The sequence below is a fragment of the Pristiophorus japonicus genome, chromosome 6, assembly GCF_044704955.1.
Source record: "Pristiophorus japonicus isolate sPriJap1 chromosome 6, sPriJap1.hap1, whole genome shotgun sequence".
Classification (NCBI taxonomy): Eukaryota; Metazoa; Chordata; class Chondrichthyes; family Pristiophoridae; genus Pristiophorus; species Pristiophorus japonicus.
In genome coordinates this window covers 177,988,325-178,565,040 of record NC_091982.1, presented here as the reverse complement: position 1 = coordinate 178,565,040, position 576,716 = coordinate 177,988,325, and the positions used below count along the sequence as shown (strand labels likewise).

The 576,716-nt window shown below is 43.6% G+C and overlaps 2 protein-coding genes and 2 pseudogenes across 2 annotated transcripts; 3 read left to right on the top strand and 1 right to left on the bottom strand.

Moving 5' to 3' along the window:
* Positions 1–106,883: 106,883 nt before the first annotated feature.
* LOC139265891 (guanine nucleotide exchange factor DBS-like) lies at positions 106,884–536,290 on the top strand. The gene is made up of 34 exons (XM_070883437.1): positions 106,884–107,038; positions 207,136–207,219; positions 236,631–236,745; positions 248,998–249,088; positions 254,931–255,050; positions 262,253–262,369; positions 266,199–266,348; positions 278,978–279,102; positions 281,525–281,639; positions 290,671–290,790; positions 291,916–292,107; positions 292,202–292,393; positions 296,349–296,526; positions 313,979–314,082; positions 315,016–315,104; positions 383,312–383,378; positions 397,155–397,270; positions 404,713–404,782; positions 409,593–409,685; positions 410,973–411,065; positions 425,846–425,971; positions 435,789–436,010; positions 437,244–437,336; positions 442,261–442,339; positions 442,934–443,000; positions 461,812–461,924; positions 476,995–477,090; positions 486,554–486,628; positions 493,523–493,597; positions 503,387–503,467; positions 530,298–530,416; positions 532,668–532,780; positions 534,436–534,536; positions 535,904–536,290. The coding sequence occupies exons 1-34, from the start codon at positions 106,897–106,899 to the stop codon at positions 536,002–536,004; spliced, it is 3,834 nt and encodes a 1,277-aa protein (XP_070739538.1). The 5' UTR covers positions 106,884–106,896; the 3' UTR covers positions 536,005–536,290.
* On the bottom strand, positions 322,468–348,612 carry b3gnt5a (UDP-GlcNAc:betaGal beta-1,3-N-acetylglucosaminyltransferase 5a). Its single transcript, XM_070883438.1, has 2 exons — positions 348,515–348,612; positions 322,468–329,389 (listed from the first exon to the last, which is right to left on the bottom strand). The coding sequence occupies exon 2, from the start codon at positions 329,030–329,032 to the stop codon at positions 327,896–327,898; it is 1,137 nt and encodes a 378-aa protein (XP_070739539.1). The 5' UTR covers positions 329,033–329,389; positions 348,515–348,612; the 3' UTR covers positions 322,468–327,895.
* On the top strand, positions 467,753–467,991 carry LOC139266389 (U2 spliceosomal RNA; annotated as a pseudogene).
* LOC139266320 (U2 spliceosomal RNA) lies at positions 508,176–508,351 on the top strand (annotated as a pseudogene).
* Positions 536,291–576,716: the final 40,426 nt, after the last annotated feature.

The window sequence follows — 576,716 nt, the reverse complement described above, 5'->3', positions numbered from 1 at the left end:
TCACCCAGTGTGTGACAAGTACATCATCTTCAAGTTTCTACCCATGGTCCTTTGGAGATGGGATTTCGGGCATGTTCTCAAGACATCGTTTGTGAATTGCAGACTGGTAATTGGCATGCTGCGTAGGCTTGTACAGTGAATATTTGGTGGCAAGCACTTCTCTGCATAACTTCGGTCTTGAACATTTGACATCTGACCTGGTTCAGATCTCTGCATCCACTCTGCCCGCAGAGTTCGCAAATGTATGCCTCTAGTTCTTCACAAAGGGATTGCAAAGCAGCAAATGAGGTCCCTAACTTCTCAAATGTCAAACCGTGTTCTTTGCTGGCGATCAGGACTTTTGCTGATTTCACCTTCCCCATTCCATACAGAGCTCTCACTGAATCACATCCTGAAAAACAGTGAAACCTATGGGAGCAGCACATACATCTTTCCTAAAGTGATCAAAGATGCGATGAACATCTATTGTACGCGTGTTGTTTCCTCTTCCTGTGCAAAAGTAGAGCTTGGCATCAATGTCCTTGCAGAACATCAAGCACAGTACAAAGACATCAGTGTCAGGACTGTTTATGATGACATGCTCACTGGAACTGGCAGCAAATGCGCTGTGAAGCAGTAGTCAAATGTTGGCTTCTTCCTGGTTGGAGAACAGTGCTGGGATTGGTACCACCTCCAGATCTGTTTTGCCGTCATTCTGACATATAGCATGACACTCACGTTCGTGTCCAACAAAGAGTGTTACATCATCAATAATCTCCTTTGCAGACTTGCACCATCTTTCATAGAGGATCTGGAGAAAACTTTCCTTGTTGTCACTGCAAGACAGCAATTTTATCCACTGCTTTGGAATCTTCTGGTCAGCAGAGAAGATTTTGGTGATTTGTATTCCTCCAACTGACCTCCTTCTCCCTTCACCACTTTAGATGCTGTTTTTATCTGTCTGGAATAAAGTGGGTCACTCTGGACTTATCCATCTTTGCTTGTCTCACAAGGACTTTCAATACTTGGTCAGCAAACTGTCCAAATGTTGATTGTGGTTTCATGATTTGAATCAATGCACTAGCATTCCATGCCCATGTTGAACCACTTGGGATCCCATCAATGGTAGGGGGTGGGTTGACTGACCCCTCGAGAAAGTGTAAGAGTTTGGCTTTGTTTATCTTGATGAAGGATCCATCATGATTAGCTAGAGGCAAGGGCAATGGTCCTAACGTATAAACCAGCATCTTGGCTATGTTCACTTTTCTCACTGTTCCAAAAGCTATTAGTCTGGCAAATAAGTTTTGATCTGCTTTCAGAGCAATCTCTCTCTCCTTTACTTTCGTTATGGTAGATTTTCTTGAGTCTTTGAAAGTCTTCAGTTTCAGCTTCTTGACAGGATCACGAAAGCTGACAATTTGGTTTTGTAGTCACTTCTGACAAAAAGTCATGAATGCTTGCTCTCCCTTTTCCTCAGCCATTGTACGACAGGTGCTGATGCAACTTGGCCTGATGTAATGTGATGCAACTGATCTATCTCCAAGGAATGGTCAAAAGGGTTAACCATATTCTGAATGGTGTCCATGGCATTCATCACATCCATGGATCTTGTCCACGGATATGCAACAGGATTGCCTCATCTTTGTGGGTTTCTGCTGCTTACCTGCAGTTTTAGTCTCACATTATACCAGCCTCTCTTTTCATCTCTTTCGGCTGTGTCTCTCCACAATGTTCTTGTCCTTCTTGCAGAGAAGGCAATACACTGGAAGATGAGAAGCCCTCGCAGGTATAATCTTGGGGTCTGTCGTCTTTGAGAAAAGCAGTCAAACCTTGGTGGCAGCTTCTCACCTCTCCTCTCCTTTCTGTACTGGTTCTGCAATGGCTGCAAAGGAATGATAAAATGGATATTCTAATCAGCACCACTGACAATGACCTTTGGTCAAAAAAAAAGTTTTTTGCTTTGTTTGTGCGTGTTATGACTGAGAAGTTTAGAGTCAGTCAGTCTACACAGAAATAAGTATATGGGGCTGAAGCAGGCCCACAAAATGGAACATGTCAAATGGTATAACCATTGAACTAAGGAACGAAAGTTGGATATAAACATTTGTAGGCTGACACAGTTTCATAGGAAATACTGTAAAATCACGTGTATTCACATTCATAGTTCTGATTTTCCCTTTCTTGCTTCTTCTTGGCTCTGTCGCTCTTGGATTTATCAGTGAAATGCATGTAGCACGGCCGATGATATCCAATTGAATGTGGGATTGTTGCGAGTCTTTCTGGTGCAATAATCAGCTCCAGATCTAAGCTTTCGATGGCATTATCTGCAATTTTAGTATCTCTAGTTCCAGTAAATTTCCACTGATGAACACTCGTGAAAAATTTTATCCAGCTAGAGTCCGAAAAATAAATGTTGCCGCCTTTGGCTCCCGCAACTGCGTGCATGCAGCACACCATTGTTTCGGTGCATGCAGTCACTGATTCTAATCGATGTAGTACAGAGATCGTGATTGGCTGATTACGCAGTACTGACAAATGCAGCAGTTGTGATTGGTCATTTAAGTAACTCACAATAGCGTCATCACTCTGGGGCCGAAATTGCTCACTGCCTAAAACGAGGCGCACCTACCGATTTCATGGGGGGCCAAACCGTTGAAATTCAGCACTTCACGGTTTCTTTTGGAGCGGGGCGGAAGTGGCCTCATCATGGGGGCAGAACTGGGGACACGGCGAAGTGGCTGTCACTAGCGGGGCGGAGGTGCGGGCGGGGCGGAGTGACCAATGCTGTAAGGCATCAGCGCCGCACTGGTGACATCATCGCACTGGCGCATCACAATGTCTCTCACCTTCAGTTAAAGGGGAGGGCCGCTGTGAACTCGGCAGCCCTGTCGAACCCACGGCCAATATGAAGAACTGCCACGGGGAACTGCAGAAAAGCATTTTTTGAGACTCGGTCTAAGCAGCTTATTATAATGTTCTAAGGGTATGTTGATAGTTGTGGAAACAATTTAAGTTTTTAATTAATCTTTCTGACTGAAAAATAAAACAGGAGTAATTAAAAATAAGCACATATTAAATTGTCTGCATACAGATTTACACAGCGTCATCAACAAAATGGTGGGTTGGAGGCAATCATTAGGTGAAGAAATAGATTTAATAGGGAAAACAGAAACATGGTTGCAGACCGGACAGGTTTGTCAGTTAAATACTGCAGGCTATAATTTAGAAATGATAGCAAAGGAAGAAGGGGTGCTGGGATAGCTGTGTTAATCAGAAATAACATAATGACATCAGCAAGAAAAGACATAAACTAACAAAGAGATAGAAACAGAACACATATCGATTGAAATAAAGGGTAGGAAGGGATTTGACACACTATTAGAGGTATGCTACAGACCACCAAAGAGTGGAAAGGAAGTAGAGGGACAAATATATGAAATGAGTTAAAGAACACAGATTCATGATCAAGGGGGATTTCAACTATCCCAAATAAATTGGCTGGGGGAGGGAGTGAAAGATGTGAAGGGGATCGAGTTTTTACCACGTGTCATCAGCAATTCTCCATACAATCTTCCATTCTTCAGATGGTCCTGAAACATCCTTCTTTTCCTCTTGGATTTTTTCAATCCATCCACCCTTCAAACACCTTTCAAGATCCCATCCCCTCTCAGTACATGCTCAATCCAATTCATTTGCCTTTTCTGACAACACCAATCAAATTATGTTCTTGTATCATTGCCAATGCATCCTCAGTACTTATCTTGTCTATCTCATTTACTTTCTCCACGCAACTCCAGACCCTCATCTCAAAGTGTATCCTTTCTGACCCACTGTGCAAGAAGTCCAACAAGGGACAAAGCACTGCTTATAATGGGAATTCAGAGTACATAAGAGAAGTAAGCATGGGAGAGCATGTAGGGAGTAGTGATCACATCATAATAATGTTTAAAGTAATGATTGAGAGAAATGTAGATAATATAAACACCAAATAATAGATTGGAAAAAAGCCAACTATGATGGAATGAGGATAGAGCTAAAGAAGATAAACTGGAGAAAAATATTGACAGACAAATAAGTAGAACAATAGTAGTCAATACTTAAAGACGAGATTGATAGGGTACAGGAGAAATATGTTCCTTTGAATAATCAGAACAAATTATCCAACAATGAGATGCCATTGATAAATAAAGAGGTGAGAATAAAAATTGAATCTAAAGAAAAAGGCACATGCGAAGTACATAAACAATAAAGGCGAGGACGACAAAAGGGAATATGATGAGGTTAGGAAAAAGGTAAAAAAGACAATTAGGATACAAAGAGAAAATATGAAATGAAAATATCAAAGAATATAAAAAGAAATTGTAAAGTATTCTATAGGCACATAAGTAACAAAAGGAAAATTAAGATAGAGACAGAGCCATTAATGGATAAGCAAGATAAAGTCACACGAGATAATACTGAAACAGCAGGGATATTGAATAGATACTTGCCCTAAATTTTCACTGTGTTTTATACAGTTCAAGCATAACATCCTTGCTCTTGTATTCTATGCCTTGGCTAATAAAGGCAAGTATCCCGTGTATGCTTCTTAACCACCTTATCTAGCTGTCCTGCTACCTTCAGGGATCTGTGGACATGCAACCTTTAAGAACATTCTCAAAACCCATCACTTCGACTAAGCTTTTGGTCACACCATTGAATCTCTCTGGCTTGGCGCCTGTTTTCTTTCATCTATTTATGAAACACCTTGGGATATTTCTTTGTATTAAAAGTGCTATGAAAATACATGTTGTTGTTGTTATTAACTATATTTGTCCCTGTAATCGTTGATAACTTTTGATTAGATTTATCCAGCTGTGCTTTTTGAAGGACCCAAATGACACAGCTTCAACTGTTTTTTCTGGAAGTCTGCAAATGGGGGAGAAAAAATTCCAATCTCTGCTTTACTTTACTTTACTGGAGGCTGATTAATTTTCTACTCACTGTGCTCGCAATCTGAGCTAAATAATCTGATTATATCAACAACATCTGTGTCCCTTGCCATTTTGAAGACCTGGATCCTATCCCCCTCAATTTTCTTTTCTTCAGTGAAAATAAATTCATCTTTGTGATTCTGCCTTTACAACTTAGGGCCCTGAATCCCAGAATTTCTGTACCCTCTCCACTGCATCTTTGTCTCTTTGTTACTCCTCAGGTGCACTCTCTGTTTTTGTGTATCTAATACCAGAACCTGCTTAATGGGATGGAAAAAGGGAAGAGGCAGAACATTCAAAAAAGTAATGAGACAATACAAGTTATTACAATAACAACTTGCATTTGTATTGCAGCTGTAACACAGTGCCTTCGAAGTAGGAAAGGTCATAAGATGCTTCACAGAGAGGAGGAGAAAAAAAAAAGATAAAAGAATGGCTGATGGGCCATGGAGGTGGAATTAAGAGTGATTACTGAATGCTTGGTTGGAAGAGGGGTTTATGAAGAATTTTAAATGTGCAGAGAGAAGTAGGGAGGGGAAAGATTTTAGGAGGAATTTCGAGAGAGTAGAATTGAGACAGCTGAAAGTTTTATCGCTAATTGTGGGGTGGATGGAACGTTGGGTGCACATAAGGCCAGAGTCAGAGGACTGAAGGGTGCAGAAAGGCATATAAGGTTATAATGAGTTTATAGCGGAGGCAGAAAACAGTTGCTTCAGTTTTCCTGGTATTCAGTTGGAGGAAATCTTGACTCAGCTGTGACTTGATTTTGAACAGGCAATATGGCAGGGCAACAGTGGTCGTGGGATTGAGGGACGTGCTGGGGAGGTAGAGCTGGATATCATCAGCATATATTTAATCCTATGCCTGCAGGTGAATGTGATTGAAAAGCACCATCCAAATGAAGGAGAGGAGACGACCAAGAATAGATCCTTGGAGGACTCTGAAGCTGACTGCAAGATGGGAGGTGCTGGCAATGTGCAGACTACATTTGGACAGGTTGGATTATAATCTTGCAAGGGGAGCCTACGAACCTGGATAGTGGAAGAGAGATGATGGCAAGGAGTGTGTATCAAACACCGTGGCGAGGACAAGGAGGGATAATACACCATGGTCACAATCACAGAGATGTCATTTGTGGCTTTGGCCAGGACAGCCTTGGCACTGAGATTCCTTGAGTAGGTGACAGACATGGTTGATTGGGGAAATGCAATGCATGTGGTGTACGTGGACTTTCAGAAAGTCTGTGACAAGGTACTTCTCAGAAGAGTATTGGAGAAGATTAAGGGGTATGGAATTGCAGGAAGGTAGCACACCAGATCAAAATTGATTAGAAGCGAAGAAACAGCGAGTACCAATTTTAAGGCTAGTTTCTGGCTAGAAGTGTGTAGCAGCGACTCACTGGTGTCCAAATTTGCAGATGATACTAAAGTAGGAGGTATAGTAAATAATTTTGAGGACCAAAGGAAGCTGCAAGAGGTGGAATGGGAAAAATAGTGGTCGATGGAATTCAATGTCAATAAATGCAAGATGATATATTTTGATTGTTGTTTTTGTATTTTCACACTCTTCCTTTGGAGAACAGTATGAAACTGTGCAATGATTCACAAATTGATTAACAGTCTAACAGGTTGCAACGTGAACATGCCTTTCATGGCCATAATCATCTTTATACCAGTCAATAGTGTGGTTAATGCTATACGGCAGGAGAATTTTATTGGCTCCCATAACCCGTACGACGAGAGAAGATCACCCACAAACATCAGGAAAGATTATCCAACAGCATATCAACCTCGAATTCAGAGGCAGAGCTCTTGGTCTCCATTCACCAGGACTGACTGGAATGGGGTTCGAAACCTGTCCCTTCTGACTCAAAGGTGGGAATGCCATCACTAAGCCAAAGTCTCGTCACGTACATTTTGGTAAAAAAAATAAAAATAATAGTTATACTTTGAATGTAGAAAGCTGGGTGATGTTATAGAGCAAAGGGATTTGGGATTCAGGTTCACAAGACAGTAAAAGCAGAACCATAAGTGGATGCAATGTATAGTTTTATACTTCAAATTCACCTCTAATATAGGGGAAGGATGGTAGTCAAGGAATGGTGTTGTACCTTTTGCAATCAGATTGAGAACTATTCAGACAATTCCTAACACTCTTGTTGTGGCCTTAATTTTTCTAAAACTGTTTCTCTGCTCTCATTATTTCCTTCTCATGTTCCCTCTTGCCTTTGAATAATCTTTTCCAGCTTTTCTAATGGCTATTTCCAATTTTGTTTCTGACGACTGTAAATGTGTTTTTTTAAGGGGGAACGATTGACTGTTTTTCTTCCAATTTCCAGTTCCACAGTCATAAAATATTCCAACTAGCATATGGACCAGTTAGATTTCATAAACCAAAATATATTTGGTAAGAATATCAGTATTGTAACTACCAAGATAATACCTACAATAGTTTAAATGAAACTATAAGGTAAGAAAGACTGTGCTTATGATCAGGTCTTGCATTTCCCATTTTGGTTGCCAGTAGATTGTCACCTATAAAAAGAATTAAAAAGAATACAAATCAACATCCTCACTATAGCACGGATTTGATCTGGCTTCCAGGGCCAGCATTATTCTGATTGTAAATTTTTTGCCCTCTTAAACTCTCGACCGCAAGGTTCTTTACAGACATATTGTATTTACTATTTCTTCACATACTTTACAGGATTTGTTTCCATTTAGAACACATGCTGGGATTGCAGATCAGCACATCACTAAGCAGAGTGCATTGATTTATGCTGTCATTTCAGAAATGATCCCTCAAGGTTTTAGAGCCAGGCAGCAGCTGCATCTCAGAGACTGTGTTGCTAAGGCTTTTCTCATTGATCTTCCTTGGGGACCATCACTTTTGGGCCTTAGCAGACCTTGTCTGCTTGATGCTGTGGCAGCTTGGAGGCAACCAAACCATGCTGATAATGTTCAGAGTTTGACAGAGGACGCAGCTAGTGAGCAAATGTCAATAGAAAATATTATTTAACAGATAGTCATAAAAAGGGACAATCCAAATGGATAACCAAAGACAATTAGTGTGTCAGGCTGACAAATGATTACTTGAGACTAAACGGATTCTTTTTTAGTGAATGCAGTTGAAACATGACATTAATTTTACTCTAAATGTGAAGCAGCATGTTCAAATTATTGCAACTAAAGCTGTGGATCAATAGCCTTTTTAAAGCTATTCTAGTTCCAGTCCTATTACTCCATGACTCCAGGTTTTGATTTGTAGTACAGTCACCCAGCATCTCCCTTGAGGCAGGTAGCTGCACACTGATTTGCTACTTGAGCCTGACTCAATGTTAATAGAAATGAGCAGCAAGCAGGTCTGATATAGAATTTCATCAGCTTTGTCCTCACATTTCTAAAAATATTTGGATGCTGAGTTTCCTTGGCCTAAAACTATACATATATATTTTAAAAAGGAGGTTTTGAATATTATTGGAGATGCCAAAAAATAATCTAGAATCTAAAATAGCTGCATTAGCACCAGTATCTTGAATGGAATATTGCTACTGGGAGTGGCACTCGCCTTTGTGTGTTTGAGAAGGTTCCACGGGAACAGCTGTAGATTTGGAGCTGAGAACTGTGAGATGCTTCTCTGTCTAAGGGAAGAAGAGATGTCACTTCAAGAACTCACACAGCGACTGGTCAATGTTATCACTCATGTTGGTAAGGAACAACTCAATTGTTTAATTTTATTTAGTCCTGTCGCAAAGGATCTACACTCAACATGCACAACAGCATCTTTGAAAAATTCAGTTCAAACCTAATATATATGATATGATGGCTGCATAATCATGTTTCAGCAAAAATGTAAAAATGATATAATTTGGGGAAAAGCTTGGGAGATATATGTTGAGAGGGTATAAAAATATGCTTAGAATGACCTTAATAATGAGCCTATCTGGCATCACATCACTAAAAACATTCCTAGAATAGTAATTTGTGACGAATCATTAAAACACTCTCTTCTCACCTTTGTTCCAATTCAGTAAAGAAATATGAAAGCAATTATGATTGATATATAATGAGTGAAAGGAGTTTGGGAAATCCCACTTCCGTTGCCAGTGAACAGTATTCACAGAACAGAAGTGCTTTGATTTCATTAATAATGTGTACTTACTCATCAATCCTGCTCTGAGGGAGCACAAGGAAAGAGTATGTGAAAGATTAATGTTGCACAGGTGCAGAGGATTCAGGTTATAGTATAATGTGTGTGTACATGGGGAGGGATTGGAAATCTGATCTATGTTTGCTTTGACTTGGTAATTCATTATACGTACAATCAGGTTTAAAGGGAAAACATGTTTAGTTTCTGGATTTTTTTTTCTTTCCCTTAATGGGCACTTATGCACAAGCACAAGGAAAATATGTCAAGAGATGTATTTTGTATTCTTTCTTGCTTAATTTCCTTTGCTATTCAAGTGATATTAACTTTCAGTAAGTAATGGTTTGCATTTAATTCTATCCATTCATTGGAGCTTAGATATTAAATTATATAATGTTGTTTGTAAAGCATCAGTACAGAAGAGTATTCCAAAAATAATTAACTCAATCTAAGACAAACGCACTAGTTCAGTTATTAGTTTGCTTTTTTCTTGCAACAGCAGTAATATAGAGAACAATGGCTAGCGGATAATAATCAGAAGGGGGTGGGATGATGTCATAACTGTCCTTTGAACCTTAAGATTAGAACATGGTCATGAAATCACTCAGTGGTATCTGCTGTAATTTATAACATATTTCTCTCTGGTCACGAATGAGAATGCAAAAGTCAATGAAGTTTGTCATGTTTTATACTCATACACACTTATTTGTTCCCATAACCAACTAGAGGAAAATACAGTTAATTTTTTTACAACCTTCCATGGGGTTTTTAATCTGTTGTTGAAATCAATTGTTTATGAACTGCAAATCTTGGTGTGCTTCATGTCTGTGGTGTGTGATGATCATGCATAAAAAATAATGATTCATTCATTTGCTGATAAATCCTATGGGCTAGATTTTCCATTTTTTTGCATGTATAACGCCCACTTAACGTCAATTTTAACGCTGAAATGACATATAATGCCCAGATATCGCCCATTTAGCCACAAAATGGAAACTGACGCCCATTTTTCAGATACTTATCGGCGAGCGTTACTTTCCCCATGTGTGTGACGCCGGAAAAAAATAATACCGCCCGCCCACTTTTTTTGGGCGGAATCAACAGAATAGGCAAAACCAATGCCCATAATATCGGCCAGCGTTAATTTCCACATGTAATTAATACTGAGATTCAATATTACCAACCGTCCACTTTATTTTGTCGTAAAGATCACATTTGCCGAAATTAACACCCAGGAGATCGCCCAGCGTCACTTTCACCATGTCGCACACATCTCGCCCACAATATCACTCGCCCAAAAAAACGCCGGGAAAAAGTGGAACTAACCGGAACTACTTAAAGCGTTATGGACGCCATGTTCTAAATCACATGTCGCATCATTTAAAAGGCTGCTCTGCTTCAACCTCGGGGAAGTTGGGATGTACTCTGGAGGTCGTTGGAGGTGATGTGAACATCTGAACACACATCTTTATCATACTGTGAACGATTGGAATTTAATAGATGTCCTCATTGGCACATTCATTCTTTGTGACCAATCGGTGGAAAACAGAGAGCTATTGCAATGGGGCCTGACCTTTCTCACCTTCTCTGATGACCAATTACATGCTGCAGACTCGAGATGGCCGAAGGTATGCTCCACAGTATTATGTGCCCAATGTAAGACGTGCCAGACTGATGAGGGGGACCAGACGTTACACCCCCCGCAAGTACAGTCTTACCTCAACTTGCCCAACACCACCTGCCTTCGGAGACTGAGCTTCCACAAAGAGGTTATCACTGAGGTCTGCCAGCTCTTAAGGGGAGATCTGCAGCCTGCCAGCACCGTCAATACTGCATTGTCCATCGAGGTCAAAGTCACCGCGGCACTGTCGTTCTACGCATCGGGTTCTTTTCAGGCCTCAGCTGGCGACATTTGTGGTCTGTCTCAGCATGCCACACCTTGCTGCATTAGACAGGTCACTGAAGCCCTGTACGCACGCAGGATGGACTTCATCAGCTTCCCTATGACCAGGGAGGCTCAGACTGAAAGGGCTTTAGGATGCTACTGAATTGCTAACTTCCCCAAGGTGCAGGAAGCAATAGACTGTATGCACATCACGATGCGGGCAACTTTTCAGGATGCAGAGGTTTTCAGGAACAGCAAGGGATTCCACTCCCTGAATGTGCAACGCGTTGTTGACCACCAGCAAATTATTATGGCAGTGAATGCTAAATTTCTGGGCAGCAGCCATAATGCTCACACCCTGCGTGAGAGCACTGTATCTGACTTGTTAAAAATCAGCCACTAGGTCAATGCTGGATGCTTGGTGACAAAGGATATGGCCTTGCCACCTGGCTGAAGACCCCCACTGTGTGACACTCACACCGAAGCTGAGAGGCGATACAACGAGAGCCACAGAGCCACTCGCAATATCGTGAAGAAAACTATTGGAGTACTTAAGCAATGCTTTAGATGCCTGGACCACTCAGGAGGCGAGCTCCAATACCACCCTGAGCAGGTAGCTCAATTCGTGGTCCTGTGCTCCATGCTGCACAACTTGGCTCTCAGGAGGGGACAAGAATTGCCAGAAGTGTCTGACAGTCCACCTCAGCAGAGAGAGGAAGAGGAGCACAAGGAGGTGGACACTGACATCGGGCCAGACAATCAGGCTGACGCTTACATCAGGAGCTCATAAATGAGCGCTTTGCCTGAAAGAACGTTGGCGGTATTCACAGGGCTGACACACTGCTGGGTGTGCAGGTCACACATCAATGATGGGCATCACCTTGGTGACAGTTAAAGTTTAAGTTGAATGAATTTAAGTGTAATTATACCCTTTGATGTTAAGGAATCACCAGCGTGTAATGGTGCAGCTATCTGAGCCAAAGCGCAACAAGGTTTTGTTAAATAAAAAACATTTAAACCGAACATTTGTCTGAAATCATCAGTATTTCTGTAAAAACCAACACTTCCCCCCCCCCCCCTGCTTCTCCTCCCCACCTCTACCCCTTCCCCTTCCCCTCCTGACTCCAAGCCGCCAGGCCGAGGAGCTCCTCAGGCAATGCTTCAGTGGAGGGGGTGGGGGGGGCGGATGACGGCCGAACCGCTGCTTGGACGGATACGGGAGAGGACGGTCCTGAGGTGGGAACGTGCTCCGAGCCAGAAGCAAGATGTTGCTCCTTGCTCTCTTGTCGTTGGCAATGGGGGTGCAGCACCTTGGGGTGCAGTGCCGCGCTCCGGGACCACTGGGAGCCCTCTGCCACCAGTGTCCCTGGCTACCAGCTCCAGGGCATCCACCATCCCTTCCAAGTTATATCTTATTTGTTGGACAAAAACTCGGTGCCAACTATGTTCTTGGTGCTTAGTAGGCTATTTTCTGCTGGTGAATCTCCCTTGTGCCTCCCACAACAGCCAAACAAACACACACCACAGCCACACACGCCTTCAGTCCCTCTCAGTTCCCTCTCTCTCTGTCTCCCCTTCTGCGCATGTCATGATGACCGTTGACCTCCTGAATCGTGGGAATCAAGCGTTGCCATGCCGTTGCTAAGTACGGCGACACTTTACGGAAGAAGGTCAGAGATTTAACGCTAATGCCCATTTCATGTCGCTCACGGTAAGCCCCAATTTCAAAAATGGAGACTAGGGGCTTTGAGAATGGGCGACAAGCCGGTGATCTGAAAACCCTTTTTTACTGCCCATGCCGGAAATACCGCCCATTTTTGGGCGATCTGCACAAAAGTGTAAAATCTAGCTCTATGTCTTGTAAATAATGTGTTCAGAATTTTCAAAGGGACTCTAGCAGTTTACAATAAATCATCCAGTGATAGCTGTTGTGTAGGCATGCCTGTTCACTGTGTGATGTCTGTAACACTGACATGCAACATTGAATGTACCCTTGTACTGTACACACCTTACCGGTACACTAGAGGGTGCTGTTGCTGGAGACCCAGGGGTTGCCTGCACACAGCAGGTAATCCAGTATAAAAAGGAACACACAGCTTGTTGTCGTCACTCAGGAGCTGCTAATAAAGGACTGCAGGTCTGCAGGTCTGCACAGTTTAAGTACCATACCCTGCCTCGTGGAGTCATTACTAAAGGTGCCTACATACACCACAACTTGTGACGAGGATGGGATCACGAACTACATGCTCAACATGTCTAACCTCAGCAACTTTCAGCATTTTACAGAGGGGGAAGATTGGGATGCTTTTGTAGAAAGATTGGGACACTTCTTTATAGCCAACGATCTGGACGGGGACACACCGGCCACACTACCGAACAAACGCAGGGCCACCCTGCTTAGCAGTTGTGGGCCCACCATCTACGGTCTGCATGGTTTTGGCCAGTGACTCCAGGCGAATACTGACCCAGGACTCTAAACCGGCGAGTGCAGTGCACCGATGGACACTTCTAAAGGCAGAAATGCTGCTCCGAGTCCTGCAACCCTGAGTCCGCCACATGGGGCAAACCGGATGGCCCTGTGCTGGCGCTGTGGAGGGAACCACAGGGTTCACCAGTGCCGCTACAAAGACTATGCATGCAAAGGCTGCAAAGAAAAAGGGCACCTTCAGAGAATGTGCAGAAAAGGCTGTACTCACTGTGTCTCTGATGAGTTGGCTAATCACCGGGGCTCCGACACAGATGAAGATGAAGCTGCTCTAACCCTAGGAGAAGAGCATGGAATCTTTACCTGCTCCACCGGAAGTTCTCCATGGATGATGGAAGTGGACATCGATGGGGTCCCAGTCTCCATGGAGATTGACACAGGGGCGAGCCAGTCTGTGATGAGCCAAAAGACCTTTGAAAAAATTTGGAGGAATCCTGCCACTCGCCCAAAACTGTCTCCTGTCCAGGCAAAGCTGCTCACCTACACCAAAGGTAAATTCCAAATCATTGGCAGTGTAGACGTCCAGGTCTCCCAGGGCGGCGTGTTGAACAAACTCCCCTTGTGGATTGTAGCCGGCGACGGTCCCACGCTGCTGGGCAGGAATTAGATGAACTGGGTCCACATCAGGCGAAGTGGTGCAGTGGAAGAAAAGAGCACCACAGCCTGCCTGCAGCAAGACCACAGAATGGCTGCAGCACCACAAGCATGTGAAAGAAAAGAGTACCACAGCCTGCCTGCAGCAAGACCACAAAATGGCTGCAGCACCACAAGCATGTGGCAGAAAAGAGCACCACAAAATGGCTGCAGCACCACAAGCAGCAGACCTGCATTCAAAATGGCCTCCTCCATGCCACGAGCCAACATGGAGGAGCATCATGTGACATCGAGCGGCCAATCGGATTTGAAGGCTCCCTTAAAGAAGACCGGTAACCAAAAAAATTTAAAGGGGAAGTTCCAACTATTTGAGTACACGGACTTTAAAGCTAAAGATGCAATTAAAGGGTGCAAGTATGAAAATGTATGCAATGTAACCATGAATTGTGATGCTGGTTTAACTAATGTGACTAATGAGATGAATGCAGGTGTCAGTAAGGTTAAGAACACGTTTATTATGCTTAACAATAATGATAGAGATTGTGAAATGCCTAATATAACCATGTCTGTTGAAACCAGGACACCCAAAAGTGATGCAAGTGCTAGAATGTATAATGCAGGCTCGACTAGGTGTGATCAGAGTCAAGGTGTCATGTATACCGGTAGGACACTGCCAAAGGACATTGGGTCCTACAGGGACCATGCTAATGCCAATGGAATCCCCCTGTGGGAGATCCCCAGGTCCAGCAGGTTACCTGACCATGTTGCCTGGACCTTTGGAACGAATGTGATACCCCTTGCAGGACACTCATACAGGCAGTGGGAGCAGACCCACTACAGGGACAGTGGTCAATGGGCAGCCCAGCCACCACCAATGGCAACCTGCACCAGACCAGCCCTACAGCCCCTGGCCACCAGGGCCAACACGAGAAGCATGAAGCTAATACCCTCCAGCTTCCTTGGCAAACCCTGGGATGACCTGACCCTCATCCCCATTGGTGGGCAAGGAGCCCACACAGTCTTGTGGCCCTGCCCACCACCCCACAACTACCCACATCACAGTGTATACACACTACTCACTGCTGCCGTGGCTACCTCCCGGAAGGATCCCACAACAGTGACACCCACTTGGTTTGTGTGTGAGGGAGGGGAAACGTACGAGGCCAGCCTCAAGCACAGGGGTCACACCTGGCACCAAACACAACCCTCACCACAACCTCCAATAGCCCACCACTGATCACCTCCCCTGGTCATGACAACTAGGATATGAAAAATGCTCAGGGGGGAGTACTGTTGTGATGTCTGTAACACTGTCATGCAACATTGAATGTAACCTTGTACTGTACACACCTTACTGGTACACTAGAGGGTGCTGTTGCTGGAGACCCAGGCAGGTAACCCAGTATAAAAAGGAACACACAGCTTGTTGTCGTCACTCAGGAGCTGCTAATAAAGGACTGCAGGTCTGCACAGTTTAAGTACCATACCCTGCCTTGTGGACTATTACTAAAGGTGCCTACATACACCACAATAGCTATCCCATAATGATAGAATTATGTAGGCCTGACTCATTGGTGTTTTTTTTCTTCCATAGATCGTAGTCCCATCAGGTATCTTATTACTAGCATATGTGATTGACTTTATGAGGCTATTTCAGTATTGTTAAGAATTGAGACAGTCTAATGCTTTATTATACGAGGAATTACTATTTCCCATTTGTGATACACCTATACAAAGTTGCTGTTCTATTTTTAAGTCACATGACAGTTGAGTTCAGTGTATGGGTGAGAGCAATAAAAAATGGCACAATATTCTTCAAGAAATTCTAGCAAAGATTGAAGAAAAGAAAATGTTTGTATGATGGGGGACAGTTTAAAAGGCGGCCATGATTGTCTCTACAGTGTCAGCTTTGGCTCAGTCGTAGCACTCTGACCACTGTGGGTTCAAGTCTCACTCCAGAGACTTGAGCACATACACCAGGCTGACTTCAGTGCAGTACTGAGGGTGCGATGCGCTGCACTGTTGAAGATACTGTCTTTTAGATGAGACCTTAAACTGAGGGCGCAAAAAGTCCCACAGCACTATTTCGAAGATCAGGACAGTTCTCCCAATGTCCTGGCGACATTTATCCCGCAATCAACATCACTAAAAATATGTGTCATCTATTTCATTCAAAGTACTTCATTGCCTATACAATGCTTTGGGAGGTCATGAAATGCGCTATATAAATGCAAGTCTATCTTTTTTATATGATTTGACAAATCATAATCTAACATAAATAAAATCATTGATACGAAAGGCATAATCATGGAATAATCTATGTCAGACCACTTTAGACCAAAAAAACTACTCTAGCACAATGTCAGATATGAATACTACACATTTTCTTTTATCTAATCTTCTGTAGCCTACAATGTAAGGTAATTCTTCCCATTTCCATTTGCAACTCCTTAGTTAATGAAGCAGTCCATGCACGCATGCAGCAAGACCTGGACAACATTCAGGCTTGGGCTGATGAATGGCAAGGTACATTTGTGCCACACAAGTGCCAAGCAATTACCATCTCCAACAAGAGAGAGTCTAACCACCACCCCTTGACATTCAACAGTATTACCATCGCTGAATCCCCTACCATCAACATCCTGGGGCAGTCACCATTGACCAGAAACTTAACTGGACCAGACACATAAATACTCTGGCTACAAGAGCAGGTCAGAGGCTGGGAATTCTGCGGCGAGTGTCTCACCTCCTGACTCCCCAAAGCATTTCCATCATTTACAAGGCACAAGTCAGGAGTGTGGTGGAATACACTCCACTTGCCTGGATGAGTGCAGCTCCAACAACACTTAAGAAGCTCGACATCATCCAGGACAAAGCAGCCTGTTTGATTGGCACCCTATCTACCACCTTGAACATTCACTTCCTCCCTCTACAAGCTGCACTGCAGCACCTCTCAAACCCGCGACCTCTACCACCTAGAAGAACAAGAGCAGCAGGCACATAGTAACACCATCACCTCCAAGTTCCTCTCTGTAATGTATTTGCTTCATGGGTTCTTTGCTTAAGAATTCATGACAACACATTGCTATTAAGAACTAGTTGGTTTATTAGCAAAGGTTTAACAATCACACTACAAATTACCAGTTCATCCACTAGGCTCACAACTGCATACCTCATCGTGGATGACCGAGACCCAACTGACTGGGGTTTTATTGAGTCTTGTGAACATCACGTGACTGGCTATGTCACTCACAATGCAACAGCTCTACAAACTTGTGAGCATACTCACAGGTGCATATATTACACTCTCCAAGTTACACACCGTCCTGACTTGGAAATATATAGTCATTCCTTCATCGTCGCTGGGTCAAAATCCTGGAAATCTCTCCCTAACAGCACTGTGGGTCTACCTTCATCACAGGGACTGCAGCCGTTCAAGAAGGTGGCTAACCATCACCTTCTCAAGGACAATTATGGATGTGCAATAAATGCTGGCCTTGCCAATGACACCTACATCCCAGGAATTAATAAAAAAGTAAATTGATCTTCTGGAATTAATTTATTCCGTTTTTTATGAATTTAATAAGCATCTCTTTATAAGCATTAATATGCAAAAGCTCTACAACTCTTTTCGTTGCAAAACAAAATAAACAATTAAATCAAGTGCCCCCGATTAAAAGGGGGAGAACACTCCAAACACATTTCAAATGCCCTTTTTTTTGTTTTTTGGGTTTTTTTTTTAGGGCAGTAAAAGCACACAAATTATACAAGTGCCTCATGGGGGACATTACAATCCAGCACAATAAACCAATTAAACTTTAAAACATATAAAATCAAATTAAAATTTGGTTGCCGGGGGTGATGATGCACAGGCAGTTGGGCTGAATGATCCCCTCAACCGCCCAAAAGCTCTACAACTCTTTTTGTTTGGAAAACAAAATAGTTAAGTCAAGTGCCCTCCAATCTGGGGGACACTCCAAACATTTTTTAAAAACTTTTTGGGTTTTTTTTTTTGTGATTTTTGGGCAATAAAATCATAAATTTTCCAAGTGCCCCCTATAAAAGGGGAGGGGGACACTAAAAACACCGGCAATTAAAACAAATTAAACTTTAAAACATAAAATCAAATTAAAATTTGGTTGCCGGGGGTGATGATGCACTCCAGTCCCTCCGGCGCCCACCTCTCGCGGAAGGCCGCGAGCGTACCGGTGGACACTGCGGGCTCGGATGTAACTGCGGAAGAGAGACAGGCAGTTGGGCTGAATGATCCCCTCAACCACCCAAAAGCTCTACAAACCTGTGAGCATACTCACAGGTGCATACATTACACTGCTTCCCTTTTTTTTTTAGAAGCAAGGTATTTATACAATATTTCAAAAGATTACTTATGATTACAACTTTACAAATTCAACTGCTAAGCCTGAATACCTTGTTGCTCCTGCTCCAACCTCCATTTCTTTGTAATTTGCTGGCTATGCCCACTTGCTATATTTTTATTTGATTCAGGAGACTGCCTTGGGGAACATCTGTTATCAGGCAGTGTAGCCCCAAAACTTCTGACCTCTATCTTCCTCTTGAGTTTCCTTGAAACTGTTACATCAGTCCTAGTGTTAGCTTTCTTCCTAAGATCTTGATATTCCCAGTTATCAATATCCTTTTCTCATTGATCTTCTCAACTGAACCCCAACTCCATCTCCCCCCTTGGAAGATACACAATCTGTGCGAGATTGTCCCATACCCGCGGAACTGCCTTCAGTCAGCTGCATCCGAGTTGGTGGGGATATGGACGTTGTGCCACATAAAAGGTTACTGCACAAGATAAAAGTTAATGGGGTTGGGGGTAATATATTAGCATGGATAGAGGATTGGCTAACGAACAGAAAACAGAGAGTAGGGATAAATGGTTCATTCTTGGGTTGGCAATCAGTCAGCTGTGGATGCCGCATGGATCAGTGCTGGGACCCCAACTATTTACAATATACATTAGCGACTTGGAGGAAGGGACCGAGTGTAACGTAGCCAAGTTTGCTGATGATACAAAGATGGGAGGAAAAGCAATATGTGAGGAGAACACAAAAAATCTGCAAAAGGACATAGACAAGCTAAGTGAGTGGGCAAAAATTTGGCAGATGGAGTATAATGTTGGAAAGTGTGAGGTCATGCACTTTGGCAGAAAAGCTATTATTTAAATGGAGAAAAATTGCAAAGTGCTGCAGTACAGTGGGACCTGGGGGTATTTGTGCATGAAACACAAAAGGTTAGTATGTAGGTACAGCAAGTGATCAGGAAGGCCAATGGAATCTTGGCCTTTATTGCAAAGGGGATGGAGTATAAAAACAAGGAAGTCTTGCTACAGTTGTACAGGGTACTGGTGAGGCCACACCTGGAATACTGCGTGCAGTTTTGGTTTCCGTATTTACGAAAGGATATACTTGCTTTGGAGGCAGTTCAGAGAAGGTTCACAAGGTTGATTCCTGAGATGAGGGGGTTGAGTTATGAGGAAAGGTTGAGCAGGTTGGGCCTCTACTCATTGAAATTCAGAAGAATGAGAGGTGATCTTATCAAAACGTATAAGATTATGAGGGGACTTGACAAGGTGGATGCAGAGAGGATGTTTCCACTGATAGGGGAGACTAGAATTAGTGAGCAGAATCTTAGAATAAGGGGCTGCCCATTTAAAACTGAGATGAGGAGGAATTTCTTCTCTCAGAGGGTTGCAAATCTGTGGAATTAGCTGCCACAGAGTGCTGTGGAAGCTGGGACATTGAATAAATTTAACACAGAGATAGACAATTTCTTAACAGATAAGGGAATATGGGGTTATGGGGAATGGGCAGAGAAGTGGACCCGGGTCCATGATCGGATCAGCCATGATCATATTAAATGGCAGAGTAGGCTTGAGGGGCCGTATGGCCTACTCCTGCTCCTATTTCTTATGTTCTTATGTTCTTATGTGATTGTTGTGTTTGTTGAAGTTCTGGGACCTGCCAATCCACTTTGATCATCGTCCAAGTCAGACTCAATCATCTACTCGTGGTACCGAAGGTGCATCACTATCTAGAAACATTTGATCCACATGAACCTTTGTGATGTATTCACCAATTTTGACCATGTACTGCTTGGTGCCATATCACCAAATAATTATACCAATGTCCCATTTGCGTCGACTTGCCCTTTTCAACAGACTGAGACCTCTGACCTGATCACCCTTCTGAAAGCACCGCTCTTTAATACCGGAATGATAATGACTTTTTTGCACTGATTGTCCCTTCTCTACCTTATCAGACAAGTTTGATTGCAATAAACTGAGGCATATCCTCAGCCTATGCTTCGCCAATAATTCAGCAGGTGTGTACCCTGTTGTAGAATGGGGCATAGTTCTGTATTTGAAAAGAAAATTCGCTAATCTATGTTACATGCTCATCGATGATCCAGTCTGTAAAACCTGTTTCTGCAAAGCCACCTTGACAATCCTGACTGACATTTCAGCTGCACCATTCGAAGCAGGATGATATGGTGCTACCAATGTGTGTTTGATATCGTTGTGTCTGGCAAAATTCGCAAATTGCATGGACCAAAATTGCAGCCCATTATCTGACACCATTTCTTCAGGCAGTCCATTGCATGCAAAAATATCCTGTAATTCATCCATTATACGCTCTATAGTCACATGCATTCTGTTGCCCTTTGTCCCATATCCAACGCACACCTTTCTTCAATAAATAATGGAATGGTGCGAGCACTGTTGCTGGCCCAGGAAGGAAACGAGCATAATATTGGACCGTGCCTAAAAAGGATCATAATTCAGTAATGTTTTTCAGCTCGGGAGCCAAGATAATAGTTTGCACTTTCTCCTGAAAAGGTTGGAGACAATTTTCATCAACCTGCAATCCTAGATAAATCACCTCACGCTGTATGAATGCACATTTACTCCTCTTCAGCTTCAGATTATGGTCATTGAACTGTCTGAATACTTTTAATTTTTCCAGGTTTTCCTTCTCTGTGCTAGTGGCTATCAACACATCATCTTGATTGCACAAACAGTGATTCATTCCCTGTAAGATCTGATCCATGGTAGCCTGAAATATCTTTGGTGAGGACTTGATACCATAGGGAGATTTAGTGTATGAATATAAATAAACCTGTGTGTGTGTTGACTGTCAGATACTGCTGACTATCCTTGTCAATGTGGATTTGAGCATAGGCGTGGGAGCGATCCAGTTTTGTGAAAATTTTGGGTCCCGCCAGTTCTGCATACAGGTCCTGTGATGTCGGTAAAGGGTATCATTCATCATCAACTGCTCGATACAGGTTAATTTTATAATCCCCAAAGAGCCATGTTGTTTTGTCTGCCTTCGGCACTACAACTAACAGGTTGGCCCAGTCACTCCTTCACTAAAACTCAGTTTTTCTGCAACTTATCAAGCTCTTGCTCAACCTGTGATTTTAATGCATATGGTACCGGCCTTGGTTTACAAAAAATAGGTTTGACATCCGACCTAATCTGAATATGTGAATTGTATCCCTTGATGCCCTTGTATAAGTCCTCAAACATGTTAGCATATTTCTCCAGCAGAGTATCTAATTGAGACTTAACCATTTCTGTACTACAGATGCTATACCAATCCAAATGAAGCACTCTTAGCCAATTTTTGCCCATAAGTGTTGGCCGGTTGATGTATTTCGCTATAATAATAGGTAATCTTGCTTGTTGTCCCTGGTATTGTACGATACAGTCCATTTGTCCAAGCTTCTGCAGTTTTTCCACCTGAATATGTTTTCAGCTTCACTGAGCTTGCCTTTAGTGGTATGACCCTGAAATTTTTGTAATACACAGCCGGACTCATTATTGAGCAATCAGCCGCTGTATCTATTGTCATATTAATCCATCGATTATTAATCAGTACTAACGTTCTGAAATCCTGACATAAAGAATGTACTGCCTTGCACTTTATTGCATTTACACCAAAACCTACACCCAGTGAAGTTTTTGATTATCGTTGGGCCTGTCCTTGGATTTGCATGCGGTTGCTATGGACGCCAGCCTTGCATGACTGAATACATTGCTATCGCCCATTTCACATCGTTAAGGCTATCGCCCAAATTAAAAAGGCGAAACTAACGGTTTTTAAAATGGGCGATATTCCAGTGATCCTGAAAAATAAATAAAAGTACTAATAGCGGAAATATCGTCCATTTTGGGGCAATGGCATTCATAGTGGAAAGTCTAGCCCTATAATTCTCTGTTCCAATCATGACTGACGGAATAGCTTTCATCTACTCCTGAACTGCTTGATTCCTTAATTGTGAATCTGCCACACCTGCTGGGACTTCATTAACATTAGTTCTAAAAAAAATTTGTTCCTTATTCTTGTCAAAAGCTCCCAAATTACTAACATAACTCATTGTCACATCCATGTTGCTTTCTTAGCTTAGTAGCCATTAATCACTCTCAATAATCTTGAATTGCTTTTCAATTACTCTAAATGGCTTTCCACAAGCTCTTTTTGTCAGTTCCACACTGTTCACATAAACAAATGGTATTGCCAGGCTCTCATTCAGGAACGACACTGCCAGTATATCTTCTCATGGTGCTCCACTTGCGTTTGTCTTCAAAAAGAAAGTCTACCAAAATTTTTTCATGAAGAAACTCCCATTCTCGTCACCATTATATAATGTATTTTCTTCATGGGTTCTTTGCTTAAGAATTCATGACAACACATTGCTATTAAAAACTAATTGGTTTATTAACAAATGTTTAACAATCACACTACAAATTACCAGTTTATCCACTAGGCTTACAACTGCATACCTCATCGTGGATGACCAAGACCCAACTGACTGAGGTTTTATTGAGTCTTGTGAACATCACGTGACTGACTAAGTCACTCACAATGCAACAGCTCTACAAATCTGTGAGCATACACAGGTGCATACATTACACCCTCCAAGTCACACACAATTCTGACTTGGAAATATATCACCATTCCTTCATCGTCGCTGGGTCAAAATCCTGGAAATCTCTCCCTAACAGCACTGTGGGACTACCTTAATCTCAGGTACTGCAGCGGTTCAAGAAGGTGGCTCACCACCACCTTCTCAAGGGCAATTATGGATGGGCAATAAATGCTGGCCTTGCCAATGGCACCCACATCCCAGGAATGAATAAAAAATAAATTGATCTTTTGGAATTAATTTATTCAGTTTTTTATGAATTTAATAAGCATCTCTTTTTAATTTTAAATCTATTTATGTTAATTTAGAAATTAAATCACATTTTCTACAGGTAACATAATCGGACATATAAATCAATGATGCTACTTTATTCAATTATAATTTATTATGGATGGTAGAAATGATTCACATTTACAATTTTTATGCATCTCGATTTAATTAAAATTTTACAGGAATTTATTCAGTGATTCATTTTAAAAGTAACATTTCCAGGAAGCTATTGATACATTTAGTCATATAAATCAGAAATTGTAAAGGAGTGTGGGAGGTTCGATTAATTGAAAATTGACTAGTTTTTACAAGTTGATAGATTTTGAAAGGAACAAAGCACCCGGGATGAAGTCTGGTGATTTTGTTAAGTTAGTACATGGTACAACCATTTCCAGGGTCCTAATAGCCTGAATATTGTATTTCTAATAGCTATGTTTAAGTGAAATAAAATTAAAGTCTTAAGGAGGTTACACCATACAGGATTGTACATATTCTTCTGACCTAAATGTCAGAAGGGTTTGGTTAGGAAATTAGTGTGTAGTAACCATAGCAATATAGAATATAGTATTTCAGTGTGTACAAATCATTTGTAGTACGCATCAAATCAGTGATCACAGCAAGTTTTTGTGGGGGTTTTACTTTGCTTGATTTGTTAATACTTAAGATTATTAATACTGAATATCAAATTTGAGGAATTCATTCTTGGAAGAGTTACAAAATATCCAATTAACCAATTGGTTAATGTTTAATCATTTGAAATATTGTTAGCAACTGTTACAAGTAAATAATCTGCCTTAAATATTTTCTTGGGTATGGCAGTACAGGGTAGTCCTTTAGGTGGGCTGAGTGACCTTACTGCTCAATATCTAACAGTGGCTGGGAATCTCCTGCAATGGTGATATTTTCAACAAACACCATCAGTTAGATCATTGTGCACCCGATCCTCCAGTGGAGAATTTACTCCGAACATTACTAGATTACTAATTTGAATCACCAGCGCGAGGAGAGTGACGAATTAGGAAGCTCAGAAGTGACGCTATCCTTCAGAAGGATTCTTTTACTCAATGATAATGCTGATGCTTTAAAAAGTTGCTCAATTTCAAGATCCTCACAGTTAAGTGGCATTTTGATATCCAATGTGCGATTGCAATGTTTCCCTATATAAATTGCGATGACCTGTTAAAAAAAGTATTCAAAAACGTACAAGTATTTTGTGCATATCTGAAATATTAGTAGCACGTTGTGCATCATTGGTCTACATGGCATTAAAATGAGTTTACTCACTGATATCAGCCACAAGTAATTGCATGAACCCATTGCCCTTGCTGTTTTATTCATTAACAACAGGCAGTTGTATGTAGTGGAACAAAATGGTTAATGCTCTTTTCTGTGCCCAGAACTGACCTTTCCTCTCATTGGAGGCCACCAGTGCCTTTATTTAATAGTGCCTCTGCAAGCGGTGAGAAAACGAATGGAAATCCATGAGATACGCATTTGCCGCTGTTTTGAATGGGTGGCAATGGTTCTGGTGAAGCACCGCATAAGTCGCAGGAAATGATGGCATTGTGAGAAGAGTGGCTTTACTCACTAAGACCATAATATATGGGGAATTTTGAGATTGTAATAATGGCGTTCGGTCATAATTTTGCCATTACTATGGTGGTATGGCCCAATAAATTCCAGGCCTATATGATAACGTAAACCAGGGGTATAACAATAGGACCCCCTTTTGTTCTGAACTGGATATTGCGCCTTTCACTCGTGCAGTTTCATCTTTTCAAAGGTGGGGAGAGAAACATTTGTTAAGATGCGGCTAGATACACATTGTTAAGCTGCCTTATTTCAGACAGCAAGTGAACATACAAAGCAACAGTCAAAGCAAATTTCACTTACTTATCTCAATCTCACTTCTCTCTTCAAAAACAAGGGGGAAAATAATAAATCCCATACCATGTCCCTTTCCTGGACTGACTTACTTTGGGCATTACCTTTTTTTCTGTCCACTTCTTTCTGCAAAATCTGACCACCTGGATATCTTTTAGCCACAATGTTCAAAATGTGACTGGTCAAGTGGCCCTTTGTGTCTCCAGCTGGCTTCCTCACCTCATAATTTACCAGTAGAACTGTCAATAAAACCTGCTACCTCTCCATTCTCCTTGGTGTGTGAGTTTAAAGAGGTCATCTCCTGCTGTCTACAAGATGAATGAGGCCATCAATGCTAATATGGCCGGGATAAAATAATTGACTCTTATTGTATTGGATGTGAATTCCACAATCTATCCCATCTGGCTTCAATATCCATATTCAATGCTTATGATTTATCTTTTCAAGCCTGTGCAAATTAACTTTGTTTGAAACACAACCCTTAAACATAACACAATCGCAAAATCTTTTCCATGAGAAAATATATGATGGAAATTCCTGAAACGTGACATATCACATTGTTGCCCCTGCCACTCTGCCAATGGTAGGTCCATTACTTGAGTGCCCAAACTAGATGTGTCAGTACAACTGCTGAACCACCAGGACTCCAGGAGTCCATGAGCTGTTTGGAAATCTGCCTGAAAGACGGGGAACCTGTGCCTGGCACCTCTAAGCCCCTATGCCAACAACAATTCCACACATTGTGTGATGGAATACACCTTCATTCTCTATCGGGCCCCGGATTGCCTGTGCAACTCCAATGGTTGGACTACTATGCATCCCCAGCCTTGGCTCGGGGTGATAGCTTGGCTCGGGGTGATAGTTCCTCCTTGGGCTGCCTCTGCGTGTCTATCCTCCATCTAGTTAATGTACCTGTGCCCAGTCAGGCAATGTACCACATAACTTTCCATGTTTCCCCAATGAGAAGGTAACACACATACAGCTTTCTCGTCCTGTATGTGTTGTGCTGCAGACCTGCTACCTGAACACCCTAGGCCCTCCTGTATAATTGAACCCACAGGATATAATGCCTTTTTAAATTGTCTGTAAGGTGTAGAGTTAGCATTCTCTCTGCCTTTTCCTGAGCCTTTGGGCATAGTTGGCTATCTGCACCTCCTCCAACCCTACTTGCTTTGTTCTGTCCAGGCCTCCCTGTACTGAAGACTTTGACATCCTTACTAAAATGTGGTACCCAGAATTGTACACAGTACTCCAGCTGAGAAGTAACCAATTATTTGTTTTTGTATTCAATGTCCTTATTTACAAAGCCAAGTATCACATATGCTGTCTTAACCACCTTATTAACTTGCTCTGCCACCTTCAAAGATTTGTTAATATGCATCTCCAGGCCCCTCTGCTCTTGCACGGCCCTTAAAATAACACCATTTAGATTACACTACTTCTCCATGTTGTTCCTCCCAAAGTGCATCACTTCTCACTTATCCACATTAAATTGCATTTGCCATTTGTCACCAGCCTATCTAAGTCCTTCTGAGGCCTGCTAATATCTTTCTCATTATTTACTACATTGTCAAGTTTTATAACATCTTCAAAATTGTACTCAGTATCAGCTGTGGCTCAGTGGGTAGCACACTCACCTCTGAGTCAGAAGGTTGTGGGTTCAAGTCCTACTCCAAGAACTTCAGCACATAAATCTAGGCAGGCACTCCAATGCAATGCTGAGGGAGTGCTGCACTGTTGGAGGCACTGTCTTTCGGATGAGACATTAAACCGAGGCCCCGTCTGCTCTCTCAGGTGGATGTAAAAGACCCCGGGACAATATTTCGAAGAAGAGCAGGGGAGTTATCCCCAGTGTCCTGGCCAATATTTATCCCTCAATCACCATAACAAAAACAGATTATTTGGTCATTATCACATTGCTGTTTGTGGGAGTTTGCTGCGTGCAAGTTGGCTCTCATGTTTCCCACATTACAACAGTGACTACACTCCAAAAGTACTTCATTGGCTGTAAAGCGCTTTGAGATGTCTGGTGGTCATGAAAAGCACTATATAAATGCAAGTCTTTCTTTTTTTTCTTTTCTATACCCAAGTCCAGGCCATTTATACATAACAATAAAAGCAATGGTCCTACTGCCAACTCCTGGCGGATCTCATTGTATAGGTCTCTTCAGTCAGAAAAGCATCCATTCACCACTAATCTCTGCCTCTTATTCCTTAGCCAATTACATACCATCGTCCCTTTAATCCAATATGCTTCTATTTTCCAAATAAATCTGTTATGTGGTACTTCATCAAATGCTTTTTGAAAGTCCATATATACAACATCTGCACTACCTCCATCAACCCACTCTGTTACTTCATCAAAGAATGCAATCAGATTAGTCAGACACAAGATAGTGAAGTATGCTAATAAATGGTGCCCTGAACATCTACCAACAAGACTTGATTAAACTTTAATTATCAGCATGAGTGACTAAATGTTAGCACTAATAGGTTTAAAGTGAAATACTTATCCTCATTATGTGTTTTACACATTTCTGGCAGAAATATTTGTTAGGAAAGGCCTTGCCTCCATCTGGTGCCTGGAGCTGAGATGATGCTTTTGCTGTTAGGACAGCTGGTTTGTCATACTAGCTAATTCATTTTCAACATGAATTTTAGTTACTAGGCAAAACATTAATGTAGATGTGGCCTAAAATGCTTCTAAACCAGGTTAATTATGAAATGACAAATTGTCAAGATTACTTGATCGAGATTTATTGGTCAACCCTAGTCTTTCCTTTCTGTTCCATGCAAAAAACAATTTGTTGATAATGAAAGCCAAATTTAATGAATGGAGTTTTTCACCAATATCTAACTAGGAGGGACAATGGAATTGAAACACAGGCCACGATTTTGCCAAACATGGCGGGTCTGGAACGGCCGAGGTCAGTGGCGGGTTGCGACCCCGCTCCTGGCTCCAGCCCGCTCTGTGAAAAGAATCTTCCATTGATGGGGTTTGTTCAGCCCACCCTGCGAGATTACCGTCCTTTTAAAAGGAAATAGGTCTGATCGTATCATCAGCTGGTTTCCTTAAAGAGACCATGGTCACATTGATTTTGACAGTTGTTCTCTCAGTGTTCTGCAACATTGAGGTGTTGCAAACACTGACAAGCATTGCACAGAGGTGCACGGCTGCCCCCAGGCTCTCCCATGACTCCCTCCATATGCTTAACACAGCCTGGTTGCACATTGCAGAGGAGGGCACAAGCAGGGTGTGGTCAGGAGGACCTGGCTGCAGTGGTGCAAATCTTTCAATGATTACAGTAGACCACAAAATGTTACTGCAAAGCCACACTCAACCTCTTTCTCCTGTGCCACTCATCACATCCCCATCACTCTGTCTTCCATACCCTACTCCTCTAATCCTTACTCACACCAACTTACCTTACACCTCCACCCATCCCTCTCTAGCTACATTGTCACTTCCCTATCTCACTAACCACCCTTCACACTCACCCTCATCCTTGTCCAATCATACTAACTAACAACACACAAGGGTAGTCATTTGGGTTCTTTAGCAAAGGCTCATGTAAAATTTCTGTTAATGTGTTGTCAAGCATTTAAATCTTTATTTTCACCACTTTGCCTTCTTGGACGGATTTATGTGCACCTTTGAAAGTGTGCACCAGTGAATGGTAAGGCATAATGCTCCCCCCACCCCTACCCCACCCACCCAATGGTGATGAGTGTACAAGGAATGGCTTGGACATTGTAGGGATGATTTATGGTGCTGGTGTGAGGTGGTGCCAACCTGACATATGCTGTGGCAGCCAGGGTGTACAGTGTTAAGTGAAGCAAATCTGGACGTGGTGAAGCCATCGCTGGAGTCCCGGGCAGCAATGTGCATGGGTGATGATGCCCTGTTTCCAGTACAACATCAGTTAATTATGGAGAAGGTTGGTGTGGATATTAGTGCTACTAGTGTGCTCGATGCTGCTGGTGTTGGGGCTGATCATGTTGGGAATGTGTGGACCAAGATGTGATTTTTTTCAAGGGCACCGATGCTAATGGAATAGATGACAGGTGAGGTTGGGACAACAGAAGTGATCTGGCAATGGTGTTCCAATGAGGTGACACTGGATAGAGAGCTTGCTCCAAACACTTGCTAGCTGCATAAAGGTCAATCTGTCTTCTAAATGCAGTAAGCAATTGCTTCTAACCGTGGAAAGTGAAGACCTATGAAATTGCAGCTGTCAGGTTAGTGAATCATTCGATGCTGACACAACACCCGCTCTGGGAAACTCGTTAAAAACCTGGAAAAATGGTAAGTACATGGTAAAATCCTGCTTAACTACCTTTTAACAAGCTTTTAACTATCTAAATTGACTGGCTCGCTGCTTGGTATTTCGGGTCTGTTCAGGAATAACAGACCTGACACTTGGGAAACTGACAAGGAGGCGGGTTTAAAGCAGGATACCGATTCGCTGTCAATCGTTTTGATTGATAGTGGACCCGCCTCCAAACCCACACTCGCGGGGCTGGTAAAATTCCGGCCAATGTGTGCAGAAATTAGAGAATGAATTAAACAAAATGTATGAGTGGGCAGAAGAATGGCAGATGCAATTTGATGCCGACAAAAGAAAAGTATTGGATATAGGAAGGAGAAATGGGTGACATATAAGAACATAAGAAATAGGAGCATGAGTAGGCCATTTGGCCCCTCAAGCCTGCTTCGCCATTTAATAAGATCATGGCTGATCTGATCATGGACTCAGCTCCACTTCCCTGCCCGCTCCCCATAACCCTTTACTCCCTTATTGCTCAAAAATCTGTCTATCTCCGCCTTAAATATATTCAATGACCCAGCCTCCACACCTCTCTCGGGCAGAGAATTCCATAGAGTTTTAAATATATACTCCATGAAGCTCTGGAATTCCCTGCCTAAACCTCTCCGCTTCTCTACCTCTCTTTCCTCCTTTAAGATGCTCCTTATAACCTACCTCTTTGACCAAGCTTTTGGTCACCTGCCCTAATTTCTCCTTATGTGGCTCGGTGTCAAAGCTTTTTGTCTCATAATACTCCTGTGAAGCACCTTGGGACGTTTTACTGTGTAACTTAGGTCAGATTATACATGGGTTACAATGCTGGTTGAATACATGACAATGTAAATACAAGTTGTTATGTTTGATGAATTGTGTTCAAATAGCCAAGGATGAAGTTGAAAGAGACCTACAGCCAAAACAGTAGAAGGCAACTCAAAGGAAGTCAACAACAACAACTTGTATTTATACAGCGCCTTTAACGTAGTGAAACGTCCCAAGGTGCTTCACAGGAGTAAACTGTACAGTGCTCTATGGTGTCAACCTTGGCTTGGTGGTGCCACTCCTGTCTGAGTCAGAAGGTCACCGCTTCAAGCCACACTCAACAGTCGTGAGCACGCAATCTAGGTTTTACTGCAGTACTGGGGAAGTGCTGCTTTGCTGGAGGTGCCTTTCAGATGAGATGGTAAACCGAGACCCCGTCTGCCCCTTCAGTGGACGTAAAAAAAAGAGCAGGGAAATTCTTCCAGTGTCCTAGCCAACATTTAACCCTTAACCAAACACCAATTTTAGAAAAAACAGAATATCTGATCGTTTATCTTACTTCTGTTTGTGGGATCTTGCTGTGTGAAAATTGACTATATGGCAACAGTTATTACACTTCAAAAGTACGTAGTTGGCTGTGAAGTGCTTTGGAATGTCCTGAAGATGTGACGGGCACTATATAAATGCAAGTTATTTTTTGGTTAAACGGTACCTTGACCACTGTGCTCAGTGCTGGTCACTGAAAAACATGGGAGACACTTAAACAATGGAAGCAGTGGGGAGAAGAAATGATGGGGAGAATTGCTAGAATTAGGGATTTGTTATGATGGAAGATTGGAGGTAATTTGGCTTTTCAGCCTGGAAAGAGAGCATCTGATAGGTGAGGTATATAACATAGCCAATGGCATGTAAAAGGTAAATCTGGATTATTACTTTAAATTGAACAAAAGGCCACAGGATTAAACTAGTAAAAGACAACTTAAAGATGGATATCAGGAAATTCTTCTTCGCATACATTGTGATCTAGACGTGGAATGATTCCCAGATCAAGTAGTGGAGATTAAATCCCCAGAATAATATAAGAGACAATTGGATGAAGCAAGTGAGTGGCAACAGGGCTTTTCTGGATGGATGAATTAAGATGGAACAAATGGCCTTCCGAATTCATGTGAATTTTGTGATTAATAAATATAATAATATTATTTCTAAGGAATTGCCAGTTGCAAGGAGGTGTTGAATGTACTTTCAATGTAAAGCATTCCATCACCCTCATTCTTGCAAGTAAAAGGTTCTCCAGAATTACAGCAAAGAGATTTTGAAGATCATTTTTGGTTTATGAAGCAGGCTAGCCCAAGATGGCAGAGAAGGTTTCCGTGACAAATCGGAGATCTGCCTTGTTTAGAACATTACTAACTCTCTTTAATATTTTTTGTGGCAATACATAGCTTGGCAGTACTATGACCCAGTTAAAATGTCTTTTTTACTTTCATGATGGTCTGTCTGTTTTTTTGTATTGGGTAACTACACATCTTGACTAATGTGCTAATGTCACTTCAAAATAGGTTGTTTGATGAGACACTAACTTTATAACAATTACTTCAAAGATGTGATCTCTCTGCATTGTATTTTGGAGCATTTGTGGTAACTAGGTGGGAATTAAGATCCTAAAAATGTATTTCTATAACGATGCAGGGAATGGTAGCATAGTGGTTATGTTACAGGACTAGTAATTCAGAGGCTTGAGTTCAAATCCCACCAGGGCAGCTGGGGAATTTAAATTCAGTTAATTAAATAAATCTGGAATAAAAAAAGCTAGTAATGGTGACCATGAAACAACTGGATTGTCGTAAAAACCCATCTGGTTCACTAATGTCCTTCAGGGAAAGAAATCTGCTGTCCTTACCTGGTCTGGCCTATATGTGACTCTAGGCACACAGCAATGTAGTTGACTCTTAATGATGGTACGAGGCCCAGAAGAGCAGAGGGCCCGGGGCAGCACGGGCCAGCCCACACTGCAATATGTTCGTGCAGCAGAGCAGGTCTCCAGTCGTCTTGGCTAATCCTTGCCACTCGACCAAGACCTAGCTCTGTCAAGCCCGTGTGGTGGCTGGTATGCAATGGTCACCACACGTTAAAAATAATTCACGCACAGGCATCTTCCACCCCCTCAATTGGAGTTCAGGACTGGAACATCGGGTCCTTCATCGAAACTTGTGGAAGCAAGTCATCCTCGTTTGAGGGACCGCCTATATCGATGATGATGACTCTTAATTGCCCTCTGAAATGGCCTACCAAGCCACTCAGTTGTCTCACCACCAGCTTCCCTAGGGCAATAAATGCTGACCTTGCCAGCGATGCCGACATCCCATGAACAAATTTTAAAAAAAATCATCAGACAATTACTGGCAATGGGCCAGAAGTCAAACAAATGAATACAATATTAGAATAGCAGAACCTGTTGATTCTCAAAAATTAAAAAGAACTTCAGAGCATTGGGACCTAGGGAGCCTTTCACAATATTTGTGTATGAAAAATTTAAAATAGCACATTGATATCTGTTTACCAACAAGCTTTTGAATCATGCTGTACAATTACAGTAAATTGGATGCCCAAGGAAACACAACAAAACAAAGAAAGCAATATGCCCTTGTAAATTGTGCATTTTAACATACTGAATGAATCACCAGGAATGTCAACTTTATGTTTTTGCGTTCACAAGCATTCTGATAAATATTCCTAATTGTATTTTGTATGATGGTATACAAATATAAACAAGCTATGGCCAATATAAATAGGGACTAAAACTGTTCATTTTGTATCAGAGTTCAATTATAACTGAAAATAATAAACAGCCAGGACGAGGTTTTCACGTCTATATATTCACAAGTGCATGTCTGGGGCCATGAATATGTGTATACATCCTTTAAATTAATCCTATACATAATCTAGTCATGGCTGTGGACATTTACATAGAAACATAGAAACATAGAAAATAGGTGCAGGAGTAGGCCATTCAGCCCTTCGAGCCTGCACCGCCATTCAATGAGTTCATGGCTGAACATGCAACTTCAGTACCCCATTCCTGCTTTCTCACCATACCCCTTGATCCCCCTAGTAGTAAGGACTTCATCTAACTCCTTTTTGAATATATTTAGTGAATTGGCCTTAACAACTTTCTGTGGTAGAGAATTCCACAGGTTCACCACTCTCTGGGTGAAGAAATTCCTCCTCATCTCGGTCCTAAATGGCTTCCCCCTTATCCTTAGACTGTGTCCCCTGGTTCTGGACTTCCCCAACATTGGGAACATTCTTCCTGCATCTAACCTGTCTAACCCCGTCAGAATTTTAAACGTTTCTATGAGGTCCCCTCTTATTCTTCTGAACTCCAGTGAATACAAGCCCAGTTGATCCAGTCTTTCTTGATAGGTCAGTCCCGCCATCCCGGGAATCAGTCTGGTGAGCCTTCGCTGCACTCCCTCAATAGCAAGAATGTCCTTCCTCAAGTTAGGAGACCAAAACTGTACACAATACTCCAGGTGTGGCCTCACCAAGGCCCTGTACAACTGTAGCAACACCTCCCTGCCCCTGTACTCAAATCCCCTCGCTATGAAGGCCAACATGCCATTTGCTTTCTTAACCGCCTGCTGTACCTGCATGCCAACCTTCAATGACTGATGTACCATGACACCCAGGTCTCTTTGCACCTCCCCTTTTCCTAATCTGTCACCATTCAGATAATAGTCTGTCTCTCTGTTTTTACCACCAAAGTGGATAACCTCACATTTTTCCACATTATACTTCATCTGCCATGCATTTGCCCACTCACCTAACCTATCCAAGTCGCTCTGCAGCCTCATAGCATCCTCCTCGCAGCTCACACTGCCACCCAACTTAGTGTCATCTGCAAATTTGGAGATACTACATTTAATCCCCTCGTCTAAATCATTAATGTACAGTGTAAACAGCTGGGGCCCCAGCACAGAACCTTGCGGTACCCCACTAGTCACTGCCTGCCATTCTGAAAATTACCCATTTACTCCTACTCTTTGCTTCCTGTCTGACAACCAGTTCTCAATCCATGTCAGCACACTACCCCCAATCCCATGTGCTTTAACTTTGCACATTAATCTCTTGTGTGGGACCTTGTCGAAAGCCTTCTGAAAGTCCAAATATACCACATCAACTGGTTCTCCCTTGTCAACTCTACTGGAAACATCCTCAAAAAATTCCAGAAGATTTGTCAAGCATGATTTCCTTTTCACAAATCCATGCTGACTTGGACCTATCATATCACCTCTTTCCAAATGCACTACTATGACATCCTTAATAATTGATTCCATCATTTTACCCACTACCGATGTCAGACTGACCAGTCTATAATTCCCTGTTATCTCTCTGCCTCCTTTTTTTAAAAGTGGGGTTACATTGGCTACCCTCCACTCGATAGGAACTGATCCAGAGTCAATGGAATGTTGGAAAATGACTGTCAATGCATCCACTATTTCCAAGGCCATCTCCTTAAGTACTCTGGGATGCAGTCCATCAGGCCCTGGGGATTTATCGGCCTTCAATCCCATCAATTTCCCCAACACAATTTCCCAACTAATAAGGATTTCCCTCAGTTCCTCCTCCTTACTAGACCCTCCGACCGCTTTTATATCCGGAAGGTTGTTTGTGTCCTCCTCAGTGAATACCGAACCAAAGTACTTGTTCAATTGGTCCGCCATTTCTTTGTTCCCCGTTATGACTTCCCCTGATTCTGACTGCAGGGGACCTACGTTTGTCTTTACTAACCTTTTTCTCTTTACATATCTATAGAAACTTTTGCAATCCGTCTTAATGTTCCCTGCAAGCTTCTTCTCGTACTCCATTTTCCCTGCCCTAATCAAACCCTTTGTCCTCCTCTGCTGAGTTCTAAATTTCTCCCAGTCCCCGGGTTCGCTGCTATTTCTGGCCAATTTGTATGCCACTTCCTTGGCTTTAATGCTATCCCTGATTTCCCTTGATAGCCACGGTTGAGCCACCTTTCCTTTTTTATTTTTACGCCAGACAGGAATGTACAATTGTTGTAGTTCATCCATGCGGTCTCTAAATGTCTGCCATTGCCCATCCACAGTCAACCCCTTCAGTATCATTCGCCAATCTATCCTAGCCAATTCACGCCTCATACCTTCAAAGTTACCCTTCTTTAAGTTCTGGACCATGGTCTCTGAATTAACTGTTTCATTCTCCATCCTAATGCAGAATTCCACCATATTATGGTCACTCTTCCCCAAGGGGCCTCGCACAACGAGATTGCTAATTAATTCTCTCTCATTACACAACACCCAGTCTAAGATGGCCTCCCCCCTAGTTGGTTCCTCGACATATTGGTCTAAGAAACCATCCCTTATGCACTCCAGGAAATCCTCCTCCACCGTATTGCTTCCAGTTTGGTTAACCCAATCTATGTGCATATTAAAGTCACCCATTATAACTGCTGCACCTTTATTGCACGCACCCCTAATTTCATGTTTGATGCCCTCCCCAACATCACTACTACTGTTTGGAGGTCTGTACACAACTCCCACTCACGTTTTTTGCCCTTTGGTGTTCTGCAGCTCTACCCATATAGATTCCACATCATCTAAGCTAATTTAGGGCTGGATTTCACCAACCTCGGCAGGTCCAGGGCGGGCGACTTCCATGGCAGGTCCCGACCCCGCAGCTATCTAGATCCGGGCCTCCGACATGATTTTACCTTGATTGGGTTTGCTAAGTCCGCCCGGCGAGGTTCCCAGCCAACTAAAAGGAAGCGGGTCTGATGAGGTCATCTGATGCGCAGTCAACAGCTGGTTTCCGTAAAAGGGCCATGCCCACATATATTTTGACAGTTGTGCTGTCAGTGTCTGCAGCATTGAGGTGCTGCAAACACTGACAAGCACTGCACAAAGGTTCATGTCCCTCGGGTATCACATGAGGTATGTGTCTCAACAACTCTGGATTGGTTTGACTAGTTAACAGCTGCAGAAGTGGTAATAAAAGCTACCATTTCACAGCTGTTCAATTTCCAATCAGAGAAGCTGGAGTCTTCAGGATTTGGAATACACTTTTCAGCTTTATGGAGGTTTGAAGTGTTTGCAGTGAACTCTCTATTCAGCAACCTATCTCACCACTGACATCGCTTCTGTCATCTCAACTTCAGCTGCCATTTATTCCATCAGCATCGGTGCCCTTGAAAAAATCTCACCTTGATCCTCAAATTCCCATCACAATCAGCCCCAACACCAACATCACTAAACACACCAGCATCACCAACAACAACGCTAACCTTCTCCACAATCACCTGATGCTGCACAGGATGCAGGGCAGCAGCACCCGACCACATTGCTGCCCGGGATGGCCTCACCATGGTCATATTTACTTCACTTGACGCTGTACACCCTGGCTGCCACATGATGCACCAGGTTGGCACCACCCCACACCAACACCATAAAGTATCCCTAGAGTGCCCAGCCATTTCTTTCACACTTATCACCATTGCAGGTGGTACCATTATGTCGCATCATTCACTGCAACCCATTAAGCCACTTCCAAAGGCGCACACAGATCTGTCCAAGAGGACAGATGTGTTGAAAATATAGATTTCAATATTTAATAACACATTAGCAGAAACTTTACATCAGCATTGGCGGAAACACCCAAGTGCTTACCCTTGTGTGTTGTTAGTTGGTATGATTGGACAAGGATGAGGACGAGTGTGAGGGGTGGATAGTGGGGATGTGATAATGTCGATAGAGACAAAGGAATGTGTGGAGTGCAAGGTCAGTTGGTGTGAGTAAGGATGTGCAGGAGTAGGGTAGGGAAGGCAGAGGGATGGGGATGTGATGAGTGGCACAGCAGGATGAGGTTGAGTGTGGCTTTGCAGTAATGTGCTGTCAATAGCCTGACCCGTCGCTTAGTGCTGGGTCTACAGTCTGCAGTCCGCAGGCAGAGCCAACACTTTGGAAGTTCACATTGAAGCGGGTTCAAAGTGGACTTTTGCCCCGTTGTCAATCACAGCCATTTGAACAGTGGGTCTGCCTCCAAAATCGCACACACAGGGCTGGTAAGATTCCAGCCTAGGTGTGTGTCTGAGACAGATGACATTAACAGCAGGTAAATGTCCATCTCCTGACAGGTTATTTGAATAAAAACTAAAGAAAATTAAACAAATTTTAGTGGCTTGATTTCATGCTCATTGAATATGAGACCCCTTATTCAGAAATTATTTAAAATAAAGTTAGATCCCAACTGCACTGCACACGGATCACAGCTGCTCTAATCGATACACTCTGAGGAGGAATTCCTTTGTATACCATGTAATAAAATAATAAACAAGTTTACAGATATGGGTGGCCAAAATTCCTTGGGTGAGAATCTCTCCATGCCAGAATTTTCAGGCTCAGCAGTTGGGCGTCTTATCATGGGTCAGATAGACACATCGCCAACACCTGCCGATCTATGCCTGTGGGGACTCCAGCAACCACCTGCCCATTGTGGTGGCCAGTGCACTTCCACTCACTCTGCGTACCTGGAGCAGGAACTCCAGCATTCGGGAGTTGACCCTGAAGTAAACTTCCCACAAAGATCTCGCGATCTCTGTGGCGAGAAGTTCGGCTTTTCTGTTGTTCAGCTGAGACCATTGTAAGTTAATGGGGAATCCCCCAACATGAGCTGCTGTAACATCAACAACCTGTCTAAACAGTCAATCACAATGCAGAATTCTCACAGACCGTGAGCCAGGAAGTGAATAAGCTTTTATATTTTAACTTTTAAAATTGTTATAGAGAGCAAAACAAAGATTGGGGCCCTCATGTGGGGAAACCTGAAATAATGAGCAAACTTAAAAAACATTTAAACTTTAAAAACATTTCTTAAAAATTGTAATTTTTATTAAAATGGATAAATTTGACACTTCACAAAATTAAAATTAGTTTTTCAGGGCATATCTTTTGTTTAGCAGTCAATACGCTGTTAAAACCCCAGTTACATCTAATCCAAAGGGTTTTAACTTTTAATGGGGCATTTAACCACGGAAAAGTCAAAGTTTTCATCAGTTTCCCTGATTTCCCTAATTACACTGATTGCCGACTAGGGGCGAGGTGAGACCCACAGTGCAGCCAGTGTCTGAGTAGCGAATGACAGACTGTAACCTCACGATTTCCGCGTGATTATGCGCATGCACTAAAACCTGAAGTTGCGGTCAGTTTCAAAGAGGTAATAACCGTTCAATGTTATTACCACTGCTAATTCCGGGCCAACATCTCTGTGGTGCTCACAGACCAGAATATCAATCAAGATATCACCATGCAGGGAGTGGGGGGGGGGGGGGGGGCAGGTGGAGGGGAGGGGAGTGGGAGGTCAGAGTCAACTTCCAGTTGGAATCTTGTGCTGATATGTTTTATAAGACCTTTTTCGAAACCATTAAAATAGAATACAGGTAATAGGATAATACTGGTTATAACTACTACTGTACCCATTTTAGTTTCTGAAATTTCAAAAGTATAGACACTAGAATGCAACTGTTACTCCTCTGCTGCCTGGTTAAGTTTAGCCTTGTGGTGACTACTGTAAATTGGGTCATTTTCCTATGGGCTTTATTTTAACAGACCTCACACCTGCCTTCTTGTCAGAGAATTAAACCATGCACTAACTGTTACATTTATTATGAGATAGTCAACAATGAAATTAAAACCACATGTTTTTTTTCCATTTAGGCTAGCTTTTGTGAAAATGTAGCCTTCTGAAGGTTATCTAATTTATACTGTTTCTTAGCTGAAAGTCAAACAAGTGACCTACCTATAAATGTTTGCAAATGTTACTTTGCACAGCTGCTAGGAGATGTATGAGAGCAAGCCACTTTATCTCACTCTCTGTAATTTATTTTTTCCCTCTGGTGTCCTAGTTAAGATCAGAAATCCATTGTAAGATGGGTATGCCTTTTACTATAACTATATATCCTTCCTGAGGTTCAGGAAATGCACCCCAGAAAATTACATGGCTGCCAATGTGTCAAATGCACCAGTGACAGCACGGCACTATTTCAACTGCCTCCTGTTTATAAAGGTAACTCCAAGATTACAGTTAGTTGGCAAATTCTTGGGTGTCTGGCTGGGACTCTTGTCAGTTCTGGCAGGTGGTCGGAGAGCAATAAAGGTAGAGTCTAGAAGTGAATCACTTGCCGAACCGCTCTTTTATCAGGAAATTATGTTGACTATGGAAAAAATAATAATGTGTGTGGAAAATGAAAGAGATCTGGGAGTCCTGATTGACAATAATTTGAAGCTATCGCAGCAATGCTCGGTGACAGTGAGTAAAACAAATCAGATGTTGGGATGTATTGAATGGTCAACATTAAGTGGAAATAGTAAGATAGTCGTGCCACATTAGAAATCATTAGTGTGACCGCACTTAGAATACATTGTGGGCTGCCCCGACCTGTGTAAGAACACCACCGCAGGTCGGGGCTACAAATAGAGCTGGTGCATGGGCCCTGGAACATCGTGGGTGAAGGTACGGCGAATGAGGGTACGGGGCCCAGAAGGGCCGAGGGCCCAGGGACAGCACAGGCCCGCCCACACTGCGCACTAAGTCCGTGCAGCAGAGCAGGTCTCCAGTCATCCTGGTTCAACCCTTGCTACTGGATAAAGGCCTAACTCTGTCAAGCCCGTATGGTGGCTGATGTGCAACGGTCACCCCACGTTAAAAAAATCCACACACAGGCATCTTCCACCCCCTCAATTGGAGTTCAGGACTGGAACATCGGGTCCTTCATTGAAACATCTGTGAACTCTTGTGGAAGCAAGTCATCCTCGTTCGAGGGACCACCTATGATGATGATGAGCCTGATGATACTGCAAGAAAGAAAATTGCAATAACCTTTTTATTTATAAATAATACTCTAATTATATTTGTTGTTTGGTCTTTCGGATAGTATTTTAGCAAAATTGGTTTTAGCATTATGTTGTGTAAAAGTCACAAAAAATGCTTTTTCTCTTTAGCAGATATTTTTTTCACAAATTGATTATTTGTTCAGTTGTTTTACAGTTTAATAGAAAATATATTAGATTTTTATAAGTTTACATTACTAAAACTAAATTAATTTATCATGGCTTACTAGCATCGTAAAGGGAATGCTATTCTCCGTTTAAAATAAAGGTTAAGTCTCTAGGAACAGAATGCCCATGGTAAAAAACTATTTTTGACAGCAAATCGTCAGCCATGATCTAATTGAATGCAAAACAGGCTCAAGGGGCTGAATGGCCTACTCCTGCTTCTATCAGCAATATGAATACAATCCTTCAGGATCTTAGCACATCACTATAGAATATAAAACACTAGAATCTAGAAATGTAAATATTTATATATTATCTGATGCATTTTCATAAGAATTCCTCTCTACATTTTGATGTTGTAATGTAGTCACAGGCCAGTACCAATATAAATAACTATGGCCACACTCTCCTCCAGAGAGGGAGCAGATAAATAGCATCTTGATTATAATGCAGCTTCTGTTTGAGTCTCAAATTGCTTAACCAGTAATATTTCTGTAGTTGTGGTAACCTGTGAAGTTGATCTGCAAAAATTTTATGATTAATGATTACTTCAAGAGAACTGATGGGAAAAAATGCAAGTATTGGTGTTGAAAGCCATTTCTTATCCTTATTCATATGTAATTGAATCATCCTACACGAGGCATTTAAACCACACCCTAGATCTCTTTGTCAACCTTCTCATGTTCTAATGAGGCGAATGAATGGGCCAGGCATCACCGTAATTCCCATGAAAGTTTTCCTTAGGGCAACTATCATAGATTACTATGTTTGGCAGGTCCTTCGGATACAGGGGAAATGCTGCCTTTCAATATATAACTAATGAAGCACTAAGCTGGCAAGGGATTCTGTGGACCTCATTCAACTATTACATTACCAGCTTCTCAGGATAATATAAGTGGGATTATTAACAGAACTAGACGCTCTCTCTCAATTAGTCTTACACTTTGGCCTCGAAATTGCAGTCAATGGGACTGAATATTAGGCGCTGTGTGTAACATAAGAACATAAGAATTAGGAACAGGAGTAGGCCATCTAGCCCCTCGAGCCTGCTCCGCCACTCAACAAGATCATGGCTGATCTGGCCGTGGACTCAGCTCCACTTACCCGCCCGCTCCCCATAACCCTTAATTCCCTTATTGGTTAAAAATCTATCTATCTGTGATTTGAATACATTCAATGAGCTAGCCTCAACTGCTTCCCTGGGCAGAGAATTCCACAGATTCAGAACCCTCTGGGAGAAGAAATTCCTTCTCAACTCTGTTTTAAATTGGCTCCCCGTATTTTGAGGCTGTGCCCCCTAGTTCTATGCTCCCCGACCAGTGGAAACAACTTCTCTGCCTCTATCTTGTCTATCCCTTTCATTATTTTAAATGTTTCTATAAGATCACCCCTCATCCTTCTGAACTCCAACGAGTAAAGACCCAGTCTACTCAACCTATCATCATAAGGTAACCCCCTCATCTCCGGAATCAGCCCAGCGAACCGTCTCTGTACCCCCTCCAAAGCTAGTATATCCTTCCTTAAGTAAGGTGACCAAAACTGCACGCAGTACTCTAGGTGCGGCCTCACCAATACCCTGTACAGTTGCAGCAGGACCTCCCTGCTTTTGTACTCCATCCCTCTTGCAATGAAGGCCAACATTCCATTCGCCTTCCTGATTACCTGCTGCACCTGCAAACTAACTTTTTGGGATTCATGCACAAGGACCCCAGGTCCCTCTGCACCACAGCATGTTGTAATTTCTCCCCATTCAAATAATATTTCCTATTGCTGTTTTTTTTTCCAAGGTGGATGACCTCACATTTTCCGACATTGTATTCCATCTGGCAAACCTTAGCCCATTTGCTTAACCTATCTAAATCTCTTTGCAGCCTCTCTGTGTCCTCTACACAACCCGCTTTCCCACTAATCTTAGTGTCATCTGCAAATTTTGTTACACTACACTCTGTCCCCTCTTCCAGGTCATCTATGTATATTGTAAACAGTTATGGTCCCAGCACCGATCCCTGTGGCACACCACTAACCACCGATTTCCAACCCGAAAAGGACCCATTTATCTCGACTCTCTGCTTTCTGTTAGTCAGCCAATTCTCTATCCATGCTAATACATTTCCTCTTACTCCGCGTACCTTTATCTTCTGCAGTAACCTTTTGTGTGGCACCTTATCGAATGCCTTTTGAAAATCTAAATACACCACATGCATCGGTACACCTCTATCCACCATGCTCGTTATATCCTCAAAGAATTCCAGTAAATTAGTTAAACATGATTTCCCCTTCATGAATCCATGTTGCGTCTGCTTGATTGCACTATTCCTATCTAGATGTCCCGCTATTTCTTCCTTAATGATAGCTTCAAGCATTTTCCCCACTACGGATGTTAAACTAACCGACCTATAGTTACCTGCCTTTTGTCTGCCCCCTTTTTTAAACAGAGGCGTTACATTAGCTGCTTTCCAATCCGCTGGTACCTCCTCAGAGTCCAGAGAATTTTTGTAGATTATAACGAATGCATCTGCTATAACTTCCGCCATCTCTTTTAATACCCTGGGATGCATTTCATCAGGACCAGGGGACTTGTCTACCTTGAGATCCATTAGCCTGTCCAGCTCTACCCCTCTAGTGATAGTGATTGTCTCAAGGTCCTCCCTTCCCACATTCCCATGACCAGCAATTTTTGGCATGGTTTTTGTGTCTTCCACTGTGAAGACTGAAGCAAAATAATTGTTTACGGTCTCGGGCGGACGATCCATTACCACCTGTTTAGCGGCACTGCCTGAGACGAATTTCAAGACCCTACAGATTTCCCTTTAAAAAAGGTTTTTAAAACATCCATCTATATTATTTAAGTCTAGATTAGAAGTACACCTTTCAGTATTTTCCATGGATAACTTTATTACCGATCATTTCTCCTCCATTTCGCAATACGTGCAGTGCTCCCCTATCAGATCAGTCTTTTCTTATACACCATATAATTGCCCCTTATATTCTCTTTGTATTTTTGGAAGTTTTCCCTGTGTATACGCACACAGATGTGCGAAATGTATATATAGCAAAAAAAAATGTTTATCTTAGTTTACACTTACTGATGCAAAAGAATGAGCCAAGATGAAAGCATGATATTTTTGCTTTACAGTGCCCAGATCATGTTCTATAAATGAGACAGTTTTCCCCTGTTTAGTTCTCATTTTTAAAAACGGCCTTATAACTGTCTAGCTTTCCTTTCATATATCTTTATAAAATATTTTTTCTTCCTTCTACATCCTCCACAAGCAATAAGAATTTGGTCGATTTTATCAAAACCAATAAGAATGCATATTGCAGATAGGTGCTACTTTTGTTGCAATCATTTATAATGATGCAAACTGCTCCTTTTCTACTTATGTGCATATTTTAGCTACTACTATCTTGGACTTAAGCTATCCTGGGGTATAAAGTCGCTTTGGGCATTACCGCCAAACTGGCAATAGTGAATGGGCAGCCCATTTTGTCCTCCGCCCAATTCGTTGTCACCTGACTGACCCTGCAGCAATGGTCAGCTTCAAACCAATACTCTACTCCTTCTCATTTAAGGTCCTTAGAGTTCCTCATTTGGCTATCTTTCTTACCAAAATCTCTTCCCTTCTAGTATCCCTCGGTCACTAAGCATTTCCTTATCCTTGGAGACATCAGCCTCCTCTTCAACCATCATACTGTGGCTCAGTGGGTAGCACTCTCACCTCTGATTCAGAAGGTTGTGGGTTCAAGTCCCACACCAGAGACTTGAGCACATAGATCTAGGCTGACACTCCAGTGCAGTGCTGAGGGAGTGCTGCACTGTCGGAGGTGCCGTCTTATGGATGAGACGTTAAACCGAGACCACATCTGTCCTCTCAGTTGGACGTAAAAGATCCCACGGCACAATTTTGAAGAAGAGCAGGAGTGTTATTCCTGGTGTCCTGGCCAATATTTATCCCTCAATCAACATTACAAAAACAGTTTATCTGATCATTAACACATTGCTGTTTGTGGAACTTGCTGTGCGCAAATTGGCTGCCGCGTTTCCCACATTACAACAGTAACTACACTCCAAAAGTGCTTCATTAGCTATAAAGCGCTTTGAGATGTTTGGTAATCGAGAAAGGCGCTATATAAATCCAAGTTTTTCTTTCTTTCCTCCAAAGTTTCTACTCTCCTCTCTTCTCATGACCCCATCCTCCACATATAATTGTCTCACAGAAGGGCCATCCCCATTAGCCTCACCATAATTTGTAGCCTCACTACCTCATAGGTCATGATCACTCACCATTTTCTCATCTCTCATTCATGTTCCTCTGTCAGCTCCAAACACCACACCCATCAACTCATTCCAGCCCCCGCCCCAACTCCTTGTTGAATGCCTGAGGCAGCTAGTCCTCTGCTTCTCTAGATGGCCACATAGAGAGCACATAAAGCAGGGAAAACAAAGTCATTAGCAGATAAGGCACTAAGGCACATCCTGGAATTTTACACTTAATACAGTGAGTGTGCCCCAGCTCCATTGTGGTTACTTGATATGCCTTTAGTCCTCCTCATCCATACAATATGATGCCTGCATTAAAACAAACTAAAGCCAATTTCATACCTTAAGTTGGATCCTAGATGACTGGCATCCTCGAGCCAGCCCCCAACATTTACACTAGTAAATGCAATTCCTTTATCAAGGCAGGAGAATCATGGACGCAATTTTCCATGGTTTACGATTCTGCTGCTGTGCTGTAAGTAACCTTTCGAAGTATAAATGCTGGGAGCTGGCTCACAGATGCTGATCTTCTGGAACCTGGTCTAATCAAACGGCAGTATAAAAAAAAGTGGCTTATGTGCCTTCATAGTTGGGATAGCAAGTCTGCACGAATAACTGCCAAATGTGTTAAATACCATGCAAAATGCATAATTAGTTCACAAGTGCTGACACTTAGGGTTGCAGCATAAAATATTTGTTACCAAAACATGATGGTGCAAGTAATCTCATTTGACTGGAATTCATTAAACACACCCATAAAGAATAGTTGCAACATGTAAGATAGACACAATTGGACACATTTTGACACAACTTCAGAAACACTGTCAATGCATAGACTTTACGATGCTTAGAACCCATCAGTGTCAGACGAAGGTGACATGCTGCTGGCACTGACTATCACTGAGGGGACACTGGCATCAACCACCACAGAAAGAATGTCATGAATGATGTCCATCAAATATAGTTGGCAATTTAAGCCAATGACAGATTACACTGGATCCCTCCGGCAGGGTAACTATTTGTCCACTAACACAGACTTCCTTCAGATTTCTGTGCACATATGCCTGGCACTGCTTCGCTATAACACTTGAAGGAAGTTAGCAACCACCTCCTTGCATTCTGAGCATGTATAGTTTTCAGAATTTTACAGCATGTATCAGTAGGTTTCCCTGAGCTGTTTCCCTCATTATGTGAAACATAGAAACATAGAAAATAGGTGCAGGAGTAGGCCATTCGGCCCTTCTAGCCTGCACCGCCATTCAATGAGTTCATGGCTGAACATGCAACTTCAGTACCCCATTCCTGCTTTCTCACCATACCCCTTGATTCCCCTGGTAGTAAGGACTTCATCTAACTCCTTTTTGAATATATTTAGTGAATTGGCCTCAACAACTTTCTGTGGTAGAGAATTCCACAGGTTCACCACTCTCTGGGTGAAGAAATTCCTCCTCATCTCGGTCCTAAATGGCTTCCCCCTTATCCTTAGACTGTGTCCCCTGGTTCTGGACTTCCCCAACATTGGGAACATTCTTTCTGCATCTAACCTGTCTAACCCCGTCAGAATTTTAAACGTTTCTATGAGGTCCCCTCTCATTCTTCTGAACTCCAGTGAATACAAGCCCAGTTGATCCAGTCTTTCTTGATAGGTCAGTCCCGCCATCCCGGGAATCAGTCTGGTGAACCTTCGCTGCACTCCCTCAATAGCAAGAATGTCCTTCCTCAGGTTAGGAGACCAAAACTGTACACAATACTCCAGGTGTGGCCTCACCAAGGCCCTGTACAATTGTAGCAACACCTCCCTGCCCCTGTACTCAAATCCCCTCGCTATGAAGGCCAACATGCCATTTGCTTTCTTAACCGCCTGCTGTACCTGCATGCCAACCTTCAATGACTGATGTACCATGACACCCAGGTCTCTTTGCACCTCCCCGTTTCCTAATCTGTCACCATTCAGATAATAGTCTGTCTCTCTGTTTTTACCACCAAAGTGGATAACCTCACATTTATCCACATTATATTTCATCTGCCATGCATTTGCCCACTCACCTAACCTATCCAAGTCACTCTGCAGTCTCATAGCATCCTCCTCGCAGCTCACACTACCACCCAACTTAGTGTCATCCGCAAATTTGGAGATACTACATTTAATCCCCTCGTCTAAATCATTAATGTACAGTGTAAACAGCTGGGGCCCCAGCACAGAACCTTGTGGTACCCCACTAGTCACTGCCTGCCATTCTGAAAAGTCCCCATTTACTCCTACTCTTTGCTTCCTGTCTGACAACCAGTTCTCAATCCATGTTAGCACACTACCCCCAATCCCATGTGCTTTAACTTTGCACATTAATCTCTTGTGTGGGACCTTGTCGAAAGCCTTCTGAAAGTCCAAATATACCACATCAACTGGTTCTCCCTTGTCACTCTACTGGAAACATCCTCAAAAAATTCCAGAAGATTTGTCAAGCATGATTTCCCTTTCACAAATCCATGCTGACTTGGACCTATCATATTACCTCTTTCCAAATGCACTGCTATGACATCCTTAATAATTGATTCCATCATTTTACCCACTACCGATGTCAGGCTGACCGGTCTATAATTCCCTGTTTTCTCTCTCCTTCCTTTTTTAAAAAGTGGGGTTACTTTGGCTACCCTCCACTCAATAGGAACTGATCCAGAGTCAATGGAATGTTGGAAAATGACTGTCAATGCATCCACTATTTCCAAGGCCGCCTCCTTAAGTACTCTGGGATACAGTCCATCAGGCCCTGGGGATTTATCGGCCTTCAATCCCATCAATTTCCCCAACACAATTTCCCGACTAATAAGGATTTCCCTCAGTTCCTCCTTCTTACTAGACCCTCCGACCCCTTTTATATCCGGAAGGTTGTTTGTGTCCTCCTCAGTGAATACCGAACCAAAGTACTTGTTCAATTGGTCCGCCATTTCTTTGTTCCCCGTTATGACTTCCCCTGATTCTGACTGCAGGGGACCTACGTTTGTCTTTACTAACCTTTTTCTCTTTACATATCTATAGAAACTTTTGCAATCCGTCTTAATGTTCCCTGCAAGCTTCTTCTCGTACTCCATTTTCCCTGCCCTAATCAAACCCTTTGTCCTCCTCTGCTGAGTTCTAAATTTCTCCCAGTCCCCGGGTTCGCTGCTATTTCTGGCCAATTTGTATGCCACTTCCTTGGCTTTAATGCTATCCCTGATTGCCCTTGATAGCCACGGTTGAGCCACCTTCCCTTTTTTATTTTTACGCCAGACAGGAATGTACAATTGTTGTAGTTCATCCATGCAGTCTCTAAATGTCTGCCACTGCCCATCCACAGTCAACCCCTTCAGTATCATTCGCCAATCTATCCTAGCCAATTCACGCCTCATACCTTCAAAGTTACCTTTCTTTATGTTCTGGACCATGGTCTCTGAATTAACTGTTTCATTCTCCATCCTAATGCAGAATTCCACCATATTATGGTCACTCTTCCTCAAGGGGCCTCGCATAACGAGATTGCTAATTAATCCTCTCTCATTACACAACACCCAGTCTAAGATGGCCTCCCCCCTAGTTGGTTCCTCGACATATTGGTCTAAAAAACCATCCCTTATGCACTCCAGGAAATCCTCCTCCACCGTATTGCTTCCAGTTTGGTTAACCCAATCTATGTGCATATTAAAGTCACCCATTATAACTGCTGCACCTTTATTGCACGCACCCCTAATTTCATGTTTGATGCCCTCCCCAACATCACTACTACTGATTGGAGGTCTGTACACAACTCCCACTAATGTTTTTTGCCCTTTGGTATTCTGCAGCTCTACCCATATAAATTCCACATCATCCAAGCTAATGTCCTTCCGAACTATTGCCTTAACTTGCTCCTTAACCAGCAATGCTACCCCACCTCCTTTTCCTTTTATTCTATCTTTCCTGAATGTTGAATACCCCTGGATGTTGAGTTCCCAGCCCTGATCATCCTGGAGCCACGTCTCCGTAATCCCAATCACATCATATTTGTTAACATCTATTTGCACAGTTAATTCATCCACCTTATTGCGGATACTCCTTGCATTAAGACACAAAGCCTTCAGGCTTGTTTTTTTAACACCCTTTGTCCTTTTAGAATTTTGCTGTACAGTGGCCCTTTTTGTTCTTTGCCTTGGGTTTCTCTGCCCTCCACTTTTCCTCATCTCCTTTCTGTCTTTTGCTTTTGCCTACTTTTTGTTTCCCTCTGTCTCCCTGCATTGGTTCCCATCCCCCTGCCATATTAGTTTAAATCCTCCCCAACAGCACTAGCAAACACTCCCCCTAGGGCATTGGTTCCGGTCCTGCCCAGGTGCAGACCGTCTGGTTTGTACTGGTCCCACCTCCCCCAGAATCGGTTCCAATGCCCCAGGATTTGTAAGTTTTATTGTATTTTCCAAATGACTCAATTCAAAATAAACTGGAGGTGAATTCTCAAAACTTTATTTCAATTAAGTTTCATATTTAAAATATTAGCAATTGCACCTTTTCTATCATAAACAGCGTAATTGTATCTTGCAGTAGGACAGTACCTGTGATTAACAGCATGAGGAGTTTTTTCTGTTGACATTTAGAAAGCAATGGAAAACAAGTAGATTGCTGAATCTCTTTAGCAAGTTGTCTATTTTTTCTGATAAATACAGGTGTAACCAAATTTGTTGTGTTACGAAAATTTCACTACATCTAGGGCATTAATTGGGTAAATCTGTCTTTGATAATAACAAAAGTTTAGGTGATTCATTGTAACCCAAAGAATGGCAAATAAAATTGGAATATGAGCATACCACATACTGAATAGGACAGGAATTTTCAGAATGATGGGATTGTGAACTTCTCACTTAGTTGTACTAGAAACTACGATACCCGCTTCCTTACTATGAGATGATTTTTGCAATTTCTTTTCTTGTTCTCAGATTGTGAGTGATGCTGTCAAGCCACAATTATTGCCCCAAATAGTGGTGGGCCTTTTTCTTTTAATCACTGCAGTCCTAGTGGTCATGGTGATCCCACAATGATGTTAGGTAGGGTATTCCAGGATATCAACCCAGCAATGATGAAAGAACGTTGGTGCTCTTGTTTTGAGGGAGGTGCTGTCAAAGTAAGCTTGGTGAGTTAGAAACATAGAAACTTACAGCGCAGAATGAGGCCATTTCGGCCCATCGAGTCCACGCCGGCCGACAAAGAGCCGCACGGCCCTTGGTCAGCAGCCCTATGGGTTTTATATAAACCTATGAACAATGACGGAAAGGCAAAGAACACCCAGCCCAACCAGTCCACCTCACACAACTGCGACACCCCTTATACTGAAACATTCTACACTCCACCCCAACCGAAGCCATGTGATCTCCTGGGAGAGGCAAAACCCAGATTAAAAACCCAGGCCAATTAGGGAGAAAAAAATCTGGAAAAATTCCTCTCCGACCCATCCAGGCAACTGAAACTAGTCCAGCTCATCACCCTGGCTGTATTCTATTCCCTGCAGTACTTACCATTATATCTGCTCCGTCCAACAAAAGAGGTCATCCAGTCTAATCCCAATTATCAGCTCTAGGTCCGTAACCCTGCAGGTTACGGCACTTTAAGTGCCCATCTCTTAAAAGTGGTGAGGGTTTCTGCATCCACCACTCTTCCAGGCAGCGAGTTCCAGATCCCCACAACCCTGTGCGTAAAGAAGCCGCCCTTCAAATCCCTTCTAAACCTTCCACCAACCACCTTAAAACTATGCCTCATAATAGACCCCTCCACCAATGGAAATAGGACCTTACCATCCACTATGTCCAGGCCCCTCAATATTTTGTATACCCCAATGAGGTCTCCTCTCAACCTCCTCTGTTCCAAAGAGAACAAACCCAGCCTATCCAGTCTGTCCTCATAACTAAGATTCTCCATTCCAGGCAGCATCCTAGTAAATCTCCTCTGCATCCTCTTTAGTGCAATCATGTCCTTCCTATAATACAACAACCAGAACTGCACGCAGTACTCCAGCTGTGGCCTAACCAAAGTAGTATACAATTTAAGCATAACCTCCCTGCTCTTATTTTCTATGCCTCGGCCAATAAAGGCAAGCATTCCGTATGCCTTCTTAACCACCTTATCCACCTGGCCTGCTACTTTCAGGGATCTGTGGATAAGCACTCCAAGATCCCTTTGTTCATCTACACTATTAAGTGGCCTTCTGCTTAATGTGTATACCCTTTCCTTATTAGCCCTTCCAAAGTGCATCACCTCACACTTCTCTGAATTAAATTCCATTTGCCACTGCTCTGCCCACCTGACCAGTAGATTGATATCTTCCTGCAGACCATGACTTTCCTCTTCATTATCAACCACACAGCCAATTTTAGTGTCATCTGCAAACTTCTTAATCATACCCCCTATATTCAAATCTAGATCATTGATGTATACCACAAAAAAGCAAGGGACCCAGTACTGGGCCCTGTGGAACCCCACTGGAAACATCCTTCCAGTCACAAAAACATCCATCAACCATTACCTTTTCTTTCCTACCTCTAAGCCAATTTTGGATCCAACTTGCCACTTTGCCCTGGATCCCCTGGGCTTTAACCTTCATGACCAGTCTGCCATGTGGATCCTTATCAAAAGCTTTGCTAAAGTCCATATACACTACATCGTACGCATTACCCTCATCAATCCTCCTGGTTACCGCCTCGAAAAATTCAATCAGGTTAATCAAACACGATCGTCCCATAACAAATCCATGCTGACTGTCCCTAATTAATCTTTGTCTTTCCAAATGTAGATTTATCCTGTCTTTCAGGATTTTTTCCAATAATTTTCCCACCACTGAGGTTAGGCTGACAGGCCTGTAATTACTCGGCCTATCCCTTTCTCCCTTCTTAAACAAGAGTACTACATTAGCAGTCCTCCAATTTTCCGGCACCATGCTCAGATCCAAAGAGGACTAGAAAATGATGGTCAAGGTCTCTGTTATTTCCTCTTTTACTTCACTCAACAGCCTGGGATGCATTTTATCTGGGCCTGGGGACTTATCTACTTTCAAAGCTGCTAAACCCCTTTAATACTTCCTCTCTCACTATATTTATTTCACCCAGAATATCACACTCCTCCTTGAAAGCAGTATCTGCATTGCCCCTTTCCTTTGTGAAAACAGATGCAAAGTATTCATTAAGAACCTTACTAACATCTTCCATCTCCACACAAAGATTACCCTCATGGTCTCTAATAGGCCTTACCCTTTCTTTAGTTACCCTCTTACTCTTAATATATTTGTAGAACATCTTAGGGTTTTCCTTAATTTTACTAGCCAAGAATTTCTTGTGCTCTCTCTTAGCATTCCTAATATCCTTTTTAATTTTGCCTCTTAACTTTCTATATTCCTCTAAAGATTCTATAGTATTTAGCTGTTGGTATATGACATAAACTTCCCTTTTTTTCTTTATCCTCCCTGTAAGTCCCTCGACATCCAGGTGGCTCTAGAATTATTATTCCCAACCTTTTTCTTTATGGGAACATGTTTGGCCTGCGCCTTCCGGGTCTCCTCCTTGAATGCCTCCCACTGTTCCGACACTGATTTACCCACAAGTAGCTGTGTCCAGTCCAATATGGCCAAATCACTCCTTAACTTAGCAAAATTAGCTTTTCCCCAATTCGGGACTTTTATTCCAGGCCTATCCTTGTCCTTATCCATAACTAACTTGAATCTGACTGAATTATGGTCACTGGCACCCAAGTGCTCTCCCACTAATACCCCTTCAACCTGCCCAGCTTAATTCCCAAAAATAAATCCAAGACCGCCCCCTCTCGAGTTGGGCTAGCTACATACTGATTTAAAAAGTTGCTGCAGTGCATCCTGCAGATCAGATATACTGCAGTCACAGTGCGCTAGTGATGAAGGGGGTGGATATTGAGTGGAGTAGCAAGGTTTCTGTTTGAACCTAACTGTTCTGTACTGGATGGTGTTGAGATTCTTGAGTGTTGTTATGGCTGCACTCATCCAGGGCTTAATATGGCTAAGTGTACCTATGAAATTCAGTATGAATGATGCATAGGAATAAGAATGCTGCTGGTTACTTCATTTGAAATATTTTGTTTTGTAAATGTCCCATGACTAATATCACTATTATCCACAATTTCCATAACCACTCCCTTATTAGCCATCAATAAACTCTCCTGCAGCTTTTTCATCTAATGCATCAAGGCATGCTGGCTGCAACAAAATCATAACCCCAAAGATCAAAAAGAAATACTTGCATTTATTTAGCGCCTTTCATGACCTCCAGACATCCCAATGTGCTTTACAACCAATGCAATACTTTGGAAGTGTGGTCAATATTGTAATGTAGAATGAAGAAGAGGTTTATGAATTCCCTATACTTAGAGCACAGAGGAAATCTTCCCCTTGTGATTTCCTTTAGGATCTTAGATTAACTTTACAGGATCTCTGTAGGGAATCAGTTTTAAACTAAAATGACAGCCCGTGATCATTATATGTGTAAAAAAAACTGCATGGAACAGTGCCAGCTCGAGGACGTGCTTCATGAGGATTGACTGTTTGACCTCAGTGGGAACCATCTGCTTTGCACCTGCTTCATTCAAATGACTGCCACAGGTTCTCTGGAGGGGATGCTCATCTGCTGATTAGTTTTCAATAGGAGGCCTTCATTCAGTGCCTCAAGGTGTTGTGCACATACAGAAGCAGCAGCGCTGACTTGATGAAATCACACTTCTGGCAGGGAGCTTCAGATCCCAGGAGCAAATATCAGGCATTCATGCATAGGTGCTCTATAATGAAGCTAAGAGCACAATTTGATACAATTGGGCCTCAATTGCACTAGTTTCCAAAATCATGGACGCACAATTTTATTTTGTTAGGGTCTACAAAACGAAGTAAATTTGTCCGATTTGACGTAATTTTATATCACAGAATTGTGTCAACATCAATTAACACATTCTTTAAAATGCAAAACAAAACTCAGTCCCAACAATGGAAAAATCTATGATATGTTTTATTTTAACTGCTCCCCTATTTCATGCAAAAACACAATAGTTATGAAAATCAGGTTTACCATTGTTCTAAAAAGTGTTATTGTCAGCCTGGAGACCCTCGAGACAGACTTCCTCCCCTCTGCACCGCTCTGGTGATATCACACCAATAGAGAGTATTCCCAAGCATCCTGGAATGACTTCATAGGAAACAATAGGGGTTGTGATTTTAGCGATCTGACCAAGAACCAATCCAGAGTCACTCGACCCCAGAAAACTGGGTAAAGTGTGGTCCATTATCAGAGACCAATTCCTGTCAGATTGTTGTAAAAACCTAACTGGTTCACTATTGTTCTTCAGGGAACTTAACCTGCTATCCCTATTTGGTCTGGTTTATATGTGACGCTAGTACCACAATAAATGCTTGACTCTCAGCATCCTTTAAAGTGATGCAGCAAGCTATTCAGTTTCGCAATAAATATGGTCTTGCCAGCATCGTTCATATCTCAAGAACAAATAAAAAAAGCTAAACAGAATTGCACCTTATGTTATTATCCCAAATGCCTGATATAACACTAAGAAATAGGAGCAGGAGTGGGCGTTACGGCCCCTCGAGCTTGCTCCGCCATTCAATAAATTCATGTCTGATCTTTTCACTTCACCACAACTTCACTTTCCTGTTCTATCGTCATATTCTGTGATTCCCTTGCTTCTGATAAAATGAATTATGCTGGTAGTGACAGTTACATTTTTTTATTCATTCACAGGATGACAAGCCCAGCATTTATTGCGTATCTCTAATTGCCCTTGAGAAGGAGTGGTGAACCGCCTTCTTGAACCGCTGCAGTCTGTGTGGTGTACATCTTGTTCTGATCTGTTTTCCGAATACAATGATTACTTATTTTATACAAAATCAGGGCCAGAAAATATCATGCTATTTATAACAGATTATCCACTAGGTGGAGTGCTAACCAGCATTGCATAAGGTTTGCAGTCAGCTTTTGTGTTTTGAAGCCAAGCACAAAGCTACCTGGAACCGAGAAACCTTAGGAGCCCAGTGATTCTTCAGTTTACACTGGGTTGGGTGCCCGATCGACTGAAACTGACAGCATTCTGTGATGCTGACCCACTTTCCGCAGATGAACTGCAGAGCATACTTTTCACAACTATGCTGTTAACTAAGATACGGTGTAACATCAGGCCTCACCGAACCTGTCAACAACATCATAGAATCATAGAAATTTACAGCACGGAAAGAGGCCATTTCGGCCCATCGTGTCCACGCCGGCCGACCAAGAGCCAATCTGTCTAATCCCACTTTCCAACTCTTGGTCTGTAGCCCTGCAGGTTACGGCACTTCAAGTGCACATCCAAGTATGTTTTAAATGTGGTGAGGCTTTCTGCCTACCATCCTTTCAGGCAGTGAGTTCCAGATTCCCACCACCCGCTGGGTAAATAAATTTCCCCTTAGATCTCCTCCATACCTTCCCCCAATCACTTTAAATCTATGCCCCCTGGTTGTTGACCCCTCTGCCAAGGGAAATGGGTCCTTCCTGTCCATTCTATTCAGGCCCCTCATAATTTTATACACCTCAATCAGGTCTCCCCTTAGCCTCCTCTGTTCCAAAGAAAACAGACCCAGCATCTCCAATCTTTCCTTTTAGCCAAAATTCTCCAGTCCAGGCAACATTCTTGTAAATCTCCTCTGCACCCTTTCCAGTGCAATCACATCTTTCTTGCAATGTGGTGACCATAACTACACACAGTGTTCCAGCTTTGGTCTAACCAGTGTTTTATACAATTCAAGCATAACATCCTTGCGCTTGTATTCCATGCCTCGACTAATAAAGGCAAATATTCCATATGCCTTCTTAACTACAATTTTTACCTGGCCTGCTACCTTCAGGGATCTGTGGACCGGCACTCCAATGTCCTTTTATTACTCTACACTTTTCAGTGTTATACCATTTAATGTGTATTCCCTTGCCTTATTAGACCTCCCCAAATGCATTATCTCACCTTTATCCAGATTGAATCCATTTGCCACTGTTCTGCCCACCTGACTAGTACATTGATATCTTCCTGCAATCTGCAATTTTCATTATCAACCACATGGCCTATTTTAGTGTCATCTGCAAACTTCTTAATCATACCCCCAACATACAAGAAATTAAGAGAGTCTATGCAGTAAATGTGCAAGAGTTTCATAGTTTCAAGGGACTTTCAGAGGCCAGCAAATTCATACATATAAACGTTCTGAATGTGGAAAGAATTGCGCAGTCAGTAAAGCTCTGAACATATCAATAAAACTACACTATTGGCTTACTAATCCCATCAGTTAATAATATCTGCTTAAGTACCTTGAATACTTTTTATTAGTATTATGATGTTAATCAAATTATCATAAAAATAAAGAAATTATTTTGTTGTTTGACATCTTTCTTTCTTATTACTTAATGCAATTTTGGACATGTTAATGCAAGATGTTTCAAGCCAGCTAAATTCTAGGCATCTAGGGGGAGAAATTCAGCTGCTTAGCACCTCCGTTAGTGCCTGGGGCGGTAACGGGGCACTAAGGGTTTAGCGACTGGGCGTGGCGAATTCAGCGACGCCCGCGAACTTCAGTGCCGGTTTAGCGCTGGCGCTAAAACTTATCACTTGGGCTTCTAGCGCCTCGCAAATCATGACATCATAAAGTGCGCAGCGCCCCATTACCGCCCCGGATGTGAAATTGCCTCCTGCCCCCTGCTGTCTCGCGGGGCATCAACAACGGCAGGAATAGGAGGCGTTGCCAACTCATCTGGCTGCTTGGGGAGCGCTAATTAAAGGCCAACCTTTATTATTTGCATCAGTCTGGTGCCTGCTGAAAGATTTTGCTGTTTTATTGCTGCAAGATGTCCAACCCCACCACTTTGAGTGTGTTTGGGGCTGTAATGGCAGTCCTGCAGGTCGCCTTGCAATGAAGAGATGCAGAGAACTAAGTTGTGCACCATCATTGGCCTTTCCCTTTAAGCGAGGGAAGCACCCTTTGGTGCTGTTAGCATTGGATTCCACGTTGTTCAGCGGTCTGCCGCTACCGCCCTGCTCTCGATTAGTGCTTGATTTAGCGCTCCACTTCCCTCTTGGAGGAATAAAGCTGAATTTCCCGGCAGGAGAGAATCATTAGCGCCTGGCGCTACTTTTTCTACTTTTCAAAAGTTACCGCCCCAAACAGGGCGCTGCAGAATTTCTAGCCCCTAATAAACCCTAGACATGAATAGTATATCTCCAGATAGTTCTTTGTAGAGGAATTCTATGAACTTAGGTCTGTCCTAGATACCTTCCCTGGTTCAGTAGGACTGGCGCTCCCATAAGCTCTTACATGTGTTGACTCACACTGCCCAATAACTAATTGTATGATAGCAGGACATGGGTTGTAACAATGAAACCCTCGTGATCTGCACTGGATCTCTGTATCTTTCACACTTTTATTTCTTCAAGCTATCCAAAAGTTGGACAGAGTTGTCACTAGATGAGATAAAGCTTGGTTCAAATTATTAGGCAGCTTTACTCCACAGTAAGGTGAACGTGCTGAGCTACAGCTATGATCCAATTCACTTAGTTCAAATCGTAAAAATCTATCTTCGCATAATGAAATGAAAATAATGAAGACTCAATGCTACCTTCGCTTTAGCAGGTTACTTAACTCATGAACTCATTGAATGGCGGTGCAGGCTAGAAGGGCCGAATGGCCTACTCCTGCACCTATTTTCTATGTTTCAAACAGAATAACCCCTCCCTGCATTCTGTCCTACAATCTGGGGCTGAATCTCCTTTCTGTGCAGTCTCTTGACTTTTGCTGCCTGACTCTCTGTGGAGTTCTGCTTTTTTTCAAAAAAGCTCTCTCCCCTGAGTCAAAGATCCCCTCTCTTTTCTGCTCCACATCTCACAGACCAATAGAGAGCAAAGGGGTTCCATCACAATGAATGAGAGGTGTTTCCCGATTTACCCAGATACTTTGACAAATTGTATTTTTTTATTCTGGGAAAAACAATGAGCATATTAACCACCCTTTGTCTGACTTCTGATCCATATTTTAAACTAACCCCTTTAAAGCAAGCTTTAACTAAAGATACATTTTAAAATAACTCATATCTAGATACTTTCTGTGGAATAATTACAATAATTTTACTCCTGAATGTAATCTAAGCTTGTGTTTCCTGAACTTACGTCATATAGCTTTATATAGAAATCTGGATAATATTTCTAGTAGCCATATGTGAATCAAAAAGATTCTTTGGGTTAGACTCTTATTAATTAGATTTGTCTCAAATGGTTGTCTGTTTCCATGGAGATCGCACATTTTAAAATATGCATATCTAGATCTTTTCTGTGGAAAAATGGTCATAAAATCCTGAAACATGACAGAGTTAAAGTGAAGGGGTTGACAAATCATCTGATGCCCTTTAATTAATGTTCCTTACATGGTTTATGAGTTTATTGATCAAAATGTTCTTCTTTTTATTTACAACTGGTGGTATATTTCTTACAATTGTACAGACCCCACAAATCTGTACAATTTCACCAATGTGCTTATGTAGCCGGGCCATATGATCACAAATTGTTTCTGTGATGTACTTAAAGATGTTTCCATCAAACATCCTAAATACGCAGCATATATTGTTTTCAAACAGAGTGCTTTCAAATGTTGAAATTGTTGTGATTATCTTTCAAATTAATTATTATTTCTAATTAAAATAATGTTCACTCTTGAATGTAATCTAAGCTTTTGTTTCATGTACTTGCATCATATAGCTTTATATAGAGTGTTGGATAGTATTTCTAGTAGCCACATGCGAATCAAAGAGATTCTTTGGGTTAGGCGCTTAATGAGATTTGTCTCAAATGGCTGTCTGTTTCCATGGAGATTACAGTGGGTTCATCAATCCTTTGTCTGCCACATATGCAATACTTCACACTGCGCAACAATGTTGATGTAGTTGAAAACAACAACGTTGAACATTGCAGCAGTTAAAGACTTACATAGAGATAGAAAAGAAAAACATGGATTTTCTGATTGTCATTATTTCAACAGCAAGTTCCATATTAATAACAAATAAATTAGTGAATTAAGTGGATTATCAGCAGTATTAAAATAGCACCAATTAGAAAATCTGTGAATTTCTCCAGTTTCATTTAACTTAATAATGCTATTTATTTTTAAGAAACTGAAAGAACAAATCAAACAGATACAAGGCTAGAAACTGCACTTTTTTTGCATACTTAACGGCCACTTAACGCCCATTTTACTGCTGAAATGACGTACAACGCCTAGATATCGCCCATTTAGCCACAAAATGGATACTGACGTCCATTTTTAGGAAACTTATCACCGAGAGTTACTTTCCCCATGTGCTTAATGCCAGGAAAAAATATTACCACCTGCCCACTTTTTTTGGGCACAGTCATCAGAATGGGCAAAATCAACGCCCATAATATCGCCCAGCCATAATATCGGTTACTTTCCGCACTGATTTAAACGCCGAGATTCAATATTACCGCCTGCTCACTTTTTTCTGTCATGAAGAGCATATTTACCGAAACTATCGCCCAGCAGATCGTCCAGTGTCAATTTCACCTCCTCGCACACATATCACCCACAATATTGCTCGTCCAAAAAAACGGCCACAAAAAATGGAACTGTTCTGAACGAACGCCAGCGGTGTGGATGACATTTTTAAAATCCCACTCTTACGTGAGGAGTTGATATCTGAACAATTTACCCGAAAGAGCGTTGATGTGAGTGACAACGCTGACATACTGCTGTGCGTGTGCAGTTCAGACATCAATGGCGCCCATCACCTTGGTGCCAGTTAAAGTATACGTTGGTTGATGTTAAGTTGTATTGAACCCTTTCATGTTAAGGAATCACCAGTGTGTAACGATGCAGCTATCTGAGACAATGCGCAACAAGGTTATGTTCAATAATAAAAATTTAATACCAACATTGGTCTGAAATCATAAGTATCACAGCCAGTAACACCCAACACCCGCCCACACCCCACTTTTTCCACCATTGACATAAATCACATGTCACCATGTCCAGCAACACAGAATACAAAGGCAAAGCAGGAGCGTGGTCCCCAGCCCCCATACATTGCAACAAATTGCATACACCCAGATGGAGATATAACACAGCCATCACCTGCGGACATGCACTTCACTTTCCTTCCCCCCCTCTCCTTCTTCTCCCCACCTCTACCCCTTCCCCTCCTCGCTCTATGGCACCTGGCCGAGGAGCTCCTCAGGCGGTGCCTCATTGGGGGGGGGATGAAGGCAGATGCGTTGGTTGCACGGGTACGGGAGTGGGAGGTGCCAAGGGGGCAACATTCTCTGATGCAGAAGCAGGATCTTGGTCCTTGCTCTCATCTGTCATTCACAGTGGTGGTGCGGAACCTAGGGGTGAAGTGCCGTGCTCGGGGACCACTGGGAGGCCTGTGGCAGCAGTGTTCCTGGCTATTGCATCCAGGGACTCCACCATCCGCGGAATGTACTCGGTCATGGTGCCGGAGATGGTGGCCAGCTGTTGGGATATGCCCCCCAATGTTTTGATGAGCTGGTCACCAATGTCTACAGTCCTCCTGGATAACTGTACCATCGCTCCGCTGTCATGTGGCGCTCGTGGAACAGACTGCCACGTCCACGAGGCCTCCGTGGGGTCGGCGCCATCCTGGGGACAAATGGGGTGCCCTGTGATGAGATGCTTGGGGCTGGTATTTCCAGAATGGAGGCAGGAATGATGGGTGGAACACTAGATGGCCTTGGGGTGGAATGGCTTCTCTTGCATGGCGATGCAGGTTCCTCGAAGTCCGTGCTCTCATCCATGGAGAACAGACCCAGCGGATTGATGGGCGAGAATTAGAGCGCCTCAGCACCAGATGTAGTAGGATCATCGGCCGACTCCTGCCCCGTGCCCCCACCTTCTGGCCTTTGTGGTCTTGCTATGGGATGCACTGCTGGCTGAGCTGCAAAAAACAAATGAGGTTATTAGAGGAGAAGGGGGTGCTAGGGTCACAAGGCGAGTCCAGCGTTACACACAGCATATGCACGACAAAAGCACCACTGCTCTCAAAATCATAACAGATATCACATTTCATGACCATCAACACATTTGCATTGCAATGATTTTCATTAAGCCATCATTATTTATATGACAATTTTGGAAAGCATCTAGAATTGGTGTGGCATCTATTGATTTCACATCATGCAATGGTGTAAGCTTTACTCACGTGGCATCGCTTCAGGGTCCACAGATGCGTCTGTGGCTGTCCGGGTGTGCTTCCCCACGAGTGCGAGCACCCGCTCCTCCATGTCAGTGATGTCGCTGGGGACTGGTGGCCCCCCACCTGTTCGCCTCTGCATGGACCTCATCATCGATAGCTTCTTCTATAAAAGGTGACAGGACGACATGGCATGAGATCATTGCGTGATATCATTGCTAGGTACTGTCACCGAGACTGATACAACATATAACTGACAGATGTAATCATGATTATTATGATTATTATCATTCTTTACCTAAAAACGTACACCGTGACCGCAGACTTCGAGTAAAACATTCCCGGTAAAAGTGAAAGACTTCACATTTGATGATAGTCACTCATGACTGTTATAAATCAAATTATATAAATACATAAGTACATGTAAATAAATGTTATACTTACTCTTGCGGATCCCACAAGGTCGTTCCACTGTTTGCCGCATTGGTTGCCCTCACGCACCTCGTTGGTCACCGCCGAGACCACCTCTGCTATCTCTGTCCATATCTTCTGACATGCCCTCCATGTGTCAAATCACCCCAGTGTAACTTGACCGCCTGTAGGAGGGAGGCATTTGCCTCGTCCAAGAGACTCTTGGCTCTTTTGCACTCCAATGAGCTCCTCTCCCAGTTCACTGCCCTCTCCAGTGTCAGCCTCCTCAGCATGCTGCGATGCCTCCTCCTCTCTCTCCATTATAGGCCAAATTTGGTCAAATATGTGGCTGGTAACTGCTACTTTTTGTTTGCCTATTTGCTGTGAAGTTCTAAAGTCTCCCTCTTTCCTCCCAAAGCAGCCACACCACACCTAGACGCGCTTTCAATCCCTCTGAGCTCCCTCTCTCTGTCTCCTCTTCTGTGCATGTCATGATGACACTTGACCTCTAGAATCGCGGGATTCGGCATTGCCATGCCGTTGCTAAGGATGGCCTCACTTTATGGCAGGAGGTCAAAAAAATTTTACGCTACCGCCCATTTTATATCGCTCGTGGTAACGCCCATTTTCAAAAGTGGAAACTAGGTGCTTTGAGAATGGGCGAGAAGCCGGCGATCTGAAAAACTTTTTTTAACACCCACGCCAGAAATATCACCCATTTTTGGGCGATAACCACTAAAGTGCAGGTTCTAGTCCATAAGCTTTATGAAAATTATGCTCAAGTAACCTTAAAAATTTGATGTGTGCCAAGCTACCCGATTTGAACCAGGAAATTGTGTTTTTTGCCACGACTGATTCACCATTGCAGGAGAAAATCAGCCAGTGTTTCTGCTCCTATTTAGAAATCTGTGGCAGTGTGCATATCGAGTAAGGATAGGATAGGGCTGACTGTGATTTACATATGAATGAATATCTTGCTAATGCACAGTCTAAGCTCTCTCATGAAGAATCTATGAACACATGAGTAGCATATTAAAAGGCTGAGATCAACTGTGAAACTGTATCGTCGCAGGAGGCAACACTATAGAAAGAGAGAATATAAGAAAAATTGGAAAATAAAATACAAAAGTTCTGTTTTTTCAGCTCTTTCATTCAGTGCACATTGCATTAGATGACATAGATAGGACAGACAAGAAGGTTCTGCTAAGGGATTATGTGCAGCTAGGAGCCAAATTAAAAAGCAGAACCACAAAGGTAATAATCTCTGGATTACTACCCAAGCCAAAAGCAAAGTTACATAGGTTAAATAAGATCAGAGAGCTAAACCCATGGTTCAAAGACTGCTGTGGAGGAAATGGGTTTTGGTTCCTGGGGCACTAACACCAGTACTGGGGTAAGAGAGAGCTGTTCCGACGGGACGGACTCCACTTGGAATGTGCTGGGGCTAGGGTCCTGGAGAATAACTAGGGCTGCAGAGAGAGCTTTAAACTAATTAGTGGGTTGGGGGGGTGGGGGGGAGGGTTCAGGTGAGCAGAAACCTAAAATCTCAAAGAACAAGGTGAAGGCAATAGAGCAGGGAAGCATTGAGGGAAATGAAAACCCGAGCGTGACAGGAGGCGACAGAATCTATAAACATAAGAGTATCAGAAACTGGGGCCATAGCAGGAGAAAATGGTAAGAAAACACATTTAGAAGCCCTTTATCTGAATGCACGCAGCATTCGGAACAAATCAGATGAGCTGTCGGCACAAATAGTTACAAATGGTTATGATCTGATAGCCATAACAGAGACGTGGTTACAAGGTGACCAAGACTGGGAACTAAACATTCAGGGGTACTTAATAATTCGGAAGGACAGACAGAAAGGAAAAGGAGGTTGGGTAGCTCTGTTGATAAAGGATGGAATCACTGCAATAGTGAGAAACGATATTGGCTCAAATGATCAGGATGTGGAAACAGTTTGGGTGGGGATAAGGAATAATAAGCGGAAAAAGTCACTGGTGGGCGTAGTCTATAGGCCTCCTAACAATAGCAACTCTGTTGGTCGGAGTATAAACCAAAAAATGGTGGGGGCTTGTAAAAAGGGAACAGCAATAACTATGGATGATTTTAACCTCCATATTGATTGGACAAATCAAATTGGTCAGGGTAACCTTGTGGAAGAGTTCATAGAGTGCATAAGGGACGGGTTCCTTGAGCAGTATGTAACGGAACCAACCAGGGAGCAGGTTATCTTGGATCTGGTCATGTGTAATGAGACAGGATTAATAAACAATCTCCAAGTAAAGGATCCCCTTGGAACGAATGACCATAGCATGGTTGAATTTCAAATTCAGATGGAGGGTGAGAAAGTTGGATCTCAAACCAGCGTACTAAGCTTAAATAAAGGAGACTACAAAAGTATGAGGGCAGAATTGGCTAAAGTGGACTGAGAAAATAGATTAAAGTGTAGGATGGTTGATGAACAGTGGTGTACATTTAAGGAGATATTTCATAACTCTCAAGAAAAATATATTCCAATGAGGAGGAAAGGGTGTAAAAGAAAAGATAGCGATCCGTGGCTAACTAAAGAAATAAAGGACGGTATCCAATTAAAAACAAGGGCATACAAAGTGGCCAAAACTAGTGGAAGGACAGAAGACTGGGTAGCTTTTAAAAGCCAGCAAAGAATGACTAAAAAAATTATTAAGAAAGAGAAGATAGACTATGAAAGTAAACTAGCACAAAATATAAAAACAGATAGCAAGAGTTTCTACAGGTATATAAAAAGGAAAAGAGTGGCTAAAGTAAATGTTGGTCCCTCAGAGGACGAGACTGGGGAGTTAGTGATCAGGAACATGGAGATGGCAGAAACTCTGAACAAATATTTTGTATCAGTCTTTACGGTAGAGGACACTAAAAATATCCCAACAGTGAATAGTCAAGGGGCTATGGGGAGGGGAGGAACTTAACACAATCACAATCACTAAGGAGGTGGTACTCAATAAGATAATGGACTAAAGGCGGATAAATCCCCTGGACCTGATGGCTTGCATCCTAGGGTCTTAAGAGAAGTAATGGCAGGGATAGTGAATGCATTGGTTGTAATTTACCAAAATTCCCTGGATTTTGAGGAGGTCCCAGCAGATTGGAAAACTGCAAATGTAACGGCCCTATTTAAAAAAGGAGGCAGACAAAAAGCAGAAAACTATAGACCAGTTAGCCTAACATCTGTGATTGGGAAAATGTTGGAGTCCATTATTAAAGAAGCAGTAGCAGGAAATTTGGAAAAGCATAATTCAGTCAGGCAGAGTCAGCATGGATTTATGAAGGGGAAGTCATGTTTGACAAATTTGCTGGAATTCTTTGAGGATGTAACGATCAGGGTGGATAAAGGGGAACCAGTGGATGTGGTGTATTTGGACTTCCAGAAAGCATTTGACAAGGTCCCACATAAAAGGTTACTGCACAAGATAAAAGTTCATGGGGTTGGAGGTAATATATTAGCATGGATAGAGGATTGGCTAACTAACAGAGAACATAGAGTCAGGATAAATGGTTCATTCTTGGGTTGGCAATCAGTAACTAGTGGGGTGCTGCAGGGATCAGTGCTGGGACTCCAACTATTTACAACCTATATTAACGATTTGGATGAAGGGACCGAGTGTAACATAGCCAAGTTTGCTGATGCTGCAAAGGTGGGAGGAAAAGCAATGTGTGAGGAGGACACAAAAAACCTTCAAAAGGGCATTGACAGGCTAGGTGAGTGGGAAAAAAATTGGCAGATGGAGTATAATGTTGGAAAGTGTGAGATTATGTACTTTGGCAGAAAAAAAAATCAAAGAGCAAGTTATTATTTAAATGGAAAAAAATTGCAAAGTGCTGCAGTACACCTGGGGGTCCTGGTGTATGAAACACAAAAGGTTAGTATGCAGGTCCAGCAAGTGATCAGGAAGGCCAATGGAATGTTGCAAGGGGGATGGAGTATAAAAGCAGAGAAATCTTGCTACAGTTATACAGGGTATTGGTGAGACCACACCTAGAATACTGTATACAGTTTTGGTTTCCATATTTATGAAAGGATATACTTGCTTTGGAGGCAGTTCAGGGAAGGTTCACTAGGTTGATTCCGAAGGTGAGGGGATTGACTTATTAAGAAAGGTTGAGTAGGTTGGGCCTCTACTCATTGGAATTCAGAAGAATGAGAGGTGATCTTATCGAAACATATAAGATTATGAGGGGGCTTGACAAGATGGATGCAGAGAAGATGTTTCCACTGATAGGGGAGACTAGAACTAGGGGGAATAATCTTAGAATAAGGGGCCACCCATTTAAAACTGAGATAAGGAGGAATTTCTTCTCTCAGAGGGTTGTAAATCTGTGGAATTCGCTGCCCCAGAGCTGTGGAAGCTGGGTCATTGAATACATTTAAGACAGAGACAGACAGTTTCTTAACCGATAAGGAAATAAAGGGTTATGGGGAGCGGGCAGGGAAGTGGACCTGAATCCATGATCGGATCAGCCATGATCGTATTAAATGGCGGAGCAGGCCCGAGGGGCAGTATGGCCTACTCTTGCTCCTATTTCTTATGTTCTTATGTATGTTCTTGGCTCAGTTAATAGGATACCCACTTCTGAATCAGAAGATTGTGAATGCAAAGTCCCACTACAGGAATTGAGCACTTAAACTAGACCAATACCCCAGTACAGTTCCAAGAAGAGATTGCTGCATTGTCAAAGGTGCCATCTTCAGAAGAGATGTTGAACCCGCTTGCTGTCCCAATGATTATAGATCTCATGGCACCATTCAAAGAAAAGCAGTACATTCTCTCAATGCGAGTTCTCCTTCACCAACATTTGTCCATCAACCAATGTAACCAAAAACAGATTAACTGGTCATTCATCTCATTCTGTTTGTGGCGTCCTGCTGTGCAGCAGCATTGCCTACATAATATTCACTGCATTTCAAAGTAATTCATTGGATGTGAAGCACGACAGTGCTTTGGGGTATTTCGGAGTGAAGAGTGAAGGAGTGAAGGAAGGAGTGAAGGAGTGAAGGAAGGAGTGAAGGAGTGAAGGAAGGAAAGAAGGAATTGGATTTATACAGCGCCTTTCACGACCACCAGGCGTCTCAAAGCACTTTACAGCCAATGAAGTACTTTTATAAGTGTAGGCGCTCTTATAATGTGGGAAACATGGCAGCCAATTTGCGCACAAGCAAGCTCCCACAATCAGCAATGTGATAATGACCAGATAATCTGTTTTTTTGTTACGTTGATTGAGGGATAAATATTGGCCAGGACACCGGGGATAACTCACCTGCTCGTCTTCGAAATAGTGCCAGGAGATCTTTTACGTCCACTTGAGAGAACCGACGGACCTTGGTTTAATGTCTTATTTGGAAGACGGCACCTCTGACAGTGCAGCACTCCCTCAGCACTGCACTGGAGCGTCAACCTAGATTTTTTGTGCTCAAGTCCCTGGAGTGGGACTTGAACCCACAACCTTCTTCCTTAGAGCCGAGTGAGCTACCCACTTAAAAAAATATATATAAATTTATTCAACATAAAAAACATTTACAACATCATGATCATTCCATTGTATCATACAAATCTTTTCTGCCACTCTGTATAGCCATTCCTCCAAGACATATTAACATCTAAACCTGAAGTTTAATTTGTCTCCTGTAACATATTAATCTATTGTACTTTAAAAATTGATCATAAACAAACCTTCCAAACTTTTTCTAGGATATCCTCACCCCAAAAGGTTTCTTGCAGACACAACAGGTCAGTGCCTTCAAAACACTGTAACAACTGCTGCAATTTTTCTCCCCCCTCAGTCTGTTCACATTAATCGAGACCAATGTAATCATGGTTCCTAATAAAAGGAAGTGTGCCTGATAATCCCCCCATCATTTAATCTCCAGCTCTTTCCTCCTCTCAAGCTCCTTCCCAACTTTTTGGGCAGCTGTTGCTTTCTCCTGCAGCCTCCGGCTCTTTTTCACCCCCTGTTTGAACCTTCCCTGCCGTTTCAGCCTCTCCCTTACATTAGGTTTAGGCCGAGGAGCTGCCCCTTCTCCCTCCTTCTGCCCCTCACTAATCTTTCCCTTTCCACATGGTGCCACTCCCCACTCCCATGTCTTCATCCCCCTCTGATTCCTCACTCTTGTGCTCTTCTGTAATCTCCCGTCCCTGCTCCCTGTCAGATACAGAATCTCCCTTAGAGAGTTTTCCTGCTATCATAGTTTCTCCAACAGTGCCACTACCTTTGGCCTCATCTCCACCACTTACCCTTGCTCCCTGTTTCTTTTCTCTCTGGGACAATGGCACATCTTCACCTATCTTGCTCCCTTTTGGCTTCTGTGTCTCCCCGCTCCTGTCTGCTGCCCCTTTAAGGCTCCTGCCTCTTGCACCCTCTCCTTGTCTTGCCCCTCCTGCTCCCCAAGATGTCCGACTTCTCGTCTTTCTTTGGAGTACTTACACTTACCCCACATCCCGCTCCCGCCTCCGCTCTCCCCACGGACACCTGATTCGTGAGGGAGGTCTTCCCGCTCCTGTCCTGCTACCCCTTTAAAGCTCCTGCCTCTTGCACCCTCTCCTTGTCTTTCCCCCTCCTGCTCCCCGAGATGTATGACGCCCCATCTTTCTTTGAGTACTTACACTTACACCACACTCACCTCCGCTTCTCCCCACGGACAACTGATTCTTCCGTAGTTATAACAGTATAGGTCTGGACAGCTTCTTACAAGATGGTCGTGTCCAAGACAGTAATAGCAAACCTTCACCTGGTTATCATGCAGTACCCAGAAGTATTGCACATTGTCTTAAATTTCATGCTGTAGGGTAATGACTTCAGCCCCTCTGGGAACCGCACCATTACATAACGGGTTCCATCTGCTAGCCGCGTTCTTGGATAGTATCGCCTCTTTATTACTGAGCAAATTTTAATGTCTCATGACTCCAACTTTTTTATCAGCACATCGTCCTCAAAATGAACTGGCAGGTTTAAGAATGAGACCACCACCTCTTCAGCATACAGCAGAGATACGTCCAAGTACTTCTCACTAACCTTCAAGCTCAGTAAAAGTCTTTCCACCTCCTCTCGGCCACTGATCGTCACCTCGAATCCAACATTCGGCTTTGGTCAGCAAGCAAAGCAACTTCCCTCACCGCAGTCCTCATGTACTGCCTGGATGATATCCCAAGCTTATATCTCCTTATCCTGGCAGTGAACCACCACCATGTGTTCTTTTCCAAACCTCTTGGGGTCCCGGCCCAAATCTTTGGGCCTTTTATTCTCATTCTCCCAACATTTTCTCCCCTGATTAAATTCATCCTGGGAGCATTTTCCTCCGAGCAGCCCGAATGGCTGCTGTTTATGGGCCAAAAATTTGAAAAAAAACAAAAACCCACCACTGATTTTTTTACAAATTCACTCCAACTTCTGCTGTAATCAGCAGCACCTGCTCACTCCTAACCCCGCCCACCTAGAGAGTGCTACCCACTGAGCCACAGCTGACATTAATGAGAATAGACGTTGTGGGAATGGAGTACTTGTAAAATATTGAATTTTAATGCCCTAAAAAAAAACACAAAAAAAAACCTACAAAAATACAAAAAAAACCCCCAAAAAAACAAAAAAAGAGGGCTGTTATAAGTGTCTGGAGTGTCCCCCAGATCAGGGGGCACTCGATCTAATGTTGATTTGTACTCCCCAAAAAGAGTTGTGGGAATGGAGAACAAACAAGGTTACTCGCATCTTAAGCAGGTTTTGTGGTGTGGTAGTTAAGGACTTCACAAATATTACAGCCATATAAGGCATGTATCTTTCAATATCATTTGTATAATATAAATCATGAATACATTGGTTCAATAAATTTGCTGCATTAGAGCAATGGGCAATTCTGCTGCAGATCCCACTAAGAGTCAGAAACCATGCTCCAAGTTTTGGACTACTTGTGAGCAGTGCCATGAAAGACTTACCAGTTATTTATTATCTTTTTCAATCAGAAGACAACTGACTGGAGTCAGACATCAGTAAGTAGTGCTTTATGTAAGAAAGAGTGCACAGTGAGTGTGCATGTGTGAGTTTCTGCCATTCTCCTACTCCACAGTGATAAGAGCAGGTAACGCAGCTATGGGTGATTGTTGTATTGCTGGCCCAGATATAACAAAAATAAGTTTAACATTTAGAGCCAAAGGCTACAAGAATTATTAATCTGATTCTAATGCTGATGATGTGTATGCATGTAAAACTTATGCTAATATAGACTAAGCAAACCATGTTTAATCCCTATTAATAGCTGAACATCCAAAAGAAAACTTGCTGCCAGAGTGAGTGTACTATTGCTTCCAAAACTAAAGTGCGCTCTAATATATGCTCAACTACACCTCTGATTCTTCTTTAGATAAAGTTTTGCTTTGAATGACTGCACTTCTGCTGATGAATGTGTTTTAATTGAGGATGTGAAAGGCGCTAAGGATAATACTTTCGATAATTCCACTCTTGATTTTTGGCAGTTTCTCTCCTTTGTGCGCTGTCTCTCTAATAGCCTTGCACTAATTTGTTATTGATCTTTTTTTCTTGTGATACTGTTGGAAGCTCCAGGCATTGTATTGATCAAACTTGGAGCTTCATGATTCCAGATCTAGTAGATATTAGATAAAATACTCCATATATTCCCTCATTTTACCTATCTTCAAATATAAGCTACCTCTATCTGTCACTTTGACTCTCCTGTGTGTATGACTTTCCTGGTAGATTATTTGTGCACTGTATATATTTTGGCTCCATCAAGGTTCCAGGTCTCTGGATGAAATACCATAATCCAAAAAGCAATGCCACCCAAAAGTCAGAATGTAGCCCATAGCTTCTGATGCTTTTGCACCATCCTATGCTTTAAATGCAATTGAGTAACATCTTTTCCCGATTGATGTTAAGGATCTCAATCCCATACCGTATGCTAACAATTTGATAATTTAAGATTAGTATTTAAAAAAATGGTGCATCTGACAATATATAGATTCTGCAATTTAGATTACATCAAATTACAATCAGTAAGCATGAATTCAATCCAAAGGAACTAAACAGAGCCCATGTACATTACCTTTTGGTCTCACTGACTCACTGGAAAAATGGCGGGTGTCAAAAATCATCATCTCATCTAATTGCAAAATTTGCATTTTCACTACTAAGCTATTACTGTGTATACTGCAGCAGTCAATACCAAGTGACAAAGCAGCTTGTATCAAAAGGGTGTATACATTCTGAAAGTGTGGCGTTTGCAGGCAGGCTGCTGAAATGTGCCGTGACAGTACTTTCTGAAGAACTGCAGAATGGCATTCATTGAAACACATTAATCTGCCCAAGGTCTGCTCAAGCTCAAATGCTCTTTTGCAAGGTTGAACTGCAGCAAGCCTTTATGAATAAGTAAATATATGCTTGTAATTTCTTCTGCAAACTGTGGTAGGTTGATAATTTTTACTCGGTTGGCTGGCTCCCCAATGGCTCAGTGAATTTATCCAGTGAATAACTACGCCATCTAGATCAGAAAGGTCCCAGGTTTAATCTCTAGTCTTTGTTGAGTTAGCTCATCTGAGCCAGGATAAGGGCAGGAGCACTACAGTTAGTCTCAGTGCATTGGTTGACAGAGGGAAAAAACTGGCCAGCATTCCTGCTTCTGAACACTATCCTGGGATCCCACTAGGAAGTCTGCATCTGTGGATCTGGGATGAGGATAGGATTAGGCTTGGGGGGATGGGGTGGGCGAGGGCAGTTGAGGTACGGCTGAAGGAATCTGTGAAACCATATGCCAGGGAAGGGTAAATACTTTCAGGAGAAGAGGGTTAGGGAGAAAACTGATGAGAAAAGAGAATAATAAATAATAAGAAAGTGCATCACATTACTGCAAGAACAAGGGTGATATACATTGGCTCATTTTAGTTATTTTGGATTGAATTCATGTTTACTGATTGTCTTTGACATCATCTGAATTGGAGGTTCTATGTACTGTCAGTTGGACCGTTTGTTTATATTAATCTTATATGATCAAAATATTAGCTAGTGGATGGGATTGAGTTCCTTAACATCAATTAGGAAAATATGCTACACACTCGCATTCAAAGCATTGGATGGTTTAAAGGCATCAGAAGCTATGGGATACATTCTGATAAAAACAATTGTTTCTGTGAGCTCTTTTATATAAAAAAATCTCAACAATCTTACTGTAAAAATGAAGCTCTTCAATACAATTTTAATACAGGTTGTATAAGATCAAAATGTCATAACATTTCAGAACAATTTTATAGGAGAATGTTGTTGTGTTCTATTCCACAAAATAAAATATTATTAATCCTTGTGTCTGTGATTCTATAATGTGAGAATGTTAGAAATTTACTCGTTCTAATCAAAGCTTTGAAGGGCAAACGACCAGTGCTCAGCATTATGGACCCAAGTTTCAGATCCCTGGTAGAACGGCGCACCTCAGAGAGGCCCGCCTAATTTTTAGAACTGAAAAAGCGTCAAATACTTACCTCGCGATTCTCCGATATGTGTAGGCCCATTTGCAGCTCAGCACGGTGCAGCAGGACCAGCGGGGCCTGCCCGACCAGCTCCTCAGCAGGCTGTTGGAGGGCTCCCGGTGCTGCAGTAGGTGAATAGAAACTTTAAACTTTTTATTTATTGATTGATTTTTTATTATTTTATTTTTAAATTTTTTTTGGATTGGTTGATTTATTTATCATTTATTATTGATGATGGCTCTTCATTGGTAAAAGTGAAGTATTTAATGCTTTGTAACATCCCCTAACTTCCCTCTAACTTCCTTCCGTTCCCCCCCGCCCCGCCATCTCCTGCTACCTGCACCTAATTTATAAAGTGTAAGCAAGGTTTTTCTGAGCATACAAAAATCAACACTTACTCCAATCTAAGTTAGTCTGGCGTAACTTTTCGCTGCATAAACTTGCAAAACAGGTGTAAGTGGCTGGTAATGCCCCTTTTGGAAAAAAAAACTGTACTAAAACAAAACTATTCCAACTAACTAGAACTGGAGCAAACTAAATGCCGAGAATTGCGATTTCTAAGATACTCCATTCTAAACTAGTTGCTCCAAAAAAATAGGAGCAACTCAGGCCGAAACTTGAGCCCTATATATGGAGACAAAAGCAAAATACTGCGGATGCTAGAAATCTAAAATATAAACAGAAAGTGCTGGAAACACTCAGCAGGTCAGGCATCATCTGTGGAGAGAGAAACAGAGTTAATGTTTCAGGATATTAAAACCATTACTTAATTCTTTCTAAATGCAATATATAAATTCAACCCCTCTAGCCCTTCTCCTCCTCCTCCTCATATTGCAACTGCCACAAATTATATTTCGCAATCATGGTAAATCACATCCATACAACAGAAGATTGTGGGTTTAAACTCCATATCAGTACTTGAATTTAAGGGCTTAGATTTTCCAAAATGAGCTGTGTAACTGGGAAGGGAAATGGGTCAGGCATCTATTCTGCCAAGTCCCTGTCCATTTTTAAGCATTTGCTTTTTCACTGGAAGTGAATCCTTGGTGCCACTGTTGTTTCAGAATGAAGGGCAAGTGTCCAAAATGATGAAGACTACCCTCTACCTCCTTGGTTGATGAAATCAGTGCAGTTCTTCAGGACACAAGCAGGGCACCAATACAACAGGTCCATGCTACCAGCAGGGTTGAAAACGAGTACACAATTGAAACACTGAAATCATGCTTCGCGTGGGATCTACAACACAGTCGGCACAAGTGTCAAGGATAGTGGTGCTGTGCTGCACACTACATAACTTTGTGGCCTCCCGTAACAAATCCTCTTTCCCATGCAATATCTTCCACAAATTCAACACCTATGTAATTTCTATATAATCCAGGTGAAGTGTGGTTACAGGGTGGGGGTTATTGGAATAGGGCAAGCAGATGTATGATTTTTAATAAAATCTATAAATATTAATAATCATCTCACCTCCCTGAATCTGATATGGGATTATATTATACATTATATTAGATAATTACCTCTGGCACAATAATGAATTGTACTCAGCTCTGTAACCTGAGTAATGAATTATATGCATATATTGGAATAGTGGAAGGCCGAGTAAACAAAGGCAAGAAACAAAAGGGCCACACTACATCATAATTCTAAAAGGACAAAGGGTGTTAAAAAAACAAGCCTGAAGGCTTTGTGTCTTAATGCAATGAGTATCCATAATAAGGTGGATGAATTAACTGTGCAAAGAGATGTTAACAGATATGTTGTGATTGGGATTACAGAGACGTGGCTCCAGGATGAACAGGGCTGGGAACTCAACATCCAAGGGTATTCAACATTCAGGAAGGATAGAATAAAAGGAAAAGGAGGTGGGGTAGCATTGCTGGTTAAAGAGGAGATTAATGCAATAGTTAGGAAGGACATGAGCTTGGATGATGTGGAATCTATATGGGTAGAGCTGCAGAACACCAAAGAGTAAAAAACGTTAGTGGGAGTTGTGTCCAGACCTCCAAACAGTAGTAGTGATGTTGGGGAGGGCATCAAACAGGAAATTAGGGGTGCATGCAATAAAGGTGCAGCAGTTATCATGGGTGACTTTAATATGCATATAGATTGGGCTAACCAAATTGGAAGCAATACGGTGGAGGAGGATTTCCTGGAGTGCATAAGGGATGGTTTTCTAGACCAATATGTCGAGGAACCAACTAGGGGGGAGGCCATCTTAGACTGGGTGTTGTGTAATGAGAGAGGATTAATTTGCAATCTCGTTGTGCGAGGCCTCTTGGGGAAGAGTGACCATAATATGGTGGAATTCTACATTAGGATGGAGAATGAAACAGTTAATTCAGAGACCATGGTCCAGAACTTAAAGAAGGGTAACTTTGAAGGTATGAGGCGTGAATTGGCTAGGATAGATTGGCGAATGATACTTAAGGGGTTGACAGTGGATGGGCAATGGCAGACATTTAGAGACCACATGGATGAACTACGACAATTGTACATCCCTGTCTGGCGTAAAAATAAAAAAGGGAAGGTGGCTCAACCGTGGCTATCAAGGGAAATCAGGGATAGTATTAAAGCCAAGGAAGTGGCATACAAATTGGCCAGAAATAGCAGCGAACCCGGGGACTGGGAGAAATTTAGAACTCAGCAGAGGAGGACAAAGGGTTTGATTAGGGCAGGGAAAATGGAGTACGAGAAGAAGCTTGCAGGGAACATTAAGATGGACTGCAAAAACTTCTATAGATATGTAAAGAGAAAAAGGTTAGTAAAGACAAATGTAGATCTCCTGCAGTCAGAATCAGGGGCAGTCATAACGGGGAACAAAGAAATGGCAGACCAATTGAACAAGTACTTTGGTTCGGTATTCACTAAGGAGGACACAAACAACCTTTCGGATATAAAAGGGGTCAGAGGGTCTAGTAAGAAGGAGGAACTGAGGGAAATCCTTATTAGTCGGGAAATTGTGTTGGGGAAATTGATGAGATTGAAGGCCGATAAATCCCCAGGGCTTGATGGTCTTCATCCCAGAGTACTCAAGGAGGTGGCCTTGGAAATAGCGGATGCATTGACGGTCATTTTCCAACATTCCATAGACTCTGGATCAGTTCCTATGGAGTGGAGGGTAGCCAATGTAACCCCACTTTTTAAAAAAGGAGGGAGAGAGAAAACACGGAATTATAGACATCGGTAGTGGGTAAAATGATGGAATCAATTATTAATGATGTCATAGCAGCGCATTTGGAAAGAGGTGACATGATAGGTCCAAGTCAGCATGGATTTGTGAAAGGGAAATCATGCTTGACAAATCTTCTGGAATTTTTTGAGGATGTTTCCAGTAGAGTGGACAAGGGAGAACCAGTTGATGTGGTATATTTGGACTTTCAGGAGGCTTTCGAGATTAATGTGCAAAGTTAAAGCACATGGGATTGGGGGTAGTGTGCTAACATGGATTGAGAACTGGTTGGCAGACAGGAAGCAAAGAATAGGAGTAAATGGGTACTTTTCAGAATGGCATGAAGTGACGGGTGGGGTACCGCAAGGTTCTGTGCTGGGGCCCCAGCTGTTTACATTGTACATTAATGATTTAGACGAGGGGATTAAATGTAGTATCTCCAAATTTGCGGATGACACTAAGTTGGGTGGCAGTGTGAGCTGTGAGAAGAATGCTATGAGGCTGCAGAGTGACTTGGATAGCTTAGGCGAGTGGGCAAATGCATGGCAGATGAAGTATAATGTGGATAAATGTGAGGTTATTCACTTTGGTGGTAAAAACAGAGAGACAGACTATTATCTGAATGGTGACAGATTAGGAAAAGGGGAGGTGCAACAAGAGCTGAGTGTCATGGTACATCAGTCATTGAAGGTTAACATGCAGGTACAGCAGGCGGTTAAAAAAGCAAATGGCACGTTGGCCTTCATAGCGAGAAGATTTGAGTACGAGGCAGGGAGGTGTTGCTACAGTTGTACAGGGCCTTGGTGAGGCCACACCTGGAGTATTGTGTACAATTTTTGTCTCCTAACTTGAGGAAGGACATTCTTGCTATTGAGGGAGTGCAGCGAAGGTTCACCAGACTGATTCCCGGGAAGGCGGGACTGACATATCAAGAAAGACTGGAGGAACTGGGCTTGTATTCACTGGAGTTCAGAAGAATGAGAGGGGATCTCATAGAAACGTTTAAAATTCTGACGGGTTTAGACAGGTTAGATGCAGGAAGAATGTTCCCAATGTTGGGGAAGTCCAGAACCAGGGGTCACAGTCTAAGGATAAGGGGTAAGTCATTTAGGAGTGAGATGAGGAGAAACTTCTTCACCCAGAGAGTGGTGAATCTGTGGAATTCTCTACCACAGAAAGTTGTTGAGGCCAATTCACTAAATATATTTAAAAAGAAATTAGATGTTGTCCTTACTACTTGGGGGATCAAGGGGTATGGCGAGAAAGCAGGAATGGGGTACTGAAGTTGCATGTTCAGCCATGAACTCATTGAATGGCGGTGCAGGCTCGAAGGGCCGAATGGCCTACTCCTGCACCTATTTTCTATGTTTCTATGTTTCTATTAGCGAAAAAGATCACCTCTCTGACTCAGTAATGAATTATATTTGTTATTCTATTGTAGAATTACTTCAGCAATCTGTGTCAAGTAATGAATCATTATCAATATTGTTTAATAGAATTGCCTCCGGTCTCAGCCTAGTAATCAATTCTACTCCATATAATATAGAATTACTTCATCTTTTTAGCACTTGCCATCCATTTTTTGTATAGAATTATATTTTTGACCTATTTTTTGTTAAGATCCTTGGCATCCAAATTTCGAGAAACAGTGCATCTGGTGGGGAGTAGTCATGGCCAAGCATGCGGCAAACCAGTCCCACCCACCCCTTCCCTCAACTACTATCTGTCCAACCTGTGACAGAGACTGTGGTTCTTGTGTTGGACTATACAACCACCTAAGAACTCATGTTAAGAGTGGAAGCAAGTCTTCCTCGATTCCGAGGGACTGCCTATGATGATGATGATGAGTCATGGCCCAGAACAAGCCTTGGAAGCTGGCAAGACAGGCTGCCAAATGGCTAATAGCCGGCGGCAGGGAGTATTTGGAGCCAATAATAGGCCATTAAAGGTGTGCCAAACAGTAGAGGGTTTGGAAAGGCCGATGAGCAGTCTGGGAGCACTAGCGGTGGTCAAGAACGTAATGGCAAAAAACCACCAAACATTAGGGGGAATACAATGAGAGTAATGGCAAAGATGCTCTCCCAAGGACTGGGGAGATAATGTGAAAGACTGGCCAGAAAGGTTGTTACTATTTCGAAGAAGAGCAAGGGAGTTATCCCTGGTGTCCTGGCCAATATTCATTCCTTAATCAACATCACTAAAACACTGATCATTATCACATTGCTGTTGTGGGAGCTTGCTGTGTGCAAATTGGCTGCCGCGTTTCCTACATTACAACAGTGACTACACTTAAAAAAAAATACTTAATTAGCTGTAAAGCGCTTTGGGCGTCTAGTGGTTGTGAAGGGTGCTATATAAATGAAAGTCTTTCATTATACGTCCTACTGAGAAGGGCTGAAAGTAAGTTTTGGGGAAAACTATTACCTTGAGTGGGAAAAGCATGAAACTTATGCAGTTCAAAAAATAAGTAAAATATTACATTTTAGTAAAATTAGAAATCTCATCTGTTTACTCATCTCATGGACGGGGAATCCAATATGGTGACGGTTTGCAGCAATTTTAGATGTTTGTTTCATTATTTCTGAAAACTCATAGTATTAAAAACATCGAGTGAATATATTCAGTACTTTAACATGCATTTTTAAAAAATCAATGTCAAATAAATGAGAACTGATACTGGTGGGAAATAGCTCATGGGTAAATGTAGTGCGGGAAGGAGGGTCTCAAAAATTGATGCCTGTTTACTGATGCGAGATAGTAACAGCCAGACAGTGATAGGAGCTCAGCAGCTGGCCTCTGTCTCCCTGAGCTAAGGAGGGGGAAAAAAATCAGGGAATGTTCTTCATCTGATCATCATCGAGTGACCTCTGCTGGAGAATGTGTATATGTGAGTATTAAATACGAACAGGAACTGGCTCAGTTGTGTTGCTGCCCACAGTTTAATATTCTGTTAATGCTCAGTGGCTCGATTCGCACATGAACAATGATTGGGTGAGGTACTGGAGGACTGCTGATGCCTGTGAAACTGAATAGTTTCAAAGGAGGAAGTTAGGAGAAAGTTCATTAGCTAATAAGGGGCCGATTTTGATGAACTTACCGCCTACTGCTGTCAACATTCCTCTGCTCGAATCGCCCAGTGCCACCTTTGACGTGGCCTGGAGCGGGGGTGAGGGGAGAGCCACCGGGAAGTGCCCGCCGACGTCAGCGGGCGGCCGATGCGCGTAAGTAGACTCCTGCCTGCCGAGATGCCAGATTGGTGCGGGCGGGAGTTGGCGGCAGGACCACTGCGTGGAGGCTGGTCTGTCCTGAATGGTGAGTGTCAAGATCCTGTAAAAAGGGTAAGTGGAATGTTTTAAAATTATTTCTTTACAGGTACTTACCTTGATGGGGTCGCCTGAAGGTCCTCAGATTTTTTTTTTGATGCTGATTATTTTTATTTTTACCTCTTTGATCCTCCGTGGGCCCGACTCCAACCTCGGCGGCACTTGGGCGGCAAGCGCATCTGCCACCCAGATTGGCGACGTACGTCGTTGATTTGCCACCCGCTGACGGGGGCGGGGGGGGGTTGGGCAGCCCCCGTCAGCGAGTCGGGTCTGGTCCGGTCGGGAGGAAGCAGGAGCTGGGCGTGGGAGGCAGCCTTATGCACGCAGCCCCAGTGAGACCATTCGGCCAGGGCTAGGGGCTGCGTGCTTCGGGCCCCTCCCACACAGTTTTAGGCGCCTGGAGCTACTGCACATGCGCGTCCACTGTAGCGCGCATGTGCAGAGGTCCCGGCACTGTTTCCAGCGCAGGGACCTGACTCCGCCCCCCACAGCTCGTGCTGCGCCGCGCCCAGCTCCAGAGGACCTGCAGGGAGCCGGAGAATAGGTAAGTATTTTTTAGGCGCACTTTGTGGCGCGAAAAACGGGCGTCCAGGTCAGAGCTCCACCGTACTAGGCGCGGCCTGAAACTTGGGCCCAGTGACAGATGTAGCTACTACTTTTAACCATGTTTATGTTTTGGTGATGTCTCAGCGTATACTTGAGACTGAAAAATTTCACACCCAGGAGTTACCCAGTGCTGACAGCATTACTATTTTAAGACACGGATAGTGTAGCTGCCTATTCTACACAGGCTCACCACAGAGATTGGCCCAAAGTAAGCTTCCCACAAAGATCTCGCAATCTCTGTGGTGAGATGTTCGGCTTTTCGATGTTCAGTTGAGATCAGTGTAAGTTAATGGGGAATTCCTAATGCAAGCTGCTGTGATGTCACCAAGCTGTCTAAGCAACCAATCACAATGCAGAATTCTGACAGACTGGGAACCAGGAAGTGAATAAGCTCCTTTTATCCTAACTTTTAAAAAATGTTATAGAGAGCAAAACAGTGGGCTAAATTTTCCCCAATGCTGTTTTTTGCCGTATTGCCAGAGTTACGCCCGTTTGTCTGACTCCAACTACTCCAGAAAAATATGCAGCAAGTTTCCCCGTTCTATTTTTTTAAATTGGCGCCGCTCAACCTGTTCTGTGGGGGGCGGAGCCTAATGTCTGCACCGAAAAAACAATGCCCCCCCCTTTTGTGCAAGCGCAAAAAAAAAGGACGTTTTTTACGTGACTGCTATGGGCGCGCATGCCCAGCACAGCTCCCGGTCTGCATTCGGCCATTTTTATAGAGTCAGTTGTGTGTGAGAACATTAATTCTCATTGAAAAAATTGGAGCTGCAATACAAGGTGCAACGCGGCTCAAAGACCAAGAATTTCTCACAGGATGAAGTGCAGACACTAGTTACTGTAATTGAGGCCGGTTGGCATGAGCTAGACACCAGCAGAGGTTACATAAAAGTTTCACCAAAACAAATGAAGAAACGCTGGAACCAACTTGCAGAAGATTACTGTGCAATGGTGACCACCCCGAGGTCTGGAGGCCAGTGCGAAAAGAAGTGGCAGGACCTTGGTCAAGTAATTAGTGTAAGTAATATTTCCATTTATTCAACGGAATTGCAATTGTAAATGTGACCAGCTGTATATGTCCCACCCAGCAGAAATACACCCTCTCTTAAAAAGTTATATTTTCATCTTTTTGGAGGAAAGTGGCACACAACAAACAGGAAAGAACTCAACAGGAGGAGACCCGGCAAATCTGCAGCCACTGACACCCTTGGAAGAGCGGGTCGCTGCTTTGATGGGTCCTGCCTGGAGAAAAGCAACCACCACTGCACAAACTGGGCCCACACACGAGGGAGAGGCTAAGTCCTGCAAATTCCACAGTCTGGCTTTCCTAACTGTTAAGTACTGCGTGGGCTAGCCATGCTTCGGTTCATGGGGATATCTCCGTCAGCTACGCTTCGGTTGATGCAATGTGCTATCATTCATCGCGGTCCATCAAATGAGCCTGCTGCCTGCGCTTTGTGAGCCTACTCATGCCACCCACCCTGCCCCCTCTTCTGCTGCTAACCATTTGTCTGTTCTGTTATATTTTGCAGAACTTGAGGCCAACCCTGATGATGCAGAAGAAGATTCAAACGCGGACGAGCCTGAAGAGGAGAACATCTTCCAGACCAAGAGCATGGGGGTGAGAGGGAGGGGGAGGGGATTGATGAAGCCCCCACTGTTATACTCATTTTGGAGGAGGTGCAGGTGCCTCCCATTGAGGTGCCAGCCCCTTTCCTGAGTGGTACGAGTTTTACTGGGACATTCCATGGATTCTCACAGTCCGAGGCTGGAGATTCCAGTGGGGTGCAGCGAGGCAGACCCAAGGCCTCACCGTCCGAGGCTGCGGGTCCCAGTGGGGTGCAGTGAGGCACACCCAGGGCCCCACCGTTCGAGGCTGTGGGTCCCAGTGGTGGGGTGCAGCGAGGCGCACCCAGGGCCCCAGCGTTCGAGGCTGTGGGTCCCAGTGGGATGCAGCAAGGCACACCCAGGGCCTCACTGTCCAAGGCTGCGGGTCCCAGTGGGATGCAGCGAGTCACACCCGGGGTGAGGAAAGGAAGGAGAGTTCGACAGTGCTCTCCTGAGGTGCAGGATGTAACAGATGTGGTTCAGATGATGGCAACGTGTGCGGAGAGCATTGACCTTACGCGATCACTCCTGGACACCATCAGTGGGGTGGGTGATGAGGTATCGGGACTGTCGGGAGAAGTAACAACACTCTCACGAGAAATGGGAACACTGTCCGGGAACATGAGGGAAGGAATATTTTCAGGTATTGACACACTGTTGCTTAACATGAGGGAGGGAATGTCACAGGTAGCTGACACACTGTCGGCGAACATGAGGGTGGGAATGTTGCAGATAGTTGAGACACTGTTAGGGCAGACCCCATGCGCATTGACATGATCAACTGCCACTCCCACTCCAATCCCCAGACCAGCCTTCCATCTTACCGGCTGCAACCGACCCCCCGCCCTCCCCCCCTCCCCACTCCATCAAGAAGTGCGCATTACCCAAGATGTTCAAAAGAATAAGCTTGGTACCAAGCCGAGAAACGCTACGCCACCGCCTGCGGATAGGGGTGGAGTCAACAAGACCAAGCGCAGCGGGCGGTTTTAGAATAAGTTGGAGGAGAGATGGGTGCAGCCTTTCTTTGCTGCTGTTGTTGCTATTATTATTGTCGTTACTGTTGTAACTGTTCTCAAATTTAACGTTTTTTGTAAGTTATGTAAATTTACAAGTTTAAAAGTTTGTAAGTGATCTTAAAGTTTTTAAGCGATCTTATAGTTTGTAAGTGATAAAGTTTGCAAGTGAATATTAACTGAAAACTTTCAAGTTTGATACAAGAATATTTTTACTAAAGTTAAGTACAAACAAGTGTTAAACTTTGAATAAAATATATTTAAAATTATAACTGAATCTTTTGCATTATTTGTTCCATTATTAGACAACTTTTTGAAGTAAAGAAGAATTATTTCCATTAACACAATACAACATTATGGAACAGGTCCAAACAGTAAACGTGGTCTATTTGGAATAGTTGCCGCTGAGCCTTCCACGCCCCCTCCCCACCCGGGCTTCCTTTGAAGCTGCTGTATAGTGTAAGGCTTCTTTCTCATCCCTTCAGTTCGGCTTCCAACTCCCTCCCCACCACTCCGGGCTTCTTTTGAAGCCGAGCCCCTGTGTCCGGGTGAGGGACCGATTCTGCCGGCCGACGCTCTGACCCTCGAGCCGGGTTTGGAGACGTTTGGTGGTGGCGTGGCACTTTTAAAAAAAAATCAAAACTTAAACAAGTCCATGAAACTGCCATTCTCTGCGTTTTAAGTTTGAAAAATTTAAGCTTGATGATGCATATTTATGTGTTCTTGACTCCCTCCAAAACTTCGCCTAAAAACAATGGTGTCTTTCTGAATCAATCGTCTCCTCTGCAGCACCATCAGGCAGAAGGCTTGCACAAGGTATGGCGTTGTCAGTATTGCCTCCATGATTAAATTGTACCTTTGCAAGAAGCTCAAAACAGCAGGACCAGCTTCTTTGTTGTCTCTCTCCCCAAGGTCGACGCCCTTGCATGGACCATACCCAGGTCTGAGCACGCGCAATAGGCTTGCTTACATCGGGAAACTCCCCATACCACCACCACCCGGCTTCATTTTATGCTGCTTGCTGCATAGTGTAAGGCTTTTCATGCCTTAAGTTTCTTAATGATCATATTGGAGAAATTTTACACTGCACAAAATTAAAATTAGCTTTTCAGGGCCATAATGTTTGTTTAGCAATCAATACCCTGTTAAAACCCCAGTTACACCGAAACCAAAAGGGTCTTATTTTTAATGGGGTATTTAACAGTGATATTAACGTGGAAAAGCCAAAGGTGCTGAAATTGCCCCTTTATTTAGCCCCGTTGGCATCCGGGGGAGGGGGGTGCTACCGCCTCTTAGGAAATTGTCCGAGAGGTTGTGGAGGCGGCGCCACGGCAACACTGAGCCCCATGGTTAGCGTCCCGGCCCACCGCGCACGCTGATGATGTCATCGTCATGCGCGGCGACCCCTTACCACCCCGCACTGACCTCTTAATGCCCATGGGGGAAATTGCCCTGCGGGCCACAAGGCCGGCATGAGTGGATATCAACGGCAGCTTTGTGAGTCACGAAGCAGGTTGACGTCTGCTCTCAGGTCGGTGCTTAAAGGGGAGGGCACTAGCGTCCCGGGCCACCATTGTTTTTTGTCGGCCAACTCTTGGGTCGGCTCAACGATCGCAGCCTCAGCAAGATCCGAGCCACCATCGTTGCAACCTGGCACTCCATATTGGGTGCGGGCTGCTGGCCCAGTTGCACGCTGCCCTGGTGGCCCAATTGAGGCCATCAGAGGCCTTGCAGAGTGCACAGCAGCCCTCCCCTTTAATTGAAGGGGAGGGGCATTGAAGCGCATCAGCATTATGCGGAGCATCCCCGTAGCGCGTCCTTCAGTGCCCCAGTAGCGCCCCGATTAGCGCCCCAAAGGAAGTGGAGCACGGTAGATTGCGCTCCGTTTCCTTTGAGATGCATGCGCTACATCCTAAAGTCAGTTTCAAAGGGGTAATAACACTGTTCGCTTGCCGTCATTACCCACCGCAAATTCCGGGCCAATCAGGTACCAGAAGTGACTGAGTAGGCATAAAAATAATCTTGCCTGATGAAAATTAAAACAACAATCCAACTGGCAACAAAAAAACAATTGGAGACTTCTTCAGGATTTTCCCAGTTGTCTCTCCTTTTTATGTTTTTACAGTGTCTTCTTGCTTGCCTTATGTTGGCAATCTCACTAACTGTACTTCTGTTTGTTATGGAAAAAGTATCCCATTCACAGTTTGACTAAATAGCAGCAAAATATTTATAGTAGCACTTCTAAATAGTGTTAGAAATAGCTGGTTAATTTTCACATCTAGGTAAATTTTGATAAATGCTGTAAGAAATTTATTATAAAGTTAAAGGGTTGTTAATTGTATGAAAATTTTCACTTTATACATTTAATTGAATAATTTTTTTTGCAGTTTTGTTTCTGATTTACTTTTTGCATGTTTTGATTTTGAGCTGTCTTGCCCTAATACACTATACTATGACCAATTTTTAAGCAGGTTATGTTCCCACACAACTCACTGTCTACCCCAATAAATCAACAATGCCCTCCTATACTTGGTGGCATCACATATTAATTAGGGAAGCTTCACTAAAGCATACTACTTTATTTCCAGCAAAAAAAATGATAGGAAAACAAATATTTGTTAATATAATGGAAAACTGCAAATGCCGGAAAATCCAACATATAAACATAAAATGCTGAAAATACATCGCAGGTAAGTCAGCATGGGTTACTGGTGCAGGCTAACATCCCCAGCATTGAAGCATTGACCACACTCGATCAGCTCCGCTGGGCAGGCCACATTGTTCGCAAGCCAGACACGAGACTCCCAAAGCAAGTGCTCTACGCAGAGCTTCTTCACGGCAAACGAGCCAAAGGTGGGCAGAGGAAATGTTACAAGGACACCCTCAAAGTCTCCATGATAAAGTGCGACATCCCCACTGACACCTGGGAGTCCCTGACCAAAGACCGCCTTAAGTGGAGAAAGTGCATCCGAGAGGGTGCTGAGCAGCTCGTTTTCAATGGCGAGAGAGTGCAGAAATCAAGCGCAAGCAGCGGAAGGAGTGTGCAGCAAACCAGTCCCACCCACCCCTTCCCTCAATGACTATCTGTCCCACCTGTGACAGAGTCTGTGGCTCTCGTATTGGACTGTTCAGCCACCAAAGAACTCACTTCAGGAGTGGAAGCAAGTCTTCCTCGATTCCGAGGGACTGCCTATGATGATGATGACTGGTGCATAATCCAGAGCCCAGAGGGAGGGAAAGTGAAGTTGATGCAGAAGGTCAGACATGATCTTATTGACTTGTGGAGCAGGCTCGTGGGGCTGTATGACCTAAGCCTGCTCCTATTTCTTATGTTCTTATATTCTACAGTTACTGAGACCAATTATAGTGCTCTGACTGCTGCTCAGTGGAGCTAATTCAGCACAGATGAGCAATTGACCCTGGAACCTTTCTGGCTCAGTACCAGAAGGTGTTACATTTTCTACTCAGCAGTCTGAAGGTGTTTCAGGGCACTAATTTGATGTAACATACGAGCTATCAAATATTGTAGAAATAATGTAGTATGCTTTGGTGGAGCTCCCCTAATTAATATGTGGTGCAACCAATATATTGATCAAATTATTGTTTATTTTTGATGGTTACTGAGCCTCTGTAGAGAAATACTGGATGTAACTATTTGCTGGTAATTTAAAAGCAATGATATCAACTAACACTATAATTTAATAAGACTAACGCCATGAAAATAAAAGTAAGCACTACATGCTATTTTGGTGAACTGCACTTCAAAGATTGTTTTCTGTATGGAAATATTCAAATATTTTATTATGATGTTCATTCTTGATCAATCGCGATCAGTAACTAAAGTTTATAAAATGAAATATATTGCAGTAGAAAAGTATGTCATGGGAAACGCTCATATAAAGATTACAAACAAATGAATAAAATGTGGGTATTTTGACAAGAAGGAATAAATTTATTTTTTTTGGACTAAAATTTGGTCCTCTGGTTAAAATGGCGCACTTGCTTGAGGTATGCCAAATTTGTACTCCAAAAATGGTGCCGAAAATTTATCTCGGTATTCTCCCCGCTCCATGGACCGTCGTAGGCCTTGACGTGGTGTGGCAAAAACAGTGGGGTTGCGAAGCCAGGTCCCGGCGCTGAAAACATTGCCAGGACCTCTGCACATGCGTGCTAGAGTGTGCGTGCATGCGCAGTAGCTCCTCGCCCCCAGAATCTCTGTGTGTGCTCTGCAGGCTGTGTGGGAAGGGCCGAAGTGCGCCGCCCCTGGCCGAATGGGCTCCCTCATTGGCGGCCCGCTGCCTTACCCAGCCACACCAGTAAAAGGAGGTCGGAGAGAACCATAACCCCAGCAGGTTGTCAGTGAAACCCTGCAGCTGGTTAGTATGCTGATGTTTTCCACAAGGGAATCAAGTTTAAAAGAAGTAGATTGGGTTAGGTTAAAAAAAAAACGAAACTAAAAAAAATCCTAACTAACTCACTTACACTGGTGCAAATTAAATGAGCAGAATTGCGATTTTTAAGATACTCCAAAAAAATCAAGTTGCTCCAAAAAAAACCGGAGCAACTCCTTGGCAAATTTGGGCCCATAGTAACTATGTTCATGCCAATATCAGTTACATCAAATCTGATAAAATTAGATAGTCAGCTTGATCTGTGAAGATGGCTATTGAAACTGCATCATGGAATGGGATAAAATGATCTAACAACAACAGTACTATTGGATTATGAAGTCCAATTATATGACAGGATAAAACTTTTGATGCTGGTGAATGAAATGTGACACTTTCAAGAGAGTGGCACGAGTTAACCAAATGTTTATTTTTTGTGCTCATAATTGTCTTTCATTGAAAATTCACAAATTTACTGAAGTGAATATCATGGATTAGTCTTGAAACATAAAAGTATAACCTGCTTTCCTCAGTTATGTATAGAATATAATAGATTCTGGAGGTTGAGTTACATAATTATAATTCAATTCAGGGGTTTTGTTGATATCAGTAAACAGCTTAAGCTTTCCGTTGTGACTTGTTAAAATCAGCAGAGCCCCAAATATGAATTTCTGCCTTTAACTACTAAGGGCTAGAAATTATGTAGCTCCCAGTTTGGGGCAATAACTTTTGAAATCTGATAAAGGTATCGCCAGGTAATCCTTTTTTGATCCTGGAAACTTTAGCTTTAATGATCCAAGAGGGAAGTGGAGCGCAAAATCAAACGATAACCACTTCTCTTAGAGTGCTAAAGTGTGTGAGAGGGACGGTAGCAGCAGAGCGCTGAACAATGTGTAGTGCAGTGCTGCCGGCATCAGACACTCCTTCCCTCGCTTAAAGGGAAAGGCCAATGCTGGTTTGCAACATTGTTATAGTCAGTTCTGTTTGGCCAGGGGACCTGCGTGACTTCCATTACAGCCCCAGTCACTCTTGGAGAGTGGAGAGCTTGGACATCGCGTAGGGTTCAACAAATTTCAGCAGGTGCCAGTCTGGTGCAAAGAATAAAGTTTGGCCCACCTGACCACCACTGCCTTTAGTTATCTCTCCCCAAGCGGCCAGCTGAGGTGACAGTGCCTCCTGTTGCTGCTGTTTTTGACGCCCGGCGATGCAGCAGGGGTCGGAAGCGAATTTCACATCTGGGGTGGTAACAGAGTGCTGCACACTTGATGACGTCATGATCTATGAGGCACTAGAGACCGGGACGGCAAGTGTTCGCGCCAGTGCATAACAGCCAGGGAATTTCGCGGGCATCGCTGAATTCGCCACCCTGGTCACAAACCCCTTAGCTCCCCGTCACCGGCTCCCGCAGGCGCTAATGGGAGGTGCAAAGCAGCCGAATTTCTCCCCCTAGGTATTTAGCCCTTATTTCATGTATACCTTAATGTGTTTTCTTAATATAATATTCCCTTTATCACGATGCTGCAGTGAGTACCGCTTCAAAGTTCAGGTGATGTGGGACAGAATGTCGGATTGGAACGGAAGATAAATAGCATCATGTGCTCGAGTATTGTAATATCTAAATCAATTTATCTATTTGGAATAAGATTATGAATCTCACAAGATGCATGCTAGCACTTCCACATGCCAGTGGAGAAAAACTTGGATTTATATAGTGCCTTTCACAACCACCGGACGTCTCAAAGCGCTTTACAGCCAATGAAGTACTTGTGGAGTGTAGTCACTGTAATAATGTAGGAAACGCAGCAGCCAATTTGCACACAAGGGAGCTCCCACAGCAGCAATGTGATAATGACCAGATAACCTGTTTTTTGTTATGTTGATTGAGGGATAAATATTGACCAGGACACTGGGGATAACTCCCCTGCTCTTCTTCGAAAAAGTGCCCTGGGATCTTTTACGTTCACTTGAGAGAGCAGACCTTGGTTTAACGTCTCATCCAAAAGACAAGGTAATCCAAATCTGCTAACTGAAGGCCAGGTTACACTGCTTCCCTGCTTCCACAGTTGGAAGTCAAGGGAGGAATTGGAAAAATTAACATTGACAAAAGTCAAGCCTGTACCAGTCAGTGCCTTCTGGCTTTCCTTATGACATCCTGCTAGACACTGCACTGAACAAACTGATAGAATTGCTGTTGCCTGTAGTCTGTAAATGAATCCCACTTTAGCGGCACCATCTGAACTTCAGCCACACTAAGGCTCCAAAATTGATATCCAGTAAGGCTCGCCCATTTTTCGGTGGTCCCTGGGCAGCACCTACCTTTTTGGTGCCCGCTACTGCCGGGTCCCATCGGGAGCCATTTTCGGCTTGGTTGTGTGGGCATCAGCGGGAGTCAGCATCAGTAGGCGGCAGGTGCAGGCCTCTCGAATCGGAGAACTTCGGAGGCCCTGCAATGAGATTTGGGGGAGGGGGTTCGTAGTCTTTTCACCCAATTGATGTCATTTTGGCCGCGTTTGAGGCTGACGGGACATCACTCTCTTGCAGCTGTGAGTGGGAGAGGGAAGAGTCTGAGTTGGAGAGGGGACAGTCTTGTAAATTGAGAGCCACAAATCTTGAGCAGACATTCCTTTAATCATTGAGGATGAGTGGGCAAAAATCTGCAATGAAGACCATCAAAACCAGACCCAGAGCTCCCCGGTTTAATGAAGAGGAATTGGAGGAGCTATTAACGGAGGTGGAGTGCAGGTACAAAGACCTCACCCGGGATGGCAGTGGCAAGCCTCCACCAGCCCAATACCGATGCATTTGGAGGGAGATCACTGAGATCGTGTCCGCAATGGGCAACGTTGAGCGGGATGGCGACCAATGCCGGAAATGTTGGAACGATCTGGTGGCGGCAGCAAGAGTGAGTAAAAGTTTATTACCCTCCTCCTGTCCAACGCCAAAAAGGTTGTGCGCCAGATGTGTGTGTATGTGGGAGAGTGTGGGGGGCATCAGCAAAGGGGCTAAAGGCTGCAACGTTTCTTTGTGCAGAAGAAAAATGGAGAAACATATCTGAGCCCTTTCTGTGCAGGTTAAGGTCCATCACATTACTCTTTATGTGCTGTGAGAGTTAGTCACTCTGTCAGATTTATTACATATCTCAGAATAGAGTTATGTCTGTGACCACAACAAAACATGTTGGGTACAGGTATTTTGTGATTAAACAGAACATATATTATTGAGTAGTTTCCTTGCAGTACAAAGAAATAAAACTTAACAAGGCGATAGAGACAGTCTGTTCGTTGAAACCTCGACAGTAGGCCACTGAGTCACCTCGGCGCTTGTCTCTTGCTGTGTTCTATTGACTTTAGTCCTTCCTCAGTTTCCTCTGTAATAGCACTGCCCCTAAAGTCGAACAGCTGTAACTTTATACCCTTTTCCTCCCATACAAATGTTGTGAGAGTCTGCAGCTGTCCCAGGCTTACAATGGATAATTCTCAGTCTGTGCCTCTGACCTTATATCTAGTGCTTCCCTGAGAACTTTTAGAAGGACTATGGGCCCAAGTTTCCACACGATAAAAAACGGGCGCCCCTCCGAGCTGGGCGCCCGTTTTTCGCGCCTAAAACGGCGCATAAAAAAAAACTCGCAATTCTGGAGCATTCTGCAGCTCCTTGTCTGTTTGGCACGGCGCCCAGGGGGGCGGAGCCTACACTCGCGCCGATTTTGTAAGTGGGAGGGGGCGGGTACTATTTAAATTAGTTTTTTTCCTGCCGGCAACGCTGCGCGTGCGCGTTGGAGCGTTCGCGCACGTGCAGTGTGAAGAAAACATTGGCACTCGGCCATTTTTGTAGTTCTTTGTAGCTGTTTAATTTTTTAACATTTTTTAATAAAAGCACATTGCCATCGGCACATCAGCACTTGCAGCCTTCTCACTGCCTCCTCCCCCCCCCCCGCGGGAAGAACGGGCGCCTCCTCCCCCCCCCCTGCAGGAAGAACGGGCGCCTCCCCCCCCCCCGCGGGAAGAACGGGCGCCTCCTCCCCCCCCCCCGCGGGAAGAACGGGCGCCTCCTCCCCCCCCGCGGGAAGAACGGGCGCCTCCTCCCCCCCCCCGCGGGAAGAACGGGTGCCTCCCCCCCCCCCCCCGCGGGAAGAACGGGCGCCTCCTCCCCCCCCCGCGGGAAGAACGGGCGCCTCCTCCCCCCCCCCCCGCGGGAAGAACGGGCGCCTCCTCCCCCCCCGCGGGAAGAACGGGTGCCTCCTCCCCCCCCCCGCGGGAAGAACGGGTGCCTCCCCCCCCCCCCCGCGGGAAGAACGGGCGCCTCCTCCCCCCCCGCGGGAAGAACGGGTGCCTCCCTCCCCCCCCCCGCGGGAAGAACGGGCGCCTCCTCCCCCCCCGCGGGAAGAACGGGCGCCTCCTCCCCCCCCCGCGGGAAGAACGGGTGCCTCCCTCCCCCCCCCCGCGGGAAGAACGGGTGCCTCCTCCCCCCCCCCTGCAGGAAGAACGGGTGCCTCCCCCCCCCCCCTGCAGGAAGAACGGGTGCCTCCCCCCCCCCCCTGCAGGAAGAACGGGTGCCTCCCCCCCCCCCCTGCAGGAAGAACGGGTGCCTCCCTCCCCCCCCCGCGGGAAGAACGGGCGCCTCCTCCCCCCCCCCTGCAGGAAGAACGGGTGCCTCCCCCCCCCCCCCCGCGGGAAGAACGGGCGCCTCCCCCCCCCCCCCCTGCAGGAAGAACGGGTGCCTCCTCCCCCCCCCCGCGGGAAGAACGGGCGCCTCCTCCCCCCCCGCGGGAAGAACGGGTGCCTCCCCCCCCCCCCCCGCGGGAAGAACGGGCGCCTCCTCCCCCCCCGCGGGAAGAACGGGCGCCTCCTCCCCCCCCCCTGCAGGAAGAACGGGTGCCTCCCCTCCCCCCCGCGGGAAGAACGGGCGCCTCCTCCCCCCCCCCCCCGCGGGAAGAACGGGCGCCTCCCCCCCCCCCCCCTGCAGGAAGAACGGGTGCCTCCCCTCCCCCCCGCGGGAAGAACGGGTGCCTCCCCTCCCCCCCGCGGGAAGAACGGGCGCCTCCTCCCCCCCCCCCCCGCGGGAAGAACGGGCGCCTCCTCCCCCCCCCCCCCGCGGGAAGAACGGACGCCTCCCCCCCCCCCCCCTGCAGGAAGAACGGGCGCCTCCTCCCCCCCCCCCTGCAGGAAGAACGGGTGCCTCCCCTCCCCCCCGCGGGAAGAACGGGCGCCTCCTCCCCCCCCCCCCGCGGGAAGAACGGGCGCCTCCCCCCCCCCCCCCTGCAGGAAGAACGGACGCCTCCCCCCCCCCCCCTGCAGGAAGAACGGGCGCCTCAGGCTGACTGCAGCATTCTCCGTGCCTGAAGCACTTTCACACAGGTAGGAAGATGGTTTATTTAATCTTTTCTTTGTTTATAAATGTTTATTCAGGTTGGATTTATTTGTATAATATTTGTAGAAGTATAAATAAGGATTTATTATAGAATTTAATGACTTCCCTTCCCCCCCCCCACCTCGTTCCGGACGCCTAATTTGTAACCTGCGCCTGATTTTTTAATGTGTAGAACAGGTTTTTTCAGTTCTACAAAAATCTTCACTTGCTCCATTCTAAGTTAGTTTGGAGTACGTTTTCACTGTGGAAACTTTCAAATCAGGCGTCAGTGGCCGGACACGCCCCCTTTTGAAGAAAAAATTCTGTTCCAAAGTAGAACTGTTCTACCTGACTAGAACTGCAGGAAAAAAAATGTGGAGAATTGCGATTTCTAAGATAGTCCGTTCTCCACCAGTTGCTCCTAAAAATCAGGCGCAAATCATGTGGAAACTTGGGCCCTATGTCACAGAGTTAATTAATGAGCTTGGCTGTACAAAATGTGACATGCTGCATACTTTTCAGTTATTGATAATTATTTGGCCTTGGCCATTGTGGTTCTAAATGAAGGTGTTTCAGCAAGGTAAAAAAAAAAGTTTCCATCAGTTTAGACGCATTTTAGTCGCTCTTATCACATATCAATTAAATATGAGCATGGTCAATAAACTAAAGCAACATCCTGCAAACTTTTTCTAGCAGTCCCACTCATAATGCTGCAGCACTCGGAGCCCTTCTCCCTGCCGCCCGGCTCACGGCCAGGTCAGACCTGCTTTTTGCCAGCGGTCCTTCTGGCGGGCGGCAGGTCGATCTGAGGCCAGCATCCCTCACCAAAATTTCCAGCATTGGCATGGGCGGGTGGCATGACGTCACGCTGGCGGAACCCTCCACGACCAATCTTCCGCCGGGCGGAACGTGGACGGCAGATGGGCGGTTCTGGAGGAATGGCCCAAAAAAAACACATTGTCGGCAGAACCTCGGCAGCTGCGGGCACAACTCCCACCAATTCTGGTCCCTTACGTGGGTGTAGTTCTTCTGGAAACTTGCACAACCAAACGAGATCATGTACTTCCTCAGATTAGACCAAATAACATTCTGGTAACTTGGGCTGGAATTTTGCCTACCTCAGCGGGTCCAGTGTGGGCAGTCAGCGAGGTGGGTCATGATACCGGTGCTGGCTTTATCCCGCTGCTGAAAACAAACTTAAGTTAATAGGGCTATTAAGCCCACCCAGTGCGTTACCCGGCCCAATTAAAGGGAGTGGTTCTGGTGACATCATTCATGATGCTTTTTCAGCCAGGCTTTATAAAGGGACTATGGCCAAATGGATTTGACATTTAATCTACCATAGAGCTGTCAGTGTACTACAGCATTGGAGTGCTGCACACACAGAGGCAGAGGGCTGCACACTGGTTCTCCGATGAATCCCTCCATATGCTTGTGGAGGGAGTCAGAACATGCAGGGAGGTTCTCTTCCCCGCTGATGGGTGGAAGAGACCTCCCCAGGTGACCAAGCCAGGTTGCAGATTGCAGGGGAGGTCACAAGCAGGGATATGGTCAGCAGTTCCACAAACATTTCAATTATCTCATTAGATCATGGAATGTTAATACAAAGCCACACTCAACTGCATCCTGCTGTGCCTCTCATCACATCCTCATCCATTGTCTTCTCTACCTAACTCCTGCACATCCATACTCACACCAACCTACCCTGCACCTCCACCCATCCCTCTCTATCTACATTATCACATCCCCATTTCACTCACCACCCCTAACACTCACCCTCATCCTAGTCCAATCATATCAACTATCAACACACTTGGGTGTTTTATCCAATGTTTAAGTAGTTTCTGTTAATGTGGTGTCGAACATAAAAAATCTTTAATTTTAACACTTGGACAGATTTGTGTGCACCTTTGGAAGTGGCTTACTGAGTTGTAGTGAATGGTGAGACATAATGGTACCCCCCCGCAATGGTGATGAGTGTGAAAGGAATGGCTTTGTCATTGTAGGGATGCTTTATGGTGTTGGTATAGGCACATCATGTGGCTGCCATTTGGGTGTACAGTGTAAATTTAATTAAATCTGGCCATGGTGAGGCCATCCCTGGCCTCCTGGGTGCTGATGCCCTGTGTCTTGTGCAGCATCAGTTGATTGCGGAGAAGGTTGGTGTGCTGACATGGATTGAGAACTGGTTGTCAGACAGGAAGCAAAGAGTAGGAGTAAATGGGGACTTTTCAGAATGGCAGGCAGTGACTAGTGGGGTACCGCAAGGTTCTGTGCTGGGGCCCCAGCTGTTTACACTGTACATTAATGATTTAGACGAGGGGATTAAATGTAGTATCTCCAAATTTGCGGATGACACTAAGTTGGGTGGCAGTGTGAGCTGCGAGGAGGATGCTATGAGGCTGCAGAGCGACTTGGATAGGTTAGGTAAGTGGGCAAATGCATGGCAGATGAAGTATAATGTGGATAAATGTGAGGTTATCCACTTTGGTGGTAAAAACAGAGAGACAGACTATTATCTGAATGGTGACAGATTAGGAAAAGGGGAGGTGCAAAGAGACCTGGGTGTCATGGTACATCAGTCATTGAAGGTTGGCATGCAGGTACAGCAGGTGGTTAAGAAAGCAAATGGCATGTTGGCCTTCATAGCGAGGGGATTTGAGTACAGGGGCAGGGAGGTGTTGCTACAATTGTATAGGGCCTTGGTGAGGCCACACCTGGAGTATTGTGTACAGTTTTGGTCTCCTAACCTGAGGAAAGACATTCTTGCTATTGAGGGAGTGCAGCGAAGATTCACCAGACTGATTCCCGGGATGGCGGGACTGACCTATCAAGAAAGACTGGATCAACTGGGCTTGTATTCACTGGAGTTCAGAAGAATGAGAGGGGACCTCATAGAAATGTTTAAAATTCTGACGGGGTTAGACAGGTTAGATGCAGGAAAAATGTTCCCAATGTTGGGGAAGTCCAGAACCAGGGGACACAGTCTAAGGATAAGGGGGAAGCCATTTAGGACCGAGATGAGGAGGAATTTCTTCACCCAGAGAGTGGTGAACCTGTGGAATTCTCTACCACAGAAAGTTGTTGAGGCCAATTCACTAAATATATTCAAAAAGGAGTTAGATGAAGTCCTTACTACTAGGGGAATCAAGGGGTATGGTGAGAAAGCAGGAATGGGGTACTGAAGTTGCATGTTCAGCCATGAACTCATTGAATGGCGGTGCAGGCTAGAAGGGCCGAATGGCCTACTCCTGCACCTATTTTCTATGTTTCTATGTTTTTATGTTGTTGGAGCTGCTGGTGTGTTTGCTGCTGCTGGTGTTGGGGCTCATTGTGGTCCGATTCTGAGGACCAAGGTGAGACAGTATAAGTGACACCCATAAGTTGATGGAATAGATGACAGATGAAGTACAGATAACAGAAGCATCCTGTCAATGGTGAGAGAATTTTTCCAATGAGATGAGACTGGATGGAGACTTTTCTGGAAAGACTTGCACCTGCAGAATCTGTGCTGGAAATGGACTGAGCATCAGCTTCTCCCTGAGGAAACTGATCATTTGTGGAATCTGGGTCATTGAATAAATTTAAGACAGAGATAGACAGTTTCTTAACAAATAAAGGAATAAAGGGTTATGAGGAGCGGGCAGAGAAGTGGACCTGAGTCCATGATCGGATCAGCCATGATCGTATTAAATGGCGGAGCAGGCTCGAGGGGACGTATGGGCTACTCCTGCTTCTATTTCTTATGTTCTTATGTCAGGTGGGAGCTTTTACTGTACATTTCAAACTGACAAGTAATCAGCTGGAGCAATGGCCTCGGACAGACGAAGTCCCGGGCAGCATGGTTCCCATGGCCATGCGGTTAAATTTCAAAAGAAAGTTTCAAAAGCCTGTTCAGGGTCTGACAACGAGCTGTTGGTCATCTCAATTGGGTCGCCTACCGCCGCTGCTGGTCAGGTCGGCTCCGCGATGACAGACAGGCCTGGGGGATAGGCGGTGGTGGGGTGGGATGACAGCTGGTTCCCGAACCGCTGTCAAAAAGAACAACTTTCCCACCCGACCCGCCACCGATCTCTCCCGCTACCATCCTGGAAACATCCGGCCATGGTATCCATTCTTATGCTACTACAGGAAGAAAGGGCTACAGTGAACTTCCCGCAAATAAACAACAAAGGAAAAAGTTAGGATAAAAAAAAATGACCAACAAGGAAAGAGAATTATGTTGATTAGAAAGGAATTTTAGAGATGACAGCAGGTGAGGCAATGCTAGCGAGAGTACCAATAAGACAAACAACCAGAAAACAATTAAAACTTCCACATAACCTACAGCAAAGTGATGTGTTAATAAAAATCAAACACAAAAGTTTCTCATTGTAATAATACTGACTTACTTATCCAATAGCAAAAAAGAATAAATAATAAGAAACAAATTGGTAATTGTATACACAATTGCCAAAATTTGAATTGCTGTAAAAAGGTGCTGGATGGAATAATGATAATTTCAAAGGGAGAGCTGTAAATTAAATCAATGTACAGGATTGCAACATCTATACTGTTAAGTTAAAAAGCAAATAAATTGTGGCATTGTGGGAGCCTAGGAGAAGGTCACCTACCTAGCCTCTTAGATAGGAGAGCGTGGGGAGAATAGGGAGAATTAAGAAAATATTAAAAATTAATTTTTCCCCAGAATCTTTAAAATGGCTACACAGCGACCAATAGGAAATCATTTGATTTATTTCGCCCCAATCCCACTGAAATTATATTTCCACCTCTCTGCATCCTTTCTAATTATACACTCTCTCTAACTACACATCATTCTCTGGTCAGGTTGGCAGCAAGAGGCCTGTTTCATGGTTCTGTCAATTTTGCTGTTTAATCAGTCATGAGTAGGTGAATAAGTGTGGCTTCAATTGAGTCATCCCTTGTTTTCTTCCCTGTATTTAGGGTTGGTGCCTTACACTTAATTGGCACTTACCTCCGACAACCCCGTTGAGACCAGAATCGCACAATTTATTCAAAATCCTTTGTGACAAATATGGAGTATTTTGACATTAGTCTATGGGATTTCCTCTGTACTGCATTTCTTAACTTAAAAATATATTTTTTTCAGAAAGATATCAATCCCAAAATGACTCTGCAATTGCATGCTGGAAATACAGCTTCTATTCTTTTAGTTTGCATGAAGTACATCAGGAAAAAGCCATTTAAGTCAACGCAGTTGATTACTGACAAGCGCCCCCAAGTGTTAGAAATAACGAACAAATCACCAGGCTATTAATCAACAACATAATTTAATCAGTATAGCTTTGACACAGACAGCTGTTGTCATATCCTATAGGTAGCCACCAGCATACTTTTGTGTGCGTGTTATGGAGTTTGTGTACATCGTTTAAGTAGCTGTCTTGTAAACTGAATTCTCAAAGATCTGATGACAGTTCAAAAGACTTTATAGATATAAGAATCTGCATTTTTGATGTAGCATTTGATTATGGCTTTGACTAGCCACACCAGACATGGTGGCAAGATCATCATCATCATCATAGGCAGTCCTTCGGAATCGAGGAAGACTTGTTTCCACTCTTAAAATGAGTCCTTAGGTGGCTGAACAGTCCAATATGAGAGCCACAGTCCCTGTTGAGGGTAAGAGAGGCTGGGACAGGTTTGCCGCACGCTGTTTCTGCTGCCTGCGTTTGATTTCTGCATGCTCTCAGCGATGAGACTCGAGGTGCTCAGCGCCCTCCCGGATGCACTTCCTCCGCATAGGGTGGTCTTTGGCCAGGGACTCCCAGGTGGGGATGTTGCACTTAGTGGGGAGGCTCCATAAATAGGAATGCCTACATAATTCCCAGGAAGACCATAACTGATGGAAATTATGCTGCTAATTCCCTTCTGAGTTGTTTGTCTATCTTTTTTGGAAAGACCTAAAAAGAAAACTAATCAGAGGAACATAGCTCATGAGTTTTCTATTTAACTCTTTCATGAACTGTTCAAATGTTCTGTTCTTTGCACTGACTTCACCTGCTTGCTTCTCTAAATAATTATTTACAAATAACCTTTTGATAGTTTAGTCTAGAATGAAAAATGTCTAGCAGGACGGCTATTAATTATCCTTTGAAGTGACATGGGCATGTTAGCGAAAATTCTAAGTGTAATTCAGAAACAATAAAGTGATCTATTGTTCACCCAGGATAAGTTTTCCCAGATAACTTTGCACACAGGAGATGCAGGTTTGCTAGCGTCAGTGCCCCATTGATCCATAGCATTTGCACAAAAACATGCTGATGTAGGGTTTGACAAGTTTTTTCTGTGTCGGATCCATCCTGATTAAAGTAAGTTGCTGATTAGTGCTGGACATGAGATACTGAGGGTGAAATTAGTCTTTGCCAATAGCGAGAAATAGGTTCATAGCCAATTGGCTGCCCATTTTGTACCTTTACACCATTTGCTTTTCCATTGACTTCAAACACAGTCTGTCGATTGGCTATGAGCTCAATTCACACTACTGGCAAAGACCAATTTCACCCTCAGAATATCTGGAGAAGCCGAATCATAACATCGATTTTCAATTTTGTTTATTTCTAAATCACTTATGGTGAGAAATTAGGCTTGGTAGCACCTGTTTTTTGCGCACAATGAGTGCCATTAGGGATCCAAAACAGCGTCTGTGGCACGCACACCCACTTCTGATGCGAAGCGCGCCGCACGCCAACTTGGTAAAGGTGTTAGTACGCGCAGTTAATGTCTGCCAGAAGTATGCAGAGCAGGCAGATAATGACGTCACACGCTGATTTGCTGCCAGCGCTGCCATTTTGAAGATCCAAGTGCCAGCCAACCTCGCACAGCCTCGCACAGCTAAACATGTGTTCAGCAGCAGGAAGGACAGTGCTATTTAAAGAGATCATCAAATATTTCTTACAAGTTAGTTGCTGGTTGATTTCTTCTGGCTGTTGCTACAATTCTACATATTTTGGTGCTTTCCATAGTTGTTTCAAGTTTCAAAAGGCTACACGGAGTGGTGTGGGAATTGCTGAAGTAATTTTTGCTACCTTCAAGGCTTCTGCACAAATTTTTTCCCCCCTGATATGGGTGTATTTGTAGGCCTTCCTCTTCGAATACAGCATGATTGGGAGAATGAGCAAAGGCCACGCAGAGTAAACAAGCTGCTCGAAGAGGGAAGACAAGGAGGGGGAGAAGGGCTCTCAGCAGGAAGTCATACATGCCCAGGGTGTTCAGGGTGCAATTCTCCGACCTGAACCTTAGTGATGACCAATGTTTAAGACCTCTGTGCTTCACTAAGGAGGTTGTCACTGAAATCTGCCAACTGCTGCAGCCACAACTCCAACCTCAGAACAGGTCAAGGACTGCATTGCCAGTGGCAGTGAACTACACCGTGGCTATGAACTTTTATGCGTCTGGATCTTTCCAGGCTGGTGCTGGAGTTAGTGCCAACATCTCGCAGTTTGCAGTCCACTGTTGCATAAGGGAAGTCACTGAGACTCTCTATTCAAAGAAAGATAACTTAATTTCATTCCCCCTTGTCAGTGACAAGCAGGCGGAGCGGGCACGAGGGTTTGAAAGGTTTGGAGGCTTCTCTATGGTGCAGGGTGCCATTGACTGCACGAATTTTGCTTTGCGGACACCGCATGTCAACTCTGCCCTGTGCCAGAACCAAAAGGGATTCCATTCCCTCAACATGCAGCTGCTGTGTGACCACAGGCAGCGCATCATGCAGGTGAATGCCTGGTGTCCTGGCAGTAGTCATGATGTCTTCATTCTGCGGCAGTCCCCTGTGCCAGCTGCATTTCATCCACCATGGTAAACCAAAACGTGGCTACTGGGCGACAAGTGCTATCCACTGACGACATGGCTCATGACTCCGGTATGCAATCCATGCATACGTGCACAGCATGCATGCAATGAGAGCCATGCTGCCACAAGAAATGTGATAGAGCAGGCCATTGCCGTGCTGAAACAATGATTCTACTGCCTGTTCCGCTCTGGAGGAGCCCTGCAGTACTTGGCTGAGCAGGTCTCAAGATTTCTGGTGGTCTGCTGCACAACCTTGCACAATCGTGAAGGAATAGCTCTTGCAACCGCCTATTGGGCAAGAAGCTGAGAAGCAGGGGCATGAGGAGGAGGAGAAAGAGGAAGAGGAGGAGGTGGAAGAGGAAGGGAAGCTGCAACCTAGACAGCCACTTTTCTGCCCAGGCTGTATGTGAAAAACGAATTAAAATGTGATACCAATAACATCGACTACAATTCCCCATTGCCCAACTCCTTACCTTCCCTCAGTCACTGACCATCACATCGTCCACTTGGCCACAATGCAAAAATAAAAGCCAACAATAAATATTTCAAACCAAATTTATAAATGAAATCATGCCATATTGCAAACAAATTGAAACTAATCAGCCTTGTGCATTCCCTTAGTGTTTCACTTCCCCTAGTCAGTGTCTTTGCCTGTCCAAGTGCTCCTACACAGTGCTACCCCAGTGGCTGCAGCATGGCTGGTGGAAGGCGGCTGACTTTCAGTGGAGAAGATGGCAGATGGCCTTGGAGGATGATCTCAAGCAGCTCTGGGCCCAATAAGGCCTGGCTTCAGACTGCACCATCTCGGCATTGGTGGCAGCAGTCTGGACTGGCTGGCTGACAGGCAACAGCAAGGACACTGGTGGAGTCGCAGGGGTGGGAGTGCGAATGTTGTTCTCCTGAGCGAGGGCAGCAGGTTCATGCTCCATGGAGCCACTGCCACTCCCCCGGGGAGGTGCCTCAGCAAATCCTAGTCATCTGCTGGAGGACAGATTGCTGGACTGCTGTGACCTCTGCAAGCCCCTTTGAACACTGGTGGAAGCTGCAATGGGAGCTGAGACATTGGCCATCGGACACTGCATCATGGTTGGGTCCATAAGTGTGTTGATGAGTTGGCCGCCAGTTCCATGCTGGAAAGGATGGGCTCCAAATTCTGCATGAAGCCCTCTACCAAGTTGGTGCCAAACTCCTCCATGCCCCTTGTTATTGAACAGAGGCTTTCTGGCAGGCTTCCCAATGCACTTAGCTTTTCACTCTGTACACCCATCATCCTTCTTCTGTAACCTAGCCCATCGAAGTCCTCTCATAGTCCTCTGCAGCAGAACTCGTGTGCGACCTCGCCCTCCGCCGAGTTGGCACCTGCGCTATCCTTGCCCCCTGTCCTGGCTGTAGCGCACTTGTGCTCGGTGTCTCACCACATGCTAACTTAATTGAATTCTTTGAGGAGGTAACAAGGAGTGTTGATGAGGGTAGTGCGCTTAATGTAGTGTATATGGATTTTAGCAAGGCTTTTGATCAGGTCCCACATAGCAAGCTATTCAGAAAGTAAAAGCCCATGGGATCCAGGGCAAAGTTGGATCCAAAATTGGTTTGGAGGCAGGAAGCAAAGGGTAATGGTTGGTGGATGTTTTTGTGACTGGAAGGCTGTTTTCAGTGGGGTTCTGCAGGGCTTAGTACTAGGCCCCTTGCTCTTTGGGGTATATATCAATGATTTAGACTTGAATGTAGCGGGTATGATTAAGAAGTTTGCAGATGATACTAAAATCAGCTGTGTGGTTGGTAATGAAGAAGAAAGCTGTAGACTGCAAGAAGATATCAATGAACTGGTCAGATGGGCAGAACAGCGGCAAATGGAATTCAAACTGGAGAAGTGTGAGGTATTGTATTTGGACGGGGGGGTGGGGGGCTAACAAAGTAAGGGATACACATTAAATGGTAAGTGGGAAGTGTAGAGGAACAAAGAGATTGTGGAGTGCAGTCCACAGATCCCTGAAGGTAGCAGGCCAGGTAGATAAAGTGGTTAAGAAGGCATATGGAATACTTGCCTTTATTAGCTGAGGCATAGAATACAAGAGCAGGGAGGTTATGCTTGAACTGTATAAAACACTAGTTAGGCCACAGCTAGAGTACTGCGTGCAGTTCTGATCACCACATTACAGGAAAGATGTAATTGCACTAGAGAGAGTACACAGGAGATTTACGAGGGTGTTGCCTAGACTGGGTAATTTTAGCTATGAGGAAAAATTGGGTTTGTTTTCTTTGGAACAGAGGAGGCTGAGGGGAGACCTTAATGAGGCATATAAAATTATGAGGGGTCTAGATAGAGTGGATAGAAAGGGCCAATTTCCCTGCGCAGAGGGGTCAACAACCAGGGGGCATAGATTTAAAGTAATTGGTAGGAGGTTTAGAGGAGATTTGAGGGGAAATGTCATCACCCAGAGGGTGGTGGGGGTCTGGAACTCACTGTCTGAAAGGGTGGTAGAGGCAGAAACCCTCACCACATTTTAAAAGTACTTGGATGTGCACTTGAAGTGTCGTAATCTACAGAGCTAAGGACCAAGGATTAGGTTGGATAGCTCTTTGTTGGTCAATGCGGACAGGATGGGTCGAAATGACCTCCTTCCGTGCTGTAAATTTCTATGATTCTATGCAGATCCCACCTCCACGCTATCCTCTAAGATAGGCGCAGTGTCAGTATCTGAGCTGGTGGCTGCGAGTGTGAAATCAAGTGACGGTGTGCCTTCATCATCACTCTCTTCTTGGTCTTCCTCCACTGCCTGGCCAGGTTGCACTTCTTGGGTGTCTGAAAGGAAAAAGGCACAATGGTAAGGTTGTAGTGAGGGGAGGGGGGAAAATAAGAGGTGCATGCTTACACCATCTGCAGCTTGCAAATCAGAAGAGATTGTGGGATGAGGAGGAAGTGGGATGAGAGAAGAAGGATTAGATATGCAGATACTGTCATCTTCAATGGATTCAGCCCCACTGCTGGCCATGGCCTCAGCAGTAGCCCTTTTGATAATGGCCAATGTCACGTATCCAGACATGTTTACTGCTTGTACTATTACATATAATGTGCCACTAGAGGGCACTACTATGAGAAACTTGTACACCAGCTGTATGGTCACTAAGATGTGCCACCAGAGGGCACTGCAGTGGGAGATTTGTAGGTTACCTGTACAGGTGTGCCAGGCCTATTATAAAAGGCAGACCACCACGTGTGATCATCACTCTGGAGTTATATTAAATGGACTAAGGTCACTACAGTTCAAGTGCAATACTTTGCCTCATGGAGTCGTTATCAGAGCATCTAAAGACATAACAGCCAACACCGTCTCCTCCAATGGAATTAGAGCATGTAGGTGCGCCTCTCTCCCTCTGGTTAGTTCTTGCTGTCTCCAGTTGAGCGCCACCTTGTCCTGCAAGAGAGAGGGAAATGTGTCAGTGAGTGTCATGCAATCTGTTTGGGTGATGTGGGTGATGTAGCTGGTAGTGTGTGCAAGCTATGAGATATAGGCGTGAAGCTTGCAACCGTGCTAAATGTGTGAGGGTGAGGTGAAGCATAGAAGAACATAAGAAATAGGAGTAAGAGTAGGCCTTGTGGCCCTTTGAGTCTGCTCTGCCATTCAATAAGATCATGGCTGATTCAACCTCAATTCCACTTTCCCGCCCGATCACTGTTTCCCTTGATTTCCAAAGAGTCCAAAAATCTATCTATCTCAGCCTTGAATATACTTAATGATTCAGTATCTGCAGCCTTTTGGGGTAGAGAATTCCAAAGATTGACAACCCTCTGAGTGAAGAAATTCCTGCTCATCTCAGTCTTAAATGGCTGACCCCTTATCCTGCGACTATGCCCCCTAGTTCTTGACTCTCCAGCCAGGGGAAACAACCTCTCAGCATCTACCCTGTCGATCCCCCTCAGCATCAAATATGTTTCAAGGAGATCACCTCTCATTCTTCTAAACTCCAGAGAGTATAGGCCCAATCGACTCAATCTCTGCTCATAGGACAACCCTCTCATCTCAGGGATCAATCTGCTAAATCTTCATTGCATGGCCTCTCACGCATATATGTCATTTCTCAGATAAGGAGACCAAAACTGTGCACCGTTAGAAATGAGTCCTGATTGGTAGAGAATATTGGTAAGTGAGTGATGGGGGTGAGGTGATTTGAGCAGTGACTGAGGTTAGTGATGCAGTTGGTAGTATATGACATTTGAGGATGCATTCACTGACCTTGACAACTCGTGTGAGGTCATTGAACTTCTTGTGGCATTGCATTCAGGTCCTTGGGGCTGAAGTCGTGGCATTGACCTTCACAGCTATCTGCTCCCACTGCCTTTTCACCATGTGTCTGGAGGGCCTCCTGGCCCCTGCAGATATAGGACATCTCTCCTCTTTTCCACCAAGACCTCCAATGTATGTTGGAAAACCTGGGTGCCCGCTCTTTCCCACGTTTACATAGAAACATAGAACATAGGTGCAAGAGTAGGCCATTCGGCCCTTCGAGCCTGCACCACCATTCAATAAGATCATGGCTGATCATTCCCTCAGTATCCCTTTCCTGCTTTCTCTCCATACCCCTTGATCCCCTTAGCCGTAAGGGCCATATCTAACTCCCTCTTGAACATATCCAATGAACTGGCATCAACAATTCTCTGCGGCAGGGAATTCCACAGGTTAACAACTCTCTGAGTGAAGAAGTTTCTCCTCATCTCAGTCCTAAATGGCCTACCCCTTATCCCAAGACTATGTCCCCTGGTTCTGGACTTTCCCAACATTGGGAACATTCTACCCACATCTAACCTGTCCCATCCCTTCAGAATCTTATATGTTTCTATGAGATCCCCTCTCATCCTTCTAAACTCCAGTGTATAAAGGCCCAGTTGATCCAGTCTCTCCTCATATGTCAGTCCTGCCATCCCGGGAATCAGTCTGGTGAACCTTCGCTGCACTTTCTCAATAGCAAGAACGTCCTTCCTCAGATTAGGAGAGCAAAACTGAACACAATATTTCAGGTGAGACCTCACCAAGGTCCTGTACAACTGCAGTAAGACCTCCCTGCTCCTATACTCAAATCCCCTAGCTATGAAGGCTATTCACCGCCTGCTGTACCTACATGCCAACTTTCAATGACTGATGAATCATGACATCCAGGTCTCGTTGCACCTCCCCTTCTCCTAATCTGCCGCCATTCAGATAATAGTCTGTCTTCACGTTTTTGCCCGCAAAGTGGATAACCTCACATTTATCCACATTATACTGCATCTGCCATGCATTATTCCCTCTTTTCCATTATTCTCTCTTTTCCAGGTCAGATTCAGCTCACAAAGGACTCCCAGCACCTGCTCCAGCTACAATGCACCTCCCCTTTAAGAGGTGCAAGCTAGCTTTAAGCAGTGCAGGCTAGCAAGTAACGATTTTGAGCCCCCTGCTGATGTGTGCAGCCAATCAACAGCATGGTGAGTGGCAGCTGCACGCAGAAATCATGCTAATGAGCAGGCAGCGCGAAGATGCCGTGCTGCCTGCATCACATTGAACGGGCACGGGGGTAATCATCCATCGCGATCCCTGTGCCCGTTTTCAGGGCTATCCAATTTTGCCCCATTAAAGTGATCATACTGTCACTGAGAGCAAATGTAATTTTTAGAACAATATAATTCTCTCCTCAAACTTCTTTCCCCACTCTGTTGGTAGCCTAATACCATGTAGCATTTCTTGAGAGGTTGGGTTGCAGTCTCTTGGGGCTACAAGTTCGGTCAGTTAGTGCCTGGCGGGGGGACTAACGGGGCGCTAAGGGGTTAGCGCCCAGGCGTGGCGAATGCAGCGACACCTGCACGTGGACCTCTAGAGCCTCGCAGATCGTGACATCATAAAGTGCGCAGCACCCCGTTATTGCCCCGGATGTAAAATTGACTCCTCCACCCCCCGCCTGCTTTATCGCTTCGCGCTGACATCGCCAGCAAGAGAAGGCATTGCGAACTCGACTGGCTGCTTCGGGAGCGGTAATTAAATGGAATGCTTTTCAGCTAGCGCAATCTTTATTATTTGCCTGCGCAAAAGTTTTTCATCTTTCACTAGTGCAAGATGTCCAAGCCCTCCATTTTGTGAGAGTTTTGGGGCTGTAATGGTAGTCGCCCAGGTCACCTTGCAATGCTGAAAGGTTTCATTGGCCCTTCCCTTTAAGTGAGGAGAACAGCTTCTGTGATGAAAAGGTGCCATTATCAATGCGCTCAAAATTGTTTCGCGCTCTGCCGCTACCGCCCCGCTCTTGAACTTTAGTGCCCTAAGAGAAGTGGTTAGCGTTTGATTTAGCGCTCCACTTCCCTCTTGGAGTGCTAAAACTGAGTATCACGGGAGGCGCGAATGATTAGCGCCTGCCGCTAATTTTTTTTACTTTAAAGTTTTAACCCCCCAAATGGGACGCTACTGAATTTCTCCCCCAAAATTCCTGCATGATCTATTTTAGTCTGCCTGGTTAGCCTGTTTGCATCAAATACCTATTTTAACACAGTTATTAATCAGGTAATATAAATGGGTTTAATAATTTTGTTAGAAATAGCACACACCGAAATTTGATGCTATTGTATTAGTCAATGTACTAAAAATAATGGAGAGAAAGTTTCAATCCCCTGGAGTGCTTTCGCTACCAGTTTTACATCCCTCTACATGTGAAAGAGGTTGACCTCCACTTGGTCCCTCACTCTGAAGCCCCAGCAAAGTTGAGAAACTTGTCATGTAGTGAAATATAGCCATAAGGCTACATAACTCAATACACTAATAAACTGATCTGCTGTCCTACTGGTATGCATTTATATCAGAAATAGTTGCACTGCCACCTACAGCAGAGATGAAAAGCAGTCGGAGTAACTGAAGCAAGGCAGATGCGAGTCAGTGAGCTTACTAATAGGTGTTCCACATTATCTAGTTTATAGCAGGATGACTGATTTTGGCAATTATTCTGAAAAGTTAGAAGGTCAGATTGAACATAAATAATTTGAGAAGCAACCAACAGCATATAAATCATTGGGAAAAGACAAGAAATTGTATTATTACTTGCAGCTAGTTTTAATCCACCAATGTTAAGAGACAGTAATGTGGTGTCTATAACAGCAGGCAACAGGCCATCTGTGTTGTCTGTGTTAGCTGGAACAGTAACGCAGCAGGCTAGAATTCAGAAAAGTGGGCTAAAAATAATTCAGGTGCTTTGACTATTTTGTGAGAACATTACACTTTCAAAACCACAGTCACTCTTGAGTTGCTCGAATTTAACTTGATTAACAAAGCTTCATATTTGATATTTTACTGCCCTGACTAGTGAAAATCTGATTTGCTTTAAGCTATCATTATTAGTGATGGGCAAAACTGTTGCCATCTGGTAATTAAAGTATTTGTTGAGGATAAATCTTCACTTGAGCATAGAGGCTTTAAATCAGTTAAAAACTTTGTTGAGGCTTGCTTCAAATATTTTTTTTTCTGTAGCTTGAAATTAGTTCAATCCTGTGAATTGAGAAAAATCCAGCTCGTGTTACAATATGTTGCAATGAACTGCAGAATGTGGTTACAGTATATAAATGAGTAATGTGCTTGGGAAATTGTTAACCAGCTTGAAAATCAGTCCATAAATTTCTAAACAACCTTATTAAAAATACTTGTGAAAACATGGCTGCTAACTACATGTGCCTTTAATCTTCGAGAATGAAAAGTAGGTGCGCAAGAGGACAGCTAATTATAATTAGCCTCACGACACGAGCCAATAAGCTTCACTGGTAAGATTTCCAGTGTAATACATGACCTTGAGTAAGGTACTAAGGAATCATATGACTGTGAAGCATTGTGAGCATTTCCCTCAAACAGTTATAATAAGTGAGGACTTAAGCTTTGAAAGCAATCAATGACCTACCGATATTGTGACTGTGATCGTTGTGGAATCTGGGCCGTGCCTTTTAACGTTGTCCGGATTTCTGAAGGGGAAATGAAGTCTTACTTCCACTTTGTCCAAATGTGTCGACATCTGGCGTGCACAAAACAGAAGAGTATGTATTAAACTTTTTGATTAGGATTTAATGAAAACACGTTTTTAAATACTTTTTTATGGTATACCTTCGAGTGCTGAATTATAACAAAATATATTTCCAATATAAACCTTGTATAATACATTACAAAGAGTAGGAATGAAAACTGCGTTCGTATAACATGCTGTATTTGTATATTTGAAATTTAAAGTGAGGTGAATAGTTAACGGAATGTTTTTATCTCTATGATGCATTGATAGAATTATTCCAAGAAATAGGTTACAAGGAAGAAGAAGTTATTAATGCAGCCATGTAAAAGCTGTTTTGCATGTTGGAAAATAATCTGTAATAGTGTAATATTGGTAATTAATTTTGGCTTTGGCCTACATATTAGCCCCTATTATTCTAGATAGGCATGAAATTGGATTTGAATTGTGACAGCTTGTACTTCCGATGAAGATCTGATTAACTCTGCCATCATTGGTATTTTCAAATAACGGACTAGACAGAATCTAAGGGAGCTTCTGCTTTATGTATAGGTGAATGCTGCATTCATGTATTTAGGTACAAGCAACAGTGATAGCACCAGAAACCAATAATTGTTTGGTCTTGTGGTTCTTTAGTATCACTAAGGCAATTGCTGATGCTTATATCTTGACTTTCTCTCGACCCTCCACTGCCTGTGATTTGTCAGGCTGCTTGACCGACATCCAATATTGGATAAGCAGAAATTTCCCCCAATTAAATATTAGGAACACTAAAGCTATTGTCTTCGGCTCCAGCCACAATCTCCATTCCTCAGCCCCCGATTCAATACCCCTCCCAGGCCACTGTCTGAGGCTGAACCAGATTGTTCGGAATGTTGCCGTCCTGTTTGACCCTGAACTGTGCTTCCGAACTCATATCCTCTCCATCACCAAGACTGCCTACTTCCACCTTCCTTTGTGCCCCTGCCTCAACCAATCTGCTGCTGAAATGCTCATCCATGCCTTTGTACATCCAGACTCGACCATTCTAATCCTCTCCTGGCAGGCCTCCCCACTTCCACCCTCTGTAAACTATGCATTTGGAGTGGCTTCTCTGCTTTGCAATTCTCTTGCTCTGGAGATGAATCCCAGTGCTTTGTTTGCATTTCCAGGGCCCTATTGACCTGCTTTGATGATTTGTACATCTGTCCCTTGGATCCCTTTGCTCCTCTGCCCCACTTGGACACTTGTTTACCAAGGAATGGGTGTCCTCCTTAGTCCTCCTAACTTTAAAGGAGATGCGAGAACGGAGAGTCCCGGGGGTGTTTGTGCACAAATCTTTCGGGGAAGAACAGGCTAACAAAGCAGTTAATAAAGCATATGGGATCCTGGGCTTTATAAATAGAGGCGTAGAGTACAAGAGCCAGGAAGTTATGCTAAACCTATCTAAGAGACTAGTTCGGCCTCAGCTGGAGTATTGAGTCTAATTCTGGGCACCACACTTTAGGAAGGGCATGAAGGCTTGGAGAGGGTACAGAAGAGATTTACGAGAACAGTTCCAGGTTTGAAGGATTACAGGTACATGGATAGACAGGAGAAGCTGGGGTTGCTCTCCTTACAGCAGAGAAGGCTAAGAGGAGATTTGATAGAGGTGTTTAAAATCATGAAGGATCTAATGAGTAAATATCAAGAAACTGTTTCCAATTGTGGAAGGGTCGATAACCAGAGGGCACAGATTTAAGGGGCCTGAAATTCAGTACCGCTGGAAAGCTGGTGCTCCCCCCACCTTTTTGTGGCCATTAACGTCAAAATTCTTTAGTGGCTGGGCCACCCCATTTTCAGCTCCAAAAGTGAACAAATGGGTTCCAGCGTTAATGAACCCTTCCAAAGTGGATTTTTCAGGCTGTCTTAATTTGAACGTTATCACTACTGAGAAATTCAGCATGGAGGTAAGGGTTTCTAATGAGCCAGCTGCTCCCTGGCCTTTTTAAAGAGCAGGGTTTGCAGCAAGGCCCTGAGGGGAAAAGGAGGATGGAAGGATGGCTGGTGTAAGAGGTGCAAGGAGAGCCAACAGGTTCACTGTTATGGAGCTGGAGACACTGATGGTGTGGAGGACAGAAGAAGAATATGAAGAATACTGTTTCCTAACATGGGGAGACCTGGCAGACAGGCAGTACATAATGCATGGAGGGAGATTGCAGGGGAGGTGTCAGGCACCTCCATATCTGTGAGGACGCACCCTCCCAGGAGGGTGCTGGCCAGTCTGTACCCGGCCCTTCCAGGGTGGCAATGGGTTGACGCCTCCTCTTCCTCCTGAAGTGGTACTGCTGGCTTGACCCCCAGCAGCTGTCCCCTCATGATGGCCAGGTTGTGCAGCATGACGATTATGGAGACCCGTTGAGGAGAGTACTGCAAGGTGCCACCAGAGTGGTCCAGGCACCGGAACCTCTGCTTAAGGATGCTTATGCACAGCTCGATGATGTACCTGGTGGCACAATGAGCGTCATTGTATGGATGCTCCGGCGCTGTCCTGGGGTTCCGCAGTGGGCAGGGTATATCCCTTGTCCTCAAGCAGCCAACCGCAATCCTGATTCGGGCCGGTGAAGACGGTGGGCACATTGGTCTGACGCAGAATGAACGAATCATGACTGCTGCCTCCCTTGCCCGCCGCCTGTCAGCACGGTGCTGACGGCGATGCCTTCTCCTGCATGCCACCCTGCTTCTGAGCAGGTGTACCAGGTGTCGCCCTCCCAGCCTCAGGCCAAACCCTGCCAAGCAGGTCTCTGCAGACCACAGGACTCCACTAAAGAGTCATACCTGAAAGTTGTACAAAAATACAGGGATATGTGCAAACCTCTGAGCAGCACTCAGCAGGTTTAATAAAACTATATGAAAAGCTAAATACTGTGGACCATGGAAAATGGCATTAATAACACTAATAAGTAATAAAACTATTTACCTACCAAAGGGCCCCAGCGGTGTTCGAGTACCACATCGAAAACATCGCGGGGGGCACTGCCGGGAAAAGTCCTACCTTTTCCACGGTGAATTTAGCTGTGGCAGTCCCTTTCCAGTGACTCGCACGCTGCTTCCCTCACCGCTGGAAACTTACCTTTACAGCGGCTTCACTGCGCCATTTCCGGCGGAAGTGATCACCACTCAAATCATCGGACTGTGGTGGCTGATCAATTTTTTCAATCAGCCGCCCAAATCCTTGTGTGGTTTTCCATTTGGGGACGTGAATTTCAAGCCCACAGTGTTTGGCAAAAGAACCAGAGGCGACATGAGGAAAAACTTGTCAATGCAATGAGTGGTTAGGGTGCTGGATACATCTTCAATAGCAGCTTTCAAAAGGAAATTGGATAAATAATTGAGAGAGAAAAAATTGCAGGAAAGAGCAGGGGAGTGCGACTAACTGGATTGTTCTTTGAAAGGGCTGGCACAGAACTGATGGACCGAATGGCCTCCTTGTGTACTGTACTATTCTTTGATTCTATGGTCTTAAACACCTCAATTATATCAGCAGTTAATCCTTTATATGTAAGGGAATACTTATCTAGTCTACGCAACCTGTCCTCCTAATTGAACCATTTTAGCTCTGGTGTCCTTCAGGTGAATGTGCGCTGCACCCACTCCAAGGCCGATATATCCTTCCTGAGATGGGGTTCTCAGAACTGAATGCAGTACTCCAGGTGGGGTCTAACCAGAGTTCTGTACAGCTGAAGCGTCACATCATTCCCTTTGTATTCCAGCCCTTTTGAGATAAGAAAAAAAAGATTTGCATTTATATAGCGCCTTTCACGACCACCGAAAATCTCAAAGCGCTTTACAGCCAATAAAGGTCATCATTCCATTAGTCTTTAAAAAAAATTTTATCTGTCCATTACCTTTTAGTGATTCCTGTACTTGGACCCGTAAATCTCTCTGGTCTTCCAGATTTCCTATCATCTCGACATTTAGAGAAGTGTATTTTTGTGTGTGTGTGTGTGTATGGATCTGTCTATGTGGGTTGTCTGCGTGTCGATCTGTGTACCTGTGTATATGTCTGTGTGTGTGTATGTATTGTGTTATATATGTATATGTATCTGCTTGTGTATGTGTTTGAGGGTATGTCTCTACGTGCGAGTATGTGTGTGTATGTCTGTGCTTATATGTGTGTATGCATGTGTCTGTTTGTGTCTGTGTCAGTATCTGCTTGCTTTTGGTTCTATCCTCTGCTGCCCCTCTGCCTTCAAATCTCATCCACCTCCATTCCTGAACTCATTTTATAACATTTCATCATCCAGTGACCTATCCGGCCGCCCGCTTATCTACACATTGCCTCCGATGTGTTCCTCTCTATAAATTTATTGGACCTTGTTTTTCATTATTTTTGACAACCTGCTTCTGTAATTTAATCTGTTTGGTCATTTTGTAAACTTATCTGAAATGTTTGAATAATTGGCAAGCAATTCCTACTGATCTGCTTAGTGTATTTCCATAGGACACAGATGCCTCAGGGCAGCAGGTTTCCAAATCAGGTTAAAATAACGCTAACGTTTTTATTTTACAGACCACCTAACAGCGGAAGGTAATTGAAGGGAAAATACATAAGGAAATTTATGATATGAGTAAATACATGTCATAATAATCATAGGAGATTTTAACTACAGTAAATAATCTGTCAAGAAGAGGTAGGGAAAGGGGAAAAGGAAATAGAGAATTCACAGTGTGTTCAGAACTCCTTTCTTACCCAGTAGGTAAGAAACCCAACACGAGAGGAATCACTGATGGATATATAATTGGAAATGAACCAGAGCAGACAACAGAAGTGAGCTTAGGTGAACATCTAGACAACATCGATCACAACATAATAGAGTTCAGGAGAAATATATTCCATTAAAAAACAAGAACAAACTAGACAATAATGAAACACCATGGATGAATAAAGAGATAAGGGCAAAATTAAAACTGAAGAAAAAGGCAGATACTGATTGCAGTGACAGTAAAGGAGAGGATGACAAAAGGGAATAGGAAGACGTTGGAAAGAAGTGAAATAACAATTAGGAGAGTGAAGTAGTACAAGAAAATTAAATTATCAAAGAATACAAAAATAAATAGCGAAGTATTGTACAGCTACATGAAGAAGAAAAGATAAAACAGGATAGGGCCAGTAAAGGATGCACGATAAACTCACAGGTACTGACAGCGAAATTACAGAAATATTGGAGAATTACTTTGCCTCAGTTTTTAACAAGGTGAACATGGTATATTTTTTGATCTCTTCTTCTAATGCCAAGACATTTAAAATAGAAAGGGTAAAAATGATTGCTAAACTGGTAAACAACAGTCTGGATCTTTGCATTCACACATATTAAAAGAGGCAAGGGAAGAGAGAGCAATGGCATGGCAACGCTCGATTCCCGCGATTCAGGAGGTCAAGGGTCATCATGACATGCGCAGAAGAGAAGACCGAGAGAGAGGGAACTGAGAGGGACTGAAGGCGTGTGTGGCTGTGGTGTCTGCTTGTTTGGCTATTGAGGGAGGCACGAGGGAGATTTACCAGCAGCAAACAGTCTACTAAGCATCAAGAACATAGTTGGCACCGAGTTTTTGTCCAACAAATAAGATATAACATGGAAGGGATGGTGGAGGCCACAGAGCTGGTAGCCAGGAACACTGGTGGCAGAGGGCTCCCAGTGGTCCTGGACCGTGGCACTGTACCCCAAGGTGCCGCATTGCCAACCACACACGAGAGCCAGGAGCAACATCTTATTTCTGGCTTGGAGCACGTACCCACCTCGGGACCATCCTCTCCCATATCCGTCCAAGCAGCAGTTCGGCCGTCATTCCCCCCACCCCCACCCCCGCCAATGAAGCATCGCCTGAGGAGCTCCTTGGCCAGGCGGCTTGGAGTCAGGAGGGGAAGGGGTAGAGGTGGAGAGGAGAAGTGGGGGGGGGAGGGAAGGGTTGGTTTTTACAGAAAAACTGATGATTTCAGACAACTGTTCAGTTTAACTGTTTTTTATTTAACAGAACCTTGTTGCACACTGGCTCAGATAGCTGCACCATTATATGCTGGCGATTCCATAACATCAAAGGGTGTAATTACACTTTACTTCAATCAGCTTAAACTTTAACTGTCACCAAGGTGATGCCCACCATTGATGTATGACCTGCACACTCAGCAGTGTGTCAGCCTTGTAAACAACACCAATGTTCTTTCAGGCAAAGCGCTCATTGATGAGCTCTTGACGTAAGGCTCTTGTCGCTATCATGCCACCACTGGCCCTTTCATGCGGTCTTTAGGGGGGCAGGGGCATGGCTTCAGCGTCAGCCTGATTGTCTGGGCCTGTGTCAGTGTCCGCCTCCTTGTCCTCCTCTTCCTTTCTCTGGTGAGCTGGACTGTCAGACTCATCAGGCAATTCTTGTTCCCTCCTGATAGACAAGAGGTGCAGCATGGATTGAGCTACCTGCTCAGGGCCTCCTGAGTGGTCCAGGCATCTAAAGTGCTGCTTAAGCACTCCAATGGTTTTCTCTACGATATTGCGAGTGGCTCTGTGGCTCTCATTGTATCGCCTCTTGGCTTCGGTGTGGGTGTCATGCAGGGGGGTCATCAGCCAGATGGCGAGGCCATATCCTTTGTCATCAAGCATCCAGCATTGACCTTGTGGCTGATTGTTAAACAAGTCAGATACAGTGCTCTAACGCAGGATGTGAGCATTATGGATGCTGCCCGGAAATTTAGCATTCACTGCCATTATAATTTGCTGGTGGTTGACAATGAGTTGACATTCAGGGAGTGGAATCCCTTGCGGTTCCTGAAAACCTCTGCATCCTGAAAAGGTGCCCACATCGCGATGTGCGTACAGTCTATTGCTTCCTGCACTCTGGGGAAGTTTGCAATTCTGGAGACTCCTAGAGCCCTCTCACTCTGTGCCTCCCTGGTCTGATCAAGTCCCTCCTGCATGTGTACAGGGCTTCAGTGATCTGTCTAATGCAGCAATGTGTGGCATGCTGAGACAGTCCACAAATGTCGCCAGCTATGGCCTGAAACGAACCTGAGGCATAGAACAACAGTGCCTTGGTGACTTTGACCTCGACAGACAGTGCAGTACTGATAGTGCTTGCAGGCTACATATCTCCCCTTATGAGCTGGCATACCTCAGTGATAACCTCTTTGTGGAGGTGCAGTCTCTGAAGGCAGGTGGTGTCGGGCAAGTCGAGGTAAGGCCGCTTGTCACTGTACACGTGGGGGGGTGTAACGTCTGGTCCTTCTCATCAGTCTGGCACATCTTACATTGGGCACATAATGCTGTGGAGCGTACTTTCACCCATCTCGAGTTTGCAGCATGTAATTGGTCATCAAGAGAGGGTGAGAAAGGACCGGCCCTGTCATGTATTCAACCAGCATTGTAACCCATGTATAATCTGACCTAAGTTGTACACTGTGAGAACAATGACCACTAGGTGGTGAACTTGTGGGAGACACTCCTAACCTGGACCTTCAAATATAAAAGGGGAAGCTCCACCCACTTCCATCACTTGGGAGCTATGAAATAAAGGACAGGTCACAGACTGACCTTCTCTCAAGCATGGGCCTCGTGTGCATTTATACTGTATAGTAAGGACGTATCAGGCCCCATCACAATAGCTCTCTGTTTCCGCCCTGCGTGTCACAAACAATGAATGTCCCGACAAAGACACCTATTAAATTCCTATTAATCAGTCACAGTATGGTCAAGATGTTTGTACAGATGTTCACATCAACTCCAACGAACTCCAGAGTATATCCAAACTCCCCTGAGGTTGAAGCAGAGCAGCCTTTTAAAGGATGCGACATGTGATGTAGAACATGGCGTCCATAACGCTGTGATTAGTTCCGGTTAGTTCCATTTTTTCCGGTGTTTTTTTGAGAGAGCGATATGTGTGCGAGGTGGTGAAAGTGACGCTGGGCGATCTTATGGCCACTAGTTTCGGCAAATATGATCTTTACGACAAAAAAAAGTGGGCGGGCGGTATTATTGAATCTCGGCGTTAAATCAGTGCAGAAAGTAACGCTGAGCGATATTATGGGCATTGATTTTGCCCATTCTGATGATTCCGCCCAAATAAAGTGGGCGGGCGGTACTTTTTTTCCAGGTGTTACGCACATGCCAATAAGTTTCCAAAAAATGCCCGTCAGTTTCCATTTTGTGGCTAAATGGGCGATATATGGGCGTTATACATCATTTCAGCAGTAAAATGGACATTAAGTGGGCGTAAAGCATGCAACAAAATTGGAAAATTTCTAGCCCATTATCTTTTTCACTTCTCCTCTGACCTTTCTATATATAACCTGATTCTCAGCTGTATCTGCAACCTGATATTTGTCATACATGCTCTTTTTGTGTTTCATCATATTGGCTATCTTTTTCATCATCCAGGGAGCTCTGACTTTAGTTGCCCTACCTTTCCCCCTCATGGGAATGTAACTTGATTGTACCCAAACTATTTCCTCTTTAAAGGCAGCCCATTGTTCCTCTACAGTTTTTCCTGACAATCTTTGATTCCAGTTTACTCGGGCCAGATCCGTTCTTATCCCATTGAAATTGGCTGTCCCCCAGTTAATCAGTTGTACTGTAGATTGCTCCCCATCCCATTCCATAGCTAATCTAAACCTTATGATACTATGATCATTGTTCCTTAAATGTTCACCTATGACACTTGCTCCACTTGACCTACCTCATTCTCCAGAACCAGATCTAGCAATGCCTCCTCCTTCATGGGGCCAGAAAGATACTGATCAAGAAAGTTTTCCTGAACACACTTCAGAAATTCTTCCGCTTTATATTATTACGATTCCAGTCTATGGGCCCAATTTTGGCCAACCCGTTTTTTTTGGTGTACTTACCCTTTATGCGCCGTTTTTGTGTGCTGGAAATAACGCTGGGAAAAAATGGCCCCATCTTGGCCGTTCTGAAGTGTCTGGAGTGCCTTGGCGCGGCGCAGATTAAACAGTGGGAGGCGGAGCTACAGCCTTGCGCCGAAGTTAGTGCCGGCAGCGTCGTGAATGTGCAGTGGCGTCGGGTCCAGTGTTCGCACATGCGCAGTAGTGCTGAGACTTGCAGCCGTGTCCTGCCTGTGTTGCTGTTTGTATGCAAATTAAGATGCCGTGTTCGGTCACCGTGCACCCCCCCCCACCCCCCGAAGGCCAGCCAGCAGCTCTCTCTCTCCCTCACCCCCCCCCACCACCCCACCGATGCCGCATTCGGTTCCCCCCCCTCCTCCCCCCCGAAGGCCAGCCAGCAGCTCTCTCTCTCTCTCTCCCTTCCTCCCCCCCCCACCCACCACCCCACCGATGCCGCATTTGGTTCCCCCTCCCTCCTCCCCCCCGAAGGCCAGCCAGCAGCTCTCTCTCTCTCTCTCTCTCTCTCCCTTCCTCCCCCCCCCACCCACCACCCCACCGATGCCGCATTTGGTTCCCCCTCCCTCCTCCCCCCCGAAGGCCAGCCAGCAGCTCTCTCTCTCTCTCTCTCTCTCTCCCTTCCTCCCCCCCCCTCCCACCCCCGACCGATGCCGCATTCAGTCGCTCTGCTTCGCACACCGCCCCCCCCTCGCCCTGGCCAAAGGTGCTGGTGTGTGCCGAGCCCAGCCAGCCCAGCCCAGCCTCTCCTCCCCCTTCCTTCAGCCTCCCGATGTCCCTTTCCCAGGCCGAATGGCCTCCCGTACAGGCTGGCCCGCTGCCTTTCCCGGCCGAGTTCAAGTCAGGGTAGGATTTACTACAATTCTTTATTTGTTATTCAATTGTTTACCTGAGTTCTTTATTTTTAATGAGTTATTTAAATTTTTATTTGCAATGTTTGATGCTTGGGTGCAGGTCCTTACTTATTTACCTGCGCCGATTTCTTAATTGCCCGTTCAGTTTAAGGTAGGATTTGATGTAGTACTTTTATTTGTTACGTTAATTATTTACTTCACTTCTTTATTTTCTTATTGAATTGTAATTACTGCTTGTGCTTTGTTTGGTGCTTGGTGGTGCTTTAAATGTAGTTACTTGCGCCGATTCCTTAACTGTAAGTAAGGTCTTTCTGTGCGGACAAAAGTCGACACATACGCTGCGCTAAGTTAGTTTTTGTAAGTGGCTGGGAATGCTCTCTTTTGAAAAAAAAACTGACCTAACAAAAAACCTAACTAACTCCTTTACACAGGCACAAATTATATGGCCATATTTGCAACTAAAAAGATATACCAGAAAAATCAAGTTACACCAAAAAAAACGGTGCAACTCATGGGGAAATTGGGGCCCATAATTAGGATAGTTGAAGTCCCCCATTATTACTGCTCTATAGTTCTTGCACCTCTCTTTAATTTCTCTGCAAATTTGCTCCTCCATATCTTTCACACTATTTGGTGGTCTAGAGAATACATCTAATAGTGTAATGGCATCTCTATTATTTCTTAACGCTGTAGATTCTGTCCTTGATCCCTCCAGGAGATCCTCCCTCTCCAGCACTGTAACATTCTCCTTAACCTGTACTGCCACACCACCTCCTATATTTTCTTCCCTATCTTTCCTGAACACCAGATATTTAGGAATGTTTAATACTCAATCCTAATCTCAGTTATTGCCACATTATATTCCCATGTGGCTATTTGTGCCTGCAGCTTATTTACCTTGTTTACTGCGCTTCGTGCATTCACATAATTACACTGTAAACCCATCTTAGACCATCCTGTACTCTCTCTTAGTTGGACCCCACCTAATACCTTACTATTTCTTACTTTAGTGCTCTCTGCCTCTGCCAGACTTGGCTCTGGCTGTACTCCCCAGAGGAACCATCGCCCTCACAAGTATTCAGAATTGAATATTGGTTGAAGAGCAAGATGCACTCAGGGGACTCCTGCACTGCCTGCCTGCCCATTCTTTTCTGTCTGATGGTCACCCATTCCCTTTCTGCCTGCACATTCCTTAGCTGTGGGGTGACCACCTCCTTAAATGTGCTATCCACGAAGCTCGCAGCCTAGCAGATGCACCACAGTAGGGCCAGCTGCTGCTCAAGCTCCGAGACCTGGAGCTCAAGCTCCTCCAGCTGATGACACTTCCTGCACACGTGGTTGTCCAGGGCACGGGAAGCTTCCTGGATTTCCCACATGGCACAGGATGTGCATTCCATGGGACTGAGCTGTCCTGCCATGCCTTTATTTATTTGACAATTGACTAACTTACAGAAATTTAAGACTAAGATTTATCTGATTGAAGTTATTATATAATATAAGAGTTACGAATTTAATATAGTATTAACTGTTACTAATCTCCAAGTTTCTGCTTAATTCCTAGCCAGCTATTTAACCCTGGCACCTAACTTGAATAGCATAAAAAATCGATGTGATCTTTACCAACCAATCAGTTACCAGCTATCTTTTGATGTCACTCCTGGATGTTTTATTTGGCCTCAGGCTCCTATCACCATGCCCTTTATTCCAGCTCTGCTCTCGTTGCGTTTCCACTCAGGTCCGTTCCTTCTGGTCCTTCTTAGTCCCACACCCCAGCTTTTTCCCCATAACACTGCAAATTAGTCCTCTTCAAAAACATGTCCAATTGCCTTTTGAAAGTTCCCATGGAATTTGATTCCACCAGCCCTTCAGGTAGAATGTTCCAAATCATAATAAACCTCTGTGTGAAATAATTTCTCCTCATTTCCCCTCTAGTTCTTTTGTCAATTATATTAAATCAATGACCTCTGGTTATTGATCCACTTGCCAAAGCTATCAGTTTCTCCCTACTTGCTTTATCAAAACCCCTTATAATTTTGAATACCTCTATTAGGTCTCCCCTTAACCTTCTCTGTTCTAAGAAGAACAATCCCAGCTTCTCCAATCTCTCCACATAACTGAAGCCCCTCATCCCTGGTATCATCCTGGTAAACCTCCTCTGTACCCTCTACAAGGTCTTGACATCCTTCCCAAAGTGTGGTACCCAGAATTGTACACAATACTACATAAGAACATAAGAATTAGGAACAGGAGTAAGCCATCTAGCCCCTCGAGCCTGCTCCGCCATTCAACAAGATCATGGCTGATCTGGCCGTGGATTCAGCTCCACTTACCCACCCGCTCCCCAGAATCCTTAATTCCCTTATTGGTTAAAAATCTATCTATTTGTGATTTGAATACATTCAACGGCAGAGAATTCCATAGATTCACAACCCTCTGGGAGAAGAAATTCCTTCTCAACTCGGTTTTAAATTGGCTCCCCCGTATTTTGAGGCTGTGCCCCCTAGTTCTAGTCTCCCCGACCAGTGGAAACAACCTCTCTGCCTCTATCTTGTCTATCCCTTTCATTATTTACATGTTTCTATAAGATCATCCCTCATCCTTCTGAACTCCAACGAGTAAAGACCCAGTCTACTCAATCTATCATCATAAGGTAACCCCCTCATCTCCAGAATCAGCCTAGTGAATCGTCTCTGTACCCCTCCAAAGCTAGTATATCCTTCCTTAAGTAAGGTGAACAAAACTGCATGCAGTACTCCAGGTGCAGCCTCACCAATACCCTGTACAGTTGCAGCAGGACCTTCCTGCTTTTGTACTCCATCCCTCTCGCAATGAAGGCCAACATTCCATTCGCCTTCCTGATTACCTGCTGCACCTGCAAACTAACTTTTTGGGATTCATGCACAAGGAGCCTTCCGCGAGAGGTGGGCACCGGAGGGACTGGAGTGCATCATCACGCCCGGCAACCAAATTTTAATTTGATTTTATGTTTTTAAGTTAATTTGTTTTAATTGCCGGTGCTTTTAGTGTCCCCCTCCCCTTTTATAGGGGGCACTTGGAAAAAAAAATTCGATTCTGTGCCCAAAAAAAAATGGCATTGTAAATGTTGGTGTTTCCCCCAGATCGGGGGGCACGGTTTAATGTTTTTCTGTTAACTCCTAAAAGAGTTTCATGCACAAGGAGCCTTCCGCGAGAGGTGGGCACCGGAGGGACTGGAGTGCATCATCACGCCCGGCAACCAAATTTTAATTTGATTTTATGTTTTTAAGTTAATTTGTTTTAATTGCCGGTGCTTTTAGTGTCCCCCTCCCCTTTTATAGGGGGCACTTGGAGAAAAATTCAATTCTGTGCCCAAAAAAAAAACAAAAAAAAAAGGCATTGTAAATGTTGGTGTTTCCCCCAGATTGGGGGGCACGGTTTAATGTTTTTTGTTTGCTCCTAAAAGAGTTTCATGCACAAGGACCCCCAGGTCCCTCTGCACCGCAGCATGTTGTAATTTCTCCCCATTCAATATTCCCTTTTATTGTTTTTTTTTCCAAGATGGATGACCTCACATTTTCTGACATTGTTTTTCATCTGCCAAACCTTAGCCCATTCGCTTAACCTATCTAAATCTCTTTGCAGCCTCTCTGTGTCCTCTACACAACCTGCTTTCCCACTAATCTTTGTGTCATCTGCAAATTTTGTTACACTACACTCTGTCCCCTCTTCCAGGTCATCTATGTATATTGTAAACAGTTGTGGTCCCAGCACCGATCCCTGTGGCTCACCACTAACCACCGATTTCCAACCTGAAAAGGACCCATTTATCCCGACTCTCTGCTTTCTGTTAGTTAGCCAATTCTCTATCCATGCTAATACATTTCCTCTGATTCTGCATACCTTTATCTTCTGCAGTAACCTTGGAAAAAAAACAGTAAAAGGGAATACTCCAGATGAAACCTAATCAGTGATTTGTAAAGGTTTAGCATGACATCCTTGTTTTTTTATTCAATGCCCCTATTTACAAAGCCAAATATTCCATACCCTTTCTTAACTGCCTTCTCAACTTGCCCTGCCATCTTCAAGGATTTGTGAATAATCATCCCCGGTTTTCTATGCTCTTGCATCTACTCGAAATAGTACAATTTAAATTATACTGCCTCTCCATGTTGTTTCTCCCAAAGTGCATCACTTCACAGTTATCCGCATTAAATTGCATCTGCCATGTGTCTGCATTTCACCAGTCTGTCCTTGTCCTCCTGAAGTCTGCTACTATCCTGATCACCATGTTGCCAAGTTTTGTGTTATCTGCAAACTCCATACTCCCTATACCCAAGTCCAGGTCCGTTATTTAAGAAAAGCAATGGTCCTAATACCGACTCCAGGGGAACCCCACTGCATATCTCGCTCCAGTCAGAAAAACATCTATTCACAACTGCAATTTGCTTGTTATCTCTTAGTCAATGACATACCCAAGTTATCACCATCCCTTTAATAAATGTGCTTCTATTTTTCAAGTAATTCTATTATGTGATACTTTATCAAGTGTCTTTTGAAAGTCCATATATACAACATCTACTATACTACCTTCATCAACCCTCTCTATTACCTCATTAAAGATTTCTAAAATAAAAAAAAAAATCACAGGTACCTTTGCCTGTCTCTGAGGTAAAGTTTGAGTAGGAACCTGTGACAGAGCCTGTAGGTCCTGCATTGGATTCTTCAGCCACCTGAGAACTCACTTTTAGAGTGGAAGCAAGTCATCCTCGACTCCGAGGGACTGCCTATGATGATGATGATGATGATGAATGGGAAACAAGTAGTTGTTAATATTTTACATGTGCCTATAATAAAGCTTTGAGAGTTCAATTTCCAGTTTTGTTATGGAACCAACAAAGAAACTCAAATCCTTACAGGATGAAGTGATTCATCCTTCTACTTCAATTCAAAAACCATTGTTGCATGCTGGAAAATTCTGCAAACTGCACACACTCAAAATGAATGGATGTGATTGTAACTCCCTTCAATGGAAGCAGTACTCAGTCACAGCCTTGGTTCTTGAAAGGAGCATTAAAATACATTTAATTTAATTTAATGGTATTGTGAAATGTGTAATTATTTTATTTTATTTAAAACCTAATTTTGAACATCTGAAAAATACAAACTTTTTTTTAAGTGGTTTTATTTGGCTCACCTTCTTTCTCTTATTGATAGGTTCTCCTGACCAGTTATTCAGGATAGTTCTTATCACAGTTCTTAGCAGTTTCTCATTGGCAATGTACATCCATTACTCCTTGTTCTTGCTAACCTACAGTGAAAAAATGCTTCTTGATTTCACACTTGAATGGCCTAGCTTTAATTTTAAGATTGTGTCCCCTTGTTCTTGACCAACACCCCCCCCCCCCCACCCCGCTCACACCAAAATAAATAGTTTCTCTATATCTATCCTATCAAATCCTTTACCAAAATAGGATTCTGTGATTTGACAGAAGTGGAGATATTGCCAAGAATTTCAAACTTTTGTGAATGGGATCTGTGCATTTCAGAACATTGGTAGAGGGTTAGCAAAAAGAGTACAAGTCGTGGCGTGGTCTATCAGCATTACAGACTACATAAATCTGGGGGGTGGCAATATCTTGCCTTCTGAAAGGGGAGTACAATACTTTGGTAGTAATGGGCAAAGGGGATCAATTGTTTGCTAGTATTAAGGGAAGGATTAGGATCGGATGCGTTAGCATTCCTTGCAAATATTAATACTGGTAGGGGTTAGGTAACATTGTGGATGAAAAGGCACAACTGAATATGGTCCAACTTTCCCCCTGCTCTTTCTGGGTCATCCCTGCCAAGTTTGCAATCAGAACCTTTATCCCACTTGCCCCGCAACCCAACCAGTGGCATTACTGTTGATTTTCCAGCAGTAGAAATGGTCCGTATTGGAGTCACCACAATGCACACTCCTGTGGAATAGGCTATGGAAAAATGGTTCCAGCAGTCGGAATATCGGACTGTACCAACACTGGGGAAGCAATGCCATTCTCCACTCTCCATAAACTGAAACCCATTCAAACCTATATATCCATCACTCTGTGTCCTTGCTAACCTACAGTCAACCTCTATCTCCTAGTGCTTTGAACACTTTGTGTGAAAAAATGCTTCTTGATTTCACATTTGAATGACCTAGCTTTAACTTTAAGATTGTGTCCCCTTGTTCTTGATTCCCCCATACCAAAGGAAATAGTTTCTCTATATCTACCCTATCAAATCCTTTTAACATTATAAACACCTTGATCAGGTCACCCCTTGATCTCCTATACTCAAGGGAATACAAGCCAAGTTTATGCAACCTGTCCTCATAATTTAATCCTATAAGCTCCGGTATAATTCTGGTGAATCAGCGCTGCACCCTTTCCAAGGCCAATATATCCTTCCTGCCCAAAGCTGAACACAGTACTCCCAGATAGGATCAGATATAGGCTCTATACAACTTCCTCCCCATTGTATTCCAGTCCCTTGAGATAAAGACCAACATTGCATTAGCTTTTTTGTACCTGTCTACTGGCTTTTAATGATTTGTGTACTTGGACTTCCAAATTGCTTTGCTCCTCTAAGGTTTCTAGTATCTCACATTTAGAAAATACTCTGCTTTATCTTTCTTGGGTCCAATGTCGATGACCTCACACTTTCCCATATTGAACTCCATTTGCCATAGTTTTGCTCACTCACTTAATCTGTCTATATCTTTTTGCAACATCCTGCTCCCATCTGCACTACTAACTGTCTCTCATAACTTAGTGTCATCTGCTAACTTGGCTATACAACTCTCTGTTCCTTCACTCAAGTCCTTAATAAACATAGTGAAAAGCTGAGGACCCAGAATAGATCCTGGGGAATGCCACTGGTCATATCCTGCCAATCAGAGTACCTACCCTTTATTCCCATTCTCTGCCTCCTACTTCCTAATCAATTCCCAACCCAAGTTAAAAGGCTACCTCCAATTCTATGCATTCTTATTTTTGCTTATAATCTCTGTATGGAACCTTATTGCCACTATTGGTGTCAGACTCTTCAACCAATAGTCTGGCCTGATTTTCAGGAATCCCCTTCCTAAACCCTGCAGACTCTCCACTTCTCTCCCCGCATTAAAAATCTTCTCAAAATCCATTTTTATTACCAGTCAAAAAGAATGTGGGGGCCGAAATTGCCCACCGCTGGAAACAGGGCGCATCTACACTGTTTCAGATGTTTATACCGCTATGGTGGATGCGGTGGCTTCTTGAGCAAAATTCCGCTCTTTGTTTTTTTTTCCCGATGGACCACAAGTCGGTCATAATGGGAGTGGAAGTACGGAAGTTGGGGATGGGCGGAGTGGCTGCCACTGTCCGTCATCATCATGGCGCTGCATCACCACTGCTCTCCCCTTCACTTAAAGGAGAGAGCCTGCGCGATTCTTTAAGTTCGGTCCAGTGGGCCACCAGGGAGGGTTCTGGCCGGGCCAGCGGTGTAGCACCCAAGAGGGGGTGCCAGGCTGCCTGTTGGCGGCCTGGCTGAACCGGGGGCATACCTATCGGCCCGACATGGCAGTCGGCCGACAAAAAAAAACATGGCAGCAATGGCAGAAGGTCCTCCCCTTTAATGTGAGCCACACTGCCATTTTGCAAGGACCACAGCCTCACTGCACCAGCTGAAAAATGCAGGTTTTGGCACCGTGCGGCAGTAGCAAGATTTTTTCAGCGGAATTTCACAATCGGGGGGAACATCGGCAGTGCGCACTCTTAGGATGGATCAGCAGCAGCGGAGCAGTAGGGGGGGAACGGATCATCGCCGGGATACTGCAGGAACGGAATTTAACAACTGGCAGCCATTGCACAAAAAATCGTTGGCCATTGCATTCCGATTTCCGGCGGTAACAAGCCTTGAGGGAAGGGACAATTTTGGACCCTGAAAGTCATACCGACTTTACTGCAAGCAAACATATGTTGTAGCAAAGCAGTAGAAAACTTCTGATGACTATTGAATTAATTTAAATACATGTATTGCATGAAACACTGGGCTGTTTCCATTCCGACCAGTTCAACATTATTGAATAATCATTCAAAATAACAAGCTAGATCAAGAATTAATTAAACAAAAACAGAAAATTTCTTGTATGCAAACATTTCTCTAAAGAAACAAAACGGAAGGCAATATATTAATTGACATAAAAACTTGTGTAAGAAACAGTTTAAAAAATATCTTAGTCTTATTTGATGAAGATAATGGAAATAAAAATCGGGAGAGATGCAGAATGGGCTGCCGAGTCACTTGTTTTACAGTATCGCACAAAATCAAAATTGTCCTCAATGACTCGCGACTAAATATAATCCTCAGGCAAAGAGGTCGTAGAGAGCGGGGGATAATTGGATCAGGATGCAGAGAGTAATCTGGTCGCCATTTTAAATACATACATTCTGTCCTTATTTTTATATAATACTTTAATACTATTATTCATAGTTAAAAAGCAAAACATATGACAATTTCGGAAGCAGAGAAATAAATTTTGTTGGAGCATAGGAATTTCTCTGCAATGCAGCTGAGCAGCTGGGAGATGGAAACAGAGGCCCTTACAGTGCCATTACTGCAGGGAGGGTGCAATTACATAATTTGCATAAGCATAAGCAGTCTTCATTGGCAATGTCGACATAGAGATTTATTGTGGGAAAGGTTGATGAGAAGCCCATGGAGATGTAAATCTTTTAATACATTGTATTGCACGACTAGTCATTGATCCAAGGGCCTTAAGATTCAATTATGAATGTTCATTATGCTTCCTCAGATTGTCATGATTCAGTTGCTCCTGCAGTTCTGTGCTCCTGATGATCCAGCAGAATCACCAGTTAAACAGCAGCAGAAAGGCAGAAAATATATATTTTAAGTTAATTGTAGGACTGAAGAAAGTCAGGAGAGGCACTGTTAGTGACATTCTTTAGTACAGTGAGATTATTTTTTTAATTTCTGAGTCCGGGTCACATATCTGATTCATGGCGCACTGCGGCATCTCAGACAATTACTACTTGTTTGCCTGAACATGCTGCATATCTGGGTTGGGGAAGTGCCCAGAAAAGTAGCATTGTGCTTCAGTTCAAATAATGTGTTCTGGTTGGATAAAATGTCAGAGATTTTGGAGTCTTTTTTCTTTAGGTTTAAATCCTACTCACCCAGTGGAAACTGTGATATATTCACCGAGCAGAACGCAGCACACACAGCTCCTAACATGGCAGGCAGCTCTGTCGGAAGCCTCCGGAACAGCCTGGTCCTGTTTATTATTAACTCTGCAGTTGCAGTACACAATATGTCCACATCCACAGTGTGGAGCTATAAACATTACAAACTTACAGACATTACACTTCTCCCTCCTTAATGAAGAAGTTATTATAACAAACATCATACATAACTTTCATTTTTATACATAACACAGGATATAGACTTATTTTTTTTCCATATTTACAAATTTAACTTTACCACTTGTTTTCTGTTTCGAAGAGGATATCTTCGCTCTCGAACAGAACCTTCCAAACATGGTGTCGATTTCACACTCATTCGAGGCTCATCCTGAGGAACGTTTTCCTCCACAGAATTTCCTTGATTTTCATTTGAACTCACTAACTTCAGGCTCTTTGTTTTCCTGACTCAGACTCAGGCTTTCATTCTGATTCTCTCCTGGATTTGTTTCCAGTACATTGGATTTAGGATTTGCTACTGGTGTATCAAAACTATCTGATGAGTTAGAAATAATTGAATCATTCCCACCTTCAACTCCTTTCATGTCTGTAGGTAAAATATGATCAATATGAACAAACCTAACTGGTCCATTATCAAACATCTTTACCAAATATGTACGAGGACCACATATCTTCACCACTCTTCCTGGTAACCACTTTAACCATTTATGGTGATGGTTCTTCACTCTCACCTTCTGGTTTAATTTCACACTTCTCTCTTTTACTCTACCTCTATCATGATTCTCTTTCTGTCTTAATTGTGTCTCTCCTACGGACTCTGCCAAATTTGATTTTAACAACGAGAATCTGGTTCCTGGCTGTCGTTTGAGAAACAACTCTGCTGGTGTTCTACCAGTAGTTGTATGAAGAGTATTTCGATATGTAATCAAAAAATTAGCCAATTTGTGATCCAATGACTACTGTCGTTTCCTTGGATTTGGATCTAACATTTGTTTTATGAGGGCACGTTTTACAATTTGTACAGTGCGCTCTGCTGCACCATTCGAAGCAGGATAGTATGGTGGACCCTTGGTATGTTTCACACCATTTTTGCTCGATAATTTTGCAAATTCTTCTGAATGAAATTGTGGTCCATTATCCGAAACAATTTCTTCAGGGAGGCCAAATGAAGAAAATAATCTTCGTAAAATGTCCAATGTTTTACTTGTTGTTATTTTCCACATTGGGAACATCTCAACCCACTTCGAATGGCTATCAATCACAATGAACAATTGTTGTCCTTCTAACTCAGCAAAATCAATATGTAGCTTTTGCCACACCCTGGGAAGCCATTTCCATGGCTGTAATGGTACTGATGGTGGTTGCTTGCTTACCGATTGACATATTGTGCACTGACTCACGATGTACTCTATATCTTTATCAAGACCTGGCCACCATAAATAACTGCGTGCAAAACTCTTGATCAAGCACATTCCCAGGTGCTGGTCATGGAGGTCTCCTAATAATTTGGACCAGAAATTATTTGGTATAACCAATCTTGCACCCTACTTGTTACAATCTTTATCGACTGATAATTCATTCCTACGAATGAAGAATGGATGTGTATCTTTGTCTGTTACCTGGTTTGGCCATCCATTTGCAATATAATCATACACCTTTGACATCACTGGGTCACATTTGGTTGCCCACCCAATCTCTTCAGCTGTGACTGGCAGTTCATCAATGTCTGAAAAATAAAACACTTCTTCCCTATCGGGTGTAACCTGTGATGGGGAAGGCAATCTAGACATTGCATCAGCATTACTGTGATCAGCTGGTTGTCTATATTCAATATCATATGTATATGCTGACAAAATCAAAGCCCATCTCTGCATTCGGGCTGCAGCTAATGTTGGTTGGCGGATTCCTGTTAGGGGCGTATGGTCCGTAACGATGGTAAACTTACGACCATACAATTATTTGTGAAACTACAAGAGGCCCACCAGCAGCGTCGGAGAGGCAAGCGGGGAGTCGGGAGGCGGAGCACCAGGCGAGCGGCCTACAAGAGGCCCACCACCAGCTGGTGCAGCTGCAGCAGGGAGGCAAAAAATAAATAGAAAGGTGACGTCACAGCCAAGGGGATAAGTGATTGGCTGGTGATTGGTAAGTAGTTTTTCATTTTCTTTTCTATATGTAAGTAACCTGTAGCATTGTTGTTGCCAATTTAAGTGTATCTAAGGGTTAAGTCATGGCAGGACAGCTCAGACACGTGTTATGCTCCTCCTGTACTATGTGGGAAGTCAGGGACACCGACTACGTGTGCGGGAAGTGCATCCGCCTGCAGCTCCTGACGGACCGCATTGTGGCACTAGAGCTGCGGGTGGATGAACTCTGGAGCATCTACGATGCTGAGAATGACGTGAATAGCACGTTTAGTGAGTTAGTCTTACCGCAGGTAAAGGGTACACCGCCAGATAGGGAATGGATGACCAGCAGGAAGAGCAGTGCAAGGAAGGTAGTGCAGGGGTCCCCTGCAGTCATCCCACTGCAAAACAGATACACCGCTTTGGGTACTGTTGAGGGGAATGACTCATCAGGGGAGGGCAGCAGCAGCCAAGTTCATGGCACCATGGGTGGCTCTGCTGCGCAGGGGGGCAGGAAAAGAGTGGGAGAGCTATAGAGATAGGGGATTCAATTGTATGGGGAATAGATAGACGTTTCTGCGGCCGCAACCGAGACTCCAGGATGGCATGTTGCATCCCTGGTGCAATGGTCAAGGATGTCTCGGAGCGGGTGCAGGGCATTCTGAAAAGGGAGGGTGAACAGCCAGTTGTCGTGGTGCATATAGGTACCAACGATATAGATAAAAAATGGGATGAGGTCCTACAAGATGAATTTAGGGAGCTAGGAGCTAAATTAAAAAGTAGGACCTCAAAAGTAGTAATCTCAGGATTGCTACCAGTGCCACGTGCTAGTCAGAGTAGGAATCGCAGGAGAGTTCAGATGAATACGTGGCTTGAGGAGTGGTGCAGAAGGGAGGGATTCAAATTCCTGGGACACTGGAACCGGTTCTGGGGGAGGTGGGACCAGTACAAACCGGACGGTCTGCACCTGGGCAGGACTGGAACCAATGTCCTAGGGGGAGTGTTTGCTAGTGTTGTTGGGGAGGAGTTAAACTAATATGGCAAGGGGATGGGAACCTATGCAGGAAGACAGAGGGAAGTAGAATGGGCGCAGAAGCAAAAGATAGAAAGAAGAAAAGTAAAAGTGGAGGGCAGAGGAATCTAAGGCAAAAAGCAAAAAGGGCCACATTACAGCAAAATTCTAAAGGGGCAAAGTGTGTTAGAAAGACAAGCCTGAAGGCTCTGTGCCTCAATGCAAGCAGTATTCGGAATAAGGTGGACGAATTAACTGCGCAGATAGCAGTTAATGGGTATGATGTAATTGGCATCACGGAGACATGGCTGAGAACTCAACATCCAGTGGTATTCAACATTTAGGAAGGATAGACAGAAAGGAAAAGGAGGCGGGGTGGCATTGCTGGTTAAAGAGGAAATTAATACAATAGTAAGAAATGACATTAGCTTGGATGATGTGGAATCGGTATGGGTGGAGCTACGGAATACCAAGGGGCAGAAAACGCGAGTGGGAGTTGTGTACAGACCACCAAACAGTATTAGTTAGGTTGGGGACAGCATCAAACAAGAATTTGGAGATGCATGCAATAAAGGTACAGCAGTTATCATGGGTGACTTTAATCTACATATTGATTGGGCTAACCAAACTGGTAGCATGCGGTGGAGGAGGATTTCCTGGAGTGTATTAGGGATGGTTTTCTAGACAAATATGTCGAGGAACCAACTAGGGAGCTGGCCATCCTAGACTGGGTGATGTGTAATGAGAAAGAACTAATTAGCAATCTTGTTGTGCGAGGCCCCTTGGGGAAGAGTGACCATAAAATGGTAGAATTCCTTATTAACATGGAGAGTGACATAGTTAATTCAGAAACTAGGGTCCTGAACTTAAGGAAAGGTAACTTTGATGGTTTGAGGTGTGAATTGTCTAGAATAGACTGGCAAATGATACTTAAAGGATTGATGGTGGATAGGCAATGGCAAACATTTAAAGATCACATGGATGAACTTCAGCAATTGTACATCCCTGTCTGGAGTAAAAATAAAACGGGGAAGGGGGCTCAACTGTGACTAACAAGGGAAATTAAGGATAGTGTTAAATCCAAGGAAGAGGCATATAAATTGGCCAGAAAAAGCAACAAACCTGAGGACTGGGAGAAATTTGGATTCAGCAGAGAAGGACAAAGGGTTTGATTAAGAGGGGGAAATAGAGCAAGAAGAAGCTTGCTAGGAACATAAAAACTGACTGCAAAAGCTTCTATGGATATGTGAAGAGAAAAAGATTAGTGAAGACAAATGTAGGTCCCTTGCAGTCAGATTCAGGTGAATTTATAATGGGGAACAAAGAAATGGCAGACCAATTGAACAAATACTTTGGTTCTGTCTTCACGAAAGAAGACACAAATAACCTTCCGGAAATACTAAGGGACCGAGGGTCTAGTGAGAAGGAGGAACTGAAGGATATCCTTATTAGGCGGGAAATTGTATTAGGGAAATTGATGGGATTGAAGGCCGATAAATCCCCTGGGCCTGATAGTCTGCATCCCAGAGTACTTAAGGAAGTGAACCTAGAAATAGTGGATGCATTGGTGATCATTTTCCAACAGTCTATCGACTGTGGCTCAGTTCCTAAGGACTGGAGGGTAGCTAATGTAACACCACTTTTTAAAAAAGGAGGGAGAGAGAAAACGGGGAATTATAGCCTGACATCAGTAGTGGGGAAAATGTTGGAATCAATTACTCAGGATGAAATAGCAGCGCATTTGGAAAGCAGTGACAGGATTGGTCCAAATCAGCATGGATTTATGAAAGGGAAATCATGCTTGACGAATCTTCTGGAATTTTTTGAGGATATAACTAGTAGAGTGGACAAGGGCGAACAAGTGGATGTGATGTATTTGGACTTTCAAAAGGCTTTTGACAAGGTCCCACACAATAGATTAGTGTGCAAAATTAAAGCACATGGTATTGGGGGTAATGTATTGACATGGATAGAGAACTGGTTGGTCGACAGGAAGCAGAAAGTCAGGATAAAAGAGTCCTTTTCAGAATGGCAGGCAGTGACTAGTGAGGTGCCGCAGGGCTGAGTGCTGGGACCCCAGCTCTTTACAATATACATCAATGATTTGGATGAAGGAATTGAGTAATATCTCCAAGTTTGCAGATGACACTAAACTGGGTGGTGGTGTGAGCTGTGAGAGGGATGTTAGGAGCCTGCTGGGTGACTTGGACAGGTTAGGTGAGTGGGCAAATGCATGGCAGATGCAGTATAATGTGGATGAATGTGAGGTTATCCACTTTGGGAGCAAAAACGCAAAGACAGAATATGATCTGAATGGTGGCAGATTAGGAAAGAGGGAGGTGCAACGAGACCTGGTTGTCATGGTTCATCAGTTATTGAAAGTTGGCATATAGGTACAGTAGGCGGTGAAGAAGGCAAATGGTATGTTGGCCTTCATTGCTAGGGGATTTGAATATAGGAGCAGGGAGGTCTTACTGCAGTTGTACAGGGCCTTGGTGACGCCTCACCTGGAGTATTGTGTTCAGTTTTGGTCTCCTAATCTGAGGAAGGACGTTGTTGCTATTGAGGTGCAGCGAAGGTTCACCAGACTGATTCCCGGGATGGCAGGACTGACATATGAGGAGTGACTGGATCAACTAGGCCTTTATACATTGGAGTTTAGTGGGATGAGAGGGGATCTCATCAAAACAGATAAGATTCTGAAGGGACGGGACAGGTTAGATGCGGGTAGAATGTTACCGATGTTGGGGAAGTCCAGAACCAGGGGACACAGTCTTAGGATAAGGGGTAGGCCATTTAGGACTGAGATGAGGAGAAACTTCTTCACTCAGAGAGTTGTTAACCTGTGGAATTCCCTGCCACAGAGAGTTGTTGATGCCAGTTCATTGGATATATTCAAGAAGGAGTTAGATATGGACATTACGGCTAAGGGGTTCAAGGGGTATGGAGAGAAAGCAGGAAAGGGGTACTGAGGGAATGATCAGCCATGATCTTATTGAATGGTGGTGCAGGCTCGAAGGGTCAAATGGCCTACTCCTGCACCTAGTTTCTATGTTTCTATGTATCTTGACCCCAAAAGTTAATGCCAAATCTTTCCTTTCAATTTGCACATAATTACTCTCACTGGCACTGAGAGTGCGTGAAGCAAAAGTAATTGGTCTCTCCTCCCCACTACGTGATACATGAGAGATGACTGCCCCAACTCCATACGGAGAGGCATCACATGCTAGCTTAATCTCCTTATATATGTCATAGTGAACTAACATGGTGCCCTCTACCAATTTGCTTTTACACTCCTTGAATGCTGTATCGCATTCTTTTGACCACTTCCAATGGACCTGTGTTTTCAAAAGTACATTCAGTGGAGGTAATACTGTAGACAAATTTGGTAGCAACTTCCCATAATAGTTCAAAAGACCCAAGAATGAACGAAGTTCAGTGACATTCCTGGGAGTGGGTGCATTTCTGATTGTATCCAGTTTTTCCTTGGTCGGATATAGACCATCTTTGTCTACTCTGTACCCTAATACTCCACTGAGTTTTTAAATAACTCACACTTACGAGCAGACACTCGTACTCTGTGCTTCTCTAGCCGTTTGAGGACTTCATTAAATATGTTATTAAGAATTTGCCTATTTGGTGCTGAAAGTAGTACGTCATCCAAATAACTTACTAGCCCTTCAATACCTTGCAAAATCTGGTTCATCACCCCTTGGACTATGGCAGGGGCGGAAGACACTCCAAATGGTAACCTATTAAATTGATATAGGCCTAGATGAGTATTTATGGTCAAACATGACTTGGACTCCTCATCTAGTTCAAGCTATAAGTAGGCATTCATAAGATCCAGTTTTCAGAAGATCTAACCATCTGTCAGTGTTGTGAACAAATCTTCTATATTCGGCAATGTATTGGGGACATTACCCTCTAGAAGCTGGTTTACGGTTACTTTATAATCACCACACAATCTTACCTTACTATCAGACTTAGGTACAACAACAATGGGTGTAATCCAATTACATCGATCTATATTACAAATAATGTTCGCAGTCTCTAGTCTTTTGAGTTCTTGCCCAACTTTCTCCTTGAGTGTGTATGGTACGGAACATGTCTTGTAGTAAATCGATCTAGCGTCCTTCTGTACCCTGACCTTTGCCTTGAAGCCTTGGATCGGACTGCCCGTTTCGCAGAACACCTTCGGATACTTCTTGATAACCTCATCCGTTGATGAAAATCTCGCTTCCACACAGAAAATCTCACTCCAATCCAGCTTCAGTGAGCTCAACCAATTTCTTCCTAGTAAGGCAGGCTTGTCTCCTTTCATTATTATTGGAGGCAAGTTCTGAAATTGATCTTTATATTTCACCGGTACAGTGATACGACCTACCACAGGAATTTTCTCTCCCGAGTAGCCTCGCAGTTCTATCTTGGATTTCTCCAGTTGGAAATCATGCAATTTGTTGAGGTACAGCGACTCCGGTACTCATGGATGCACCCATGTCAATTTCCATTGGTATCTTGAATCCCGCAACAGCTATTTGGATTTTGATACTTTCCGAATCGCTGTCCGTTAACCTCGTGCTCCTGATGACGTGTAACTCTAACATCTCCTCGTCCTGTTGTTGTTCTTCCATGCTATGTAGTCTCTTGGGATTTCTACTCATAGCTTTGAACACTGGACTCATAGCTTTGAATGCTTATTTATCCTTCAGTCGGCATGCCTTCGCAAGATGCCCAGTCTTTCTGCAGGAGAAACACTTTGCCTTCACGTATGGACAACTTGAGCAATGTGTTGTCCCAGGCACCTATAGCACAAATTTGACGCTCTGTTAAAATTTCCAGTTTCTGAGACTGTGGGCCCCCACCGTCTTTTACTTTGAACCTGCAGGTGATTTACCTCGATTGACTGACGACCATAATTATTATTTAATTCTTGGGAATATTGTTCGGCCATGCCCATAGACCTCGCTGTCTGACAAGCAATCTCAAAAGTCAAGTCATCCGTCATCAATAACTTCCTTCTGATCGCATCATTTTTCACCCCACAAACAAAACGATCCCATAATGCTCGGTTTTGAAAGTTTCCAAAATTACAGTGCATCGATAGCTTTTTTAATGCTACGATGTAATCACTGACATTTTCATCAGTCTTTTGATTCCAAATCCCGAAATGATAGCTTTCAGCAATTTCTAACGGTTTGGGGTTATAGTGCTGCTCCAGCTTCGTTAAAATCTCTTTAAGCGTTGTGTCCTTTGGCTCATCAGGCACAAGCAGATTTACAAGGGTTTCGTACAATGCTGGACCTGCCTCCGATAAGAAGATCGCTCTCTTACGTTCCAACACAGCCCGGTTCTGGACTGCATTGTCTGGAACTTCGATTATGTTATTTGCAGTGAAATACATTTCTAGCCGATCCACATACACTTTAAAACGTTCCTGGTCGTGTCGATATTCATCCAAATGTCCCACTACACCTACCATTTTAATCTCTAGCTGTTCACACCATGTGCTGTATTTTACCTCGGATTTTTGTAGCTTTTTCCAAAGACAGAAGCTCCCAAAAGTATCTGTGTCAGCTGGCTGAATCCTTCACCAACAAAATTTAAGCTTTAAATCATCCGAAAAATCCCATCTCATCGCCAAATGTAATTTATTCACAGAGCACAGCACACACAGCTCCTAACATGGCAGACAGCTCTCTCGGAAGCCTCCGGAACAGCCTGGTTCTGTCTATTATTAACTCTGCAGTTGTAGTACACAATACGTCCACATCCACAGTGTGGAGCTACAAACATTACAAGCCTACAGACATTACAGAAACCAGGCGCATGGGCAGTTAAAATTGCCCAGGTTACTTACCCACACCGGAGCCACTGGGAGCCAATTGTTCCCAATTTAAACCAGCTCCACTAAACAGGGTGACATGTACACCATAGACTACTTATTAGGTATCTGATATATTCCTGACTGTTCAAGGGTCACAAAGAAACTGGAAACCTTCCAACACAATGGGGGGAATTTTGGCCCCCTAGGACGGATGGGTTGGTGGATAGGTTAAAACATTAAATACGTGAAACCCAACCCCAACTTCTGGATTAGATGGAAGTAGGTTTGGGTGTGGCTGAGTAACCGGACCTCGAGAGGTGGGCCTGCCACTTTAATATGTTAATGAGGGCATATCGCTCCAATTTTGACAGCAATTTAAATTTAATGCCCCCAACAACAGTTACCCGGGACTCGGGAAACTCAGCAGTAAAACAGAGGCGAGATTGAGCGGCACTTCATACCTGAAAGCAGACTTAAAGAGTGGCTGTTGGGAGACAACAAATACCCCCTTCAAACTTGGCCGATGAAATGTGTCAGGAACTCCACCAAAAAACCCAAGAGTGGTACAACGAGAGCTACATGACCACCAGATGTGCCATCAAGCAAGCCATTGGCATGCTCAAGATGCACTTCAGGTGCCTGTGCAGATCTGGAGGCACCTTTCAGACTGGCTGTCAAGGGTCTCTAGAATGATCTTGGTGTGCTGCGTTCTACACACATTGCACAGCAGCAAGGATTACAGCTAGAGAAGGAACAAGGCACTCGTCATTCATCATCTGATGATAATTCCAAATGAAGAGGAGGAGGATGAGGAAGGGGTGGAGGAGGAAGATGAATTTGGTGTGCACAAGTCCACACCAGCCGCTCATGTTGCTGCTTGGGAGCCAAGAATGCTATAATAGTTCGAAGGTTCAGTTAGTCACTCACACTGGACCAAAGTAACTATCACCATCCCCCCCACCCCCACTCACACAGAGCAGTCGTGCAACCAACCATACCCCCATTGCACAATTCGTCCCGTCAATTCATGTCTTTACATTTATTGTATATGTAAGCACTCTGTTAATGACTCCACGAGGCAGGGGTGTGACACTTGAACTGTATAGATTGTAGTCCTTTATTGCAGCTCCGAGAGTGAGGACATCAAGAGGTGAGCTCCCTTTTATACTTGGTTACCTGCAGTGTACAGGTGACCCTTAGGTCTCCAACAGCAGCACCCTCTGGTGTACAGGTATGGTATATACAGGGTGAAGGTACATTCAGGTCTAGTGTTACAGGACATCATTCACATGCATACATAACAACACTCCCCCATAAGCCTTTCCCAAGTCCTTATTGCCATGACATGGGGAGGTGATCAATAGTGGGCTGTGAGAGGTTGTGGTGAGGGTTGTATGCGTGCCAGGTGTGATCCCTGTGCTTGTGGCTGCCCTCATCCATTTCCCCCCCCCCCCCTCACACACAGACCATGTGGGTGTCACTGTTGGAGGATTCCTCAGTGGTGGAGCCAGTGCAATGGGTAAGATACATACACTTGTAGAATGGGTAGGTGGTGGCGTATGGTGGTGGGCAGGGCCACAGGGCTGTGTGCGCTCCTTGTCCTCCATTGGTGGTGGAAGTCTGGTGGAGTGTGGAGTGTGGGCGTAGCATGTCCGCCAGTACATCACAAATTTGCTGCTACCCCTCAACGATTCTCCTTTTCATTGCTAATCCCCGGGGTTCAGCATCTAGGAACAAAGGAATAGGAGTAGGCCAGTCTGTCATTCAATGAGATTATGGCTAATCTGTGATCTAACTCCATATACCGTCTTTGCCTCATATCCCTTAATACCTTTGGTTAACAGAAATCTATCAATCAGATTTAAAATTAACAATTGATCTAGCATCAACTACCGTTTGCGGAAGAAAGTTCCAAGCTTCTACCACTCTTTGTGTGTAGAAGTGTTTTCTAACTTCATTCCTGAAAGGTCTGGCTCTAATTTTTATTTGAATCTGCCAGTCCTAGATGCCCCAACCAGCAGAAATAGTTTCTCTCTAGCTAGCCTATCACTTCCCCTCAGTTTCTTGAAAACTTCAATCAAATCATCCCTTAATCTTCTAAATTGCAGGGAATACAACCCTAGTTTGTGTAATGCCTACTTGTAGTTTAACCCTGGAGTCCAGATATAATTCTGGTAAATCTACACTGCACTCTCTCCAAGGCCAATATATCCTTCCTAAGGTGTGGTGTCCAGAACTGCTCACAGTACTCTAGGTGCGGACTAACCAGGGCTTTGTATAGCTGCGGCATGACTTCCAACCCCTTGTAATTTAGTTCTCTAGATATAAAGGTCAGCATTCCATTAGCCTTTTTGCTTATTTTTGTACCTGTTCATGACATTTTAATGATCTATGTACATGGACCCCTAAGTCTCTTTGAACCTCCACTGTTTGTAGCTTTTCATAATTTAGAAAATGCTCTGATCTATTCTTTTTAGGTCAAAAATGGATGACCTCACACTTGGCTACTATATTGAAATCCATTTGCCACAGTTTTGCCCATTCACTTAATCTATTAATATCTCCTTATAATGTTATGCTTCCGTCTACACTGCTTACAATGCCGCCAATCTTTGTGTCATCGGCAAACTTGGATATGTGGCTCTATCCCATCATATATGTCATTAATAAATACAGTGAATAGTCTATGTCCAGCTGAGCAGAGCTTATAATAACATAAGAACATAAGAAATAGGAGCAGGAGTAGGCCATTTGGCCCCTCAAGCCTGCTCTGCCATTCAATAAGATCATGGCTGATCTGATCGTGGACTCAGCTCCACACCCCCTGCCCGCTCCCCATAAACTTTAACTCCCTTATCGCTCAAAAATTTGTCTATCTCCACCTTAAATGTATTCAATGACCCAGCCTTCACAGCTCTCTGGGGCAGAGAATTCCATAGATTTACAACTCTCTGAGAGAAGAAATTCCTCCTCATCTCAGTTTTAAATGGGCGGCCCCTTATTCTGAGACAATGGGCTAGATTTTCCACTTTTTTTGCATGCTTAACACCCACTTAACGTCCAGTTTACCGCTGAAATGACGTGTAACGCCCATATATCGCCCATTTAGCCACAAAATGGAAACTGACGGGCATTTTTCGGAAACTTATCGGTAAGCGTTACTTTCCCCATGTGCGTAATGCTGGGAAAAAATAATACCGCCCGCCCACTTTTTTGGGGCAGAATCATCAGAATGGGCGAAATCAACTTCCGTAATATCACCCAGCGTTAGTTTCCACATGGAATTAACGCCGAGGTTCAGTAATACCGCCCGCTCATCTTTTTTTGTTGTAAAGATCACATTTGTCGAAACTAACGCCCAGGAGATCGCCCATAGTCACTTTCACTACCTCGCACACATCTCGCCCACAATATCGCTCACTCAAAAAATCGCCTGGAAAAAATGGAACTAACTGGAACTAATCACAGCGTTATGGACGCTATGTTCTACATCACATGTCGCATCCTTTAAAAGGCTGTTCTGTTTCAACCTCGGGGGAGTTCGGATGTACTCTGGAGGTGTTTTGGAGTTGATGTGAACATCTATACAAACATCTTTACCATACTGTGACCAATTGGAATTTAATAGGTGTCTTCGTCGGGACATTCATTGTTTGTGACCAGTTGGTGGAATGGGTCCAGGTTAGGAGTGTCTCCCACAAGTTCACCACCTAGTGGTCATTGTTCTCACAGTGTACAACTTAGGTCAGATTATACATGGGTTACAATGCTGGTTGAATACATGACAGGGCCGGTCCTTTCTCACCCTCTCTTGATGACCAATTACATGCTGCAGACTCCAGATGGCCGAAGGTACGCTCCACAGCATTATGTGCCCAATGTAAGACATGCCAGACTGATGAAGAGGACCAGACGTTACACCTCCCGCAAGTACAGGGACAAGCGGTCTTACCTCGACTTGCCTGACACCACCTGCCTTCGGAAACTGCGCTTCACAAAGAGGTTATCACTGAGGTATGTCAGCTCATAAGGGGAGATCTGCAGTCTGCCAGCACCATCAGTACTGCACTGTCCGTCAAGGTCAAAGTCACCGCGGCACTGTCGTTCTACGTGTCAGGTTCTTCTCAGGCCTTAGCTGCGACATTTGCGGTCTGTCTCAGCATGCCACACAGGTCACTGAAGCCCTGTACGCATGCAGGAGGAACTTGATCAGCTTCCCTATGACCAGGGAGGCACAGAATGAGAGGGCTTTAGGATTCTTCAGAATTCAAACTTCCCCAAGGTGCAGGGAGCAATAGACTGTATGCACATCGTGATGCGGGCAACTTTTCAGGATGTCGAGGTTTTCAGGAACCGCAAGGGATTCCACTCCCTGAATGTCCAACTCGTTGTCGACCACCAGCAAATTATAATGGCAGTGAATGCTAAAATTCGGGGCTGCATCCATGATGTTCACATTCTGCGTGAAAGCACTGTATCTGACTTGTTTAACAATCAGCCACAAGGTCAATGCTGGATGCTTGGTGACAAAGGATATGGCCTCGTCACCTGGCTGATGACCTCCTGTGTGACACCCACACCGAAGCCAAGAGGCGATACAACGAGAGCCAGAGAGCCACTCGCAATATCATGGAGAAAACCATTGGAGCGCTTAAGCAGCGCTTTAGATGCCTGGACCACTCAGGAGGCGAGCTCCAATACCACCCTGAGCAGGTAGCTCAATTTGTGGTGGTGTGCTCCATGCTGCACAACTTGGTTATCAGGAGGGAACAAGAAGTGTCTGAAGCGTCTGACAGTCCATCTCACCACAGAGAGGAAGAGGAGGACGAGGAGACGGACGCTGACATCGGCCCAGACAATCAGGCTGACACTGAAGCCATGTCCCCGTCCCCCCTGTATGGGCCCATGGTGGCAGGATAGCTGCAAGAGCCTTACGTCAGGAGCTCATCAATGAGCGCTTTGCCTGAAAGAACGTTGGTGTTATTTACAAGGCTGACACACTGCTGCATGTGCAGGTCATACATCAATGGTGGGCATCACCTTGATGACAGTTAAAGTTTAAGTTGATTGAAGTTACATGTGATTATACCCTTTGATGTTAAGGAATCACCAGTGTGCAACAGTGCAGCTGTTTGAGGCAATGCACAGCAAGGTTTTTTAAATAAAAAAAATTTAAACCGAACATTTGTCTGAAATCATCAGTATTTCTGTAAAAAACACACTTCCCTCCCCCCACCCCCCCGCCCCCTGCTTCTCCTCCCCACCTCTACCCTTCCCCTTCTCCTCCTGACTCCAAGCCCCCTGGCCAAGGAGCTCTTCAGGCGATGCTTCATTGGGGGTGGGGGGAATGACGGCCAAACCGCTGCTTGGACGGATACAGTAGAGGACGGTCCTGAGGTGGGAACATGCTCCGAGCCAGAAGCAAGATGTTGCTCCTGGCTCTCGTGTGTGGTTGGCAATGGGGGTGTGGCACCTTGGGATGCAGTGCCGCACTCTGTGACCACTGGGAGCCCTCTGCCACCAGTGTCCCTGGCTACCAGTTCCAGAGGTGCCACCATCCCTTCCATGTTATATCTTATTTGTTGGACAAAAACTCGGTGCCAACTATGTTTTTGGTGCTTAGTAGGCCTTTTGCTACTGCTGAATTTCCCTCGTGCCTCCCACAACAGCCAAACAAGCACACACCACAGCCACGCACGCTTTCAGTCCCTCTCCGATCCCTCTCTCTCTGTCTCCTTCTGTGCATGTCATGATGACCCTTGACCTCCTGAATTGCGGGAATCGAGCGTTGCCATGCTGTTGCTAAGGATTGCGACACTTTACGGCAGAAGGTCAGAGAGATTTAACGCTACTGCCCATTTCATATCACTCGGGGTAACGCCCAATTTCAAAAATGGAGTCTAGGTGCTTTGAGAATGGGCGAGAAGCCAGCAATCTGAAAACCCATTTTTACTACCCACACCGGAAATAACGCCCATTTTTGGGTGATATGCACAAAAGTTTAAAATCTCGCGTGTCCCCTAATTTTAGTTTCCCCTATGAGTGGAAATATCCTCTCTGCATCCACCTTGTCGAGCCCCCTCATTATCTTATATGTTTTGATAAGATCACCTCTCATTCTTCTGAACTCCAATATGTATAGGCCCAACCTACTCAACCTATCTTGATAAGTCTACCCCCTCATCTCCAGAATCAACCTAGTGAACCTTCTCTGAACAGCCTCCAATGCATGTATATCCTTCCTTAAATACGGAGACCAAAACTGTACGCAGTACTCTAAGTGTGGCCTCACCAATACCCTGCATAGTTGTAGCAGGACTTCTCTGCTTTTATACTCTATCTCCCTTGCAATAAAGGCCAACAAGCTCAGAGAGGATTGTGGCCCCCAACACGGACTCTCCACAGCTCTCCCGGCACCAGTGTCTCTTTGTGCACTGAATTGAGTCACCAAATGAAAACCCAACTATTTGTCTATCAGGACCCACAGACATGCGAGTATTTGTGCTGGTGCCTGCCAGTATGTCCTGTGACGGTGCATCCTCAGAAGAAATGAGGTCCTCTGAGGAATTGTCATCAGGATTGTTGACAGACTGTTGCTCGACATGTGAAGGCCCTGGAAGAGAGAAGCAATTATTTGGTATGAATTACTTGGATATGCGACACAGAAACAGGCCATTCGGTCAAACCAGGAATTAGTACTGGCAATGCAACAATGTTGCCACTCAACATAATTACGCTCGGTATCTTTAATTCATTACTGAAATCAAGTCAACATGACTGTGCCTTGAGTGGTGGGTCAGAGGTATTTAATTCTGTTACCAGGCAGGTACAAAGCCCCAGTCTCTCAAACTCTGATGGTCAGGGACACAGCGATCCCACTGATCTCCATTGCCTCTTTATCTGCAGCTGTCAGCTGCACAGTCTGTGGCAGGCCAAATCCAAGCCTCTCCCTTACCCTTGTGTTTTGTGCTCTCTTCTGCAACAGGGAAAAGAACAGACTATAAGGGCATGCGTTCACCTGATGGAGGCAGTGCATTCAGTGAGGGTGATGATCAGCCAGTGACTCATATTGCATAAGGATTGGGCTGAGTGGTAGTGGTGGATGGATAAATGAGGATATGAGGAAGTGCACTAAAAGTGAACGATAAGTGCTCTTCAAACCTAAGTGGATGTGACGAGTGATGTGATGGACAGAGCTTGATTAGACAGAGTGAGAGGGAGGGGTGGTGTCCCTGCATGATATAGGTGAATCAGCAATTCTGCTCACCTTTCCTGACCTCGTTAGACTGTTGTGTATGGAGAAAGAGTCAGACTGAACACTGAGCTCAAATAAAGTGTGACAGTCTTTTATTGCAGGTCTTCAGAGTGCCTCTCCAACCTGTGAAACCTCCTTAAATACCTGTGCTCCCAAGAGATTATGGGATCCCTTGGGACTCCAGGGGATGAGCCCTCTGGTGGCGTACAGAGTAAATACAACTTTACATATATAACAACACTCCCCCACCACCACCAAAGTCAATAGTGTAACTATTTATAATGTGAGTCGATCTGGGGCTCTTCTTGCCCTGGTTGATCGTCTCGGTGTGAAAGCTGGTTTTGTTGAATCATTTGTTGGTCCCTCGCTGGACTGCTGTGCAGCTGGCCTTGCTGGGCTGCCTGGTGTGATGGGCCCTGCTGGGCTGTTGTGGATGATGATTTCTGCTTCATGGTCAACCGTGGTGCCGGTTGCCACTGGTGTGTATGTTGGGGGAATCAAAAATGGTAGGGTCCAAGGTGGGTTGCTCACGATAGTCCGTGAATCTGAGTTTGATTTGGTCCAAGTGTTTCCAGTGAATGAGTCCATTTGAAAGTTTGACCGAAAACATCCTGCTCCCCTCTTTGGCCACAAGAGTGCCGGGAAGCACCCTGAAGTGCCGGGAACTTGTCCATAATTTAATACGAATACAGGATCATTGATTTCAATCTCGCATGACACATTTGCGCTATCATGGTATGCACTTTGTTGAAGCTGCCTGCTCTCTACCTGTTCATGTAGATCAGAGTGAACTAACGAGAGAGAGCCTTGTCTTAAGTGCTCTTTTCATGAGCAGTTCAGCAGGTGGGATCCCAGTGACTGAGTGGGGTCTCGTGCGGTAACTAAGCAGGACTCGGGATAGGCGAGTCTGCAGTGAGCCTTTAGTTACCCTATTCAAGCCTTGCTTGATGGTTTGCACTGCTCTCTCTGCCTGACCATTGGACGCTGGTTTAAACGGGGAAGATGTGACATGTTTGATCCCATTACGGGTCATGAATTCTTTGAACTCAGCACTGGTAAAACATGGCCCATTGTCGCTCACCAGGACATCGGGTAGGTTGTGTGTAGCAAACATGGCCCGCAGGCTTTCAGTAGTGGCAGCGGACGTGTTAGCCGACATTATCTCACATTCAATCCACTTGGAGTACAGGACTACAACCTGAAGGAACGTTTTACCCAAGAATGGGCCTGCATAGTCGACATGTACCCTAGACCATGGTTTGGAGGGCCAAGACCATAAACTTAGCGGCGCCTCCCTGAGTACATTGCTTAACTGCGAGCATGTATTACATCTGTAAATGCAGGACTCTAAGTCTGCATCAATACCGGGTCACCACACCTGGGATCTGGCTATCGCTTTGATCATTACGATGCCTGGATGGGTACTGTGGAGGTCATTGATGAAGGTGTCTCTGCCCTTCTTGGGGACCACTACTCGATTGCCCCACAGAAGGCAGTCTGCCTGTATAGACAATTTCACCTTTGCGCCACTGGAATGGCTTTATCTCTTCCTGCATTTCCACTGGGACACTGGACCAGCTCCCGTGAAGCACACAGCTTTTGATTAATAAGGGGTCCTGGCTTGTCCATAGAAACATAGAAACATAGAAAAATAGGTGCAGGAGTAGGCCAATCGGCCCTTCGAGCCTGCACCGCCATTCAACAAGATCATGGCTGATCATTCCTTCAGTACCGCTTTCCTGCTTTCTCTCCATACCCCTTGATCTCCTTAACCTTAAGAGCCATATCTAACTCCCTCTTGAATATATCCAGTGAACTGGCATCAACAACTCTCTGCGGCAGAGAATTCCACAGGTTAACAACTCTCTGACTGAAGAAGTTTTTCCTCATCTCAGTCCTAAAAGGCCTACCCGTTATCCTAAGACTGTGTCCCCTGGTTCTGGACTTCCCCAACATCGGGAACATTCTTCCCGCATCTAACCTGTCCAGTCCCGTCAGAATTGTATATGTTTCTATGAGATCCCTTCTCATCCTTCTAAACTCCAGTGAATAAAGGTCCAGTTGATCCAGTCTCTCCTCATATGACAGTCCAGCCATCCCGGGAATCAGTCTGATGAATCTTCGCTGCACTCCCTCAATAGCAAGAACGCCCTTCCTCAGACTAGGAGACCAAAACTGAACACAATATTCCAGGTGAGGCCTCACTAAGGCCCTGTACAACTGCAGTAAGACCTCCCTGCTTCCATATTCAAATCCCCTAGCTATGAAGGCCAACATACCATTTGCCTTCTTTACCACCTGCTGTACCTGCGTGCCCACTTTCAGTGATTGATGAACCATGACACCCAGGTCTCATTGCACCTCCCCTTTTCCTAGTCTGCCGCCATTCAGATAATATTCTGCCTTCGTGTTTTTGCCCCCAAAATCGTTAACCTCACATTTATCCACATTATACTGCATCTGCCATGCATTTGCCCACTCACCTAACCTGTCCAAGTCACCCTGCAGTCTCTTAGCATCCTCCTCACAGCTCACACCGCCACCCAGTTTAGTGTCATCTGCAAACTTGGAGATATTACACTCTATTCCTTCATCCAAATCGTTAATGTATATAGTAAAGAGCTGGGGTCCCAGCACTGAGCCCAGCAGCACTCCACTAGTCACTGCCTGCCATTCTGAAAAGGACCTGTTTATCCCGACCCTCTGCTTCCTGTCTGCCAACCAGTTCCCTATCCACATCAGTATATTACCCCCAATCCATGTGCTTTGATTTTGCACAACAATCTCTTGTGCGGGACCTTGTCAAAAGCCTTCTGAAAGTCCAAATACACCACATCCACTGGTTCTCCCTTGTCGACACTGCGAGTTACATCCTCAAAAAATTCCAGAAGATTCGTCAAGCATGATTTCCCTTTCATAAATCCATGCTGACTTGATCCGATCCTTTCACCGCTTTCCAAATGCGCTGCTATTTCGTCCTTCATGATCGATTCCAACATTTTCCCCACTACTGATGTCAAGCTAACCAGTCTATAATTACCCGTTTTTTTTCTCTCCCTCCTTTTTTAAAAAGTGGTGTTACATTAGCTACCTTCCAGTCCATGGGAACTGATCCAGAGTCGATAGACAGTTGCAAAATGATCACCAATGTATCCACTATTTCTAGGGCCACTTCCTTGAGCACTCTGGGATGCAGACTATCAGGCCCCGGGGATTTATCGGCCTTCAATCCCATCAATTTCCCGAACACAATTTCCCGCCTCATAAGGATATCCTTCAGTTCCTCCTTCTCACTAGACCCACTGTCCCCTGGTACCTTCGGAAGGTTATTTGTATCTTCCTTCGTGAAGATAGAACCAAAGTATTGGTTCAATTGGTCTGCCATTTCTTTGTTCCCCATTATAATTTCACCTGAATCCGACTGCAAGGGACCTACGTTGGTCTTCACTAATCTTTTTCTCTTCACATATTTATAGAAGCTTTTGCAGTCAGTTTTTATATTCCCTGCAAGCTTCCTCTCATACTCTATTTTCCCACTCTTAATTAAACTCTTAGTCCTCCTCTGTTGAATTCTAAATTTCTCCCAGTCCTCAGGTTTGCTGCTTTTTCGAGCCAATTTATATGCCTCTTCCTTGGCTGTAACACTATCCATAATTACCTTTGTTAGCCATGGTTGAGCCACCTTCCCAGTTTTATTTTTACTCCAGACAGGGATGTACATTTGCTGAAATTCATCCATGTGATCTTTAAATGTTTGCCATTGCTTATCCACCGTCAACCCTTTTAGTATCGTTTGCCAGTCTATTCTAGCCAATTCACGCCTCATACCATCGAAGTTGCCTGTCCTTAAGTTCAGGACCCTAGTTTCCGAATTAACTTTGTCACTCTCCATCTTAATAAAGAATTCTGTCATATTATGGTCACTTTTTCCCAAGGGGCCTCGCACAAGATTGCTAATTAGTCCCTTCTCATTACACAATACCCAGTCTAGGATGGCCAGCTCCCTGGTTGGTTCCTCGACATATTGGTCTTGAAAACCATCCCTAATACACTCTGGGAAATCCTCCTCCACCGCATTGCTACCAGTTAGGTTAGCCCAATCAATGTGTAGATTAAAGTCGCCCATGATTACTGCAGTACCTTTATTGCACACATTCCTTATTTCTTGTTTGATGCTGTCTCCAACCTCACTACTACTATTTGGTGGTCTATACACAACACCCACTAGCATTTTCTGCCCTTTGGAATTCCGCAGCTCCACCCATACCGATTCCACATCATCCAGGCTAATGTCTTCCTTACAATTGCATTGATTTCATCTTTAACCAGCAATGTCACCCCGCCTCCTTTTCCTTTCTATCTATCCTTCCTAAATGCTGAATACCCTTGGATGTTGAGTTCCCAGCCTTAGTCCCCCTGGAGCCATGTCTCCGTGATGCCAATCACATCATATCCGTTAACTGCTATCTGCGCAGTTAATTCATCCACCTTATTCCTAATACTCCTCGCATTGAAGCACAGAGCCTTCAGGCTTGTGTTTTTAACACACTTTGCCCCTTTAGAATTCTGCTGTAATGTGGCCCTTTTTTTTTTTGCCTTGAGTTTCTCTGCCCTGCACTTTTACTATTCTCCTTTCTATATTTTGCTTCTGCCTCCTTTTTATTTCCCCCTGTCTCCCTGCATAGGTTCCCATCCCCCTCTCATTAGTTTAACTCCTCCCAAACAGCACTAGCAAACACTCCCCCTAGGATATCGGTTCCGGTCCTGCCCAGGTGCAGATCGTCCGGTTTGTACTGGTCCCACCTCCCCCAGAACCGGTTCCAATGTCCCAGGAATTTGAATCCCTCCCTTCTGCACCACTCCTCAAGCCACGTATTCATCTGAGCTATCCTGCGATTCCTACTCTTACTAGCACGTGGCACTGGTAGCAATCCTGAGATTACTACTTTTGAGGTCCTACTTTTTAATTTAGCTCCTAGCTCCCTAAATTCGCCTTGTAGGACCTCATCCCGTTTTTTACCTATGTCATTGATGCCTATATGCACCACAACAACTGGCTGTTCACCCTCCCTTTTCAGAATGTCCTGCACCCACTCCGAAACATCCTTGACCCTTGCAGCAGGGAGGCAACATACCATCCTGGAGTCTCGGTTGCGGCCACAGAAACGCCTATCTATTCCCCTTACAATTGAATCCCCTATCACTATCGCTCTCCCACTCTTTTTCCTGCCCTCCTGTGCAGCAGAGCCAGCCATGTGGCTATGAACTTGGCTGCTACTGCTCCCCTCCGATAAGTCATCCCCCTCAACAGTACTTCAGGTGTATCTGTTTTGCAGGGGGATGACTGCAGGGGATCCCTGCACTACCTTCCTTGCACTGCTCTTCCTGTTGGTCTTCCATTCCCTATCTGGCTGTGTACCCTTTACCTGCGGTAAGACCAACTCACTAAACATGCTATTCACATCATTCTCAGCATCGTGGATGCTCCAGAGTGAATGAATCCACCCGCAGCTCCAGTTCCACAACGCGGTTCATCAGGAGCTGGAGGCAGATACACTTCCCGCACACGTAGTCGTCAGGGACACCGGAGGCGTCCCTGATTTCCCACATAGTACAGGAGGAGCATAACACGTGTCCGAGCTCTCCTGCCATGACTTAACCCTTAGATACAGTTAAATTGGCAACAACAATGCTAAATGTTACTCACTGATATAGAAAAGAGAAAAGTAAAGCTACTTACCAATCACCAGCCAATCACTTACCCCCTTGGCTGTTTTGATCTGCTGGGCAGTGACAGGTGATTGCTCACTCTCAAATGCTTCCATAACTATGGCTAGGTCTGCGGGCTGCACCATTTCCATCCCCGTGGTGGACAATGGCAGCCTACTGAGAACATCGGCGCAGTTTTCTGTGCCTGGCCTGTGGCGGATGGCATAGTAGCATGCGGACAACGTGAGCACCCATATCTGGATGCGGGCCAATGCGTTGGTATTTATCCCTTTACTCTCGGTGAACAGGTGCTTATGGTCAGTGTCCAATTCGACTTTTAGCCCAAACAGGTATTGATGCATTTTTTTTACCCCATAGACACACGCTAATGCTTCTTTCTCAATCATGCTGTCGGCTCTCTCAGCCTTAGACAGACTCCAGGATGCATTAGCAACCGATTGCAGTTTCTCGAAATCATTAGCTTGTTGCAATACACACCCGACGCCATATGATGACGCAACACGTGCTAGTACCAAATGCTTACATGGATCATACAACATAAGCAATTTGATTGAGCATAACAATTTTCTCGCTTTTACAAAAGCATTTTCTTGGCTTTTGCCCCAAACCCATTCATCCCCTTTTCATACTAAGACATGCAGTGGTTCTAACAGTGTGTTGAGACCCGGTAAGAAGTTACCGAAGTAGTTCAGGAGTCCCAGAAACGACCGCAGCTCTGTCATGTTCTGTAGCCTTGGTGCGTTCTCGATTGCCTCTGACTTCGCTTTCGTGGACCTGATGCCGTCGGCCGCAATCCTTCTTCCCAGGAACTACACTTGAGGTGCCAGGAAAATGCACTTCGAGCATGTTAACCTGAAGTCCATGCAGTTGAGTCGACTAAGAACCTCCTCCAGGTTCTGCAGATGCTCGACTGTGTTCCGACCTGTTACCAAGATGAAGACCACGGTGTGCGGGATCGACTTCAGTAAGTTTTCCATGTTTCTCTGGAATATCGCCACTGCCGATCGGATTCCAAACGGGCACCTGTTCTAAACAAAAATACCTTTGTGCATGTTGATGCAGGTGAGGGCCTTCGATGATTCCTCCAATTCCTGCGTCGTGTAGGCTGAAGTCAGATCCAGCTTCGTGAACGTCTTTACTCCTGCCAGCGTTGTAAAGAGGTCATCGGCCTTTGGTAGTGGGTATTGGTCCTGCAAGGAGAAACGATTGATAGTTACTTCGTAATCGCCACAGATTCTGACGGTGCCATCTCCCCTTGAGTACTGGGACAATAGGACTGGCCCACTTGTTGAACTCGATCGGGGAAATGATGCCCTCTCTTTGCAGCCAATCTAACTCGATCTCTACCCTTTCTCTCATCATGTACGGTACTGCTCTCACCTTGTGATGGATAGGTCGTGCCCCCGGAATTAGGTGGATCTGCACTTTTGCTCCTTGGAATTTCCCGATGCCTGGTTCGAACAGTGAAGGAAATTTGTTTAAGAGCTGGGCACACGAAGTGTCATCAGTGGACGATAGCGCTCGGACGTCATCCCAGTTCCAGCGTATCTTTCCCAGCCAGCTCCTGCCGAGCGGCGTGGGACCATCTCCCGATACCACCCAGAGTGGTAGCTTGTAGGAGACCTTTATGGTAGCACTGCCGATTACAGGAATCAGTTCTTTCGTGTAAGTTCTTAGTTTCGTATGAACTGGAGTTAAGACTGGCCTTGAGGCCTTGTTGCACCACAACCTTTCGAAAACCTTTTTGCCCATGATGGACTGGCTCGCGCCCGTGTCCAGCTCCATTGACACGGGGAGTCCATTTAGTTCAACATTCAGCATTATCGGGGGACAATCATGGTGAATGTGTGCACCCCATGTACCTCTGCTTCCTCGATCTGAGGCTCTGGTTTGTCATGATCCTCCATGGATCTGTCCTCCTCTGCAACATAGTGGTTTTCAGGTTTAACAGGCTTTGCAGCTCGCCTGCACACTTGTTGGAGGTGTCCCATTGTTCCACAGCCCTTGCAAACGTACTCTTTGAATTGACATGACTGGAAATGATGATCACCCCCGCAGCGCCGACAAGGTGTTAATGGCCTTGCATTCATCACCCTTGATGGTGGACTCTGAGACATCTGCGGACGTGTAGCTGCAGTTATGTGTGACCTGCCCTGTACATTATGATTCAAAAACAACATCAGTTTGTTCACAGTACTTGTAGCAACACTTGTGTGCTGAGAGATTTGCTTCGTATTGTCACTGGTGGCAATGAATGCCTGGGCTATCGCTATGGCCTTGCTCAAGGTTGGGATCTCTACAGTCAAAAGTTTGCGAAGTATGGTTCCGTGGCCAGTGCCAAGTACGAAAAAGTCTCTGAGCTTGTGCTCCAAATGTCCTTCAAATTCGCAATGTCCTGTAAGGCGTCTTAGCTGGGCAACATAACTCGCCACTTCCTGGCCTTCAGATCTTTTGTAGGTGTAGAACCGGTACCTCGCCATCAGAACGCTTTCCTTCGGGTTCAAATGCTCTTGGACCAGTGTGCACAAATTGTCGTACGATTTCTCCATGGGTTTCGCTGGAGTGAGCAGATTCTTCATGAGGCCATACGTTGGTGGCCCACAGACGGTGAGGAGGATCGCCCTTCGTTTAGCAGTGCTCTCTTCCCCATCTAGCTCGTTGGCCACGAAGTATTGGTCGAGTTGCTCCACAAAAGTTTTCCAATCATCTCTCTCCAAGAATTTCTCCAGGATGCCCACTGTTCTCTGCATCTTTGGGTTTGCTATCTGTATCTCGTCACCAGTTGTTGTGTATGGAGAAAGAGTCAGACTGAAAACTCTGAGCTCAAAGTAAAGTGTGACCTTAGTCTTTTATTGCAGGTCTCCAGAGTGATTCTTCAACCTGTGAAGCCTCCTTAAAAACCTGTGCTCCCAAGGGATCCCATAATCCCTTGGGACTCCAGGGGTTGAACCCTCTGGTGGCTGTACAGAGTAAATACAAGTTTACATATATAACAGTTAGGTCATTAAAACGCTTTTTGCACTGGATCCGGGAATGGGCCACAATACTTCTGCTGCTTATTCTCCTAAGCCGCCTCCAACCATGCCTTCTTGGTGACAGCAGCAGGTTACTGCCGCCTGTTGTCAGGGAAGATAATCTCCGTTCGGCTCCTCACTGCAGCCAGCAATACATCAAGTCATGTGTCGTTAAACCGGGGCGCAGCCCTAGACCATTCTGAGTCCATCTTTAATCTTTGCCGTCTTTGCACAAACACCTAACTGCTCCAAATGCCATCTTTGAAATGGCCCTTTAAATATTCGAGTTGAGATCGTGTCATGTGGATGCTTACCATGCCCGCAGTCACGCATTGGAGACACGGAACCTGGAAGTAAAATTATAATTAGGTAGTCATGTGGAAATCGAAAATTCACATGCAGCAAACCACTTCCGAGTTTTGCGCTCGCTAACATTCTGATTTGCGGTTACTGTGTTTTCTGTGGATAGGATAAAACTCTAGATTGTTATTTAAAAATATAAAAATTCGAAGCTGCAGTGATTACATTTATTAAGGTCCAGCTTTGAATTACTGACATGACTGCGGAAGGTTGGTAAATATAATGCTTCAGATCAACTCCATCTAAAAATACAGCCTGCATGGATTATATATTATCTTTCTGTGGCTATAATGAACATCATCTTATTAAATTAAAAAGATGTACTACCTTTCCAAGTTGTGCTTTAAAAATGTGCTCTGTAAGCTAGCACAGAACGTTTAATAGTGTTCATCAAACCTTTTGGTTTTGCTGAGGGAGAACAGTTGGAAAAGCCATGCTGTGCCAGTAGAATGGCAGGATGTGGGTTTGCATCCATGATTCACATCCCAAATTGAAAATGTGGAGTGGAGAGAGAACAAAGGAAGAGTCTCTTTTGCACAGTTCCCAGAATGAATTGGCAGAGAATGGCGTAGGGACAGTTGGGGGAGAGGAGCATAAAAACGTGTGAAAAAGGCTACAATGTGCTTTGTAGCATTTGAAATCCATAATTCAACTGCTAGTAATTTTCACTGCAGTTTGATTATTAGGATGGTCCTGATGTTAAAGAGACCGTGCCTTCATTAAAAAAAAATGTCAACTTTTATTTGGTAAAGGAGAACTCTCTGCATTCTCTTCTTGCTCAAAGAGAATGGACAGGTATACAGACGAAGATTGAGCAGTCAGAAGAAAAATCAGCCTGTCTACCTACCAGTGATAATTAATTGACATGTCCGCTAACACTATCTGGTTGCCAGGGGGTTGTAGGGCCCTCACTAATCTGAAGCCTGGCCCTGCTCTAAAACAGCATAAAAAGCAAAGTACAGTCATTTTTGCCTCAACGGTCCAGTAGTTATGTTATTACTGTAAGGAAAGCAGTTTTAGAAATGTAAATGCTGAGCTGGGACATTCTTCCGTAATCATAGAACACAGAAATGCCCACATGGAAGGAGGGCATTCAGTCCCTTATCCCCGTGCTGGCAATGAACTGCAGCCATCCCATTTTCCTCCCCTTACCCCATACACTGTAATATTCTTCCTTTTCAAAAACTTAAATTGCTTTTTAAATTATGTGTAGTCTCTATCTCAGTAACCATTTATGTTTAAAGCAATGTATGTATGAGACAAAAAAATATTGTAACTTCCCCCTTTGTTCTTTGTGATGAGAGACCTCAGTTTTTGTCCCCTTGTTACTGATCAGCCAACCAATGGAAGCGATCTTTCATTATTCACCCTGTCAAAATCTTTTCATAATTTTGAACTACATTAGATCTAAATGTCAGGCATTTGAACAGTTTGAGACATATTTCTGTTACCATTCTTGAAAGCAGGCCACTCTTGAGTGACCATATTTTTTGAATGTAACAGTCTTGAGTTGACACTCATCCCCTTCCATCCAAAAGAAATGAACATTGATATATTCATTGATATTGATATTTTGGTGTGCAAAATTAAAGCACATGGTATTGGGGGTAATGCATTTACGTAGATAGAGAACTGGTTGGCAGATAGGAAACAGAGTTGGGATAAAAGTGTCCTTCTCAGAATGGCAGGCAGTAACTGTTGGGGTGCCACAAGGCTCAGTGCTGGGACCCAAGCTATTTACAATATACATCAATGATTTAGATGAATGAATTGAGAGTAATATCTCCAAGTTTGCAGATGACACTAAGCTGGGTGGCGGTGTGAGCTGTGAGAAGGATGCTAAGAGGCTGCAGGGTGACTTGGACAGATTAGGTGAGTGGGCAAATGCATGGCAAATGCAGTATAATGTGGATAAATGTGAGGTTATCCACTTTAATGGCAAAAACACGAAGGCAGAATATTATCTGAATGGTGGCAGATTAGGAAAAGGGGAGGTGCAACGAGACCTGGGTGTCATGGTACATCAGTCATGGAAGGTTGGCATGCAGGTACAGCAGGCGGTGAAGGAGGTAAATGGTATGTTGGCCTTCATAGCTAGGGAGCAGGGAGGTCTTGCTGCAGCTGTACAGGGCCTTGGTGAGGCCTCACCTGGAATATTGTGTTCAGTTTTGGTCTTCTAATCTGAGGAAGGACATTCTTGCTATTGAGGAAGTGCAGCGAAGGTTCACCACACTGATTCCCGGGATGGCTGGACTGACATATAAGGAGAGACTGGATCGACTGGTCCTGTATTCACTGGAGTTTAGAAGAATGAGAGGGGATCTCATAGAAACATATAAAATTCTGCCTGGACTGGACAGATTAGATGCAGGAAGAATGTTCCCGATGTTGGGGGAGTCCAGAGCCAGGGGCCACAGTCTAAGGATAAGGGGTAAGCCATTTAGGACCGAGATGAGGAGAAACTTTTTCACTCAGAGAGTTGTTAACCTGTGGAATTCTCTTCCGCAGAGAGTTGTTGATGCCAGTTCGTTAGATATATTCAAGAGGGAGTTGGATATGATCCTTACGGCTAAAGGGATCAAGGGGTATGGAGGGAAAGCAGGAAAGGAGTACTGAGGTGAATGATCAGCCATGATCTTATTGAATGGTGGTGCAGGCTCGAAGGGCCGAATGGCCTGCTTCTGCACCTATTTTCTATGTTTCTATATTAGATGAATTGGATGCTCACAATTTATTTTTGGTGCTACTACCATCGACGATGGTACTGTACCAGTTAATAAGAAAATGAATTACGCCAAAATCTATGCCAGTTTCTGCATTGATTTTTGCCAATGGGATCTTACACCTAAATTACCTGCAAAGTTTAGCTACACCAGAACATAAAACAAATGTAAATTCAGTCGTATGAACGGCATTCTAATTTCTATATTCTAAATGGTTAGACAGTGGCTTAAATTTATGGACATTTTAGTCATATCCTAATAAAGTTCATCAAAACTAAACACTTGTATGCTAACAATTTTATTTCATTGTATATTTTTAACATAGTCAAATTTGTTAATACATTAAACTCTTGTTCTTTACAGGTCATTAGTCCTTAATTATAAGCAACTAACTCAGGAAGCCCAACCGTGAACTTTTAGAAAAATATATTTGAATAGTAGCTAGAAATGGATCATATGGTTTCATACAATCACCTTTATAATTGTTTACTGAATTGGACCGGTATTTATTTATTTTGATATAAATTTGCAAAAGCTCTCCTATCCAATGCATCAATCTCTATTTCAGCAAATCAGATAATGATGTTAGCGATTCTAGAGAATGGGAAAGAAGAAATTGAGGAAAGAAAATTGATGGGGTGGGGGAGGACAAAAAAACATAGGGCTAGACTTTCGGCATATTTATCACCCCTTTAGCACCCATATAAGCGCTGAGATGCAGGCTTTCGACCATATTTGATGAAAAGTGGAAACTAGCGCCCGATTATCGCCCATTTATTGCCGGCCCAATTATCGGCACACATGAATGAGCTGCATCGCCCGGTCTATTTTTTTAAAAATATGACGTCATCCTCGTGCAAGGCTGAGAATAGTGCTTATAATGGAAACTTGCGCTCGATTATGGCAGCATTTCGCCCACAATTCACCCAAATGATCGCTGGCCGAAAAAGACGCTGAAGAAAAGCTGCAATCAGCTGACATTAACTCGGCACTACTCGCCATTTTCTAACTCGGAGGATCTGTAGTAAAAGGCTGCTTCAAGTGCTTGTGAAGAGAATCAATTTGTGAATGATTTTAAGGGCCTTTTTGACTCTTGCCAATCATCTAATCACATTTGTATTTGTTGAGGACAAATTAAGGGCATTTATAGTGATTTATAGTCATGGGGCCTGTCATTTCTCAACCAGTATTGATCACTAATCACATGCTTCGGAATAGAAATGGGAGAAGGTATACTGAAGAGCATTATGTGCCCAATCAAAGAGATGGCAGACTGCTGCGGAGGAGGGGATGTTACACCCAACGCATTTACAGGGATAAGCGATCATATCTGGACTTGTCCAATAACACGTGCATTATGAGGCTGTGCTTCCGAAAGGAGGTCAGCCATGAGATAGCCCAGCTAATTAAGGGAGATCTGCAGCCTACCAGCTCCATCAGGACCACATTGCCCATTGAGGTCAAGGTTACTTTCCTTTTACGCATCGGGCTCCTTTCTGGCCTCAGCTGGCGACAATTGCGGAATCTCTCAGCAAGCCACACATTGCTGCATTCGACAGGTGACTGAAACCCTTTATAAGCTTCCCTATGACCAGGGAGGCACAGACTGAGACTTCTTTAGGTTTCTCGAGAATAGCAAACTTCCCCAAGGTGCAGAGAGCAATAGACTGTACTCACATCGCCCTACAAGCACCTTTACAGGATGCAGAGTTGTTTCGGAACCGAAAGGGATTCCATTCCTTGGATGTACAGCTCGTTGTCAACCACAAGCAAATAATCATGGCAGTAAGTGCAAATTTCCAGGGAGCATCCATGATGTGCCCATCTTGCGTGAGAGCACTGTGTCTGACCTGTTTAAGAGTGAGCCACAAGGTCATGGTTGGATGCTGGGGGATAAAGGATATGGCCTTGCCAGCTGGCTCATGACCTCCCTGCGTAAGCCCCAGACAGAATCCAAGAAGCACTACAACGAAAGCCATATCGCTACATGCAATATCGTTGAAAAGACAACTGAAGTTCTGAAGCAACGCTTCAAATGCCTGGACCACTCAGGAGGCAACCTACAATATCACCCTGAGCAGGTCGCTGAGGTCATTGTGGTGTGCTGCATGTTGCATAACCTAGCTATGAGGAGAGGACAACAATTGCCAAATGGGACCGCCGGTCAACCTCAGGAGAGAGGGGAGGAGGAGGACGAGGACCTCAGGGAAGACAATCAGTCTGGCGATGAACCCATGCCCCCATGCCCCCCCGCAACACTGGAAAAGCCCCGTGGTAGTTACGCAGCTGCGAAACTCTTGCGTCAGCAGCTCATAAAGGAACGCTTTGCGTGAACTTACATTGGTGATAGTTACAGTTGCGTTATGTTGTTTCCAACCATTGTATTGATGTTTTACTTTACATTATTAGAAGATACTTCAATTATTAAACATTTTTATTTAACTTTACAATTGTCCTGAAGAAGAATGTGAACATTTTTTGAACAAACATATATAACACCACCACCCCCGCAACCCCCAACAGTCAACAACATTTGTAACACAACAATATAACACCCTCCCACCATCCCAAACAGTGAACATTCAACAAAAATGTATTTTTAACAACAATAATAATAACCCCCCGCCTTCCTCCCTGCGGCTCGCTTCCCTCCTGCACCTTGACCCCCTCTTGTATTAACCCCCCGCTTCCCAGTAACTCCCCGAGCAATGGGACCAAGATGTCTTGCATAAGGGCACCTCAAGGCCTGCTGCTGTGGCGGGGGTGGGGGGGAGGGGGTGCGGGTGGTGGGAAACAGGTACTTCAAGGAATCACCTTAGTGGCTGGAGGAGAAGATGTTTCCAAAGAAACGTCTTCAGAATCAGAAGGAAGTTCTTCCTCCTGTCTCGCATCTGTCGTGGTGCTTGGTGGGATGGCACCTTAGGGTGCAGTGCTGTCTCCCGAAACTATCGAAAGCCACAAGGCATCGACACAGTCGGTCGTTCGCCCCATTGCCACAACTATCCGCTCCATGCCCTCCGCGGACAGTGTGGCAATGTTGCTGGTCAACCCACCAAGCGCCTGGAGAAGCTCTTGACCTACGTAGACGCTCGCCCTTGACAGTTAGACCATGTCCTCATTTGGATTTGCCCATCGCCGCGCGTGCCTACCTCGCCGACTCAACCTCCGTCGGGTTGGTGTGGGCACTGGACGCCTTGGAGTGGCCTGCTGCAAGTCGCTTGGCCCCGCTACTTCACCTGTAGATGAAGACATGGCCGCAGGTACCACAGATGAAAGCTGGTCGTCTTCCTCCTCCTTAGTTTCTTCTTTTGTAATGACCACCTGCAGCAGTAAAGGGGTTGTTGCAGGGGCCTTCCTTTTACGTCTGGGTAGCTGCAAAACATAATTGAGGTTATTAGAAGAGAAGGGTAGACATGAGAATGCTTGCGCTGCGCTGGCATATGTACGAGGAGCAACACGACTGCAATAAATGTTAACGAGAGACATTACATATGATTAATCTGAGAGTACAGAAGCTGCATGCATAACATTACATCATTCATATATTATAATGAAATGCCATTAAATTACTTTAGATTACCACTGGTTTACCACTGCTTTACACATTAGTTATGTAAGGGTTTACACGTTTTGTGATCAGGGCACAGAAAGAGGCCACGGACTGAAACAAAAACCTGTGGGACTGCTGGGTGGGAGAAATAGCGCCAGCCTGGGGCAGTTGGCAACTCATAACTGATTAATGCGATCAAGAACGAGACCCGATTAACATCAAGACAAAGGGTTTTGATACAATCAAGCAGAGAAGCCCATGGATTAATTGGCCGTTGGGGAAAAAACAGTTCCCTATGGAGACGACAAGTCTGCAAAAATCCAGGACCACACAGAATCCAACAAGGCGTTCATTTTTGGATAGTGAGGCATAAAAGATAAGGAGTTATCTTTTGGCCCTGCTGATTCCATGCACAGACGAGTGGTGGAAGCAACAATTAATGAGGTGCGAATTGTGGCCACCCAAACAGATCCAAACATCATTACCATCATCGACACTCATCCAGATGCATTAACTGAAAGCAGCCCAGCAGGAGACTAGTATAATTGAATGGATATATAATCGAAGGAGCTCACAGAAGAAAATCACCTCAGAACAACTGGTCAGATGAACAACGACCACAAAGGGGAACAACGGAAAGAAGAACAAGAAGAGAGAGACGATGAGAAGGAAACACAAATAGGAGGAGAGAAAAGCATAGAAGTAAGCAGCCGGGACCCACCATCTTCCCAAGCTCCATGAGCCTACAATTGACAACAGCAGCAACTGGCTGGATGGGTGATTGTATGTCTTCGATCAATCTCTAAGAAGTTTTGTTCTGTAATTTTTAGTTGGTTTTTGTATAATAAACTAACAGTTGGGTTTAAGCCAAAACTTTGCATTACGTGGAGTCTTTCTTGTAATTCCCGAAGTCTATGAATCAAAGTAGAGTGGAAAATGAACACCCTACACTCACGTGGCACAACAACGGGATCTCCCAGTCTCCCCCAATCCAGGCTGGGTCACTGTGTGAGTGACAGCAGCCGGAGAGACTCACAAATAGAAACATAGAAAATAGGTGCAGGAGTAGGCCATTTGGCCCTTCGAGCCTGCACCACCATTCAATAAGATCATGGCTGATCATTCCCTCAGTACCCCTTGATCTCCTTAGCCGTAAGGGCCATATCTAACTCCCTCAGGTCTCATTGCACCTCCCCTTTTCCTAATCTGCCACCATTCAGATAATATTCTGTCTTCGCGTTATTGCACCTAAAGTAGATAACCTCACATTTATCCACATTATACTGCATCTGCCATGCATTTGCCCACTCACCTAACCTGTCCAAGTCACCCTGCAGCCTCTTAGCGTCTCCCTCACAGCTCACACCGCTACCCAGTTTAGTGTCATCTGCAAACTTGGAGATATTACAATTAATTCCTTCATCCAAATCATTGATGTATATTGTGAAGAGCTGGGGTCCCAGCACTGAGCCCTGCAGCACTCCACTAGTCACTGCCTGCCATTCTGAAAAGGACCCGTTTATCCCGACTCTCTGCTTCTTGTCTGCCAACCAGTTCTCTATCCATGTCAGTATATTACCCCCAATAACATGTGCTTTGATTTTGCACACCAATCTCTTGTGTGGGACCTTATCAAAAGCCTTTTGAAAGTCCAAATACACCACATCCAATGGTTCTCCCTTGTCCACTCTGCTAGTTACATCCTCAAAAAATTCCAGAAGATTTGTCAAGCATGATTTCCCCTTCATAAATCTATGCTGACTTGGATCGATCCTATCACTGCTTTCCAAATGCGTTGCTATTTCATCCTTAGTAATTGATTCCAACATTTTTCCCACCACTGATGTCAGGCTAATCAGTCTATAATTACCCGCTTTCTCTCTCCCTTCCTTTTTAAAAAGTGGTGTTACATTAGCTACCCTCCAGTCGATAGGAACTGATCCAGAGTCGATATTCTGTTGGAAAATGATCACCAATGCATCCACTATTTCTAGGGCCACTTCCTTAAGTACTCTGGGATGCAGATTATCAGGGCCCAGGGATTTATCAGCCTTCAATCCCATCAATTTCCCTAACACAATTTCCCGCCTAATAAGGATATCCTTCAGTTCCTCCTTCTCACTAGACCCTCGGTCCCCTAGTATTTCCGGAAGCTTATTTGTGTCTTCCTTCGTGAAGACAGAACCAAGGTATTTAATCAATTGGTCTGCCATTTCTTTGTTCCCCATTATAAATTCACCTGAATCCGACTGCAAGGAACCTACGTTTGTCTTCACGAATCTTTTTCTCTTCACATATCTATAGAAGCTTTTGCAATCAGTTTTTATGTTCCTGGCAAGCTTCTTCTTGTACTCCATTTTCCCCCTCTTAATTAAACCCTTTATCCTCCGCTGCTGAATTCTAAATTTCTCCCAGTCCTCAGGTTTGCTGCTTTTTCTGGCCAATTTATATGCCTCTTATGCATTCGTTATAATCTACCAAATTTCTCTGGACTCTGGGGAGGTACCATCGGATTGGAAAGCAGCTAATGTAATGCCTCTGTTTAAAAAAGGGGGCAGACAAAAGGCAGGTAACTATAGGCTGGTTAGTTTAACATCTGTAGTGGGGTAAATGCTTGAAGCTATCATTAAGGAAGAAATAGCGGGACATCTAGATAGGAATAGTGCAATCAAGCAGACGCAACATGGATTCATGAAGGGGAAATCATGTTTAACTAATTTACTGGAATTCTTTGAGGATATAACAAGCATGGTGAATAGAGGTGTACCGATGGATGTGGTGTATTTGGATTTCCAAAAGGCATTCGATAAGGTGCCACACAAAAGGTTACTGCAGAAGATAAAGGTACGCAGAATCAGAGGAAATGTATTAGCATGGATAGAGATTTGGCTGGTTAACAGAAAGCAGTGGGTCGGGATAAAAGGGTCCTTTTCGGGTTGGAAATCAGTGGTTAGTGGTGTGCCACAGGGATCGGTGCTGGGCCCACAACTGTTTACAATATACATAGATGACTTGGAAGAGGGGACAGAGTGTAGTGTAACTAAATTTGCAGATGACACAAAGATTAGTGGGAAAGTGGGTTGTGTAGAGGACACAGAGAGGCTGCAAAGAGATTTAGGTAAGTTAAGCGAATGGGCTAAGGTTTGGCAGATGGAATACAATGTCGGAAAATGTGAGGTCATCCACCTTGGAAAAAAAAACAGTAAAAGTGAATATTATTTGAATGGGGAGAAATTACAATATGCTGCGGTGCAGAGGGACCTGGAGTTCCTTGTGCATGAATCCCAAAAAGTTTGTTTGCAGGTGCAGCAGGTAATCAGGAAGGCGAATGGAATGTTGGCCTTCATTGCGAGAGGGATGGAGTACAAAAGCAGGGAGGTCCTGCTGCAACTGTACAGGGTATTGGTGAGGCCGCACCTGGAGTACTGCGTGCAGTTTTGGTCACCTTACTTAAGGAAGGATATACTAGCTTTGGAGGGGGTACAGAGACGATTCACTAGGCTGATTCCGGAGATGAGGGGGTTACCTTATGATGATGGATTGAGTAGATTGGGTCTTTACTCGTTGGAGTTCAGAAGGATGAGGGGTGATCTTATAGAAACATTTAAAACAATGAAAGGGAGAGACAAGATAGAGACAGAGAAGTTGTTTCCACTGGTCGGGGAGACTAGAACTAGGGGGCACAGCCTCAAAATACAGGAGAGCCAATTTAAAACCGAGTTGAGAAGGAATTTCTTCTCCCAGAGGGTTGTGAATCAGTGGAATTCTCTGCCCAGGGAAGCAGTTGAGGCTAGCTCATTGAATGTATTCAAATCACAGATTGATAGATTTTTAACCAATAAGGGAATTAAGGGTTATGGGGAGCGGGCGGGTAAGTGGAGCTGAGTCCACGGCCAGATCAGCCATGATCTTGTTGAGTGGCGGAGCAGGCTCGAGGGGCTAGATGGCCTACTCCTGTTACTAATTCTTATGTTCTTATGTTCCCTTAGGGTTAGGGTTAGGGTAAAGTCTGGGTAAAGCCGACTGGACCCCACAGTGCTCAGTCGTGCCCCATCCACCAACGTAACCAAAAAGGAGATGGTGCCCAAATTAAAGACTTCGTCACAGCACACAAAAATTCTCCTTCTAAACTAACGAGGTACAAATGCCGAATGTTTGCCGTCTGTCTGTTTCCAGTCATTCATTTAAATAATAATAATTAATACTGTTTATTAAATGTAAGGCATCTGTGCAAAATTAGACTTAAAGAGCGCAGATTCTGACCCCAGTCCAAATCTTAGCAGGGAAGCTAACCAAGATTACCCAGCTTAATTGTAATCCGGCAGATTTACATTCTAATTAATTCAGTGGATCATTACAATTTAAAATTGCCGAAGCAACCAGGCTATTCCACCTCTTACGGCACTGGTCTGTCTTACGCCTATCGTGGGCCACTGAAGATACCATGGCAGTGATATCACCCCATATTTTTTGATAGAAACATAGAACCATAGAAATTAGGAACAGGAGTAGGCCATTCGGCCCTTCGAGCCCGCACCACCAATCAATAAGATCATGGCTGATCATTCAACCTGAGTACCCCTTTCCTGCTTTCTCTCCATACCCCTTGATCCCTTTTGCTGTAAGGGCCATATCTAACTCCCTTTTGAATATAGCTAACGAACTGGCCTCAACAACTCTCTGCGGTAGAGAATTCCACAGGTTAATAACTCTCTGTGTGAAGACGCTTCTCCTCATCTTGGTCCTAAATGGCTTACTCCTTATCCTTAGACTGTGACCCCTGGTTCTGGACTTCACCAGCATCGGGAACATTCTTCCTGCCTCTAACATGTCCAATCCCATCAGAATTTTATATGTTTCTATGAGATCCCCTCTCATTCTTCTAAACTTCAGTGAATATAAGCCCAGTCGATCCAGTCTCTCCTCATATGTCAGTCCTGCCATGCCGGGAATCAATTTGGTGAACCTTCGCTGCACTCCCTCAATAGCAAGAACGTCCTTCCTCAGATTAGGAGACCAAAACTGAACACAATATTCCAGGTGTGGCCTCACCAAGGCTGTGTACAACTGCAGTAAGACCTCCCTGCTCCTATACTCAAATCCTCTAGCTAGGAAGGCCAACATGCCATTAGCCTTCTTCACCGCCTGCTGTACCTGCATGCCAACCTTCCATGTCTGATGTACCATGACACCCAGGTCTCGTTGCACCTCCCCTTTTCCTAATCTGCCACCATTCAGATAATATTCTGCCTTCCTGTTTTTCCACCAAAGTGGATAACCTCACATTTTCCACATTATACCGCATCTGCCATGCATTTGCCCATTCACCTAACCTGTCCAAGTGCCCCTGCAGCCTATTAGCATCCTCCTTAAAGCTCACACCGCCACCCAGCTTAGTGTCATCTGTAAACTTGGAGATATTACATTCAATTCCTTCATCTAAGGTACGGGGGGAGGTTTCCCACGCCCACCCTGGGTTAATTGTCCCCATCGACTTTCAACCTTATTTATGAGGGCCTCATTCGCTTTGTCTGAAAAGGCTTTCGTCCTCCTTCTCCAGGACAGCTCCTCCTCATGGACACTTGTATTGTTGACATATTTTTATATAAACAGCTCCAAGATTTAAGAATAAAGAATTACAACTATCAACTGCGATGACTGCTCTTGTTTCCCTCTCCTTCTCTCTCTCTCCCTCTCTTTGACTCTTCTGAGCATGCGCAGATGACCCCTGAAGGCCCAAATCGTGAGAAAACTTCTTTGCTAAAAAAAACGCGCATGCGCAGAACGGCCGTTGCTGTGGACGCCAACCTTTCACGACTGAATACATCGCTAAGGCCTATTTCACATCGCTAAGGCCCATTTCACATCGCTAAGGCCTATTTCACATCGCTAAGGCCCATTTCACATCGCTAAGGCTATCGCCCAAAATAAAAAGCCGAAACTAGTGGTCTTTAAAATGGGCGAAATTCCAGCGCTCCTGAAAAATAAAAAACCACTAAGGCCGGAAATATCGCCCAAGATGCTCATAGTAGAAAGTCTAGCCCATAAGTGATTGCTCCCACATTCTATCAAATACATAATGGGATAGTCTAGCTGCTCAGAAACGACAGGAGTAACAGACTAGAAACATGCTTTTAAAAAAGCTTGTCCATCAATTTGGGGGGGGGGAAAGATCAAATCAAGACCTATTAAGCAGTTTTAAGAAAAATAACAGGATCAGTTATGGTCTGGACATGATCAAATTACTAAATTCTTAATGATTTTTATCTGTAGCCCATAGATTTTTTAATTGCAAATGTTCAGACCTCTGTGTTTTTTTTACTTGAATCATTGCTGAATTCCAGGATATAGTCGATGTATTCACCGAGGCATATGAAAGCATGGGCCTTACGCTTAATATCCGTAAGACAAAGATCCTCCACCAGCTGTCCTCGCCGCACAGCACTGCCCCCCAGTCATCAAGATTCACGGCGCAGCCCTCGACAATGTGGACCACTTCCCATACCTCGGGAGCCTCTTATCAATAAAGACAGACATTGATGCCTTTGGCCGCCTGAGGAAAAGAGTGTTCAAAGATCAGGCCCTCAAATCTATCACCTAGCTCATGGTCTACAGGGCTGTAGTAATATCTGCCCTCCTGTATGGATCAGAGGCATGGACGATGTACAGAAGATACCTCAAGTCGCTGGAGATATATCACCAACGATGTCTCCGCAAGATCCTGCAAATCCCCTGGGAGGACAGGCGCACTAACATCAGTGTCCTTGCCCAAGCTAACGTCTCCAGCATTGAAGCACTGACCACACTCGATCAGCTTCGCTGAGCAGACCACATAGTTTGCATGCCAGACACGAGACTCCCTGAGCAATTTCTCTACGCGGAGCTCCTTCACGGCAAACGAGCTAAAGGTGGGCAGCGGAAACGTTACAAGGATACCCTCAAAGCCTCCCTGGTAAAGTGCAACATCACCACTGACACCTGGAAGTCCCTGGCCGAAGACCGTCCTAGGTGGAGAAAGTGCAACCGGGAGGGCGTTGAGCTCTTCGAATCTCAACGCCGCGAGCGTGAAGAGGTCAGACGCAGCCAGCAGAAGGAGCGTGCGACAAATCAGCCCCATCCCCCGTTCCCCCGACGAATGTCTGTCCCACCTGTGACAGGGTCTGTGGCTCTCGTATTGGACTGTTCAGCCACCAAAGGACTCACTTTAGGAATGGAAACAAGTCTTCCTCGATTCCAAGGGACTGCCTATGATGATGGACATGATCAAATTATTAAATTCTTAATGATTTTTATCGATAGCTCATAGATTTTTTAATTGCAAATGTTCAGACCTCTGCGTTTTTTTTATTTGAATCATTGTAATTTTGTACATAACTGTGAATTGGCTTCTGTCAGGCACAACAAACTGAACCTTATGTTTTTCTAGGTCTGACATAGTACTGTTTATAGTATTTCGCATGACCTGCTGTAGTCTGATGACTGCTTGTTTAGAAAGTGCTGTACATTAATGGCTCAGCATCCCACCACAAAGTGGTTCTTTTATTCTCAGTTTAGCCTGAACTCATTACTACTTAGAAAGCAACTGGACTCAATTAGTCATAGAGAGTTGTTCTGTGTAGTCCTGGAAATAGAGACCGGGAAATGTGCACTTTTGGATGTTTTGTAGACAGATGAAAATCCAGGCAAGATGAACAATGAAATATTTTATCCGTTTACTGAAGAGATTCAGGAGTGGTTGGCCTTTGGAAAACATCTAGGTGTGTGTTTATTTAAATTCAATTTCCAATATAGATGGTACAGGAAAAGCAGAAGATAAATCAGCTAAACTGCTGCATCATACTTAATATAATTTCATGTCTGAGGTTATGCCTTTCAGCAAATTGCTATTGACTCCGTTTTCTATGAAGTAAATTGAGAATTCATAATGTTAAATGATTTTGAAAAGTAAAACTCTATGTGAAAATGTTTCATTGCATATATTCTATTGATTTTCACTTTAAAGTAACTTAATGGCCCGGCTTTTGCACTCAGCGGCGAAGGAGTGGCTTTTGCCGTTCACCTCGCGTACAACTGCTCTCAGACTTTATGTGGGCTTGTCACCAGAGATTTCTACTAATCCGGCATCTGTTTCAGTGCGGCGCCCTCTACCGGGGATCTGAGCCATTTGTGAGGTTCTTCAACCAATCAGATTGAAGTATCCTCACTGAGACACAAAGGGGCAAAAATTCGTGGCCACCACAAGAATTGCTGGTGTCACCGGCAAATCAAGTTAATGGCCACTGAAAATGGATAATGCGCTACTAGGAAAAAATTCACATTGGGGTCTAAAGATTTTTAAGCCAGCGCTAACTTATTGAGTAAGGCCCTCCTGGTGGTATTAGTGCAGGCATAGGAGTCAAAGTTCCCACCCTGAAGCAGCGTTCCAGCTTCTAACAGCCTTTGGCCAGAGGCTGGGCCGAAAGGATACAATTATAATCTTTGTATATACAATCCTCATACGGTATCCTCCTTCCTGCATACACCGCTTGCTTTCCCGCCCACTCCTCACCACAACTCCAATCTTCCTCATTTCACACACCCAAGAAATGCAACCTACCCAGCCAGTGATAGACCAAGAAGAGGAAGAAGAAGAGGAAGAAGAAGAAGAATCGATTTCACGCTCACCAGCTCCTCAAGGTTGACCAGCAAGACCATTTGCAGTGTCCCCCACTGAAAGTCAGCAGCCTTCCACCAGCCATGCTGCAGCCACTGGGGTAGCACTGTGTGACATCAGTAGGAAAGGCAAAGGCACAAACAGGACAGTCACTAAGTGACTGCATACGGGTGATGAGTTGATTTCTTGATGTCCTAGTGGATGGATAGATGTATAGTTGGATTGGAAAGTTCGCTTTGTGGTGGCTTTTATTTCAGCATCGTGGCGAAGAGGATGCTGTGATGACCAGTAACAGAGGGAAGATAAGGTTTGGGACTAATATTGAAAGGGGAATTGGAGTTTCAGGCGGATCATTCCATCCTGGATATCCTTTCCCGAAAGAGACTGTCCTTCCTTCTGCTTCCTCCTCTCTGCTTTCCCTCTTCTGTTTTCTCCTCTTTGGCTTCATCTTCTTCTGTTTCTTCCTCTTCTGTTTCTTCCTCATGACCTGAGACATGAACTCTGTTTCTCTCCACAGATGTTGCCTGACCTGTTGAGTATTTTCAGCTTTTTCTGTCTTCCCAGAGGCCTTCCTTTACCATCCGAGGATGTGTAAGCGCCCAGCATACTTTAAAAAACTTTTAAACATAGAAACATAGAAACATAGAAAATAGGTGCAAGAGTAGGCCATTCGGCCCTTCGAGCCTGCATCACCATTCAATAAGATCATGGCTGATCATTCACCTCAGTACCCCTTTCCTTCTTTCTCTCCATACCCCTTGATACCTTTAGCCATCAGGGCCATATCTAACTCCCTCTTGAACTGGCATCAACAACTCTCTGCGGTAGAGAATTTCACAGGTTAATAACTCTCTGAGTGAAGAAGTTTCTCCTCATCTCGGTCCTAATTGGCTTACCCCTTATCCTTAGGTAAGGTGTGACCCCTGGTAGTGGATGTTCCCAACATCGGGAACATTCTTCCTGCATCTAACCTGTCCAGTCCCGGCAGAATTTTACATGTTTCTATGAGATCCCCTCTCATTCTTCTAAACTCCAGTGAATACAGACCCAGTCGATCCAGTCTCTCCTCATATGTCAGTCCTGCCATCCCGGGAATCAGTCTAGTGAACCTTCACTGCACTCCCTCAATAGCAAGAATGTCCTTCCTTAGATTAGGAGACCAAAACTGAACACAATATTCCAGGTGAGGCCTCACCAAGGACCTGTACAACTGCATTCAGACCTCCCTGCTCCTATACTCAAATCTCCTAGCTATGAAGGCCAACATGCCATTAGCCTTCTTCACCGCCTGCTGTACCTGCATGCCAACTTTCAATGACTGATGTACGATGACACCTAGGTCTCGTTGCACCTCCCCTTTTCCTAATCTGCCACCATTCAGATAATATTCTGCCTTCAAGTTTTTGCCACCAAAGTGGATAACCTCACATTTATCCACATTATACTGCATCTGCTATGCATTTGCCCACTCACCTAACCGGTCCAAGTCACCCTGCAGCCTCTTAGCATCCTGCTCACAGCTCACACAGCCACCCAGCTTAGTGTCATCTGCAACCTTGGAGATATTACACTGAATTCCTTCATCCAAATCATTGATGTATATTGTAAATAGCTGGGGTCCCAGCACTGAGCCCTGCGGCACCTCACTAGTCACTGTCTGCCATTCTGAGATAGACCCTTTTATCCCGACTCTCTGCTTCCTGTCTACCAAGCAGTTCTCTATCCACGTCAATACATTACCCCCAATACCATGTGCTTTAATTTTGCATACTAATTTATTGTGTGGGACCTTGTCAAAAGCCTTTTGAAAGTCCAAATACATCACATCCACTGGTTCTCCCTTGTCCACTCTACTAGTTATATCCTCAAAAAATCCAAGAAGATTCGTCAAACATGATTTCCCTTTCATAAATCCATGCTGATTTGGACCAATCCTGTCACTGCTTTTCAAATGCGCTGCTATTTCATCCTGAGTAATTGATTCCAACATTTTCTCCACTACTGATGTCAGGCTAACCGGTCTATAATTCCCCGTTTTCTCTCTCCCTCCTTTTTTAAAAAGTGGTGTTACATTAGCTACCCTCCAGTCAATGGGAACTGATCCAGAGTCGATAGACTGTTGGAAAATGATCACCAATGCATCCACTATTTCTAGGGCCACTTCCTTAAGATGCAGACTATAAGACCCCGGGGATTTATCGGCCTTCAATCCCATCAATTTCCCTAACACAATTTCCTGACTAAAAAGGATTTCCTTCAGTTCCTACTTCTCGCTAGACCCTCAGTCCCCTAGTATTTCCGTAAGGTTATTTGTGTCTTCCATCTTTGGAGTAAACCACCACTTCAGTAAAATCAAAAAACCCAGTCCTAAAACTTAAATGCAAACTTACCTGAAAGATGTGTGTGTCCTTTAAGAGGTGCTGACAATGCCTCTGTCAGTCTGCTTGCATGCTGGGTTTACATTACGAGTTTAAGACCCAGCGCTGAACTCAGCACAAAGATCCAGGTTCACCGTGGTGACGTTAAGTTGACGTTACCGCTCCCTCATTTTACTTTGCAGGGCAGTGCATCTTATCTGCAGCACTGGGACCCGCCATCCTTTCGTGATTTTTGTGACGGTAACGAGAGATGTAAAGCCCCTGAATTTTAGCCCATAGACTGCAAACAAGGAAAAACAGGAAATACAAATTACATTTAAATCATGTATAGGTAACAAAATAAAGAGTGGGACATACAAATGGGACTAAGGGAGATAAAAGAGACAAACAGAAAAAAGTTTTTTCAAAAATGAGTTTTTAAAAAAAATCTGCAACTTTAATTTTCTTGAGGGAATGAGACTCCACACTTGTAAAATTAATTTTCAGTAGCAGAGAGGTTGTTCCACAGTAACTAACACTTATTACACTCTAAGAAACTCACTTACTCATACTTTTTCACCCATCTTTAATGTGGAAATAATGGGTAGGTACCACAAGTTCATGCTAGTACAGTGATTTCAGTGCCGAGTCTATCAGCAAGGACTGCAACAGTGTACCCTATGGAGGAGCAGGGTATCTCTGACAGCAACTTTTGAATTTCCGCATTTAAGAAGATAAAAACATAAGAATTAGGAGCAGGAGTAGACCATTTAACCCCATCGAGCCTGTTCCAACATTCAATAAGATTATGGTTGATCTACGACCTCAACTCCACTTTCCCACCCACCCCCCATATCCCTTAATTTCCCCCGAGTTCAAAAATCCATCTATCTCAGTCTTGAATATACTCAATGATTCAGCATCCACATCCCTTCGGGGTAGAGGATTCCAAAGATTCACAACCCTCTGAGTGAAGAAATTGCTCCTCATCTCAGTCCAAAATGGCCGACCCCTTATCCTGACACTATGCCCCCTAGCCAGGGGAAACAGCCTCTCACCACCTACCCTGACAACCCCTCAGAATCTTATATGTTTCAATGAGACAACTTCACATTCTTCTAAACTTCAGAGAGTGTAGGCCCAATCTATTTAATGTCTGCTCATAGAACAACCCACTCATCCCAGGGATCAATCTAGTGAACCTTCTTTGCACCACCTATAAGGCAAGTATGTCCTTCCTCAGATAAGATCTAAACTGTGCACAGTACTCCAGCTGTGGTCTCACCAAAGCCCTGTATAATTGTAGTAAGCCTTCCTTACTCTAGTACTCCAACCCCTCTTGCAATAAAGATCAACATGCCATTTGCCTTCCTAATTGCTTGCTGTGCCTGCATGCTAACTTTCTGTGTTTCCTGTGTGAGGACATGTGCAAGTTCCTGTCTGATTTACCCTGCAATAACTGTGAGCGCTGATAGCCTCACCATTATTATTACAGCAAAATCCAGGCCAATTGTGTGGTTTACTTTATTTGAGATGCAATGCATCAATGGGTCCTTTACAAATGTACACAGCTAGACGTCATCTTGTGAACTTATTCACTAAGCCAGTGTTTGTCAGATTTTGCTTTGCAGGGACACAATCACAAGAAGCCTCCCTCCCTCGCGACCTTCATGCTAATAGGTGTCAGCTACCTGGAGGAAAATAGTGCTATCATTGCAGAAAATACTTTTATTCTGTGCAACAGAAAGTGCTCGCAAGTCAACAATTGCAGAAATCTGATAACCTTGCAGACTTCCTGGGATCCCTTAACGGACCCCTAAAGCTTGGTAACCTCAATTTGTAAACCTATTTACTGAAGGTTGAATATGAAAATGAACAATCACATATTTATTTATTGAGTACAAGTCAGTAGAATGTGACAAAGTTAAATGATTTTCTTCTAGTTTGCCCTTTATAGACATTGAGTAATGGAAGCAGATGTTTTGATTGAACATTACACAAGAAATGTTTGACATGTCTGCAAAACTGAACCTATGCAGCAAATGATGAGTCATGAATTATTCTCATCAATGTTGTGGACAAATAGTTTATAGCAGAGGTTGCTGCTTTCATGAAACCTAATCGTTTTTATGTTATCTTAAGTTTAGATCAAGACAGTCTAGATCAGTACAGTTTCTATTTGACAGGGTAGAGAACGTGCACCCTTGATCAATTTGAAGTATAACATTTTTGGCCCAAGGTTGCATTATGGTCTGCCTTGTAAAAGAAAAAAAACATTGTCATCTCAGTGATACCTAAGCTGTATCAACAGCTTCTACTATTAAAAATTGCAAAAAATAATTTAAGTTATGAAAGTTTGTGGCTCTGAAATTGATGCGCTCAATTAGAAAACAATACAGGTTTTAAAATAAAATATTTTGCAGTTGTTTCTATATTCTTTTAATGAACATGAAATAGTTCACATATTTTAAAGGATATGGATATAAAGCTATTAAAAATTGCAAAGTAGTTTTTTAGTAGCAAATATCTAGAGGAAGAAACATTTATACAGCAACATCACAATTTGAATTATTCATTTGATTCATATTCATTGGCCTGCTATTTTAACACAGATGTTTATTTGAAATGGGTTAACATCCTCATTTAAATAGTGGACAAAAGAATTGTATATAAACTCATTAAGCATTTGCACATTAATCTACACAGGGTAAGGATTTAATTTTTTCCTAAATTGCAATGTTAAATTAAGCTTTTCAAATGATGTTGATTAGAAAAAATGTTCTGTCGCTCCTTGTAGAGAAAAAACCTAGTAAAGGATGGGTACGTTATTATGTAGAGAATTTTTCTGATTTGTTTTATTTAACACAAGTTATTTATCAGAACATAAATACATAAGAAATAGGAGCAGGAGTAGGCCATACAGCCCCTCGAGCCTGCTCCGCCATTTAATACAATCATGGCTGATCCGATCATGGACAGCTCCACTTCCCCGCCCGCTCCCCATAACCCCTTATCCCCTTATCGTTTAAGAAACTATCTATTTCTGTCTTAAATTTATTCAATGTCCCAGCTTCCACAGCTCTCTGAGGCAACAAATTCCACAGATTTACAACCCTCAGAGTAGAAAATCCTCCTCATCTCAGTTTTAAATGGGCGGCCCCTTATTCCAAGATTATGCCCTCTAGTTCTAGTCTCCCCCATCAGTGGAAACATCCTCTCTGCATCCACCTTTTCAAGCCCCCTCATAATCTTATATGTTTCAATAAGATCATCTCTCATTTTTCTGAATTCCAATGAATAGAGGCCCAACCTACTCAACCTTTCCTCATAAGTCAATCCCCTCATCTCCGGAATCAACCTAGTGAACCTTCTCTGAACTGCCTCCAAAGCAAGTGTATTTTTTTATTAAATATGGAAACCAAAACTGCATGCAGTATTCTAGGTGTGGCCTCCACCAATACCCTGTATAACTGTAGCAAGACTTCCCTGCTTTTATACTCCATTCCCTTTGCAATAAAGGCCAAGATTCCATTGGCCTTCTTGATCACTTGCTGTACCTGCATACTAACCTTTTGTGTTTCATGCACAAGTGCCCCCAGGTCCTGCTGTACTGCAGCACTTTGCAATCTTTCTCCATTTAAATAATAACTTGCTCTTTGATTTTTTTCTGCCAAAGGGCATGATCTCACACTTTCCAACATTATACTCATCTGCCAAATTTTTGTCCACTCACTTAATCTGTCTATGTCCTTTTGCATATTTTTTGTGTCCTCCTCACACATTGCTTTTCCTCCCATCTTTGTATCATCAGCAAACTTGGCTAACTTGAGTTAATTTCGGACAAGTCATCCAAATCCATTGTGTAAACAAAGAATTGTTTGGTACAAAAAGTGTCTTCTGCTCTGTTTACATGAAGTGCTGCAACTGCTGAAATTAATCCTGTAAAATTTAAAATAAAAGGAGATAATCAATGCTGTTGCTGCTCCGGATCATTATCCAGTGCTGGCAAAGGAAGCTCAGAATTGGGCTCAGCTGGACAGTTCTTGTAATCAAATACTTTGCTACTATTCAAAATGAAGACTGGTCTCTTGGGCTTACAGTGCCTGTGGAAGTAAACGCAGCAAGTGTTGATGCCTTCAATAGGAGGTGGGGTGAGAAATATACGATCTTTGAATGCATTTCTTTCATAGTACAGTTGTGATGATAGAGGCTCTCAGTACTGGAAAAGGTTATGGTTATCCTTTTATCGAGATTTTTGACCCAATTTTCTTCCCTTTTGCTCGGATCATCATATCATTCCGTGGTCAGTGGCAGTATTTCAGCCCTTTGCCCAAGTGAATCTAGACACTGAGGGGTCAAAATTCGGTACCGCCATTTTTGAGGCAGTAACACCGCCTGAAGGGTGATTTTACCACCAGGCGAAATCACCACCTCAAATTGTCAAATCAGTATTTTTCCCCAAAGAGTGCAGCGCTAAAAGAGGCGTTGTACACTCGTCCTCGAGCGCCAACTGAATGGTAGCTCAGGAGGCCTACTCAATGTCCCGATGGTAGGCTGCCAGCATCCTAGCGGGTAAAAGTGAGGAAAAAATTTCCTAAAATTGCTTTCACTCAGACCCACACTTCCCCACTGGTGCCATCAATAAATATATGCTGAAAAATTTTAAGTTAACAACTTACCTTGATCTCTGGACGGTATCGCCCCGGGATCCCCGATGAACCAACAGCTTTTCCAGTCGGTACAAACACCTGCCGGTGAAGTCGCCAAATCGGCCTAATATCGCAATCATGGTGCCAAGGGGACATTGCACACTCGATGATGTCACCACGTGGGTGGCGGTAGAGCGTGCAGCGGTACCTCTTGGCACCGCCCCCACCGCCCAACTAACCTTTTCGAGAGGCGAGGAGCCCGCTCCGCAGCTACGGTAAGTCCGTAGCCGCCCATTAGCCTCCCCTCTCCGACGCTAATGGGTGGCGTAACAAACCGAATTTCAACCCCTGAATATTTAACCTTTGAGGACACCACAGGTACTCTAATCCTGTTGTCATCTATCACTTAGACACATACACTTTCTAGCAGCTATCACTGGAAAGTAATTGGGAGTGCGAACCCTAACTCATTAATCCCCTCCTTAACACAGGGCCATGGAGATCACTCCAACACCCCAGCTGAGATCAGTTAGCTCAAGTTATGTCAGGAATTGAATCTGAAACAATGGCCTAGTAACCTTATCCACTAGACCTTTATGGAACTTTCTTTAAGTTTAAATGTTGCATTTTTATGGTTACTGATTATAAATATTTTAGATTATAGTTAACATTGTTGTTGAGTTGCATGTGGTACTTGTGTCTCAGTTACAGAATATGGCATAGCCATAAAATATTATGGGGGAGAAATTGGGGTTGTTTGCATCGCCCGTTAGGGGCACTAACATGGCGCAAAAGACTATTCACCCGGGCGCTGCGCCGCATACAACTCCTGTTAAATTCCGTGGGGGTTTAGTAGCGGCAGTAACCAGTACCGTCCCGCTCCACTGTGCCGATGATGACGACGCATCACCGTGCACAGTGACCCGTTTTCGCCCCAGAGCAAAAATTTGGGAGCGCCCCCTAAAGCTGCACCAGGCGAGGACAGTGACAGCTTCAGGGGGCGTGTACATGGGGGCCGGCCACTCGCGGGGCGCTAGGTGAAGGGGAGGCGGCATGCGCGTAAAAAAACAATCGTCCGACTTACTGGTCGCGGCCCATTGCATCCTTTAATACAGGGTCCGTGCCGCAATCTGGCAGCCCAGCACTCTGCGATAGCCCAGCATTCCACTCCCCGGTGACCCAGGTAGGGACCCGCAGAGTTGGCAGCTTGGCCCTCCCCTTTAATGAACGGGAGGGGTCCCTTCTACATGGCAGCGCTGCACCTCTCTCCGTATGCTTTTCCCCACTCGCAACCCACAGAGGAAGTGGAGCACGTTCATTTGCGCTCCACTTCCTCTCATGGGCGGTAGCCCCAATATTGCAAATGGGGCGGGACTTCTGCGCCTAGCGCTGGGACTCCCGCCTCGCGGCTGTTACCGCCCCCAACCGAGGCGCTATGCAATTTCCCCCATTACTTAAACCAACAAAAATAAAGCTAGTAGTATGAAGTGAATTATGGCTCAGCACCCACCACTCCCTGTTTAAATACTTTAAACTAGTTTCCGTCTCATCCACAGATCTCAGACTGCTTGACTGACATGCAGTCTTGAATGAACCATAACTTCCTTCAGCTGAACTATGCGAAGGCTAAAGCCATATAGTCTTCAGATCCCAATACGAACTCTGTACTTTCCCCACCCCCCTCTTTGACCACTGTCTCCATCCCCTTCCCTGATTACTGTCTCCGGTTGAAGTAGACTGTTCAACCCCAAACTGATTTTCTGGCCTCTTTTCCATTCCATTGCAACAACTGCCAACTTCCACCTCCACAATATCACCCTCTTCTTCACCCCATCTGCTAATGAAACCCTCATCCGTGCCTTTGTCACCTTCAGACTCGATTACTTCAGTGCTCTCCTCTTTGGCCTTCCATCCTCTGTAAACATTAGCTTTGCTGTTCATATCCTATCATAAATCACTAATTCTGAATTATATGCTTATGATGCTGAAATTTCTTTAGGAGGAAATCTTGGAGAGTGTCAGAATCTCAGTATGTTAAATATATATATATTTAAGAACTTGAAATGAATCCAAGTAGAGTTGTTATTTTATTGTAGTATTCAAAATTATTTTCTTTTGTGCAGTGTTATTGAACTTGCTTCCCACTATTTTTTTGAAAGTCAGCCACTGTGCTGTGTGGAGGGACATAACAGAGGCGAGAGAAAAACAATTCAGTGGGGTTGTAGTCACTCTCACACCTCCGCGCCAATTTCAGTGTCGCATTGGTGGAAACATTACAGTGATCAGGTCACGTGAATGCTCCCTTAACCAAAGATGATGCATGCCATAGGCAAACATCAAGTAAGGGAGAGGGAAGGAAATACCTAACACAAAAAGACAGATCTTATTTATTATAAAATTAAAATTATGCAGAAATCATTTAAACTTTTTCACAAACTATTTACTATTTGCAAATCTAAGCCTAGAAATCACTAAGTAATATCATACAAACAATTAATGCAATCATACCAAACTCCTCTTCCTGCTATTTATCGAGGCATTGACCTGTTGATCCATTTAAAATGGATGGATTAACACCGCCATTAAATAAGCGAAGAGAGGAATTTCATACAAATATATTAAGTGCTTGTACAATAACCATTGCATGCAGTAATTTTCAGGCTGTAGTCTTCAAATGCCTATTGCCTATATGTTCATCCAGTAAGAAACTCTCATAATTTTGTTCTCATTTTGAAGTACTATGTGCATAGCAGTTTGCATTACAGCCAGCTTTTATTTTAAAACATGTTTGCATAGGCATCTTCTGCATCTCGTAGTACTGTACGTCTCGACCTTATGGTCTGCACATGCCTTGCATGAATTTTATTTGGTGAAATGTTTTAGGATGTACACACAACCCATGTGATTTTCCTGGCAGCACTTTGGAACTAAATTATGAAATGACCGTGCCGCAGTTTACAATGCAGTGTAATTATAAATATACAAAATTCCATACTGAGTGTTTTACATAAGTGGCTAAGCTTCCAGTTACTGTCTTACTGGTGTGTTTGGAGGGCGGTCTGGAACGATAGTGCTGTAACAACAGCAACGAGAGCTGTTAGATGGCAAAATTTACTGCAGCATTTTCCTGCTACTGTATACAGGCAAAGTTCTTGCCAAGGTTCAGAAAAGCTGGAGCGGAGGAAGGAAATTTAAAATTACATTTCCGTTTCCAACTTATGAAGTAAAAAAGGAAAATCAAGTCTGCTGTTCATTTTTGAGTTCAAGTGAAAGAACATTTTAAATGTGTATTTCACACAACTCATAAGTAAGTACTCTGCTTCACTATTTTCATTTTGTAGTTCTAACAATCTCTGTGATACAAAATGTAATCAGTCAAGGAACAAGTGAGAAAACCAGCAGGGAATAACTCAATATAATTTTAAATGTGCTTGGTTTAGAAATCTCATCTTCATAAACTTTAAAAAAATGCGTACACAGAGATCATTTGTCACCATTTTAAAACCCTTCCTCGACTAAGAATGTAGCATATATCCCATGTGTTGAATTATTTCACAGCAAATGTCAAATCTAAGTGCAAATAAGTAATCCATTTCCACATGATGAGTTACATGGAGTCAACCTAATCGAGCATGCTCCTGTTACATTCTACAGTTCAATGTTTATAAAATTAGTAGTCATAATTCTGCATCTTAAGGAGCTATGAGTGGAAAAAAGATAAAACCATGTATAATATTGTTTTTGAAATTAATTTAAAGAAAACTAACATCAGTCAAGATGGAAATGTCTGCTGAATAATGGGGAATAGCGCATCCAGAAATAGAAAAATGCTTTTAAAATTGTATATGTAACAAAGTGTGCATGTCGTGGATCTGACTGAAAATTACATCATCTTGTTTTACGGAACTAATATGATAAAATGTTAAACCCTTATTTTGAATTTACAAAGAGCTGATCATCGTTCCACTGGTTTGAGGGACTTTAATTCTAGAATTTTATGGGTTAAACTTTTAAAAAGTCCAAAACATTGCTGGAAATACTGATCGTGGAAGCAGATGCTACAAATGAATACAAAATATTTTTGGACTGACCCTTTAGTTAGACCAAATAACTCTCTGAATAAAGCTGGTACCAATAACTCCATGCAAAGGAATTTCATGTAAAGGTTTATTAGAATATAGAATTCATAACCATGAGTGGTGCATAAAACCAGGTCAGTCAGGATATTTAAGGAGGAATTAGGTAATCACCTGCAGAAAAATATGTAAGGCATTGGGAAAGAGTAAGGAAATGGGATTGAGTAGATAGCTTTATGATTAACCCAAGAAATGGTGTCCATTCTGCAACAAAAATCTCTCAAACCAGTGGAACAATGGCCTGCATATTTTGTTGGTTAAATATGAGGTTTAAGCTTATAATTCCACTCCTTTTTCATTGCGTCAGTATGACCTTTAATCTGTGGTAACATAGCAGATGATTTCTGGGTTGGGTTACAGGCCTCTTGAAAAAAGCATTTTGTGAGGATTCTTTTTATAGCTTCAAACAGGCCCTTATGAAGCAGTATAATGGTTCTTACTGTATTCATCTGTGGTCTTTTGTTGTCTGTACCGTCCTGTGTAAAAAGGCACTTCCTTAGGAATTTTTTTAAGTAGTAGCATTCCTACAACTGTACAAATATGTTTAAATCATTATTAAATGTTCATATTAGGACACGTATTTTATTTTAGTTTTGGATTTCATTGCTTGTGGGTGAGGTGGTTGAAAATGTGTGCATACTTTTCACTTGCTGCTATTAAATGCAGTCTATCCTGCTTAACTTAAAGCCACTTTTTCTGTGAAAAAAATTATGAATTATCCAGAAGTGAAACTGAGTTTAATGGATTTTCAACAAAAACATACAGTCCAGGAAGACTTGCAAATATCAGAAGACCTCAAACAACAATGCGCATGATTGAAAGGTCAGCACTGAACAAACTGTACAATGCACAGTTCAGCCATTTTACAAAATAGTGCAGGGTTATACTTTGCTTCCTGCTAACCGTACATTTATCCCAAAAATTGTCAGCTCTATTTCATGCGGAGAAATATTCTATCGGGGCTTCTGATTTAGATGCTCAACAATCTCACATAATTCAGCATCATGGCTGTGATAGGGGCTGATTCCACTGTCTCCATCTGCTCACTGGATCTATTTGTTTGGGTCTCTGCCTTGCATTCATTCCTACTAGCAACAGCATCCTTCAGCACAGCAACAATTTCTGTGTTGATCAGCACTTTGGACCTCAGAACCTTCTTATTAACCTTAACAATGAATGCGAAACTATGGCTTCTGGTTGTTGCTACAGAGAATTATCCATTCAGAGAGGCTCACTGCCTGAGAGGTTGGCTATCGCTGTCCATATTTTATCCTCGGCTGTGTCAGATGTGGCTGCCCTATCTACTGGTGGGATGAAGTTACAGTGCTGTAAGCAGTTGTCAGTGGATTTAATTTTTGTCTCCTGCCTCCCATTGAGTGGATCACATGTATCCATATTTCAGATGAAATGTTAAACCACCGTCTGCTCTCTCAGGTGGACATAAAAGATCCCACGCCACTATTTCGAAGAAGAACAGGGGAGCAGTAGTGAGAAAGGATATTGGCTCAGAAAATCAAGATGTAGAATCAGTCTGGGTGGAGCTAAGGAGTACCAAGGGGCAGAAAACATTGGTGGGAGTTGTCTATAGGCCTCCAAACAGTAGTGGTAGTGTAGGGGATGGCATCAAACAAGAAATTAGAAATGCATGTAGCAAGGGTACTACAGTAATCGTAGGTGACTTTAGTCTACATATAGACTGGCCAAACCAAATTAGTTGAATTCCTGGAGTGTGTACGAGATGGTTTTTTAGACTAGTATGTTGAGGATCCTGCTAGGGAACAGGCTATCCTAGATTGGGTACTGTGTAATGAGAAGGGGTTAATTAACAGTCTTGTTGTGTGGGGTGCTTTAGGGAAGAGTGAACATAACATGATTGAATTCTTTATTAAGATGGAAAGTGAAATCGTCCAATCCGAAACTAGGGTCCTAAATCTAAACAAAGGAAATTACGGAGGTATGAGGAATGAATTGTCTATGATAGATTGGGAAGATTCATTGAAAGGCATGATGGTGGAAAGGCAATGGCTAATATTTAAGGAATGAATGCATGAATTGCAACAGTTATACATTCCTTTCTAGCGTAAAAACACAAAAGGAAAAGTGGCCCAACCATGGCTTACAAAATAAATTAAGGATAGTATTAGATCCAAAAAGGAGTTATACAAAGTTGCCAGAAAAAGTAGCAAGCCTGAGGATTGGGAACAGTTTAGAATTCAGCAAAAAAGGACCAAGAGATTGATTAAGAGGGGAAAAATAGAGTATGAGAGTAAACTTGCAAGGAACATAAAAACCGACTGCAAAAGTTTCTACAAGTATGTAAAAAGAAAAAGATTAGTGAAGACAAATGTAGGCCCTTTACAGACAGAAACGAGAGAATTTGTAATGGGGAACAAGGAAATGGCAGAACAATTAAATAAATACTTTGGTTCTGTCTTCACAGAAGAGGACACAAATAACGTCCCAGAAATGCGAGGGAATCAAGGGTTGAGTGAGCAAGAGGAATTAAAGGAAATGATTATTAGTAATAAAATAGTGCTGGAGAAACTAATGGGACTGAAGGCCGATAAATCCCCAGGGCCTGATGATCTGCACCCCAGAGTACTAAAAGAGGTAGCCATGGAAATAGTAGCTGCATTGGTTGTCATCTTCCAAAATTCTATAGAAAATGGAACAGTTCCTGCAGATTGGAGGGTGCAAATGTAACCCCACTATTTAAAAAAGGAGGGAGAGAGAAAACGGGGAACTACAGACCGGTTAGCCTAACATCAGTAGTAGGGAAAATGCTAGAGTCTATTATAAAGGATGTGATAACGGCACACTTAAATAATGTCAACGGGATTAAACAAAGTCAACATGGATTTATGAAAGGAAAATCATGTTTGACAAACCTACTGGAGTTTTTTGAGGATGTAACTCATAGAATAAATAAGGGAGAACCAGTGGATGTAGTGTATTTGGATTTTCAGAAGGGCTTTGATAAAGTCCCACATAAGAGGTCATTGTGCAAAATTAAAGCACATAGGATTGGGGGTAATGTATTGGCATGGATTGAAAATTGGTTAACAGACAGGGAACAGAGAGTAGGAATAAATGGGTCTTTTTCGGGGTGGCGGGCAGTGACTAGTGGGGTACCACAGGGATCTGTTCTTGGGCCCCAGCTATTTACAATATATATAAATGATTTGGATGAGGTAACCAAATGTAATATTTCCAAGTTTGCTGACGACACAAAACTAGGTGGGATTGTGAGTTGTGAGGAGGATGCAAAGACACTGCAAGGCGATTTAGATAGGTTGAGTGAGTGGGCAAACACATGGCAGATGCAGTATAACGTGGATAAATGTGAAGTTATCCACTTTGATAGGAAAAACTACAGCACAAAGTATTATTTAAATGGTGATGGCTTGGGAAGTGTCGATGTACAGAGGGACCTGGGTGTCCTTGTACACCAGTCATTGGGCCCAAATTTCCCCAACCCCTTTTTCCGGCATACTCATCCGAGATGTGCCAACTTTATACGCTCAAAACAGCGGCAAAAAACTTACTCACGATTCTGGCCTCTCTGCTGCGTGTCCCGGGTCCTGGCACGGTGTATATAGTGGAGTGGGGGCCTGCCCTGCGCCGAAAACAGTGCCGGCAGCTGTCCGCATGCGCAGTGGAGTCTGCGCGCCCTCCCAGCGCGTCCTGCAAACTGAGAGCGGGATCTGATGTTCACCGCCCCTATCCCTGGCCGAAGGGATGGCCCGATGTTCGCCGCCCCTATCCCTGGCCGAATGGTCTCCCGCACCAGCCCGCGAGCTATTGAACAGATGGAAACCTGCTGTGCTAACTTGTTTCTGGCAAAAATATGGTGAAGTTGTTTCTATTTTACATATCTTTTGGGAGTATCTCAGCATACAGCCTTTGGAGATAATTACTTACAGAGAATGGAAACATCGCTCGGCATAATTTGTTTTAGGGAGATCCCTGTACAGGTAAAAAAATGATTGTGAAGGAGACCTGTAAAAATGTGCAAAGTAATGAGTGACATGAAAAAAGCCCTGTACATGGAAGTAACTACTTGTGTTGTTTAAACTACTGTGATTGTGTGTTTGCAGAGTTCCTTTATTTTCTTTTAATCTTTCCTTAAAACTTTGTAAGTCTTGGTGCTTTAGGTGCAGGTCTTTTCCGCTTCCTTCTATTTTTTATTTGTTATTGAATGCTTTTTGTGCTTTGCAAGCCTTGGTGCTTTAGAATGTACTAACCTGCGTTGATTTCTTAACTCTCCGCAAGGGTTTTCTGTGCGGCCACAAGTGGCCACATTCACTGTTATAACTTAGTTTGGAGCAACTATTAGCTGTCCAAACTGGCTTAAATGGCCAAAATGGCTGGTAACACCCCCTTTTGAAAAAAAAACATCCATGTGATCTTTAAATGTTTGCCATTGCCTATCCACCGTCAACCCTTTAAGTATCACTCGCCAGTCTATTCTAGCCAATTCACATCTCATACCATCGAAGTTACCTTTCCCCAAGTTCAGGACCCTAGTTTCTGAATTAACTGTGTCACTCTCCATCTTAATAAAGAATTCTACCATATTATGGTCACTCTTCCCCAAGGGGCCTCACACAACAAGATTGCTAATTAGTCCTTTCTCATTACACATCACCCAGTCTAGGATGGCCAGCCCTCTAGTTGGTTCCTCGACATATTGATCTAGAAAACCATCCCTAATACACTCCAGGAAATCCTCCTCCACCGCATTGCTACCAGTTTGGTTAGCCCAGTTAATATGTAGATTAAAGTCACCCATGATAACTGCTGTACCTTTATTGCACGCATCCCTAATTTCTTGTTTGATGCTGTCCCCATCCTCATTACTACTGTTTGGTGGTCTGAACACAACTCCCACTAGCGTTTTCTGCCCTTTGGTATTCCATAGCTCCACCCATACAGATTTCATATCATCCAAGCTAATGTCCTTCCTTACTATTGCATTAATTTCCTCTTTAACCAGCAACGCCACCCCATCTCCTTTTCCTTTCTGTCTATCCTTCCTGAATGTTGAATACTCCTGGATGTTAAGTTCCCAGCCTTGGTCACCTTGGAGCCATGTCTCTGTAATGCCAATTACATCCAGTTGTGCCTGCATAAATCATCATTTTTTTGCTGAGCTTTTTCCCCCACCTGAACATTTGTTGATGAAAGCAAGCATTTTGCTTGAGTGTGACTTACAAAATGGCCAGTCTCATCTGCATTAAATATGCCTTTGTATTTAAAAGTAAAATTTCAAGAATGTTATCACTTACCCAGCTGTCACGCTCTCATATATTCTCACTACAATGGCATCCAGAAGGTTAGGTTTTTATTCTTTTTTTTTAAACTATAGAATATGTTGTTGGTACACGCTTTGCAACTTCCTCCAATCGAAAGTTTGATCAACCCAAATCCTGTTTTATTCTCTGATTATAGATGGTTTGCTGTTCTGCACTATGTAGAACTGTTCGCACTTGACCTAATCCAACTGACTGAGCTGCAGGTCGTCGCAACTCCTGGTTTTACTTGTCTCTGCGTCTCTCCATTTTCCCCAGAAATTGCATTTTTCCCAGCAGCATTGTCCCACAGAATGCTGGTTAAGTGTCTGTTTAGCTAGTTAAATAGCAGTCTAGGAAGTGCTTTTGGATTGGCCACTTAAGCTATGCTAAACATGCCACACAATCAAACCATCCAAGCTGTCAAAAAATGTACCAAATAAAGTAAGTCATTTCTGCAAATCCGCAATAAGAGAATGTAACTCTTCTTTGAGGACTGCCTGCACGTTAAGAGGAATTTTGTATCCATAGTTGTTTGGAAAGTCTGCTTATCAGTACACAATACCATAAATATACATTATTATTATAAAGACTTCAGGTTGAGCAACGTTTCGATTTCAAAATTCTCATTCTTATTTACAAATCCCTCCATGGCCTTGCCCCTCCCTACCTCTGTAATCTCCTCCAGCCCCGCAAGCCCCCTAGATGTCTGTACTCCTCTAATTCTGCCCTCCTGAGCATCCCTGATTATAATCGCTCAACCATTGGTGGCCATGCCTTCTGTTGCTGTAATGACTCAATAGTCTGGTTACTGTAAACTCACTCAGGTGCAACCTGATCCATCTTTATTCCAGCCCAAGAGTGCCAGCATTACAAAGACACCCAGCTTATATACAGGTAACCAAGCACACATGCCACATGCGCACAACCCGATGACCTCCGACCGCGGTGCCCTCTGGTGTCTGGTGATACCCAAGCATTAATACATAATTTTAAAATCTTAACACAGTCTTTTTACAAATTAAGACGGTCTGGGGCTTTCCTCTCATGAGTTGATTGTCTCAGTTCAACTTTGGCACTGGGTGAGCGTTCTGAGTCCGTTGAGACTGAGGGCTGAGTAGCCGATCTGATGGGAGTGGTCATGACCACATCAGAGACTGAAGGTTCAGAGTCAGTAATGTCAGCAGAGTCCTCTGATGAGTGAACAATGGTTGGTTGGTCACTGACTGCATCTTCCTCACTCGGTTCCAGTTCATCCTTGTGCCGCAGTTTAACCTGGTCAAGGTTTCCTGCATGGTTGCCCATTCTTGAGCATGACAATAAACACTCTGTTACCCTTCTTGGCTGTAATAGTGCCAGCGATCCACTTTGGACCTTGACCATAGTTCAGTACATAAACCGGATCATTGACCGAGATGTCACGTGACACGGCAACACGGCAACACAATCATGACACCATTGCTAACTTTGATGTCTGTTTTCAACGCGATCACTCAAATCAGGATGAACAAGAGAAAGCCTGGTCTTGAGATTTCTCTTCATCAGCAGTTCAGCAGGAGGAACCCCAGTAAACGTATGAGGTCTTGACCTGTAACTGAACAATATACATGACAACTGTCTCTTCAGTGAGCCCTGAGTTACACGTTTCATACTTTGCTTGATCGTTTGAATGGCACACTCTGCTTAACCATTAGAAGCAGGCTTGAATGGACCTGATCTCATATGTCTGATGCCATTGAGTTTCAGGAATTCCTGGAACTCAAGACTTGTGAAGCAAGATCCGTTGTCGCTTACAACAATGTCAGGCAAACCATGAGTAGAAAACATGATACGAAGGCTCTCAATAGTAACTTATCATAGGCAGTCCCTCGGAATCGAGGAAGATTTGCTTCCACTCTTAGCATGAGTTCTTAGGTGGCTGTACAGTCCAATACGAGAACCACAGTTTCTGTCACAGGTGGGACAGATAGTCATTGAGGAAAAGGGTGGGCAGGGAGCGTGGTTTGCCGCACGCTCCTTCCGCTGCCTGCACATGATTTCTGCATGCTCTCGGCGACGATACTCGAGGAGCTCAGCGCCCTCCCCCCACTTAGGGCGGTCTATAGCCAGGGACTCCCAGTGGGGATGTCGCACTTTATCAGGGAGGCTTTGAGGGTGTAGACGTGCTGGATGACATAATAACACACTATCCACTTAGAATATGCATCTACTACGACAAAAAACATCTTTCCTAGAAAAGGGCCCGCAAAATCAATGTGGATCCTCGACCATGGTTTGGATGGCCACGACCAAAGACTCAGCGGAGATTCCACTGGTACTTTACTTAGCTGCATGCAAGTATTGCACTGATGCACACATGATTCCAGATCAGAGTCAATTCCAGGCCACTATACATGAGACCTAGCAATGGACTTCATCATGACAATGCCAGGATGAGTGCTATGAAGTTCACATACAAATTTTTCTCTACCTTTCTTCGGCATGATTACGCGATTACCCCACAGTAAACAGTCTGACTGAATGGGCAGCTCATCCTTGCGACGGTTGTAAGGTTTGGTCTCCTCATGTATCTCCATAGATATGGCAGACCAATCACCACTGAGTACACACCGTTTCACAACCGATAAAGTAGGGTCATGGCTGGTCCAGATTCTAACTTGTTGAGCAGTGACAGGGGTTCCTTCACTCTCAAAAGCATCCATTACTAACAGTAGATCTGTAGGTTGAGGCGTCTCCATCTCAGTTGTGGGTAAGGGCAGACGACTCAGTGCATCAGCACAATTCTCAGTACTAGGTCTATGACGGATGATGTAATCATAGGCAGACAATGTCATCACCCACCTTTGAATGCGGGACGATACATTGGTATTAATACCTTTGTTTTCCGCAAACAATGAAATGAGTGGATTGTGATCCGTTTCTAGTTCAAAACGAAGACTAAACAGGTACTGGTGCATTTTTTTTACCTCATACACACAGGCCAAGGCTTCTTTCTCTAGTAAGCTCTTTCCGCTTTAGACAGACTTCTAGAAGCATATGCAACAGGTTGTAGCTTGCCCGATTCATTTGCTTGTTGGAGCCGACACAGCCTACCCCATATGATGAAGCATCACAGGCCAATACAAGACACTTACGCGGATCATAATGAACAAGCAACTTGTTTGAACGTAGCAGATTCTTGGCTTTCTCAAAGGCTTTATCTTGAGACGCACCCCAGACCCAGTTGTCGCCTTTCCTTAGTAACACATGCAGTGGCTCTAGTAAAGTGTTCAATCTGGGTAAAAAATTACCAAAATAGTTGAGTAGCCCAAGGAACGAACGCAGCTCTGTCACATTCTGAGGCCTGGGTGCATTTTTGATGGCTTTGGTTTTCGAAACAGTAGGCCTGATGCCATCAGCAGCAATCTTCCTCCCGGGGAATTCGACTTCAGGTGCCATGAATACACACTTGGAGCATTTTAGCCTGAGTCTCACTTTGTCCAGATGCTGTAGGACTTCTTCAAGATTGTTCAGATGTTCAGCAGTGTCGCAACCTGTGACCAGAATGTCATCTTGGAACACGACAGTTCTAGGAACGGACTTCAGTAAGCTTTCCATATTCCTCTGAAATATGGCTGCAGCCGAACGAATCCCAAAAGGACATCTGTTGTAGACGAACAGTCCTTGTGAGTGTTGATGCAGATGAGTTTCTTTGAAGTGTCGACAAGCTCCTGGGTCATATAGGCTGACATCAGATCCAGTTTCGTGAATGACTTTCCACCAGGTAGCATGGCGAACAGGTCATCATCCCTCAGTAACGGATACTGATCCTGTTTCGAAAATTGGTTAACTATAACCTTGTAGTCTCCACAAATCCTGACAGTGCCATCACTCTTCAACACAGGAACAATGGGACTAGCCCACTCGTTAAACTCGACCGGTGATGCGATCCCTTCACGCTGGAGTTTGTCAAGCTCAATTTCAACCGTCTCCCTCACCATCTATGGAACAGTCCGAGTTTTGTGATAGACAGGCCTTGTATTGGAGTCCAGGTGAATTTCCCGTAAAATGACCAATACCCGGTTCAAACAAAGAGGGAAACTTTTTCAATACTTGAGCATACGAAGTATCATCCACCGAGGGCAACATTTTGACATCATTCCAGTTCAGCTTGATTTTCTCGAGCCAATTCCTGCCGAACAGCATTGGACCATTACCTGGGACGATCCATAATGGTAGCTCGTGAACCACACCGTCATATGACACCTCGATTGCTGCACTGCCGAACACCGGTATGAGTTCCTGAGTGTAAGTACGTAACCTGGCATTGGCTGGAATCAGCTTCGGTTTCACAGCCTTAGTGTCCCACAACTTGTCAAATGTCCTTTGGCTCATTATCGACTAGCTTGCACCCGTGTCCAGCTCCATTGATACAGGCTCGCCATTCAGCTTCACATTAACAACTATCAGTTGGCTCTTGTTCAGGAACGAATACAGTCCATTCACTTCCTGCTCAGGTTGCGTATCCAGGCCATCACTGAACTGGTCCTCATCAACCATGTGGTGAGCCGCACCATGCTTGCTCCGTTGTGGACACATCCTGTGAAGATGCCCCACTTTCGAACATCCATTGTCTAAACTGACACTGATGAGGCCGATGATTGCCCCCATAACGCCAACAGCGTGAAATCTGGATCGGACCAGTTGGCGGGCTCTGAGTGGCAGGTTTCGCATAAGCAGCGCTGCCCGAAGATGACACCATCTTGTTTTCAGTACTTGCCGTGGAACTCCGACTCATCGATGATATCTGCCTCAAATTATCATCCGTTGTCATGCATGCCTAGGCAGTTGTGATGGCCTTTTTCAAATCAAGCGTCTCTGCAGCCAACAGCTTCCTGGGGATCGCATCATGGCTGAAGACTATCACGAAGATATCACACAGCATGTTCTCCAGCATGTTCTCGAACTTACACGGCTCAGCAAGACGTCGCAGGTCGGCGACAAATCCCGACACGTCCTGGCCCTGAGCACGAACATGCATGTAGAAACGGTAGCATGATATGATGATGATCCCCTCTCTTGGCTTAAGATGGTTACCCACCAATGTACACAATTCCTCGTACCCTTTTTCTGCCGGACGTACAGGGGAGCGAAGATTCTTCATGAGGCCGTAAATTTTTGGACCACAAATGGCGAAGAGAACTTTCTTGCGCTTAACTGCATAGGCCTCTGCCTCCATGCTGTTGGCCACAAAGTATAGATCCAGGCGGTCGACAAAATCCGCCCATCCTCGCCCTCCACGAATCTCTCCAGGATTCCAACAGTGCCCACTATGCATGCGAAGGTTCTTAAATTACCTCGTCGCCAATTGTAATGACTCAAAGGGTCTGGTTACTGTAAACTCACTTAGGTGCAACTTGATCCATCTTTATTCCAGCCCCAAGAGTGCCAGCGTGACAAAGTCACCCAGCTTATATACAGGTGACCAAGCACACATGCCACATGCGTACAGCCCGATGACCTCCGACCACGGCACCCTTTGGTGTCTGGTGACCCCCAAGCATTAATACATAATAGTTGCCTAGGCCCTAAGCTCTGGAATTCCCTGCCTAAACCTCTCCGCCTCTCTATCTCTCTTTCCTGCTTCAAGACACTCCTTAAAACCTACTTCTTTCCCTGCCCTAGTTTCTACTTATGCGCTTGGTGTCAAATTTTTTATCACATAATACTCCTGTGAAGCGCCTTGGAATGATTCACTATGTTAAGGCACTATATAAATACAAGTTGTTGTTGCTACATAAAGATGATTGTGCTGCTTTGATGTGATACTGGGCAAAATAACGACCTCTTCTAGGATTCTGTTTTCCTCTGTTTGAAAAAATACTTATTTTAAAATAATGCATCAGTATTTTCACTGGTATTATGCAGCTAATTTTAGTAGAAATGATCAAATAAGGAAAAATATTTGGTGCAATATTTGGAATGAGTGAAAAGTGAAACCCCATGACAGTTAACAAATGAGCTGCAGTTAGTATTATAGTGAACATGTAAGACACTTTGTGTACTTGTGCTTTTTAAGTACACCCAAGAATTGATAAAAGGAAAGAAAAGATATGTTTGTTCATTTATAGTGCAGAGTCCTGTGGTTTTCATATGCCACATGCTAGTTGCACAATAGATTCTTTTAGCCTTCAGATTTTGTTTTTAACAAGGCTTTTCTTGGCGATTGTAAATAAAATTGTACATTTAAAAAATAAATTAATATTGTGGACAATATGTAAGTTTTCTATGTACAAAAACTATAGGTTACTCACATAAAATCATGGAGAAAGTACTGTACTGGAATATCAGCCTAGATTTTGTGCTCAAGTCTCTGGAGTGGGACTTGAACCCACAACCTTCTGACTCAGAGGCAAGAGTGCTACCCACTGAGCCATGGCTGACATTGAAGACTGACTATATCCACTTATGCCTAAGAAATTCTTGCAAAATATATAGCATTAGCAATTTTAACATTGCAGTTTATTTTGGAAATACCATTATTTAAAATACTTTAATAAAACTATATATCTAAAATTGCAAGATCAAACATGTGCAGTATTTACAGATAAGAACAGGCAATAATATAAACATCAAGCAGTGGAAGTACTCATAAACACCTAAGCACAAAAAGCGGAAAGAGCGCATGACAAATCAAGCACCCCATCCACCCGTCCCTTCAACCACCGTCTGCCCCATCTGTGACAGAGACTGTAGATCTCGCATTGGTCTCATCAGTCACCTGAGTCGTCCTCAAATTCGGGGGACTGCCTAAGTGAGAGAGAGACTCATAAACAACAAAACCCTAAACTAGTTCAGCTATGCCATTGTGAACAGTTAGTTCATTTTTCTGCTGCTGACTTGTGGGAGTTTGCATTCCTCATGCTACAGGCTATCCTCTCTAGCAAGCTTCTCCTTTTCCGTAACCTATTTAAATTAGGGGCTCCAATTGCAAAATTCAGTGTAGTTCACCCCCTGGCCTACCTGCACTATCTGCCTGACTTGTAAAGTCAGGGCTAAAGCATTGAGAGATATTGATAGTGAAGGAAGCACTTGTGAGGGTTCAACTTTGTAGTCTGTAGGGAACTGGAAGCCAGTGAACTGATGTAAGATGGGTTGGGTTTTGGAGGATATCGAATTGTGATTGCAAAGTTGAAGTTAGTATGTAAAAGCAAAATACTGCGGATGCTGGAAATCTGAAATAAAAACAGAAAGTAGTGGAAATACTCAGCAGGTCAGGCAGCATCTGTGACGAGAGCAATAGAGTTAATGGGGCAGAATTTGCAGTGGGAGAGTACACCATCATACTGCCTTTTGAAATGGCCTGCAAGTTCGGGATTTCCTGCACTAAATCCCGAACTTGTGATTACATAGAGTTACATAGAATAGATCTGTCAACGTATGTGTTGGGAGATTATCCACAGGGCCAAAGAAAAACTAATTGCTGGCACAGAGTTGGGCTATCTGCCCACCAACTGCCCAGCAATTGCATACAGAAATTTTACGGTTGATGCAAAGCGTAAGGGATACCTCAGGCATGTTTTAACCACTTTCATCTCTGAAATCGGTTAGTTTCATTGTACCAAATGAGTTTTTCTTGTTCCAACAAAGATTGGAGTTTTAGTGATGACGATAATTATTATCAACAAAATTAAATTTTTACTAACAGAACTAAAATGTGGTGAAGTTGGTGGAATTAAGCTAATTAGGAATTAAATTCCAATCCTGTAAAGTAATTGGAATTAAATCTGATTATTGGATTGCCTTCAGAAATGATGTCAAATCTAATTCCATTTCCTGATTGGAGGACCAGGCCCATGGGATCTCAGGTATGCTTCTGCACAGGCTGCGTCCCCAGGATCTGTGGACCATTACTCTGCCCTCTAGTACGCAGCGCCAGAGTGCAAGTTTACGAAGGAGTGCCCCCATCATGTACTCCGGAGCTACACTGCAGACCACAATTTTTGTGCCACAGTTTCAGTTGAAATGTCATCGACCTGAAACGTTGGGCCATAATTTGCAGCACATACGAGGTGCGTTCGCACCCATAGGGGCCGCGCAACTTCCGGGTTTAGGTGTGTGCTGTGCATGTGCTAGAACCTGGAACTTGCAATCTGTCAAGAATTTCCCCCGGAAAAAGGGCATTTGTCGGTGGAGAGTTAGGCTATTTGAAAATCTTACGCCTGGTAAAGGCCTGATTTACCAGCGAAAAAGTTTTAAAAAACAGAAAAATAAAATGTTATTAATGTCTTCATTTAACAACCTATGAAATAAGGTAAGTTTATTTTTAGCCCCTTTAAAACATGTACATTTATTTTTCAAAAAATTACATTTTTGTTTTAAATATTTAATTAAATGCCATCTTAATTAATTTTAAGCATATAATGATTTTTTAAAATGTATTTGAAGTGCAGAGGTCTTTTATGGGGTATTCCCATTCATGCTTATAGGTTTTCTGTACTTACGGAATCTCCATAGCATGAATGGGAATCTCCTTCTTTCATTGGTTGGGCTGGCCCATGTGATCACAGGAGCACTTGTGAACCGCCTGCGCCCCCTGGGATACGTGGGCCTCTACCCAGGAGAGGCCCAGGACCGCGAATCTCCATACCTCCTGGACCACCAGGTACATGAGCATTTTATTTGTGGATCGGAGGCATTTCCCCGCTGGAAGTCTCCAACTGCAAATTCAGGGGCGCTAGCTCTGTTTCTCTCTCCACAAATGCTGCCTTACCTGCTGAGTATTTCCAGCACTTTCTGTTTTTATTTTTGAATTTTGTATGTATTCTTTGGAAAATGCAATATTTTTAATGTCATTCCAACATTGTTCTTTCAAGTCCAGCACAGTTTACATCAGGGATGCAAATTATAAATCATTTTGATGCTAAACATTAGACAATTGTAGTGATGCCAAATTACCTTTGTGCTCTTCTGTAATTCTATATACTGAGAACCAATTATACAAATTTAACTATTCTTGCAACACATTAATTTGAAACGTCATAAAAATTAAAGACCTCTATTTTTAAGCTCACAATTTATGAACCACATTGGTAAAGTTTCTTGTGAGATACATTACTGCAGAATGAAGGTACAATGTGACATCCAATATGGTGTCATCATTAGAGATTGTGTTTATTGTGCAAGTTTGCTTTAGTTTTAAAATATGTTAAATATATTACTAATGTTTTTATTTGCCACAATAACTTCACACAAACATATCTTACTTTAGGTGGCTCCATGCTCGGGAATATTTTACGAGTTGAGAATAGCTATTCTTCCTGTCATTACTGAAGGAGTTTCACATGTGTCTGTCCTTCTCAGGCAATGCATCATTCTATTTGGGTCTATTTCCTGCTGCTGTCAAATTGACTACAATTGTTTTAGCAGTACTAAAATTACCTCTTCCACGTCTTCCCAGCGCCTTTTTTTAGATCACACATTTTGTGCCATACAGGTTCACAAGATGGCACAGTCTCAATGCCTAAACCTGCAGAATAACAAAGCGGACTTATTTTTAATTACTAATCTTGATTTGAACTTGAACCATTGCTATTAAAAAACATGAAATTATTTACTACAACTTCCTACCTGTGGACATAATTAAATCCTGTGTGGTTTAGGGTTTTGTCTAGTATAGTATCTCATGTTCAAAGAAGTGAAGAACCTCTAATAATCTGACTGGGAAAATCGATTTTGAAAATGGCGACCTGTTGAAAAGCAGAATATATAACTCCTAAATCTAAAATGATAGTTTAAGAAAAAATCTAGTTTCCTCTACCATCATCTCCCACACCAAGCAACGATACAGATTAAGAGTTAATGTGCAGTTTGTAATCAACTGAGTACGTAAATCATTTTCTACTCTTTATTTTAACTAAAAAGAACAAAATATCAAGAGAGCTTTTACAGTTTAAATTGACTTAATACTAAAAAAATTCAAGATCTAATGATCAAATAATATATTTTAAATATTACATTTAAAAAATACACAAATAAAACATATTGGGAGCCCACAGGCTCTAATATTAGCAAGTTGGAGGTGTTGGGTAAATTCTATCCATGACTGACATTTAAGCCTGGCCTCCCTCCAAGTCCTGTCCTCCTGACTGAAGGAGGGTAGGATGGAGGGAGCAAAAGTTTGTAAAACCTAATTAAAATGAAGACAAAAATAAAAAAATAAGCCCACTGTGGAGTCATGTAGTGGGATTTTCATTTCGATTCGTGCCAGTTAGGTGGCGAGTAGCGGTGGAAAATTGGGCTGGAGCGTGTTGCGCCAGATCCCCGCCTATTTGAACATCCATTGCAAAAGTCCAGCATCAATTCTGTCAAAAGCTCCCACCCAAATATGGGTAGGCGTATTCAAATGAGCAATAATGATTGTGTGACGATATCATATTTTCCATCATTACTGCCTTGGCAACGCAAGATGTTGTATGCAACTGTGCAAAACAGCTATTCAGCTTTGCGTAATGTGTTTAAAAAATGTAATTGGCCACAGCAAACACTGAAATTGATGCAAGGACAATTGATCAACACTCTTACAGTGCCAGATTTTCACATTATTTGGAGGTACTAACATATTTTCATTCTCGGAGGCTGTCTGGCCCTTTAAATTGCTGCAGCTATTTGATTCATGTATCAGCCATTCTCTTCACCCATCCCACCCATTTTCTCCTCCCCCTGAATCAAAGGCAGGAACACGCCTGGGAGTCAGCTGAAAATATTTAAATAAGGCTAATACCAGAAAATGTATTCATTGTCAATAAGGTTGGCATTAGTGCCGCTTTGCCACATTTCAACCAGAGAAGACGCTGAGAACGAACATCATCTATGCAGTGCGACTTACATTAGTCCTGTAAGCAGAGCTCAACAGAAGTTTACTTTTAAGGCAACAATTTTTAATTGAGAGAATTAGCTCAGCACTTCCAGTCCTTCTACAACAGACTGATAAATCCATCAGTTTAGGTTGAAGTTCCTTCAGTTCCATTCTTGCTAAGCACTTTTAAGGCTGGACTTCAAAGGAAAAAGTCTGTGACCAATGCTAGGCTCATAGGCAAACAGCCCTATTAGAATCACACCACATATCAATGAGAAAACTGCTATCGAATATGTGTTGCATACTTATCATCTCTACAAACCACAGAACCATAGAAGGAGGACATTCAGCTCTCTAAGTTCAGGGATGTAAGAATAAAAGTGTTAATTAATGATTAAAATTGATTCTGTGTATGTATAAATGTTAAAAGTGTAGGTTATACGGAAAGGTCTGTTTGTGTTGAAACAAAGTGAAAGCCCACAGTTTGCCAGCATGGGCTGAGTTTTGAAAGAAACAAAATGGAAGCCCACAGAGCTGCCGCATGGGTTTTGTGTATTGGAAAGCGATTTAAATTAATCAAGAGATGACTGAGCCAGGCCAGATAGCCACATGTGTGAGGAGAGCCAATAAGGAACTTCCCTGGAACCAAGGTCCAATCGTGAGGCTTTCGGAGGGACAATGGCTTTTGAGAGGTATAAAGAACTCAGCAAAATACTTTTCTCTCTCTCCTGAACCAGCCAGCCAAAGGGAAGTAATGTATATTACTCTTTATTATAACCTCATTGTATCTGTTGTAACTAAGGTGGATGTGCCTGTGTGTGTGTTTTTAATAAACTGTTCCAATTGTTTTAGAAGAATTGTCTCACTGTCAAATTTAATGCCAGAGATTTAGAAATCTTACAGGGAGCAGCTTCATGGAAAATAAGTAATAAAGAACTTACATTTAAATAACATCTTTAACGTTCTTCGGACATCCCACTGCAGTTCACAGGCAATCAATTACTGTTAAAGAACCATAAAGGACCAAAGCACAAAAGGAGGCCATTTGGCCCATCGTGTCTGTCTTAGCTCTTTGCTAAAGAAATCCAAAACTAATCCCACTGTATCTTCCTTTGCTTCAAATATTTATTTAATTTTCCATAAAAAGATATAATAGGGCTCTACCTCAATATTCCTTGTGATTTCATTCCATGCTCCAACCACCCTTTGAATAAAGAAATTTCTCCTAATATCTCTCTAATTCTAATATCTCCTGTAATATCTCTTGATAACTTTAAATTGATGATCTATCATCACAAAGTCCCCAACCAGAGGAAATTTTCCTTGCGTACTATCAAAACCCTTCATAATTTAAAAAACCTCCTTAAATCTCCTCCTGCTCCAGTGGAAATAGTTCCCATTTCTCAAGTATCTCCTCTTAACTTGGATATATGAATACATGTTCTTGTACCCAGATTTCAGGTAACACTATTCAGCACCTATCATCCCAAATCTTAGAGTTTCCTCATCAACTATACAATGAACATCTGGCTTCATCATGGTGGAAGGATGTGCACAGGACAGCTGATGACATGCCAATCACCTTGATGGTGCAAATGTCCAGAGCTGTCTATGAGGCTTATTTTCCACCAACCGCTTAATCTGGATGCACAAATGAGAGGGTTTGAAAAAGAAGCATGCCTACTAACTTCCTCCTCCAGGACGCTCAGTGATGGGTCAGTGTAGACAGGAGTCACTTTCGTTTCTCCTTTTAGTCACAAATTTACCTCACTGTGTGGTCTTGGACCTTGTAGATGGTATAGTTAACGCAGTAAATTTAGATTTCCAAAGGCATTCGATAAGGTGCCACATAAAAGGTTGCTGTGCAAGATAAGGGCTCATGGGGTAGGGGGTCATATATTAGGATGGATAGCAGTTTGGTTAATAAATAGAAAATAGAGAGATGGGATAAACAGGTAATTTTCTGGTTGGCAGGCTGTAACTGGTGGTTTGCTGCAAGAATCAGTGCTGGGCCTCTGCTATATACAATCTATATTAATGACTTAGAAAAAGGGACCGAGTGCAATGTATCAAAGTTTGCTAACAATACAAAGCTAGGTGGGAAAGTAAGCTGTGAGGAGGATTCAAAGAGCCTGCGAACGGATGTAGACAGGACAAGTGAATGGTTAATAAGATGGAAGATGGCGTATAATATGGGGAAATATGAGGTTATTCACTTTGGTAGGAAGAATCGAAAAACAGAATATCTTTAAATGGTGAGAAACAATTAAATGTTGGTGTGCAGAGAGATTTAGGTGTCCTCGTACAAGAAACACAGAGAGTTAGCATGCAGATACAGCAAGCAATTAGGAAAGCAATTGGCATGTTGGCCTTTATTTCAAGGGGGTTGGAATACAAGAATAAAGAAGACAATTGTACAGGGCTTTGGTGAGGCCACACCTCGAGTACTGTGCACTGTTCTGGTCTCATCATCTGAGGAAGGATATATTTGCCTAAGAGGTGGTGCAACGAAGGGTCACTAGATTGATTCCTGGGATGAGAGGGTAATCCTATGCAGAGAGGTTGAGTAGATTGGGCCTATACTCTTTGGAGTTTAGAAGAATGATAGGTGATTGCATTGGAATATACAAGATTCTGAGGGTGATTGAAAGGATAGATGCTGAGAGGTTGTTTTCCCTGGCTGGAGAGTCTAGAACCACGGAGCATAGTTGTGATTTCCCACATATACAAAAGTGACTACATTGCAAAAGTACTTCATTGGCTGTAAAACGCTTTGAGATGTCCGGTGGTCGTGAAAGGCACTATATAAATGCAAGTCCTTCCTTTATAGTCTCAGGATAAGGGATCAACAATTTAAGCCTGAGACGTGGAGGAATTTCTTCACTCAGAGAGTTGTTAATCTTTGAAATTCTCTACCCCACATTTTTGACAAGGTCCCATACAAGAGATTGGTGTGCAAAATCAAAGCACTTGGTATTGGGGGTAATATATTGACGTGGATAGAGAACTGGTTGACAGACAGAAAGCAGAAAGTCGGGATAAACGGGTTCTTTTCAAAATGACAGGCAGTGACTAGTGGAGTGCCGCCAGGGCTCAGTGCTGGGACCCCAGCTCTTTACAATATACATCAATGATTTGGATGAAGGAATTGAGTGTAATATCTCCAAGTTTGCAGATGACACTAAACTGGGTGGCGGTGTGAGCTGTGAGGGGGACGCTAGGAGGCTGCAGGGTGACTTGGACAGGTTAGGTGAGTGGGCAAATGCATGGCAGATGCAGTACAATGTGGATAAATGTGAGGTTATCCACTTTGGGGGCAAAACCGGGAAGACAGAATATTATCTGAATGGCGGCAGATTAGGAAAAGGGGTGGTGCAACCAGACCTGGGTGTCACGGTTCATCAGTCATTGAAAGTTGGCATACAGGTACAGCAGGTAGTGAAGAAGGCAAATAGTATGTTGGCCTTCATAACTAGGGAATTTGAGTATAGGAGCAGGGAGGTCTTACTGCAGTTGTACAGGGCCTTGGTGAGGCCTCACCTGGAATATTGCGTTCAGTTTTGGTCTCCTAAACTGAGGAAGGATGTTCTTGCTATTGAGGGAGTGCAGCGAAGGTTCACCAGACTGATTCCTGGGATGGCAGGACTGACATATGAGGAGAGATTGGATCAACTGGGCCTTTAACTGGAGTTTAGAAGGATGAGAGGGGATCTCATAGAAACATATAAGATTCTGAAGGGACGTGACAGGTGAGATGCGGGTAGAATGTTCCCGATGTTGGGGAAGCCCAGAACCAGGGACACAGTCTTAGGATAAGGGGTAGGCCATTTAGGACTGAGATGTGGAGAAACTTCTTCACTCAGAGAGTTGTTAACCTGTGGAATTCCCTACCGCAGAGAGTTGTTGATGTTAGTTCATTGGATATATTCAAGAGGGAGTTAGATATGGCCCTTACTGCTAAGGGGATCAAGGGGTATAGAGAGAAAGCAGGAAAGGGGTACTGAGGGAATGGTCAGCCATGATCTTATTGAATGGTGGTGCAGGCTCGAAGCGCCGAATGGCCTAATCCTGCACCTATTTTCTATGTTTCTATGTTTCTATGTCGTGGATGCTGAATCCTTGAATATATTCAAGGCTGAGATAGATAGATTATTGAACTCTAGGGGAATCAAGGGATTTGGAGGGTGGGCGGGAAAGTGGTGTTGAGGTCGAAGATCAGCCATGATCTTATTGAATTTTGGAGCAGGCTCAAGGGGCCATATAGCCTACACCTGCTCCTAGTTCTTATGTTCTTATATTAAATGTACTGGCATGAAGCAGTGATAAAACTGCAGTTGTGAAGAATTATCATCCCTGGAGATTTAAAGATCAACTTGGGGTGCTTCAGTAATCCAACAATTTCAACTGCATTCTGGTTACTCAGTTCTCTTGCACTATTGGTCTTGGTAACTTATCTGAGTTAGTTTCCTCAATGATGTAATGAAGATCCTATAATGTTCATCAGAATTTGTACTGAACCATAAAAAAAAGAAAGAATGTAGGTTAGTAGTTCTTTGTAACCAATTTAAAATAGTGTATTGGTGAAGAAATGCTCCCTTCAGCCAGTTTTCCCACGGGCTATAGAAGAGGCCATTGTTGTCGGAGTTTGATCCTTCAACAAAGGACAATGACCAGTCCAGTCACAAACAATCAGTATAATGCCTGTCTTCTTCACATCAGGGGCATGCAAGTCTAATTCTAATTTGTGTGAATTATTATGGGCACCTCTTTTAAGACTGGTTTGTAGGCAAAGGGAAATAATTGCTTGCCAGTATTTTACATACTCAACACTGCAGCAAATGGTGCATACTATTGAAAGGTTTAACTGCTTTTGGCAACTTTAACTATTAGTTTTTGAAGAAATGGCCATGACAAAAAGAAGGGCCTGGAATTTCCTGTCCTGATGATGCATCTGTCATTCACTGCTCCTCCATAGGCTGCGCTGTGCCCCTCCCCCTCTCACCACAGAGCTGGCAATCGGTGAAATGAGGGAAACCGATGAAACCTTTGGCTCTCCTGCAGTAATTACACTGTTAAATACCCCATTAAAATTTAGACCCAATGGATTAGACAGAACTGGGGTTTTAACAGCATATTGAATGCCAAACAAAGGTTCTGGCCCTGAAAAACAAATTTTAATTTTGTGCAGCGTCAAATTTATCCCTTTTAATAAAAAAATTTTTGAAACATTTACAAAAATTTGTAATTTTTTTAAAAAAGTTTGTTAATCTTTATTTCAGGTTTGCCTTTTCCCCATATGAGTGCCCCAATCTTTGTTTTGCTCTTTTAAGAATTTTAAGAGCTTACCCACTTCCTGGCTAACTGTCTGTTTGAATTCTGCATTTTGATTGGCTGTTTAGACAGCTTGTTGACATCACAGCAGCTCGCGCTATGGGATTTCCATGATCCTACATTGATTTGAATTACATGTCCAGAAAACCCGAACTTCTCGACACAGAGATCGCGAGATCTTTGTGTGAAGCTAACTTTGGGACCAGTGCCGAAAGCCTTGACCACAAATTCCAAGCCAATACGTTTAATGTTAGTCAGAGTGAATGATTCTCTCATACCTGTGTCTACAAAATGTGAATCCGTAGTTATGTGTGGAATGTGCGTATGATAGTTTATCTCTTCCAGATGTTATATGTATATACAGTTGTCATTGTGGTTCTAGCCAGAACATTCATGCAGCTGGTTTGTAACTTTGCTTGGGGAAGGGGAGTGCTTTTTTGCATTTTAATCACACAAAATTATGTATATTCCCTGAATTTGGTATTACATATCTTCAGAGTTTTGCAAGGACTGGCAGTCCTATAGTACTTTGCTCTAAGGGCCAATCTTCATGTGGCACTGAGTGTTAACAGGCTATTTAAAAAAAATGTGTTCTTGGGATGTGGGCGATACTGGCAAGGTCACATTTATTAGCCATGGCTAGTTGCCATAAGAAGGTGCTAGGATGCATTCTTAAATCATTGCAGTCTTGTGGTGGTGGTACTCCCACAATGGTGTTCGGTAGGCAATTCCAGGATATTGACCCAGCGATGATGAATGAATGGCGATGCATGTCCAAGTTAGAATGATGCGTGACTTGGAGAAGAACTTATAGGTGATGGTGTCCCGACAATTTGCTGTTTTTGTTCTTCTTGGTAGAGGTTGTGAGGAAGGGAGCTGCTGTCAAAGTTAACATGGTGAGTTACTGCAGTGCACCTTGTAGATACAAGATAGTACAAACTGCAGCCACTCTGTATCAGTATTGAGTTCAGTGCCGGGTTACCAACAAAGCAAACTGCTCTATCCTTGATGATATTGAGCTTCTTGCATGTTGTTATAGCTACACTGATCTATGAAAGTGGCAAATAAGTTTCACTTTATTTTAAATTTTTTATTCATTCATGGGTTGTGGGCATCGCTGGTAAGCTGGAGGACTCAACAATGGTAATGCTGTTGAATGTCACAGGAAGGTGGTTAGACTCTCTCTTGTTGGAGGTGGTCATTGCCTGGCACTTTTGTGGCACGAATGTTACTTGCCTCTTATCAGCCCAAGCCTGAATGTTGTCCAGGTCTTGCTGCATGTGAGCAGAGACTGCTTCTTTAACTGCGAATGGAATTGAACACTGTGCAGTCATCAGCGAGCATCTCCATTTCTGACCTTATGATGAAGGGAAAGCCATTGATGAAGCAGCTGAAGTTGGTTCGGCCTAGGAGACTGCCCTGTAACAATGCCTTGGGGCTGGGATAATTGGTCTCCAACAACCATAACCATCTTCCTTTGTGCTTGGTATGACTCCAGCCAGAGAAGAGTTTTCCCTGATTCCCATTGATTTCAACATTTGGATTTGGATATTTTTTTATTGCTCATATTTTAAAAGAGAACATCTAATTTCATCAAATATTACAGTTTAAAAAGAAATTATTATTTTTTGTCTTATTAATATATGAGTGTAGCATATAGGAGCATAGAGTGTTCCGTGGCATCTGCATACCTGTGAAGTTGAGTATTTTTCTGTATTTGTATGGCACTGCTTGGTGAGAGCTTGCAGAACTAAGCAATTAATTTTTTTTTTATTTTGGGGATGTTCCCAATTTTTCTGCCAAAACATATAATGAAGATTTAGAAATTATATTCACTATTTTCACTTTCTATCTTCTGTACCAAAATTAACCTGATTTCAATTTTCTTGAATATTCATGTGCATATTTCCTCAGCATTTTGAGTAACATGCAGCCTGGCAGCTTTGCAGTCCATTGTGTCATGTTGTATGGTGGTTACGCTATTCTGCTGTGGCATGCACTAATATAAATCCCAATATTTCTGCAATTTAAATCACATGCTGGCATGCTGTAGGCTTTGTGCTGCTCTGCATATAATCATACTCTTGATTTTAACAGTAGCCATCAAGGCAATTAGTTAGATTTCCAGCACAGTTTGAAGTAACAGCTGAACAAATGTAATTTAACAAAAGCAGTAGCTTGTTGTAGTGTATATAATTACTCAGAAGAGATAACTATAATTGTTGTATTTATTCTGTTGCATGGATGGACATAATCTATATTTATGTTTAAAAAGGCTTAATCAACTCATTCTGTTTTATTTCCTTTTTATAATACTTTCCTTTTAAAATGTGAATTGTTTGCTTGCTAGGAAAAAAGGGGCTACAGTGATGAAATATGTTCATGGCAAAAGAGTGACCGTTAATTGCATACAGCTGAAGCCATTTGATAAGGGAGCAAAATAGATTTGTATTCTGGTATAAAAACAGAAAATGCTGGAGGCATAGCTCGGACCTATAGCATAGCCATTTATTTGGAGGAAGTGAGTGGAGTCAAAGGAGAAGTTATTCAATGTGAGAACAAGTTCAGCCAGGCAGAGGAGGATGGTACCCAACCAATCCCCATGCACCAACACCCTCCTCCGGGTGGCTGAACTGATCACATTGTACAACTTCTCCTTTGACTCCACTCACTTCCTCCAAATACTGTATCCGCTTTGGAGACCAAATACAGATTGGGTGACCGTTTTGCGGAACCTCTCCATTCAGTCCGCAAGCATGACCCCGAGCTTCATATAATTCATATAATTCTACGGACCATTCCCACTCTGACTTCTCTGTCCTCGGCCTCTTACACTGTTCCAATGAAACTCAACGTAAGCTCAAGGAACAGCACCTCATCTTTCTGTTAGACACTTTACAGCCTTCCGGATTCAACATTGAGTTCAACAATTTCAGATTATAACCACTGCTCCCATTTTTCGGACGGCAGCTGTTGCTGATGATTCTGTTATTCCCAGTTACACCTCCTCTAGACCCATCTTTTGTTTCTTTACCTGTCCCATTTCCCTCTCCTTTTGCCTTGCACCATCATCCCTTTTGTCATTTAATCTCTTCTGCCTTCCACCCTATCACATTACTTCCCTTTTGTTCTTTCCTCCCCTACCCCCCTTTTCCTGCCTCTATACTTGCTTAAAACCTGTTACATCTCTAACCTTTTCCAGTTCTGACAAAATGTCATCGACCTGAAACATTAACTCTGTTTTTCTCTGTACAGATGCTACCTGACCTGCTGAGTATTTCGAGCATTTTCTGTTTTTATTTCAGATTAGCAGTGATATGTCCTTACTATACAGTATAAATGCACACGAGGCTCATACTTGAGAGAAGGTCACTCTGTGACCAGTTACCTTTATTACCAAGACCTCAAGTGATGAAGGTGGGTGGAGCTTCCCCTTTTAAACCTGAAAGCCCAGGTTAGGAGTGTCTCTCAAAAGTTCACTCCCTTGTGGTCAATGTTCTCAAGGTGTACAACTTACGTCAGCTTATTCATGGGTTACAATGATAGTTGAATACATGACATCACCTCCCCCCAAAGTCTTATTGGGATCACAAGTTAAGTCTCTCTGGTGGTTTACGCTCCCTTGTAGAGCGCCTGAGTTGGGGCTCCAGTTGTTGGGCGCTGGCCTGAGTGTCTGCTGTTTGCGGTGTCTCAGGCCTGTCCAGACTGCCCAAAGTGACTAGGCTCTCCTCCACTTGGTTCCGGTATTCGGTCACCTGTGGTGGAGTAAACTCTGTGTCGTGTTCTTCCTCTGCTTCTTCTATGGGGTTGCTGAACCTCCTTTTAGTTTGATCCACGTGTTTGCAGCAGATTTGTCCATTGGTAAGTTTAACTACAAAAACCCTATTCCCCTCTTTGGCAGTCACAGTGCCTGCAAGCCATTTGGGTCCTGCAGCGTAATTAAGGACAAAAACAGGGTCATTGACATCAATACATCACGCCCTCGCATTCCTGTCATGGTAGTCACATTGTGACTGACGCCTGCTCTCAACAATTTCTTTCATAGTGGGGTATATAAGGGATAACCTGGTTTTGAGCATCCTTTTCATTAGAAGCTCTGCGGGTGGAACCCCTGTGAGCGAGTGTGGTCGGGATCTATTGGCCAACAGGAGGCGTGATAAGCGGCTTTGTAGGGAACCCCCTTGGATTCTGAGCATCCCCTGTTTGATTATCAGCACTGCTCGTTCCACCTGGCCGTTTGAGGCCGGCTTGAACGGTGCCATTCTGACATGGTTGATTCCATTGCCTGCCATGAAGTCCTGGAATTCAGTGCTTGTGAAGCACGCTGACCAAGACATACAGTAGACCATGGGGGGCGAACATTGCCCGTAGACTTTCTACCGTGGCAGAGGATGTGCTTGAATTTAAAATGGCACACTCAATCCATTTGGAGTAGGCGTCTACTACAACCAAAAACATTTTTCCCATGAAAGGATCTGCGTAGTCCACATGGATGCGTGACCATGGCTTGGCGGGCCAGGACCAGAGGCTAAGGGGGGGCTTCCCTGGGTGCGTTGCCCAGCTGAGCACACGTGTTGCACCTGCAAACACAAAGTTCCAGGTCTGCATCTATCCCTGGCCAGCAAACGTGTGACCTGGCAATTGCCTTCATCGGGTGCTCATTGTGAAGTTCTCTGATAAACACCTCTCTGCCCATCTGGGGCATGACTACACGGTTTCCCCACAGTAGGCAATCGGCCTGAATCGAGAGTTCATCCTTGCGCCTATGAAATGGTTTAAATTCCTCAGGGCATGCCCTGTACGTGGCTGCCCAGTCCCCATTCAGGACACATTTCTTAACTAAAGACAGTAGCGGGTCTTTATTTGTCCAGACTTTAATCTGACGGGCTGTCACAGGTGAGCCTTCGCTTTCACATGCTTCAACAGCCATGACCATCTCAGCATCATGCTCAGTTGCCCCCTCAGTGATGGCTAGTGGGAGCCTGATGAGTGCATCGGTGAAGATTTCAGTGCCCGGTCTGTGCCGAATTGTGTAGTCATAGGCGGCTAACGTAAGTGCCCACCTCTGTATGCGGGCCGGTGCATTTGCATTTATGGCCTTGTCGGCTAAAAGGGACGTTAGGGGTTAGAAATCTGTCTCCAGCTCAAATTTCCTGCCAAACAGGTGCGAGTGCATTTTATTTACTGCATATACACACGCTAGCGCTTCCTTTTCTACCATCCCGTGGCCTCTTTCTGCCTGGGACAGACTTCTGGAGGCATAAGCTACCAGCTGTAACTGACCATTGGCATTCACATGCTGCAACACACACCCAACCCCATAGGACGACGCATCGCATGTTAAAACAAGTTTCTTACACGGGTCATATAACGTTAACAGTTTGTTGGAGCATAATAAACTGCGTGCTCTATCAAAAGCCCTTTCCTGACAGTCCCCCCCAGACCCAATCGCGACCTTTGCATAGGAGTACATGTAGCAGATCTAACAGCGTGCTCAATTTGGGAAGAAAGTTACCAAAATAGTTCAGGGGCCCCAGGAATGAACGCAGCGCCGTCGTGTTACGGGTCTGGGTGCTCTCTGGATCGCTTCCGTTTTGGACGCAGTAAGTCTGATCCCGTCTGCTGCTACCCTCATCCCCAGGAATTCTACCTCTGGAACTAAGAAGATGCACTTCGCCTTTTTCAATCGCAGCCCTACCCGGTCCAGTCTGCATAGCACCTCCTCCAGGTTGTGGAGGTGTTCTTCAGTATCGTGACCCATAATGAGGATGTTGTCTTGAATAACCACCGTCCTTGGAATCGACTTGAGGAGGCTTTCCATATTTCGCTGAAAGATCGCGGCGGCTGAACGAATCCCGAACGGACATCTGTTATACTCAAACAACCCCTTGTGTGTTGTGATGGTGGTCAGCTTCTTTGACTCACTCGCCAGCTCCTGGGTCATGTAAGCTGAGGTCAGGTCCAATTTTGAAAAAAGTTTGCCACCGGATAGTGTCGCAAAGAGGTCCTCTGCTCTCGGTAGCGGGTACTGGTCTTGGAGTGACACCCGATTGATGGTGGCCTTGTAATCGCTCCAAATCCTGACCGACCCATCCGCCTTGAGCACCGGCACAATCGGGCTCGCCCATTCACTGAATTCGACTGGCGGCCGTCCAATTCGCATTCTATCTTTTCCCGCATCATGTACGGAACCGCTCTGGCCTTGTGGTGTACTGGCCTGGTGTCTGGGTTTATGTGAATCATGAAAGTGCCGATGCCGGGTTGAAATAATGTCAAATTTGTCCAGGATCTGCGAGCATGATACTCGCTCCACAAAGGAAATTGCATTGACATCGCCCCATTTCCAGTTCATGACAGCAAGCCAACTCCTCCCCAATAGTGCAGGACCATCCCCCAGGACAACCCAGAGTGGCAACCTGTTCTCCGAATCTTTGTGGGTCACAACTACCGTGGCACTGCCTAGCACCGGAATAATCTCCTTTGTATATGTTCGTACTGTGCGTCAATCAGCAATAATTTTGGCCTTCTGGCCTTGGACACCCACAACCTTTCGCACTGTTTGATACTCATCAGGGACTGGCTGGCCCCTGTGTCTAACTCCATTAATACTGGGATGCAATTGAGGGGCACTTTTATCATTATCGGTGGCGTCCTGGTATATGAACTGTATATGTGCTCCACATGAACTCGCTGAACTTCAGCTTCCAGCGCTTTCCCCCAGTATTCATTTGGCCTCGTAGGGCTTACATCGGGCCCATCCTCCTCGTACATCAACCTGGCTGCAGGCTTCCTGCACATATGTGCGAAGTGACCGCTGACGTTGCAGTTTATGCAAGTATATTGCTGATACCTGCAAGCTTTGTCTGAGTGTTTGCCTCCACACCTCCAGCATGAGCTGGAAGCCCCGTTGTTGGAAACAAAAAGTCCATTACCAGTCGATCGTCTCTGACTGTCTCTGTAACTGTCCTTAAGCGCACCATTAACAGGTGTTGATGGCCCCATTACTGGCCGCATTGTCAATTGCGATGGCATGAATCGCTGTTCAGCTAGCCATTGTCTCTGTTGAATTCCCCCTTTGGGTTCGACTACATGCTGGGGCATGTCCAATTGCCCTTGTCTGCCTAGAGAACTGTGTGCCGCGTTAACAATGTTGACTCCCTGGTCGTTTGCCGCATTTGAGCCAAGATTTTTGTCATACATCATTCTGGTCTCTTCCTCTCCTGAGATAAATGTCTGGGCTATCAGAGCCGCCGCTTCCAAGGTCAAGTCTTCGGTCTCAATCGGTTTCCTGAAAACCCCAGCGTGCCCGATGCCCTCAATAAAAAAATCTCACAGCATTTCCGCTCTGCATGCATCTGGGAACTTACATAGGCTCGCCAGTCGCCGGAGATCTGCTCCGAAGTCTGGAACGCTTTGCCCTTTTCGCTGCCGGTGCATGTAAAACCAGTGTCTCGCCATGTGCCTGCTGCTCGCCGGTTTAAGGTGTTCCCCGATCAACTGCTTCTCTGGCGCTAGAAGGTCCTTTATCAGGGAGTACGGTCTGGATCCACAAACCATCAGAAGATGAGCCCTGCGTTTGTCGGCCGAATCCTATCCCAACCATTCCTTAGTGACAAAACTTTGCTGTAGTCTCTCAATAAAGTCGTCTCAATCATCACCAACACAATACCTCTCTTCTGTGCTGCTAGTGGCCATGCTCGTGTGGTTTAAATCCCAGTTCCTCGTCACCAATGATATGTCCTTACTCTACAGTATAAATGCACACGAGGCCCATACTTGAGAGAAGGTCACTCTGTGACCAGTTACCTTTATTACCAAGACCTCAAGTGATGAAGGTGGGTGGAGCTTCCCCTTTTATACCTGAAAGTCCAGATTAGGATTGTCTCCCACAAGTTCACCCCCTTGTGGTCAATGTTCTCAAGGTGTACAACTTAGGTCAGCTTATACATGGGTTACAATGATAGTTGAATACATGACAAGCAGCATCCACAGTATTTTGCTTTTGTATCTGTATTCTGGTAGTCATGTTATGAAATAGTACTTTGTCTGGAAAACAAAATATTTATTACGATCTCTGATTGAGAGAAAATATACTGTACACCTTGATTAAAGAACTTCAGCTGATTTATTTATTGTAAATTTTCTTAAACTGTATTTATTTAATTCTGAAACAAACTGAATATATAAAGTATGTGTAGTGAAGAGTGTGACACGTTTGAGTAATAAGATAGTCTTATGACTGAAACCTAAGCAGCGTCTTGGGAAATCATTGCAGTTTTTAATTCCTGAACATCTCTGTTACTTGACAATGTAACTTTGTCTTGGTCCTGACCTTGACTCACTGGATTGCTCTGTTGCTCTCTCCACAGATGAAATCATGCAGCAAGAAATAAGACCCCTGCTTGCGGTTGATATAATTGAACAGCTACAGAAACAGTTTGCTATCCTATCAGGTAGGAAATTAGCTGTGTTTTGTTCTTTGCATTGACAACTGTTGGTGCTGTCTGGAACACTACAAAAAAGTTTCTTTGTTCAGAATTTCATTTGGAGGTTAATGTGATGCAGTGCTACAGGCAGTCAGCTAAACTCATGATCTGCTTTTCCTCATGTCTAATGGTCAATCCTTGTCGAATGAAATTATATTTACGTAGTACATAGCTAAAATAACAATAATGTATTGTGCTCAATAGAGAATATAAACAATTTTGCAATTCTACTGCAGTTTTTGATTTTATGATTTATGATAAGTTAGCTTAATGAACTTAGAAAGTTAAAACAAAGAAAGTCTCCCATTTATATCATGTATTTCATGACCGCACTTGTCAATTAAGTACTTTTTAAAGTGTAGTCGCTGTTGTAATTTAGGGAACGAGCAGTCAATTTGCCGGTCACACAAACAGCAATGTGATAATGACCAGATAATCTTTTTTAGTTATGGTTGAGGGAATAAATATTTGCCAGGATACCGGGGAGAACTCCCCTGCTCTTCTTCGAAATAGTGCCATGGCATCTTTTACATCCACTTGGGAAGGCATATGAGGCCTTGTTTAATTCTCATTCGATGAACAGTTGCAAATGTAGTTTGTAAATGGGGCAAATGTACTCCCGATTATATAAATATTCTACCAACAGCATAACGCCTCTAAGTGGCTGATCCACAAGCTGCAGTGATGGTAGCAGGAAAAGCAGATTATTCAGCATTCTGGCTTGAGAGCAGGAGAAGCTGCAATGTGGTGGATGAAACAGAAAAAAGTAATCAAAAACAAATATTTGGCAATGTTTCATAATAAATTGCTATATTAACAGAGCACATATTTAATTTACTTAACCTTTCTCTTGGACACAAGGGACAGATTTTTCCGGCAAGGTAGTGGGTACGATCAGTGGTGGGTCTGGCAGAAAGTTGTTATTTTTGACAGTGGATCAGGAAGCCACTGTCATCCCACCCCCCACACGCCTATCCTCCAGGCGCGTCTGTCATCGCGGAGCCAACCCGATCAGCAGTGGTAGGCGACCCAATGATTATCAGGTAGTTTACAGGCACTTTAGAGCCTTTTTTCACTTACTTTGTAAATTTCCCTGCATGGTCACAGGACTCACGCCGCTCAGGAAGCATGTCAACCTGAGGCGGGAGTTCCGTGGCTATTGCTCCAGCTGATTACTTGACAGCATGAAATGTACAGTAAAAGCGCCAACCTGACAGATAATCAATTTTCTCAGGCAGAAGCTGTTGCTCAGTCCATTTCCAGCACAGATTCTGCAAGCTACAAGTCTTTTCAGCAAAGTCTCCATCCAGTGTCACCTCATTGGAAGAACTCTCTCACCATCACCTGTCATCTATTCCATCAACGTGGGTGCCATTTTATACTGGCTCAGCTTGATCCTCAGAATCGGACCACGATCAGCCCCAACACCAGCAGCACCAGGCACACCGGCATCACCAACAACAACACCAATCTTCTCTGCAATCACCTGATGCAGCACAGGACACAGGGCATCAGCACCTGAGCACATTGCTGCCCGGGATGCTAAGGATGGCCTCAACATGGCCAGATTTAGTTAACTTTACACTGTACACACATATGGCTAAGCATCCTTGCAATGATCAAGCCATTTCTTTCACACTCATCACCATTGTGGGGGCGCTACCATTATGTCTCATCGTTCACTGCAACTCAGTAAGCCACTTCTAAAGGTGCACACAAATCTCTCCAAGACTGGAAAGGGTTGAAAATAAAGATTTTTATGTTTGACACCACATTAACAGAAACTTTACATGAATATTGGATAAAATACCCAAGTGGCTATCCTGTGTGTTGTTAGTTGATATGATTGCACTAGGATGAGGCTGAGTTTGAGGGGTGGCTAGTGAGATGGGGATGTGATAATGTAGATAGAGAGAGATGGATGGGTGGAGGGGCAAGTTGGTATGAATAAGGATGTGCAGGAGTAGGGTAGGGAAAGCAGTGTGATGGGATATGATGAGAGGCACAGTAGGCTACAGTTGAGTATGGCTTTGTACTCACCTTTCCTGATCTACTGAGATCATTGAAGTGCTTGCGGCACTACACCCAGGTCCTCTTGACCACATCCCTCCTTGTGACCTTATCTGCAATCTGAAACCAGGCTTGGTCTCCTGGGGAGGTCTCTTCCGCCCATAGGAAAGGAAGAGGACCTCCCTGCATGCTCTGATTCCCTCCGGGGGTCGCGGTATTGGTTAAAGAAACTATTACAGCTGTGAGGAGGGATGATATGTGAGAGGGATCATCAAATGAGACCATAAGGGTCGCCGGGACCAATATCCTCATGGGGAGTTTTGCTAGTACTGTTGTGGAGAGTTTAAATTAGCTTGGCAGGGGGATGGGAACCTGAGAACAAATTCAATAGGGAAGGAAGTAAAGCTGAAATTGGAAAGCAAGAAAGTGATTCTCTACGAAAGAGGAAACAAGGGTTAGTAAGTAGTAATCAAGGAGGTCTTCCTGTGCTAAATGGTATATAGTTCAATGTAAGGAGTATAACGAATAAGGTGGATGAGCTGAGAGCACAGGTAGACACTTGGGAGTATGACATTATAGCCATTTCAGAGGGGCAGGTTTGGCAGCTCAATTTTCCTGGTTACAGGATTTTTAGACAGGGCAGAGAGGGGGGTAAAAAGTGGGGACGGGGGCGGGGGGGAGCACTGTATTGATTAAAGAAACTATTACAGCTGTGAGGAGGGATGATATGTTAGAGGGAACATCAAATGAGGCCACATGGGTCGACCTGAAAAATAAAAAAGGACGATCACACAGCTGGGCGTGTATTTTGGACCCCCAAACAGAGGGAGGTAGATAGGAGAGCAAATATGTAGGCAAATTTCTGTAAAGTCCAAAAGCCATAGGGCAGTAATAGTAGTGGATTTCAACTATCCTAATATTGATTGGGACAAATATAAGTGTGAAGGGTATAGAGGGTGCGGAATTCCTAAAATGCATTCAAGAGAACTTTTTTAGTCATTATGTAACAAATCCAACACGGGAGGTGGTGGTTCTGGATTTCGTTTTGGGGAATAAAGCTGGGCAGGTGGAAGGGGTATTAGGGGGAGGGTATTTGGGTGCCAGTGACCATAATTCAGTCAGATTCAAGGTAGTTATGGATAAGGACAAGGATAGACCAGGAATAAAAGTTCCAAATTGGGGAAAAGCTAACTTTGCTAAGTTGAGAAGTGATTTGGCCACAGTGAACTGGAAACAGCTACTTGTGGGTAAATCAGTGTCGGAATAGTGGGAGGCATTCAAGGAGGAGATCCGAAGGGCTCAGACCAAACATGTGCCCTTAAAGAAAAAGGGTGGGAGTAACAATTCTGGAGCCCCTTGGATGTCTAGGGACTTACAGGGAAGGATAAAGAAAAAAAGAAAAAAAGGGAAGCTTATATCCTATACCAACGGCTAAATACTGTAGAATCTCTGGAGGAATATAGAAAGTTCAGAGGTGAAATTAAAAAGGATATTAGGAATGCTAAGAGAGCATGAAAAATTCTTGAAAAGTAAAATCAAGGAAAATCCAAAGCTGTTCTATAAATATATTAAGAGCAAGAGGATAACTAAAGAAAGGGTAGAGCTTATTAGAGACCATGAGGGTAATTTGTGTGTGGAGGCGGAAGATGTGGGTTTGGTTCTGAATGAATACTTTGCGTCTGTTTTCACAAAGGAAAGGGGCAATGCAGATATTGCTATCGCGGAGGAGTGTGAAATTCTGGAGAAATAAGCATAGTGCGAGAGGAGGTATGAAGGGGTTTAGCAGCTTTGAAAGTGGAAAAATCCCCATAAGCCACATAAAAGGTTACTACACAAGATAAAAGTTCACGGGGTTGGGGGTAATATATTAACATGGATAGAGAATTGGCTAACGAACAGAAAACAGAGAGTAGGGATAAATGATTCATTCTCTGGTTGGCAATCATTAACCAGTGAGGTGCCGCAGGGATCAGTGCTGGGACCCCAACTGTTTACAATCTTGGAGGAAGGGACTGAGTGTAACGTAGCTAAGTTTGCCGACGATACAAAGATGGGAAGGAAAGCAATGTGTGAGGAGGACACACAGAATCTGCAAAAGGACATAGACAGGCTAAGTGAGTGGGCAAAAATTTGGCAGATGGAGTATAATGTTGGAAAGTGTGAGGTCATGCACTTTGGAAGAAAAAAAATCAAAGAGCAAGTTATTATTTAAATGGAGAAAGATTGCAAAGTGCTGCAGTACAGCAGGACCTGGGGGTACTTGTGCATGATTCCCTAGCATCTGTCTGAGGCTGAACCACATTGTTTGCAACCTTGGTGTCAATTTTGACCATGAAATGAGCTTCTGACCACTTATCCGCACCATAACTAAAACTGCCTATTTCCACCACTGTACTATCGCCTATCTCTGTCCTTGCCTCAATTCATCTGCTGCTGGAACCCTCATCCATGCTTTTGTTACCTCTAGACTTGACTATTCCAATGCACTCCTAGCTGGCCTCCCACATTCTACCCTACGTAAACTTGAGGTCATCCAAAACTTGGCTGCCGTGTCCTAATTCACACCAAGTCCTGTTCACCCAACACTCCTGTGCTCGCTTACCTACCTTGGCTTCCAGTTAAGTAACACCTTAATTTTAAAATTCTCATCCTTATTTTCAATTCCCTCCATAGCCTCTGAGATTTCTGCATGCCTACAATTCTGGCCTCTTGCGCATCCCTGATTTCCATCACCCAACCATTGGTGGCTGTGCTTTCAGCTGCCTAGGCCCTAAACTCTGGAATTCCCTTCCTAAACCTCTCCGCCTCTCTACCTCTCTTTCCTCCTTTAAGCCGCTCCTTAAAACCTAACTCTTTGACTAAGCTTTGTCCTAATTTCTCCGTATGCAGATCGGTGACACATTTTGTTTTATAACACTCCTGTGAAAGCCTTGGGACATTTTACTACGTTAAAGGCACTATATAAGTTGTTAGTATAGAAAAACCTCAGGGCAGTCAAAGGCATGACAAAAAAAAGTGGATGCTGTTATATATGTAAACTTTTGTATATCCTGCACAGCCACCAGAGGGCTCATCCCCTGGAGTCCCAAGGGATCCCATAATCCCTTAGGAGCACAGGTACTTAAGGAGGCCTCACAGGTTGAGAAGGCACTCTGGAGACCTGCAATAAAAGACTACGGTCACACTTTACTTTGAGCTCACAGTATCCAGTCAGACTCTTTCTTCATACATAACAACTGGTGACGAGATACAGATAACGAACCCCACCGCAACGATGCAGAGAACAGTGGGCATCCTGGAGAAGTTTTTAGAGGGAGAGGATTGGGAAACCTTTGTGGAGCGACTCGATCAATACTTCGTGGCCAAAGAGCTGGAAGGAAATGCGAACGCTGCCAAACGAAGGGAGATTGTCTTCACCGTCTGCAGGGCAGCAACATGTGGCCTCATGAAAAATCTGCTTGCTCCAGCGAAACCCACAGAGAGATCGTATGATGATTTGTGCAAACTGGTCTGGGAGTATCTGCACCCAAAAGAAAGCGTTCTGATGGCGAAGTATCGGTTCTACACCTACAAAAGGTCTGAAGGCCAGGAAGTGGCGAGTTATGTCGCCGAGCTAAGACACCTTACATAAGAACATAAGAATTAGGAACAGGAGTAGGCCATCTAGCCCCTCGAGCCTGCTCCGCCATTCAACAAGATCATGGCTGATCTGGCCGTGGACTCAGCTCCACTTACCCGCCCGCTCCCCGTAACCCTTAATTCCCTTATTGGTTAAAAATCTATCTATCTGTGATTTGAATACATTCAATGAGCTAGCCTCAACTGCTTCCTTGGGCAGAGAATTCCACAGATTCACAACCCTCTGGGAGAAGAAATTCCTTCTCAACTCGGTTTTAAATTGGCTCCCCTGTATTTTGAGACTGTGCCCCCTAGTTCTAGTCTCCCCAACCAGTGGAAACAACCTCTCTGCCTCTATCTTGTCTATCCCTTTCATTATTTTAAATGTTTCTATAAGATCACCGCTCATCTTCAGAACTCCAACGAGCAAAGACCCATTCTACTCAATCTATCATCATAAGGTAACCCCCTCATCTCCGGAATCAGCCTAGTGAATCGTCTCTGTACCCCCTCCAAAGCTAGAATATCCTTCCTTAAGTAAGGTGACCAAAACTGCACGCAGTACTCCAGGTGTGGCCTCACTAATACCCTGTACAGTTGCAGCAGGACCTCCCTGTTTTTGTACTCCATCCCTCTTGCAATGAAGGCCAACATTCCATTCGCCTTCCTGATTACCTGCTGCACCTGCAAACTAACTTTTTGGGATTCATGCACAAGGACCCCCAGGTCTCACTGCACCGCAGCATATTGTAATTTCTCCCCATTCAAATAATAGTCCCTTTTACAGGTTTTTTTTTCGAAGGTGGATGACCTCACATTTTCCGACATTGTATTCCATCTGCCAAACCTTAGCCCATTCACTTAACCTATCTAAATCTCTTTGCAGCCTCTCTGTGTCTTCTACACAACCCGCTTTCCCACTAATCTTTGTGTCATCTGCAAATTTTGTTACACTACACTCTGTCCCCTCTTCCAGGTCATCGATGTATTTTGTAAACAGTTGTGGTCCCAGCACCGATCCCTGTGGCACACCACTAACCACCGATTTCCAACCCGAAAAGGACCCATTTATCCCGACTCTCTGCTTTCTGTTAGCTAGCCAATTCTCTATCCATGCTAATACATTTCCTCTGACTCCGCGTACCTTTATCTTCTGCAGTAACCTTTTGTGTGGCACCTTATCGAATGCCTTTTGGAAATCTAAATACACCACATTCATCGGTACACCTCTATCCACCATGCTCGTTATATCCTCAAAGAATTCCAGTAAATTAGTTAAACATGATTTCCCCTTCATGAATCCATGTTGCGTCTGCTTGATTGCACTATTCCTATCTAGATGTCCCGCTATTTCTTCCTTAATGATAGCTTCAAGCATTTTCCCCACTACAGATGTTAAACTATAGTTACCTGCCTTTTGTCTGCCCCATTTTTTAAACAGAGGCATTACATTAGCTGCTTTCCAATCCGCTGGTACCTCCCCAGAGTCCAGACAATTTTGGTAGATTATAACGAATGCATCTGCTATAACTTCCGCCATCTCTTTTAATACCCTAGGATGCATTTCATCAGGACCAGGGGACTTGTCTACCTTGAGTCCCATTAGCCTGTCCAGCACTACCCCCCTAGTGATAGTGATTATCTCAAGGTCCTCTCTTCCCACATTCCTGTGACCAGCAATTTTTGGCATGGTTTTTGTGTCTTCCACTGTGAAGACCGAAACAAAATAATTGTTTAAGGTCTCAGCCATTTTCACATTTCCCATTATTAAATCCCCCTTCTCATCTTCTAAGGGACCAACATTTACTTTCGTCACTCGGTAAAAGCTTTTAGTATCTGTTTCTATGTTTTGCGCAAGTTTACTTTCGTAATCTATCTTTCCTTTCTTTATTGCTTTCTTAGTCATTCTTTGCTGTCGTTTAAAATTTTCCCAATCTGCTAGTTTCCCACTAACCTTGGCCACCTTACACGCATTGGTCTTTGATTTGATACTCTCCTTTATTTCCATGGTTATCCACGGCTGGTTATCCCTTCTCTTACCGGCCTTCTTTTTCACTGGAATATATTTTTGTTGAGCACTATGAAAGAGCTCCTTAAAAGTCCTCCACTGTTCCTCAATTGTGCCACCGTTTAGTCTGTGTTTCCAGTCTACTTTAGCCAACTCTGCCCTCATCCCACTGTAGTCCCCTTTGTTTAAGGATAGTACGCTCGTTTCTGACACAACTTCCTCACCCTCAATCTGTATTACAAATTCAACCATACTATGATCACTCATTCCGAGAGGATCTTTTACTAGGAGATCATTTATTATTCCAGTCTCATTACACAGGACCAGATCTAAGATAGCTTGCTCCCTTGTAGGTTCTGTTACATACTGTTCTAAGAAACAATCCCGTATGCATTCTATGAATTCCTCCTCAAAGCTACCCCGTGCGATTTGATTTGACCAATCGATATGTAGGTTAAAATCACCCATGATTACTGCCATTCCTTTTTTACATGCCTCCATTATTCCCTTGATTATTGCCCGCCCCACCGTGAAGTTATTATTTGGGGGCCTATAAAATATGCCCACCAGTGACTTTTTCCCCTTACTATCTCTAATCTCCACCCACAATGATTCAACATTTTGTTCATTAGAGCCAATATCGTCTCTCACAACTGCCCTGATATCATCCTTTATTAACAGAGCTACCTCACCTCCTTTCCCTTCTTGTCTATCTTTCCGAATTGTCAGATACCCCTGTATGTTTAATTCCCAGTCTTGATCATCCTGCAACCACATTTCTGTAATGGCCACCAAATCATACCCATTTGTAATGATTTGTGCCGTCAACTCATTTACTTTATTTCGAATGCTGCGTGCGTTTAGGTGGAGCGTTTTAATACTAGTTTTTAAAACATGATTTTTAGTTTTGACCCCCTCCTGCAGCCCCTTTATATTCATACATATTGTCCCTTCCTATCACCTTGTGGTTTACACTTACCGCAGTGCTACTCTGCTCTGTTGCCACCTGCCTTTTGCATTCTTTCTTGGGGTCCAGTTCATCTGAGCTCTCACCCACTCTAACTAGCTCAGAGCCCTCTCCTGGGTTCCGAATACTCTTTGCATTGAGGCACCGAGCTTTCATGCTTGCCTTTTTATTACACTTTGACCCTTTAGAATTTTGCTGTACAGTGGCCCTTTTTGTTTTTTGCCTTGGGTTTCTCTGCCCTCCACTTTTACTCATCTCCTTTCTGTCTTTTGCTTTTGTCTCCGTTTTGTTTCCCTCTGTCTCCCTGCATTGGTTCCCATCCCCCTGCCATATTAGTTTAACTCCTCCCCAACAGCACTAGCAAACACTTCCTCTAGGACATTGGTTCCGGTCCTGCCCAGGACATTGCAAATTTGAAGGACATTTGAAGCACATGCTCAGAGACTTTTTCATACTTGGTATTGGCCATGAAATGATACTTCACAAACTTTTGACTACGGAGACCCCAACCTTGAGTAAGGCAATGGCGATAGCTCAGGCGTTCATTGTCACCAGTGACAATACTAAGCAAATCTCTCAACACACGAGTGCTGCTACAAGTACTGTGAACAAAGTGATGTTGTTTTCAAATCGCAACGTACAGGGCAGGTCCAACATGCCTGCAGCTGCACGTCCGCAGATGTTTCAGAGTCTACCATCAAGGGTGATGACTGCAAGGCCATTAACATCTTGTTGGCGCTGCGGGGGTGATCATCGTTTCCATTCATGCTGCTTCAAAGGGTACGTTTGCAAGGGCTGTGGAACAATGGGACACTTCCAACGCATGTGCAGGCGAGCTGCTAATCCTGTTAATTCTGCAGATCACCATGTTGCAGAGGAGGACAGATCCACAGCAGATCATGATGAACCAGAGCTTCAGACCGAGGAGGCAGAGGTATATGGGGTGCATACATTTACCACTAAGTGCCCCCTGATAATGCTGAAGGTTGAATTAAATGGACTCTCGGTGTCAATGGAGTTGGACACGGGCGCGGGCCAATCCATTATGAGCAAAAACATTTTCGAAAAATTGTGGTGCAGCAAGGCCTCAAGACCAGTCTTGACTCCAATTCGCATAAAACTGAGAACTTACACAAAGGAACTGATTTCCATAATCGGTAGTGCTACTGTAAAAGTCTCATACGATGGAGCGGTGCACAAACTACCACTCTAGGTGGTACCGGGCGATGGTCACACGCTGCTCGGCAGGAGCTGGCTGGGAAAGATACACTGGAACTTGGACAACGTCTGAGCGCTCTCGTCCGCTGACGATACTTTGTGTGCCCAGGTCTTAAACAAGTTCTCTTCGCTGTTCGAATTAGGCATCGGGAAGTTCCAAGGAACAAAAGTGCAAATCCACCTAATTCTGAAGGCGCGACCCATCCATCACAAGGTGAGAGCAGTACCGTACATGATGAGAGAAAGGGTAGAGATCGAGCTAGACGGCTGCAACGAGAGGGCATCATTTCACCGATCGAATTTAACAAGTGGGCCAGTCCGATCGTTCCGGTCCTCAAGGGAGACTCACCATCAGAATCTGTGGCGATTGCAAAGTAACTATCAATCGTTTCTCCCTGCGGGACCAATACCACTATCAAAGACCGACGACCTTTTTTCTATGCTGGCAGGAGGAAAGACATTCACGAAGCTGGACTTGACCTCGGCCAACATGACGCAGGAACTGGAGGAATCATCAAAGACCCTCTCAACACGCACAAAGGTCTCTTCATTTATAACAGATGCCCGTTTGGAATTCGAACAGCGGCAGCAATATTCCAGAGAAACATGGAAAGCTTACTGAAGTCGGTCCCGCGCACTGTGGTCTTCCAAGATGACATCTTGGTTACAGGTTGGGACACAAGCAAGCATCTGCAGAACCTGGAGGAGGTTCTTGGTCGACTCAACCATGTGGAGTTCAGGCTAAAATGCTCGAAGTGCATTTTCCTGGTGCTTGAAGTGGAGTTCCTGGGGAGAAGAATCATGGCGGACGGTATCAGGCCCACCAATTCGAAGACGGAGGCAATCAAGAACGCACCGAGGCCACAGAACGTGACGGAGCTGCGGTCGTTTCTAGGACTCCTGAATTACTTTGGTAACTTCTTACCGGGTCTCAGCACACTGTTAGAACCACTGCATGTCTTACTGCGTAAAGGAGATGAATGGATATGGGGCAAAAGCCAAGAAAATGCCTTTGTAAAAGCTAGAAAACAAATTGCTTGTGTTGTATGATCCATGTAAGCGTTTGGTACTAGCATGTGATGCGTCGTCGTATGGTGTCGAGTGTGTATTGCAACAAGCTAATGATTTTGGGAAATTGCAACCGGTTGCTTATGCATCCAGAAGTCTGTCTAAGGTTAAGAGAGCCTACAGCATGATTGAAAAATAAGCATTAGAGTATGTCTATGGGGTAAAGAAAATGCATCAATACCTGTTTGGGCTAAAATTGGAATTGGAAACTGACCATAAGCCTCTGATATCCCTGTTTTCCGAGAGTAAGGGGATAAATACCAATGCATCAGCCCGCATCCAGAGATGGGCGCTCACGTTGTCCACATACAACTACGCTATCTGCCACTGTGCCGATGCTCTCAGCAGGCTGCCATTGCCCACCACAGGGAAATGGTGCAGCCCGCAAATTTAGTCATGGTCATGGAAGCATTTGAGGGTGAGCAATCACCCGTCACAGCCCAACAGATTAGAACCTGAATGAGCCAGGATCCCTGACTGTCCCTAGTTAAAAACTGTGTGCTTCATGAGAGCTGGTCCAGTGTCCCAGTGCAAATGCAGGAAGAGATAAAACCGTTCCAGCGGTGCAAAGATGAAATGTCTACACAGGCAGACTGTCTTCTGTGGGGAAATTGGGTAGTGGTTCCTAAGAAGGGCAGAGACACCTTCATCAGTGACCTCCACAGCACCCACCCAGGCATCGTAATGATGAAAGTGATAGCCAGATCCCCCGTGGCCCGGTATCGATGCGGATTTTGTGTCCTGCGTGTACAGATGTAACACATGCTCGCAATTAAGTAATGCGCCCAGGGAGGCACCACTAAGTTTATGATCTTGGCCCTCCAAACCATGGTCTAGGGTCCATATCGACTATGCAGGCCTGTTCTTGGGTAAAATGTTTCTTGTGGTTGCAGATGCGTACTCCAAATGGATTGAATGTGAGATTATGTCGGTAAGCACGTCCACTGCTACCACTGAAAGCCTGTGGGCCATGTTTGCCATGCACGGGCTACCCGATGTCCTGGTGAGCGACAACGGGCCATGTTTTACCAATTCAAAGAATTCATGACCTGCAACAGGATCAAACATGTCACATCTGCCCCATTTAAACCAGCATCCAATGGTCAGGCAGAGAGAGCAGTGCAAACCATCAAGCAAGGCTTGAAGAGGGTAACGGAAGCCTCACTGCAGACTCGCCTATCCCGAGTCCTGCTTAGCTACCACATGAGACCCCACTCACTCACTGGGATCCCACCTGCTGAACTGCTCATGAAAAAGGCACTTAAGACAAGGCTCCCGTTAGTTTACTCTGATCTACATGAACAGGTAGAGAGCAGGCAGCTTCAACAAAGTACATACCATGATAGCGCAAATGTGTCATGCGAGATTGAAATCAATGATCCTGTATTTGTATTGAATTATGGACAAGGTCCCAAGTGGCTTCCCGGCACTGTTGTGGCCAAAGAGGGGAGCAGGGTGTTTCGGGTCAAACTTTTAAACAGACTCATTCACCGGAAACGCTTGGACCAAATCAAACTCAGATTCACGGACTATCCTGAGCAACCCACTTTGGACCCTACCTTCTTTGACCCCCCAACATACACACCAGTGGCAACCAGCACCACGATTGGCCACAAAGTAGAACCCATCACACGCAGCAGCCCAACAGGACTCACCACACCAGGCAGCCCAGCAAGACCAGCTGCACAGCAGCCTAGCAAGGGCCCAACAGACGATTCACCAAAACCAGCATTTGCCCCAAGACAATCAACCAGGGCACGAAGGACCCCAGATTGACTTACCTTGTAAATAGTTACACTGTTGACTTTGGGGTGGGGGAGGAGGGAGTGTTGTTATATATGTAAACTTGTATATACCCTGTACAGCCACCAGAGGGCTCATCCCTGGAGTCCCAAGGGATCCCATAATCCTTTGGGAGCACAGGTACTTAAGGAGGCCTCACAGGTTGGAGAGACACTCTGGAGACCTGCAATAAAAGACACTTTACTTTGAGCTCACAGTATCCAGTCAGACTCTTTCTTCATACATAACAGATGTGAATACCCAAAGGAAATATTAGGAGGCATGACCAAATTTTTGGTCAAAGAGGAGGGTGTTAAGGAGCAGGGTCTTACTGGCTCCTCAAAAGGGCATGGGATTCATTGAGATTCTCATGGAAAAAGGGGGGGATGCTAATAATACAGCGTCTTGGAGCCACTCACAGGGAAACCGGGAAATCTCCCAATTTCCAATATGCCCAGTGCACCCCAGTTCAGGAGGCTCTTAAAGGTGAAGAGAGAGATAGAGAAGTGGAAAGATTTAGGGATAGAATTCCGGAGTGTGGGGCCTAGGCAGCCAGTCATGTGGTGAAAGGGAGCTAGTATGCACAAGAGGCTGGAGTCCAATGAATGGAGAGCTCGAGGGAAGGGTGGTTGTACCACTGAAAGAGGTTACATAGGGAGAGATGAGGCCATTCAGGAATTTAAATACAAAGGTGAACATTTTAATTTTGTTGTGGGACAGGGAGCCAATGTAGGTCAGTGAGGAGAGAGGTGATGGGTGAGTGAGACTGGGTGAGGCATTGGATACATGCAGCAGGGTTTTAGATGAGCTGAAGGTTTTGGAGGGTGGAGGTTAGAGGATGGGGGGCTATCCAGGAGAGCATTGGAATAATCGAGTTTGGATATGACAAAGGCATTGCTGGTTTTCCGCAGCTGATGAGCTGAGGTAGGGGTGAGATAGGTCATGTTATTGAGGTGGAAATATGCAGGCACTGTTACAGAGAATATATGAGGTCAGAAGCTTAGTTTGGGGTCAAATAGGCTGCTGAGATTGCAAACACTCTGGTTCATTGTGGGAGTATTGGTAGGCTTGATTTTTCTTTTATTCTTTTCAAACTAATCTCTACAGCTTCTGTAGGTCTGTCCAAAGGCAATAAAGAACATATGAAACTGATGCAATTCGACAGAGACAGTTGGGGACCTGCCTTCAAAAGTGATACAAAATAAGCAAATGCTAATTTCAAATGTAACTTCACATCACTTAATAACAATGCCATATAGAGTCAGTTTTTCAAGAGTACTGATTACGATTTAGCAATACTCTAATCAGATAAATAGGGGCTGATTTTGGTTGCTGCAGTAATTGGCCTACTGCGGGTATTGTGCCTGCGCAGCCTACCAAGCCCACCAACCGTAGGCCTGAACCAGCTTGGTGGTTGGGCCTCATTAGCAGCGGCCGGTGAGCTGTGAGTACCGAATGGGTGCTCTGAGGCAGCTCGCCAGTCAGGGAGGGTAGGTCATTTACCGGCTCCTATACCATGCTGGCTGACAGTACGGACCTGAAGGGGGGAGTCAATCATGGAGAGGGTTGGGGAGGAGGGGGGTGTACGCAGGGAGCTGAACCTTTCTAAACAAAATAACAAATAACATATAAAAAATAACCCCACACCCAAATTAGATGAACACCTAGGACTAACATGCAACACTTATTTGAAACTACTTATTTATCTGTTGCTTACGTGATGTGCTTCATGAAGTCGGATAGGGGAAATAATGCATTTACCATTGTCAAAACTGGATACTAAAACTGGAAGCCAATCATTTAATTTATTTACATTTCATACCAGAGTAGTGCAGCACTGTTGGAGTGATAGGATTTGGGTTCATGCCAGTGATCTATCACGTGGTGAATTCCACATCCTCGCTGTGTCACTAGGTGGTTGGAGAAGGAAGGGACATTGAAACTATTTAAAGTGATCATAAATGCAATTGCAGCAACCAAAAATTATTTTTTAAATCTAGCCAACTTTCCCATGGTGGTCAACATGTCAAATACATTACACCTCAGAGGTGTTACTAATTCTGGCAATTTATTACCATAAAAATACAGTAGGAGTGAGACCAAATTCTGTAAGAGTCTTTCCAGTAGTTTCGAATTACAAATCAAAACTATCCACAAAATAAATAATTGTAAGTGAAATTAATTTTTGTGTTTTAATTTGTTTTTGTTGTTAGTCCTACTTGTGTAAATCTCTTTGCTTCAGAACCCCATTCATTCCTTGTTAAATGTATGAAAAATATTTTCATTATCATGCATATCCTTTTTTCACAAATATGTTTGCAATATTGTTATTTTTTTCAAGTTTAGAATCCCATGTTGTTCTATTCCACTAACTGTCATCCGTACAGATGGGGTTGTTCATGAATTAGAAAATACAACCACAGTGGGCAATTTTTTGGACACTAGTGTTGCTATTCACCCCCAAAAATCAGGTCTGTAGTGAGAGTTGCTTCAAGGATGTCAACTTTCCTCATGTTGACAGTTGGCTGATTGCCCGTTTCTACTTTTTGTATTGCTTTGAATTCTGGACTTCTTCCAAACATTTGTGATCTCTGTGGTTGAAATTGTTCCTGCTGAAAAATGTAAACAAATAACCATTAAGGTAGTGGCAGAAAAATCTGCTCAGTGGCAGCCAGGGCACCAGTTACACTGTGACTAGTCTCACCTGAAAATGGAGTTGGTTCTGTTTTCTTTGTTTCTAAAACCGACCAGTCAATTTCCGACATTCATCCTTTGTGCACTTGGAATGTTTAAAAAGCAAGAATTCATTGGGCTGGACTTTTCTCTCAGCAGTGAACAAACGGCACTAGCCGTTCATTACACCTGCACTTGTCCATAGATTTTCCATGGGATTTTGCCCTGGAACTTACCGTGATTGGAGAGCCAAAACAAGGTTGGACACAAACAACCTTCCGGATATAAAAGGGATCAGAGGGTCTAGTAAGGAGGAGGAACTGAGGGAAATCCTTATTAGTCGGGTAATTGTGTTGGGGAAATTGATGGGATTGAAGGCCGATAAATCCCCAGGGCCTGATGGATTGCATCCCAGAGTACTTAAGGAGGTGGCCTTGGAAATAGCGGATGCATTGACAGTCATTTTCCAACATTCCATTGACTCTGGATCAATTCCTATCGAGTGGAGGGTAGCCAATGTAACCCCACTTTAAAAAAAAAGGAGGGAGAGAGAAAACAGGGAATTATAGACCGGTCAGCCTGACCTCAGTAGTGGGTAAAATGATGGAATCAATTATTAAGGATGTCATAGCAGCGCATTTGGAAAGAGGTGACATGATAGGTCCAAGTCAGCATGGATTTGTGAAAGGGAAATTATGCTTGACAAATCTTCTGGAATTTTTTGAGGATGTTTCCAGTAGAGTGGACAAGGGAGAACCAGTTGATGTGGTATATTTGGACTTTCAGAAGGCTTTCGACAAGGTCCCACACAAGAGATTAATGTGCAAAGTTAAAGCACATGGGATTGGGGGTAGTGTGCTCACATGGATTGAGAACTGGTTGTTAGACAGGAAGCAAAGAGGAGGAGTAAATGGGTACTTTTCAGAATGGCAGGCAGTGACTAGTGGGGTACCGCAAGGTTCTGTGCTGGGGCCCCAGCTGTTTACACTGTACATTAATGATTTAGACGAGGGGATTAAATGTAGTATCTCCAAATTTGCGGATGACACTAAGTTGGGTGGCAGTGTGAGCTGCGAGGAGGATGCTATGAGGCCGCAGAGTGACTTGGATAGGTTAGGTGAGTGGGCAAATGCATGGCAGATGAAGTATAATGTGGATAAATGTGAGGTTATCCACTTTGGTGGTAAAAACAGAGAGACAGACTATTATCTGAATGGTGACAGATTAGGAAAAGGGGAGGTGCAACGAGACCTGGGTGTCATGGTACATCAGTCATTGAAGGTTGGCATGCAGGTACAGCAGGCGGTTAAGAAAGCAAATGGCATGTTGGCCTTCATAGCGAGGGGATTTGAGTACAGGGGCAGGGAGGTGTTGCTACAGTTGTACAGGGCCTTGGTGAGGCCACACCTGGAGTATTGTGTACAGTTTTGGTCTCCTAACTTGAGGAAGGACATTCTTGCTATTGAGGGAGTGCAGCGAAGGTTCACCAGACTGATTCCCGGGAAGGCGGGACTGACCTATCAAGAAAGACTGGATCAACTAGGCTTGTATTCACTGGAGTTCAGAAGAATGAGAGGGGACCTCATAGAAACGTTTAAAATTCTGATGGGTTCAGACAGGTTAGATGCAGGAAGAATGTTCCCAATGTTGGGGAAGTCCAGAACCAGGGGTCACAGTCTAAGGGGTAAGCCATTTAGGACCGAGATGAGGAGAAACTTCTTCACCCAGAGAGTGGTGAACCTGTGTAATTCTCTACCACAGAAAGTTGTTGAGGCCAATTCACTAAATATATTCAAAAAGGAGTTAGATGAAGTCCTTACTACTAGGGGGATCAAGGGGTATGGCGAGAAAGCAGGAATGGGGTACTGAAGTTGCATGTTCAGCCATGGCCTACTCCTGCACCTATTTTCTATGTTTTTATGTCTAAAATGGAGCTGCATCCTCTACAGGGCAATCTGGGACCTGTGTGAACACGGCAAGCAACTGTGTATCTCCTTAACCAATCAGATTTAAAAATCGTTAATGAGCAGCACAGAATCTGAACCAGAAAGTGTCAGTTAGAATATTGAATTCAATGTCAAATCAGATCCAGAAAGCAATATAAAGAAAGGGAAAGAAAGATGAGATTAAGAGAGAGAGAAAAAAGGGACAGGAAGAAAAAGTAATAAAAAATGTTTTATTTACATTTTTTAAATTTAAAATAATCTCCAACAATAATTAAAAGCTGAAGGAATGAAACTTCACACTTGTAAAAGTTAATTTTCAGTGCCAGAGAGGTTATTTGGCAGTAATTAAGACTTACCATGCCATTAAAAGGGTACTTACACTGGAATGGACAAGCCCTAATTTTTTCTGTCAAGTTTAGTGCCTATAAATCAGGTACCTACAGCAACTTCACGCCGTTCAATGCATTTGAATACTGTAGAGCACACATTTTGGAGGAGCAGGGCATCTCGGACAGCAGCTTCCAGATTTCTGCATTTAACTGCACATGTGCAATCGTCGGAAGTTGCTGACCAATTTTCACGTAAATAATGATGAGAGCTGCTAATGGTCAAGATGGAACAATAGTAGAAAAATCGTATGAGAAGCAGAGGAATATGAACAATAAAAAAGCACAGTAATGTTATCAGAGTATAAAATCATATATATTCACGACAAAAGATTTCTCCTACATGGGACCACAAGGGGCAGCAGACTCCCACACGTTTGTCTGTGTAAAAGCATTGGCTTAGTTCCCAAAAAGATTAGCATTGAACATTATCCAAGAAATTTATCTCAACACAAGAAATGTAGTATGATAAGCTTTAGCACATTTATTACAAGCAATTTTCCATCACTTGTAGAAATAAAGTACATCATTCATTATATTGCATCCATTGGATTATCCTTCTTTACAGATGCTACAAACAGAATTCCTTCCCCTATTCGGTGTTATAAGCTTTGATGTGGGTGAATGCCAATTGATGGATTCAATGCCAAAGTAAAACTCAAATTGGAAAAAATAAAGCCAGCAAAAGAATGCTACTGTGGGATTCCAGTAGTGATGTGCCGTTGATTTTTGCTGCTGGTTTGCAGATAACATAGGGAACCTCATGATGTATTGATGTAGCTGTTTAATTCCCTGTAAGCCTACATAGCTTATTCTGAGGTTCAATATCTGTAAACGTTTTAGCTCAGGCATTTAATATGACTGGGTGAAACTGATTTTTCTTATTTGTTCTTGAGATTTGAACAGCGCTAGCGAGGTCACATTTATTGGCCATTCCTAGAAGCCCTAAGCCAACATCTTAAACTGCTGCAGCCCTTGTGCCGATGGTGCTTCAGCAATGCTGTTATGTAGGGAATTCCAAAATTGAGTCCCAGAAATGATGAAGGAATGGCAGCATATGTACACTTCAGGATGGTATGTAACTTAGAGGGGAACTTCAAGGTGATGATGTTTGTAAGTGGTTTCCCTTAGGTGTTTTCGATGCACCCCCACGTTACACTAGTTCTAGAGCTGGGAGTGATTACTGTACTGAACAGATGAATGAGTCACGGACAAATACCTCGGTCTCAACTGGCAATGCTTTATTAAAGCTAAACACACACCTGCACCCAGTAAAACCATACACACCCTGGCGTGTAAAACAAACAAATGCAGTACAATACACAATGTGGCCTGTCTATCAGGCCCTCAATCGCGAAGTAACCCAACATCTAAAACACTTCCCCTGTAAACCCCTAAGAATTTGGTTGGGAGAACGCACGATACCCCCTCACACCGTGGCTGTGATCTTAAAAGATGTGTGTGCAGAAATGCTCACCGATTTCACTGCTTCTTCGCTGCTTCTTCTGATGAAAAGGTTTCTTCACTCCATCACAATATGGATGATTGCATTCTTGTGAGGGCGAAGCAGCGAGGCAAGAGAGAGAGCTGTGTCCACATGGCATGCCTTTATATCCCAAGTCCGTTTGCCTTTTCAGGCTAAATAACGTTTGTTTTGAGGCTTCCTGTGGGTGTGTCTTCCTTTGGCCTTTGTTTCAAGGTTTCCTGTGGGTATGTCTTCTGCTTTAACCCAATAAAGTTCCTTGTTTTCGAGGCTTCCTGTGTTTGAGTCCAGTGATGGGTTTTCACTTCCAGGCTGTCTGGGCTTAATGGCTCTCCATTGCTCTGGTAACTCATCCAGGTAATTGGTCCGATCACTGATTGATGAGGTCACCTTGCCTAACAGTGGACTCCATTAACCCACCTCCTGCCTTATGTTGCCATTGTCATTCCAGACTCCCTGCCTATCATTCTAACTCGGAATGAGGTGGATGAATTAACTGCGCAGATAGCAGTTAATGGATACGATGTGATTGGCAACACGGAGACATGGCTCCAGGGTGACCAAGGCTGGGAACTCAACAACCAAGGGTATTCAGCATTTAGGAAGGATAGACAGAAAGGAAAAGGAGGCGGGATGGCGTTGCTGGTTAAAGAGGAAATTAATGCAATTGTAAGGAAGTACATTAGCTTGGATGATGTGGAATTGGTATGGGTGGAGCTATGGAATACCAAAGGGCAGAAAATGCTAGTGGGAGTTGTGTACAGGCCACCAAATAGTAGTAGTGAGGTTGGGGGCAGCATCAAACAAGAAATAAGGGATATGTGCAATAAAGGTACAGCAGTAATCATGGGCGGCTTTAATCTACATATTGATTGGGCTAACCAAACTGATAGCAATGCGATGGAGGAGGATTTCCTGGAGTGTATTAGGGATGGTTTTCCAGACCAATATGTCGAGGAACCAACCAGAGAGCCAGCCATCCTAGACTGGCTGATGTATACTGAGAAGGGACTAATTAGAAATCTTGTTGTGCGAGGCCCCTTGGGGAAGAGTGACCATAATATGGTAGAATTCTTTACTAAGATGGAGAGTGACAAAGTTAATTCGGAAACTAGGTCCTGAACTTAAGGAAAGGTAACTTCGACGGTATGAGACGTGAAGTGGCTAGAATAGACTGGCATGGATACTTAAAGGGTTGACAGTGGATAAGCAATGGCAAACATTTAAAGATCACATGGATGAACTTCAGCAACTGTACATCCCTGTCTGGAGTAAAAATAAAACGGGGAAGGTGGCTCAACCATGGCTAACAAGGGAAATTAAGGATAGTGCTAAAGCCAAGGAAGAGGCATATAAATTGGCTAGAAAAAGCAACAAACCTGAGGACTGGGAGAAATTTAGAATTCAGTAGAGGAGGACTAAGGGGGAAGAGGGGGAAAATAGAGTATGAGAGGAAGCTTGCAGGGAACATAAAAACTGATTGCAAAAGCTTCTACAAATATGTGAAGAGAATAAGATTAGTGAAGACAAACATAGGTCCCTTGCAGTTGGATTCAGGTGAACTTATAATGGGGAACAAAGAAATGGCAGACCAATTGAACCAATACTTCGGTTCTGTCTTCACGAAGGAAGACACAAATAACCTTCCGAATGTACTAAGGGACAGTGGGTCCAGTGAGAAGGAGGAACTGAAGGATATCCTTATTAGACGGGAAATTGTGTTAGGGAAATTGATGGGATTGAAGGCCGACAAATCCCCGGGGCGTGATAGTCTGCATCCCAGAGAACTTAAAGAAATGGCCCTAGAAATAGTGGATGCATTGGTGATAATTTTCCAACAGTCTATCGACTCTGGATCAGTTCCTATGGACTGGAGGGTAGCTAATGTAACACCACTTTTTAAAAAAGGAGGGAGAGAGAAAATGGGTAGTTATAGACCGGTTAACCTGACATCAGTAGTGGGGAAAATATTGGAATCAATCATTAAGGATGAAATAGCAGGGCATTTGGAAAGCAGTGACAGGATCGGTCCAAGTCAGCATTGATTTATTAAAGGAAAATCATGCTTGACGAATCTTCTGGAAATTTTTTGAGGATGTAACTAGCAGAGTGGACAAGGGAGAACCCGTGGATTTGGTGTATTTGAACTTTCAAAAGGCTTTTGACAAGGTCCCGCACAAGAGATTGGTGTGCAAAGTCAAAGCGCATGGTATTGGGGGTAATGTACTGACGTGGATAGAGAACTGGTTGGCAGACAGGAAGCAGAGAGTCGGGATAAACGGGTCCTTTTCAGAATGGCAGGCAGTGACTAGTGGAGTGCCGCAGGGCTCAGTGCTGGGACCCCAGCTCTTTAAAATATACATTAACGATTTAGATGAAGGAATTGAGAGTAATATCTCCAAGTTTGCGGATGACACTAAGCTGGGTGGCGGTGTGAGTTGTGAGGAGGATGCTAAGAGGCTGCAGGGTGACTTGGTAAGGTTAGGTGAGTGGGCAAATGCATGGCAGATGCAGTATAATGTGGATAAATGTGAGGTTATCCATTTTGGTGGCAAAAACACCAAGGCAGAATATTATCTGAATGGCGGCAGATTAGGAAAAGGGGAGGTGCAACGAGATCTGGGTGTCATGGTTCGTCAGTCACTGAAAGTGGGCATGCAGGTACAGCAGTCGGTGAAGAAGGCAAATGGTATGTTGGCCTTCATAGCTAGGGGATTTGAGTATAGGAGCAGGGAGGTTTTACTGCAGTTGTACAGGGCATTGGTGAAGCCTCACCTGGAATATTGTGTTCAGTTTTGGTCTCCTAATCTGAGGAAGGACGTTCTTGCTATTGAGGGAGTGCAATGAAGGTTCACCAGTCTGATTCCAGGGATGGCTGGACTGTCGTATGAGAAGAGACTGGATCAACTGGGCCTTTATTCACTGGAGTTTAGAAGGATGAGAGGGGATCTCATAGAAACGTATAAGATTCTGACGGGACTGGACGGGTAGTTGCAGGAAGAAAGTTCCCGATTTTGGGGAAGTCCAGAACCAGAGGACATAGTCTTAGGATAAGGAATAGGCCATTTAGGACTGAGATGAGGAGAAACTTCTTCACTCAGTTGTTAACCTGTGAAATTCCCTGCCGCAGAGAGTTGTTGATGCCAGTTCATTGGATATATTCAAGAGGGAGTTATGATATGGCCCTTAAGGCTAAGGGGATCAAGGGGTATGGAGAGAAATCAGGAAAGGGGTACTGAGGGAATGATCAGCTATGATCTTATCGAAGGGCCGAATGGCCTACTCCTGCACCTCTTTTCTATGTTTCTATGTTTCTAACCTGGAGCCACATCTGGGCCCCTCCCACAAACAGCTTCCAGTTTTCTTTCTGGGGGTAAGAAAAATATTAAATGCAATGTCCAGACAATGGCCAATAAATCCTTGGGGGTTCGATGCTTTCAGTTCTAACATGTTCCCATTACATTGGTGCTCTTGGGCTTCTCGGTGGTTAATGTAATAGGATTTGGAGAGCCAAAGTAAGGTTGGTGAGCTGCTGCAGAGCTTCCTGTAGATAGTACTTTCTGAAGCCATAGTTCACTTGTGGTGGAGGTGTTCAGTCCAGTGGAAGGGGCACCTGTCAAGTGAACTACTCTGTCCTGGATCATGGCGAGCTTCTTGAGTGTAATTGCAGCGGTACCCATCCAGGCAAATGGTGAGTATTCCATCACACACCTGACGTGTGCCTTGTCGATAGTAAAGATGCTATAAGGGATCAAGACGTAAGTCACTCATCACTGAATACCTAATCCCATGCCCTGCTTTTTTAACCACGGTGTTGATATGGCTGATCTAGTTAAGTATCTGGTCAATGGCTATGCTCAAAAATGTTGAAGGTAACCGACAGTTGACGGTCAGAGGGAGGTAGTTGGGCTTTTTCTTGTTGGAGACAGTCATTTTCTGGTACTTATGTAGCATGAACATTACTTGGCAATTGTCAGGCCAAGCTTTGATGTTGTCTGGGTTCTGCTGTAAATTGGCATTGACTGCTTCCCTACCAGAGGAATTATGTCTAACCCTCTAATTGGTGGCTTGCTATAGCATTCAGTTCATACGAATAATTGTGTTTAGTTTTGTTCATGTTTATCCAAAATTAATTTGACCTTCCTACCATTTATATACTGCACTTTGTGAACAAAAGCATGTATTAACAGATTACTGCATGTATTACAGACAGGTATTACATTTCAAAGAGATCACAAAGCAGGTTTGAATTAAACTGTTAATATCAAGCTAATTTTAATCCATGTGATTCAAAATAGGTTGAAATTAGCATCTGAAGTTGGGATGAATTTTTTACATTGTGTAGCTTAATGAATGAGCAGCTATTGTGACATCTATACATACAGTTTTTTCATAGCAAATAACATTTGCATAAATTTGTTTAATCATTTGGATGTGTGTTAGAAATGAATCCTAGCTTTGGGAGATTTATTTTCACCGACAGAAGTTCCACAGCACAGGAAATAGTAAAAATGTGATTTTGAAAGCCAAAGTAAATATTAGCTACGAGATCACCGAGGAACATGGATACATCCTTTTCCCCCAACCATATATTGCCAGGAGTCATATCATTATCCAATGTTAACCTGCTTTTCAACTGTGCTATCCTTGTTACCTTGTTACCATATTTATGTTTAGAAAAAAAAGATTAACACATTAAGTTTTAAATATTTAAAGACATATGTTCCCTCCAGCAGAAGAAAAAACCTGCACCAGTAAATATTTGGATTAAATGCTACAAAGTTCAACCAAATCAGATTGTAACTGACTGATGTTTCTGTCATCTTTTGATATCTTGATCAATATTCTATATTTTAATTCTGTAAGTACTAATCAGAACTCTTAAAGCAACTATAAAGATTCTCTCACCAGCTGAAATGGATCCTTGTATAATTTTTCAAATATTGATTTGTAAATCTGATTAATGATCAGCAGTTCCATTTGTTGTTGCATTTAATTGGCTTACATATCAATTGTTAGGAAGATGTTTTGCTGTATGAGGAAACATAGGGTAAAATATGTTATTGATGAGGTAAAATTGATGGAGTAAATTATTTTATTGACCATAAGATAAAGGTTATGGTAGATTAGTCAGTATCCTAGGAACATAGGAGTTGCTAGATAAAAAATGAGTAATTTTCATTCTAGTTTGCTTTCTATCATCCTGGTAGTCACATGATAAAATGATAATGGAGCTGTTGACTAATCAGAGAAATCACTCTCTAACAATTAGTTTACAACAGACCCAGACTTGATGCAAGAAAAGCCCCAGTGGTGTAGAGCTTTGGAAACCATAGGTACAGAATTGTCACCCATTCCTCCCAGGCATGCTACATTTACCACATGTCATGTCTCAAATTATTCATCTTCTTACTGTATTTCTCCTTAAGATTGGTAAAAATATAAAAGCCTAATAATTTTTAAGGAAATGGGCATCTTTGTGGATTAGAACAGTAGTTCTTCCTCTCCGGTATCTGTGTTTTGTACACATAGCCATTGGCTGCGATTTTGCCAACCGGGACATGTCTGGGGTGGCTGGGATAGGTGGTGGGGTTGCCACCCTGCTCCTGGCTCCATCCTGCTCTGTGAACAATTATTTTCCGTTGATGGGGCTTGTTAAGCCTATCCTGCGAGGTTACCGGCCAATTAAAAGGAAGCAGATTTGATGACGTCATTTGATGATGTGTCATCAGCCAGTTTCCTTAAAGGGACCATGGCCACATTGATTTTTACAGTTGTGCTGTCAATGTTCTGCAGCATTGAGGTGCTGCATACACTGACAAACATTGTACAAAGGTGCACAGCTGCACCAGGCTCTCCCATGACTCCCTCCGCATGCTTATGGAGGGAGTCACAGCACACTTGGAGGTTCTCTTACCTTCCAATGGGTGAAAGAGACCTCCCCAGGAGACCAACACACATTGCATAGGAGGGCACAAGCAGGGATGTCGTCAGGAGGACCTGGCTGCAGTGGTGCAAACCTTTCAATGATCTCAGTAGATTACAAAAAGTTACTGCAAAGCCACATTTAACTTCATCCTGCTGTGCACTCATCACATCCCCATCACTCTGCCTTCCCTACCCTACTCCTGCACATCCTTACTCACACCAACTAACCTTACACCTCCACCCATCCCTCTCTCTCTATCTACATTGTCACTTCCCCATCTCACTAGCTACCCCTCACACTCACCCTCAACCTTGTCCAATCATACCAATTAACAACACACAATGGTAGGCACTTGGGTGTATTGTCAATGTTCATGTAAAGTTTCTGTCGATGTGTTGCCAAACATTGATATCTTGACTTTCAACACTTTGCGTTCTTGGACAGATCTGTGTGCACCTTTGGAAGTGGCTTAGTGAGTTGTAGTGTATGGTGAGACATAATGATACCCCTCGCAATGATGATGAGTGTGAAAGGAATGGCTGGGCACTCTAGGGATGCTTTATAGCATTGGTGTGGGGTGGTGCCAACTTGGTGCATCATGTGGCAGCCAGGGTGTACAACATCAAGTGAAGTAAACCTGGCCATGGTAAGACCGTCTCTGGCCTCCCAGGCAGCAATGTAGTCGGGTGCTGATGCCCTGTGTTCTGTGCAGCATTAGGTGATTGCAGAGAAGGTTGATGTTGGTGATACTGGTGTGCCTGGTGATGCTGGTGTTGGGGCTGATCGTGGTGGGATTCTGAGGACCAAAGAATAGATGGCAGCTAATGTTGAGATGACAGACGCAATCTGTCAATGGTGCGAGAGCTTGCTCCAAGAAGGTGATAGTGGATAGAGAGTTTACTCAAAACACTTTCAATAAAGCTGAAAAGTGTATTCCAATTCTGATGGCTCCAGCTTCTAAGATTGGAAAGTGAACACCTGTGAAATGGTAGCTTTTATACGACTTTTGCAGCTGTCAACTATTCAGAGGAATGGAGAACCATTAAAAACCTGACCTACTTACCTGATGTGATCCGCAAGCGCCGGGGAACTTCGTGAAAAAGTTGGAAAATGATCAGTACATGGTAAATTGCCGTTTAGGTACCTTTTTACAAGCTCTTAACAATGTCAATTGGCTCCCCCGCCGCTTGGTGTCGGGTCTGTAAAGCGCAGACAGACCCGACACTTGGGAAACTGATGTGGAGGCGGGTTGATAGCGAGTTGTTGACCCGCTGTCAATCTTTTATATTTTGACAGCGGACCCACCTCCAAACCTGCCTTCTGAGAACTGGTAAAATTCCAGCCATTGTGTGTGCTGATCACACCCAGTTCTATCTCTCCACCACCACCCTCGACTCTATAACCACCATTATGCTATCTGACTGGAACACAGGAACAGGAGTAGGCCATTAAGCTCCTCGAGCCTGTTCCGCCATTCAATTAAATCATAGCTGATCTGTATCATAACTCCATCTACCCGCCTTGGTTCCATAACCATTAATACCTAAAAAAAAATCTATCAAACTACTTTTTTAAATTTTCAATTTACCAAGCCTCAACAGCTTTTTGGGGGAAAGAGTTCTAGATTTCCACTACCCTTTGTGCAAAGAAGTGCTTCTTGACATCATGCTTGAATGGCCTGGCTCTAATTTTAAGATTATGCCCCTTGTTCTGAACTCCCCCATCAGAGGAAATAGTTTCCCTCTATCTAACCTATCACAACCTTTGATCATCTAAAACACCTCAAATAGTTCACCCCTTAATCATCTATATTCAAGGGAATACAAGTTTAATCTATGCAACCTGTCTACATAATTTAACCCTTTTAGCCCCGGTATCATTTTGGTGAAAAGCCCCACTTCTTGTCCAAAGTCAAGTCGTGGATGAGCAAGAATTTTCTCCAACTTAGTATTAGTAAAACAAAACACACCTTGTTGGGCTTTTGCCTAAAACTCCATACCTAAGTGCCCACTACCCAGGCTGCGCACTCAGACAAATGCCAATGATGCCCAATCTTGGCATCCTGTTTAATTCTGAGCTCGAGTCTAAACCTCATCTTTTATTCTTTATCAAGACTACTTATTTCCATCTCTATAACACTGCCTGCCTCCATCCTTACCTTACGCACTGCTGTCCATGCTTTTGTCACCTGCAGCCTCAACACCTTAGTAAATACTCATCTGTCACAGGTGGGGCAGACAGTGATTGAAAGAAAGGGTGGGTGAGGAGTCTGGTTTGCCACACACTCCTTCCGCTGTCTGCGTTTGATTTCCGCATGCTCTTAGCGACGAGACTCGAGGTGCTCAGTGCCCTCCCGGATGCTCTTCCTCCACTTTGGGTGGTCTTGGGTCAGGGATTCCCAGGTGCCGGTGGGGATGTTGCACTTTATCAAGGAGGCTTTGAGGGCGTCCTTGAAATGTTTCCTCTACCCACCTGGGGCTCGCTGTGACAGAGACTGTAATTCCCACATTGGACTGTACAGCCACCTGAGAACTCACTTTTAGAGTGGAAGCAAGTCTTGCTCGATTTTGAGGGACTGCCTATGATGATGATGAAATACTCATCTCTTATCAAGCTGAACTGGAACTGCCTGAGCTGACTGATTTATGCTGCATACTTATCTTGAACTAATCTTTCCTGACATGAGAGTTTTTGAATTTACTTCCAGGTTGATCCAAAGTGCTAACTCCCACATAACTACTCCAAGATGTATGTGAGATTACTTACCATATTAACCACATCACTGGAGTGATTCTGGGATTGACTAGAGACCTGAATGACAGGCTTTCAAGAGAAGAAACTTAAACTATTTCATAGCGGGTATGAGATAAACTAATTTGTTAGTTTGGTTATTTTGCTTTCTGAAGAATTAGCATTTATAGTTGTAGGGGCCCATGAGGTTTCACCATCTAGTGAATAGGGTGAGCACTGATAGACTTAATGTTCTTCCCTATGTGTGTGTGTCTTTTCTCTGTAGAAAATATTTCCTGTTTTATTTTCTTCCTCCTTCATTTAACAAATTGTCGCCAATGTAGTGACATATTCAGATAATTCACTATTTAAGTTTGTACTTTATTTCACAAGATACTGAGTAGGTAAATGTAACTGTTGTAGGGATGGAAGGATCAATTCTAGGTAGAGGAAGGGGTGTGAGGATCTGATTTCTTTCCTTCCTTTTTCACCAGAGCATCACTGGTCAACTTTCCAGTCCCTGATTCCCCCAAAGGAGAGTTGGGCCTAGAAATTGAGGAGCGCCCCGTTTGGGGACGGTAACTCGTGTGAAGTGCGAAACTTTGCGCCAGACGCAGAAGTCTCACTTCTAGCGATAAATTGGGGTTACCGCCCACAAAAGGAATTGGAGCGCTAAATCAAGCGTGATCCCAGGGATGCTTCTGAACTGCCTGTGTCCCTGGGATTCATATGCCTGGAGGCCCAGGACCCAATCTCTCTATAGCTGTGGAGCCAGGAGGTAAGTTCGGAGGTAAGTACTCCAGAGTTACGCCTCCGATCGCGAAATTAGGGTCAATGATGTAAGATTTTCAATTTTTAGCATGTCGTTAAAGTACTTCGTCCCCAATTTTTGGCACAGATATTATAGGCTGAATGGTCTCCTTCTATGCTGTAGACTTCAATTGTTCTATTGTGCTGCCTGCCTGTGCTGAAGGCTCACATTAGTTACTGTTTTATGGTTGTCAGCTGCCATCTGGTATCTCATCCACTTGACATTCTTCACGAGTAAGCCGAGAAAGTGAGTGGTGGCAGGATGTTCAACCATGGGAATATCATAGCTGAATCAATTCATGCATTTCCAGTAGGGACCACAAGATAGTCATCTGAGCAGGAACCCTGGCTAATTTTCTCACTTGTAGCCCACGAATGTTGAGGCCAATAGTAGTGATCCAATTAGGTTCCTGCTGAGAGTAGCTAATGTGATCCAAACTATAGACTGAAACTTGTATGCTGCTGATCTGAAGGAAAATACTATGGATACTGGAAATCTAAAATAAAAACAGAAAATGCTGAAAATACTCAGCAGGTCAGGCAGATGTTATTTCAGATTTCCAGCATCTGCAGTATTTTGTTTTTCATCCTGATCTATATGGTTCAGTACTATGTTATGCATTTACCAGGGAGTCAGAGGGAGCGTGTTTACAATTGCTTTTACTTTGTACTATTTTTAAATGTTGTTACTGTAAATCATTGCAGATTTTTTTTCAGTCAATTACTTTATAACTCAAATATTTTTAACAGGGGGACGAAGCAGGGATGGTGCACCAATCATCACTTTTCCAGAACACACTGCCTTTGGGGACCTTTCTGATGAAGATTTTCTGAATGTTGTAACATATTTGACTAGCATTCCGAGGTGAGCTGCGTTGTTGCTGCTGTAAATAATATATGCACACGTATTTTATACCACTTTATAGTACCTGTACATAGTTAATACAGTATTCATTATACTACAAGCGCATTTAAGTTATGGCTGTGGTACTTGATTATGCAGGATCATTAGGGCTTGGGATTTTTAAGTTTATACCAAGACAGGATTGAGAAAATACCCATTGAGTAGAAGTTTCGCAAAACAATTTTGAAAATTACATTTGTATTTTGTCATTTCCACATACATTGTTACAGCAATTTCACAGGAAAAAACATTCAACTCAGAAAAATATATCTTTTTCAGCCAGTTTCCACCCATTCTGTTCATATTCCTATGTTATTATTTAAATACCAAAACTTACAGCAATTTGGAGCAGAGAAGTAGAGTTAGTTGGAGCATAGGCATTTCTCTGCAGTGCAGACTGAGGTGCTGGGAGAGACAAAACAGAGGCACTGCAAAGCCACCACTGGCAGAAGGGTGTAATAAGAACATAAGAATTAGGAGCAGGAGTAAGCCCCTCGAGCCTGCTCCGCCATTCAATATGATCTTCTACCTCAACTATACTTTCCTGCACTTGCCCCAAAGCCCTTGATTCCCTTAATATTCAAAAATCTATCGAGCTTCATCTTGAATATACTCAAAGACTGAGGGCTAGAACCTCCACTTTTTTGGTATGCTTAACACCCACTTAACGCCCATTTTACCGCTGAAATGACATAATGCCCATATATCACCCATTTTGGCACAAAATGGAAACTGGCGGTCATTTTTCGGAAACTTATCGCCGAGCGTTACTTTCCCCATGTGCTTAATGGCGAGAAAAAATATTACCGCCCGCCCACTATTTTTGGGCAGAATTAGAAGAATGTGCGAATTCAACGCCCACAACATCGCCCAGTGTTACTTTCCGCACAGAATTAACACCAAGATTCAATATTAACGCCTGCCACTGTTTTTTGTCGTAAAGACCATATTTACCCAAACTAGCAGCCATGGAGATCGCGCATCGTCAATTTAATCACCTCGCACATATATCGGCCACAATATCGCTCGCTTAAAAAACCGCCCACAAAAAGTGGAACGAACCGGATCGAATCGCAGCATTATGGACGCCATGTTGTAGATCACATGTGGTGTCCTTTAAAAGGCTGCTGTGCTTCAACCTCGGCGGAGTTCGGATGTACTCTGCAGGTCATTGGAGTTGATGTGAACATCTCTAAAAACATCTTGACCACACTGGATTTGACACAGTTAATTCGGAAACTAGGGTCCTGAATTTAAGGAAAAGTAACTTCGATGGTATGAGACGTGAATTGGCTAGAATAGACTGGCAAAGGTAAAGGGTTGACGGTGGATAGGCAATGGCAAACATTTAAAGATCACATGGATGAATTTCAGCAATTGTACATCCCTGTCTGGAGTAAAAATAAAAAGGGGAAGGTGGCTCAACCGTGTCTACCAAGGGAAATTAAGGATAGTGTTAAAACCAAGGAAGAGGCATATAAATTGGCTAGAAAAAGTAACAAACCTGAGGACTAGGGGAAATTTAGAATTCAACAGAGGAGGACTAAGGGTTTAATTAAGAGGGGGAAAATAGAGTAGGAGAGGAAGCTTGCAGGGAACATAAAAACTGACTGCAAAAGCTTCTATACATATGTGAAGAGAAAAAGATTAGTAAAGACAAATGTAGGTCTCTTGCAATCGGATTCAGGTGAATTTATAATGGGGAACAAAGAAATGGCAGACCAATTGAACAAATACTTCAGTTCTGTCTTCAAGAAGGAAGACACAAATAATCTTCCGAATGTATTAGGGGACAGGGAATCTAGTGAGAAGGAGGAACTGAAGGATATCCTTATTAGGCGGGAAATTGTGTTAGGGAAATTGATGGGATTGAAGGCTGATAAATCCCTGGGGCCTGATGGTCTGCATCCCAGAGTACTTAAGGAAGTGGCCCTCGAAATAGTGGATGCATTGGTGATCATTTTCCAACAATCTATCGACTCTGGATCAGTTCCTATGGACTGGAGGGTAGCTAATGTAACACCACTTTTTAAAAAAAGAGGGAGAGAGAAAATGGGTAATTATAGACCGGTTAGCCTAACATCAGTAGTGGGGAAAATATTGGAATCAATCATTAAGGATGAAATAGCAGGGCATTTGGAAAGCAGTGACAGAATCGGTCCAAATCAGCATGGATTTATGAAAGAGAAATCATGCTTTGACGAATCTTCTGGAATTTTTTGAGGATGTAACTAGCAGAGTGGACAAGGGAGAACCAGTGGATGTGGTGTATTTGGACTTTCAGAAGGCTTTTGACAAGGTCCCGCACAAGAGATTGGTGTGCAAAGTCAAAGAGCATGGTATTGGGGGTAATGTACTGAAATGGATTGAGAACTGGTTGGCAGACAGGAAGCAGAGAGTCGGGATAAACGGGTCCTTTTCAGAATGGCAGGCAATGACTAGTGGAGTGCTGCAGGGCTCAGTGCTAGGACCCAGCTCTTTACAATATACATTAACGATTTGGGTGAAGGAATTGAGTGAGATATCTCCAAGTTTGCAGATGACACTAAACTGGGTGGCGGTGTGAGCTGTGAGGGGGACACTAAGAGACTGCAGGGTGACTTGGACAGGTTAGGTGAGTGGGCAAATGCATGGCAGATGCAGTATAATGTGGATAAATGTGAGGTTATCCATTTTGGGGGCAAAAACACCAAGGCAGAATATTATCTGAATGGCGGCAGATTAGGAAAAGGGGAGGTGCAACGAGACCTGGGTGTCATGGTTCTTCAGTCATTGAAGGTTGGCATGCAGGTACAACAGGCAGTGAAGAAGGCAAATGGTATGTTGGCCTTCATAGCTGGAGGATTTGAGTATAGGAGCATGGAGGTCTTACTGCAGTTGTACAAGGCCTTAGTGAGGCCTCACCTGGAATATTGTGTTCAGTTTTGGTCTCCTAATCTGAGGAACGACGTTCTTGCTATTGAGGGAGTGCAGCGAAGGTTCACCAGACTAATTCCAGGGATGGCTGGACTGTCATATGAGGAGAGACTGGATCAACTGGACCTTTATTCACTGGAGTTTAGAAGGATGAGAGGGGATCTCATAGAAACATAAAATTCTGACGAGATTGGAAAGGTTAGATGCAGGAAGAATGTTCCCGATGTTGGGAAAGTCCAGAACTAGGGGACATAGTCTTAGGATAAGGGGTAGGTCATTTAGGACTGAGATGAGGAGAAACTTCTTCACTTAGAGAGTTGTTAACCTGTGAAATTCCCTGCCGCAGAGAGTTGTTGATGCCAGTTCATTGGATATATTCAAGAGGGAGTTAGATATGGCCCTTATGGCTAAAGGGATCAAGGGGTATGGAGAGAAATCAGGAAAGGGGTACTGAGGGAATATTCAGCCATGATCTTATTGAATGGTGATACTCCTGCACCTATTTTCTATGTTTCTATGTAAGAGCTGTGTTCGTCGGGACATTCCTTGTTTGTTAGCAATCGGTGGAAAACAGAGAGCTAGTACAATGGGGCCTGTCCTTTCTCACCCTCTCTTGGTGACCAAATACGTGCAGCAGACTCGACATCGCCGAAGGAATGCTCCACTGCATTATGTGCCCAATGTACAAAGTGACAGATAGGTGAGGAGGACCAGACGTTACACCCTCTACAAGTACAAGGAGAAGCATTCTTACCTCGACTTGCCCGACACCACCTGCCTTCGGAGACTGCGCTTCCACAAAAAGGTTATCACTGAGATATGCCAGCTGATAAGGACAGATCTGCAGCCTGCCAGCACCATCAGAACTGCACTGTCGGTCGAGGTCAAAGTCACCACGGCACTGTAGTTCTATGCCTCGGGTTCTTTTCAGGCCACAGCTGGCGACATTTACGGACTTTCTCAGCATGCGACACATCACTGCGTTAGACAGGTCACTGAAGCCCTGTACGCACGCAGGAGGGGCTTGATCAGCTTCCCTATGACCAAGGAGGCACAGAGTGAGAGGGCTCTAGGATTCTCCAGAATTGCAAACTTCCCCAAGGTGCAGGGAGCAATAGACTGTATGCACATCACGATGCGGGCAACTTTTCAGGATGCAGAGGTTTTCAGGAAACACAAGGGATTCCACTCCCTAAATGTCCAACTGGTTGTCGACCACCAGCAAATTATACTGGCAGTGAATGCTCAATTTCTGGGCAACATCCATGATGCTCACATCCTGCGTGAGAGCACTGTATCTGACTTGTTTAACAGTGAGCCACAAGGTCAATGCTGGTGCTTGGGGACAAAGAATATAGCCTCGCTATCTGGCTGATGACTCCCCTGCGTGACACCCACACTGAGGCTGAGAGGCGGTACAACGAGAGTCACTGAGCAACTCACAATATCGTGGAGAAAACCATTGGAATGCTGATCATCATCATAGGCAGTCCCTCGGAATCGAGGAAGACTTGCTTCCACTCCTGAAGTGAGTTCTTTGTGGCTGAACAGTCCAATACGAGAGCCACAGACTTTGTCACAGGTGGGACAGATAGTCATTGAAGGAAGGGGTGGGTGGGACTGGTTTGCTGCACGCTCTTTCCGCTGCCTGCACTTGATTTCTGCATGCTCTCGGCGTTGAGACTCGAGGTGCTCAGCGCCCTCTCGGATGCACTTCCTCCACTTAGGGCGGTCTTTGGCCAGGATCTCCCAGGTGTCAGTGGGGATGTCGCACTTTATCAGGGAGGCTTTGAGGGTGTCCATGTAACGTTTCCGCTGCCCACCTTTGGCTTGTTTGTCATGAAGGAGCTCTGAGTAGAGCACTTGCTTTGGGAGTCTCGTGTCTGGCATGCGAATTATGTGGCCTGCCCAGATGAGCTGATCGAGTGTGGTCGGTGCTTCAATGCTGGAGATGTTAGCTTGGACGAGGACGCTGATGTCTGTCCTCCCAGGGGATTTGTAGGATCTTGCGGAGACATTGTTAGTGATATTTTTCCAGCGACTTGAGGTGTCTACTGTACATGGTCCATGTCTCTGAGCCATAAAGGAGGACCAGTATTACTACAGCCCTGTAGACCATGAGCTTGGTGGCAGTTTTGAGGGCCTGGTCTTCAAACAGTCTTTTCCTCAGGTGGCCGAAGGCTGCACTGGCGCACTGGAGGCGGTGTTGGATCTCATCGTCGATGCCTGCTCTTGTTGATGGGAGGCTTCCGAGATATGGGAAGTGGTCCACGATGTCCAGGACCGCACCATGGATCTTGATGACTGGGGGGCAATGCTGTGCGGCGAGGACAGGCTGGTGGAGGACCTTTGTCTTATGGATGTTTAGCGTAAGGCCCATGCTTTCGTACGTCTCAGTAAATACATCGACTAGTTCCTGGAGTTCAGCCTCAGAATGTGCGCAGACATAGGCTTCGTCCACGTACTGTAGCTTGATGACAAAGGTTGGGATGGTCTTGGACCTGGCCAGGAGACTTCGCAGGTTGAACAGGTTCCCACTGATTCTGTAGTTCAGTTTGACTCCAGCGGGGAGCTTGTTGACTGTGAGGTGGAGCATGGCAGCGAGAAAGATTGAGAAGAGGGTTGGGCGATGATGCAGCCCTGTTTGACCCTGGTCCGGATGTGGATTGGCTCTGTAATGGATCTGTTGGTAAGGATCACGGCCTGCATGTCGTCATGGAGCAGGCGGAGGATGGTGACGAAGTTTTGTGGGCATCCGAAACGGAGGAGAATGCTCCATAGACTCTCACGGTTGACAGTGTCAAAGGCCTTTGTAAGGTCGAAGAAGGCCATGTATATGGGCTGGCGCTGTTCCCTACATTTTTCCTATAGCTGACGAGCTGCAAAAATCATGTCCGTTGTGCCCCGTAGTGGACGAAATCTGCACTGTGACTCCGGGAGGAGTTTCTCGGCCACGGGAAGAAGACGGTTGAGGAAGACTCTAGTGACGACTTTCCCAGTGGCTGATTGTAGGGAGATTCTTCTGTCGTTGCCACAGTCAAACTTGTCCCCGTGCTGAAGCAGTGCTTTAGATGCCTGGACCACTCAGGAGGCGAGCTCCAATACCACCCTGAGCAGGTAGCTCAATTCGTGGTGGTGTGCTCCATGCTACACAACTTGGCTATCAGGAGGGACAAGAATTATTTGAAGAGTCTGATAGTCCACCTCATCAGAGAGAGGAAGAGGAGGACGAGGAGGCGGACGCTGACATCGTCCCAGACAATCAGACTGATGCTGAAGCCATGCCCCTGCCCCCCTGTAGGCTGCATGAAAGGGCCCGTGGTGGCATGATAGCTGCAAGACTCTTACGTCAGGAGGTCATGAATGATCGCTTTGCCTGAAAGAACGTTGGTGTTATTTACAAGGCTGACACACTGCTGAGTGTGCAGGTCATATATCAATGGTGGCCATCACCTTGGTGACAGTTAAAGTTTAAGTTGATTGAAGTTAAGTGTGATTATACCCTTTGATGTCAAGGAATCACCAGCGTGTAATGGTGCAGCTATCTGAGCCAATGTGCTACAACGTTTTTTTAAATAAAAAACTTTTAAACCGAACATTATTCTGAAATCATCAGTATTTCTGTACAAACCAACCCTTGCCCCATCCCTCCTCTTCTCCTCCCCATCTCTACCCCTTCCCCTTCTGACTCCAAACTGTCTGGCCGAGGAGGTCCTCAGGCGATGCTTCATTGGCGGGGGGGGGGGCGGGCGGGGGCGTGGTGAGAGCCCAAGCGCTGCTTGGATGGATATGAGAGAGGACGGTCCCAAGGTGGGAATGTGCTCCGAGCCATAAGCAAGATGTTGCTGTTGGCTCTCATGTATGGTTGACAATGGGGGTGCGGCACCTTGGGGTGCGGTGGGGCATCCTGGGACCACTGGGAGCCCTCTGCTACCAGCTCCAGGGCCTCCTCTATCCCTTCCATGTTATTTCTTATTTGTTGTACAAAGACTCGGTGCCAACTATGTTCTTGGTGCTTAGTAGGCTTTTTGCTACTGGTGAATCTCCCTCGTGCCTCCCACAACAGCCAGACAAGCACACACCACAGCCACACATGCTTTCAGTGCCTCTCAGCTCCCTCTCTCTGTGTCTCCTCTTCTCCGCATGTCATGATGAACCTTGACCTCCTGAATCGCGGGAATTGAACGTTGCCATGCCATTGCTAAGGACGACCACACTTTACGGCAGAAGTTGAAAAAAATTGACCTCTACCGCCCATTTGATATCACTTGTGGTAACGTCCATTTTCAAAAATGTAAACTAGGTGTTTTGAGAATGGGCGAGAAGCCGGTGATCTGAGTGCCCACGCCGGAAATAACTAGAATTCTCTACCCCAGAGGGCTGTTGAGGCTCAGGGCTAGAACCTCCACTTTTGTGCTTATTGCATTTTTGGGCAATAAGCACAAAAGTGGAGGTTCTAGCCCTGAGCCTCAACAGCCCTCTGGGGTAGAGAATTCCAAAGATTCACCACCCTCCAAGTGAAGAAGTTACTCCTCCTTTCAGTCCTAAATGGCCGACCCCTTATTCTGAGACTGTGACCCCCGCTTCTATACACCCCAGCCAGAGGAAGCATCCTCCCTGCATCTACCCTGTCAAGTACTGTAAGAATTTTGTATGTTTCAACATCACCTCTCATTCTTCTAAACGCTAGAGAATATAGAACTAGTCTACTCAATCTCTTCTCGTAGGAAAATCTCCCCATCCTAGGAATCAGTCTGGTGAACCTTTGTTGCACTCCCTCTATGGCAACTATATCCTTCCTTAGGTAAGGAGACCAAAACTGCATACAATACTCCAGGTGTGGTCTCACCAGGGCCCTATATAATTGCAATAAGATGTCTTTACTTTTATACTCAAATTCTCTTGGAATAAAGGCCAACATACTATTTGCTTTCTTAATTGCTTGTGTACCTGCATGTTAACTTTCACTGATTTGTGTACAAGGACATCCAGGTCCCTCTGAACACCAACATTTCCCAATCTCTCACATTTGAAAAATACTCTGCTTTTCTATTTTTCCTACCAAAGTGGATAACTTCAGATTTCTCCACATTATATTCCATTTGCCATGTTCTTGCCCATTCACTTAGCCTGTCTATATCCCATTGAAGCCTCTTTGCATCCTCCTCACAACTTACATTCCCACCTAGCTTTTTTTCATCAGCAAACTTAGATATATTACATATGGTCCCCTCATCCAAACCATTGAGATATATATTGTGAATAGCTGGGGCCCAAGCACCGATCCTTGCCGCACCCCACTAGTTACAGCCTGCCAACCCTAAAATGCCCTGTTTATTCCTACTCTCTGCTTTCTGTCTGTAAACCAATCTTCAATCGATGCTAGTATATTACCCCAAATCCCATGAACCCTAATTTTGTTTAATAACATCTTTTGTGGTACCTTATCGAATGCCTTCTGAAATTCAAAATACACCACATCCACTGGTTCCCCCTTATCTATTCTATTAGTTACAACCTCAAAAAACTCTAACAGATTTGTCAAACATGATTTTCCTTTAATAAATCCATGTTGACTCTGCCCAATCCTATTATTGTTTTCTAAGTGTCCTGTTACTGCATCCTTAATAATTGATTCTAGTATTTTCCCTACGACTAATGTCAGGCTAACTGGTCTATAGTTTTCCGTTCTCTCCCCCCTCCTTTCTTAAATAGCAGGGTTACATTTGCTACCTTCCAATCTGTGGGAACTGTTCTAGAATCTATGGAATTTTGGAAGATGACAACCAGTGCATCCACTATCTCTATAACCACCTCTTTCAAAACCCTAGGATGTAGGCCATCAGGTCCAGAGGATTGATTGGCTTTCAGTCCCATTAATGTCTCCAGTACTCATTTTTTACGAATACTAATTTCTTTCAGTTCCTCATTCTCGCTAGACCCTTGGTTCTCCACTATTTCTGGGAAGTTTTTTGTGTCTTCTTCTGTGAAGACAGACACAGTATTTGTTTAATTTCTCTGCCATTTCCTTATTCACCATTATAATTTCTCTTGTCTCAGCCTGTAAAGGACCCACATTTACTTTCGTTCATCTTTTCCTTTTTACATACCTATAGCAGCTTTTACCATCTGTTTTTATGTCACTTGCTAGTTTACTCTCATATTCTATTTTCCCTTTCTTTATCAATTTCTTGGTCCTCCTTTGCTGAATTCTAAAATCCTCCCAATCCTCAGGCTTACTGCTCTTATTGGCAACATTATAAGCCTCCTCCTTTGATCTAATACTGTCTTTAACTTCTCTTGCTAGCCACAGTTGGACCACTTTTCCCATGGGGTTATTGTGCCTTAAAGGAATGTATGTTTGTTGTAAATGATGTATTCATTCTTTAAATGCTAGCCATTGCTTGTCTATCATCTTACCTTTTAATGTAGTTTCCCAATCTACCTTAGCCAACTCGCCCCGCATACCTACGCAGTTTGTTTTGTTCAGATTTAAGACCCTGGTTTCGGATTTAACTAAATCACTTTCAAACTCAATATAAAATTCTATCATATTTTGGTCACTCTTCCCTAAAGGCCCCTTTACTACAAGGTTATTAATTAACCCTTTCTTGCTGCACTGTAATTACAGTGTGGCAAGTTTATGTTGGCCGTTTCATTATAAATATAGTTAGTTAGAGTCTCCCGTGTCACATAGGAAGTTCTAATGGAAATAGTTGATATAAACGTGTGACAAAAACATGGCTACGGTTTTGTAGATAAGAAGTTCACACAGACCTAAGATTTTTAAAATATTGATAGACAATTAATCATTTTATCAGATTATATCTGTACATTTCTTTATATTTTATAATCCATTTTTGGAGGAAAGGGTTAAGTCAAGTACTCTCATTAAAGTTGTGAAATATTGTGAAATAAAGTTGTTATAATCAGCACTGTAATTGCATTTTTCATAACATCTTAATTTAAAAAATATAATTGAGGTGCAAATGTCCAAAAGCTTTGGGCCTAATTTTCAAAACTTATATAAAGTTCGGATGTTCTGTAAAAGAGACTTCTACTCATTGCGTTTATAGTTTTCCTAATAGCAAGTCCTGAAATTCAAGTGCTGTCGTTGTGACACTATAACATGGAATGAAAATCTATCTATATCTCTTGGAATGACATTAAAAGAAAAAATAGATATGAAAATGATTACATCTGCTTCTCTTACTGTGACTGAGTCACAATGTCCAATTCATTATTAGAAAAACTGAGAAAGATCCCAAATCTATTACAATGAATAAAGCTGCTCTTTTTTATAGAAATTTGCCATTTTTAAATTGGAAAGAAGCATAAAATGGGAGGGAAAAACTTCCAGGTGAATGTGATTTGTGTCATTGAGTTTGTCAGTGTAGCAAGCAGTGTTGTAGAAGTGGCAGCACATTCTAGGGCAAGTAAGAAATAATTACACTGCATGTCTGGCACCAGTGCAGTGTGATCTTTTGCACTGCATCAGCACCACATATGTAATATTAAAAAAATTTCATCAACTTGATGTGCTCAAAAGAGGTGATCTCATATTATTAGCACTGGTGCACACCCAACTTTTAGGTTTCAAACTATAAAAAGAAATTCAGGCAGCCCACTGTTCGGTTGTCTCAATTTCCAGTGATAGGAAACAGTTGACTATTTGTCAGTTCTTTTCTACTGCCTATTCTAGCAGCTTTGTTCCAGCATCAGAAATTACATCGACAATTACAGGCTGACTAACAGTAGTCTATGTGTGGTTTTCAGTACCGATAGCTAGAACTCTGCATGTTCCCATTCAGCAGTGGTGAGAGTGAGCACTCTAGTTGGATGTGCCTGCTCACGTTGCTGTATAAAACACAGAAAATGCTACATAACATGTGTTTAAGATCTTTCCTCAGAATTGCAAACTGAGAAATTCCCTTTGTAGGGTGGAAGAGAGAATAAAGCGAGGAGAAGTTGATTGAAACAACAAATCACAAACCAAAAGTGAATGTTAAAAATACACTGACACTTGATTACTTATATAGTCACGAATGAAAAAGTATAATTTTTATGAAGTATCAATCTACAATAGTAAAACTAATCACTAAATTCGTAGCTGAATTGAACTTTTACCATAGCAATTTAATTACCCCCTTTAAGTTCTCCCCATTTAATTATTTATTTTTAATTACTTTTTTCATCAGGAAATGCTGTTCCTGGAACATGTAGTAATGAATTTGACAACACAATCAGGTTTGAATAAATCAACCGATTTTTAAAAAATAGATCTGAATAAAATTGCAACAAATCAAAGATTGAAGCCTTGCGCAGAGACAAAAATGACCTAAATGATAGACCACCTTCACAATGTTTAATAATCACATTAAATTTAAGTTTAACTGAAGCTCGACACCATCCAGGACAAAGCAGCCCGCTTGATTGACACCCCATCCATCACCTTAAACATTCACTCGCTCCATCACCGCGTACCGTGGCTGCAGTGTGTACCATCTACAAGATACACTGAAGCAATTTGCCAAGGTTTCTTCGGCAACACCTCCCAAACCTGTGACCTCTACCACCTAGAAGGACAAGGGCAGCAGGCGGATGGGAACACCATCACCTGCACGTTCCCCTCCAAGTCACACACCATCCTGACTTGGAAGTATATCGCCATTCCTTCATATTTGCTGGGTCAAAATCCTGGAACTCCCTCCATAACAGCACTGTGTGAGTACCTTCACCACACGGACTGCAACAGTGCACCATCATCTCCCCAAAGGCAAATAATGGGCAATAATGCTGACCTTACCAGCGATGCCCACATCCCATGAACGAATAAAAACAAATGGTTGGCATGTAAATAGGCTGCCGGCACTCACTGTCATTCATGAATGATGGCTGCTAGACTGAGGTACTACAGAGCACTGATAGAACCATAACCCAGCAAGACGGCAATGCCTTCAGGAGAGGAGAGAGGGTGTGAGAGAAAATTGGAAAGGAAAAGAAAACATAGTTGACAGCCCAAATACTATAAACTGTCTCTTTTATTATTCCTCTGCTTTACTGAAACATTATTTGAACTGAAAAGAAAGTGGCACTAGAGACATCTGAATATAGGATTCTATTGTCTGCATAATACTATCTCTCATCGGTATAATGTATTGTCTCTAGATATTCTGTTAAATGTCTATTATTTTAATATAATTAAAAAAATATATATCAAAAGATTTGCAAAATTCTCTTTCCTACAATTTGAAAGGCCTGTTATGTCACAGATTATTTGTTTCTATTTTATTGCAGTCTGGATGCTGCCAGTATTGGATTTATCATAATTATAGACAGAAGACGGGACAAATGGAGTTCAGTCAAAGCAGCTTTAATGCGTATAGCAGTGAGTAGAATTAAAGTTTATAGGTTACTGAAATTAGATTTATTCTGAGATGTGTGGATCAATCTCATATGCCATTTCCCAGAAATAGATAACAGTCTTCTGTAAAGCAATTATTGAAAAAAATCAACTGAAGTTGTATTTTATTATTAGATATTCAAAACTGAGATATTCCATGCATGCTACAGCTTGATAAAAGGTATCCAATTAGTATCATAAATTGTGAAATCAGCTAGCTGATTCAATAAGTAAGACGGAATGGTGAGGCATAAGGCAGAAATTTGGACTTAGCATTGTGCATCGGTTTCAGAGGTTCACATTATTGTGTAGCTGGCATTAACAGCACACAATTTCTGTCAAATTATTAAAGTCCAGCATAGGTCAAACTTGGGGTATTATGTTGTAAAAGTTTTATAATCCATGCTGTCAACTGAATGAATGTATGAGGTTAGAGAATAAAACTAAAAAGATATGCAGTGGCGATAGTAATGCTCCATTTTTAAATTCACTATTATTCATTTATAATTAATCCTAACTTCTAGATTAGCATATTAGCACATACAAAATTCACAATTCTTAAACTTTCTAAAATGTAATGTGAAGCAGAGAAATTCTACTGCATTCTAATGTAAATTGTATTCTCATTTTTTCTTACCTATTTTACAAAATACTGATATTTGTTTCAGATACTAATATCCATAAATGGATTAACAAGAGTAAAGTATTTTGCTAAAAGTTTATTTGAAAATTGGTAACCTTGCAGAATTCAATATGTCATGATTTAATGACAGATTTAATACTAAAAAGCTCTCTTTGTAGTTTATGCACTTGCTGTTACATAGAGTTACATAGAAAATAGGTGTAGGAGTAGGCCATTCGGCCCTTCAAGCCTGCACTGCCATTCAATGAGTTCATGGCTGAACATGCAACTTCAGTACCCCATTCCTGCTTTCTCGCCAAACCCCTTGATCCCCCTAGTAGTAAGGACCTCATCTAACTCCTTTTTGAATATATTTAGTGAATTGGCCTCAACAACTTTCTGTGGTAGAGAATTACACAGGTTCACCACTCTCTGGGTGAAGAAGTTTCTCCTCATCTCGGTCCTAAATGGCTTACCCCTTATCCTTAGATTGTGACCCCTGGTTCTGGACTTCCACAACATTGGGAACATTCTTCCTGCATCTAACCTGTCTAAACCCGTCAGAATTTTAAACATTTCTATGAGGTCCCCTCTCATTCTTCTGAACTCCAGTGAATACAAGCCCAGTTGATCCAGTTTTTCTTGATATGCCAGTCCCGCCATCCCGGGAATCAGTCCGGTGAACCTTCGTTGCACTCCCTCAATAGCAAGAATGTCCTTCCTCAAGTTAGGAGACCAAAACTGTACACAATACTCCAGGTGTGGCCTCACCAAGGCCCTGTACAACTGTAGCAACACCTCCCTGCCCCTGTACTCAAATCCCCTCGTTATGAAGGCCAACATGCCATTTGCTTTCTTAACCGCCTGCTGTACCTGCATGCCAATCTTCAATGACTGATGTACCATGACACCCAGGTCTCGTTGCACCTCCCCTTTTCCTAATCTGTCACCATTCAGATAATAATATGTCTCTCTGTTTTTACCACCAAAGTGGATAATCTCACATTTATCCACATTATACTTCATCTGCCATGCATTTGCCCACTCACCTAACTTATCCAAGTCACTCTGCAGCCTCATAGCATCCTCCTCGCAGCTCACATTGCCACCCAACTTAGTGTCATCCGCAAATTTGGAGATACTACATTTAATCCCCTCGTCTAAATCATTAATGTACAATGTAAACAGCTGGGACCCCAGCACAGAACCTTGCGGTACCCCACTAGTCACTGCCTGCCATTCTGAAAAGTACCCATTTACTCCTACTCTTTGCTTCCTGTCTGCCAACCAGTTCTCAATCCACGTCAGCACACTACCCCCAATCCCATGTGCTTTAACTTTGCACATTAATCTCTTGTGTGGGACCTTGTCGAAAGCCTTCTGAAAGTCCAATTATACCACATCAACTGGTTCTCCCTTGTCCACTCTACTGGAAACATCCTCAAAAAATTCCAGAAGATTTGTCAAGCATGTTGCTGCAGCATCTCGTTCGTAATAGCCAAAAAGTTAGCACTGAGTAACATGAGTAATGCAGCAAACTCTGAAACTAACAATACTGTAGTGGACAGAGCACCATGTGGCCCAAATTATACTAATGGTAAAAAGGATTATATAAAATGGAAGCTTTTATTCCTGAATTCTTCCTTTAAATGGAACTAAGAATATAAAAGGAGCCAAAGAAGTATATGTGGGTACATGAATCCTTTATCAATTATATTCTCAATGGGAACCAAATCTACAGAGAAGAAAAATCAGTGTTTTAGTCCCACTTGTAACTGTTTCAAATTTAAACCATTTTTGGCAAATTATATTTTATTAATAACTAAATGTAGAGCTCCCACCATTGTTGATGACAGTGGGCTTTACAGTAGAACTAATGGTGACAGAAAATTAGCACCGGCTTATTTCTCTGAATTTTAAGTCACCTTCCTGACACTGTTAAGCTTATTTACTCTTCCTACCCATAATGTTATCAGCATTACTGTTAAAACAAAAATATTTAACAAATTATAAGGAATGTTAATCATAATTATGGTTAATTAACTTAATTTTAAAACTGAATTATTAATGGTGAAACTCTGTAAAGGGAGTGAAAATTTAGTTTTTTTTGCAAATTGCTAACAAGTGTGCTTCATTTCCTGATTTGTGAAGATAAAAAAAGGATGCTTTTCAGTTTTTTTCCAGCTCTCCTATATGGAGATAATGTTTTTCTTACTCTGCATACTTCTGGGCTTGTCCTCTTTGATGCATCATGTCATCCAGCCTATAGGATAGGTCACCCCTCATGCAGGTTTTCATGACTTAGCAGCCTCCAATACAAAGATTTCATGGTAGCATAAATGTCGCTAATACTGTTATCTCTTCTGTTTCATCTGTGTGTTTTACTCTTGTGTTTCCTTTCTTTTTATTGATCTTCTTAAGTTCTTCAACAAAGTACCCCAGCAAGTAGCAGAGTAACAGAAACTATTGTACAGATTTTGATGATTTCTGATCCAGGGAGGGGTGGGGGGGGGGGTGCCCGACCCCGGGATGTTCCGATCTTGGTGGGGTGGGGGGGTTGGGGAGGTCCGATCCTGGTGAAGGGGCTGCTGGTGGATGAAGCACTTCTGCTTCTCCCAGCCTACAAGGATCGCTCGCCTCGCTGCAGCTATTGGGAATCCCGCCTCCCCCCCCATCACACTTCAGTAAAATGTGAAAGTGGGTGGGTTGGAGCCGGGATTTAGATTTTTAAAACTTGAAATTCCTTCCCCCATCCCCCCTCCCCCCACCTGCTTTTTCATGTGAAAATTCCCCCGTTGTGTATTTTTCTGTCATCTGTGTGCAATTTACTTCTCTCTTCCCCTATGGAGTCTTTCTTGTCCTTGTCTTTCTCTTCTGCTCTTTATATGTTTATAATTTTCTCTTACTCTTCTCCTCCTCCTGTTTCTGTCTCTCTTGTACTTTATTTCTGTGTCTCCTTTTCTCTTGATATTCTTAATTCTTTGCACAATCGATCAGATACAGACAAAATACCTGTAAAACTGCAGAGTAACAAAAACACATAATCTACTGGCACCATTCAGATACTTGTTGGACACTTTTTCTGATCAGATCCAAGCGCAGTTATAAAGTTGCACTGAAGTGTAAATCTTTCTCCAAAACATGCTGGAAATCATGGACTTCAAACTCCGCGCAAAGCCTTGTGCAAGATTGGTGTCGGACTCCTCCATGCTCCTTGACATTGTACTCAGGCTTTCGGGCAAGCTTGCCAAAGCACCAAGTATTTCACTGTGCATACCCATCAGCCTTCTTCTGTAGGCCACCCAATCGAAGACCTCACCTGAGGTCTCTGCAGAACTATCCTCTAACCTGTCCTCTAAAGTACGCAGAGTGTCAATATCTGAGCTGGTGGCTGCAAGTGTAAAATTGAGTGATGGTGCTGTGTCTTCATCATTACTGTCTTGTTGCTCTTCCATTTCCTGCTCCTCCACCATTGCCTGGCAAGGTGACAGTTCTTTGATATTTGAAAGGAGAAAGACACAATGGTAAGGTTGTGGTGAGGGGAGGGTGGGGGAAGCAAGAGGTGCTGCTTACACCATGTGCAGCTTGTAAATCAGAAGAGATTGTGGGATGAGGGGGAAGTGCGATGTGAGAAGGAGGATTACGTATGAGGATACCATCATCTTGTATTGTATCAGCCCCGCCACTGGCAAAGGCTCAGTGATTTCCCCCTCCCCCCGCCCCCCCAATGCGAGCAAGCCATTCGGCCCTTCGAGCCTGCACCACCATTCAATATGATCATGGCTGATCATGCAACTTCAGTACCCCATTCCTGCTTTCTCTCCATATCCTTTGATCCCTTTAGCCATTTGGGCCACATCTAACTCTCTTTTGAATGTATCTAACGAACTGGCCTCAACAACTTTCTGTGGTAGAGAATTCCACAGGTTCACAATTCTCTGAGTGAAGAAGTTTCTCCTCATCTCGGTCCTAAGTGGCTTATCCCTTATCCTTAGACTGTGACCCCTGGTTCTGGACTTCCCCAACATCAGGAACATTCTTCCTGCATCTAACCTGTCCAATCCCGTCAGAATTTTATATATTTATAAGGTTATGCAGGCAGCCTGTCCCCCGTTGGTTAGGTTCTACTGCCTCTGGTGTGAGCCACCTTGTCCTGCAAGAGAAAGGGAATTGTGTCGGTGAGTGTGGAGCAAAATGTGTTTGGGTGATGTGCCTGACATGGTTGAATAGCTGTCATTGTGTGCAGGGTGTGAGATTTGCAGCAGTGGTAAGTGTGCGACAGTGAGGTGAAACTATGAATGTAAGGTATGAGTTGCGCTTGGTAGAAATTGTTGTTAGCTAAGTGATGGGGTGTGATGCATTGAGCAGTGTGTGAGGCTAGTGGTGAAAATGGTCACTAAACCTCTTGCAGGACTGCATCCAGTTCCTCTTCTTTAAGCTTTAATTGATGCTAGCCTCCCACGAACTTGGGCCCCCTGCTGGGAGTGCAGCCGCTCAGCAGTGTGTTCAGCATGGGCTTAAGGCCACAGTCATGTTAATCAGCAGGCAGCACAATGTTGCTATGCTGCCTGCATTACTTTGAATGGGCGCAGGTTGATCCCCGGGCCTGTTTTCGGAGCAATCGAATTTCAGATGACAATGTAACTGGTAATATTGCGCACGTGACAACCTAGAAAACCAGCAAAAGCTAACCAACAGCTTCAAAAAGCACTATTATTCTATTCCCACCATCCTACATTCATGTTGGTACTCTTTTCCACCTCCAATCCCCTCCCACCACAGTTAATTAATGTTGGCACTTTCCTTCCTCCCCTACTCCAAAGCACTGCTCCCAGCTTCTGACCCTTTCCTCGTTCCTTCACTGCCATCCATTTTCTTCCCTCTCCATTGTTCCCTTCCCTCTCCCCTTCATTACCATCCATTTTCACTCTCCTACTTGAGTCTAGATACTAATAAACTGGACTGGGCCCTTCTTCCTGCAATGTGATTGCCAACTCTTTATATTGTAGGTGAGAACTCCCATCGACTGTATACAGACTGTAATCACTACTATTATCCTGACGGGCCCTATCAGCAGCCAAAGAGAGCCTGGTCCATGCTGATTCTTATCAGCAAATGCTGACCAGACCCACTAACACAGACAGTTGGCATGGATGAGACAGCAAAGACACTGATTTTAGGGCCTTTCCCTTCTTTTTCTTTTAGGGAGCATTTCCGGGGAACCTGCAGCTAGTGTTTGTATTGCGACCTTCTCGTTTGATCCAGAGGACAATGGCTGACTTTGGCATCAGGTTTCAACGCGATGACTTTAAAATGAAGGTACCGGTAAGCATATGCTTTTGTTCTGTATTCCTATAAACTCTTATGTATTTTTTCAGAAAATGTGTTGTGTTACGCAGATTCTTATTATAATAGACATATCAGTGGGTCATACTGTTTGGGATTTTATAGAAGTGTTAAATCTATGTAATCTTATGACAATTGTGCTCCTTGATTGAAATACACTCAGTGACGTGGATTATTTGATAACCGATATCATTTCAAAATTAGGCAAGATATGTCAATATTATACGGAAACTAGGCAACTGTATCTGATGCCATAAAATAGACATTTCCATATAGGTAAAGCCACCCAGTAAACATAGTTCTGCGTCATAAATTATCAAGACAGTACTCTGTTGAGTAATAACACATTCTTTGCCTACGTTTTTCCAGTTGTGCTGTAGGATTGCGTAATAGAAATATGTATAATTTATCATCGCATAATGGTTTTGTGCCCTTGGGAACATTTGCATATTAGGGCTTGGTGCTAAGGTTCATCATTTTATTTATTCGTTTATGGGAGGCAAGTGTCGCTGGCATATCTGCACTTCTTGGGCTCAATTTTTCCAGGTCATTTGCGGCGTTTTTTGGCATGTGGCGTTTTTTCTGGCGTAATTATTTAATTCAAAGTATCCCCCTGGAATCTGTGCAGGGGTAACTGCTTCAGTTACGATTTTTCTCCGTTGGTTTTTTTTGATGTCATGTCTGCGGCAGTTTTCAGCATTTTTCGCAGATTGCCCCCAAATTTTTTATCCTAGGTCGGCGTATCTGGCCACTCACGAAAAACTCTCTGGTGAGTTAACAGAAAGCAGTGCACATTTAAATATTGGCATTGAAAGACGCCATTGTTTTTCATCAAAGTTTTAGGAGGGAGTCTCTAACACTTGAAATATTCATAATAAAGTTCAACATTTTTTTAACCTTTCTACGGAGTACATGGAAGTTTCTTGGATTTCTGAAGTTTTCATTTTTTTTTTTTACTCACGCCACCACTGAACGTCATCAAGCAGAGCCGGAGGGGGATCGTAGCGTCGGCCGTCAGAATCGGCCCCGCGCCCGGACACAGGGGTTCGGCTGGAAAACAAGCCTGGGTGGGGGGGGGGGAAATAGGTAGCGATCGGAAGGCTTCTGCACTGAGCCCGGGGAGGGAGATGGTGATTGGAAGGCTGCTGCACTAGGCACAAGACTGCAATGAGTTTGGGGGACGGGAGGGGGAGAAGGGGAGAAGTCACAAGACTGCAATAATTTGGAGTGGGGGAGGGGAGAGGGAAGAGAAGTCACAAGACCTGAGTGTGGTCCATCCATACAGACCTTGGGGAAAGAGAACAAAGAACCTGTCTTGCCTGCCTGCCATTTTGAGCTTCTTGCAAAGGTAAAATTTAACTATGGGGGCAATATTGACACTGCCATACCTTGTGCGAGCCTTCTGCATGATGGTGCTACGTAGGAGACAATTGATTCAACGTCATCGCATGAGGAACATCAGAGCCCGTAGGGTGCTGGGCAGGAATCCTTACCCACGTCAGGTATATCGAGACAGGCATTCGTACCTGCACCCGAGTGATGCAGATTGTGCCAGAAGACTGCGTTTCCGCAAAGAAGCTGTAACTGAGATCTGTGAGTTGGTGAAAGCAGACCTGCAAACTAGAAGCGTCAGGAAGACTGCCTTGTCAGTTGAAGTGAAGGTTACAGCTACACTTTCATTCTATGCCTCCGGATCGTTTCAAGCTATAACTGGAGATGTGTGTGCCATCTCTCAACATGCAACACATGTCTGCATTTGGCAGGTGACAGCTGCAGTATATGCACGGAAGAATGACTACATAAAGTTCCCCATGACCGCCCAAGCAATGCGTGACAGGCCTGTGGGCTTCTCCAGGATTGCTGGCTTCCCAAAGATACAGGGCTGCATTGATTGTACCCACATCGCCTTGCCAGCACCTTTGGAGGATGTACAGGAACAGAAAAGGCTTCCACTCCATTAGTGTACAGCTCGTGTGTGACGACATGCATCGCATCATGTCAGTCGATGCAAGATACCCTGGGAGCATGTGGTGTTGTGTTAATGCAACAAATGATGGAAATTATTCTTGTTTACTTCAAAAGTAGTGTTAATATATTTGTTCCATTATTAACATTCTGAAAATGATTCAGATTTAACGTAAAATATATTTTATTCAAAAGTTTAACAAACAATTCTTTTTACTTAACTTTAATAAAATTATTCTTGTATCAAACTTTAAAGTTTTCAGTTACGATCACTTGCAAACTTTAAGATCACTTGCTAACTTTTAAACTTATAAATTTACATAACTTACAAAAATCTTTTAATTTGAGAACAGGTACAACAGTCACAATAATAACAGCAGCAGCAAAGAAAGGCTGCACCCATCTCTCCTCCACCTTATTCTAAGACCGCCCACGCGCTTGTTCTTGGTGACTCCACCACCCCTGCCCGCAGGCGGTGGTACAGTGTTTCTGGGGTTGGTACCAAGCTTATTTTTTCTAACGTCTCGAATAGTGCGCACCTGTTGGTGGGGGGGGGGGGGGAGGTGGGAGGGCGGGGAGTGGCAGGCGGCAATGCGGAGGGCCCAGGCAGCAATGTGGAGAATCCGGCTTGGAGCTCTTCAGAGGCTGGTGTGGGGATTGGAGTGGGAGTGGCAGTTGATTCTGTCAATGGGCGTGGGGCCTGGGCATGTTACCTTATTGCAGCAGCTAACTCCAGCATGCCATCCCTCATGCACTCTGACAGTGTCTCAATGACCTGCAACATTCCCTCCCTCATGTTGAACAAAACTGTCTCAACTGCCTGTGACATTCCCTCCCTCATGTTCAGTGACATGGATTCAGCTGACAGATATTCCCTCACTCATGGTCCCGGACATCGTTCCCATTTCTCGTGAGATTGCTGTTACTTCTCCTGACAGTCCTGCTACCTCATCACCCACCCCACTGATAGTGTTCAGGAGTGATCGTGTAAGGTCAGTGCTCTCCCCACTCATTGCCATCATCTGAACCACATCGGTTAGATCCTGCACCTCAGGAGAGCTCGATCGAGCTCTCCTTCCTCTCCTCCCACGGGTGTGGCTCACACCCCACCACTGGGACCCGCAGCCACGGTAGGTGGGGCCCTGGGTGTGCCTCGCTGCACCCAACCACTGGGACCCATAGCAAACCATGGAATGTCCCATCAATACTCAAACCACTAGTCATGGAATGGGCTGGTACCTCAATGGGCAGCACCTGGACCTCCACCAAATTCAGTATAACCGTGGGGGCTTCATCCATCTCCATCCCCTCCCCCTCACTCCCATGCTCTTGGTTTGGAGGGTGGGATTGGAAGATGTTGTCCTCTTCAGGCTCGTCCGTGTTTGAATCTTCTTCTGCATGGTCAGGGTCGGCCTCAAATTCTGCAAAATATAACAGAACGCAGACAAATGGTTGGCAGCAGAAGAGGGGGCAGGGTGGATGGCATGAGTAGGCTCACAAAGCGCAGGCAGCAGGCTCATTTGAAGGAACTCGATGAATGATAGCAGTTTGCATCAACCGAAGTGTAGCTAACAGAGACATCCCCAGGAACCGAAGCATGGCTAGCCAGCGCAGTACTTAACATTTAGCAAAGCCAGTCTGTGGAATTTGCAGGACTTACCCTCTCGCACGAGTGTGGGCCCAACTTGTGCAGTGGTGGTTGCTTTTCTCCAGGCAGGACCCATCAAAGCAGCGACCCTCTCTTCCAAGGGTGTCAATGGCTACAGATTTGCCGGGTCTCCACCTGTTCGAGTTCTTTCCCTTTTATTATTTGCCACCTTCCTCTGCATAGATGAAAATGCAACTTTTTAGAGAGGGGGTCTTTTTGCTGGGTGGGACATATACAGCTGGTCACATTTACAATTGCAATTCCATTAAATAAATGAAAATATTGCTTACACTAACTACCTGACCAAGATCCTGCCACTTCTTTTTACAATGGCCTCCAGATCTCGTGGTGGTCACCATTGCACAGTGATCTTCTGCAATTTGGTTCCAGTGTTTCTTAATTTCTTTGGGTGGAACTTTTATGTGATATCTGCTGGTGTCCAGCTCCTGCCATCTGGTCTCAATGACAGTAACTAGTGCCTCCACTTCATCCTGGAAGAAATTCTTGGTCCTTGCACCGTGTTGCATCTTGTATTGCTGCAGATCCAGTTTTTCCAATGCTCTCACAGCACTCTTCTCACACAATTGGCTCTTTAAAAATGACCGATTGCCAACCCGGAGCTGTACTACGTATGTGCTTCCATTGAAATAACAACAAAAACGTATTTTTTTTGTCGCGTATGTGCAGAAGGTGCGGCATCATTTTTTCAGCACAAACAGCAGGCTCCACTCTCCGAGGTGACTGGACACGCTACAGAGCACCAAATTTGAATTATTCATCGGAGAAACTTTGGCAAAATATTTCTGCCGCATTTCTGGCCTAGAAAATCGGGTGTAACTCTAGCAATACGCCAGAAAACGGGCAAAATTGAGCCCCTTATTGTGTTGTTGCAGGATTAGCCAACATAAGCTAAAATTAGAGTATGGTGAAGAATATAATACACTGTAGGAAATTACATAAACTGCAAGAAGGAAAGCTGACTACTTTATTAATGTCATCTGAAGCCTAAGAATTTTTCACACCTTAAAATACAGCGCCGTCTTTGTTAATTTATCTCTCACACATAGGCAAAAAAGTTTATAAGACCCAATATAACTACAAATATTCTTTCAGATGTTTCCTTCAATTACTCATATTTTGGTTTTAAGATGATTCATAATAGAGATCTTTTTGGAGTCAACAGAGAGATATTTTGTAAGTTTAGGGTTGTATCAGCTTCAACAGACAAGGCTATAAAATTCTTCTACATTATAGCACAGTTATTGCCTCTGACTAAAATATCAGTGGCATTCCACTTATAATGCAGCTGACAAGAAAAGCACCATCAACAGTGAAAGAGCAAGTAAGCATTAGGAATTGAGTCGTATTGTGCATTTCCTGTTTCTGTATATAATGCCCAGAAATTGTGTTTAGGGGCTTACCGCGGGCGGATGCCTCCGACCGCAATAATTTCCACGAAAGTACCTGGTTGTCCTGGAGGTTCGGCGACTTGCGGTCCTGGGGCTCTACGCGAAGGCCAGCGGAGGGGCCTATGTATCCCAGGAGTGTACGAGTTTCGTACGGATGTCTGGGATGACGTGGGCCAGCCCAACCTATCAGAGTAGGGGGACCCCAATTCATATTTTTGGTAATTCAATATGTACGGAGCTATCATAAGTATGAATGGGAATACCCCCAAAACCACAGAAACACTGAAAATAAATTTAAAAAACACATTACATATTTGAAATTAGTTAAAATGCAATTTAATTAAATATTTTATAGAATTTTTAAAAATGTTTTTAAATATGTTTTAACAGGGCTAAAAATGAACCTATCTTAATGGACAGGATTTTTTATATATAAATGAGTGATAACATTTTATTTTTCTATTTTTTAAAACTCTTAAAAGTAGGCCTTACTGCAGCAGAGCTCACTGCCTGAAAGGTAGTAGAGGCAGAAACCCTCACCACATTTAAAAAGTACTTGGATGTGCACTTGAAGTGCCATAACCTATAGGGCTATGGACCAAGAGCTGGAAAGTGGGATTAGGCTGGATAGCTCTTTGTCGGCAGCGCGGACACGATGGGCCGAAATGGTCTCCTTCTGTGCTGTAAATTTCTATGATTCTAACACCTGCTTTTACCAGCATAAGAATTTGAAGGACATTCGCCGTCCACGGAGGACCTTTTCCTTTGCATGTGTGCGATCCGTGATCGCAAGTGCCGGGTTTAGGCACATGCACTTCACATACCTAAACCCGGAACTTGCGGAGACCCCGTGGGCACGTGTACACTTTGTATGCGCCTGTGGGCAGTGCAATTTCAGGCCCAATGTGTTATTCAATTGCTACCCTGAAAAATGAACGTCTGGCAGAGGAAAATCAGGGGTGGGGTTTGGGGGACATTAGCCATCCCTTGGAGCCCCAAGGCGTGCTTGATGTAATTTTCAGGCAGGCCTGTAAATAGGAGCACACCACTCCCACTTGTTTTGGACAGGTAGTTGTTTAAATATAGACCATTATAGGACCCTGGTTGCATTTTTGAAGTAAAAATGGACAGGGCATATCCCTCACTCCTCCATCATCATCAATCCATGTAACCAACCATGGTTCAGCTTCAGGGAGTGTTACCGAATTTTCGCTCCAGGGCAAAAACGGGTCACTGCATACAGTGATGATGTCGTCATCGCCGGCGCAGCAGAGCGGGGCGCTACTGGTTACTGCCGCCGCTAAACTCTCGTGGAATTTTGCGGGAGTCGGTAGCAGCGCCACACTCAGCACCAAGCTCATGGTCTACAGAGCAGTATGGCTCAGAAACGTGGACTATGTACAGCAGGCACCTCAAAATGCTGGAGAAGTACCGACAGCACTGCCTCTGCAGGATCCCGCAAATCCATCGGCGGGATAAACACACCAACATCAGTGTTCTCACTCAGGGCAATATCCCCAGCATCGACGCATTGACCATGCTCGATCAGCTCCGTTGGGGGGGCCACATCGTCGGCATGCCTGTCACGAGACTCCCGAAACAAGTGCTCTACTCTGAGCTTCGACACAGCAAGTGAGCCCCAGGTGGGCAGAGGAAACACTTCAAGAACACCTTGAAAAAATGCAACATCCCCACCAACACCTGGGAATCCCTGGCCTAGGACTGCCCAAAGTGGAGGAAAAGCAACTGGGAGGCGCTGAACACCTCGCCAAAAGCAAGCTGAAGCCAAGCGTTAACTGCGCAAGGAGCGCATGGCAACCCAGGCACCCCAACCTCCCGTTCCTACAACCACCGTCTGCCCCACCTGTAACAGAGACTGTAGATCCTGCATTGGACTCTTCAGTCACCTGAGAACTCATTTTTAGTATGGAAGCAAATCATCTTCGACTCTGAGGGATTGCCTAAGAAGTATATTGTATTGTGACTAGTTTATTTGCTGTAATATACCATTACATTTATGCATAATTTATTTGAATCAGATGTAATGGTGCATTTGTTTTTCAGATATTTATATTGGCTGTATGTTGTTACGCTGCCCTGTGGAAAGTGAAGGATGGTTTGACGGCTCAAAAAGCCACTTCTTATTGTCTCTGTTCCAGATCATCATGTTAAACACGATAGCCGATCTGCACGCCTACATTGAAAAAAGTCAGTTGACAAAAGACTTGGGAGGCACTCTGGAATACTGTAACAGTCAGTGGATTCACCATCGAACCGTGAGTGCAAATATGTACATTTTCTTGTATTTGTATTTTCTTTAAATCCTTCATTTCTCTTTTTCTTTTGCCTTTTGTTAATTATTCAGCTACAGTATTGATTTTTAAAACAGGTGCAGTAAATTATTAATAGTAATTTTTGGACCAGCTTTCCCCCTAAAAATATGAATACCCCCAACCAAACCACGTTCCAATAAAACTTTCTGCAAAGTACTAACAGTGGTGCTGCCTCGAGATTCACTAAATGGGGCTGATTATGTCATTGTGCTACAACTTGCTTACCACTTCTCTGAAGCCCAACAACATTTCATCTCTTAATGTAAAGTTTTAGAAGCTCCACGCTAGTGACTCCAATGAATACATTCTAATTTATCTATAGTGCGGTGTCCCGGCTCACCTTTGCAGGAGTATACTGGACAGAACAGAAGTGAATCACAAAACCTGCTCCTTAGGTAGCTTTGTGTAACCTTACTTTCTAACCAGTTTTTGCAGTATGTTGCTAAAACAGCCCTTAGTCCTTTGTCAATTCAAGATCCAAACAAATATGCTTATAGAGAAGTAATATTCACTATTAACAGTACTTACAGGCCAGAGTATATCGAGCCTGCGGGACTGAGCAGGTAGCAGAGGTAGAGCTCCAAAGGTTCCAGGTCGAATCCCCCCATGCAAAGTATGTACTGGGCCAGATTTTTCTGCAGCAGGGCATCTAACCGTGTCTGCCATTAGTTAGACTTACCTCTGAACCCTTCAGCTCAAAATATGTTTGCCCACAAAGTTGCTGAAAGTGTGAGCTGATAACGGCGCAGCGAAGGAAACAGAGCATCTGGCACCTAAGTGAACAGGGCAACCAACTGGTTACCTCCTTAACAAGGATTCAGAAATAAATACAGGAAGGACTGAGAATGAAGGTGAATTAAAGGGGTGAATTCAATGTCAAATCAGGTACAGAATGAGAAATAAAGAGATGGAAGGAAAGATTGGATCAAGAAAAGAGAAAAGAGACAGAAAGGAAAAGCTAAAAAAAAATTTAATTAAAAATTTGACATTTTTAAAATCTTAAGGAATGAAACTCCACACTGAAAATAGTGAATTTTCAGTGCCAAAAAGTTGATTGGCAGTAATCAACACTTATCATAAGGGTACTTACGCTCATAATGACAAGACTTAACTTTCTGTGGCGAGTTTAATGGGCAAATACAGCAAGTTCCTAAAAAAGAAAACAGGGAGGCTTTGCGAGATGCCATTTTCAGGAATCTAATGGAGGGGCAGCACAACTCAGACAGCATCTTTGGATATTCATATTTAATTGCACATTTCTTCCTCACCGGAAGTTTCTGTACCATTTACCCATAAATGATAGCAAATTAAGGCAATGGCCCGAAAATTGCGGTTGGAGGCTTCCTGCCGGCAGAATTCTCTGACCAAAATAATTTTTACGAAAATACCTGGTGGTCCAGGAGGAATGTAGACTTGCGCACCGAGGCCTAGTTGCGCAGTCCAGTGTACGGGGCCATGTCTTTCTGGAGTGTATGCGTATCCTGGGATCATGTGGGCCTGGACCACCAATCACAATGTAGTATTCTCATTCATAGCAATGGGAGCTCCGAACACCCCCATTACTATCAATGAGAAAATCCCTAAAATCAAATAAAACACCAACATAAATTTTAAAAAACACTTCACGTATTAAAAATTTATAAAAATTGCATTAAATTAAAATGTTTGAGAAAAATTTATTTTTTTGAAATTAAAAAAAATGTTTTAATAGTGTTAAAAATAAACTTACCTTCATAGACAGGGTTTTTAATATAAAAAGAAGTAATAACATTAAATTTTTCTATGTTTTAAAACTCTTAAACTGGTAAAAGTAGGTTATATGCCTGCTTTTACCAGGCATAGAGTTTGAAGGACATTCGCTGGACAGGAGTATAGCCCAAATCTCCACTCGCGAATGTCCTCCTCATGGGGATGTGTGCGATTTTGACAGATAGCAAAAGCCGGCTCTCAGCGCCTGCGCATCGCGCGGTCGACAACCGGTATTTGGGAAGCCTCTTCGGGTTCATGTGCACATCGTACGCACCCGGAGAGACTGCATTTTCGGCCCGATATCTTTTTATGCTTTTTCCTTGGAGAAGTGCGACAACTACATCTTCTTCCAATAGGCTCTACAGCTTTTGGTGATTACACGGATGATTCAAAGCCACACACACATTGCCATTTTCAGACTATCCAGTTTACAGTTTTATCTGAAAACTACATTTTTCTCCTCTCCCAAATGAATGTTCAGTGAACATTCTCAGTGGTCTGTCACTTCAAGTGCTTGCAGGCAAAGATTAAACCTTGACATTCCCCTGATATGTCAGACACTATCACTTCACTCCTGTTAATTGTATCAACTATAGATCAATCCGATCAAAGTCCCAGTCAATTTAGTTCTTCTTTATTCTGTCTGTATTATTTTATACATAAGAAATAGGAGCAGGAGTAGGCCATAAGATCCCTCGAGCCTGCTTCGCCATTCAATAAGATCATGGCTGATCTGATCATGGACTCAGCTCCACTTCCCTTCCCGCTCCCCATAACCCCTTATCGTTTCAGAAACTGTCTATTTCTGTCAAATTTATTAAATGTCCCAGCTTCCATGGCTCTCTGAGGCAGCGAATCCCACAGATTTACAACCCTCAGTGAAGAAATTTCTCCTCATTTCAGTTTTAAATAGGCAGCCCCTTATCCTAAGATTGTGCCCTCTATTTCTAGTCTCCCTCACCAGTGGAAACATCCTCTCTGCACCACCTTGTCAAGCCCCCTCATAATCTTATACGTTTCTATAAGATCACCTCTCATTCTTCTGAATTCCAATGAGTAGAGGCCCAACCTACTCAACCTTTCCTCATAAGTCAACCCACTCATCCCTGGGATCAACCTAATGAACCTTCTCTGAACTGCCTCCACAGCAAGTATATCCTTTCGTAAATATGGAAACCAAACCTGCACGCAGTATTCCAGGTGTGGCCTCATCAATACTCTGTACAGCTGTAACAAGACTTACCTGCTTTTATACTCCATCCACTTTGCAATAAAGGCCAATATTCGATTGGCCTTCCTGATCACTTGTTGTTCCTTTTGTGTTTCATGCACAAGTACCCCCAGGTCCCACTGTATTGCAGCACTTTGCAATCTTTCTCCATTTAAATAATAACCTGCTCCTTGATTTTCTCTGCCAAGGTGCATGACCTCACATTTTCCAACATTATACTCCATCTGCCAAATTCTTGCCCACTCACTTAGCCTGTCTATGTCCTCCTGCAGCCTCTTTATGTCCTCCTCACACATTACCCTTCCTCCCATCTTTGTATCGTCAGCAAACTTGGCTACGTTACACTCAGTCTCCTCTTCCAAGTCGTTAATATAGATGGTAAATAGTTAGGGTCCCAGCACTGATCCCTGCGGCACCCCACTTGTTACTGATTGCCAACCAGAGAATGAACCATTTATCCCAACTCTCTGTTTTCTGTTTTTCAGCCAATCTTCTATCCATGCTGATATATTACCCCCAATCCTATGAACTTTATTGTCAGTTGCTAACAAGTGTAACTTTGTATTTTTCAGTTAACGAGAGCCTTTATGCAGTTAGTTAGTTAGCGTGTAATAGTAAAGATAAATTACTATTCATATTTATCTGCACTTGACTGGTTTTCAAGGCTCTCAAATATTTAACATAAAACAGCTGTACAGCAAGCAAAACAATTTACTATGAAAGTGAGAGAAAATATATTGAGCTTATGCTTAAGTTGTACGGTTTTGTTGAAATCCCAAATATTTTTTTCAGGCCATAGAAAATTTTGCTATGACAGTGAAAACAACAGCGCAACTATTACAGTCGTTTGGCATTGAACTTGCAGAGACTGAATTACCCAATGAAGTCCAGTCTACAAAAGTACTGCTCACGACTCACACAGAAAAACACAATGATCTAAAGGTAGTAGATGTTATGGTGGCTATGTGTGTTATTACATTTCAATATCATGATAAGTTTGAGGAGCAAATCGTTGATTTTTAAATGGGAAAACAATACATTTTTTCTTGCTTTATGACAAATGCTTAGAATGCAACACTTCAGTCCAGAAGGTACTGTTAGCAATATTAGCAGATGAATGCTTAAAACATTCGGAGGATCTCCCTTTGCTATTTTAGTAGGACTATTACCACGTTCAAATGTTTATGTCTCCAGTAACATAGCTGACAAAGGCCTTTGATGTTGTCAACCGTGAGGGTCTATGGAGCGTCCTCCTCCATTTCTGCTGCCCCCGAAGGTTTGTCACCATCCTCCGCCTGCTCCACCACGACATGCAAGCCATGATCCTGACCAACGGATCCATCACAGACCCAATCGACATCTGGACCGGGGTCAAGCAGGGCTGCGTTATCGCACCAACGCTCTTCTCGATCTTCCTTGCTGCAATACTCCATCTCACTCTCAACAAGCTCCCTGTTGGAGTGGAACTAAACTATAGAACCAATGGGAACTGTCATGTATCCTACATGGCTACTGTTTGCACTATCACAAGATGTGCCATCAGAGGGCACAGCAGTAGGAGACTTGTAGCTTACCTGTACAGGTGTGCCTGGCCTAGTATAAAAGGCAGGCCACCAGATGTGATCCTCACTCTGGAGTTATCAATAAAGGACTAAGATCACCACAGTTCAATTACAACACATTGCCTCGTGGAGTCATTATCAGAGCGGACATAACAATTGGCGACGAGATTGCGGACCTTCATGCGAAAATGGCTACCCTTGGTACGTTGTAGCAGTTTGCTGATGGTGATGATTGGGACGCCTTTGTGGAGAGGCTCAACCATTTCTTTACAGCAAACGACCTGACAGGAGACAATCCCGCCACACTGGCTGGCAAGCACAGAGCTATCCTGCTAACCAGTTGTGGGCCCACTGTCTATGGCCTCGTCAGGGACTTGCTGGCACCAGTAAAGATAAAGACCAAGACGTACGAGGAGCTCGTAACACTGATCCATGAGCAACTCAAGCCCAAGGAGAGCATCCTCACAGCCAGACACCAGTTCGACATCCACCGATGGCCCGAAGGCCAGGAAATCGCGAAATACGCTGCAGACCTCAGGAGGCTGGCGGCACCGTGTGATTTCGGCAACCACCTCACCGAAGCGCTGCGGGACATTTTTGTCACTGGAATCAGCCATGAGGGCCTTCTTCATAAGCTACCATTGGCGGATACCACAGTTACACTGCAGAAGGCCATCTCTGTGAGCTAGGCATTCATGACCTCGACCTGCGGTTCTAGGCAGATGACTCATCCTCAGGACTCAAACCCGGCAAGTACTGTGCACAGAGTGGCGCCTTTTAAAGGTTGGACTGTAGAATGCGAACCTTCTCAGGGAAGAGAGAACAGGCCCCGCGAGTCCCTTAACTCAGAGTCCGCCGAGGGGGGCTAACCGAGTAGCCCCATGCTGGGGTTGTGGAGGGAATCACAGGGCTCACCAGTGCCGTTTTAAAGACTGCAGCACAAAGGGCCACCTCTAGCGAATGTGTAAGAGAAGTATGACTCACTGTGTCGATGAAGATTATGCTGATGGCCATGAATCCAGCGCGGATTATGAAACGATAGGCAAAGAGGCAGCTCAGCCCCACGACGAGGTATATAGCATGTTTACCTGCACCACCGAATGTTCCCCATTGAGGATGGAAGTCGAGATAGATGGCATTCCAGTCTTCATGGAAGTGGACATGGGGGCGAGCCAGTCAGTAATGAATCAAGAAGCCTTTGAGAGGCTATGGTACAATCAAGCTGAACAACCCAAGTTGGTCCTGGTTCAGGCAAAGCTGCGCACCTACACCGATGAACTTATCCCAGTCGTTGGTAGTGCAGATGCACTCCATGGTAGTACTCCATGATGGGGCAGTGCACAAGTTACCTCTATGGGTTGTTGCAGGTGATGGACCAACATTACTCGGAAGAAGGTGGATGGAGAAGTTCCATTGAAAGTGGGAAGACTTCACCCCTGCAGCGATCAACGTCCTCTGCGGTCAGAGGCAAAACAAGCCCTCACCTGAGGTTGGATCCGGCACCAGAGAGCAGACCAGCACAGTACCCAAGGCACAGTCCGCCCAGCACGACTGCATGGAGATGATCTAGCTGGGATGACCCAAGCGCACCTTCCAGGCTCCAGAGGAAGAAAATTGAATCCAAAGGCAACTCTCCAGCTTCAGTGACAGAACCTGGGGAGAAGAGGATCACCGCAGTCGACATCGTGGATGGTACCTGAACCACGAGGGGCAGCGCTGATGGAGCAACACGTGGCACCGAACGGAGAAGAGGATTGGGGTAAAGAAAGCAAGGCTCTCTTAAAGGAGGCCTGCAACCCACCACACTTAAAGGGACAGTTTCACACACTCAAGCAATGTAATAGCAACTGTGAGTTAGAGGTAAAATGTGTAACTGATGATCAGAGTTGTGTGCATGCAATAAGCAAGGAAAAGTCGCGCGATTGCGATCATGTAAAATGTGTAATTGATGATCAGAGTTGTGTACATTCAATATGCAAGGAAAAGTTGCGCGATTGCGATCATGTAAAATGTGTAATTGACGATCAGAGCTGTGTACATGCAACAAACAAGGAAAAGTCATGCGATCGCGATCGGAGCTACAGGATATTCACAATAAGTAATGAAACGTTGTGCGATGTAGGATTTCAACTGCACACAGCCATTGCAGCGGGCAAACACCCATCGGGAGCACATAGGTCCAGCGAGCTATCCAATGCTGTAGCCTGCATCCCTGGGACCAGAGTTATGCACCATGGAGTGTGGTCACAAGCAGCCAATATATACGAGCTGCAGAGCAAGCGATCTCAGCAGGGCAACGGCACCGGTATCGATACCATGCCCCTGATCAGCTCCATCCCTCAGGCACCCAGTGGCACCAACCACCACGAGCTTGAAAGAGCAAACTGTGCTAAGGCACAGCCCCCAGACACCATCGTCACCAGGGCCAGACCCGGGAACTAAGGGTCACCTGCAACAGTTCTCCTAAAGGGGACTGGGACTAGCCAGGATGCCAAACCAAACAACGCCCAGGCTAGCGAGTCAGCAGTTCCCTGTGCACTGCTAGACAACAGCTCCTCAGGGAGCAGCAGCGACCCAGGGCGCAAAGGAAGGACCGGGAGGTCACAGGCATCTGCCCGATGCTAGGAGCAACGGCAACAGCCCAGAGAGCAGCAACTTGAGCCAACCGGGTTCCCACTTGCAACACTGGGCACCGCGCCGCCACCACACTACTTGGACACCATCCAGCATTTCTGGCACTAGCTTGTCCTTATGCACCGGTTACCAATACCCAGTACGTATCGATAATGTATCTCACCAGTCTAATGTACTTGTCTCACAACTGAACCACAAATGTAATGCAAACTTGTTTTTCTGGACTTGAATGTATATGAATGAAATGAGCCTCCGGAATAATCTATGTGTGGGGGGGGAGAGTATTGAGTGGTCAGGGACACACACAAACAGCACAACCAACACTCTACTGCCAACAAAACACCAACCACTCACCCAAGATTGAAACAACCCGCCAAGGGTCAACCAGATAGAGCTAAGCCCAGAGCATCGTCAATGCAGAGGTGATTTGCACTAAACGCTTGGGGGAGAGTGATGTCATGTATCTTACATGGCTACTGTTTGCACTATCACAAGGTATGCCATCAGAGGGCATAGCAGTGGGAGACTTGTAAGTTACCTTTACAGGTGTGCCTGGCCTGGTATAAAAGACAGGCCACCAGGTGTGATCCTCTCTCTGGAGTTATCAATAAAGGACTAAGGTCACCACAGTTCAAGTACAACACACTGCCTCGTGGAGTCATTATCAGAGCATCCAAGGGCATAACAGGAATCTGTTCAACCTTCGCTGCCTGCAGGCTAGATCCAAGATCATCCTGTCCTCTGTCATCGACCTACAATACGCGGACGACGCTTGCGTCTGCGCACAGAGGCCGAGCTCCAAGCCATTGTCAACATCTTCACCGAGGCGTACGAAAGCATGGGCCTTACACTAAACATCCGTAAGACAAAGGTCCTCCACCAGCCTGACCCTGGCACACAGCACTGCCCCCCAGTAATCAAAATCCATGGACAACGTAGACCATTTTTCATATCTTGGGAGCCTATCAGCAGGGGCAGATATCGATGACGAGGTCCAACACCGCCAGCATGCCAGCACAGCCTTCGGTCACCTGAGGATGAGAGTGTTTCAAGACCAGGATCTCACATCTGGCACCAAGCTTATGGTCTACAGGGCAGTAGTGATGCCCGCCCTCCTATATGGCTCAGAGACGTGAACTATATACAGTAGACACCTTAAAGCGCTGGAGAAGTACCACCAGTGCTGCCTCTGCAAGATCCTGTAAATCCACTGGGAGGATAGACGTACCAATGTCAGTGTTCTCGCTCAGGCCAACATCCCCAGCATCGAAGCACCGACATTGGTACGTCTATCCTCCACACGTCTATCCTACCACACTCGACCAGCTCCGTTGGATGGACCACATCGTCCACATGCCCTACATGAGACTCCCAGAGCAAGCACTTTAATCGGAACTCCTACACGGCAAGCGAGTCCCAGGTGGGCAGAGGAAACATTTCAAGGACACCCTCAAAGCCTCCTTGATTAAGTGCAACATCCCCACCGACACCTGGGAGTCCCTGGCCCAAGGCCACCCTAAGTGAAGGAAGATCATCCGGGAGGGCGCTGAGCACCTCCAATCTCGTTGCCGAGAGCATGCAGAAATCAAGCGCAGACAGCGGAAGGAGCATGTGGCAAACCAGACTCCTCACCCACCCTTTCCTTCTATCACTGTCTGCCCCACCTGTTAGAGACTGTAATTCCCGTATTGGACTGTTCAGTCACCTGAGAACTCACTTTTAGAGTGGAAGCAAGTCTTCCTCGATTTCGAGGGACTGCCTATGATCATGATGATGATGACAGAGGACTGTCATGTAAACACATGAAGCGTCGATCTGCTAATATTGCCAATGGTCATTTTAAGGCTTATGTTTCATTTAGACAAACAAATTTAAAGGTTAGGGAAAAATATGGAATTCTGGCTTTGATTATTATTTGTAAATGACTAGATTCCATAGGGACTATAAAATGAATTGAGCACGACTGAATTTTGTGGTTCCCCATTGCATATTGCCAATTGAATCGTAAAAATGCATTAAGTAAAAAGCTACTTAAAGGTAACAGCATATCTAAAAATTACTTTACCTAAGAAATAGGGCATTTGAAATCCAGTTTAACACCACCCTTTGAGGGCTCAATGGGTAAAGGAAGTGTGGAAGTGAGCCATACAGACCAAGAGCCCAAAATTCCACATTGCCTTTTTTTGACACTATTTAAGATTAAAGATCAATTTTTTAAGGCGAAGTTGCGCCAAATAAAATCCGAAGTTTCGCCATTTTTCGGTTTGAATTTGGCACCGCGCAGGGAGACCTTAGCTTCTGTGGGTGGAACGACTTGACAGCACCGAAAAACTGAGATCCCGTTTTGCGCATGCCCAAGCATTTAGGTTTCCAGGAAAACATGTAATTGTACAGCTTTATTCTGTATATAACCCATGCTGATTTTTCCCATGCTGACCTGCTGAGATTTCTAGTATTTTTTGCCCCTATCCCCGGCCGAAAGGTCCCCGCTGCTGCCCCTATCCCCGGCTTGGCTTCCACCTCCCCCCGGCTTCTTTGGAAGCCGACGCCGAACTCTTGTGTCTGGCCGAGGGAGCAATTCTGCCGGCCGGCACTCCGACCCTGTGTACCTTGAGCCTGGTGAGCAACGGTTCGGTGGTGGAACTTCAACACAATTTACTGCAATAAATAAAGTTTCTCTTTTCCCTTCGCACAAGTAAACATTTTTAATTAGTTTGGATATAATACAAGTCTTGTTCCCTCCCTCCAAAACCTATAACTCAGCTCTCATAAACAAGATGGTGTCTTTAACGCCAATTTCTATCTGACGCCGATTTAGTACAGTAAGCGCCGCTTTTGAAAAAATTCTTATTGGCGAAACTCGCAAAAACGCCGTTAGGGTGGGTTTGACCCAGAGTGACATCATAAAAATGTTAACAAAAAAAATCGTCTGTTACCTATTAAGGATGGAGTTATACCCTTGGCGAAACTTGCAAAATTAAGTTAGCTCCAAAAAAACACTGATACCTCCAAATATTTCGCGCTAAATGGTGGCGAATTTTGGGCCACAGGTATGGTCCAAGACAAATCCCCTGCCTGGTTCACCTAAGATCGCAATAGATTTTCTACAGTCAGTCCCATTGTCTCTAGGTTAAGGAGGGGAAAATCAGCAAGCATTTTCACTCATAACCTTTGCTGGAAAACGTGCATGGGTAGACACTGGACAAGAAAAGGATTGGACTCGGCTGTGATACCTCCCATTCTTGAATAGTCAATTGACAGTCACTGTTTAAAGACCGTGCCTTTAGCCAACTAGGCCCCAAGCTGTGGAATTCCCTCCCTAAACCTTTCCACATCGTCCTCCTCTTTTAAAGCGCTCCTTAAAACCTTTTTGACCAAGCTTTTTTTAGTCACGTGCCCTAATATCTCCTGCTTTATGTCTGATTACGCTCATGTGAAGCACCTTGGGACTTTTTCTTACATTAAAGGTGACATATAAATGCAAGTAGTTATCATTGTTAATTCAAAGTTACTACAAAAAGCTGAATCTCCATGGTATTTAGAGCCTATGGAATGACTAAGAATCTCAAATTGGATTGTTAGCTTAGATTCAGAAACATTTTAGTATACCGTATTGCTGTCTCATCTAATCACACATGTACTTTTTATCCCTTGAACTTTGTTAGTTGTACCTTCCTCTTTTGTGTCCAACTATGCAGACATTTCTTCCTGTTCATGAGCTGCCTCCATTTATATTTTTTCATACTTTTAAAAACAGGATATAAACTGCATGGCTGCTTACAGTCTCTTATTTTCTAGCAGCAGTTTATAGCATTGTGTTAGTAAGTCAGTAAAAAGTGATTTCATTCTTGCCATTGTTCCATATGTAATCCTTGGCAATGATATTTGAATGCTGTTCCCACTCAACATCAGCTGGTGTGCACATCCAACAGGGTTTGCTGGATGATGATCACGAGTGAGTGATTTTTCCCCTCCATAACCCATGGGTGCTGTGACCAATTGTAATGCTGCTATTCTGGCTGAGATCAGCACCCCCAGAGGGTATTAACCGAGCGCAAATGTTTTGTCACCTGGAGGGGGGGGGGGGGGGGAAGAAGGGGCGCTACTGCCTTCTGCGAAATTATGGGGGAGTTGGCGGAGGCACAAAGTGTCAGCACCCGGATCCCACCGGTAGCACCTCAGGCTGTGCACAGCGACCTGTTTTTGCCACACAGCGGAAATTGGGTTAGTACCTGTGAGGCCGCCGCGGCCGATGTTTGCACCAGGCTCACGGTCCCGAATCAGGCAACACACCTCTCGCGGGCGAAAAGTATCAAGGGGAGGTGGATGGCGCCTTTTTTTTCTCCGGCTGACTTACTGGTCGGGCCTTTCGTTGTCTATTTTGCAAGGTCTGTGCCACGATGGTGCAGCCCGGCACTCCGCTTCTTTGCTGGGCTGTGGTCACGGTACCCCACATCCCCGGTGGTGTGGTAGAGGCCCCTCACGACACTGCAGAGCTCACAACGTGCCCTTCCCTTTACGGAAGAGGAGGGCCCTGTGCTCGCAAAAATTGTCAGTGATTATATCAGAGTAAGTTGCGCACTTACCACCCTGGTCCTGTCCCCAAGAAGAAGTGGAGCGCACGACATTGTGCTTCACTTCCTTTCTGGGGCGGTAACCCCAATTTCGCAGCCGGGGAAGGACTTCCGCGTCGGGCGCAGGAAGTCCCAACTTTGCCTCGATTACCACCCCCAAATGGAGCGATACTGAATTTTGCCCCACAGGCATCTAAGCTAGTACAATCTTGCTCTGCGGGGCATTGGAATAGGTTCTGGGGGAGGTGGGACCAGTACAAACCGGATGGTCTGCACCTGGGCAGGACTGGAACCAATGTCCTAGGGGAGTGTTTGCTAGTGCTGTTGGGGAGGAGTTAAACTAATATGGCAGGGGGATGGGAACCAATGCAGGGAGACAGAGGGAAACAAAAAGGAGACAAAAGCAAAAGACAGAAAGGAGATGAGTAAAAGTGGAGGGCAGAGAAACCCAAGGCAAAAAACAAAAAGGGCCACTGAATATAAAGGGGCTGCAGGAGGGGTCAAAACTAAAAATCATGGTTTAAAAACTAGGATTAAAAAACTCTACCTAAATGCTACGCAGCATTCGAAATAAAGTAAATGAGTTGACGGCACAAATCATTACAAACGGGTATGATTTGGTGGCCATTACAGAAACATGGTTGCAGGGTGGCCAAGACTGGGAATTAAACATACAGGGGTATCTGACGATTCAAAAAGATAGACAAGAAGAGAAAGGAGGTGGGGTAGCTCTGTTAATAAGGATGATATCAGGGCAGTTGTGAGAGATGATATTGGCTCTAATGAACAAAATATTGAATCATTGTGGGTGGAGATTAGAGATAGTAAGGGGAAAAAGTCACTGGTGGGCGTAGTTTATAGGCCCCCAAATAATAACTTCACGGTGGGGCGGGCAATAATCAAGGGAATAATGGAGGCATGTGAAAAAGGAACGGCAGTAGTCATGGGGGATTTTAACCTACATATCGATTGGTCAACTCAAATAGCCTGGAGGAGGAATTTATAGAATGCATACGGGATTGTTTCTTAGAACAGTATGTAACAGAACCTACAAGGGAGCAAGCTATCTTAGATCTGGTCCTGTGTAATGAGACAGGAAAAATAAACGATCTCCTAGTAAAAGATCCTCTCGGAATGAGTGATCACAGTATGGTTGAATTTGTAATACAGATTGAGGGTGAGGAAGTTGTGTCAGAAACGAACGTACTATGCTTAAACAAAGGGGACTACAGTGGGATGAGGGCAGAGTTGGCTAAAGTAGACTGGAAACACAGACTAAACGGTGGCACAATTGAGGAACAGTGGAGGACTTTTAAGGAGCTCTTTCATAGTGCGCAACAAAAATATATTCCAGTGAAAAAGAAGGGCAGTAAGAGAAGGGATAACCAGCCGTGGATAACCAAGGAAATAAAGGAGAGTATCAAATCAAAGACCAATGCGTATAAGGTGGCCAAGGTTAGTGGGAAACTAGAGGATTGGGAAAATTTTAAACAACAGCAAAGAATGACTAAAAAAGCAATAAAGAAAGGAAAGATAGATTTCAAAGGTAAACTTGCGCAAAACATAAAAACAGATAGTAAAAGCTTTTACAGATATATAAAACGGAAAAGAGTGACGAAAGTAAATGTTGGTCCCTTAGAAGATGAGAAGGGGGATTTAATAATGGGAAATGTGGAAATGGCTGATACCTCAAACAATTATTTTGCTTCGGTCTTCACAGTGGAAGACACAAAAACTATGCCAAATATTGCTGGTCACAGGAATGTGGGAAGGGAGGACCTTGAGTCAATCACTATCACTAGTGGGGTAGTGCTGGACAGGCTCATGGGACTCAAGGTAGACAAGTCCCCTGGTCCTGATGAAATTAAAAGAGATGGCAGAAGTTATAGCAGATGCATTCGTTATAATCTACCAAAATTCTCTGGACTCTGGGGAGGTACCAGCGGATTGGAAAGCAGCTAATGTAACGCCTCTGTTTAAAAAAGGGGGCAGACAAAAGGCAGGTAACTGTAGGCCGGTTAGTTTAACATCTGTAGTGGGGAAAATGCTTGAAGCTATCATTAAGGAAGAAATAGCGGGACATCTAGATAGGATAGTTGCAATCAAGCAGACCCAACATAGATTCATGAAGGGGAAATCATGTTTAACTAATTTACTGGAATTCTTTGAGGATATAACGAGCATGGTGGATAGAGGTGTACCGATGGATGTGGTGTATTTAGATTTCCAAAAGGCATTCGATAAGGTGCAACACAAAAGGTTACTGCAGAAGATAGAGGTACGTGGAGTCAGAGGAAATGTATTAGCATGGATAGAGAATTGGCTGGCTAACAGAAAGCAGAGAGTCGGGATAAATGGGTCCTTTTCGGGTTGGAAATCGGTGGTTAGTGGTGTGCCACAGGGATCGGTGCTGGGACCACAACTGTTTACAATATACATAGATGACCTGGAAGAGGGGACAGAGTGTAGTGTAACAAAATTTGCAGATGACACAAAGATTAGTGGGAAAGCAGGTTGTGTAGAGGACACAGAGAGGCTGCAAAGAGATTTGGATAGGTTAAGCGAATGGGCGAAGGTTTGGCAGATGGAATACAATGTCGGAAAGTGTGAGGTCATCAACCTTGGGAAAAAAAACAGTAAAAGGGAATATTATTTGAATGGGGAGAAATTACAACATGCTGAGATGCAGAGGGACCTGGGGGTCCTTGTGCATGAATCCCAAAAAGTTAGTTTGCAGGTGCAGCAGGTAATCAGGAAGGTGAATGGAATGTTGGCCTTCATTGCGAGAGGGATGGAGTACAAAAGCAGGGAGGTCTTGCTGCATCTGTGTAGGGTATTGGTAAGGCCGCACCTGGAGTACTGCATGCAGTTTTGGTCACTTTACTTAAGGAAGGATATACTGGCTTTGGAGAGGGTACAGAGACGATTCACGAGGCTGATTCCGGAGATGAGGGGGTTACCTTATGATGATCGATTGAGTAGACTGGGTCTTTACTCGTTGGAGTTCAGAAGGATGAGGGGTGATCTTATAGAAATATTTAAAATCATGAAAGGGATAGACAAGATAGAGGCAGAGAGGTTGTTTCCACTGGTAGGGGAGACTAGAACTAGGGGGCACAGCCTCAAAATACGGGGGAGCCAATTTAAAACCGAGTTGAGAAGGAATTTCTTCTCCCAGAGGGTTGTGAATCTGTGGAATTCTCTGCCCAAGGAAGCAGTTGAGGCTAGCTCATTGAATGTATTCAAGTCACAGATAGATAGATTTTTAACCAATAAGGGAATTAAGGGTTACGGGGAGAGGGCGGGTAAGTGGAGCTGAGTCCACGGCCAGATCAGCCATGATCTTATTGAATGGCGGAGCAGGCTCGAGGGGCTAGATGGCCTACTCCTGTTCCTAATTCTTATGTACTTATGTACTTATGGCTCAGTGACCGTGTAAATTAGCTGGTTGGCAATCAGGTGGTCTGACTAGATTTTACCAAGAAAGATTGTCAGTGACTATACCAGGGTAATTTAACAAATTGAAAACTTGGAACCAGCCTTTAGGACATTCTCGGAGGGATTGTGATCAATTTTATTCGTCCTTACCCAAATGGAGTTCAAAATGCGTAGATGACCATATAAGCAAGCCTGACAATACTCTGGGCAAATTTCTTGTCACTTCTGTTAATCTGCATAATTTAATGATGATAGATTGCAGATATTTGTATATTATCACAGCTGTTCCAAGGAAAGAAATGTCTCATATGTTCAAAGTAGCAAAATGTTAATTTATACTCATGTGACTTAATAGAAAGGTAATACAATATATAGACATGTGTGTGGCTATTTCAACAAAATAGTATCAGCATCTGCAGATAATCAACAATCATGCCAAAGGATCTGATTAGTAACAGTTTGCACTTTGGCGTTCAGTGTCAAACAGTTTACATTCGATCATTCACAGGAAATGACAAAGCTTTTACAAAAATGGCAAAGAATTTGTAAATTCATTCAGACAATGCACAGCATTCAGTTAATTCATGTAAAATGCCATCCATTGCCTTTTGTTTTTGCAAAAGATCGTAATGAACCCCTAGTAAAGAAGGCAAATGGCATATTGACCTTCATAGTGAGAGGATTTGAGTATAGGAGTAGGGAGGTCTTACTGCAGTTGTACAGGGCCTTGGTGAGGCCCCACCTGGAATATTGTGTTCAATTTTGGTCTCCTAATCTGAGGAAGGACGTTCTTGCTATTGAGGGAGTACAGCGAAGATTCACCAGACTGATTCCCGGGATGGCAGGACTGATGTATAAGGAAAGATTGGAACAACTGGGCTTGTATCCACTGGAGTTTAGAAGAATGAGAAGGGATCTCATAGAAACATGTAAAATTCTGACGGGATTGGACAGGTTAGAGGCAGGAAGAATGTTCCCGTTGCTGGGGAGTTCCAGAACCAGTGGTCACAGTCTAAGAATAAGGGGTAAGCCATTTAGCACCGAGATGAGAAGAAACTTCTTCACTCAGAGAGTAGTTAACCTGTGGAATTCTCTACCGCAGAAAGTTGTTGAGGCCAGTTTGTTAGATATATTCAAAAGGTAGTTAGATATGGCCCTTACGGCCAAAGGCATTAAGGAGTATGGAGAGAAAGCAGGAAAGGGATACTGAGGTTGAATGATCAGCCATGATCTTATTGAATGGTGGGGCAGGCTCGAAGGGCCTAATGGCCTACTCCTGCACCTAATTTCTATGTTTCTATGAAGGGCTTCCAATTGTCATTTCAAAGCAATGATTACTAATCTAATGTTTTTTGTTTCTCAGGAGAAATTGAAATTGGCAGTAAAAGAAGGCAACACCTTACTAATATGTATTAAGGAGCCACTTACTAAAAATCCTAATTATAAACTGAATTATGATGACCTGGAAAATATGGCTACCGTTGAAAGGTTAGTGAGAATCTTCAAACGTCAGAACATTTACATTTTCTTTATTGCATAAATTGTCATATAAAAGCATGTGTCACAAAACATTTTATTGATAAATTCTACTAAATCAGAGTCATTTTTTGTGCTTGAAATATAATTGTTAAATATTTTACAATTAAAATTGGATTTTCAAAGTTTCTTTGTTGTGCTCAGATGAAAAGGATTCCATACCAGAAACATCACTCTTTACAACATTCATTTTATTGAAGATAAAGATCTGCACATATATTTGTTTATCTTGCATAAATCTACTACTTGAGTTTGTGTATTAACCATTTTTCTATCAATAACTACAGCAAAAATAGCTAGAAATTTCATAAGGCTCCAAGTTGAGAAATGGCTAATTATCCCACCCAATTCATGCCATCATTCAGTCTTTGCTGAATCAGAAATTAATCTAAATTCCTTTTGAATTGAACGATGTCAGTATTTACTGTGCTAGCTTCCAGCTATTCCATAAGTCAACATTTAACAATGAAGAAGTTCTAACAAGTTGAGTTTAGCTTACAGCTTTTAATTTCTGATGGTAACATATTAAATTGAATTAAAATGTCTACGGAAACTAAGAACTTTAATTTCATTCACAATATCATAGGAATAAATCAAAAGCAACCAAGGTTAGCCTTTTATTTCATTTTAATCGTCCACAAGCTATTTACATGTGACCGCTAGTGTCGTTATCAGGGACTGGGAACAAGTTGCATGTGTGACATCTTGATAGTGTGTGGTCATTTGGGCAGATAGGGGAAACACAAAAATGTGTGGAGAAAGATAACTTTAAAAATACAAAGCTTTTGACTTTAAAATGTAGTTTTGAATATGTTCAAATCAATTAATGAATTTGTTGACTTGCTCACGGCAAACTGAAGAATACTTTTTTAGTTCAGCCTGGTGGGGGCTGTGGAGCAGAGGTTGACCCAGAAATGGAGCAGAGGCAGACCCAGGAATAGAGCACAGCCTGCAATAGAATTGGAGTGTAGTAGACAACAGATGGGTTGTGTGTGTCGGTGGAGGGGGAGGCGGGGAGCTTTCAAGGAGATAGTATGGAGTCGAAGTTAGATATAGTACAATGGCACGCACTTGGAAAAAGTGCTGCTGAAATTATTGTAGTGATGCTGATAGCCATCCTGTCTTTTCCCAGTGATTCAGGTTTGACATTTTATTGGCAGTTGGATACTGGTTGATAGTCTGACACCCTTCATTGACAGCACTAATAAAATCTGAGAAAATAGCTATACAAATGTTAATTATAGACATAAAACTTTATATTATATAATTAGATATGTTTCTGTGAGGATCTTGCACATAAGGTTAACTCAGAATCAGAATCATAGAATGCCAGAAAACTGGCCATTTGGACCAGCAAGTCTATGGCAGTGTTTTTCTCCACCTGAGCCATATAGTCTAATCCCACTCCCCTGCTTGATCAGTATACCACTTAGAGTTGAACTTTTCAAGCAACTATCCAATTCCTTTTTAAAGAATTGATACATTTACGCTCATTAAAGGTAGAGAATTCCAAATTTTGACCATCCTATATGTAAATAATTTTTTTCTAAATATTTAATCCTTTTTGTGATTATCTTAGCTTTGTTTCCCCTCGTTGCCACCTTGCTGACGAGTGGAAACAACCTATCAATATTTACCTCATAACCATTCGTATCCTTGAAGACATTTTGACATAAAAAGACAGCATGTTTGATAAGTGCATCTTCAAATTTGATATCACTAAGCAGCTCAATGTTTCTTCACACCACACTATATTTTATATTTTGTTCTTTTTAAGCAAATGTTTTCCTCTCCTCACCTGATGGCACTAACTGTTACTGCAATTTGATTCAATAGGTACCAGCTGCCTCCAGGACTTCACCCAAGTAGCCATTCTTGATATGGGATGTCAGACAGTGATAATAGGCTACTCAAGCAATAGGGGCATCAAAGCCAAAACTGCTCCTGCCTTTATCTAATGTGCACACTTTCCAACAAAAGTTATTGGACAGTGATTATTAGTAAAAATCTTGACTGATTACCCCCCCACCCCCACCTCACCTCCGCTGTCTATTCCAAGGGTGCCAACATCAGTTAAAAAGTGCTCCAGTTGCTGCCCATCCTGAGATTCGATAACAATACAGATCAAGAATCAAACCCAAGACTTTTTGGTCTTTATGGCTTAAGAAATATACCAATTGCTGTTTTTAACCTTCAATTATATATATTTTTTTAAAAAGGCTTTTATTTTTATTCATCTTAATTTTATACTTAAAATTTTATTTCAAATGGAATTATTTCAGAAGTATTTAATAAATTACAGTAGATTATTCTTCAACATCTATTGATGCCCAATTTATAATTCTTTGGTATCCCCAAATTCTGTTTTTGATAGGTTACTGGTGCAATTGGATGAAACTGAAAATGCCTTCGACCAGTTTTGGTCCAAACACCACCTCAAACTAGAACAATGCCTCCAGCTGCGACATTTTGAACAAGACTTTCGGGAGGTACTTTTCACCTACTATAGATACAGCACATGGATTTGTTTGTGAAATTAATTGGTATTTTCTGCAGATTTCAAATGTTGAAATATTTGTATCATCTTAATTAAAACATAACACATATTTGAGGTCAAGACAAATTCTGCTTCTTCCTAATAAAAAATGTAAACATGTTAAATTTGAAGTACTGTTTACATTCTACTTCATTCTGCATCCTGCACACACTGTGCAAGAATAGTGCTACTTAAGTTTTTTTTTAAATCTAAGACCAGTCATGATGTTGAAGATAGGTGGTGCAGCATGTAGTTTTGTACACCCACATTATTAAATGTCTCCAAAAAGATTTTCCTCAGCTAAAGGTTCATTGCTTCTTCTGCCAGAGCTCTCACAGGAGAATCATAGAATGATATAGCATAGAAGGAGGCCATTCAGCCCATTGTGCCTGTGCGGGCTCTTTGGTAGAGTTTTCCAATTAATCCCACGCTCCTGCTCTTTCTCCATAGCCCTATAATTTTCTCCTCTAAGTATTTATCCAATTCCCTTTTGAAATTTACGATTGAATCTGCTTCCACCACCCTTTAAGACAATGCATTTCAGATCATCACAACTCGCTGCGTTAAAAAAAAAATGTTTCTTCATGTCGTCTCTGGTTCTTTTGCCAGTCACCTTAAATCCATGCTGACTGTAATTTCTTAGCCCATACTTTTTCAAATGGCGATTAATTTTGTCCCGGATTAAAATCACTGCAAGTTTCCCACCACTGACGTTAGGCGGACTGGCGTGTAGTTGCCGAGTTTATCTGTTGTGGAGTATTAAAAATATAACACTCGACACAAGGTCCGTACATAGAGAAAAGAATTGTTTATTAAAACCTGATTAATCAAGGGAGATCCGGTTGCAATACTGGATGCTATCCTTACCGCTCTCATGGAACAGCCTGTGCTGTTACATTTTATACATTCAAAATACAGTCAAAATAAGGAAACTACGCGAGGAAATGTTCCATTGGTTATTTGCCACCAGTCCCCACCCACCCACTACTAATACATTGGTTAATACAGTTACAGTAATTTCATTGGTTAATATTGTTACAGTAATTTCATTAGTACATTCAATCTCTAATGATTTCATTGGTAAATTCAGTTACAGCCACTTTGGCTGTGCGGCCCCTACAGGTTACGTGTTACATTTCTGTGAACTTCGTTCCCAGGTTTTAATGCTTAGACTGGTGTCCTTGACAAGTGCATCTGGCTATTCTCATTTCAAAGAGGCTTTGTTTTCTGCTATCTCGTGTGACTCAAAAATGGCTGCCTCAGCTTATTTTTTCTGTGAGCTGCCTACATTTGTCTTGTCTGTGCTCTCAGGAGTGTTATCTCCTCAGAGAATTTTCTGACTTAGTCCTTAGCCCCTTGTGAGAATGTGAGACTCAGCTATTCCTCCATGAACACATTAAGCCTTTCTCTCAGCCTTCTTGCTTAAGATTTTAACTTTGCTAAATTACTTTTCCCCTGATTAATTCTTTCCGCTCTACAATATCCCCCTCCCCTTTTTTTAAAAACAGGGGCATAACATTTGAAATCCTCCAGTCCTGTGGCTCCATCCTCATATCCAAGGAGGATTGGAAGATTGTGATCAAATCCTCCCTTACTTCCCTCGGTGACCTAGGATGCCTCCCGTCCGGACCGGGTGACTTTTCTACTTTAAGGACTGCCATCCTTTTAAGTATCTTTATCTTTATCTATTTTTATCCTAGCAATATTGCTACTGCCTCCTCCTTTACTGCTGCAGTGGCAGGAGATTTTCAAGTCAGTCTCAAAGCAGGCACAATACCGACAGTTAGCTGAAGGCCACCTGTTTTGGATGGAAGTGCTGGCCTGTTCGAAAATCAGATGTGCAAATGATTATCCAATGTCCTCACTAGATCTTTCTCTGCTGGACACCCATTTTTCAGCCGAGAAACAGGAAGCCAATAGTTAAAAAAAAATCCTCCCCCTCTCCCCCACCCCCCCCATCCCCGCATCTCCACAAGTCTCCAGCCTCCACAACAGTAATTAGGTTCGTCAGACAGATTATCGCACATTATGTTAATTTGACTGGCCTGTACAGGCTTCTGTGTTTCTTTTCATGTTCCCCAGGAGACTGAGGTGTCAATAGCAGTTGATACCAGGCACTGAATCTCCAGAACATTTCACACTAGGTTATCACTTTCAGGCCCATGCATAAAAAATAATGCTCTTTAGGTTGTATGATAACACCAGTAAGCAATGTTGCCTAGGCAACTACAAAGAGAAAATAAAGCAGGTGCAAACAAAAACACTAGCATACAAAGGGCTAAGGCATTAATTAGAATTTTACACTCAGCAGAGAATGAACACACCTGCACTGTAAGACCTGTGATACTGACAGAGAATACATTGGTTGCATCAAAACGAAGTGTCCCCATTGTTGGGTCAGCATGCTTGCACCAACATCTGCCAAATGGCTTTACTGTGCAATATGTAATAGCCCACTGCATGAATATATCTTTCAACTGCATATAGATCTCCCCCTCTATCTGACCTCTACACTTTGTGTCTTATAATGTACACCAAGAATTACTTAGGATATACAACACAGAAACAGGCCATTCAGTTCAAGCAGTCCATTCTCTACTTGCGCCTCCTCCTGTCTTTCCTCATCTAACTGTGAGCATAACCCTCTCTTCCCTTCTCCCTCATGTGGTTATCTAGCCGCCCCTTAAATGCATCTATACTATTCACTTCAACCACTGCCTGTGGTAGCGAGTTCCACATTCTCACCACTCTCTGAGTAAAGAAGTATCTTCTGAATTCGCCATTTGATTTCTTGGTGACTATCTTATATTAATGACCTCTAGTTATGCTCTTCCTCACAAGTGGAAACACTCTCTCTGCATCAACTCTATCAAAACCTTTCATGACTTTAAAGACCTCCATTAGGTCACCCCTCAGCCTTCTATTTTCAAGAGAAAAAATGACCCAGCCTGTTCATCCTTTCCTGATAGGTGTACCCTTGCATTTCTGGTATCATCCTTGTAAATCTTTTCTGCACCCTCTCCAGTACCTCTATATCTTTTTTATAATATGGCGACCAGAATTGTACAGAGTACTCCAAATGGTCTAACCAAGGTTTGATACAAATTTAGCATAACTTCTCTACTTTTCAATTCTAATAAGAACATAAGAAATAGGAGCAGGAGTAGGCCATTTGGTCCCTTGAGCCTGCTCTGCCATTCAATAAGATCACGGCTGATCTGATCATGGACTCAGTTCCACTTCCCTGCCCGCTCCCCATAACCCTTTATCGCTCAAAAATCTGTCTATCTCCGCCTTAAATATATTCAATGACCCAGCCTCCACAGCTCTCTGGGGCAGAGAATTCCATAGATTTACAACCCTGAGAAGAAATGTCTCCTCATCTCAGTTTGAAATGGGCAGCCCCTTATTCTAAGACTATGTCCCCCAGTTTTAGTTTCCCCCATGAGTGGAAATATCCTCTCTGCATCCACCTTGTTGAGCCCCCTTATTATAAGTTTCAATAAGATCACTTCTCATTTTTCTGAACTCCAATGTGTAAAGACCCAACCTATCCTCATAAGTGAACCCCCTCATCTCCAGAATCAATCTAGTGAACCCTCTCTGAACAGCCTCCAATGCAAGTATATCCTTCCTTAAATACGGAGACCAAAACTGTACGCAGTACTCCAGGTCTGGCCTCACCAATACCATGTACAGTTTTAAAAGAACTTCTCTGCTCTTATACTCTTTACCCTTGCAATAAAGGCCAACATTCCATTTGCCTTCCTGATTACTTGCTGTATCTGCATACTAACTTATTGTGTTTCATGCACAAGGACCCCCAGATGTCTCTGTACTGCAGCACTTGGCAATTTTTCTCCATTTAAATTATAATTTGCTTTTCTATTATTTCTGCCAAAGTGGATAACCTCACATTTTCCCATATTATACTCCATCTGCCAAAAGTTTGCCCACTCACTTAGCCTGTCTATATCCCTTTACAGATTTTTTGTGTGTCCTCCTCACAATTTGCTTTCTCACCCATCTTTGTATCATCAGCAAACTTGGCTATATCACACTTGGTCCCTTCATCCAAGTCATTAATATAGATTGTAAATAGTTGATGACCCAGCACCAATCCCTGCGGCACTCCACTAGTCACTGTTTGCCAACTGGAAAATGACCCATTTATCCTGACTCTCTGTTTTCTGTTAGTTAGCCAATCCTCTATCCATGCTAATATATTACCCCCAACCCTGTGAACTTTATTTTTGTGTAGTAACCTCTTATGTGGCACCTTATCGAATGCCTTCTGGAAGTCCAAATACACAACATCCACTGGTTCCCACTATTCACCCTGCTCGTTACATCCTCAAAGAACTCCAGCAAATTTGTCAAACATGATTTCCCTTTCATAAAATGATGCTGACTCTGCTTAATTGAATCATGCTTTTTCAAATGTCCCACTATTGCTTCCTTAATAATGGACTCCAGCATTTTCCCAATGACAGATGTTAGGCTAACTGGTCTATAGTTTCCTGCTTTTTGTCTGCCTCCTTTTTTAAATAGGGGCGTTACATTTGCGGTTTTCCAATCCGCTGGGACCGCCCCAGAATCCAGAGAATTTTGGTAGATTACAACCAATGCATCCACTATCTCTGCTGCCACTTCTCTTAAGACCCTAGGTTGTAAGGCATCAGGACCAGGGGACTTGTCCGCCTTTAGTCCCATTATTTTACCTTGTACCACTTCATTAGTGATAGTGATTGTATTAAGTTCCTCCCTACCTATAGTCCCTTGATTATCCACTATTGTGTCTTCAACCATGAAGATGGAAACAAAATATTTGTTCAACGTCTCTGCCATTTTCTTGTTCTCCATTATTAATCCCCCAGTCTCATCCTCCAGGGGACCAACATTTACTTTAGCCACTCTTTTCCTTTTTATGTACCTGTAGAAACTCTTACTATCTGTTTTTATATTTCGTGCTAGTTTACTTTCATAATCTATTTTCCCCCTCAATCATTTTTTTCGTCATTCCTTGCTGGTTTTTAAAAATATCCCAAACCTCTGGTCTCCCACTAGTCTTGGCTGCATTGTATGCCTTTGTTTTCAATTTGATACCCTCCTTTATTTCCTGAGTTAGCCACAGATGGTTATCCATTTATGCATAAGTGAATTAATTTATTTATAAGTGTTTTTATTTTAAAACTGATAACATTGAGGGACAGCACCTCTGACAATGTAACACTTCCTCAGTACTGCACTAGAATGTCAGTTTAAATGATATGCTGAAGTACCTGTTTGGTGTTTAAACCCACAACCTTCTGACTCGAGACGAGAGTATTATTAATCAGAAGTTTGTGGGTTAACTGCTAAGAAGCAGACAGCATATTTATGTAACGTATGCCTATTATTATACTCTAAGTGCTTATCAGGGTTAATTGGCTACTATGAGTCAGTAAAGTATTATCTGCTGGGTAGGACTGCAGTTACACCTATATTTTTGTATAAATAAAATACTTTAAATAAAAATCTGTTAACACACTGGAAGGACGCTCCAGCAGTAAATGTGCCATTTTCCTTCCTACTTCTTAATTCTATTCACAAGGATTCTGACTTAACACAACCTTTTGTTCAGAATAACCTTTTGTTCTAATACGATGATAGTATTCTTCATTATCATTACCACCCAACCCAATTTTTTTCATTCACTATCTTTCCTGAAAATCTTATAACCAAGAATTTTATGAAACAAAAGAAAGTCTGTTAGACTTTTACTTCAATCCTGTTTTCTCACGACAATCGTAATCTCTGATGTTTGCTGTGGACTTTCAATTTCTTTCTCTTCCTAAATCTGTTCTTACTCTTTGCATATCTAACAAAGGAGTTTTTTTGGCTGGATTTTGCTGGTGATTGGCCTGAGTAATCGGTGGCGGATTGGGTGGGAAAGTGTTTTTATTCCCCAGCGGATTGGGTCACCGCTGTGAACCTGCTGCCACGTCCCTTTACCAAATGTCGGGCCTGTCAGCGCTGAGCAGATCTGACACACAGTGGAGAGTTAACAGCGGGGGATCCAATGCTTTCCAGCTCACCTTCTGCATTTGACAGCTCGCCCATGGGATCCATGCTGGTCGTGGACCACATCTGTCAAGCTGAGGTGGGACTTCAGTGGTCATTGAATCAACTGTTGAGTTGACAGTTTCAAATTTACAGTAAAAGCTACCACCTTACAGAGATATCTTCCCTCAGCACAAACTCTTCCTTACTGCATTTCCACAACAGATTCACCATGCTGCAAGGCTTTACACAAGTCTCCATCCAGTTTGACCTTATTACCTCTCTCATCATTGACAGATCGCTTCTGTCATCTCTACTTCACATGCCATCTATTCCTCAGCATGGTGCCCTTTATACTCTCTCATCTTGGTCCTCAGAATCCCACCACGATCAATGCCAACACCAGCAGCACCAGGCACACCAGCAGCAACAACAACCTTCTCTGCAATCACCTGGTGCTGCACAGTACAGAGAGCATCAGCACCCAACCACATTGCTGCTTGGGACACTAGGGATGGCTTCACCATGGCCAGATTTACTTCACTTGATGCTGTACACCCCAGCTGCCACATGATGTGCCAGGTTGGCACCACCCCACACCAATACCATAAAGCATCCTTACAATGCCCAAGCCATTCCTTTCACTCATCACCATTGTGGGGGTACTGTTGTGTCTCACCATTCACTGCAACTCACTAAGCCACTTCCAAAGGTGAACACAAATCTGTCTAAAATCTGTTGAAAATAAAGGTTTCAATGTTTGACACCACATTAACAGAAACTTTACATGGACATTGCATAAAGCACCCAAATACCAACTCTTGTGTTGTTAGTTGTTATCATTGCCTTTGTGCAGTGCTTGTCAGTGTTTGCAGCAGCTCAATGCTGTAGAACACTGATAGCACAAATGTCAAAATAAAGTTGGTCATAGTCCCTTTAAGGAAATTGGCTGATGAAACGTCATCAAATGACATCACCAGACTTGCTTCCTCTAATTAGCCTGGAAACGCGCTGAGTGGGCTTAACAAACCCCATCAAGGGAAATTCATTTCACAGAGTGGGATGGAGCCAACAGCAGGGTCGGGACCTGCTACCGACGTCGCCCGCCATGGACCCGTCGGGGTCAGCAAAATCGCGGCCTATATAACTGCTTTTCAGCCTCAGTTTGCTGCAAGAGGACTAATACAAGCTCCTCGACCTCCTGCACAATTTCTTGACTTTCTCTCTTTTAAACAAAGTAAGGGGTGTAATGGCATAGCATACACGAGGAAAGGGACATTGAAGAACTCGTCAAAAGTCCCAATAAATTTCTCAGATTTTCTTCCCGAATTATGCATAGTAAAATCATGTACAATTTCTCTTAGCGGCGCTTGATTAAATTTTACATACATACAATGACACAAATTGGAAGGCAAAGATACAAAAGAAAAATTTTCAAATCACAAATCACTATCAGTCCATTGTTTTTTTCTTGTTTCAAATATCTTGTTGATTCATCCTGTTCCAATTTTGTTTTATTACATATGGGATTGTGCATTTTTCCTTCAACTTGAGTTCACAGTTCAAACAGTTACCACAATTGATGAACGTTTTATTTGCCTTCATGTTGTCATGAAAAATATAAAACATTTTAAAGTTTTGGGTGCATCATTCTGCCAGATAAGTATTGGCCCACTTGCTCTGCCAATTGTCATTAGTAAGAGAAGTACTGAGGTACTCGGATATCTCCTTCCTGACTAGTCATAACAAAATCATAGCAAAATCCATCATAGCAGCAAGGAAGATGCACACCATTTTTTTGATCTAAAAAGAAATTAACTCTCCATACACTTTTGAATTTAATCAGAAACTAATCAAATTTCTAATTCCATCACATTGAGCAAGGGAGTTTCTCAGTGTTCCAGCCAACATTTATCCCAGAACCAACACTACCAAAACATTTATTTCATTGCTGTTTGTGGGACTTTGCTGTGAGCAAATTGGCTGCCATGTTTCCTCACAAAACAACAGTGACTACATTTCAAAAGTAATTCAAGTTTAGAAGAATGAGAGAGGATCTCATAGAAACATAAAATTCTGACGAGATTGGAAAGGTTAGATGCAGGAAGAATGTTCCCGATGTTGGGGAAGTCCAGAACCAGGGGTCACAGTCTAAGGATAAGGGGTAAGCCATTTAGGACTGAGATGAGGAGAAACTTCTTCACTCAGAGAGTTGTTAACCTGTGGAATTCTCTACCGCAGAGAGTTGTTGATGCCAATTCATTGGATATATTCAAGAGGGAGTTAGATATGGCCCTTACGGCTAAAGGGATCAAAGAGTATGGGGAGAAAGCAGGAAAGGGGTACTGAGGTGAATGATCAGCCATGATCTTATTGAATGGTGGTGCAGGCTCGAAGGGCCAAATGGCCTACTCCTGCACTTATTTACTATGTTTCTACGTGAAGCACTTTAGGATGCGGGCATGAATGGTTCTATATAAATGCAAGCTCTTTATACAACGAGCAATGTTATGGGGATCCAATAGTATAGAATGCAAGTTCAATATTAGCTCAATTTGTGGAACTATGTATATTTAATATTTCTAACCATATATGTATGTTTTGGTCGTGACACATTGGAAAATTCAGATCAGTAAAATTCCAACTTTTGATCTGCATTAAGTACAGATTTTGATTTTTTCACCAACTTCTAGTACTGCAGCTTAGGTTTTATTTTAAAGTTACATTATCTGTACTAAAACTTGAGATGCACCTACCTAAGCTAATTATATAACATTGTCTGAATACTAAACATATGTTGCCTGAATCCAATAAGATCCAAACTCATGCGACAGGCTATTGAGGTATAAGCAAATATTCAATGCCAGTTTCTAAGTGTAATGATAAAATTGAACTGAAGGGGTGGAAACTGGTTACAGTTGTTGCTTGTTGCCTGTTTGCAGGTGAAAGTCATTCTGGATTGCCTAATGGAAACACAGGCTGCATTCACTGACATTGGAGACAGTGTAGCCTGTGTGGAACACCTCCTGAAGGAGCTCCAATTGCAGGAAGAGAAAGCACAGGCAAGTGACACTAAAATGTCCTTCAGGTCTCAACAGATGAACTCCCTCTTCCACATTTACTCAAAGTCCTGTAACCTTTTTACAAAACAGAGCGAGTAATTTCAATTTCCCCAGTGCTACCTGTTAAGCCACTAAATGATTATTCAGGTGTCCATCTGTTCCAGGTTGGAAATATGCTTACTCCATGTTACAATTACTTTTTACATCCACTAGTGGTCCAGAAACTCATAAATAAACTTCGCCAACCTAATTTACTGAGGCTTTATGATATCCCCAAGCTTGTCAAAAACATTTGTGACAAACAGTGGTATTTAGTGCTGTTGTATCAAAGACCAGTAGTGCTGTCATGTACATTTTGATGAATTTCCTGGATTTGTACTTCTTTTCAACTAAAAATATAATCAGTTTCTTGGGCAGTTGACAGAATCTTTAGAGCACTGATTAGCTACCATTAAACCTTTTACAAATACTGCATTGGGATATGTAGCTGAGAGTACCACTGGGAGGGCACAAATCCATCCCTCACCATTACTTTCAAATATCTAATTTGAATATTTAAAAAGTAAAAAACAGATTGGAACATTTCAGAAGTACAATTGGCATATTCAATTGAAGGAGTCAATTTTCCAATTATGCCTGGACAACAGGAAACCTCACCTGCTGCCAGTGCATTCTGGAAAGTAATGCCCAACATGTTTTTCCTTTCAGTATAACAAATATAGACTCCCACTATTAGAAGAAAAATACTTATTTTCAGTTATTGTAAAAAATGTATTTGCAAATTGAATGGCCTTTTTGATAACAAATATACAATGTAGCCAGTCCTCAGAATCTAAGGAGAGATTTCCACCACTACAGCCTGCATTGGCACGGAAACAAAAGACATCAGGAAGAATCTTCACCAATTTTTTCTTGAAGGCTTCTATTTTAATGCTAAAATAGCATGCACAGGAGTGCAATACAAATAAGTTTTGCTTTTGTCCTCTAATATTGGCAACAGCATTTCTAAGTTTATAATCTGTGGCTTGTTTTACAAATGATCTGTTTGAACAAATTAATTGTCAATCTTAGATGTTATCGTTTTTGTTATTTTATTTGTTAGATATCTTTCCATCTTTTTTACAGGAATCATTAGAAAAGGCACAATTATTAGCTCTGCATGGAGACCAACTTATCCAAAGCAACCACTATGCTGTTGACTCCATCCGACCAAAATGTAATGAACTCAGGCGTATTTGTGATGATTTCACCAATGAAATGAAGAAAAAACATGACGTGCTTGGAAAATCTCTTGAAGTCCATAAGCAACTGGACAGCGTAATTTATCTGTTATAGTCTTCAACAATTAGTCACAAAACAAGCAACTGTTTATTGAAATTCTATTTTTAATTATTTAATTTTGTCCTTTAAGGCCAAGGAATGGTGTGAAACAGGGATCTATCTCCTGGCCTCTCAAGCAGTGGATAAGTGCCAAACACAAGAAGGAGCTGAAGCTGCTCTCCAAGATATTGAGAAGTTCCTCGAAACTGCCAAAGACCACCAGCTTACCAATCCTAAAGAGTTCCATAAACAATTTGAGCTGTTTCTTACTACAGAAGTTAAGGTAAACTAGAAACATTATTGGGTTAAATAATATAAAACATGGTGTTACATTTTCCAGAGTCATCTATTAATGAACAGACAAAAAATAGCTTAGCATAAAAGAAAATATTGTTTCCTCTAAACATGTCAAAATAAATCTAGGATAGTAGATTTTATCTATGTTTGAGAATATAAAGTCCAATACAATACAAACCTATAGGATATTTTATGTTTTATTGTAAATGTAACATTCCAAATATATATATTTCCCTTTAGCAGTGACCAGCATCATTAGAACTCTTGAAAAGTTGAACAGTTCATAGAAATTTGCAGAACGGAAGGAGGCCATTTTGGCCCATTGTGTCTTAAGTTGAAAAGATTTCATCATCATCATAGGCAGTCCCTCGGAATCGAGGAAGACTTGCTTCCACTCTTAAAATGAGTCCTTAGGTGGCTGAACAGTCCAATACGAGAACCACAGTCCCTGTTACAGATGGGACAGATAGTCTTTGAGGGAAAAGATGGGTGGGACAGGTTTGCCGTACACTCTTTCCGCTGCCTGAGCTTGATTTCTGCATGCTCTCGGTGATGAGACTCGAGGTGCTCAGCGCCCTCCCGGATGCACTTCCTCCACTTAGGGCAGTCTTTGGCCAGGGACTTCTAGGTGTCAGTGGGGAAGTTGCACTGCATCATGGAGGCTTTAAGGGTATCCTTGCAATGTTTCCTCTGCCCACCTTTGGCTCGTTTGCCGTGAAGGAGTTCAGAGTAGAGTGCTTGCTTTGGGAGTCTTGTGTCTGGCATGCGAACAATGTGGCCTGCCCAATGGAGCTGAACAAATGTGGTCAGTGCATCAATGCTGGGGATGTTGGCCTGGTCAAGGACACTAATGTTGGTGCGTCTGTCCTCCCAGGGGATTTGTAGGATCTTGCAGAGACAAGTGAATTAGCATTACACTTAACACACTGGTCTTTTAATTGTTTGAACAGTGATTGTAGTTATAGAATTAGAGGAAGTCACTTAGAGAAGTGAGCTTGATACTTTGAGGGAAATAACTGGAGATTCATATCGAGTTTCTTTGGATTGATCTGGAAAATTGAAAGGAAGAACTGTGTTAAAGGTCACCATAAAATTAAAAGGCAGGTGCATGTTCTGCTGTGGGAGATCATTTCAAAAAATGTAATGCCAAGGCTCGGTTGTAATTATGGGAGATATTAATCTTCCTGACAGACTTGAACATACAATAGGAATCTGTATGCAAGTGGGAGTTTATTGAAGTACTGCAGCAATCTTTTCTGAAGCAGCAAGTGAAGAAATCCACAACATATGGCAGTATTAGATTTGTTCCTAATTAATGAGCAGTGAGTAATGAGCCATATTGAAATAAGGGAACATCTGCAGTTTAGTGAACGTGGTGCTACTTTTAAGGCTGAAATAAGGACAGAATAGACAATAAAAACAATCAAGAAACTGAATTTGAAGAGAACAGACTGAGGGGATGAAATGCTTACAAAAGAAATGTGAAGAACTAGTTAAAGGGAAGGATATGAAGGGAAAATGGAATTGCTTTAAAGAAGTTCGTTCACATTAGAGAGGCACTTTATTCCAGAAACAAGAGGCGAACAAAAGAGTAAAACTGACATGGATGACAAAGAACACAAAAGGCATTAGGGAGATAAAAAGAGCATATAGATTTTTCTAAAGATACAGGGAAGGGCGAGGATAGGGATAACTTCAGAATCAAGCAGAAAAATGCTAAGACAGTGACAAGAAGCACAGAAAGCGAGCAGGAGCGGAATATAGTGGAAAATATAAAGGCCAATCACAAAGTGTTCTTTAAATATATCAGGAGCAAGAGAAAGCTGCAGAGGGATGTCGTACCATTTACCAGTGGCAATAGGGAGTGTTGTGAGGATGGACGAGAAATGATTGCGGACAGGGAAGTGGCAGAATTCTAAGTCACTATTTTGTGACCATTTTCACGACTGAAAGTAGTGAAGAAATGCCTAAAATGAGGAAACAGTATAAGGGAGAGAGCAGGCGGGAAACCCTTAGCATCACAAGGAAAAGCATATTCGGGTAAAAAAGCATAGAATAAACAAAGGCTGAATTATTCCATTCATGGGTACTAATGAATTGCTAATCAATGTGTGATAATCCAAAGTGATTTGGACAGGCTATGTCAATGGGCAAGAGGTGTCAGATGGAATTCAACACAGGAAAGTTTAAAGTCACAAGATTTGTTACAAAGAATCAATAATGTGAATTAGATATTAAATAGTAACATGCTTGAGATAATAGAACAGGAATGAGATCTGGATGTTTTGCTGGATAAGTCATTAAACCATTGGGTCAGTGTTCACAAGTAGTCAAGAAAGTAAATGAGATGTTGGGATATAAAGCTAAGGATTGTGCTTTCTAAGTCATAGTATTTGGTTCTGGTGAGAATTCATGTGAAGTACTGTGAACAATTTTGGTTTCTATTACAGAAAACATATTGGACTGAGATCAGTGGAGGATGATGAGGCTCTGTACAACTGAGCATCCCTTCCTCACTTAGTCTTTCTGTATATGTACACTAGCTTTTAGTGATCTGTGCAGATGGACACTCAAATCCCTTTGCATCACCACAGCCACTAGTCTCTCACCATTAAGAAAATATTCCAAAATGTCTTTCTCACACATTGATCTCCATTTGCCATTGTTGTGCCCACTCATTTAGTCTGTCTATGTCCTTTTGTAACTTCCTACTCCCATCTACACAACATACCGTGCCTCCTAACTGAGAAGACAGTTCAGATTTTTAATATACAGCTCACCAATGAATTCATCCAATGAGAATCCAAGCCATAATGATGAGGAAGCAGGAAAATGAGCTAGTGCCACCTCCTGTAGATGTATATTGGGTAAGAATAAAATTGGCACTCAGCTGTGATGCCCACAGAAGTTGGTTTAGGGATGACAGGAGAGCATTGAATTCTGAGGAGAGAGGGCAAAGGGGATTGAGCTGGAAATTGAAATCACAAAGGATGGGGAGAAAAGAAGTCTCTAAATTGTCAGATTGCTTGTCTGACATCCAGTACTGGATGAACAGAAATTTTCTCCAACTAAATATTTGGAAGACCAAAGTATTATCTTCGGTCCCCGCCACAAACTCCATTCCTCTCACTAGCATCTGTTTGAGGCTGAATTAGAATGTTCGCAACCTTGGTGTCATATTTGACCCTGAAATGAGCTACTGACCACATACCTGCGCCATAACTAAGACGGTCTATTTGCACTTCCGTAACATCGCCCGGCTCTGCCCCATCTCAGCTCATCCATGCCTTTGTTACCTCTAGACTTGACTATTTCAATACACTCCTGGCTGGTCTCCCATGTTATACGCTACGTAAATTTGAGGTGATCCAAATCTCTACTGCCCTTGTCCTCACTCGCACCAAGTCCCGCTCACCCATCACCCCTGTACTCGCTGACCTACATTGGCTCCCGGATAAGCAACACCTCAATTTAAAAAATCTCATCCTTCTTTTCAAATCCCTCCATGGCGTCACTCTCCCTCTCGTTGCAATCTGCTCCATCCCTTCAACCCCTTGAAATATCTGCACCACTCTAATTCTAGCCTCTTGAGCATCTCTGATGTTAATCGCTCAACTATTGGCAGCTGAATCCCTAAGTTCTGAAATTTCCTCCCTGAACCTCATGGCCTCTCTCTCTCTCTCTCTCTCACTCTCTCGTTCTTTTCTCCTTTAAGACGCTCCTTAAAACCTAGCTCTTTGACCCTAAGCTTTTGGTCATCTGCCCTAATTTCTCCTTTTTGGCTCGGTGTCAAATTTTGTTTTCTAACACTCCTGTGACGTGTCTTGGGATGTTTTACGATGTTAAAGGCGCTATATAAATACAACTTCTTGTTAAGGGCAGAAAATTTGGTGAAAAAAGGCAAAAAAAAGGCTTTAATATTTCATTTATTTCTGTTTCAGATCAACATACAGACAATTCTTCAGAAGCTTGAAAATGTCCAAGAAATGTTCGAAAAGCGTCAAGCTAGCTTAAAGAAGTTAGCAGCCAAACAGACTCGTCCAGTTCAACCTGTTGCCCCACGTCCCGAGTCATCTCCAAAACGCTCCTCGCCAAAACCAATTAGAGCACCTGTCCTCAGTAAGTGGCAGAATATCCTTTTCCTCAGAAAAATTTGCAAAGTAATTGTGGTACGGTAGGGTAGAATTCAAAATAGGATGAACTGAAGGTTTATCAGCTTCATAGATTTTGACATCAGATCCTCACTACCCCATTGGGAAATGAAATTTAAGTAACTGGTCTCTATTACATCCTACAGGCATTACATCATCTGTATTCAACACAAAATAATTTTTCAGCAAATAAGCAGTAATAGTTTTTATTTCAAGCCACATAGCCTTTCATTTCCTCACTAATCTCTTGTGGCTATGTAATGCTAATGTGAAATAATGAATACCCAATTATTTTATAACTTATTGTGACATGATCAAAAGGATGTTTTTTTTATTGCTAACGACAAGAACACTTTTTAAAACTTTATCCGGACTGCAGGAAATAAATGATAGTCTTCAATTTTACTATAGCATCTATGTTCTGTTATATTTTTCGGACAAGACTTTATCTTCACTATGAATCCTAGCACAAATTTAATGTTATATAGCGCCTTTCATGACCACCGGACATCTCAAAGTGCTTTTCAGCCAATGGAGTACTTTTTTGGAGTCTAGTCACTGTTGTAATGTAGGAAATGTGGCAGCCAATTTGCGCATAGAAAACTCCCACAAATAGCAATGTGATAATGACCAGATAATCTGTTTTTTGAACACATAAGCACATTAGTGTGTCAGACTTCTTTCAATGTTTCATTCTAGTACAAGTTCCTCTATAATCTATTGATAAACTTTACCTGATGTTTTATATAGCAACTGCAAACATAGCTTAAAAAGCTTCAGAATTTTTCTTGTTGTTAGCTGTAATGTGCCTTACTATAATCTGCTTGCTAATTCTAATGCACTCCCTTATTTAACTATTGTAGTCAAGGTACTGTTATGTTTCTCCCTTTATTTCCCATATTTTAAATGGAAGTGAAAGTCTATTATACTTAAATGAGCCCAAAAGGAAATCAATCCATTCTTATCCTGAATACTGTATTAAAAGCATAATGTAAATGACCTGAATAAGAAAAATATCAAGCTGGATTTAGTTTTGGTACATGATAGCAACAGGTACAAAATGTTAATACAAAACAAAATCCTGGTGTTCTGTAGTGATTCACCTCGAAATCAAATCCCATTGATGTGGATTCTGTATAAAGTGTGTCTTATCTTTTTGAGCGCATGATTACAGAATTTAACCTTCGAAAAATGTCAACTACATATAAAATTAAAGTTATGATATGAGAACAGGTGTTCACAGATGATCCAGTCTATAAATTCACATAGCTATCAGATTAAGGGAGTAACTATTTGTACTGCGTTTTTTCTGCGCATGCGTCTGTCAAGCTCCACCCCTGATGCATTCCCGCCTGAACCAGAAGTGCTGGACCAGAGTTGCGGCCCCGCTCTCAGTCCACGCGGCCGAGAAAAGCGGTGGCGGGGGCGTCCGAGAGCGGCAGCTGGGGGGAGGCAGAGAAGCGGCGGCAAGGTCATGCACTTGTGCTGGTGTAAGGCACTTTGGCTCGGGGAAGAATGCACTTGCACTGGGGTAAGGCACTTGGACTGGGGGAGAGATGCATTGCGCTAGAGTATGGAATTTCAGCTGGAGGAAGGATGCACTAGCGCTGGGGTACGGGACTTTGACTGGAACTTGGTGTCTTCTGGAGAGATCTATACTCTGGCTTCTGGAAGTCAAAGTGGATCGCGTTACAATTTGCAAAGTCAGTGAGACATTGGGCTGGGCGGTTCCAGTTGATCATTCCAGTTAAACTTCAGGGTGTGGCTTATCCTCCAAGGGGACCGATCATTGGCAAAGGGCGGACCAGGGTGGCCATTTTCACAGTACAAATAAGCACGTCCTCAGATTAAACAAAGTGATTAATTTACCATGACAATAGCTTCTTTTCACACTGTCCTGGTGGATGGTTAGGTTACATGGCAGTCAAACAGTTAGATCAAAAATAATGATTTTGTTGTCATTTGCATCAATTTTCTCAATACTAGTGTGCAACCATAACAGATTTTCCTCATGTTGAGCTGCTAGGGATATTTTAATGTTTGCAAAGCATTGAGATTTTATGTAAATAATAAATACAGTTTTTAAAAAAAAGAGAGATTTTACTTACTGGTTCAAAGTAGAAATATGTATTTGGTTTGAGATATGTATGTTCTTGGGCTTAATTTTTTTCCTGGATCTGAAATGGCTGTCCTATACTAGTTGTCAGTATTATGGTAAAAACCAATTCCGATAGAAGAATGCAAGAAGCTGAAATAAAAATACATTTTTACCAAACTAATCATTAGTTCAATTGTTTAATTATTTTCTTTAAATGCAGAGATCTAATTAACATATGCTTTCTGTGTTTCATTCATTATCTTTGTACCTGTATTAATCAGTTTAAGGTCCAAGGTGAATGTGTTGTGGAGCAAATTCTGAAGTGTAGGAATATGAATTGTGGCATTATAGCTTACCTTAGCAGAGCAAATCTGAAACAAAAATAGAAATCTCAGGAGGTCAGGCAGCATTTGTGGTGAGAACAGACAAGATTTTTAGGGTATGGACCCTTCCTCAGAAGCGGAAGATATTGCAGATGAACACCATTTAAAAAGGAACAGAGCAAGCCTTCTAAATTGATCCAATGAAGCCCAATACAAGCTAGAGGAACTCGCACCTCATCTGTCTATTAGCCACTTTGCGATTGATTTTAACAACTTTAGACCCCAACCATAGCTCCCACTTTCTCTATGGCAGTAGGTGCTGGCAAAGTGGGTTAGATGTATTGGCATTCCCCTCCCCACACCCATCAGAGCATTATACTGGTGTCCCTTGGCGTTGATCTGCTTTTTTCTTCCACTAGACTCCTGGTCCACTGGAACCTGCTCTGCTTTTCCATGTTTTCACTCTTGCTTTCTACCTGCCTCATCCCACATCTGTAGCTATTCAAACACGGTGTCTGGTATATGTCTTTTACTTTTTAAAATTTCTCTTTCATCATCATCATCATCATAGGCAGTCCCTCGAAACGAGGATGATTTGCTTCCACGCTAAAAAAGGATGAGTTCACAGATGTTTCAATGAAGGATCTAATATTCCAGGTCCTGAACTACATCCTGAAGGGGGGGGAAGATGCCTGTGCATGGATTTTTTTAACGTGTGGTGGCCGTTGCACACCAGCCACCACACAGGCTTGACAGAACTAGGTCTTGGTCCAGTGGCAAGAATTAACCAAGACGACTGGAGACCAGCTCTGCAGGTCACACCTAGTGCGCATACATATCGCAGTGTGGGCTGGCCCATGCTGCCCCTGGGCCCTCGCCTCTTCTGGGCCCCGATCACATCGCTCTGCAAGCTCTTGCCGTTCCTTCGCTCCGACCTCACCACTCCTGCTATACCTGCCCATGTTCCAATCACCGACCTGGACCTAAAGTGGCACTACAATGGCCTGCAAGGGATCGTTAAACACTCTGGGATGAATTTTTACTTTCACCACCGGGCACAACTAGGGGGTTCTCTCTTTATGCCTCTATTGTCCCCATCTAATATCACTTTTGTCATATAACCATCGCCTGTTCTCTACTTAAGCACTTTGCAGGTCATTCCACTTATTTTCCTGTGGGTGGTTTGTGTTCTTTTCTTCGCTTCCCTTTATTCTGTTCCTTTTTAAATGCTGTTCACCTGTAATGGCCCTGAATTTGCAGTCAGAGGCATACCTCCGGAGCGCACCGCCAACCTGCAAAATATTTCTGAACTTACCTCCTGGCTCCACGGAAACGGGGAGTTCAGGTGCTGGGCCCATGGATCCCAGGGCCGCAGGTGGTTTGGAAATGTGCCTGGGATCATGTGGGCCCGGACCTCCAATGAGAAAGGAGGATTCCATTTACGAATCGAATCCCCATAAACCCTAATGGAATCCCAAAATAATTAAACAATTTAGACAACTGCGATAAAAAATAAATGTTCTCATTTTCAAATTTAATTCAAAGTCCCTTCAATACAGCAAATACAATAAAATTTATGTTTTTGAAAAATAAACATTTTAATCCTGTCCAAAATTTGCATACCAGGCATAAGAATTTCATGGGCATTTGCTGGGCAAATAGCCCAACTATGCACCAGTGAAAGTGAATTTCTAGTCGGTTCAGTAGATCTGTCAAAGCATACCTTGACAGATCGCAAGATCCAGGTTTTCACTCAGGCGGAGATCCGGAATTTGCAGGGCCTTTCAGAAGGCTTATGCTCAGCATAGGCTATCAGGACTGCAAATTCCAGATCAATATCTTCCAGTTCTGCTGAAAGGTTCATCCCAAAATGGTTTGTTTGTTCTCTCCACAGAAGCTAACGAACCTGCTGATGTACAAATACAACGGATATTTGTGATGAGTACGAGTGGTTAATCCAATCCCAGAACTTTGCGAGTGCTCATCCTGAGGCAGCACCTAGTGCATGATGCGTCAGCCTTGGCTCAGTTGGTAGCCTCTGAATCAGGAGGTTGTGGGTTCAAGTTCTACTCCAGAAACTTGAGCACAAAACTCTATCTAGGCTGACACTCCAGTGCAGTACTGCGGGAGTGCTGCACTGTCAGAGGCAACATAGAAACATAGGGCCCAAGTTTCCACATGATTTGCGCCTGATTTTTAGGAGCAACTGGTGGAGAACGGACTATTTTAGAAATCGCAATTCTCCACATTTTTTTTTTCTGCAGTTCTAGTCAGGTAGAATAGTTCTACTTTAGAACAGAATTTTTTCTTCAAAAGGGGGCGTGTGTCTGGCCACTGACGCCTGATTTGAAAGTTTCCACAGTGAAAACGTACTCCAAACTAAAGTAGAATGGAGCCAGTGAAGATTTTTGTAGAACTGAAAAAACCTGTTCTACACATTAAAAAATCAGGCGCAGGTTACAAATTAGGCGTCCAGAACGAGGTGGGGGGAAGGGGAGGGGAAGAGAACTCATTAAATTCGACAATAAATCCTTATTTATACTTCTACAAATATTATACAAATAAATCAAACCTGAATAAACATTTATAAGCCAAGAAAAGATTAAATAAACCATCTTCCTACCTGTGTGAAAGTGCTTCAGCCAGGGAGAATTCTGCAGCCGTTCGTGCCGCTGAGCGGGAGGGGGAGAGAGAGAGAGAGAGAGAGAGGGAGGGAGAGAGAGAGAGGGGGGGGAGGGAGGGAGAGAGGGGGGGGAGGGAGGGAGAGAGAGGGAGAGAGAGAGAGAGAGAGAGAGAGCGCAGGGGGGGGGGGGAGAGGAGAGAGGGGGGGGTTGGGGAAGGGAGAGGTCAGGTCGGATCGGATCCAGTCCGGGAGTCGGGAGTGGGGTCCAGTGGGGGGGGGGGGGTCAGGTCGGGGAACAGGAGCGCGGGTCGGATCGGGTCAGTCGGGGGGGGAGCGAGTGTCGGGTCGGGGCGGGGGGGGGGGGAGCGGGTGTCGGAGCGGGGCGGGGGGTGGGAAGGGAGCGGGTGTCGGGTCGGGTCTGGTCGGCGGTGGGGGGGCGGGGAGCGGGTGTCGGGTCGGGTCTGGTCGGCGGGGGGTGGGGGGGAGCGGGTGTCGGGTCGGGTCGGCGGGGGGGGGGGGGGGGGGAAGAGCGGGTGTCGGGTCTGGTCGGGGGCGGGGAGCAGGAGCTGGCCGTGGGAGGAGCCTTATTCACGCAGCCCCAGTGAGGCCATTCAGCCAGGGCTAGGGGCTGCGTGCTTCGGGCCCCTCCCACACAGTTTGGCGCCTGGAGCTACTGCACTTGCGTGCCGACTGTAGCGCGCATGTGCAGAGGTCCCGGCACTGTTTTCAGCGCAGGGACCTGGCTCCGCCCCCCCCACAGCTCGTGCTGGCTGCGCCGAGGGCCAGAGGACCTACAGGTAGGTGGAGAATACCGAGGATTTTTTTAGGCGCCGTTTTAGGCGCGAAAAACGGGCGCCCAGCTCGGAGGGGCGCCTGTTTTTTTTCTTGTGGAAACTTGGGCCCATAGAAAATAGGTGCAGGAGTAGGCCATTCGGCCCTTCAAGCCTGCACCGCCATTCAATAAGATCATGGCTGATCATTCCCTCAGTACCCCTTTCCAGCTTTCTCCCCATACCCCTTGATCCCCTTAGCCGTAAGGACCATATCTAACTCCCTCTTGAATATATCCAATGAACTGGCATCAACAACACTCTGCGGCAGGGAATTCCACAGGTTAACAACTCTCTGAGTGAAGAAGTTTCTCCTCATCTCAGTCCTAAATGGCCTACCCCTTATCCTAAGACTATGTCCCCTGGTTCTGGACCTCGCCAACATCGGGATCATTCTTCCCACATCTAACCTATCCAGTCCTTATATGTTTCTATGAGATCCCCTCTCATCCTTGTAAACTCCTAAACTCCAGTGAATAAAAGCCCAGTTGATGCAGTCTCTCCTCATATGACAGTCCAGCCATCCCTGGAATTAGTCTGGTGAACCTTCGCTGCACTCCCTCAATAGCAAGAACATCCTTCCTCAGATTAGGAGACCAAAACTGAACACAATATTCCAGGTGAGGCCTCACTAAGGCCCTGTACAACTGCAGTAAGACCTCTCTGCTCCTATACTCAAATCCCCTAGCTATGAAGACCAACATACCATTTGCCTTCTTCACCGCCTGTTGTACCTACATGCCAACCTTCAATGACTGATGAATCATGACACCCAGGTCTTGTTGCACCTCCCCTTTTCCTAATCTGCTGCCATTCAGATAATATTCTGTCTTCGTGTTTTTGCCCCCAAAATGGATAACCTCACATTTATCCACATTATACTGCATCTGCCATGCATTTGCCCACTCACCTAACCTGTCCAAGTCACCCTGCAGCCTCTTAGCATCCCCCTCACAGCTCACACTGCCACCCAGTTTAGTGTCATCTGCAAACTTGGAGATATTACACTCAATTCCTTCATCCAAATCGTTACTGTATATTGTAAAGAGCTGGGGTCCCAGCACTGAGTCCTGCGGCACCCCACTAGTCACTGCCTGCCATTCTGAAAAGGACCCGTTTATCGCGACTCTCTGCTTCCTGTCTGCCAAACAGTTCTCTATCCACGTCAGTACATTACCCCCAATACCATGCGCTTTGACTTTGCACACCAATCTCTTGTGCAGGACCTTGTCAAAAGCCTTTTGAAAGTCCAAATACACCACATCCACCAGTTCTCCCTTGTCTACTCTACTAGTTACATCCTCAAAAAATTCCAGAAGATTCGTCGAGCATGATTTCCCTTTCATAAATCCATGCTGACTTGGACCGATCCTGTCACTGCTTTCCAAATGCCCTGCTATTTCATCCTTAATGATTGATTCCAACATTTTGCCCACTACTGATGTCAAGCTAACCGGTCTATAATTACCCGTTTTCTCTCTCCCTCCTTTTTTAAAAAGTGGTCAAAAAAAAAGGAGGCGCCGTCTTTTGGATGAAATGTTAAATCGAGGTCCTGTCTGCTCTCTCAGATGGACATAAAAGATCCCATGGCATTATATCAAACAACAACAGAGGGGTTATCCTTGCCAATACTTATCCCACAATCAATATCACAACAGATTATCTGGTCATTATCATATTGCTGTTTCGGGGAGCTTGCTGAGCACAAATTGGTCGCCGCGTTTCCCACATTACAACAGTGACTGTACTTCAAAAGCACTTTGGGACATCCTGAGGTCATGAATTGCACGATATTAATGCAAGTCTTTGTTTCTAATTTGGCAATGTTGCACTGTGTTAGATATTCTTTTTACTTTTGCCCTCAGATAAGGAGAAAGCGGGCGCTTGGCATGCTGAGTGTTTTCTGCATGTCTGTGCTCGCTGTTGGCTCAGGAACATTAGTATTCAACCTGCTGTGGCCCCAAGGCCATGCGTAGGAGTAGATAATCTACTCCCAGAATTTGTGAATGCTTATCCCAAGAAAGGACCTAGTGCATTTGTGAAAACAATCATGTCAAGACATAGGTAAAATGAGGGATGAGGTCTTGCAGGAAGAATTCAGGGAGCTAGGAAGAAAATTAAAGGATAGGACCTCAAAAGGTAGTAATCTCCGGGTTACTACCAGTGCCACGTGCTAATGAGTATAAGAATGGAAGGATAGAGAGGATGAATACATTGGTGTAGGTGGGAGGACTTTAAATTCTTGAGGCATTGGGACCGCTTCTGGGGGAGATGGGACCTGTACAAACTGGACGAGTTGCACCTCAACAGCGCCGGGACCAATATCCTCATGGGGAGTTTTGCTAGTGCTGTTGGGGAGAGTTTAAACTAGCTTGGCAGGGGAATGGGAATCTGAGAACAAATTCAAACAAGAATGAAGTAAAGCAGAAATTGGATAGCAAGAATCTAGAAAGCGAATTTGTAAGACAGAGGAAACAGGGCTTAGTAAGTAGTAAGCAAGGAAGTCTTCCTGTGCTGAATGGTATATACTTTAATACAAGGAGTATAGCGAATAAGACGGATGAGCTAAGAGCACAGGTAGACACTTGGGAGTACGACGTTATAGCCATTACAGAAACATGGCTGAAAGAGGAGCAGGTTTGACAGATCAATATTCCTGGCTACAGGATTTTAAGACAAGATAGAGAGGGGTAAAAAATGGGGGGGGGGGGGGTTTGCGATACTGATTAAAGAAACTATTACAGCAGTGCGGAGGGATGATATGTTAGAGGGATCATCAAATGAGGCCATATGGGCCGAATTGAAAAATAAAAGGGGTGATCACACTGCTGGGCGTGTATTATAGACCCCCAAACAGTGGGAGGGAGATAGAGGAGCAAATATGTAGGCAAATTGCTGTGAAGTCCAAAAACCATAAGGTAGTAATAAGTAGGGGATTTTAACTATCCAAATACTGATTGGGACAAATTTAGTGTGGAGGGTATAGAGGGTGCGGAATTCTTGAAATGCATTCAAGAGAACTTTTTTTAGTCAGTATGTAGCAAGCCCAACACGAGAGGGGGCGGTCTTGGATTTAGTTTTGGGGAATGAAGCTGGGCAGGTTGAAGGGGTATTAGTGGGAAAGCACTTGGGTGTCAGTGACCATAATTCAGTCAGATACAAATTGGTTAAGGATAAGGACAAAGATAGGCCTGGAATAAAAGTTCCGAATTGGGGAAAAGCTAATTTTGCTAAGTTAAGGAGTGATTTGGCCATAGTGGACTGGAAACAGCTACTTGTGGGTAAATCAGTATCGGAACAGTGGGAGGCATTCAAGGAGGAGATCCAGAAGACTCAGGCCAAACATGTGCCCTTAAAGAAAAAGGCTGGGAAAAATAATTCTGGAGTGCCCTGGATGTCTCGAGACTTACCAGGGAGGATTAAGAAGAAAAAGGAACACTTATGTCATATACCAACAGCTAAATACTATAGAATCTTGAGGAATATAGAAAGTTAAGGGACGAAATTAAAAAGGATATTAGGAATGCTAAGAGAGAGCACGAGAAATTCTTAGCCAGTAAAATTAAGGAAAACCCCAAGATGTTCTATAAATATATTAAGAGTAAGAGGGCAACTAAAGAAAGGGTAGGGCCTATTAGGGACCATGAGGGTAATCTTTGTGTGGCGGCAGATGATGTTGGGAGGGTTCTTAACGAATACTTTGCATCTGTTTTCACAAAGGAAAGGGGCAATGCAGATACTGCTATCGAGGAGGAGTGTGATATTCTGGATGAAATAAATATAGTGAGAGAGGAAGTATTAAAGGGTTTAGCATCTTTGAAAGTAGGTAAGTCCACAGGCCTGGATGAAATGCATCCCAGGCTGTTGAGAGAAGTAAAAGAGGAAATAGCAGAGGCCTTGACCATCATTTTTCAGTCCTCTTTAGATCTGGGCATGGTGCCAGAGGATTGGAGGAATGCTAATGTAATCCCTTGTTTAAGGGGGAAAGGGATAGGCCGAGTAATTACCTAACCTCAGTGGTGGGAAAATGATTGGAAAAAATCCTGAAAGACAGGATAAATCTACATTTGGAAAGGCAAGGATTAATTAGAGCCAGTCAGCAAAGATTTGTTAAGGGAAGATCGTGTTTGACTAATGTGATTGAATTTTTTGAGGTGATAACTAAGAGGGTCAATGAGGGTAGTGCGTATGATGTAGCATATTTGGACTTTAGCAAGGCTTTTGACAAGGTCCCACATGGTAGACTGGTCATGAAGGTTAAAGCCCATGGGATACAGGGCAAAGTGGCAAGTTGGATCCAAAATTGGCTTAGAGGTAGGAAGCAAAGGGTAATGATTGATGGATGTTTTTGTGACTGGAAGGATGTTTCCTGTGGGGTTCCGCAGGGCTCAGTACTGGGTCCCTTGCTTTTTGTGGTGTACATCAACGATTTAGATTTGAATATAGGGAGTATGATTAAGAAGTTTGCAGACGACAGTAAAATTGGCTTTGTGGTTGATAATGAAAAGAAAAGTCATGGGCTGCAGGAGGATATCAATCTACTGGTCAGGTGGGCAGAGCAGTGGCAAATGGAATTTAATTCAGAGAAGTGTGAGGTGATGCACTTTGGGAGGGCTAATAAGGAAAGGGTATACACATTAAGTGGTAGGCCACTTAATAATGTAGATGAATAAAGGGATCTTGGAGTGCTTGTCCACAGATCCCTGAAAATAGGCGAGGTGGATAAGGTGGTTAAAAAGGCATGCGGAATGCTTGTCTTTATTGGCCGAGGCATAGAATATAAGAGCAGGGAGGTTATGCTTAAATTGTATAATACTTTGGTTAGGCCACAGCTGGAGTACTGCGTGCAGTTCTTGTCGCTGTATTATAGGAAGTATGCGATTGCACTAAAGAGGGTGCAGAGGAGATTTACTAGGATGCTGCCTGGACTGGAGAATCTTAGTTATGAGGACAGATTGGATAGGCTGGGTTTGTTCTCATTGGAACAGAGGAGGTTGAGAGGAGACCTCATTAAGGTGTACAAAATATTGAGGGACCTGGACATAGTGGATACTAAGTGCCTATTTCCATTGGTGGAGGGGTCTATTACGAGGGGGCATAGTTTTAAGGTGTTTGGTGGAAGGTTTAGCGGGCAGGCTTCTTTACGCAGAGGGCTGTGAGGATCTGGAACTCGCTGCCTAGAAGAGAGGTGGTTGCAGAAATCCTAACCACTTTTAAGAGATGGTTGGATGGGCACTTAAAGTGCTGTAACCTGCAGGGTTACGGATCTAGAGCTGGTAATTGGGATTAGACTGGATGACCTTTTGTTGTACGGCGCAGATATAATGGTAAGTACTGCAGGGAATAGAATGCGGCCAGGGTGATCTCCTGGATGGGTTGGAGAGGAATTTTCCTCGATTTTTTTCTCCCTAAATTGGCCTGGGTTTTTAAATCTAGATTTTGCCTCTCCCAGGAGATCACATGGCACTGGTTGGAGTGGAGTGTAGAATGGTTCTGTATAAGGGGTGTCGCAGTTGTGCGAGGCGGACTGGTTGGGCTGGGTGCTCTTTGCCTTTCAGTCATTGTTCATAGTTTTATATGTAATCTTTAGGGCTGCAGATTGAGGGCCGTGCGGCTCTTTGTCGGTCAGCGTGGACACGATGGGCCGAAATGGCCTCCTTCTGTGCTGTAAATTTCTATGTTTCTATGTCCTCAGGCCAACTTACTTGTTTGTGCAAGCTTATTTTACAAGGGCATCAAAAATACTGCAAACTGTTCCTTGCCCAATGCAACAGTTTAAAAAAAATAAATTAATAATTAATTTACAATTGGTCCTGTAGTACTTATGCTTTATTCTTCCAACAGTCTTCATAAAGAAATGGGAGGCCGGGAGGAACGCCAAAATTGGGGGAATAATTTAAAAAGTGTATGCAGACTGAAAAATGTTAAAAACAAAGAGAGAGGACATATTGCGAAGATTATTGAACTTCCATCCCATAAGAAATTGGCTCAAATGATTGCAGTCCAGTCCACGTGTGAATATTTCTCAGTTCAATGGACTTATCCACTGTCACAGGACGGGAGAGTGGAGAGCACTAGTTCAAACTGTCACAGGAGCATCCAGTCGTGCCCCGGTAACTGCCCCCAAAGGAAGTGGAGTGTGGGAAATTGCACTCCGCTTCCATTGAGGGGTGGTAAGGCCAATTCTGCGGCGGGAGCAGGACTTCCACGCTGGGGGCTAAAATTCCCTGCCTCAGAAGGTTAGCGCCCCCAAGATGGGAGCCTGTGCGGGGAGGCAGAGGGAAGTTGAGGGGAGACGGGGGCGGGGGATGGGAGGGAGAGTGGTGGAGGTGGGGGGGCGGAGAAACCCAGGGCGGGGGACAGGAGGGGCCACATTGCAGCGGAGGTCTGGGGGGGGGGGGCGACGTGTGTTGGAGGGGCGGGCCTGGGGGGCTCTGTGCCTCGGTGCGGGGAGTGTTCAGAGTGGTGGACGGGTTGACTGCGCAGATGGCGGTTGATGGATGTGGTGTGGTTGGCGTCGTGGGGGCGCGGCTCCGGGGGTGTTCGACATTTGGGAAGGATTCTGACGGGACGGGGTGGGTTGGGTATGGGGGGGGGGGGGGGGGGGAGTGTTCCCGGTGTTGGGTGGGTCCGGAGCCGGAGGGGGGGGGGGGCACTGTTTGGGGCTGGGATTGGGAGAGACTTCTTCACTCGGGGAGTTGTTGGCCTCTGGGGTTCCCTGCCGCGGAGAGTTGTTGATGCCAGTTCATTGGATGTGTTCAGGAGGGAGTTGGATGTGGTCCTTGCGGCTGGGGGGGGTCGGGGGGTGTGGAGGGAGGGGGTGGGTGATCAGCCATGATCTTGTTGAATGGCGGTGCAGGCTCGAAGGGCCGAATGGCCTACTCCTGCACCTATTTTCTATGTTTCTATGTTTCTATCTTCCAAAAAAAAAAGGGCCAAGAGATAGAACCATCAGTTGATAGAACTGTAAGCCTTATTTCCACTGTTGGGAACATATCTGACAGTTTTAGGAGGGATCATGAGCTAATCAGAGACAGTCAATTTGGTTTTAGAAGTGGGAGGTCATGCTTCACTAATTTATTTGATTTTTTTGAGGAGTTGGCAGATCTAGTAGATAGGTAGAGAGTGGATGTCACATTATCCCACCTAATACTATATGCAAGGTCCAAACCCATGGGATAGATGGGAATGTAATAACATTGATGACGTTAGTAGACAATAAGTTACTAGGGGAGTGCCACAAGATTCCATATTAGGACCACTGTTTTTAAAAATTAAGAGCAGTGGCATGAATTCAAAATGATGGCAAGCTCAATCAGTGGATTACAGGGAAATGCAAAGTTATGAGATTTGGCAAAAAGAAGATTGATGCGGATTATGAGCTAAATGGGAATGTACTTGAGGTATCAGAACAAGAGAATGATCTTGCGTTTTAGTGGGCAGGTAACTAAAACCATCAGCACAATGTGCTCGAGCTGTTAAAAAAGCAAACAGAATGTTGGATTGCATAGCAAGGGGTACAACATATAGATCCAGTGAGGTCTTTTTAAAATTGTATTTGGCCCTCATGAGCCCACATCTGGAATGCTTGATGCAGTATTGATCACCCCATTTTAAAAGAGATATTCAGTTATTGGAGGAGGTACAGAGAAGTAACTGGCCTATAGTTCCTCGTTTTCTCTCTTCCTCCTTTCTTGAACAGTGATTACATTTGCTACTTTCCAATCCATGGGACCATTCTACAATCAGGGAATTCTGCAAGATCAAAACCAATGCATCCACTATCTCTGCAGCCACCTCTTTTGAAACGCTAGGATGTAGGTCATCAGGTCTAGGGAATTTGTTGGCTTTTTATCACATTAATTTCTCCAGTACTTTTTCTTTGATATCAATTAATTTAAGTTCCTCGCTCTCATTAGACCCTTGGTTCCCCACACTTTCCAATATGTTCTTTGTGTCTTCTACTGTGAAGACAGACACAAAATATTTGTTTAACGTTGCTGCCATTTCCTTATTCTCCATAATTTCTCTTGTCTCTGCCTCTAAGGGACCCAATGTTTACTTTCACTAATCTCTTTCTTATTACATAATTGTAGAAGTTCTTTACATAATTGTAGAAGTTCTTACAATCTGTTGTTAAATTTCTTGCTAGTTTTCTGCTTCTATCACTTTCTTGCTCATTTTTGCTGATTTTTAAAACCCTCCCAATCCTCAGGTTTACAATTCTTTCTGGCAACACTGTAAGCCTCTTTTAATCTAATACAATCCCTTGCTTCTCAGTTGTATCACTTTTCCTGTGGAGATTTTATTCCTCAAGCGAATGTATATTCATTGAGAATTCTGAATTATTTCTTCAAATGTTTGCCATTGCTTATCTGCCATTATATCTTTTAATCTAATTTCTCAATCTATCTCTGCCAACTCGCCCCTCATACTTGGCTTTGTTTAAATATAAGGCTCTAGTTCGGACTCAATCGCAGCACATAAGAACATAATAGGAGCAGGAGTAGGCCATCGAGCCTTCTCCGCCATTTAATACGATCATGGCTGATCCGATCATGGACTCAGGTCCACTTCCCTGCCCGCTCCCCATAACCCCTTATTCCCTTATCGTTTAAGAAACTGTCGATTTCTGTCTTAATTTTATTCAATGTTCCAGCTTCCACAGCTCTCTGAGGCAGCGAATTCCATAGATTTACAATCCTCAGAGAATAAATTTCTCTTCTCAGTTTTAAATGGGCGGCCCCTTATTCTAAGATTATGCCCTATAGTTCTAGTCTCCCTCATCAGTGGAAACATCCTCTCTGCATCCACCTTGTCAAGCCCCCTCATAATCTTATACGTTTTGATAAGATTACCTCTCATTCTTCTAAATTCCAATGAGTAGAGGCCCAACCTACTCAACCTTTCCTCATAAGTCAACCCCCTCATCTCCGGAATCAACCTAGTGAACCTTCTCTGAACTGCCTCCAAAACAAGTATATCCTTTCGTAAATATGGAAACCAAAACTGCATGCAGTATTCCAGGTGTAGCCTCAACAATACCCTGTATAACTGTAGCAAGACTTCCCTGCTTTTATACTCCATCCCCATTGCAATAAAGGCCAAGATTCCATTGGCCTTCCTGATCACTTGCTGTACCTGCATACTATCCTTTTGTGTTTCATGCACAAGTACCCCACAGGTCCCGCTGTACTGCAGCGCTTTGTAATCTTTCTCCATTTAAATAATAACTTGCTCTTTAATTTTTTTTCTGCCAAACCTCACACTTTCCAACATTATACTCCATCTGCCAAATTTTTGCACACTCACTTAGCCTATCTATGTCCTTTTGCAGATTTTTGGTGTCCTCCTCACACATTGCTTTTCCTCCCATTTTTATATAGTCAGCAAATTTGGCTACGTTACGTTACACTTGGTCCCTTCTTCCAGGTCATTAATTAGATTATAAATAGTTGGGATCCCAGCACTGATCCCTGCAGCACCCGCTAGTTACTGATTGCCAACCAGAGAATGAACCAAGCACTCAAACTTAATATGAAATTATATCATATTATGATCAGTCTTCCCCAGAGGATCCTTTATTATAAGATTACTAATTAACTCTGTCTCATTATACTAGATCTAAAATGGCCTGTTCCCTAGTTGGTTCAACATATTGTTCTAGAAAACTGTCTCGAATGCCTACCATGAACCCATCCTCAGCTACTTTTTCCAATTTGGTTTGCCCAATCTATATGAAGATTAAAGTCTCCCAGGATTATTGCATTATCCTTGTTACATGCTCCTCTAATTTTCTGATTTATACTCTGTCCAACACTGTGATTACTGATAGGGGGCCTGTAAATTACTCCCATCAGTGTTTTTCACCGTTATTTTGTAACTCCACTCATACTGATACTACATTCTGATTTTCTGGGCTAAGATCCTTTCTCCCTGCTGCCTTTATCTCATCTATTATCAGGGATACCACACCTCCTTTTCCACTTTGCCTATCTTTTCTAAAGGTTAAGTACCCTGGAATATTTAGTTCCCAACTTTGGTCACCTTACAACCACATCTCAGTAATGGCTACGAGATGAAACCCATTTATCTAGTTACAAATGCATTGTGCATTCATATATAGCACCTTTTAATTTTCACTTTTTACTATTTTTCCCTGATATGGCCTTAGTCACGAACGTCATGTTACCATTGTTAAACTCTGTCCCCTCCTGACACAGTCTGCTTGATTTTACCCAAAATGCTGCTCGGCTCTACAGACTTCACTTTTCGCTTCAGACTTCTAAATTGACCCTTACCTGAACTGTCCCTCCCCTTTATTAGTTTAAAGTGCTATCACCCCAGTTATTCAATCCGCCAGGACACTGGTCCAAGCCCAGTTTAAGTGGAGCCCGTCCCAATGGAACAGCTCCCTCTTTCCCCAGAACTGGTGCAAGGGTCCCATGAATTGAATTGTGTACAGAGTTTAAGCAGAAGAACTCAACAGCAACTTGCATTTACATAGCGCCTTTAACATAGTAAAACATGCTAAGACACTTCACAGGAGCGTTCTCAAACAAAATTTGACACCGAGCCACAAAAGGAGATTAGGACAGATGGCCAAAAGCTTGGTCAAAGAGGTTTTAAGGAGCCTCTTAAAAGGAGGAAAGAGAGGTAGAGAGGCGGAGAGGTTGAGGGAGGGAATTCCAGAGCTTAGAGCCTCAGCGCCTGCAGGCACAGCCGCCAATGGCGGAGCGATTAAAATCGGGGATGCTCAAGAGGCCAGAATTGAAAGAGCGCAGATATCTCGGGGGCGGGGGGGAATTACAGAGATAGGAAGAGGCAAAGCCATGGAGGGATTTGAAACGAAGGATGAGAATTTTAAAGTCGAGGCGTTGCTTAACCGGGAGCCAATGCAGATCAGCGAGCACAGGGGTGATGGATGAACTCAAACAAATTAACTCATTAACAAATTAAAAACAAAATGAAACTAGGAGGAGGAGGATTTTTCTTTAAATTAAACTAAAAGGGTGGCAAGCATGTGAAACAGATTATTAGCATGTTAAAACAAGAATCCTTAATGGACTTCAAGAGGAAATGAAGACAGGCACTCTTCAACAAATAGAATTCAGGGTTATTAGAAATGCACCAAGGGAATACTGTGTAAAGGTAGGCTAGATGGACCAACGGTCATCTCTTGCCTGAAACTGTTACTATGTAGAATGTTACCGTTAACAGTGAAATGGTTTAAGACTCATGACAAATGCTGAGTTTATAGATACCTTTCTCAAACAATTTACCAGATAATTTCAGACTGAAGTTTATTGGAGTGCTGGGTTCTGCCGCTGTAAAATAATATACATTGTGCAGTAATATGCATAAAAAAGTTAATTATTTATACCTATTATGTACAAATGTAACAGATTAAAATATACCAGGGGTCTTCATTTTTTTTATATATATATATAAAAAAGTACACCGTCAAGTGCTTCTGCCTCTATCCTTACATTTTTGTAATATGGCACATCATTCCCCTTCGATCAGCTTTTGTTTATATTCCGCAGCTCCCAGTAGAAGAAGTTTAGATAACATTTGCAATTCAAAGCTGCCTACAGAGACAGAATTAGCAAAGAAAAGAAATATAAAGAAACCAAAAGGAAACTTAAAGGTAAGTAAATACCAGTTGGTATTTGTATTGATTGAGTCCCAATGTTATCACAATGTTTACATGCACCTACATACATTCAAACATGCACAAGAGGACATGATAAAATAAACAGTTTCAAGCAAAACACTTATTTTAACAATTTATATTAAAGATGCATTTGAGCAGTAGCCTACTTTGAGAGGAAACAGCAATTTGATACAGATTATAGCTACTACCAATGACTCAGTAAAATATAACAAGGACTTATCACCCATCACAGTTCCCTTTGACTTAACTTTGCTATTGCTTTGCTTCCTTTAACTCTGTACCTCATCACCTTCAAAGTCAGTATCGGGCTGCAGAGGAACAAAGCTAAATTGAGTAAATGGAAACAACTCGTGCATACTGCTTAGCAAGCATGAAACTGTTAAAATCTCTAGGAAAAACACACTGGTCTCACACTTTTCTAATATTTTCGATGAAGAGTATGTAGCTTTGTTTTAAGGGAATTTACATTTGCTTGGGTGGCATGGTCTTTCAACCTAAAAGTTGGTTAGGAATGTGGCTGATCGATCAGTAAATAAGTAACTCATACTAAACAAGTAATAGCCAACATTCAGAACACGAAGTCTGCAACAAAAAAAGTGTGGTTCTGATGTTATATCATGACTAGAATTAAAGAAAGGCATTTTGAATTGTATAAAAATGATGTCTAGCATGAGACTTGGTCTGCCTAATCTTGTAGAGACAAGCTTTTCTAAATTAATTTCTGTAAGAGCAGAAAAACACAGTAATTAAATGAAGTTTTCAATTCAATACTAGCCATTCTCCTAGATCGTAATAGTTATGCATTTAATGCATCCAGCCTGTCAAATTCTTTGCTGCATTGGTGGCTTATTTGAAGAATGCTCTATGCAGTTACAAGACTTCTCTCTCCCATCCCCTCCCTTTTAGATTGAAGTGATGCATGAAGCCAGTCAGGGGGGATCCAGTCATGTTCAAGTAATAGCCGAAAGTGAAGAGAACCTGTCGACAAGGAGGAGGTAAGATATCTGTTACTGTTCTTTAGGTCTGTGCAGGAATTCCCTATATTAATGTGTACTGCACACAATTATACATTACATTTTCCAAAAGATTCTGTCTACCAATACTGTAGCTAAACAAGCAAACATTTAATGGAGAGCTCTACCTTTCATTAACATTTGGTTTTAACAAGTCATGCATCTGATGTAGGAAAGGAACTACCTTCTCACCTTTTAACTTGCTATATTAAAGGATGATAACACGTCATCACTTTTCTTAATGGGTTATGCTACAGAATAATCTTGTTATAATTATCCTGATAAATTATATGGTGATCTTATGTTATTAATGGTTTAAGCGGGAAAGGGAGAGAAAAAGGGCCGTTGTAGGTAAAAAGGAGGCTTCTCTCCCTCGGGCGGACTACCCGATATAAGTAGTCGACACCTCGCCCGTCTGTTGGGCTAAAAGGAAGGCTTCTCTTCCTTGGGGTGGATTTACTGATATAGTTAATCGACACCTCACCCAGCTCCCACTATATAACGACCACGGAAGTAAACAAACGAAACCTCAGGTTTACTGGCTTTATTACGAGCAATGCACAGGAAGGTTCAGTCTAAACCTCCGAAATACAAGAGATTTCAAGTATAATTTATACAGGTTTTGGAGAGGAGCTACCCTCCTACAAAATCATCGATAAGTCTATTGCTATTAGTGAAGTTACATTGATTTGTCAACTCTTATCAGACTGACTGAGTGGTATATGCAATTGTCCATCTCCCATCATTGTGTTGTTCCATTATTTGCCCTCTACCTCAGTCTTTGTGTCGCCTAGAGTAACTGTACCAAAATACTGGCTTCCTTATCTCTTCCTCAGAGACTTCTAATCAAAAACTGCTGACTTCGGCTGTTTAAGTGTTACTAAGGTTAAGGATACAGTTCAATGCGTCATTGCTTTGTGCTATACCTACATAAGCAAGTGTTACATACATTGGCAATTTCTCAGGCCTAATATTGATTAGTTCACTATTTTCAGCATTGTTCTGACCACCTATTTGCAACTCCTACAATTCATCCCTTACAGCCGTATACATCAGTATACAGTGAAACCTGTACATCCACTTCCCTTACTGACAGTCCTAAATAATTTTCAAGCTTGTCATACAAGCTGCACCTTGAAACCATGGACACTCACAAATTACAAACTACAAGCAGTCTTCAATGCATCAAGTCAGTTTGCAACTTTAAACACGGCATGCAGGTAAGGGCAAGGCGGCACAGGGTGAAGAAAACCTTTTTACCCAGCATCCACAGTGGCAGAGAAACCGCTCTCTCTCAGGAAGAGCGGTTGCTCTGTTGCTATGGATGCTAGGTGAAGAACTCCTCATTCCACAAAAGCTGGAACTGTTGGTCGTTGGTTCTCAGGAATCAGGGGCCCTGAAATCACACAGGAGAGGGCCCTAAAATCATGGGAAGAGGGCTCCGAAATCATTGGGTGGGGGGGCACTGAAATTGTGAAGGGCTGGAGAGTTGGGGGAGCGGGTGACTGGGGAATGGGAGTTGGTGGGGCGCGGGCATTTAAAGAGACACTGGTGAATAGTGGCTCAAGAGTGAGGGAGGCAAGGAAATGGTGGCGGTGGGTGCAAAAGAGGGAAACTGGGCAATGGCAGCTGAGGCAATAGGGAAATAGTAGCTCGGAGAGAGGAAGATTGGGGAATAGAGTTCGGGGAGAGATGGAGACGAGACTGGGGAGAGGGAGATGGGACTTGGCGAGAGGAAACTGGGAATAGTGGCTCATGGGGAGAGGGAGGCTGGGGACTAAGTGCTCATGAAGAGAGAAAGACTGGGGATTAATGGCTGGGGGGGGGGGGGGGTGTGGCAGGGAGAGGGAGACTGGGGAAATAGTGACTCAGGAAGATTGAGCAACGAGGGCTTGGGAGAAGTGATGGAGACACGGGAAAGTGAGAAATAATGGCTGAGAGGGGGAGATTGGGGAATGGTGGCTGAGGAGAGGGGAGACTGGAGAATGGGGGAGGGTGGAAAAATGGAGAAATGGTTTCCCCTCTCCGTCTGCTCACAGGTGGCCTCCTGTTTCTTCTCATAACAGCTACTGGTGTGAAACCATAAAGATGGTCATATCCAGGGGACTTAACCTTTAAGGTAAATCCAATAACATTTGTAGAAGTCATGCAGTCAGATGACGTGGTCTGATTATTGCATGAACAAACTTCCATTAATGCCTCCAACCAGAGTTGGCAATCCTACTCCACCAGTATGTCAGGTATTGATGAGCTGCTAACAAGCCTTCTATCCACCGCCCAGCACGTCAAACATTAGCAGCTGCAGCACAGAGGGAGGGGATCCTGGACAGGGGTGTGCGAGACATTAATCTCTCCTTTCTCTCCCCCGCCCCCCCCAAACGCCAATTTATCTGGGATCTCCCAGGCACACTGGCCCGTCATCAACCACGCAGCTCTATGCAGGCTGCCAAATTCTAGGATCAGGACACCCTCCCTCATTGGAGAAGGACCCCAGGATTGCAATGAACTGGGGAACCCAACAAACAGAAAGTGAACTGAAATCATATATCACTGGCAGGGCTCCAGAATTAAGCAAAAGTGAAAAAAAGAATGCTGCAGGAGATGCAACCAATCCCAGGATATTTGACTCATCCAGTTTACTGTACAATGACCATTTTGAAATTATGGATACAAATCCCTTAGATGTCCCTAATTTACAGGTTTCACTGTAAAAAGAAAATTGTCTATTTAAGTTTTCAAGAGAGCTTTTTCATCTGCCTGCCATAATCATCAATCCCTTCTCGAAGGCCACAAACCTTCAGTCTTTTTTAACTAATGTCCCACATCTAACCTTTTCCTCTCCAAGATCCTTGAATTCAGTCACTCAACTCCTTGCTTAGTAAGTGTTTATGCAGCTTCTGCCCTGCCCAAAGTAGAAATCTGCTAGTCAGTCACAAGTCTGACTCTCATCCTCCTGACCGCAACAGTGATGAGTTATCCCCCTCAACTTTGTAAATTTCTTGAATTTAACACAAACTTGGTTGCAAATAATCTTTATTGAGATCGACTGAGTCTTAACACACTCAATGTCTTAATAGTCATACAAAGAAATAATCTATTTTACCTGCTTTTGTTCTGGCTGAAGAATGTACCCTTCATCAACTCTTTTGTTCTTGTCTCTACAAATTGTGAAGGAAAGTTTAAAATCTTTATAGGACACCAGTTGCGCACCCTTAAAAAAAGGAGTGGTTTCAGTTTCCCAACTGTTGATCATGGTCTTGTTTGCTCGTGATACAGGTTACCCTCTTATCTAGGAGACCACTGACCCCTCGTCAGCATTCCTTGCTAAATGTCATCCATACCCTGAAGAATTTTGGAAATTAGCAAATTGACTATTTTTAGCTATAGTACAAGTCTACAAGCTATTTTAAATGAAAACCTTAATCATGAGATTAAACCAAATCTTACGTATATAAGAGTATTTTGCAGCATGCTCGCTTGGCCGGCCTCCTATCTTCCACCCTCTAAACTCTAGCTTATCCAAAACTCTGGCGCCCATATCCTAGCTCGTATCAAGTCCTGTTCACCCATCACCGTGTGCATTGAGCTATATTGGCTCCTGTTTAAGCAACGCCTCGATTTTAAAGTTGTCATCCGTTTTCAAATCCCTCCATGGCTGACCTTTATCTCCAACCTCCTCCAGCTCTATAACCCTTAAAGATCTCTGGGTTCACTTCAATTTTGGTTTCTTGCACATCCCCGATTTTGAAATTGATCCACCATTAGTGGCCATAACTTCAGCTGCCTAGGCCCCCAAGCTCTGGAATTCCCACCCTAAACTTTTCATTTCATTCCTCCCTTAAGCTGCTCCTTAAAATCTACCTCAAGCTTTTGGTCAACTGTCCCAATATGTGGCTCGGTGTCAAATAGGGAAATTAGGGATAGTTTTAAATCCAAGGAAGAGGCATATAAATTGGCCAGAAAAAGCAGCAAACCTGGAGATCTAGGAGAAATTTAGAATTCAGCAGAGGACTAAGGGTTTAATTAGGAGAGGGAAAATAGATAGGTTAGGTGAGTGGGCAAATGCATGGCAGATGAAGTATAATGTGGATAAATGTGAGGTTATCCACTTTGGTGGTAAAAACAGAGAGACAGACTATTATCTGAATGGTGACAGATTAGGAAAAGGGGAGGTGCAACGAGACCTGGGTGTCATGGTACATCAGTCATTGAAGGTTGGCATGCAGGTACAGCAGGCGGTTAAGAAAGCAAATGGCATGTTGGCCTTCATAGCGAGGGGATTTGAGTACAGGGGCAGGGAGGTGTTGCTACAGTTGTACAGGGCCTTGGTGAGGCCACACCTGGAGTATTGTGTACAGTTTCGGTCTCCTAACTTGAGGAAGGACATTCTTGTTATTGAGGGAGTGCAGCGAAGGTTCACCAGACTGATTCCCGGGATGGCGGGACGGACCCATCAAGAAAGACTGGATCAACTGGCTTGTATTCACTGGAGTTCAGAAGAATGAGAGGGGACCTCATAGAAACGTTTAAAATTCTGATGGGTTCAGACAGGTTAGATGCAGGAAGAATGTTCCCAATGTTGGAGAAGTCCAGAACCAGGGGTCACAGTCTAAGGATAAGGGGTAAGCCATTTAGGGCCGAGATGAGGAGAAACTTCTTCATCCAGAGAGTGGTGAACCTGTGTAATTTTCTACCACAGAAAGTTGTTGAGGCCAATTCACTAAATATATTCAAAAAGGAGTTAGATGAAGTTCTTACTACTCGGGGGATGAAGGGGTATGGCGAGAAAGCAGGAATGGGGTACTGAAGTTGCATGTTCAGCCATGAACTCATTGAATGGCGGTGCAGGCTAGATGGGCCGAATGGCCTACTCCTGCACCTATTTTCTATGTTTCTATGGATCGGTACAAGTCAGCTTGGATTTATGAAAAGGAAATCATGCTCGACATATCTTCTAGAATTTTTTGAAGATTTAACTAATGGAGCGGATAAGGGAGAACCAATGGATGTGGTGTATTTGGACTTTTAAAAGGCTTTTGACAAGGTCCAACACGAGATTAGTGTGCAAAATTAAGGAACATGGGATTGGGGGTAATGTATTGACGTGGATAGAGAACTGGTTGGCAGACAGGAAGCAAAGAGTGGGAATAAACAGGTCCTTTTCAGAATGGCAGTCAGTGACTAGTGGGGTAAGGCAAGGTTCAGTGCTGGGATCCCAGCTATTTACAATATATATTAATGGTTTAGACGAAGGAATTGAATGTAATATCTCCAAGTTTGCAGATGACACTAAGCTGGGTGGCAGTGTGAGCCATGAGGAGGATGCTAAGAGGCTGCAGGGTGACTTGGACAGGTTAGGTGAGTGGGCAAATGCATGGCAGATGCAGTATAATGTGGATGAGATATTATCCACTTTGGTGGCAAAAACAGGAAGGCAGATCATCTGAATGGTGAGATTAGTAGAAGGGGAGGTGCAACGAGACCTGGGTGTCATGGTACATCAGTCATTGAAAGCAGGCATGCAGTAACTGCAGGTAGTTAAAGCAAATGTTGGCCTTCATATAGAGAGAGGATTTTAGTATAGGAGCAGGGAGATCTTGCTGCAGTTGTACAGGGCTTTGGTGAGACCACACCTTGAGTATTGTGTGCAGTTTTGGGTCTCCTAATGAGAGGAAGGACATTCTTGCTATTCAGAGAGTGCAGCGAAGATTCACCAGACTGATTCCTGGGATGGCAGGACTGACATGTGATGAAAGACTGGATCGACTAGGGTTATATTCACTGGAATTTAGATGAATGAGGGGATCTCAGAAGCATATAAAATTCTGATGGGATTGGACAGATAACATGCGGGAAGAATGTTCTCGATGTTGTGGAAGTCCAGAACCAGGGGTCACAGTCTAAGGATAAGGGGTAAACCAGAAAGGATCGAGATAAGGAAAAACTTTCACCCCCAGAATTGTGAAGCGATGGAATTCTCTACCACAAAGTTGTTGAGTCCAATTCGTTGGATATATTCAAAAGGGAGTTAGATGTGGCACTTACGGCTAAAGGGATCAGGGGGTATGGAGAGAAGTCAGGAGTGGGGTACTGAAGTTGCATGATCAGCCATGATCGTATTGAATGGTGGTGCAGGCTCAAATGGCCTGCTCCTGCACCTATTTTCTATGTTTCTAATGCTCCAGTGAAGCACCTAGGGACATTTTACTATGTTAAAGCCACACTATAAATGCAAGTTGTTATCATATATGACATAGCCAACCGCTCCACCCTTTTCCTATGTGGTCCACCTATGGTGGTCTGCTCTTATCTGGTCCATCCATGGCTAGCAATGATTACCCCTCCTGCAGTCACCAAGTACCACAAAATTGTACCCTTTCTTTGTTTACATTGCTCTTTAGGATCAGTTTCCACACGTATGACAATGACAACCACCTCTATCTAACCACTGGTTCCTTATTTGCCAATGCATTGGATTCAAAGTCCTCATCGTATCAGAACAATTCCTCCAGCCTATACCCTTGTCCATATCCTTCATCTAACTTTGTTCTCTGTCAGCTTTCCCAATGATGGCAAAGCCTTCAGCTATCTTGGCCCTGCTCCCCGAAGTCTTCCTTCTTATCCATGCCTTCAAACCTAGTCAGCTTTCCATCATTTCACTCATGCAACATGTTTCCCCCTCTATATATAAAGAGTTTTTGTAAAAGTAATTTAAAAATGTTAACACAATGTCCACTAAACTGCAATGAAACACCCAGCACTACAATTATAAATTTTATTCTAAACTGTGTGTCCAGTGTATTTTGAGCTATGCAACACTAGGTAGTTTTGCATTGTAAATGTGTAAAACAGCAGTGAAATTGCCCGATTTTTAAAAATTCCAGTTTATCGCCTGTGGAAAAGCACTAAACTGCTAGTGTTCTAGATGAGATCAAGAACTTGCTATGTAGCATCAAAAACACAAAGACTCTACCACTCAAGCCACAGCATTATAGTATGCTGGGACAAACAGCTCATTTCAGACTCCAAATTATTAATTGCAATATACAGAACTAGACCAGGCTTCTGCCCACAGTAATATATAAAAGGAGCTGCAGCAAGGAGATTGCAAAGGCCTCTCATGTGGACAGATTGGAAAGTTTAAAAAAAATCAATGCTATGGATAATCAAATAGGATATACATTACTTGTGAAAAATCATAATAATCAAAAATGTTCATAAAATTACTTCATGCAGAGCTTGGATCAAAAGTTGAAGATATCTGGAAAGACAAGTGTGATTTTATACAACTTTATTTTTTTTTCGGACAAACAAAATATCCAGAAAACACACTGAAATGTCAACATACAAAAATATATTTTCTAGATGAGCTAGAAAATTTAAACAGGTGCAAAACTAGCATTAGACTTGCAACACAAGTATATAACAAAAACAGCAAACCCTTTCATTTCAGTTTAAATACATCATCCAGAAGTAGGTTTACAATGTCATAAAAAATTCTGTAGGTGGTAAAGTACACATTTCAAACAACACAGCTAGACAAACCATGAAATAGTGCCACTGCATTTCAGACCACTTTTGTGCTACTGTAAAAACTACTTTGGCTTCAAAAAACTCAAATTTGTTGAGCTGAAGGGTCAGAGTTATCCATGAAAAAGCTTGGGCGAGGTAGGTCACAAATACTGAATCGAGGGGTTTAATCAATCGTCCCATGTTACGTGCAGCCCTCTACCCCTCCCCAGTTAGTGCTAAACTGCTACTGTGTGGATAAAATATATTCCTTTACTAGCAACATATCTTAAAGGGATTTAATGTACAGCCATTAAATAAGGTAATAAAATGCAAGTTTTTTTTTTAGGAAAATACAATCAATAGTTTATTTTTTTTTTAAAAAAGGAATATTTTAGGGAGTGCTAAAATTGTCACTTGTTAAATTTAAATAGTTCTTGTCCCAGATTTCTTCACTTAAAAACTGAACAGATAATCTGAATCTACAAGGATTGGAGAGATTTTATTTTAATGTTTGAGGTTGGCTGATATGTTTCCATTTTAAATTACCCATGGGCGCTTCTTGGGTGAGAAACCAGAGAAATGCTTTTACATGGTGTCCTGTCCCCCACTATCCTAACAGCACAAACAGAAACAAAATTTCCACTTGTAAATACAACATGGGAGAAAAGTTACAATCTGCCTTATCCAATCCAACATTTGAAGAGAGATTGTACTATGTTGTCAAGTATGGGCTAGATATTTATGATCTAAAACATTATCCAACCTACATACTTTTCCCAATACATTATCCACCAAATTAATAGACCTGGCATTTTTGAAAATACCAGGTCCAATTTATTTTATACCAGTTTAAAAAAAAAATCAGGTGAGAATTATTTTGCATGGCAAATTTCCCTCTTCTGGCAACATTAAGTATTCAGTAAGCAGGTATGATAAAGCAAAGCTCAGATGCATAGCAAAAGTCCCTGTCCAACTCAAAAATTGAAAGTGCACCCCTTATTGCACCAATGCATATTTTTGACATCTTGCACCATCTAATTGTGTGTCCAGAGTGAAAATGCCAATTTGTATAGAAATAATGGCAATTTTATTGGAGTGAATCACTATGTGATAACTGGGTAAAGTGTGCCCAAACTCATTTCACGAACAGTGAAGAGGCTGTATTGTAATCCCCTGCTCCACTTAGTCCCCTAAAATCATAAGTAAATCAATTAATCCATTAAAAAAAGGATATTTAATTGTAATGGATCAAGCAGATTTTAGTTTGAATTAATCTAACAAAATGATGCATTATTTCCTTAAAAACAAATCTAGATTTACTAAATCACTTGTTGACGAAGGAGAATAGCAATTACTACAAGCCATTTGTGCAATTGCTTTACTTTTTTAAAAAAAAACAAGCACACCAAAAAAAACTTCACAATTTCAACTGTTCTCTAGGTGATACATACAACAAATGGACCAAAACCAAAGAGTCAAGAAAACCTATAAAATTGCATTAGAATGTTTAAAAACAGTAACGCAGGGTTGTTTAATAGGAATATATAAAAAACTTTTAACTTGTCAGATCGTATGGGCAAACCCATTGCGAACAATGTAGACGGCAATGGTACAACGTGGCAAATTTTAGGGAAAGAGATTTTAGTTCTACGTTTGCTTTAAACAGGTGGTGAAATTTCCCTTTCACTCCCCATCCAAGCTGCCAGAGGAAAGAAAAATCACATCCATGTTTCAAGTAAACCTTTACACTCGCTTTCACAAGTGTGAAGATATATTTAAATTCCTAAATGCATTTAAAACCACAAAATCCTGGTGTCATACCATCACACTAACTCAAACATGGTCCCCATTTAGTGCTGTTTGTACAGCTGAGCATTTACATTCAAAATGTGATACAATTATCTATATCATTTAGACAGGATCCTTACTACTGCGCAACAGAAAACACTGCAGAAATGCTCTCCTTTCCCTTGCCTAGCTTTTCCCCTTTTGTATTGCATTGGGCCCCCATTAATAAATGCTCCGAATCTAAATAGTGTCACTGGATACCAATCTCCTAATCTTCATTTTCATATATTGCAAAATTCGTCTGCAAGCAAAAATGTATGGATTTAGCACAACAGATCTCAGCCCCTTAAACTACTTTTTATTGTGGCCTTGTTTTGAATCTTAGGAGCCAGCTCCAAGTATGTACACTGCTGAATCCTGCTTTTATCCACACAGGAAACCTGCAGAACCAGTTTCTTTTTGTACGAGTCTGCTGCTGCAAGCAGCCAGATTCAGCATTGTAAATATAAAGAAGCTGGTCTCCTGGAATCAAAATAAAGGCTGTGATAAGAGCTTATATAAACTGGCTTTGCAGAAAATCAATCCAAGTGTGAAATACATGCAGAGTTAACAAATTGCACATCAATGGGGCATTAGAAGACTATGTCACTCAGACACAGGACACCAGATAACTAGTTACATGTCACCTAACTTCATGTGGGCAAATCAGACAACCAGGCATTGAGACATGGAGTGCAGCAAAGCAGTTCTTGGGCTACATCGCCCAATCACAGTATAGTTTAAAAAGGCAAGTCAATTTAGCACTTTAAAAAAAAAGTATTTTCATTACATCAAGATGGCTTCAAACCCCATAGATGTTGCAAAATCCATGCTTGTGCCATAGAATTTGATTTAGTTTGCAGAAAATCTCTACAGGCCCCAGGATAAAGAGCTATTGAAAGGCATGGTAACATTTGCTACTTTCCAGGGTCATTGAATTTTACCATAAATGTCAATCGGAAACACACTGAAGGCTTACAAAACTTGAATGATTGGTTAAAGCAGAAGTGCTTGGTTCATTTCAAATGTTAATTTAATGAGTGCAGGACAGAGAATCAACTTCAGTTTTAAAACTCAATTACATGTGCAGGGGAAAAAAGAGAGAAGGTAGTGCACGGTGTGACTTCTAATCTAACAGAATGCAAAGACCATTTAAATCATTAAAATTCTCAGTTAGACAGATGGTCAAGATAGTCAAGAAAAATTAAAAGTCTTGGTGGGGTGGTGGTCATGTGGAGGGCACAAGAAAAACTAGGAATTTGCACTGGTTAGTGCAGTGCCTCTGCACTCAGATTCAACTTTTTAAACCTGGAGGACGATAGTTATGCCGGTAGGGAATTAAGTGTGGAGCACCAGTGTTTATATTGCCATGTTGATTATAGTTCCCAAAAAACATTTGCCACTCCCCTCAACCATACAGAACTTCCTCTCATTCAAATTAAAGGCAAAATGGTGTAGTTAACAATAGGAGGAGAATGGTTTGCAAAGCAGAATGGGTTTACTCAATGACTGGGACTAGTTGCATGCTGAGAGAAATTTTGCAGGTCTCATTAATTAGAGCTACCTGAAGAACTAACAAAATAACTTAGGAAGTGCAACAAGCTTGGTGGTGGTTTAGGATTAATAAGCAAAAATAAGTAAATGAGTAGCAAGTGTATTCATAGCATATTGGGATGCCAGACATTTTCTATACTAGAGTTTTAGAAGCACAGATTGTACATAAAGAAACACTTTCTAATAAAATCAATAAACATTTGACAATTATATTTTGGCATCAACATACCAGCAAACTTAATTTACTATGAATACTTTATGTTTGAACTTTAAAGAGGCATTGGTTTTTAATCAGATTGCTAGCAGGCAACCTTCATCTACCAGTGCAAGACATGCATTAGTAGAAAATTTGTGCACAAAAAATTGGTGAGTTTTTCCATAATGCAAAGAGTTTTGAGACACAAAATCTCAATATATCCTGTAAACTGTCAGAGGCAAGGCAACAAGCTAGTTCAAAAGCTTTCATGCCTAATAGGAGTGTTTACAAATTCACATCTCTAGTATGTTCATTACTTGGAATGGGGAAACGCTCATTTTTTTAAAAAAGGTACAAAAAAACTTGCTGCACTTCAAATTGCAACCCTTCTGCCATGAGCGATTGTAATTTAGCATTGATGGCAGTCAAGAAGAAGTTAGTGACCCAGATTACTCAGCTTTTAAATGGAGAAAATATGATGGCAAAATGAGAAAACGAAACTTGGAGATTGCAGTACATTTCTCTTCCCCCTTTAATTTCTTCACAGAAATAGCTCTGTTTTAATCAGAAAGCAAACTGAAACTTTTCCAAATGCCATTTGCTCTTTGCTAACACCTTTGGCTCAAATTTGCAAACTATGGAAAAAAATAAAAACCTATGTACATTTCAGAAATATTTAGCAATCATTTTACTGCATGCAGATATCAAAGCAGAATATGTACAATACAACATTTAGAACAGCATGGCGCACACGATGTCCCAATATCCCTCAATGAATCCAACTATTCTGAACATACCATGTAACCAGTTTGTACATGCCATTCAACCAATTTATCTTTTCAGAAATTAAAAAAAAAATAAAGATCCAGATTTAGTCACGTATACAGGCCACAATATTGTGATTTTACCAATGAAGTCCATACATTTCATGGAAAATGTAATGGGTTTTAATTTTAGGAGGAACACCATTTACTGGATATTAAATTTGTAAAGTATCAACGGGCTTAAAAGTGCAGTGGAATTTTAATTTCATATAAATTTTAGCTCACCCAAACAAAAATTACATTTTGTGGTCATGAATGAAAAAGACAGTTGCTTGAAATATCCAGGATGCAAATATCAAGTTAATGCAATAGTTATTGATCAGCAAATTGTTATTCGGCACAAAATGTAACCTGAGTAAGCCTAGCTTTATTCTAACCAAGTTTTGTGCAGTTAGGCAGCGGTATTAAATGCTGCTCATTACATTAATAAAAAGGTATGGTGTACAATTTAGAATTTATAGGCTAGTTGGTGAAATGCTTCATGGCAGAACAATCAGGGATGGCCAGATGATGCCATTAAATCTCCCTACATTTGTTCATTGCTCATCATTTTCCCCAACGAGATCTTTGCAGACTTAGCTCCTACAAAAATATACCAGCAGTGACTGGTACAAGTCCCCATTATTCACCAGTCTTTAATCCTTTTGTTTGCCAATTTGTAAAAACTGTTGATACTCAGTGCCTTGTACTTAATTTTGAAAAAATAATTTAATAATTTAATAATTTTATAGGCAAAAAAACACTGGCAAGAGCGGTTACAGGTCAATTTGTTCTGAATTACAACTGCTTCTTTTGGTGTCTCTATTGCCCCGCCAAAAGAAAAAAATAAACTCAGTGCTGTTTTTTCTGTGATTACTGTACTAGGAAAATGCAGCAATACAAGGATATGTGTCTACGTAGTATGGTTTGCAGAGAAGAAACACTTTAATCAGTCGACAATAAAGTTGTCCCCAAAATCCAGAGGAAAGAGAAGTCACTTTTGCATGGGTAGCCTCCCTCCACAAATGGCGGATATCTTTCACATGGCCGTGAGAGGTCATCATTTGGCTATAAATACAAGGATGATAAGGGGTCTTTCCTTCACCAGCAAAATATATATGTTGTTGTGGTGATACTCCCATCTTTTTGGCACATATACCCATAAAAACATCATCTATATAAAGGCTGCTGTTTAGGGTCAATAAGGCCTCATAGACTTTCACTGCCACATCCTGAGACACAACATAAGCAGCACCGGCTGTATAATCTGGATAAGCAGGCCACTGATACATTTCGTAGGAAACATAGTACTTGCTTTCTTTGTTTCTTATAGGGGGTGCACCTCTGTGCACTCGACCTATCCAGAAATTACTTAACCCTTTATCCAGCTGTCGCAGGTAGTTTACTAGATTTGGTGTGTGTACAAAAACATCATCATCAGAGGACATGACGAATTTAGCATTTTGGCAGAAAGCATTTGCCCACGTGAATTGGAAGATTAGTTTCAATGTAAGGTTGTGAAAGTCATCATAGAAATCCTGCTGGATAAGGTCAGAATGCTGCTGATCTTCCATCAGTAACCTATCCTGTACAAGGTCTCTTTGGGAGGGATCTTTATGTACTCCCAAAACAAAAATCACTTTTACAGTGGTCTTTAACTCTGAATTTATAAAGTGTTCATTGCCCCACGTCTGACGAATAGCATCCCGCCGAGGACGGTTTTCAGGAGATGACTTCACAAACAGAAGGAGCAACACGTCCTGATCTTGGCATTTGTTTTCATGTTTTATCAAGTACTGGTAACTGGGAAGGCTAGCTGCTATCTCCTTGTTTAGAGTCAGGCTATCATTCAAAAAACTATACCTATTGATGAGATACCTGTATGAATAAGACTTCACATGACTAACGACATTTGCATCCAGCTGCTCCCAATAAATTAGGATAAGGGAGAAGAAAAAACAAGTAAAAACTAACTGTAGAAACTGACGTTTTCTTCCTCTTCGGTATACAGTAGTCATCTTGCAATTTTAGTTTTTATTTGACATGAGGAATTTAGGATGTTTTTGTACTTAGCTTCCTGAGACCTTGGTGACGTCTTGCATAGCTGATACAACCAAACAGACTAACTGTTGTAGAATTCTATCCAATACGTAAACCTGGATGTAAATGGAGTTATGTAAACCAGGGAATCATCCTCTGCTGTTCCTTGAGCTATTACAGTAGTAGATGCTGCACCCCAGTTCCTTCATTCCCAGGAACAAAAAACGAGGCCATGTGAAAAATCAAAGAACAGAGTCCATGTCAACAGTCTTCATTTTGGTGCAGCTTTTAATCATGCTATTTTGCTTCTGAATCATTCCAGCACATCATAGAACCTGTCAAGTAAACAATAATTCATTTTAGACAAAGTGCTTCAGATACAACTACAAACTTAAAAATTCTGTATCACAAAAGAAGAAAAAATTATGTAAAGTTTAATCCACAATATATAAATGGACCAGGTTTCAGTTTTTGAAAATATCTCCTGCATGAATACTTGTTTATATGCAACTAAAGCCATACTCATTCACCAAAAGAAATGATTTGGACCGGATAAAGATGGACAATTTCAGTTTTACCTTTCAAAAATACCTAATTTTACTTTTTAAATTATAGCTTAATTGAGCAATAGAAAAATCAGCATACATTTCTCGGGGAGGCAACGAATATCCATTCCATTTGAAGGTAGGTTATTGTCACAAAGCCAAAAGTAGCTCAAAGCTCTCAGCCTCTCTCCTCCTCCCCCTCAAGCTTTCAGACTGCCCTGACAACCACTCTGCGATGAGCTGCAATTTCCTCCAGCTAGATAAGAGGACCACCAGTCAACATCTTCAGCCCCAACCACAAACTTATATCCTTATAAGGACTCCAATGCCCTCCTGGAATTGCCTCCCTAAACTCCTCTGCCTCTCTTGTTTCACACCACCCCCTTGAAGAACCTTCTTACAACCCTCCCTTGATCAAACCTTTGGTCATACCTCCTACTCTCATTTGGCTCCGCATCTCATTTTAATTTGTGATTATACCCCTGAAGCATGTTAGTGCCTTTAATGTAGAATTCCCTATGCAAATACAATTTGTTGTTTGGAGATCAGCAGAAGCAACAGCTGCCCTGTAATAGGAAGCCAAGATAAAAAATAATATACACCCTTCGCTTGTTCTGTGGTATCCCTTTGCGGACAAAGAGAGTTAGAGTCATCCCTTTAGCCTCCCTCTGCCTTTATTCGAGCTGCTACTGTCCCCAGTATGTGCCTCCATAAGCAAAATGTAGTTCATGCGTGCATTATAGGCTCACCACTGTCAACTTAATGAAATCAGCGAGGCGAGATGTTGAACTATTTTAGACTTGTGTAGCTTTCCAATCTGGATAGCTAAAGTTCATAGTCCACTAACGGACTATGGGGTGTAGTCTGGACACCCTTGGCCTCATTACAAGTCTACCTAAATGATTAACTCTCAATCCAAGAACAGTTCCGAGAGGCCCCAACAAGTGATAGACAGAACAATATCACAACAATAGGGAGATAGCAGAAATCTTAAATCATTATTTTACTTTGGTATTTACCAGAGAGATAGAACAGGTGGACATGACATTGGCTGATTGGCTGATGAGATGAAGTGCATTTAAAATATAAAAAAGGGGATATATTAAATAAACTAATCAAACTCAGGATAAAACCCCTGGTCCGGATGGATTGCATCCACGTATTTTAAAACAATCTAGGGAAGAGATAGCAGAGGCATTACAATACATTTACTAATTTGTTGGAAAAAGGTGTAGCGTCAGAGGACTGGCAGATAGCTAACATCATACCTATATTAAAGGGGGATAGAACATGTCCAGGGAATTAAATACATCCAGGGAATTATTTGTTCCTCTAACCCACCTAGACTCGCACCTTCAAAGCAATAAGTGACCTCCCTATTCTTCCTACCAAAATGTACTCTCTCATTTATTTGGGTTGAACATTTGCCAATTATTTGCCCATTCTGTAAGTTTATTAATGTCCTCCTGTAATTTGTTGCCGTCCTCCTGACTATTTCTTCTCTCTTCCCCCCCACCGCAAACCCCAACTTGGTATCATCCGCAAATTTAGAAATTGTGTTTTTGATTCCAAAGTCTAAATCGTTAACATCGGTAGTAGTAAAAATAATGGAATCCCTACTAAAGGAGAGAATAGAAGAACATCTCGAAACGACAAGTATAACAATGAATGTCAGTATGGATTTCAAAAAGGAAAATCTTGCTTGACCAACCTTTTTGAATTTTTTGAAGAGGTAACAGAGAGTAGGCAATGGTATTGCAGTAGATGTAATTTATCTAGATTTTCAAAAGGCCTTCGGTAAAGTACCCCATAATAGACTAATGAATAAGGTCAGAGAATGCAGAGTTAGGGGACAAGTAGCAGAATGGATCGCTACGGGAGTAGGGAGTAGGGAGTAGGGAGTAGGGAGTAGGGAGTAGGGAGTAGGGAGTAGGGAGTAGGGAGTAGGGAGTAGGGAGTAGGGAGTAGGGATTCATAGTGGCAGCAGGTGGGTAGTGGTGTTCCACAAGGATCAGTGCTGGGACCACTGTCATTCACAATTTATATTAACGATTTAGACTTGGGAATCAAAAACACAATTTCTAAATTTGCAGACGACACCAAATTTGGGAGGGGAGGGTGGGGGAGGATAGTCAGTACTGAGGAGGACTGCAACAAATTACAGGAGGACATTAATAAACTTACAGAATGGGCAAATAATTGGCAAATGAAGTTCAACCCAGATAAATGTGAGGTAGTAAATTTTGGTAGGAAGAAAAGGGAGGTCAAATAACTTCGAAGGTGAAAGTCTAGATGAGGTAGAGGAACAAAGGGATCTCGGAGTACAAATACACCAATCACAAAGTTGAGCCACAGATTAGCAAGATTATAAAAAAAGCAAACCAAGCACTAAGGTTTATTTCTAGAGGGATAGAATTGAAAAGTAGCCAAGTTATGCTAAACATGTATAGAACCTTGGTTAGACCACAGAGTATTGCGGTCGCCATATTATAAAAAGGATATAGAGACACTGGAGAAAGTGCAGAGAAGATCTACAAGGATGATACCAGAAATGCAAGGGTATACATATCAGGAAAGGATGAACAGGCTGGGTCTATTTTCTCTTGAAAAAGGCTGAGGGGTGACTAATAGAGGTCTTTAAAATTATGAAAGGTTTCACAGAGTGGATAGATAGAGCATAACTAGAGGCCATCAATACAAGATAGTCACCAAGAAATCCAATAGGGAATTCAGAAGAAACTTCTTTACCCAAAGAGTGGTGAGAAAGTGGAACTCACTACCACAACGAGTGATTGAAGCGAATACTATTGATGCATTTAAGGGGAGGCTGGACAAGCTTGAGGGAGAAGGGAACAGAGGATTATGCCAATAGATTTAGACAAGGCTCGAGTGGAGCAAAAACTCCAGCATGGACTGGTTGTGTTGAATGGCCAGTTTCTCTGTGCCGTATATTCTATGTAAATCTTCACAGTACGCTCTTTATGGCTTTCATGGACTTTTTATAATACAGCACAAAAACTGCACACAGAACTCTTCAGTGTGGCCTAACAAATGCCCTGTACACAGGGATGGATTAAGGGTACCTCAGGCCCTGGGCAGTACCCGGGCCATGAGCCCCTACTCCCATTCACATCCTGCAGTAAATTGCATTAGTGAGCTAAGTCACAGGGCACTATACAGAGTATGCATCAGATCAGGGCCAGGTCAAGTCTACATCTCAGGTTGTGTTCTCATTGATAAAATATTAAATGAGTGTCTTCATAGTATGTTTCCAAACAATGAAACCAATACCTTGATGAAACCCTGTATAAACAGTAAACACCACCACTTTAATTAAAACAAATCCTTACATTTTGAAACAAAATCAACAATGATAATTTAGAACAAGCCAGCACAATTTTTTTGAAAGATCATTTATCATTTGCATTCCATTTTGTCCAGAGACAACGACAAGTATAACAGTACATTGGTCTTTTCCAAGATTTTTGGTGGCTAAACTCGTTAATGATTCGAGAAGTCAAGTCCTCTCAATACTTTGCTCTCGATGCTCATGATTGAAAGACTATTAAGTCGACCTTGTCCCATTTGGTTCCTGACATCATCCTTGATGCGTTTTAGTTTCGAGAAGGACTGCTCACCACTGATATTTGATAACAGATATATCTGAAGAGCTATTTCAATGTTAGAAATGATTTGGATGAGGGCGTGTGAATGGAGGAATTAGTACATTCTCAGCTCTGCTGACTGAGTTTATTTGACACAAATTGAGGTTTGAAGCTCTTGAGGATGCCACCAAGCTAGAAAACTAGATAAATTCACTTTCAATCATAGGTTCCAGGTCTTTGGGATAGGAGCAGGCAAGATTTGCTGTAGCTTGCTTGATCTCATAAGTCAAGAGAGCAGCTAGTTTGGACAGGAAACAAACTTAGTTGATCTCCTTGTATGCTTCAAGGCGGCGTTTCAAGATACTGATTAGTTGATCAATGATGACAAGGAACACTTCAGTTTTGAATTTCTCCTTGGGTGACAGCAGTGTTTTCAGCATCTCCATCGTCATAGAGGCAGTTGCGTACCTAGACATGCCTCGGAGCTGAATTGTACTCATTGTGGCCATACAGTTTAACCCCTTCAAAGTCCTCAAACTGTGTCTGTTGGGTCTTGACAAAATCGACAAGGGACTCGAGTAAGGACACCATGACATTCAGATTAAAGCCAGGCTCTTGAAGTGAGAGATTGGTCAGGTGAAAATGCTTCAAGGCTGTGTTCCAAATAACAAATGAGAATAGCTGAATCCAGTTTGCCAAGGATCAACTGAGCTTCATTTTGGCATTCAACTTTCTGCTCCACGTCAGTTGCCAGGGATTCAACACTTTGCATATGGGAGTGTAACTATGTTTCTATGTAATCTTTGAGTAGGGTTGATACCTTGCTGACCATCGAGTAGCAGAAAGCTGTTTGACAACAGACAGCCCTAAAGGCTTTAGTTTTTCATAAAGCAGTCGCCAGCGATAAGTCGATGCTGAGAAAAGTGTATTTGTACAGTCAAAAAATCTGACGATCAATGGGCTGCATTCGGCACGGTCTTCCCCCACCAGGGTTGAGTGAGTGCACTGCACATGGTATAAACATCGCATATGGACATTGCTCTTTGCTGATAGTTTGGACATCAATATATTTCCACTCATATTTGAAGCATTATCATAAGATAGTCTGCAACAACTTTGTATGTCGATCCCGTTCTCATCCAGAAAGGCCAGTATTATTTCTGCTATTTCTTGTCCAGTATGACCAATTATCGGTAAGAACTTTAGGAACCTTTCCTCGGGACAAGTCGCTAGAACATAGCGGACAACAAATGACATCTGGCGTTGAATCAACAGATATTGAATAGAACTTCAATGGTTTCAATTCCTGGATAATCGTCTCAAGTATATGCTACCCATCAGACTAATCAGTTCTTCACAAGTGTTGGAAGACGTGGAGTATGCTCCTTGCCTTTGTTGGCGAATCACTTGATGTGTTCAGCAAGAATTTCATCGTAGTTTGCAAGAACCTCCGACACACCTAGATAATTACCATTACTTGGAGACCCAATGATTGTCTCTGCCTCACAATGAAAGACCTCGTTCAGAGAAATGTTATCAGACAGCCCGCACTAGCACCTTGCGTCAGTATTGCCATTCATTTTCAAACTGGAAGACAATATGACCATCCACACAACCAGTGCTTGCTGGCTAGTGCATATTACTACCATGGCTTCTCCATGCTGGTGGCTGTTTGAGATGAAATCCTCTCATCTCCATGCTTAGTCATTAAACCCATGAGTAAAGTGGCTACTTGTTCGTGCTGTGACCTTGCAAGCAAAGCAGTATAGTCTACCATTTGAAGGTGAATAACAGAGCCACGTTCTCTCCACACGTCCCCCTCAATGGGTATACACGTGTAAAGAAGGACTTCGAGCCGTATCTGCAACATCCTTCCTTGGCATGAATCACACTAGAGTTTTGGAAGTCCGAGTTTCGGCAGTCCTTACTACCTTTTGCAAACCAACGACACTGCATGTCTTCTGGGATATTGTCTCCCCACAGCCCAATGTCATTCGTTAGTTGCACCTCTTTCAGCTCAGTAAGTGCCAGCTGGTTTTCAGCTTCAGCTTTTTGGACTTGGAGCTCCAACTTTGGGTCTGGTGCCACTAGTGGTTTCGTTGTTGAAGTTGACTGCAGAGTTACCTTGGCCTTCATCTTCATGATCTTGAGTGTTTCTAAGTTGGAAAAAGTTATCTAGTTTAAGCAGTTTAGCTACTTCTCGTTTCTTTTGCTCCTTGCGTAGCTGGTGCTCTTTCCCTTTTTTTTGCCCCTGATGTGTGTAGAATGCATCTGTAGAAAAAGGGCATCTTGGAGTAGAGAATAATATGCACCTGAGCCCTCACAGCTTCACTCCGCTCTTGCTACTACGTAACATATCAATACCGTTTACCCTTACCCCGACCCTGTATGAGACCCCCCCAGCTTATGGTTACCTCTTTTCTTTTGTATAGTCCTCCATTTATAAAACCCAAGGTCCCATTAGACTTATTTTCAAAAATTGACTATCTATTTGCATTCATTTTCAAGAAATGTATATATTTGAAACCCTAAGTCTCTTTATCCACTGCCTTCAGTTTAAGAGCAGACTGTATTTGCATTTCTACCATGTCATATCACAGCAACTTCAAAATGTAGTACAATTACTTATGCAAACAAATGTACACCAGCAATCGCCCACAAACAGGAATTCAATTAATATGTTTTTTTTTTCCCCCCATTGGTTCCATCGAAGGAGATTTCCAGAATCTAGTTAGAAAAGGTGAAAAATTATTTTGGTTACTCTCCCAACCAGGACCACTCACTTCACCCTGGAAGTACTTCTTTCTCCCATCACTCCTGCCCCCTACTCCATGCAAGATATCAAGGAAGAGCTGATTCCAAGCTTATTTTATAACACGGTCTAGGGTCCTTTCAAAAAGGTCTTGGGCGAGCAGCACACTCACACTTTACTTGTAAATCATGCTACAGATTGAACCTCCCTTATCCGGGACTCCCTTATCCAGCACCATTCCCAGCCGCTCCAACATTAACAAACTGAAGTCCTTCCTCGCTGCCGACTCACACAATTGCTGGCCTGACCCTGCGATTCACTGCCCGCTTCCCCATGATCTCTCGGCTGCACTCCCAGCCCCAAGCCAGCCAGCCCCGATATCTCCTTGCCGAGTACCTGTACCATCCAATTTAATGTGACCTCCCCTCATCTGACAAAATCCCATATCCAGCAAAGGCCAGGTCCCAAGGATGCCAGAGAAGAGAGGTTCAACCTGTACCAGTTTTCCTGTTACTCTACAGCAAAGGGGAAACCTGTGAATAATGGCTGTGACAATTGGTCACTATCAGGATGTAGTTCAGGACCTGGAATATCAAGTCCTTCATTGAAACATCTGTGAACTCATCCCTTTTTGGTGTGGAAGCAAGTTATCCTCGATATGAGGGACCGCCTATGATGATGATGTAGTATGCAATATCATCATCATCATAGGCGGTCCCTCGAACAAGGATGACTTGCTTCCACGGGTTCACAGATGTTTCAATGAAGAACCCGATGTTCCAGTCCTGAACTCCAGTTGAGGGGGTGGAAGATGCCCGTGCGTGGATTGTTTTAACGTGTGGTGATCGTTGCACATCAGCCACCACCTTGACAGAGCAAGGCCTTTATCCAGTGGCAAGAGTTAACTAGGACAACTGGAGACCTGCTCTGATGCATGGACCTAGTGCGCACACATATCGCAGTGTGGGCTGGCCCGTGCTGCCCTTGGGCACTCTGTTCTTCTAGGCCCCGTACCCTCATTCGCCGCAACTAATGAGAGCAATGATGGCAGAATTGAAGTGGCATGCCTGGATTACATGGTCACCTGCTTAATGCTTTTGTTTGGCTTAATTAGAACAGTAGCAAGTGCCAAAAACCAGACTTCCTGGCTAACACAATTCAGAAGTTTTAGGCTTGTCAGCCTACCAGCTGAGAGACACTGAGGCTATAGGAGCTAGGCCAAATATTATAAAATCAGCTTCGGTCAAGTTTAAAAATTGCAGTCAATGTCAAAGTAATTTAAACTAAAAATGCCTGCAATGTGTTCACACCTCCAAGAACATGACCTCCTGCTGTTTTTCATTTACTGCACAACTGTTTAGCAAACTCAAGTTCATAACTATATGCAAGAACTGAAATATCGTATTTCCAGCCCGTTTGGATTTACTCATATTCATTCAATGATTTGCACTGCAGAGAAATACATGGATTATTTGCAAAAACAGAAATGCTTTTTGCATTTACAACTGAATGTGAAACTTTAGGTTTTACAGTGACTCTAAAGGGAAAGTACCAAAAACAGTCAATAACCATTACAGAACAACTTGAATTGCTGAGTGAGTGTTATGGAAACAGTCAGACTGCAGTTTTCATTGTCTGGCTACACCACAACACAGACACAAAATAGCAACAAAGCTGCAATGCAATGACAATTTTATTTTGAACATTAAGCAGAAAAAAACAAACAAAAACACAGTATCAGCCCATGTCCCAGACTCATCCACCATCCCGAGGTATGTCCAGTCTCATCAGGAGTGGGGACACAGTAGTGTATAGTCAAGTGGGAGTGGCCTGCAAGTCCTCAACATTGACTCCAACGCCATGAAGTCTTGTGGTTTCAGGTCAAACATGGAGAGTTGGGATAAATGGTTCATTCTCTGGTTGGCAACCAGTAACTAGTGGGGTGCCACAGGGATCAGTGCTGGGACCCATTTATAATCTATATTAACTTGGAAGAAGGGACTGAGTAACGTAGCCAAGTTTGCTACGATACAAAGATGGGAGGAAAGGCAATGTGTGAAGAGGACACAAAAAATCTGCAAAAGGACATAGACAGGCTAAGTGAGTGGGCAAAAATTTGGCAAATGGAGTATAATGTTGGAAAGTGTGAGGTCATGCACTTTGGCAGAAAAAAATCAAAGTTATTATTTAAATAGAGAAAGATTGCAAAGTGCCACAGTACAGCAGAACCAGGGGGTACTTGTGCATGAAATATAAAAAGGATAGTATGCAGGTACAGCAAGTGATCAGGAAGGCCAATGGCATCTTGGCTTTTATTGCAAAGGGGATGGAGTATAAAAGCAGGAAAGTCTTGCTGCAGCTATACAAGGTATTGGTGAGGCCACACCTGGAATACTGCGTGCAGTTTTGGTTTCCATATTTACAAAAGGATATACTTGCTTTTGAGGCAGTTCAGAGAAGCTTCACTAGGTTGATTCCAGGGTTGACTTACGAGGAAAGGTTGAGCCTCTATTCATTGGAATTCAGAAGAATGAGAGGTGATCTTATCGAAACGTATAAGATTATGAGGAGGGCTTGACAAGGTGGATGCAGAGAGGACATTTTCATTGAGATGGGAGACTAGAACTAGAGGGCATGATCTTAGTATAAGGGCCGCTCAAGACGAAAATAAGTAAGCATTAAGAAATGTATGGGTGAATCAAGTCCTGACAGCGTACATTTGTTAAATGCACTAAATTTAACAAATTAGTACAAGTGACTCATTGGATAAAGGGTATGCAGCAATCGTCAGCTTGGCTCTGTGGTAGTACTCTGGCTTTAGTCAAAAGATTGATTTCAAATCCCACTTCATAGTTTTTGAAAAGCAGAACGTTCTCCTGCTCTCCTAACCAACGTTCCTCTCAAGCAACACTACTGAAACAGATTAACTGGCCAGTCATCTCACTGCTGCTTGTGGGATCTTACGGTGCGCAAATTGGCCACTACATCGGTCTACAAAAGTAGTGATTTACACTTCAAAAGGTAATTATTGGCTGCAAAGCACTTTGGGATGTCAGGTCATGAAAACTGCTACCATAGATTGTAAAAACTGGGGCAAAATATTGTCACCATACTTTCATCCTTGTGCATTGTTTGGCCCGTATTTAGCCATGTGCCTCCCTCTAAAGTTTGTTTATTTTTAATATCTCTATCCACAGAACTTTGTTCTTTGATTCTCCCACCACCCCTCCCCCAAAACCATCTTTCCACCTTATGGGAATACATCAATTTGGTACTCTAACCACCTCATGTTTGAATAGTCCCCACTGCTGATCAGTGATCTGGTTTACTAACTTTTATGCCCAATCTTTTATAATTTCATTGAACTTAGTCAGATAAGGATGCTGGATTGGAAAAATACTATTTTTTTCTAGTTTTCTGCCCCCATAAATTGGATTCAGGTTATAGTCTGATCAAGGTTTTGAAATAGTTCTCCTACTCAGTTATTTGCCCCAATCCAGTTCCCAGAACTAAATCAGGCAGTGCTTTTTTCCTGGTTAGACCACAACCATTATCCAAGCAGCAGTATGGATACACTCTGAAGTGTTTCCCCACTTGGATCACATCCACTAGCTTTATCCTAATCTTCAGATAGTTCAGATCACCAATTAGTACCCCTTGTCCATTGTTCTTTCAGAGCTCATCAGATCGCTCCCTCCCTCGAAATCACATCTCCACCATTTGGTGGCATGTAATGCACAAGAATTGATTTATTCCTCACCTTCGGTCTTAATCCTCATACTGTACTACACATCTGCGTTTTTCCTTTTGTCTCTTGAAAACATTTTAAACAAAAATGCTAATTTTCTAGTCCTGTTCAAAGAAATCAACACCTTCATTATACCTATATCTATCTTCGCCACGCCTCCCCCCCCCCTTCCCCCCACCCCAACTTAACTTCAAACTCTCCAACCAGTGTAATGAATAGACATTTTAAATTTGTGTTTCTAGGACCATTGCTTTGGTCATTTATAAATGACTTGGACTTTGGTATAGGGAGTACAATTTTGAAGTTTGCAGAAGCTACAAAACTTGGCAACAGAGTAGTGAGCAGGATAGCAGCAGACTTCGGGAGGACATAAGACTGGTGAAATGGGCAAACACATGACAGATGCAATTTAATGTGGCTAAGTGTAAAGTGATGCATTTTGAGGGGAACATTGAGAGGCAGTTTGATCCAAATTGTACTATTTTGAGGCAGGTGCAAGAGCAAAGGGACCTGGAGATGCATATTCACAAATCTTTGATGGGGGCAAAGCAAGTTGATAAGGCGGTTAAGGTTAAGAAAGCAGACTGGATACTTGGCATTATAAATAGGGGCATTGAATACAAAAACAAGTAAGTCATGCTAAACCTTTACAAAATCACTGGTTAGGCCTTAGCTGGAAAATTGCGTACAATTCTGGACACCACACTTTGGGAAGGATGTCAAGGCCTTGGAGAGGGTACAGAGGAGGTTTCGCCAGGATGATACCAGGGATGAGGGACTTCAGTTTTGTGGAGATTGGAGGAGCTGGGATTGTTCTCCTTAGAGCAGAGACCCAATAGGAAGTATTCAAAATTATGAGGACATTTAATAGAGCAAGCAGGGAAGAAAACATCTCTGGCAAATGGGTCAGCAACCAGAAGTCATAGATTTAAAATAACGGGCAAAAAAGTAGAGAAATGAGGGTTAAGATCTGGAATTCTAAAAACCATAATTGTCCGAAAACCGGACATTGGGCAGATCGCAGGAGTCGGCACCCGGAATCTGGAAATCTGTTCCGAAAACTGGACATTTTAATTTTTTTTTTAAATAGATAAACAGCGCAAATACAAACCTACTCCTGAGCCTTTCAGAATGCCCCATTCCTCGACCCACGTGAGACTTGAGCCGAGCCGACCGAACCTACGTGCGACCCGAGTAGATGCCCACTTGACTCACGTACTCCCCTCAATCACTCTGGGTTGTATCCAAAACTAGGCCCGAGGGTTTCCGGATTCTGGATGTCTGATTTCTTCTCCGAAATCTGGAAATACCCGAGAAGCGACCAAGGGATTTCCAGATTAGAGACGTCAGATTTCTTCTCCGAAATCCAGAAAAAAACAAAAACCAGAATGGCCTTAGCCCCGAGGTTTCCGGTTTCGGGACATTCTACCTGGGACGTTCTACCTGTACCTGAAAGTGATGAAGCAGATACCACAGGAACTTTTGAAAGGCAATTAGACATGTACTTGAAGAGGACTCATTTGCAGGGTTATGGGAAAAAGCTGGGATGTGGGACTAAATTGGACAGCTCTTTCAAAGACCCGGCACAACAGGCCGAATGGCCTAATTCCGTGCTACAAGATTCTATGATTCTAATGTCCCATTGACTCAACATTAAAATTCATCCAATAGTTGGAGTCGGTGTACAGATCTCTGCATGCACAGAACACATCTCTCTGGCTGGAGAGTACTTATTTACAAAGTTTTCTACTCTATTTGAGAGAGTCCCCAGTTATCACCTATTGGATGCAACACTCATGATGGACAATGTTGCACCTTCAAGCACAACAGTAACTGTACCACAATGGCAGTACCCAGAGTGCACAGAAGCAGAGAAAACCATCCATGTCCAACATGTATGGTCTGCCACACGAGCAAGATAGCTCTACAAATGCACTGGTTAAATTCCACCATGCATAAATGGCACAAATGGTTACAGGCAGAGCAACAAAACTAAGCAGCTATAAAAAAAAAAATTCGGTAGAATGGAGCATGGTTTAATGAAAAGCTTTACAAAATACTACAAAAACAAATAAAGGGCAGGGCCACTGATTAGAGTGACCAAATAAGTCAAATTCCATTTTATCATATAGAATTTCACAATCTTTAACCATTTTGGGGATTGTGCTCTTTTTCATCAAAACAAAACAAAAAAATTAGGCGGCCGTGGTTCAGGATTCCTTGGCTCTGGATTAAAATCAGTGGCGACATGGATAGCTGACTAATGAGCCCAGTCATGACGCACTGATTTCAGCAACAGCAAGTTGATGTAATGAGAAAAGGGTGTTACAAATCCCAGTGTGCCTTCAATGCAATGCTGCTCCCACAGATTGATCACTGAAAGCAATGGACATTTCCTTAATGCAGAGTGCTCGGACTGGTAATTCATAATTCATGAAACCAAACTTCTGAAACAGATATTGCACTTGCTCTGTCTAAATGAAAGATTGTCTAGTGTTTTTGCAACCAGGGAAGCCTAGTGAACACACCAGCAAAAGTCTTGATTGTAGCCAGTTTCAACTGTAAATCACATCTGATACTTAAAGGGTTGACAGTGGATAGGCAATGGCAAACATTTAAAGATCACATGGATGAACTTCAACAATTGTACATCCCTGTCTGGAGTTAAAAGTAAAACGGGGAAGGTGGCTCAACCGTGGCTAACAAGGGAAATTAAGGATAGTGTTAAATCCAAGGAAGAGGTATATAAAATTGGCCAGAAAAAGTAGCAAACCTGAGGACTGGGAGAAATTTAGAATTCAGCGGAGAAGGACTAAGGGTTTAATTAAGAGGGGGAAAGAGAGTACGAGAGGAAGCTTGCCGGGAACATAAAAACTGACTGCAAAAGCTTCTATAGACATATGTGAAGAGAAAAAGATTAGTGAAGACAAACGTAGGTCCCTTGCAGTCAGATTCAGGTGAATTTATAATGGGGGAACAAAGAAATGGCAGACCAATTGAACAAATACTTTTGTGTCTTCCTTCGTGAAGACAGAAGCAATAACCTTCCGGATGTACTAGGGGACCGAGCGTCTAGTGAGAAGGAGGAACTGAAGGATATCCTTATTAGACAGGAAATTGTGTTCGGGAAATTGATAGGATTGAAGGTCAATAAATCCCCGGGGCTTGATAGTCTGCATCCCAAAGTACTTAAGGAAGTGGCCCTAGAAATAGTGGATGCATTGGTGATCATTTTCCAACAGTCTATCGACTCTGGGACAGTTCCCATGGACTGGAGGGTAGCTAATGTAACAACACTTTAAAAAAAAAAAGGAGGGAGAGAGAAAACAGGTAATTATAGACCGGTTAACCTGATATCAGTAGTGGGAAAAAATTTTGGAATCAATCATTAAGGATGAAATAGCAGCACATTTGGAAAGCAGTGACAGGATCGGTCCAAGTCAGCATGGATTTATGAAAGGGAAATCATGCTTGACGAATCTTCTGGAATTTTTTGAGAATGTAACTAGCAGAGTGGACAAGGGAGAACCAGTGGATGTGGTGCATTTGGACTTTCAAAAGGCTTTTGACAAGGTCCCGCACAAGAGATTGGTGTGCAAAATCAAAGCGCATGGTATTACGGGTAATGTTCTGACGTGGATAGAGAACTGGTTGGCAGACAGGAAGCAGAGAGTCGGGATAAACGGGTCCTTTTCAGAATGGCAGGCTAGCAGAGTGCCGCAGGGCTCAGTGCTGGGACCCCAGTTCTTTACAATATACATTAATGATTTAGATGAAGGAATTGAGTGTAATATCTCCAAGTTTGCAGATGACACTAAACTGGGTGGCGGTGTGAGCCGTGAGGAGGACGCTAAGAGGCCGCAGGGTGACTTGGACAGGTTAGGTGAGTGGGCAAATACATGGCAGATGCAGTATAATGTGGATAAATGTGAGGTTATCCAGTTTGGGGGCAAAAACATGAAGGCAGAATATTTCTGAATGGCAGATTAGGAAAAGGGGAGGTGCAACAAGACCTGGGTGTCATGGTTCATCAGTCATTGAAAGTTGGCATACAGGTACAGCAGGCAGTGAAGGCAGCAAATGGTATGTTGGCCTTCATAGCTAGGGGATTTGAGTATAGGAGCAGGGAGATCTTACTGCAGTTGTACAGGGCCTTGGTGAGACCGCACCTGGAAGATTGTGTTCAGTTTTGGCCTCCTAATCTGAGGAAGGATGTTCTTGCTGTTGAGGGAGTGCAGCGAAGGTTCACCAGACTGATTCCAGGGATGGCTGGACTGACATAGGAGGAGAGACTGGAACAACTGGGCCTTTATACATTAGAGTTTAGAAGGATGAGGGGGGAATCTCAAACGTTTAAGATGCTGACAGGACTGGACTGGACAGGTTAGATGCGGGAAGGATGTTCCCGATGTTGGGGGAAGTCCAGAACCAGGGGACACAGTTTTAGGATAAGGGGTAGGCCATTTAGGACTGAGATGAGGAGAAACTTCACTCAGAGTGGTTAATCTGTGGAATTCCCTGCCGCAGAGAGTTGTTGATGCCAGTTCATTGGCTATATTCAAGAGGGAGTTAGATATGGCCCTTACGGCTAAAGGGATCAAAGGGTATGGAGAGAAAGCAGGAAAGAGGTACTGAGGGAATGGTCAGCCATGATGGTGCAGGCTCAAAGGGCCGAATGGCCTACTCCTGTACCTATTTTCTATGTTTGCTACTGTAAACTGTTTGGAACAACTAGTTTCAAAATAAACACGGATATAAACTGGACCCACCTCAGAGGCAGGTCTCGTGCAGCTAATGCACAGAAAAATTACTAGCAGACTCACAACTGAGATTATCACCCTATATATCAGTCAATATAGTTTTCTTACCCCTACTTTATTGCTCCCATAGTAGCCAAACAAATGTTCCAATTTAGAACTGTGGATTGACTTTGCGTACTTGTGGAAAGTACAATTTGCACTGTACCAAACATCGACATACTTAAATACAAAGAGGTATGGGTCCTTATTGTTCCCTGATGGAAGAGAATATTTTCCAAATGAGGGTCAGACGTGAGCACATTAAAAAAAGTACACAAAGGAAAACTTTAAAACTCAAAACTGGTTTAATCTAATTACAACCCTCGCATGTTAATTGTGAAATGACTCGCATTAATGTTCCCTGAAAACAAAAATAAGTCAATACAAACACCTTGGAAGTGCACCCAATTTGTCCTGAGCTTCACTGTTGAACCCAAGTATTACCAGATCATTTATATAGTTCCTTTACAGTAGAAAAATGTCCCAACACACTTCTCAAATGCGTAATGACAAAAATTAATGTCGAGCCAAAAGGAGATATTCGGAGGGGTGACTAAATGCTTGGCCAAAGAGGTAGGTTTGAGGAGGATCTGTTTATATATAAAAAAAAGGTGTAGCGGGATGTGGAGGTTGAGATAGAATTCCAGAGCTTATTGCCCAGCAGGCTGAAGGTACATCCAATGTGGGGGTGCAAAAGAGGCGAGAATTTTCATAAGGTGTTAGGGATGTTGAAGGTTACAGAGATAGGGAGGGGCAAGGCTATGAAAGGATTTAAATACAAGGATCAGAAACTTAAACTGAAGGCTTTGGGAGATCGAAAACCATCATACAAATATTCGACTGGGGAAAGAATTTAGTGATATAAATTGTTCTGCAGGTTTAGAAAGGATGAACTGGGGAGAGGGGCAGGAGGAAAGAGGGATGTGGCTTTTTGTGTGAACAGACAAATTGGGATTATGCACAGATAAAGTAGAAGCATTGTGATCAACATAAATAGCATTAAGGTGGAAAATAACTAATGGGATCCTTTACAGGTGAAGAAAAAAGAAAAGACCTGAAATGTTTCCCTAGAATAAAGAAACATATGATGAGACAATTGTTTGGGAGACTTTGGTTTCCCAGGAGTAAATCAGGAAATTCATCATGGGTAAAAAGATAGAACTCATTTTTGGAAATGATACTGGACTGCGACATGGTTTAAATGGTGTGCAACCGAAACAGTGGGGGATTTTAAATCTCAATGTGCAATAACCAGGGGATGAGAGAGATCATAGATGGACAGCACCTCAGTAACTTGAATCACAATGAGAAGTGTGGATTATTATAAGGAATATTTGCTGTATTGTTCCTCCTCCTTTTCAGCAGGTAGACTTTCAGGGACAAGAAGAGAACTAAAGCTGTTTCTAAATTGGGTTATGTGCTACGCTAATACCACCTTTAAAAAACAAATTCTTCCCAGCTGCTGGCCTTAGCAGAGTTGCCAAGTATATGTAAGGACTATTGCTAGTTACACAAAGCCCACAACTGACCTATGTAAAAGCATGAGGGCTAGACAAACAGTTAAAAAGGGAAAAATAAAAGGGAAAAAATTGAGTACTTTTGGGACTACATTACTGTGAATGCAATAACCAAAAGCTGCAGGGAAAGAAGTGCAGCAGATGAACAATGAAACTTGCTGGCAACATGGAATAAACGCAAACAATTTAAAGTTTAAAACTATGGCTACAAAAAAAGGAATGATGAATGCAAAAATGTACAAAAGGTTGAAAAATCTGGTCAGGATACTTAACATCCACATTGCAAGCACTATAAAGTATACAAATGGGTTTTAGAAATGGTTCAACCCTGAAGATTTCCACAGTCCATCCAGTTCACCTTCTACCATCCTGGCAGTCACATGACAATGATAATGGAGTTGTTGACCAATGTAACCAATCTCTATCAATTAGTCTACAACAGACCCAGACATAGCACAAGGAAAACCCCAGTAGTGGAAAGCATTATCTTCCATGCTGTTCATGCATATGATTCCAATGCTCCTATCCCTCCTTCATTGCTTCCATCTAATAGTTACTTTCACTTTTTGTTCCTTTTTAGAGTTATCCATATGTTTTGCATCTGGGTCAACTAATGGAAACATATATACAAGGTCCTTGTGAGACATTGCAATTTGGTACCCAATCACTGCCTCCTCACCCGCTAAATGCATTGAGCCAATTCAGTATACAGTGAGGCAGTGTAAAAATGCAAGCAAACTGATGCATGGAACCAGGCTCACTGAAGTCACCCCATCTTAAGAATGTCATGATGTGGAACAAATACACATTGCCATGTAATTGTGAAAGAAAAGGTTTTCCAAATGTCTTCTCAGGAGCCACTGGGGAGCAGAACACCAAACTCTTTTTGATTTTACTCTCCATGGACCTGACTGTAATGATAAAACAGGCAAATATTTCAAACAGTGAACTGACTTAATTAACATTTAATTCCCAAAGCTTCTCTGTTCCCATCTCCCTGGTATCAGGAAGATATAGCCTGTCAACTCTGGTTCCTGAACTAGTAGATTAGCATGATGTATTAGTATAGCTTTAAAATTTCAATAACCCTGCAATGACAAGTATGCAAAACGTAACTAAACACTGCCAGACATTCCTGAAATGTGCATGCCAATACATTTTTGTCTCCCTTTCTTTCCTTTCTCCAATTTTAACCAGGTGAACATTTTAAGTGCAGTCAACCCACCAGGGTATTGAGTTCCATATTAGTTTTCATATTGTAAATACTTATTCAGCAGTTATTTCTGAGTTACCTTCTGAAACTAAAGTCAATTAGCCTATCCCACTGATGCTCTGCTTCTCAAACAATTCTTAAGACTCACTCGTCCTCTAAAAATTTATCCAAATCCATATAGTAGAAATCTGGAACTCTCTTTCCTCTTACCCCCACAATTGAAATTTTGAAAACTGGGATCACTAGATGTTTGTTAGACAAGGGTATCAAGAGATATAGAGCAAAGGGGAGGGATAAATCAAGTTGAGGAATAGATCAGCCAATGTCTAATTGAATGACGGAACCAGCTAGATGGCCTGGATTGTCCACTGTTCATGAAGCAGATACAAAGTTCCAAAAATGTTTAAATCTTGTCATTTAACTTCTTCTATAAATTTGGAAACAAAAAAAAAAGCAATATAAACTAAAAGGTATAATTTTAAAGGGGGTACAGGAACAGAGAGAACTGGAATGTATGTACATAAATCTTTGGTAGTGGTAGGACAAGTCGAGAAGGCTGTTTAAAAAAAAAAGCATATGGGCTCCTTAGCGTTGTAAATAGAGGCAGAGTACAAAAAGAACGTATCAAGTTACTGGTCAGACCTCAGCTGGAGTTTAATGTTCAATTCTGGGCACCACACTTTAGGAATTGTCAATTGTCTCAATTGGCCCCAGGACACCCACACAGATGCATCAAGCTTAGAAGGAAATTAGGGATGGGTTATAAATGTCAGACTTGCAAGCACAACACCCAGTCTGCAAAAGAACAATGAAAAAAAAGAGCTTTAAATCTAATCTTATTCACTATTGATATGATAAATTTTAGTCATAGTCCTTTGGCTGAGAAATTACCATAAACTGTCCTTAAATTACATGCAGCACTTAGATAGTTTGAACCGCGTGTAATAGTTGCAGTCTCCTCTCCCGACCTCGGAAAGGCATGCTTCTACAAGGATCCCATGGGGAAATAGATTCTATTTTTCAAAAAAGGGAAGTAGAGAGACACACCCGAACTCTAGCGCGTATTTAGTGGCATGGTTTCCATTCCCGTGCGCTTCCCCGCCCGACCGGACGGCCTCGTCACAAGTTTCCCCCACAACTTCCAGCAACTCTGCAATTTCTGTTCGTTCGCGTAACCGGAAAAAAAGAAAACCGTTACATCCAAGGCGGGGAGGGGGGGCCTTGATAACCAAATACAAAAAAATATCGGCGATAAAGTCAAAGTAAGTCGCCGACCCTTACCCACGATCCTAATCCGTGTGCGAACCGCGAGCACAGCTCTTGTGCAGAGCAGAACAGAGCCTGATTGCTGGAAGTGGAATCAGCAGCCTCCTGGCACCACGCCACAACGGGGAGGGGAAAATGTCGGCTCAACCCAGCCGCTGCGGCCTTCAGAGCATGCGCGCCTGCTGCCAATCAGGCAAGGGGAGGCGGCCTCGGCAGCGAGGAGCGCGTGTCACACTAACCAGGGCAAGGCTGTCAAGATCTCTCAACCGCAATGTAAAACACGTAGCTTTAACACCTGCAGCCATGATTTTCTTGTTAGTGATCGTCGCCTTGGTAAACAGAATGCTTCCCACTCAACTTCATTTCCGTGCTAACACCTCCACTCTTCAATCACCAGGATTCTTTAATGCGCATCTATTTAATCTCCTTATTTCGTTCTCTTGTATTTTTTGGGAGGGGAAACTGAATAAATGTTTTAGGCACAATCCAAAGCCTCTCTGAGCACAAAGCAAGCTATGAATCACCACCTCACACGGTAACCACTCATAGAAACATAGAAACATAGAAAATAGGTGCAGGAGTGGGCCATTCGGCCCTTCGAGCCTGCACCACCATTTAATGAGTTCATGGCTGAACATGCAACTTCAGTACCCCATTCCTGCTTTCTCACCATACCCCTTGATCCCCCTAGTAGTAAGGACTACATCTAACTCCTTTTTGAATATATTTAGTGAATTGGCCTCAACAACTTTCTGTGGTAGAGAATTCCACAGGTTCACCACTCTCTGGGTGAAGAAGTTTCTCCTCATCTCGGTCCTAAATGGCTTACCCCTTATCCTTAGACTGTGACCCCTGGTTCTGGACTTCCCCAACATTGGGAACATTCTTCCTGCATCTAACCTGTCTAAACCCGTCAGAATTTTAAACGTTTCTATGAGATCCCCTCTCATTCTTCTGAACTCCAGTGAATACAAGCCCAGTTGTTCCAGTCTTTCTTGATATGTCAAGTCCCGCCATCCCGGGAAGCAGTCTGGTGAACCTTCGCTGCACTCCCTCAATAGCAAGAATGTCCTTCCTCAAGTTAGGAGACCAAAACTGTACACAATACTCCAGGTGTGGCCCCACCAAGGCCCTGTACAACTGTAGTAACATCTCCCTGCCCCTGTACTCAAATCCCCTCGCTATGAAGGCCAACATGCCATTTGCTTTCTTAACCGCCTGCTGTACCTGCTTGCCAACCTTCAATGACTGATGTACCATGACACCCAGGTCTCGTTGCACCTCCCCTTTTCCTAATCTGTCACCATTCAGATAATAGTCTGCCTCTCTGTTTTTACCACCAAAGTGGATAACCTCACATTTATCCACATTATACTTCATCTGCCATGCATTTGCCCACTCACCTAACCTATCCAAGTCACTCTGCAGCCTCGTAGCATCCTCCTCGCAGTTCACACTGCCACCCAACTTAGTGTCATCCGCAAATTTGGAGATACTACATTTAATCCCCTTGTCTAAATCATTAATGTACACTTCCTGGCCTTCAGACCTCTTGCACGTGTAGAACCGGTACCTCGCCATCAGAACGCTTTCCTTCGGGTTCAGATGCTCCCGGACCAGTGTGCACAAATCATCATTCAATTTCTCTGTGGGTTTCGCTGGAGCAAGCAGATTTTTCGTGATGCCATACGTTAGTGCCCCGCAAACGGTGAGGAGAATCGCCCTTTGTTTGGCAGCTTTCGCTTCTCCTTCCAGCTCGTTGGCCACGAAGTATTGGTCGAGTCACTCCACGAAAGTTTCCCAATCATCACCCTCTGAAAATTTCTCCAGGATGCCCACTGTTCTCTGCATCGTTGTGGTGGGGGTCGTCATCTGTATCTCGTCGCCAGTTGTGGTGTATGAATAAAGAGTCTGACCAAATATTGTGAGCTCGAAGTAAAGGTCTCCAGAGTGCCTCTCTAGCCTGTGAGGCCTCCTTAAGTACAGGTGCTCCCAAGGGATTGTGGCATCCCTTGGGACTCCAGGGGATGAGCCCTCTAGTAGTCAAATAAGGTACTTACAGGTTTACATATGTAACAACTTCTTTAAAATATTAATCTTTATGAATGAATTAACTAAGGATAAAACTGGCACTTGCTATACATGTGAATTGAATTTACTGTGATGTTTTCAAAATGTCCGAGTGAGAGCTATTGGATTTAAAGTGCCTTAAAGCTGTAGTAGCTGTTGCTGCACTATTAATTTGGATATCTAAAAACTTAAGTTTAGAAAAAAAGTTCTCTCAGTTTCATTAATTATAGATATCTAAGCATTTTTGCTGCAGAGCTCATTTTTTGGAAGATATAGATGGAACACATGCTGATCTAATCCAACCGTCACCAATCAACCATCGATTTCCATAAATCATAGCACTGGAAACAGAGACCAAAGTGTGGAAGTCAATGCGAGTACAAAATGTATAAATTTAAATTTCCTTTGCCAAGACTATTTTAATGCCTACCTGTACCTCGAACAGAAAATGTAGCAAGTGTGGGGTTCTACAGCTTTAAGTTTCTTTTTTAATTATAGAAACATAGAAAATAGGTGTAGGAGTAGGCCATTCGGCCCATCGAGCCTGCACCACCATTCAATAAGATCATGACTGATCATTCCCTCAGTAACCCTTTCCTGCTTTCTCTCCATACTCCTTCATCCCTTTAGCCGTAAGGGCCATAACTAACTCCCTCTTGAATATATCCAATGAACTGGCATCAACAACTCTCTGCGGTAGTGAATTCCACAGGTTAACAAGTGAAGAAGTTTCTCCTTATCACAGTCCTAAATGGCCTACTCCTTATGCTAAGACTGTGTCCCCTGCTTCTGGACTTCTGCATTATTGGGAACATTCTTCCCGCATCTAACCTGTCCAGTCCCGTTTATAAGTTTCTATGAGATCCCCTCTCATCCTTCTAAACTCCAGTGAAAAAGGCCCAGTTGATCCAGTCTCTCCTCATATGTCAGTCCCACCATCCCGGGAATCAGTCTGGTGAACCTTCGCTGCACTCCTTCATGGTCACATGGTTTTTAGAGTGCTTTTAGAATAAATCACTGCATATCTTGGTTTTACTGGTGTGATTATGCCAATGCGGAGATCAATGCATTCTGAAGGATCAAAGCAATATTTTTGTCACATCATCTGGGTTTCAGTAAGCTTCTCACCATACATGTGATCCCGAGGGGGAACTCTGTACATAATATACTATAAATGACTCACGTACTAGCTCACCAGGCTGGTTGAAAAGTTTTTTTTAACTTCGGAGTAGCTGCCGGCATTGGGAAAGTGCGAAGAGCAAACCGAGTTCAAAATAGTTCATGGGAGAACGTCATTTTTTTGTGAATTTGCAAATTTAAATTGGAAATTTGCAATGTTGAAATGGCAGTTTCTTTTTGTGATTATATCTTCACTCCACTGAGTTACCCATTCAAATTTTGTAGGCCTGAAAATTTGGAAAGAGCCATTCAAAGCAACAATTCCTCAATGGCAGATAAACCTGTAAATCCACCAATGAGAGTGCAGCGCTGAGAATCGGCCTTCAAAATTCAAACAGGTCAAAGAAGCAGACCAAGATTTAGAGAGAACCACAGACATACAGGACAGAGAGAGAAAACCAGACATAGATCAGAACATAGAAACTGGAATTGGTCATTCAGCCCTTGAGCCTGTTCCACCAATCAATTAGATCATGGTAATGTTCCCTTTAAGCTGCGCATCCAAGCAGCGCTCCAGGCGTCCCGTCAGTTGGTGAGCTAGCTTTTAAATTGAAAAAAACACGCATGCGCAGACTTTTGAATGGACCGTGCAGCCCGTTAAAGCATCTCAAAAAAGATTATGGGGAACATTGATCATGGCTGATCTGTGTCTTAACTCCATCATCCCACCTTCGTACCATAACCATTAATACCCTTGCCGAACAAAAATCTATCAATCTCAGTTTTGAAATTTTCAGGTGACCTAACTTCAGCAGCTTTTTGGGGGAGAGAGTTCCAGATTCCTCTACCCTTTGTGTGAAGAAGTGCTTTTTGACATCACCCCTGAACAGCCTAACTCTAATTTTAAGGTCATGCTTCCTTGTTCTGGACTCTACCATCAAAGGAAATTATTTCTCTCTATCTACCCTTTCTAATCCTTTAATCATTTTCAACACTTTAATTAGATCACCCCTTATCTTCTAAATTCAAGGGAATACAAGCTTAATCTATCCAGCTTGTCCTCATAATTTAATCCTGGATGCAGAGAGAGAATTGCAGACAAATACAAATAAAACTAGTATTAAAACACTCTACCTAAACGCACGCAGCATTCGAAATAAAGTAAATGAGTTGACGGCACAAATCATTACAAATGGGTATGATTTGATGGCCATTACAGAAACGTGGTTGCAGGATGGCCAAGACTGGGAATTAAACATACAGGGGTATCTGACGATTCGGAAAGATAGACAAGAAGGGAAAGGAGGTGGGGTAGCTCTGTTAATAAAGGATGAAATCAGGGCAGTTGTGAGAGAAGATATTGGCTCTAATGAACAAAATGTTGAATCATTGTGGGTGGAGATTAGAGATAGTAAGGGGAAAAAGTCACTGGTGGGCGTAGTTACTAGGCCCCCAAATAATAACTTCACGGTAGGGCGGGCAATAATCAAGGGAATAATGGAGGCATGTGAAAAAGGAACGGCAGTAATCATGGGGGATTTTAACCTACATATCGATTGGTCAAATCAAATCGCACGGGGTAGCCTGGAAGAGGAATTCATAGAATGCATACGGGATTGTTTCTTAGAACAGTATGTTACAGAACCTACAAGGGAGCAAGCTATCTTAGATCTGGTCCTGTGTATTGAGACAGGAATAATAAACGATCTCCTAGTAAAAGATCCTCTCGGAATGAGTGATCACAGTATGGTTGAATTTGTAGTACAGATTGAGGGTGAGGAAGTAGTGTCTCAAACGAGCGTACTATGCTTAAACAAAGGGGACTACAGTGGGATGAGGGCAGAGTTGGCTAAAGTAGATTGGAAACACAGAGTAAACAGTGGCACAATTGAGGAACAGTGGAGGACTTTTAAGGAGCTCTTTCATAGTGCTCAACAAAAATATATTCCAGTGAAAAAGAAGGGCGGTAAGAGAAGGGATAACCAGCCGTGGATAACCAAGGAAATAAAGGAGAGTATCAAATTAAAAACCAATGCGTATAAGGTGGCCAAGGTTAGTGGGAAAATAGAAGATTGGGAAAATTTTAAATGACAGCAAAGAATGACTAAGAAAGCAATAAAGAAAGGAAAGATAGATTACGAAAGTAAACTTGCGCAAAACATAAAAACAGATAGTAAAAGCTTTTACAGATATATAAAACGGAAAAGAGTGACGAAAGTAAATGTTGGTCCCTTAGAAGATGAGAAGGGGGATTTAATAATGGGAAATGTGGAAATGGCTGAGACCTCAAACAATTATTTTGCTTCGGTCTTTACAGTGGAAGACACAAAAACCATGCCAAAAATTGCTGGTCACGGGAATGTGGGAAGGGAGGACCTTGAGACAATCACTATCACTAGAGGGGTAGTGCTGGACAGGCTAATGGGACTCAAGGTAGACAAGTCCCCTGGTTCTGATGAAATGTATCCCAGTGTATTAAAAGAGATGGCGGAAGTTATAGCAGATGCATTCGTTATAATCTACCAAAATTCTCTGGACTCTGGGGAGGTACCAGCGGATTGGAAAGCAGCTAATGTAACGCCTTTGTTTAAAAAAGGGGGCAGACAAAAGGCAGGTAACTATAGGCCAGTTAGTTTAATATCTGTAGTGGGGAAAATGCTTGAAACTATCATTAAGGAAGAAATAGCGGGACATCTAGATAGTTGCAATCAAGCAGATGCAACATGGATTCATGAAGGGGAAATCATGTTTAACTAATTTACTGGAATTCTTTGAGGATATAACGAGCATGGTGGATAGAGGTGTACCGATGGATGTGGTGTATTTAGATTTCCAAAAGGCATTCGATAAGGTGCCACACAAAAGGTTACTGCAGAAGATAAAGGTACGCGGAATCAGAGGAAATGTATTAGCATGGATCGAGAATTGGCTGGCTAACAGAAAGCAGAGAGTCGGGATAAATGGGTCCTTTTCGGGTTGGAAATCGGTGGTTAGTGGTGTGCCACAGGGATCGGTGCTGGGACCACAACTGTTTACAATATACATAGATGATCTGGAAGAGGGGACCGAGTGTAGTGTAACAAAATTTGCAGATGACACAAAGATTAGTGGGAAAGCAGGTTGTGTAGTGGACACAGAGAGGCTGCAAAGAGATTTAGATAGGTTAAGCGAATGGGCTAAGGTTTGGCAGATGGAATACAATGTCGGAAAGTGTGAGGTCATCCACCTTGGGGAAAAAAAACAGTAAAAGGGAATATTATTTGAATGGGGAGAAATTACAACATGCTGCGGTGCAGAGGGACCTGGGGGCCCTTGTGCATGAATCCAAAAAAGTTAGTTTGCAGGTGCAGCAGGTAATCAGGAAGGCGAATGGAATGTTGGCCTTCATTGCGAGAGGGATGGAGTACAAAAGCAGGGAGGTCCTGCTGCAACTATATAGGGTATTGGTGAGGCCGCACCTGAAGTACTGTGTGCAGTTTTCGTCACCTTACTTAAGGAAGGATATACTAGCTTTGGAGGGGGTACAGAGATTAGCATGGATCGAGAATTGGCTGGCTAACAGAAAACGGAGAGTTGGGATAAATGGGTCCTTTTCGGGTTGGAAATCGGTGGTTAGTGATCCATGCCTTTGTTACCTCTAGACTTGACTATTCGAAAGCACTCTTGGCTGGTCTCAGTTGATGTCATCCAAAAATCAGTTGTTCATCTCCTAACTCGCACCAAGTTCCATTCACCCATCAGCCCTGTGTTAGCTGACCTACATTGGCTCCCAGTTAAGCAATGTCTCGATTTCAAAATTCTTATCCTTGTTTTCAAATCCCTCCATGGCCTCACTCCTCCAGCCCTACAACCACCCCCACCCCCCACCCCCCAAGATATCTGAGTTCCCTAAGTCTGCACTCTTGAGCATCCCTGATTTTAATCGCTCAACCATTGGTGGCCGTGCCTTCTGTTGTCTTGGCCCTAATCTTTGGAATTCCCTGCCTCAACCTCTCCGCCTCTCTATCTCTCTTTCCTCCTTTAAGACACTCCTCAAAACCTACCCCTTAAACCAAGCTTTTAGTCACCTGCCCTAATTTTTCCTTATGTGGCTCAGTGACAATTTATTTGTCTTATAATACTTCTGTGAAGCACCTCGAGTCATTTTACTATGTTAAAGGCACTATATAAATACAAGTTATCTGGAACCTGATCCCCATGTCTTAAATATAAAAGGGGCAGCATGTAGATGAGGAAGACGAGGGTCCCAAAGATTGATCCTTGGGGAACTCCAGAGGTGTGGAGATGCTCTGGTTATGACTAAATACGTAAGAGTAGAGCCAAGTGAGTGCAGTTCCGCTCAGTCGGACAACAGAGAGAAGGGATTGAAGGAGAATAGAGCGGTAGGCCATATAAAAGTCTGCAGATCGAGAAAGAGGAGGAAGCATAATGCACCAGGGTCAAAAGTCACAGAAAATGTCATTTGTGACTTTCATAGAATCATAGAAATTTACAGTATGGAAGGAGGCAATATCGGCCCATCGTGTCCACATGCCGATAAAGAGCTATCCCGTCTAATCCCACTTTCCAGCTCTTGGTCCATAGCCTTGTAGATTACAGCACTTCAGGTACACATCCAGGTACTTTTTAAATGTGTGGGTTTCTGCCTCTACCACCCTTGCAGGCAGTGAGTTCCAAACCCTCACCACCCTCTGGGTGAAAACATTTCCCCTGAAATCACCTCTACCCTCCGACCAATTACTTTAAATCTATGCCCCCTCGTTTTTGACCCCTCTGCAAAGGGAAATAGGTCCTTCCTCTCCGCTCTATTTAGGCCCCTCATAATTATACACCTCAATAAGGTCTCCCCTCAGCTTCCTCTGTTCCAAAGAAAACAAACCCAATCTATCCAATCTTTACTCATAGCTAAAATTCTCCAATCCAGGCAACCTCCATGTAAATCTACTCTACCCTCTCTGGAGCAATCACATCTTTCCTGTAAAGTGGTGACCAGAACTGCACACAGTACTCTAGCTGTAGCCTAACTAGTGTTTTATACAGTTCAAGCATAACCTCCCTGCTCTTGAATTCTATGCCTCGGCTAATAAAGGCAAGTATTCCGTATGCCTTCTTAACCACCTTATCTACTAGGCCTGCTACCTTTGGGGATCTGTGGACATGCACTCCACGGTCCATTTGTTCCTGTCAGTGTCGTACCATTTAATGTGTATTCCCTTACCTTGGTAATCCTTCCCAAATACATTATCTCACACTTCTCTGGATTGAATTCCATTTGCCACTGTTCTGTCCACCTGATCAGTTCATTGATATCTTCCTGCGGTCTACAGCTTTCTTCTTCATTATCAACCACATGGCCAATTTTTGTATCATCTGCACACTTTTTAATCATACACCTTACATTCAAATCTAAATTATTGATGTATACCACAAAAAGCAAGGGACCTAGTACTGAACCCTGCAGAACCCTACTGGAAACAGCCTTCCAGTCACAAAAAAACCCATCAACCATTACCATTTGCTTCCTGCCTCTGAGCCAATTTTGGATCCAACTTGCCACTTTGCCTTGGATCCATGTAGGACCTTATCAAAAGGCTTGCTAAGATCCATATGCACTACATCAAACGCACTACCCTCATCGACCCTCAAAAAATTTAATTAATTTAGTCAGACACAACCTTCCCATAACAAATCCATGCTGACTTTCCTTGATTAATCCATGTCTTTCTAAATGAAGATTTATCCTGTCCCTCAGAATTTTTTCCAATAATTTTTCCACCACCAAGGTTAGACTGACAGGCCTGTAATTATTCGGTCTATCCCTTTCTCCCTTTTTAAACAACGCTACAATGTTAGCAATCTGCCAGTCCTCTGGCACCACACCTGTAGCTTGAGAGGATGGTAAGAGTCTCTGCTATTTCCTCTCTTGCTTCTCTTAACAGCCTGGGATACATTTCATCCAGGCCTGGGGATTTATCCTCTTTCAAAGATGCTAAACCCCTTAATACTTCCTCCCTCACTATGTTTATTTCATCTAATATATCACGCTCCTCCTCCCTGATTGCAATATCTGCATCGCCCCTCTCTTTTGTGAAACAGATGCAAAGTATTCATTAAGAACCACACCCACGTCTTCCGCCTCCACACACAGGTTACCTTTATTAATAGGCTCCACTCTTCCTTTAGTTATCCTCTTGCTCTTAATGTATTTCTAAAACATCTTTAGATTTTCCTTGATTTTACTTGCCAAAATCTTTTCATGCTCTCTCTTTGCTTTCCTAATTTCCTTTTTACTTTCACTCCTGCACTTTCTATACTCCTGTAGAGTTTCGGCAATATTGAGCCCTCGGTATCTCTCATAAGCCTCCCTTTTTTTCTTTGGTTATGGCCGTTTCAGTGCTGTGGCAATGGCAGAAACCTGATTGGTGACACTCAAACAGGAATTGAGTAAAAGATTGGCACAGTTTTGGGAGGCAAAAACATATTCAAAGACTTTGGAGAGGAAAGGGAGGTTGATGATGAGATGCTAGTTTGCAAGGCCAGAAGGAACAAGTGTGGGTCTTTTGAGGGGCGGGGAGGGAAGGGAAGATGATGGTGGTTTTGATAGGGAGGGTGACAGTACCTGAGGATAGAGAACTATTTACAATGTCAACAAGCATGGGAGTCTCACTGTCAAGTTGAGCTTTAAGGGAAGTTAGAGAAATATGTGGGTTCAGGGTTAGGCGGGGGCGGGATGGGGTGGGGGGGGGCGGCGTTGATGGGGGAAGTTTGTTTTGGTGGGCAAGGGAAAGTGGGGAATGTGGGCAGAGGCAGCTGAATAGATCCTCTCTATCTTAGTGACAAAGATGATCTTCCCACACTTGTTGGAGGTGAGGATGCAAGGCAGGGCACCTTTGCCTTGCAAATGTTTGATTTGGGGGTCTTACATTTTTACTAGACAATGATACCAAATGCCACCTACTTAACGTGGTGTCAAATCTACACGTGTGCGATCGTGAAAGGGAATGTTTGCAATAGATAATATAAAAAATAGTTGACATAATGATAAACGATAGATAATGCAAGAGGAAATGACATTGAACAAATATAAACATTTCGAGAGGGTTGTAAATCTGTGGAATTCGCTGCCTCAGAGAGCTGTGGAAGCTAGGACATTGAATTAATTTAAGACAGAGATAGACAGTTTCTTAACCGATAAGGGAATAAGGGGTTATGAGGAGCGGGCAGGGAAGTGGACCTGAGTCCATGATCGGATCAGCCATGATCGTAGTAAATGGCGGAGCAGGCTCGAGGGGCCATATGGCCTACTCCTGCTCCTAGTTCTTATCTTATGTTCTTATGAAACACCAATGTTATTTTTGTATATGAACATGAATGACATTTCAGAAACTAGTTTTTTGTGCTTGACATGCAGTGCAGTCTTTTCTAATATCTGAGTAATTAACTGCTACTTGCAGTTTGTAAGCACTCTGGGATAAATACTGTCATGTATCCTACATGTTTACTGCTTGTACTATTACATATGATGTGCCACGAGAGGGCACTAATATGGGAAACTTGTACAGCAGCTGTATGGTCACTAAGGTGTGCCACCAGTGGGCACTGGGAGATTTGTCGGTTACCTGTACAGGTGTTCCAGGCCTATTATAAAAGGCAGGCCACCATGTGTGACCCTCACTCTGGAGTTACATTAAAAGGACTAAGGTCACTACAGTTCAAGTACAACACATTGTCTCGTGGAGTCATTATCAGGGCATCTAAAGACATAACAATTGGCGACGAGATTACAGACTTTCACACGAAAATGGCTAGCCTTGGTATGTTGCAGCAGTTCGCCGATGGTGATGATTGGGATGCCTTTGTAGCGAGGCACGGCCATTTTTTCACAGCAAACGACCTGGCAGGCGACAATCCCGCCACACTGGCTGATAAGCGCAGAGCTATCCTGCTAACCAATTGTGGGCCCACCGTCTATGGCCTCGTCAGTGACTTGCTGGCACCAACGAAGACAACGACCTAGACGTACGAGGAGCTTGTAATGTTGATCCAAGAACAACTCAAGCCCAAAGAGAGCATCCTCACAGCCAGACACCAGTTTTATACCCACCGACAGCCCTAAGGCCACGAAATCGCGAAATATGCTGCAGATTTCAGGAGGCTGGTGGCACCGTGTGATTTCGGCGACCACCTCACCGGAGCGCTGTGGGATATCTTTGTCATCGGAATCGGCCATGAGGGCCTTCTTCACAGGTTGCTATCTGCAGATACCACAGTCACACTGCAGAACGCCATCACCATGAGCCAGGCATTCATGGCCTCGACCTGCAGCTCTAGGCAGATGACTCATCCTCAGGTCTCAAACCCGGCAAGTACTGTACACAGAATGGCGCCTTTTAGAGGCTAGACTGTAGAACGTGAATCTCCTCGGGAGAGAGAACAGGCCCCCGAGTCCCTTAACTCAAAGTCCGCCGAGGGGGGCTAATTGAGTAGCACCATGCTGGCGTTGCGGAGGGAATCACAGGGCTCGCCAGTCCCGTTTTAAGGACTATGTGTGTAAAGGCTGCAGCACAAAGGGCTACCTCTAGCGAATGTGTCGATGAAGAGTTTACAGATGGCCATGAATCCAGAGCAGATTATGAAACGATAGGCAGAGAGGCAGCTCAGCCCCACGATGAGGTGTATGGCATGTTTACCTGCACCACCGAATGTTCCCAGTTGAGGATGGAAGTTGAGATAAATGGCGTTCTAGTCTTCATTGAAGTGTACACGGGGGCGAACCAGTCAATAATGAATCAAGAAGCTTTTGAGAGGCTATGGGACAACCAGGCTGAACGACCCAAGTCCTGGTTCAGGCAAAGCTGCGTACCTACACCAATGAACTCATCCCAGTCATTGGTAGTGTGGATGTAAAGGTACTCGATGAAGGCGTGGTGCACAAGTTACCTTTGTGGATTGTTGCAGGGGATGGACCAACGCTACTCGGAAGAAGGTGGATGGAGAAGATCCATTGGAGCTGAGAAGATTTCATCCCTCCAGCAATCGACATCCCCCGCACTCAGAGGTAAAGCAAGCCCTCACCTGAGGTTGGATCCGGCACCAGAGAGCAAACCAGCACAGCACCCGAGTCACAGACAGCTCAGCACGACTGCGTGGAAATGATCCAGCTGAGATGACCCAAACGCACCTTCCAGGCTCCAGTGGCAGAACCCGGGGTGAAGAGGATCACAGCAGCCGACATCGTGGATGGAAGAAAGATGGCGCCCAAACCACGAGGTGATGCGCTGAAGAAAAATTTGGCGGCGGCCAGACCACAAGGTGCAGCGCTGATGGAGCAATACATGGCACCAAGCAAAGAAGAGGATTAGGGTAAAGATAGCAAGGCTCTCTTAAAGGAGGCCAGCAACCCACCTCACTTAAAGGGACAGTTCCACATTCTCAATCAATGTAATAGCAACTGTGAGTTAAATGTAAAACATGTAATTGATGATCAGAGTTTCATACATGTAATAAGCAAAGAAAAGTCGTGCGATTGCGATTGGAGGTACAGTTTATTTACCATGCGTAATGAAACAATGTAGGATTTCAACTGCATTCAGTCAATGTAGCGGGCAAACACCCATCGGGAGCACACAGGTCCAGCGAGCTACCCAATGCTGTAGCCTGCATCCCTGGGACCAGAGTGATGCACCACGGAGTGTGGCCACAAGCAGCTAATATAGACAAGCTGCAGAGCAAGCGCTCTCAGGAGGGCAACGACACAGGTATCGATAACCTGCCCCTGATCGGCTCCACCTCTCAGGCACCCGATGACACCAACCGCGAATGAGCCTGAAAGAACAAACTGCGCTAAGGCGCAGCCCCCAGATCCTATCGCCACCAAGGCTACACCCGGGAACAAAGGGTCACTCGCAACGGTTCTCCCAAATGGGACCGGGACCAGCCAGGATCCCAAACCAAATAACGCCCAGGCAAGCGAATCATCAGTTCCCTGTGCACTGCCAGACAACTGCTCCTCAGGGAGCAGCAGCGACCCGGGACACAAGGAAAGGACAGGGAGGTCACAGGCATCTGTGAACCTGCCCGACACTAGGAGCAACGGCAAAGATCCTGAGAGCAGGCAACTTGAGCCAACCGGGTTCCCACTGCCAGCACTGGGCACCGCGTCGCCACCAGATTACCTGGACACCATCCAGCAGTTCTGGTACCAGTTTGTCCTCACGCACTGGGGCTGACACCAGCACTGATTCCAAGTATGTACCTCACCAGTCAAATGTACTTGCCTCACAATGGTACCACAAATGTAATGCTGTAAAGGTAAAACATTTTTCTGAACTTGAATGTATGTGAATGTAATGAGCCACCGGCAGAATCTATATGTGGGGACGGGGGGAGAAAATGGAGTGGTCATGGACGCACAACCAGAAACCAGCAGCACCTCTACTGCCAATGAAACACCACCTACTCACCCAAGATGGAAACGACCCTCCAAGGGTCAATCAGATAGAGCTAAGCCCAGAGCATAGTCAATGAATGAAGGCGATTTGCACTAAGGACTTGGAGGAGAGTGATGTCATGTATCATACATGTTTACTGCTTGTACTATTATATATGATGTGTCACCAGAGGGCACTACTATGGGAAACTTGTACACCAGCTGTATGGTCACTGCAGTGGGAGACTTGCAGGTTACCTGCACAAGTGTGCCAGGCCTAGTATAAAAGGCAGGCCAGCATGTGTGATCCTCACTCTGGAGTTACATTAAATGGGCTAAAGTCACTATAGTTCAAGTACAACACATTGCCTTGTGAAGTCATTATCAGAGCATCTAAAGTCATAACAAATACTATCTGTCCCCAGTGATGTTTTTTTTTTTGTCTTTTTAGCCTATTTAAGATTTCCACCTGATTTATATCAATGTAGTTAATTTCACTTTGGTTAACTCTATTTGGGGAGGACATGTTGCTTGTATCTTCCCTTGTGAATACTTGGAGATAAAGAAAAAAAGGGAGACTTATGACAGATACCGAGGGCGAAATACTGCAGAATCTCTGGAGAAGTATAGAAAATGCAGGAATGAAATTAAAAAGGATATCAGGAAAACAAAGAGAGAACGTGAAAAATTCTTGTCAAGTAAAATCAAGGAAAACCCAAAGATGTTTTATAAATACAGGTTGAACCTCCCTTATCCGGTAACCTCTGGACCTGGCCTGTGCCGAATAAGGGATTTTGCTGGTTAAAGGGAGGTCAGCCCGAGGGGCGGGGAGGCAACACGAGGTCGGGGAGGGGGGGAGGAGGTCGATGCCCCAAGCAGGCCCGAAGTGTCGGCAGGCCGTGAAGTGTCGGCGGGCCCAAGCGAGTGTCGGCTCGGCTCCAGCGGGCCGAGTGTGGCAGGCCCCCGGTGGGCCGAATGTCAGCGGGCCCCTGGCGGGCCGAGTGTGGCGGGCCAAGTGTCAGCGCAGCCCCAGCGAGTGTTGGCGGGCCCCAAAGTCAGGGTGGAAGTCAGCCGCGTTCTGCGCATGCACCTCCAGCCACCAGAATCATGCCGGACGAGGGGTGGTGCCGGATAAGGGAGTCCCGGATAAGGGAAGTCCAAACTGTATATGAAGAGCAAGAGGATAACTAAAGAAAGAGTAGGGCCTATTGGAGACCATGAGGGTAATCTGTGTGTGGAGGCGGGAGATGTGGTTATGGTTCTTAATGAATACTTTGCGTCTGTTTTCATAAAGGTGACGGGCAATGCAGACACTGCTATCGGGGAGGAGGAGTGTGAAATATTAGATTAAATAAACATAGTGACAGAGGAGTTATTAAGGGGTTTTGCATCTTTGAAAGTGGATAAGTCCCCAGGCCTGGATGAAATGTATCCCAGGCTGTTAAGCGAAGCAAAAGAGGACATTGCAGAGGCTTTGACCATCATTTTCCAATCTTCTCTGGCTTCACGTGTGGTGTCAGAGGATTAAAGGACTGCTAATGTGGTACTTTTGTTTAAGAAGGGAGAAAGGGATAGTGAGTAATACAGGCCAGTCAGCCCAACCTTGGTGGTGGGAAAATTATTGGAAAAATTTCTGAAGGACAGGATAAATCTTCATTTAGAAAGACACGGATTAATCAAGGACAGCTAGCACGGATTTGTTAAGGGATGGTCGCGTCTGACTAACTTAGTTGAATTTGTTGAGGAGGTAACAAGGAGCATTGATGAGGGTAATGCGTTTGATGTAGTGTATATGGATTTCAGCAAGGCTTTTGATGAGGTCTCATGTGGCAGACTGGTCCCAAAAGTAAAAGCCCATGGGATCCAGGGCAAAGTGGCAAGTTGGATCCAAAATTGGCTCAAAGACAGGAAGAAGAGGGTAATGGTTGATTGGTGTTTTTGTGACTGGAGGGCTGTTTCCAGTGGGGTTCTGCAGGGCTCCGTGCTCGGTCCCTTGCTATTCATGGTATACTTTAATGATCTAGACTTGAATGTAAGGTGTATGATTAAGAAGTTTGCAGATGATACTAAAATCAGCTGTGTGGTTGATAATGAAGAAGAAAGCTATAGACTGCAGGAAGATATCGCTGGACTGGTCAGGTGGGCAGAACGGCAAATGACATTTAAACTGGAGAAGTGTGAGGTAATGCATTTGGGGAGGGCTAACAAGGAAAGGGAATACGCATTAAATAGTTGGTCACTGAGAAGTCTAGAGGAATAAAGGAACCTTGGAGTACATGTCCACAGAACCCTGAAGGTAGCAGGCCAGGTAGATAAGGTGGTTAAGAAGGCATACGGAATGCTTGCCTTTATTTGCTGAGGCATAGAATACAAGAGCAGGGGGATTATGCTTGAACTGTATAAAACACATATTAAGGCCACAGCTAGAGTACTGTGTGCAGTTCTGGTCGCCGCATTACAGGAAGGATGTGATTGCGCTGGAGAGAGTACAGAGGAGATTTACAAGGATGTTGCCGGGAGTGGAGAATCTTAGCTATGAGGACAGATTGGCTAGGCTGGCTTTGTTTTCCTTTGGACATGGAGACTGAGGGGAGATCTCATAGAGGTGTCTAAAATTATGAGCGGCCTAGATACAGTGGATAGAAAGAGTCTATTTCCCTTAGCAGAGGGTTCAACAACCAGGGGGCATACTTTAAAGTAATTGGTAGAAGGTTTAGAGGGGATTTGAGGGGCAATTTCTTCACCCAGAGGGTTGTGGGGGTCGGGAACTCACTGCCTGAAAGGGTGGTAGAGGCAGAAATCCTAAACACATTTAAAAAGTACCTGGATGTACACTTGAAGTGCTGTAAACTGCAGGGCTACAGATGAAGAACTGGAAAGTGGGATTAGGCTGGATAGCCTCTTATTAGCTGGCATGGATGCAATGGGCCGAAATGGCCTCCTTCCGTGCTGTAAATTTCTATGATTCTATAATTACATGATTGACTCCCTTGTGCTCATTGCATACTTATACTGATCCAATAAAACCCAGATTGAGCAGGTATCATATCTGAACCATAGTCAGATCTATTAATAAGGTGTGTGGCCCTTGTCTGAATATGACTGTCTTGGGGACGAAATTGCCCCTTCCGATAAGGCCTCTGGCCACCTGAAAGCGGCAGCCATGGGATGGAGGGGTCGCCATTTTGTAAGTTGCCCTCCTTTACTTTTGGAGTGGTGTCTGGGTATGCGCATACGGACCCCTTACTGACCGGCGAGGGCCCCCTAGCAAAATTGCCCCTCGGGAAATTGCCCCTTTCCTGATATTGCCCCACAGGAGCGGCCCTACCGTCGATCAGTGCCCTAACTGCTTTTGCTGTCGGTACACTCTCTGCGGCATGGCGGCCCGGCCGCCCTTGAAGGGCACTGCTGCTGCCGCCATGTTATTTTTTTTGTCAGACGACTGCCAGGTCGGTACAACAATTATGCCCAGCAGCCTGGCACCCCCTTTTGGCCCAGCCGAAACCCTTCCTGTTGGCCCTGTGTTTGCCACTAATGTGGCTGTAGAGTTCACAGCGGCCCTCCCCTTTAACTGAAAGGGGGAGATGTTGTGACGCGCCAGCGCAATGACATCATCAGAGTGGCACTGATGACTGACAGCCTTGGATATTCCGCCCAGCCCCACTTCTGCCCCGCTACTGATGGCCACTCCGCCCCACCTCCACTTCTGCCCCCATCATAAGGCCACTTCCACCATGCTGGAAAAAAAACTCCAAACTGCTGTATTTCAACAGTGAGGCCGCCCCAAAGCATGGGGCAGCCAGAATACATCAAAAACAGTAGATGCGCCTCGTTTCTGGTGGTGGCCAATTTCGGCCCCTCTTATGTTTTACCACTGGATAAGGAATGCATTTGATTGTATCATTTTAAATTCAAATTTATAAATTTATGAATTTTCTAAAGGATTGCTTGACCTGGGCTCCTCTCCTAGACAATCAAGTAGCCACTGGGTGCTCCATGTTTCATTCCTTATTTGCTAATACACATCAATCATTTTTGGAACCAAGCAACGATAAATTTGCATTACAACCATAGCTCTTGCAGCTTTAGTGTTAAACTATACCAAAATAACGTAGTCATTCATGTCACTGGTTATAATTATGAGTATTGCGCTCTGTTTCCTCTCCACTTTGACTGGGAGTCCCCACCTATAATGTAAACCCAATCCACTCCCAGATTGCCACAGGATCTGAGAGTAAAGATGGCAACTGGATCACTGACGACAATTTGTATTTATATAGCACCTTTAACATAGTGAAACGTCGCAAGGCGCTTCACAGGAGTATTATGCGATAAAACTTAACACCGAGCCGCATAATTAGAAATTAGCGCAGGTGAGGAGGTATGTTTTAAGGAGCGTCTTGAAGGAGGAAAGAGAGGTAGAGAGGTGGAGAAGTTTAGGCAGTGTATTCCAGAGCTTGGCACCTAGACAATAGAAGGCACGGCCACCAATGGTTGAGCGATTACAATCAGGGATGCTCAAGAGGGCAGAATTAGAGGAGCGCAGACATCTCAGGGGGTTGTGGGGCTGGAGGAGATGACAGAGATAGGGAGGAGCGAGGCCATGGAGGGATTCGAAAATAAGGATGAGAATTTTGAAATCGAGGCATTGCTCAACCTGAAGTCTTTATAATAATAATGTGCATTATAGTATCGTGTACTGATAAGCAAAGGCTTTCCAAACAACTATGGATACAAAATTCTTCTGAGCGTACAGGCAGTCTTTTTTTGCGGATTTGCAGAAATTACTTAGGTCAATGTAGGTCAGCGAGCACAGGGGTGATGGGTGAGTGGGACTTGGTGTGAGTTAGGACCCTGTCCACTGTGCTGCTCTTTATTTCCCTAACATTCCTGAGCCTATTGATGCACTCTCCAAAGCACAGAAGAGAGGTCTGGTGGCAGCATTCAATAACTATTGCTCTGAGGTGCTTAGAGATCAGCTACTATTATTACATAGATGTCCTTTAACCAAATCTACTCTGTTGCCTTGACTAGCCAGAGGACCCCTGCAATCACATGGGTTGCATGGCTTAACGCTCCTATGGCGGTGGGGGCTGGGATACAGGTTCAAGGAAATGGTAATAGAGAAAAAAAGCTGAGGGTTATCTTTGCATTTCAGGGTGATCCTGAAGTAGTGAGCAGTTTTCACAGAGAAGAGCAGGACCTGATAGTGCTTGGTGTGGTCCAACTAGATCTGATGATGAATGGTGAAACCAGTGGTCCGACAGATATGTTCAAGTTTGCACCCCTTGCACTTGAGTGAGCGAAGATGGAGGCCATACCAGGGAATGGCCAGGGTAGAAGGAATAAGGTTTTACTTGGGACAAAGGCATTAAAGGTGCCTGTAAGAGAGTGATTGGCCTGGATTTTTCTGCAAAAGAATGGCATTTGCCTTTGACTTTGTAAAAAGCTGGCCACAAACGTTCAGCGGGCTCTAGAACACAGACTTCCTCTATTCCTGTGTCATTTTTAATTCAGCGCCTCGGCAGGGGATCTGTGGCGTCCAGCAACAGGGCAGGCAGCAGGGAGGCTTATCAACCTATCGGATTGAAGAATTCTCACAGATAGCAAAGCAGGAAGTAAAAAGCATGGAATTTCGATCACATATAAATAATTGCACAGAAAGCAAAATAAAGATTAGGATATACACATGGGATTAAGGCAGAAATTTAAATAGAAAAACACAAACTAAAAAAAAAAATCCATTTCTGTTTTTATTAAATCTACAACATTTACATTTCTTCTGAGGGAAGGAGACTCCATGCTTATAAAATTAATTTTTCAGGGCCAGGGACATTCAATGTGAATGTGGGGCCAAGCACTTGAGAGATGATGGGGTCTGATAATAGAGCAGACAGGTCTGGGACTACTTAGAAGGTAGTCTTAAGGGCCCTCAGGTATGGGCACCAGGACAGTCAAGGTGGGCGTGAAGCTTATTCGTAGGAACCCTTGCAGTGTGCATGGGGTCTGGGAACATTCAGGGTGGGTGTGGGAGTTGGGAGCACGCAGTGAGTGTGAGCCTTAGGAGTAGTTGAGGTAGGGGTGGGACCAAAAGGAAGCAGTTGGGCTTGGGAGTACTTGAAGGAGGATGAAAGCTGGGCCTACTGTTAGCATAAAAGAAATGCGGCCAAAAGCACGCAGATAGGGAGAACTGCAGAGAGAAAGAAGGGTCCTGAGTCACTTGGGTGAGGAGCAAACAGTCAGAGGGAACAGGAAGCAGAGCAACACAACCATGGAGCAGCCAGAAAGAAGGAGGAAGGCCTAAAGTTACCCAGAGTAAAAGCAACCTCAGCGATGAACAGTAGGGCCTGGAGTTGTTCAGAGAGGAAACAGTCAAAAGGTAGGAGCAGAAACGGGGGACGAAACCTGGAGACGACTACGACCATAAATAGTAGGACACGACTGCTGCCAAAGGAACGGAAAGGGACTGCGCATGCGCACTGCCAGATCGTCACAGGAGTGCGTTCGTTAAAAAAATATAAATGCCGGGATGGTGCATGCTGCTTCAAAAATGCCGGGAGAAAGCGGGCTGTTAGGCAAAATGCCAGGAGGAAACAGGCTGTGAGGAAAATTGCCAGAAGGACCGCTTTAAAAATGCTCTGTGGAAATAAAAGAAGCTTCCGGTTCCAGATTAATGCGCAATACGCTTCTGCGCAGCTTCCGGTTGTTGGCAGCAGTTACTCCGTAAATAGTATGTTACCAATCAAGAATAAGATCAGATAAATTTATAATTATTAGGTTTACAACCAATGCTTAATTATTTGGTTTACAAACTCACACACTCAGGAAGACTGGGTGCAGTCTCTTTACTTCAATTCATTTTGCATGTATGTCTTTCCAAGTAACTGGTTTAGTCTGGATGCTTCTGTATATGTGCAAACATAGATGTGACTCAGCAGTCAATTATTTAGCTATTAACATTATGCCATGTATGTCAGTTATCACAACAAAAAGGAATGGGGCTCAGAGTCATCCAGAGTGGGAGCAACATGGTCCTGAGTCACTCAGAGTAAGAATGGCAGCGACCTGTGTCTGGGCTGAAGCTGACTACAGAGGGAGTGAATGAGGTCGTAGTGTGAATGGAGGTATTAAACATAAGAACATAAGAAATAGGAGCAGGAGTAGGCCATTTGGCCCCTCGAGACTGCTCCGCCATTCAATAAGATCATGGCTGATCTGATCCTGGCCTCAACACTTTCCTGCCCACTCCCCATAACCCTTGACTCACTTATCATTCAAAAATCTGTCTTATCTCCACCTTAAATATATTCAATGACCCAGCCTCCACAGCTCTCTGGTGAAGAGATTTCCAAAGATTCATGACCCTCTGAGAGAAGAAATTCCTCCTCATTTCCGTTTTAAATGGGCGACCCCTTATTTTGAAATTATGCCCCCTAGTTCTAGATTCCCCCACGAGGGGAAACATCTTCTCTGCATCGACCCTGTCAAGCCCCTTCAGAATCTTATATGTTTCAATAAGATCCCCTCTCATTCTTCTAAACTCCAATGAATATAGGCCCAACCTGCTCAACCTTTCTTCAAAAGACAACCTTTTCATCTCAGGAATCAACCTAGTGAACCTTCTCTGAACTGCCTCCAATGCAAGTATTTCCCTTCTTAAATAAGGAGACCAAAACTGTACACAGTACTCCAGGTGTGGTCTCACCAAGGTTGGAGCAGGACTTCTCTACTTTTATACTCCATCCCCTTGCAATAAAGGCCAATGTTCCATTTGCCTCCCTAATTACTTGCTGTACCTGCATGCTAACTTTTTGTGTTTCATGTAAAAGGACCCCAGATCCCTCTGTACCTCAGCATTTTGTAATCTCTCTCCATTTAAATAATAATTTGCCTTTTTTATTTTTCCTACCAAAGTGGATAACTTCACATTTTCCCACATTATACGCTATCTGCCAGATATTTTCCCATTCATTTAGCATATCTATGTCCCTTGCAGATTCTTTGCATCCTCCACACAATTTGCTTTCCCACCTATCTTTGTATCATCAGCAAATTTGGCAACATTACACTCGGTCCCTTCATCCAAGTCATTAATATAAGATTGTAAATAGTTGAGGCCCCAGTACAAATCCCTGTGGCATCCCACTAGTTACAGTTTGCCAACCTGAAAATGACCCATTTATCCCAACTCTCTGTTTTCTGTTAGTTAGCCAATTCTCTATCCATGTTAATATATTACTCTCAACCCCGTGAGCTCTTATCTTGTGTATCATCATCATCATCATAAGCAGTCCCTCGAAATCGAGGAAGACTTGCTTCCACTCTAAATGAGAGTTCTCAGGTGACTGTAAAGTCCAATACGGGAATTACAGTCTCTGTCACAGGTGGGACAGATAGTCGTTGAAGGAAAGGGTGGGTGGGGAGTCTGGTTTGCTACATGCTCCTTCCGTTGTCTGCGCTTGTTTTCTGCATGCTCTCAGCGACGAGACTCGAGGTGCTCAGCGACTTCCCAGATGCTCTTCCTCCACTTAGGACGGTCTTGGGCCAGGGATTCCCAGGTGCCGGCAGGGATGTTGCACTTAATCAAGGAGGCTTTGAGGGTGTCCTTGAAACAATTCCTCTGCCCACCTGGGGCTCGCTTGCAGTGTAGGAGTTCCGAGTAGAGCGCTTGCTTTGGGAGTCTTGTGTCGGGCATGTGGACAACGTGGCCCACCCAACGGAACTGGTCAAGTGTGGTCAGTGCTTCGATACTGGGGATGTTGGCCTGATCAAGAACACCGATGTTGGTGCATCTAACCTCCCAGGGGACTTTCAGGATCTTGCGGAGACATCGTTGGTGGTATTTCTCCAGCGATTTGAGGTGTCTGCTGTATATGGTCCACGTCTCTGAGGCATACAGGAGGGTGGTATTCACTACAGCCCTGTAGACCATAAGTTTGATGCCAGATTTGAGGGCCTCATCCTCAAACACTCTCTTCCTCAGGCGACCATTTCGGCTGCCCCCAAAAGTTTGTCACCAACCTCCGCCTTCTCCATGATGACATGTAAGCCGTGATCCTGACCAACGGATCCACCACAGTCCCAATCCATGTCCGGACTGGGGTCAAGCAGGGCTCCGTCATCGTGCCAACACTTTTCTCAATTTCCTCACTTCAGTGCTCCATCTCATGCTCAACAAGCTTCCCGCTGGAGTGGAACTAAACTATAGAAGCAGTGGAAATCTGTTCAACCTTTGTCGCCTCCAGGCTAGATCCAAGACCATTCCATGTCGTTGAACTACAGTACGCGGAGGACGTTTGCGTCAGCGTACATTCAGAGGATGAACTGCAAGCCATCGTTAAATGATCAGGATGTTGAAATAGTTTGGGTGGGGATAAGGAATAATAAGGGGAAAAAGCCATTGGTGGGCATAGTCTATAGGCCCCCTAACAGTAGCAACTCTGTTGGTCGGAGTATAAACCAAGAAATAGTGGGGGCTTGTAAAAAGGAAACAGCAATAATCATAGGTGATTTTTAACCTCCATATTGATTGGACAAATCAAATTGGTCAGGGTAGCCTTGACGAAGAGTTCATAGAGTGCATAAGGGACGGACGGGTTCCTTGAACAGTATGTAACAGAACCAACCAGGGGGCTGGCTATCTTAGAACTTGTCCTGTGTAATAGAATCATAGAATTATAGAAGTTTACAGCACGGAAGGAGGCCATTTCGGCCCATCGTGTCCATGCTGGCCAACAAGAGATTATCCAGCCTAATCCCACTATCCAGCTCTAAGTCTGTACAGATTACGGCACTTCAAGTGCACATCCAAGTACTTTTTAAATGTGGTAAGGGTTTCTACCTCTACCACACTTTCAGGCAGTGAGTTACAGATCCCCACTACCCTCTCCGGAAATAAATTTCCCCTCAAATCCCCTCTAAATCTTCAACCAATTATTTTAAATTTATGCCCCCTGGTTGTTGACCCCTCTGGTATCCTCTATATAATGAGACAGGATTAATAAACAATCTCCTAGTAAAGGATCCCCTTGGAATGAGTGATCATAGCATGGTTGAATTTCAAATTCAGATGGAGGGCGAGAAAGTTGGATCTCAAACCAGCATACTAAGCTTAAATAAAGGAGACTACAAAGGTATGAGGGCAGAGTTGGCTAAAGTGGACTGAGAAAATAGATTAAAGTGTAGGACGGTTGATGAACAGTAGCATACGTTTAAGGAGACATTTCATAACTCTCAAGAAAAATATATTCCAGTGAGGAGGAAAGGGTATAAGGAAAACATAGTCATCCGTGGCTAACTAAAGAAATAAAGGATGGTATCCAATTAAAAACAAGGGCATACAAAGTGGTCAAAACTAGTGGGAGGACAGAAGATTGGGAACCAGCAAAGAATGACTAAAAAAATGTTTAAGAAAGGGAAGATAGCCTATGAAAGTAAACTAGCACCAAATATAAAAAGAGATAGCAAGAGTTTCTACAGGTATATAAAAAGGAAAAGAGTGGCTAAAGTAAATGTTAGTCCCTTAGAGGACGAGACTGGGGAGTTAGTGATGGGGAACATGGAGATGGCAGAAACTTTAAACAAATATTTTGTATCAGTCTTTACGGTAGAGGATACTAAAAATATCCCAACAGTGAATAGTCAAGGGGCTATAGGGGTGGAGGAACTTATCATAATCACAATCATTAAGGAGGTGGTACTCAATAAGATAATGGAACTAAAGGCAGATAAATCCCCTGGACTTGATGGCTTGCATCCTTGGGTCTTAAGAGAAGTAGCAGCAGGGTTAGTGGATGCATTAGTTGTAATTTACCAACATTCCCTGGATTCTGGGGAGGTCCAGCAGATTGGAAAACTGCAAATGTAACGCCCCTATTTTAAAAAAAGAGGCAGACAAAAAGCAGGAAATTATAGACCAGTTAGCCTAATATCTGTGGTTGGGAAAATGTTGGAGTCCATTATTAAAGAAGCAGTAGCAGGACATTTGGAAAAGCATAATTCAGTCAGGCAGAGTCAGCATGGATTTATGAAGGGGAAGTCATGTTTGACAAATTTGCTGGAATTCTTTGAGGATGTAACAAACAGGATGGATAAAGGGGAACCAGTGGATGTGGTGTATTTGGACTTCCAGAAGGCATTTGACAAGATGACACATAAAAGGTTACTGCACAAGATAAAAGTTCAACGGGGTTGGGGGTAATATATTAGCATGGATAGAGGATTGGCTAGCTAACAGAAAGTTGGGATAAATGGTTCATTCTCGGGTTGGCAATCAGTAACTAGTGGGATGCCGCAGGGATCAGTGCTAGGACACAACTATTTACATCTGGAACATCGGGTCCTTCTTTAAAACATCTGTTAATTCTTGTGGAAGCAAGTCATCCTCGTTCGAGGTACCGCCTATGATGATGATATTAACGACTTGAATGAAAGGACCGAGTGTAACATCCAAGTTTGCTGACGATACAAAAATGGGAGGAAAAGCAATGTGTGAGGAGGACACAAAAAACCTGCAAAAGGACATAGACAGGCTAAGTGAGTGGGCAAAAATTTGGCAGATGGAGTATAATGTTGGAAAGTGTGAGGTGATGCACTTTGGCAGAAAAAATTGAAGAGCAAGTTATTATTTAAATGGAGAAAAATTGCAAAGTGTTGCAGTACAGCGGGACCTGGGGGTCCTGGTGCATGAAACACAAAAGGTTAGTATGCAGGTACAGCAAGTGATCAGGAAGGCCAATGGAAACTTGGCCTTTATTGCAAAGGGGATGGAATATAAAAGCAGGGAAGTCTTGCTACAGCTATGCAGGGTATTGGTGAGGCCACACCTGGAATACCGTGTGCCGTTTTGGTTTCCATATTTAAGAAATAATATACTTGCATTGGAGGCAGTTCAGAGAAGGTTCACTAGGTTGATTCCGGGGATGAGGGGGTTGACTTATGAGGAAAGGTTGAGTAGGTTGGGCCACTACTCATTGAAATTCAGAAGAATGAGAGGTGATCTTATCAAAACGTATAAGATTATGAGGGGGCTTGACTAGGTGGATGCAGAGAGGATGTTTGCACTGATAGGGAAGACTAGAACTAGGGGGCATAATTTACAATAAGGGGCTGCCCGTTTAAAACTGAGATGAGGAGGAATTTCTTCTCTCAGAGGGTTGTAGATCTGTGGAATTCGCTGCCTCAGAGAGCTGTGGAAGCTGGGTCATTGAATATATTTAAGACAAAGATAGACAGTTTCTTAACCGATAAGGGAATAAGGGGTTATGGGGAGCAGTCAGGGAAGTGGACCTGAGTCCATAATCGGATCAGCCATGGTCATATTAAATGGCGGAGCAGGCTCAAGGGGCCAAATGGCCTACTCTTGCTCCTATTTCTTATGTTCTATGTTCTTACAGTAATCACAAACTCTACTGTTCCACCTTGGAATGTAATTACAATCTTTGCTATTTCCCCTTAGAATGCAGTAAGATTTTAAACAGTCGCTTCTCCTTGGTATTTCATGTGCACCTGATGCTGTGCACCCGAGCTGCCAGATGATGCGCCAGTATCGCACCACCCTACACCAGCAGCACAAATCATTCCCGCAATGCCCAAGTCATTCCTTTCACACTCACCATTGTGCAGGGTACCCTTATGACTGACCATTCACTACAACTCACTAAGCCACTTCCAAAGGTGCACACAAATCTGTCTAAGAACACAAAGTGTTCAAAATAAACATTTCAATGTTTGACAACACATTAGCAGAAAGTCTACATGAACATTGGCTAAAACACCCAAGTGCCTACCCTTGCGTTTTGTTAGTTGGCATGATTGGAGAAGGATGAGGGCGAGTGTGAGAGGTGGCTAGTGAGATGGGTAAGTGATAATGTAGATAGAGAGAGAGGGATGGGTGAAGGTGCAAGGTCAGTTGGTGTGAGTAAGGATGTGATGAGTGGCACAGCAGAATGAGGTTGAATGTGGATTTGCAGTAACATTTTGTTATCTACTGAGATAATTGAAAGATTTGTGCCACTGCAGTCAGATCCTTCTGACGATATCGCTGCTTGTGCTCTACTGTGCAATGTGCACCCAGGCTGCGTTGGTGTCCTGGGGAGGTCTCTTCCGTTCATTGGAAGGGAAGATAACCTCCCTGTGTGCTGTGACTCCCTCCATAAGCATCTGGAGGGAGTCATGGGAGAGCCTGAGTGCAGTTGTGTACCTTTGTGCAGTGCTTGTCAGTTTTTGCAGCAACTCAATGCTGTAGAACACTGACAGAAGAACTGTCAGAAAAATATTGGCCATGGTCCCTTTTAAGAAACCGACTGATAATGCGTCATCAGATGATTTCATTCGACCGGCTTCCTGTTAATTGGCCGGGAACACCGCAGGGCGGGCTTAACAAGCCCCATCAATGGGAGATTGCTGTCAGAGGATGGGCTAGAACTGGGAGCGAGTTCCCCACGCACCACTGATGCTGCCCGCACCCAACTTGTACCCGTTGGCGAAATCACGGCCAATAGGTGGATCAGCACTTTGAAACTAATGAACAAAGCAAACAGCTAAACAGCTTGCAATTTAAGGTATTTACATATGTAGGATTTCCTGATATACTTATAAACAATATATCAGGGACAAATTCCATATGCATTTCCAGGGATTTCCCTAAAATGAGCAGCAGAGTACTTTTGCCTGGAAGCATGTAATTGTTTTGTAAAACATTATTCATTCTTAGTATTTGGGCATCACTAGCAAGGCTAGCATTTATTGGTCATGAGAAAGTGGTGGTGAGGTGAGCTGCTTGATTGAACTGCTGCAGTAATGCAACACTAATGACATCAACATACCTCCCATCTCATTCTCTTGGATCTCCCCTCTGTGAAGGCCCAAATGCAGCAGTGCCCATTGCAAGTTGGCCGTTGCAGGTAATTGAATGTGACATTTTTTTTTCATGTGCAGGGGACCTTTCTCCCTTTCCCAGCACTAAACAGGGCAGTGTAGGGAAGAAAATTGGTGCTGGGATTTCTTGCTCGCCCTCATTGCCATAATGAGTGCAATTGAAGGTGCTCTGTTTGACACTGTGAGGATCCTGAGAGGAAGTCCCAATGCTGCATAGACCTTAACGGCAGCAGCACTGTTAAAGAGGCAGGTCAAATGGAAGTCATGCAAGATATCCAGAAGATGTTTACTTTTAAAGGCAGGATCTTTACAGCGCAAAATTTTGATGAATTGTGGTAAAATTGTCATTTAAATTATGTGTGCTAACCTATGATTTGCATGTTGATAATTTGCATATATATATCAAGGTTCTGTTCCCCTGTGAATGAGTTTTTGCCATTCTGTCATGGCTGGGACGGCAGCAGCACAGATGCCCCTGCTATCCACTAACCTGGTTCCAGGGATGAGAGATTGCAGTTATGTGGATATACTGGAGAAGCTGGGGTTGTTCCTGTAATGAATGGAATGACTCAAAAGACTTGTTACTGTAAATGTCTCAGGTGTAAACCTGATCCAACTTTATTCGTGCCCAAAGTAACCTGCATGACATGGTACCCGCGCTTATATACCAATGATCGCGCACGTGCACGTACAGTCCAATGGCGACCGACAGTGGTGCCCCCTGGTGTCTGATGACCCCAAGCATAAATACATAACAACATCCCCTTTCGAGATCTTAATATCAGTGTTTTTACAAACTAAGACTGTCTGGCACTTTCCGCTCACGAGTTGATCGTCTCAGTTCAACTTCAGTTCGAGGCGAGCCGTCTGAGTCAGTTGTGACTGAAGGCTGAGTAACCGATCTGATGGGAGTGGTAATGACCACATCAGGGACTGGAGGTCCAGTTTCAATAATGACAGCAAAGTCCTCTGATGAATGATCATTGGTTGGTTGATCACTGACTGCATCTTCCTCAAGCGGTTCCAGTTCATCCGTGTGCCACAGTTTTATCTGATCCACATGTTCCCTGCATGTTTGCCCATTCTTGAGCACGACAATAAAAACTCTGTTATCCTCCTTGGCTGTAACAGTACCGGCGATCCACTTTGGACCTTGACCATAGTTCAGTACATAAACCGGATCGTTGACAGATGCCACGTGACACAGCAACACGATCATGATACCCTTGCTGACTTTCACGTCTGTTTTCAATACGATCATTCAAATCAGGATGAGCAAGAGAGAGCTTGGTCTTGATTCTTCTCTTCATCAGTAGTTCAGCAGGGGAGACCCCAGTAACTGAGCAGTATACGGGACAAGCGAGTCTTCAGTGAACCCTGAGTTACATGTTTCATACTCTGCTTGATCGTTTGAACAGCACGCTCTGCTTGACCATTAGAAGCAGGTTTGAATGGGGCTGACCTCACATGTTTAATATTATTGAGTTTCATGAACTCCTGAAACTCCAGACTTATGAAGCAAGATCTGTTGTTGCTTACAACAATGTCACGCAAATCATGAGTAGCAAACATGACATGAAGGCTCTCAATAGTAGCTGTAGATGTACTGGATGACATAATAATACACTCTTTCCGCTTTGAATATGCATCCACCACAACAAAAAACATCTTTCCCAGGAAAGGGCCTGCAAAATCGATGTGGCTCCTCGACCATGGTTTAGGTGGCCATGACCAAAGACTCAGCAGAGATTCCGCTGGTACTTTACTTAGCTGCATGCAAGTATTGCACTGATGCACACATGATTCCAGATCAAAGTCAATTCCAGGCCACCATACATGAGCTTTTGCAATGGCTTTCATCATGACAATACCAGGATGAGTGCTATGTAGTTCACATACAAATTTCTCTCTACCTTTCTTAGGCATGACAACACGATTGCCCCACAGTAGACAATCTGACTGAATGGACAATTCATCTTTGCGACGGTTGTAAGGTTTGGTCTCATCACACATTTCCATAAGAATTGCAGACCAATCACCACTGAGGACACAACGTTTCACAACCGATAAAATAGGGTCATGGCTGGCACAGATCCTAACTTGTTGAGCAGTGACAGGTGTTCCTTCACTCTCAAAAGCATCCATTACCAACAGTAGATCTGCAGGCTGAAGCATCTCCACCTCAGGTGTGAGCAACGGCAGACGACTCAGTGCATCGGCACAATTCTCAGTGCCAGGTCTATGACGAATAACTTAATCATAGGCAGACAATGTTAATGCCCACCTCTGGATATGGGACGGTGCATTGGTATTAATCCCTTTGTTTTCCGAAAACAATGAAATGAGTGGCTTGTGATCCGTTTTGAGTTCAAAACGAAGACCAAACAGGGACTGATGCATCTTTTTGACCCCATACACACATGCCAAAGCTTTTTTATCTACCATACTGTAAGCTCTTTCCGCCTTTGACAAACTTCTCGAAGCATACGCAACAGGTTGTAGCTTACCCGACTCATTTGTTTGTTGGAGTACACAGCCAACCCCATATGATGAAGCATCACAGGCCAATACAAGACGCTTACACAGATCATAATGAACAAGCAACTTGTTTGAACAGAGCAGATTCCTAGCTTTCACAAAGGCTCTATCTTGAGACACACCCCAGACCTAGTTGTTGCCTTTTCTGCGTAGCACGTGCAGTGGCTCAAACAAAGTGCTCAATCTGGGTAAGAAATTACCAAGGTAGTTGAGTAGCCCAAGGAATGAATGCAGCGCCGTCACATTCTGAGGCCTGGTGCATTTTTGATGGTTTTCGAATCAGTAGGTCTGATGCCATCAGCAGCAATCTTCCTCCCCAGGAATTCAACTTCAGGTGCCATGAAGACACACTTTAAAAGTTTCAGCCTGAGCCCAACTTTGTCCAGACGATGTAGAACTTCTTCAAGATTGTTCAGATGTTCAGTAGTGTCACGACCTGTGACCAGAATGCCATCTTAAAACACGACAATTCTCGGAACGGACTTCAGTAAGCTCTCCATATTCCTCCGAAATATGGTTGCAGCCGAACGAATTCCAAAAGGACACCTGTTGTAGACAAACAGTCCTTTTTGGGTGTTGATGCAGGTGAGTTTCTTCGAAGTGTCGACAAGCTCCTGTGTCATATAGGCCGACGTCAGATCCAGTTTAGTGAATGACTTTCCACCAACGAGCATGGCTTCGGTAACGGGTACTGATCCTGTTTCGAAAATCAGTTAATCGTAACCTTGTAGTCTCCACAAATCCTGACAGTGCCATCATTCTTCAACACAGGAGCAATAGGACTGGCCCATTCGTTAAACTCAACCGGTGATATGACCCCTTCACGTTGGAGTCTGTCACGCCCAATTTCAACCTTCTCCCTCATCATGTAGGAAACAGACCGAGCCTTATGATTGACAGGCCTTGCATCCAAATCCAGGTGAATCTGCACCTTGGCTCCAGTAAAATTACCAATGCCCGGTTCAAACAAAGAAGGAAACTTCTTCAACACTTGAGTACATGAAGTGTCAAGACACCGCTTTGATGTCATTCCAAATTCACTTGAGTTCTCGAGCCAATTCCTGCCGAACAGCGTTGGACCATTACCTGGGACGATCCATAATGGTCGATCATGAACCACACCATTATATGACACCTTGACTACTGCACTGCCAATCACCAGTATGAGTTCCTTAGTGTAAGTACACAACTTAGCATTGACTGAACTCAGCTTAGGCTTCACAGCCTCAGTGTCCCACAGCTTGTCGAATGTCCTTTAGCTCATTATCGACTGACTCGCATCCATGTCCAGCTCCATTGATACAGGCATGCCATTCAGTTTCACATTAACGATTATTGGCTGGCTCTTTCCCAAGAACAAATACAGATCATACACTTCCTCCTCGGGTTGTGTATCTGGGCCAGCACTGGACTGGTCATCGTCAGCTATGTGATGAGCGGCAGCACATTTGCTCAGTTGTGGGCACATTCTCTGAAGATGCCCCACTTTCAAACAGCCATTACAGGAGTACTGTTAAACCGACACTGATGAGGCCGATGATTGCCCCCACAATGCCAACAGGGTGAAATCGGATTCGTACCAGTTGGCGGACTTTGAGCAGCTACAGGTTTCACATAAGCATTCGAGTAGGCCCTGCCATAAGCAGCCCTGCCAGACGACGACACAATCTTGTTTACAGTACTTGCCGTGAAGCTCCGACTCTTCAATGATACCTGCCTCAAATTATCATCAATCGTCATGCATGCCTGGGCAGTCGCAATGGTCTTGCTCAAATCCAGCTTCTCATCGGCCAATAACTTCTGAAGAATCACATCTTGGTTGATGCCTATCACGAAGAAATCTCGCGGCATGTCCTCCAACACGTTCCAGAACTTACACGGCTCAGCAAGACGTCGCAGGTCGGCAAAGAATCCCGACACATCCTGGCTCTCAGCACGAACATGTGTGTAGAAGCGATAGCGTGAGATGATGATCCCCTCTTTTGGCTTAAGATGGTCACGCACCAAAGCACACAAATCGCCATATTCTTTGTCCGTTGGACGTAAAGGCGAGAGAAGATTCTTCATGAGACCATAAATTTTTGGACCACAAACGGTGAGGAAAACCGCCCTGCACCGAACTGCGTTAGCATCTCCCTCCATTTTGTTGGCCACAAAATACTGATCCAGGTGGTCGATAAAATCCGCTCAATCCTCGCCATCCGTGAATCTCTCCAGAATTCCAATAGTGCCCATTGTACATGCGAAGGTTCTTAAGTTACCTCGTCGCCAAATGTAATGAATGTAATGACTCAAAAGACTTGTTACTGTAAACTGCCTCAGGTGTAAACTGATCCAACTTTATTCGCGTCCAAAGTAACCCATGTGACATGGTACCCATGCTTATATACCAGTGACTGCACACGCGCGCGTGCAGTCTAATGACCTCCGACAGTGGCGCCCCCTGGTGTCTGGTGACCCCAAGCATAAATACATAACAGTTCCCCTTAGAGCAGAGAAGGCTAAGAGGAGATTTGATAGAGGTGTTTAAAATCATGAAGGGTTTAGATAAGAGTAAATAAAGAGGAACTGTTTCCAATGGCTGAAGGGTCAATAAACAGAAGGCACAGATTTAACTTTTATACACAAGTTTTTGGAATGCACTGTCTGATAGGGTGGTGGGTACAGATTCAATAGAAGCCTTCAAAAAGGAATTGGATCAATACTTGAAGAAGAAAAAAATTGTCGGGATATGGGGAAAGAGCGGGGGAGTGGGACTAACTGGATTGCTCTTTGAAAGAGCCGGTGCAGACTCAATGGGCCAAATGGCCTCCTTCTGTGCTGCACTATTCTATTATTCTATGATTTAAAATAAACATGTCTGAAATTTGGCCACTAATATCATCAACAATAATTTCTAGGCTGAAAAGTGTACTGGTCATCTGGGCCATAATTTTTGTTATAATTTTTGTAAATAACATCCATTTTGCAAAATGTGACACAACCAAAAATTAATTCAGTTTTGCTTCAGTGGATTCCCTTCCCCCGACAGTGATAAAATCTCATAATTTCAGAGGGAAATTGAGGCCCACTCCCCAACCTCCTTCTGAGAGGAAAATTCTTGTTCAGGAAAAGGAAGAAGAGTGAAATTCCACAGCTCTCCACCCGCTAAGATGAAAATCCAGGCCTGCAGGAAGGTCCATATCTTTGAGAGAGCTTAGTGGCTGACCCCACCCTGCTGAGGTAGTTTTCTTGCCTTTGCTGCTTCTATTCCTGGTCCCTTTTGCTATTCCTCCATTCCCTGCTCTTCCCCCACCCCCCTTTCTCTTTCTTGCTTCCATCCACCTTCCCACATGCTCATTCTCTCCCCCTCTTCTCCACCCAACATCTTCCCATCTCCCCCTCCTCCTCTTCCCCTACCTTTCTAGTCTCTGTCATCAAACAGTTCAAAACATGATATAATGCACATTTATGCACAATAACCATTAGTTCATTGAAAATAAATGAGGAAAGGAGTTCTGTCACAATTCAATTCATAAGAAAGTTTATATATTAATATCTATCTATGAGATATGGTTGGTCACTTTTAATCTTCTGCTACTGTAGGCTTGGTGTCTGTGGGTGAGATAAAATCTGCATTCTTTAGGTGTAGTTAAAGTTTGCTTTGTAGACGAACCAGTCCACAGACGATGCAATCATATATGGCTACCTTGACACTACATAGGTTTTGATTTGTAAAGACTTTTCAAGTTGCAAAGCCATTACTTTTCTTTCACCAGAAGCACTCCCAGATAACTATCTGCAGAGTTATCAGTCTATTTAATCTGACTGATATCAGCAAGTCTCCTTGGTTGGCTAGGGACAGGTTTCTGAGAGGTAGGGCCCTTTGCCTTGACATCTATTGGATAGACAGCTTGGTAGTTGGAAACTGCTGACTCTGAAGGGGAAAAAAGGACAACTTTCCCCAGTTCATCAGGTCTTCTGGGTTCTTCAAGATAGAGACAACTACCGAAGTGACAGATAAGAAACTCACATATACGTTTTATGTTACAAACACTAGTCCAGGTTTAGTATTACTGAGAGTTAGCAAAGTGTCATATCTTTGTTTTCTCTATGAGATATACATTTTTTTAAATTGTAAGCAAGTTGAGTTGTTGTATTGACTTTATGGTGCTGTTTAATTTTACTTTTAATAAAATTTGAGATGTATTTTATAATCTAAGACACGGCCTAATGGAGTGTTTATGCTTCTGTTATCCAAAGAACACAAGAGGGCTTTTGTCAATCCCAGAAATCCACTCCAGTAACAAGGATTTCTGTTTAATCCCCGCTTGTATAAAGTTCCATTTTGGTTCACAAGGAACAGGGACTCACTGGGAGTGGCACCGAGTCCAAGAGAATTATCCAAGTAAAGCCTAAACGCCTAATACTAGGTTTGAATTTGAAATAAGAAAGTGCCTATTAGTACAATTTAAAAGATTCTGGTCTCTGAAAATATTTGATATCCATTTATCAATCAATCTGATTAGCAGATTTTTGTGAACTGCACACTAATATGATATACATTGCCCGAATGATACCTTGGGATGAGTTTGATGATTTGAATTTATATGATGGTGTTGGATTATGATGTAAAATCTTACTGGGTTCCATTGATAATTAAATTAGTGTTATAAAGAGCCAAATGTACAAGAACAGTGACTTGAGTTTCAGTCCATTGCCTTCATATATAATTATAATTTGTTAGTGTTGTATGGATTATAAAACTGAAGTTTAATGCTTATTCATCTATTTCTCAGGCACATCATGAACGAACTGATTGAAACAGAACGGGTGTATGTAGAAGAGCTGCTAAGCATCATTGAGGTAGGGAAAGTGTGCAAATCAAAATTATGAAAAAAATGGTAATTTATATTTGAAGACTTGTTTGTTTATCTCATTGTTTCAGTCAAACGTATATACCTATACCACTGTGGTGCAGCTTAGTGTAGCAGAATTTGCCTGGATTTCCCTATCAGTAGAAAGAACTGAGTAACTGCTGGCAGGAAATCTGCTTAGATACTGCTTAGCGTATTTGATACATGATAACAACTGCCAGATTAAAATATTCCAATTGGCTTTGGCGACCAGTGGCAAAGAGAAAGTAGAAATTTAATATGAGCGGTAACTATGGACCAGCTTTTAACATTTAAAACTATTTGATTGTGTACCCCTAAAATACTGTTTAAATGCATGGAGGTAGTTGTGCCAACACCACCTTCAGTGTGCCAGTGCAGCCTTCGGTCACCTGAGGAAAAGAGTGTTTGAAGACCAAGAACTCAAACCCAGCACTAAGCTCATGGTCTACAGAGCAATAGTGATAGCTGCCCTCCTATATACTTCAGAGACATGGACAAATTACAGTAGGCACTTTAAAGCACTGGAGAAGTACCACCAACGCTTTTTCCACAAAATCCTGCAAATCCATTGGCAGGATAGGCGTACCAACGTCAGCGTTCTCTCTCAGGCCAACATCTCCAGCATCGAGGCATTGATCACACTCAACCAGCTCCGATGGATGGGTCACATTGTCCGCATGCCCGATACAAGACTCCCGAAGCAAACACTCTACTCTGAACTCTGCCACGGCAAGCAAGCTCCAGGGGGGCAGAGAAAATGCTTCAAAGACACCCTCAAAGCCTTCTTGAAAAAATGTAACAACGCCACCGACTCTTGGGAATCCCTCAAAGTGGAGGAGAAGCATCAGAGCAGGCACCAAACACTTCAAGTCTCTTCGTCGGGAGGACACAGAAGCCAAGTAGCAGAAGGAGCGTATGACAAACCAAGCACTCCACCCATCCGTCCCTTCAACCACCATATGCCCCACCTGTAACGGAGTTTGCAGATTCTGCACCGGACTCATCAGTCATCTTAAAATTCATATTAGTGTGGAAGCTAGTCATCCTCGACTCTGAAGAAGAAGAAGGAGTTGTGCACCATGCATCCATTTTTTGAAAAACAAAGCAGCATGTTTATTACCATTAATAATTGGTCATGGCTTTGTCGACCTATAACTTCGAGAAATTGAAAGAGAGATTTTTCTTCGCAATTACCCTAGTCCACTTTTAAGCCATAACTTATTACCATCAGTATTAATGGGAGTAGGAAAATTGTTCTAGCTGAGGGTGGAATGGGAGCTTCAGTATGATACTTCACATCTCAGCTGTACTCTGACGTTCTGTTGTGTTCTGGCCAGAAATCCACTTTTTCCTGGGCCAAGGTCTGTTTCTCTGTTAGTCTCTAGACTTTATAGTCACCGCCACTTTCTAAGAAACTGTATTCTCTCCTGCACTGCCTTTTTTCTAGTACCTGGTCTGCTCCTCCAACTTCAATTTTCTGCTTCTCTGCTGGGAATTTTTTCACTCGAAGCTGAGCTAGTTCTGATCTGATCCCATTGGTTCCCATCCTGCTCTGGATTATGTGACCTTTGCTTTGCTGATTTCTACTTGCTTCCTGTGACCACAGACTCCACTCATCCCTCAGAATGCCTCTGCCACTGAGACTGAGTTGGACCAGCTCTTCAAACTCCAACTGCTGCTCCCAATCTTGTTTTCTCCTCATCTCACGTGAGCTGCTCCTCGGACCAGCTGATACTTAATCCTTTGAACTCCGAGACTCACTTACCTTCTCAACTGTCGATAAATACCTTGCCTCTACTGAATCCTCCCCACCTGACTATAGTTGCTACCATCTGCCTTTCCCAAACTGCCATGCTGGCGATGTACCTCTTATCATCAATTAATGTTCATTAATCTAATTTTGGAGGGGTAGGAAACCTCAGATTAGAACCAAAGATGACAGAATAGTGTTTTCTAAACGACTTTTTAGTTAAAACTACTTTTGATAAAATTAGGGCAGTGAGGAAAAAATCCTCCAGGAAAGCACAGAGTCAGACAAGGCCTTTAGGATCATCAAACCCCATTCTTCCCACAGACCATGTATAATTTGCTCTATCAAGGACTCTACCTGACTGTTTAATCGACAGTGAATTAATCATTTACACATACTTTCTCTGAATTCTGCCTTACCTACACCAACAGGTAACTAAGTAAAACTTTACAAATATCTAAGCTTACAACTTGGATTATTTAACCTTGGTTAGTTGCTTTCCACCAGATGATAGAGCTACAGTTCCTTTGGGTTTACATTGCTGGAGCAATATTGCCAATGGAGCAGCGCTGCCCTGAAATATCTTCATTTAAATAATTATTCAAAGCTGCCAAATGCAACTTTGCCATTGTGCATGGAGTAAGTCAAGTGTGAAAAGTGGAAAATCTGGCCAGTCAGATATGCTAAAGGGATATGCACACTTACAAGGTCATTGATTCAGTTTCCATCAAATTTCAAAATCATTTCTGGTTATTTGTCAACCTTGGCCAAAACTGAAAGAGGAAAGTGGCAGTCATAAATGAAGTGAAAAGAAACTCAAAATGGAAGCACAAAGCGGATTCTGTGGGCAAGTAACAGAGTGATACAGCGTCATGGCTCCAACCCTCTTCTCGATCTTCCTCGCTGCAATGCTCCACCTCACACTCAATAAGCTCCTCGCTGGAGTGGAACTAAACTACAGAACCAGTGGGAACCTGTTCAACCTTCATCGTCTCCAGGCCAGATCCAAGACAGTCCTATCGTCTGTCGTCGAGCTATAGTACGTGGACAACGCTTGCATCTGCGCACATTCAGAGACTGAACTCCAAGTCATAGTCAACATCTTCACTGAGGTGTACGAAAGCATGGGCCTTATACTAAAAATCCACAAGACAAAGGTCCTCCACCAACCTGACCCCGCCACACAGCACTGCCCCCCCAGTCATCAAGATTCACGGCGCGCCTCCAGTGTGCCAGCACAGCCTTCACCGCCTGAGGAAGAGTTTTCGAAGATCAGGCCCTCAAATCTGGCACCAACCTCATGGTCTACAGGGCTGCAATGATACCCACCCTCTTGAATGGCTCAGAGATGTGGACCATATACAGTAGACACCTCAAATTACTGGAGAAATACCACCAATGATGTCTCCGCAAGACCTGCAAATTCCCTGGGAGGACAGACACACCAACATCAGTGTTCTCGATCAGGCCAACATCCCCAGCATTGAAGCACTGACCGCATTCAGCCAGCTTCATTGGGCAGGCCACAATGTTCGCACACCCAAAGCAAGCGCTCTACTCGGAACTCCTATACAGCAAGCGAGCCCAGGTGGGCAGAGGAAATGTTTCAAGGATAAAATGCAACATCCCCGCCTACATCTTGGAGTCCCTGGCCAAAGACCACCCTAAGTGGAGGAAAAGCATCTGGGAGGGCACTGAGTACCTCGAGTCTCGTCGCTGAGAACATGCAGAAAGCAAGCGCAGGCAGCGGAAGGAGCGTGCGGCAAACCAGACTCCCCACCCACCCTTTCCTTCAACGACTGTCTGTCCCACCTGTGACAGAGACTGTAATTCCCGTATTGGACTGTTCAGTCACCTAAGAACTCACTTTTAGAGTGGAAGCAAGTCTTCCTCGATTTCGAGGGACTGCCTCTGATTGATTGATACAGCATCCAACCCCCTATTTGGTGAATGGTTAAATGGACATGCAGCTTGTAAAAATTATGTGGTTGGTAAACCCTGCAAGGAATACTAATTAAAGATCTTTAATGCCTTTACCATAACTTATCATCAAATAACTAGCTAGGGAAAAAAAGAGGAAGTGTTGAACAGAGGGGAGCACTGTTCTCTTGTCCTGGAAGTCAGATAGGTGGCTCTCAGAGCTCCTGCCACCTCCCTCAACATTGCCGTGGTGATTGGTTGAGGTGACGCAAGAGGAAAATACTGTGGCTGCTGCAAATCTGAAATAAAAACTGAAAAGGCTTGTCAGGCAGCTTCTGCAGAGAGAGAAACAGAGTTAACCTTTCAGGTCGATGACCTTTCATCAGAACTGATTTAGGTGGCCTCCTTCCCAGTGAGCCCAGCAGGGGGGTCTCTCCTCTGGTGGATCTCGTCCAGGAGGATTTATGGTCACTATCTGAGAAATTGTGAACTTGCCCCCTTCGACCACCATTTATCCAGGAGGACGCTGAGCACCTCAAGTCTCGTCGCCGAGAGCATGCAGAAAGCAAGCGCAGGCAGCAGAAGGAGCGTGTGGCAAACCAATCGTCCCACCCACCCTTTCCTTCAACGTCCCACCTGTGACAGAGACTGTAATTCCCGTATTGGACTGTTCAGTCACCTAAGAACTCACTTTCAGAGTGGAAGCAAGTCTTCCTCGATTTCGAGGGACTGCCTGTGATGATGATGATCTGAGTCCTTTCTTGCCAGCAGCTGCCACTACTTACCGGAATCTTTTGCTAAGAATTCACTGCACTTTAACATTCTGACAAAAGCTGCAGGAATCTGCTGCTACCTTAAGTTGCTGCACACTTTTAAATACCACAGCAACAAGTCTTCCCCTGCCCCCGCACCCTCCTCCTCACCTTGATTGAGTTACTCCTGTTTTACAAGAGATTTAAGTTCAAAATATTTAGATGAGCCGATCCTGCAAATCCCATTTGGGTCAGCGATGCAATTCAACATTGGTCAGAAGTCCGTCCTTACTGACGTTACTGGAGCACAAACCATAACATGGATTTTTGAGGCCATTGCACTGTATATAAATTCAAAGCTAAGGAGCAAAATGTCTCTAGGTTCCAGTGTGTTTGGCTTCTGACAGATGGTTTTTCTCTTCAATTTCCAGACAGTATCAATATGCTAATTAGGCCAGGTAGACATCGTTTAGGCGGTGCAGCCGACACCCTCTTGTACATACCCTCCTGTGCACAATTAACCTGGAGATTGAAGCTATAATGCAATTAATAAGCATTTTTCCTAATGTTTATCTGGAATTACGACGATGCATTCCAGGCAATTCAAAAGCTAGTGCGATATTTATGTCTCTAGCTTGAGTGACACAGAGGGAGATGGACTGAAGTATGGAAACTAATGTGGTTCTAGGTGAAATGGAACTCAAAGTGCTACAAAATGTACTACAGACTGTTAGCAAAGAGACTTTCACTACATTTACTGTAGTTATTGCACAAAGATTGTGCTGTTCTGTATGTGTCTCACTGGTTGAAGTTCTGTAACAAAACCCAGTTCGTTAATTCAGTATCTGAGCCCAGCTTGTGAACAATGTGGTGATAATTACTGTCATCGGAGTGGCTTGGGCCCACATCACCCACATGCCCGACACGAGACTCCCAAAGCAAGTGCTCTACTCGGAACTCCTACACAGCAAGCGAGCCCCAGGTGGACAGAGGAAACGTTTCAAGGACACCCTCAAAGCCTCCTTGATTAAGTGCAACATCCCCACTGGGAATCCTTGGCCCAAGATCGTCCTAAGTGGAGGAAGAGCATCCGGGAAGGCGCTGAGCACCTCGAGTCTCGTCGTCAAGAGCATGTGGAAATCAAGCTCAGACAGCGGAAGGAGCATGCGGGAAACTAGACTCCCCACACACCCTTTCCTTCAATGACTGTCTGTCTCACCTGTGACAGAGACTGTAATTCCCGTATTTGACTGTTCAGTCACCTGAGAACTCACTTTTAGAGTGGAAGCAAGTCTTCCTCGATTTCGAGGGACTGCCTATGATAATGATAATGATCGGAGAGACACAATGGAGACATTGAAGCACTGAAGAGCCACATAGCTGATGCCCAGTGTCATTGGTCTGAATTAGAAGGAAGGATTGGACAAACTTAGGCTTTTCAACCTTGAAAGGAGATGTCTTATCGGTGATCTTAAACAAGTATATAGGATAGTTAACATTATAGAAAAAGTAAATCGAAAATAATTATTTAAATTAAATTGGAGGAGAAGAAAATGGACACAGATTCAAACCAGTAAAAGGCAAATTTAAGACTAATATCAGGTAATTCTGCTTCACACAAATTACATAGGATATACGGCACAGCCCAACCAGTCCATGTTGATCATTACAGGGAAGGATTCTAGATAGCGTAGTGGAGATGAAAATCCTGGAATCATTTAAGAAACAATTGAATGCTCCAATCAAGGGACTTAGGGTTAGACTTTCCACTTTCAGGCTAAGGCCGAAAAAAATTGGCCTTGTTCCAGCGATGCGGGACCTATCACCCGTGCTGATCACCGGCTCAAGGCCCATTTTTATTTTTGCGATTTTCCACTCGGCCTTAGCCCAGCGATGTCAAATGGTCATTTCTTGGCGATCTCCTGATCTCCCAAAGAAAACGGAAGAAAGCAAATGGCATGTTGGCCTTCATAGCGAGGGGATTTGAATACAGGGGCAGGGAGGTGTTGCTACAGTTGTACAGGGCCTTGGTGAGGCCACACCTGGAGTATTGTGTACAGTTTTGGTCTCCTAACTTGAGGAAGGACATTCTTGCTATTGAGAGAGTGCAGCGAAGGTTCACCAGACTGATTCCCGGGATGGCGGGACTGACCTATCAAGAAAGATTGGATCAATTGGGCTTGTATTCACTGGAGTTCAGAAGAATGAGAGGGGACCTCATAGAAACGTTTAAAATTCTGACGGGTTTAGACAGGTTAGATGCAGAAAGAATGTTCCCAATGTTGGGGAAGTCCAGAACCAGGGGTCACAGTCTGAGGATAAGGGGTAAGCCATTTAGGACCGAGATGAGGAGAAACTTCTTCACCCAGAGAGTGGTGAACCTGTGGAATTCTCTACCACAGAAAGTAGTTGAGGCCAATTCACTAAATATATTCAAAAGGGAGTTAGATGAAGTCCTTACTACTCGGGGGATCAAGGGTTATGGCGAGAAAGCAGGAAGGGGGTACTGAAGTTTCATGTTCAGCCATGAACTCATTGAATGGCGGTGCAGGCTAGAAGGGCTGAATGGCCTGCTCCTGCACCTATTTTCTATGTTTCTATGTTTCTAAAAAAAAAGCTTCCCTAGCAACGCATTACTGCGCATGTGCAGGTTGATTTTTTTTTCCAGGTTGATGCTTCTTCCCGCATTTTGAGAGGTCAAGTGGCTTCACACATGCTCAGAAGCTCTAGGTGGGTCTGGGAAAGAGAGAGAGAGAGGAGAAAGGAAGCAGGTCAGAAAGTCTTATCCAAATTACAGATAAATTTAAAGAATGGAGGGAGGTGCAGGAAAGAGAAGGGCCTAACCCTTCAGCGAAGAGGCAAATGAGGCCCTCGTAAATGCTGTCAGCTCCAGGTGGAAGAATCTGACACGGGATGGGCAGGGGAAACCTCCACCCCGTACATATCGAAGGAATTGGTCTGAAATAGCCAACGTTGTCACATCGGCCTCCAATGAAACGCGCACACCGGACCAGTGCCGCAAACGGTGGAACAGCCTACTGGCAGCTGCGAGAGTAGTTGAAATTTATATTTATATATTATTTAATGATCTAAATAGTAACTAGAATCTGCAATGTTATTGGGTTACATTTAAACATAACTAAATTTTATGCAACCCAGCATAAAGTTAAATGTTCACTTGTTATCATTACTTAACTGTTCCCTTTCCATTCTTTCTGAAATGGTCACTTGTTGGCATGACTGAAATGGTCACTTGTTATCATCACTGAAATGGTCACTTGTTGTCATGACTGAAATGGTCACTTGTTAGCATGACTGAAATGGTCACTTGTTGGCATAACTGAAATGGTTACTTTTTATCATTACTGAAATGATCACTCGTTGTCATGACTGAAATGGTCACTTGTTGTCATGACTGAAATGGTCACTTGTTGTCATGACTGAAATGGTCACTTGTTATCATCACTGAAATGATCACTCATTGTCATGACTGAAATGATCACTTGTCATGACTGAAATGGTCACTTGTTAGCATGACTGAAATGGTCACTTGTTATCATCACTGAAATGGTCACTTGTTTGGCATGACTGAAATGGTCACTTGTTATCATCACTGTAATGGTCACTTGTTATCATGACTGAAATGGTCACTTGTTGTCATGACTGAAATGGTCACTTGTTATCATCACTGAAATGATCACTCATTGTCATGACTGAAATGATCACTTGTCATGACTGAAATGGTCACTTGTTAGCATGACTGAAATGGTCACTTGTTATCATCACTGAAATGGTCACTTGTTTGGCATGACTGAAATGGTCACTTGTTATCATCACTGTAATGGTCACTTGTTATCATGACTGAAATGGTCACTTGTTGTCATCACTGAAATGGTCACTTGTTGGCATGACTGAAATGGTCAATTGTTATCAGAACTGAAATGGTCACTTGTTAGCGTGACTGAAATGGTCACTTGTTATCATTACTTAAATGATAACAAGTGACCATTTCTGTAAAATGTTAATTTCTTCTTCTTGTAACGTTTTGGGGATTTTGAGGGAAGGGTGGGTCGGGGGGTCTAGTAAGGAGGAGGAAATGAGGGAAATCCTTATTAGCCGGGAAATTGTGTTGGGGAAATTGATGGGATTGAAGGCCGATAAATCCCCAGGGCCTGATGGACTGCATCCCAGAGTACTTAAGGAGGTGGCCTTGGAAATAGTGGATGCATTGACAGTCATTTTCCAACATTCCATTGACTCTGGATCAGTTCCTATAGAGTGGAGGGTAGCCAATGTAACCCCACTTTTTAAAAAAGGAGGGAGAGAGAAAACAGGGAATTATAGACCGGTCAGCCTGACATCGGTAGTGGGTAAAATGATGGAATCAATTATTAAGGATGTCATAGCAGTGCATTTGGAAAGAGGTGACATGATAGGTCCAAGTCAGCATGGATTTGTGAAAGGGAAATCATGCTTGACAAATCTTCTGGAATTTTTTGAGGATGTTTCCAGTAGAGTGGACAAGGGAGAACCAGTTGATGTGGTATATTTGGACTTTCAGAAGGCGTTCGACAAGGTCCCACACAAGAGATTGATGTGCAAAGTTAGAGCACATGGGATTGGGGGTAGTGTGCTGACATGGATTGAGAACTGGTTGTCAGACAGGAAGCAAAGAGTAGGAGTAAATGGGAACTTTTCAGAATGGCAGGCAGTGACTTGTGGGGTACCGCAAGGTTCTGTGCTGGGGCCCCAGCTGTTTACACTGTACATTAATGATTTAGATGAGGGGATTAAATGTAGTATCTCCAAATTTGCGGATGACACTAAGTTGGGTGGCAGTGTGAGCTGCGAGGAGGATGCTGTGAGGCTGCAGAGCGACTTGGATAGGTTAGGTGAATGGGCAAATGCATGGCAGATGAAGTATAATGTGGATAAATGTGAGGTTATCCACTTTGGTGGTAAAAACAGAGAGACAGACTATTATCTGAATGGTGACAGATTAGGAAAAGGAGAGGTGCAAAGAGACCTGGGTGTCATGGTACATCAGTCATTGAAGGTTGGCATGCAGGTGCAGCAGGCGGTTAAGAAAGCAAATGGCATGTTGGCCTTCATAGCAAGGGGATTTGAGTACAGGGGCAGGGAGGTGTTGCTACAGTTGTACAGGGCATTGGTGAGGCCACACCTGGAGTATTGTATACAGTTTTGGTCTCCTAACCTGAGGAAGGACATTCTTGCTATTGAGGGAGTGCAGCGAAGGTTCACCAGACTGATTCCCGGGATGGCGGGACTGACCTATCAAGAAGGACTGGATCAACTGGGCTTGTATTCACTGGAGTTCAGAAGAATGAGAGGGGACCTCATCGAAACATTTAAAATTCTGACGGGGTTAGACAGGTTAGATGCAGGAAGAATGTTCCCAATGTTGGGGAAGTTCAGAACCAGGGGACACAGTCTAAGGATAAGGGGGAAGCCATTTAGGACCGAGATGAGGAGGAATTTCTTCACCCAGAGAGTGGTGAACCTGTGGAATTCTCTACCACAGAAAGTTGTTGAGGCCAATTCACTAAATATATTCAAAAAGGAGTTAGATGAGGTCCTTACTACTAGGGAGATCAAGGGGTATGGCGAGAAAGCAGGAATGGGGTACTGAAGTTGAATGTTCAGCCATGAACTCATTGAATGGCGGTGCAGGCTAGAAGGGCCGAATGGCCTACTCCTGCACCTATTTTCTATGTTTCTATGCGGGGAGTGGGGGGTTGGAGGGAGGGTGTTGTTCATTAGTTCTTTGTTTGTTAATAAAAAAAAAAATTTCTACAACTTTTGAACCTTCTCTCTTACTTACATAAGTTTTACAATGTACAGTTCTTCATGCAGATTTGTTTGTTTATTCTGTTTCCCCACGGAATATCATTAAATAACTTCGCTATGTAAAAGCTATTTAATAAATAATTCCAATATATGCATAAATAAGGTGATAATACCCATTTATATTCCCTGTCCCAAATTTCTGAGTACAATTTGCATCAATTTTACTCTCTAAATAACTCAGAACAATTCTCCACCCTTCCTCAGAGGCTAAAAATGGCGTCCGTAGTGCCCATTTCCCTCTCTAAGGCCCTGAAAAAGCAACTATTTTTGACCACTTTTTTGGGCCTTGCATCGGCCCAGTGAAGTGCATGCTAAGTGCTGAAACTTGGGATGGGCCTTGTGTGGGCGATCATTTGGGCGATCACCTCAGCGATCAAAGTGGAAACTTGCGGGCCTATTTTTCCGGCGATATTTTGAGCTAAGTTTCCACTTTTTGCTCAAACTGGGCGATAGAGGTCCATTTTGGGCCATAGATGGGCCTTAGATGGGCGATGTGAAGTGAAAAGTCTAGCCCTTAGAGTATTGCTGAATCGATAAACTATGATAGGCAGAATGGCCTTGTCATTCATAACTACATTGCGACCTTGTAAAATAAAGTGCAAATGATCTTAGACTGAGTGAATCCTAAAGGAGATCAGGTCTCTTCAGGGCCAGGAAGCCACAGTAGTTTCTGGTTTATAGGAAACGCAGAGAAATGTAGTGAAACTGTTGAAAGGGGGAAAAGATCATTCTAATATCCTAAAATTACATCACACTGATGGCAGCGCGTGGTAAGAAATGACGGTCCATTTACCTTCAGTGGCAAGCAGAGGAATCATAAACAGGCTGCTTAAAACTATAATTAAGATCATTTATAGCCTTGCGGCAATATGAGCAGCACAATGGCAAGAAAAAGCTATCCAGACAAGTCTGCACCAGCAGGAGAGGGAAGAGCAATCACACAAGATCTGGAGAGGGAGGAAACCCAAATGTGGTGTGAAATTTTAGCAGAAGATGTAATTGAAAGATGTGATGAGAAAGAGAAACAATGGCAACACAAAGTATTAATAAAGAACAAGGAACAAGCTAAAATGAGAGGACAAAAATAAGCATGAAAGGAGAGAAGGAAATGCAGTGAAAGTTTGAAGCAGCTGAAAAAGAGAAGCAGCACTATTGGGCTGGTGGTGCTGGTGTGCCAATGTTAAACATAGTGACTGGAGAGACACAATTTCCAGTCCATAACGCGGCACATTCTAAATGCTTACAATGAACATTCATATGTTAAGGATTAAAGATGATATTCAACTTTGGCAGGAGCAAAACGTGAGGTAGCAGATCGCACCAAATTTTCCTTCAAACCTTTTCATAATTTTGGACTCACCTAACCTTCTCTGGATCATAATTATAACCTTTCATTCCTGTTGTCATTCTAATAAATCTTTGCTTTAGGGCATTGGTGAGACCACGGGACCGAAATTCAGGCACACCAGAAAGCTGGCGCACCTTTGAGTTTTTAACTGGTACGTACCGCTGGAACTCCTGGTACGGTAAGTAGATCCATTTTCAGAACTTTGAAATTTTTTCAAAGTCCTACAGGAAATGGATCATAATGGGGGCAGGCCTTAGATTCAAAGCCAGGCTGACTGGCTGAAAATGGATTGGATGGGGCCTCCGCCGCTGTCAATCAGCGGTGGAGTCGTGGTGATGTCACAGCACGTGTACGTCACCACGCTCTCTCCCCTCCATTAAAGGGGAGCGATTCTATCATTTTTTAACTTTGGCTACTGGTCCACCAGGGAGGGTTTCGGCCGGGCCACCAGCCTGGCACCCAAGAGGGGGTGCCAGGCTGCCCGTTGGTGGCCTGGCTGAACCCCGGGGCAGTATTTTACCAGGCGATCGGCAAGTTGTCCGGCAAAAATGTTTCCACTGCGGCCGCGGCAGTGGGCCCTCCCCTTTAAGGGTGGCCGTGCTGCCAGGTCGCAGTGCAGAGATGGTGCACCGGCAGAAAAGCTGCCGGAGGCACCGCGTGGTGGGGGATCGAGGGATTCAGGTGAAAATCGATGGGTAAGTATTTTTATTGCTTTTTTATTGTTTTCATTGGTGGTGCAACCACTCGGGCGGGGTGGGGTCCAGGCCGAAAAATTCCCGACTTGAATTTAGGTCGGGTCGGCCTGTTGACCCCAAAGCGGCGGCCATTCAATTTTTAGGAATGGCCGCCGCAAACAGGCATTAACGGGTCTCTTTGAGTCCATGAATTTTGGCCCCCACACCTGGATTACCATGTACAATTTTGGTCTCCTTATCGAAGGAAGGATATAATTGCTTTAGACGGGGTGCAGCGATGGTTCACTAGATTGATGAGCGAGCGGTCCTATGAGGAGAGATTGAGTAGAATGGGCCTATATTCTCTGGATTTAGAAGAATGAGAGGTGATGCCATTGAAACTCATAAAATTTTTAATGGGCTTGACAGGGTAAATGCTGAGAGGCTGTTTTCCCTAGCTGGAGAGATTAGAACTAGAGGTCATTGTCTCTGTACAAGAGGCCATTTAGGACAAAGATGAGGAGAAATTTCTTCACTCAGAGGGCTGTGAATCTTTGGAATTCTCTACCCCAGAGTGATGTGCCTACTCAGTCATTGAGTATATTCAAGACTGAGATCAATATGGGGACAGGGTGGAAAAGTGGAGTTGAGGTAGAAGATCAGCCATGATCTTATTGAATGGCGGAGCAGGCTGGAGGGGTCATATGGTCTACTGTTCCTATTTTTTTATGTTCTTGTGTTCTTTTACTCCTTCCATGGCTCTAATATCTTTTCTATAATAGGGTGCAAGAACTATATGCAATACTGTATCTACTTTGTACAATGATTTAGCTTCCATTTCATTTTGATTGGGGGATGCATCCAAAAGATTTTTTGTGATTGCTCTGTGTAAGATTGTCCTGATTGTGTAGTGGGGAGAGAGTAAGTTATGGACCAGACTATCTCCTTGCTCAAATACCAGCCTTGGTTTATGCACCTAAGATTGAGAAAGTCTGAATGGTCACCTTCAGAAACTACCTGATACGCTTAGAATTACATTTTTTTACATTTGTTTTTGGAATGTGGGCAACACTGGCAAGTTGTATTTATTGCCTATACTCAGTTGCCCTGAAGGCATTTAGAGTCAACCACGTAGTCAAGAACTGGTGTCAAATATAGGCCAGACTGGATAAGGGTGGTAGATTCCCTGCCCTGCAGGACATTCATGAACCAGTTGGGTTTTCAGAACAGTCTGGCAACTTTCACTGCCTTTTTATCTGGTGCCAGCACACAAATGGCCAGATTTACTAAATAACATTTCATAACTTGCCATGATGGAAATTGAACCCAAAATCTATGGATTACTAATTCAATATCATAGACTACTATATCCGTTGCATACTGTAAAACTCTTATTTATTAATAATAGTTCATTACATTATTTCCTTTACAGGGTTATGCTACTGAACTGGATAATCAAGAGTTGGCTCCTATGATCCCAGCTGCTCTTAAGAACAAAAAGGAAGTCTTGTTTGGAAATCTTCCAGAGATCTTTGATTTTCATAATAGGTGATCATATTTCTCAGTTACATATAAATAACTAAGTTAATGATAACATTCGATTTTATTTATTTTATATTGTGTTAATCTCAAAGGTTTAAAACATACATCCAGTTAATTTTGGAATCAAGGAAAGTAAACTTGATTTTTACTGAGAATGAGAAATTTGTTCTGATGTTCTTTTCTATTTAGAACTTGAAAAATTTAGGTCAAAGATTAATGGGCCAAATCAGTGGTATGATGTGGATTACTGGGATCAAAAGTTGCCGTCTTTATTTTTCAGCTGCTAAATTACTGCTCTTTGGCAACCTGTCAGCGAGGCTACCCTTAAGGGAGTGGAGGCTAAACATTTTCCCTCAGGGAGGGAGGAAATTTAAGAATGAATTCAGAAGGAGTAGGACATACGGCCCCTCAAGCCTGATCCGGCATTCAATAAAATTATGGTTAATCTTCTCCCTCAACTCCACTTTTCTGACCTATCCCCAAATCCCTTGATTTTCTTAGCGTCCAAAAATCTATTTATCTCAGCCTTGACTATATTCATTGACTGAGCATCCATGGCCCTCTGGGATAGAGAATTTCAAAGGTTCACAACCCTCCAAGTGAAGAAATTTCTCCTCATCTTAGTCCTAAATGGCTGTCCTCTTATCCTGAGACTATAGGCCCCTATTTTCCCCAGGATTGGGTGCCGATTTTTTGGCACCCAGCGATTTTTCTGGCGTGAATGGACATTTCAAAGTTTACCCAAACTTTGGACACCGCCGCCGTCAACCAGTGCCAGAATTTTTGGTGCCATATATTCTGGCACAGGTGTATGGTAAAAAGCTGATTAATGTTTCTGGCCATTAAGGCCACTTTCCCCAATAACGATTTTTTAAAACCACGCACATACATAAATAAATATCGTTGGAAAAAACCATACCTGCACTTAAAGAAATCAGCGCTGGCCCGCTCCTATCCCTCGCCGAAGGTCATCCATGGCTTTTTCTAGCAATTAACTGCAGTTTAAAAATAATTCAGCTGAAATAAAACTTACTTTTAAGGCTCCTCCTTGGTTGAGAAAACTCCAGGCAGGCAAATTAAACACAAACCTTCCCCATTCACCTTTTCCATCGAAGTTCCAACTGGATACAAATTGCCAAAGATATTCCAAAAATGCAGAGTGGCCTTCTTATAACAAACGGCAGACAAAATCACCACATCAACAGGAGGCATCCTTCAGCAAACATCCATGGCAGCCTTTTCCTTAGTAGATAAACTCTTCTACGCAGCCGACTCGGCTCACTGCTATCCCTGGCCGAAGGTCCTCCACGCAAGACAGTGCAACACACTCCAAGCTCATTGGAAAGGATCAGTGAATTATAATAAAGACTGGACATTTAATTTTCTTTTTAAATAATCCCCCTTAAATTTTAAATGTTTTAATACAGTGCTGCAATGCCTTAGGTGGACCTGAATAAACAATAATATATTTGCAGTGATATTTAATTAACATAAAAATGTTTTTATCCACTAGAATAGGGTCTGAGCAACCTCATAATTATGTTTAGTACCTTGTATTGAAGCCTCTTGCCTTAGCCCATCTGCTGAAACCCTAATGTGTGTCTTTTTCATGTCCCGACTCCACTATTGCAATGTTCTTTTAGCTGGGCTTGCATCCTCCACTTTAAACTTTAGCTCATCCAAAACTCAGCTGCATATATCCTATCCCACATCAAGTCCCACTGACCCATCACCCCTGTACTCACTGACCTACATTGACTCCTGGTCCACCAACGCCTCCAATTTAAAATTTTCAGCCTTATGTTTAAATTCCTTTATGGCCACCCTAACACTCTAACTTCCTCCAACCCTAAAATTCCTCCCAGAACTCTACATTATTTTCTCCCCTTGCACCACCTCACACTTATCTTCATTGAAATTCATTTGCTAATCACACACCTATTCTGAAAGTTTATTAATGGATTCTTGTATTATATCGTAGTCCTCCTCAGTATTCACTGTACCTTCTAATATGGTCTCATCCGCAAATTTTGAAATTGCATTTCCAACTCCTGAGTCTAAATCGTTTATGTAAATGGTAAACAACAGGTGTCCCAGCACCAATCCCTATGGAACACCATTTCCCAACTTTTGCCAGTCCGAGTAGCTACCCTTAACCCCTACTCTGCTTTTTGTTTTATAGCCAGTTTGATATTCATTCTGCTACTTGTCCCCAGACTCCACATGCTCTGACTTTAGTCATGAGTCTGCTATACGGTACCATATCAAAGGCCTTTTGAAAATGCAATACATTATATCTACTACATTAGCCTGTCTACTCTTTCTGTTACTTTCATCTACTACATTAGCCTTGTCAACTCTTCTAGCAACTGGTTACAAAGCAGCATTGGTAGAAGACTGTGGGCAAAGGTCAGTTGTCTTTTCAATAGGGAAAGGTGCATAAAATGGTGACCAAAATAAAGGGTCAAATTTCAAATGTGACATGACATGATTTTAGCTATATATAGAATTTAGCTTAATAAAATGTAATAATTGCTTAAGAATACAAAGATAGAACTTGCCTTTTATGTCCTTAAAATGCTTCATATTCAATGAATTGAAGTACAGTTAAATTACTGTTGGAAAGAAAGGAAGAACTTGTATTTATATAGCATCTTTCATGACCTCAGAATATCCCAAAGTGCTTTACAGACAATGAAGTACTTTTAAAATGTAGTCACTGTTGTAATGTGGGGAAATGTGGCAGCCAATTTACATACAGCAAGCTCCCACAGATATCAATGAGACAACTGTTTAAGTGATGATGGTTGTGCGATAACTATTGGTAAGGACACTGGGAGAATTCAGAACTGAGAGGTTATAATTATCGAAAGACTGAACAGGCTGGGGCTCTTTTCGCTAGAACTTTTGAAATTTGACCCTTTATTTTGGTCACCACTTTATGCACCTTTCCCTATTGAAAAGACAACTGACCTTTGCCCACAGTATTCTACCAATGCTGCTTTGTAACCAGTTGCTAGAAGAGTCGACAAGGGTAATGTAGTAGATGAAAGTAACAGAAAGAGTAGACAGGCTAATGTAGTAGATGTAATGTACTGCATTCTCTCTTTTCTCAGGTGCAACCTGAAAGAGGTCTTTAAGAAAATGAAAGGGTTCGATAGGGTAGATGTGGAGAAAATGTTTCCACATGTGAGAGAGACCAGAACCAGGAACCATTAATATAAGAAAGTCACTAATAAATCCAATAGGGAATTCCTGAGAAACTTCTTTACCCAGATAGAGGTTAGAATGTGGAATTCACTACAGGGGTAGTGAATTGGGGCAAATAGCATAGATGCATTTAAGGGACTAGATAAGTACATGCCGGAGAAAGGAATAGAAGGATATGTTGCTAGGATTAGATGAAGTAGGGTGGGAGGAGGCACATGTGGAACATAAATGACAGAATAGACCAGTTGAGCTGAATGGCCTGTTTCTGTGCTATAGACTTGATGTAACTCACTTGCTCTTCTTTGATTAGTGCCATGGGATCTTTTCCGTCCACCTGTTGTGTACAGGCACCCAAATATGCACACAGCAATAGCACATAAACAGTAAGCGAGATGACGGACAAGTTAATCTGTGTTTTTTTAGTGGTGGTTAAGGGAGGAATGCTCGCCAAGACCACAATCTGCACCCCCCAAAGTGCACTGGTAACATTGTGGCCTTTATCACCAAGTCACACCTTGGTTTCTCCCCCTTCACTGGTACTTTCTCTTCTTTTAAGCATCTCACCTTGTTGCAGCCTCCTTACCTATCCTTTAAAATCCTTGTTGTTTACCTGTCCCAAACCCAACTTGAGTTTCTTGCTGTGTTATTCCCCAGCCCCTTGGCCCCCTCCTTTTCTCACTCAGCACTCAGTGTCTGCACTGAGCAACTATTCTACTTGGTGATTTCAATCTGTTAATTTAAATAACAACTCTCAGGATGTGGGCATCACTGACAAGGCCAGCATGTCATAAAACTCCTCAGGATCTGGGTATCACTAACAAGGCCAGCATATATCACCTGTCCCAAGTTTCCCTGAGAAGGTGGTGGGTCTTCTTTTTGAACTGCTTAAATTTTCTGCAGTGGTTTGATACAACTGAGTACCAGGGATGAAAGACTTCAGTTACGTGGAATGACTAGAGAAACTGGCATTGTTCTCCTTGGACAGGGAAGGTTAGGTGGAGATTTGATAAAGGTGTTCAAAATATTGAAGGGTTTTGATCAGGGGAAACTGTTTCAAGTGGCAGAAGGGATGGTCACCAGAGGACACAGCTTTAAAGTAATTGGCAAGAGAACCAGAGGCAACATGAGGGAAAAAAAATTACGCAGCGAGTCGTTATGATGCACAGCCTGAAAGGGTGGTGGAAGCCGATTCAGTAATAATTTTCAAAACAGAATTGGATAAATACTTGAAAAGGATAAATTTGCAGAAAGATGGGGAACGAGCAGGGGAGTGGTACTAATTGGATAGCTCTTTCAAAGAGTGGCACAGGCACGATGGGCCAAATGGCCTCCTTCTGTGTTGTATCATTCTATGAATCTCTGATTTCAGAGGGCAATTGAGAGTTCATCATGTCTATGTGGAACTGAATCATAAGAACATAAGAACATAAGAAATAGGAGCAGGAGTAGGCCATACAGCCCCTCAAGCCATTTAATATGATCATGGCTGATCCGATCATGGAGTCAGCTCCACTTCCCTGCCCGCTCCCCATAACCCCTTATTCCCTTATCGTTTAAGAAACTGTCTATTTCTGTCTTGAATTTATTCAATGTCCCAGCTTCCACAGCTCTCTGAGGCAGCGAATACCACAGATTTACAACCCTCTGAGAGAAGAAATTTCTCCTCATCTCAGTTTTAAATGGGCAGCCCCTTATTCTAAGATTATGCTCCCTAGTTCTAGTCTTCCCCATCAGTGGAAACATCCTCTCTGCATCCACCTTGTCAAGCCCCCTCATAATCTTATACGTTTCGATAAGATCACTTCTCATTCTTCGGAATTCCAATGAGTAGAGACCCAACCTACTCAACCTTTCCTCATAAGTCAACCCCCTTATCTCCGGAATCAACATAGTGAACCTTCTCTGACTGCCTCCAAAGCAAGTATATCCTTTCCTAAATATGGAAACCAAAAGTGCACGCAGTATTCCAGGTGTGGCCTCACCAATACCCTGTATAACTATAGCAAGACTTCCCTGCTTTTATACTCCATCGCCTTTGCAATAAAGACCAAGATTCCATTGGCCTTCCTGATCACTTGCTGTACCTGCATACTATCCTTTTGTGTTTCATGCACAAGTACCCCCAGGTCCCGCTGTCCTGCAGCACTGCAATCTTTCTCCATTTAAATAATAACTTGCTCTTTGATTTTTTTCCTGCCAAAGTGCATGACCTCACACTTTCCAACAATTTACTCCATCTGCCAAATTTTTGCCCACTCACTTAGCCTGTCTATGTCCTTTTGCAGATTTTTTGTGTCCTCCTCATACATTGCTTTTCCTCCCATCTTTGTATCATCAGCAAACTTGGCTACTTTACACGCCGTCCTTTCTTACAAGTCGTTAATATAGATTGTAAATAGTTGGGGTCCCAGCACTGATCCCTGCGGCACCCCACTAGTTACTGATTGCCAACTTGAAAATGAACCATTTATCCCGACTCTCTGTTTTCTGTTAGTTAACCAATCCTTTATTCATGCTATACACTACCCCCATATCACATATAGGACACACTGGTAATGATGGTAAGTTTGCTTCCCTAAAGGACATTAGGGGATTTTTATGACAATCTGACTGCTTCATGGTCACTTTTACTGATACCAGCTTTTAAACTGAATTCAGATTCTCAAACACTACACTACCATACTTCCATCTCAAGTTACTTTGCCATCTCGCCTCTAAATTCACTGACCTCCTGCCTTCTCTGCATATAAACTCTCCTACTCATATTCACAGCCAGCCCCTCAATCTTGTCATCTCCCATGGCCTCTCTACTCCCATGGTCCTGATCACGGACAATGCCACCTCCGGCCACTTTGTTGTATCCCTCACCACCCACACTCCCCAACTGCCTTCTAACCCCAATTCTTTCTTTGTCTGTCCCTGAAAAAACCTTCTGCCAAGTCACTTACAACTTCAAACTCCCAACTTCAAACTCTCTAGCCTTTGGCTCTCCATTCACCACCATGCTTCTGCAGCTGTTGATCTGCTTGGCTATTCCCTCGTCTTCACCTTTGATGCCCTTTTTCCAAGTAAAACCAAGTAAAAGTGACCATATTGAGCACTATTGGGCCTCACTCCTCTCAGCCAAAACGCCCCACTACTCTAGGATCATCCTGCAAAGCAAAGATAACCCCTTGCTTATTTTCTCCACTACCCTGTTTCCTCTGCCTTCCAATAAGAGGTGTGAGGAGCTAATGGACTTCTTCATCACTAAGATTGTCACCATCCATTTAGCTGCCTCTGCTGCTTCCCCCCTTCTTGCCCACAAGCCTACCTCCCCCCATCCCCAGGCTCTCCCCTGCCTTAGCCCTAAGCACATGTCTTTAATTTCTCTCCCACCTCCCTTCGTACCATCTCTGAACTAATCTTGTCCATGAGACCCACCTCCTGCATCCTTGACCCAATTCCAATAAACTGCTGACCACCCAACTTCCTATCCCGGCCCCTATGCTAGTTGACATTGTAAATGGTTTCCCCTCCTCAGGTACTATCCCCACCCTTTCAAAACTGCAACATCCCCTCCTCAAAAAAACATCCTCGACCCCTCTATCCTTGCGACCTACTGCCCTTTAGTTTCCAAAGTCCTTGATCATGCTGTTGCCTCCTAAATCTGTGGTCATCTTTCCCACAACTCTAGATTTGAACATCTCCAGTCCGGTTTCAGCTAAGCCAGGCAGACATACAGAAGTATAAAACAAGAAAAGATTATTCAATCGATCAAATTCAGAACATGCACATTTGGTACTGCCATGACTCTGTAGTGTAGATTTTCATCCTCACAGCTTGGGCAGTAACCTGGCAGTGTGGACCTCCTGCTCTTTATGGAACTCAATGAAAATCAATAGAACTCAGTTGAGTTCGACAAAGGGTGTGCAGTTTACTCCACCAGATTACCTCCCAGACCTTGAAGGCAAAATTCTACCACCCCCCCGCCAACCCGTCCCTATTTTATAATCTGAAGGAAAGTGAATAACCAAAGATAAAAACTCCCGGGAGAAGCTACTCTATGAAATTTCTCCTAAGTCTCAGGGCAAATTTTTATGAGAAAACTTCCAGGCTACCTATAGTTTAACTGAACCTATTGCATTCCATAGATTATATTCCTGTGGTTAGAACATGACTGAACACTTGTTCTGCATAGAGTATTTGGCCAATAATCCACATGTCTTTATTAAATAAAATGTTCTTTTTCTTTTAAGGATATTTCTTAAAGAGCTTGAAAATTGCATGGAAAACCCTGAACTTGTAGGAACATGTTTTTTAAAAAGGGTAAGTAAAACACTTCCATTGCAACTTTCGAACAGATAACTTTTGAGAAAATTAATGATGTAATCAGAGTTGAATTAGGGGGGATAATTCTCAACTTCTGCGGCTCTGGAAAACTGACAGTAGCAGATCGGCCACCTGCTATACAGCCTGCTTGATTTTCCTTTTCATTGACTACTACCAGTTTTTTTCCTCCACTAAAGTGGAAAATGATCCTCATTATCTCAACTCCTTCCATAGCATGTTATTTTGTGTACTATGATACAGTACGTCTCCATTTGGCAGTGTGCAGAAAAAACAATGGGGCTGACATTCTTTGGATCAGTGCCTGGGGCCTACCTATTTCTCAGGTGCAAAGGTCAGGGAACAGAGACGAAGACGCAAGATGCTTAGTCTCCACCCTTTTACATCGTCCTGGGATTCTGGGACTTCCCATGAGGGGCAGAGTAGAACCAGAACCTACAACAGGTGCGAGCAAAACATGGCCAAATAAGACGGGAGGTGGTGTTCCAGTCCTCCACATTAGAAGATCAGCGAAGATTTTTTTAAAATTCATTCATAGGATGTGGGCATCGCTGGTAAGGCCAGCATTTATTGTCTATCCCTAGTTGCCTTTCAGAAGGTGGTGGTGAGCCGCTTTCTAGAATTGCTGCAGTCTGTATGGTGAAGGTACTCCCACAGTGCTGTAATGGAGGGAGTTCCAGGATTTTGATCCAGCGACGAAGGAAGGGCGATATACTTCCAAGTCAGGATGGTGTGTAACTTAGAGGGGAACTTGCAGATGATGATGTTCCCATGCACCTGATGCCCTTGTCCTTCTCGGTGGTAGAGGTTGCGGGTTTGGGAGGTGCTGCCGAAGAAGCCTTGGCGAGTTGCTGCAGTGCATCTTGTAGATGGTACACACTGCAGCCACGGTGCGTCAGTGGTGGAGGGAATGAATGTTTAAGGTGGTAGATGGGGTGCCAATCAAACAGGCTGCTTTGTCCTGGATGGTGTCGAATTTCTTGAGTGTTGTTGGAGCTGCACTCATCCAGGCAAGTGGAGAGTATTCCATCATACTCCTGACTTGTGCCTTGCAGACGGTGGAAAGGTTTTGGGGAATCAGGAGGTGAGACACTTGCCACAGAATACCCAGCTTCTGACCTGTTCTTGTCGCCACAATATTTATGTGGCTGTTCCAGTTAAGTTTCTGGTCAATGGTAACCGGCAGGATGTTGATGGTGGGGGATTTGCCAATGGTAATGCCGTTGAATGTCAAGAGGCAGTGGTTCGACTCTCGCTAGTCATTGCCTGGCACTTGTGTGGTGCGAATGTTACTTGCCACTTATCAGCCCAGGCCTGAATGTCGTCCAGGTCCTGCTGCATTTGGGCATGAACTGCTTCATTATCTGAGGAGTTGTGAATGGTACTGAACACTGTGCAGTCACCAGCGAGCATTCCCACTTCTGACCTTATAGTGGAGGGAAGGTCATTGATGAACCAGCTGAAGATGGTTGAGCCTTAGACACTGTCCTGAGGAACCCATACAGCGATATCCTGGGCCTGTGATGATTGACCTCCAACAACCACAACCATCTTCCTCTGTGCTAGGTATAACTCCAGCCAGTGTAGAGATTTCCCCCTGATTCTTATTGACTTAATTTTTACTAGGGCTCCTTGATGCCACACTTGGTCAAGGGCTGCCTTGATGTCAAGGGCAGTCACTTTCATCTCACCTCTGGAATTCAGCACTTTTGTCCATGTTTGGACCAAGGCTGTAATAAGGTCTGGAGCCAAATGGTCCCGGCGGAACCCAAATTGGGCATCGGTGAGCAGGTTATTGGTGAATAAGTGCTGCTTGATAGCACTGTCGATGACATCTTCCATCACTTTGCTGATGATTGAGAGTAGACTGATGGGGCCGTAATTGGCTGGATTGGATTTGTCCTGCTTTTTGTACCTAGGCATTTTTCACAGTGTCGGATAGAGGCCAATGTTGTAGCTGTACTGGAACAGCTTGGTTAGAGGCAGGACTAGTTCTGGAGCTCAAACTTTCAGTTGTCAGGGTCCATAGCCTTTGCTGTATCCAGTGCATTCAGCCGTTTCTTGATATCATGTGGAGTGAATTGAATTGGCTGAAGACTGGCTTCTGTGATGGTGGGGACCTCAGGAGGAGGCCGATATGGATCATCCACTCGACACGTCTGGCTGAAGATGGTTGCAAACGCTTCAGCCTTGTCTTTTGCACTCACATGCTAGGCTCCGCCAATATTGAGGATGGGGATATTCAATGAGCCTCCTCCTCCCGTTAGTTGTTTCATGGTCCATCACCATTCTCAACTGGATGTGCCAGGACTGCAGAGCTTTGATCTGATCCGTTGATTGTGGGATCGCTTAGTCTTGTCTATGGCATGCTGCTTCCGCTTTTTAGCATGCATGTAGTCCTGTGTTGCAGTTTCCCCAGGTTGGCATCTCATTTTTAAATACGCCTGGTGCTGCTCCTGGCATGCTCTTCTACACTCCTCATCGAACCAGGGTTAGTCCCCTGGCTTGATGGTAATGGTAGAGTGAGGGGTATGCCGGGCCATGAGGTTACGGATTGTGGTGGAATATAATTCTACTGCTGCTGATGGTCCACAGTGCCTCATGGATGCCCAGTTTTGAGCAGCTAGATCTGTTGTGAATCTATCCCATTTAGCACGCAGTCTACAAGCGGAGTTTTGTCAGCAGTTCTGAATGTAGGCATGCGCTCAAGTCTTGTAGTTTTCTCTCTTTCCTAACTTAACACAAAAAGCTTATTTATCGAACTGGAAAGTGGCCTTGCTTTATTTAGTAGTCTCTGTTCAAGGCACTGTTCTTCAGCCAATTCTTTTCCGCACAAGTTTATATTTCTCTACACATTCGTATGTCAACATCCTTTTCCAATGTATATCACTATCCTTTTGCATAAGTTGGAATACTATATAGTGGGATGTTTATAGTATGGCGGTACGATAAATATCCCAAGGCCTTACTTCAGTCTTGAACACTGGCTGTTGCTAGGGTGATCTGTAATTCTCTCTCTCCCTCTTCAATGATGCCAATCACTTTTTGAATGAGCTAAACATGAACACTTTCAGAAGCCAAATTAGCTGAGTTCCATATACCAACAGGGCCGCACCAAGTCCAGCCTTGCTTCTCCCTCCCAGCGCTGTCATTGCCTGTGGAAATCCCACCAGGCACCAACTTCATGCCGGAGATTGTTCCCTGATGTTAATGAGGCCCGAGGCTCAATATTGGTCAGGGAAAACAAATTTCTAGGCCAAAAGTGAAATACTGCGGATGCTGGAACCTGAAATACAAACAGAAAATGCTGGAAATCTCAGCGGGTCAGGCAGCATCTGTGGAGAGAAAAACAGAGTTAACGGGAGCGCTGGGTAGGATGAGGTCAACTGTTGATTGATATTCAGCTCTTTGTCCTTTTTTTTGAAGCGGCCAGGAAGTCGGTCATAATGGGGGCGGAAGTGCGGCAGTAAGTGCTGTTGAGGGGCAGAAGTGGAGGCGGGACGGATTCTCCGCCACTGCCACTTAGCAGCGGAGCGGTGGTGATGTCATTGCGCGTCTGCGGCACCACGTTCTCGCCTTAACTTAAAGAGGAGAGAAGCAGCAATTATTTAGGATCGGCCACTGGGCCACCAGGGAAGGTTTCGGCCGGGCCAGCGGCCTGACACCCAAGAGGGGGTGCCAGGTTGCCTGTTGGTGGGCCGGCCGAATCTGAGAGTATAATAGTCCAACCGACTAGTTGGCCGGCAAAAAAAATAAAATATCGGCTACGGCAGTGGGCCCTCGCCTTTAATGGCCGCCATGCAAACATGGCTCACAGACAGAATGCAAGGTGCACCAACAGAAAAAGCTGTCGGGGGCACCGCTCGGCGGGCATTAGATTTTTGGGCCTGAATTTTGCTGGAGGTGGGGGATCCCGGCAGTGCGCGCAATGATGACGCACTTAAAGCCGCCAGAAAACCCCCCATGCTGAATTTTTCTGGCAGCACCCATTCGACCACAAATAGGCAGCCATTCGATTCTGCCGCCTGGCCGCTACATTCTGGTAGTAACGGGCCTTATTGGGAAGCTGAATTTCGGCCCCAACGTTCCAGGTCGGTGACCCTTCGTCAGAACTGCCGAATGTTCGAAAAGAATAGATTCTTAAGGGAGAGGGGAAGAAAGAACAAAAGGGAAGGTTTATGATAGGCTGGAAGGCAGGAGAGATTAGAGAGACAAAAGGGATGATGGGCCGAATTGAAATGGTAATGGCAGAAGTTAGAAAAAGGTTAGTCTAGATAGGGTGTGAAATGCGGAATAATGACCAGATGCCATTGGAGACAAAGAGAAAAAAAACATAAGATCAGGTGGGGGGGGGGGGGGGGAAGGGAGCCAAAAATTTCTAGACCATGGTTTCTATGGCAATAGCCACCATTTTGAAGAGAATTTTGCAGAATTACACAAGTCTGCGTTAATTCTATTAAGCACATAACCACAAATTTTAAATTGTTATCCTTTTGGTATGCAACTCTGCAAGGGGAAAATACAAGAATACCTTCTGGATAATAGGGTATCAGATCCATCTTCCAGATCCAATGAAACATCGTTGAAAGACCAGAAATCTCAAAACCCCAGCATTGGCAGTAAATAAGTACAGCCATGCTGTCCTTAGTATCCAAGTCATTGTACTCTGCTGATTATTCGAGTTAAGCTACAATTACACAATTATTTGTTTCTCAATTCTATCCATTTTTTAGAGAGTTGTTTCTATTTTTATTTCAAAGAATGTTTCTAAAATTATTTTTTTCTACAGAAAGAGGATCTACAGATTTATGAAAAGTATTGTCAAAACAAGCCACGTTCAGAAGCTATTTGGAGACAGTGTGGAGACTGCCAATTCTTTCAGGTACTAATTCTGTGTTATTCTTATGATTTTCTATCGCAAAAATATATAGAATAATAATCAGATGGTTCTCTGCAATGCATAGCACACAGAAATGTACAATAGGCAGTAACAACACCATTCTGCTGGCTCCGCAATGCTGTCCACTGTTTCCACACCCTGTCTCTGTATGAGTTTGCTGCCTCTCCCTAGGTCTATAACATCCTCCAGTTCTACAACACCCCTTGAACTCTCCATTCCTTTGGTCTCTTGTGCTTTCCCCATTGCCTTCGCCATTGGCAGTCATGTCAAGCTCTGGAATTCCATTTCTAAAACCCTCTGCTTCTCCTTCCCCTCTCCTCATTAAGGCCTCCTGAAAACTCATCTCTTTGATCGCCTCATCTAATATCTCACCCCTTGGTCCCAAGTGTCAGCTGTGGCTCAGTGGGTAGCACACTTGTCTCTGAGTCAGAAGGTTTTGGGTTCAAGTCCCACTCCAGGAACTTGAGCACTAAAATCTAGGCTGACACTCCAGTGCAGTGCTGAGGGAGAGCTGCACTGTTGGAGGTGCAATCTTTTGGATGAGACATTAAACCGAGGCCCCGTCTGCTCCCTCAGGTGGCCGTAAAAGATCCCATGACACTATTTTGAAGAAGTGCAGGGGAGTTATCTCCAGTGTCCTGGCCAATACTTATCCCTCAATCAACATAACAAAAACAGATTATCTGGTCATTATCACATTGCTGCTTGCTTGTGCGCAAATTGGCTGCTGCGTTTCCTACATTACAACAGTGACTACACTCCAAAAGTACTTCATTGGCTGTAAAGCGCTTTGAGACGCTATATAAATCTAAGTATTTCTTTCTTTGGCTCGGCATCCAATTTTGTCTGATTACATCTCTGAAGTGCCTTAAAGATTTTCTACTTTAAAGGTAACTTATTGTTGTTGTTCCCTATACAGAGCTATTGTTTTTTTTGTATTGTTGTTGTAACTAGAAAAGTAGACAACTGGGTCCTCCTTAACCCAACTTCCTCATTCCCTTCGGAATCACCTCAAGCACTAAGTGCGAGAAGCTCATCATAGTTGCCAAGCGCTCAGATAGCTTGCTTTTTAAACCCCTATCCTCTCTAAATGCATATTGATTCTTTAAATTGTGTTTCTGGTTCCCACTGAGTACCACTCCATATAGTTGGTTGCTTGCCATTTATGTGCATGTGAAGCAGGATTAGCTGGATCAGTATTTAATACAACAGGACTTCCTTAATGGTTACTAAGCTATAAAGCCTTATTTTTTTGTGTTTTTTTTCCAGGAGTGCCAACGTAAACTGGATCATAAACTTTCCCTGGATGCCTACCTCTTGAAACCTGTCCAAAGGATTACAAAGTATCAACTTCTCCTAAAGGTAATCAGGATTCTTGGCAAAGATCTGCCATTAGAGTGGCTGAAGATTTACAGAGGCAAAAGAAGTGCACTAAATTTTGGATAATTTTAGTACTACAGGCACCATGCCTATAATTTAGATAGAAACATGTACAATTTTTGCATCAATGATATAACATACAAAATTAGTGTAACAATTTCTGGTATGAAAATATCTTAACTAGCGATGTCTCACTGCATTGTTTGGAGATTAAAAGGTTTCATGTACAGGATTGAAGCACTCTTTTCCATACTTGTCTGTGAATTTCCCCCAACCAGGTTACCAAAAAAACTATTTTGAATTTGAAGAAGAGGCAGTTAAATCGAGTTACATTGAGTCTACAGCAAAGAAACAGGCCATTTGGCCCAACGGGTCCATGCCGGTGTTTATGCGCTACAGGAGCTTCCTCCCATCCCTCTTCATCTAACCCTATCAGCATAGCCTGCTATTCCTTTCTCCCTAGCTTCCCCTTTAAATATGTTTATGTTTGCCTCACTACGGTAGTGCATTCCGCATTCTTACCACTCTTTGGGTAAAGAAGTGTCTCCTGAATTTTGGACTCATTAGTGACTATCTTATATTTATAACTTCTCGTCTTGGACTCCTCCACAAGTAGAAACATTTTCGCTACGTCTACCCTATCCAACCTTTTCATTATCTTGAAAGTCCGCTATCAGGTCTCCCTTCACTGCGGTACGAGCTGAAAAAGAGTCAGCTGCTGCAGGAGAAGTGGGACAGGAGATTAGCGGCAGCATTCCAAAGGGAAAACAGGGAGGGTGTGCAGAGGTGAGAAGAGGGAATCTGCATAATGGAGACGATGAGTTCACTGCGATTTTATAGGGGAGAAGTGTATAATGGTTTAAACTTAGCGACTATCCACCCATTTGATGAAATCTCGGGGAAAAGTTGGCCAAATCTGACTTTGTTTGACATCCCCCCCTCCCGCGCCCCCCCATCTGTCGCCCTTAGCTCCACCCCTAGTTATGAGAATGATCAATTAAATAAATAGCCTTATTACATGACGTGCCTGTTTGAAAGTGAAATGGATTGACCTATGACTTAGTTACATAAGTAAGATAATTTCAATTACTTGTGTTGATATTTTGATAGGGTTTGCAAACTACTTCAAACAATCATAATACTTATGTAAATAAGGCCTGAAATGAAAAGCCATCCTAATTCTGAAGATCTCAAATGATATTATTTAAGACGTTTGCTAAGTTCTTTTAGAATTGTAAGAGCAATCCTGAAGCATACAAAATAACTACATTTATTGTCCAGACATAAATCCCACAAAATTAACAAAATAAGTACATTTTATGAAAGATAAAAGGAATGTTATGAAACCTTATTCTAAACTGAACTACTGGCATCATTTCAAAGACAGACTAAAAAAGAAAGGTTTCATTAGGTAAAGTTTGAATAAAGATGTGACTTTCGGCAGCTTTTCCCTATGAGTGGTTATCCTGGGGGGTGAGGGGAGGGGAGAGAGACTTAACTGGGTCCTAAAACTCCTCAGGAATTCAGGTAACAATGTTAGTACCACCACTGTGATCATGGCACGCAGAACCTCAACCTTACAACTGCCTCCCTGGAGTATTTCCCTCTTTTTATTGCCTGCTCCAATTCCCTTAGCTCTTCAATTCCTTGTTTCTTTTTGAGAAGAAATGTATGCTTCAAAGTGGCTCGGAGCAGGTAAAATGGTACACCTGTTGGGCCCAAGTTTCCACATGATTTGCACCTGATTTTTAGGAGCAACTGGTGGAGAATGGATTATCTTAGAAATCACAATTCTCCACATTTTTTATTCTGCAGTTCTAGTCAGGTAGAACAGTTCTACTTTGGAACAGAATTTTTTTCTTCAAAAAGGGGCGTGTCCGGCCACTGACGCCTGATTTGAAAGTTTCCACAGTGAAAACGTACTCCAAACTAAAGTAGAATGCAGCAAGTGAAGATTTTTGTAGAACTGAAAAAACCTGTTCTACACATTAAAAAATCATGCGCAGGTTACAAATTAGGCGGTCAGACGAGGTGGGGGGGTGGGGAAGGGAAGTCATTAAATTCTATAATAAATCCTTATTTATACTTATACAAATATTATACAAATAAATCCAACCTGAATAAACATTTATAAGCAAAGAAAAGATTAAATAAACCATTTTCCTACCTGTGTGAAAGTGCTTCAGGCAGGCCTTTCGGGACCGAAGGCTGAACGGGCCGGCCCGAGACTTCGGGCAGGGCCCGTCCCCAGCACCAGATTTACAGGTAGGTGGCGTTGGGTTGGGTCGGGTCGAGGAGGTTCGGTTCGGGTCGGGGGGGGGGAGAGAGAGAGAGGGAGAGAGTGGGGGGGGAGAGAGAGGGAGGGAGGAGGGCGAGGGAGGGAGAGGAGGGAGGAGGAGGGGGGGCGGAGGGAGAGAGAGAGAGGGGGGGCGGAGAGAGAGAGGGGGGGCGGAGGGAGAGAGAGAGAGGGAGGGGGGGAGGAGGAGGGAGAGAGAGAGGGGGAGGGAGAGAGAGAGAGAGAGAGAGGGAGGGGGGGAGGTCAGGTCGGATCCAGTCCGGGAGCGGGAGTCGGGTCGGGTCCAGTGGGGGGGGGGGGGTCGGGTCGGGGGGCGGGAGCGCGGGTCGGGTCGGGTCGGGTCCAGTCGGGGAGTCGGGGAGCGGGAACAGGAGCGCAGGTAGGGTCGGGTCGGGTCCAGTCGGGGGGGCGGGGAGCGGGAACAGGAGCGCGGGTCGGGTCGGGTCAGTCGGGAGGGGGGCGCGGGTGCCGGGTCTGGTCCGGAGATGGGGGGGCGGGGAGCGGGTGTCGGGTCTGGTCTGGTCCGGAGGCAGGGGGGAGGGAACGGGTGTCGGGTCTGGTCCGGAGGCTGGGGGGGGGGGAGCGGGTGTCGGGTCTAATCTGGTCCAGAGGCAGGGGGGAGGGAACGGGTGTCGGGTCTGGTCCGGAGGCTGGGGGGGGGGGGAGCGGGTGTCGGGTCTAATCTGGTCCAGAGGCAGGGGGGAGGGAACGGGTGTCGGGTCTGGTCTGGTCCGGAGGCAGGGGGGAGGGAACGGGTGTCGGGTCTGGTCCGGAGGCTGGGGGGGGGGGGAGCGGGTGTCGGGTCTAATCTGGTCCAGAGGCAGGGGGGAGGGAACGGGTGTCGGGTCTGGTCCGGAGGCAGTGGGGGGAGCGGGTGTCGGGTCTGGTCTGGTCCGGAGGCAGGGGGGAGGGAACGGGTGTCGGGTCTGGTCCGGAGGCTGGGGGGGGGGGAGCGGGTGTCGGGTCTGGTCGGGGTGGGGGGGGGGGCAGAGCAGGAGCTGGCCGTGGGAGGAGCCTTATTCACGCAGCCCCAGTGAGGCCATTCAGCCAGGGCTAGGGGCTGCGTGCTTCGGGCCCCTCCCACACAGTTCGGCGCCTGGAGCTACTGCACTTGCGTGCCCACTGTAGCGCGCATGTGCAGAGGTCCCGGCACTGTTTTCAGCGCCCCCACAGCTCGTGCTGCGCTGCGCCGAGGGCCAGAGGACCTGCAACTAGGTAGAGAATACCAAGGATTTTTTTAGGTGCACTTTGTGGCGCGAAAAACGGGCGTCCAGGTCAGGACTGCGCCGTTCTAGGCGCGTGTGGAAACTTGGGCCCGTTACCACTAATAATAGCTTACTGCTAAAGAAGCAGAATAGGGTAATCAGTGATAAGCCAGGGGCAGCCATTGGTTTTCAGACCGTTGTTCTCAGTGGGTCAAAACTCTCGTCTTTGTGTTTAAATGAATGCAACCAAGAAATGTCCCTTGTTGCAAATATATCTCAACTCAAAAAATGAACACTTAACAAAAATCCTAGACATACATGAAGGATGCTTGCACATATAGGGAAAGCAATAGATAATGTAGAGAAAAACTAAACAATGGGAATGCACTGAAAGAGGCAGAGAAAAACTCAGAGCGGCAGAGAACAATTCAGCACAACTATAAATTGAGGCTCAAAGCTTCTGATTTAGGAGTAGGCTTTATGGAGAATTCATTTTCCAGGGATTTAGAACAGTGTATGAGAAACAATAGGGAATTCATTTAGAATTGGTTAATTTTTATGTGTTAAATGTTACTTTTGCCTATAAATTTCTTAGGGCTAGATTTTCCACATTTTTTGTATGCTTGATGCCCATTTTACCGCTGAAATGACGTATAACGCTCATATATCGCTCATATATTACTGGAATTCTTTGAGGATATAACGAGCATGGTGGATAGAGGTGTACCGATGGATGTGGTGTATTTAAATTTCCAAAAGGCATTCGATAAGGTGCCACACAAAAGGTTACTGCAGAAGATAAAGGTACGCGGAGTCAGAGGAAATGTATTAGCATGGATAGAGAATTGGCTGGCTAACAGAAAGCAGAGAGTCGGGATAAATGGGTCCTTTTCGGGTTGGAAATCGGTGGTTAGTGGTGTGCCACAGGGATCGGTGCTGAGACCATAACTGTTTACAATATACATAGATGACCTGGAAGAGGGGACCGAGTGTAGTGTAACAAAATTTGCAGATGACACAAAGATTAGTGGGAAAGCGGGTTGTGTAGAGGACACAGAGAGGCTGCAAAGAGATTTAGATAGGTTAAGCGAATGGGCTAAGGTTTGGCAGATGGAATACAATGTCGGAAAATGTGAGGTCATCCACCTTGGGAAAAAAAACAGTAAAAGGGAATATTATTTGAATGGGGAGAAATTACAACATGCTGCAGTGCAGAGGGACCTGGGGGTCCTTGTGCATGAATCCCAAAAATTTAGTTTGCAGGTGCAGCAGGTAATCAGGAAGGCGAATGGAATGTTGGCCTTCATTGCGAGAAGGATGGAGTACAAAAACAGGGAGGTCCTGCTGCAACTGTACAGGGTATTAGTGAGGCCGCACCTGGAGTACTGCGTGCAGTTTTGGTCACCTTACTTAAGGAAGGATATACTGGCTTTGGAGTGGGTACAGAGATGATTCACTAGGCTGATTCCCAAGATGAGGGGGTTACCTTATGATGATAGATTGAGTAGACTGGGTCTTTGCTCGTTGGAGTTCAGAAGATGAGGGGTAATCTTATAGAAACATTTAAAATAATGAAAGGGACAGACAAGATAGAGGCAGAGAGGTTGTTTCCACTGGTTGGGGAGACTAGAACTAGGGGGCACAGCCTCAAAATACAGGGGAGCCAATTTAAAACCGAGTTGAGAAGGAATTTCTTCTCCCAGAGGGTTGTGAATCTGTGGAATTCTCTGCCCAAGGAAGCAGTTGAGGTTAGCTCATTGAATGTATTCAAATCACAGATAGATAGATTTTGAACCAATAAGGGAATTAAGGGTTATGGGGAGCGGGCGGGTAAGTGGAGCTGAGTCCACGGCCAAATCAGCCATGATTTTGTTGAATGGCGGAGCAGGCTCGAGGGGCTAGATGTCCTACTCCTGTTCCTAATTCTTATGTTCTTATTTTCTTATGTTGTTATTTAGCCACAAAATGGAAACTGACGTGCATTTTTCGGACACTTATCACCGAGCGTTACTTTCCCCATGTGCGTAACGCCGGGAAAAAATAATACTGCCCTCCCACTTTTTTGCGGCGGAATCAACAGAATGGGCGAAATCAACGCCCATAATATTTCCCAGTGTTAGTTTCCGCACGGAATTAATGCCAAGATTCAATAATACCGACCGCCCACTTTTTTTTGTCGTAAAGATCACATTTGCCGAAACTAACGCCCAGGAGATCGCCTAGCGTCACTTTCACCACCTCGCACACACATCGCCCACAATATCACTCGCCCAAAACACCGCTCAGAAAATGTGGAACTGTTCTGAACGAATCACAGCGGTGTGGGCGACATTTTTTAAGTTGCAGGTTGCTTCATTCAAAAGGCTGCTTCAACTTTGGGGGAGTTTGGATTGACTCTGGAGTTCTCTTCTCAGGTGAAGTGACCATCTCAACAAAGATATTTTCAGACTCTGGACAATTGGGGGTTTACTGGAGATGTATTTTAGTGCGGAAATTATTGTTTCTGATCAATCGCTATTATACTTTCATTTCTCAGCCTGCATCGATTAATACGCAGATGCTGCAGAGTACAAATGGCTCAATGTGTGATGCACATCATTATGTGCCCAATTTAAGATGCACAAGAATGAGGAAGAGGTCCAGACCATACACATCCCGCACGTACAGGGAAAAGAGGTCTTACCTCGACATGTCCGAGCACACCTGCCTTCAGAGACTGTGCTTCCACAAGGTAGTGATCAATGAAAAATGTGAGCTCATCAGGCCAAATATGCAGCCTGCCATCAGGGCATCAGTGTCGGTCGAGGTCAAGGTCACCGTGGCACTGTCTTTCTACCCGTCCGGTTCCTTTCGGGCCTCCGCGGTCGAGATTTCCCCTCTGTCTCACCATGCCACCCATCGCTGCATTAGACAGGTCATGGAGGCCCTGTACGTGAGAAGGATGGACTTTATCAGCTTCCCCATGACCAGGGAGGCTCAGACTGACAGGGCTGGAGCATTCTACCACATTGCTAAGTTCCCCAGGGTGCAGGGAGCAATATAGTGCACTCACATCACCATGCGGGCAACTTCTCAGGACCCAAAGCTTTTTCGTAACAGAAAAGGATTTCACTCCCTGAAGGTTAGACTAGTTGTCGACCGCAACCAGATCATAATAGCAGTGACTGCCAAATGTCCGGCCAGCTTCGATGAGGCTCACATGCTGTGTGAGAGCGCTGTCTCAGACATGTTTAAGAGTCAGCCACAAGGACAATACTGGATGCTTAGTGATAACCGATATGGCCTAGCCACCTGGCTGATGACCCCCCTGCGTGACACCCACACCAAGGCCGAGAAGCAATACAACTAGAGCCACAGAAACACATGCAGTGTGGTACAGAAAACAATAACTGTGCTTTAGCAGCGCTTCAGATGCCTGGACCATTCAGGAGGGGAGCTACAATACAACCTTGAGCAAGTAGCTAAATTCGTGGTCATGTGCGCCATGCTGCACAACCTGGCTATCAGGAGGGGACAAGAATTGCCAGAAGGGACTGATGCTCCAGCTCAGGAGAAAGAGGGACGATGAGGGGCTGGATGCTGGCCTAGGGCCAGACAATCAGGCTGGCTATGCAACCATGCCCACGACCCCCTCTGGACCACAGGAAAGGGCCTGTTATGGCTACATAGTTGCAAGACTCTTGCATGAGGAGCTGATATCTGAACGATTTGCCTAAAAGAACGTTGCTGTGAGTGACAACACTGACACTCTGCTGTGTGTGTGCAGCTCAGACATCAATGGTGGCCATCACCTTGGTGCCAGTTAAAGTTTATGTTGATTGAAGTTAAGTATTATTTAACCCTTTCATGTTAAGGAATCACCAGTGTGTAACAGTCCAGCTATCTGAGACAATGCGCAATAAGGTTATGTTAATAAAAAAAACTTTCATACCAACATTGGTCTGAAATCATAAGTATCACGGGCAAAAGCACCCCACTCCCGCCCACACCCCACTTATTCCACCATTGACATCAATCAAATGGTCAAGATGTCCAGCAACATGGAATACAAATGCAAAGCAGGAGGGTGGTCCCCTCCCCCACATACATTACAACAATTTGCATACACCCAGATGGAGATATGACACAGCCATCACCTGCGGACATGCACCTCACTTTCCTTCCCCCCCCCCTTCTTCTCCCCACCTCTACCCCTTCCCCTCCTCGCTCCATGCCATCTGGCCGAAAAGCTCCTCAGGCGGTGCCTCACTGGGGGGTGAAGGCAGAAGCAGTAGTTGCATGGGTACGGGAGCGGGGGTGCCAAGGGGGGAACATTCTGTGATCCAGAAGCAGGATCTTGGTCCTGCCTCTCATCTGTCGTTCGCAGTGGTGGAACAGAACCTAGGGGGTGGAGTGCCGCGCTCCGGGACCACTGGGAGGCCTGTGCCAGCAGTGTTCCTGGCTATAGCATCCAGGGCCATCGCCATCCGTGGAACGTACTCCGTCATGGTGGCCAGCTGTTGGGATATACCGCCCAATGCTTCAAGGAGCTGGTCACCAATGTCTACAGTCCTGGACAACTGTACCATCTCTCCGCTCTCATGTGGTGCTCGTGGACCAGACCTGCTGCGTCCACGAAACCTCCGCGGGGTCGGCGCAGTCATAGGGACAAATGCGGTGCCCTGTGGCAAGGTACTTGGGGCCGGTACCTCCAGAGTGGAGGCGGGAATGACCGGAGGAGCACTAGATGGCCTTGGGATGGAATGGCTTCTGGAGCATGGCAATGCAGGTTCCTCAAAGTCTGCGCTCTCATCCGTAGAGAACAGACCCAGCAGATTGACGGGCGAGAATCGGAGCTCCTCAGCACCAGGTGTAGGATCGTCCGGCGAGTCCGGCCCTGCGCCCCCACCTTCTGGCCTCTGTGGTCTTGCCTGGGCCCGCGCTGCTGGCTAAGCTGCAAAACACAAATGAGAGGAGAAGGGGGTGCTAGGGTCACAAGGTGATTCCAGCGCTACACACAACATATGCACGACAAAAGCATCACTGCTATCAAGATAATCACAGACATCACATTTCATAACCATCAACACATGGTGCATTGCAATGATTTTTATTCGGCCAGCATTATTTCTAGGACAATTTTAGAAATCATCGATCATATATGATTGTTCAGATATGAGTGGGTGTGGCATCTATTGATTTCACATCACGCAATGGTGTAAACTTGACTCATGTCGCTTCATTTTAGGGTCTGCAGATGCTTGCGTGGCTGTCCGGTGGTGCTTCACCATGAGTGTGAGCACCCGCTCCTCCATCTCAGTGATGTCGCTGGGAACTGGTGGCCCCCCACCTGTTCGCCTCTGCACAGACCTCATTGTCGATAGCTTCTTCTGTAAAAGGTGACAGGATGACATTCCATGAGATCATTGCATGATATCATTGCTAGGTACTGTTACAGAGACTGATAACACATAACCGACAGAAGTAATCATGCTTATTATGATCATTATCATTCTTTACCTAAAGATGTCCACCGTGACCGCAGGCTTTGACTACAACATTCCCACTAAAAGTGAAAGACCTCACACCTGCTGATAGTCACTCATGACTGTTACAAATCAAATTATATAAATACATAAGTACATGTAAATAAATGTAATACTTACTCTTGCGGATCCCACAAGGTCGTTCCATCGTTTGCGGCATTGGTTGCCCTCACGCACCTCGTTGGTTGCCAATGAGACCACCTCTACTATCTCGGCCCATATCTTCTGGTAGGCCTTTGGCGTGGGCTTCCCACGCCCTCCCTGGGTCAAATCACCCCAGCGTGTCTCGACCTCCTGCAGGAGGGAGGCATTTGCCTCGTCCGAGAACCTCCTTTTTTTTGCACCTTCCATGTGCTCCTCTCCTAGCTCACTGCTCTCGCCAGAATCAGTTTCCACAGCGTGCTGTGACGCCTCCTCCTCTCCCTCCATTGTAGGCCAAATTCGGGTAAATGTTTGGCTGGTAACAGCTAATTTTTGTTTCCCTATTTGTTTTAAAGCTTTAAACTCTCCCTCCTCCCAAAGCAGCCACACCACACCCAGCCACGCCTTCAGTCCCTTTCAGCTCCCTCTCTCTCTGTCTCCTTTTCTGCGCATGTCATGATGACCCTTGACCTCCTGAATCACAGGAATCGAGCATTGCCATGCTGTTGCTAAGGACGGCGACACTTTACGGCAGAAGGTCAGAGAGATTTAACGCTACCGCCCATTCCATATCGCTCGCGGTAACGCCCAATTTCAAAAATGGAGACTAGGGACGTTGAGAATGGGCGACAAGCCGGTGATCTGAAAACCCATTTTTACTGCCCACACTGGAAATAACGCCCATTTTTGGGCGATCTGCACAAAAGTGTAAAATCTAGCCCTTAGTATTAATATCCGCAGAGAGTTGTTGATGCCAGTTCATTGGATATATTCAAGAGGGAGTTAGATATGACCATTATGGCTGAAGGGATCAAAGGGTATGGAGAGAAAGTAGGAAAGGAGTACTGAGGTGAATGATCAGCCATGATCTTATTGAATGGTGGTGCAGGCTCGAAGGGCCGAATGGCCTACTCTTGCACCTATTTACTATGTTTCTATGTTTCTATCATTGCTATTTTTGAAAATTGAGAAATTTGCATATGAGCAGGAAATTTGTTTGTGAGATAATAATTTTTACATAAGTATGACATAGGATGTGTGAAATGACCCAATATAATTTGTACTGTTTATTTATATATATGGATAGCTAAATATATTTTTATGAAATTACATAGAATTGAATGGAATATACAGCACAGAAACCAGCCCAACTAGTCTGTGCTGGTCTTTGTACTCCACGTGAACATCCTTCCACTCCATCTGCATCATCTCAGCCTTTCAGCATATCTTTCTATTCTTCTTTCATCTATTCAGCTAGTTTCCTTTTGAAAGCATCTAAGCAATTTGCTCCAAGCACTTCCTGTGGTTACCAGTTTCTCATTCTAACCACTCCCTGAGTAAAGAAAATTCATCTTATTTCCCTATTGGATCTATTAGTAATGATCTTGTATTTAGGTTGCCTATTTCCAACTACCTGTTCTCCTTATCACTGTTGACATTGGGAAATTTGGAGATGGGTCAGTAGTTCTCAAATCTACTCTTGAGTAGCTTAGTTTGCCCTTTTGGTATTAAGACAGTGGACCCAAATTTCCCCATTAGTTGCACCGTTTTTTTGGTATAACTTGATTTTTCTGGTGTATCTTTTTAGTTGCAAATATGGCCATTTCATTTGCACCAGAGTTAGTTAGATTTTTTGTTAGGTAAGTTTTTTTTTTCAAAAGAGGGCTTTCCCAGCCACTTACATCATTTATGCCAATTTGGCCAGAAAAAAGTTGTACTCAACTAACTTAGGGCAGTGTATGTGTCCACTTTTGTCCACACAGAGACCTTACTTACAGTTAAGGAATCGGCACAAGTAACTAAATTTAAAGCACCACCAAGCACCAAGCAAAGCACAAAAAGTAATAAGCAATTAATTAGAAAATAAAATAGATGGAACCATGCCCCTAAAGCACCAAGACCAAAGTAATAAGCAATCAATAAATAAAAAATTAAAAAATGGAAGGAACCCTGTACCTAAAGCACCAAAATCAATCAGTAAATAATAAATAAAAAATAGAAGTCCTACCTTGGGGAACGCAGCGGGCCACTGATGAGGGAGCCCATTCGGCCAGGGCTAGGGACGGTGTGCTTCGGCCCCTCCCACACAGCCTGCAGTGCGTGTTTGCCGAAACAGCCTGCCAGGAGCTACTGCACATGCACGCAGACTCTAGCGCACATGTGCAGAGGTCTCGGCACTGTTTTCAGCGCCGGGACCTAGCTCCGCCCCCCTCTCTTTCTTCTGCGCCATGCCAGCTCCACAGATGGCCCGAGAATCGGCCATCATCGCACGGATTTTTTTTGATGTAAAATGTCGGCGGGGGGCTCGGAGATGCGCCGATAAAACCAGAGGGCCAAATTTGGGCCCAGTATTACCATCAACAGCAATAACAACGTCCTTCTATCTGGTGTTAATTACCAGCACTGAAAGAGCTCAAAAATGGGAGGCACACTTACTGTTGAGAGAAACGGCAAGCCTTATTTCAGTTCGCTAAGTATCAATTTAACATTTCAAGAGTAATACTGACTGACTGCAAGATAAATATTTGTCCTAGAAATACCATGGTTCATTTTTATAATAGATTTAGCAAATCTGTATTTTTAGGTTTCTGTCACTGAACCTTGAAGATAATAATTTACCACAAGAAACATTCAGGTCCCATCAGCTAAGGTAGGAACCTCGTAGAACACATCAGTCTTTCAGTTGCTTTCAGAATTAGAGAGGGAGGAACTTAATACAATCACTATCACGAAAGAAGTAGTACCCGATAAAATAATGTGACTAAAGGCGAACAAGTCCCCTGGACCTGGTGGCTTGCATCCTAGGGTCTTAAAAGAAGTAGCTGCAGAGATGGTGGATGCATTGGTTGTAATCTATCAAAATTCCCTGGATTTTGGGAGGTCCCAGCGGATTGGAAAACAGCAAATGTAACGCCCCTGTTTAAAAAAGGAGGCAGACAGAAAGCAGGAAACTATAGACCAGTTAGCCTAACATATGCCGTTGGGAAAATGCTGGAGTCCATTATTAAGGAAGCAGTAGCGGGACATTTGGAAAAGTATGATTCAATCAAGCAGAGTCAGCATGGTTTTATGAAAGGGAAATTATGTTTGACAAATTGGCTGGAGTTCTTTGAGGATGTAACGGGCAGGGTGGATAGGGGGAACCAGTGGATGTGGTGTATTCGATAAGGTGCCACATAAAAGGTTACTGCACAAGATAAAAGTTCACGGGGTTGGGGGTAATATATTATCATGGATAGAGGATTGGCTAACTAACAGAAACCATAGAGTCGGGATAAATGGCTCATTTTTCCAGTTGGCAAACAGTAACTAGTGGGGTGCCGCAGGGATTGGTGCTTGGGCCTCAAATATTTACAATATATATATTAATGACTTGGATGAAGGGACCGTGTAATGTAACCAAGTTTGCTGATGATACAAAGATGGGTGGGAAAGCAAATTGTGAGGAGGGCACAAAAAATCTGCAGTGGGATATAGACAGGCTAAGTGAGTGGGCAAAAATTTTGCAGCTGGAGTATAATATGGGAAAATGTGAGGTTATCCACTTTGGCAGAAAAAATAGAAAAGCAAATTATAATTTAAATGGAGAGAAATTGCAAAGTGCTGCAGTATAGAGGGACCTGGGGGATCCTTGTGCATGAAACATAAAAGATTGGTATGCAGGTACAGCAAGTAATCAGGAAGGCAAATGGAATGTCGTCCTTTATTGCAAGGGGGAATAGAGTATAAAAGCAGAGAAGTTCCGTTACAACTGTACAGAGTATTGGTGAGGCCACATCTAGAGTACTGAGTACAGTTTTGGGTTTGAATTTTCACCACCATTCTGCGCGGTATTTTTGACCTACTTTGTTTTTTTTGGAGCAGACCAAAATCTGCAAGTTTCGCCAAAGTTTCTGCACCATCCTAAACTACTTACAGCCGATTTTTTTAGTTCCCGATTTTTTGATGTCACTGGGGGTGCCGGCTGCGTCATTTCTGGCCAGTTTGGCCAAGTAAAATTTTTTCAAAAACGGCGCAGTGCACCGTTCTGAAAAACCTTACCTGCACTTAAGAATATCAGCGCAGAGAAGAGAAAATCAGCACAGAGAAGACGCCATTGTTTTAGCGGAGCTGAAGACATGGCACCGGGGGCAGGAGGCATTTTGGCCCGGGATAGAAGCATCCGGCACCAGGGGCGGGGGCCATCACGGGGTCATGGTTGAGTTTACAAAGCGACAAATCAATTTTTTAAAATTAGGCTCTTGGAATGCTTATATCTGTTATGAAAATAGAAGTTCTTGGGGAGAGAAAAATCAGCAATGATACTACTGGATAAATTCAGCGTCCCTCGTTACCCTGGCAACCTCAGTTTTTCGCACAGACCTTAAGCTCCACCCACAGAGCTAAAGGACAATCTGCGCCGCTCCAAAATGAAAGTTTATTCGGACGAAACTTGGAACTTTTTTTTTGCCGCAATCGGCCACTAAAAAAATCAGCCGTACCTCGACAACTGCGTCAACAATCGGCCATGTGGAAAATTGGCCTCTTGGTCTCCATATTTAAGAAGGATATACTTGCATTGGAGGCTGTTTAGAGAAGGTTCAATAGGTTGATTTTGGAGATGAGGGGGTTGAATTATGAAGATAGGTTGAGTAGGTTGGGCCGATACTCATTGGAGTTCAGAAGAATAAGAGGTGATCTTATCGAAACACAAGATAATGAGGGGGCTTGACAAAGTGAATACAGAGAGGATATTTCCACTCAGAAGGAAAACTAAAACTAGGGGCATAGTCTCAGAATAAGGGGCTTCCCATTTAAAGCTGAGATGAGGAGGAATTTCTTCTCTCAGAGGGTTGTAAATCTATGGAATTCTCTGCCCCAGAGAGCTGTGCGGGCTGGGTCATTGAATATATTTAAGGCGGAGATAGACAGATTTTTGAGCGATAAGGGAATAAAGGGTTATGGGGAGCAGGCAGGGAATTGGAGCTGGATCAAGTGGCATAATGCTCCAGATGCCATTTTCATCTGTGCCTACCTGAGTACTGCCAGTTCCTGAATATACCCACCAGCCATGGTTGGGACAAATTGGGAGGCAGCTAATTCCAGCAATACTTAAACTAATCCTCGGCTATTGTCAGGCAAAGCTGGAGTTTTTGGAGCCATTATTCTGGCAGTCGCTTGTGGGTTTTCCACCTTAATGGATATGAATGCTTATGTAGTTTCTGGTGTAGGTTCTGCACTCATGTTGCCTACTGCTCCATAGTTTTTCTTCTCTCTGTTGCAATGAAAAATACACCTCGCTTTAAGATGCTGCTACAGGCCACTGACAAATGGGCGCAACGCCTGATTTCCCACCCCCACTTTGACCAGCTGCCTATTGCGCTGGCAACTCACCGACTGCATGATAATGAGGGCTCATCATGAAAAGTACATGGATTGCACTCTGAGTCCTCTAGGCAGCCGCTACACACATCCCTCTCACTACTCATCTGTTTACCGCATGCAGGCGAAAATTGCCCCCAATATAATATGAGCAAAATAGATTTACTTTTACATAGACTGCATGACGTACTGTGTTATGACTGTCCATTAAGATTACATGATTGTTTCTACTAGGAGATGCTGAAGTGCAGTAAGAACTCGGAAGGCACCGCAGAACTAGAGGAAGCACTGGAGACAATGATTAGTATAATTAAATCAGTGAATGACTCCATGCATCAGATTGCTATCACTGGGTTTGAGGTAAGAGCACAAAATTATGTCCAACCTATTCTGTTTTTGAACAGTTTGTGTAATCCTATGTATGGTAACATATCACCTATTTAAAACAGAAATGAGGAAGAATTTCTTCTCTCAGAGGGTCGTGAATCTTTGGAATTCTCTATCCCAGAGAGCTGTGGAGGCTGGGTCATTGAATATATTTAAGTTGGAGAGAGAAATATTTTTGAAGGATAAGGGAATCAAGGGTTATGGGGACCAGGCAGGGAAGTGGAGTTGAGGCCAAGGTCAGATCAGCCATGATCTTATTGAATGGTGGATCAGGCTCCTATTTCTTATATTGCTTCTCAGTTGACATTCTACTACTGTTTGATAGCTGATATTTTTACCTCACATAAGGAACAGCAGCTTTTTGTCACAAACTACCAAATATAAATCGACACAACATGTTGAGCGTATAGTCACGTTTTCTTAATTTAAATTTACTATTCAAATGATCTGAAAATTCAGATTTATGAGAACTAAACTCTCAATTGCTGCGTTATTTTCATTGCTTAATTCAAGTTATTGATTCATTTAAAACTTTAGCAGAATAAATTATTTTGAAATGATCAGGAACAGACTGTAAACAATCCAATAATCTGGCCTGGGCTGAGAAAGAAGATTGGCAAATTGGGCAATGAAAGGATAGAAATTATATTTGGTGCTGGTAGACAAACTCATAATGCATATGGCATAGCTCTGTCTGCTATTATCAATTAAGTGTTAACCAACTTATTTTAAAATTGAATCAATTTAAATACCGGACAGACGGATGTCATCATGATCATGTGAATGATGTGTCTGCTATTATGAGGTAATTTCTAGCCTCAGGCTTATGTTATAGCAAGTGTAAATCCCAGAAGTAAAAATTAATTGCAACAATGGTACTAACCTCAATATTAATTATTATCCAGAAATGTATTATATTGTAGCATTTTAGTGGTAATGCTGCAGTAAGTTATCATTGGAATATAGATCCTATTTTTCAGATAATGGGAAAATGGAGTTGAACTCACCCAATTATAAAGCTCCATTGTACCACAGAGGGCTGGCCCAGCCCAGCATTCGACTGGGAGTCCTTTGAATAGCCAGGAAAAGAGCTTGGCCTGCACCATGCTCGGCTGGGTCCAGAAACCCTTGCAAGCAACAGCTCTTAAGGCTATAAGGCCAACTTTAAGGGAAGGTTCTAGTAGGGACAGAAAAGTAAACTCATTTATCACAATGACACATTGGATATGTTTGGGCAACACTACACCCTGCTGAAGAGTCGTACCAAAGGAAGGTGGTCTTTTGTGGGGGCTGAAGACCACTCTCCAGTAAAAGCACAGGTGTAAGCTACATCAGGGGAGGTTGCCAGCTGAGTCCATCCAGGTCCCTTGCACCTGGTTGCTTATGAGACTGAGTTCAAGGAGGTAGAGGGCCACCTCAGTCGCAAGTAGCCACCTCATTGACCAGCCATTGATGAGCATGTAGAAGGGGTGGTAGATTACATTCAAGAGCCCTTAAATCATACTGTTTCACCATAGGGAAGCACAGTGATGCACCACAGCACAAACCACTTGTAGTGAATAAACATTTGGTAGCACTTGTGCATCCAGAGAATATTCTTGCTATTGTCTTGGGTAATGTTCCTTCAGAAAGAAGGATGGGGCTAAATGGGTCTTAAGATGCATCTTTGGCTAATATAGGTAGGATATAGCTGGGGATTATGCAGGTCAGATGATATTGTATGCAGTAGGGTCATGGAAACTTAACTGTAGGTTACACCGAGGAGACTATGGGCCCGAAATTCACCATCTCCGAAGGGATGGCTCCTGCGGAGTTTGGGCGATCGATCGAAAAAATCCCAATACTAGACTCATAAAACAAGCGCTATGCTCACAGCTCCGACAAGGCAAGCGAGTCCCAGGTGGGCAGAGGAAACACTTCAAGGACACCCTCGAGGCCTCCTTGAAAAAGTGCAACATCCCACCAACACCTGGGAATCCCTGGCCCAAGAATGCTCGAAGTGGAGGAGAAGCATCCGGGATGGCGCTGAACACCTAGAGTCTCTTCGCGGGAGCACGTGGAAGCCAAGCGCAAACAGCGGAAGGAGCACACGACAACCCAGGCACCCCACCCAGCCGTCCCTTCAACCACTGTCTGCCCCACCTGTGACAGAGACTGTAGGTCCCGCATTGGTCTCTACAGTCACCTGAGAACTCATTTGAAAGCAAGTCATCCTCGACTCCGAGGGACTATCTAAGAAGAAGAAGAAGGACGCGGATTTTGCGGCCAGCAGCGAAGGAACAGAGCTCGTTGTTCGCTACTTTGAGAGCAGCACATGGAGTTTCCGCGGGCTTTTGAGCACAGACCGACTGTCATCGGGCGTTGAAGCCAGCATGGTGCCCTCTAAAGGCAATCTGTGGCGTCTGCGAGCAGGAAAAAAGAAACATTGAGGCTTTTCAACCATTCAGATTGAAGAATCCTCACTGAGACACGCAGGGGTGAATTTTTCAGGATGGTAAGCAGACACGTTTGCTGGCGGGTCGGGTAGGAACTATTGTGTTCCTAACACAGATGAGGCTGCACAAAGGGAGGTTAAAGTAACAGTGACCTCAGTCTTTATTAAGGCACTCCAGAGTGAGGAACAGGCCTTAGGGGCCGGCTTATATACAGTGTTCCCAAGGGATGCTGGGATCCCTTGGGACTTCAGGGGATGAGCTCCCTGGTGGCGGAACATGGGAGTGCATGCTTTACAGATACACAACATCACTCCCCCATCCAAAGTCAAAGTGAAAACTATTTACAAGGTGAGGCGGTCGGGAGCCTTTCTTTCCCTGGTGGACCGCCTCGGTACAAATGTCTGTTCTGGTGTGTTGGCTGTGCCCTTGCTGGGCTGGCGTGTTGTTGGCCCTGCAGGGCTGCTAGGTGAGCCTGGCCTTGCTGGGCTGTTTGGCGTGATGGGTTCGATTTCCTGGTCCGGCGTGGTGTCGTTGATCCTTTGGGTGCCTGCTGTGGGTTGTTCAGGGCAGTCTGTGAACTGCAGCCTCGTTTGGTCCAGGTGCTTTCTGCAAATTTGTCCATTGTCTAGTTTGACTACAAACACCCTGTTCCCTTCTTTAGCTATCAATGTGCCCGCGATCCACTTGAGATCATGTCCATAGTTTAGCACATACACAGGGTCATTCAGATCAATTTCCCGTGACACAGTGGCGCGACCATCGTTTACATTTTGTTGCTGCCGCCTGCTCTCTACCTGATCATGCAGGTTGGGGTGAACCAGCGAGAGTCTGGTTTTAAGTGTCCTTTTCATGAGTAGCTCAGCCAGGGGCACCCCTGTGAGCGAGTGGGGTCTCGTGCGGTAGCTGAGCAGTACTCGGGACAGGCGGGTTTGGAGTGAGTCTTCTGTGACTCGTTTAAGGCTCTGTTTGATGGTTTGTACTGCTCGCTCTGCCTGCCCATTGGAGGCTGGTTTAAACGGGGCCGAGGTGACATGTTTGACCCCATTGCGGGTCATGAATTCTTTAAATTTGGCACTGGTGAAACATGGCCCGTTGTCACTGACCAGTATGTCAGGCAGGCCGTGGGTGGCAAACATGGCCCTCAGGCTTTCAGCGGTGGCGGTGCTTCCTGACATTATTTCATATTCAATCCATTTTGAAAAAGCATCCACCACCACCAGAAACATTTTACCGAGAAACGGGCCCGCATAGTCGACATGGATCCTCGACCATGGTCTGGAGGGCCAGGACCACAAACTTAGTGGTGCCTCTCTGGGCGCGTTGCTCAACTGAGCACATGCGCTACATTGCTGTACACAGGACTCTAAGTCAGAGTCGATACCGAGCCACCACACGTGGGATCTGGCTATCGCTTTCATCATTACTATACCCAGGTGTGTGCTGTGGAGATCTGAGATGAACGTCTCCCTGCCCTTTTTTGGTAGCACTACGCGGTTACCCCACAAAAGGCAGTCTGCCTGAATAGACAGCTCATCCTTTCGCCGCTGGAACGGCTTGATTGGCTCTTGCATTTCAACGGGGATGCTGGCCCAGCTCCCACGCAATACACAGTTTTTTACTAGAGACAGCAGAGGATCTTGGCTGGTCCAAGTCCTAATCTGGCGGGCCGTGACAGGTGATTTGTCATTTTCAAACGCTTCCATGACCATCAACAAGTCTGCGGGCTGCGCCACCATCAACAAGTTTGCAGGCTGCGCCATTTCCACCCCCGTGGTGGGCAATGGTAGTCGACTGAGAGCATCTGCACAGTTCTCAGTGCCTGGCCTGTGGCAGATGGTATAGTTACACGCTGATAGCGCGAGTGCCCACCTTTGTATGCGGGCTGAGGCATTAGTATTTATCCCCTTGTTTTCAGCGAACAGGGATGTGAGGGGCTTGTGATCGGTTTCCAGTTCAAATTTGAGGCCAAACAGGTACTGATGCATTTTCTTTACCCCGAACACACACGCTAATGCCTCTTTCTCAATCATGCTGTAGACCCTCTCGGCCTTAGACAAGCTCCTGGAAGCATAGGCGACCGGTTGAAACTTCCCCGCAACATTAGCTTGTGTAATACACACCCGACTCCGTACGACGATGCGTCACATGCTAGCACAAGTCTTTTACACGGGTTATACAATACAAGCAGCTTGTTGGAGCATAAAATGTTTCTGGCTTTCTCAAAAGCAATTACTTGGTTTTTTTTCCCCATACCCAGTTCTCACCTTTGTGCAATAGCACATGTAGGATCTCTAAAAGGGTGGTTAACCCCGTAGGAAGTTACCAAAATAGTTGAGTCCCAGGAACGACCGCAGCTCTGTGACGTTCTGTGGCCTGGGCGCGTTCCTGACAGCCTCTGTCTTGGCGTCTGTGGGCGGAATGCCGTCCACCGCGATCTTTCTCCCCAAAAACTCCAATTCTGTTGCCATGATGACGCATTTCGACCTCTTCAGCCGCAGCCCTACGCGATCCAGTCGCTGGAGGACCTCCTCCAGGTTTTGTAGGTGCTCGGCGGTGTCCCGACCCGTGACCAATATGTCGTCCTGAAAGGCCACCGTGTGTAGTACCGACTTGAGTAGGCTCTCCATGTTTCTCTGGAAGATCGCTGCAGCCGACCAACTTCCAAACAGGCATCTGTTGTAGATGAACAGTCCCTTGTGCGTGTTGATGCAGGTGAGGCCCTTCGAAGACTCCTCCAGCTCCTGCGTCATGTAGGCCGAAGTCAGGTCGAGCTTGCCTCCTGCCAGTGTCGCAAATAGGTCGTCTGCCTTAGGTAGCGAGTATTGGTCCTATAGCGAGAAACGATTAATAGTTACTTTATAATCGCTGCAAATCCTGACCGTGCCATCACTTTTGAGTACTGGAAGAATCGGGCTGGCCCACTCGCTGAATTCCACTGGGGAGATGATGCCCTCGCGTTGCAGCCTGTCCAGCTCGCTTTCCACTCTCTCCCTCATCATGTGAGGTACCGCTTGTGCCTTGTGGTGAATGGGTCGTGCCTCTGGGACCAAGTGGATCCGCACCTTCACCCCAGAGAAGTTTCTAATGCCTGGCTCAAAAAGGGAAGGAAATTTATTCAGAACCTGGGTACATGAGGCCTCATCGACATGTGATAGCGCTCGGATGTCATCCCAGTTCCAGCGGATTTTACCCAGCCAGCTCCTTCCAAGCAGTGTGGGGCCATCGCCCGGGACAATCCAGAGTGGCAGTTCGTGCACCGTGCCATCATAGGTGACCTTGACCATGGTGCTGTCCAGGACAGTGATAAGCTCTTTGGTGTACGTTCTCAGTTTCGTGTGGATGGGGCTCGGCTGGTCTGAATGCCTTGTTGCACCACAGTCTCTCAAACATCTTTTTACTCATGATGGATTGGCTAGCGCCAGTGTCCAGTTCCATGGCTACGGGTAAGCCATTCAATTTTACGTTTAGCATTATGGATGGACATTTCGTCGAAAATGTGTGCACCCCGTGTACTTCAGCATCTGCCTCCTCTGAGGCTCGAAATTGCTTTGATACACCATGGACCGATCTTCCTCTGCCACGTGGTGGTTAGCAGGTTTTGCAGAGCTTGCAGCTCATTTGCAAGCTCGTTGGAGGTGCCCCATTGTTCCACAGGTTTTGCAAACATACCCTTTGAAGCAGCATGAATAGGCTGAATGGAAGCCTCCACAACGCCAACAAGATGTGAATTGCCTTGTATTCATCCTTTGTTGGGGACTCTGAGTAATTTGGGTTACCTGAGGCCTGCTAGCAGTTGCAGACTCGTGGGTTCTGCCCTGTACATTTCTGCTCGCAAACACATTTCCAGTTAATTTATGAACATTGCTAACACTTGTGTACTGAGAGATTTGTTTGGTGTTATCTCTGGTGGACATAAACGACTGTGCTATCGCAATGGCCTTACTGAGGGTCGGTGTCTCTGCAGTCAAAAGTTTTCGTAGGATGGTCTTGTGGCCAATGCCTAGTACAAAAAAGTCTCTGAGCATTTGCTCCAGATAGCCATCAAACTCACATTGTCCTGCAAGTCGCCTTAGCTCAGCGATGTAGCTCGCCACTTCCTGACCTTCAGATTGCTGGCACGTGTAGAACCGATACCTCGCCATCAGCACGCTCTCCCTCGGGTTAAGATGCTCCCGAACCAGTGTACACAGCTCCTCATATGACTGATCTGTGGGTTTCACCGGAGCCAGAAGATTCTTCATGAGGCTGTAGGTCGGTGCCCCGCAGACTGTGAGGAGGACCGCTCTCCTTTTTGCAGCGCTTCCTTCTCCGTCCAACTCGTTGGCTACAAAGTACTGGCCTAGCCGTTCAACATAGGCTTCCCAGTCCTCACCCTCCGAGAACTTCTCCAGGATGCCCACAGCTTGCTGCATCATTGCGTTGGATTCGTATTCTCGTCGCTAGTTATTGTGTTCCAAACACAGATGAGGCTGCACACAGGTTAAAGTAACAGTGACCTCAGTCTTTAATAAGACACTCCAGAGTGAGGAACAGGCCTTAGGGGCCGGCTTATATACAGTGTTCCCAAGGGATGCTGGAATCCCTTGGGACTTCAAGGGATGAGCTCCCTGGTGGTGGAACATGGGAGTGCATGCTTTACAGGTACACAACAGGAACATTTTTTTTTGACAGCTGGTGGGGAGCCAGCAGCGAGGTTGGGACCCACCACCGACCCCGGCTGCACCGGACCCGCCAAGGGAGGGGAATACGAGGCTGCAGAGTCTAAACCAGATTTAATCATGTGCAGAAAGCAAAATAAAGATTGGGAAAGAAAGATGGGATTAAGAGAGGGATATAAAAGAGACAGATAGGAAAAAAAAATGAACACTAATTCAATTCTGATGGAATGAGCCTGTACACTTATAAAATTACATTTTCGGTGCCAGAGACGTTATTTAGCAGTAATTATGTCGTTAGAAATTCATTTGCACCTGAATGCACCAGCCCAACTTTTTCTGGGGTGTTTCGTGGGTAACTAGTGAGTAAGTACTGTAACCTCACACCCTGACATTGATTTCAATGGCGAATCTATCGGCGAGTTACTGTTATAGCACAGCCTGGGAGGAGCAGGATAACTCAGACCGCAACTTCTGGATTTCCATGATTAACTGCACATGTGTGTACTTCGGAACTTGCAATCCGATTTAATCCACAATAACAGTGAGCGCTATTAGCCTCACCATTATTCTCAACGCAAAATCTTGGCCAATGTGTTAATATCTCTATGACTTGCTTGATTATAGTTTTGTTGGCCCCAATGTTCCTGGTGTTGTAATGCTCAGCCAGACTTTGCACGTGCCTCATTAGTGTCATTAGCCATGGCTGTAAAGTGTATGGTTGGTCTCATGACAGCGAACCTTGCAATGACTCAAATAGGGATCCTTAATTGTCTCAGGATGAGAGCATCATGGATGCTGTTCGGGTAGCATGCATTGACACGTATGATTGTGTATTCCTGTTAAAAGAAAGACAGCTACTTGTTGTAAGCATAAGGGGTGGAAATTCGGTGCCGCCCGCATTGAGGGGGTGACACTGCCTGGTTGCTAACTTTAGCGCCGGGCGATGTCTACTGCTTCCAGATATGATATTCAGTTGTTTCACCCCAAGAGGAGATTGGAGCGCTAAGAGAAGCATTCCACACTCCCCTTTGGGCTGTAACGGAGCAGTAGCGCAGGAGGCCTACTCAATTTCTTGCCGCTAGAATGCCGCCATCCTCGCCTCTCAAGAGGGAAAAAAAAACTCGTGGAAAATTTCACTGGCCTACACCCACTTCCCCACTGCTGCCACAAATAAATAGTAGTTAAAAAAATGTAATTTCATCACTTACCTTGCACTCCGGACAATACCGCCCCGGGATCACCGATGTGCCGACTGCTTTCCCTGTTGGAAGCAGTGCCAGGCGCTATGGCAGGCGAAAGTAGTCAATTTCATGACTGCGGCACCACGGGGGCGTTGCAACTCGGTGACGTCACCGAGTGGGCAGTGCTAGTGAGTGCAGCGCAAACTGTCAGCGCGGCGCTCAGCCCTCTGAGGCGCTAACAGGTGGCGCTAACACACCGAATTTCCACCCCTAAGAGTTATGGGCAGGAACCAGTAAGGACACCTGCGACCCATCTAAAGAGAGTCCTGCTACTCAAAAGAAATGTGCAGCACAGTCATACTACTACTGATAACACATTGAGAAGGACATCAATTAGCTGTCTCTGATGAACAATGCATCAGTGTATGCGCCTATGGATGGCAGATTAGCAAGTGTGGGTGATGTCCCCTGTGGATGCCTGGGAGCATCCTGACATGTAGAAATTGAGGGCAGTGGTGATCTTGACTGGTAATGATGTAGAGCATGTCTGAAGGTCTGCTTAAAGCATGCAACACCACTCTTTCATAACCTTTTGAATAAAAAGCAGTTTCCTGATGCTCTGATTCTTTGACAAATTGAGATACAATAACGTCAGGCTGTGAGAGTAGTAAATGCAGCTATGGTGTAAGAGGAGCAGTGAAGACATCTGTCCTTGACTACTCCTCTTCTTGCTCCAGAAAACAAATACACTGGGATTTCTATGGAAACATATGGCGGGACTTTAACAAAAGTGGAAATAAATAGATGCAATCTGCCCACTAGCTTCTAGCAAAGTTTTTAGACGCCAAATAAATGAAAAATAAACTTATCCAAATACAATTTCAAAATGAGGCTGGTGAGTCCTACAATACTGGGGAGCGCAGCTTTAAGGCGAGTCTGAAATCCTTTTGTACTTTCCAAAATTTGTGACACTTGCTTTCAACAAACGCCACTTGCACTGAACACAAAACTCAGAAGTACCTGTTCTGACCTCAATAACTTGCTATGCTATTCACCATAATACCAAGATCAGCACTTTGCCAGTTTCCAGCAATACTGCTAAGGCCTGATATCTAATCTGTCTGGCAGAGGCCTGGGGAATTGACTTTGTTGATCTCCACCCATACGTTTTCCCCCCTCCCCACCCCACCTCCACTCATAAACTTTATACTGGCTTATAACAATGGAAGATTTTCCCCTGAAATGTTTATTCTTTTGATGTCTGTAGTTACTTTACTGCTTCAATTTTTATTTTTGAAGCTGAGAAATTAACGCAGTACAGTTTCATTGGTAAAGGTTCTACTCATTTTGTACTGCCAGTCAGGAAAGAGATCAGTGCTCAGCAGTCTTGCTGCAAACTGGCGAAGTGCTGATTTTAATTTTATCCTATTAAAATAGCATATGTAAGTTTATCATACAACCTTCTCCTATGGTGCATTAATTTTGCTTCACCTTTGGAAATGCATTATTTTTACAGGGAAACTTAAATGACCTCGGGAAACTCTTGATGCAAGGATCCTTTAATGTGTGGACAGACCACAAAAAGGTTCACAGCAAGGTCAAAGACTTGGCACGGTTCAAGCCAATGCAAAGGCACCTTTTCCTTTACACAAAATTGCTGCTGTTCTGCAAGAAACGAGAGGAAAATGTGGATGGACATGAGAAATCACCCTCTTACAGCTTTAAGCATTCATTAAAGGTACACAATGACATTTGCAGTGTAGGTGAAATTATTTTGTTTTATTCATCCTACTGCTATCAGTCTAATTATTAAAAGTTCTACTAATTCCTTGGATCCACCTGCCTGTGATCCTGGCCAGAATAGACCTGTTGGAACATCCATTGCTGACCTTGCTAGACTATGTGGGGTCAGGGGAGGTTCCTTCATTTGAATGATCATGGCTGGTGTCTGCACCACTGTGACCGTATCTCTGCACTCGCCACATCAGAAGAGGTAGGAAAAGTGGTGCTGGAACACTCTTCCCTGTTCCAGGGCCACCCAATTTAAGGTTACTTTCGTGGGCTCATCAGCCCTCTTTTGTCAAGGGGCCAATGAATCCTCACAGATTGCTGCCATTTTTTGGGTGTTCAGACTAAATCACAGTTCTGGATCCTCCGGTGAGCCCTACTTCCGCCAGCCAGGATTCTAGTACAATTGGTGGCTCCCAGGCTGGGGCTGGGAATAATCTTAGCATGGAAGACCCCTCCCCACGATATTGCCCTCCCTGACACAGTGCACCGATTGCCACCGCAGGGGTTCTGGAAACTTGAGGCAGAGGCCAGTGCCTGATGTATCCAAGCCCTGGTCTAATTCCCAGGCCTTTTGCCGCACTGCCAGCAGACTTACGGTGTGAATGCTGCGGTAGTCTGGCAGAAATTTGGGGCTCATGTTACTCCAAAGTTTTCTCCATCTCTGATCGAAATTCCTTCAAAGTTGGAAGTTAATACAGTGAATCCAGAATAAGAAAAAATTTGCCAGTCTGCATGAGTTTGAAATAAAGAGCTGTGACAATATGTTGACAATAATGTTGAACATTAGAATTCAAAGCAAATTATATCAAACTATTTTCCAACAATAATATGCAATAACTTATGCTGATTAGATGCCCTCCTTCTGACCCCATATCCAGTACAGTCAGTGCGGGATTGCACCAGAGAGCAAGATCCCGACGTAACTGCTAGGATAGCTTCCCCAAGTAATTCCATGCCGGGTTTATAAAAAGAACGTGGATTCTCCTTAGTGACGGATATTATCCTGCCCCCAAACAATCAGCAAAAGTAGCTGTTCAGTTTCTACTCACAACAATAACATTTACACAAAATTTTACGTGTACAAGTTATTACAAAAGAAACAAGTTTTCTCGCAACACAAGCATGATTTTGATCACAATGACCAGCTCTGTAGATAACTATGTACCTGCTGTGCTTTCAGATGAGTGCTGTTGGCATCACAGAAAATGTAAAGGGAGACATTAAGAAGTTTGAGATCTGGTACAATGGCAGAGAGGAAGTGTACATTATTCAGGTAACTAAATACTGAAAACTGTATTTTGTTTGCAGTTGTATTACTTAGAGTATAAACTTTAGGGCTGATTTTAACTCCCAGAGAGAGTGTGTGGATGGGGGCCGAGGCGAACCAAAAACTGTCCAACCCTCTGCAACTGAGGCCCAAGAGATGATCCAAGGCATCTTCTGAATAAGTCATGTCGATCTACTGCCCAAACCCAGTGGGAAGCGTTAGCTGGCAGGCGGGTAAGAGCGGGATCTCTGGGGGCAGGAGGCCCATGATGGTACCATTAACACCCTCCATCAGAGTGCTTAGAAACAGCCAAACGGGCCATCAGAGAGGAATGCCTGGGAATAGTCCTTTTGTTAACAGCAATCTCAGCTCATGCTGGAGGTGTGGGGGTAGACACACTGCCAAAAGCTGCAGGTTCCAGCTTTATACCTGCAGGATTTGTAATGTCAGTGGACACTCAGGATGTGCAAAAAGGCAGTCGTGAGGCTAGTCTGCGAGACAGAGGAACCAGACGAGGGGTCTGTAATGCAGGATGAGGCCTGGGGAACAACCATGGATGCTGAAGTTCAGAAAGTTCCTGTGGCTGACGTCCACAGCTCATACACTAAAACGCCACCCATGATGATGATAGTCTTAATGAATGGCATCCCGGTGCACATGGAGCTGGATATGGGAGCTAGCCAGTCACTCATGAGCGCCCAACAATTTGAGAGACTATGGCCACACAGAGCTAGCAGGCCCAAACTGGAACACATTGAGACGCAGCTACGTACGTACACACCAAAGAGATAATCCCAGTGCTGGGCAGTGCAAACTTGGTGGTAACGCATAATGGATTACAGAACCGGCTGCCACTCTGGATTGTTCTGGGAAATGGCCCCTAACCTTTGGGGAGGAGTTGACTAGCTGAGATGAATTGGAAATGGGGGGATGTGCACGCCATTTCATCCATGGAGCGAAGTTCATGCTCACAGGTCCTGCAAAAATTCGAGTCACTCTTTCAACCCAGTGTCGGAACGTTCAAGGGCACTAAAGTAGTGATATGCATCACTCCGGACACCAGACCAGTGCACCACAAAGCCAGAGTGGTGCCGTACGTGATGCGTGAGAAAATTGAAAGTGAACTGGACAGGCTGCTCAGAGAGGGCATAATTTCGGCCGTTGAATTCAGCGACTGGGCAAGTCCCATCGTTCCCGTCCTCAAAGCAGATGGCTCGGTTAGGATTTGTGGCGACTACAAAGCCACCATCAACCGAGTGTCGCTACAAGACCAATACCCGCTTCCGAGAGTGGAGGACCTCTTTGCCATGCTGGCAGGTGGAAAGCTGTTTACGAAGCTGGACCTCGCTTCGGCCTACATGACTCAGGAACTGGTGGAAGATTCCAAGCTTCTGACCACCATCACGACGCACAAAGGATTATTTGGCTACAACAAGTGCCCGTTTGGCATTCGTTCGGAGTGGCTATCTTTCAGCAAAACATGAAAAGCTTGCTCAAATCCATCCCCGGAATGGTCGTATTCCAAGACGACATCCTTATAACAGGTTGAGACACCGAGGAACACCTCTGCAACCTGGAGGAGGTGCTACGCCAATTGGATCGGGTAGGCTTGCGGCTGAAAAAGGCCAAGTGCGTGTTTTTGGCCCCAGAGGTCGAGTTCCTGGGCAGGAGGTTTGCCACAGACGGGATCCGGCCCACTAAATCAAAAACTGTGGCGATTCGCCGGGCACCCAGGCCCGGCAACACGTCGGAGTTGCGATCATTCCTGGGACTTTTGAACTATTTTGGGAACTTTCTGCCGAACTTAAGCACATTGTTGAAGCCATTACACATGCTCCTCCGTAAAGGTTGTGAATGGTTTTGGGGGGATTGTCAAGAACGGGCTTTCAATAAGGCGAGGAACCTGCTGTGTTCCAACAAACTGTTGACTTTGTATGACCCCTGTAAAAAACTGGCTTTAACATGAGATGCGTCATCTTACGGGGTTGGGTGTGTATTGCAGCAGGGTAACGATGACGGCCGACTCCAACCGGTGGCTTACGCCTCCAGGTCGCTCTCCCAGGTAGAGCATGGAAATGGCATGGTCGAGAAGAAGGCACTCGCGTGTGTGTACGGTGTGAAAAAGATGCACCAGTACCTTTTCAGTCGACAGTTCGAGCTCGAGACGGACTACAAGCCGTTAACATCCCTGTTGTCCGACAGCAAGGCTGTCAACGCTAACGCATCAGCTCACATACAGCGATGGGCCCTCACACTGGCTGCATATGACTACACCATACGGCACCGGCCAGGCACCGAAAATTGCGTTGACTCACTCAGCAGGCTCCCACTGGCCATTACCGAGGGGGCGTCGGAGCCGAGCGCCGAGATGGTCATGGCCGTTGAGGCTTTTGACACTGCGGGCTCCCCCATCACAGCCCGACAGATCGAACTCTGGACCAACAGAGACCCCCTCCTATCCATGATAAAGAAATGTGTCCTGACTGGGAATTGGGTGCCCGCACACAGGGCGTGCCCCGAGGAAGTCAGGCCGTTTCAGAGACGGATGGATGAACTCTGCATGCCTGTTATGGGGCAGCCGGGTAGTCATGCCCCAGAAAGGAAGGAAAGCGTTCATCAGGGAACTCCACAGTGAGCACCCTGGCATCGTGTTAATGAAGGCCATTGCCCGGTCACATGTATGGTGGCCAGGGATTGACTCAGACCTGGAACACTGGGTTTGCAAGTGCACGACGTGTGCCTAGCTGGGCAATGCCCCCAGGGAGGCTCCACTCAGCCTGTGGCCCTGGCCCACCAGGCCATGGTCACGTATTCACGTAGACTATGCGGGCCCGTTCATGGGGAAATGTTCCTGATCGTAGTCAGTGCATACTCGAAGTGGATCAAGTGCATCATATTGAACTCGTGCACGACATCCATCAGTGGAGAGTTTGCATACGGTTTTTGCAACCCACGGCTTGCCGGACATCCTGGTCAGCGACAGTGGCCCGTGTTTTACCAGCCATGAATTCCAGGAGTTTATGTCGGGCAATGGGATCAAGCACGTCCGGACAGCGCCGTTCAAGCCGGCTTCCAATGGCCAGGCGGAACGGGCGGTCCAAGTCATAAAGCAGGGCATGCTACGCATCCAAGGACCTTCCCTTCAGTACCGCCTATCGCGCCTCCTGCTGGCCTACAGGTCCCGGCCGCACTCGCTCACGGGAGTCCCGCCAGCGGAACTCCTCATGAAATGCACGCTAAAGACGTGGCTGTCCCTCATTCACCCAGACCTGGCAGATATTGTTGAGGGCAAGTGCCAGTCCCAAACCAAGCTCCATGATCGAGGCTCAAGGGGGAGGTCTATAGAAATAGATGACCCGGTATTTGCTCTTAACCATGCTTTGGGACGCAAATGGCTTGAGGGCACCGTAATTGGCAAAGAAGGAAACAGGGTCATGGTGGTCAGACTAAACAATGAGTAGATATGTCGCAAACACTTGGACCAAATAAAGATAAGGTTCAGCATAGACACGGAGGAACCGGAAGAAGAGTATGATGAGATAGCACCCACACCACTGCCAGCGTACGAGCAACAAAGACAGCCCTCAGCATGCACAGTCCCTGCGGCCAGCCCGGACAGGCCGGAATCACCTCAAGTGACAGAGACGCATGCCGAGGCTCAGCCACCAGAGCCACAACTGCGGCGCTCCACGAGAGAGCGTCGACCACCTGACAGACTTAACCTCTGAAACTAAAAGACTCAAGCGGGGAGGTGATGTCATGTATTTCACCATCTTGCAATGACAATAGTTATGTAACTGTAACTCATGCACACTATACCTGTACCCTTGAAATGCACACCCTGACCACAGGGGATGAGCTTGCGGGAGACACTCCTCACCTGGGTTTCCAGCTATTAAAGGGGAGGTCCCACCCAGGGTCAGCACTCCTTGGTCCTGGGAATAAAGTGAAGGTCACAGAGTGACCGTGTCTGATATATACATGCCTCGTGTGAGTTTGTAACAAGGTGCAGAGACACTACAGTGTCGATCAGAGGTATTAACTATCCAGGCAGTTAGGGTATGGGGGCAGGGTGCTGGGTGTGCAATGCTTTGTTGCCATGTAATGGAATTAAATGGATCCACATACGTGATTTCCCACACCGCAGGTTTTCATTATTGGTGATGTTGAGCTGACAAGGTAGAATTTTCACCTTGGACACTAGTACCAGGCACTTGGAGGTGCACAAGAGAGACAGTGGGCGAGGACTAGATAGCTTGCCTGCCTTCTCAACAGCAGCTGGCAAACATTTCTATTTCACTACATGGTGTTAAACTGCATATGTTGTATTTTGCTCATAGTCAATTGAGTTTAGTGCTGGGATTGGTTTAAATTTGAACAGCTGTCCCAATCATGCCACAAGGCAAAATACTGATGAAAGATCACAGACCTGAAATGTTAACTCTGTTTATCTCTCCACAGATGCTGCCTGATCTGCTGAGTATTTCCAGTATGTTCTGTTTATAGTCCTAATCATGACCTCCAGTGTACTTCAATGTTAAATGTTCACAAATAAGGAGTAGTATCTCCTTTCACCTTGACCAATGATGATGTTACCATTGTACCTGGATGCTAGGAACACACTGGTGTTTTATAGTACATTATTGCTAGAGTGCAAAGGCTAGGAAATTTGTCATCTAATTTGAAGATGTCTGCCTGTATTAGGGGGAGTGTCCCCATCACTTTTGGTGGAAAATCCTGGAAGTGGTTGGGACAGAGTGTAGGCAGCCAAGTGGGTGGCTCCCCAAATGATTCCTGCCCCATCTGCTGGAATTGCACTATGAAACTGGCATAACTCAGATGGAAAATCCTGCCCACTATTTTTAAGCCATTTGTTCTTTTTTAACGTTATATTTTTGCATCCAATTTGAAAATGAACACCTAATTACAGGCGTCATCTGTAGAACTGAAGAACCTTTGGGTTTCTGAAATCCGAAAAGTACTGACGGGACAACTGCAAGCTTACAGAGGTAAATAAAAGTGTAAATCAAGCTTTGAATATCTATCTAGAAATGGACTATCTCTACTTATCTATATAACACCAAATCCCATTCCTATCTTGATAGTCATCCCTTTCAGTTTAAAGGTGTCAATTGATACCTGCTTTAATTGACAGCCTATTCCAATTGTCCATGTCTCTGGACAAACAAAACCTTTCTATACTTATCTTTCAGTTGTACACTCCCAGTCCGAGTCAAATATCTATTATTATAGTCTGATTTGATGCCTCTAGGGACGTTAAGGGGCAGATTATTTTGCTCCTGCACTTGATGCACTCAGATCATCTGGGCACAGTGATAAAAAGGAAAATCTGTCCAAGCCCACTCAATTCTTGCAGCCATTGATTTAAATGGACAGGAAATCAGATGGTCTCCCTTACAAATGTGTGCTTCCTGCCTGATTTTCCTGTTTTTACTGTGCCCAAGCAATCCAATAGTGCCAGGTGCAGGAACAGGAAAATCAGCCCTAAAGTTCAAAGATGGATTACTAAAAGATTCCGAGAAGAATTATCTAAAAATGCAAAATGTATATAATAATGTCTTTCTTTCTGATTTGTATGACAGAAGCAAGTCAATTAAACCAGAGGATACAGGAACATGTTTACCAAGCTCCACTGAACACACCCAATAGGTAGTGTAGTATCTATTTATTTTTGGTAACTAACCATTGCAGTGTTTTACTTGACTCAGTCTCTAAACTCTTGAGATTCCCAAACTTGATCTTTTCTGATTGCTGATATTTAATTACTAGACCATAGTCACAGCTAGTATGTAGATGTCATTATATTGAAAATAAGTTAATTATTATCAGTTTTGATAAACCCCTATAATTTCAAAAAGTAAATGATCCAAACAATGCCATTCATTTATAATTTGAAGAGACTCTCCTCAAAAACCCTTCTGCTTGTCAGCCAGGTATTCACTCACCCATTTTCTTTCTACAGAACCTAAACCTAGATTATACCGCCACCTTTTAAATTGCTGAAGCTCATTAGAATAGTCAACAGATGAGTGATACAATTTAAGCTTGGCCAGGATTTTCGGTTTGTTTCCACCTCTGTTTTTGCTCCGGAGGGGCGGTAATAGCAGCAGCAGGCAATTCCGGACAGGCGGCCAGCTTCCAACGCCCCGCCGGGACATTCGGTGCTGGGTTTGTGGGGGTGTGGAACTGTACCACCCGGGAGAGGCGAGCTAGTGTGCAACGGCCCTGGTTGTGACACCGGTTTGAAATTTGTTTCGCACCCGATCCGTAGCACCCCATAACGCACCCTAGTAGGACTGCCTGTGAAAGTGGGCGGTCTGAACTGTACCGGCCGCAGTGAGGGAAGGAATGTCTACCTGAGGTAAGTGTGATTGTTATTTTTTTATTTTTGCAATTCATGTAGATGTGGCATCAGTAAAGTATTGGAAATATTTTTGGTGTTTTTTTTTCCCAATTTTTTTTCAACGGAAGCCTCTCTTAGGGCGCTCTGAGGCAGCTGTTTAGCTCGGGATTTTCAGTTGCTCAGCTGGCCTAGCGCCCTAAAAGAGATGTGGAATACCTCCCTTACTGCTCCGCCCCATACTCAGGGCCCAGCTGGTGAATTTTGTGGCCAAAGACGCAAACCATTTCCCGGTGCAAAATTTACCACTCCACCTGGATTAACGCCGCAACAGAGATGCGACCGAATTTCCACCCCATAAGAACATAAGAACAATCTGTCTATAATCACTTTGGCCCTGAAATTCCGGCCTCCCGAGTCCATACGGAGTGTGTACAGACCCGGCAAGGCATCGCAAAAGCCTGTTTTTAGTGCACAATGCGCATGCGCTGAAAACCAGCTTTTCCGATCTGTCAAGCTAGAGCTTGACAGATCCAATGCATCTCGGCAGCCAGGACATACGCATGGGCAAGATTGTGGTATTTACCCATAAGTTGCCCAGCAAATGTCCTGAAAACTCTTATGCCTGATAAAAGCAGGCACATAGCCTGCTTTTACAGGCGTAAGAGTTTTAAAACACACTTAAAACATAAAAAATAAAATTTAAAAATCACTTTATTTTTAAAAACCCTGCCCACTACGTTAAATTTATTTTAAAGCATAATTTAAAAAACTTCTTTTTTAAATTGGGAAAATATATTTTTTTATTAATACATAAATAACTTTAATTTAAATTAATGTTAAATATGTAGTGTATTTTTTCTATTTTTTATTAATTTTTTTTGAGGGAGTTTCTCATTCATAATAATGGGAACTCCAATTCCCATTATTATGAATGAGAATATACTTAACTTGATTGGCTGCCCAGAGCCATGTGACTGCAGCTCCAGCCCTGCGATGCGCAGTCAGTGAAGGCCTCAGGACCGGGAACTCACGTGGGCACAGCAGGAACAGGTAAGTGCGCTTCTTTTTTAAGTTTTTTACCCGATCGCCCATGGGAAGCAGCCAACTGGGATTTCTGGGGCCAATGAAATTGGAACTGGGCAGGTTTGACATTTTCCTGCTATTTCTTTTCAGGAATTGCTCATAGCAACAATCCATCCATCCACATGGGTGAATGGAATAGTTAATATGAGCACACATACTGATTTGCCAATTGGTTCAAGGAAAGTACGATGAGTAGTATTTTGCCCTTCCTAAAAAAGTTTTCAGAGATGCACAAAAATGTGACTTTCCATAATTGGTCATTTTTGGAGAAAAAGGGTCTGCCATTTATTTGAATTTTAAAATATGTACCTCTAGGGTTGAAGTACAAATGAATATATCACAGTGACAGACTAGTGCTTGGAAGTTACTTTGACTTTACTTATTTTAATAAATGCTTGCAACAGGAACTGTTTGACTCTGAGCTTTCAGGCAGAACAATGGCCTAATTTCCATACTCGGGTCAAGCTGACACTAACTGCACTGCTTTGGTGGTTGTAGATGAGAGTTGCAATGGAATGCAGGATGGCTGCGAACCTGGGTACACTTTGTTTAATTTAGTCACGGAACATTTGATTGTTCTGTAACAAAGTTCCCTATGTGGCATCAAAAGAATCATGGCACTTTTACAATGATAGTTTGCTGTCAGTGTCAAGAGCACAGAACTCCAGCTGCCAATTGCATAGTATAGTATTAGTACAAAGGAGGCAAACTCCCATTTTTAAACCGTGTCTGGGATCAGACTTTTCATTAGTACCAAGAACAGAAATCATTGGCACAGGGTACAGGTGCGTTCTCATTGTCCTTCCAACAGGAGTTAATGGCTTATTGCGACAATCTTAAGGGTAAAACGCCACTCCCCCACCCCCCAGTCCCCCAGAGGTTGTGAGTATGCTATTGAGCACCACCCTGCTGGATTTTAAATAGTAATATCAATGTGATATCTGAGTCCTAGGAACAGGAACAGGCAGGTGCGCATCTTTTCAATAGAATCCAGTTGAACGCCCGCAGGAAGGAGAAAGCAGGATTTCTGGGCCAGTATCTGTGGCTGACTTTATGTGCAACTCAGGCATGAGTTCAAACTCCACCATGGCATGTTTTGAAATTGAATTCAGTAATCTGCTAATTTATAAATTGGCACCAGAAACGATGACCAGGAACACTGCTGAATTGTCGGAAAAACCCAACTCGATTCATAAATTAATTTCAGGAGGGACCTTCCACCCCTGCTCGTTCTGTCCTAATGTCTGACTCCCAAACTATGTGGTTGATTCTTAATGGCCTCAGGGCAACTCAGGAGGGGCAATAAATACCGTTGCCCACATTCAAAGAACAAAGAACAAAACAGTGGATCCAAATCTGACCTCTAGTACTGATTTGTGGCACTACAGGAAGTTCTAGTTGGCTATAATGCATGGAAGATTTTAAGGAGATTTAAGGTCAATAAGACTAAAAGTTCTGCGATGTGTAAAATCAGCAAAACTGAAATCACGCTGAATAGAGCTGATTTTAACATTTGGCAGTGGGGCAAAATGGTTGGTAGCAAATTGGTTACTGGAAAAGGCAGGGTGTATAATGGGCAGACAAACTGCTATTTCCTGTTTCCTGCCACAATCATAGAAACATAGAAAAATAGGTGCAGGAGTAGGCCATTCGACCCTTCGAGCCTGCACCACCATTCAATAAGATCATGGCTGATCATTCACCTCAGTACTCCTTTCCTGCTTTCTCTCCATACCCCTTGGTCCCTTTAACCATAAGGATCATATCTAACTCCCTCTTGAATATATCTAACGAACTGTCATCAACAACTCTCTGCGGAAGAGAATTCCACAGGTTAACAACTCTCTGAGTGAAGAAGTTTCTCCTCATCTCAGTCTAAGTGGCTTACCCCTTATCCTTAGACTGTGACCCCTGGTTCTGGACTCCCCCAACATCGGGACCATTCTTCCTGCATCTAACCTGTCCAGTCCCATCAGAATTTTATATGTTTCTGTGAGATTCCCTCTCATTCTTCTAAACTCCAGTAAATAGAAGCCCAGTCGATCCAGTTTCTCCTCATATATCAGTCCTGCCATCCCGGGAATCAGTCTGGTGAACCTTTGCTGCACTCCCTCAATAGCAAGAACGTCCTTCCTCAGATTAGGAGACCAAAACTGAACACAATATTCCAGGTGAGGCCTCACCAAGGCCCTATACAGATGCAGCAAGACCTCCCTGCTCCTATACTCAAATCCACTAGCTATGAAGGCCAACATACCTGGAGTTCAGAAGAATGAGAGGGGACCTCATGGAAACGTTTAAAATTCTGACGGGGTTAGACAGGTTAGATGCAGGAAGAACGTTCCCAATGTTGGGGAAGTCCAGAACCAGGGGACACAGTCTAAGGATAAGGGGGAAGCCATTTAGGACTGAGATGAGGGGGAATTTCTTCACCCAGAGAGTGGTGAACCTGTGGAATTCTCTACCACAGAAAGTTGTTGAGGCCAATTCACTAAATATATTCAAAAAGGAGTTAGATGAAGTCCTTACTACTAGGGGAATCAAGGGATATGGTGAGAAAGCAGGAATGGGGTACTGAAGTTGCATGTTCAGCCATGAACTCATTGAATGGCGGTGCAGGCTAGAAGGGCCGAATGGCCTACTCCTGCACCTATTTTCTATGTTTCTATGTTTCTATGCCTTCTTCATCGCCTGCTGCATCATGACACCCAGGTCTCATTGCACCTCCCCTTTTCCTAATCTGCTGCCATTGTGCTGGGTGATAGTCTGCCTTCGTGTTTTTGCCACCAAAATGGATAACCTCACATTTATCCACATTTTGGCCCCAAGTTTCCACATGATTTGCTCCTGATTTTTAGGAGCAACTGGTGTAGAACGGAGTATCTTAGAAATCGGAATTCTCGCCATTTAGTTTGCTCCAGTTCTAGTCAGTTCGAACAGTTTCACTTTGGAACAGAATTTTTTTTCAAAAGGGGGCATGTCCGGCCACTTACGCCTGTTTTCAAAGTTTCGGCAGTGAAAACTTACTCCAAACTAACTTAGAATGGAGTAAGTGAAGATTTTTGTGCGCTTGAAAAAACCTTGTCTACACTTTAGAAAATCAGGCGTAGGTTACAAATCAGGCGTAGGGAATGGTGGGGGGGGGGGGGGGGGGCGGGGTTTAAAGGGAAGTTTACAAACATTAAACACTTCAGTTTTACAAAGAGCCATCATCAATAATAAATGATAAATACATCAATAAATCAACCAATAAATCAATCAAAAAAAATTAATAAGAATTTTTTTAAAAAATCAATAAATAAAACATTTTCTACTTACCAACTGCAGCACCGGGAGCCCTCCAACAGCGTGCTGGGATGCCCCCCCCCCCCCAGTGTGTCTCTGTCAGTGTCTCTATCTCTCTGTCTGTCTGTGTGTGTCTCTCACTCTCTGTCTGTCAGTGTCTGTGTTTCTGACAGCGAGGGGAGGGGGGTAGAGGGAGAGAGGGGGGGGAGCAGAGGGAGGGAAGGGGGAGGGATGGGAGGGAAGGGGGGAGGGGGGGAGAAGGGAGGAGGGGGGAGAAGGGGGGAGGGGGGAGAAGGAGATAAAGGAGAGGGGGGAAAGGAGATGGGGGGGAAGGAGATTGGGGTGGGAAGGAGATGGGGGGGGGAAGGAGATTGGGGGGGGGGGGAAGAGAAGGGGGAGGGAGGCTGAATGGGCCGGGCCCGAGACTTCGGGCAGGGCCCGTCCCCAGCACCAGATTTACAGGTAGGTGGCATTGGGTCGGGTCGGGGGGGTGGTGGGGGGGAGGTCGGGTCGGTTCGGGTCGGGGGGAGGGAGGGAGAGGGAGGTCAGGTCGGGGGGGAGGGAGGTCAGGTCGGATCCAGTCCCGGGGAGGGGGGGGGAGCGGGAGTCGGGTCGGGTCCAGTCGGGGGGGGGGGAGCGGGAGTCCGGTCGGGTCCAGTCGGGGGGGGGGAAGCGGGAGCGCGTGTCAGGTCGGGTCCAGTCGGGGGGGGGGGGAGCGGGAGTCAGGTCGGGTCGGGTGGGGGGTGGGGGGGAAGCGGGGGTCAGGTCGGTGTCGGGTCCGGGGCGGGGCGGGGGGAGGGGAAGCGGGAGTCAGGTCGGTGTCGGGTCCGGTCCGGAGGCGGGAAGCGGGAGTCGAGTCGGGTCGGCAGGAAGCAGGAGCTGGCCGTGGGAGAAGCCTTATTCATGCAGCCCCAGTGAGGCCATTCGGCCAGGGCTAGGGGCTGCGTGCTTCGGGCCCCTCCCACACAGTTTCGGGCACCTGGAGCTATTGCGTTTGCGCGCCCACTGTAGCGCGCATGTGCAGAGGTCCCGGCACTGTTTTCGGCGCAGCGACCTCGCTCCGCCCCCTACAGCTCCTGCTGCGCTGCGCCGAGGGCCAGAGGACCTGCAGGGAGGTGGAGAATCTGGAGGGTTTTTTTAGGCGCACTTTGTGGCGCGAAAAACGGCCGTCCAGATCTGGACTGCGCCGTTCTAGGCACGGCTCGAAACTTGGGCCCTATACTGCCTATATCTGCCCACTCACCTAACCTGTCCAAGTCACCCTGCAGCCTCTTAGCATCCTCTTCACAGCTCACACCGCCACCCAGATTAGTGTCATCTGCAAACTTGGAGACATTACTCTCAATTCGAAAGTTACATTTAGTCATCATATTACTGAGATAAAGCTTGAAAATTACAGTATTTCCATGCTTTAGTTACAAGACCAAGGAGGTAAAACATTTTTTTAAGGTATTATTCATTACTTTAGAATGTGTATCTATAGTGGAATTTTATTTTCCTAGCTCGTCATAATATTTATTTTATCTCAGTTTCTGCCAACTAGTCGACAACTTAATAGTTATGCAGACTTATGACAGTAACATAAACAATTTATGACAATTAGAAGATAGGAAAGATAACTGAAATTAGATGGTCACTTTGAAGTTTAAATAAAATACAAGCATGTTTCTCATTATAACAAAGCATGAGATCTAAGTATTAAATCTGAAATATAACATCTAAGGTGTAATAGATCTGTGCCAGCAATAAGAGCCAAGATTTTCTGCTGGGGGTACACCAGGGAGCTAATGTAACCCTAGCAGAATGTGGTGACAAATGTATCGTGAGGATCTGGGTACTTCCTGCCTGCTCTGCTCCATTCTCACCACAAATGATAGGTGGAAGGGTACATCTGCCCATATAATAGGCCCAATTTTGGCCATGACTTGCATCAATTTTTTTGGAGTAAGTTGTTTTTTCTGGCGTAAGTTTAAAAAATGCCATTTTCCCCCAAAAATTTGCTCCACAATAAGTCAGTTAGGTACGATTTTTTTTAGTTCAGTTTTTCTTTCAAAAGGGGGCGTTCCCAGACACTTACGCCAGTTTTGGCCATTTATGCCACTTTTGCCAGCTAAAACTTACTCCAAACCGACTTAGGTCAGCGTATGTGGCCAGCTCTGAAAAACCTTGCAGGCAGTTAAGAATTCGGCGCCGGTTAGTACATTTAAAGCACCGAGACTTACAAAGCACTAAACAAAGGCCAAAATGTAATAAGCAATTAGTTAACAAATAAAAAATACAAGGAAGCTGAGGACCTGCACCAAGACTTAGAAAGCACTAAACAAGCCACAAAAAGTAATAATCAAACAATCAATAACAAATAAAAAATAGAAGTCCTACCTTTATGCCAGAATCAAGTTTCTTTTTTTAAAGTCCCCCCCCCCACCCTATCAAAACACTCTTTCTCCTCCCCCGCATCAAAACACTCTTTCTCCCCCCCGCCCCCAAAACTCTCCTCCTTCCCCCCGCCCCCCCCTCACCAATCAAAACTCTCCTCACTAAACAAAGCACAACCATCAATAAATAAAACATAAAGCTGAAGTCCTACCTCGGCCCGGGAAATCAGCGGGCCGGCCGGCTGGTGCGGGAGGTCACTCGGCCGGGGATAGGGTGCGGCAAACATTGGGGCATCCCTTCGGGATAGGGGCTGCGAACATCGGGTCCTGCTCACAGCCCGCAGGACACGCTGGGGGGGGGGGGGGGGGGTGAGGAGCATACGCGCAGACCTCACTGCGCATGCGCGCAGCTGCCGGCAGTGCTTTCTGAGCTGGGCTGTTGCTCCGCCTACCACTTCACTGTCTACGCCACGCTGGGACACCAGAGACTCGGCAGAGCGGGCAGGATGGGGCCACTTTTTTTCGCCGCCATTTCCAGCGCGCAAAGTCAGCACATTTAAGGTAAGTGCGCTGCAAAAAGGAGTTGGGGAAAATTGGGCCCATGATGTATTAAGATGCTGCACAAATGACATGTACCTATAATACATCATTTGATGTATTTTCATCATTTGCACCACATCAACATTACAGATGCAAGGTACATTTCCTCATCCTTGAAGTCCAATGTTACTGATGGTGGCAGAGGGGCCAAGTAGAAGAGTGGTTGATTGCAAAGATTTGAGGCTTAATTTAAATCTGCAGGAGAGTGTGGGTTTGGCAGCAGGTGGGTGGTTAAAACTGGCCAAATTGACAGCCGGCTCCAACCGCCAACTTCCGCATTTCACTGCAGTGCTTTATGCTGGTTTCGAGGAACCTCCTCGGGAGAGGCGGGTTGCCACTTAACATATGTTAATCGCTCAATTAGAGTGATATTGACATGAGTTTTCAATGTTAACTTTAGGTCCACGGTTTTCCTGGAACTCACCAATGAAAGCCAGGTGAGAACTCAGCAGCAATTGAGGGGGCTGCCGCCATGTTAGGAAAAAATACCAAAAAGTACTTAGTACTCACAGCTGCTTTCTTACCTGTTTGTGGGAAAGGGTTTGTTCACAGTACTTGTGCTAAGAGGTTACCTTGCACACTTTGGAGGTTTCTTCCGCACTTTGGAGGTTTGGAGGTCTGAACTGCACTTTGGAGCTCCGATCTATCAGATCAGATTGGGTACTGCGTACACTGTCTTAGATTGGTCCTCAGACCAGCAGCAGCAGCAGCTTGCTGCTTACAGACCCATAGCTGCACAGGAGAGAGAGGAGCAGCAGCGAAGTGCAGCTCGCAGGAGGCCATACCTGGCTCACATGGTCTACAGGCAGATGATAACCTTCCTCGCCATGTCTGAACACTAATGTCTCAGGAGCCTCAAGGTGTCGCATCAGGTGTTGGCAGACATTTGAAGCCTGCTGGAGCAAGGCCGACTGGTCAAATGGTCTCCCTCTGTGCTGTAACCATTCTAAGACCTGCTGCCTGCTGGACCTGGTGGCCACACTTTATCAGTGGCTGTCAAAGTCACCACCGCCCTCAACTTTATTTACTCTTGGTCACTGTTCCCTGTAATTTTTTTTTGGTGCGGGGCCCCTTTAAAGGGCTGCGCAGCCCATTCACAATTTTGCGCATGTGCAAGCTTTAACATAGTGAAAGCCAGTCCCGGGCTGCACGGAAGTGACAGAGCGCTCCACTGCTATCCCTGACTCCACCATCTGCTCAGGCTCACTTGTGAAGTGCGAGTCACCATGTGAAAACCCAACTATCTCTAACTACTGCCGCCAAAATGTGAGTTTCTGAGCTGATGCATGGTCTGCATAAGTCCTGTGACGGTACACCCTTAGAGATGTGGGCAACCTCGACCACCTCCTGGTGGACGCGTGAAGGTTCTGTGGGATGTGAAAGATATGAATGAGTACTGTCAAGGTAAGAATGTTTGAAGTTATCATTGTGCACATGATCACATTTTACTCACTGTTGACATGACTGAGTGTTGTATGTCATGTGGCTGGCTGATATTTAAATCTATCACTAGGCTGGGAGGCACCATCTCTCCATCTCAGACGACCAAGCATGCTGAGACTCCACTAATCTCCAACGCCTCCTCCTCTGCAGTTGTTAATTGTGAGATATGTGGGAGGCCCCCTCCAGTTCCCTGCCTCTCCCTGGTGTTCTATGCTTTCTTCTCCTGCAAGGAGGGAAAGAAGAGACTTATGAGTGAGAGTAATGGCATGTGTCATTTCACCCGCTGGATGGAGAGCATTTGTCGAGGGTAACTATGCGGGATAGGCATGATATTGCATAAAGATGAGGGTGAATGTCAGCCTGAAGGCTCTGTGTCTCAATGTGAGGAGCATTCGTAATAAGGTGGATGAATTAACTGTGCAGATAGCTGTTAACGGATATGATGTAGTTGGGATTATGGAGACATGGCTCCAGGGTGACCAAGGCTGGGAACTCAACATCCAGGGATATTCAATATTCAGCAAGGATAGACAGAAAGGAAAAGGAGGTGGGGTAGCGTTGCTGGTTAAAGAGGAGATTAACGCAATAGTAAGGAAGGACATTAGCTTGGATGATATAGAATCTGTATGGGTAGAGCTGCAGAACACCAAAGCGCAGAAAACGCAAGTGGGAGTTGTGTACAGACCACCAAACAGTAGTAGTGAGGTTGGGGATGGCATCAAACTGGAAATTAGGGACGTGTGCAATAAAGGTACAGCAGTTATCATGGGTGACTTTAATCTACATATAGATTAGGCTAACCAAACTGGTAGCAATACGGTGGAGGAGGATTTCCTGAAGTATATAAGGGATAGTTTTCTAGACCAAAATGTCGAGGAACCAATTAGAGAGCTGGCCATCCTAGACTGGGTGTTGTATAATGAGAGAGGATTAATTAGCAATCTTGTTGTGCGAGGCCCCTTGGGGAAGAGTGACCATAATGTCATGTATTCAACTATCATTGTAACCCATGTATAAGCTGACCTAAGTTGTACACCTTGAGAACATTGACCACAAGGGGGTGAACTTGTGGGAGACACTCCTAACCTGAACTTTCAGGTATAAAAGTGGAAGCTCCACCCACCTTCATCACTTGAGGTCTTGGTAATAAAGGTAACTAGTCACAGAGTCACCTTCTCTCAAGTATGGGCCTCGTGTGCATTTATACTGTATAGTAAGGACATATCACATAATATGGTAGAATTCTTCATTAAAATGGAGAGTGACACAGTTAATTCAGAGACTAGGGTCTTGAACGTAAAGAAAGGTAACTTCGATGGTATGAGACGTGAATTGGCTAGGATAGACTAGCGAATGATACTTAAAGGGTTGACGGTGGATAGGCAATGGCAGACATTTAAAGATCACATGGATGAACTTCAACAATTGTACATCCCTATCTGGCATAAAAATAAAACAGGGAAGGTGGCTCGACCGTGGCTAGCAAGGGAAATTAGGGATAGTGTTAAATCCAAGGAAAAAGCAGCAAACCTGAGGACTGGGAGAAATTTAGAATTCAACAGAGGAGGACTAAGGATTTATTTAGGAAGGGGAAAATAAGCTTGCAGGGAACATAAAAACTGACTGCAAAAGCTTCTGTAGATATGTGAAGAGAAAAAGATTAGTGAAGACAAATGTAGGTCCCTTGCAGTCAGAAGCAGGTGAATTTATAATGGGGAACAAAGAAATGGTAGACCAATTGAACAAATACTTTGGTTCAGTCTTCACAAAGGAAGACACAAATAACCTTCCGGAAATACTAGGGGACCGAGGGTCTAGCGAGAAGGAGGAACTGAAGGAAATCCTTATTAGTCAGGAAATTTTGTTAGGGAAATTGATGGGATTGAAGGCCGATAAATTCCCAGGGCCTGATAGTCTGCATCCAAGAATACTTAAGGAAGTGGCCCTAGACATAGTGGATGCATTGGTGGTCATTTTCCAACATTCTATAGACATGGATTGGAGGGTAGCTAATGTAACCCCACTTTTTAAAAAAGGAGGGAGAAAGAAAACAGGGAATTATAGACCGGTTAGCCTGACATCGGTAGTGGGAAAAATGTTGGAATCAATTATTAAACATGTAATAACAACGTATTTAGAAAGCAATGACAGGATCTATCCAGGTCAGCATGGATTTATGAAAGGGAAATCATGCTTGACAAATCTAGAATTTTTTGAGGATATAACTATTAGAGTGAACAAGGGAGAACCAGTGGATGTGGTGTATTTGGACTTTCAAAAGGCCTTTGAGAAGGTCCCACACAAGAGATTAGTGTGCAAAATTAAAGCACATGGTATTGGGGGTAATGTATTGACGTGGATAGAGAACTGGTTGGCAGACAGGAAGCAAAGAGTAGGAATAAACGGGTCCTTTTCAAAATGGCAGGCAGTGACTAGTGGGGTAATGCAAGGTTCCGTGCTGGGACCTCAACTATTTACAATATACATTAATGATTTAGATGAAAGAATTGAAGATAATATCTCCAAATTTGCATATGACACTTAGCTGGGTGGCAGTGTGAGCTGTGAGGAGGATGCTAAGAGGCTGCAGGGTGACTTGGACAGGTTAGGTGAGTGGGCAAATGCATGACAGATGCAGTATAATCTAGATAAATGTGAGGTTATCCACTTTGGTGGCAAAAACAGGAAGGCAGAATATTATCTGAATGGTGACAGATTAGGAAAAGGGGAGGTGAAACAAGACCTGGGTGTCATGGTACATCAGTCATTGAAAGTTGGCATGCAGGTACAGCAGGTGGTGAAAAAGACAAATGGCATGTTGGCCTTCATAGCGAGAGGATTTGAGTATAGAAGCAGGGAGGTCTTACTGCAGTTGTACAGGGCCTTGGTGAGGCCACACCTTGGATGTTGTGTATAGTTTTGGTCTCCTAATCTGAGGAAGGACATTCTTGCTATTGAGGGAGTGCAGTGAAGGTTCACCCGACTGAATCTCAGGATGGCAGGACTGACATATGAAGAAAGATTGGATCGAATAGGCATATATTCACTGGAATTTAGAAGAATGAGAGGGGATCTCATAGAAACATATAAAATTCTGAAGGGATTGGACAAATTAAATGCAGGAAGAATGTTCGCAATGTTGGGGAAGTCCAGAACCAGGGGACATAGTCTTAGGATAAGGGATAAGCCATTTAGGACCGAGATGAGGAGAAACTTCTTCACGCAGAGAATTGTGAACCTGTGGAATTCTCTACCACAGAAAGTTGTTGAGGCCAGTTCGTTAGATATATTCAAAAGGGAGTTAGATGTGGCCCTTGCGGCTAAATGGATCAAGGGGTATGGAGAGAAAGCAGGAATGGGGTACTGAAGTTGCATGATTAGCCATAATCATATTCATTTGGTTTGTCCAAGGAGAGATTTGAGGTGCCTATTTCTTTGAGATCTGGAGGGAGAGGGAAGTTGCACGTATTTAGAGTTGTTTATTTTCCAGTCATAAGGGAAATTGTTTCCAACTTCAGCCCATGAACCTCGCCTTTGCTATATCATTTTATTTGTTTTATTCCCTTTGGATTCAGATTTTTTGCATTTCAAAGAAACTAGATATATTTTTAAAAAATCAAATATTCTTCCATGCTGAAGACAACTTCTCTTCCTGGTTTTCAAACTGTTTATTCCCCTTCTCCGTGTTGTTGGACAAAAATGTTGGGATAATTTTAACCACCAAAATCAGGTGGCTTGGGGCGGGTGAGATGTAAAAATGTTTTAAATCTCACCCGCCCCAAACCCGCCCCTTCCAATTTAACAGAGGTGGGCCAAGGGACGGGCAGCCAATCCGCTCCCAGGAGGTGGGTTGGCCAATAAAATATTATAAAGAGGCTGGGAGCCTCACATTTAACCTGTTTTACTGGTTTATCCCTGGCTGACCGGGTTTCCCAGGCTTCGGAAAACCCGGCAGCTCAAGGGAGGCGAGGACAGCTTTGGGGAAAAGGTAAGTGCTTATGGGCCAGGAGGAGCAGGAGTGCTTTACTTTGTTCCCCCTGGCTTACCTGCTTCCCTGGCATCGCACCCCGTTCCAATCAGACGACCCCCCACTTTCCCCCGCCCCCCCCAGCTATCCAAATCCCCATCCCTGGGGTTGGAGATCGGACCCCCCTGCCCCCCTGGGGCTGGAATCCACTCCCACGCTCCCACTAATGCAGCAGCTGGTTCCTTAACTGATCCACTGGATCTGGCCTCCTCAGAAGTGCTCGCCGCCTGACTGGGAGCCACGAATGTCAATCAGGCTAGCTTCTGGCAGGAGGTCCTGTTTTTTTTTAAAAAAGATGTCTGCTGTGGATTTAAAACTTCACGGCATGCGAGGAAACCCGTCCGAAAATCTGCCCTCGCCACTCGGAAAGCCCGCCACTGTCAATATTGGGGCCACAATTTCCAGATTAACAGGAATGATAGATGTTCCCAGGCTTCTGAGTTGGACACTTTGAGCAGACCACGAGGTGGTGCACAGAAGCATCATGGGTTGAACTGTGTTCCCGTTATCGCCTTGCCACCAATCACCACCACTAACTGCTCCAGTTTAGATTAGGATCTGACCTGGTGAAAAATTGTGATGGTGAATTTGCATTCTACCAGTCTTTGCGCAGGGAGGAAATCAGATGATACTGAAAATGATCTTGAACTGCCTAATCAGTTATGCAACTTTGATTCTATACGCAATCTTATTTGCCTATAAATAAAGGTTTTCAAGATTAAGCAGACTTTTCTTGTATATATTTGACAATAAACTACAAAATTATAATTTTTTTGAAATAATGTCCAGATAGATTGCTTATATATAGAAAAAGCATATCGTACCGAATTAAGAGATGTATGTTAACAACAAATTGAAAAATAGGTTTGTACATTGAATATTGATATATGCAGATAGCACAGCTGTGCAATTTCATCCAACAGTTAGTTTTTGTGTTTTAACTAACAAATGCCTATGAAATATATTTTAATTGGTGAATAAACTAGAAGTAGATGTGTTATATCACAAAGGTTTCTTGTCCTTTGGTGATATTTATCATAAAGGAGAGTTCACAAACTCTTTAGCAATAACAATAATTACTTTAACAAAGATCCTATTCTTTTATGCAGTTCTGAAAGAATGGGGAGCAAGTGTTCATTCTGTTAAAATTACTCTGACTGGTGTGGTTCAGCTGATTTTAGCACATTCCTGTACCTCTCTCTTTTTGCACACTGTGCAAAAACTTCTTTGAGTTTGTGGAAGTAACTATGTTCATGCTAAATTGTACAAATCACTTAGCTTCGATATACTGACATTGTACTAAAAGATACAATAAACAGATTTAAAGGAGTGATCCTATCTAGTTACAGTTTGAGAGATTATTGCCATTCTATGGCTAACCATTGATAATGTACAACAATTTTTTTTACTCTTATTTTTATGGGAGTCTTCAGATGTTCCTCATTTATTCTTGTATTTTCATTCTCAAATATTCATCTGTCTGTTCTATTGGCTGAAGGTGAACAGGCAGGTATTCAGCCTGCTCCAGGCCATCACCCATTGCCTCCTGCAACTAACCACTTGCCTCCTGCAACTCACCACTTGCAGGCACCTGAGACTACCCAGGCGTAGCTTTATCCCTCTGAGTTTAACTTTTTCCCCTGCTCGGAGATGCATCGGCCTCCACTTGGTGCCTACATACTCAAAATAGCTCAGATGGAGAACTGAGCAAAATAAAAATTTGGACTTGCATCAGAATATAAAAATATTATATGTATATTTCAGCAGCTCCAAACAAAACCTAAACTGTGTTCCCATAATTGGAGGATGAGTAGATAACGAGCAAACCCAAGCAAGAGCTGTACAATTTTTGACCACACATACTACTGAAGGTGTTGAACAAATCTCATCAAAACCAATTAATGTTATGTTGATTGACTACTTTAGAAAAAGTAAAGATGGATAATTATTTGACTGGTAGGAGAGTTGGGAGAGTTGAAGTTTACAAGGACTGATATTGACTGTCAAACCAGGAACGATAGCATAGTGGTTATATTACTGGACTAGTAATTCAGAGGCCTGGAGTAATGATCCAGAAAAGTGAGTTCAAATTCCACCACGGCAGCTGGGGAATTTAAATTCAGTTCAATAAATCTGGAGTATAAAGCTAGTATCAATAATGGTGACCATGAAACTATCGGATTGTCATAAAAACCCATCTGGTTCACTAATATCCTTCAGAAGAAAATCTGCCGTCCTTACCTGATCTGGCCTGTATGTGACTCCAGACCCACAGCAATGTGGTTGACCCTTAACTGCCCTCTGAAATGGCCGAGTAGGCCACTCAGTTGTAACAAACCGTTACAAATAACAATAATAAGAATAAAACTGGATGGACCACCTGACATCGATATCGGCACCGGCTATGGACATGACATCAGCACACCCAGCCCACCAATGCCCAGTTTGGGTTCTGCCTGGACTACTCAGCTCCAGATCTCATTACAGCCTTGGTCCAAACATGGACAAAAGAGCTGAATTCCAGAGGTGTGGCAAGGTGAGAGTGACTGCCCTTGACATCAAGGCAGCATTTGATCGAGTGTGGCATCAAGGAGCTCTAGTAAATGGGAATCCGGGGGAAAAACTTCCAACGTGTTGCCGTCATACCCAGCACAAAGGAAGATGGTTGTGGTTGATGGAGGTCAATCATCACGGCCCCAGGATATCGCTGCAGGAGTTCTTCAAGGCAGTGTCCTAGGCCCAACCATCTTCAGCTGCTTCATCAATGACCTTCCCTCCATCATAAGAAGTGGGGATTTCGCTGATGACTGCACAGTGTTCAGTACCATTCACAACTCCTCAGATAAAAAGCAGTCCATGCCCGCATGCGGCAAGACCTGGACAACATTCAGGCTTGGGCTGATAAGTGGCAAGTAACATTCGTGCCACACAAGTGCCAGGCAATGACTATCTCCAACAAGCGAGAGTCTAACCACTGCCCCTTGACATTCACTGGAATTACCATCATTGAATCCCCCACCATCAACATCCTGGGGGTCACCATTGACCAGAAACTTAATTGGACCAGCCTCATAAATACTGTGGCAACAAGAGCAGGTCATAGGCTGGGTATTCTGTGGTGAGTGTCTCACCTCATGACTCCCCAAAGCCTTTCCACCATCTACAAGGCACAAGTCAGGAGTATGATGGAATACCCTCCACTTGCCTGGATGAGTGCAACTCCAACAACACTCAAGAAACTCGACACCATCCAGGACAAAGCAACCCGCTTGATTGGCACCCCACCTTAAACATTCACTCCCTCCACCACTGACGTACCATGGCTGCAGTGTGTACTATCTATAAGATGCACTGCAGCAACTCGCCATGGCTTCTACCACCTAGAAGGAAGAGGGGCAGCAGGTGCATGGGAACACCACCACCTGCAAGTTCCCTTCCAAGTTACACATCAATCTGATTTGGAAATATATCACCGTTACTTCATCGTCGCTGGGTCAGAATCTTGGAACTCCCTCCCTAACAGCACTATGCGAATACCTTCACCAACGGACTGCAATGGTTCAAGAAGGTGGCTCACCGCCACCTTAGGATGGGCAATCAATGCTGGCATTGCCAGCGATGCCCACATCCCATGAATGAATTTATTTTGAAACCTCTGGTTCCGTTGTATTGAGAACCATTGAGATACCATTAGCGGAATTTGTATGTTCTGTTGTCATTAGAGAGATTACGGATATTTCTCTGACAGCTATGCATAGTGCTGAATCTGCAAAGGGTTGAGTAATGTAAAGTATCCAGGAGTTAATTTCCTTTGGGAGTCAGGAGAAATTTCAGAGTTGTCTGCACTCAGATGTTTTATCTGCAGATTTGGTAATTGCAAAAGGTTCATGATAGTGCATGTTGTACATGACCTTTTGGTAAAACGGGGTCTGTTGGACCAAATGGCTTTTACTTTTGTTCCATACTTTCTTCTGTTCTCATCTTTCATCATGATAGATTTCTTAATCTGTTCAGTGAATATTTTCATCTCATGCTGTGTTCAGTGTTTGTTGGATTAGCTCCAACCCCCTATGAATAAAGTTTATCAAATTAAAGTGATGACTTTCAACTAGATGCTAGACATTTCTATTAGTGTGTTGGCAAGCTCTTTACCTTAAATTCATTGTTTTCAAAATAAGCAAATAGTCTGTGTTAAGTGTTTTCTACTTGTTTTACAATAAATGCCTATCTGTTCATTAATAATGCCTTGCCACCTGACTATAAAAAGCCACACGCATCAACTGGTGACAGCACGCATATTTCAGCTCATCTGCTTGTTGCAATAAATAACATTTAAAGTGACTTGCCACATCTTATAAGATAGATATTAAAAATACAGAAAGTTGGAAATGCAATGAATCTCCCTATCCATCTCATTGCCATATCTTACTGCAAAACCAGGATAGAAGGGGAAACTACACTGTGATCCAGCTCTGTCAACATCCTTTAGCCCAGCATACCATCACTAGAGATCAATAGGCACATGAAGCAGCAGTTTGCCAAGGAGAGCATGTGATAGGGAGATGAGACTTAAATGGCCTTATGAGCGACATTGTATTTAATATCTTCCTGAGGAGCAAGATATTTGCGGTTCCTGTTACACTATCAATTACTATCCATCCTGAGAAGTCGTGAAAATGGTCCATTATACCGATTGCATGATGACCTGTTTATCTAGATAGAATCTTGTTTTTCCATTGCCTATATAGATGAACAGAATGTGTTCTCTGTTTATCCTTGCCATTTGAGAATTTTACACTATAATCAAGATTTGAGGATAATCACTATAATGATTATTATATGATAATAACCATAAATGTTTCATATCATAGTATACTACCTGTTGAAAAGTCATGTGAAGCTTTTGCATTCTGTGCCTTTGCTAAGATTGATATCCAATAGTATTAACTCAGATACCATACCAAAATTAATTAATAGCATTCAATCTTCACAGATAGAATTGTGGATTGTTGAGAGTGAGTGTTAAGACTGAAGTTTACTCTAGGAATTCACAAAATGATAAACCAGCAAAAGTCGGGTTGAAGCCTGTAGATGAGCGGCACTCTGTTAGAGCGCAGCTGCATCAGTTCAGCAGGATCAGCATCCGTCAGATTCTTAAATACCAGGATGACATAGTTCGCACATGGATGACTGATGAGTACCAGTTGAGCACACTAATTGAACCGTAATATCCAATTAAAAAAATATATGGTTGACTTAATAGAACATACAGCTTCCAATAAATGACAAACTTCTCTCTCCTAGATATATTAGGAAATCATCTTTACAACAGCAAGACAACAAATGTGATTCATCAAGTTCTGAAAATATAGACAGGCAACATGAGAACTCCAGCTCCAATAACAGGCAAAAGAGAGGTAATAAAATTTACAAATCTTTTATTTTTGCTAACTATACAAAAGTTACCCACAGATAATGGGTTGGATTTTCGGCACTCTTGCGCTCCAGGTTTCGCCCCGGAGCGGCGAGAAATGGGGTGGCAAAGTCTCCTGCGTCCTGTCGCAATCCTCCGGTTCTGTTTTGCAGCGGCGCTTAGAAGCACCGTTGGGAAGAACTGCGCCGGGTGTGCAACGGCTCTTGTTGCAACACCAGCAGTAGTTTCGACTCGCACCCGACCCATATACCCCAAAACGTGCCCGCGATGACCGCCAGGGAAAACACAGCGGTCCAGTCCTGCCAGCGGCGGTGCGGTAGATAAACCGGAAAAAAGGTAAGTTCCAGTGTTTATTCTTCTTTTATATTTTGTAGCGATTTGTGTTGTGGTGGTATGGGCAATGTGTTTGGAATGCTTTTGTGATTTTATTTGGATTTTTTTTTCCCTCCCAAGGCCTCTTTCGGAGCGCTCCCAGCCCCACAATTTAGCTGGCGAAGTTCCCATTTCTGCGACGCAAAAGTTGTACAGCGCCTCCCTTTGTGCTGTGCCCCTTGGCGCAGGGCCCAGATGGCAAAAGTTTCTCTACACAGCGCAGACGTTACTCGGGCGGTAACTTTCCTGCCCTGCCTCCATTTTCGACCTGAAAACGGCAAAACCGAAAATCCAGCCCGTTATCAAGTATTAACTTTGAAATTCTATGATGCAACTAAATACTGAACCAGCTTTCAACTCTAAACTTGAAAGTTCTTCTTCAGATGATTTATTGTAAGGTCTTAAGTATTTGCACTGTGTACATTTCCCCTTAAATACTAACTGCCTGTGTTACATTGGTACCAAAGCAGATACAGCAGCTCGGAATCCTCTGATTAATTGCTGGTCTATAAATTCTGGGAGTCTGTAAATGAAACTGGTGTCCACTCCTCTCTCCTGCTCCTTGCTGTTAACTTCTGTTACCCCAAATTGAATACATTGTTGTAAGGGGCATAGCAGATTTTACTAATGTAAATATGGCAATATAAAAGACAAAGTGTATTACACATTATAAGTACAGTCAGAATGTTGACTACTATTGCCCATTTTTGAATTTTTTTGCTTCAATTTTGTGAAATACAGTTCATTTTTTCCACCCAGTGTTGAAAACAGCATTTAAAAGCCAGCTGCTGCATTGGCCAGATGCAGAGCAAAGTTTTATTTACTCTTCTCCAACAATGTATCTTAACATTACCAGAAAATAATACTTCCATTCACCTCAATATCTATCCTTTCTCAGTGAAATGCTGGTGCCAATTTGCGCTGAACAATGAACAATTTTGTGCTCTGACACATACTCACCAGAAACTGAGACTGCATAACATGCTTCAATTTTGCCATTTCCACCGGTAAAGTAGTGAATAATTAATTTTATTGATCTGGACTGGATTCTGGGGTACACTATCTCCAACCCTTCTTAATCCAAACAAAAACGGATTGGGGTGAATTTTAACCCCCAAAAACGGTGGGTTGAGGTTGGGTGGGAGGTTAAAGTGTTAAAAACCTAAATCCCGACTCCAACCTGCCGACTTCCGTTTTTAAAGTAAGGCGGGACGGGGATGGGCAGTCATCCCGCTCCCAGGAGGTGGATTGGCACTTTAATTATTAAAACAAGGCTGGAAGCCTTGGATTCAACTGTGGCTGGCCAGGGTTCCCGGGCCTCGGGATTCCTGGCAGCTGCAGCAAGGCAGGAGAGCCTCGGGGAGCAATCTTTGTGGGCCTAGAGGAGAAGGAGTTCTTCCTCCCGGCCCCCAAGTTCCCCCACTATGTGTCCCCCATACAAACTATCCCTGCCACGATTGGGGACTGGACCCCCCCAGGTTCAGACCACCCCACGGGGTCTGGGATCGGACCTCCCCCCCCCACCAACCCCCCAGGTTCAGGGATTGGACTCCCCCCACCCCCCCCCCCCTTTGGGTTGGGGTCGGACAATGCTGGGTTGGGGATTGGACCCCTCCCTGCCCCTGACTTTTAATGCATGGTGCCACATTTTATTTTAGACCGAACACTTGAATATCTGTAACAAGCCTTCAATGAGACACATTATCAAACACATTCTGAATATCAATATACATTACATTAAATGAATTATTTTTATCGATACAATCAGTCACTCCTTGAATAAAACTTCATGTCCATGATATTTGGAGCTGATCCCGCTCTGCTGGCATTGCTTTGGCATAACTAAAATTTTCACTGCACTTCTGGTGAAGTAACCCTGAAAGAGAATGAGGAATTTCACAGTCCCTTAAATGTATCAAATTCAATTTGCTTTTAACAACTTCATGCTGGCGGTTCTTGATTATGCCATATATTTCAGAATGTTCACAAATTTAATCTCAAATTATGGATTCTAAGAGTTTGCTTACAACTAATGTTTGACTAATTGGTCTTTAGTTTCCTGGTTTATTGTTCTTTCCTTTCGTGAACAGAAGTGTTACAGTGACTACCCTCCAGTCCTTTGACACAGCTTGCATGTCGAAGGAGCATTGAAAAATGTGGTCAGAGCCTCTGCTAACTCCTCTCTGATTTCCTTCAACAGTGACTTAGCCACCTTGAGTTCTGCTATTCTTTTAATAACCAATTCCATTTCTATAAATATCTCCAATAATTGTTCCTTACGCTCCTCTAGTGCACCTACATTCTCACTTCCACCATCAGTTTGTCTATAGACACTAGGCAGTATTTTTAACTGAAGTCTTGCTCTACATTCTCTTTCCCATTTAATCATTGTGGATTCTTTCCTTTTTAAACCTACAGCAGTTGTCAAACTGTTTCTGATATCTACTTACCTAAAAAGGAGAGAGCAGTGTACTTTCTAAATGGTGAAAAGCTAAGAACGGTGGAGGTCCAAAGAGACAAGGAGGTCCATGTACATAGCTCATTACAATGTCATGAACAGATACAGAAAATAATCAAAAGATCTAATGGAATGCTGGCCTTTATATCTTGAGGACTAGAATACAAAGGGGCAGAAGTTATGCTGCAGCTATACAAAGCCCTGGTTAGACCACACCTGGAGTACTGTGAGCAGTTCTGGGCACCATACCTTGGGAAGGATATATTGGCCTTGGAGAGAGTGCAGTGTAGGTTTACCAGAAAGATGCCTGGACTCCAAAGGTTAAATTCAAAGCGATTACACAAATTAAGGTTGTATTCCCTAGAATTTAGAAGGTTAAAGGGTGAAGTTTTCAAAATATTAAAGGGAGTAAATAGGCTAGATAGATAAACTGTTTCGACTGGTTGGGGAGTCTAGGACATAGTCTAAAAATTAGAGCCAAATCTTTCACTTAATCAGGAGTGAAACTCGGAATAGGTCCGTGCAACAGAGCAGGTCTCCAGTCATCCTGGTTAACCCTTGCCACTGGATAAAGCCTAGATCTGTCAAGCCCGTGTGGTGGCTGATTTGCAACGGTCACCACAAGTTTAAAAAATTCAGACCCAGGCATCTTCCACCCTGGAGTTTAGGACTGGAACATCGGGTCCTTCATTGAAACATCTGCAAACTCATTCCTTTTGGTGTGGAAGCAAGTCATCCTCATTCAAGGGACTGCCTATGATGATGAATGGAATTGTTGTTAATTCAGGATCAGAGTTTTGAAGTACCTAATGTTACATTTTTACTCAAGTATTTTTCTCTTCAGTATGATGACTCCTGTCCCTCCCTACAAACCTGAATGTGACTTTATACGCATAATATCAGATAATATAGCATTGCCAGAGAACTCCTATGTTACTGAAATAGCTTTGTAGAATTGACAAACTCTTATGAGTACTCTAGTCTTTGGAGAGTGTAAGTAAAAACATTTGGGAAGTCTTTTTTTCTCACCACTTGGGCGGTAATCTGTCAGGGCAGATCGCAGGCCCTTTATAGAACCTGCCTGATTTTTATTCGATTAATTGCAATGGGATGAAAATTAGGTGAGTTCTATAAAGGGTGAGCAGGTGGTCTGCCCTGACAGATTAGAGCCCAGGCGGAGAAGATGAAAATCTACCCTAGTCTATCCGATGACGTGACTCAGACTGTAAACTAAGAATCAGGGTTTATTAAAAAGCAGACAGTATTCGAAAATCAATTTAGCAGACTTCACTGGATAGTAGAATGCTTAACTTGCACCTCCTCTAGGTATAAAAATAACAAATAAATGGCAATTCCGAACTCGCTTAACAATACTCGTACCATAATTTATGTGTGAGGTATCATCCACCAACACGGAGACCGCAGCCTCTATATGAGTTTGCTCAGATGATAACAAACTGGCAGCACACTCTCTCTGATATAATTTTCCTTCCTTCTAAGGTTCAAAACTAGGATCCAGAATATCAAGCAATGTTTCCAACGGCTGAATTTTATTCTGGCTGGCAAGCTGCCAGATTGTTTTAACTTTTTGAAATCATTTAGGAACTATTATTCGCTGAAAGCCATTATGAAATTTATCAAACCATTAGGTAGAATAAATTATGAAATATATTCTACCTAATGGTTTGATGCTACAGACAGCACCATCTATTTGCCCTTCATAGAATCATAGAATGGTTACAGCATGGAAGAAGGCCATTAGGCCCGTTGAGCCCTTAACCAATAAATGAATATAAGAATACAAAAGACATATTGTGGTTTGATTTGATTAGCCACAAGTTTCTGCTGATTTGTAGTATACCTAGAATGCTATAATATTATTATTTAGATGTATATTTACAAATCCCCTGCTGCATACTATTTGGGCTTACACATGAAGAATGACTACTTAGATGAGGCACTAGAGAGCTGTTAACATGTGTGGAACCATATCCTAACAGGAGCCGGTATCTTCAGGAGAGGAGAGGGAAAATATTCCCTTTTGCAAAGGCCTTTATTTTTCATAAAGGCATTTAGAACAAAAGTTTATGTTAGGATGCAAAGCGCCTGAGTATAGCTGCAGTACTTGATTGGTCAGCAGAAATAATGGGGGGAATTTTAACCCCCAAGATGTTGTGGGGGGGGTGGGGGCAGGCAGAGGTAGATAAAAATTCAAAAATTTAGAACCTGATCTCAACTCACCTTCCCTTCCGATTTTAATAGAGACAGGTTGGGGGGCAGGTGACTAACTTGCTCTACAGGAGGTGGGTCCATCATATTTTAATGAGGTTGTGTGCCTCTAAATTATCAAGAATGTTACTTTTAACGACCGGAGGCCAGGTTTCCTGGGCATTGAAACACCTGGCAGCTGAAGGGACGGATCCATCAGGTAAGTGCCTTTGTAGCACTGCTTGTGTGCCAGGAAAAGCAGGAGTACTTCCTCCTCCCCCCCCACCCCGCTTCTGGCCCACCAAGCTACATGCTTCCATCCACTTGATCAGACTCCCGATGTCCAACATATTGCCCTCTGATATCCGATCTGCAACTCCCTTTCCAACCTCCAATTCCCTCCCGACCTCCCCCCCCTCCCCCACACCCCCCGCCGCCCCCCCCCCCCTCCCCAGATGTCTGACCTCACCCCCCTCCGATGCTCAAACTCACCCTGCCTGGCCAACCACCGCCCCATATCTGAGCCCCCCCCCCTCCGCCATGTGCAACTTACCTTTGCTGAGCTCTGAAGTTGCCTTCCCGGCCAGGAGAGGCAGAATTGGTTCTTCCCCTCTGGCTGGCTGCAGCCGGGAATCATATGTAAAATACTTAAATCAGGTCCTGTTGTTAAATTCAGCAGGTTCTCACGTTAATTCCCATCCCACCTCCCCCCCCACTTCCCACCTCGCAGTTATTATCAGGGCCAATATAAAATGGTGAGTAGACAACTTAAGCTCGCTTCTCGGCCTTTTGGCTAAGATCATGCGTAACTGACCTGACAGGGGAGTAACCACCATAACCCCAAGGTGGTTCTCCCTGGATCAGGAAGGTATATGCTTGCTTTTTTGGAAATAGGAGGTGGGTGGGGTGGCTTGACCCATCCACCTCCACGGAGGTGTGTGGGGGGCCTGACCCATCCACCTCCATGGCACGAACCTGGTATTGCAGTACTTCCAGGAACGGTGCAGTGGCTCTAGGCCTTTTGGCTAAGAGCATTGGCGCAGAGTGATCCTTGATGTGTGCAAGGTGACCTCTGGCGTTTGTGATTTGACAAAGAATTGGAACGATTGGCTACGAATTTCAACAACAACAAAAAAAAACTTAAGCTTTTTCATTGGAGGGCTACAAGCCTCATAAACAGCACAAATTCCAGATAAACTTACCTACATCTCGATCCTTCAGCAGCTAAGAAGGCCTGAAGTTTGAGAAAATCCACCTCTTCACAAGCCCCACTGGCACTAATAAACTCTCACTCTCCTCACTCCTGGGACTATGATTTAGAATTGTTGTTTGTCATCAAGCTCATAGTTCCTCGGCAGCTCCTTTTGCATTATCTACTGAAGGTGGTAGCTCTTTGGTTGAATCATGGCCATGGTACTTCTTGCCTGCCTAATTATTTGTTATTTGGTTTGGTTTTTATCACTGTTATTTCCTCTGAGCAATGATATCTTGCCAAGCTTTTTGGGCCTATGATCATGATTGCAATGCGAGAGCAATATTGAGTGACTACCACCATGTGTGACAAGAGACATACACGATTGTTAAACCAATAGGAAAAGACAGAGTGTATATATGGCAATTCCACACCACTCATTTACCTCGGTAGATTGTGAAAAGCATTATTGACAGATCGAAAATATAAGTTTCCCATGCAATGTATAAAAAAATAACTCCATTACAATATGCTGTAAACACTGTCCATTGCCTTTTACCAACCACCCATTAAAAATGTTTCATACTCAGCCTCAAGGGAATAGTATTATTAGCTGCATTAGGAACATAGGAACAGGAATTAGCTGTGTTGTTGGAAATAATTATGTTCATCAATATAAACAGGTGTTAAAAAGGTTTGTAAAACCCCAAGCAGTATAGAGTTCAACTGTGCACTGTGGTTCGAGAGAAAACTGCTTTTAAATTTGAATGTGAGTCTTTCTTTATCCAAATGCTGATCTTGCTACTATCAGATCGGCTTGCTTATATTTATAGCCTGTAATGTTCATTAAATCTGCTCCAGTACATCTACATGGGGAAAATGCTGATGACAATATATTAGTACTGGCAGTCTTAGGTAAGCTTTGTTCGTATATAGCACCGGATTTACTGCCATTCAGTCATTTAGCAAACATAAGCATTCTTTGGTTTTTAAAAATTTGCAGTTCCAAAATCCTATTTAATTTCTGAGATACCAAGTTGTAAATTTTAGGCAGTTACAAACATTTTTGGCAATATTCTCGAGCAATGAACCTTACTGCAAAACACCTGATGTACAATTCATCTCAATTCAAATGGAAAATGAATCAGTAACGCAAGAAGATGAGAAGGGGGATTTAATAATGGGAAATGTGGAAATGGCTGAGACCTCAAACAATTATTTTGCTTCGGTCTTCACAGTGGAAGACACAAAAACCATGCCAAAAATTGCTGGTCACAGGAATGTGGGAAGGGAGGACCTTGAGATAATCACTATCACTAGGGGGGTAGTGCTGGACAGGCTAATGGGACTCAAGGTAGACAAGTCCCGTGGTCCTGATGAAATGCATCCCAGGGTATTAAAAGAGATGGCGGAAGTTAAAGCAGATGCATTCGTTATAATCTACCAAAATTCTCCGGACTCTGGGGATTGGAAAGCAGCTAATGTAACGCCTCTGTTTAAAAAAGGGGGCAGACAAAAGGCAGGTAACTATAGGCCGGTTAGTTTAACATCTGTAGTGGGGAAAATGCTTGAAACTATCATTAAGGAAGAAATAACAGGACATCTAGATAGGAATAGTGCAATCAAGCAGACGCAACATGGATTCATGAAGGGGAAATCATGTTGAACTAATTTACTGGAATTCTTTGAGGATATAACGAGCATGGTGGATAGAGGTGTACCGATGGATGTGGTGTATTTAGATTTCCAAAAGGCATTCGATATGGTGCCACACAAAAGGTTACTGCAGAAGATAAAGGTACGCGGAATCAGAGGAAATGTATTAGCATGGATAGAGAATTGGCTGGCTAACAGAAAGCAGAGAGTCGGGATAAATGGATCCTTTTCGGGTTGGAAATTGGAGGTTAGTGGTGTGCCACAGGGATCGGTGCTGGGACCACAACTGTTTACAATATACATAGATGACCTGAAAGAGGGGACACAGAGTGTAGTGTAACAAAATTTGCAGATAACACAAAGATTAGTGGGAAAGTGGGTTGTGTAGAGGACACAGAGAGGCTGCAAAGAGATTTAGGTAGGTTAAGCGAATGGGCTAAGGTTTGGCAGATGGAATACAATGTCGGAAAGTGTGAGGTCATCCACCTTGGAAAAAAAAACAGTAAAAGGGAATATTTGAATGGGGAGAAATTACAACATGCTGCGGTGCAGAGGGACCTGGGGGTCCTTGTGCATGAATACCAAAAAGTTAGTTTGCAGGTGCAGCAGGTAATCAGGAAGGCGAATGGAATGTTGGCCTTCATTGCGAAAGGGATGGAGTACAAAAGCAGGAAGGTCCTGCTGCAACTGGTATTGGTGAGGCTGCACCTGGAGTACTGCGTGCAGTTTTGGTCACCTTACTTAAAGAAGGATAAACTAGCTTTGGAGGGGGTACAGAGACGATTCACGAGGCTGATTCCGGAGATGAGGGGGTTACCTTATGATGATAGATTGAGTAGACTGGGTCTTTACTCGTTGGAGTTCAGAAGGATGAGGGGTGATCTTATAGAAACATTTAAAATAATGAACGGGATAGACAAGATAGAGGCAGAGAGGTTGGTTTCACTGGTCGGGGAGACTAGAACTAGGGGGCACAGCCTCAAAATACGGGGGAGCCAATTTAAAACCGAGTTGAGAAGAAATTTCTTCTCCCAGAGGGATGTGAATCTGTGGAATTCCCTGCCCAAGGAAGCAGTTGAGGCTAGCTCATTGAATGTATTCAAATCACAGATAGATAGATTTTTAACCAATAAGGGAATTGAGGGTTATGGGGAGTGGGCGGGTAAGTGGAGCTGAGTCCACGGCCAGGTCAGCCATGATCTTGTTGAATGGCGGAGCAGGCTCGAGGGCTAGATGGCTTACTCCTGTTCCTAATTCTTATGTTCTTATGTAAGAAAATATGGCTTATCTTAATATTTGATAAATTATAGTGTGAATAAAGGATGGCTTGGAGTGAATGACAATGTAATGGCCTAAGGAGCTCCTGCTGAAAACAGATGAGACTTTCATTTTAATATTTAAATCTGTTGTAAGGTGATGCATATTAGTACACATGCAATTAAGTATCTGTGATTCTTACGGCAATGCGATAAGCGCTAAATTCAGCCGCATAACATCAGCAAAGGGGTAGGCAGATTCATGGCTGACAGGAAGTCAGCATTTAAAGGGCAACTTACTCAGTGTCTGCTGTGGTTCAGAGGGTAGCACACTTACCTCTGAGTCAGAAGGTTGTGGGTTCAAGTCCCACTCCAGATACTTGAGCACATCAATCAGGCTGACACTCCAGTATAGTGCTGCAGTGCTGTTGGAGGTGCTGTCTTTCAGATGAGACGCTAAGCTGCCCTCTCAGGTGGATGTAAAAGATCCCATGGCACTATTTCGAAGAAGAGCAACGGAATTGTCCCCGGTGTCCTGGTCAATATTTATCCCTTAATCAACATAACAAAAACAGATTATCTAGTCATTTTCACATTGCTGTTTGTGGGAGATTGCTTTGCAAGTTGGCTGCACGTTTCCCACATTACAACAGTGACTACACTCCAAAAGTATTTCATTGGCTGTAAAGCGCTTTTAGACATCTGCTGGTCGTGAAAGGCGCTACATAAATGCAAGTTTTTCTTTCTTTTACTGGGCCCATAATTTCACATGGTGAGTTGCGCCAGGTTTGTGCCAATGAGTCATGAGTTGCACCTGCCAATGCTCTTCCAAACAAAATCCGCCAGAATTTCATGGGTCAGCTCATTGGCATATCCATTGGAAGATCTATCAGCACAAATCCTGTTTAAAATGGGATTAATGGGATTGACTTGGAAATTAGAATGCAGCTTTAAAAAGACCATTCTATCAAAAGATTGCAGTAGCAGACTAGGGGAGCAGCAGGTAAGTAGGAAAGTATCTGGATCACTCAGCTCACTATTAGTTACCTGCACTGGATGGCTCATGCCCCTCTTTATCCTACTTTTCAAAAATGTTTCCCACTGCAGGATCCGGCACTATCAGCCAAAGGAGGGACAAGGGTATGGAGAGGAAGAGAAGAACACACCCTCCTGGATGTGATTAGGCAAAGGGGAGACAATCTGCTGGGCCTCCATGCAAGGAAGCCTCAGAAAAATATATCTCGTGCCATGTGGAGGGAGGTGGTACTGGCACTGAGTGCCAACTCCTCTACCCCCAGAACTGCAAACCAGTGTTGCAAGATGTTCAATAACCTGACGAGGGCAGGCAAGGTAACACACCAACCAGTTTCCCTCTACTTGCTTTGGCATCATGAATACCAGCACAGTCTTTACTTTATAAAATTAATAGCTCCACAACTAACCCTTTGCACTGCACTTTGGTTAAGGGGACACTAACTGGGGAGCTTACAGTTTGTGTCATCATCTCCCCCCAACAAAATTACTCCCATGCAGAACCTTAAAATTCCTTCCTCCACTTTAATAAAGTGATACCAGCAGATCTCTTACAACAGTTGTTCAACTGGGAGACTGTCCTCAATTGCTAGTTTTTACCTAATTCACTCAATCTTGTTGAAGGAGTAAATTGGCACACAATGCCCTTGAGAGAAAGAGCACCAGATCATGGGTCTTTCTGATATTAAGGAGCTCACCTCCTATGAGGGGCAGGCTATGGTGTTGATGGGAAAACACTCTGCTTTCTGTAGGTGCTGATGAGTTTGGAGGCATAGTGTTGGTGCCAGATTAATGAATGCACATCGACACAGTCACTGCGATATCCTTGTAAAGCACCACATGATCACAAGCTTTCACCCGGTTCTCAGGATCCTAAAGGTAGCAATACTCACCCATTCTTAGCTTTTACCTTTCCTTCCTGTAGGTCCACTACAAGACTACAAGAACAGGGGAGGGTGGAGGGGGTATGGGTTAGATGATACAGAAGATGGTAATGAGGAGGAGGAGGAGTAGAAGACAGAACTTTTTCCTCATGGATTATTCGGATTACAAAAGCGAGATGGATGATGAAGAGAGAGAGAAAGTCAAGGTGAAGCCCAACCAATGTGTTCCTGTACAAACCCAAGCTGCTGCTCTATCACAAGCCCCTCAATTTCACTCCAACATCACTTGCTTTTTTACTCCCATGCCCCAGCTTAGATAATTTCACCTGGAAGAATTAGATAGTGTTACTGTGGATGTTGCAATGGGTGATTCACAGAGCACAAAGGAGCTGGAGGTTTGGGAAATGGGTGAAAATGTGTCAGTTTCCCAAAGGAGGTTGAGGATGGTTTCAGGGTACCCGTTGAAAAGAAGGACATTCAAGGAACATTACACCTACCTGCAGGCTCTGAAGTCAGGCTCTCAGCATTTGCAGTAACTGGCAGATGTGCCCTTTGTGTCTACAGCCCTCGCTTGTGGTGTCAGAGAAGCTTTTTCTTTACTGTTGATATCAGTGGAGCATGTGGTGATTTATTTGAAATCTGCAGCAGACCCACACCTAAGAAGCTACCAAGGACCAATAGGTGTTTCCACTTCCATGGAAACACTGAGTGCAGCTCTGGTGGCATTAGAGGACAGAATAGTACCCTGCTTCCTGACTCTGGTAGCCAGGAGGCAGGTTAGTGTCTCGGGGCTTTCAGGGTCTAATAACTGGCATCAGACCAGCTAGCCTGCCAATCAGTGAGGCTAGAGATTCAGGGCCCAGTGGAATAGCGACAGCTGGAGATAACCTGCTTGATACCACCATATGTCAGGACAATGGCACAGACCAAGCCCCTGGGCACCCCACTCAGAGCATGGCACCAGTGGCACATAGGAGCTGATACCTGACTGCCTAGGAACAAACTCCAGAGATGCATCCAGATGTCCCTCGCAGGTGAAAACTGCAATATGAGGAGTGCCACCACAGTCCCATGATTCTCTTGTCGTACAAAAGCAGCCAACCAGCTGTTGTAATATTGGCCCTCAGCTTGCATCTAGGAGAAGCACTGGAATTGGAGAAAGAAAGGCATATTTAGCCACCATGGGCAATTACAATGTGAGGAAACAATAGAATCGCTTGTGTTTGCTTTAGAGTTTGTTTTATGTGCACTTATATTGTGCTTTATTATTCATGGAGATTAAAGTAATTCAGGTAAGTGAGTACTTAATTTATGCTGACCTATTCAATCAGATTATGTTATTGGTATATCATGTAGGGCAAAGGGGTGTGATGCGTTTTCATGTTTTTGGATGGGTACTGGATTGACGGATTAGTCCAGTGACAGCAGTTATAGAATCATAGAAACTTACAGCACAGAAGGAGGCCATTTGGCCCATCATGCCTGCTCTTAGAGCAGTCATGCTCAGTTCCACATCCCTGTGTTTTATCTGTAACTCTATGTTCTTCATCCTCAAGTACCTGTCCAACTCCCTTTTAAAATTATTAATGGAATAATCTTCCACCATATTTAAAGGAAGAGTTGGCTCAGAATAGATAGCACCCTGCATATCAGCTTCACACTCTGCTGGCCAGGTTGTTACGAAATAGATGTGAACATGTCACTGATCACTTGTGCTCTGGTATCCCTTGCAGCAGTCACTGAGGAGTCCTCTGAGTGACTGTATTGTAATTCAGCCTCCAAATCAATTAGGGACACCTCCCCAGGAAAGTCCAAAGCTAAGCCTTTTTGCATGACAAGCTATAACTTCTGCAGAACACAAGAGCTGGAGCATCCAACGGGTCATGGCAACGAAAACGCTCCTTTGAGACCCCCATGGTCCTCTCAATGACCACACTGGTAGCGACATGTGGCTTGTTATAATGCGCCTTTGCTACTGTTTTTTGAGGACTTAGCCTAAAGCCTAAACCAGAGATAATAGGGTGAGAAGAAACTGTTCGTTTTCTGCATTCTTTACCCATCCACTTCATGTTGTGTAAGGCTAGCTAGCCTTATCTTGGCAGACGCCCTGAGGCTACACATCTTTTTGCTTATCTGCTCTTACAGCCCAAGGACGTTTATCACTACATTCACTCTGGTAGCCATCTCCTGCCAAGCAACCTTGACATCTATTTTGCCATGAATCCTTTACTGCACTTCTTCCATTAGCACCTGATGCATTCTGCCTCTTTATTCCAGCTATGATTCATTCTCTGCACAACAATGGAGTAGCCACCTGAAATAGCAGCTGTAGCCTTTAAGAATTGCAGCTACATGCTATATCCTGCTCCTCTCCCCCACCATTGATCTCAAGTTCTGCTGGCAGGCCAAATCCAGGCTAGGAGCACACAATGAGGCTGACCTTTCAAAATCCGGTAAGCTGGTGACACAAATGCTCAGTCCAGCACTAGAGTAAACTCTAAGCTTACTGCTTGGTGATCTCATCGTTTAGTAGCTATACTGGAAAATTCACCCTTGGATTATAAACTGCAGGATCAAAGCTCAAGCTGGTGAGCTCAAATATTAGATCAAAAATTTGAACTTGCTCCTTGGTACCTTTTTAATAAATGAACACTATACTTTTTTAACATGGCTCATTTTGTTAACGCTGTTATTTTTGAATTGTGTTGGCTGAGAAGAATGTATTTATACTGATGTCTTATGACGTCACCAAAAGGTATAAGTCATGTTTAACTACAGCCATGTTACAATATATTATTTTGGTCCATAAATGCTATGAAGGAAACTATGAAGTCGACTTTAAGTTCCAGCGAGTTTCAGGTGGGCGGGGCAGGGTGAGTGCAAAGGCCCTGATTTGAGGCCAGGAGCATTTTAACGCGTGGGCCTCATCTACATGCTGTTGATCAGCTGCCTGTCTGCAACGTGGAAGGCTGCAGTAAAAGTTCTGCCAGCCATCTGGCACCAGAGGAAAGCTCACTACCAAGAAGGTCTGTCTCGAAGAGGGGGATTTGGGGAAAGTCTCCCAGGAGGGAAGGATGGGGAGTCCAGGGAAAGAGAGGTCACAACTTTCCTACCTGCTCCTCCCCACCCCACAAAGGAGTAGTTTCCACTTATCTTGGAGAGCCTCTTCGTACTCCCTGGCAGGAAAATCTAGACGACTTTCCCTCTCAGGCCCGAGTTAAGATTAAATTGGGGGTCACATTGTTTATTTAATTCATGAGGCTTCCACCAACATCTGGTGAGCACCTCAGCCACCGAACAGCAAAGAACAGTAAAAATGGTGGACAGCAAGATTTCAGTGGCAAACGGGGTGGTAAGGATGAAGCTGCCATTTTAAAGGCCTTCCTGCCCCATTCCAGTGGGCAGTGTGACTTAAAATTCCCACCTATATGTTAAATAGGAAAAGCCTAAATTTTCTGTAATAATGTTTCCCACTTAACATTATTAAGTGGGAAAATAAAAAGCTGGTACAGATCAGCAAATATACATTATGTTATTATGTTATATGAACATTTTCGGTGATTTGAATTGAATTCCACGCTGTAAAAATAATATAGGGATTTACTTTTGTCTATTCAAGAGTGAGTAATTACACTAGCAAGTGCAATTTTTCATGTGGCTTTAGCCTTGAACCCACATTAACAATCCTAGCCTAAAAATTCAAACTCCTCATTCATTCACAGTTCAATTACAATTTACATTTTAGTCCCTGTTTATTAGTTGAATTAATGAGATAAAATAATGCAAAAGTATATCATGTGAGTTACGCTGGCTTAAACTTTCCAAACTGGACAAAGGTTTTTATGCCACTGCTGTAATATTTCGTTTGGAAAGGATTAAGAAATGTCTAGGAAATGCCCAACTGAAAAAAAAACATGTTTAGTGCAAAGAAAAACAATGTGCACTTAAGGATATTTCAGTTTTCCTCCTTACCTCTTCCTCTTCCTCTTTCCTAGCTGATGTTCCTTCCAGTCATAACCTTGACCGTTCATCTCTTGCTAAAAAGCGATTTACATTGCAGGGTCTTTCCAATCGCAGACCTCAGCAGAAAGGTAAAACAACTCAGTGCTGGTGTAACTTCAGTGTCCGTCCTATTCCTCATGGCTCTTCACCTTTCCAAACTAATACCTTGTCACTATTCCATACTCTCTCCATGTGTAATTTGTAAGATATATTTACTTGTGTTCTATGTATAGGTTGTGTTGTCTAATTTTGTCATCTGATTGTCATCAGTTATTTTATAAAATCTATTGCTCACAGATGTGAACATTGCTGTCAGGGGATCATAAACCCTAAAAGTTAAACAATTAGCTGTTAATTTGTGGATCATGCAACTCATGATATTTTGTACATTTATATCATCAACCTTGGTAAAACAAAACTTTGCAAGGGCAATGTCTTCCCTGTTTAGTCACAAGAAAACTTTTTTTGTTTAAGTTGATAAACACGTGGAGAGATTCTTCAAAATCATTTGAGATCACGGTGCAGAAAGATGGAAAATGTGGCTGGTAAGGCCTCACCACCCGAGTGGAATTCCTCCTCCCCCTCCCCCCACCCTCCCATTGCCCATTCCTTTCCTGGCGCGTCACATATGAAAGTGAAAGTGGGGCGCGGGGGTTGGGGATGCCTTGGGTTACGGCAGATTTCCCTGTTCTCTGCCACATTTACCGCCATTTACTGGAACTATGTGGAAATTGGAGATAGGCCATGTGGAGTTTGAGGACAGACCCCAGGAAGGGGAAGTTAATACCCAAATGGAAGAAGAGGGCCTTATAGTAGCCTCCATTCCCTCCTTCAAGCCAAGAGACAGCAGGTCTCAACCTCATTCCGATCTTCAGGTCACTTCTGCCCCTCAAGTCGCTTGTCGGATCTTCTGGTGCAGCAGCTCCAGCGTTTCTTCACTGACCCTGGGAAGCTCTGTCTTAACAGTGGGAATCCTTTCAGGCGCCCTGACCTAGGAAAATGGTTCAGGACCAGAGCAGAAATAGAAGTAATGCCCCATCAAAGCTCTACCCTGAAAAGGAAAAGCCAGGCATTATTCATGTTACAGAAACCGTCATCATGATGTGTGGCTCTTCTGGGATTTCTGTCCTGCAAATAGTGGCACTCAATCCCTTTGACCTTTTCAGATATGCCTGTATAAACTACATGTATTCACAGAGAATTGGAAATAATTTGAGGACAAGAGGCAGGAAGTGCTTTGCAAGTGACTGCACCCAGTGTCTGGAAAACCCATTAAAGGCTAGAAAGGCTTATGTTTTAGTCTTATTTAAGCTGGCAGAGGAGCAATTCCAAGTAAGCCTTATTATTTTCAATTTATACCATTTACATGTCACCATATGATCAAAAAGTAGATAAAAATCAGAATAACTTTTAACGCAGAGTGGGGTGGCGAGGGTGGGGGGAGGGGAGTTGTTTGTTCTGGAAAATGCCACGTGTTCTATTGCAAAACCATTGTAACCATAATATAAATTGTACAAATTAAGACAAGTGAAAATTTCAGACATGCTCACATTTGTAAGTGAACTATGACCAAACTATTTGCCTGTTTTAACTATTGCAAAATATAAAAAATGTGGGCCTAGCAATTGGTTTGTGTTGACCTAGTTTAGTGTCAGAATCAAAAACCACATCTAAACATACAGTACAAGCTGGAAATCCATGGGAAATTCAGGCAAGTATGAATAAGTGCTAGTGAATCTGTGAAATGTTGGTGAAACTGCATGAAATATAGCGGACCACACAGAAGGTACTTTTACAACAGTAATAATGTAATTTCTTTTAAAAAGTTTGAATCAATTAAACCTGAGATAAAGGGGTTGTCTTATGAAGAAAGGTTGAGCATGTTGCGCCTATACTCATTGGAGTTTAGAAGAACGAGAGGTTATCTTATTGAAACGTATAAGATTCTGGGAGGACTTGACAAGGTACCTGATTGCGGCGGAGCTTTCAGGTACCGCCGGGGAGAGGTGCGCCAATGTGTAACGGCGCGGATTGTGTTACCGTCGTACTTTCGGCACTCTCCCGACCCGTCGGTACAGCCCTGCCAGCAGCAGTAAGTACGAAAACTTGCAAAAAAGGTACATTAAAGTATTTATTTTTAAATTATTTTTCAGTGACTTGCTAGCTAAGGGTTTTGTGAATTTATTTGCAATTTTTTTTTCCCCCTCCCACGGCCTTTGTTGCAATGCAAACGACCACGGACTAAAGTTGCCAATACTCGCGTGTTGCACCACGAATAATCGTGCAACACCTCCTTTACCCCCGGCGCAGACGTAAAGGCCGAAAGTTTGGTCTAAAAACGGTAGCGCAATGTAAATGTTAATTTTCACATTTTGCAACTCTTTTCACCGAAAAACCCCGGGCCGAAAATCCGTCCCCTAGAACTAGGGGGCATAGTTTCAGAATAAGGGGCCGCCCATTTAGAACTGAGATGGGGAGGAATTTCTTCTCTCAGAGGGTCGTGAATCTTTGGAATTCTCTACCCCAGAGAGCTGTGGAAGCTGGGTCATTGAATATATTTAAGGTGGAGATAGACAGATCTTTGCGCGATAAGGGAATAAAGGATTATGGGGTGCGGGCAGGGAAGTGGAGCTGAGCCCAAGATCAGATCAACCATGATCTTATTAAATGGCAGAGCAGGCTCGAGGGGCCAAATGGCATTCTCCTGCTCCTATTTCTTATGTTCTGTTTCTTATGTTAATAAGACTAGATTGATTTTTTTTCAGTTTTTAATTCAGCGTCTCAGATACATATCATCAATGACAAGCTAGATACTGAAATCAATTCTTTTACTGTACCATCTGAAAGATTATTTGACCAAATTGAATTGATTTCCTCCTAATAGTAGATAACGCATCACCTAATTCAATTTTAGTCACTCAACCAGATGATATATTGGATGTTGAAAGTTTTTTCCTTGTTCCATGCATTTATCACTTGGTTGAGCACTAAATTAAAGGTAATTAGCGTAATCTAGTTTGACATTGATCACTTCAGGAAGTGAAATAAGAAAGGAAAAGCTGCAAATGCTGGAATTCTGAAATAAAACCAGAAAAAGTGGAAATACATCATGGCCATTCTGTTGAAGGGTACACACCAAAAACATCATAGCCTGTCTCTTCTCTTTACAGGGCGGACTGACCTGCTGTGTAGTTCCAGCTTTTTCTGCTTTTTTTTAAGGGAGTGAACTAGATATTAAATAAGATCAAAAACAATCTGTTAGGTATGCAGTGTGAAAGATGTAAAAAGATACAAAATAGTGAATGGAAGCTCTACTAAAATTAGCTGAGGATAATAAAAATGAATATTAGAATGGTGTAGAAGGACAACAGATAGTCAAGCTAAATAAGTAAAATGTTGAAGATGAGATAGAAGGATTAATTTTACAAGTTGCACTACCAACCTGACACCTCACCGCCAACATTACATATCGGAAATTAGCGCATGCTCTACCCACAGCTTTCCACCCAAATTCCTAATAAGCACTCTCAATAGGTAAGGCTCTGTGTGAGAAAAATGATTGCCTAAAATTTACACTGAAGCATCTTGGCAATATAAAATGTCATTATGTCAAAATAAGAATGTGAGGGTCCAACATCCATGGGTGTGCAGCACAAAGACCAGAAGACGGGCCAGATACACCAGGTCCTGGCTTTACGTCAGAGTGCCCACTTGGCCAGTGATATGAAGGTGGCGGAAGATGGGCCACAGACTTCCTGCATTGGTAAACCCACAACCTTGGCCTTACAAGAGGTCAGGGCACTTTGGAGGCCAGCACCTCTGGTGAGTAGACATGTACCACTGTTCCTCGGTGGATGTGGGTACTAAATTGGGGTCCAGACCAGGACTGTGGCCTGAACCACCAAAGATCATAATTTTTTTGATGAATGTCATGCGACCCATTTACTGAGTCCTGTTACGGCTTTCATGCTCTTTTCACTTTGTTGCTTTAAATGTCGAATTATACACACACTCAGTTGTAGTAAAGGCAGGATCAGGCATTTTATTCAGACATTCATACTAAAGAAACCAAGTATGAATGTTACTGAGACACAAACACTTCACAAGCCAACTTTCTGCTTGCTGCGGTTTAAGTGGCTGCTTGTGAGGCACACCCCTTCCAAAATTCCAGTGTCTAGTATCCGTGTGCCAAACTCTCATTTTTATACCGAAAAAGCCTTTGAACTCTTATTTCTTTGCATGTTAATTGTCTAAATGTACTATGCAGACGATGTAGAATCAAAATGACATTGTCTAGAAATCACGGCTAATTGCTTTCTGAATCGTTTAACATACAGACGATGTCATCAAATTATTATTCACATAGTAACAAGGTACACTCAAATACAGACAATGTCACGAATTACTATACACAACTCAGGTTATTATTTGCATAGTAACAAGTTACACTGAAACACTCAACATTCAGACAAACGATTAGCCATTATCCTGAAGTCAAGTCTCACTGCCATAAATCGACTCCCACGATGAAGTACTGTAAACACACAGGTGATCAGATAGACACATTTGAATGGCAACATGGCTCCATATAGTCTAGCAGCCTGTTTTGATCCAAACATCCTGTTTTTAATCCAAACTTCAATCTTCAACTTTTAACCCTTTTGATTTCTCCAGACTGCATCGAGTCAAAGAGTTTCAGAAATGCAGGCTTGCACTCCCACAAGTCCCAGGTCAGATTATTTCAGGGAGGGGGTGTCCGAGATACCCAGTACGGACCCGGGAGGCTGGAATTTCTGACCCATTGTGTAACACATAATGTAACGAGCAGCCCTGGGTGTTCTCGAGTAGTGAGTAGGCTGGTGAAGATAGGAAATGGACAGCCAAGGACAGGAGTGGAGGTTGATAATATCAGCAAATACAAAAGAGAGTAGGATAAGTGCCTGGAGAAAGTTTTAATAATTGGTATCATGAGTTATGATGTTCCAAGACACAGGGACTGGCCAGATGAACTACAATGCCCTTTTCTGGTCCTGTACATTCCTATGTTCCTACTTCAAGCATCTTCAATTCAGAATTTTATCTACCACACTATGCTGTTTTGTGTCTCATATTTTTACTATACTTCCATATAAATTTTCACCTCACCTTTGTATCCCAGGAAGTTACAGTTTAGTGGCAGTTGTGAAACAAATTTCCACCAATAATTGTCTTAATAAACTAAGAACTATACTTTGTAATAAAAAATACTTTTATAAATATTTCATCAGTGCCTTCTTGATTAGTCAGTACTATTTTGGCTTACAGGAAAGGATAACTAGGCCATTTACTGGGACAATTTGTTGATTTTGTTTAAAAAATGTTATTAAGTTACAGAGTACATATTCCAAGAATAATCTTGTGAAGGAATTATGTCAACAAAAGTGGATCTCATTTGCCAGTGGGATGCCACATTTTTAGCCTTTCTACGTACTAATGAGGTGCCTTTTGTTCCCCTTCTCTATTTTATTAAGATGATGGCTCATGCTACGGTATGGTATGGTTCCTTAGGAATGATCCTCCAGTATCTAACTCCATGGGGGTAATGTTAACCTAACTCGCGGGCAGGAAACCCATTGGATTGGGTGTAATGCTGGTTTTACACCCCACCCAATATTACTCTCCATGGACTTCATGCGATATTTAATGTTCGTTTTCCCTGAGGCAGCCAGTGTTAGTGCAAACCAAAGTTGCAACAGGGACCTGAAACAGGCATTACACCCTTATTTGCATATGTAGCTGACCCAATGTCTACTTCAGGTGTGGGTAAAGGCCACTTGTTTGTCCTTACCCAATACAGTGGGCGGCACACTTCCAGTTGGAAGTGTGTGCACGCTTCCTGCCTGTCACTTTGAGGCCTTAGGAAGGTTCGTAATGCCTAATAAATGGATGTTACCCAATTTAACTCGTAGCAGCCCAATTTAACCCCCAATTGTCTTACTAGCCCTACTAGTGCTCCAGCTGAGAACAGCTAACACAGCACAAACCCACTTTCAAAACTGTCATCTTTCTAGTCTGACTGACTCAGTACCATGCCACAATGTACATTTAAGTATTAAGCTATAAGGGAAACTGTGTTTTTAACAGTAAACCATCAGATTTTCCGTTGGATACTGAGAAAAAGGAGCATGGTGGCCTTCAGCTTAAAACAATACAGATAGAGCCAGATCACCAGATAGGTAAATACTACATACACAAAGTTACGTGGTACCCGGCAACAGCTTTCTGTCTGCTTCATTGAAATGTTAAGCAGCCAATGAAAAAGTCTTTAGAAACAGATAATTTCTCATCGATAGAAGTCAATTTAAAATAAAAACTAAAGCTGCGAATAGAGAATATAGGGGAGTTAGTTACTTTGTATTGAGAAAATATGCATATTTGACACAGATGTGCAATTGGTTCCTATACTGCCCTTTCACCTTTGGGATCTGAGTTTGACTGATGAGAGGAAAATGTATTCTCTCAGCTGTCTGTACGGGCCCTATATGAAATTAGTTTGGACAGTCTGAACCCACTCCTTCACATTGTCGACAACACAAAACTGGCCATTATTGGATAGCAATCTCACCCAGAGAGGCCATATAATTGGTTGATGTCAAAAATGGAATATTTCAATAACTTGCTCTCATGTAAAAGAAATATCTCAGCACATTTAAAAGGCAGAAAGGTGAACACCAAGCAGGAAAAGAAAGACATTTAGCGTAGACCAAAGGCACAATCAAAGAGAGGGTTTTCTAGGAGGTATTTAAAGTGAGGCAAAATGTCTATGCGAGAGAATTCTAGATGGCCTTAAAATAATGTTGACAGTGATTTGGAGGTTACAGCTTAAATGATTGCTCCAAACCATTTCTCATGGGAAAATTCTCTTCCACCACCACAACTACCACCTGTAACTGTAAATACGTGATTAAGAAATTAGATTGAAGATTACATGGGCAATTACAGAGCGAGTGAAAGATGATGGTTCCTGAAATAAAAACAGAAAATGGTAGAAATACACAGCAGAATCTTCACATCTGAAACGAGAAAAGATAGGTTAATATGTAAAAGCTCTTTATTAGACATTCTGTGCTTTCTGATTATGGATTTGCATCATCTTCAGTTTAAAAAAAAAAAATCTTTATTTGATGGTTTTGCTGACGTATATATTGTGGGAGTTGAAAATAAGCGGCCTTGCAATGGAAAGGATATGACAGTAAAAACTCAGCTGAGGGCTGAGCAGGACAAGATTACAAATGGTCTGCTTGTTGCCTGGGAAATGGGGTTTCGTCAGTGGTAAGGGGGCAGAGTTTGTGGCAGGGGCTCGATGTTGGGCAAGCGTCCAACAGAACGGAGGCAGTCAAGGGATTGACAGAAGTAGTGAAAAGGGTGAGCTGTATATTATTAGCGTACATATGGAGGGTGATCCCTTGCTTGCCAATGATGTTGCTAATGGTAGTATGTAGAGAAGGTAGAGGAAAAGGCCAAGAATAGATCCTCAAGGGGGTCCCAGAGGTGGTGATGCACCGAAAGAAGATAAGCCATTACTAGAAATGTATTGGTTGTATTCAAATAGGTAGGAATCCCATGGAACTGGATGACAGAGGAGAGATATTAAAGCAGGATTGTATGGTGAACCATGTCAAATGCTTTGGAAAGATTGAGGACGAGGAGCAATAATGCACCGTGCCATAGTCACATAGGATATTTTTAGTGACTTTAGTTAGGGCTGGTTCAATGCTGTGAGAAAGGCAGATGCCAGAATGCAGGGATTTTAGAGCGGAATTATGGGAGAGGTGGACATGGGACTGGGAGGTGTTAACAAATTGAGAACCCTTCACTGCTGAAATCCTTAAATATGCTTTTGTCACCTCTAGACATTAATACTCTAACATTCTCCTTTCTAGCATCCTTCACCCTCCAATAAACTCCAACTTGTCCAAGATTCTACCACTTGTATCCTGTCCTGCACTGTCCCACTCAGCCATCAATCCCCCTCCTCGCCCGCCCCCCCCCCCCTCCGCCTCCCAAATGTAACATTCCTCTGACTCTAGCTTCTTGCACACCGTCCCAGCTCCCTTTCCCCCACCATAGATGATAGAGCCTGACAGCTACTCCCCGGAACCTCCTCCCCAAGTCATATCTCCATCTCTCTCCCCATCTTTTGCTCTGCCTTCAAAAGGGTTTTTAAAAGTCATTGCCTTGACCAAGCACTCGGTCACCTTTCTTGATCTCCCTCTTCCTAGCATATGCTGGCATACTTTGTTACATTAATGGTGTTATATAAATGCATGTTATTGTTTTTGTTCCTGGGACCATGGAAATGTCATGTCAAGGACAGAAATCAATTGAGCATGTATATTGCATGCTGTAAGGTTAGATAAATATTCTGGAATTTCACTTCATTTACCTTTGGGGGCATCAATGGAGAATTTTGTCTCATGAGATTAAATACATTGGGTAGAGTCCTTGGTAAACCAGATTCTACATGACCTTTTCTTATTCAATGTTTTCTTATATGTTCTTAAATATCGGTCTTGTGGTAATGTCAGTGTTATGGAGATCACGTCCTCTTTATTTATCTTTTCAAATTCAGTACCAGCTAACCATATGGAAAAAAAAGCTATTTGTTTCTCTTTAAGTCTATAGAACTACAGCTCTGCTGTGTTCAGGTGTTATATTGTCTGCCATATTGACTAAAAAATACTTGTATTTTTGTACAGTAAAAATTTAAGATAGATATTTTAGTTTTTTTATATTGAGTTCATATGAGATCCAGAATTTCCTGGTAATATTTGGAACTGAAGTCATGAATGTGATATTTAATGGAAGATTGCTTTCAGTTGTCTCTGGAGAAAAGTAAGAAACAGCTTGCATGATATTGAAATTACTTTTTATTAAAACTAATTCTGATTTATAATCCTCTTTACATAGAATAAAGGAAATAGATATGTATCAGCACAATGATCTCATTATCTTCACCAATCCCATATAAGCAGAATGCATACTGGAGAACAATGGAAAACCCAGTTTATTTTATTGCTCTCTCTTGTGTATTTTCTACATAATGCATGCCCTCATATTTTTAATAGCTCAATCTATTTTCTTTATTTGTTGGAAAACATTTCTGAGCATTCAGTGCAGCTGATGCAGAGAGTCTAATGCTAGCAAACACAAATTCCAATATTATTCATTACTTTGCTGTGTAAATACAGTTCAACCGAATTCTCTTCAGTTAAAGCAAAATATTGAAGAATACACCTGTTTGTATCTGCAGGAAGTAGACCTCAAGTGGTAAGGAAAAAGTCATAAATTATGGATTTAAAAAATAATGGTATCAAACTGGAGAAAATAAAAGTATTTTGAAGAAAAAAATGCATTTTGTAGATCAACTGTAGGCTGCAGTAGAAGAAGAGTATTCTGGTATTATGAACTGTACCTGACCAGTGCTTGACCATTATTTTCCTGTTGCTCTTCCTGGTATGCTAACCAGTCTCTTTTCTAATCCTAGCATGCATTGATTTTCTGTATTCCCAGAATCACAATCTAAGGAGCCAACTGTAATTCGCCGCATTTCCTTAGCTTCCTCTATCAGTGCTTCACGAAGTAAAGGTACATTATAATTACCATTCCATTCTGCTCTATTCCTGGTTTTTGACTAGATTATAACAACAGGAAATATTGCACTTCTAAAGCCCTGAAAGCACAGAAGAAAACTCCAAATTCTCTTGTTGATTCTAATTTATAATCCTCTTTGCATAGGATAAAGCTGTCTTAATATATCCATACTACAATTGCTAAGACATCCCCTTGAGCAGACCAGAAGTTTGAGGATCATATTTTAGATCCTGTCATTCAAATCCAATTGATACAATTGGGAGTTTCACTGTTTGTTAGTTGGACAGTGGATGAACAGCAGTTAGCAGTGGGATGTTCTGTGTTGAGAGGGAAATAGTTATCATGGGGGGGAATTTGAATGTTCTGATCCACGCGCAGCGGTGGGCCTGGTAGTGCGCAGGGAACCCGGATGCCCATGTTTCTCTGCACGCTGTGGAGATTTAACCTCACAGTGATGTTACTGACAGGTTGGCTTCCAGTCGGGAGGGGAATGCTGGTGAAGAGGCTGCAGCCCCAGGTAGGTATGAGCCCTGTCCCCAGTGGGGTCCGATCCATGACCAGGGGGGGAGAGGGGAGTCCAGTCCTAGGGTGTTTCAATCCCGGGGGATAGGTCCGATCCAGGTAGGGGAGGGGTTTGCATGGGGGGAGGGGGTTGTTGGTGGGGAAACACTCCTGCTCCACCCTGGCCCACAAGAAATGCTCCACAATGTTGTCCTCGCCTCGCTGCAACTGCTGCAAGTCAGAGGCCTGGGAACTCCTGCAAAGCAGGTTAAATCTGAGGCTTCCAGCCTTATTATCATATTTAAAGTGCCAACCCACCTCCTGGGAGTGGGTTGCCTGCTCGCCCCCAGTCCCGCCTCCTTTAAAACTGGAAGTAGATGGGTCGGGATTCAGATTTTTAACACTTTAACCTCCCACCCGACCCAAATCCCCCCCCCACCGCCCTCCATTTTTTGAGCTTAAAATTTTCCTCTGCCCATGTGTCTCACTCACAACTGAATGTGACCTCTCATTTGTTGGTGACAGAAAAACACTGTCAGTTATGTTATCCAGGTCCACAGCCCAGAATGTCCTATCCTTCAGACTGAAGGGCACAGTGACATACTGTGGAGAGAAAAACTGAAAACTATATATGATAAAGGCAAAAGACAAAGTCTCTGATAAAGTGTGTATTGTCCCGGTCTTATACAACAATTTCTGCATTTGTGTTTTATATATGTTCCATAAATTTAAATTCCATTATAGGTGCAATTTCCAGAAGAAAAAGATAATTCAAAACTTTTGTTAACATGGCATAAATCAGATTAATATTGAGTTTATTTGGAATTAATCCAGCATGGCTCAGGTTGATTTGTTGATTAAACTTCACTCTGCATTTACTTATGTCCTAGTTATTCTTTCTAGTTATCTTCCCTTTTCTCTCCCAAATCCTGAAAGTGCTGACCCTTGCTCATGTACGCTTCCACTGGTACCTCACCCAAGTGGCCATTCTTCTGTGTGAGCCTAAACAGTGAATATTAGCATGTTTTTCACTCTACACTGAAACTAATTGGGGCTCTCCAACTGTTCCCCTGGCTTAGATCAGCTAACCCAGCACAATCTTTATATGGAGTCTCTAATCTGAAATAGCTATTAATTTGAATTCATATTAGTATTCTCAGTGTAAACTGTGCTTAAATGTTGTTGTATCAGTGGTTTACTTTATTTCTTCTTTATTCCATTCTTTAATTGCATGTATCAGCGTATTTCATTTTATCCCATGACGTTTGCACAGTGAATGTTCACAAAATGTACTCCTAATGCAGATTTAAATTATAACTAAATTTGGAGGTTATTTATATCAGTGATATAGTCACCTGACATTTGTAACACTAAGAACATGCCTTCAACTCACAGCTTTATGATTATGTGGTATGTGTACTTGCAAAGTTTGACTTGTAATCTGCAGCTATGTGGTGTGGCATTTTATTTCTTCTGAACTGAGCTGCTAGATAGACAACCACAAGGACCATAGCACAAAATTCATGTACAACTCTGGGCATGGCCCAGAGATAAAATGCTTAAGAATGGTGCAGTGGCATTTATTCCCAGCATGGCCTGACTCATCCAGAAACAGAATGGTGATCAAATCACCATATAGGTTAAAGTGTTACATGTACCATCTACAGTTGGGCTCCTGTGGCATCAATTGATATCATGCATTTGATTCCTGTTCTATGCATACACGACTTGTAAGGGGAGCATAGGGTGTGGGTTCAAATCCACACTCCCCTTGGGTTCTGTACGTGCGATTTATGAGGGTGGGTGAGTAATGAGGCACCAGACACAGTGGGTAAGAGTACAAAATGGCTAATGTTGTTTATCTAGAATAGCAAACACAAAGATAGAGGGCATAGGAAGAGGTCATAAAATGGCAGTGATGGCAAAATCTCATTCAACAACCCGAAAAATCTCGCAACAGGGAAGGGGAAAACAAGAGGTTAAAACATCCCACTCACACACAACCACATCTTCCACTCCCACCCTTCCTACCAATTCCTATCCTAAATTGAGGCTGTGAGGGGGTTTGGGCTACACTCAATCCTATCAACTCCGGGGTTCTGTAGCACTTATTTCAGCTCAGGGTCCCTCTGGGGTGGGTTTTATGTTGTTGTTCGGGTTTCCTCTTCGATGTTGCGTCGGTTTCTTCTATCTGCCTCTCGATTATCATCAGACTACAGCTGTGAATCCAGGTTATTGAACCAGATGTCCAGGTTTGCACAGCTCTGTGTGCCCCAGCCTGATTCTTCGGCTATTCTCACCCTGTCCAATGTGTTCAGGGCTAACAGCAGCATCTGCTGCCACTTACCAACCAGGAGGTTGGCGTGGGTTTTTAGTCTTGACCAAAATCAAAGTTTGTAAAACTCTCTCAGCTCCTTTTTGGTCCACAACTGTCTTTTCTCCACAACAGTCTTTTCTCCATGATAGGTCCTTACTACACAGTATAAATGCACACAAGGCCCATGCTTGAGAGAAGGTCAGTCTGTGACCTGTCCTTTATTCCTTAGCACTCAAGTGATGAAGGTGGGTGCAGCTTCCTCTTTTATACCTGAAGGTCCAGGTTAGGAGTGTCTCCCACCTAGTGGTCATTGTTCTCACAGTGTACAACTTAGGTCAGATTATACATGGGTTACAATGCTGGTTGAATACATGACATCACCTCCCCCCAAAAGTCTTATTGGGATCACAGGTTGAGTCTCTCTGGTGGTTTACGCTCTCTTGTAGAGCGCCTGAGTTGGGGCTCCGGTTGTTGGGCGCTGGACTGAGTGTCTGCTGTTTGCGATACCTCAGGCCTATCCAGACTGCCCACAGTGATTGGGCTCTCCTCCCTTTGGTTCCGGTGTTCGGTCACCTGTGGTGGAGTGAACTCTACATCGTGTTCTGCCTCTGCTTCTTCTATGGGGTTGCTGAACCTCCTTTTTGTTTGATCCATGTGTTTGCGGCAGATTTGTCCATTGGTAAGTTTAACTACCAGAATCCTATTTCCCTCTTTGGCAATCACAGTGCCTGCGAGCCATTTTGGCCCCACAGCGTAGTTGAGGACAAAAACCAGATCATTTACATCAATACATCGCGCCCTCGTATTCCTGTCATGGTAGTCATATTGTGGCTGGCGCCTGCTCTCGACAATTTCTTTCATGGTGGGGTGTATAAGGGATAGCCGGGTTTTGAGCTTCCTTTTCATTAGTAGCTCTGCGAGTGGAACCCCTGTGAGCGAGTGTGGTTGGGATCTATAGGCCAACAGGAGGCGTGATAAGCGGGTTTGTAGGGAACTCCCTTGGATTCTGAGCATCCCCTGTTTGATTATCTGCACTGCTCGTTCTGCCTGGCTGTTTGAGGCCGGCTTGAATGGTGCCGTTCTGACATGGTTAATTCCATTGCCTGTTATGAAGTCCTGGAATTCAGTGCTTGTGAAGCACGGGCCATTGTCGCTGACCAAGACGTCCGATAGACCGTGGACGGCGAACATTGCCCGTAGACTTTCTACCGTGGCAGAGGCTGTGCTTGAATTTAAAATGACACACTCGATCCATTTGGAGTAAGCATCTACTACAACCAAAAACATTTTTCCCATGAAAGGACCTGCGTAGTCCACATGGATGCGTGACCAAGGCTTGGCAGGCCATGGCCAGGGGCTAAGGGGGGCTTCCCTGGGCGCATTGCCTAGCTGGGCACACGTGTTGCACCTGCGAACACAAAGTTCCAGATCTGCGTCTATCCCTGGCCACCAAACGTGTGACCTGGCAATTGCCTTCATCATGACAATGTCCGGGTGCTCATTGTGGAATTCTCTGATGAACACCTCTCTGCCCATCTGGGGCATGACTACGTGGTTTCCCCACAGTAGGCAATCGGCCTGAATCGAGAGTTCATCCCTGCGCCTGTGAAATGGTTTAAATCCCTCAGAGCATGCCCTGTAAGTAGCTGCCCAGTCCCCATTCAGGACACATTTCTTGACTAGAGACAATAGCGGGTCTCTATTTGTCCAGACTTTAATCTGACAGGCTGTCACAGGTGAGCCTTCGCTTCCGAAAGCTTCAACAGCCATGACCATCTCAGCAGCATGCTCGGTAGCCCCCTCAGTGGTGGCTAGTGGGAGCCTGCTGAGTGCATCGGCGCAATTTTCGGTGCCCGGTCTGTGCCGAATTGTATAGTCATAGGCGGCTAACGTGAGTGCCCACCTCTGTATGCGGGCCGATGCGTTTACATTTATGGCCTTGTTGTCGGCCAAAAGGGACGGTAGGGGTTTGTGATCTGTCTCCAGCTCAAATTTCCTGCCAAATAGGTACTGGTGCATTTTCTTTACTGCATATACACATGCGAGCGCCTCCTTTTCTACCATCCCGTAACCCCTTTCTGCCTGGGACAGACTCCTGGAGGCATAAGCTACCGGCTATAACTGACCCTTGACATTGACATGCTGCAACACACACCCGACACCATAGGACGACGCATCGCACGTTAACACAAGTTTCTTACATGGGTCGTATAGTGTTAACAGAGTGTTGGAACATAACAAATTGCATGCTCTATTAAAAGCCCTTTCCTGGCTGTCCCCCCAGACCCATTCACGACCTTTGCGTAGGAGCACGTTTAACGGCTCTAGCAGCGTGCTCAATTTGGGAAGAAAGTTACCAAAATAGTTCAGGAGCCCCAGGAACGAACGCAGCTCCATTGTGTTACGGGGTCTGGGTGTTCTCTGGATCGCTTCCGTCTTGGACGCAGTAGGGCTGATTCCGTCTGACTTCCAATTGAAGCAGATTATACAAGTACAACGTCTCAAATCCGGCTGTCCGCAAATCGGAACTGTCCGAAAACTGGACATTTCTGAGAAAATCCCATTTGAATTTCAGTATAATAAAATCCAGAATTATATCCAAAACCCGACAGGCTGGACTAGTTATTGGCTTCGCTGCTATATTTTAAATGGCATGCGATCAGTCTGAGCTTTGCTGAGCCTTGCCAAATGACCCTCGACCTGACCACGCCACCATTAATACTTTGTCTGTCTCGGTAGTCTTGTCGAAATCCAGAAAAATCCGAAAACCGACACGATCTCAGTCCCGAGGTTTACGGATTCGGGATGTTGTACCTGTATACAGGAAACGAGGAATGAAGGAGGGGGGATAGAATTGGAAAAGTCAAGTAAAAACAGAATTAAAACAAAAGCTCTCTCACTTAGTTCTGCACTTCCTTCCAGTCAACCTATGGGGGTGAAATTGGTCTTTGTCATGCCCAATCTGAAAAATAGGAATTGGGAAGACCAATTTCCGAACATGATCTCCCACACCTGATCCCTTTCAAGAAGCGCCAAAAGCACCCACCTAAAACAGGCATTAGGTACCTTGAATATGCTAATCAGGGGCCTACTGCCTGATTTAGGATCCTGACCCTGAATTCAGCACATACTAGCTTCTTTTTTCTGGGTCTACAGCGGCCTAACCAGCAGTCCATAAAGAGACAGCTGGAAAGAACCAAAGAGCAGGTAATTTCATTTTTTTTACTTACCTTACTGTGGAACCAAGATGAGCAGGAGTGCTCCTCCTGCCTCCACATCAGTGCTGCTGGCCTGCGATCATCCACCTCCCACTCACCTCCCCACCCCTTCCAGGACTTATCTGCAGGCTGACACTGCAACACGCCTGTTATGCAAATGATGCCCAAGGGCCAATTTCCAATGAGCCTCAGCTTCATCTTTGGGTGAACTTTGCAGGCGCTCCACCCTCTTTGTGCCAGTTGTTGCTGTGAAACCAATTTCCCATCCTATGTAGCATCAGAAGCTGTGACGGAGATTTGCAATTCATTTGATTTGATGCGTTAGGCATCAATTAAGAGAAGGAATAGTGGAGATAAACATAAACAGACAAAAATTTTAAATGAAAAATATGAGGAAACAGTTATGTCTTTCCTTGGTGAGGGTGTTCAGAATTCCTGGATAAAATATTGCTTCCAGATGGGTTCTATGAACCTATTAAGCAGCAACAGCTCATATGGGTCATAGCACTGCATGAATTCAAAAGACAATTCTTGTTTACACAGATGAAGTTATGCTTCTGATAATGTGGCTGGCATTAAAGAGTTTGCTTTTTCAGCTATTCACTAACAAGCGGAAGCACTTTACCACTAATCAATGTCTTAGCTAAAACGTCTCCACTAAGGAATAAGCATCAAACACAATGTACTGAATTTTCAGCAGTTATCTTTCTTAGTTCCAGGTTATACATCAAACAATGCTCCTACTTATACTAACTGAATCTGTGCTGGTTTATTTCTTATAAGGAATAAATAATGAAAGAATGAATTATTATTTTAGGCTGTTCTTAATGTGTTTTCATGCCTCTGCAACAGGATCACTTTCTGGCCCAGATGTTAAAGCTAAGAGATATGAAATAAAGAGTGACCCAACTCCACTGGGGTTTGAAGGTACAGCAGCATTTGATGTGGGAAAGTGCATGCTGCAATGTAGTTTGTTAAACAAAAGAGCTTTATATGTTCGTATTTTAGGTGAAGCTCTTCATTTCATTGTGTGCCATGGCCACATAAGAGTTGCCTGCAGCATGTTTGTGATTGTGCGTCAGGTGTTTGTGACTGTGTTTCAGATAGCTTGTTCAGCCAAATGTGTTTTGTATCTGTTTGTGGCTCATTAATTAGACAATATTAGTTTAATCACATTACCAGTGGGTAAGTTCAATTTGAAAATCAAAATGAAATAGTTTGACTACATTTTACATTTATAGGGCTAGAACCTCCACTGTTTTTGCATGCTTAACGCCCATTTTACCGCTGAAATGACATATAACGCCCATATATCGCCCATTTTGGCACAAAATGGAAACGGACAGGCATTTTTAGGAAACTTATCGCCGAGCGTTACTTTCCCCATGTGCTTAACGCCAGGAAAAAATATTACCACCCGCCCACTTTTTTTGGGCGGAATCATCAGAATGTGTGAAATCAACACCCATAATATCGCCCAGCGTTACTTTCCACATGGAATTAATGCCGAGATTCAATATTAACGCCCGCCCACTGTTTTTTGTTGTAAAGAGCCAAACTAGTGGCCATGAGATCGCCCAGCGTCAATTTCACCACCTCGCACACATCGCCCACAATATCGCTCGCTCGCCCAAAAAAAGTGGAACTGTTCTGAACGAACGCCAGCGGTGTGGCTGGCATTTGTTGAATCCCACTCTTACGTGAGGAGCTGATATCTGAACGTTTTGCCTTAAAGAGCGCTGACACACTGCTGTATGTCTGCAGCTCAGACATTACCTTGGTGCCAGTTAAAGTTTACGTTGATTGATGTTAAGTTGTATTTAACCCTTTCATGTTAAGGAATCACCAGTGTGTAGCAGTCCAGCTATCTGAGACAATGCGCAACAATAACAAAAATTTTATACGAACATTGGTCTGAAATCATAAGTATCACAGCCAATAACACCCAACCCATGCCCACACCCCACTTTTTCCACCATTGACATAAATCACATGTTCAACATGTCCAGCAACACAGAATACAAAGGCAAAGCAGGAGCGTGGTCCCCAGCCCCCATACATTGCAACAAATTACATACACCCAGATGGAGATATAACACAGCCATCACCTGCGGAGGTGCACCTCACTTTCCTTGCCCCCCTCCCCTTCTTCTCCCCACCTCTACCCCTTCCCCTCCTCGCTCCATGGCGCTCGGCCGAGGAGCTCCTCAGGCGGTGCCCTATTGAGGGGGGGGGGGGGAGGATGAAGGCAGATGCGGTCATTGCGCGGGTCCGGGAGCGGGGAGTGCCGAGGGGGCAACATTTTCTGATGCAAAAGCAGGATCTTGGTCCTTGCTCTCATCTGTCGTTCGCAGTGGTGGTGCGGAACCTAGGGATGGGGTGCCGCACTCGGGGACCACTGGGAGGCCTGTGGCAGCAGTGTTCCTGGCTATCGCATCCAGGGTCTCCGCCATGTGCGGAATGTACTCGGTCATGGTGGCCAGCTGTCGGTATATGCCCCCCAATGCGTCGATGAGCTGGTCACCAATGTCTGCAGTCCTCCTGGACAACTGCACCATCTCTCCGCTGTCATGTGGCGCTCGTGGAACAGACCTGCCGCGTCCACGAGGCCTCCGCGTGGTCGGCGCAGTTCTGGGGACAAATGGGATGCCCTGTGGCGAGGTTCTTGGGGCCTGTCCATCCAGAGTGGAAGTGGGAATGACCGGAGGACCACTAGATAGCCTTGGAGTGGAATGGCTTCTGGAGCGTGCCAATGCAGATTCTTCGAAGTCCGCGCTCTCATCTGTGCTGAACAGACCCAGTGGATTGACGGGCGAGAATCGGAGCTCCTCAGCACCAGATGTAGGATCGCCTGCCAACTCCTGCCTCGCGCCCCCACCTCTGTCCCCTGTGGTCTTGCCTGGGGCCACACTGCTGGCTGAGTTGCAAAACACAAATGAGGTTATTAGAGGAGAAGGGGGTGCTAGGGTGACTGGGTGAGTCCAGCGCTACACACATCATATGCACGACAAAAGCACCACTGCTATCAAAATCATCACAGACATCACATTTCATGACCATCAACACATTGTGCATTGAAATGTTTTTCATTAGACCGGCATGATTTCTAAAATTGTCATAGAAATAATCTATCATATATGATTGTTTGGATATGAGTGAGTGCGGCATCTATAAACTTTACATGACGCAATGGTGTAAGCTTTACTCACATGGCATCACTTCAGAGTCTACAGATGCGCCGTGTCTGTCCGGGGGTGCTTCCCCACAAGTGCGAGCACACGCTCCTCCATATCAGTGATGTCGCTGGGGAGTGGTGGCCCCCCACCCATTCACCTCTTCACGGACCTTCTGTAAAAGGTGACAGGACGACATGGCATGAGATCATTGCGTGATATCATTGCTAGGTACTGTCACAGAGACTGATACAACACATAACCAACAGATGTAATCATGATTATCATGATAATTATCATTCTTTAACTAAAGACGTACACCGTGACCACAGGCTTTGAATAAAACAATCCCGGTAAAAGTACAAGACCTCACATCTGCTGATAGTCACTCATGACTGTTACAAATCAAATTATATAAATACATAAGTACATGTAAATCAATGTAATACTTACTCTTGCGGATCCCACGAGGTCGTTCCATCGTTTGCGGCATTGGTTGTCCTCACGCACCTAGTTGGTCGCCAACAAGATCACCTCTGCTATCTCGGTCCATATCTTCTGGTATGCCTTTGGGATGGGCTTCCCACGCCCTGCAGGAGGGAGGCATTTGTCTCATCCAAGAACCTCCTGGCTCTTTTGCGCCCTCCAATGTGCTCCTCTACCACCTCACTGCTCTCTCCAGTGTCAGTCTCCACAGTGTGCTGTGATGCCTCCTCCTCTCCCTCCATTATAGGCCAAATTCAGGCAAATATGTGGCTGGTAACCCCTACTTTTTGTTTGCCTACTTGCTGCGAAGCTCTAAAGCCTCCCTCCTTCCTCCCAAAGCAGTCACACCACATCCAGCCACGCCTTCAGTCCCTCTGAGCTCCCTCTCTGTCTCCTCTTCTGCGCATGTCATGGTGACCCTTGACCTCCAGAATCGCAGGAATCGAGCGTTGCCATGCCATTGCTAAGGGCGGCCACACTTTATGGCAGAAGGTCAAAAAAATTTAACACTACCGCCCTTTTTATATCGCTCGCGGTAACGGCCATTTTCAAAAGTGGAGACTAGGTGGTTTGGGAATGAGCAAGGAGCAGCGAATTAAAAACCCTTTTTTACCACCCACACCTGAAATATCGCCATTTTTGAGTGATAACCACAAAAGTGGAGGTTCTAGCCCATAGTGTCTCATTTATAGCTTTGACTCACAATGTTTCGGACTCCAATCCACTAACGCCCATATCTGAGCTACAAGTGCCAATTTCTGGTACATACTGGGTGAAGCATGCACTCTCCAGAACATAAGAACATAAGAATTAGGAACAGGAGTAGGCCATCTAGCCCCTCAAGCCTGCTCCGCCACTCAACAAGATCATGGCTGATCTGGCCGTGGACTCAGATCCACTTACCTGCCCGCTCCCCATCACCCTTAATTCCCTTATTGGTTAAAAATCTATCTATCTGTGATTTGAATACATTCAATGAGCTAGCCTCAACTGCTTCCTTGGGCAGAGAATTCCACAGATTCACAACCCTCTGGGAAAAGAAATTCCTTCTCAACTCGGTTTTAAATTGGCTTCCCCCATATTTTGAGGCTGTGCCCCCTAGTTCTACTCTCCCCGACCAGTGGAAACAACCTCTCTGCCTCTATCTTGTCTATCCCTTTCATTATTTTTAAATGTTTCTATAAGATCACCCTTCATCCTTCTGAACTCCAACGAGTAAAGACCCAGTCTACTCAATCTATCATCATAAGGTAACCCCCTCATCTCCGGAATCAGCCTAGTGAATCATCTCTATACCCCCTCCAAGGCCGGGGTATCCTTCCTTAAGTAAGGTGACCAAAACTGCACGCAGTACTCCAAGTGCGGCCTCACCAATACCCTGTACAGTTGTAGCAGGACCTCCCTGCTTTTGTACTCCATCCCTCTCACAATGAAGGCCAACGTTCCATTCGCCTTCCTGATTACCTGCTGCACCTGCAAACGAACTTTTTGGGATTCATGCACAAGCCGTGTTCCATGTTTTTATTGAATGCACGAGGTTGCAGCCCCTGTTCCATTATATGAAGGGGCTGCTCCTGAAATTCTGGCTGCACTTCAGTCCCACTCTCCTGATCTTTGGGCACCCTGTGCGGAGGGGAGCGGGTAGGTCCGAAGGCCTCCTCGTAGGACTGCTCCTGGGCACGGCCAAGGGTGCCATCAGCCGGTCCAGGCAGCGGGCGGTCGAGGGGGTCGTTCAACCTGACTGCCTGCCTTTCTTCCACTCTTACATCCGGTCCAGGGTGTCCTTGGAGATGGAGCACGCGGTGTCCACTGGTACGCTCGCGGCCTTCCGCGAGAGGTGGGCACCGGAGGGACTGGAGTGCATCATCACGCCCGGCAACCAAATTTTAATTTGATTTTACGTTTTAAAGTTTAATTTGTTTTAATTGCCGGTGCTTTTGGTGTCCCCCTCCCCTTTTATAGGGGGCACTGGAAAAAGGAAAATTTGATTTTAGTGCCCAAAAAAAAAACCAAAAAAAGGAAAAAAAAGAGGGCCTTGTAAATGTCTGGTGTGTCATCCAGGGCGGGTGGCACCGATTAATGTTTTTGTTTTGCAGGTAAACTCCAAAAAGAGTTTCATGCACAAGGACCTAAAAGAGTTTCATGCACAAGGACCCCCAGGTCCCTCTGCACCGCAGCATGTTGTAATTTCTCCCCATTCAAATAATATTCCCTTTTACTGTTTTTTTATTCCAAGGTGGATGACCTCACATTTTCCGACATTGTATTCCATCTGCCAAACCTTAGCCCATTCGCTTAACCTACCTAAATCTCTTTGCAGCCTCTCTGTATCCTCTACACAACCCACTTTCCCACTAATCTTTGTGTCATCTGCAAATTTTGTTACACTACACTCTGTGTCCTCTCTTCCAGGTCATCTATGTATTTTGTAAACAGTTGTGGTCCCAGCACCGATCCCTGTGGCACACCACTAACCACCGATTTCCAACCCGAAAAGGACCTATTTATCCCGATTCTCTGCTTTCTGTTAGCCAGTCAATTCTTTATCCATGCTAATACATTTCCTCTGACTCCGCGTACCTTTATCTTCTGCAGTAACCTTTTGTGTGACACCTTATCGAATGCCTTTTGGAAATCTAAATACACCACATCCATCGGTACACCTCTATCCACCATGCTCGTTATATCCTCAAAGAATTCCAGTAAATTAGTTAAACATGATTTCCCCTTAATGAATCCATGTTGCGTCTGCTTGATTGCACTATTCCTACCTAGATGTCCCGCTATTCCTTAATGATTGCTTCAAGCATTTTCCCCACTACAGATGTTAAACTAACCGGCCTATAGTTACCTGCCTTTTGTCTGCCCCCTTTTTTAAACAGAGGCGTTACATTAGCTGCTTTCCAATCCGCTGGTACCTCCCCAGAGTCCAGAGAATTTTGGTAGATTATAACGAATGCATCTGCTATAACTTCCGCCATCTCTTTTAATACCCTGGGCTGCATTTCATCAGGACCAGGGGACTTGTCTACCTTGAGTCCCATTAGCCTGTCCAGCACTACCCCGCCCAGTGATAGTGATTATCTCAAGGCCCTCCATTCCCACATTCCCGTGACCAGCAATTTTTGGCATGGTTTTTGTGTCTTCCACTGTGAAGACCGAAGCAAAATAATTGTTTAAGGTCTCAGCCATTTCCACATTTCCCATCATTAAATCCCCCTTCTCATCTTCTAAGGGACCAACATTTACTTTAGTCACTCTTTTCCGTTTTATATATCGGTAAAAGCTTTTACTATCTGTTTTTATGTTTTGCGCAAGTTTACTTTCGTAATCTATCTTTACTTTCTTTATTGCTTTCTTAGTCATTCTTTGCTGTCGTTTAAAATTTTCCCAATCTTCTATTTTCCCACTAACCTTGGCCACCTTATACGCATTGGTTTTTAATTTGATACTCTCCTTTATTTCCTTGGTTATCCACGGCTGGTTATCCCTTTCCTTACCGCCCTTCTTTTTCACTGGAATATATTTTTGTTGAGCACTATGAAAGAGCTCCTTAAAAGTCCTCCACTGTTCCTCAATTGTGCTATCGTTTAGTCTGTGTTCCCAGTCTACTTTAGCCAACTCTGCCCTCATCCCACTATAGTCCCCTTTGTTCAAGCATAGTACGCTCGTTTGAGACACTACTTCCTCACCCTCAATCTGTATTACAAATTTAACCATACTGTGATCACTCATTCCGAGAGGATCATTTACTAGGAGATCGTTTATTATTCCTGTCTCATTACACAGGACCAGATCTAAGATAGCTTGCTCCCTTATAGGTTCTGTAACATACTGTTCTAAGAAACAATCCCGTATGCATTCTATGAATTCCTCCTCAAGGCTACCCCGTGCGATTTGATTTGACCAATCGATATGTAGGTTAAAATCCCCCATGATTACTGCCGTTTCTTTTTCACATGCCTCCATTATTCCCTTGATTATTGTCCGTCCCACCGTGAAGTTATTATTTGGGGGCCTATAAACTACACACACCAGTGACTTTTTCCCCTTACTATCTCTAATCTCCACCCACAATGATTCAACATTTTGTTCATTAGAGTCAATATCGTCTCTAATATCATCCTTTATTAACAGAGCTACCCCACCTCCTTTCCCTTCTTGTCTATCTTTCCGAATTGTCAGATACCCCTGTATGTTTAATTCCCAGTCTTGGCCACCCTGCAACCACATTTCTGTAATGGTCACCAAATCATACCCATTTGTAATGATTTGTGCCGTCAACTCATTTACTTTGCTTCGAATGCTGCGTGCGTTTAGGTAAAGTGTTTTAATACTAGTTTTTAAACCATGATTTTTAGTTTTGACCCCTCCTGCAGCCCCTTTATCTTCAAACATATCATGGGGCTGCACTGATGATGACTGCGCCCAGTCTGAGCCTCGCAGTTCACCCTCACAGCTGAAGGAGTAAGCATGGCAAAAGCAGTTAAAGTCAAAGAACTAGAGGAAGAACTTGGAGAACCATCGCACTTTTGCATATTTTTTTAAAAACATTGTTTTTTTAAAACAAGTTTGCAAATGACATTCAAATTTGCAGAAGACACTAAACTGGGTGACAAGTTTGCAGATGACACTAAACTGGGTGGCGGTGTGAGCTGTGAGGGAGACGCTAGGAGGCTGCAGGGTGATTTGGACAGGTTCGGTGAGTGGGCATATGCATAGCAGATGCAGTATAATGTGGATAAATGTGAGGTTATCCACTTTGGGGGCAAAAACGCAAAGACATAATATTATCTGAATGGCGGCAGATCAGGAAAAGGGGAGGTGCAACGAGACCTGGGTGTCATGGTTCATCAGTCATTGAAAGTTGGCAAACAGGTACAGCAGGCGGTGAAGAAGGCAAATGATATGTTGGCCTTCAAAGCTAGGAGATTTGAGTATAGGAGCAGGGAGGTCTTACTGCAGTTGTACAGGGCCTTGGTGAGGCCTCACCTGGAATATTGTGTTCAGTTTTGGTCCCCTAATCTGAGGAAGGACGTTCTTGCTATTGAGGGAGTGCAGCGAAGGTTCACCAGACTGATTCCCGGGATGGCAGGACTGTCATGTGGGGGGAGTCTGGATCGACTGGGCCTTTATACACTGGAGTTTAAAGGGATGGGAGGGGATCTTGTGGAAACATATGGGATTCTGACGGGACGGGACAAGCTGGATGCGGGTGGAATGTTCCTGATGTTGGGGAAGTTCAGAGCCAGGGGACACAGTCTTGGGATGGTGGGGTGGGCCATTTGGGACTGAGATGAGGAGGGGCTTCTTCACTCAGAGTTGTTGGCCTGTGGAATTCCCTGCCGCGGAGAGTTGTTGATGCCAGTTCATTGGATGTATTCAAGAGGGAGTTAGGTGTGGCCCTTGCAGCTAGGGGGATCAAGGGATATGGAGAGAAAGCAGGAGGGGGATGCTGAGGGAATGATCAGCCATGATCTTGTTGGGTGGTGGTGCAGGCTGGAGGGGCCGAATAACCTGCTTCTGCATCTATTTTCTATGTTTCTATGAATCAAATAGAAGCTATAAATGTTTTGCATTCAATTTTAGTCAAAGGAACCATTAATGGTCACAGAAAAATTTCATCTGCAATCTGTCGCTAAAAAATATCTGGTGAGTCAATTACCTTGGTTGGCTCTAGCCCACCTGCTAGTGGCTGGCTTCAGAACAGTATCACCAAATATCTGAGAACATGTTTCCTTCTTGATTGGGGAATCCTGCCCGACCCGAGGTGGAGGGAGAGAAAAGTAAGTTAATAAAAATAACATTTAAAAGTGAAGCCAGATATTATTAATCAAATCATGCACAAAATTCTCTCACTGAACGAATAAGAAGAATGAGAAATTATCACAGTAATCAAGTGGAGTGACTGGAATTATTTCACTATATTTACTTCTTTAAGCAATGGTCTACAGAATAATGCTATGGAATTGTAAGTGTTGTGACTGGAGGACCAAATTCCATATGTGCTTTTAGCATTTACATTAACACAAATGTTTGTAACAAGACATGTACTTTTTGTGCCTCTAACTGTTTTATTCAGTAGCATATTAGTTATGTGTTATTACAGGTATAGCAATAATGTCATTTTTCTTACACAACCACTATTTTTCATCAATGCCAGGAAGGATTGTTATTCACAGCTCTAAGAAATGATCAGGTTCTTACCTCTGGCACTATATTGTATAAAAGTGGAGAGGCCCTAGTATGTTAAAAGGACTCTTGTCCTGATGGGTGCAAGAGCCCATTCTTTTTATCATCCCTTTTTTCAATATGTCTCAACAGAAATTATATACTCTAGCAGCTTTGCTGTACTAATAAAACTGGTTCCATGAGCTACCTTGAGCTAATTCCCTTATTTCGTGGAAAGTAGATCAAGATACAACTTATAAAATCTACTCATTATTATTATCATATTCTACTGGTTGTGGGATTTGGAGACCAGTCAAAAGTATAAACAAGCTTTGACTTTAAAAGTCACCACAACCACTGACCCATTATGGCATCCAACAGTTTTAAACTTATTTCATTTATCAAATATCATAAAGTGAGATTATTAATTTCTAAAACTTAGTATAATAGCAATGGTCTCCACATTTGCAGGAGTATATTCGGCAATAAGCAGCTACTGATGAAACAACGTGGGCTACAGTCAGGAAACCTAAGAAATAAAAGTTAAAATTTCTCTTTTAAGTAGTAAAAGCAGAATCTAGTTTTTGAAACTTAAGCAGCCTTTCATTCTTGTGTAAAAGTGGTTAACCACTAAAGAATGGACCATGTGAAATATAAAATATTTATAGAAATTAACACTTTGTTCTAAATGTTTTATTTTTGAGTAACGGGGTGATATAAATTAGCACTTATAACATGAAGGATTTATACCAGAGCCCAAATCACGTAAAGGATGTGCTCCTTTGTGCCAAAGTTGGAGTTTATTCATTATTCTCATGTTCTTTATAGTAACCCATGATAAACACTAGCTTTACAATAATAAAAAATAACCTGCTTCTTCTTGCAGATTCACTGCCTGATCCTTTTATGATTGCAAGCAAGCGGCACAGCACTACCAGTTATGTAAAAAGATCGATGTCCCAGACAGGTAAAGCAGATCTAGGAGCATATCTGTCTGATTAATAATGGATTTTTCTTAATACTGAAAATGTTGATATGAAGGAATGTTTCCAGAAACTATTTTTTTTTCCTTTTTATTCTATTCTATTTTATTGCCTATTGCAAACACATAGAAGACCAATAATGTGCTGACCATGCTGGTGCATCTGTTGACAGTTCTTGTAATATCAGGCACAGAAGTGCATTGTCTACCATGCGCCCGTTACACTCTGAATCTCCTAATGCGGCTGACAATGCATAGCTCCCATAGTGCCTGTTAACAGAAGATGCTAAAGAGAAGGCCCAAATAAAAAAAATATTTGGTGCATTCGATCACGTCAGCAGGACACCTGAAGCATCTTGGTGGTTGGGTGTCATTAACATGCAGCCAGTGAGTTGCGAGTGCCGAACAGGCGCTCCAAGGCAACTCGCCTGTTTGTGTGTGGCATTCGGCTGGTTCCTACATCGATCCACTGATTGTTCAATCCCAGGTGGGAGCCACACAAGGATGGCAATGGACTGGAGTATTTTTATGGGGCCAGGAGGAACACCACTGCTCCTTCTGGCCTCACAAAAAAAAAAGGGAAAAAAAAGGTTAACCCATTTTTGGAGTGGTCCCTTTAAGGGCCACTGGTTAGGCTGCTTCCTCCTAGGGACCAACAGGAGATGCAGGTGCCACACATACCTCACCCATTGGCACACAGAAATTGCATGTAGGTCTTACTTTGGGCCTAAGACACCAATCTAAATAGTAAAATAAGTCTCCCATCTGTTTCAGGCAGGAACACTGGCCACCCATTTTGAAACTTCCTTGAACATTGAGTCTGCCAAGTCTTGGATGGCCAATGGCAGGACATGTTTTTGAAAGATTTTCATTTGCCTACTACCCCATTTTTCAGCACAAACAAGGTGGTAGGCAACTGAAAATCGCGCCAAAACTTTTGTTGGTTGAACCTGACATTGCACAATGGCCATCCAGCTTACTGTCACGTCAAGCACAGGGACTCAAAATGCCAATTTTTCATGGGTGGCAAGCACCCCCTTTTTCCATGCCCCCTCAACAAGGTTCTGTAAAGATGGTGGCATCCACATGTGTGGCTGATGTCCAAAATCTCACTCGTGCAAACTCTGCACATTCCCACTGTTTTAAGATATAAGGAGCTGACCTTGTATTAGGGAGTGAATGGGCTCATTGAGACACAGATGCATCCAGCAGGTGCGATATCTAACTAGCTTGGGGCTAAAATGAGCACTATTAATGCAGTGAGTGCTCCAGAGGAAAGAGGTGATGTTTCCTGCAAATGATCACCAGATATTGAGACTGGTGCCTCAGCGTACCTGGCAAAAGGTTCTGACATACATTGATTTTAACCACACTACAATTTTGTGGCTGTAATGCCATAAAGTTTAATGAACTCACCAGGTAGGCATTACCTTATATCAATGCTATGTATTAAGTATGTGTAGTTGGTACAGTTCCCTCCTGCACACACAATCTTACAGTGCTTCAAATGTTTACCATTATGCACCAAGGTACACTTCATAGCAGGTTCTTTTCCAATTAAGTGCTCTTTTCCGAACATACTCAGCTGCTTATCGCTGTCACAAATCCTTCTACCTGTATCTACTTTACCGTATTTTTATTCAATCACACCCATTATAAGTTGCAGGTTGATGAATGGGTATCTCTGTATATCCATCTGGCACTTAAATTTGTCAATCCATTTACAGTGCCTGAGTGTGTGAAAGATTACAGGAAGAAAGAATAGGCATCAATAATGGATACAAGCCTGCAAGTGCACAATACCGTCTTGCATGATCTCTGCCAATTACCTCAATACATTGTCATTACTATTTTGAACGTAATGTTTGAAACCTAGTTCGAAGTGATCCGATGGGCTACCTCCTGTTGTTCACATCTTTTGTTGTTATGACCATTTTTCTGCAATCAAAAACAATTTTCTGAAGCGTCCTGACATAGCAATGAATGGCCTAGAAATTTGACCACACAGCCCCCATTCTTCAGGTGCTAAACGGCCTTGAAGCCTCCAATATGGCAGGCAGGAAACACACGATCATTGCAAGCTGGCAGTATGCCACCCGACATACTGGTGTAGGCAACAAATTAGGTGTCGTGGGTAATCAACATATGGTCATTGTGATGATCAAAGGGCAGGTGCCATTTGTTTGTGCGATGGGCACTTGACTATTGTTACAATATGTATCCTTTTTTAAAGAAGTTATTCAATAACTATCCATTGTCCCAAGAATTTGGTCTCGTTTATGTGATAGGTACTCGACATTTAATCAACTTAGCTGAATTAAATACTGTGTCCATATATGTCCATTGTTAAATTACCAAGCTGTGGTCAAAAGGGCAGATGCCATTTGTTTATGTGATGGGGAATTCAAATTAGGCAATTCTGCTGACTGCTATTTCAACAATTGTCTTATTTTAAGAAGTTAATAGAGTTACTTATCCAGGGTCAGCCCTTGAAGGCTAGAATTCTTTCATAGCTAGGATTGAATATTAGCCAATTCAACTTACTGCTATTTCAACAATTGTCTTTTTTTTAAAGAAGTTAGAAGGTAGAATTCCTTCAGTTATTTCAACAATTGTCTTATTTTTAAAGAAGTTATAAGGTAGAATTCCTTCACACCATTGCATCAGTAGCTCCCATGTTTATAACAGCTGCATACAAAAACATTACTTAGTTTCTTTACCATGCACAACCTTTTCTTTGCGTATTTTCACACTTTTTCTCTTCTCCACCTGAGGACATAGAGTGTGAGATTTAGATTTTTGCTCCAAAGTACTATGAACCTCTTAGGATGGAGGTGACCCTCCTCTCAGGGTGCCGTGTCCAGGGATGGATACAGAACAGATGGACATTTTTGTTATGGGCTCGGTGACAGCCAATTTCTGCAAAGTTGAAGGCTTCTGCACAGAGCTCCAGATTGCTCCTCTGTGCTGCTGCTGTGAGGAATAACAGCCCCAACAACATGCACACCAGCTACTTCACTGGTACTGGCAGAAAGATGCTTAAATTCCCAGGAGACAGTAAATCGAATATCCTCTAAACCTTCTTAGGTGCTGCCCTGTATATTTCACAATATGGTTGACACAGAAATCTCCAAATGGTTCCCCAAGACCTGCAGTGTTTCATTCAGTGCTTCCTCATTGAATTGACTGATTTGCCTAGATCCTGCATAGAGTGGGCAAAGATTTCAAGATATTCCTGGAGCTGTCACTTTTACCAGGATGCACTGCAATGATGTGAAACCTTGTCAGATGTTGGTTCACAGCAGGCCAATGGACTACACCACTATCCCAGCCATCTGCCTTGCAGCTCCTCCATATGGGGTTAATGCTCTGCTAGCATCCTTCATGCAATGTATAGACCCAATGTAAGTGTTCATCTGCTGCATCCTCGGGGGAGGGGGGAAGCTGCAAATCATGTTCGAAACATTGACTCCTTTTTACAACACTTGACTCAACAGAAACTCCATGACACATTTGCACAGGGACAATAATACCATAGCTTAAATAAGAGGGATTCCCATAGGGTCACCCATTGTCCCATGGATTAGCTTGTTAACATAAATAGGTTCATCAAAACCTGTATATAAACCTCCTTCAAATGCTGAGTTGCCCAAAAAAAAGCAAAAGTCAAGAATAGCTAAAGTACCAAAATTGAATTTGAAAGTATACCTGAAGCTTGCAGGCTGTCCCTTTAAATGACATTGTATTCAAAGGCATAAGCTGGCAACCTTGGGTACCTAATTTATTTGGGAAAAATTAAGAAGCGGCATACTTCCAGCGTAAAGGTCAGAAAAAGGGATGGCATCTGAATTACATCACTTCCACTGCATTTCTTCTTGAAATGTAGATCCCACATATTTTATTCTCACAGAACAACCTGGATTATCCAGAATTCAGCGTACAACTGCATCACTCACCACATCAGAAGATACTCAGACAACCATCACTACAGTGGTGTCAATAATATTCTAAATCATTCTACATTCAAATAAATAAAGAAGGAAGGAATTTCATACAAATGTGTTAAACATTATTATGCTCATATTAATGTCAAATAATGTCAAGGCAAATATTTCCCCACTATGGTTTCTGTACATAGAATTATTTTACCAATATAACTTTAATTTACGCTGCAAATTTTTATATATCATAGGTTTTGTGGTGGTTATAAGGTATTTTAAGATGATTCTTTGTACGTTTGTTGTCACTTATGCAATATATAAGGTATTTTTTGGTAGACAGACTGTTAATTCTTTGAGTTTATGATCAATCTACAGTCATTCTCATTTTCATCATTTTTCATAACGTATTGTGGCCCTGATTTCCACCTTTATAAATATGCCCATTTGGGCCATTGCAGAGCAGAAATGTGGGCAGGGATAATCTATGCTGAATCTCCACCTACATTGCTCGTAACATGTAATTCTAGTAGACCGAATTAAAGGCACAGGAAGATCCCATCATTTGCATTTCCTTGTACTTTCTGCCGATGTGCTGCCGTAACTTGGTCAAAGATTAGGTGGAAACCTCATGCGTGCGGTTTCTGCCGCACTATCAAAGAAGATACGGTGGTGACAGCTGCAGGAAAATTCAGGTCCGACATTTAATAACTGTATCGATAAAGTATTCCTTGTGTGTACCTGCTACAAAATAGATGAAAAGGCCTTTTGGCTAAGATCAAGTGTAGTATCTGTTCTTATCAGTTTAATATCCCCTATGGGGACATGATATTGAATTGATTTTTGGACAGGGAGCTGGATCAGGGGCATGCCCCGTCCACTCCATGCACCGACCTGGTATTGCAATATTTGCAGGAACGGTGCAACTTCGCCTCTTGGCCTTTTGGCCTAAGATCAAATATATTGGCGCAAAGTGATCTTTGGCGTTAGAGTTGATCTGGAAAGAAATTGGACATAAAAAAAAATAGATTAAGAGGCCAACTTTTATCACAAACTTTTTTTTAGGTATGTTGCATGGAAAACATAAGATATTAAGGAAATGGGTACTGTGTTACATAAAAAAATTACCTAATGTAGCTTTCTGATTAGATAATTTTCATGCAAAACAAACAAAAATAACAGTGAGATTGCAACAGGCTGTCAGGTCAAAAGAAGAAGCAACACAGGTTGGGCGGGAATTTCCTCTCTAGCAGCATTGCTGTCAGCCACATGGCAGCACGGGACATCTACCCACTCGTGAGACCTAAACTGACCCAAGGGACTTTGCCGGAGTCAGTTTTTCTGCACAATGGAGGTGGGATACCAGCCTCTGCTTGGGAGCTCACCACTGCTGGTGAGAATTTGAGAAATAGCAATTGCTGCAGCTGTAAAAGCTTGCAGCAGTTTAAAGGTCAGCACCAGATTTCTGAAGGGAGGAAGAAGAGAGCAACCATGGTCGATGTGCAAGTTCAGCAAGAGGGCACAGCCACAAAATTCTCTGATATATCTACAGAAGTTTTCCTCATGAGATTTAGAGGTGGGAATCCCGATTCAGCTCAAAGGTGAAGATACTGTCCAAGGCACAGTGCAGGCAAAATGCAAAGAAGAAGCCGTGGTAATGTTACTCCTACAACCTCTCACATGGCTATGGACCGCTGCAAGAACTTTATTGATTTGACCAGGTCACCCAGGGTAAGTAGAGTAACACCCATCCAAAACATTGATCAAAACATGTTTTCTACTTGCTTTCACTGTCATCATCATCATAGGAAGTCCCTCGGAATCGAGAAAGACTTGCCTCCATTCCTGAAGTGAGTTCTTTGGTGGCTGAACAGTCCAATACGAGAGCCACAGACTCTGTCACAGGTGGGACAGATAGTCGTTGAGGAAAGGGGTGGGTGGAACTGGTTTGCCGCACGCTCTTTCAGCTGCCTGTGCTTGATTTCTGCATGCTCTCGGCATTGAGACTCGAGGTGCTCAGCGCTCTCTTGGATGCACTTCCTCCACTTAGGGTGGTCTTGGGCCAGGGACTCCCAGATGTCAGTGGGGATGTTGCACTTTATCAGAGAGGCTTTGAGGGTGTCCTTGTAGCATTTCCGTTGCCCACCTTTGGCTCATTTGTCATGAAGGAGCTCCGAGTAGAGCACTTGCTTTGGGAGTCTCGTGTCTGGCATGTGGACTATGTGGCCTGCTTAGCGGAGCTGATCGAGTATGGTCAGTGCTTTAATGCTGGAGATGTTAGCCTGAGTGAGGACGCTGTTGTTGGTGCGTCTATCCTCCCAGGGGATTTGTAGGATCTTGCGGAGACATCGCTGGTGATATTTCTCCAGCAACTTGAGGTGTACCATGTCGAGGAACCAACCAGAGGGCTGGCCATCCTAGACTGGGTGATATGTAATGAGAAAGGACTAATCAGCAATCTTGTTGTCAGAGGCCCCTTGGGGAAGAGCGATCATAATCTGGTAGAATTCTTTATTAAGATGGAGAGTGACACAGTTAATTTAGAGACTAGGGTCCTGAATTTAAGGAAAGGTAACTTCGATGGTATGAAACGTGAATTGGCTAGAATAGACTGCCGAGTGATACTTAAAGGGTTGACGGTGGATAGACAATGGCAAACATTTAAAGATCACATGGATGAACGTCAACAATTGTACATCCCTGTCTGGAGTAAAAATAAAACTGGGAAGATGACTCAACCGTGGCTAACAAGGGAAATTAAGGATAGTGTTCAATCGAAGGAAGAGGCATATAAATTGGCCAGAAAAAGCAGCAAACCTGAGGACTGAGAGAATTTTATAAACAGTAGAGGAGGACATGGGGTTTAATTAGGAGGGGGAAAATAGGGTATGAGAGGAAGCTTGCTGGGAACATAAAAACTGACTGCAAAAGTTTCTATAACTATGTGAAGAGAAAAAGATTAATGAAGACATAGAAACATAGAAACATAGAAAAAAGGTGCAGGAGTAGGCCATTCGGCCTTCGAGCCTGCACCGCCATTCAGTAAGATCATGGCTAATCATTCCCTCAGTACCCCTTTCCTGCTTTCTCACCATATCCCTTGATCCCCCTAGCAGTAAGGACTACATCTAACTCCTTTTTGAATATATTTAATGAATTGGCCTCAACAACTTTCTGTGGTAGAGAATTCCACAGGTTCACCACTCTCTGGGTGAAGAAGTTTCTCCTCATCTCGGTCCTAAATGGCTTACCCCTTATCCTTAGACTGTGACCCCTGGTTCTGGACTTCCCCAACATTGGGAACATTCTTCCTGCATCTAACCGGTCTAAACCCATCAGAATTTTAAACGTTTCTATGAGGTCCCCTCTCATTCTTTTGAACTCCAGTGAATACAAACCCAGTTGATCCAGTCTTTCTTGATATGTCAGTCCCGCCATCCTGGGAATCAGTCTGGTGAACCTTCGCTGCACTCCCCCAATAGCAAGAATGTCCTTCCTCAAGTTAGGAGACCAAAGCTGCACACAATACTCCAGGTGTGGCCTCACCAAGGCCCTGTACAACTGTAGTAACACCTCCCTGCCCCTGTACTCAAATCCCCTTGCTATGAAGGCCAACATGCCATTTGCTTTCTTAACTGCCTGCTGTACCTGCATGCCAACCTTCAATGACTGATGTACCATGACACCCAGGTCTCGTTGCACCTCCCCTTTTCCTAATCTGTCACCATTCAGATAATAGTCTGTCTCTCTGTTTTTACCACCAAAGTGGATAACCTCACATTTATCCACACTATACTTTATCTGCCATGCATTTGCCCACTCACCTAACCTATCCAAGTCACTCTGCAGCCTCATAGCATCCTCCTCACAGCTCACACTGCCACCCAACTTAGTGTCATCCGCAAATTTGGAGATGCTATATTTAATCCCCTCGTCTAAATCATTAATGTACAGTGTAAACAGCTGGGGGCACAGCACAGAACCTTGCGGTACCCCATTAGTCACTGCCTGCCATTCTGAAAAGTACCCATTTACTCCTACTATTTGCTTCCTATCTGCCAACCAGTTCTCAATCCACGTCAGCACACTACCCCCAATCCCACGTGCTTTAACATTGCACATTAATCTCTTGTTTGGGACCTTGTCGAAGGCCTTCTGCAAGTCCAAATACACCACCTCAACTAGTTCTCCCTTATCCACTCTACTGGAAATATCCTCAAAAAATTCCAGAAGATTTGTCAAGCATGATTTCCCTTTCACAAATCCATGCTGACTTGGACCTATCATGTCACCTCTTTCCAAATGCGCTGCTATGACATCCTTATTAATTGATTCCATCATTTTACCCACTACCGATGTCAGGCTGACTGGTCTATAATTCCCTTTTTTTTTCTCTCCCTCCTTTTTTAAAAAGTGGGGTAACATTGGCAACCCTCCACTCCATAGGAACTGATCCAGAGTATTTGGAATGTTGGAAAATGACTGTCAATGCATCCGCTATTTCCAAGGCCACCTCCTTAAGTACTCTGGGATGCAGTCCATCAGGCCCTGGGGATTTATTGACCTTCAATCCCATCAATTTCCCCAACACAATTTCCTGACTAATAAGGATTTCTCTCAGTTCCTCCTTCTTGCTAGACCCTCTGACCCATTTTATATCTGGAAGGTTGTTTGTGTCCTCCTTAGTGAATACTGAACCAAAGTACTTGTTCAATTGGTCTGTCATTTCTTTGTTCCCCGTTATGACTTCCCCTGATTCTGACTGCAGGGGACCTACGTTTGTCTTTACTAACCTTTTTCTCTTTACATATCTATAGAAGCTTTTGCAGTCCGTCTTAATGTTCCCTGCAAGCTTCCTCTTGTACTCTATTTTCCCTGCCCTAATCAAACCCTTTGTCCTCCTCTGCTGAGTTCTAAATTTCTCCCAGTCCCCAAGTTCACTGCTATTTCTGGCCAATTTGTATGCCACTTCCTTGGCTTTAATACTATCCCTGATTTCCCTTGATAGCCACGGTTGAGCCATCTTCCCTTTTTTATGTACAATTGTCGTAGTTCATCCATGCGGTCTCTAAATGTCTGCCATTGTCCATCCACAGTCAACCCCTTAAGTATCATTCGCCAATCTATCCTAGCCAATTCATGCCTCATATCTTCAAAGTTACCCTTCTTTAAGTTCTGGACCATGGTCTCTGAATTAACTGTTTCATTCTCCATTCTAATGTAGAATTCCACCATATTATGGTCTATCTTCCCCAAGGGGCCTCGCACAACGAGATTGCTAATGAATCCTCTCTCATTACACAACACCCAGTCTAAGATGGCCTTCCCCCTAGTTGGTTCCTCGACATATTGGTCTAGAAAACCATCCCTTATGCAGTCCAAGAAATCCTCCTCCACCGTATTGCTTCCAGTTTGGTTAGCCCAATCTATATGCATATTAAAGTCACCCATGATAACTGCTGCACCTTTATTGCATGCACCCCTAATTTCCTGTTTGATGCCATCCCCAACATTACTACTACTGTTTGGAGGTCTGTACACAACTCCCACTAATGTTTTTTGCCCTTTGGTGTTCTGCAGCTCTACCCATATAGATTCCACATCATCCAAGCTAATGTCCTTCCTAACTATTGCATTAATCTCCTCTTTAACCAGCAATGCTACCCCACCTCCTTTTCCTTTTATTCTATCCTTCCTGAATGTTGAATACCCTTGGATGTTGAGTTCCCAGCCCCGATCATCCTGGAGCCACATCTCTGTAATCCCAATCACATCATATCTGTTAACATCTATTTGCACAGCTAATTCATCCATCTTATTATGGATACTCCTTGCAGTGAAGACAAACGTAGGTCCCTTGCAGTCAGATTCAGGTGAATTCATAATGGGGAACAAAGAAATGGTGGACCATTTAAACAAATACTTTGGTTCTGTCTTCACGAAGGAAGACACAAATAACCATCCGGAAATACTAGGGAACCGAGGGTCTAGTGAGAAGGAGGAACTGAAGGAAATCCTTATTAGGCGGGAAATTGTGTTAGGGAAATTGATGGGATTGAAGGCCGATAAATCTCCGAGGCCTGATAGTCTGCATCCCAGAATACTTAAGGAAGTAGCCCTAGAAATAATGGATGCATTGGTGATCATTTTCCAACAGTCTATCGACTCTGGATCAGTTCCTATGGACTGGAGGGTAGCTAATGTAACACCACTTTTTAAGAAAGGAGGGAGAGAGAAAACAGGCAATTGTAGACTGGTTAGCCTGACATCAGTAGTGGGGAAAATGTTGGAATCAATTATTAAAGATGCAATAGCAGCGCATTTGGAAAGCAGTGACGGGATCGGTCCAAGTCAGCATGGATTTATGAAAGAGAAATCATGCTTGACAAATCTTCTGGAATTTTTTGAGTATGTAACTGGTAGAGTGGATAAGGGAGAACCAGTGGATGTGTGATGTATTTGACTTTCAAAAGGCTTTTGACAAGGTCCCACACAAGAGATTAGTGTGCAAAATTAAAGCACATGGTATTGAGGGTAATGTACTGACGTGGATAGAGAACTGTTTGGCAGACAGGAAGCAGAGAGTCGGGATAAACGGGTCCTTTTCAGAATGGTAGGCAGTGACTAGTGGGGTGCCGCAGGGCTCAGTGCTGGGACCTCAGCTATTTACAATATACATTAATGATTTAGATGAAGGAATTGAGCGTAATATTTCCAAGTTTGCAGATGACACGAAGCTGGGTGACGGTGTGAGCTGTGAGGAGGACACTAAGAAGCTGCAGGGTGACTTGAACAGGTTAGGTGAGTGGGCAAATGCATGGCAGATGCAGTACTATGTGGATAAATGTGAGGTTATTCACTTTGGTGGCAAAAACACGGAGGCAGAATATTATCTGAATGGCGGCAGATTAGGAAAAGGGGAGGTGCAACGAGACCTGGGTGTCATCATACATCAGTCATTGAAAGTTGGCATGCAGGTACAGCAGGCGGTGAAGAAGGCAAATGGTATGTTGGCCTTCATAGCTAAGGGATTTGAGTATAGGAGCAGGGAGGTCTTACTGCAGTTGTAGAGGGCCTTAGTGAGGCCTCACCTGGAATATATGTTCAGTTTTGGACTCCTAATCTGAGGAAGGACGTTCTTGCTATTGAAGGAGTGCAGCGAAGGTTCACCAGACTGATTCCCAGGATGGCAGGACTGACATATGAGAAGAAATTGGATCGACTGGGCTTGTATTCATTGGAGTTTAGAAGGATGAGAGGGGATCTCATAGAAACAAAATTCTGACGGGACTGGACAGGTTAGACGCAGGAAGGATGTTCCCGATGTTGGGGAAGTCCAGAACTCGGGGACATAGTCTAAGGATAAGGGATTTAGGACTGAGATGAGGAGAAACTTCTTCACTTAGTGAGTTGTTAACCTGTGGAATTCCCTGCCGCAGAGAGTTGTTGATGCCAGTTCATTGGATATATTCAAGAGGGAGTTAGATATGGCCCTTACGCTAAAGGGATCAAGGGGTATGGAGAGAAAGCAGGAAAGGGGTACTGAGGTAAATGATCAGCCATGATATTGAATAGTGGTGCAGGCTCGAGGGGCCGAATGGCCTACTCCTGCACCTATTTTCTATGTTTCTACACCCAGGTCTCATTGCACCTCCCCTTTTCCTAATCTGTCACCATTCAGATAATATTCTGCCTTCCTGTTTTTGCCACCAAAGTGGATAACCTCATATTTATCTACATTATACTGCATCTGCCATGCATTTGCCCACTCACCTAACCTGTCCAAGTCACCCTGCAGCCTCTTAGCATCCTCCTCACAGCTCACACTACCACCCAGCTAAGTGTCATCTGCAAACTTGGAGATCCCAGCTTAATGTCATTTGCAAGCTTGGAGATACACTACATTCATTTAAATTAAAGTTATTAATGTCTTAATATATATTTTCCCAATTTTTAAAAAGTTTAAAAAAATAAACTTACCATTGTGGGGAGGGTTTTTAATGATAAAATATGTTTTCATTTTATTTTTATAAGTTTTGTGTTTTTAAAAACACTCACCTGTAAAAGTAGGCTATGCGCCTGCTTTTTCAGACGCAAGATTTTTGAGAACATTTATATGCATAAATATCGGAAATTTGCACTTAGAAATGTGCTCGCTGCCGATCTGCGGAGGATCTGTCAAGCCAGAAACTTGACAGATCGGAAAAGCCGGTTTTCAGCGCATGCTGAAAAACGCTTTTCCGATGCCTTCCTGGGTCCATACAAATTTTGTACGGATCCGGGGAAGTCAGAATTTCAGGGTCAATGAAACCATGATGTCACTCCCTCCAGGCAAGTCACATGTTAATTCAGCTCCTCAACAATTCATACTGGTCTCTCTTTTTGTCCTCTTCTAGATGTGCCAATCCAAAAGCAAGCAGAGGTGGAAAATGAACAGCATCTAGGTGTTTTTGTTTCAGGTCTTGCCTGCACTTTGTCGCATGAGCCATCATTCTCCCTCCCATGCACCTGGAAGGTATTAGGCGGCGTGCCAGAGGTGGGTGAATGGAGGCAGTGCGCAGGGTGATGCATAGACTATGAGGGCAAGGGAACCTGGGCATGGAAGATGAGGATTCTGACAATGTGGCTGGAGTGCCAGGTGACCCAAATCTGAGACGTCTTCCTTTTAAAAGGATGCTTGAAGTGCATCAAACATATGTGCAGACACTAGGGACAATCTGCCAGAATGTGCAGCAGATAAAGACTCAGCTGAAAGAGTCCACTACCCACATGTGGTAAAATGATGGATATGTATGCAGTACTGCAGTCCACTCTGAAGCATGTGGCAGCTCCAAACCAATCTGCAATGCAGGCCCCCATAGGACAGACCCTAAGCTTCTGTTATGGATGTTTTGACTGCTGCCAAAGAGGACAGAATGGAGAGAGTCATCTCTTCCAATCATGTGGTAAAAGACAGTAAAAGGTCAAGCTGCTCTTTCAGGAGCACAAGAGACACAGCCTGCAACTGGTCCCTTTCAGAATGCAGCTGTACTGAGACAAGGGCCACCTTGGTCCCTAAGGACTCCAAGAGGAACAGAGCAACCAACCATCTCTCCTGCCATTCAGGTAGCATCTAGGAGAAGTGCAAGGCGAAGTTGAAAAGGACACATGATAGATTGTAGCATCAAGGAAGAAGCAGAGTAAATAATTAGTACGGTGACATTTTTTTAAAGTAAAATTACTGGTTCCTCTGACATTGTTTTTGTCTTTGATTATGTAGCCTGGATGGTTGGCATCTGAGTCGATTGTCACAGATCAGTTTCTGTGCAGGAATGCATCTTTCTGGTAGGAAGCAGGAATTAAACAGAAGTGATCTAAATTAGAAGTTAATTAAAGGTGTTCCATATCAGATTGTCATAAATGTCAATTGCAACTTATCCTGCAAGGCCCTCTGCATCATCTTCATGGTGGTGCTGCTCCTCTTAATGATTTCTCTAAATCTCTTGGCCAACTTCCTCTTCACCCTCTGGGGTCTCAGGGGAGGGCTCTTTGCAAGGCTAAGATGGGCAGCATGCAGCACACCGTCACAATGTTTGAGACTCTAGCCAGATTATATTGCAGAGGATGATGCAGAAGCGGGTGGAGAGGCGGAGCAACTGCTTGTCCGCTGGTCCCTATTGTGTTGATTGGCTCCATGACCTTGGACCCCTTTCTTCTCCTTCTCATGATATCTTGCACCTGCCTGGGGGGTTGCCATGGTAACGGAGAGGCAGCATGAGGTAGGGGAGCAAAGGACGGTCGCACACAAGCTTTCGACTTCTGCTCACTGTCAAGTGGCTCCTTTTGGCGCAACCATCAAGTGAGGCCTCCGCTTCCATAGTCCAACAGCCTCCCGCACAAATAGGTTTTTCAATGAGGTACAAGGAAATCATCAACTCTCGTGGAATTGCACCCCAGAAAGAGTTCGCACCATCTGGAGAGAAGGGAGGTGGGAGGAATTTCCAGAGGTGACTGGAGTAAAACTATTAAATAATCACAGATTTTTGGAGGAGGTTTGAATGATATGAGGGCTTATCTGAGTTAGAAGAATAAAAAGCAGAACGGTGCATGAACCTTCAGAACCTTCTGTGTTTGAATAACCGTGTAGAATTCTGCAATAGGCATGGCGTGGGCCTAAATAACCATGGGATCCCGGGGGCTTTACAGGTTCACTTTGATTGGGTGACCACCTATCTAACTTTGAGCTCTGAAAAACAGCTATTCAAAGAAGGGTGTTTTTCAAACTCTTTTGTGTGAAGCGAAACACTGGATCTCTTGTTCTAATTTCTGTGACGTTCACCACGCGAAACAAATTGTGCTGTGGGTAAGAAAGAACCTATGTTTATAGAGCCAAAATGCTTCACAGCCGCTGAACAGACTAAATTACTTTTGAGTATGGTCACTGTTCTTATGCAGGTAAGCGTGGCAGCCAATTTGCACACAAATATAATGATATAAATAACCATTGTTTGGATGAGAGATGGGTGTTGACCAGGACACCAGGAGAGCTCACCTGCACTAAGAATGGTGCGATGACCTGAATTGATAGGGCCCTCAGTTTGACATCTCCTCCTCCCGGTGCTGCACTGAAGTGTCAGCCTAGATCAGGGGTCAGCTGAGGCTTAGTGGGTAGCACTCTTACCTTTGAGTCAGAAGGTTGCGGATTCAACTCCCACTCCAAAGACGTGGGCACATAATCTAGGCTAGTGTTCCCAGTGCATTACTGAAGGAGTGCTATGCCATTTAAAAAAAATGTATTTGTTCCTGGGATGTGGGCATCCCTGGCAAGACCAGCATTTATTGCCCATTCCTAATTGACTTTCGAAGGTGGTGGTGAACGGCCTTCTTGAACTGTTGCAGTCCACGTGGTGAAGGTACTCCCATGAAGCTGTTAAGGAGGGAGTTCCAGGATTTTGACCCAGTGACAGTGAAGGAACAGCGATATATTTCCAAGTCAGGATGGTGCGTGACTTGGAGGGGAACTTGGAGCAGATGGTGTTCCCATGCACCTGCTGCCTTTGCCCTTCTAGGTAGTAGAGGTCGTGGGTTTGGGAGGTATTGTTGAAGAAGCCGTGGCGAGTTGCTGCAGTGCATCTTGGAGATGGTACACACTGCAGCCACGGTGCGCTGGTGGTGGAGGGAGTGCATGTTTAAGGTGGTGGACGGGGTGTCGATCAAGCGGGCTGCTTTGTCCTGGATGGTGTCGAGTTTCTTCAGTGTTGTTGGAGCTGCACTCATCCAGGCAAATGGAGAGTATACCGTTACAATCCTGACTTGTGCATTATAGATGGAGGAAAGGCTTAGGGGAGTCAGGAGGTGAGTCACTCGCCGCAGAATACCCAGCCTCTGACCTGCTTTTGTAGCCACAGTATTTATCTGGCTGGACTATTAAAGTTTGTGGCCAATGGTGACCCCCCAGGCTGTTGATGTTGGGAGATTTGGCGATGGTAATTCCATTGTGTTATAAATGTGGACTTGTACCTACTCTGTACAGCCACCAGAGGGCTCATCCCCTGGAGTCCCAAGGGATCCCATAATCCCTTGGGAGCACAGGTATTTAAGGAGGCTTCACAGGTTTGAGAGGCACTCTGGAGACCTGCAATAAAAGACTACGGTCACACTTTAATTTGAGCTCACAGTGTTCATACTGACTCTTTCTCCATACACAACAACTGGCGATGAGATACGGATAGCGAACCCAAAGATGCAGAGAACAGTGGGCATCCTGGAGAAATTCTTGGAGGGAAATGATTAGGAAACTTTTGTGGAGCGACTCGACCAATACTTTGTGGCCAACGAGATAGATGGGAAACAGAGCGCTGTCAAACGAAGGACGATCCTCCTCACCGTCTGTGGGGCACCAACCTATGGCCTCATGAAGAATCTGCTCACTCCAGCAAAACCCACAGAGAAATCTTACGACGATTTGTGCACACTGGTCCGAGAGCATTTGAACCCGAAGGAATGCGTTCTGATGGCGAGGTACCAGTTCTACACCTACAAAAGGTCTGAAGGCCAGAAAGTGGTGAGTTATGTTGCCGAGCTAAGACGCCTTGCAGGACATTGCGAATTTGAAGGACATTTGGAGCACATGCTCAGACTTTTTCATACTTGGCATTGGCTACGAAACTATACTTCGCAAACTTTTGACTGTAGAGACCCCAATCTTGAGTAAGGCCATAGCAATAGCCCAGGCATTCATTGTCACCAGTGACAATACGAAGAAAATCTCTCAGCACACAAGTGCTGCTACAAGTACTGTGAACAAAGTGATGTTGTTTTCAAATCGTAACATACAGGACAGGTCACACATACCTGCAGCTACACGTCCGCAGATGTCTGAGTCCACCATCAAGGGTGATGAATGCAAGGCCATTAACACCTTGTTGGCACTGCCAGGGTGATCATCGTTTCTATTCATGCCGATTCAAAGAGTACGTTTGCAAGGGCAGTGGAACAATGGGACACCTCCAACGAGTGTGCAGGCGAGCTGCAAAGCCTGTTAAACCTGCAAACCACCTTGTTGCAGAGGAGGAGAGATCCACGGAGGATCACGATGAACCAGAGCCTCAGATCGAGGAGGCAGAGGTACATGGGGTGCACACATTCACAACGAGTGTTCCCCAATAATGCTGAATGTTGAACTAAATGGACTCCCAGTGTCAATGAAGCTGGACACAGGCGCGAGCCAGTCAACCATGGGCAAAAAGACTTTCAAAAGGTTGTGGTGCAACAAGACCTCAAGGCCAGTCTTAACTCCAGTTTGCACGAAACTAAGAACTTATACTAAAGAACTGATCCCTGTAATCGGCAGTGCTACCATAAAGGTCTCCTACGATGGAGGGGTGCACAAGCTACCACTCTGGGTGGTACCGGACAATGGTCCCACGCTGCTCAGCAGGAGCTGGCTGGGAAAGATACGCTGGAACTGGGACGACGTCTAAGCACTATCGCCCGCTGATGACACTTCGTGTGCCCAGGTCTTAATCAAATTTCCTTCACTGTTCAAACCATGCATCGGGAAATTCCAAGGAGCAAAAGTGCAGATCCACCTAATTCCGGGGGCGCGACCCATCCATCACAAGGCGAGAGCAGTACCGTACATGATGAGAGAAAGGGTAGAGATCGAGCTAGACCGGCTGCAAAGAGAGGACATCATTTCATCGATCGAGTTCAGCGAGTGAGCCAGTCCTATTGTCCCAGTCCTCAAGGGAGACGGCACCATCAGAATCTGTAGCGATTACAAAGTAACTATCAATCATTTCTCCCTGCAGGACTAATACCCACTACCAAATGCCGACGACCTCTTTGCAACGCTGGCGGGAGGAAAGACGTTCACGAAGCTGGATCTGTCTTCAGCCTACATGGCGCAGTAACTGGAGGAATCATCAAAGGCCCTCACCTGCATCAACACGCACAAAGGTCTTTTTGTTTATAACAGATGCCTGTTTGGAATCCGATCAGCGGTGGTGATATTCCAGAGAAACATGGAAAGTTACCGAAGTCGATCCCGCACATCGTGGTCTTCCAGGACAACATCTTGGTCACAGGTCGGAACACAGTCGGACACCTGCAGAACCTGGAGGAGGTTCTTAGTCGACTCAACCGCGCGAGGCTCAGGTTAAAATGCTCGAAGTGCATTTTCCTGGCGGCCTGAAGTGATGTTCTTGGGAAGGAGGATTGCAGCGGACGGCATCAGGCCCACCAACGCAAAGACAGAGGCAATCGAGAACTCACCGAGGCCACAGAATGTGACGGAGCTGCGGTCGTTTCTGGAACACTTGAACTACTTTGGTAACTTCTTACCGGGTCTCAGCACACTGTTAAAGCTACTGCATGTCTTACTATGAAAAGGGGGCAAATGGGTTTGGGGCAAAAGCCAAGAAAATGCCTTTGTAAAAGCAAGAAAATTGTTAGGCTCAAACAAATTGTTGTGTTGTATAATCCATGTAAGCGTTTGGTACTAGCATGTGATGTGTCGTCATATGGCGTCAGGTATATATTACAACACGCTAATGATTTCGGGAAACTGCAACTGGTTGCTTATGCTTCCAAGTGTCTGTCTAAGGCTGAGAGCCTACAGCATGATTGAAAAAGAAGCGTTAGCGTGTGTCTATGGGGTAAAGAAAATGCATCAATATCTGTTTGGGCTAAAATTCGAATTGGAAACCGACCATAAGCCACTTATATCCCTGTTTTCCAAGAGTAAAGGGATAAATACCAACGCATCGGCCCGCATCCAGAGATGGGCGCTCACGTTGTCCGCATACAACTACGCCATCCGCCACAGGCCAGGCACAGAAAACTGCGCCGATGCTCTCAGTAGGCTGCCATTGCCCACCACGGGGGTGGAAATTGCGCAGCCCACAGATCTAGCCATGGTTATGGAAGCATTTGAGAGTGAGCAATAACCCATCACTGTCCGCCAGATCAAAACCTGAACAAGCCAGGACCCCATATTATCTCTAGTCAAAAGCTGTGTGCTTCACGGGAGCTGGTCCAGTGTCCCAGTAAAACTGCAGGAAGAGATAAAGCCATTCCAGCAGCGCAAAGATGAAATGTCTATACAGGCAGACTGCCTTCTGTGGGGCAATTGAGTAGTGATCCCCAAGAAGGGCAGAGACACCTTCATAAATGACCTCCACAGTACCCACCCAGGCATTGTAATGATGAAAGCGATAGCCGGATCCCACGTGTGGTGGCCCAGTATCGATGTGGACTTAGAGTCCTGTGTTCACAAATGTAATACATGCTCGCAGTTAAGCAATGTACCCAGGGAGACGCCACTGAGTTTATGGTCTTGGCCCTCCAAACCGTGGTCTAGGGTACACGTTGACTATGCAGGCCCATTCTTGGGTAAAATGTTCCTTGTGGTTGTAGACGCATACTCCAAGTGGATTGAATGTGAGATAATGTCGGCTAGCACGTCCGCTGCCACTACTGAAAGCCTGCGGGCCATGTTTGCCACTCACGGCTTACCCGATGTCCTGGCGAGCAACAACGGGCCATGTTTTACCAGTGCTGAGTTCAAAGAATTCATGACCCGTAATGGGATCAAACATGTCACATCTTCCCCATTTAAACCAGCATCCAATGGTCAAGCAGAGAGAGCAGTGCAAACCATCAAGCAAGGCTTGAAGAGGGTAACTGAAGGCTCACTGCAGACTCGCCTATCCCGAGTCCTGCTTAGCTATCGCATGAGACCCCACTCAGTCACTAGGACCCCACCTGCTGAACTGCTCATGAAAAGAGCACTTAAGACAAGGCTCTCATTAGTTCACCCTGATCTACATGAACAGGTAGAGAGCAGGTGGCTTCAACAAAGTGCATACCATGATAGCGCAAATATGTCACGCAAGATTGAAATCAATGATCCTGTATTTGTATTAAATTATGGACCAGGTCCCAAGTGGCTTCCCGGCTTCATGGCCAAAGAGGGAAGCAGGGTGTTTCGCGTAAAACTTTCAAATGGACTCATTCACCGGAAACACTTGGACCAAATCAAACTCAGATTCACGGACTATCCTGAGCAACCCACCTTGGACCCTACCTTTTTTGATCCCCCAACATACACACCAGTTGCAACCAGCACCACGGTTGACCACGAAGCAGAACCCATCATCCACAGCAGCCCTGCAAGGCCCAACACACCAGGCAGCCCAGCAAGGTCAGCTGCACAACAGCCCAGCGAAGCCCTAACAAATGATTCAACAACACCAGCTTTCACACCGAGACGATCAACCAGGGCAAGAAGGGCCCCAGATCGACTCACATTGTAAATAGTTACACTATTGACTTTGGGATGGGGGGGGCAGGGGGCGGTGTTGTTGTTTATGTGGACTTGTACTTACTCTGTCCAGCCACCAGAGGGCTCATCCCCTGGAGTCCCAAGGGATCCCATAATCTTTGGGAGCACAGGTATTTAAGGAGGCTTCACAAGTTAGAGAGGCACTCTGGAGACCTGCAATAAAAGACTAAGGTCACAATTTACTTTGAGCTCACAGTGTTCAGTCTGACTCTTTCTCCATACACAACAAATTGAATGTCAAGTGGCGGTGATTAGACGTTCCCTTGTTGGAGATAGTCATTACCTAGCGCTTGTGTGGCGTGAATGTTATTTGCCACTTATCACCCCAAAGCCTGAATATTGTCCAGCTATTGCTGAATGCAGGCATGGACTGCTTCATTATCTGAGGAGTTGTGAATATAATTAAACACTCTGCAATCATTAGCGAACATTCCCACTTCTGACCTTATAATGGAAGGAAGGTAATTGATGAAGCAGCTGAAAATGTTTGATCCTAGGACACTGCCCTGAGGAACTCCTGCAGCGATGTCCTGGGGCTGAGATGATTGAACTCCAACAAGCGCAACCATCTTCCTTTTTGCTAGGTATGACTCCAAACAGTGGAAAGTTTTTCCCATGATTCCCATTGACTTCAATTTTACTAGGGATCATTGATGCCACTCTTGGTCAAATGCTGCCTTGATGTCAAGGGCAGTCACTCTCACCTCATCTCTAGAATTCAGCTTTTTTGTCCATGTTTTGACCAAGGCTGTCATGAGGTCTGGAGCCGTGTGGTCCTGGCGGAACCCAAACTGAGCATCTGTGAGCAGGTTATTGGTGAGTAAGTGCCACTTGATAGCACTGTCAACGACACCTTCCATTACTTTGCTGATGATTGAGAGTAGACTGATGGGACAGTAATTGGCCGGATTGGATTTATCTTGCTTTTTGTGGACGGGACAAACCTGGGCAGTTTTCCACATTGTCGGGTAGATACCAGAGTTGTAGCTGTACTGGAACAGCTTGGCTAAAGACGTGTCTGGTTTACATAGGATTACATAGGATATACCGCACAGAAACAGGCCATTCGGCCCAACCGGCGTTTATGCTCCACTCAAGCCTCCTCCCTTCTTTCCTCATCTAAATCTATCAGCATAACCCTCTATTCCCTTCTCCCTCATATGCTTGTCTAGCCTCCCCTTAAATGCATCTATACTATTTGCTTCAACCACTCCCTGTGGTAGCGAGTTCCACATTCTCACCACTCTCTAGGTAAAGAATTTTCTTCTGCATTTCCTATTGGATTTCTTGGTGACTCTCTTATATTGATAGCCTCTAGTTATGCTCTTCCCCACAAGTGGAAACACTCTCTCTGTATCCACGCTATCAAAACCTGTCATAATTTTAAAAACCTCTATTAGGTCACCCCTCATCCTTTTTTCAAGAGAAAAGTGACTCAGCCTGTTCATCCTTTCCTGATATATATACCCTCACATTTCTGATATCATCCTTGTAAATCTTCTCCATACCCTCTCCAGTGCCTCTATATCCTTTTTATAATATGGCGACCAGAACTGTTCGCAGTGCTCTAAGTGTGGTCTAACTAAGGTTCGATACAGCTTTAGCATAGCTTTCCCACTTTTAATTCTATACCTCTAGAAATAAACCCTTTTTTTTAATAGCCTTGCTAACCTGTGGAGCAACATTTAACGAATTGTGTAGTTCTGGAGCACAAGTTTTCAGCACGATAGCCGGGATATTGTTGGGCCCTTTAATCTTTGCTGTATCCAGTGCGCTCAGCCGTTTCTTGATATCCCGTGCTGTGAATCGCCTGGGGCTTGTCGGTAATGGTAGAGTAAGATATATACCGCGCCATGAGGTTACAAATTGTGGTGGAATACAATTCTGCTGCTGCTGATGGCCCACATGCCTCATGGATACCTAGTTTTGAGCTGCGAGATCTGTTCTGAATCTATCCCATTTAGCACGGTGGTAGTGCCACACAACACGATGGAGGGTGTTCTCAGTGTGAAGACAGGACCACAAATAATTAAATGTACACTCCTACCAATACTGTCATGGACAGATGTATCTGCGACAGGTGGATTGGTGAGGACGAGGTCAAGTAGGTTTTTTCCTCGTGTTGGTTCTCTCACCACCTGCTGCAGGCCCAGTCTGGCAGCTGTGTGCTTCAGGACTCTGCCAGCTCAGTCAGTAGTGGTGCTACTGAGCCACTCTTGGTGATGGACATTGAAGTCCCCCACCTAGCGTACATTTTGTGCCCTTGCTGCCCTCAGTGCTTTTTCCAAGTGGTGTTCAACATGGAGGAGTACTGATTCATCAGCTGAGGGAGGGAGGTAGGTGGTAATCAGCAGGAAGTTTCCTTGCCCATGTTTGACCTGATGCCATGAGTCTTCATGGGGTCCGTAGTCAATGTTAAGGACTCCCTAATTTGCCTTCCTAATTGCTTGCTGTACCTGCATGCTCTCTGTGCCTTCTGTACAAGGACACCTAATTCTCTCTGAACATCAAAATTTAATACTTTCCCATCATTTGAAAAATATTCTGTTTTTCTATTCTTCCTACCAAAGGTAATAACCTCACATTTCCCCACATTATACTCCATCTACCATCTTATTGCCCACTCACTTAACCTGTCTATATCCTTTGCAAGATCTTTATGTCCTCCTCACAGCTTACTTTCTCACCTAGCTTTGTATCGTCAGCAAACTTGGATACATTACACTCTATCCCTTCATCGAAGTCATTAATGTAGATTGTAAATAGCTGAGACCCAAGCAGTGATCCTTGAGGTACCCGACTAGTTACAACTTGCCAACCAGACACTTGTCTGCCTGGTCCAATATTACAGGCATTGTAGCTTCCAGGAAAATAATGTGCATGATATGGTGCTATTGGTCATAAATGAGCTGGACATTAAGTAAGTGAAATCCTCTACTATTGTAAAAGCAAATGGGATTAATGAAGAGCCACATGAAGACAATCCATTATTCCCGATACTTTGGGGAATCCTGTTATGCTGATGACGTGTGCGTGCGTGCATGTTCTTCACCCAAGCAGCGTAGAAATTGGCACATTCCCAAAGGAAATCCCATAGACAGTTGTTTTAAATAGATAAGGTCGCTAAAATGACAAACCCACAGCAGTAGGTAACAAGTCACATGTTCAATCACTGGATAGGAGAAAAAGAAATGGTTTACAACAGCCGGTTTTGCAGCACTGGTGCCAGTACCTATTTGAGCCTTTTAAATATTGCCAAGACAAAAGTAAAATACTGCAAATGCTGGAAATCTGAAATAAGAACAGAAAATACTGGAAACACCTAGGCAGCCTCTGGGGAGAGAAAAACAGAGTTAACGTAAATATCGCTGCCCTCCCAGCCATTACCTCTTACACTACAGAATTCATCACTGAGTCTGTGAAGTATGTCTTTCTGGTCAATTTATCCATCCTGAGTCTAAAATATCCACTCAGCAAATCTGCAATGACAAAAAGTTTGACCTCTCATAAAGGTCAAGGAGTTCCTGCTGCGACTACCAAACTTTTATATCTTTGACAAATAATGGGCATGGGCAGCGTAGAAATGCTGAGGGGAAACTTCAGTATTCTTTGCATTGACAAATAGAGAAAGGAAAAAAACTTGCATTTATATAGCACCTTTCACAACCACGGAATATCCTAAAGCGCTTTACAGCTAATTAAGTACTTTTGAAGTGTAGTCACTGCTGTAATGGAAATGTGGCAGCCAATTTGCGCACAGCAAGATCCCACAAACAGCAGTAAGATAAATGACCAATTAAACTGCTTTGGTTCACAAACATTAACTTTAGAGCACCAACATGAAAGTACACCAGAGAATTGTTTAAATTACTTCATGGTACTTATTTGGCAATGCAAAAAGGCATTTCATTTTTCAAATATAATGCTACTTTGAAAGCCATCCCACATAAAAATGAACAATGTTTTGGCAACAGTAGCAAGGTACTGGTCAGCTTTAGAATTCTGTTCACTATATGTAATCCTAATACAATTCATCGTCTTCTACTAGAGGACCGAAAAAAAATTCACTCTGCTTTAAGGACCGAGACTGGTCAGTATCAAATTAAGCATTACACATATACCAGTCATTTGTAGAAAACCCTTTAGGAAATGTTGCTGCGCCACCTGCTGGTAAATAAATGGCACAAGATAAACAAAAATTCCTGGATTTGAACTTGCTTGACAAGAAGTAGGATGACACCACTGTCGGTTCCACGGTCAGCCTAGTTTAAATAATGATGGTGTTCTGCCAGTGTAATGAGTGCCAATCATTGGGAGCCTGCCGTTTTGGGGGCTGGGAACTAGGATGCTGCTGCAGGATTTAAAGACATGGCCAGCAGTGAATCCGCTGCAGATATTTCTGAAATTACTCAACGCTCCAAAGTGGACTGCACTTTTTACTAGTGGGCATCAAAACAATAGTGAAACACTGCAGCCATCATCTGCGGAAGGTTGCTTCACAGAATATCCAATGACTGGAGTAATCTAACATTGCTTCTTCAAAAAGCACATCCTCTGAAGTCTGGATCCTGTCCCCATTAGTTGAGGAGGGATTCAATTTAACTCTGTTTCTATCATACTCTACAGGTTTCTACTCATACTCTGTAACCACCTTCAATCCCACAAGATGTCTGCGCTCCTCAAATTCTGGCCTCTTGAACATCCCTTTATTATAACTGCTCAACCATCGGTGGACGTGCCTTCAGCTGCCTCTGGAACTCCCTCCCTAAACCTCTATGCCTCTCTTTCCTCCTTTAAGACGCTCGTTAAAACCTACCTCTTTAAACCAGCTTTTGATCATCTGCCTTAATTTTTTCTGTGGCTCGGTGTCAAATTTATCTGTTTGTCTGTCACACTGTTGTGAAGCGCCTTAGGACATTTTACTACGTTAAAGGTGCTATATAAATAAAAGTTATTATTTATGCACTATGCATCATCCAGTGCACTCTCCTCAACCTTATTGTCCAGATCCTCTGTGGTAGATGTACCTGAGCTGGTGCTTTGAAGGATTAGAGGAATGGTGTGTGCCATGAGGTACAGAATTCCTCTGGGTCCCTGGCTCTAACTATTCTTGTGGCATATCTAGACAAAGAAAAGAACACATGTTACAATGGTGTTTTGATAAATCTTTAAATGTAGCTTTCCAATGAATGACATGAAATTGTTCTTCAATGCATGCTTTGGTTTTGCTGAGTGCGTGGTAAATAGAATGGCAAAAGAGTTACCAATGTTTTATACAAATCCTGAGCTTGGGACCAGGTTTCTAACTTCCCAAGCCCCTGATTCCTCTATGATCTCTCTACCCTTGATTTCTGTGGTGTCCTTCTCAAAATGTAATCAAAAGACAGGGAGGCTGAAATTCATCACTCACCGCCCACTACTGCCATCTGCCGCCGACATTCCTCTGAAGATCCGCCCAGTGCCACTTTTAGGATGGCCTGGAGCGGGCGGGAGGGGAGAGCCGGCGAGAACTGTCCGCTGGCGTCAGCGGGCGGCCGAGTGGCGCAACTGAGCTCCCGCCCATCGAGCTCCCAGATTCCTGTGGTGGCAGAACGGGGGTGGACTGCTGCGTGAAGGCTGGCCCGTCCTCGATGGTGAGCATGAAGAAGCTGAAAAAAAGTTAATGAACATTTTAATTTTTTTTTTCAACAGCAACTTACCTGGATGGGGTTCCCTGTAGGGCTTCGGATACTTTTTTTATTTTTTACTGTTGGTTTTTTTCAGGTCTTTGACTCTCCGTGGGCCCGACTCCATCCTCGGCGGCACTTGGGTGGCAAGCGCCTCTGCCGCCGAGAATGAGACCTCCCGCCTGCTGCCGCCTAGATTGGCAACATCCATTTGCCGCTGCCGACCTTCGAGGGACCTCGGCCATGAATATCCCGCCCAAAGTACCATCCAGTATCTCAGCGGCACTTTGGGCAGAACTTGGGTGGGCGGAGGCCTTGATGAAAATCTGCCCCAGGGTGCTTTAGGGTGTGTCATCGCTCTATTGTTATGTGCAAATATTTCACACAACAGAAAGAAAGACTTGCATTTAAAGAATGCTTTGCATGACCACCAGACATCCCAAAGTGCTTTACAGTCAATGAAGTACTTTTGAAGTGTAGTCACTATTATAAGGTAGGAATTATAAGGTGTGTACAGCAAGCTCCAGTGTGATGATCTGTTTTTAGTGATGTTGATTGAGGAATAAATATTGTCCAGGACACCAGGGATAACTTTTCTTCGATCTAGTGGCATGGATCTTTTTTCGTTTGGGTACTCACAACAGGCAACTGCGCATTTGATTCAGATACCGTGGCTTAATCCTTAATTACTCTGCCAAGGGATACATATATATAAATGAATGAATGATCTGGACTCGAGTATAGGGAGTGCAATATCAAAATTTGCGGATGACACAAAACAACAAAGCATGGTTAATCGTGAAGAGGATGGTAAATGATTTCAGACAGACATATTTCTGATTTGTTACACACTACAATAACATGGCTTAAGTATTATAAGTTACACTCAACACTTTTAACCTCCACCTTGATGTCTTTGTCATTGATAAAACTTTCATGCTCTCTCCCATCCTGGTTATTCCCCCTTGTATGGCCCCAATCTTTGCTCCCTCAAATTCAAGGGATGCATACTTGAGCATATCCGGTTCATAACTGGTTTAGCCGTCCAATGCCAGATCTATCTGAACAACAACAAACGCCATCAACAACTTGCATTTATATAGTGCCTTTAACATAGTAAAATGTCCCATGGTGCTACACAGGAGAGTTATCAGGCAAAATTTGACACCAAGCCACATAAAGGGATATTGGGACAGGAGACCAAAAGCTTGGTCAAAGAGGCAAGACCATGAGGCAAAGGAAATCGGGGATGCACAATAGGCCACGAATAGAGGAACACAGAGTTCTTGGAGGGATTTCTTTCTACGCTAAAGGCGCTATATAAATGCAGGTTATTGTTGTTCACGGATTATTAATTAACAGGACATATTTATTTGTAATTGCAGGTTGGTCATGTAAACCAATCCCATCATTGGACACTTCAGAGGATTTTGAAACTATTCCTTCAAGTATGGATGAACTTTCCTACTCTTCAGATATGGAGGAAGAAATATCTAATAAAACCGTAAGCATATTTCTCATAATAGAAAACAGAAGGTTGATCAGTCAACCTCACTTTTAAGTGGGATGTTTCAAGAAATGTCATTGTTTTGACTTCAGTCAAGATAGTAGCTATTATTAAAGTAGTTCAGTAATTTGGAAGGGGTGCTGTATGAGAACAATGGTCAAGCTGAGACCCAATTGGATGCCATATTATGTGTTTGCATAGTCTTTATTTAACATATGGGCCCTGAAATTCCACAAGGATTCTCTTGGTTTTTGCAGTAACTTTGGCAGGAAACTGGGTAAAAAGTTGAAGTATCTGAGGCTGAACCAGACTGTTCGCAACCTCGATCTCCTAATTCACCTGAGCTGAGCTTCCGACCCCATTATCCTCTCCATCATCAAGACAGCATTACTTTCACCTCCATAATATCGCCCGTCTCTGCCCCTGCCTCAGCCGTCTGCCGCTGAAACAATCATCCATGCTTTCTATACTGCCAAACTTATCTATTCCAATGCTCTCCTCCGTAAACTTCAATTCTTCCAAAGCTCTGCTGCATGTGTCCAAAATCGCACTGTCACGCTCACTCATTACCCAAGTGCTCACTGATCTACATTGGCTTCCAGTCCAGCAATGCCTCGAATTTAAAATTCTTATCCTTGTGTTCAAACCCCTCCATGCCTTGCCCCTCCTAATCTCTGTAACCTCCTACAGCCCTACAGACCTCCGAGAACTCAGTTTGGGATTCTGTTGCTAATAGAATTTACCCTTTGTTTCCTTTGATCCACACCTCATACCATATTCCTTCATCTACCATTGAAATTTAACAGCCTGGGTTTGTGTTCCTGGGCTACTGCCTCCTAGGAGTAGTTTTGCCAGAGAGTGCTGTGCTGCAGGAGCTCGGTGGGACAGTCCGGGTTCAGCTTCTGATCTTTTTTTGCAATTCTGTGGAAAGAAAATGTGTGACCCTTTGAGTGTATGGTCTCAGCAATCCATATTGTGGCATGCTGTACTCTGAAGTGTTGATAGGTGCTTGCTAGGTGACAAGTTAGCATTATTATTCTAACTTTGACTTTTGGTGTTTCTTCCTGCTTTGCAAATCCCGTGCCTCCTGGGTGTCTCAACTATGATCTTCACTATGGCCACATCAAAGGCGGTAAGCTCCCTAATTTGGTTGATCTCTTCATCTGTCTACATTTGCTCACAGCAATTGAGTACTATCTTTGCTCGTAGGGAGAAAAACTTTGTACTTTGTTAACAGGACATGTATGCAAGCTGCAAAGTGCTTCTGACATCATGTACAGTGAAAGTAGGTTGGCATTGACATGCTAACAACACTTTCAAGCTGTTACAACTTACAACGGCATTGCCAGCTCTTGTTTTGCTTCTACATTTTAGAATCCAATCTCTTTGGTTAGCTGTGTGCTTTTGAACAGTCCTGATATAGAATGCAGTCTTACTTCACAATAATCCCCATTATAAAATTGCATTGCATTCTTATATGAACACCATTAGTTCATTTCTGCTTAACAGCTTCAATTGAAAAATTCTACAGCAAATGCATGCCAGTCACATTAATATTCATTGCAATTTTCTTCAGGTCAGACATTTTTTTTTGAACTTCATTCCATGTCTATTGAACACGTGACAATGCATTGACCCACTCAGTTATTTTTCCCATACCTGCTTTATCACTGATTACTCTGGATGGATAGAACATCTGTGTTAAGGATTAATTTTAGATGTTTAGTGATGCTATGGGGGAGAAAGACTGGAGACACTGAAAGGGATTTTAGGATTTAAAGTGAGGGTTTGTGAGAGCCCTGGATCGAAAAGTTTAATTGCTACTTGTCAGACTGATATGGCCTTGCAACTTTGGAAATATTTTATAGCAAATGTGAAAATAATTTACATATTTCTACAATTGAAATGCCACAATAGATGATTTATAAACAAATTGTTTAAATAAATCTTTTGACCGTGAGCCACAAAACACTACAAACATGTTATATGGCACTCCATCAAATAACTTGTTTTATTTCCATTCTTAAGGCTATCCACATGTCACTTATCACTTTGTTGCTTGTGAATTGTCCAGCAAACCTGTCTTGAGGAAGTAAATAACTGTATTTCATGTTGTAGCACTGATAGCCTTTGTAAATATTTTCAAAATTGCAGTCTATTTTTATATAATACATTATTTTTGTAACTCTTCAAACCTGCAGCTAGATTCTTGTTGTTTGTTTACACTTTGCACATTTCTTATTTTCAGGCACCGAGTCTGTTCCGAGTAGAAGGCATTTATGAAACTAAATCCATTGAGGAACTTACAGTGCAGAATGGTGAAGTGGTGGAGGTATTGCAAGAGGGAGAAGAGGGACAGTGGTGAGTTCAATCATAAATAAAGGAAGGGATAGAAAATAGTCAATATCATCAGCACCTGTCAGTCTAACTTCCAAGTCGTTTCAAACTGAGATTAATTCACACAATGTGAAAAAGGAGGATGGAAGAAACAGAGTTAAAGCAAATAGAAAATTCGAGGGAAAGCAAAGATCGTTATCAGAAAAGAGAGCTGTGGAACCTCCAAAATCAGGGATATAATATTATAAACATCAGACAGTTACAAAGTTAAAGAATATTTCTGTTGCCCATATTAATGCTATAAATTAAACTGTAAAACATACTTTGCGTGACAGTTTTATTAACTTAGTTATAATGGTTGTCAAATTACAATGGCCTAGAAACTACATTTAGAGGCATACCTCCAGAGTCTGCCTCTGACCCGCGAAGCAAGTCCGAACAAACCTCCAGGTGTCCTGGCTGCGGAGAGTTCGGATCTCGGGCTTCCAGGCGTACGTCTGCGTAAAGGTCACGGGTTCCAGGGATGCAGGCAGTTCAGAAGCGTTCTTGGGATCACATGGGCCTGGCCCTCCAATCACAAAGGAGGATTCCATTGCAATCATTTACGAAGGGAATTTCCTAATGATATGCAATGGAATCCACAAATAATTATACAAAGTAGAGAATTCTAAAGTTATAAATATACAGAATTGCAATTTTATTTATAAGTCTTTTCATTGCACCAATCTCAATAAAAATTTAATTTTTTGATAAATAATTTTAAACATCTTAATCCGGGCCAATATTTGCATAAACTCAAGTGTATGTGCATAATATTTGATTTTTAAATATTTAACTTAAGGCTTATATACCCTTATGCTGATGAAAGCAGGCCCTACATCTGCTTTTACAAGTCGTAAGAGTTCCGTGGGCAATTGCTGGGCATGTGTTGCCTAACTCTGCGCCAACAATCCTGATTTTCTATGCGGTTCGGATGATGTGTCAAGACATACCTTGACAGATCGCAAGTTTTGGATTTCGCGCATGCAGAAACCTGGAAGTTGTGGGGCCCTTAAAATGGATTACGACAGCGTATTCTGAGAGTACGCCGTCAGGGACGCTGCAATTTAGGGCCATCGACTTAACTGAGAACTGAGCACTACTTAATGCAAACAAGAAAAGTTTTGCAAGATTGAATGAGCAAGCAGATGCAGTTGGAGCGAAGAACAAAAATTAAATGTAATTTCCATTGAGTTTAACAGCAACAAGGTTACCTTATTGTTTTACATATAACTCCTTTTTCAGATCCCGCTCTGTGTACAGGTCTCGAGAAAGATCGTAAGACTAACATTTGCAACATATCCAGTTTGCAGCCCTTCTCTTGCATTCCTGCAGTTGTTACGGCTTGAGTACACTACATAGGCCAAGGATTTTACATTCCAGGGAGTTTTATGATGCATGTAAACTTCCTGTGCATAACCTTGACACTGAGAGCCTGAATGGAGGTGTTGCATTACCTAATGCTAACATGCCTGGTCCTTGATGAAAAAAAAAATTAAAGTAGAATTTCCTATAGTTCTTGCAATGTGTGACCACGTAACTAAAACTATTAACTTTACTTCAAATCTTGCACAGACTGTCAGAGTCTGCATATTTACAAATAGATTGCAGTAATGATTTCTGCATTTCATGTGTTCCAGGGAAGTGAGAAGCTTGGTAACTTACAAAACAGGATGGATTCCTTCCAGTCTTCTGCAACCAGTTGGTTCAGAACTTAAGCCTGATCAGACTGATAATTCAGGTCAGAACCAGAGTTCTTTGTTTAATTTGAAAAGTGAGGTACTGAATCTGATAAATACATTTTCAAAATGCAATTAATACAATTTAGGTTAATAAGTATTGAAATATTCACTTCATAACCAAATGTGGTATGGGAACAATATTCCTTACATAGTTAGATACTGAGCAAAGAATTACAACATTCTTGTGAGCAACAATATTCCATTATGCTATGGTTGTTCTTGTGCATTAAATTATTTATACCAGGATTTCCACAGGTAAAAATGCCAGATATAAGTGAGAGAAAAATGTAGGCTGCAATTTCCTCAGAGGTGCTCCCGCTCCAACATCGAACCTTCGCCACAAGTATGGTGGAAACCTGTTTACATGCAGGAACAACTCCAAGGAACTTTCTGGACATAGATTTTCTGCTCGAGTTTTTGGGCTTCTGGATATAACTTGAGTGGAATGGGTCAGGCAATTCTTTGGGAGTCACACCATCAGCTGCCAACTCATCCCCGGAAGTGATATCAGACGTATAATACTTGCACCCAAATATGAGTGGGCCTATTATAATTAGACACTAATGACTGTAATACATCACAGGGGTTTTTTTTCTTGTTATTTGCATCTTAGCAGCATGGGCGCAGGGGTGCTGGTGTGTTCTTGTATTCTAAAGTTGCTATGGATGTTGCGTGGAGGAATAAAAATGAAAGGGCCAGGAAGCCTATCTAATTGATTGCAACATAATCAATTGCATAAGCTATGAAAATGTAACCCCAAGGCCAAACTCCATGGCAGCAGGCCATTCGCTGCCTGCTCCAAGGCAGGCTTCTAGCTGGGGGCCAGTGAGCCCACTAACATTACTTAAATTACCCTAAAAATGTTGCGGGTTTGGGGTGCATCCTACTCCATTGCACTTCTATCAGTGTTACAGCCAATTGGAGGATCTATGCCAAAGGATTGAGCAATAGCTTTGCCAATGGCATAGTGAGTAAAGGCACCACCCAGTAAGTTATGCAGATCAGCAAGTCCAAGCTTTATCCCTGGTCTGTGCTAACTCCTTGCTGGAGAAGCAGTTAGAGAGCTACAGCTGGTGTCAGCAGCCTGATTCTACAAAGGAGTAAATCTGACTGCTCTAAAATAACTCTCGCTGTTGACATTAGGTGAGAATATAATTGGGCTCAGTTGTAATATTCTACTATGGAACTGTACCCCAGTAAGAGTCAGTACCTTCAGGATAAGAGAACAAAAGGAAATAAATCTAGAACTGTAAGAACTTTGTGCCCAAATCTGTCTCCATTTTACTAATTCATTTCAGTTTATGCTATATGTCTAACAAAAAAAACACATTAAATCATGTTATTAATGATATATTGCTCATTTCAGATTTTTACAGTGATATGTGCACAGCTGCACTTGCTGATAGTGAAGACAAGGAGAGCGCGCACATGGGAAGCTATACTTCAGGGACCAGGACTGAAAGCTGATCTTGTTGCATCCCTATTATCATCTCTCAAACTTCAGGCTTCAATCAGGCCTACAACAATCAGGGTCCTTAAGACACTTCAGTAGCTGGGCACATGAAGTGGGAAAGTACTCCTTACTGCTGAAGGATTATATAGCTGTGTCTAAAGGATTGAGTTTCTTTGTTTGCAATGGGTTCATTTGTTCATAACAAATATTCCTCAATGGTATAATAGAATGAGCATTAGCAGGGGCCAAGTCTTTGAACACATATCCAATTCCATTTTTTGCAGATTTTAGCATTTTGACTCTCCAGTTACGAACATTGTTTGATGGAACAGACCATACTAAATACAGTTCAGACAGCATTAATAAAAACTGAATTCAAGCTTTTGGCATGTAGCAACTAACCAAACCTATATTTCATGTTTTAGCTCTATTCCCATCTGTTTCCACAAACACACAAGCAACCGATTCAACTGACCACCAATCAGTACATGACATTTAAACCCTGGTTGCCAGTGGAAATTGCCCATCAACAAGGAGTGAGAATGTACAAAAATGCCCAGAAAAGAGGCTATGCACTCACTATTGGTACACTGAGATTGAGATTGCTAATACCATTTAGAAAGATAATTTTCTCAGGAAATGGTTTCTGATCTGCAGGGAAAAACTGCCATCTTTTACTCATGTAAAATGATTGCGTTTTCTTTTTATCAACATCTGCTCTATTAGCAGTGGCCTTTAGCTGCATCCTTGAGACAACTACTGTGGGAAAAACATATAAAGATTGACATGAAATATAGGCAAATCAATGTGGCTGGTAAAATGTGTTGCAGACTGCTGCTGATACTTCAGGTTAAAGTGCTGTATGAAGGCTGTATGTTGGTCCAGATTGCATGCTGTCATTGTATTTTATTGATATTTGGACCACAAGATATTTATACTGTCAAAAGAATGTTTCAACAATCTTCAAAAGAATAGTGTAACTTCTAAAGTATACAACTGATTGGTGTGAAATGTTTTATGTACCTTGAAAAGAGGCAGGTATCAATTTGTGTCCGAAGTGTGTTTTTCTAGATAAGAATTGGGTCAAATATAGGGGTGTTATGAATTAATTCATGACTACTAGTGAATAAAAGGCAGGAAAGTAATGTTTCAGCATAAAGTTTAGACAAACCATGCAAAAGAAGTAGTGTCTCATGATCTTGTTAAGGTGAAGTAGATATGGAGAATACTCATCTATGCTGATCAGAGTGTCGGCTACTGCAATCAGTGTTTAATGGGGATTGAGAGTCTAAAAAGGATTTCTCACAAATGGGAGTTGTTTTCTTAACATCCAAGAAAGGTAAACATTTTAATCTAGCTTTTGTTGAAAAATTCCAAAAGAGCACTTTTTGATAGTGCGACAAAGATAAAGATTCAGCATTAGTTGTGAATGAATACACTGCATTTCTCTTGAGGGATCTGGCAGTTTATAGTCATGCTCTGCAATTTTCTCAATATTTCAGGGTCTCAGCTATGTCAGAAGCATACACTGAAGAGCTTCTGTGATGAAGCAAAAATAAAATGTGAACAAATATAGATATATGAAACAAGTGAGAGTTTCTGAAAAGCACTGGATTTGAGGTTTATTCCAACCAATATTGTTAATGCCAATAGAAGCAATTGTGTCAATATCTTGCTCTTTACTTTAATGTTGCTTTTCATTTCCTAAATACTGAACCCTACTTCTGAGCTCTACCTGGGAGCAAATGTTTGAGTTCACTTTGTTAATTGCTTGGAAGTTTCTCATCCAAAATTCAGGATAAAAAATCACCCACTCCAGGAAAATGGGCTTGCTAAACGTTTGATGGGTTGAAAAGTGAGAACAGCAATGTGTCAATTTTCTTCTAATGATGTGACGTGTGCATGAAGGGAGTGATGCATTTTGACATGATTTACACTTTTCTGTTGTGTGAAGGAAAACATTGCCAAATATATTTTATTAAAGACGGTGCCCCTTGAATAGTAAAATTGTAACTGTTTTTAAATGTTTCCTCCCCTAATTTACTTCCTTTTCTAGATGCACTGCTCCATTCCCAAGCAAAGAGGTTAAGTAGTTGTCTTGCTTCTTGGCCTCTGTCAATACTCTGAAACCAGAGGTGCACAAGAGTAGTCCAGAAGTGACTTGCCTGGCCTTTATTTCCTGCCTACCTGTGGCCTGTTCTCTACTCACTATCTCCCCCAGTGATCCAGCCTGGAATTTGCATATGGAAAAAGTGCAAGTGCAATCTTACATCCTACCATCACACTGTGTAGCACGTTAGCATGACAACCCACTCTTCCAATAATATTTTTTCTCTTAGCAAATTCTCTCATCTCTGATCCATAGATCTTCACTCTAGTGTCAGACAAGTGCCCATGAGACATAGGAGGCAGTGAATTAAGACATCTTGAACCAAGTCTGCCACAGCAATACATATCACTCTTTTCTGCTGATGACAGATGCAGGAAACAGTGTATGGGTTCCTCCACAGTAACTTTCTATTTGCTTGGTACTTCCCTTTTTTAAATCTGAGAAATATATTTTACAACTCAAGATTAAGTCTGCTGGTTTTTACCCACATTAGCATTAAAGGATACGCAGGATAATACCACAGGTAACGTTAGGGAGATGGCAGAAATATTAAATAACTATTTTGCTTCAATATTTACCAGGTGGATATGATATTAGATGATGAGATTAGTAATGAGATAAATACATTTAAAATAAAAAGAGAGGATATATTAAATAAACTAATCAAACTCAAAGAAGATAAAATCCCTGTTTCGGATGGATTGCATCCACGCATTTTAAAAGAATTTAGGGAAGAGATAGCGGAGGCATTACTATATATATTTAATAAAGGACTGGTGGATAGCTAATGTAATACCTATATTTAAGAATGGGTATAGAACATGTCCAGGGAATTATAGAGCAGTCAGCTTAACATCGGTGTTAGGAAAAATAATGGAATCCCGACTAAAGAAGAAAATAGAAGAACAACTAGAAACCAAAAATATAATAACAAATAGTCAGCATGAATTTCAAAAGGGAAAACCTTGCTTGACCAACTGTACTGAATTTTTTGAAGAGGTAACAGAGTGAGTATAAATGTAATTTAGCTAGATTTTCAAAAGGTCTTCGATAAGGTACCCTATAATAGAGCGATGAACAAGGTCAGAGAATGTGGTGTCGGGACAAGTAGCAGAATGGATAGCTTGCTGGCTTCAAGACAGAAAGCTGAGAGTAGGGCTAAAGGTAGCTATTCACAGTGGCAGAAGGTGGGTAGTGGTGTTCCACAAGGATCAGTGCTGGGACCACTGTCATTCACAATTTATATTAACGATTTAGACTTTGGAATCAAAAACACAATTTCTAAATTACGATGACACCAAATTGGGGCTGATAGTCAATACTGAGGAGGACTGCAACAAATTAAAGGAGGACATTGATAAACTTGCAGAATGGGCATAATTGGCAAAGGAAGTTCAACACACATAAATGTGAGGTACAGGTTGAACCTCCCTTATCCGGAACTCCCTTATCTGGCACCACCCCTCGTCCAGAACCATTCCCGGCCACCGGGTAGCGCATGCATAGAACTCTGACATGAATAAATTGAAGTCCTTCCTCACTGCCTACTCTTACAATCGCTGGCCTGACCCCACGATCCACCGCCCCCCACCCCCACGATCTCCTGCACTCCCAGCCCAAGCCAGCCAGCCCCGATATCACCTTGCTCAGTACCTGTACCATCCAATTTAACGTGACCTCCCCTCATCCAGAAAAATCCCTTGTCCGGCACAGGCCAGGTCCCGAGGGTGCAAGATAAGAGAGGTTCAACCTGTAGTATATTTTGGTAGGAAGAAGAAGGAGGTCACTTATTACTTGGAGGAGCGAGTCTAGGAACAAAGGGATCTCGGAGTACAAATACACAAATCATTAAAAGTTGCAACACAGGTTAGCAAGGCAGGAAAAAAAGCAAACCAAGCACTAGGGTTTATTTCTAGAGGTATAGAATTGAAAAGTAGGGAAGTTATACTAAACCTGTATTGAACTTTGGTTAGACCATACTTAGTGTATAGTGTGCACGATGGGCCGAATGACCCGTGTCATCATTTTTATATGATTCTATACAGTTCTGATCATTTATTATAAAAAGGATATAGAGGCACTGGAGAGGGTATGGAGAAGATTTACAAGGTTGATACCAGAAATGCAAGGGTATGCATATCAGGAAAGGATGATCAGGCTTGCTCTCTTTTCTCTTGAAAAAAAAGACTGAGAGGTGACCTAATAGAGGTCTTTAAAATTATGAAAGGTTTTGATAGAGTGGATACAGAGAGAATGTTTTCACTTGTGGGGAAGAGAATAACTAGAGGCCATCAATATAAGATAGTCACCAAGAAATTCAATAGGGAATTCAGAAGAAAATTTTTTACCCAAAGAATGGTGAGAATGTGGAACTCGCTACCACAGGGAATGGTTAAAACAAATAGTATAGATGTATTTAAGGGGAGGCTCGACAAGCATATGAGGGAGAAGGGAATAGAGGGTTATGCTGATAGATTTAGGTGAGGAGGCTCAAGTGGGACGTAAACGCTGGCATGGACTGGTTGGGCCGAATGATCTGTTTCTGTGTCGTATATCCTATGTAATCCTATCCTATGTAAGTAAATGTTTGCCTGACTAAGTGGAGGAAATATTTCATAACTCATTGTGGATAATATCGCTGCCAATGCAACAAAATCCAACTTCCAGTGGCAGGTCATAGACTTAAATGAAGTTATAAGTAAATGTTAGCAGTTGTGAGAAATTTAGAACTCAGCAGAGGAGGACAAAGGGTTTGATTAGGGCAGGGAAAATGGAGTATGAGAAGAAGCTTGCAGGGAACATTAAGACGGATTGCAAAAGTTTCTATAGATATGTAAAGAGAAAAAGGTTAGTAAAGACAAATGTAGGTCCCCTGCAGTCAGAATCAGGGGAAGTCATAACGGGGAACAAAGAAATGGCGGACCAATTGAACAAGTACTTTGGTTCGGTATTCACGAAGGAGGACACGAACAACCTTCCGGTTATAAAAGGGGTCGGGGGGTCTAGTAAGGAGGAGGAACTGAGGGAAATCCTTATTAGCCGGGAAATTGTGTTGGGGAAATTGATGGGATTGAAGGCCGATAAATCCCCAGGGCCTGATGGACTGCATCCCAGAGTACTTAAGGAGGTGGCCTTGGAAATAGTGGATGCGTTGACAGTCATTTTCCAACATTCCATTGACTCTGGATCAGTTCCTATGGAGTGGAGGGTAGCCAATGTAACCCCACTTTTTAAAAAAGGAGGGAGAGAGAAAACAGGGAATTATAGACCGGTCAGCCTGACATCGGTAGTGGGTAAAATGATGGAATCAATTATTAAGGATGTCATAGCAGTGCATTTGGAAAGAGGTGACATGATAGGTCCAAGTCAGCATGGATTTGTGAAAGGGAAATCATGCTTGACAAATCTTCTGGAATTTTTTGAGGATGTTTCCAGTAGAGTGGATAAGGGAGAACCAGTTGATGTGGTATATTTGGACTTTCAGAAGGCGTTCGACAAGGTCCCACACAAGAGATTGATGTGCAAAGTTAGAGCACATGGGATTGGGGGTAGTGTACTGACATGGATTGAGAACTGGTTGTCAGACAGGAAGCAAAGAATAGGAGTAAATGGGTACTTTTCAGAATGGCAGGCAGTGACTAGTGGGGTACCGCAAGGTTCTGTGCTGGGGCCCCAGCTGTTTACACTGTACATTAATGATTTAGATGAGGGGATTAAATGTAGTATCTCCAAATTTGCGGATGACACTAAGTTGGGTGGCAGTGTGAACTGCGAGGAGGATGCTGTGAGGCTGCAGAGCGACTTGGATAGGTTAGGTGAGTGGGCAAATGCATGGCAGATGAAGTATAATGTGGATAAATGTGAGGTTATCCACTTTGGTGGTAAAAACAGAGAGACAGACTATTATCTGAATGGTGACAGATTAGGAAAAGGGGAGGTGCAAAGAGACCTGGGTGTCATGGTACATCAGTCATTGAAGGTTGGCATGCAGGTGCAGCAGGCGGTTAAGAAAGCAAATGGCTTGTTGGCCTTCATAGCAAGGGGATTTGAGTACAGGGGCAGGGAGGTGTTGCTACAGTTGTACAGGGCATTGGTGAGGCCACACCTGGAGTATTGTGTACAGTTTTGGTCTCCTAACCTGAGGAAGGACATTCTTGCTATTGAGGGAGTGCAGCGAAGGTTCACCAGACTGATTCCCGGGATGGCGGGACTGACCTATCAAGAAAGACTGGATCAACTGGGCTTGTATTCACTGGAGTTCAGAAGAATGAGAGGGGACCTCATAGAAACATATAAAATTCTGACGGGGTTAGACAGGTTAGATGCAGGAAGAATGTTCCCAATGTTGGGGAAGTCCAGAACCAGGGGTCACAGTCTAAGGATAAGGGGTAAGCCATTTAGGACCGAGATGCGGAGGAACTTCTTCACCCAGAGAGTGGTGAACCTGTGGAATTCTCTACCACAGAAAGTTGTTGAAGCCAATTCACTAAATATATTCAAAAAGGAGTTAGATGAGGTCCTTACTGCTAGGGGGATCAAGGGGTATGGCGAGAAAGCAGGAATGGGGTACTGAAGTTGAATGTTCAGCCATGAACTCATTGAATGGCGGTGCAGGCTAGAAGGGCCGAATGGCCTACTCCTGCACCTATTTTCTATGTTTCTATAATAAATAATGTACTCAGTGAAATGAAAGAATTTGTGGCTGCCTTATCAGTATGAATTTTATTCATTTCCGTGTGTGAGTATTTTATTTTCCAATATTTCATCCGTACCTTAAAAACACTGACACTTATAACTTCCTTTCCATACTAGCAGATCTTCTGTGCTATTGATTATGACAAGTTACAGAATGTAGAAACGTGTGATGGCTGATGTGTAGCAGGAAACACGTGTGGCATTTACAGGAAATGCTTGCTCTATGCAAGATTTTTAATATAGATAAGTCAAATCACCTCCATACTAATAGTGGTGAACTTGTCAGTTGTAAGTTCATTCATTTGAGTGTGAAAGCTGCTATTGCGAGTTGAGTGGGGTCAGGACTGGCAGAGGGAGGTAGGTCAGGGTGCTCATAGGAGTTGGGTTGGCCTTGTCAACATTAATTGGGTTGATTAGTGGGATATTGCCACATCTTCTAACTTCTCTATATGTATCACTACTTCTGTCAATGCTTTGTTTAAATCTTAACATCTTGCCCTTTGCAAAATCTTAAAAAAATATGACTGCATAATGATCCCGGGATAATTTTAAACTAACCCTATGGGTAGGAATTAGGCGGGTTTATGTTGGTCGCTCGTATTACACCCGACCCGATGTTACCCTTCATTGGAGAGCAAAATTATGAGGGGCGTAAACAAGCGGCCGACTTGAACTCGCAAGTTTCCCACCCATCGCGTTAGGGCTTCAGTGTCTGTGTTTATCCCACTCTAAGTAAAACTGCAGAGATTCTCTTTATTATCCTTTAGCAAGGACTAATACTTCTAAACAAGTTTTTTCTGTTTAGTGGGCTAATTTCTGAAAATGCATTTTAGTTTGGCAACAGACTTTGAGTGTAGAATATAAATGGAAGAAAATCACACAAAGGGCCTTGCTTACTGATTTACACACATTTATTTCTCATTAAACTTTATCCACAGAGGAAACTACCGTCCTATCTGCTTAATCATGCTTGTTGCTAGGGCTGGAAGCCACTTGTTAATATGCCATTAGCTTTTCCCAACTGTGAAGGTCAAGGCCTTACTGACACCGCAAGTTCGAAAACTTCAATCAAAACAGAAAATGCTGGAAATACTCAGCATGTTAGGCAGCATCTGATGAAAAGTTAACGACCTGGAACATTAACTCTGTTTCTCTCTCCTCAGATGTTGTCTGACCTGCTGAGTATTTCCAGCATTTTCTGTTTTTATTTCAGATTTCCAGCATCCGCAGTATTCTGCTTTTGTATTACAGGTGCAACATCTCAAATCTGTAAACCTTGGGACCGAGACCGTGCCGGTTTTCGGATTTTGATGGATTTCGGACAAATAATTCAATAAAATCAGTAGCCTATCTTAGGCAATGGCAAACAACACAAATTCACAATAAATCACAATAAACACCAGAGCGTCCGAAGAACATACGTATGCTACCGAGTCAGACAAAGTACTAATGGCATGGGTCAGGTCGGGCCGGGTAGAGAGTCATTCGACAAGGCTCGGACCGATCACACATCATTTAAAACATAGCGGCAAAACTGATAACTAGTCCGACCTGTCAGTTTTTGGACAATAATTCCGTATTTTATTTTATTGAATATCAAATGGGATTTTCTCAAAAATGTCCGGTTTTCGGACAATTCTGATTTTCGGACAACCAGATCTGAGATGTTTACCCGTAGTTCGAAAATGTACATGCTCTCACTGCATAAATCCAAGAAAACTATGAAAGTGAGGAAATTGCCCTCCGCCCTGTTTCGGGCAGATAATTCGAATTATTACCGCCTGACAGGAGGCGGGGGGGCAGGTGGAGGCAGGAAATTCGGCTCTTTAACTGTGACACCGCCTCCAAGCACTTTAGGGCACTGTTTGAGGTGGTGTAGGGGCGGGTTCGGGACGGGAGCGGGGCGGTGATGAAGTCAGCGCGACGCTGACCTGCCGCATCACACTGACGCGTAACAATGTCCCCCCCTTCAGTTAAAGTGGAGGCCGATGCGAGGCCTGGTGATGCCCCCGTGGTGCCCACTGGGCCACCAGGCAAGGGTTCGGCCGGGCCAATGGCCCGGCACTCGAGGGGGTGCCGGGCTGCCTGTTGGCGGCCTCACCGAACCCGCAACCTCCATTGTCAGCCGACTACAGAGTCAGCCAACAAAGAAAAGAAAATACCGGCTGCAGCCGCTGGCAGCTTCCCACCTTGCGAAGCTGTTGGTGGTACCTACCCGCGACAGCCGCGTTCCTGCGGGGCAATCTCCCCCGCGGGGCAGAAATGAGGTCCCCACCAGGCAGTAAGGGGTTGGAGTGCCAATCGGGACGGGGCGCATTGGAATCCCATTTCCGTCGCCCCCGGCCCGGGGCAATTGCAGATAGTCCTTATCGCCCTGTTACCACCGCCTTAAACAAAGGGGCAATTTTGATTGCTGAATGTCTTTACATTTTTTCTCTGAACTTTTCAGTTCTAATTTTTCAGCTCTAATTTAGGTTCTCATTGAGAAGGATATTAAAGTGTACCACTTTTCTTCAGGTTAAACTATTAGACTTGCTTAATATCAATTCTCCTAAACCAGAAGAGAAAGCAGAGAGAGCTCTGTTTTTGTTGGAACACAGATGGTGTGTTCTTTATCCTTCTATTTATATGTGGTCAAATAAGAGTGGGAATAGCATGGACCTCTTGGATGCCCGCTGAAATCCTCCCTGGTGGCCCAGTGGCCAAAGATTAAAAATAACAGAATCTCTCCCCTTTAACGGAGGGGAGAAAACATGGTGATGCACAGGCGCTGTGACATCACCGCTACTTTACCACGGAGTTCCTGTCCGACCGATTTTCAGCCAGTCAGCCGAGTTTTAAGTCTATGGCCCGCCCCCATTATGAGTAATTTCCTGTGGGACTTTTGAAAAAATGGCAAAGTGTCGAAAATGGCTCTTCCAGCCGCATCGGAGCTCCCAACAGTAAGTACCACTCTAAAAACCATAGGTGCGCTAGCATTCTGGTGCACCTGAATTTCGGCCCCTATGATCTTTTAATGCCCTTAACACTCCCAGGTACTACAAGATTGAATGTACAGACTGTGATTAAGAAGGCCTTTGACAAAGTCTTTATTAGTTTACATAGTGACACCATTCTATTTATGACACTTCTTGTGCCTCCGAGTATCCATCACAGGTTCTTTGCTCTGAGGGGATTCGGCACAATGTGATTTCTGTTTTACTGCATGATCCAATGCAGCATTTGATAGTCTAACGGTCAAACCTAGTGATATTACTCTGACTGCCAATCTGTGGATCACTGACTGCACTATAGAGCAAGTGACAGAGTTCGGAGCCCATCTACCCTTGAATCATTAAATCAAGAATGTTACAGCACAGAAACCGTCTTTCTGGCCCATCACGTCTGCACCAGTGATTTTCTGCACAAGTAACCTAGTATAATCTCATTCTCTTTATCATTCCCATACCTTTTAATGGTTCTCTTTTTCAAGCAACTGCTAAATTTCCCTATAAAATAATATATGGACTCTGCTTTAATAATAGTTTGTGCTGGAAAATGCCAACCTTTGTGTAAAGGTCATTTTTTTTAACCTCCCCTTTGTGAATATTGAATTTATATCCTCTTGTTATCATTTTGCTGACCAGTGGAAATAACGTATCACTATTTATCTCCTCCTAATCCTTCCTAATCTCTCTTTGTTCACCCCCGAACCTTCTCGCTTCGAGTGAAAAAAGATCAAGTTTCTTTTCATAACTGTAACCCCTCATCACTGCCAATATTCTAGTGAATCCACTTTGCACCCTTAGAATTAGAAGAAAACAATTCTACAAAATACAGTTGTAGAACTGTAACCTATCCAAGATCCTGTACAAGTTCAATATCTCATCCTTGTTTTGTGCTCTCTGCCTCATGATACAAAACTAGTGATTGTGCTTGTTTTTTACTAATATCTTATCTGCTTCTGCTGCCAGCTTCAAATACCTGTGTATCTACACATCAAAGTTTCTCTGCTCTTTCACTTCATTTTAAAGTGTTTCTCTATTCTTACATCCAAACTGTATTTAAATTTTATATTGAACTATGTTTATCACCTATTTGTCCATCCTGGGCTATCTATGGCCTCCTGCATTTTTTTTCTCACAATCCTCAATTGTTCCCTCAATTCCAAAGTCCATCTATATAAACAAGAGCTTCCCTACATAGACCCCAAGCAACTTAAAATTGTTACTAATTTAGGGTTTGCCTTCGATATCCTTTCAGATTCAGCAGTGCTGTTTCTTCCACTAAGCCAGTTCTGCCATCTCTTGCATTCAGTTCACATGTACTACTAAATATTTAATGGTACACTTGTATAACCTGGGGTGTACCAGTTGATCACCCTTGTAATCTGAACTCGGGATTGTGCCCTTTGACACATGCATTTCTCCAATCTTTTGGTAGATGGACAGTTTAAGATTTTAGTGAGATGAGGCCAGATAGAATCGTTAAGCTGCTCTATTTTACAGACACAAGTTAACGTACAGACAAATAGTTGTAACAAATCCCACTTACTCCAATTTAACTATAGCTCCTTTCTCATAAGTAAGGAAAATAATAAACCACATCACCCTGTCCCAGTTAATGGGCTACATATAGTTGGTATTGGTTTTGGTTAATCTTAGCATTGAATCAGACCAAGGCGTACACTGAGACTGATCTGCTCTATTCTTAAGGTAACCTGCTTGTGTCTTATTTGCCTCTCTCTCAGCAGACCTTACAACCTGAACTCCAACAAGTAGGTCTTTGTTCTCTTGTTCCCTATCCCACAAGAAGTTGGGGATGTGATTACTGATCCTTGCCCCTGTGAAGAATTTGACCAGAAGAGCTGTCAATTAAGCCTGTTACCTTACCAACCCTTTGAAACTAATTCCATGCAATAGGAAAGGACATTCCAGCCCCTCTAATGTATGAATGTTTGCTGTTCGTATCCAAGATGAGATAGCACTCCCCATTTCCTCATTTTCCCCAATCATTGTGGGTAGCAATTTGCTTTTTCTCCCAGCAGATGGCAGTGAGGTGTATTTTAAACTTTTGTGAACGTGTTTTAAATTAAATGTAACACTTTAACATAAAAGATAGTTAAAAAAATCCTGAAACATGAAAATTGTAAATGAGAGCTTCCCCAACACAGTCTGGTGTGTAACACCACTCACCACATCTTTCCATTCTAAGCAACTTCCTATAACTCTTACCTTTTGCTTTCTGTCCTGTAACTATCTCTCTATCCATGTGACCAGATTTCCATAATTCCATGTGCCATTATCTTTGTCATTCGTGTCTTATCAGTTGCTTTTGAGAAAACATATAACCACATTCATTATATTTCCTTTATCCCTCCTCTCTTTTATTTCATTAAAGTTGGATTCACATTTATATCATTGTCAATTATCAAAAAATGTTTCTTTTAGATCTTAATTAAGATAGCTCATAGTACTAAAAGATTTAGCAGGAAGGCCAACAGAAAGGTTGATATTGAAATATACAGTCCATTTCCTGTCCATTCTGGACTTCACAAGTTAGACATGTAGGTATGTTGGGATTGAAAGCCTGGTCACTGTCCAATTTCTCTTGCCTTAGAATTCATCTTTGGTTCTATAGCAATAACCTGCCATTTGGATGCTTCTTTAAAGTACTTTGAATCAGGATGCCCTTTGTTTCAATCAAGTGATACAGATTTTGTATATATGAATAGAACAACACACTACCCTGTGGCTAATACCTTTTATTCACCCTCTTCTGTTATAATGACATATGCTTGGTGGATTTTGGCATACTTAGCTACATAAATTCATCAAAGATACTTCAAGTTCCTTGAGATTTTCCATTGTCTGTAATCACTACCAAAGTGGGTAGATAGAGAGAAACTATTTCCGTTGGTTGGCGAGTCTACGACTAGCAGACATAGCCTAAAAATTAGAGGCAGGCCTTTCGAGAGTGAAGTTTGGAAACCCTTCTACATTCAACAGGTGGTAGAAGTTTGGAACTTTCTTCCTCAAACGGCAATTGATGCGAAGTCAATTATTAATTTTAAATCTGAGATTGATAGATTTTTGTTAACCAATGGTATTAAGGGATATGATGCAAAGGCGGGTATATGGAGTTAGGTCACAGGCTCGAGGGCCTACTCCTATTCCTATGTTCACTGTAGGCTTAGTCTTAGCTTCAAAATTTCTCAACTGCTGTGAAATTTTCTCCTGCTAATGAATACTGCTATGGGAGGTCCCTATAGGGTTCCAGTCCTTTATTATGTTTTTCTGCCTATGTCTTTAATGATGCATTTATACTGTAGCTCATGGTCTGTCTGCAACCAGTAGTTTCACTATCTGTTCCAGTCAGGCAGTAACTTATTTATACTGCCTGTCTCCAACTGGAATTCTCTGACCCAGGAAACACCCTTTACATGTGTTGTCACAGACATGTGCAGAGTTGTACTCCTGGCCATGGCAATTACATGTTTTGAGAACATGCGTGGGAATGTCGAAATTCTTTAAATTTTTAAATCAAATTCAGGTTAATTTAAAAGGTGCCCAGCAGGTGCAAGGGCCCACTGTCCATTTTTTTAAATACTGGAGTTGCACTCAAACCCAAGTGGCATGAGATTACTTCCACCCGATGTCCTCATACCACTGGGCTTTAGAATCAGATCCAGCTCTAACTCCTTAGTTATACAGCAACTTTAATATCGCTGCAAAGTTAAATCATTAGATTCCCCTCTGACCTCATTGGTGAAAATCTATGGGGCCAAAATTCAGGGACTCAAAGAGACCCGTTAATGCCTGTTTGTGGCAGCCATTCCTAAAAATTGAATGGCCGCCACTTTGGGGACAACTGGCCGACCCGACCTAAATTCAGGTCGGGGATTTTTCAGCCTGGACCCCATCCCGCCCAAGTGGTTGCACCGCCAATTAAAAAAATTAAAATACCCTATCCATATTCAGCAGAATAGATTGATCCCCCACCGTGCGGTGCCCCCGGCAGTTTTTTTTGTCGGTGCACCATCTCCGCACTGAGTGCGGCCTGATAGCGCGGCCACACTTAAAAGGGAGGGCCCACTGCCGCGGTCGCAATGGAAACATTTTTGCTGGACAACTTGTCAATCAGTTAGCAAAATACTGGCCCTGGGTTTGGCTGGGCCGCCAACAGACAGCCTGGTGCCCCTTCCTGGGTGCCAGGCTACTGGCCCGGCCAAAACTCTCCCTGGTGATCCAGTGGCCAACGGTAAAAAATGCTAGAATCTCTCCCCTTTAATGGAGGGGAAAGAGCGTGTTGACGCACACGCGCTGTGTCGTCACCACAACTCCACTGCTGATTGACCATGGCAGAGGCCCCAACTGATCCATTTTCAGCCAGTCAGCCTGGCTTTGAGTCTAAGGGTCGCCCCCCCATTATGACCCATTTCCTGTAGGACTTTGAAAAAATGTCAAATTCCTGAAAATGGATCTTCTTATCGCAACAGGAGTTCCAGCGGTGAGCACCACTCCAAAACTCATAGGTGCGCCAGCTTTCTGGTGTACCTAAATTTCGACCCTTTTGTCTCAGGGAAGAGAAAAATTCATAATATTCTCGGTAAATGAAAATCTACTTAAGGCTCCATTTTCCCTGGTGTGCAATGAACCAGTTCACATATGGCATGTCCCAAATGCACATGTTACAGTTCTGAACTATAGAGGGAAAATAGAGTTTTATTTATATAATGAAATTAAAAAGGCAGGATAGGAAAAGAAAGGAGAGAAAGGCAGATATATAATCTAGAAACATGCTGAATATATACGCCCACTTTGCCAAATGATTGGATTATATTTTGTTGTCTATATTGAAATTATTTTTTAAAGTAATTGTTAACACAAGAAATCAAGCCAATTGAATGTAATAGCAATTTGTCCTCTTTATACCCTCTCAAAAATAGTTACATAGAAGCTGGCTTGTAAATTTGTGTTATATTTCAATGACACTCATGCTTATCAATTGAACCTTGAAACGCTGTACATCCTTGTTAGAGAATTTTTGCCTACAGTGAGGACAGAAATATTGCTATTAATTTGAATACTGTAATTTAATTGGGATGAACACTGAAGGTTTCTTGTATACAAGCTTATCAGATGAATTATTTATGTACAGCCCAGTACTTCCAGTTTTGCACTCTGATGTTTTTTTCCTCTTGTCTACTGAAAGACAGTAGTGAAAAATAGGAACAGGATTAGGGCATTTAGCCCCTCGAGCCTGTTCCGCTATTCAATGAGATCATGGCTGATCTGTGACCTATATCTCCATTTAAATTAAAATAATCAAAAAGGCTAATGGAATGCTGGCCTTTATATCTAGAGGACTAGAATACAAGGGGGAGGGGGATGGGAATAGAAGTAATGCTGCAGCTATACATAGCCCTGGTTAGAGCACACCTGAAATACTGTGAGCAGTTCTGGGCACCACACCTTAGGAAGGAGTGTAGCATAGATTTACCAGAATTATACCTGGACTCCATATATCTGTCTTTGTCCCTTAACCCTTAATACCTTTGGTTAACAAAAATCTATCAATCTCGATTTAAAATTAACAATTGACCGTGCATCAATTGCCATTTGCAGAAGAGTGTTCCAAACTTCTACCACCTTTTGTGTATATAATTATTTCCTAATTTCACTCCTGAAAGGCTTGGCTCTAATTTTTAGACTATGCATCCTAGTTCTAGATTCCCCAACCAGCAGAAATAGTTTCTCTCTGTCTACCCTATCAGTTCCTTTAATATGTTGAAAACTTTGATCAAATCACCCCTTAACCTTATAAGTTTCAGTGAATACAACCCTAGTTTGTGTAATCTCTCCTCATAATATAATCTTTGGAGTCCAGGTATAATTCTGGTAAATCTACGCTACACTCCTTCCTAAGGTATGATGCCCAGAACTGCTCACAGTATTTCAGGTGTGGTCTAACCAGGGCAATGTATAGCTGCAGCATAACTTCTACTCCCATCCCCCTCTCCCTACCGCCCCCCACCCACCTACCCCCCCACCCCCCCCGTTGTATTCTAGTCCTCTAGATATAAAGGCCAGCATTCCATTAGTCTCTTTGATTATTTTTTGTACCTGTTCATGACATTTTAATTTAAATGCAAAGAATGCTTTGAAGGCATGGTTATCGCAACACTCGTAGGGAAAGTGAAATAATTTATTAAAACTATGGTCTGTATAGTTTGGATACAACACATTCACTCATGCTATGGATGTCTGGATAACCCTGTCTCTGTAGCAATCTCTTACTGGAGAGGGAAATAAAAGGGGCGGGGAGGAGGGGAGCGTTGACAAATCCCACAGCCAGGTGAATGTGAAGGGAGAGAAAGTGTGAGATTAATAAGTAAATTTAAAAAGAAAAGAGAAAGTGAATATGCTACTTTTATACTGAACTGAGTGATGAGTATGAACTCTATGTCTTATGATTTTGATGTTGGATGCACCTATTTCTTTAAAAAAAATACTGCCATGCATATACATGGCAACAAATGGCTCTGTGCATCTGCCACCATTTACTGTAATCCACATTTACCTTCCAATCATGATGGTGGAAGATAGGAGACCAGCTGTTATATGTGGCTGGGGTCATAATAGCAAAGATCCTTTTTTTCTCATTTTATGGGATGAGAGGTTAGTCTATGTCCCAATGTACTCTAAGGATACGTGTGCGCCAACCTGCAATTTTTAGACTGGATTTTGGCTTCATAAATGTCCAAATTATAGGCCTAAACTCACCAGAGAAATTTGACGTACCTAGTAGTTATATTCTGACTTGTCACTCATCCCCAAACAAATCAAGGTAACCCAGCAGGCATTGACCAAAGTACTCTCATTTGCATAACAGTGTTTGTCCTTACTGTGTAAAATATACAGTGGCAGATGTTTCTCTGGTAGTTTATTTGTTACAACACGCTTATGATTATATCTGGCAGGAGGTGAATGCTATTAAAATTCAGCATCACTTACCATCATCTATTTTAGTTGTATGGTAACTGTATTTTTAAACAATTCAAATGTAATCATAGCTATGATTTGTACAAGTTTTTGTTATTACAATGTATCATTTTAGATTGTTCAGCACAAAATGTCCATCAGAGCTCAGCTTTCTGTTAGCTCAGATTCCTCTGTTACTTTAACATTTCTGTTATTATGCAACAATTTTTGTGTTGTCTGTCTGATGTAAATGTATAAAACTAACGAAGATATATTGTGTCAAACACATTTATTATATGTATATTGAGAACCAATCATTTTTCAAAAGGGATCTCATGATTTTAAGAGGAATCGTGTTTATTTTTTATGCTCAATGTATGTGTAATCCAGCCTCAGCATAGAATTGGTGCAAGTGTACTGCAGACATTTTACACATCAGTTATATATGTATGTTGAAGTATTTGTATATGTTGCCACATATGTTGTTACATGCTGATATGTATGTAAGAATTCAAAAGCCTGGAATCCTGCTGTGGAAAGGGTTGCTTGCATTTACCACGATAAAAGCTCAAGGCTTACTTTGGAGTCTTCAAGTGGGACAAGCTGGATTTTGTAAATCTAATCCATATCGACACCAAAAGCAAAGTCATTGTTAAATATCTTATCTGTGTACATTTTTAAGCCGAATATTGTAACATTAATAGTAAAATGAATTCTGATTATTTAATTTGCTTGTGAAATTGTTTAAAACAAGACCAAATTACAGCAAATATAAAAACAAATATTTGACAAGTCTAAACTTGAATTTGGATTCCGGACAAAGATACAAAAGAAAAAATCAATTGGATTACAAAACTACAAAAAATACATAGTTAGTAGCAACAGTGCATACACATTTAATGAGATTTCCAGTACTTTTATACTGCTGTTTCATCTGTACTGCTTCCAAAATTAGTCATTAAACACAAATTTAAAATAAAAAGTTATTCCTAAGTACCTGTTTAAAAGATCAAATCCAAAATACAAACAAAGTTACACAATAAACATACAAAACAGGATATGAATTGGCCAACTGGTCCATCAGATCTGTCCCCACCCACAGTGCATCCGCATGCACCAACAACCCTCCCTACATTACAACAGTGATTACATCACAAAAGTATTTCATTGGCTGTAAAGCGCATTGGGATGTCTTGAGGTTGTGAAAGGTGCTGTATAAATGCACATCTTTCTTTTCCAGTCATGCAATCTCCTGGGAGCTGCAGAAATCAAAAGCCTTAGGCCAACTTCAGAAAAAACTCGAGGTAATTCCTCTCCAACCATAAAAAGCAATCAAGCCGCCTCCAAGAGACTGCAGCAGCTGATATCAATAAGTACACCTACCCCTCCAACTACCTTCTTTAACTGGAGATGTCCTTAATTCTCAAGAACTCATCCAACTACCTTTTGATGGAATACAGCAAATCCATACTTACCACATTTGGTCATTATTCCAGAGGTTGAAGACTTTCTGTGAAAGGAAATACTTGCTGTCATTCAACCTAACCTTACTCTTATGTTTGTACTGATGTCTCCTATTTCTCTCATCCCTATCTAACTAAAATAACCTATCCACCCCAACAGAATCTATTCCCTTCAACATTTTAAAAACCTCAATCAGCTTACCTTGAAGTCTGTGCTTCTTCAGTGAAAATAGCAGACAGTTCCCTGAGCTGTCCTGATAGCTAAGAGCCCCTGAACTAGGTATCATTCTCGTGTCCCTTCTCCAAGGCCCTTAATGTCCCAGTAAATACTAAATACAAAGAACACATACATAAAACACTAACAATGATGTGTATGATTTACAAATTGTGAGTTCATAGTGATTAACATTGACTGTAGTCAAACAACCAAATATTGTGCAGTAGCTTTCTGCTCATATTTTTATTTCTGTTTTTAGCTATACTTCTAGTACTGTTAACCTGTAGTTCAATATAAAAGTCAGTGTTGGTATGCAAATTTCTAAGTTTCAGTATAACTAAGGTGTTAAAGTTCAGGCTTTTCTCAGAACTTTTGTCTTGTGTTCATGGCAAGAAGGTGTGCTCCATAAGCAGACACCTATGATCCAAAACCTGAGCCCTTATATGTGCCATTTATGTTGGAACGTGCCCAGGATTGACATTTGCCCACCAGTTGCAGTATACAGTGCACTGCAGACCATGTGGAATGTCCACCACATTCTGAAATTACTTGATCAGATTTACTTACATACTCCTCAAGTAGTAGAGCATAGAAGAATACTGAATCATCACCATACTTAAAAATAATAAGACTGGAATCAATCCATTGGCGTTAAAATCCCTTTTTAGCGTGTATTTCTTACTGACTGACAATGATAAGACTTTTTGGTTGCATTGGTCAGGCTTTATATACTGACCTAGATAAATGGAACAACCTATCCATATCACTCTGAGGTTGGTAAAGCATAATAAAAATGGATGTGCGCCTACAGTTTTCAAACTTGTTTCAGATGTTACCAATCAGGATTCCAGTGTAGCAATTCTTGGCGCTGCATCTGCAGGTTTCTGTGGTCAGGCAAGAACAAATCAGATACCTGCAACTCCCCAAGTATGAAGGAGTATTCAGTCTTTTGAATTTCAGGCACAACTAATGAGCAGTCTAACTCCAGGGAATCATAGACTGGAACCTGATCTGTTCCAAATCTCTGGCTGGACAAACAAACTTTGGCCTCTCAGATGATCCTCTATATAGTTTGACCTTTATAGATCCCCAGAAAATGCCCCCAGAAGCACCCAATAATAAAGGCAACTAAAACCCAGAAAAAGATCCTACATTTTGCTAGAAAACTTCAAGGTTCTATTGGCCCTTTCCCAAATTTGGATCAATGGGGAACTTCAGATCTAATTGCCAAGGGAGCATTCTAAATTTCGTTAAATAAAGGCTTAGATAGACTCAGATAATGTCTTCAAAAAGGCCAGATTATATCCTCCAACAACTGACAGACAAGTTCCATTTTGCCCATGTCCTCCAAGGCCCAACCACACCCATAAAATTCCAATATGAGCAGACCGTCTTGGAGCTGTGTAGTCACTCCCCAACAAACTGGCAAAGAAATGGTGCCACTCACTCCACCACGTTTGCTTCCAAGTCAAAAGATAACATGAAAATCTTTAAAGAGGCCTGGGAGCAACACGTACGCCATGAAATGCAGGAGTGGCCATTTTTGCATATCCTGCAAATGAATGGAGAGGTCCGATGATCCCCAGATATTGGGCCTTGGATCACATTAGAGTGAATGAGGGAGGAACCCAATGAAGAGTGCATAAATATCAGGCCGCTACTACCGTCGCAGCGGCCCACAGGTAAGTGATGGATTCGTGGAGCAAATGCTGGCTTTGGGTAGGGGTGGGGGTTGGGGGGGGCGGGGTGGAGTGGGGAGGGTTGCTGGCCTTAGTGGGGGAATATGGACCTTGGAGGGTGGTGGCAGGGACAGATTAAGGGTGCTGGGCAGTACCCTGGCAATGGATCCTCTACTCCCATTCTCCTGCAGTAAATTACATTTGTGAGCTAAGTCACAGGGCACTATACTGAGTATGCATCAGATCAAGGTCAGGTCAGATCCACATCTCAGGTTATGTTCTCATTGATACTATTACGACACTCATTTAATATTTTAGTATGTTTCCAAACAATGAAACCAATACCTTGATGAAACCCTGTATAAACAGTAAACAACAACCATTAATTTTTTTTAAATCCTTACATTTTGAAACTAAATCGACAATGACAACAATTTAGAACAAGCCAGCACAATTTTTTTGGAAGACCATAATTTGTCATTTGCATTCCATTTTCTCCACAGAGGCAACTACAAGTATTACATTACATTGGTCTTTTCCTAGATTTTTGTCGGCTAAACTCGTCAATGATTTTCGAGAAGTCAAGTCCTCTCAGTACTTCGCTCTCGATGCTCATGATTGAAAGACTATTAAGTCGACCTTGTCCCATTCTGCTCCTGACATCGTCCTTGATGCGTTTTAGTTTCGAGAAGGCCCGCTCACCATTGCAATTTGATATCATCATCAACAGATATATCTGAAGAGTTATTTCAATGTTAGAAATGGTTTGGATGAGGGCGTGTGTATGGAGGAATTAGTACATTCTCAGCTCTGCTGACTTTGTTTGACACAAATTGAGGTTTGAAGCTCTGTTGAGGATGCCACCAAGCTAGAAAACTGGATGAATTAATTTTCAATCATAGGTTCCAGATCTTTGGGATAGCAATGGGCAAGATTTGCTGTGGCTTGCTAATCTCATGAGTCAAGGGAGCAGCTAGTTTGGACAGGAAACCAAACTTCCAGTTGATTTCCTTGTATGCTTCAAGGCGGTGTTTCAAGGTATTGATTAGTTGATCGATGATGACAAGGAACACTTCAGTTTTGAATTTCTTCTTGGGCGACAGCAGTGTTTTCAGCATCTCCATCGTCATAGCAGCGGTTGCGTACCCGGACGCGCCTCTGAGCTGAATTGTACTCGTTGTGGCCATACAGTTTAATCCTTAGGTCTTCGAAGTTCTCAAACTCTGGCCGCTGGGTCTTGACAAAATCGACAAGGGACTCGAGTAAGGGCACCGTGACATTCAGATTAAAGCCGGTTTTTTGAAGCGAAAGATTGGTCAGGTGAAAGCACTTCAAGACTGTGTTCCAAATAACAATGAGAATAGCTAAATCTAGTTCGGCCAGTTTGTCAACGATCAACTGAGCTTCATTTCGGCATTCAACTTTCTGTTCCACGTCAGTTGTCAGGGATTCCAAAACTTCGCATATGGGAGTGTAACCTTTGAGCAGGGCTGACACTGCTTCATACCTTGCTGACCATCAAGTAGCAGAAAGTTGTTTGGTGACAGACAACCCTAAAGGCTTTAGTTTTTCATCAAGCAGTCGCCAGCGATATGTCGATGCAGGGAGAAAAGTGTACAACTTTTCTACAATGTAAAAAAATCTGACGATCACTAGGCATTCGCCACTATTTTTCACCACAAGGTTGAATGTCTGCACTGCGCATGGTATAAACATCGCATCTGGGAATTGCTGTTTGATGATAGTTTGGACACCAATGTATTTCTCATTCATATTTGAAGCATTATCATAAGATTGTCCGTGACAATCTTTTATGTCAATCCCGTTCTCATCCAGACAGGCCAGTATTATTTCTGCTACTTCTTGCTGGTATGACCAATTATCGGCAAGAACTTTAGGAATTTTTCCTTAGGACCAGTCGGTAAAACACAGCATATGATAAATGTCAGCTGATCTGAGTGTGTGACATCTGGGCTTGAATCAACAGATATTGAATAGAACTTCGGTAAGTTCACTTCCTGGATAATAGTCTCAAGAATATGCTACCATCAGACTAATCAGTTCTTTACAAGTGGTGGAAGACAAGTATGAACTATGCCCCTGCCTTTGTTGGCAAACCGCTTGATGTGTTCAGCAAGAACTGCATTGTAGTTTGCGAGAACCTCCAACACACCCAGATAATTACCATTACTTGGAGACCCAACGATTGTTTCTGCCTTGCAATGAAAGACCTCGTTCACACAGAAGTGGCATCACGAAGACATGGGTCCAGGGTGACCAAGGCTGGGAACTCAACATCCAGGGGTATTCAACATTCAGGAAGGATAGACAGAAAGGAAAAGTAGGTGGGGTGGCGTTGCTGGTTAAAGAGGAAATTAACTCAATAGTAAGGAAGGACATTAGCTTGGATGATGTGGAATCGGTATGGGTGGAGCTACGGAATACCAAAGGGCAGAAAACACCAGTGGGAGTTGTGTACAGACTACCAAACAGTACTAGTGAGGTTGGGGACAGCATCAAACAAGAAATTAGGGATGCGTACAATAAAGGTACAGCAGTTATCATGGGCGACTTTAATCTACATATATTTGTTGGGCTAACCAACCTGATAGCAATGCGGTGGAGGATGATTTCCTGGAGTGTATGAGGGATGGTTTTCTAGACCAATATGTTGAGGAAGCAACTAGAGGGCTGGCCATCCTAGACTGGGTGATGTGTAATGAGAAAGGACTAATTAGCAATCTTGTTGTGCGAGGCCCCTTAGGGAAGAGTGACCATAATATGGTAGAATTCTTTATTAAGATGGAGAGTGACAGTTAATTCAGAGACTAGGGTCCTGAACCTAAGGAAAGGTAACTTCGATGAAATGAGACGTGAATTGGCTAGCATAGACTGACAAGTGATACTTAAAGGGTTGACGGTGGATAGGCAATGGCAAACATTTAAAGATCACATGGATGAACTTCAACAATTGTACATCCCTGTCTGGAGTAAAAATAAAACGGGGAAGGTGGCTCAACCGTGGCTAACAAGGGAAATTAAGGATAGTGTTAAATCCAAGGAAGAGGCGTATAAATTGGCCAGAAAAAGCAACAAACTTGAGGACTGGGAGAATTTTATAATTCAGCAGAGGAGGACAAAGGGTTTAATTAGGAGGGGGAAAACAGAGTATGAGAGGAAGCTTGCTGGGAACATAAAAACTGACTGCAAAAGCTTCTGTAGATATGTGAAGAGAAAAAGATTAGCGAAGACAAATGTAGGTCCCTTGCAGTCAGATTCAGATGAATTTATAATGGGGAACAAAGAAATGGTGGACCAGTTAAACAAATACTTTGGTTCTGTCCTCACGAAGGAAGACATAAATAACCTTCCGGAAATACTAGGGGACCGAGAGTCTAGTGAGAAGGAGGAACTGAAGGAAATCCTTATTAGGCGGGAAATTGTGTTAGGGAAATTTATGGGATTGAAGGCCGATAAATCCCAAGGGCCTGATAGTCTGCATCCCAGATTACTTAAAGAAGTGGCCCTAGAAATAGTGGATGCATTGCTGATCATTTTCCAACAGTCTTTTGACTCTGGATCGGTTCCTATGGACTGGAAGGTAGCTAATGTAACACCACTTTTTAAGAAAAGAGGGAGAGAGAAAACAGAGAATTATAGACCGGTTAGCTTGACATCAGTAGTGGGGAAAATGTTGGAATCAATTATTAAAGATGAAATAGCAGCGCATTTGGAAAGCAGTGACAGAAGCAAGTCAGCATGGATTTATGAAAGGGAAATCTTGCTTGACAAATCTTCTGGAATTTTTTGAGGATGTAACTGGTATAGTGGACAAGGGAGAACCAGTGGATGTGATGTATTTGGACTTTCAAAAGGCTTTTGACAAGGTCCCACAAGAGATTGGTGTGCAAAATTAAAGCACATGGTATTGGGGGTAATGTACTGACGTGGATAGAGAACTGGTTGGCAGACAGGAAGCAGAGAATCGAGATAAACGGGTCCTTTTCAGAATGGCAGGCAGTGACTAGTGGGGTGCCGCAGGGCTCAGTGGTGGGACCCCAGCTATTTACGATATATATTAATGATTTAGATGAAGGAATTGAGAGTAATATCTCCAAGTTTGCAGTTGACACTTAGCTGGGTGGCAGTGTGAGCTGTGAAGAGGACGCTAAGAGGCTGCAGGGTGACTTGGACAGGTTAGGTGAGTGGGCAAACGCATGGCAGATGCAGTATAATGTGGATAAATGTGAGGTTATCCACTTTGGTGGCAAAACACGAAGGCAGAATATTATCTGAATGGCGGCAGATTAGGAAAAGGGGTGGGGGGGGCAACGAGACCTGGGTGTCATGGTAAATCAGTCATTGAAGTTGGCATGCAGGTACAGCAGGTGGTGAAGAAGGCAAATGGTATATTGGCCTTCATAGCTAGGGGATTTGAGTACAGGAGCAAGGAGGTCTTACTGCAGTTGTACAGGGCCTTGCTGAGGCCTCACCTGGAATATTGTGTTCAGTTTTGGTCTCCTAATCTGAGGAAGGACATTCTTGCTATTGAGGGAGTGTAGCGAAGGTTCACCAGACTGATTCCAGGGATGGCAGGACTGACATATGAGGAGAGACTGGATCGACTAGGCCTGTATTCACTGGAGTTTAGAAGGATGAGAGAGGATCTCATAGAAACATATAAAATTCTGACAGGACTGGACAGGTTAGATGCAGGAAGAATGTTCCCGATGTTGGGGAAGTCCAGAACCAGGGGACATAGTCTAAGGATAAGGGGTAAGCCATTTAGGACTGAGATGAGGAGAAACTTCTTCATTCAGAGAGTTGTTACCCTGTGGAATTCCCTGCCGCAGAGAGTTGTTGATGCCAGTTCATTGGATATATTCAAGAGGGAGTTAGATATGGCCCTTACGGCTAAAGGGATCAAGGGGTATGGAGAGAAAGCAGGAAAGGGGTACTGAGGTGAATGATCAGCTATGATCTTATTGAATGGTGGTGCAGGTCCGAAGGGCCGAATGGCCTACTCCTGCATCTATTTTCTATGTTTCTATGTATGTTGTCACACAAACAGCCCACTCTCGCACCTTGCGTCAGTACTGCCGTTCATTTTCAAAGTGGAAGACAATATGACCATCCACACAACCAGTGCCTGCTTGTCTAGTGCACATTACTACCATGGCTTCTCTGTGCTGGTGACTGTTTTCGTGAGATCAAATCCTCTCATCTCCATACTTCCAGTCATTAAACCCATGAGTAAAGTGGCTACTTGTTCGTGCTGTGACCTTGCAAACAAAGCAGGATACTCTACCATTTGAAGGTGAATAACACGTTCACTCCACACGTCCCCCTGTCAGTGGGTGCACACGTGTGAAGAAGAACTTCGAGCAGTATTTGCGACATCCTTCCTTGGCATGAATCAAGCCAGAGTTTTGGAAGTCTTTATCACAGTTTCGGCAGTCCTCACTACCTTTTGCAATCCAATGGTTTTGCATGTCTTCTGAGATATTGTCTCCCCACAGCCCAATGTCACCCGTAAGTTGCGCCTCTTTCAGCTTAGTATGTGCCAGTTGGTTTTCATCTTCTTCAACTTTTTGAACTTGGAGCTCCAACTCGACCAACTCCGGGTCCGGTGCCACTCGTTGTTTCGTTGTTGAAGTTGACTGCACAGCATTGTCTTGGCCTTCATTTTCCATCTTCATGATCTTGAGTCTTTAGTTGGAAAAAATTATCTAGTTTAAGCAGTTTAGCTACTTCTCGTCTCTTTTGCTCCTCACGTGCTCTTTCCTTTTTCCGCCCCAATTTGTGTGTAGAATGCATCTGTAGAAAAAGGGGCATCTAGAGTCTGTTTACATCAAGTCGAGAATAACATGCGCCTGAGCCCTCACAGCTTCTTGCTACGTCACTTATGTCAATACTGTTTACCCTTACCCTTAATCCGATCCTGTATGGGCCCCACTCTAGGCTTGGGCCCCGGGTGATTGCTCCATCTGCCCCCCCCCCCCCTTAATCCGTCCCTGGGCATTTGTTGCAGCAACACTGAGCCGGGGGAGGAAGATTGGGGTCGAGGATCTCGGGGTTGTGGGGGCAGGGACCGGCAGCGATCAGGAGGGTCGTTTAATGTGGGGTTGGGAGGTGCTAGCCTGCCCCCCACCCCCACCTCGGCTCCCCATTCAGGTAAGTAACTTACCTTTTTTGTTGCAGGCGTTCTGTAGGGTTGGTTTCTCCTGAGTGCAGCCCGCGATGGCAGTGCGCCAGAGGGACATTCTCAAATTTAAAAAATACCCACTACAAGAAGCAGGTCATGGAGCTATTGTGGAGGCAATACACTAGCCATGGGAGATGGTAATGTTGGTTACACAGTGACAGCGCCAGGTTAGTGGGTGCACACTTATACATTCATCATTGCAACACTGTAAAGCAGCACACAGCCACAAGTTTCCACACCCATCACTGTCTCTTTAATCTCAAGGGGATTATGCTCACCCATTCTTAGCTCGTACCCACCCCACCCCCCTTTTCTGCACATCCATCACGGCAACATGGGAAATGACCAAGAGGAGGAGGAGGAGCAGGCGTGAAGGGAAATCATCCTCATCGACTATGACGATGATAATGCCAAGGAGGATGATTCGAGTGAGTGAGAGAATGTGAAGGTTACCCCTATCCCTGGTTGTGGATCATGTCCTGTGTTCCTCTGTCACAATCTCTTCTATCTCACCCCCGCATCACTTCTTTTTCCACCATAATGCCCAGATCCTTCTCTCCCACCACTGGCTTCAATTCTGTTCCCTGTAAGGTGTATGTATATTTAGCATTAGATCTTCACCTCATTCATAACACTATTCTTTCTAAGTTAAACATCAATTCCCAAAAACAGGCCCATTCCTCTAACACATCGAGATCTGCTTCCAGTTATTTAGCATCATCTAATGTCCTAACTCTGCACATAGCTTCATATTGTCCGCAAACTTGTGGATCAATTCCCCAACACCTACATGTAGATCATTAATGAAGATAGTCAACATTAAAGGTTCTACATCGATCCCTGTGGGACATCACTGGTAACCAGTTTCCAAGCACATCTAAATCCATTGACAACAACTTTCTGCCTATGGGCATCGGCCTATTCTTAATCCATCACAGCATACTACCACTAATTGCACAATATTTCTATATTGTAGAGTAACCTCTTGTGAGGTACCTTATCAAAGGCTTTTTGAATGTCCAGGTAAACCATGTCTACTGCACTGCCCTCATCCACTAACTTAACAACATCTTCAAAAAAATTGGTCAAATTAGTAAGACACAACCATCTTTTCGAGAAGCTTTGTTGAGTGTTTCTGATGATGATTTCTCGATCTAAGTGGTAATATAAGGCATCTCATGATACCTTTGACTGTCACCTATTATTAAAGTTAAATTAATGATCATATAGTTATTCCAGTTCTGCTTCCTCACTCTTGTTAAAAATTGGAACGATATTAGCATCCTTCCAGTTTGAGGATTATAATCACTGACTCTATTGAGCTATTAAAGATGTGGGTGAGGGGCTCGTGGATCACTATCCTATTTCTTTAAGGATCATTGGGTCGATGTCATCTGGGCGGGCAGTTTGATCTATTCTAAGCTTCCTATTTCTGTCTAAGACAGTATCCTCATCCATTTTAATATTAACAATTTTACTGTTAACTTATTGCTGTTGGTTGAACAGCACCCTCAAGAGTACAGACTGATGCAAAGTACTAACTTAATATCTCTGCTGCACCCTTCTGTCCTATAGATTCTTTCAATGGCACTATACAGAAGAAAATTCAATGCTATCTAGGCTTAAAGCAAAAATAAAATCATCATATCATGATACAGCACAGAAGGAGTCCATTTGGCCCGATGTACCTGTGCCAGCTCCTTTGTAGGTCTATCGAATTAGTCTCACTCCTCTGCTCTTTCCCCATCGCCCTGTAAATATTTTCCCTTCAAGTATTTATCCAATTCCCCTTTGAAAGTTACTCGTGAATGTGCTTCCATCTTACCTTAAGGCAGTGCATTCCATATTATAACAATGCATATAAAAATGTTGCTGGACATCACCTCTGGTTCTTTTGCCAATCACCTTAAAATGCTGAAATAACTTGTTCCAAACTGCAGTAATCATCACTCAAACATTCAGCAGACTTCAGGTTCAAAAGCTCTTTACTTCTGCCAGTCTCAGTTAGAATTTCCCATTCTAACTTACCCCAGAGTATTGTGAGCATAAGGTCTGGAAGTGTGTGCCTCCAGTACCACTGGCTCTCAGTTACATACTTGGGAGGATCGCGAGAAGCTTGTTTTTGGGTGGCAAACCAGTGTAAATGGATTCTGCTTCAATTTGCTGACCCCCAAAAAATAATTACCCTGGTTGAACACCTCAGAAATCCCCCCAAAAAGCAGAATTTCGGGGCCTTTATTTTGTAAAATTGCTCTGCTCATATGTAAGAACACACCTAGAGCCACAGCTCAAATGTGGATCACACGTGTCAACTAATGTTACCTACAAAGACACCAGAAGTTGTAGTTACACATGACCAAGGAAAATATGTTTCCTCCAAGTATCAATGTCAAGTAAGGTTTTCAGGGCTCGCAGTGCAATTTCTGCACTGCCAGCATTTCTTCCTCGGCCCTTGCACAACCCCTGGGTGGTACAGTTCCAGAGGTGGCCATTTACAGTTCTACTCAAATGGATTGTTAGCTGCCGTAAGGAAAACTGGAAGCAGGTCTGACACTCATACCTTCTTCATTCCTTTGGGAGTTTTAAGCCTAAAGGCTTCCTTAAATTGATCTCCTCGCTGCTGGATGCACTCTTTAAATTTCCCTCATGCTGAAATAAGCTACTCCATTTATCTCTGACAATCTTTCAAGCCCTACCCTTTCTGATGTTCCTGCATGCCCATGATAAGTGCCTGCCCTGAAGGATTTCTCACTCTGGAAAATAGCAAGCTGCCCATAAACACTCTAATTAGCTCTGGCAGCTCATTTCTTGCACACAAAAATCGATCAGGCCTTCCACCTGTATCATAAGGTGGGAGGAGATTTCATCTCGTCCTGCCCATCATCTGGCCGAGGTACACACCACACAAAAATTTACCTTGTAGTTGTTGTGTTTCAAATAAAGCAATGTGACTGAGTACTGTCGGGGCTGGTCTCAGGGTCAGGTTCGCTTCCAACCTTCTGAGCGGTTCAAATTGCTCCCAATCCCTGGGTTTTAGACTTTGGATTTATTTGGGGATGTGACAAAGTGCAAGAGACAACTGGTTTTGGTGCAAATAACTTTGATTTTATTAAGGACAAGAAAGTACAATGTCAAAACTTACAATCACTAGAATAAAAAAACACTTTATCACACGTTCAAAATGGGTTACAGAAAATAATACACCTCCAACCTCCCAATGCCTAACTCTGAATAGGTTGAACTCTAGGGCAAACAGGGATAATGCTCACCAATCCTCTTATTGTCAGTTAGCAGTGGTTCGTGGTTTCGGGGTTCGCTGGACTCTATAGGTTCTGCTTGCCGTACCCCGAACATCGTGGAAGACTTCTTACTGCATAGTCTTTAGTTGGGTGGTGTCCGCTGATGCAGTAGGGCGTATATTGGATGTATGGGTGAGTACCCACTTTCTTCCATCAGCAGTAGGTTTTAAAGTTCTTTTAGGTAATGTTTCACCTGTTGGTAGCTAGGAACAGATTGTAGAGTGGAAACTTTCGAATCTTCGGTTTCTTCTTGAGGAATTTTGTTCTTAGAAGTTGACGATCGCGGTGGTTTCGATGTTACCACGTTGGCTGTGGTCAGTTAATGCCGCGATGGCGATGTCTGAAGTTACTGGGAACTGCTTTTCTCTACCTTGATGATGTTCCTCCTTCTTCTTCGGTAGCAGAGCAATGTAGCCCAAGAGTGTCGTCGAGGCTGAAGATGTTGATATTCAGAAGAGCTGCATAGAAGGCTGTGTAGCAAGCTCTCTGGAAGGCTCATTAAGGCTGCTTCTTCTCTAACCCGTACAACAGGGCCTCAGTTATACTTTGGGAGTTGTTCTAATCTGCATGCCAAATCAGCCCCGATTCTTTGTCTTAATTTTGGCGGGCTCGATATTTCTTTGTCATATTTTGGCGGGCTCATTAATGGTAACTCGTTTCGGATGTGTTGATCTGTTGAATTCGTTTCTTGATCGGGAAAATTAGTTGAGATCAGGGTGGACTAGAGAGAGCCTTGTTTTGAGTGCCCTTTTCAAGAGCAGTTCAGCAGGGGGATCCCCGGTGAGCAAATGGGGTCTTGTGCGGTAGCTGAGCAGGACTCGGGACAGGCAGGTCTGCAGGGAGCCTTCCGACATGCGTTTCAAGCTTTGCTTGATGGTTTGGACTGCCCGTTCTGCCTGACCGTTAGATGCGGGCTTGAACGGGGCAGATGTGACGTGCTTGATCCCATTATGGGTCATGAATTCCTTGAATTCAGTGCTGGTGAAGCATGGCCCATTGTCGCTGACAAGGACATCAAGCAAGCCGTGCGTGGCAAAGATGGCTCGTAGGCTTTCGATGGTGGCAGTGGACGTGCTTACAGACATTATTACACATTCAATCCATTTTGAATAAGCATACACAACAACCAAAAACAATTTGCCTAGAAACGGGCCAGCAAAGTCAACGTGGATCCTAGACCACGCTTTGGAGGGCCATGACCACAAACTTAGCAGTGCCTCCCTGGGTGCATTGATTAGTTGAGAGCAAGTTTTGCATTGGCGCACACAAGACTCCAAATCTGAGTCGATGCCGGGCCACCACACATGGGATCTGGCTATAGATTTCATCATTACTATGCCTGGGCGGATACTGTGTAGGTCGTGTATGAATGTTTCCCTGCCTTTCTTAGGCAAAACCACGCGGTTACCCCACAAAAGACAGTCCGCCCGTATGGACATTTTGTCTTTGTGCCGCTGGAACGGCTTGATCTCTTCATGCATTTCCGCCTGGATGCTGGACCAGCTCCCATGGAAGACACAGTTTTTTACAAGGGTCAGTAAAGGATCCTGGTTGGTCCAGGTCCTGATCTGGTGGGCCATAACGGGTGACTTTTCGGTTTCAAATGCATCCATCACCAAGAGTAAGTCTGCAAGCTGTGCCATTTCCACCCCGTTGGTGGGCAATGGTAGCTGACTGAGAGCATCAGTGCAGTTCTCTGTGCCTGGCCTGTGGCAAATTACGTAGTTATATGCAGACAGCGTGAGCGCCCATCTTTGGATGCAAGCAGAGGCATTGGTATTAATACCTTTGCTCTCTGAGAATAGCGATATGAGCGGCTTATGGTCAGTTTCTAACTCGAACTTAAGCCCAAACAGATACTGGTGCATTTTTTTTTACCCCATAAATGCATGCCAGAGCTTCTTTTTCAATCATGCTGTAGGCCCTTTTGGCTTTGGACAAACTCCTGGATGCATAAGCGACCGGTTACAAAGTTCCCGATTCATTTGCTTGTTGTAACACACACCCGACTCCGTACGAAGATGCATAGGAAGCTAGCACTAAACGTTTACATGGGTCATACAGAACAAGCAGTTTGTTGGAACATAACAGATTTCTGACTTTCTCAAAAGCACTCTCTTGTGATTTCCCCCATACCCAGTCATCTCTCTTGTGTAGCAACACATGCAGGGGTTCTACCAAGGTGCTTAACCCGAATAGGAAATTACCAAAATAATTGAGGAGTCCCAGGAACAACCACAGCTCCATCACATTCTGTGGTCTTGGCGCGTTCTTGATGGCCTCCGTCTTGGTGTCGGTGGGTCTGATGCCATCTGTCGCAATTCTTCTCCCTAAGAAGTCGACCTCTGGTGCCAGGAAAACACACTCCGAGCGTTTCAACCTGAGTCCCACAAAATTTATCCAACTTAGAACCTCTTCCAGGTTCTGCAAGTGTTCGATGGTGTCCCGACCTGTGATCAATATGTCGTCCTGGAAAACCACCGTGCGCGGAACTGACTTTAGCAGACTCTCCATGTTCCTTTGAAAAATAGCCGCGGACGATTGAATCCCAAATGGGCATCTATTGTAGATGAACAGACCTTTGAGCGTGTTGATGCAGGTGAGGCCTTTCGAAGATTCCGCCAGCTCCTGTGTCATCATGTAGGCTGAGGTCAGGTCCAACTTGGTGAACATCTTCCCTCCTGCCAGCATCGCAAATAGGTCATCTGCCTTGAGTAGCGGGTACTGGTCCTGCAGCGAAAAACGGTTAATCGTTACTTTATAGTCCCCACAAATTCTGACCGTGCCATCGCCCTTGAGAACCGGAATAATCGGACTGGCCCACTCGTTGAACTCAACCGGCACGATGATGCCCTCTCATTGCAGCCTGTTCAGCTCGATCTCCACTTTCTCTTGCATCAAGTATGGCACCGCACGTGCCTTGTGGTGGATGGGTCATGTACCGGGAACCAAGTGGATCTGCACCTTCGCCCCAGAGAAATTTCCGATGACTGGCTCAAACAACGATGGGAACTTGCTTAAAACCTGGGCACATGAGGCGTCATCGATGGACAAAAGCGCTCGGATGTCGTCCCAGTTCCAGCGGATTTTTCCCAGCCAGTTTCTACCGAACAGTGTGGGGCCATCTCCTGGTACTATCCATAATGGTAGTTCGTGCACCGCTCCATCATAGGAGATTTTTACTGATGCACTGCCAATTACAGGGATCAGCTCTTTAGTGTAAGTTCTCAGCTTGGTATGAATAGGGCTCAGCTTGGGCCTTTGTGCCTTGTTGCGCCACAGCCTCTCGAAGGCCTTTTTGCTCATGATAGACTGACTCGCACCCATGTCCAATTCCATGGATACTGGAATTCCGTTTAGTTCAACTTTTAACATGATCGGTGGACATTTCGTGGTGAAGTTGTGTACCCCGTACACTTCTGCCTCCTCGGTTCGAGTCTCTAGTTCAGTTTGATCCGCCATGGATCGGTCTTTCTCTGCAACGTGGTAGTTTGCAGGGTTTGCAGCTCGTCTGCACATTTATTGCAGGTGTCCCATTGTTCCACAGCCTTTGCACGCATAGTGTTTGAAGCGGCATTGATGGGCTCGATGATCACCTCCGCAGCGCCAACAAGGTGTTAATTGCCTCGCATTCACACTTGATGGCGGAGTCTGAGTCATCTGAGGTCATGCAGCTGCAGGCGTGTATGTTCTGACATATGCATTCCTGCCTGAAAACAAACGTTATTTTGTGTACAGTACTTGCCGATGCATCTTTATGCTGCAAAATTTGTTTGGTGTTATCGCTGGTGGACATAAATGCCTGGGCTATCGTTATGGCTTTGCTCAGGTTCGGTTTTTCAGCAGTCAATAGTTTGCGAAGGATAACCTCATGGCCAATGCCAAGCACAAAAAAATCTCTTAGCATTTGCTCCAGGAATCCATCGAATTCGCAATGTCCTGCAAGGCGCCTTAGTTCGGCGACGTAGCTCGCCACTTCCTGGCCTTCAGACCGTTGACCTGTATAAAATCGATACCTTGCCATCAGAACGCTCTCCTTCGGATTTAGGTGCTCCCGGACCAGCGTACACAGTTCTTCATTTGGTTGTTGGTTTCACTGGAGCAAGAAGATTCTTCATGAGGCCGTAGGTTGTTGCCCCGCAGATGATGAGGAGGATCGCCTTTCATTTGGCAGCGTTCTCATTCCCTTCCAGCTTGTTGGCTACGAAGTATTGGTCGAGTCGCTCCACGAAGGCTTCCCAATCGTCACTTTCTGAGAATTTCTCCAGGATACCAACAGTTCTCTGCATTTTCACATGATGGTTCATTATCTATTACTTGTCGCCAGTTGTTTTGTCTCAAATAAAGCAATGTGACTGAGTACTGTAGACTTGAGTAAGTGTGACCTTAGTCTCTTTATTCTGACTCCAGAGTGCCAGCACAGCATGGGAGGCCTGCTTATATGCAGTGCTCCCAAGGGATGCTGGGATCCCTAGGGACTCCAACAGATGCGCCCTCTGGTGGTGGTAGAATGCTGGTTACAAGATGTTGCATACATAACAGTAGTATCACCCAATCCTTCATTCACCGGTTGAGGTGCTTTCATTTCCTGACACCAATAGACTTATTTTTGACCTGCTGTGTATTTCCAACATTTTCTGTTTTCATGAATGATTTATTCAGTTTGACAACTAAGGTACAAAAAGATTGCAATTAAATTGGTGTTGACGAGACACATAAATTGAATGCATGGATTCTGTTATTGTAGTGGAGATATAAGAGTGCATGAGTCAAGAAAGTTTTGGCAGTAGTTTCAGTTCCTCCCTCTTCTGTTCTTCATGCTTCACGTCATCGATAATTGGAAAATTGTTCGCTGGACAAGATAAGTTGTTTAGGATGGACGGCCTCCATCTTAACTTCTTGGGAGCTAAAAGGCTGGCAGAGGTTGTTGAGCATGCTTTCAGAAAGCATTTAAACTAATTCAGCAAGGGGATAGTGCAGATAAGTTCAAAGTTAGCCTTACTGCACATGGTAATTACATAGATGCTAAGCATGAAGATAAACCAGGTAGGAATCAAACAAGAATTAATAACTTTAAGAAATTAGATGGGAGACTTTTAAATTGCTTTTATGTAAATGCAAGGAGTGTTAGAAGCAAATTGTTAGAATTGCAATCCTGTGCTGTGTTGGAGAATTTAGACGTATTCTGTATTTCTGAGACATGGCTAGATGACAATGATGGCACAGAATTTCACCTAAAGGGCTACAAGGGTTTCTGAAAGGATAAGATAGGTCAAAGAAGAGGTGGGGTTGCTAATTTTATCAGTGAGAATCTAACAGTTAGAGAGAGACTTGATATTACCTCGTCAGGCTCAGTTGAAGCTATCTTGGTTCAAGTTCACGGGCAGGGATTAATTATAGGTAATTGTTATAGGCCCTGAACGTGATGAGTTATTATGGAAACTGATCATTAATGCTTTTAATATAAAATGTCACCTTTGTTTGGTGGGTGATTTTAATTTTCCTGGCCTTCAGTGGCATGATGATTTACCTGCTGCTGTGGTGGGAAGTGCAACTGAAAATTTTATTGAAAATATACAAGACTGTTTCCTGACTCAACGTGTTAATGAAATAACGAGGGATAATCATATATTGGATCTGATATTTAGTAGTGAGCCTGACCTCATATCAGGCCTCCATGTGGGGGAACATCTGGGCAACAGTGACCACAACATTATACGGTTCCAATTGGCCAGTAGAACTAAAGGTACTAAGAAACTGCAACTCATATCGGATTTCAGAAGAGCAAACTTCTCCAAAATGGCAGATGACTTGGAACGGGTAAATTGGCTAACCCTCCTCAGTGGTGATGTGACCGATGTTAAATATAAATGGAAAGCTTTTAAGAACGAGATGAAAAATGTGGAAAACAAACATGTGCCCAAAATCAAAAGGAAATGTGGTAAGAAAATGTCATGGTGGCTGACTGCTTATGTACAAAGACAAATCAAATGTAAACAGAATTTGTTTCTATAAATTAAAAACATTTAATACTCAAATAAACAGGGTTGAATACAAGGAACAACTAAAGAAAACAAAGGCTGCTATTAGTTCAGCAAAAAGACTAATGGAAGAAAGAACTGTAGACAACTGCGGCAGTAATGGGAAGAGCTTTTTTAGTTATGTGAAGAGTCAAAGAACTATTAAAGACTGTATTGGGCCATTGAAGGGTGTTCAATGACAGGTTACAAAGGACTCACTAAGTATGGCAGAGATATTAAATTGCTACTTTGCATCAGTCTTCACCATTGAAAATGATGCTTGAATATTAAAATTTCTCAAACAGTATGTTTATCTATGTTAATGTTACTAACAAAGCTAGTTAGTAACATTAACATAGATAAACATACTGTTTTAGAAAGAATTAAGATCTTGAAAATAGATAGAGCAGCCAGACTGGATGATATCCACCTGAGGGTCCTCCGGGAGATGAGACATGTACTGTGCAAGTTCTGGCCTGTATTTTTACAACCTTTATTAACAACTTGGAAGAGGGGACTGAATGTAACGTAGCCAAGTTTGCTGACGATACAAAGATAGGAGGAAGGGCAATGTGTGAGGAGGATATAAAGAGGCTGCAGGAGGACATAGGCAGGCTAAGTGAGTGGGCAAGAATTTGGCAGATGGAGTATAATGTTGGAAAGTGTGAGGTTATATACTTTGGCAGAAAAAAAAATCAAAGAGCAAGTTATTATTTACATAGAGAAAGATTGCAAAGTGCTGCAGTACAGCGGGACCTGGGGGTACTTGTGCATGAAACACAAAAGGATAGTATGCAGGTACAGCAAGTGATCAGGAAGGCCAATAGAATCTTGGCCTTTGTTGCAAAGAGGATGGAGTATAAAAGCAGGGAAGTCTTGTTACAGCTGTACAGGGTATTGGTGAGGCTCCATCTGGAATATTGCGTGCAGGTTTGGTTTCCATATTTACGAAAGGATATACTTGCTGTGGAGGCAGTTAAGAGAAGGTTCACTAGGTTCATCCCGGGGATGAGTGGGTTGACTTATGAGGAAAGGTTGAGTAGTTTGGGCTTTGGAATTCAGAAGAATGAGAGGTGATCTTATAGAAACGTGTAAGATTATGAGGGGCCTTGACAAGGTGGAGGCAGAGAGGATGTTTCCACTGGTGGGGGAGACTAGAACTAGAGGGCATGATCTTAGAATAAGGGGCCACCCATTTAGAACTGAGATGAGGAGAAATTTCTTCTCTCAGAGGGTACTGCCTCAGAGAGCTGTGGAAGCTGGGATATTAAATACATTTAAGACAGAAATAGACAGTTTCTTAAATATTAAGGGGATAAGGGGTTATGGGGAGCGGGTAGGGAAATGGAGCTTAGTCCATGAACTTATTGAATGGCGGAGCAGGCTCGAGGGACTTTATAACCTACTCCTGCTCCTATTTCTTATGTTCTTAATAGCTCTTAACTCTGGAATGGTTCCTACAGATTGGAAGGAGGCTCATTTAGTCCCCATTTTAAAAAAAGGTGACAAGGCAGAGCCGGGAAACTATAGGCCCATCAGTTTAACATCAGTAATAGTTAAGATGCTTGATGGAATCATGTGGGATGCAATATATGAATACTTGGATAGAGAGGGACATATTAGGGACAACCAACATGACTTTATAAAAAAGAGGTCATGTCTCACAAATCTAATTATATTTTTAGAAAAAGTTACAAAGTTGGTGGACAAGGGAAGCTTTTGACAAGGTACTGCTTCTCTATAAGATTGGAGCCTCTGGTATTAGTGGAAATATATTGGCCCTGGTTAAAATGGTGTGCACTTACCTTTTCCTGCTGCGCCCACCAGCGATCCCAGTCCTGAGGCCTCCTCTCAATGCGCATCGGAGCACGTGCACGTCTGGATGGACGTATGTTGGAGCTGGAGTCACATGGCACTGGGCAGCCATTCCAGGTAAAGTATTTTCTCATTCATAACAATGGGAACTCTGTAAGTAGGAGTTTCACTATTATGATTGAGAAATACACCCCCAAAACACCTAAACACAAATAAAAAAATAGAAAAAATACATCACATATTTAAGATTAATTTAAATTAGTTAATAAATGTCTTAGAAAAAAATACATTTTTCTGATTTAAAAAAAAAAGTTTTTTAATTATGATTTAGGGCAGGGCAGGGTTTTTAACATGAAAATATGTTTTTAAAATTTTAATGGTATATGTTTTTGTATGTTTTAAAACTCTTACACTGGTAAAAGTAGGCTATGCACCTGCTTTTACTAGGCGCAAGAGTTTTCAAGACATTCACTGGGCAAGAGATGGGTAAATACCGCAATTTTGCCAATGTGAATGTCCTGGCTGTGGGGATATGGAGGATCTGTCATGTCAGAGCCAGTTTTCGGCGCATGTGCATTGCATGATGACTTCCCTGTATGTACCGAAATGGTGGAGTCACGAGGGCCTGGACCACCAATCACTAGGTAGTACTCTCTTTGATAATAATGGGTACTCCATTTTTACGAGTTCCCATTACTATTAATTAGAAAACTCTCCTAAAACAAGAAACACAGCATAATAAATTTAAAAAACACCTCACATATTAAAAATTAATTGAGATTAAATGTAATTAAATGTTTTAGAAAAAAAATATATTTTTTGGAATTTTTTTTAATGTATTTTGATAAAGTTAAAAATAAACTTACCTTAGTGGACAGGGTTTTTAACATAAAAATGAATGATTAAATTTAATTTTTCTATGTTTTAAAACTTTTACGCTGGTAAAAGTAAGCTATGCACCTGCTTTTGCCAGGCGGAAAAGTTTGAAGGACATTCGCTGGGCATGAGTTAGGCAAATAGCCCAATCTCTGCCCCACGGATGTCCTTCCTGCGGGGATGTGGACGATCTGTCATGAAAAATCTTGACAGATTGGAAAAGCCGGTTTTCGGCGCATGCACATCTCACCCCAAAAACTGGCTTTTGTGAGGCCTCACCGGGTCTGTGCGCACTTCGCATGGACCCGGCGAGGCCTGAATTTTTGGCCCAGTCTCTTACAGAAGGTAGGTATTGCAGGGAATTCAAGGCCAGAGTGATCTCCTGAATTAGTTTTGATCGCCCAGATGGGTCGGAAAGGAATTTCCCAGATTTCTTTCCCCTCAAATTGGCCTGGGTTTTTTATCAGGTTTTTTTGCCTCTCCAAGGAGATCACATCGTTTCGGGTGGGGTGGATTGTATATGTTGTTATATACAAGGATCGCAATTGTGTGGGACAGGCTGGATGGACCACATGGTCTTTACCTGTCCGTCATTGTTCGTATGTTCGTATTCAGCTGAACTCCAACAAAGCCAGTAGCTGCATTTAATGTTTAAAAATGTAATGTGGCATTTTGTACAGAACAATCGTATGGCCACTTGTTCTTTCAGCAACAGTGGTTAGGTTTTAATTAGCTTAGTGTTATGCTATTCTATACCATCCTATTTTGTACTTGCAGTCAAATTTCAAAGGCTGATAAGCACCCTCACAAATTAACTTCGTTATCATTTAACTCTAAGGTTGATATTTTATGATGTTGTAGATTAAGGTATTTTAAATACATGGAAAGGATAACAACAAAGTTGGTGATTATCTCCTTATAATCCTATCCAAATGACACCATTGTGTCACAGCAGATTTGCTACAAATTTACCGATTGACTGGAATTTGTCGAATAACTAATTATTTGAATTATGCAGTGCAAAAGAAAAAAAAGACTTGTATTTATATAGCACCTTTCACGACCACTGGACATCTCAAAGCGCTTTACAGCCAATTAAGTACTTTTTGAGTGTAATCACTGTTGTAACGCGGCAGCCAACTTGCGCACAGCAAACTCCCACAAACAGCAATCTGACAGATAATCTGTTTTTGTTATGTTGATTGAGGGATAAATATTGGCCAGGACACCAGGGATAACTCCCCTGGTCTTCTTCGAAATAGTGCCTTGGGATCTTTTACGTTCACCTGAGAGGGTAGATGGAGCCTCGGTTTAACATCTCATCTGAAAGAGGGCATCTCCGACAATGCAGCACTCCGTCAGCAGAGTGGGACTTGAACCCACAACCTTCTGACTCAGAGGCAAATGTGCTACCCACTGAGCCACAGCTGACACTTTACAGTGCAGTGGCAGAAGATAGTTTATTTGTTAATTATTCATCTGCATCAGGCAATTTGCTGACAAATTCTGAAAACTAATTATAAAAGTAGCAATTAAATTTAGTTCACAAAATAAAGTTACTTAATTTTATGTGGTGGTGACAAGCCAGGAGCATTAGTCACTAAACTAATCAACTTGTACCTAGCAGATATCAGGAAATCCCAAAAGTAGCCAATGTATTAGTAAACTAGCACGAAATATAAAAACAGATAGTAAGAGTTTCTACAGGTACATAAAAAAGAAAAGAGTGGCTAAAGTAAATGTTGGTCCCCTGGAGGATGAGACTGGGGAATTAATAATGGAGAACAGGGAAATGGGCAGAGACATTGAACAAATATTTTATTTCAGTCTTCACGGTAGAAGACACTAAAAACATCCCAATAGTGAATAATTAAGGAGCTATAGGTAGGGAGGAACTTAATACAATCACTATCACTAATGAAATAGTACTAGGTAAAATAATGGGACTAAAGGTGGACAAGTCCCATGGACCTGATGTCTTATATCCTAGGGTCTTAAAAGAAGTGGCTGCAGATATAATGGATGCATTGGTTGTAATCTACCAAAATTCCCTCGATTCTGGGGTGGTCCCAGTAGTTGGAAAACCCCAAATGTAACGCCCCTATTTAAAAAAGGACGCAGACAAAAAGCAGGAAACTATAGGCCAGTTAGTCTAACATCTGTCGTTGGGAAAATGCTGGAGTCCATTATTAAGGAAGCAGTAGCGGGACATTTGGAAAAGCATGATTCAATCAAGCAGAGTCAGCATGGTTTTATGAAAGGGAAATCATGTTTGACAAATTTTTTGGAGTTCTTTGAGGATGTAAATGAGCAGGGTGGATAAGGGAGAACCAGTGGATATGGTATATTGGGATTTCCAGAAGGCATTTGATAAGGTGCCACATA

Excerpts from the sequence above, each read along its gene's own strand:
- LOC139265891 (XM_070883437.1), top strand. The coding sequence starts at position 106,897 with ATGACCTACCGATATTGTGACTGTGATCGTTGTGGAATCTGGGCCGTG. Across the intron at positions 266,349-278,977 it reads AAAAACACAATGATCTAAAG|GAGAAATTGAAATTGGCAGT; the intron begins GTAGTAGATGTT and ends TTTGTTTCTCAG. Across the intron at positions 530,417-532,667 it reads AAGAAATATCTAATAAAACC|GCACCGAGTCTGTTCCGAGT; the intron begins GTAAGCATATTT and ends TCTTATTTTCAG.
- b3gnt5a (XM_070883438.1), bottom strand. The coding sequence starts at position 329,032 with ATGACTACTGTATACCGAAGAGGAAGAAAACGTCAGTTTCTACAGTTA.